This window comes from Drosophila pseudoobscura, chromosome 3 (assembly GCF_009870125.1).
Source record: "Drosophila pseudoobscura strain MV-25-SWS-2005 chromosome 3, UCI_Dpse_MV25, whole genome shotgun sequence".
In the NCBI taxonomy this organism is placed as follows: Eukaryota; Metazoa; Arthropoda; class Insecta; order Diptera; family Drosophilidae; genus Drosophila; species Drosophila pseudoobscura.
Window position 1 is genome coordinate 19,912,412 of NC_046680.1, and position 510,913 is coordinate 20,423,324.

Genomic DNA, 510,913 nt, shown 5'->3' on the forward strand with positions numbered 1-510,913 from the left:
GAAAATTTAAAAAAAAAAAATACAAAAATAGAAGATTTGGACTACATTGCGACTAAAAGATACCCATGATTAGATCGACAGCTTAGATTTTCAATTGAAGGAAAGGACGAGATTGGCTGGCTATATCGATTGACCCGTTGTTTGATGCTCTAGCTACTGGCACTCTCCTCGACTCCACGGGGACCGTGTATAAAAATACAATTACATATTGACTTTTGTTTATTTGTTGTTGGCGGGTTTGAAATGGATTGGATTGGAATGTGTGTGGTGTGCGGTGTGTGTTGTGTGTGTGTGCTGCGTGAAATCACGGCCTGGAGACTTCACTCCACTCAACATTGTTGCTGTCCGTCCGTTCGTTCGCTCGCTCGTTCGTTCGCCTGTTTGTCTGTCTCGAGTGAGCGGGGTGCGGCATAAATTTTCACTTTGTCTGTCCAACAACAAAAACGCAACAGCGTAGAAGTGTTGCCAAAAATATACATACACATTTATATGTATATGTGTGTACATACATTTGTACGTATAAATGTCGAATGCCAAACGAGTTTTTGGAGCTCTTGTTCTCTTCTTCTTGCCTTCAGCGAATATTTTCTTCGTCATGCCAACCAGAAAAAGAAAAGGAACAAAAATTTCCAACTTTTATTGTTAATTTCTTTGAGCGCAGCTTTTTTAAAGCTGCTGCTGCGCGGGCGACGACGACAAAGCCAGCCGCAGCAGTCGCTTGTTGTTGCTGCTGCTCCTGCGGTTCCATTTGTGTGTGTGTGAGTGTGTAATTGGGATCTTTCTCTCTCTCTCTCATGCTGTGCGCTGTCATTGTTTTTATACACTTGCAAAAGTCTACTCTTCGTTTGGGATCGATTTGCACCGCACGAAAGAAATGCCTTACTTGATCAGCATGCTAATCGATTTACTTCTGCAAATTAATTTTAAAATCATTTTACCTGTATTACATTCTGGTTGGAACTAAAGAAAAAATACATTAATATCGTAAATATTTTTATTGCTGGTCTTTGAACTAAAAAGTGTATTTGATTTTCGGTGCGGCAAAGTCCTATGTCTTGCATTTTTGTTTTTTGTTTTGTTTTCAAGTCAAGAAACAAGTAATCATTTATATTTAAGCATCAAAATCAAGTTTTGGCAATTGCTAATGCAAGAAAAGAGAAAAAAATTGGGGGAAAGATTTATAGAAATGTATCCATGTATTGTTCATCAAAGATTCCATTAGAAAGTAGCAATTGGCAGAAACAAACAGCTTCCAGCTTCGTGTGATATGCAAAAAAGAGGGGAGCTATAAACAGAAAGTTTGGTATTTCCTCCTGACACCTTTTTACACAAATACTACCTACCCCTCGTTGGAATTTTAACTGGCCTGCTAAAAATATTTATTAACTAATATGCACCTCCTTCTCTAATATCACATTCTTTTGTTTTGTATCTCAACATTTAATTGATACATATCTTCTTCAACCACTTTTTTAGAAGCCCCGATTTGTACATTGGGACCCAAAGTATAGTTCATATTTTTACCGTTGGAAATTATATCTCCCTAATCAGGTAATAAACGGCTCCATAACGACACAAAATGCCTTGTTCTTATGTACCTAAACATTTTCCATAGACAAAAGAGAATTCATTTTTAAATGTTTCAAGTTTTACTTCTATTGAGTATTTTTTGGTTTAGTTTTGCAAGAAAAACTCATGTAGCATATAGTGAATACATACATACATACATACATATGTATGTATGTACATAAGACTATGATCCGATCTGTTGGCATTATATTTCGTGTCAATAGAACTCCATACATATTTCCCCCATATACACACCTACCTATACATAAATATGAACCCATCCCCCACGAGAACCGACACACAAAATATACTAGGCCCCCAAGCATTTTCTTTGCTTTTTCATTTAGCAATACTTCCTTCTTCCACATCCCCCACCCCCTCCCCTACTCGAGAACAGTTGCAAAAAGCAATCAACTGTATCGTCATCGCTCCCTCTCACTCACCCACTCACACACTCTCTCTCTCATGCTCACCCATACATGTGCGACTCGCGTTCGCTCACTTGTTCTAGCGCCCGAACGATCTTCGGTTTTTCGAATGCAGCGCCGCCAGAAAGAACAACAAAAGCAGAAACTTCGTGTCGCACAAACACATACAGATAAGTATTTCGATGTGTGTAGCTTTTCGACTTCTATTCTTGCTGCTCGCACAATACCTTTTTGCAGCAAATTCATTAACCAACGGCACTCTCAGGAATAAAATCGTTGTCGTTGCTCCGTTCGTTCGTTCGGTCGTTGTTGTTCACTGTTACCTCCCACTCCCCAAAACACTGTTTCTAATTTTCCATACAGCGCGCATTACATAAAATAATACACAAAAAATAAAGAAAAACAGAGTGACAGTTTCGTTTGCAGTTTGCTTCACTTTTTTCTGTGCTTCGAGTGGAAATGCATAAATATAATTTGTTGTTCAATAATTAAAAAGAGACAAGACCGAGATAATTATACATTTGAAACGCGTTCGTGTGTGCGTCTTCTTCTCGTAGGATATAGCGTGAGAGGAGAGTGGAAAAAGTGTGCAAGGATATCGCTCCTACGTGATGCTCGGCCTGTTCTGTGCCAAAGAGGGAGACGGGACGAAGGCTTTCCAGTGAAAAAGCAGGTGAGTGAGCATAATTTCCCCCACCCAAACTATCACCGTTCGATCAATTAGTACGGTTAGACCTGTAGAATTTCGCACGAGTGCGCTAAACGGTAAACCGTTAAAGGTTATGGCGCATAATTTTACACCGATGAAGTCATTCTGAAAACCCAAAATAAACCAGCCAGCGATCATAAAAAGTCCCCACATTTCCATCATATAATTTGCACTTTTTAGTAGAAAATGCACCTCACAAATACATTAGGATGTACGATGCACACACAACGATAGGGAGAGAGAGAGAGAGAGAGAGAGAGAGAGAGAGAGAGAGTGCTCGTTCGGCAACGGTAGTTTGCAACATTCGGGTTTGGTTTGGCGAACATTATGGCTTCACATAGAACAGAGTTGCCAACCTACCGACCTACTACATGGGAACTGTGATGTGGTGCCGTGCCACAAAGCCCCTGCAGATAATCAATATTCCCAGCATCGTTCCAGATGCTAATTAATGCTTTCAAGCTCGACTCAATCGACTCGCACAGATTAGAGCCAGTGTAAGTGCTTCTTTTTGGCGTTGGAAACGCTGGGCGCGCGCGGCCAGCATACAAAATACACTCTCTCGCACACATACACAACGACTCATTTTTCGAACTCTGTTCTCTCTTGCTTTTTCTTTTGCTCTGGCTCTCTCGCTCTTGTCGGTTCGTGTTCGGTTTTTGAACGCTCTGCTCAGGTTAGAGGCAAACACTTTCTGTTCGCTCACGTCACTCCGTCACTTCCACTCCGCGCGTTCACAATTCCTGTTGTGCGGTGTGGCTCTACTCTTCCTCTCTGCTCTGCTCTGCCTACTCCGCATCAGCAGCAAGGAAAATACATATGAGCACACATACTTACATATACAACACGTACTGCGGAAACCAGAACTTGGCTCGTTTTAATAAAAATAAATTCGATTTTATTGCTTTTTTCCGTCGCGTGTGTGTGTGCACTTCTTGGAAAATCAACACCTAAATTGTATATGTGCAAAGTTTCATAAATCGACGACTACGTGCTGCCTGTGATTCTATTTCGGTGTGTATAATTAACAATATTACTTCTGATATGACGAAATGCGAAAATGCACTGCCTAGAACTGTACTTTCTAATCTGTGTTCAAAGCATCTATCAATGTGTGTGTGTGTGTGAGTGTGCGGGTGAGGGATTTTTTGCATATCAAATCGATATTTCCAATGTCTGCTGCTGGTTGATATCGATTTTTCTAGGGGGGAAAGCTTTTCCACAAGCAGGGCAGAGCTTTTGGCTCTCGCTTTGTATGCATTTTGAAGTAAATGACGGGCAATTTTCATTAATTTTCATGAACACAAACGCACGCACATACGTACGTACTCGCTTTCCATGCAAATGAGGTCAAGTGTTGCAGTGAGAAAATGTTTCACTGCGAGAGAGAGAGTGCAGCTAGCTGTGTGAGAGAGTGAGTGCGTTACATAAGCTTTTTCTAATTAACTGCGGAAAACAGAGTGCCATACGCGCTCAGCAGTGTGACAGTTGAACAAAAGCTCTTTCAAATGCACCGTGTAGGTCCACAAATAAACGGAAAATATTCAGACTCGACTCCCAAGTAGAGCACGTTTTCCACATTTCTAGCTCTATGTGTGGCCGCCATCTTGGATTTCCCCCCTTTGTCAGACAGAAGCAGAGGTAGCGGCAGAGACAGAGACCCCTCCACACATAAAATATTTTGTTCAATGCTGCGACGTCGCGGTGAGCTCTCTCTCTCTCTCTCTCTTACTCTTACTCCCTCTCACTCTGTGGCTTTCGGTGTTCGGGGCCCGACTTCGTTTGCTTTTCGTTTTATGTTTGTTCGAGAAAAAAAGCGTGAAATTTTCTCTCTGCACTTTTCACACAAACACACGTACTCATACACATGCACAGACGCGCCAAGTTGGCGCTCTGTCTCTTCTCCTCGCTTCTCACTCTCTCTCCCTGTGCCTGCCTGTTCGCCACATATTTTGGTTTCCACTTTGTGCTACACTTCTTTTGCTTCGCTTTTTTCGTGTTGTTTTTGTTGTTTTATTGTTTTGTGCTCTACAGACACGTTTACATTTTCATTTTTCATATTTTCGTCGTCTCGCGCGCGCGATTTCTGCCTTTGCCGTCCGCCATGTTGCCTGCCATTGCTCCGTTAGAAGGTGCGCGCAACGTTGCCAAACTTCACATGGCTTTGCAGCTTTGCAAAAGTTTCATTTGTTTACATTCCACGCACATGTGCAGAATAATAACAAAATGCGAGACCCATAAAAAAACAAAAAACGCTGAAGAGCAAAGAGCTTTTTTGCGCAACAAGTGTAGAAATCGCAAAGAAAAACGCGCAAATCCCCCGAAAAGCTGCCAATGTTTTTCTCATCACTTCTCTGTTTACTAGTTTACCTGCTCTGCTGCATTCTCCTCATAGTGATCTGATCTTGGCCTCTGCAGATTCAGCAAAATGAATGCCCGTATGCCTCCACATAGCCCACCGAAATGCGATGAGATGAAATGACCTTGCAAGTGGGCTTCGCACCCTACACTGACCTACACACTTCGCCTATCCGATATTCTGCTTTATTCTTGATTCTTTGATACTATTATTATTATTATTATAGTAAACCGTAATAACAAGACTTTTTGCGGCCCGTTATCGTCACCTGCTCTTTGGGCTCTGTGTTCAGCCTTTACTTTTTGTTAGTTTTTATTATATTTTCGCTTTTTGCGCCGCCGCCGATGCCATTAGCGAAAAAGTTCGTTGAACTTTTGTGTTTCACTTTTTGTTATTGTTGATTACCGCGCTGTCTCTGGCCTTTCGGGTGGTGTGGTGCGTGATAAAATCACTTTCACTTGGAAGGTGGTGCGTTGCCGAAACTGCCATGAATATTAGTACACCTTCCCTTCCCATTTGATGTGTTATTGCCTTTCCTATCCCCAAGTATTTGTTGCGTGAGTTTAGACGAGCCAAAAGTATTGTTTTGACATCCGTTCAGTGTGGAAAAACCTTCAGCTTCAGATCAGAACCCACATTAAATTACAATAGTAAGCCCAAAAAGCGAACAACAACCCAACCAAAATGAAGACCGACCGACCTCTCATCAGCGAAGCAAATTTTCAGCGGACCAAATTTGGCTTCCAATAGATATATAGCCTCCACCCAAGACCGATCCGACTTCTCTCTCACTCTGTCTGACACACAGGTCCAACAAAGCCCTTAACATTCACTTTGGATGCCTTTTCGAAAAACAAGTTTTGTGGCGGCTCAGCTTATGGCTGTTTTGCTTCGCTTTTCGCTGCTTTAATGGCAAAAACGACATTTTCTGCGGCCAGGCAACCGAAACACCAGAACGAAGCGGACAGGGAAAAGATGAAAATGAGAAACGGAATGTTCGATACACTTTCAATGACAAATTATAAATACATTGTTGAAAATCCCAGCAAGAGAGTGAGGGAAACTCCATTGAATCTAATATAATGTATGACTGATTACGATCCCTCGCTAATATTTATATTTCTTCTACGTACAACTTCCATCCATCAGTGGATATGCTCTCCGACCCTCTCCCCCGTCTCTCGATCGAATGGCGAAAAGCAGAAAGGGTGTAAAAATAAACAAATGAGGGACAGACGAGCGCGACGCCTACGTGGGTTGTCGGAGGCTATTGGTGGGGGGCCTTGGCTGTGGAGAGGGATGGGAGTTATGTTATGGGTTTCGGCTGTTGTTGTTGTTGCTATTCTAAAATGCCAGAAATTAAATTATTGAAAGTCAGTGCCTGTGCCGGCAGAGCCACAGTCGCCCCACCACAGCACAGCACACCATCGACTATCGGATCTGCGGCGGTTTATTTTTACGTCGTAAATATACAAATTTTATGTCTCGCACGCACTCACACAGAGGCACACCTCTCGCACAGATACAGCTACAGAGGCGGAGATTGGAACGAGCTAAAAAAAAAATAAAAAAAAGATTCCACTTTATGCAAATCTTGTGGGGGAAGTTTTATATTTTGTTCTTGGCCATCCCCAGCCCCAGTGCCAGTCGCCTTCTGCTGCTGCTGCTGCTACTGGTGCCCCTCTTTCTCTTTCGCCGCCGCCTTCCCATTTCAGTTATTTCCATTTTAAATTTGATTTTCTGCATCGGTGTGAGTGTCCGTCCGTCTCTGTGTCTGTGTCATGGCGATTTTTCTGGCTCCGATGTGAAATGAGTTCCTCAAACTGGTTTTCTCTGCCAACAACTCAATGCGATCGGGGACCGACTTTACTCGACTCCAACCTCCAACCACCAACCACCACCCGCCTGCCGTCGCCGTCGCCGTAGCTGTCCGCCCAGCGTCGCCGTTTTTCGAAATGGCACAGTTCTTATGTTCTGCAGAACCGGTTTTTCTTTTGACTTTTTAAGAACACAGAAAAACCAGGCAGGGAACAGGCCAGGCGCAAGCGACGGTGCCCGGAGGGGCATTCATATTGAAATCACACTCGAGCCGACAGACTTTTCACTCACTTGCAGACAGAGAGAGCGAGAGAGGGAGCGAAACCCCATGGGGCCTTGCAGTTTCCAATTTCCAGCCTTTTAAGGCACTTCCTGTGGCAAAAAGGACGACAGTTGTGGCTCATGATCCAACATCTGCCCGCCCAAAGAGGGATGGTTTGTAGGAGGGGGGATCGGGCAGGCCAGACCCAGAGCCAGACCCAGGAACAACATCCGTTGCGCTGCAGTTGCTTAGGGGATGATTGCAACCCCAAAAATGCTGAGCTAGACTTTTTTGGACCCTTTTTCGTGTTCCCTCTCCCGCTCCGCTCCGAAGGGAGCAAAACCAGTTTTCGGGGTTGCCGTCTGGCGCGTGCTTAGAAGGGGGGGACGTACCGGTCCGACATCTTTTTATTATCCGCTATCCCATCCCATCCCATCAAATCCAATCATCATATCGCATCGCATCCCTACCCTTGCATTTCCATTCGGCACTCGAGCATGTTGGCATTGAATCCGATTCAATGAGTTCTCTAAGCCATCCTGTTTGCCTAGATTAATCATAGAAGATTTTTTCGCTAACATTGCGTGACGTCTGCGGACACTGGCGCATAGTTTGATAGTAGATCTCTTCACATTTCCAGCCAACATACACCATTCAGCATCTCGTTCATCGTAAAGTATGAAAATTAGTACACTTTCCATACGACAGAACGGTTGCAACACCAAAAATGCAGTTGAGTTTTTCGCTAACAACGTTTCGTATAATGAAAATTGAACGTAGTTTGATAGTAGATCTCAACACAGTATTCTCAGGACTCATTCGATACTCTCAGACCCAATGCAATACTTGCTACTCGAAACTTATGGAGGATAAGATTTCCATATAGTAATTATAGCGGTTGCAAGATTATATCTTCAGTTGAGTTTTTCGCTAACAACGTTTCGTATAATGAAAATTGAACGTAGTTTGATAGTAGATCTCAACACAGTATTCTCAGGACTCATTCGATACTCTCAGACCCAATGCAATACTTGCTACTCGAAACTTATGGAGGATAAGATTTCCATATAGTAATTATAGCGGTTGCAAGATTATATCTTCAGTTGAGTTTTTCGCTAGCAACGTTTCGTATAATGAAATTTGAACGTAGTTTGATAGTAGATCTCAGCACAAGAGACCGACCGTGTTTTATCATCATCATATCATCATCCTTCAGGCAGCAGCATATTACAAAAGTGTTGAGGATGTCATTTCCATATCCCAACATTCAGAATGCGGTTGCAAGATTGAACTCCAGTTGAGATTTTCGCTAACAATGTTCCGCAAACCGTTACTTGGACATCGTTTGATAGTAGACCTCAACACAAGCTCAGTTTTCACCATCCCCCATCCCCCATTCTCGCATTTTCCCGGTCTCTCGCATTCACTAAGAAAAAGATGAACCCCAAAAGAAATGCGCGCCTTGGACCCAACTGTACTTTTTCCACACATACACATGCAAACACACTCACACACACACACGCAGCCGAACCATCTCTCGCTTCCAACTCTCTCAGCAGCAGCAATAGCAGGCAACGACGCCATTACGGCGCAAGGATCCCATTTTTTCGTTCGTTTATAATCCTCCACCATCTGCGCAAAAACAGAACCTTGCAATGTGCAAAGAGCGCGCGCCCGACACAAGGGGAAAGAGAGACGGCGACGGAGACTGAGAGCGATAGCGAGAGAGATCCTTTTTCATGCGACTGCTGTTGCGGCCTCCTCCACCTCTCCTCCTACTCTTCCTGCCCTCCCTCTCTCCAGTTTTACCTACTCTGTCACTGTCTCTCTGTCCCCTCGCCTTTGTGTGTGTACTAAATCCCCTTTTGTATCGAGTTCTGCTTTGTGCGTGCGCGTGTGTGTGTGTGTGTGTGTGTGTGCGGAGAGAGAGGAAAACCCCTTGGCCCATGTCTAGCCAGCCAATGCATCATTAAGGTTGGGGTAAGAGCCTGCTGCCTGCTTCGGCTGCTGCCCTGGCAACTGAACTCTACTCTACTCTACTCTACTGAACACATGGCGCTATCCAGTGCGCAGGCCCTGCACTCTGCTCCGCTCCTTCTGGAGTTGATGTGTATACCCTTAGTTCGTGGAAAAACTGATCCCTTGCCATGAAATGATGCGACGCCTAACGGTACTTGACACGCTGGGGGTGATTCTCTCTAGTTTTTTTTTTTGTTTTTTCGCCTGGATCGGATGATTCCCTTCCCTTTTCGTTTTGGCAAAAAAACTAACTGAAAACCAACAAAATACACAACATAAATGTGCCTGTGGAAAAGGGAGCCTCAATTGGCGAGTGCGTCACGTAGCACATTTGTACACGTACATATGGATGTGTGGTGCCGTCTCTGTTGCGCTCGTTGCTGGAATGTTGGCACGAGCACAGTTAGGTTTTCTCTCCCATTTGGGAATTTCTATATTCGCTTCGCCGCTCCCCCCTTCTCTGGGGCTGCAGCTGGCTCTTTTCTTTTGAACTGATGATTAAATTACGGCAGGAAATGAACGCACAACAATAAAAACAAAAAAACAAAAAGAAGAACGAGAGTTGGAATGATGCTGCTCCATCTGGCAAATAATTTTCGCTTCCATTTTGAAAAACCACTCATCTTCATCAGGCAGCGCAGCCGAAAATCTCTTGCTTGCGGCGAATTCGATTGTCTCGCCACTACCTGTGCGTGTGTGTGTGTGTGTGCGTGAGTGAGTGTTTCGTGTAGTTCCCGTTATATTTTCTTTGCTCGCGTTCGGCACGATTGCTGCTGCAGTGCAGTTTTTGTAAAGGCTCCTTTTGTCCAGTCTCTCTGCACTGCTCTTCTCTGCCTACCTGCTCTGCTCTCTCCTGCCTGCCTGGCAATTTCATAACGTGCCCCCAAAGGAGAGTGACGCTCACTCGTGTTCGCTCTCTCGCTCTCGCACGCGGGCTGGCTGCAACAACTTCGTTAGCTGGGCGGCCATTGGTTCCGACCGAGAGGGAGAGAGAGAGAGAGAGAGCGTAAAACGAACGAGAGCAGCGACGCCGAGGGCCGACGGTCGCTTGCTCAGTTGCCATCACATTTGCGTCGTCGTTTCAGTACCGTTCGTTTGCTCGCCGTTTTTGTTTGGTTTTTCTTGCGTTGTGCGGCAGATCGCGAACAACGCGTGCGGTTGTTGGCCACACTACTAAATTACATACACATACACGAACACTTGCACGGACAGCGTACATCAACGGCAAGCGGAATAGAAAAACCTTTTAGTGCGAATTATTTACTTAGTAAGTGCCCGTGATAAATTCTGTGGAGTATATGCTATGCTGCTGCTCGTTTGCCAAGCGAAGGGGGGAGCGATTGTGAAATCGGTTTATGTTCCCAGCCGTCCATATCTATGTGCCAGTGTGTTGGTGTGCCTCGCTTCTAATGAAAAATGTTCTATTTTTAAATGCACACCATAAAAAAAAATGAAACAGGGGACGACGAGAATGTGGCGATTGCTCCACACTTTAACTTTCAAAATTATCAGGCATATGCCTGTGTGTGTGCGTGCTTGTGGAAAATGAAAACCATCATAAATATTCGTCTGGCACAGTGTGTGCATGTGTGTGTCTACTTGTGAAATTTTCCACAACGAAGAAAAAACCTTTCAGCGCGCACACAGTCACACACTCCCATACGTACCATACGTACGTGTGCCTGCAGCGACGCGACTTGACAAAAGCTGCGCTGCCTGCTGCGAAACTTCCCCTCTTTATGCTTAATGCTGGGGTTTTTTTCGTCGGTCGTCACGAAGTCTCTTCGTCGTCGTTTATCGTATTCATCGATCTCCAACACTAGCACAAGGCGGGAGCTGGAGCAGCAACTGTAACATCGCCGCAAATCCGTTAGGCTCTCAGTTGGCGTCGCTTGCCGTTTTGCGAGAGGGAGAGAAAAAGAGAGCGAGAGAGAGCCAGTCGCCAGTTCCGTTGTGGGGGAAAGAGCAAAGTTGAAAAATTACCAAGAAGAAAAAGGAACACGAAAAATTGCATTTGCAGTTGTGTGTTTGGGCGTCAAAGCGGGCGCTCTAGTGTGCGTGTTTTCTTCTTTTTTTCATACATACATCCGTGCATATGTACAAATGTATGCATTTGTATGATGTGGAATGCAAATAACAATAATCTTGCCAGGCAAGTGTAGACATGTGTGCGTATGTGTGTGGGCTTGTGGAAACGAGATGGCAGACATTTTAGCTTTGAAATTTTTAACATGAACATGAACTTGACCTTGAGGCGCGGAATAATCTGCAATATTCAGAGTATATGCATTTTACTAACTGTAATTTTTTTCCTGGTATTTTTCCTTGCAGCATAAGTGATAAAAGATCATCATCGGAGGAAGAGGAAGAGAAGGAAGAGCTGTTTCCCCAACTTTAACTGTTTCTATAACTGTACCGACTAGGTTGCTTTATCCACCCGAGAACGGTAGCACAAAAGCGCGGCCAGAGGAGAGCACAACGCGGCCCGGCCACGTCCAGGACGTGGGCTACCTCCGCCCCACCACCACCCCGCTGTGAACCCCCCTTTCACGTATCAACTGTGTCCACATACCGCCCCAAGATGGACGACGATCAGCAGTTCTGCCTGCGCTGGAACAACCACCAGAGCACGCTGATCAGCGTATTCGACACGCTGCTGGAAAACGAGACCCTAGTCGACTGCACGCTCGCCGCCGAGGGCAAGTTCCTCAAGGCCCACAAGGTGGTTCTGTCCGCCTGCAGTCCCTACTTTGCTGTAAGTATTGAAAACTCCCTGTCCACCGTTATCAGAGAGCACACAATGACTACAATGACATCCTCCCTCCTCGCGATTTGCAGACCTTACTCCAAGAACAGTATGACAAGCACCCGATCTTCATACTCAAGGATGTCAAGTACCAGGAGCTCCGCGCCATGATGGACTACATGTACCGCGGCGAGGTCAACATCTCACAGGACCAGCTGGCCGCACTTCTCAAGGCGGCCGAGTCGCTGCAGATCAAGGGTCTGTCCGACAACCGCACCGGCGGTGGCAGCTCCGCGGCCGCCCCCAAGCCAGAGTCCTCTCAGCATCATCGCGGTGGCAAGATGAGCGGCGCCTACACACTGGAACAGACAAAGCGCGCTCGCCTGGCCACCGGCGGGGCAATGGACACCTCTGGGGATGTGTCAGGATCGCGCGAGGGCTCGTCCAGTCCGTCGCGCCGTCGTCGAAAAGTCAGACGTCGCAGCCTGGAGAACGGTGAGTGTTGCAAAAGGAATTCCCCCGTAAGTGGCAGGTTGATCTAACCAATCGTCCCTCCCCGCAGATGCCCACGACAACTCCAACTCGTCTGTTCTGCAGGCCGCCGCCTCGAATCAGTCTATCCTCCAACAGACAAGCGCAGGCCTCGCCGTCTCCGCCCTGGTCAGCACCCAGCTGTCCGGCGGCGGCAGCAACGTGGCCGGCACCAGCCAAGTCCCGACCCAGCAGCAGCCATTGACCAGCACCAACGTTACCAAAAAGACTGAAAGCGCTAAACTAACATCATCGACAGCCGCCCCAGCTCACGCCGCCACTGCGACAGCAGCCGGCCAGCAGCAACAACAACTGCTGCAGCAGCAGACCAGCGATGCCATCAACACCGAGAACGTACAACCACAGAGCCAAGGCGCCCAAGGCGACGTCGGTGATGCCGAGGATATGGAGGAGGCGAGCGCAGCTGCCGGGGGAGTCACTCCGGCGGCTTCAGGCGCTGGTGCGTCCGCTGGAGCCGTGCACACTGGTGTCGTGGTCAAGCAACTGACAGCCGTCGTCGATAAGTCATCGTCCAATCACAAACAGAAGGTCAAGGACAACAGCGTGTCGTCCGTGGGCTCAGAAATGGTTATCGAACCCAAGGCCGAATACGATGACGATACGCACGACGAGAATGTTGAGGACTTGACACTGGACGAGGAGGATATGACAATGGAGGAGCTGGACCAGACGGCCGGCACCAGCCAGGGTGGCGAAGGATCTAGTCAAAGTGAGTTCTCGCGAGAGATACTTATATACACAATACTAATGATACATTCCTCCTCCTCCTTCCTCCCCTCCCTGCAGCATATGCAACATGGCAACACGACAGATCTCAGGACGAACTCGGACTTATGGCACAGGATGCACAGCAACGGGATCCACAAGGTGAGTTTTTGCTGCCTCTATATCAAGCCAGAAGAAATGAGCTACGAACAAAACAAATGAAAAAGCAAAGCCTAGCATAGACACCGTTAGCCAATGAGTAAAGAAAAGAGAATCAAAAAAGACAGAGAGCACGACAACAGCAACAACAAGAACAACGAGAGCTTAAATTTCAAAAGAGAATCCACATTCAAGGTCACAACTCCAATTACTCCAATTTCCACACACAAACCTGCTATATATACCTCTATATATACACATAATACATATACAATGATATTTACTTGACAATTGAATTGTTTGTGCCACAAAAGTCGTGCTCCGAAAAAAGCTCTTGAAAACGTTCGAAAGAAAGCCTTGAATTAGAGAAGTTGTGTATATTTTTTTTTTTGTTTTCCGCATAATTAGACGCAAAAAAGCAAGCAACAAGAAAAGTATAAAAGAAACTACCAAACAATATCCAATCTGCGAGGGGGTGAGCGACAGAGCAATAAACATCTCCATCGCTCTTCCCGCCGCAAAAGAACAAAACACCAAAAATAGAAAAACAGAATAATTAATAACCAGAACAAATAATTTGTGCAAGTTGAAAGTATTACTTAAACTCTTCTTTTATTATATATATTTATGATTTCCTAACAATCCATAATTTATTCAATTACGACACACACACAAACACCCACCCAAACACACACACATAATTCGTATGACTAGTATTTTGTATATATTATATAACGATTGATTTTTTTTATTAACACACACCCTCGAAAATGAACACACATAAAAAACAAAAAACATGTTTGATTGCAATACTACCACCACCCAACACCAACCACCCACAACCCCAAAACCACACATCCCCTCACCAATACCACCACCACCACAGATCTTAACACATTTTCATTTTACCATTATATATCTATATTTGTATATGTATGTACGATCATTTGTTGTTGAATTTTTATTGTAATCATTTACCAAATTGGTGTTTGTTTGTTTAACCCTTATTTGCTTTACTGTATATATTTAAACAATTTTATTATTTACCCATATATTCGTCGCCCTTCTCACTATCTCTCTTTCTTCCTCCTCCACTTCCTACTTCCTTCTGTCTTCTGTCGTGCCCCTCGTTTTTCACCCTGAGAAAACATTAAGCCAGCTGCAGAGCAAAGTTCATTAACACACACACCCACACACACACGCACACACACAGATAAACACACACAATCACTTCAATTGTAGGCAGATGAAAATGAAATTTCCTTCATTAATTTAAGTTAGCTTTTAAGGAGAAAACTTTTCTGTGCCACTGCTGTATGTGTGTGTGTCTCTGTGTGCGTACCCATGTGTATGAGCGATCAATGTGTTCTCGTTGCTCCTTTACCAACGTCTCTTGCCTTATCTATCGCTCTCTCCATCTAAGCTGCCGTCTATGTGTGCCTGTATGTGTGTAGAACAGGGCTCTTGCAATAACAACGAGAACGAGAACCGAGAGAGAGAGAGAGCAATAAGCTCTCGCTGCTTTCCAACGACCAACCAGTACAGGCGCGTCAAAAGTTTGGCCACACTTCCAGCAATTTGTTTTTGAAACTAACCGAGTTTTTGTTTGTTGTCAATATATTGCTTTTGCCTTGTTTTGAAGCATCAATACACACAACAGCACACGCCACAGCTACGTCCACGTCCACGCCTATGACCATGCCCATGTCCACGCCCACACATTATCATTTCTCGCCCACATTATTGTGTCATATATTTTGATTGTCCTCTGCCCCCAAAGAACTCTCAGCGCGTGCTAATGTTTTACACAATGTTTTTTATAATTTTATATACCTATATATTTATGAACAAAATACGCATGCAGTTTTAAATTGTATTTTAGTACCTATATCTATTACTACATATATATTTTGCTTTATTTTGGTTGACGGGACTTTTTTTTCTTTCTGTTTATTTTCCATATGAATTTGTATTTAGTTTTTATGCTAGTCTGTAAGCTTTTCCGATCACGCTTTGGGGATCACGCTCCAAAGCCCGGGCGCGTTCCTATCACGCTTCTCCGCGCTTCCGCCTCCGCCTCTCCGGTATCCATCCGTATTCTCCAGCTATGCGCAAACGTTCCCTGTGGCCTTCACAGAGAGAACAGAGTTTCGCATAGTCGCGCATTCCTGTAAAAACCAGACCAAACCCCAAACCCCAACCTTTGAAAAGTCAAGTGCAAAAGTGTAATCAGTCAACGGCGTCGAAGACTTGGAATGGACTGCCCCACCATCAGATGAATCAGCGGGGGAGGATCACAGAGATGCTGCTGTCTGTTGCAGGTCAAGTCAGTGCCAGATACAAAGCTTGTAGCCATCCGGTGGATGGTGAGGTACAGTTGCGGCTTTAGGCATCTGCACGAGACCCAGGCAGCAGTCTGCAGCGGAGGCACGTCTTCAGCCGGATCAGATCAGGTATCCCCCAGGTAAGTATGCTTCGCTCAACGGTATCGGTTGGGCGAAGTGACATGCAAAAATGAAATAAATTTTTGTTTTTAAGTTGATTTTCGTTCAACCATTCCTCCATCCGTCCCCAGTTCCCCATATCCCCATATCCCAGATTCCAAACCATCCTCTACTCCACCATCAAGAAACAAATTTCCAGCAAAATTCCAGGTAATGTGCACGATTTTCCCGCTTACAAAATGGCTGTGAAAAGCGGATGTGAGCGGGATTGGGCGCTCTTTGAGACGCCCCGCTGCCCAGGGTAAGCTATAGTGTAATTCCGATGCTACCTATACATTTATTACATGAATACGTTTTTTTTCTGGTTTATTTTTAAGTATACCTACACATTAAACTTACATTGTACATACTCTATATATTTTACTTGAAACTTAATTTTGCGTTTGGCGTGTGTTTGTTTCTCGACGGAAACGTTTGAAACGGAAATTGCTCGAAGCGTTGCCAACCACAAAACATCAAACACGAATCCCAAACCACATTACAATGCTCTGGAATGAAAGAATCGATCTACACAGATAATACCTAATATCGCTCTAGAGATTGATCTAGTAGTAGACCTATGCAGACTAGGGCCATTCATTAAATGTTATATGAGGAATGATTTGGGCTCGCTCTCTCTTTCTTTGAAAGCTTATAAAGGCTTTAAAAGCTCTCATTTAGTTTTCTTCGCTGCCCCATAATCTCGCCATCTCCTCTGCCACCCCTAATCACCCGTTTGTTTCTGTTTTCTGTACAAGAATCTTGTTTTTGACTTTGTTTTTGGCTCTAGTGGCGAGGTCTGAGGTATCTCTAAAAGTATCTTTTATTTGAATATCCATAAAGCTGTTGTTGCCGCTCTCTCCAGCTCCTCTCGCCACCAACTTATCTGCAGTTTTGTTAATTGTTCAATCGGCAACAACACACAATGCTCGAGGCATTCGTCGTCGTAGTCGTCGTCGCTGCTGCTGTCGTCGTATTCGTTCAAGTTCGTTCAAGTTCAAGGTCGGCTAAAAATGGTTTCTATGTATGAGATTGCGAGCTTTTGCTCTGCCCTCTCGCTCGCTCTCCCTCCCTCTCTCTTGCTTTAATCAGCATTGCGGTTATTTGTTGATGATCAAAAGGTGGGAAAGAAGTGGGGGGGTGCAAGGGGAATGGAAGCGAAATGAAGCAATAATATTAATGTTCATATCTCTGTGAATGTATCTCGTTGGCTGTTTGTTGTTGTTGGTTTTTTTTTTGTTCTGCTCGTTCTTTCGTTGTTTTCGTTGCCCGTTTGCTATTTATTTTCGCGCTGCATCCGTGTAAAGGCAACGATCATGCTGATCATGACGACGTTTAATTTTAATATTATCTACGAAGAATTTGTATTTTTGTACCCGGTTTTTGGGAATTTTTTGCTTCGTAGAAAGTTGCTTGACTTGAAATCGAATGTCTCCAAACCAACTACGGAATATCGGTTAATCCGCCGCAGAGGAGTACTGTACCCAGATTTTTATGAATATTCAAATTCTAGACTAGTACCAGTAGTTGAGACACACTACATTTCCAGTCTGAAACTCTATAGATTTGTTTTTTTTTTTTTGCTGCATGCAGTTGATAGAATGCTAAGGAATTACATGGGTGTAGAACATGGCTACTTTTAACCAAGTAAATGCTCTAGAAGTTTATATCTGTACACCATTCCGTGTAGATACACTAGATTGTCGTTTGCTTAGTTTAGTCTTGTGTGTTGTGCTAATTATTTGCTTAAATGGGGACACTTGGGCCCTCTTTTCGGTCCTGTTAGCCGATTCAGTATTTCTAGAGTGGTTTTTATGTCGCGGGACCACGCTCTTTTTGGTTTTTGGCCCAGTTAGAAACTGTTGGCATGGCCTTGACCCAGTTCACAATTGAATTTATTGCCAAAGCACAGGCATAGGCATGCACACACACAGTCGGACAGATGATAATTTTGTGTGTGTTCTGTAATTCGGAAAAGCTCCAAGGATATTTGCTTGCTTTCTCTCTCTCTCTCTCTCTGTGAGTGTGTGTGGAAAGTGTGCTTTTGTTGTTGTTTTTAATATTTAAATGGAATCCAAAATTTGTATGTTCTTTGACTAAAATCTAAAGCTTCTGTATACTGTAGTTTATAGGCCAATGGCACTTTTCTGTAACTGTGGTAAATGTCTTTTTATCTGAACTTTTCTTTCCTGACATCTCCCCTACTTCCCTCCCTTCTCTCTCCACTTTCCTATACATTTTCAACTTGCATAAGACATATAATATAAGTATGTACAAGAAGATAAGAAAACAGTTTAGGGCCAGTAGGTCAGGTCAGAAGAGCGTATATAGACAGCTTGCAAAACAGTTTTATCGAGAAGTTTTCACTGAATATATAATCTATCAGATCATTTGCATTCCTTACATCCGAATAAATTGAAGATATAAATTTTCGTTGAAACCATTTTCTTGGCAAGTTCAAGCTTTAGATATTCCTTTTACAGACTTCCCTTAAATATTCCATTATTCAATCTTTATAATGAATATTTTCATCCTGCGATTCCTACATACAATTATTTATATTCAAAAGTTGTACAAGTGCACATTTTGGAAGCAATAGAACTCTGAACACGGTCAGGATCTTGATCTCAATCGGAATTATTATTGAATAATCCTTGCCCAAGATCTTGGTTGGGTATCACGGGCCCAAAAATATACCACCTTCTTGTTGTTTTGCTGTATATATGTATATCTTTTGTGATCCAATCGATTTTTGGAATAGGAAACTATCAGGGAGGCAAAAGAGCTTTTTTCGTAGGAGTGCGGATAGGGCGATAGCTGGATAGATGGATATTTATGTACTTGACCACCCTCTATTTGCTTTTTTTTTTCTCTCTTTACACCCTCGCTCTCTCGTTCACAAATACACACACACACTTGACGCACGAACGCGTTCTCGCTGTCATTGCTTTTGTTGGTGTGTATAGAAGGATTTGTTGTGCCCAAAATTACTGCCGTGCGAGGGGGCTCAAAGCGCATGGCCCGCAAAAAGACCCACCAGAGCCAGACACCTGCCTGCACATCCACCTCCACCCATACGATGTCACGGCGCAAGCGCAAGGTGATCGCCGCCTCCTCGACCAAGTCGCGCAGGTAAATTGTGCTTACCCCATTTGATGAGCTTTCAAAATCTGAAATCTGAAATCTAGCCAATCCACCCACCAATCCACTCTCTGCCATGTTCTCTCCGTTCCGTTTCCCCCATAGAAATGTCAACGCGGACAGCGGCAGTGGCGATCCTTGGTCTCAGGCGTCCGCGTCCACGTCCACGTCCCCGTCCCGTCCATCGACATCGGCTAATGCTGGGGCTATGACGGCAAAGGCAGCACCGTTTGTGTGCCAGACGTGCGGTCGCAGGTACCAGGTGCTAGGCACGCTGACGCGGCACATGCGCAAAGAGTGCAACCAGCCGAAGAAGTATGTGTGTCGCATGTGCGGACGCGGTTTCCACTATAATTTCAAGCTGCAAGACCACTACTACTATGTGCACAAGGGCGCCGTAAAGAAAGAATAGAAGCAGAAGAAGATGAAGAATAAGGATCGGATCCTAGAGGAGGATATGCGATTAACATATGTGTGTAATTGTTGTAATGATGTAAAAATCGACTATTCTTGCAAAAGCTACAAATAAATCATGGGTTGGAATTGAACAAATTCATTCGCAATGAGGAGAATCTCTGTGAAAGGAAGAAAGGAAAGCACGAGGCGAGAGGAGTAGAGTAGAGGAGAGTGTTACTGTTAGAAAGATACCGTTGAAAGTTGTTAAGTGTTTGTCGTCTCGCTACCGCTCTCGCTCGAGATCAGTTACTCGCTCGCTGCTCTCTGTTTGTCTCTCTCACTCTTTCTGTTTCTCTCTGTGTGTGCTCTGTTTCTCTATTTGCTCTTTGCTCCAACCTTTAATTGCAGGTCTGCTCGAGTTGAGCTTAAACCAAATGTTTTACTATGAGGGCGACATGAAGCCGCCGCCGCCCCCGCCCCCAGCTGCAATGCCACTGCCGCTCTCCTCCCCACCGCAGATGCAGACGCGGCGGAGCAAGCTGCGGGCGCGCAAGAAGAGAGCCAGCGGCGCCAGGAAGCTCGTTCCCCCGCCGACAGTGCGCAGCAGCTCGGCATCGACGCTGGCGCGGAACGCTGAGCAGCGGGATGACGGCAAGCTGCAGTGTCCGCAGTGCCCCAACTCGTACACCCGGCTGTCGGCGCTCAAGCGTCACCTGGAGTTCGAGTGCGGGATGCTGGAGAACTTTCGGTGCGAGGTCTGCGATGCGGGCTTCAAGCGCAAGGACTCGCTGAACCGCCACTGCAAGGTTAAGAAGCACATAACCAAATATTTGTTTTAGACTGACACGGAAGAGGAGAGGAGGGAGTATGCCCTCCCTCCCTTTGACAGCGAAATTAAAGACGATTATTATCTATTCCCCCCAAAAACAACCGATTAATGAGAGAGCATATTCCCACGTCCGGTTGTGCCTCTTCTTTTAGTTGTTTCGAGTTGTGGTTCGAGTGGAGAAATTCGTATTGTTGTTCGCGACAGGCCAAAAAGGGGAGGGGGGGAAATCCCAACCCAAAAAGTCCCAATCAACCGTCATTTGAAGCCATATCTATATATGTTATATAATTTTTGGATGATTATGATTGTTTTTGTGCTTGCCGAAGTATTCACATGCACACACCCACACACAGACACCAACACACACTCATGTCACGCACTCATTGCATATCCCCCCCTACTCTATTTTACTCTTTCTCTGTATCTGTCTCCTCTACCTCCCCCCCCCCCATTTCATAATTCCATATCACCTGAAGAGCATTGAGACCTGTTCAAACGAGGCAGCAGCTGTGTCTGTGTCTCCTTTAGACAGTATTTTTTATTTGCTCTCTCTGCTCACACACACGCGCACACAATCGAAGTGATCTCTGTCTCTTCCTCTCCTGATCTGCCGCTGTCCCTCTCTTTTTTTTCCTGTCTTGATTAACCGTTAACACACCCACCCACCCAATACCGCCTGTCCCGCCCGCTCCCCGCCCTTTGTTATGCTGCTGTGCATTGTTTTTACGCCTGTTTGAAATTTGTTTTTGTTTGACAAGAAAAAAAAAGAATAAAAAACCACAATTAAAACTGAAATTAATTTATTAATTTACAAAACCAACAAAAACCAACCAAATATTAATGCTTTCGATAATAATTAATAATAACTATTAATCTGGCATTTTGAGAACTCGAATAACAAAATTGCTTGTTTGCCTTGACAATATAATAATAATAATAACAATAAAAAAAGCTAAACAAAATTAAAACTTAAAAAAAAAAAAAAAACTAAGAAAAAGCATGATCCGATCAACAAAGAATTAACGTTTCAATCCCTCCAAGAAATATGAAGAATTTGAAAACAAAAAACAACCGAAATTTGTCAAAAAAGATATCAACCACGAAAAACAAAAACAAATTTCAGGCCTGCAGCTGCACTCGATAGATGACTCTTCGTCCAGCCAGCACCAGCAGCAGCTTAATGGCAGCCGGCAGGAAGACGACGACGATTTTCCCTACCAGCAGGGAGTAGTAGGAGGATCGGGGCATCATTTTCAGACGCCGCAATTTGACAATTTTCCAGGAATACTGTCTGTCAGCGGGGCGGGAGGGCACAGCCACGGCCATGGCCACGGCCACGAGGAGAACTTTACTTGCCCCCAGTGCTATCGAACCTATCGGAGGCACGGCACCCTGCGGCGCCACCTACGCCAAGAGTGCGGTAAGGGCAAGAGCATGGTCTGCTCCGTGTGCGGCCATAGCACGAAGCGCGCCGATCATCTGCGCCAGCATGTGCGCAAGAAACATCCGGAGATTGCCATGAGGTCACTCTTCAAGCGTCAGCAGAGGGCGGCGGCCGCTGCAGCGGCATCTGTGTCCTCGACCTCAGCCTCCAATGAGATCAAGCCGGAGGATGTTGTTGACCTGCTGGACGAGGCAGCCGTCGATGATGGGGAGACGAACACCTTTCTGGTCGAGGACGACGACGACGAGGATCTGCCGCCGCAGCAATCGCGGCAGCAGTTGCTGGAGGAGACCAGTGCCAGCAGCTACTATCGCCAGCAGTTGCAGCAACAGGCCTTGCTGCAGTTCACACAGCTGCAACAGCAAGCACTGAAACAGGCGACGGCCGCTGCTGCTTCTGCTTCTGCGGCTGCGTCTGCGTCCGGCAGCAATCGTTCAGAACTGCTCAAGGGGGAGGGATTGTAGGAGGGGGGGCGGGTTCTCCTTTCTGCCGCTGCTGCAGCCGCCGCCACTCCGCTCCGCTCCGCTCCATGTTGTTGTGTCCTCTGTCCAGTCACCTGCTCATCTCTACTAATCCAATTAACCAAAGAGCGCCGCAGCCACAGCTACAGCCACAGAGAAAAAAAATGAGTTGAACTTTGACCTTTCGGCTTGATTTACTTTGCATTTACATATATAGTACATATGCATATTATATATAAATCTTTTTAACCCCTTGGCTGTCACACGAGAGTTTTTTTTCTTTTTCCAGCGCAAAATCAAAAAAAAAAGTTGAAAACTAAAATCTAATCATTAAAAAATATATATAAAAATATACATATATTTTTTGTATAAACTAAAGCCAAGACAGGAGAAAACTATAAACTAGAAATAAATGCCACGTTTTTTAAAACCAAACCACAACCAATGCGTTTTTCACTTGTTGCATGAACACACACAGACACACTGAAAAAAAAAACAAAAACAACAAAAATTTAAACAAAATTAATTCTTTTACGTGATTGATGTCTGATTTTTTTGTATTTTTTTTTTTTTGTTTCTTGGTAAATAACATTTATTTAAACAACGATATATTCATGTCGAACATTTTGTTGGTGCCACAGTTGTTTATTTTTGTGTTTAAATTAAGTTTAACCTTAAGTTTAACCGAGGAGAGACTTTTATATCCATGTGATGGCGGCGTCGGCTAACCCAATCCACAAATACTATATACTATAGCTTTAAGCCAAAGTACACTGTAAAAAAAAAAACAAACGACTGCAACCAGAAACAGCGAAGACACGACATAATCACGAAACATTCTCTCCAACACCTATCTCTTGCTACCCTCTCTTTCTCTGTAAGAAATCGATCATTCTCAGCAAATCTTAGACAAAACCCAATCACAATTCTTACAGATTTAAGGACGCTTTACTGTAATTTTGCCACGGCAGTTGTGGCGGCGGCCAGTGCGGCAACAAAGAAGCCAGCATCAGCTGACAGCAGCGGCAGCAGCAGTAACAACAACCACAACCACACCCAGAACCATAATCACAATCACAGCAATAACTGCCATGTGGTAGGTGAGATTTGTGAGCCAGAGGTGACGATACGCAGAATGTACAAGTGCGGCCACACCAGCCAGAGTGAGGCGGCGACGGTTAGCCATCTGCAGCCAGGAGGCAGCAGCAGCAGCATCAGCAGCAGCAGCAACCTCCACTGTATTGCCAGGAACTGCAGCAGCTGTCAAATGTCTGCCTTTCAGGTGGCGAGCATTTTCAAGAGCAGCATGCGCAGTGCGACGGCAATCACCCCAGCCACAGCCACAGCTGCCATTAAGCCGCAACGCAACCATATTGCTAACAACAACAACAACATATGTGCCACAGCCACAGCCACAGCCACAAAAAAGTCAAGCATACAGTTCCATTGTGAGTTTTGCAGCTTCAGCTGCACCTGGCGCTACGACCTAAAGCTGCATCTCAGGCAGAAGCACGGCATCCACCAGCTGAAGAAGGTCTAGGATCTAGGATCTAGGCTCTAGGATGTGGGGAATATAATTCCGAAAGAGATCGAGGTCAAATCCGGCTGTTATATAGTTAAGAAATATTGTTCAATCTCTCTGGACTGTGTACCACCCGCCCTGGCGAGAGAGCTCGAAGTCTGTGTCTGCGCTTAGTCAAACAAATCTGAAGTTAAATATATGTGTACAAATATTTATTGAAACGAAAAAGTTGATTGTTGTTGTTTTCAAATATATGCCTACCATCTATTCCATGAAAGTTTATGTATTTTTAGAGCCAGTGATGTCCAGAGCCTCCCTTGGAGGAAACCAAAATATAACTACATAAAGAAATCTGTTTTAATGTATAGTTTTTTTGTTTTTTTGTTTTTTTTTTTTACATCTTTATTATAGTTTAGTATTGTTAAATTATACAAAATTCTTAGAGAATTTCTTAATTATTTTATTTGTATTATCTACTAAGTTGTTGTAATTTGTTTATTTGTCTTTGATGGAGAGAGAGAGACAGATATTTGTTTTTGAAAATTGTTTAGAGTAGCCCTCTCTCTGTAGTCCTTTGTTACAATCATTTATGTAAACTTGATTAGACATTTGAATTTAACCGAAAAATGTATGATTTGCATTAGTTTTCCTTCAACTTCTCAGACCGCAGAAATGAACGAATGAACTGAACGATTGATGATTAAGTTTAGTTTAAGCTAAAATTACGAACAACATTTGCAGCAAATGGAGTTTCAGACTAAGCCTAATCTGGACCTTTGTTTATGATTTTTCACACGTTTCTTTTCGTTTTCTTTTCATTTTCATTTCATACAACCAAAAAAAAAAAAAAAAAAAAACAAACAAACTAAAAAAAACCACAAATAAATCAATCGAATCGAATTGAATCCTCCCATCACAAATAACAAATCAATGAAAATTGACCATAATCACCAACCCAATCAATCACCGAACACCTAATCCTCCAAAAATCACACATCCTCCACACACGATCACCACCCACTAACCAACCGACCAATGAACCAACCAACCACGGGATCTCCTTCCATCTGATTGATCTGTTCGATCTCAGACCTGAGTTACGAATTCAAGCACAGTGTGTTCGGCAGCGATGACGTGGACCAGGACTCGGACAATAACAGGGAGCGCTTCCACTGTGCGGTGTGCAACAAGAGCTATCTGCGCAAGCGACACCTGCAGCGGCACATGCGCGACGAGTGCATCGGCATTCCGCCGCGCTTCAACTGTGAATTCTGCAGCTCCCGTTTCCGCCGCAAGTACCATATGGTGCGGCATCTGGTCTCAAAGCACGGCATACCGCCGGCCATCGCACAGCTGACGACAGGCAGCGGGTCGCGCACCTCGAGCGGTCGCGACAGCACGAGCGGCAGTGTCATGGACCTGAAGGCCGGAAATCTGGGCCTTCACATGGGCGGCGACTGCGGTGCGAGTGTGGGCAGCGTGGGCTCGCTCAACGACTGCGAGAGCCCCAATCCCGAGAACCTATCGCTGCGCAAGGAGAACTACGAGAACGAGAATTTGTCCGGCTCGCGTTGCACTTCGCCACTGCCGCCACACATGGTGTCGATACCGACCTACGGGCTGACTGGAGCCATTACGGCCATCTCAGCAGCTGCTGCCGTGGTCGAAGAGCAGGCGGCCGCAGCCGCCGCCGCTGCTGAAGCGGCAGCCATGGCCAAGAACAACAACGATGTCGGAGGAGGAGCAGGCGAGCAGGCGGCAGAAGGAGCCGTGGGGGGATCTGCAACAGAGTTGAACATCAAGCCGGAACCGGTTACCCCCAGCAAGGTGCAGCACCTGATGAGCGAGGATTGGAACATGAAGCTGGGCCTGCAGATCATCTCGAACTCGTTGCTCAAGGAGCGATTGATGAACACCATGCCATTTGCTTATAACAACAATTAAAAGGAGAACGCCTATCAGAGCAACCAAAGTCATATGTCCTGTCCCCCGACCCCCCCTGTCTACTATACTTAATTTATTGAAACTCGAATCTCGAAACTTCTCATATAATTTTGTCAAAGAGTCAGCTCGCCATATTTGTAGGCTATAAATGTATATTTAAATGTATTTGAACTTGATTTGTAACTCGTATGTCCCCCTACCATGTAAGCTTGTGTGAGTCTCAGCCAGACATTCCAGACATTCCGATCTTCAAAGACGAACCGCTTTCGAAGATCCATTTTAATTTATGTAGACTATGTATTCTTTTGTCGCAAGCGAAATGTGTCTTACAATTCTCGTATTACAATGTTGAAACACGCCATCTCGAAAATCGAAAATTGAAAATTGGATATCGAAAATCGAATCTTTCCTATAACCGAAACGAACTTGAACCGTCACGAATTTGTATTTATATAAGGATTTCCTATACGCCCGCCCACATCCAGCGATAGGATGGAATGGGATACATGTATGTTTGTATGTATATGTATCGAAACATTTGTTAGTCACGTAAGAGAAAGGACGAAACCAAAAACGAGACAGGAATCAAATCTTCTTACTACAAGTTGAGTAATTCCAGTTTGATTGAATCCAAAAAAGAAAAACAACTCCAAAATACTCAACCAACGAACCCTGCTCCCCCCCTGTCCTCTCGCAAAAGAAGAAGAGGACGGTGCGGGGGTGTATTTTGTAATTTTAACGCACCTATTCCAAATGATATGCCACCAAATTGTACGACTAGTTAAGTTATTTTTATACCATGTACTCGTAGAATGTAGGCCCTACACTTAATGCCTAATTTATCCAAAGTCCAAACGAAACAAAAAAGAAAATTATATTTTTTAATGAATAAATTACCAAAAAAAAAAACAACAAAAAACAAACTAAAGAACCACAGAAATATATTACATGTATGTATTTAATTACAGCCAAACGGGATGTTTATTGTTCCCTTTTTAGGCATTTTTCTCTTCTATTTTTCTCTTCCCCCTATCATCATCATCATTTCCATCTTTTGTTCATTCCTCCTGCTCCACAATGCTTTCGTTTTTGGTTCCACATTCTGTTCCCATTCCCCTACCGTTCAGTTTTCTTTCGTTTTCTGGCGATTGTTGTGCGAATTTTCACTAACCTATTTTATTACTAAATTTCTTTTAGATGTCTCTACAAAAACTGTTGTACTACCACCCCACTACTCTACATCTACTACTACTCCAAAAAAAAAAAAACCACTACCTACTACTCAAATACTACTATCTGTGAGGCGGCGGCGGCCAGAAGGCATCTCTGTCTGGGGACGTCCGTCTACTGCAGCGATCGGAGCGCAAAGAAAACAAAAGTCTGTCACTTACAGTATTATCTACTATATCTACTATCTTTTTTAATATATATTCCACGATATATACATACATATATCTTTGTTCTGTGTAAAACTCTCGCCTCGAACTGTTTTTTGTCTGGGTTCCAACTACCTAAAAACACACACACACACACAAACACACCCCCGGTACTGTGCGAAACGGAACTAGAAGGAATCCTATATCCTATCCATATGAAACTGAATCTCTAGTTCTGTTTCGCACTGTATTGTACCCTGTAAGCATGCTCCCAAACATACCTCGTGTATCTGTCTATTTCTCTCTCTCTTGCTCTCACTCTCTTGCTTGGGTTCTCTCATGTGTCTGCGTTCTGTGGCGTCTCTGTTGTGTGTGTTGCGTGCGAGTGTCCTTTATGCGCTTTTTGTTCTGCCGAGCGTTTTTCCAACTTCCAATTTCTATCTTTAAAATTACACCTAGATCTACTTCTCCATTTGATAATGTATTTGTGTGTCTTTCGATGAAATATTAAACAAAAATAAATTATTTAACACTTGATGTTTTTTCTTACACAGACTTATTCTAGTACTTAAGAAGGTTCCATCTGGGTTCTTATATCATCTACATACACAACATATACATACACATATACGTATGTCTATGTCATATCTATTGCTGGGATGATCTTTTTCTAGTTTTAAGCGATCTAAATGTGTTTTATATATATGTATATGTATGCATACATTTTTCCTTTTCCTTTTCTTTTTTTTTCCCCGTCTAAATAGTTTATAAAGTTTCTTTTGGAATGCTTGAGATGTTTTTAAGTCATTTTATATATATATGAATTTATATTAATTGTTTTTTTGTATATTTTTTTTCTGATATTTTATTTGTAGATTAGCAAACTTGACTTGCTCAAAAAAAAAAATAAAAATTAAGAAACGCAGCAAATATCAGCCACTCAGACAGATAATACAGTCAGTCACTCACGATCATCTGTTAATAATTTAGAATATATTCAGGAATCAATAAACAACGAATCATTGTGAATCATGCGACTCAACTCACGAACTCAATCACTTCCACCCACCCACTCACTCACTTCCACCCACTCCTCTGTGCGTGTCCCTGCTCCCCACCAACGTCCCCTCTGGCTCCCTCTCTCGCTATCTCTGTCTCTCCCACCTCTCTCTGTCATGCACACCCATTTACATTTACAGATTTCGTCCTGACCTGGTACCAGCACGCCTGCGACCAGTGCGGCAAATCCTACAAGACCCGCAAGAGTCTCAGCCGCCATCGTCGATTCGAGTGCCGCTTCACGACCGAGCGGCCGATCTTCCAGTGTCCCAGCTGCAACTATGCGGCCAAGCGGAGCGACAACCTCACCAAGCACATCAAGACCCATTTTGCCAAGATGAAGAAGGACTTCCTGCCGCTGGCCTTCCAGATGCAGGCCTCCGGCATTCAGACCAAGTGGGAGGCCACCGCATAAGGGGCTATGCTACACTACACGCGCCAGTCCGCCAAAACATTCCGCTTTCGTTGAGGTTTAGTTTTTACGCCATTTGCACATGCAAATACCATTAGTATTATATCCTAAGTTTCAAGCGCGAACTAACCAGGACCGACTGCAATGATCCACTGCACAGAATGGCCCTCAAGGGACAGTGCTGGGCGGGGTTTCTATTCGGGCTTTCAGTGTGTTTTGCCCAATTCCTGCAATCATTGCAGTCGCGTTCGGATCTCATAAACATTCGTAATTTAGATTAAGTTAAGCACGGATTTTTTCAGCCATCACTAACTTATGCTTCTAACTTGAGCTTGTCTGTCTCTCATTTCCTTTAAGTTAACTTAAGTTGTTAGCCAAGTAAGCCAAAGTCCAAACAAAACCGAAACCAAAACGTGAACAAAACTAAGTCAGGGAGGGAAACACAACACTACTGAGAGTAGTCGGGGGGGTGGGGAAGGGGGGGGGGGGGGCTGGGTTGCCAACCCAATTTTCATTCCTAAGAAAGAACGAAACAAAAGTGAACGAAACATTTTTCGATACATAGTCCTAGTCCTTAGTAAGCGGCAATGCCAAAACAGCGAAATTTCCCAAAATTAACCGACTAACAAAACTTTGTAGATTATAGTTCGTAGACGATCTAAGTTCCTTTGCTAGCTAGGATTATGGATTACCTATAGACAAAAAGGATCTCAAACAAAAGACAAATGAATCGCAACCAACAGTACAATTGCAACTTAACTAAACAAAAACTAAACATAACTGAACCACAGGAAACACACACACACAAACACACAAACAAATAGTTCAAATATATATTTACAAAGCAGCCAAAAACAAAATTAAAGCCCAACTCTACAGTTACATATACATGCCTACTATATACATATATACAAAGATATATATTTTGTGAACCTTTCAAGAAAACAAAAAGCAAAAAAAATGTGAAACGAATTTGTGACCAAACCAGAGTATAGAAACCGAAACGATATATAGCTAGAGATGTAAGCCACTTAACCACATATATATATATATATATATATATATATATAGATATTTATATATATTTTTATACTCGAGAGCCGTAACTAAGTATTTTTATATGAATATTTTTGTAACTCGAATAAAATTGTATTGAAAAAGAAATCGTTTCAATGACTAGGGGTCTGTCGCTGCATCATTCCCCTATTCCACTCCACTCTCCTCTCTTTCCGTCTCTCTCTCTCTATTTATCTCTTGTTGGCCAAGTTTACTAAACATGTTTCATTGCAGACCGACCCATATCAAGCACCATCATCATGATCATCTTCAGACAAGCATCATCCCACAGCGCTCATTCAAATCAACCAACCAACCAACCAATCAAATAAAACAAGCCAATCTGCAATGCTGCTAGCTCTGCTCACGCTTCACCATGCCACCATGCCACGCCCACGCCCACACAAAATACAAAATATTAAAATTCAAGCAAACACCCCGCAACACACACTAACTGTAAATATCACAAACTTTTTATTATTCATATTATTGTTTATACTGAAAACTTATACAAAAACTTAACTTTCTTGCAAAATATTTTTCTAAACTTAAAAAACCCAAAAAAAAAAAACCAAAAACTTTACTGAAACTCTTGTTAATTTTTCAAAATAAATACGAATTTATCGAAATATACGAATTTCCTCTGTAGTTGTGTAAGCAGAACGCCCCAGACTCATAAGATATATCTCTCTCTCTTTCTTCTCCTTCTATATATTTGCTTAAACATCCTCCTTTAAAGCTCCAAGCAGCTACGCATCCAACTCGAGCCAGACCCCGCCGCCGACTGGCACTTCGGCGCACTCCCTGATCCGCGACTACTGGTACGAGCTGAAGTTCTCCGATCTGTTCAAGTTCATCAACCCGGACGGACGGTATCAGTGCCCGAGATTCAATTGCCTGAAGAGCTACAAGGACGCCAGCTCCTTGCAACGACATATCAGGTGAGTGTCGGGCATACCATATGCATATGTATGTCTATATCTATCTATCTATCTATATCAACGTTTCCCTAGATATGAATGTGGTGGACAGAAAAAATTTCGCTGTCTGATGTGCGGCAAAGCATTTTCACAAAGCTCCCACCTAAAGCGGCACCTTGAGTCCGGTGTCTGTGTCAAATATTACTTATGAGATAATGTTTTCTTTAAAATCAAATAGAATAAGCGTTATCCCAATAGGCAGAGGATCAAGCGATGATCGAATGACGTGAAAAGAACATGAACATTGAACATGAATATATATGTATAACAAGAGAAACACGCAACACAAGAAACAACAAGAACAAATTGATATATAGAACAATTAGCTAAAGGAAAATGAATACAAAAACAAAAAACAAAAAACCAAGAACAATTACAAATAACAACAACAAAACGAATTTATTGGATGCCACATCATTTATAAAGAAAGGGAAAACCAACCAATCTATATATACATTATATATGATGATAATTATTGTTGAAACTGAGCATTAAATAAGCAAATGGAATACTTAGTTAAACGAGTTGAAAAAGAAACAAAAAACCAATATTGAACAAGCTAGAACAACAATATATATATATATATATATACATATATCTGAGCACATGCACATCGTGTTTGTGTATGTATATGTGTGTGCAGTCAGTGAACATTTTATAGAATTTTAGTAAAATGGAAAAGAGAGAAATCCAAAAAAAACAACAATATATATATATATATATATAGAAAAGAGGAAAAAAAATGTAACTAAATTAAGGAATAGAACAACAGAGAGGCAAAAGAAAACAAAAAAACGTTAAGAACAAAAATTAAAAAGTGAACAAAACAAAAAACAACAAAAAAACATACACGCAAGGAAGCTAAGAGCAAAACAATTTTAGTCAAACTAACCAAAACTACGTAATTTTAGTTAAAATATATAAATAATATAGACAGCAAAGAAAGGAAACCGGAAGAAAGCGAACCATAGTGAAATTAACAAATGAGAAATGAGAGATGAGAGAAAGCATAGAAGCGAGAGAAAAACTAATGCAAAACAGAATACATATAACAAACGTACTGTGTTTATTTGTTGCCAAATATATATCTATTATATATATATTTCTAATATAATAATAATAATGATAATACCAATGAAACCCCTCTTGTTATGCCACACACACGACCGCAAAATGTGCAGAACGGAAGAGTGAGGATAGTCCCTGACCGGGAAAACAATAAAACAATAAGGACGAATCAAGAAAATCATAAAAACAACGTAACGAAACGTAATCCATATACGTTATGAGTATGTAATCTGTTGTTAGTTTTGTGTGGGACAGAGACGGAGACAGAGATCCCCCCTCCCAGTACATAGGCACACCAACACACATGCTGTGTATGTAGAGGTGAGTCATCCGTGCACTCTATATACACAGCAAAGGATATATACATATACACGTGAGTTTTATAAAGTCAGAGGTCGGGTGAAGAGGGGAGGAGATAGTATTGCAGGAAGATTTGTTACATGGTTCCAAGAACAAAAAAACAAAAAATAGAAGAAAGAGTTTATATACATATATACAAAACATATACATATAAAACCAACACATCTACATATACATACATATATAAATATATATATATATTGTATATATATATATATGTATATAGAACTATATATAATGCTATATTAGCAAAATGTTGTCTGTTGAGAAAAGGAATATAGAGGCGAAAACGAATGTTTGTAATTGTTAAAACAAAAAAGAGGTCAGGCGGGAAGAAGTCTGTAACTTATATACTCACATCGCCAGATCTAATCAAGTGTATATGTATGCGTGTTAGTGTGCGTGTGTGTGTTTGTATGTGTGTGATAGAGAAGAGCGTGTTAGTGTGTGTGCCAATTGGATAGCAAGTTTTTGTACTAGAAACAAGAAATATAACATTTTGTGCCATTAGAAATTCTCCACCAAAACTGAAAAACTGCAAAAATTCAATGCTGCATAAAGCCATAGAAGAGATCGAACCATATACTCATATATAAACATATATGTATGTACAACCAGTATGATTTGTTGTATTCGCAGAGGAACGACGAGAATTCTGTTGCAAAAGCGTAATTTAGTTTTTCTTTGTTAGCTTTTGATTTAGTGCAATTTTGTTGAAAAGTGACAACTAAATGCTATGAGAGTGCCATTATCAAACAAATTTTAATATATGTACATGTAACTAACAGATAAATTATTGAAATTATATGAGAATATATTGTATGTATAACCTAAGCGGAGGCAACTAAAATATTTTATAGTTAGGAACCAGGGGAAGGGAGTGTTATAGATCTGTTGTATATACTATATATATGTATATGTATATGTGTATATATGTATGTACATCTGTCTATACACATATGTATCTATAGAGCGAGGATAATATTGTTTGTTGCTTGTTGATTGTTAATCCTTGGGTTGCAGATAATAAACAAACCATACATATACATATATGATAAACACAGCCACACACACACATATATGACAGTACAATAAACAGAATATATATATATGTATATACATATATATATACATAAGTATATTAACAGAAACCGAAACGGCAATAGAAGCATTGAAAACTATATGAACTCGAATTAACTAGACAAATTATACGTACCATTAAGAGCGGTATATAAAACGAATGAAAATCAATTATAGAGAACTACTAACTGCAGTCATACCTGGTCGACGAATAGCTCCCATGCCCCCCTGAACTGGTTGAATCGATCGTTTAGGAGGATAGCATCACCACCGTCATGTCCGTCTGTTTGTCCCTACGAAACGCTGACCCCCTTCGCTGACGCGGACAAATTTGTATGCTATATGCATCTGATTCGAAACAACCATATACCATATACATGTGCATGTAGAAAGCTATTATATATACCTACCAATCCACCGAAAATTGTCGCGGAAGATCAAGATCATTCCTCTCCTCTAGCTGACCGGAGCGTGTCGATCACTCGTCCCTAGATCCCTTAGTCAGTGGAGTTTTTGGAGCTTGAGTCGACCAGCGTTAGAACTTGTTCACTTCCCCCCCGCAATGCATATACATATGTATACTAATACCAAAGGCAAGTTTTTGATTGATTCAATTCAATTTGGTTAAAAATTTTGCCAAAAATAATCAAACAGAAATATCGAAGTGCAATAATACGAGTATTTCAAAGGTTCGTGTCGACGGTCTGTCTTGTGCCACTATTTGCCAAAGTCAATTTCTGAAATGATAGTCTCATAAAGAACAATTTTTAAAATCCAAAACTCAAGGTGATCAAGACAGATTGTAGGAGGGAGGGCGTGGCGGGGACCTTTGAAGCCATCGGAGATTGAGGCAATAGGGGAAAGAATCGTTTTCCAACTAGTTGAAATTTATTTGAGAATTACTATTATCCGATTACCTGCATTATTTATGTGTTTATTTTTGTTAAACTAATTCACTAAGATTTGTTGCGAGTAGCTAAATTATTATTATTATTTCTGCTGTTAAAGTTATAGGCAAACGAAACGAACACACACGAGTATGGGACATGAAATGTTTCGGATAAATCTTTTGTTGAATCGTTTTCTTTAAATTAGTTTTAACACTGTTTTACACATATACAAATATATCGTTTCACACTAATTTAACCAGAGAACTCCCTATGTTTTAACTTTTGTTATATTGTTAATTAATATTTATCGAGTAAGAGATGGCGTTTATGAAAAACGAAACAAAAAACGAGCAAAACAAAAAATTAGCTTAAAACTATATAAGTTACAAAATAATGAACAAAATATACTCCAAAGAAACCAACCAAAAATATATATATATATACACACATATATACAAGGACATATACATATACCATATATATATATATCTATATATATATATATATATATTTTAGAAAAACTGAACAAGCAAAACCAAGCAGACAAGAAACGTTTTAGTAAATGTGTATTTGAAACAAAGAAATTGCCATAACAGTCTAATGGACATATATATACACACACTATATATAGTCAAACCAAAAACAATAATGAACAGAACAGCAACCAAACAACCAAGAATAAAATGAGGAGTAAAAGGAGTAAAACGTGTAGAAGAAGGAGGAGAAGGAGAATTTAATTGTACGAACGGAAGTTGTTTATTTTTTGTAGAGTAATATTTAACAAAAAACAAGTAAATTGATAAAAATGATGGTATATATATACATATATTTATTGTTAACGAAAACCACGGAAAAGGCGAAATTATGAAACAAATTTATACAACAATACAAATTAATAATACAATGAGAAACCGAAACCGAAAAAAAAACATACATTAATGGAGAGATGATATTGTTAGTACCTTAAAAGCCAAAACCAATTAACGATTATTAATAATTGTAATAACAGACGATAGCATTAAACAAACAAAAGAACAAATTGATGTAACCAAAAAAACAAAAACAAAACAGAAAATCAAACCAATTGAGATTCGGTTTTCATTTTTCAAGAAATTGTGAAACCCCATTTAATACCCCTAAAAATTGTTATTTTTGCAAAAACTGAACGAAATGGCATTGTATGTGGAATCGTTTATATACACATTGTTCGATGAAAGTGGTAACAGAGAAACAAACAAACAAAAAAAAAACAACAAAAAACCAAAAACAAAAAAAAAACAAAACAACAAGAATAATAAAGATTGATATTGAAATGTTGAAACCCCAAAAAGAAAAGAAAATAATTGTATTACTGATTGAGATCGGGGCAGCAGCCGCCTGTAAAGTGTTTCCGTGCAAATTAATCACTATCGTATCTCCTTATATAATTACAGATGTGCGAGCAGCTCTCTTGGTCTAGATCGCCACAAGAGTCAGGTCAATGGCACCCTCCTGGGGGGTGGGGGCGCCATTGCTAACTGCAACTGTGGATCACAACCTACTGCTCTGACCATTGCCTATACATATGTATATTTTACTTTGATATCTAAATGAGTGTTTAGTGTGTGTGTCCGGAATGGTAAGATTTGATTACTTGTTTACCTGCCCCTTCGGGTTAGAGTAGTTTGCAGCCTTCTCGTAGCATTTGCCAATAGACATTCAGTACCTTTCCGCTGCTATAACTATCTATCGCTGGCTGGCGTTGATTGAACGGTAGTGGTTATAGAACTTCGATACATATGCATACATATATCATTTACCATCATTCCTCCCGAGTTTTGTACACCTCTCCGACTTAGTTTAAATGAGAATCTGGAACAGTAACGCATTCGCTAACCTATTGTCTCTTTCTCCCAATTCTTGTAGAGAACGCCTGGACGCTGTCCGTGAAGTCGGTCACCTCGCTGAACAACCTGGCCTCCTCGTCCGGCTCGCACATCTGTCCGCGCTGCGAGAAGGCCTACACCTACAAGAAGAACCTCTCGCGGCACCTGCGCTACGAGTGCGGTCGCCCGCCCACCGAGATGTGCCGGCACTGTTCGTACGTGGCGCGCTACAAGCATAGCCTCAATATGCACGTGAAGACACAGCACCCGGAGCACTTCAGCGATGCTCCGGCCGGACAGGCTCTGTCTCGGGGCCTGTTCGAGGGGGGTGGGCGGAAGGCTAGTTGAAATAGGATTATAAATACATAGTTTGTGAATTGATCTCTGACTGAGCGCATGTGGCATGCAGGTAAGTTGTCTGGGAGCGAAAAGCAAAAGCGAGGGAGAAGCGAGAGGAGAGAAATGAGAGACAGCCGAAGCGCCTTAATGTTAATAAAAATACGATTTGTAACCAAAATTGAAACGTGTCATTATTGAATTCTACTGTAGTCCCTAAGTTAGTTAAGCATAATTAGGGGCACGGGTTTTATCCTTTTTTTTTATATTTGGCTGTGGTATTTTGTTTGTCCTGGTTCTCATTTTATTGTGCTGTACAGCAAACACAACTCACTCAACACACACACACACTCATACACATACACATACACATACATATTAAACTACCAATACAATATCAACCTAGTGCTAAGACTAAAAACCAAAACCAAAACCAAACCAAACGAAAACGAAAACTCAAACACTGGAAACCGAAAATTGATTGCTTGTTTTTGCCGAACTCAAATGAAAATAAAACGAACCTAAAGAAGAAAAGCTTTGTGACAGGATTCAAGACGTTTTTGAGCTGAGCATAACTTCCACTAAGCGGTAAAATAGTACTCCCCAAACACTCACTAATCCAGCACCTCCCCCCATTCTGCAGCCTCCAAACAGGACAAGGGCGAGCAGACCGAGAGCACTCCCGACGAATTCGAGCTGGACGATTGCCTACTGGAAAGCAACGATATTGTCATCACACAGAACAAGGACGGATTTGTCTTGCACGTGAAGAAGTTGGGCAACATCACGGCGGCCAAGTTGGGCACCGATGAGGATCAGGGATCGTCAGTACAAACAACAGCAGCGGTCACTGTCACCGGACCGGCTGGCCAGCCCACGCCCACCATCACGGAGCTCCTGAATGCGGCAGCCGCTCACTCGGATGTCAAGCCCACGCTGAGCGCATTGACCACCAGCACTCCCATTAAGCTGCCCTCATCGGAATGCGGTAAGTTCTTGATTTAAACTGATATTCATTGCAATCGTATGCAGGTCCTCAGGGGCTACCAGTTTCGCTAGTCTCGTGAGGCAGTTTCTCCTGGAAATTACCTGAAATCGAACAAATTGAAACATTGGCAATCGTACTAATGAACGTTCTCCACTTCTACGTCCAATTCCAGAACTAATCAACATTAAGAAGATAATACCAACCACCACCACTATAGCCCATCATGCCCACACAAGCTCGACCATCATACACCCACATCACATCATCCAGCATGTGCCACAGGAGTCGCATCAGGAGCACCAGCATATCCAGATCGAGGAAGTGCCCCAGACCTCACAACACCAGCATCAGCATCAGCAGCACCATCACCAGCTGCAGAGCCAGCCGACGCATGCCCAAGTACAAAACATAATCACATCCCATTCGGGGCAGACAATTAATCTGGTGGGTCTGCGCAACGTACAGCTGACGGAACAGAAGCCGAACATCGCCTCGAGGATACGCTACACGCGTGGCAAGATCATTGGGCCGACGATGAGCAATCTGCAGATAGTGGAGACCCATGAGGGCATCCAGCACCAGCACCACGAGATGTCGGATGGCACCAAGTATGAGATTAGTGAGATCGATTTGAACAATCCGAATGCGTCGGCGGCCATGATCAGTGACCTGGTGAAGTATGCCGAGATTGACGACATTGAGCTGCCGGACGGCACCAAGATTGGCATTGGCTTCGCTCCCTCGGAGATCACGGAGCATATGCAGACGTCTGGCGGGGAGACGCACATAACTACCATCGAGCACGAGCCACAGGAGCTGCACACCGTACACCAACACGAGCACGAGCCGCAGACGCATCACATTCATGCCACACAGCTGCAGACGCACCACATCCAGACGGTGGTGCAGACAGATCAGCAGCAGCACCACCACCACCACGAGCAGCATCATCACCAGCACCACTCGAGCATCGAGCTGCAGGAGGACGATGTGGAGACCATCATACCCGAAGAGATGGGCATGCACGACTCCAGCAAGAGCTACACCATTCTTACCACACGACCCATGAAGGAGGAGTCCGATGCTGGCGGCGACCCCTCCGGCATGACCTACGAACTGTCGCTGAGCGACTCGTCCCTGGGTCCCTGCGATGATCCCGAGTCGCGCTACATCTGTCGCCACTGCGGCAAGAAGTACCGCTGGAAGTCCACGTTACGCCGTCACGAGAACGTCGAGTGCGGCGGCAAGGAGCCGTGTCATCCCTGTCCCTACTGCACCTACAAGGCCAAGCAGCGAGGTAATCTCGGGGTCCATGTACGCAAGCACCATCCGGAGAAGCCGCAGCTGGAGAGCAAGCGAGGTCGCAAGTAAGCGCGGATGTAGGAGCGCAGCCCGGGGGGGCAGGAGTGAGTATACCTACACAAGTTGAGGGGAAACAAATGATTTATTGAGGTTCTTTGACTTTTAGACCAGTTTATTAATTTTACAATTTTATCAGCCTATTCTCGTTTAAACTCTTTTTAATCCTAACTTTCTTATTTGTTGATTATTTTTATTAAGTTGGAGAGTTGATTTCCCCAGTTCTCGAAAGGAAGAACCAAAAGAGCTCCGTTCTGTGTGCATTCAATTCAATTTCATTAGGCTTTAATTTGGACGTCTTCACATTAATATAATATATTATGATTATGATTCATCGTAATTTACAAAATTACAAAAAAAAAACAACAAAAAAACCACACAAAAACCCCAAAAAGTCAGCATCTTAAGAGAAATATGGTCAATCAATGTGCAAGTATTTTCATGGAAATAACAAAGAATATACAAAACAATTAGATGGAAAGTATGTAGATTTAAAACATTAATTAATTATAATTAGCAACGTGTTTCTGTGTGTGTGTCTTCTCACAGCCAACTAGAAACTTTAAATAGCCCCAAGTTTTCTATCAAAATATCAACTGAAACTGGCAGAAGGCAAAAGCAGTTGATTTTTGTTTTGTTTTGTTTAGTGGAGAAAAGAGCACACAGATTTCATTTGGTAAATATCACAAATATTTTGATGTAACCTATTTAAGTGGAGCTAACCGACAAATTATTGTGTAAATGTTGCAAAATATAAATTGCCAACGTGTCTAAATTGGAGGCTTACAAAATTATCATTGTAGAACTTTGTTTTCAAGAAAATTATATATATATATTTACTATAAATAATGTAAAAAAAAAACCAATTTGGTAAATTTCAATCGTAAATACGTATTGAAAGGCGAAACCCTTCTGACAGATCTAGCCGAACTTAGTTAAATTGATTGTATATCTACAAATTTACAACCCCAACACTTTAGCATACTTTCTCAAACAACAAAACAACAAGAAATATAAGAAACATTTTAAACGTTTGTGTGTGTAAAACTTTATCAATTGAAAATAAACATTTATTACGTATACATATATACAAATAGAAATTATGTTTTGAAAGAATAGTTGTAAAAAACAAAAGGTAAAATAAAATTATATAAAAAAGAATAAACTATACCAAAGCTTTGATGTTTGTGGCCAGGCGGAGGAGAGCCTTGTACAGAATCCATACTAACATATTTCTCTTTTTGCAGGTGACCTGACCGATGAGATTTCCACCAGATACGGGGCGCGTATCAGCAAGAAAGCCAGCTGCCTTTACTGCCTGACCCATCATCTGTTTTGATCCGAGCATAACTAATGTATTTCTCTCTTCTTTTAGGTGATCCATTGAACCTGGAGGGAGGGACACTGACCTGGAGCCTCGCATCGAGCTAAATGCGAGCTAAACTTAAGTAAAACAAGCAAAAAAGTTGTGAAAGGAGACAATTGCTATTCCAATACTCTATTCGTATTACGTACATATATTTATATATATATATACAAATGCCCAAGACCTAAACGTTCGTTTCTGTATGCCACTAAAAAGTAACCAGACTTAAACCGAACCTGTACCTGAACCTGAACCTGTATCCAATCCCAGCCGTGTCTATTGATGTTCTCAAGCAACAACCAAACTACAACAAAACCCACCACCACCCCAGCAGCACTCCAGCTACAGTTCAATAAATTTAGTTGTCCTTTTTGATTTTTAAAATTTAATTTAAAATAAATACGTTTACACCCTGCACTAATTGGCCTCAATTTTGCTCAATGTTGTTTGAAAGAGTTTTCTTTTACCTCTCTGTATATATGTTTATTATTTGTACTTTAATTTGCCATTCATGCCATGATCCTAATGCTTTCTATACACACAAATGTATCCATCCATCCATCCATCCATTCACACATATCCAATGCTTTGACTAATTCTTTTGATTTTTAATTTTGCCTTTCGTGTGCCGCCTCATCCAGATCACCCGAACAAAAACCTATCCCCCCTCCGTACCAAATTGCGTGTGTCTGTGTTGGTTTCCCCCGCTTGATCTAACCGATAACTGACCTGCCATATCGTTCTGTGTTATGTTTGTTCTTAATCGTTTTTCCTCGAGTGAACATCGAGGTTTCTTTCAGTTCCTGTGACCAGTCAAAAGTATTACTATTTATTTTCGTTCTTCTTTTCTTTTGTTTTTCTTTTCTCGTTTTTATTTTCATATGTTGTGCGCTGCGACACACCCACCCCCACTCCAACAAAACCAAACAAAAACCAAAAAACAAACACATGCAACAAAAACACAACAATAAATCAACCAACAAAACCATCAACCCGATTTGCAAAACCCAAAACCCATAACCAATACCGAAACCGAAACTAGATCTGAGTATTACGCGCATTGCGGGACTCACCTGGAACGAGTGGAACGCTCGTCTGGCAATGCCCCTGGTCACCCTACGCGAAGGCGTGCAACCCCTGGTCTTTCCCACAGACCTCTCTGTCGAGAAGCAAACCCAGAGCCTGGTCCTCAAGGAGCCGCTCGGTGAACGAAATACGCCCACAGATTGTGTGCCCAAGAGCGAGCCCAGTGCCGCCTCTACGCCGCGTAACCACAGCGGTCACAGCAGCGGAAAGCCCCACAAGACCAGCGGTGGTGGGAAGCTCAAGCACCTCACCGAGGAGGAAGCCACCTCCCTGATGCTAAAGGCAGTGGCCGAGAAGCAAGCGGCTGCGGCGGCGGCAGCGGCGGGGGCCAACACCAGTGCCGAGCTGAGCTACGGCGATGATCAGGCCAGCTCCGGGAATGGCAACAGCAGCGACTACCAGGCCAACCTGAGTGGAGGCGTGACCTTTGCGGATGTTGGCGGCCCAGCTGGACTTTGCCATATCAACATCCTGAACAGCATCAGCGCCATGAACAATCTGATTAGCGGCAGCACGGCAGGGACCGGTGGCGGATCGGTGGTCGGACTAGCTGGGTCCGGATCGAGCGCGACCCCATCCAACGGCAATAACAACGGATCACTGGGCGGAGCCGACAATGGTGCTGGACACCCATGCCCAGTCTGCGGCCGTGTCTACAAGCTGAAGTCCTCGCTGCGGAACCACCAGAAATGGGAGTGCGGCAAGGAACCGCAGTTCCAGTGTCCCTTCTGCGTGTACCGGGCCAAGCAGAAGATGCACATAGGTCGCCACATGGAGCGCATGCACAAGGAGAAGTTCAAGCTGGAGGATGTGAAAAGCTTCGCTGGCTCTGCAGCCCTAGATGGCGATAGCAGTGGAGTGGGCGGAGGAGGAGTCACTCCTGCAACCGTGGCGGCAGCCGCAGCGGCTGCCCTGGCTAGTGCCACGGAGCTGCATCCGCACTTCTCATAAATGGAGGATAAATGAAGTGATTGTGTATAAAGAGTTAAAGTTGAGCAGTTATTACGAGTACGATGAAGAAAACTAAATCTAAACAGAATCAGGGATTATCAAATGGAAGAAAATTATGTAAAGCACGAAATCACACACCATGCTCTCGGGAAAACGGAATCAGTGTGCCAAATTAATTTTAACAAACCAACCAACAAACAAACAAACAAACAAAAAAAACAAACAAGAAAACAAAACAAAACAAAATACGAAAATGAAATAGTGTTTTAAGATGCCTAAAAATTTCGAAAAAGGTGTTCGAGAGGACGAAAACAATTTGTTGCAAAGCACAAACATTTACGCCATTTCACATATTATACTTTTTTTTTGTTATTTGTTATTAATTGTTTACACAAAACCGATTTGAAAATCTATAATTTCTACAACTTGGAGCAACCGTAAGAGCAACAGCAACAGCAACGTGATCAGTAAAATGATTTTACACAATACAATACAATACAATTTTAAAATTGCAACATTCCACAACACGAAAGAAGAAAGACAAATCTTGTACAATGAAACGGTTTAGGATTAGCGAAATATATAGTTTAGCCTAGCTCTACATACATACATATACCTAGACATAGACATATACATATACATATATAAAGGATGTATAGCCAGGGAGCAGCAGTAGTAGTAGCAGCAGCCAACTCAGTGGATATGTAAGATGAAAAAGTAACGAGAACTCAGACCATATTAAGATATTACTAGGGAGAGGCACACGAACACGAGCCCAGAACGGTAATCGTTACCTTTACCTGTAGCCTGATGCACGGCGTAATGTGCGTGGAGTTTAACCGATAGATATTCATTCCAGAGCACCACCCTAGATACAGTACAGACGTAAACAATGCATTAACCCTCAATTTATTGAACAGTTTAACAATTAAAAAGTCCACGTGGGAATACTTTAAAAATCATGGCAGAGCTTCTTACTAGATGCCTGTACATGGATCAAGAGGAAGAATCCTTTGGAAACCCATAGTAATTTATAGCAGTGCCAAAACAGATTCAGACCAGGTTCCCATACATAAAGTCAGTCAGTCAATCAATCAGTCAGTCAGTCAGTCAGTAATTAGCCTCTTTAAACAACAATTTACCTCAAGTTGAAATATTTGCTATTATGACGATGTCTTAGGCTAAACACAACATGTACTAAGCTCAAAAACATTTTATAGAAGTTAGTGTAAGAGAGGGTGTGAGAGCGCGTTTGGTAGTCAACGAAGAAAGTGCCTTCACAAATGGATGGAAACCAGAAGCAATTCGCGTAAATTGTAATTTAAAATCTACGAAAATCTACGATAAGCAAACGTTCGTAACTGTGTAAAGCCATATAAAGTAGGTTAAGGCAGGAATTTAAGTAAAAGTCAAGAGGATGAGGATGAGCAGGAGGTCAGGATTTAAATGGTCTTTAGACATTTAAACTCAGGTACTTAGTTGGAGGTAGGGAACGGGAATCCCAATTCAATAACTCAAACACAAAAGCAACAAAAGATCAAGTAGCTGAGCTACTGAACACACGACAACGACAACCACAACCACAACCACAACAGCAACTACAGCACTACATAAACGGAAACAACAATCAACAAAACACCGCCACAAATACGTCACATGCACTTTATTTATTATTTTTTTGATACCTTATTAATACGATACGAATGTGTGCGATAACTAATATATTACTCGGCACATTCATAAGTAGTCAAGCCTAATTTATTTTATACCTTGCTTTCCACTACAACGAAATACATTCCATAGATGATTTTATTAAGCTTTAATTACAACGAAAACAGCTCCAAACATTCACAAAAACAGATACGAACACCCAAACAGAAATGTGCGGCCAGTAAAACTGTGCAACAAAAAATATCTTCTAAATGAATAATTAAAAATTAATTGAAAAACGAAAAACAGGAGGAGGAGCCGGAGACGGAAACGGAGACGATGGAAAATCTCGAATGCTTACATACATATAAAAAATATTTTCTTTAAGAAACTAAAACTCTTTAAAAAAAAAAAACATTGGTTACTTTATCGCGGTGTTGGGCTAAAATTAGCGTCTCTTTATACAATGAAGAATAAACGAAAGGAAATTTGTTAATGAAAACATTACGGCAAGGACGGAAAATTCAAAATTTTCGAATGTAATATTGTTGAACAATAGGAAAACGCAGATTTATACAAATAAAATGTGTAGTTTTAAATAAAACTATGTATAAAACTTAATAAGATGACAAATACTCATTAAAGCAACAGAAGTAGCATACCCTTATATATATAAAATATATATTTAATTTCTTCTATAAATTGTTTGTAAAACTCTTTTTGTAAATTGATAAAAACCCCAAATTCAATGTGAAAAATATACAATTCCATGTAATAAAACGCAAAAGAAACAAAAATTGTGTGCTATGTGCGTTCCCAGATAGATTCTATCCATCTATCTATCTATTTATCCTTACGTTGATGTACATTACTTACGTTTTCGTTTTCACACACAGATTTTGTAGCGTTTTTTATGTACTGCTTGTAAGTATTATAATTATTATTTTAAGAAAACAAATTTTATTTCATTTTTAGCAACTCTTCATTTTACAACACAAACTATTGACTAAACAAAAAATAAAACAAATATAAAAAGGTTAGGAATCATTCAGTTTAGGCACACATCAATCGTTCTTATAAGCTATACAATTTCTGAATGTAATTAACTCGTACTAACGTAATACCCATTGTTGTCTAACGTGTTTCCAGATGAAGGCGGAGAGTCCCGGATACGTGTGCGCAACTGGCTCATGCTGGCCGATCAGTCCGTCATTGGGAAGAGCTCTGACGATACTCTGACAGGTACTTTGATGCACACCAATTGACATTTACACTTTTCTTGATACTTGATTTGTTTCATTTGTTAATCCGATATTTTTGTACTTTGTTTTGAAATTTACAACGATTTTTTCTTTTGCAGTCTTCATTTTCTTTTGTTGCTGAACACACAGACACAACATCATCAGTTCTTATACATGTTTTTTTTTTTTAAATATAAACACATTCCTTAACAAATCCATTAACTTACATTCTGAATTTCTATTTCATGACTAACATCGACCAAATAAAACCAAAACTAACATCAGACAAACTAACACAGTCCAAAAAGTCACCCAAAAACGATGCTAAAACCACTAACAAGACATCAACGCCCATTAAGACGACGACGACGGCAGCAGCAGTTGCGGCATCAGCAGGAGCAGCAGCATCAGCATCAGCATCAGTTGCCAAGAAGGCCTCTAGCTCCACTGGCAACAATATCAATAATAACATCAGCAAGAGCAATGTGACCCAGACACTTACCCAAACGGTCACCAGGATCGGCAGCATCGGACGCACAACAATCGCCTGCATAACGCCAGCCAATAGTGGCAACAAGAGCTCTTCGAGCAACTGCAATGTTGATGCTGCCTCGGCTGCTGCCCTGGCTGCTGCTGGCGTGGAGCTGGACAGCATCGATGAGACCATGACTGAGGTGATTGTGAAGATCGAGAACCCCGACAACATGTCGATCAATGGTGACGAGGCCGTCTGCAACGAGGCCATTGATGATGAAAACACCTTTGACTATGATCTAAAGCTGGCCAGTCCGTTGTCCTGGACCTACGATGCGGTGAAAATCGAGAACGAGGAGTTCGAGGACAGCTATCTGATGGACAACGATGACGATGACGATGATCTGCTGACGACAGCCGCGGCCACCCAAAAGCACGCTAAACAGTCCAACGATAAGCAGAAGTCGGGCTCCGGGACGGGCGTGAAGAAGATCGTGCTCAGTGCCCAGCAGCAGCAGCAACTGCTCGAACAGCAACAGCACTTGCAGCACCTGCAGCTCCAACCCACCAGTCAATCGCTGCAGATCAAGCTACCCACCATACCAGCCACAATAACGACGATCTCGGGACCCAACCATATGAATGCATCGACCGCTGGGACAAGCAGCGGGGCCAGCATCACCACGGCTAACTCCACGCTGCTGGGCCACAAGCTGAACCTGCCCATAGATGCGCAGAACCTCAATCTTCACTGGTCCCACTCGGACGACAACCGCTACCGCATCCTGGTCCAAAACAAGCGCACACGGAAGGAGTCGCTTGAGCACTCCGCCGACATGATCTACAATGCCGATATTGAGAAGCCGTGGGTGTGCCGCAACTGCAACCGCACGTACAAGTGGAAGAATAGCCTCAAGTGTCACCTGAAGAACGAGTGCGGCCTGCCGCCGCGCTACTTCTGCAGCAAGATGTGCGGATATGCCACCAACGTCCACAGTAATCTGAAGCGCCATCTCAACACGAAGTGCCGGGACCGCGAGAAGGACGTCGAGGAGGAGAAGAAACCCCAGTCCGCTCAACCGCCACCACTATCTGTGCCCACCACCAACGTCGGCAGCATTAGCAACAACAACAACAACAGCAACAGCAGCAGCTACACCTTGGTATTCCAGCAGGACAGTGTTTAAGAGAGATTTGGACTTGTATAAAATCCAAATTACGTGAGTCGGGGCCACGGCTGAGGACGGTTTTGAACATCTTCTCTTAGTACAAATTTTAGTTATTCCTTCAACTTGAGTTTTCGCAGTGGATATCTGAAACTGACTTGGCTTTTTCCCCAAACGATGTCGTTGGGCCCAGACACAGACGCAGAGAAAAAACAAGAAAAACAAAACAAATTTAGGAATAGATTGCAATACAAAAAAAAAAAAAAAAACAACAACAAAAAATAACCAAAATAACCAAAACAACAAAAATATTGTATTGCTTTAGACAATTCTCACGAAAAACTTAAAACATATAAATATGTGTACATTTTTTCCCAGAAAAAAAAACCCAAAAAAAAAAAATGCAACAAAGAAAACCAACAGAAAATTACTTGAACTAGTCGTCACAGCAACATTTGTGAACCAAAACGGAAACTTTTATATTAAGTATGGAAGTAAAAGACCCCTAACTATATGCATGGCATGGACATAAAGCAAATGCCCCTCTAAAGATACTTAATATTAATATGTATTTTTGGTTTTATATTACGTTTGCATACGCAATAGCTTTTTAATTTGTTAGAAACATTTTAAAGATTGATTTCTGGTCATTAAGTTATGCTTATATAATAATTATTATCTATAAACGATTATCTAGTCAAAACAAAACGATAACGGAATAATATTTTCAATTTAGACACAAATTATAATTGATAATTGATAATAACAATGTTTACAAAATTAATTCGAAATATCAGCGCATGTACGAGTATGCTTTGAAATTGTTAGATTTAAATGAACAGAATCACGAATCTGAACCGGCACTGAAAATAGAAACACAGGGAAGTACAGGACAAGACAGGACAGGAGATAAGATTATAGTGTTCCATCAGATTCCCCTACCTTATTGTAATGTAAACCCCAATCCAACAAAAAAAAACTGAGAAAGAAAAAAGGAACAAATACCTCTATAAACCTGCAAGAGAGATTCTGTATTACCATTATAATAATATGTATTTCTCAACTGAAAATCGTAATTATGGCCGGAAAAATGTATTAAAACCAAAAACCCAACACAAAAACCAAAGAAATTTCGAAATACAATTAAAAGCAAATGTCAAAAACAAAATACCAAACACTGAAGTTGTACTTATTTTAACTGCATATTCCTCTATAGAACTTTCTCATTCCATTCCATCCACAGACACTCCAAAGATATTCACTCGCCATTCTCCACCTGTTCCTACCCTCATTCCGATACATAGTCTTAGGCATTCGTACCCCTGCTATGAATCCATACTAATCAGATCTCTATTTCAGGTGGATGGATGTGATGTGATGTTGATGATGATGTGGATGTGATGTTGCCTGATGAACGACAGCCAAACAACGCAGTTATGGTGTTGCCTCTCCCTCTTATTGTTGTTTGCATGCTTAACTACTACAACATACTACATATATATATATACATATATATATATATATAAATACTATATAAACTATAGATATGCATAACTATGTATCCTTCCTAGACCTTATACATATATGTATCTGTTAGACGAAGTAACTATACCTATATGACTATGTATGGAACTAGATTTGTAGTTTGTTCTGTTTTTTGTTCACATTCCATTCGTTTGTATTGCCGAAGGTTTAACTTTAAGTTTCTTCTATCTCTACCTGTCTTCTCCTAGCGATTGTGAAGCGTATACATCTATCTAATTAATATACTATCTAGCGTTTAATTATCTACAAATTAAAATATGAAATGAGAAAACGAAAACCAACTTAGTTTGTATAGAATTGTATTTTATAAATACCCAATTTTCTATCAAATTCTTTTCAACTTATTTATTTATAATCTCTTAAGTTTTCTTTCCTACATTTTAATGTTGCATGCGTATTTATTTATACAATATAATTTAAAAAAAGAACAATGCACTTTAGGCCAAGGAAGCTCTGAGGAGGCTGTCCTGTTCTGTCTCCAAGCTCCACTAGTTATATGTCCTCTCCCCTCTCTATAATTTGTAAGTGTTTTTGTCACTAACCACCCAACACACATTCCTATAGATGATATATATATATATATATATATTTAACCATTTCTCTCACTTGTAACTTGAGCAAAACTCTATTGAATCTTTTTTTGTGCTTAGCTCTCCAACTGTTTTCTCGACATTTATTATTGTACTCATTGTGTTTTAATTTAATATTTAATAATACATTTACTTTACAGCCTACTCACAAAAAAGCTCACACACACACACAAGACACACACACATCCACAAATTTACACACACGCACACCAGTTCAGTCCACTCCACTCCAATCCATAGTATCATATCTCTCACTAAAGCAACATACATATAACCAAAAAAAAAAAAACCAACAAAAAAGATACAAAATCACGGTAAAGCCCTTAATTATTTATTTACTTCCAATTAGTTTTAGGTATTTTTATAATTTCCATCTAGAAAGGAGACATGCAATCTTTGAAAACCGAAGTAAAAATAATGAAAAACTAAAATAGTTTCCCTGCTTTCTGTATCACCCATTCTCCACAGACTTCGGCCGTTTGTCACCCACGAACAGGAGCTACAGCCTGATGGACCTGAAGACCAGTCCGTACACCAGTCCCAACGAGACGCCCATGGGCGTCATCAAGTTTGAGCCGAGTGCGGGCATGGACGACCATAACGAGCATGACCTCCGGATCGACAGTGGCCGGGCCACTCCCACGCACTGCACAGGGCACCAGCTGGTGCCCAAGTCGCAACAGAGGCACGGAAACGGAGACAACGACGACAGCAACGAAGAGGACAATGAGCCCTGCGACCTGCGTATAGACATTGCCAAAGTACTGTTGGCCGCTGCCCAGGTCGGAGGAGGACATCACACCCATCTGCATACTCCACACAGTCGTCCACTGCCACAGCTGATATATACAGCTGGAACGGGCCAAATGGCACGCCCAGACACGCCAACGCGCCGCTACAGCAGTAGCAGCGGGGGCATGATACCTGGCTCCGGAGCAGACCCATCGAGCAGTGCTGCTGCTGCTATAGTAGCCGTTGCGACGGCTGCTGGCCTGGCGGCCAACAACACAAGTGCCTCCTCCACAGGTGGAGCCTCTACATCGGCGGCAGCGGCTGCAGCGGCGGCGGCTGCTGCTGCGGCATCAGCAGCCGGTGGATCCGGTGGTAATTGGAGTGCTAGTGGGAGCGGAGGAGGTGGCGGAGCCTACGCCTGCGACAGATGCGGCAACACATACGCCCGCCCGCACAGCCTCAATCGACATGTGCGCTTCGAGTGCGGCGTGGAGCCGAAGTTCGAGTGCCCCATTTGTCACAAGAAATCGAAGCACAAACACAATCTTGTGCTCCACATGCGCACCCACCAACATCGATGATACAACAAATGCTGCAATGGCAATCCACGACGCCAGGCTCTCAAACAACTTGTTGCTGTTGACCCAGATCTGGGATCAAGCTAGGACCCCACAACCAGAATAGGATCGCAGGATGGAAGGCGCAGCGCAGCTCAGGTTTAGGTCTATGTTGAGGTTCAGGTTCAGGTTGGGGTTCAGATTGGCGTTCAGGTTCGGGGCTTAGTGTCAGTTCAGCTTCAGTCAGAGTCCTAACCACAGTCCAGTCCAGTCCAGTCCAGAGTGCGGTTTTATATAATTTTCCAAATGATCTTGAAAAATATAGTCGTTTTTACATATACTTCATATATGTATCTACATAAATATACATATATACATATATATATATATATATATATATATACAGATAACTAACTCGTAACTTTGTATATACTGATGGAATATTAACCAATCCTAATTCTTAGCTCATTATCGTATATTTTTACTTTTTGTTTTTGTTTTAGTTTGTTTTATATTTTTGTCAGTAACAGTAATAGTAACAGCAACAATTAATTTTGTTTTTACCGAATTGGCAGAGCTGAGGGGAGCAAATTGTTTGAGAGGCGCGTGAGAGAGCGGGCGTGCAGCATGTTGCATGATGTATAAGTCCTTTGGAAAACTCAATGATCTCAATGAATTTTTTCTTGATTGTGGATGGGGAAAGTTATGCATTTTATTGTAGCAGCAGCAAACGCAAAAAACATTCACATTAATCTTAGTGTAATTTCTAGTGCAGCGCCCTCTCACGCGCCTTAGGTTAGTTCAACGAAAGGGAACCACTAAACGTAGATAGATACACGGCAGTTACAGTCGGAGTCAGAAGTCAGATGTCGGAGTCCGAGTTAGAGTCAGAGGTAGACCGTAAGTTAGACCACATTGAAGGCATACGTGCAATATTTTATGCGCACCAAAACAACAAAACAAAACAAAAACAAAAAAAACAAACAAAACATAAAACAATCGTTGTTCTTCGCTTTTTCACATGTTTTCGTTTGCCTATATCCACAAACTATATTCAAAATTGCAAAAAGATTGACGGTTTGCTTAGGACCGCACCCCCAAAAGCCACAGGAACGCATGATAAATACTGCGGGTATATAGTAGTATAACAAATTATAGCTAGTAGTTGAAACTCAACGATCTCTATCTACTCTTTTTTCAAAAGCAAAGAAACACAGAAATTTTTATTAATTTATCTTGTGCTCATTCCATGAAAATTTTTAAATTATGATTTAATTATGAACCACGATATGTGATAGCGGGAATTTTAATTTGACCAAAAAGAGAAAACGAAACGAAACGAAAGGAAGGAAAGGAAACGAAATAAGTGTGGCTTTGGGCGGGGGCGCTTCTCTACACAAGGCAAACAATTTTAGGACGAAACAAAAATCAGTTATTAATTATTTTTAAATAACATTAAAGCAGCAGTGCGAGGGAGGGATGCATGGAAGAGGGTGGAAAGAGGGAATTGGCAATGTAAATGGGTTGGGGAAACTCGCATCGAGTCACAGTCAGAAAAATAAATTGGTATGTGATATAAAGAATATAGTCCTCATTGTAATTAATAGTAATCATAACATTGTATATTTTCTCTTAACATAATTATTTTGTTGTCAAAATTGAGAAACGCGCGAAGTGAATGCTGCAGAGAAGCCTTGTTATAAAACGATACGATTACGATTACGATTATATATAGTTATTATAGAAATCGACAGAGTTTGTTTCACACACTCACACACAGACACATAGTCATACACACACACACACACACACTAACATTTTTATAATTGTTAATATACAAATGAAAGAGCTTAATCGTATAATCGAGTTGCTTAGGTACTTCATCCTAATACCCCTAACACATAAATAGAAAAACAATTTTAAATTCAAATTTACAAATTCAAATAATTCAAAAAATGTAAAACATACAAAATAGCAAACAAACAGAGGGGCGCATACCGCAGTTTGTTGTCGGATCAGCAGTTCTCGCGACACAAAAAAAATGTGATAAAGTAAATTAATCTACAGACAACAAACTGGCACAATACCAACACAAAATATATATGCGAATTCAACAAATTTGTTCAAATTGTTGACAGAAAAATATTAAAAATCATAAAAAAACAAAATTCATATCGGTCAGTATTCGAATTAGTTGAGGAAATTTTCAAATTTGAATTCGTTGACAATTTTCAAAAGATTTCCATTGGTTTTCTGCTTGGTTTAATATTTATATACATATGCATATTCAAGTCGCCTTGTTGCGCTAGTCAGATTCTAGAGTTCTGTTTATCATTTGTTATAGAACACGAAGATCGATGTGCACTTCACGAACTTCACAATATGTATCCTTTTTTTTGTATAACCAATAATCCAATCGCGATTTATTTAACTTTTTGTCTATTAAGGTTGTGGTTCTTATTTATCTATACAACATAATACTTTTAACTACTTTTCTAAGCGGAAACATCTAATTTTTACGTTACAAACAAAAAAAAAAAACAATAAGGGAAGAAGATGGATGTCCATCCGTCACACCTATTTTATAATTTATCAACAGCGCATGTGATGGACTCGAATCGACCCATATACTCGTACAAGAGAAATGAAAAAGAAAATACCATACTCGTATGTGGTCCATAATGGCAAGCTTTCGAGTCGTATAGTTAAAGTGTAAAGAAAAGCATGTGATAAATTTCTATATAATTTGATTAACAAAAAAAAAAGAAAAACAATTTACTAACACAAACCCCCTTACACACACCAACAAAACAAAATACAGACAGCTAGCACATAGGCAAACATCAAAGTTTGAGCAGATTTAGATGGGTGGGAGGCCTATTGCGAAAAGATACTACCTGGCCGTACCATTGTATGTAAAACATAGACACATACATCCAAGAAAAAGTGAAATATTTTTCGAGAACTTGTACTAACCCAGATAACTCTTTTTCTACTAATGTATTCTTATTATTTCTGTTCATAATTAATATCAAAGATTTAAAAACATCCAAAACACACACAAAATACACATTTTTAAAACGTTGTAAACTAGGAGCTGTGAATGTAAAATTATATATAAAGAAACATATATCTATGTATATATAGATAGCTACATACATACAAACAAACAAAACAAAACAAAACAAAACATACATACATACACATATGTATGCATATATATGGATCGATGTGATTAATTGTGATTGAAACGTAGCGAAGCGAAACGAAGCAAGGAACAGATCTGATCAGATCGGAGCAGGGGAGATCGCAGATTGGGAGGGCAATAGGTCGGTTACGGAAATGAGAAGGGCTTTCTTTTCAAACACACACACACATACAAACACTCACACACTCAACACACAAACATAATACAAACAACACACATATATAACTGAAGAAAATCGGATATTTTGTTTGTCTCTATTAAGAATCATTTTCTATTCGTTATTTCTTTAGTTCGTAAACTATTATTTTCTTCTATTGCTGCAAAAATCTAGTGAAACGAAAATGGGGAACTAAATTCAAAGCACACCGTAAATATATTAGCCATAGGTTAACAAAAGGAAAAATTATACAAATGAGAAATGGATGTTATTGCTGTTGACGCACGCCTTACGAATTGTTACTGTTGAAAATAAGAAGCATCAAACACCAACCGATTCGAGTTGTAACCAATGTACCATAGCTTAGTTTGCGCCAAGAAAAAAATTTACAAAATCAAAAAAAATGAAAACAGAACGAAATGAAATGTATACATAACGAAAACCAAATTGCTTTTGCACTGCAATTTAGATTAACGAATGGAGAAGAGATACCAATATATTTACACAGTAAAAAAATCTAACGATACAATGGACATTCAAAATGCCAGTTAGACTATGAAAAGTGTGCTTAAACCAATTTAACAAAACGAATTAAATCTAGTACGAATTCAGAGTAAATTTAATTATGTAATTGTGTATAAAGCCGAGAAACGCCTTAAACAAAATTTGTGAAACTATTTTAAATGTTAAACAAGTAAAACGATCTAATTGTTATAAGTGAACAGGCAAAAACCAACCAACAAATAAAAGTAAATTAAAAAATATATTAAATGATAGAAGAAAAAAACTGCAAAAATTCATAAATCTGTTTGACGATTTCCATTTCTCCCTCTTAGTTTCCTGGTCCAGCCATTATCAAGTGAAACCCTTTAAAAACCCTGAACTAATATAGATTTTTCTCTTCTTCTAGGTGGATAATAATGGATCGACTTCAAGGAGAGAGAAGACCCTTGGGTGGCCCTCACATGCCTGACATTGATATTGTATTGAAGAGTGAACAGATCATAGTTATATAACACACAAAATATATGATAAATGTAATTTGATTTGCTGTATTGTTGTAGTTTTGAAAATCCCACCAACGACACCAACACCAACATCTGATTTTGTGATTTATTCTTTTGTTCTGTATATATTCTCAAGTTTTTGTTTATAGAAATGCTTGAGTGGCTTTTGTCTATGTGCATACATGTAGCTCTCTGGGGATTGTGTCAACCATACCATAACGTCACCACACACCATCATTATCAGTCACCATCACCATCATCCGTCCCCCACGCCGCTAAACTCCATCAACCGCAATGAAACACCACCACGAACAACAGTCACCACCATCGCCTTCATCATCAAAATCATCATGATCATCGGCGCCTATTGGGTAGTAGCCAAAAAACACTAAGATCTCTATATTATTTTATTAAACTATTTCTACATAGCTTAAGTTGATGTTTGATCAGTTGCTTGCAAGCCATTAATTTGATTTTGTTTCGTTCTCCTTTTTGTTTTGACACCTCCGTGCTGTGCTGACCAGCAGACATCTATCCCATACTGGGCAGTCTCCTGGGCGTGGAAACCTCTACGAGTGCCACCGCCAGCCACGACGACTACTATGGCTATCTCAACAACAATAGCAGTGGAACTAATGCCAACACCAACACTAACGCCACCAATGCCGCCACCACAACGAGCAACAATCAGAGCAGCAGTCTGCGTGCCTCCAATCCCAGTGCGGGCATCTCCCGCGACTCCTTCATGCAGTGCAAGCACTGCAACCGCTATTATAAGTCGCCACAGAAACTGCAGGAGCACGTGCGAAAGTACTGCCTCAAGCAGAAGAAGTACAAGTGCGTGTCCTGCGAGTACCGCTCGCGCCGCAAGGATCATGTGCTGCGCCACGCCAAGCGCAAGCATTGCATGCTCTATGAGCAGTCTCGCGACGATGAGGAAAGCCTGTATGTGATACGGAATGAGGATGACATGAGCAACGACGAGGCAACTGGCGACGGCGATGGTGATGGCGACGGCGATGGGGACGGCGATGCTGATGATGGTGATAACGATGTTGGGGGAATGGACAGCGATCTGGCCGCAGCACTGTGTGAAATCAACTTTGACTTTGCTGGTCGCGATCTGACCATCACGGCTGTGCCCATACCGGAGAGCGACGAGGACGACGACGACTACGACGATGATGGCTAATGAAGCTGACCCGATGAGCAGCATCTCGAGAGGCGTAATGTGAAATGTTTACCAAATGAATAATGACAATAGTTGCTTGTCCAAGTAGTAGCTACCTCCAACGCGTACTTGTGCCTGTGCCTGTGCCCGCACCCACCAACAAACCAACCAACCAATCGATCCCAGCCTTGTGGCACTCCCAGCCTCCCAGCCACATTCCTGCACAAATTACTTAAAGAACTTTTAACTTACATACAATTTCTCTGAGCGCATTCCGTTTTAACTTTTTAACTCTCTCGTTTTACTTTCTTTATGTTGAGTTATGCCTAAGTTAGCCGAATCGGTCCAAGACCATTTTATTTAAATACATACACCCATACGTACATGCACCATATACGAGTAAATATAAATACATAGCCCCATATGCACCACATATGGAAAAAATATATACTTAGTTCTAGTGTGGTTGGTGTTCTCAAACTCAAATATTCTTGCCAGCAATTAGGGCTTTCGCATGTGAAGCAATCAAAGACTTAAAGCGCCATTTATTTGCCACTTTTTCAACATGAATATTCCTCAGTTGTACATTTAAAATTCTAACATATGTACGTACCTACATATACGCCTATAAATATAGTTATCGGTTCTACAAAACAAAATCAGAGTACGAGTTAACCAAGAATTTGTGTACTTTTTATTATATTGTAAATGCAAGCGATTAAGAATAAAGCAACAAAATCATATATGCGTTACAGCAAAAAACCCAAACAAGCCCAAGTTTATAATCCACACCATCCCTGAACCCACACTCCACCAATCCCAAAACATATTGGACGGGTCCAGCAGCCAGCTGAGACACTTGTTAATGCTACAAGTAATTATATTCCAGATCCTTGAGGGACTCGGCTAGCGTCTTACTAACTAACCTCTTCTGTTGCTTCACACTCTTTGCAGATGGCTACTGGACCATTCTGGAAACAGTGCCCTACTCAATTTCCAGTTCGACTGGAGCCCAATCCCCCAACCAGACTCTCAGCACTGGCGCCGGCTTGAGCAATGGCGGAGGATCGAGACTTCTGTCGGGGGCCACTGTTGTGGTGGAGCTCCCGCCCGATGACCTCGGCAACCCAGTGGGCAACATCCAGTACACGATACCAGCACTTACAAAGAATGCCACCACGAACACAAACACCACCAGCCTGCTCCACAAGCCCCAGGCAACCACTATACAGATAGTGAAGCAACAGCAGCAGTCTCAGCGCCACCAGCTGACGATCCAGCAGACGCAGGCCCGACAGGAGTACATCAAGATAGACACTTCTCGCCTGGAGGATAAGATGCTCCTGCGCGATGTGATGCAGTATGGAGCCACTAGCATATCAATGGCACCTTCCAGTATGGCCAGCACTGCTGTGGTATCTAGTCATGATTCTGGCCTTTTGTTAGCCGATGCGGATGACGCCGAGCGTGAACTGGAACTAGCTGCGATGAAGGTGGATTCACACGAGAGCATGCTGGACGACGAGTACGGGGAGAAGATGCACGGCGATGAGGAGACTCACGTGCATCACGATAAGTTGTATATTAATGGACTGGGAAATACCCTTCATGCTGCCACAACCATGACTCTTCAACAAGTTTCAAATGAGTTTGGGTTGGACGACAGCAAGTTTGCCTGCAATGTGTGCGGCAAGACCTACAAGATCAAGGGCTCCTTGAAGCGGCACAAGAACTACGAGTGCGGGGTGGAGCCCGCCCTCAAATGTCCGCACTGTCCGCACAAGTGTAAATACAAGTCGGATCTACGTAAGCACATGAACCAGAAGCATTCTGATTCCGTGGAGACGCTTCATATGGGAAATTAGGTCTATGGAACTGTACGGTTACATGAATTCTAGTCTGTTTAGCATTTGTTGTTGTGTTACTGTGTGAAATGTGTGATGAATCCAAAGAGTAATTAAACCCTAAATTCGTGTAGTCTGTAACAAGTTTGTAATATAGCCAAAGTTACGATCTCAAAGGGTAATCACATACTTTTAAGCTAGTGGACTAAGTCACGATCAAACTCTCAAGTCAAGTCAAGATCTAGTTGAATTGCTCAATATGTATTGTAGAATCAAATTTTGAATTAGCTCAACGTATAAGTATTTTAAAATCGATACATACACAAGTAATATTTAAAACCCTAACCCAATCACTGCGTATTAACCTTGTATATGAAAGTAATATAAATACTAATAAATAAATGTTTACAATCGAATCTAAGAAATTTATTTATCGATCTGAACTACGCGACTAAACCAAACATCAAAAACTAATATGCTTCTCTCTCTCTATTTAGGACCATGACCCGTGGACTGTACTATGCCGAGGCGGAAGGATTTGCAGATAGGACTGCAGAGTGCTGCACCAACTAAAAAGGTCTATTCATATTTACATATATTAGTATTCATACTGATTGCTAGTGCTAAGTAGTCCAATCATTTATCAGCCAATAAAAATGTCAAACTGAAAAGAATTTGTTGTATTCATCACCAAAATCACCAGAACTAGAGTGAATCGAACCCTTGTACTTTGTGTGATAGATATATGCAGAGGCCTAAAAACCAACCACATCCTGTTTCTGTTTCTGTTTATGTCTGTCTGTAGATTTTGTGCGGCACGGTCCCAAGAACCAGCTACTGTGCCAGTGCGGACGCTACTACAACACGATGAATCGTCTGTCACTGCACCAGCGCGAGGAGTGTCAGGACTTTAAGCGATTCCAGTGCGACTACTGCCTTAAGTGGTTCAAGCGGCGATCCCATCTGAACCGCCACAAGAAGCTGCACGATGCCGAGCTAGCGGCAGAGCCAGCCATTCACAAGCAAAAGCCGAAGGCCAAAACCACAAAACAGACTGCAGATGGAGCAGAAGTAGAAGCGACGGCAGCCACAGAACTCGAATCTCTATACCTCTATACGTCTGAGATTAAAGTGGAGCATGAGGAGGAGTTCATTTAAGTTTTGTTAACAATTATTATGCATATTATAGACAAGTTCTCGTTATTGCCAAACTCGGAAACCCATGACTTTTGTAAATAAATAGACGAAAAGAAAAGAATCGTTGATTGCAATTTAAGTCAGTTTATTCAGTTCCTTCCTCAGAGTCTTTAATTTCTTTTACGAGTAAAATAAACGAAATTTCTTCTTTGAGTCCCTTATAGATTTCTGAACATGCGTGTGAGGGTGCAACTGCGTGAGTGTGTGTATGTATGTTTGTGGGTCGCGTAGCTTAATATAGTATTGTTTCCCACATTATTTCGTTACAAAATTTTAGTTTTAGCGAATGCAGTTGTTTGAGCTTATGATTTGTATTTTTTATTTTGATTTCCCAAACCATTTCCTTTCGTTGCAGAGGTTTTTGAGAGAAAATATAACCTGCGCACCCAGGAATCTTTGGGCCTCCAGTCGGACTATGCCGCCGCCAGCACATCCAGGCCATTGCCAAAGGTGGGAGCCAGGGAGCGCAACTCAGCCAATACTTCGCCGACGCTGACGCTGGAGCAAAAGAGCGAGAACGAAGAGCCGACGAACCGTGTCGGCACTTGCAGCAAAAATGGCAACAAGAAGTCATTGGCCAGCAACTCAGATGCCATGATAGCATTGCAACAGCTGGCTTCCATATCGTCGGCCCGGTCTTTGCACTATCTTGCTCAGAAACTACCCATCGACACCACCAGCTTGGTGCCGGGCCGTGAGCTACCACGCCAGAGCGCCAAGCGCTTCCCCCAGTACGAAGCGAACCGATGCCCGCTCTGCGCTCGAGTGTGCCGCTCCCAGGCCTTCCTCAACGAGCACATGCGCAAGGAGCACTCGGTTCTCATTTAGTTTGAGCATCTCCGGATGATGCGTCAAGAAAATTGGATTCCAGAATCATTTTGTATATTTTGATAAAAGAAATCGTACCAAATTGAAATGAAGAGACCAAAAATACAAGAACTTGTTCTATATTAAGGATGCACCAAAAATTAAAACTCGCTTAATTATTAAGATCAGAGTAATCTTGCTTGAAAAGCATTTAGTTGCCTTCAGATAAATCTAAAAATTAAATTCATTACAATAGTTAGATACATATGTACAATGTAGGTATTAGAGAAGGGAGTTTTACCACTTTTATTGTCGGTATAGTATATAAAACCAGGTCCAATCTAATCTAATAACTTTTCTACATATTGCTAATAAAAAAAAAAAACAAATCTTAAGCGTATGCGCATAAATTTATCGTTTTACTATATATTAATATTTTAGTAAAATATATTTTAAAATCTATTAATTATGGCTTTCTTTATTTTCATTTTTTTAGTTTCAATGAACTCCGTTTTATTCTTTCTACAATGGTTAGTATTATTTATTTATACTTTAAATTATTATTTCATTAACTTTTTATTTCTTTTTTATTTTATTCGCAGAAATTCGCTTAACTGCTGAATATAATAAGCTACCAAAGGAGTATCAAGGTGGGGATCGAACAGGCAAGTAAACGCATAGATCCTAAGATCCTTTCAATGTAAAAACACAATCAGATTCAGGTTTCAACACAAAAAGATGAAGATAAGGATATAATCCTTTTTCAAACAGGTTCTATTAACAATAGTTTTCAGCCAGACCCAAGAGGGATGGCAATGGCTGAGAGGGGAAGGGAAGTGCAAAAATCTCAATTCATACAGATTCAGGGCAACCACAAACTAACTGTACTCGCAACGCTCTCTGACGCTGACTCTCTCCCACTCTCTCTCTCTCTCTCTCTCTTACTCTATGATTTGTTCACCCACGCAAAACCCAGACTGAGGGACGGACACTGTATACACATAAATCAGGATGGATCGTTTGTTTTCTGTGTGTGTTTTTCTAAAAATAAGTTTCCCATTCTCGTCTGCCTGCCTGCCAGACTGCCGCCTGTCTGCCTGATTTTCTTGTGTGTTGGTGCGAGTGGACGTCAAATGGCTTTTGCAGTCCTGCTTCCCACGTGATTTTCCGTTGATTTTTTCCATTTGGCAATGCGCATGCGTGCCGCTCAAGGTCCGACTGCCTGCCTGCATTATCGGTGTCCTCTTTGGGCTTTGCCTTCGCAAAGCCTAAACACACACACAAATGCATATGTATTCATATATATGTGCACGGACAGGACCCGATGAGGACCCACAAGTTTTAAGGGCTGGTTCCGAAGCTATTTGTGTGGGATAAATTCCAGGAAAATTCGATGGAAAATGTTGATAGTCAGGATGATTATGTCTGTGAGGGTCTTAAGAAACGAAACAGCTTCAAGCTGCAGTTCCACAACACGCATACATGAACAAGAGCATGTGAAGAAATTTATTTCTGTTGTCAGCCTCCCTTAAGTTTTCCTAGGCTGACCTTGAAATACATTTTTGTGAACAGATGCATCTGGAAGGTACATCCATGCATATGTATGGATAAACAAGAAAAACACCACCGGAAGCTAGACATAAACTCTGTGAGCGCCTGCTCGGATTGCTTTCTCTCTCACAAACACACATACAAATAGAGAGTTATTCTCAGAGAAAGTTTTCCTCTCCCGCTCTTAAACTGTTTGTGCCACGGCACACATAGACCCATGCATATGTATTTGAAGACACAACAGAACGCACGAGAACAGCGACAACAAAAACAACAACTGTTGAGTTAGGTAGAAAACCAGAGTAAAAATAAATCAAGGATTCTTCGCAGGCGATGGCCTGCACTTGCTGTGCAACAGATACACACGCGCACACAAAGACGAGAATTTTCCGACCGCCTGAGAGTGTGTGTGTGCGTGTGTGTACGCGTTGCAGCTGCGCATAGGATTTAGGACTCGGATACGTTGTTGCCTGCGCTTCGTGCTTGGATGGGATTGGAAATTTGTAAGCTAGGCTACGTCGACTAGTGCCGTTTCGATTGTGTTGCAGTGTGGATGCTTTTCGCGGCTGGTTGTGCGTGGGCGGCGGGCGCAGGGGAAAGCTGGCAAAGCTTGACTTAGCCATTATATAAATATTCGACTGTGATATTAGTGCATAAACAAAAGCTCTGCCCCCAGCCATCCGCGAATAGCAAACACCGGCCACAGCAAATAGCACTGGAAACATATATTAAAAACCATTTGATTAATCTGAATTTGTGATTATTTACAGGTGGATTCGGGGACACACACCAACGAAGCTCTATTATGGATATACCAGCGAAACATTGAATCGAAATTCAAGACATCACTAACCTATTCTTCTCTATTTTCACAGATATAGCAGGTAATGAGATACATTTAAAATGGTTTCGGTTAAAAAACTCACCCACCACAAACATCTCCAACAACATCATTACATCATCACATCGAAGCACCACAGAAAAAAAAACCAAAAACAATTTTAATATTATTTGCTCCGCCTAAAAAAAAAGCTACATATTTAATTTATGCCAAAAATGTGTTAAAAATATTAATAAAAGTGAAAATTACGTGTACCCTTGTTTATTTAATTCTAAACCAAAATTACATGTGTTTGCGTTACTTAATATACCTAATAATTTACCGTATTTTGCTTTTAGTTTGTTGCATGCTTTCATTTAACACTTTTCCATGCCGTAACCCTAACATTAACCCAAGCAGCCCGAGAGTTACAACTTGCTTTTTCATTTGTCACAAGTCATCAGTCGTTCGACAAAGCTCATACTGAAGGAACTAGAAACGAAAGAGGCGAATCTAAAATTAAAAAAAAAATAATTGTTTTTGGCAAAAACTAATTAAAAATATGTTTCCGATTGCAGACTTAAGCCGAAAGGAGAACACCGCCCCAGGAGTGGGAACAGCAGAGATTCAGCGCAGTTTCCAGCGAAGCATTCTCAATGGAAGAAAGCGCGACGAACAAAAGGCCCAGGCCCCGGGATCTCACCGTAAGCGTCTGTCTGTCTCTGAGGTCTCGGACATGTTGTTCGAGTTCTACAAGACCAAGTCGGCCAAGGTGCCCAAGCAGCAGCAACTGGACCATGCAGAGGTGACTCAGTATGGCCAGGTGTCTCCCACTTCCGGCGAGACATTGGAGCCTTCCACCATAGCTGCCATTGCCGTCTACGGCTCCGCTTCCGATACGGCTTCAAAAAACTTGAATGCTGATGAGATAATGGGCGCTGCCGCTGGCGCTGCATCATTTCATCCGCGAAACAAGTACTCTCTGAAGACAGCGGTCCCCACGGGCCTTGGCCTGGGTGGGGTGAAGGCCATACCAACTTCTGTGTTGGTTGCCAACAAAACCACAGCTCCAGTTGCGCCAACGCCGAAGCCACAGGCGGCTGTCATAGCCGAAGCATTGATGCGAAATGGTCTGCACAGCTTCCAGCAACAGATTCGAGCGCAGGAGATCATGCGCCAGCAAGCACCTCAGCGTCGCATCAAGGAGGAGGTCGAGACTGCAGTTGGAATCGAGACCACGCCAACCAAAATATTGGAGAACCTCTTGCGCAAGCAGCAGGAACGGGATCTGCGCCACTCGGAGTGCGAGAACGAGCCGGGATCATCGACGGAGGATGAAGATGATGGCCGCTTCCATGCCTTTGACGATATACATCTTATGGAACAGGGTGGGAGCAAGTTTGGCAACAGCTCGATGAACATGTTCCATTCGAGTGCCCACGGAGGCTCCACCAACTCCATACTGGAAGCCCAGGCCCAAGTCTTTCGCAATCTGGAGTTCACATTGAGTGACTATGGTGGAAGCAGCAGCAACGGGAGCATCACCAGTCCCAATGCGATCGGCCTGGATGGCGAACCAGTGTACGAGTGCCGTCACTGTGGCAAGAAATATCGCTGGAAGTCTACGCTGCGTCGCCACGAGAATGTCGAGTGCGGTGGCAAGGAGCCATCTCACCAGTGTCCCTATTGCCCGTATAAGTCGAAGCAGCGCGGAAACCTTGGCGTCCACGTCAGGAAACACCACACCGACTTGCCCCAGCTGCCCAGCAAACGCCGCTCCAAATACTCCATGAAGGGCGACGGCATGAGCGGCTCGATGTCCGACGATTCCCAGGGCAAGCTGATTATAGACTGCAATAAGTAGGAGAGAACTCTCTGCTTGCGATTTGATACCAAATAATACTTTTATGGGGACCAACTGAATCTTCCATTTAACTTGTAACCCTGTCCAACACATACACATACCAACCACAAGGGAGATCTGCAATCTCTCGCATTTTTGTCTTGATTTGACGAATTAACGAATAATATTTCTTGTCATTTATGTGTCATCCCAAATATTTAATGTTTACTTGTAATAATTTATATAATATAAGCACTCGTAAACCAATCTAATCAAGCAGATAATCAAATTAGACCTAAGGCAACGTACGCCAACAACTGCAAGCCGAGTAATATTTCACGCTGCGTATTATTTTACATTTTGAATCTGATATTCGATAAGCTTATGTGAGATGTGAGAAACACGATTGACTTTATTTTTATACAATTTTATAGATAAGGATTTGTATGCCCAACATATTTACAAGCATCTTTTTTAAAAGGCAACTAATTACTAAGATATTATCAAACATTTCACCGTTGTCCAGAAATAAAAGTATTCTTAGGGCTCTTTATCTGTATTTTCGAAACATTTATAAGATCCTGCCCCCGAAACACATTTCCACGCCCTTGCCGCCCCAAAGATCTCTTAATTAAGTTTGATCAAGCTTCCTAAGACAGAAACCCTTGACAATTCTCGGATCTCCTCAATCGATGCCATCTTCATTGATAGACATACATATGTATGTACCTGTACTCTGACTGATCTAGTTTTACAGAGAATCGTTTGGAACTTGCCATTGGAAAAGCCATTATCTTATTTGCCTTATTCCCCTTAAGACATTCGATTCATACATTTATCAACTTAAAGACTGAGTTTAAAAATTGTATACCTATGACCAAAAAGAAATAGGGAACACTTCAAGATTCCCAAGCCGAAAACCAAAACAAAATTAATGTCTTAATTTTTTGTCATACTCGTACATATGTACATTACTCATAAGCTTTGTATTGTCGCACTGAATCGCTCAAATTTTCAACACCAACGTGCATACAAGAAGAATATACAATACACATTCATATCAATGAATATGCACATACATATAAGCGAAGGGCAGTGAAACTGCTAAGATAAGGTTATTATTCTACAAAAAACTTTTGATATGCCATTTTTACGTTCAATAAAACCATTTAAATTTCGTTTTATAAATATATGTACTTTATTTTAGGCGCAAGACACTTTGTACTATGTGTTAGTCGAGCTGTAATAACAAATACTTTTGAAAGGTGATTCTGGAATCAGGAGATTGCAATAACATGACTGTGAGAGGACGATGAATATCTAAGCTATCAAACACCATATAAAGTTAAACAAAATGCACAGTAAACGGAATAAGAAATGTGTGTTTGATGTGAAAGGTGGTTCTGGAACCAGGAGATTGCAATAACATGACTGTGAGAGGACGGTGAATATCTAAGCTAGCAAACACCATATAAATTTAAACAAAATGCACAGTAAACGGAATAAGAAATGTGTGTTTGAAGGCTGTGCCGTGCGCAAGAGTTTGGATTGCTTTGGAACAGTTGCTTCGCTCGAAGTTTAATATGAGCAACCGATTGCCACAGTCAAAAAGTCTTCAAAGCCTATAGTGATTGTTCCGTTTTGCTGCGTGTCCCGCTGACGGAAGGCCTCCGTGAAGCGCTGCACTTGCACACAAAGTACAATGAACTGATCCACCGAAACCTCCTTGTGGGTCTGTGGATCGCTCTTCTTCACCAGAAAGTTGATGAATTCCGGCGAAAACCGAAAGCCCATCTGAGTGAAGGCTGTGGGCAAGGAAAAGCTATTAGTAACCATCAACCGATGATAGCATTATTATTTATAATAGTTTACCCTGAGTCAGCTCGCTCTCCTCGATATGGCCAGAGGAGTCCTGGTCGTAGGTCTTGAAGACCTGCAGCCATTGATTAATGTAGTTGTAAAGCTTTTCAAACTCGTAAACATCGATGGTTCCGCTAGCGTCGTTGTCGAACATGCCTGCAAGTAGTGGGTAAGTTTGCCATTAAGTGCGATTGAATAAACATAATAAAAAGCACCAGAAGTTAGGTAAACATTCGAGATAGTGTCTGCCCGGCGATATAAGCAAACATGCCCGTGTGCGTCTACATTTGGGGCAGCTGGCAGTTCCTTTACGCCGTCACACTGATGACTAACGTCACAATAGAGACTCCAAAATCGACAACTTACTAATCATTAGCTTGCATGCGTTATCCGAGAAGTGATCGCCACGCCCATTTACCAGCGCCGCCTGCAGTTCGGAAGCGTTGATCTTTCCAGATCGATCCCGATCCACCATAGCGAACCACTGCTGTGCCTGTGAGGAGACCTGCGAGTTTTGGGGTGGAAAGGCGCCTGGCGGTGCAGCATAGCCTTGATTGTAGGGATTGTAGCCTTGACCCTGCAAAAAACAAACTGCAATCTATTTGTAGGATCTTTAACTGGATGAGAACGTACGTAGGACATTTTTCACAATCTTTTTTTGATTTTAATTAAAACTTGAAGCCTTCGGATGTGAAAAGCGTTTTCCAGCACTGCGTCTACCAATCGATTTCTTGCCTAATAATCGTTATGGCGATTTGACTATCGCATAATTCTGCACCCATCTCTAGCGTCCACACCGGCATAAACAAGCAAAAAGACAACAAAATGACGAATTTCGTGAATATGGATATGTTTTCAAACTACCAGAAGTATATAGACAACGAGCAGGAGCTTCGAGAGGTAAGTGGCCCTACAAGACCAAAGAATAGTTTTACTGGAACCTTCATTTTAGAATATCCGCCTTGTGGTGAGGGAAATCGAGCATCTGGCAAAGGACGCGCAAATAAAGTTGCAGATAATTCACAGCGATTTAAGCCAAAGTAGGTGACCCATTTGCAACTTGGTCGGTCCTACTAACTCCTTTATCGTTTAGTTAGCGGCGCCTGCGGCTCGGCCCGGAAGCTAATCGAAGCCTGTGCCGAGAAGTATGTAAAATTGGCCACATTGGTGCCACCAGGGCAATACTACAGGTGAGTCAGAAATATTTGGTCCCCTCTGTGGGTGTATAATGCTCTGCTCTCTCCAGATACTCCGATCACTGGACCTACATTACACAGCGGTTGATTTTTCTTATTGCCTTGGTCATTTACTTGGAGGCGGGCTTTTTGGTGACTCGCGAAACAGTGGCCGAAATGCTGGGCTGTGAGTGGATTAAACATTTTCTGCCTTTAGCATTTTTAATTTGCATTCGATTGCTCTGTCAACAGTGAAGACCAAGCCCGGTGAAGGCTTCCACTTGGACGTCGAGGACTATTTGCTGGGCATATTGCAGCTTGCGTCGGAGCTCTCGCGGTTTGCCACGAATTCCGTCACGATGGGCGACTATGAGCGCCCCCTGAACATCTCGCACTTTATTGGAGATTTGAACACGGGCTTTCGATTGCTCAATCTGAAGAACGACGGCTTGCGCAAACGCTTTGATGCCCTCAAATACGACGTGAAGAAGATCGAAGAGGTTGTCTACGACGTCAGCATACGTGGCCTATCCAACAAGGACAAGGATGGCGAACAGTCGGCAGCACCAGTCGAGTAGTTCAGCCCATACTCGGATCAAAAAGACTCCACTTTCCTTAATATCAAAAACCATCTGAAAAGTTCAGTTTATATTTAATCTAAGACACCGGTACAAGTGAACGATGTTAAGCTTGAAAGCGCATTCTTGCTCTGTTTAAATACATATATCTCAGTAGTCGGGAACTTGCATTTGTGTATGTAACGTGTGGATTTACGTGTATGCTGCAGCAGTAACCCTTCTGTTGTTGCTTCGATCATATGGTCGAAACTCTCGCGCTTGTTGCTGCCGCCGCTCTCCGAGCGAGTCTCATTCTCTCTTAACCACCGGAACGCTTACAACATTGCGCGCGCGCCTTTGCCGTTTTCGTCGTCTGTCTCTTGGGTCTTTTCCGCGCTTTGTGCTGTTTTCTGTTGTTTTCTTCGAGTTGTGTTCTTTGATTTGTGCATTTGGATTAAGAAAAGAATCCGTAGATTGTCTTCACTTCAAGACTACAACGGTGGGCGTTTGCGTTCACCAAAAACTTAGTAAGTGCTTGTGAATCCATTAGAATTAACCCTAACCCATTTCCGATTCTTATTTGCGTAAATTACCCTTAAAATGTCTGATTCTGTTGCTCCAGCGACCTGGGCTGCCCAATTACCCCTCCCCCACACAGAAAAAATTCAAAACCAACCAGTTCGTAAATAATTGGGTCACATGCAAGTCCCAGCCAGCACCGAATAGTGAATTTTCTCTACAAATCGCATGGAAACTTGTTTGAAAAAGCAGCAACTAAAAGTGAATAATATTGTATTTATTACAACACTACCCGCCGCCACTGTCTTTCCCTGGGTCTGATTGTTGTTTGTTTTTTAATAAAGTCGTTGTTGTTTTACGCTGTTTTTTTCAAAACACGCTTTTCTCAACGCGGTTCAAAGTCCAAAACGAGTTTGTGTACGGCTTGACGGCGGCGCTGCTCTGCTCTCTGAGAGCTGAGCGCCAGCTTTTCTGCTCTGAGTGGGTGCGCAAAACCTGCGAGAGATTCTACTGGCAAACATCTGTAAAACAAACACACACCTATACACAGACCCAGATGCAACTGTGTGCACTACGTAGTTACAGTCCCGTCTCTTTGTCTCTCTTGGCCTGGCTACGTGTCTTGCTGCAGTTTCCTCCACTGCCCATAAGCATACAAATGAATGTATGTGCATATGTATGCATTTAAGGGGAAAACAACCTTATCCAAAAGAGAAGACTAACAAATGGCAGATCCCCAATCCAATGTTTACCTAAGTTGAAAAGCTGCTCAGGTAGGATAGGTACTATTGACCTCCTAATTGCCGCGGCAGCTGTGAATGATATTTCAGAGAGGCCCGACTGGTTCCCCCACCCATGTCTTTGCCTTTCCCTTGCTTTGCCTTTGTCTCGGCCGTGTTAGACATGCGTCGTTGGCGCTGGCGCTGGTGCTGCCATGGTCGTATCGTCGCAATTTCAAGTGGCCGAGGTTCAAAGTCCACGCTGGAGATATACGAGCCATCTTGTGATCTCTTTCATTCGTCTGGTCTGGGTGGGAATTAACTCTTTTTCCAGTGTTTTGAGGCAGACCAATCATTTAGATAGCCATAGGCCTCCCAGACATGCCAACCAGGCAGAAGTGCCAACGCGTCGCTGATTGCACTAGGTTATTTTTGCAATTCCTAGAATTATCGGACTGCGCGCCCGTCCTTATCAGCCCTGGCCGCCGAATTGCGTACTACACAAGTTTCACATGCCCCCCACGGGCGTAGTATGAATGCTTCGACTTTCAACTATAAATAGTTAGGCGCGATAAAACCTTTCAATTCTTGCTTATCGCAGGTTTGGTCATTTTAATGTTATAAAATCAAATCATATAAGACTTGTTTTTCAGGCCGTTAATCGTCTGAAGTAAGTACACACGTAATCGGGCTAACCACCCATGTAACCCTGATAAGATTCAATTGAAATTTGTGAGAGAAGTTCTTCACACTGAAGTAGTGGCGAGAGAATGCGCCACCTTACATAAATAGACGACAGCATACGAGTATGTGCATACATACATATGTACATATCTATTTATATTTATAGAAAGGCCAAAGTCCCAAGCCGAAACTGGACATATCGGGAATTAAAATTATTATTCACATTATCTTTATGATTTGGTAGTACAGTACCTCACCTCCCTTCGATAATACCAAACATTTGAGCACCACAATCTCTACTAGTTTATGACTATTGGAAATAGTATAGTGTAGTAATTTTATAAACTGTGTGGGCCATATATCCAACTTGAGCAGGAGATAACGATTTGACAATCATTTAATGCATGTACATATGTAGATATATTTGCCACCATAGGATCTCCATTTGCTAAACTCTGATAAGCCTTTATCGATCCTCGGACAGACACACTCAAAGAGGAGAGGAACCGTGGGGAAGAACCGGCATCGGTCAACACACTCCACGAGCCCCTCGATTCGTGACGCACCCACACACAGAAACACAAAAGTCGTCTCTTGCTGCCTTTTTAGACCCCATGCGCGTACAGCGAGCACAGTCTGGTTCAGTTGGCGCTCGGCCGTTCAAGTGATCAAGTTGTTTTCTGTTTTTCTGGTCCCGCAAGGCTAAAGGGAACTCGCTGTTCGAATAAAAATCCCATTGTGCTGTTTGTGTGTTTCTCTCTCGAAACTCTGTCAGTGCAATTAATTTGAAAGTGATTTCGAGAATTGGCTTCCGAAACATTTGATTTGACAAAGAAGGTTTGTTTTCCATTAAGCTGAAGGTCGACCGTAACGAACGCGGCGAAGAAACACAAATAGTGGATAAACAGTGCCCTTTTTTCTGCAACTGTGGCATTTTTGCGGGTTTTCTCGGTTTGCTTTTCCCATTATGATCTCTCTCCCTCTCTCTCTCTTTTGACCCAAATTCTCCCACATGTTTTTGATAGTTGAAAAATACATTTCACGTTGAGATAGCTGCCTTATCAGCTGTGGTGGGGACCTGTAGCTTGTTACATAAAACCCGTGTTGGCCCCACCGCCACATGCCACCCCCGCGCGTACAACAACACACAGTGGGTGGGGGAATGGGGAAGGCAAGGTCAATCTAAAAAACCACATCAATTTAAATTTTCTGCAATATAATTAAAATCTAGGAAGCGATCACATCACAGAACAGCAATGATGAAAAAATCGGTTTGGACTTTGCACCGTCTCGACCACAGTGTCGGGGCCCAGCGCAAGAGATCTCTGCTGCGACTACGACTATAATAAAAGGCAACAAATCGTATTTGAATTTGTTGTTTTAGCCTATGCTATTGCTGTTGCTGCTGCTGCTGTTGTGATTGCTGCCCTCTCGCTCATACGCAAACAAATAAAAGCCGGCAGCGCGCTGCTCAAATTGTTAGGCATCGTCGCATAGTCGTCGCCGCCTCGATCTGGGTCAAACGAAAACGAATTTGTATCTTGAAGGGGTCTCCGAAGTTTTTGGAACTGGTTTATTGATATGCACGGACATGGACAATAGCATAAAAGAGCCACTGCACTGACCTTCACTGCCATGTTTGTTTACCTCGCTCCAAGGTTTATCTGATCTGATCTAGAAACATAACGCCTGCAACACTATGCTGTGATTGATATTATTAGAATTCCCCTATATTCCTATTTGTATAGTTCTAGAAGACTATAAGTAGAAATACATACACATGTATGTGCTGTGTGCTTTGGCGTACTAATAAATTTCAATAGCTGTCATATAGTATTAGACGCTGAGCAATAACAATTAAAAAACTGAAAATGCATACGATTACGAGTCTATACACAGCAAATACTCGTAGGTCTCAAATCAGTTTGCAATATAAACAGGAAATGGATCTGCTACAAGTGATCGAATGTCGGTTTTTTTTTGCCAAATTTTAACTGTTTGCTTTCTACCCTATCCACCCAACATATATAGAAGTGATCAGCAATCCAGCTAGCTATTAAATCGTCTGGGTGCTGCTGCCCAGACTTAGAGTCCCAGAGTACAGCTATCTCGAACCTCGTTTGGGGTTATCGCTTGAATGAAACTGCTTTCAGTGACGTCAATCATCAATTGCATGTAAAATGTTATGACATCGAATCGCGCGAAGCGAATCAAAATATTAAACAAGATCCGAGTCGTGCAATATTTTGCTGAACTTTGCACTCCTCCGTACATGAATATGGCAAAGTGCATTCCGAAAGTAGTTTTACGATCTGCAGCGCATTTCAATTCCATTTAAATTTGGTTAACTGGCCAAGATGTTGGTCAACACATGAATCACACATATCAGATGTCTGGCCAATACAAAAGATATCTTATCAGCTTAGCCATTAATTGGTTATTGTGACGAAATACTCACACTTACAAACTCTTAAGTGTTTAAAACAAAAGAAGAGATTATCGCGCAGACATTAACCCATTTTGAACCCTCTATCTCCTGCAGAACATTTTCATTGGGTGTGACGTCACCGATTGCGTGCAGGTATGGCTGAAGCCCATGCTGCGGTTGCATTCTCGTTTGCCATCACCCACGAGGGCTTCGACATCAACTATGACCACGAGGTGCTCAATCTTGTGTGGAACTCGGGAGTGCGCTCCTGGAAGAAGCGTTTGGCTCGTGCCAGGGTAAGCTTAACGATACATTTGATAACGATATAGTTGGATTAACCGTTCCGTATCCTCGTTTCAGAATGGCGTGCGCAACGGCGTCTATCCGGCCCACATCCAAAGTCTATGGCTTATATCCGCCATTGCCCTTGGATTGCACTTTGCCGGCTACCAGGCTCCCTTCAACCTGACCAACAGAGTTCTCGTTCATCTACCCTCCAACACAACTAACTGGCAGGTAACTGCCTGCTTCCTGGCTGCCCTGGTGATCTGGCTCTCGATTTGTTTCACCATGCGCTACACACTGAAGCTTCTGCTTATGTACAAGGGCTGGATGTATGAGTCCAGGGCCCCGGGAAGTCGCGTTTCGCTGCCCACCATGTTGTGGGTGGCTGTGGTGCGCGTCCTGTCCAGCTGGAACAAGCCTGGCTTGTACAGTTTTCAGGGTTCCTTGCCACGTCTGCCGCTGCCATCCGTCAAGGACACCATGACGAGATACCTGCGCAGTGTGCGACCTCTGCTGGACGATGATAACTACTCGAGAATGGAGCGCCTGGCCAAAGAGTTCGAACAGAGTATTGGCAAGAAGCTGCAATGGTACCTCGTCCTGAAGAGTTGGTGGTCCACCAACTACGTCTCCGATTGGTGGGAGGAGTATGTCTATCTGCGCGGCCGCAGCCCCCTCTGTGTCAACAGCAACTTCTACGGCACGGATGCCATCTTCATGAACCTGACCAACAAACAGGCAGCTAGGGCGGCCAACGTGGTCCACCTGCTTCTCAATTTCCGTCGTCTCATCGAGCACCAGGAACTGCAACCTGTAAGTTAAACCACACAATATGGCACATGAAACCTATTAAGCAATTCTCTGCTGCAGATTATGGTCCAGGGCATGATTCCTCTGTGCTCTTGGCAGTATGAACGCACCTTCAATACGGCTCGTGTTCCGGGCTTGGAAACAGATCGCATCATTCACTACAAGGACTCCAATCACATTGTGGTGCTGCACAAGGGATGCTACTATAAAATGATCATCTACCACAAGGGACGCATCCTGCGTCCTTGCGAGCTGCAAGTGTGAGTCCGTGATCAGATTCCCAATACAATTAGAAACTAACATTTTATTCTTTCTAGTCAAATCGAGGAGATCCTAAAGGCCAAGGCCACTCCCCTGGATGGTGAGGAGCATTTGGCTGCACTCACCGCCTGGAATCGCTCGAAGTGGGCCGAGGCTCGGAACACGTACTTCTCGCGAGGCGTTAACCATGTCTCCCTGCGGACCATTGAATCTGCTGCCTTTGTCCTCTCCCTGGACGATGAACCATTCGAATTTGATCTGGAGCGGCCCGAGCTTCTCGACAATTTCGGAAAGAAGCTGCTCCACGGCAACGGCTACAATCGTTGGTTCGACAAGTGTTTCACCGTCTGTGTGGCCACCAATGGACGCGTCGGCTTCAATGCGGAGCACACCTGGTAAGTGCAGTTCCCACTCCGTACTGTTCTATTCAGACAAAGACGTTTCGTCTCGTTTCGTATCCTTGATTTGCCGTAATCTAAATTCTTTGAACAATTTGAAACCCACACAAACCAAGGTCTGACGCTGCCATTGCCTCACACATGTGGGAGAACCTGATCGTCGACGATCTTGTATCGGATGGGTAAAGTGATCTTTTTTGTACGCGCCTACGTTTGACGGTGTCGGTTGGATCGTTCAATTTGAGTTCTTGACTTTGGTTTTGACATGTACATACCTATTTTTAATTAACTCTGGTTGTGGCCTAACAATTGATTTAATTTACGCATTTTTTATAGGGCCGATGCACCGGTTTTGGGACATCTATGGGAGTATATATTTGGTGATGATATTTATGGGTAAACACTTAATTTCCAAACAATTTAAAATGTAATTAAAGGTGGTTTTGGGAAACCTTGAGGGCCTGCACATGTTTAAGATTCTCAAATGCATTCAAACTGTCGCACTCACCGTATGCGGCAGATATACAGTGGAAAACCAGCCAGCCCAGAACACTCTATTCCACAGCAACCTTAAACGCAAAAACAAACTAATTCTCCCATATTCCTGTGACTAACCATTGTTTCGTAAGGTTAACCAAAGCCTCTTAATTACGTTGCCTTCGTTTACTGCCTCACAGAAAAGGAAATACTTCTTGATCTAACCAAACGATTGCATACCCTGCAGATACGACGAGGCTGGCGACACCAAGGGCACACCTGAGTTCCAGCCCCCGCTGCCCACACGACTGAGCTGGGATCTTACACCCTGTCTGTCCAAAATTGATGAGGCCACCGTAGACGTGACCAAGCTAATCAATGAGGTGAATCTGCGCATTCTGGTGCACCAGGAGTACGGCAAGGGATTCATGAAGAAGTGCCGCATCTCCCCAGATGCCTACATTCAAATGGCCCTGCAGTTGGCCTATTACCGAGATGCGGGACGATTCTCCCTGACATATGAGGCTTCGATGACGCGCCTATTCCGCGAGGGTAGAACTGAGACAGTGCGCCCGTGTACCATCGAGTCCGCAGCGTGGGTCAAAGCCATGCAAAACCAAAGCATATCGGTAAGAGGTGGCCCATAATATAGTTCGATCCAAGCCTAATTTGTTTTTTTTATTCGCAGAACGACGAGCGCGTCAAGATGCTACAGGCAGCCTGCGATCGCCACCAACTGGGCTATCAGGATTCCATGTGCGGACGGGGTATTGACAGGCATCTCTTCTGCTTGTACGTTGTGTCCAAGTACTTGGAAGTGGACTCGCCCTTCCTCAATGAAGTGCTCAGCGAGCCGTGGCGCTTGTCGACTAGTCAGACCCCCCATGGGCAGACGCCAAAGATGGATTTGAAGAAGCATCCGAACTGCATCAGTGCCGGAGGTGGCTTTGGACCTGTGGCCGACGACGGTTATGGTGTCTCCTACATCATAGCTGGAGAAAATCTGATATTCTTCCATATCTCAGCAAAGACAACATGCCAGCAAACGGTAAGGCTTGTCTTTTATTACTCCTAATCGAGCTCCAACTGATCGAAATTTATCTTTCAGGATGTCCAACGCTTCTCCGAGAACATCTCCCAGGCACTGGCCGACATTCGCAGCATGTTCGAGCAGCACATCAAGGATCATCCGAAGCCCGCCAAATCAATCCAAAACGGCGCCTCCACATAATCCATGTAGTTGCATGTAGTATGAGATTCTTGTTAGCATTTGTTTTCTCTTTTTTAGTTGATCGTTTTAACATCCATCTTATACATTTGTCTATTGTAAGTTCCATTTTAAGTGCAAAAGTCTATGAAAAAGTTCTAAAAGCAATGCAATTTTATATTAACTATTGTGACTCGGCTGATTTAGTCCTAGACCCTTTTGCACAATATTCTATGTTTCTCAACCAATTAGTCTGTAAGTGAAGATATCATGTAACTTAAGAGCTATAAATACGTTTCATTTTAAGCAATCGGATTTGTCTTTGTTCTCATGGTCTCCTACGTCGCCAGGGGGTTGGCGTGTATGGTTACGCCGTTGATCTTCTTGTCTACGTGCGGCCGGTAGTTCTTGGGGTTAACCGGCAGCTTCTCCAGCTCATCCAGGGCATCAAATCCGTCGATAACGCGACCAAACAGCGTGTACTTCAGGTCAAGGTTCGGCTGAGCTGCGTACGTGATAAAGAACTGGCTGGCATTGGCGTTCGGCCCATTGTTGGCCATTGAAACCATTCCGCGGTCAGTGTGCTGCAAAAACAACAACGGAGCCGGTGAGACCTGTTCATCGCAATGAAAGTACTTTTCCCACCACCCACCTTTACGGTTTCCTTGAACTCGTCGTCGAACTTAGTTCCCCAAATAGACTGGCCGCTTTTTCCGGTATTGGTGGGATCGCCGGTCTGGACAATGAATCCCTTTATATTTCGAATGAAGACACAGCCGCTGTAGTAGTCGCTCGCACACAGGGCGAGGAAATTCTCGGAGGCTTTTGGGCAAGCATCACAAAAGAGCTCTATTTTGATGTCTCCCACGTCTGTATGTAGCGTCACGGACTGGAAATCAATTAAATTAATTTATTTTATTTTTGTTTTCGTTTTTTGTTACATGTGATTGTTGTTTACCATTTTTTTTACAGTGAGTTAGGGGCAGTGTGACCGCGGATTCATAATAAAAAAATATACCTTCCGACCTTCAGAAATATACCAAAATATACCATCTCAGTATTAAAATATACCTATTTCAAGTCTCAAGTATGTCAGTATATCAGCTGTTTTTGAAATTATCGACAACTTATCTAGAACTGCTAGAGTGGATCAAAATGTGCATCTCAGCTTCAGCGGGCTGCCAACAACTTCGGTAATTATTACACATTTTACATGTTTACACATTTTGCTACATGTCAACTACATATTTCCTGAAACTGAATGTCTACCTAAAAAATACCTGCTGTTTGGGTATATGGGATTTTTTCGCTCTCCGTTACGGTCATGTCGAAATTGGTCACACTTCGCGTTTTTAGGCGCGAAATAGTCCGCATAATTTTTTCATCAATTACAATTTTGTTCATACAGTTTAATTTAAGTAAGACAATAATAACATGAAATGCAAAATACCGGAGATCTCGTGGCACAACCGCGATCCTGTTTTGAGTGTGGACATTCAGATGAACGGGCAGAGGCTGAGGTCGCCGACGATTTGCCGACTGGCTTCTGGCGGAACAGATGCACATGTCCTGATCTGGTACGTGAATCGGTGCGAAAATGGAGATGGCGTCGACTTGGAGCTGGCTGTGGATCTGTCCCGACATCAACGTGCGGTCAACACAGTTCGCTGGTCGCCCAATGGCGAGCTATTGGCCTCCGGCGACGACGAGAGCGTAGTGTTCATCTGGAAACAAAAGGCCGACCATGAAGTCGTCAACATTTTGGACGCCGATGGCAGTAGTGACCAGGATAAGGAGTCGTGGGTGACGATGAAAGTACTGCGGGGGCATAGAGAGGATATCTATGATCTGAGCTGGGCCCCAAATTCGCTATTCCTTGTGACAGGTTCAGTGGACAACACGGCGATGGTGTGGGATGTTTACAAAGGAAAGTCCCTGGCCATTCTGGAGGATCACAAGGGCTACGTGCAGGGCGTAGCCTGGGACCCGTGCAATCAATTCATAGCCACTATGAGCACCGATAGGTAAGCACCACTCTTAGGAACCACTGCCAACCTTTCGCTGACTTGTCTTTTACTTTGCTTTTATAGACAATTGCGTATCTTCGATGCCCACACTAAACGAGTGCTCCACAGGGTCGCCAAGTGCACCCTCCCTGTGAAGGAGGGACATGAAATGCATGGGAGGAACATACGGCTCTATCATGATGGCTCATTGCAGACTTTCTTCCGCCGATTGTGCTTCACCCCAGATGGCAAGCTGTTGATCACTCCCGCAGGAATCACCGACTACGATGGCGTCTTAAAACCAATTAACACCACATACGGCTTCAGTCGCTACGATTTAGCGCGCCCGGCCTTTGTACTGCCCTTTCCCCAAGAGTACGCGGTTGCTGTGCGCTGCTCTCCGGTACTGTACCGTCTGAGACCGTACAATGCAGATAAGAATCCCCCAGTCATCTCGCTGCCGTACCGCATGATCTATGCCGTCGCCACCAAGAACTCTGTGTTCCTTTATGACACCCAGCAGCCGGTTCCGTTCGCGATCGTCTCGAATATTCACTACACTAGGCTCACAGACCTAACGTGGTCGGGCGACGGCACTGTACTGATCATTTCAAGCACGGATGGCTTCTGTTCGCTGTTAAACTTTGAGATCGATGAATTGGGCGAGCGCTATGAGGAAATGGATGCAGTGCTGTGCGCTGCCTTGAAGAGTTCAGAGAATGCTCCGCCACTAAAGAAAAAGAAACCGAGGGCCAGAAAGGTATCGGCAGATGAGAGACCCGCCACACGTAAACCGTTGCAGGAGAAGACCAAGACCAATCGCAACAGGAAGACCCCTGAGTCTGACATTCAAGATGTCAGAGAGATTGAAATTGATGCCGAAAACGATTCCTCCATGCAAAGTGCCAGTTCATCCATCTCCAGCAGCCCCAAGCAGAATACGAAAGCAGAGGTCAAGCCAACACAGATCTCATTTAGGCGTTCCCCACGCAAAGTCACCGCAACGACAGCTCCCGCGCCGATTGCAATACGCCGTTCCCCGCGTAAACCTGAAGATTCGGATGTACGCGTCTCACAGATCTCTGTCAAACGCAAGATTGGCTCAGGGACAACCGGCAATCAGACACCAACACCCATTCCCATACGCCGCTCGCCACGAAAAGCCGAGAACACAGAAGCGACCAAAGTGAGCGCCTTACCCATATCTGGGAAACGCAAGATCAGTCCATTGCCAGAGCCTCCGACAAAGAAGCATCAGAAAGCCATCGCTGGCACGACTGTTCTGGATAAGAAGATGGTCAGTTCAGGCGAAACAGCCACACAGACTCCTATGCAAGTCCCCACACACCAATCGCCACGCAAGACGGTGGACGCAGAAGCCACCAAAGCCGAGGCCCTATCGATTTCTGTGAAACGCAAGAGCAGCCCATTGCCGGAGCCTCCGACAAAGAAGCTTCAGTCGGATATCGCTGGTATTGCTGTTCTGGACAAGGAGATTATCAGCTCTGAGGAGAAGTTCGAGTCGCCAGAGAAGAAATCCCGTCCAGCTACCCCCATTCAAGTTCGTCGCCAGCCCCGCACTCCCGGAAGCTCCAGTAGCTTCTCCCTCACACCCAAGAGCCAGCCCGCCAAAACAGCAACGCCCATTGCAGTGAGGCGCACTCCCCGTGTACTTGTCGAAATGCCTGTCAACTCTCCTGTGGCCCCTATGGAAGAGGCTATGGATGCTTGGCCCCTCGAAGAGGAAGGCACTCCCATGCCAACTTCGACGAAGGAACCGTTGCCAGAGACAAATGAGCAAGCGAAGAATCCAGTGTCCATCAGTGACAGCACCTGTGAGCGCACTGAGGATATACGTCTGGTCTATGAGGACACCCAGGAGAAGGCGGAGACCCCTATAAAAGCGACAGTAGCAAAACCTTCAACGCCCAACAGTAAGACCCCGCGGCGGGTTTCCTTGCGAACCATCTCCACGCCCAAGTCGAAAAAGAAACTGCTGGAATAGGCAAAGCAATAGCATAGTCGTAAAAGAATTTTAGAATTACAAAGTTATACAAAAATTAAACAAAATAAAACGCAAAGCAAGGCATAAAGAAAGACAATTATGTTCGTCATATAGAGAATAGAAGATGATGACTTATGGTACTCTGGAAAGCGGATACTGGAGATAAACCACTTCAGAGAATCTGCAACCTGCCATGTGTTTGCAGACAGCGGTCTGTATTTATTCCGCGTTGGTGCTTTATGGCCTCTAAGGTTCTTACCTGGCCGCATCGGTATAAGGCCATAAGGAAAGAAAAGTGTCAGTGACTGTACCAGAGAGATACCCGGCTGTTTCAGTTCTAGCCTACCTAGACATCAGTTTTCTACGATGCAAGCGGTCACATGACATCAAACTAAATAAGTTTTTCACCATGTCTAAAAAATGCCACAATGTTAGGCATTTATGATCACAGGATCTCCAAGAAGCGATTTAAGATATTCGACTAAGGTAAAAATATAGTCTAAAGTCTTCCGAACTAGAAATATGGTGAGTCGAGCGTTTTTCCTGGTATAGCTGGGGAGATCAAATTAAGAATTATAGAGTATTACCCTATCGTACACAATTCTTGTGAAACAGGTCGATTTTAAGGATCTTTGATCGGATTTTGTGAGGAATAAATTAGTACAGCTTTTAATGGTTTTTTTGTATTATTTATATTTATTTAAATTTTAGATGATCTCTAACGTTTCGAGTTTCTTTTACATACAAACATTAGGGCTTTGATTTTGTTCTTCCTATTTTTGTTTTTATATCATTACGTTTGTATATATATATATATATATTAAATTTGTAATTCAACGATTTAATCTCATTCATCATTATCGAGCTTAGTAAGATTCTGTGTCTCGCGTCTTTTTTAATTAAAACTGGGCCTTTAGCTACACATTGTCCACGTGGTTCATTAGAGAGAGTAAAGGAGCTCAAGACTGAGGAGAACTATTTCCACTCGTATTTCCACACATGCATGGTATTATACATATATAAATATTTGCCATATACAAGTGAAATAAATCTGAACTGCTGCAAAGGGACAACAAAAGCAATTTGAATTAGGCTACAAATAAGATTAGATACAACTCCTAAGCTTTTTCTAACCTATGGTTCCATTTCGACTTCTCCTCCTCAATCACTTCTTGGTTTAATTCTTCCATTTCTCATTTCTCAAATTTCCTTGGGGATATTTTTTCGCCTCGTTTCCTCTTACAAAAAATCATGCGTCTGAATGTCCTGTGACATTTGGTTTGAGTTACGATTAACATTAGTTAGGTTTCGCCTTTTTTCTGTGTATGTATTTTCATGAAACTCACTTGGGACTGTTTTAACTGCTATTAAAGTAATTTTAGTAGTGCTGCGACTCGTGAGTGTGTGGAGCAAAGAGGTGTACAATATGAGCTTAGAAAAATATGAATTATATTTGATTCCATTCCGTCACCGTTTCTATTCCGTTAAATATTGAAAATATGCAAAATGTTTGTTGGTTTACTGCGGTTAATGCTATGCTATGCTTGAATTTGAATCTGTTTCTGAATCTGAATGAAGTTGCTATTAGTCATATCTTAGTGTTTGTTTAATTAGTTAATTAGTTTGCGCTCTCTCCTTTTGCAAGAGTTGAGCTACTTTGAGGAGGAAAATTATATGTAAACACTGCGCTTGAGTATTTTCCATTAGATATAGTTACGAGAAAAATATAGTACATATGTATGTGTGTATGTATTGTATGTTTGTATGTATAAATATTTGTATATAGATCGATTTGGTTTACTTTGTCTCGAGGGTAAATGAATAACTTTGTTGTGGCTTAAATTGTCAATAAATATATAAATTTTCATTTAAATATAATTACATACAATTATTGAACCTTAGTTCGTGATCTTCTACTGGTCTGCGGCAGTTCCTTAAATATGTACTACATGGCCACCAGCCATCCACTCACATTCCAACTATATGGCATGCAACATGGCCAACAAAAACTCTCTCTCTCTCTCTCTGCCTGTCTCTCTGGCTGTAAGAAATCATGGAACCAAAACTAAATAAAAATTTAATATGTGGGGTTTTTTGTTTTTGAATAAATAGTTTTTATTGAAAATGATTTTGCGTTTATTTTTTAGTTTTTGTTTTTCCTTTTGGTAGAATTATAAAAGTTGAATGGAAAATACATACGTATTAAATATTACAGTATTTGGTTGGGCTGGGCTGGGATAGTTAGAGTGGGATTAGAGGAGATGGAAATGGTAAGATGCTGGCTGGCCGAATTAAATCGAATCACTGATTGGAGGTCAACGTAATTTTACGGAAAGAGGGTACGGTTCTGTGGCCAACACAACTTTCGAAAAGTGTCTGGAGGGAGGGGTCTCGGCAGACAGACGCTGGCTGGGACTGCCAAAGTATGCGAAATATTTCGTCAAGCTTTGTGAAAATTGTTGAACCTTTTGCTGAATGTCAAATAATATTTATTTCGCTAATAAACTTACTTATTTGATGCTTAAGTTGTTTGTTTGTGTGTGTTCGTGTGCGTTTACATAAATTAGACTTAAAAACTATAAAACATAAGTGGATTTGTCCATCTAGAGCAAGAGCACAAGGGTACAGAGGGCCTCCAGTAGAACTAGGGGAAGGTATAGGACTGCGGGGGTGTACATACAAAAGAAAAGACTATCGAAATAACAATATAAATTCATTGCCGCTAACTGATTCTGTAAAATCAAATGCACGGTGCGCATACGAAGCATATACAAAAGTACTCGTAAAGGTAATAATTACAATAATAAGTCTAATCAAACAATTCAACATACTCGGGGCTCGGGTTAAATGCCACACGCTTAATACAACTGTGCATACATACATATGTACATATGCATTCGCATACAGTTATGTGTCGTACTGTTACATTAAAGTACTCGTACAATTTGTGTATAGATTATTACATGCAATCCTTGCTTGAGTTTTCCTTGCTGTTGATCCGTTTGTTGGTTTGTGTGTGTGAGACATGGCAAAAGTATAGCATGCTTTTGTGCGCTGCCAGAGTAGGATGCGCTTTGCCTTTTGTGGGTTTTGTTTGTTTGTTTGTATGTATAAATAAATGCAACGAATTCGTTTAATTACAATAAATCAGCGTTAAGTGAATACAAATGAAATTGTTGTGCGTGTGTGTTCAGTGTGTTGTGTGTATGCCAGCTAAACCTCTCCTATACACGTAAATTCAACAAATTACAATTTACATACATTGAAACGCATCAATCGTCGAGTCAATCAATCATTGATGGCTGCTGCTACTGCTGATTTTTACACAAGTTAGTTAAGTGGCCACATATGCTTTGCGTTACTCTTACTTTTTTGTTAGTTTCGTTTCGTTTAGTTTAGTTTAGTTTGGGTTTGTAAATACAATAGATAGAGATTTATATCCTTTTCTTTTATCTTTAAATTAGACTTAAATTTTTAAGATTTTCCTTCATTACTTTTATATGTGTATGTGTGTGTGTGTGTGTGTTTGTGTATTTGTGTGTTCTTATGTGTTTCCTTTTGGTTTGTTTTTGTTCACTTTAATGTCGTACAATATAATATATATTTACTTTTGCCCACACGCTGACACGCAACGCAATCAAATTAATTATTATTAATATTATTACTTTGTTGTTCTGCTTGTTGTTGTTCGGTTTTGTTGCAACTTTTCAAAACTTAGGTCTAAACAAGCACGACAAATGCAGAGAGCGTTGATGGCATGAATAATTTCAAAGAGAGATTGCAACAGGAAACATTAAATATATATTATTTATATATATACGTATTGTATGTGGGTATGTGTATATATAGAGGTGTGGGCACATACATATGCTGTATATACGCTCGTTCGGCATTCGTTTAATAAATACATGAGGAAACTAAGCTACACGTAAATTATGAATTATGAAATTCTATAAAAATTATTCAGACCAAACAACAACTATGCGCTTATGCGTGTATGCTCGTGTGTGGCTGTCATGTCGTACATGGGGCTTGCATAATGCATATGTATGTGTGTATGTATGTATATGCTTTTTTGTTTGTATGTATGTATATAGGAAATGCTTTCAATCATCAACTGCTTCTCAAATGCTTGTCTGTGGCTCACTGTCAGCTGTGTCTTCACATCACATATCGTAACCGACGTCGATCTCGATCTCGATCTAGGGATCCGCGATCTGTGATCTGCATTAGCATTCCGCATCTCCTTATCTTATCTGGATCAATATTATAATGTTACTGGTTGCATGTCCTCCCATCGTACGCGGGATCATCTGTTCGCTTTGTTAAACAAATAAAAGTTCTTTGGGCTTTGCTTGTTTGTTGGTTCTATCATCGTTTGCTCTTAAATTTTCTTTTGTTTTTGATCAATGCTGGTGGGTTGTTGTGCTCCCGCGCTGCTCTTTAATACCGTTACGGTGTTCCCTGCTAACGCCCCCCATCTGCTCCACGTCGTCGTCGTCGTCCATGTCCACCTCCTCCACATGTCCCGGCAATGGCTTAGTACAGTCCACAGCCGCGCAGGTTGTTTGCTATGATGACATCGGTGACGGCATCGAACACAAACTGAATGTTGTTGGTATCTGTGGCACACGTCATGTGGCAGTAGATTTCTTTTGAGGTTGATTTGTTTTTCGCTTCGAATTGAGCCTGAATGTATGCAGCCGCCTCGCCATACTCCTGTCCACCTGTTCGCCCAAAAGATAAGATTCAAAACCAGATTTAGATAGCCCAAAGGCAACGAGAGGCATCGGCTTACCTGTGTACTCGGGGAAGCAAATTGTCAGTGGACTCTTGCGTATCTTCTCCTCGAACAGATCCTTCTTGTTCAGGAACAATATGATCGAGGTGTCCGTAAACCATTTGTTGTTGCAGATCGAATCGAACAGCTTCAGCGACTCTTGCATGCGGTTCTGAAAGTGGAATGAGTTGTGGAATCATCTGTATAGTGTCAGGGGCCGTCACCATCTCAAACATACCGTAGTTTCGTCCTCATGCAACACCTGATCGTACTCCGACATGGCTACGCAGAAGATGATCGCCGTGACATCCTCGAAGCAATGTATCCATTTCTTGCGCTCAGAACGCTGGCCGCCCACATCAAACAATCTGAAATCGCCGAAAGGGAAACATTAGTTCATTAGTCATAGCCCAACCACTGGAGCTGGAAGGCCTCCCCTTGAGACTTACTTAAAGTTGAGGTTTTTGAAGGAGAAGTGAACCTCAACGATGCCAGTGGTCTTGACACGAGTGCGCAAGATGTCCTGTTCAGTTGGCTGGTAGTCCTTGGCGCCTAACCGATCCAAATCGTCCAGGAAACTGCAAAAAAAAAATAACAGAGCAGGCAAAGAGGTTTTTCAGTAACCGAATTTGACTCGTCCGCACTCGTCCGTCGCTTGACCAGACAAATGCCTGTCTGTCTCGCCCCCCATGTGCCACGGCACCTCTCTCGAGTCCTGAGCAAACAATTAGGCCCCAGAGCAAAGCGCTGAGCAAACAATTAAAAATAAAAACCTGCCCAAGTCCTGGCCCGCAAAGGGAGAACAGAATATGCTTGCTCAGCCAGCGCCAGCGCACAACTGATTTCCATGTCCAATTCGCTACACTGCGCGAAGAATTGTGCAATCTTTAAATAGATAAAATGAACGCCAAAGCCTGAAATGCAGATTCTTACACTGATTTAAGATATGGCTATGGATATGGCTATGGATAAGATATGGCTATGGCCGGGGAGTTCTTGAAGGACTTGAAGGTATTATAAATCTTAAACAGCGCTGCCACTATATTCTTCAGAAATTGGCTGGCCAAGATCTTAATTTGGTTATTCAAAATGATTTTCATTTCCGTGCCATTAGTGCCAAGAGAAACGTGGAGTGCTGGGCACCGTTGGGCTTTTTCTGGTTCTAATTTCCGTGTCAACAGATGAATGCTTTGCAACATACGAATGTGTCTATGCCTTGGACTCTAATTAGTTTTATTTGCCGGTTGTGTAACAGCTGTAGCCCTAGCTGTGGCACAGTCCCAGCCGCAATCACCCCCTCAATCAGTCAGAGTCAGAGTTGGAGTGTGCCCCAACAAGTAGGTCGCCCAAGAGGAGTCCGCAGAGTCCAGCCTCAGCTTCAGCTCCATCTCCAGAGCGGTTGTTAGTCCATTCCAGCGTGTGTGTTTTGGCCGTAATTAACGTGAGGCACGCAATGATTTCTTTTCAAAAAGAGCAAAAGCACGCCAGACGCGGCCCAAGAGTTGCGGGGCAGCTGATATCATTTGTTGGTTGGGTCTGGATTCGGGTGACGGGTTCAGACGAGTCGTAAATAGTTTTGAAGGTTTTCTCTTTCTTTTGCCTGGAATGGGCCTGGCCTGGCCTGGCTTGGGTGAGGAATCTGCGCTCATTGCGGTCATCGCATGCGATCTCTTGTTGAGTTGGTCAGGCATTCGTTGGTCAACTGGTTTCTGCTTAAATTACACGCACAATTGCCCAACAACGTCGCCAAAGTACGCCCTGCCCCACGGATCACATTCATAATATCCGGCGGGCAGGTGGAATCAATTCACCGCCGACTCGCGGTCCGGCAACTCTGCGGCTACGGCTGCGGCTGCGGCCGAGGAAATTGGCCCAGTCATGCCCAGTCGCCGTGGCATAACTACATATAGCTATAGCTAGTCCCATAAGTACAACCACAGCCACAGAAGAAGCCCCCCATTCAAGTGGAAAAGTTGGTCGAGTTGCAAGAGCAAACTGCATAATCGACCGATCGCATTTCTGTTACAATTTCTTAGACAAACGTTTACAGAAGGGGGCCAAAACGGATCCAGTTGCTGGCGATTGGGCCATCACATAGTTAGCACTTCGTGGGCAGAGATCGAGATCTCAGTTAACATGTCCGTCATAAAAGTTTTCTTTCTTTATTATGTCTGGACCGCAGCCAAACTCTTATGCAGGCAGCTGTGAGCCCGGAAAATGTGTTGTAATCCATGGCCGGGCAGGTGGCCCATACGTGTTCCAAACTGTGGATAGGAGATCGTGATGATACGAGTTACATGTACGAGGGGAAAGTGGGCCAGTCTCTAGAACGCTTTCGCAACTTTCCGATTCCATTCCAAGAATACTCACAGCATGGGCACAGCAAACAAAGAGAATCTTATTTCCCAAGAAAAGTGTAGGAACAGAAGAAGGAACTGGAGGATCGGTGTATCTCTTCGGATCTAGTGATTGGATTAGGATCAAAGATAATCCTCTTGTTGGTTTTGAACGTCTGGCAATATAAGTGCTAATAGAAGAAGCACCAATAGAAAAATACTGTTGTCGGCTGAAGGGAATCCAACCAAGCACTAATGTTTTATTATAACTCAACCAATTTTGCTATAGATCCGATGATCCAGGCTTTAAATATTGTTCTCCTACACATAGAAAAATCTACTGGTATGAGAGGAATTTCAATTCAGACTGGCAGCTCTTCTAACTTGTGGCAGGCACTTGCTAACTAAACTCATTTCCCTACCAGTTTATCTGAGATGGCCAAAGTCGTCAGGTGGATTTATTTTCAATTAAGTGATTTGCGCGTAATTTGGCCAAGCAAATGGCTCGTTAGTCTCAGTAAGTTTCAGCTTTACAATAATTTATTTGCTTTGCACAATTTCCCACCGCTACCCCTGCCCCTGCCCTCTCTCTCTCTCTCTTACTCAATCTCTCATTAATGTCAATCACAAAAAAGGCCGTTATACTCGTTCGTTAGCCCCAACCTTTTGCTCTCTAATAACCAGTATCAAAAGCACTTTCAATTTCGATTATGATTTAATATTTTGGTACAAAAAAAAACAGAGAATAAGTTACCATTGAGAGAGAGACTGAGAGAGGAGAGTGGCAGTGGCAGTGGCAATTAGCAGAATCATCTTAAACAACAAAACCAACAAAAGCGCGCCAAAAGCCGACAAATTTGAACGTTGGCGCTGGGCATCGCAGCAGCAGCAGCAGCAGAGGCAGCAACAACAACAGCCTCAGCGGTGGCAGCAACGCCGGCGATGGTGGCTGGGCTGGCGATGACGCGTATAAGTAGACTAAGAAGCCCGACGATCGCGTTTAGTGCGTCGCGGTTGGTCTACGAGGCAGCAGCAACAGCAGCAGCAGCAGCGGCTCCTCCATAGAGCTCCACTTATAGCTTTCGGTATCCCCGGGCAACAACAACAAGTTTCGGTGGCTGCGTGACAAAGACGTTGCGAATCTCCGTCCGAGTGTTTTTGCTGTGTAAAGTCGAGTGGTAAATTGGCCAAACAACAATAGAAACCCGCAACAAAAGACGGCCCAAAGTGGTTTTAATTGTGCACAAACAAAAACGACTGCGGAGTCGAAAGAAACTCATCCAACTGGCGTGGCAGGCCGTGGAAAACGGTTCGAAGAGTATCATTTCCACGAGGTCTTTTCCCCCATTTTAATTTTGGGCGATTCCGCGCGCAGGTGTCGGGGGGGAAACAAGTTAAAGTCCACTCCGACATGGCATTCAGTCAATCGGCTGCTCGAAAGAGAGCAGAGTGGCAGTGCGAAAGTCAAATTTGAATATGATTTTGAGGCAGATTCCAATGCAGATACGGCCGCACCTCCAGTCGGTCAATAGACCAATAGCCACCATTCGCGAAAGTCAATAGATGAAATATATGGGTGACATAATCAAGGGAGATGGCATCCAACTGCTCTGCTGCTGCTGAAACTTTCAGATTCTCCTCCATTTAACAGGCAAATGCTAATAGAACTGGTCTTATGGGAGATTTTAATTTTCATTTCATTTCTGCTTTGTATTCATTCGAGTGTAGCTACCATCTCGGAGGTGGAGCACAGCAGCAGCTGTCTCCCCCAGTCTCCAGCTTCCAGCATGTTTCTCTTCTAGCTGGAACAATGGCCCATAAAAGTCAACGACAATTGCTGCTCTGCTTGACATTTCTCATGCATTACTCGCAGGCGCTAGGATTATCACTCAAGTTCATTATAACCAACTGGCGATAAAGCCAGCCCTCCTCCCACACCCCCAACCCACACAAAGATAGTGTGGTTGTTGGCTCAAGTGCTCAAGGTCGCTCCGTTGCTTGTGCGGCAAGGGCAAGGATAAGCTTCGCTGGCATTGTGCACCAGGGTACACACAAAATAAAAGAATAAAATGTGGGAAAGCGGGACAGCGGGACAGGGTGAAAGCGGGGGTGTGTGTGGGGATGCTCCATCACATTTTCGGCATTTAAATTATATTATCCTCAGGGAGCAGGCGCAGGAAAATGTCGAACCGAAAGCGAATGCTGTTCCACGCGGCGTATGAGCAATCTTTCCTGCTCTTTTGCAGGCTTGAGGGTCTGCGGTCGGACGTTTGGGTAGAGGAATGGAGTGCGCCCACAATAATGTTGAATAATGCTGAAGCATTACGAGACTAGCTGGAAGGCAGGAAGCCCTAAGTCATCCGAATCGAACGGAAAATATTAAATATCCAAGAGTTTTCCATCTGAAGGTCAAGCTCTCCTTTAGGGGTGCGCAAATCACTGCGAAAATGATGTGTTATTTTATTGTTATATATTGTTATTCCTTTCCTTTTCTTTAAACAGTTTTTCAAATGCACTCCATTCAAGTGGAGGAATCGTAGTTATTCATACGATATGTTCGAAACTAAGTCTTGGCCAGGTGCAGTTTTGGCCCTCAACTGGGCGCTACTTCAATAACTCTTCGATTCGTGTGTGTGTGTGTTTTCTTTGTTCGAATTCACATCTCGACTGTGGGTTTCGTAGAGTTTTTGTAGCACAATTTCACGGTTGGTAGCCGCCACTTGCCTATTGACTGAGACGATAAAATGGAATATATGCCATAACACAGCGAGCCCTCTGTCTCTGTGTGCCCGCCTCTGGCCCTGGTTTGTGTACTCTCGTATAGCCCCCCGAGATCAGAGGGACAATCGCTGATTGTTTGCCTTGTTTTGTGTGTGGCAACTAGCTCGAACTAAGTGCTGTCATCTCTGGATCCCAGGCAGCAAAGTTAACCAATAAAAGCACTGCCACTGGGGCTGGGGCGGGGGCGGGGGATGGGTCGCGGGATTTGCAGTGAGCGTGCAGCTCGAGCTATGGAACAATATTTGCTCTTCAACCAAACACCTTCTTCTAGGGGCTCTACAGCGGGGGTTCTGCTCTGAACAGCCTTTCTCCATTCACATTGATTGATTTGCAAAAAGGCAAATACTTGGAAATGCATTAAAAGTTTCTGCTGGAAAAGCACTTTGAGAACTGACTAAAACATAGACACACAATTCAATTTCCCTGCCTATCTTGCGGCAGAAACAAGTTCAACTTTCGATACCCTTTCTCAGGGTCTGTTTCTATCCGAATCAGTCACGTATTTGTTGATGTCTCTGAGTCATTTACTAGATACATATGTATCTATTTGAAAGAGTACTTGCTGCTGCGATATTCCCTTCTTGTTACATAATATTTCGTCTTTCTCCGCAGAATTAACACGGGAGAAAGATGTCGGGCTTACGCAAAACCTCCTTTACCCTAATGCGGCGCTCCACTTACTCGGGCTCTGCCACCGCAACGATGCTGCCGCATGCGGGCCCTGGGCCGGGCACGGGCGTGGACGGGGCTGCGCCACCCAGCGGCGTGGGGGTGGCAACGGAAATTGAAAAATCCATTGCAAGGCAGCGCCTGCGACAGGGGCAGTCGGAGACGGCGAAGAAATTAAATGTCAGGTAAATGATTTTCTTATAGCGAGACCTCGATGCCCGATGCTCGATGCTCGAGTCGTTTCCGCTTCCGCCTCCCCCGCCTGCTGCTCCTCTATAATTTCCACTAATTGGCAGTCACTTGGCCGCCACTGCAGTGCCAGCGACAGAAACAGCGACAGCCACAGCAACCAGAACCGCCTCCCCGACAGCCGGAGTGCGCCCCTACTCTGAGGTGCCCGGTCCATATCCCTTGCCCCTGATTGGAAACTCCTGGCGCTTCGCTCCTCTCATTGGTAAGTCATCAACCCGTAGCCGCTTCCATCCACAAGATTACACCTGTCTCTTGCAGGAACTTACAAGATTAGCGAACTGGACAAGGTTATGAATGAGCTGCACGTCAACTACGGCAAAATGGCCAAGGTGGGTGGCCTGATTGGTCATCCGGACCTGCTGTTCGTCTTCGACGGCGACGAGATACGCAACATATTCAAGAAGGAGGAGGCCATGCCCCACCGGTGAGTGACGCGAATGTTCTCCGTCTGCAGGCTGCCACCTCTGGGGGAAAGAGCATAAAGCCTAATACTCTTGTACGAATGCTCTGCCATAAAAACGGGTTAATTAAATGGGTCTGCATGGCTGCACTTGCCCGGGCTGCACTGTGGTACAGTGTACACCCCCGCACGCACACACATGACCACGCAATCAGTCATGCATGGGCATATGCACGGCCGCACGACCGCAGTACAGTAGTACAGTAGTACAGGAGTACAGCAGTACAGTAGTACAGCAGTACAGTTCCTGTTTATTCGCGAGTGTGCGCACATTCGATGTGCAGGCCAGGCCAGTCCGCAATTATTAAATTAAATTTTAATAACAAATCGAAAGAGTGGCAGACGTGGGGCCCCTGAAATATGGAATTAAATTAAAATTATTCGTAGCTTTCACTTCTACGCTGTGGCATAGGCCTAGCAGATACAAAAACAGACCGTTGCTCGGTTTTTGCATCTATGAAACAAATGAAATATACATAAGCAGAAAGAGGAAAGACAACAAGCCAGGCGGCGAACGAAAGTCACACAGATCGGCCGACATGCTCATTACTTTTGTAAGCTTTCTTTTCCCTCCTATCGAGTGTGTATCTCCATGGCCATGAACCAAATTTAACAAGTTACGTTTCCAGCAGTTTATAGACGACAGCAGCAGCAGCAACAACAACTGCCTGCCTTGCCGCAAATCAATAGAGAAATAGCGAATCGCAGACGGCGCAAAAACCAAACAGATTTTTGTTGTCGTTGTTTGTATTCGGCAGTACATTTGGCAAGTCATCATGAAAATGGCTGAAAAGAATCGCTAATAGATTGGACATGAGACAACATTAACAACGTAATGCGCAAACACTAGCCCCCCACGCCCCACGCCCCACGAACGGAATTGAGAGATTGATGAATGGAACCCCCAGCGAAGAAGTGTGAAACTATCTTGCGGCCCCCCAGCCTCACTGCCTCACTGGCCAACTGCCTCACTGACTGACGCACCAACTGATTGATGAAGATATTTCACTTTAAGGTTTGTCCGAGACAAGTCCGAACAACATCGGGAAAGATACGGCACGAAACGAAACGAGAGGCGTGAATCTTTATGGGGCTCATAAAACCCGGAGAGGAATGTGTGTTTGTTTGCTGGTGGGAAAAATTATACGACCATCCAAAAACCAGGGCTCAGCCATGGTTTCAGTTCCGATTGTGACAGTCTTGCGGTCAGATTGGGGGTCTTGGGCAGACTGGTTTTCTGAGTCGCCATTCCAGACTCGTTTCGGGGGGGGAATACTCTTGAATATATGTACATACATATCTACATATTGGATGTATCGATGTTTTATCGTGTATTTGGAGAGTTCTTCCCTTTTCCAGCTTTGCTTCTTTTTTGGTATCATTGCAATTATCTTCATTTGCATAGTTCGTTGAATGAATATTCAAATCGGGCTTGATATGCAAATTCCGATTGAATGCCTCCCCAAAGCAGGGGCCAAACTCTTCCGAGTGGAGGCCTTTTTTACCATTTCAAAATCAAAGAAACGGTCACATAAAACCATACACACTCCGTCCGACTGTCAGTCGTCACTCGTCACTCGTCGCTCCTTGTCCCTGTGGAAGGGGGATCTGTCATTCAATATAATACGAGTATGCTGTTGCCCGGGGCAACCCTCCTACGAGCAGCGGAATGGCAGGCAAACAGCCGGGCAGGGCAGAGCACGGCGGTTTGGGGGCACAGGGTTAGACAAAAGCCAATAAATACGCCGCTTCTTTTATTTGTTCTGCGACATGCGAGTAGATGACAAATATCATGCAAATATTGTATACACCACGGCCGTGGGGGCGACTCGAGAGCGGGACGCCGAGAAATCGCTTCGTTTTGTGTGTGTATTTTAGTATAAAATTTGTGTTTGATGTTGTCGTCGCCGGTCTGTCTGCACGCAAGGGCAGGCGTCCCCAGAGAAGGCCAGGAGCCAATAGCCCATGAGCCAGTAGCCTGGAGCCAGTAGCCAGGAGCCTGTTCATGTTGCTCATGTGTGTACATTGAATTTTTTCCGTATTTTCTCTCATTTTCCGCACTTGTTCTCCGTTCTCTCCACAGACCCTCGATGCCCTCGCTGCGCCACTACAAGGGCGACCTGCGACGCGATTTCTTTGGCGATGTGGCCGGCCTAATTGGCGTGTAAGTAACGTGCTTATATAACGGACATTGCCGCATATACCATACATGAATAACCTAACCCCACTCTTGCCCACCGCAGGCACGGACCCAAGTGGGAGGCCTTCAGGCAGGAGGTGCAGCACATCCTGCTGCAGCCGCAAACGGCCAAGAAGTACATTCCGCCGCTGAACGACATCGCCAGCGAATTTATGGGCCGGTAAGTCGGAACGCCATCTTTCAGCCGTTATGCAATCTACATTTCTGTTCTGTTCCGCTCCGTTCTGTTGTTGTCTCTGGTGCAGCATTGAGGCGATGCGCGACGAGAAGGACGAGTTGCCAGCCAATTTCCTGCACGAGCTCTACAAATGGGCCCTGGAATGTGAGTTCTCGCAACAGCATGTATCTTTTTCGATCCGGTACGAGTGTCTCTGTCTGTTTTGCAGCTGTGGGACGCGTCTCGCTGGACACGCGCCTGGGCTGCCTCTCGCCGGAGGGCAGCGAGGAGGCCCAACAGATCATCGACGCCATCAACACGTTCTTCTGGGCGGTGCCGGAGCTGGAGCTGCGTATGCCGCTGTGGCGCATCTACCCCACGAAGGCCTACCGCAGCTTTGTCCGGGCTCTCGATCAGTTCACAGCGTGAGTAGCGCCCGCCGATCCTCCGCCACTCATACTCATATGTCTTATATATTCTGCCATAGAATCTGCATGAAGAACATCGGCCAGACAATGGACAAGGCCGAGGCAGATGAGGCCAGGGCCCTGCCCAAGTCCGAGGCGGACATTTCGATTGTGGAGAGGATTGTGCGGAAGACGGGCAACCGCAAGCTGGCCGCCATCCTGGCTCTGGATCTGTTCCTGGTGGGCGTCGACACGACATCGGTGGCCGCCTCCTCGACCATCTACCAGCTGGCCAAGAACCCCGACAAGCAGAGGCGCCTCTTCGAGGAGCTGCAGAGGGTGTTCCCCCATCGCGAGGCCGAGATCAACCAGAACGTTCTCGAGCAGATGCCCTATCTGCGGGCCTGCGTGAAGGAGACGCTGCGGTAAGGCTGCACTGATTGCTGATTGTGATTCTGGTCGCTAATCGCCCCTGTTCACCCCTGTCCCTGTTCCGTAGCATGCGTCCCGTGGTGATTGCGAATGGTCGCAGCCTGCAGTCGGACGCGGTCATCAACGGCTATCACGTGCCCAAGGGCGTAAGTCCTCACTGTCTGTCGCCATGGCTCCCTATTATTTCACAGACCCTTCCACCTTTCAGACGCACGTCATCTTCCCACATCTGGTGGTGTCCAACGATCCCGCATATTTCCCAGAGCCCAAGCGCTTCCTGCCCGAGCGTTGGCTCAAACAAACAGCTGCCGTGGCAGGTGAGTTTTCCCCTTCCCCACCCACCGAATGCTCCACAGTTCCGACTGCTAATCCGGATGGTGTCTCTGCCTCCCACTTTTTCTGCAGTTGGATGCCCCCACGCCAGCCACAAGATTCATCCGTTTGTCAGCCTGCCCTTCGGCTTTGGTCGCCGCATGTGCGTGGGCCGTCGCTTCGCTGAAATTGAATTGCACACGCTGCTGGCGAAGGTACAGTCCCAGTCGCATTCCCAGAACTGGGAAAATGCCGCCCCCCTCTTTAATGCCACTCTCATGGGTACCGTTTCACTTTCGCCACAGATCTTCCGCAAATACAAGGTCTCGTACAGTTCCGGGGAGTTTGTGTATCGCGTCAATTCCACGTACATACCGCAGTCGCCGCTGAATTTCAAGCTAACTATGCGGGAGGACTAAGCGTCGGACACGGCACGGATGTCCCAGAGAAAAGCAAGAGCGGAGGAGCGAAGGAGCGAACGAGCGAGAGGGTGTGTGTGTCACACGGCGGATGTGTGATATTTATAGTCGAAGCGTTGCAGCCGCTGCTCCGACGTTTTGTTTAATTAAGCAAATGTACATAGACCAAGCACTCCCAACCTTTGAGCACACCGACATAGCCGCATAAATCGTGTAAATATAAGTATAAGTAGAATTACGAGTACGTACAATATAACCCCACTATAACCCGGTCTAATATTAAAACAGCACCATGTATTTTCGATGGTCGGTGGTCATTAATCACCTAGGGACTTGGGCCTGAGGGGCGTAGACTGTGAAAGTTATTTGACTTGTTTGCGCCTCGAGCGCCTTGTCTATTTAAGCGCGTCCGTCTTTCCCCATCAACTTATTCAAGCCTCTGATTAATTATGTGCTGCCACAGAACGATCACAAAGTTAACACACGGCCAAGGTCACGATAGAAATTGTGAAATTATGAAAGAATTTGCCATGGCCAAGTCAAGTGATTGCAGCCACAGTATCTTCAGAGTGTCCTTGCGGCCCTTGAGGCTGGACTCGACTCGACAAGCACAAGCGAATGCTGCCGAAGAGAACGCCCGAGAGTTGAAACAAACAACATGCATGGTGTGCATGATTTTTTGAGCCTGATTGCAGCTCGACCCGAGTTTAGATGATAACAACGGATTGACGGAGTGCACAATTTGCTTAAGAGGAGGTCCGGTGCTTCATTGGTCCGGGATGTGCCTTGAGGATTCTGCCTCCTACCCAGAATGGGCATTATATGTATTACATGCTGCCCAGAGCATTTAAGACAAAGCCAGGCAGAACTATCAAATTTTTGGCCTTGGGCAAAGGGCCAAGGGAATAAAAGAGTATCCCATTACATGAAGATTGGAAACTGTGCAAAAATCACGTAATTATGGTTCATATAACAGCATCATCAATAGGAAAGATCGACCCGAAATTAGGTCACTATTAGGTAGGTACTCACTATTTAGCGGAATCATTCAGTTGGTATTCGTTGCTGCGCGAGAAGCACTCCTGGACACCGGTATCCTGCCAGAGACGCTTCATGGCGGCCAGCAGCTCCTCCGAGAAGGGTTCGGTGTCGTGCATGCGCTGGCACACGTCGAACACCATTTTAGCATCGCTCTGTGAGGGAAAGGAGAAAGCAGAACAGGACGATAAGAAGTGTGAGTCTCTCGACTGGGGGAAATGGAGGATTCAGTGGGTGTATGGAGGATGGTGTGTGGTCTTACCTCCCGCTCATTATTGCTGTACTGAATACTTAGGTTTGGCATCGCTCGCAGTATGGCAACTAATGATTGTATTGTGTTGCTGTAGACAACCGGTCGATATTGTTTAAAGTCCTCCGCAGTGAAGCCGCTCTCGTGAATGATTTTCATCTGTTTGACTATTGTGCTCTTTCCCGACTCGCCGGCGCCTAGAATCGAGGGATGAGAAAGAGAGAATATGGTTAGTCTACAGATACACACAGATATATCTATCTAGCTATCCAGCTATCTCGCTATCAGGAGCGTGCACTGACACGGCTCTCAAGGGGTCGCTAATGTTCATGTAGAGGGCAGTTCTCTAGTAGTTGTCGAGCACTAAATGTCTGTGCTTTGTATTCCTCAAGTAGGGCTTAATGGCCTTTGAACACACACAGACACACACACACTCTTGTGGCATGATGGGAATCATTATTATCATTATCATTTCTCATCATCAATGTATCATCTCGAGCTGCCGCCGGGCAAAACAGAAATGAGAAAAGCAACGAAAGAACTGGAGAGGGCCACGGCCACGGCATCCTACCATACAAATTCACATAAAAGGCAAACAAAGGATTAATTGTTGCCGCCCCTGGTCAGTCTCAGTCTCAGCCTCTCTTCTTGTTCGGTTTCTGTGTCTGTGTCTGTTTCTGTTTCTGCTCGATGACCCATGATGACTGAAGGATTTTCCAGCTGTTTACCAACAGAAATTTCCATCTAATTGAATGCAATTTGTTAATTGAGTGACTTCTGAGTGGGTTTTGCACTCAGAAAATCTGTGTTTTGAATGTTTTCAATATGGAAGAACATAACTTTCCCAGAGAGATAAACAGCTGTCTCAGATAAGAAAAGATAAGCAATAAGATATAAATGATTGAGTACCCGATAAAAGCGGAATACAGAAATAATATATCCAAATACAACTCTCTGGAGCGAAACATTCGAGAAACATTCTAGATTTATTCTTATATTCTTCAGATCCACATGAGTACAATACAAAACACTTCTAAGGGTTCAATGGCCAGCCCTCAAAAGTAATCCGAAGACCAATCAGAAAGAAAGAATAGATCAGAGAAAGGAGAATAGTGCTCCAGTGCTAATAGAGGAGTTTTCTCATCTAAAAATGTTTAGATTTGAAGTGAAATTTACTTGAGTTGTTTATGGCGTTGATCGGATTGGAGGAAGCAACGGAACACAGGAAGAGGGGTGCTGGTAGGGGGATGGGGCAGGTACCACCTTAGATTAATGTTTTGTTTGTGTGGAAATTGAAGGCAAAGTGCTTAAATTTAATGCTTTCGTGGATTGCAGGAATATACAAGATCCATGTAGAGAGAATAGACAGAGAGAGAGAGGGAATATATCGAACAGGGACGGATAGAGTGTACGTACGGGTTGGCTCTGATTATTATTATGAATTCCCCGATGCGCGCAGGAAAAACTTTTTTAAATAAACATTTCCAGTACCCGCGACCCGCAGTGGGTGTTGCTTGAGTAGCAGAAGCCGAAAATTAACATTTTCCATACAGAAAGAAACACACGCAAAACTGTCAGAAATTGAAATCTTTTCCCCCGACCCCTACCCCCCATTCCGAGCACCAGGGGCCGAAGAGGAAATTAAATGAAATACACAAAAATTGTACGAGTAAACACCCAGAATGCAGGGGGGTGGCCAGGGCTGTGCCCAATATGCAGGCGAAGATATCTACATGTGAATATTACTCATGATCCATGAGTAAGCGCAGTCGTTTCCAAATTAATGCAATTTCCCTACACTGGCGATGAATATCGGTCCAAATTTGGCCAAATTGCGGCTCCAAACCTTTTGAACATTTGCTTCCCCCCGGGATTAGCAATTTGGATGTGGTGGAAATACGTCAATTGCTAAATTCTCCCAGCGGTGCTGTTCCCCCGCTTACCCACGAATCGGAATACAGGGCAAAACCCAGCCCCAGACCCCATATCGCATACCCACGCTGCACAATGGCCTTGAACTAAGCTGACCGTTCGATACATACATACATATGTACATATATGTTTGCACAAGTACAATTATGTTATTGCGATTATTCAATTTATGGCATTTACATTTGCCGCAAGGCGAGCCAGGTCGAGGGAGGGAGCCAGAAGGAAAGGCATCTGCATCTTAGAAGCGACATTAAAGGAATGGGCAGGCCATCGAGGAGAAAGACTGCAATCTAATGAAAGAGTACTCATAATACAATTACCAGTGCGACGGTATATGATTTATATATACGACCATGAATCAGCAGGGGCAAATAGGAAACAGGGCTGTCCCTTCTTTGACTTATAGAGACACACAATCTATTCTCGACACTCGACATCCACAGCGTCGATGTCCACAAAATCGATGAGTTCGAAAGATAAGTGTATGACCTTTCATATATCACATCATATGTTCATATGTTCATCAATAGCTATATCTGACGGTATATCTAGCCAAAGTTCAAGTCTTCTACTACTTTTTACGCTGCTAAGGTTATTTTCTAAGACTATTTCTTAGTGCCCTTAATTCCCTACAAAAACCATACCCATTTTAAGAGCAGGGGCCAGGCTTGTTTTGAAATTTTGATAGGTTCTATAGGAGTATTTATGTTATTCGAAAAGTAATTTTTCGAATTCTTTGATTAGTTTTGAAAGAAATCCGTGGATTATTAACAATTATCGTCTTCGGTGGATTTGAGGATTACTACGCATTATTCTATATAAAGAGTGGTTTGTTTTTCCGGAAACCGCTTCCAATTCAATCCATTTCTAATGCCATGACGTTGGCAGCCACTAAGTATGCTTTACTAATTATAGCCAGCGTCTGAATCAAATATTCATTGCATTGTCCGACTGGGAGTCTTTTTCCAGGGGTCCGTCGCAGGCCCTCGCCACGAAGCAGCCACTCACCCAACAGCAGCAGTTTAATGTCCTTTGCCGCCTGTATGCCGTCCTCCTTGAGGTTGCGCTCGATGAGGCGACTCCTGGCGGCTGCGGCTCGCTCCTCGGCAGACTGTGCGCAGCCCATGGTGCGTATTGCCTCGACGCAAAACGTTTTGAAGGTCGTTTGGTATCGGCCAACTCAATGGCCGACTACGTTGCCAGCGAAGAAAAACAATGTAGGGGGTCGCGAGGAAACCAAAAACGGAAAACAACTAAACTCGTATCCACAGGGATCAAATTTGCGGCTTGTTGTTTTGCTTTTCTGCCTTTTGTTCAAGGATTTCTGTTCACTTTTTCAATGTTATTCTTGTATTTCGTCACTGTTTCGATTCGGTTTTCACTGTGGAAGGAAACGGGAGTGACATAAGCCAACAGTTCAGTTTTGTTTGATTTTTGCGCATTTGTTGATCCACGGAGGCTGCAGGAGGCAGAAGGCAGAAGCCAGAAGGCAGGAGGCAGGAGGCACGAGTATCCGCTGTCCGCTACCCGAACGGGTCACAGCCAACGATAAACTCTAATTGTAAACTAAAAATCCGTGTGTCCGAGCGGGGGAAAATTGCCACAAGAACAAAACGGAACGAAACGGAACGGAACTCTCTACTCGCTTGCATTTGGGGGAAATTTGTTTTTCCTAGAAAAGTTCCACTCAGCGAGTGAGAGTGGGAGAGAGTCAGAGAGCGTGCGATGGAAGCGCGAGTGTGAAAGCTTTCTCCAAGTGCTTTCTGTGCCCAGGGGAACAGTACAATTAAGGCATAAGCCCAAGATTTGAGTTTTTGATTAGCGAAAACTCATGTTGCGCTGCAGATATGTCAGTACACGCGAGTCCATATGTAGGGACCGTGTGGCGCAGTAAACAACCAGAAATCAATAAATTATTGCACGTTGGAGTTTTCCCCCATTTTTTGCGGGAATATCGGCAGTTGGTGTTCTCGATGTACTCGACGCTGTATCCGTTTGATATTTGCACAATTATGTGACCATGCGGGAAGTACGTATTATTGAGAGCCTCATTGTTTTCAACTGCCGCTCTGCCCTGCTCTGCCACCCTTGCCAGGGCGGGCTGTCTTACAAGTGGCCATAAACAAGCCCACACACACACAGACACACGCACACAGGGGACAGGGTACGGAACACAGGGAGAGATCGCGAGGGGATGGGCCTGGAAAATGGGCACATGCTGACGCAAAGCAGCGAAAGGAGATGAGAGGAGAGGAGAGGAGAAGCGAGGCGAGGCGAGGCAATTGTTTGGTTGTTTCGGCCGAAATGTGAAAAGCACAAGCCAGAAACTTTTCTTTGTTTGTACATTTCGTGTTCCAGCACGCAGCAAAATGATTCATGATTCATTCGGGGCAGGAAAATAAAAGCGAAAATTCTGCTGCCACCCGCACGGTGCTACTCATTCGAATCGTTCAACAAATTTAAGCGCCAAACTGAACTGGGGCTAGGTATTTTTGAGTACACGAATATCTTTTAAAATTAATTTTTCACCAATTGCCACAAAAATAAGGCCTTTTGGTTAGTACGGACACATCACAGAACTAGAGTTGAACGATTATTTGCATTGGGCAAAGCTTTCTGCCGTTTCGTTTCGTTTCGCGGGTATGCGTGCGTGGTATCCGCTCTGGAGCTGGAGCTGGAGCTGGATGGATGAACTAACGGAACTGGACTGCGCCTGGGTGGACGAGAGTGGCAACGGAGCCGCCCTAGCGCTGTCAGCAGCGTACGCAATGGGCAGAAGCTTTCCGTGCGAGTACACACACATTCCTCAATGGCCGAGGAAAGCTCTCCGCCACGAAGGAGAGAGAGAGGCAGAGCGCGAGAGAGAGCCGGTGCATGCGCAGCTTGTGCACATGGATGATGGAAGATGGAAGACTGGAAGGGAAAGTACAAAAGTCAGAGAGAGACAACTGGCCCACGGAGTTTGCGCTCTTCCAGGGTATGGGCCAGCGAGCAGCGAGTAAGAGCAAGACAAGGACAACCACCGCAGCGAGAGCGCCCACGCGAACATGCTATTTCTCCTTTTTTCCGTTTTAAAGGCAACTTTAAGTGGCTTTGCAGTTTGAATGGAGACAGGCCCCCAGCCCCCGGACAGGCCATCGCACACAATTAAGTCAGCGGCTTTGTAGAAACTCTGCCACGTTTATGGGCCAAAAGCAAAGCGCATTAGCACAAAACGGTTGGCCAGGACCACTCAAAAGATCTGCTCCTGCTCCTGCTCCAGCAGCCGGAAAACAAGAATCGAGAATCGGATGATAAAAGGGGGGGAGCATATCCATATAACAATGCCATTGATTCGCCCGATAGCCCGACGGCATTCTGTCATTGAAGCACTGATTGGAAATGCCCGGACCCGATGTCGAGCAGCCTTTGGCCCCACTGGCCGAGACTGCGACAGGCAGGAGCGCTTCATTATGTGTAAATCAATTAATGGTTCAATAAAGAAAGCCATTCACGGACGTCAACCGAGTGAGAGCGAGTGAGGGAGAGAAGTCAGCAATTATTTCGAATTAATTGTGCAACAAAGACATGCAGCACAGCCATAAATCCATTCGAGTGCTAATGGAATTCGCGCTCGACTCTAGATGGGATGCTTACCATTATGCGATATGGATGCAACGATTATCCTTGATTCAGTTCAATTTCCCCTGCCAGGAATGCCCCTGCTTTGAACTCAGCTCAAACAATTGGTCATAGAACTTCTTGGAATTGCAAACTTCCCTTCTTTCAAAGTTTTCTATGCAAAATTGCCATCCAATTACAATCCGATATCCTGGATTCTCTACTTTTCCGAGAATTTCTCACCGTCCGCACCGGCAATGCGATAATTGCCCGATGTCCCTGGGTCCTGGGGCATGGGGCCTGAGGACAGGTAAACGGGTAATTGGCATTCATATTGGAAAATGGCGTGACAGAAACAAAAGGCCAAGAGGGAGAATGGCTAATGAGGGGCAGCAGTTGGAAGTGTTCCGTTTTCGAAGGGTTTCCAACACAACACAACCCTGCCCTCCCACAACCCCCCCAACGAGCTTAATTGAATTATCATTTTGCGAACACGAATATGGACCCAATCGGTGTGGGACTGACGGGATGCAGCACACAAAAAATTGAAAACAATGAATGGGAAAATGAAATTATTGAATGAATTTGGCTCCAGCAGACAGCAACGACACGGCACCAGAGGCAGAAGCCGAAGCAAAAACAGAATCAGCCCCAGAACCCCAACGGGAATGGCGGATGGCGCAGAGGGTGGGTGGGTGAGTGGCAGGAACCACAAACCGCAGCCAACGGCAAACAAATTGACAAGTTTTTTTTATCACGCGAACTCTTCTTTGAATGACAGCGCGGACACATCGGACGGACAGCGGCAAAGTGGAGCACTTGTGCACTTGTCGCATGAAACAGCGCTCTGATGGAACAATCTGTACGTCCGTCCGTCCCTCGACCCCCCTCTCATAGTCGGGGCTGCCATTGCCGTGCCGTTACGGGTCCCAGGTCGCGGGGCCTTTTGCCACTCGCGCCGACATTTGACTCTGCTCAATTAAGTTCGATTTGTGTTGTAGTTGGCATCTTGTGTAGTTTATTTAATGGCCGCCTTACGGGTATTTGCATCGGAGCAATCGATCCGATCTGAGCAGCCGGATGAAAGTGGCGCACGTGGAAGACGACCGACCCAAACTCAATTACTTTGCTGCTCTGATTTGCTGAGGGACCATTGAGTTATTATGCCATGCATTTTGTGAGAGTATCAGAATTAACAATTGACATTCCACTAGAATGTTACATCCAATAATTGTCTAAAGCTCAAACACATTTTTATCGTTCTAGAACATTGCGCCTGTTTAGTGTTGGAATTCATCGTAAGAGATCACAAAAGCATGAATCCGTTCGCTTATGAGAAATCTCTACAGCGAGAGTTCACCCCTGTCGATATCTAAGGGTCTCGTCGTATCCGAATAGTCCTAATCGTTGCTAAAACTTGAATTCTACATCAAAAACATTCAAACTTGTTCCTTTTATGATCGATCAACCATGTTTTGCTTGCCATTCTCCTACTCCTCTCTATAACCATCTAGTAAAGAAACTATCTGGTGTTTATCTAGCACAGCTTTGCGTGTATTATTGCAGTTCAACAGTGTTCTCGTGTGTACCGTTGTTGCCACACCTCAGTCGCCCACAAGAAGCAACAAATGAAAGAACAAACAAATCAAACCAACAACGAACGCTGCTTCCTCAATAACCTTTGGCTTGAAATTATGCTTCGAGTGGGATTTCTTTTAAACTTCCGCCTCGTTGTAACGGGACTTCGGGGCACACCCCACAACAGAGCGAACGCCCAAGTCCTGTACATACATGTCGCTCCTTCCGTCCGGTGCCTTTCTGGCCATTGTTTCGTTAGTGTTTCCTGGCCGCCATTCGATGCTTCCGCCTGCCACTCAGCCCACTCCCCAAGCGCCACTCGTCCTGGCTGTGGTGCAACATGAGCTGCAATCGCTGTACTACGTGCTGTTCCTCCCCGTTCTCGTTGCTGTTGTTTGGATGCTCGAAAGTTTTGCCTGATTGCACAGAACAGAAGGTAGTGGGGAGAAGTAGGGCTCATACACTGACGAAAAAGCTCTTAATGTGAACAATATAACGAAACAATATAAAACGCTTAAGTTTCGTCTTTAATCATGGAAGATCGAACACTGATTATGAGCTTCATAGGCTCCAACTAAAAGGTTTTCCAACTAGTTTCTGAAACTTGTCTCTCATTTGTGTTTCTTTCGGTGCACACGGATAGAGAGGCACACAGAAAAAGTCGACACAAATCGATGTTGCAGCTTTCGACTCTCTTTCTGTCTTCCTATCTTCGTGTCTTGTTTTTTTTTTTGGCGACTGGCAGATTAAGTGGCATTAACTGGCATTTCAATGTCAGGGGCCCAACCTGGTTAACCGACAGCCACACACCCACACAGACTAACACACACACACACACACGTGCAGTGGTTTCAATGTCAAGTGGCGTCGATTGTTTCCACTCGCTGGCGGATGCATACGTACGCGTCTAAGGCTAAGGCTGCGGATGCGGCTGCGGCTAGTGCCGATGCCGATGCAGATGCAGGCGCACTTGAGGCAAGGGCACTGCCAGCGCCGCCACATACCACATGGCTCCTCGAAAGTGTTTAGTCTTCACACTTGTCTAGCCCTCCCCCAACCCCCTCGAATGCAGATGCAACTGTTGCTGCTGCTGCCTGCACAGTGGTTCCGTGACATCCCTTCAGCGCGTGAAAGTAATTCGACATGCAAGCAAAAGAGCTGCCCCAAATGGGTACTCTTTTGTTGTGGTTTCGGTTTAGCCTTGGCCAAAAAACACGTCAAGAATAGTTTTGTCATGGAATTGATGCATCATTCGTTGGAGGAATTAGCCTTGGGATGGGGCGTTCTTGTGGGACAACTGGGTACAATTGTATACCTAAAGATACATACATTCATATGCATGTACATCTGTATATTGTGCAGGTAGAGAGCTACAGGATACTGTTTCTCTTCATTACTACCTTTTCCCCTTCCCGTCCACAAAAGTGTACTTCCTACCCACTGTGCTCAGTGAAAGTGCACGATAAATATTTACCCCATCTATCAGCACATAAAACCGAAAATACAATTTTCTAGCCAACTCAAGGGCCTCGAAATCTAAATTGATAAAGTGGCCATTTCCATTAGATTACAGCAATGGAAAAGGTAAATGGTAAATGGTGAATGGTGAATGGGGGAAATGGAATTTCCACTTCCGCTGGCACTTACCAAGCAGCAGCAGCTTGATGTCCTTGGCCGCCTGAATGCCATCCTCCTTCAGGTTCTTCTCGATCTGTTTGGACCGCTGTATGGCAGCGCGCTCTTCGGCGGAGGTAGTGCAGCCCATTATGGTGGCTCTGATGGTGGTTTCTGATGATCTGCTGATGTTTGCGGTGTTGCTCCTGCTCTGCGTCTCGTCGGATTATTTGGGGTGATGGAGGCTAGGCGAGTAGGCAACTTCCCGGTTCACGCTTCCTCTTAGGAGAACATTTATTTATGTGTATGTACAATTTTACAGTTCAGCTGAAACGGAATTCAGAATTGTTTGCAATGGGGAATCAACATCATTATCCACATCATCATCATAGTCGTCGTCGTCGTCGTTGCCCCATAAACAATCTCTAACGAACGGACAGGTCAGAGGCACGAAACGGAATGACTCACACGCATGGACACAGGGTAGCAGACAAGGACGACACGACACGACAGTATGGATGGATGATGTGAACCACTCTTTAGGGCCGCCACTGTCTGGACGTCCAATAGGGCGCACACTGCTTACAGTGGTGTTGCTTTTGTTGTTATCAGCTCTCGTTCACCGAGCGCGGAGGCAAAAACAATGATAGCTGGCCAATTTGCATATGGTCGGAATATACGAAATGCATACATATGTATGTATGTACATATATAGAAAAATTCATCACTCGCGGCTATCTTATCAATGGGAGGGCTATCGGCAGTTTGGGAGATATCATCGATGGTGCCAGACGAGATACGATACGGAGATACAGAGCGCGGGGCTTGGTAATTTATCATGTAAATGAATTAAGCACTGGAATGGAGCTCTGGAGAGAGTCCTGCTCCCTATTTTGAGTTCTTGTTCTTTTTCTTCTTTTTTTTTTGGTGTTCTGTGTGTATGTGTTAGGCGAGGGCGTAGGCGCAATGTGGCAGCGGATGCCGGCTCTACAGGCAACGGGCTGGGGAGGGGGAGGGGAGCGCGATGATTCGATGCTGCGGGGTGTGAAAAAGCAGCGCTTTTCGCCATCAATTCAATTATGCAGAAAATACTGTAGTTTTATGCGTTTTTTATGCAAACTCGACATGGGCTTGCGTGGGTGCGTCGCCTGCCCAGGCACGGAGGTGGTGGGGTGATTCTTTTGCTGCTTCTGCTGGGTGGTGTTTCATATAAATTTTCATTTAGCTCACGCTCACGCACACACTACGCACTCTCACGGGCTGCACAGGCTACAGGCTACACAGGCTGAGCCGAGCCCACACCCCACCACCCCCCCCCGTGGGAGGTAAAGCATTTTCCACCGCCTAGTTCCAGCGCCGTATACACACAACACTTGCACACGAGCAGAAGAGCAGAAGAGCACCCTTCTACCTCTCGCTCTCTTCTTCTTCGTTCATTACTTTTTCAACGCGAATTTGGGCGTTTAATGCACTCAAACTGATCGGGATAATTACCGTTGCACTGTGGAGCACTGCACTTTATTTATTCTTCAATAATACACTAATAAATCAAACTTTTCCAGTGCGAAAATTTTCCTGCCTCTCGCTCCGCCCGCGTCGGTTAACATAACAATAACAGAGTTTTCCTCCTCTATTTAACAGTCATTGAACAGCTTTGTTAATGTTAAGTGGCATGCAAATAGTCATCGCTCTCATGTTAAACGGCGTTCATGCTAACATACAGTTTAACAGAGTTTTAAAACTTTACAACAGCTGTTTTGGGGAGCTTTGCAGCACTGGGTTCTGTCTGAACTTCCCAACACTGTCGTTATATCATTGTGTTTTATAAATAATAATGTTGCGGCAATTTCTGGTATGTTAGAGTCTCCAAGTCAACCAGGAATGGTAGCTAATTTAGTTATCTTTAGTTCAGCACAGCATCGCGTCGGTTGGTGCGGCCCATGATTGCCCCACATCGCTCGGCCAGTAGCAGCCTCGACAAAACTGAGTTTACAACTCCGTCGCAGATAGTCGACTACGATGATCCCCCGCATTTGCCTGTGCCTGAGTATCCACTCCGACCCGACGAGCCCCTCGAGACTCGCAAGCAGCGGTAAATCAAATGAATATCTAGCCCAAGTAAAATACTACCTTTCTAGTCAATTCCAGGCTGCTGTATCAGAGTCGGAAGCGTGGCATGCTCGAGAATGATCTGCTCCTCAGCACGTTTGTGGCCAAGCATCTGAGGGACTTCTCCGCCGCCCAGACAGCCCAGTACGACGAGCTCATAAACGGCGTGAGCAACGACTGGGACATATTCTATTGGGCCACCGAAACGAAGCCCACACCGCCCCAGTATGATACGGAGATAATGCGAATGCTAAAGCAGCATGTGAAGAACGAGGAGCGCGTGCAGCGCATAAGACAGCCCGACTTGTAGGAGCGTCGGGTATCTATGATGTCAACCCAGATATTTCAATCGCATTTTACACGGGAAAATCTTATGTATTCGGTTTTAGCACATTATAAATATATGTATTTGTTTGTTTAACCTAAGCACTGAATTGTTCGCTAAGATATTGCTTGTAACATTTGTTGGGAAACGCATCTTTACACATCCGTGAGTGCAATTTGAGTTATAGAAAAGGAGAGACTTTCTTTTGGGAGTTGCAATTTTTGACCTAGTTCTTCACCAAATAAAACACGGTTTTGATTTCCTGAAATACACATCCATACAATATATTTAAACGATTATCCAGTTAATTGAATTCATGCTTGCCTTTCGTGTGTATGTCCGACATGGTATATATACATACATACATACATACATATGTATATATGCATAGTATAAGTATATATATTTAGAGTAAATGTAATTTGCTTAACCACTATAGCGAAATGTTACACTTAAAACTTTGCTGATGCCTTGCCTTAGTCTTGCCGCAGAGCAGATGCGTGAGTGAAACTGATGGAACGTTCCGTGTTGCTCTGGACAGATCAACGGAAACGTGATCGGGTGGCAGATAGTGTGAGACAGAGAGAGTGAGTGAGGAGAGTCTACGAACGTTTACAGCATTGAACTATTGACGGGTTTCTCTATTAACATGCTACATAGATGGTTGAACTGTTTTTACTTAAATAGTCGTATCTTTCTAGATTAAATGAAGTTTGGGGATTGAGTGTTGTTGTTAGCTTGTTGTGAGTATGGTTATGGGTAATGAGATTGGGTTTGGGTATGTGTATGTGTGGGGCAGGTTGGGGCGCAAGGGCAAAACAAACAAAAGACGTTGCGCTTGAAAGGTATTCAGGGGTGTCGTGACGCAGCACAGTTCGCAGTTTAATTATACATCATAATATTACACACTTTAGGATTACAGGGGCTATATAAAATATACGTTAAAAGTTATTAAAAATCACGCTAAATCAAAAGGCCGCAAATAGTCGCCGATGTCGCGCATCTTTAGCAAATGAATCAGTTAAAAAGAGGGAAATTTAATAGGCGTTCGCTCGCATGTCGGCGCTCTGGTAAAAAAGAAGAGAACTGAAGTAACAACAAAATTTAACCTACTACGAAAATTGTAAATAATCTAGTCGAGCGTCTCGAAGTAGTCCTGCGGATCCATATACATCGAAGGACTGCTTCCGCCACTCATGGATGCGGCTGCTGATGCCGCCGCAGACGCTGCTGCCGCTGCCGCCGCCGCTGCTGCTGATGTTGAGGATGAGCTGACCCCGCGATAACGACCACGACGCATTGCACCCGGGCCCCCCCCACCCGTACTACGCATGCTGCTGCTGCTGCTGCCCGTCATGACAGGATCGTAGGTGCGGGATGAGGACGCTTCGGTGCTGCCGGAGAGCGAGGACTTGCGTCGCCTCTTGTTGCGACGACGCCGACGACGCTTGGTCGTCTGGACAGCCACCGCCGCAGTCGATGTGGAGGGTACTACGCTGCCCAGCGGTTCGGTCAGTACGCTGGTGCGCGGCAGGGTCAGCGTGGTCTCGAACATCTTCAGCAGCGTCGGCGAACTGGGTCAATTTTGCGGGAACACATCATCGATGGTAATGAAAGCATCTTCGCCCAGCGAGTGCTGACCGATCACCTTGATTAGCTCGGATGCATGAGCTACCAGGAACTCCAGCGGGGGACGTTTCTCAAAGTTAAGGGACTCTGCAAGCGAAAGCGACACAGCAGGGCGTAAGATTGCTGTGGGGAAACGACTGGTGCCAAAGGACTTACCCAATATGGCCGAATTGAGCGTGGTGGAGACGTTTTCACGTCGCGAAGGGCACAAGAGCCAGCCGAGCGGACTGGACCAGGGGTTTGAGTAGGCAATCAAGCTAAATGCATCCTGCGAAATAAAATCGAAATTGGTGTAGAGTGGAAGCGCGAAGGCTGCTTTTAATAATAGGGGCATTTACCTCCAACATTTGACGCTCCTCCTCGGTCATGAGGTTATCCTTTTCCAGCTGCTGGCCCATGCTGGACAGCTCCTTGCCGAACTCGAGTATCTTCTCGATGACACGACCACAGCTGCGAGATGACGGTGAAACGTCTACATCTGGGTGCGTTTGGGCAACCTTGATTAGCTTGATTCTCTTTCTGGTTTCTGATTTTTCTATTTCTATACCCATTTCCTCGTCGATGGCATCTAAAGAGTGGCGCACTCCACTGGCACTGGTGTCGGCATTGGCATTGCCATTGGAGCAGGAGTCGCCGCTGCCGTTAGAGTGGCTCTGGCACGGTTCCATCTCCACATCCATGCTGTTGGTGTCGTGCTCCGCGCACTTGTTGGAGTTGTCGTCCATGACCATGCTGCAAAAGGTGGTGAGAAAAGCTCTTCAATAAAAACTCCGCCAAACACTTTAGTTTACGAACTTTTTCAGATCTTGCTTTTCGCCGCCCTCTAGTTTTATCACAGCTGGAATCGCAGTGTTGTTCTGTTGTGTTGGCTGGTTGCTCTGGCTGTTGCTGTGGCTGTGGCTGCTGCTGTTGCTCCCCTTGCTGTGTTTGAACGCCTTGGTTGACTGTATCACAGAGGTCTGATTTGTAGGCATGGTCTGCGTGGTGGCTGTGACCTTATTGTTGCCCGGCTGTTGGGTACAAAGACAAAGGACAATGTGACGTTGATGCCTTTAACCTCTCAGGTCTTCGACTCACCTCGATGTCAGCTCCGTTGATCATTTCGATAAACTGACGACACTTCAGGGAGAACCACAAATTCTTGTTGGCCTCGAGCAGGCCGGGATACGAGCGCAGCGTGTGCTCAATGGCCTGGCTCATTTTGCCGGTCTGTATGAGCTTAATGATCTCTGGAAATATGGAAGATGGAAACAATTAGTTTCCACCGGTGCTTCAAAGGAACTACACTACTAACTTTGTCGCGTCTTGATGGAGGCCAAGTCCTCGTCGAATGGCTGATTCGTGTAGCCGTTGAAGGCCTCGGCCGTCTTGCTGTAGCCGTTGTGCACCAGATAGGTGGAGACCAGCCTGCCAATAAAGGTGCAATACGATTAATGCTTGAAACGTGAGTGTTCTGCTGCACCACCCACCGATTCATTAGGTTCTCCGGCGTTTCCAGCAGATGTGGGTATCTGTCGATCTTGCGCAGAACATTCGCGCGCATCTCCTTCATCATGTCGAGGATTCTGTCGAATTTGAACGGCTCCTGGCCAAAGTTGGCATCGACCTCCTCACCGGGCGTCTGCAGACCCACTGTCGGATAGAGTTTTGTCTGTGGAAATACGGTTGAATGGAGGTTAGTCTTGGCAGGAGCGGGTGGACGGGTCGTCGACTACCAACCGGCAAGTCCCTAAATGCGATGCCGAGGTCCACGCCGTTCTTTGTGTAGAAGCAAGTGTTGTTCACGAAGTTCACGCAGCAGCCGATCACGTCGCCGGTGGTGAAGGTCGGTCCGTAGGTCTGGCCGTTGCCCGAGGAGCTAAACGAATTGCCGTCGTCGCCATGGTAACCGTACGACTGTTTGTCCCAACCTACTTGGGTTAAGGGGGGTGCGTTCATTAGGAAGTACGAGGGATTGCCCCTAACTAACCCTGTGGACACATACCTGGCAAGCGGTTCATGCGGAACTGCTGGGCAGTCAGGCCGATGCCCATATAGCCGTTGCGGCCCTTCGAGATGATGCGCACCTCGAAGTAGTACAACCCACATGAGGATGGGATGGGGTAGGCTGTGCGCACGGAGGCGGCATCACTGTGCTGTTTGCCCACGCCTGCAACGGGAAAGGTTTCGTTCATAAAATCTACAATTTACAACATATTCATTTTCCATTTCTATTTGACGCAGTGGCGCCACCTGTACAACTTTGCTCGTAACTCGCTCAGCTGTTCTGTTAATCAACATTCTGCGTTAACAGCACAACACTGGCTGTTGCACAGTCACGCGAATGAGCGTGGGAGAAGTGAATGCTGAAAAACAAAAGCCACAGCACAGCTGGTGCGGAAGAGCGGGACGACTGCAGGCACATCAAATGGCCATCAAAGTGCATGTCGTTTCACTCCTCTACTCCTTGGGTGCGACAAATTTTACATATTACAGGACGATGTCCTTTGACAGATTTCTCACGTGCGAGTGGGATCAGTGGGTCGGGTAGCACTCACCTTTGTAGGTAACGCGCAGATTGTTCTGCGACAGTCCTATCGACAGACATTTGTCATGAGGACTCCAGCAGCGCGGCAACGGAGTCTCGGTCTCGTTCACATTGGGATAGAGTAGACGAAGCGGATCCACGCCCTGCTGTGTAGGCGGGTGACGTCCTCTGCCGGAGCGGGGCGAGCTCTGATTCGAGTTCTTCTGGGGGCAGTTGCCGGGGAACATGTCGTTGGTGAAGCGGCTCCCGTTGTTGCTGTAAAAATGACGAGTGCGTCTCGCTGCGGCCGCGTTGTTGTTATTGTTGTCGTTCTCCTGATCGTCGAAGGCGTCGTCGGCGGGAGTACCGGGGGCAGAGGGCGGGGTACCCAACTGTTGGTTCAGGGAGGCACGGCTCGCACTCTGGCCAGCGGTGGTAGCGGCAGAAGAGTGGGTCGGCAGGACAGCCACCGAGCTCAGCCGCTGGCTGCCAGCGGATGTTGAGGGGGCCTGGTCGTCGATATCGCGGGGAGCGGAGACAGCGTCGTCGCCCTCGTCGAGGTCGTCGTCGTCGTCCTCGAAATCGTCGATGCGCTCCACGGCTTCGTTGGGAATGGCACCGGCGTCAATGGTATCCGCAATCGCGTTGGCGACTATGCCCACTGGTTGCTGCTGCTGCTGCTGTTGTGGACTTCGCTCTCGCTCTCTCTCCGAATCGGAGTCCCCGTCCTCCAGTAGTGGCTGCTGCTGCTCTGGCTCTGTTTCTATTTCTGGATGCTGCTGCTGCTGCTCGGGCTCGGGCTCTGGCTCCAGTAGTGGCTCTAATGCGGGTTGCGGTGCAGTCTGGTGAAAAGGAGGAGTAGGAGAGTGATGATCATGCGATGAATGGTCGTGACCTTCGTCTTCATCTTCTTCTGTATCAATGTTGAATAAAATGGCTGCACTGAATGACTGGGGATGGGGGACGGACGAGGAGGAGGAAGGAGAGGAAGATTCACTCATGGGCTCATGGGAGCCCTCGACTGTGGTTGCCGTTGCTGCTGTTGTTTCTACCGCTGCTGCTACTGGTGCGGCTGCTTCTGCGTTCCTGCTGCTCCCACTGCTCGTGCTGCTGCTGTCCGAGGAAAAGTTTGGATGGTCGTAGTGGTCGTTGTCCATTGTCAACTCAACGAACTACTGAACGCGCGGTACTTGAGAGGTACTTGTGGCAGGGCACGGCACGGGGAAGAAGCACAGTTAGAAGAGAACGCTGCGAACACGAACGAAAATCATTTTGAGTGCGGATGGCTTTTCTTTCTTTCTGTTTCTGCGTGTGCTGTGAGAGGATGCTGTGTGTATACGGTGGGGGGTAGGCATGGTGGGAGGAAGGGCTGACAGGCAGGCAGGCATCATACATCAACCTCAAATTGCAGTGTCCTTTGTCCGTTACTCCGTCCGTCTCCCTCGCTCGCAGGTTCTCTTTCGTCATTGCACACTTTGGCTTTGGCCCGCTCGCTCTCTCGCTCGCTCCTCTCTCTTCTCTTCACTTTGCTTCACTGCTGCGACGCAGCTCTGACCCAAAATAACAGCAACAATTATTGCATCTCCAACCAAACAACAACAACATTTACAGGTTCGACGCGCAGCTGCAGCACCAATAACATGAACAACAACGACAAAAAGGAACAACAACTAGAGCAACAGCAACAACAACATCTACATGCACGAGAGTTGCAGCCAAGGCAAAAAATCAATACAATAAAAATTAATTTACTTTTCCTGCTCTGCAGCAGCGTTAGATTAACAACATTTAAACGGAATAAAATGATTTTGCAATGCGTTTTTACGTCGTTCTTTTCGACGTTTTCTTTGTTTTCCCTCTAACCAACGAGTCACTGTCCACACAAATACACGTACAAATGGAGAAGAAAATTTTGCTGGGGCAATGAATTATTGTGAATTTGCTGATGGATTTGTCTGAATTGCATTCAATGCCATTGGCCCGAATGTTTCATTTAATGTTCACGAATAGTTAGTTACCTTTCTAGCAGTGGCTACGCACTTTTTAAATTATTTTTTAATTTTGATTTCAGCTTCGTGTGAATCAGTGTGACCGCAGATTTTATCGATAAAATATACCGAAATATACCGTCTCATATTCAAGATATTCCATAAACATGCCAATGGAAAAAACGAGCTTAGCCCCGCTCTATTTAAACAGGTGAACAACTTGAGTTAAACCGGACAAATTTAGTGTTTGCAAGTGTGTTTGTGTGTCAATCCTGTACATCCTTTTTACTTGCAATAAAAATCACGATATTTTTTACGGTTTCGTAGAGTGTATTTTAATACGCACTGATCTACACGGTCTCTTCCCATGATCAGAAATAGTATATATATGGTATAAATACTATCGATTATGGACAGTCGATAGAGCTGCGCGCCAAAATGGATTTGTTTGAAATTTGTGCTACAAGGATTCGGCAGCAGATCTGCCAGATTCTCAGACCCAATACAACACAGCACTGTCAATTGCCTTCAGGGCGGGTCCAGTTTGCAATTCACAGTCCAGTCCGAAGCTCATTCTCGCTCTGAGCGACGTGACCTTTGGGCCTTCATTCTTTCCCAATTTATAGTATGTAGTTATCCATTTTTGCTTACAAGTTTTATACGAATATTATACGCTAAGTAATCAAAATGGTTCCCTTAAGGACCATACGAATGTTATTTGAATGACTATGTTATACTTTGTATGAGAAGACAAGGAAATCCGTTTACTGATCAAGATAAAAATCATATGGTTCTAAGACCATCGGGCTGTGCATAGCCGCGCTTCATAGTTTTTCGGGCAGATCGTAGCCAGCGTATTTTGGGGCACAAACTGTGTATTGCCGTAGTCTACATAAAAGATATTGTAGTACCGGTCTGATTCCTCGATGATCTGGGCGCGCTAATAGCAGCCATCGTTGTAGCGAGCCAAGACAATGTCCAACATATGCGGTTTTTGTTTGAACTGACTCTTCGCCCCTAGGTCATCATTCTTGGTCCACACCAGAGGAGGAGAGCCATCCATAAATTGGACATAGACTTCCGTGGTACTACTCGCATAAGTTATCAGTATTTTCACAATGCTTCCTAGTTCTCGAAAGAGCGGAGTATCAAACACGGTCTCTGGCCGAGCGTCTACCACCACCAAGTCCTTGGTGGCGCCCTGAGGTGCAAAGTGCTAATGCAGCAAACGACAGTGTCTGCCTAAGGGGAGAGGTTTTTCTTAGAGGTTTGATTGTGAAAAGCCGAAGCAGCCGTAGAGTTCCGGATCGTAGAAATTGTTTAGATAAATTTGCATGTTGCACTTGATCACACAATTGAAACTTCTCATGCTACTTAGCAAGACATCGGGCAGACCAATAGACGCTCGATCCCTTTTACCTATCTTCGACATTTTTATCGAGCAGGTGCTTCACAGTACAAATATCATTCAAATCCATTACTTTTCAATCGGTTTAAGCGCAATTGAATTCAATTAAACCGTAGTTTAACCGGCAGTAGCTTTAGCGCCACATACTGTAAACTATCAGAAATATACCAAAAATACGGCTCAGTATCAAAATATACCGTAAATATACTGATAAATTATTTGTACAATCCATATATGTATTTCTTGAATTTGATATTCGGTTTATTATTACTAGCTAGATAGTACATTCCGCACTAAACTCATAATTTTATCCGTTAGAGGAACAAATTGTCTATAGATTGGCTACCTTTAAGAAATCCGTTTTATACAAAAGCTTTAAACAAAAGATGTCAAAGCATAAAACAGAAGAGTCAAACCACTGTCGGACAGAGTACGATTAGCCCATTGTCGACCAGTGGTTATTAAAATACTCTCCACGAATATAAGGAAACTTTAAGAACTTTAGCGCAGCTCAGGCGAAATATATCTTGGTAACTTTTTTTTAAGGAAAGAAAAAGGAATTGGATTTTTTTTCGCAATTTAGCTCAAGGATTTCGCATGTTTAAATGTAGGGGGTTAAGTGTGTTAAGACAAGTTTTTCATCGGTTTATCGACACAAGTCGGCATAATTTTAACTAAGTACGGAGTTTTTTAATATTTGAATTGAATTTAGTAAAAATGGCCGCACAATATACTCAATTGCAACAGTGGTTTGGCCAGTACAAGCAGACGATTACCAGATCGCTGCACGACACCAACAAACCCTGGGCCAAGGTGCTGGATATCGTGGAAGAGCGGACTAGCGTTGACCGCGTGAACATATTTTTCGGTGAGTAGAAGATCCTGGTGTGGACGACGTCATCGCCTCCAGTTACTTAGGAGGACATCCAAGCACTTAATGGTTTCGCCAGTCCAAAAGATGCAATAGAGTTCTCTCATAAAGAAATGTATAAATAGCAACCTGTTATATATAGCACGGTAGACGAGGGGCTGTGACATGGCATTTAGTCCGTGGCAGGCAGCGGGGCAGGGGAAGGTGCCTAATTTGGGGATTAATCACTATCGTCAGCTTGGCAACTGCCGCTGCACCGTTTAAGCGTAATTAAATGGTCTATCTCTGGGGTATAGTATCGCCAAGTTCGCACGCACATCAGGTAGAAGCTCTACATGAATATGTGTGGACATGTGTCAGCTTACGTATGCAGTGCTTGTGTGTGAGTGATAGCTTCCATGAAAAGTTTTTTGGTTTGTGCTTTTCTTTGTTTACTCTATCGAGAGTATGTTTTATCCGTCCGCTGAGCAATCGTAGATTACCGTGTGGAGCATTGTACCGATCGGATCTCCAGATTGTCGTCAGCGCAAAAGGTCAGACTCGGCTTCGACTTCGCTCCGGACCAGCTCTCCTCTGCCTTCGTGGCGCTTTGCACACGTGTAAAAACGCTGGCTGGCAGGTGAGCGCGTGCCTCTGTGTGCGTGAAAGCCCCAGATGTGGCTCTGGGATTATATTATGCAAATAAAACACCGCCAATCGGTGCGACGAAATGTCCGGCTTCCCGTTATCTACATTGGCTCAGGTGAGTCCCTACCGTTCCCCCTGCTGGCACCCATCTCCGAACACCTTTGAACTGAACAATAAAACGCCCATAAATATAATTAGCGAAATACTCATCGGCGGTCGGGCATGACATCATTATGCGGTGGATAGAGCGATCCGCGGCGAGTCCGTTGTGCTATTCTATGCTGGCAAGGCGAGACTGACCGGGATCGGGCCGCCGTCAGGCATCAGGTGCAGAATTCTGCAGATGACACTTGTGACAACAGCTGAATGGTTATAATTAGCCTCTCACAGCCTTGGGGCGGAACGGGGGACACCAATTAGGGCCCCAAATCAGGGAGGGCCGCAAGGCACCGTCCATCGGAAATGGACTGTAAGGATTCCTCAGAAATTTGGATTTAGCGTGGGAAACATCTATGGATAAAATATCGCTAGAAGCCGCCCCAACAGACCCGTGCTTACACAAACCGCCCCTGAGCGATGCTGTGCGACAGCCAAAGGGCCCTTTTGCCACAATGGGCACAACACAGTGGCCATCGAGACGGAGATCATGGCAGTTGATAGCGTTGAGAGTAAAGTGATCGAACTTTTCAAAGAGAATGCCTTGCTACGCTATGGTACACACCCTGGGCCCTTTCCTGTAACCCTCCTTCCACTTTCTAACTGGTGTTCTTTTCGACTTTTCCAGGTGCCGCCGCCTTCTGCGTCCTCTATCTGATCTTCGGCTATGGGGCACAGCTGTTGTGCAACATTATTGGCGTGTTGTACCCGGCCTACATCTCGATCCATGCGATTGAGTCTAGCACCAAGCAGGATGATACCAAGTGGCTAATCTACTGGGTCACCTTCGGCATTTTCACGGTGATCGAGTTCTTTTCGGGAGTCCTGACCCACATCATACCCTTCTACTGGCTGCTGAAGGTAACCCATCGCATGGGATTGTATTGAAGATTGAACTAATTTCTCGTCTGTTTCAGTGTGCTTTCCTCATCTGGTGCATGCTGCCCACGGAGCAAAACGGCTCCACCATTATCTACCACAAACTGGTGCGACCCTACTTCCTGAAGCATCACCAATGTAAGTACAATATCCACTTCTCCCTAAACAAACCTAATGTGTCTTTTCTCTCCATTGCAGCCGTCGACAAGCTGATTGACGATGGCATGAAGAAAGCAACCAATGTGCTGAAGCATGATTAGGAACAAGGTCTGCCGGCCGGCCACTTCTTCATGCATTTGGTACTCCCGCCTCCACGAAGGATTTTTTTAGACAGCACGCAATTAGGGTTTGGTCACGTCGAATTGGTTACGTTTTGCAATAAATTTTAAATCTATCCGTTTGTTGTTGAGGCATCCAGTTTTGTCTGTCGCTAACGTAGTTAACCAAGAAGAAATCTCGCTTGTTATACATAAATCGAAAACAGGGTTTTATTATTGATCTAACAATGCTCATGCGGACGCAGAAGCGGATTCCGCCTGGCCCGCTGCTGCTGCCTCCGCCTGCTCTTCGGCCAGCTTCCTACGGTTCCGCCAGGCAGTCATGTAGGTGCGGGGATGGATGGGCAGCAGTCCGGCGACGCCCAGCAGCTCTGCAGCCGGGTCGGAGATGTGAGCTCCCTTGCCGAGCCAGAAGCGGATACGTTCCGTGTTTAGCGCCACCAGGCGCTCGTTGAAGTCGTTGGGCAGGGGATCGTAGGAGCCGACCTGCTCGATCACAGGCTGGTGCTGGTTCTTGCGACGCTGTGGGCACAATTGTTCTTGTTATTAAACGCCACTGTTACAACATCCCTGGGATAATATCCATACCTCCATGACAACAATGTGGTAGAAGGGCCGGTTAGTGCAGCCCAGACGCACGAAGCGGATGATCTTGGCCGAGTGCTTGTAGAAGCGGCCGATGCCACTAGCCGGCGACAGGGACATCCTCAATTATTTATGTTTAATTCAACTTTTTAACAAATGCAAGGTTATGCTATGCTGCAGCGATGTAATTGCGATGGCTGGGCGATAGTTGTGCGCGCAGCAATCGATAGTATCGACAGCCCCAGCAGTGGTGGGATTTTTCCTCTCTTTTATGCTTCATCCTCTTTGGTTTAAACCTTTTTCTATAAACTATCCAATAAAAAGGATACCATAAAATTAGCCAATCCTGTAGAAAACAGATTCATCAATCGGATAAAATTATGTGTTCAGGGTTGAGAGTTCTATCTAGCTGGTAATATTCAACCGAATATCAAAATCGAGGAATACTATTTCCGATCATGGGTCTGGGTCACTGACGGTCACGCGAATATATTTTACCGATAAGTCCGATAATACAGCCCTGGCACCGTACGCAAGATGGCGACAGGCACGAACACTAAGGAATGCTCAGTGGTGTGTCTGTGTCTGTGAAAATAATATTGGAGGAAAAAAGTGTGCGTTATTTTGTTTATAAATTTAATTGCAAAAACTGCACATCAGCACACGGCGCGTCCACACACCAACCCAACACACACATAGAAGTGCGGTGCGCCTTATCAATGAACCGAGTCGCAGCCTGAGACCTAGCGCCCTGGACCGAAAGGCACGCCACCGAAGTGAATTTGTTCGCAAGAACGGAAAAAAATGGCGCCCGCAGCCACAGAAGCAAACCCAAACCCAAAAGCAAAAGCAACTTGACTTTCTTTTCGGTCTATAGTTCGTCGCCGTACTCGTCTCGTCTCGTCGTCGACGACGAATTTTCGTCGCAGTGCGATCCCAAGTGAAAAATAATTAAATTGTTGTGTGTTGTTCTGCACAATACCAACACCATTACCATTACCGTTTGCACTTACTACTACTAGAGGAGGCTAGTATTTTGTACGTGATTTAATACCACATATAATACCAGCAACAGAGAAGTGCAATTACATTTGCGTTTGGAAATTTTGCGCTTTTTTCTCTTTCGCCTCCCTCCCTCCACCATACCATCACTTCCCACTCTTCTCTATCTGCCTCACTTGCTCCATTTACAATGTGCGCCGCCCAGAACCCACAGCCGCCCTTCGGCTACACCTGGGGCTTCGCAGACAACGGCAGCCGCACCGCCGAATCGGTTCTGGAAATATCGCCCAACATAAACTACACCGTCAGTGGGGAATCGGTAAGTCGCTCTAGCTCCTAGCTCCTGTATCTATACGTAAATTAGTTGCTGCAGTAGTTGCTACTACCCCCGCCCCTGCCGATAATCGAGTGCTTTTGCTAGTGCAGGCTGCTAGCTAAATAGCCAATTCGACCAGTCGCAGCCACCCACCACCCCCTAGCCATGCCATCGCCCACGTAACAGTGTTGCTTTCCTACAGCGAATCGTGTTGGGCTCCCAACAACAAGAAAGCAAGCGCCACATATACTCGGGCATTACGTACAGCCATACATGCATACGTACATACTTGCAGGCAAGCGAGCGTGCATATATACACTACACTCGCTCACTCACACTCGCTGCTTTCGGCGACGGCGTGTATGTATACGGGAATACAAAAAGAAACGACAAGAGATATACATACGCACGTAGATACATATACTCGTACGCTTTATGTAACTGCGTTGTCATGCGAGGAAATCGGCGCTGTGTTAGAATTCTTTTACCATACATTTATACAAGTCGTATTCGTTTCCATTTCATTCGTAAACATTCATAATTTGGTATTTGTAAGCCGTGTGCGTATATATTTGTGTATGCAAAAAACCAGAGAAAGCACGCACCTGTACATGCTAGAAAGGGACGAAGAGAGAGTAGGGCTAGTGGGAAATGCAGCGTCGCTTAATAATAATTAAAATTCCCATTAATAATGGGTTTGGCGGGGTCGAACATTCGTGGCAGTCTGGCTGGCAAAAGCAATCGATTGAATCGATAATTTGTACTTCCTTGATTCTGATTATTATATATCGTTAACCCTCCCTACCCCCACCGCTTGAGTTATTTTTATATTATAATTATTCGAATGGTTTCTCTGTTGTTTTGTTTTGTTTGTTCGTTTTCTGGTTTCATTTGGTAAGCAACAATTTTCAGTTACACAATTGTCCATTGGGCCAGAAGTAAACCCTGGAGTGCAACCATCCCTCCCCGCCCCACACCAATTCGCCGCAATTCGGCTTCGGCCGTTCCGTTTTCTTCTCTAGTGTGCGTCAGCATCGAATTCGCCGCTCGCTAAATACACACGCAATTGTATGTATGCGTACATATAAATATGTGTGTGTATGTGCAGCGCAGCCAACACCAGTGCCAGAAATGACGTGTTCTGGTGTGCGTTTTGTTTCACGCGTGTGTTTTGATTACTTTTGCGTTCCAATTGTGCGAGAGAAAAAGAGAGAGATAGAGAGAGAGTGAAAAAAGGCGCGCATTTTGCCGACCTCTCTTTCAACCCACCTCCTCCCCTCCTCTACCTGCGTGCCTCGCACTCCTCTTTATCATCTGTTGCCGCACCGCTGCCTGCCTGCGCAGGTGTAGCGACGTGGTTATCAATCAGAGCCAGACGAATGAGCATCAAACAGCTATAACAAGAACAGCAACCAGAGCAACTACTACTAACCATAGCGTGTGGCAACTGTACTAATCTCTAGCCTAACTCCACCGTCTTGACTAAAAAAAATGCCCCACCCCCCCATTAGGCCCATTGGAAGAATTGCATTCCTGTACTTTGTTCGGTTCTTGGGGACGCAGATCCACAGTATCCAATAAAACACTAACAGACCAATATATAACTGGTGGGAGGCATGGAAAGAACACACCGCGCCCATCCATCCATTATCAATCTACAATCAAGCAATCTCAAGCCACAAAAACCCTTTCCAGATGCCCTATCTGCTGTCCACGGATGGATCATTGGCCGTACAAAAGGATGTCAAAGGTGCTCTAACCGGCAATAAGGGGAATGTTGTGCGTCGCATGTACGTTGTGAACGATCCTTCGTTTCCGCCCGGTACACAGAGGTGCGTTCAGAATCTATCAACAGAATAATCATTCAAGCAGCCACCCAAAAGAGAAAGCAACCAACTAAGCATTCTTCTCCGTTTGCTCCCACTCTTCCTCTTCTCTATCTATTTCGTTCCATTTACAGAGTAATAACCACTGGGGGAGGCTCGTCGGTAGTCAAGAAACAGGATTCGCAGCAGCAGGTGCTGAGCCTGGACAAGAACTGTAAGTGGTCGTATCGATATATGCATCGGTGCAGCCGTCATCGATGCATCTATCCGTGTTGCACGCGTTGCTGTTGTGATTATCCATCTATTTGGGGTTTTTGTTAATCGATTGTTTTCTCTCTACTCCCGTTTTTTTTATTCTCGCTCGATCTCGCTCGCTCTTGAACCAACCCGTAACCGAACCCCCCGAACCCATCATCTCCCACCTAACCCCACCACTGTCTATGTTCGCTGCGCTGTGCTTGTGTCTGTGTGTGTGCGTGTTACTTGTAATTGCTATTGCACCACCACCACCCCACATCACCCCCTATCCGCACTACATCATCATCCATCACCTAACTGATTGCACACTACACTACACACACCTCATGGCACCACATTACACCTCATCTCTTGGTGGGCGGCGGGCGCGGTCTGAACGAACACATCTACAACACAGATCTCCTGGTTGATCAGGCAACTGCCGCAGCAGCAGCAGCCGCGGCTGCCGGGGATCCCTCGGTTGCCCACCACCACACATTGACCAACGGTAGTATTGTCGATGCTAAGACCGGACAGACGGTGCTGACGGCGGGCTCCGCGGCTGCAAAGTCGCACTTTGGGTCAATTGGGGCGCTGCACCTCACCCAAGAGGAGTGCAACGAGATCCTGATTAAGCGCGCCATCGCTGCCGGCCACCATCAGACGCACACAATCACCGCTGCCGACGGATCGCATCATCATAGCTCGGCGTCTGGCGCGACACCAAGTAAGCATCTCAAATCTGTGATTGTTGATTACCCAAATCCTCCCGCTCCTGCTCCTCCAAACTGTTCCTCCTACTGAACCCACTGATCCACTTTCCCACACCAATACCAATACCAATACCGATACCGATCCTCGTACTCCCTGTACTTGTGCGATGCACATCACTGCCGCCACTAGCACCACTGCCACCACTACCACAACCACTACCACCACCCGATTGATGTAAAATCCCGCAGTATCCGCACCCGGCATTGGCATATTCTCGGTTCTGGTTGCTTTATCCCCATATTCCGGTTGCATTACGTTATTTTACGTACAAATATTTGATTTAATTTGCTATTGCATTTATTGTTTTTGATTTGTAATTTGATTTAAGTTCGCTTTCGTTTGGTTCGTACTTTGATTTTCGTTTGTTTCTTCTCTTTTGTATTTTTGTCTCTTCCTCTTGAATTCCATTTGGTTTCTGTTCCGTTGGCGGCGCAACAACACTCTTAGGTGACATACTTCCTGGTATTTCAGTTCAAGTCCAGAAAGTAATACAAGGACTCGAAGAGAACGAGGACTCGCAGGGCGACGCACCCAACTTAAAGTTGGAGCCAGGCACATTAGAGTTGTCCCCAAAGACCGAACTACAGGAATCAATGCATTTCAGCGAAGTAAGCCAACAATATCCACCATACATATACCACATCCCACTCGATCCCAATCGAAACACATGCCAAATTCAATTCCACGGGACTCAGGACTCGCCTCCTGGAGAACGCCAAGAGTCTGCCAAGAAAAGTAATCCATCTGCAACACGCCTTTCTCTCCCCGTTCTAGACGGACGCCACCATCAAGAAGGAACGCCCGTACAGTTGTGACGAGTGCGGCAAGTCCTTTCTGCTCAAGCATCATTTGACAACACACGCACGCGTGCACACAGGTGGTTGTTCTTGTTCCTATCCCTCTACCCCTATCCAGCGAGCGGGTCTAACCACTACGTATGCTTTCCTTTCCCCCTCGACAGGTGAGCGACCCCATATCTGTTCCCATTGCGGCAAGAGCTTTGCGCACAAACACTGTCTGAACACGCATCTACTGCTGCATTCAACCGACCGACCCTACCAGTGCCAGGAGTGCAAGAAGAGCTTCACCCTTAAGCATCATCTGTTGACGCACTCGCGCGTCCACAGCCGAGAACGACCCTTCGTGTGCCAGGAGTGCGGACGTGCCTTCCCACTCAAGCGGCACCTGGTCACGCACAGCAAATTCCACGCCGGCGAACGTCCATACGTCTGCGAGGAATGCGGTGAGAGCTTTGCCCAGGAAAACCATCTTATTATGCACTCGCGGTGAGTCTTGCTTGCCCCTTCGGGAGTCGTGTCTGATCCGATCTAAACCGGCTCCGTCTCTCTTTACCTTTTGACAGCTTCCATGGTTCATTGAATCCATTTGTTTGCGCTGAGTGCGGTGCCTCGTTTCCACGCAAGTTCCAGTTGGTGAATCACGGACGCATACACGGCAAGATTCCCCACTCCTGCACCGTTTGCGGAAAAGAGTTTTTACAGAAGCGAACGCTAGTTTCCCACATGAGGTGAGTTCGAAATTAGTCTCGGCTAATGGATGAGCCCCTAATTAATGTTTCATGTCTCAGACGTGTACACACCGGCGAGCAGGCGCATCCCTGCGTCAGCTGCGGCGAGGGATTCCTCACCAAGGCTGAGCTGCACCAGCACGTGCGGGCAGCGCACAATGGCGTCAATCCCAACACGAGCAGTGCCACCATCATTGCCAACCAACAGGTATATAGACAATCGATTTCACCATGATCTTCGGCAGGGACCAACTTATCCAAGTTTATCGATTTCAAGCAGCTGCAACAGCCCCACCACCATCCGGGACAGCATCCGCAGACGATCACCGTCGTGAGTAACCCGGGCAACTCTACGCTTCTAACGGTCTCCACCACGGATGCCAATGGTGTGGCGCGTCCGCAGTTCGTTTGCCGGTAAGTTTTCATCGAATCTTTCACTGAAATAAAGGCCTAATATTTTGGTTTATTCTCCCTGAAGCGAGTGCGGCAGCGCCTTCAACAGCCGCGAGGCCTTGGCTCTGCATTTGCGACTGCACACCGGCGATAAGAGTCTGATGACCGATTTGTGCGCCTTGACAGCAGCGCTGCCGGGTCACTTCTTGAGTACGGCCAGCCTGAACCCGGGCACTGTGGTGACAGCCAATCCGAATTTGGTGGGCCAGAACCCAGTGCCCGTGCAGATCATATCGTCCACCGGCCAGGTTATGTCGCAGACTACGCTGGTGCAGGCCGCCAACTCGACCCATCCGCAGGCCGTAGTCACTGCCGTGCCAACGATGCCCGTTCATCAGCAACAGCACATGCAACATGTTGCCCAGCAACAACAACAGCAGCAGCAGCAACAGCACGTGGTCAATGTGGTGCCGGCCAATAAGCCCAAGTCGCATTTCTGCGCCAGCTGTGGCAAGGGATTCGCCGCCAAACACGGCCTCATGCAGCACAACCGCCGCCACCCGAACGGCGGCTGTACGGTGCGCACTCACGTCTGCGAGTGCGGAAAGGCCTTCTTCCAGAAGAACCATCTAATGCTGCACCAGCGCCAGCACTTGGAGACGAAGCCAGCCATATCACAGCAACAGGTATGCTAGAGTCCAGATCTGACAAGTGCCTCTCCTTCTGAGAATCCAGATAGAAAAAAAAAACAAACAGATATCCAGACCCCCGACACTATGTCTCTGTTCTTTCGATCGTTCCGCTTCGATAAAATGCTTTCATTAAACTACTTAGTTAGCCTTAAGTCCACGTAATTCTATTGGGAGTAAGTTAGACAGCCCTAACCCGATTGTACATTATTCAGCACATAAGCAATGTTAACAAATCCACAATAAACGATCCTGATTGGCATATTTTGACCAAGAAATCACTAAGAATGGGCGTTTCGGTCGGTCAGCAGACTACTCTCAGGCTATGCTCTCAGTGTGACTCCGTAATCCTCTTCCACCAAATCTAGATCTGTGGATGTCAAGTCCCTTAGGTTACTTTAAGCAATGTTCTTGTGTTCTGCGTCTGCGTCTGCATCTATCCATCATCCGTCTATTTACCTAATCATCTGGCCATCTATTCCACATACTCCACCATATATCACTCTACCAATGAAATCGAATCTGAAACATAATCGCATATCCTTCTCCAATACTTTGCAGCTTGTTGTACCGACTACTTCTTACTAAGAACTAAACGAAACAGAAAAAAAGATAACAAAACAGAAACAGATACAGAAAGAAACAGAATTGCCACAAAACTGAAAATTAAGCCAATTAATCAAAAAAATAAACCAACTCTCGAACGACATCCATATGCAAAAACCGCATCTGCACCTGCACCTGCACCTCAAACCAGGCGGCGCCGCTCGATCCTTTGGGGGACATCAGTCGGGTCTGTGGCCGAGTGTGACTGTGCCTGTGTGTGTGTGTGTGCTGCGTGTGCCTCCCCTCCTTGACGCCTCGACGCCTGGTAGACTATAAATCAAAATAAACCCATAACTCTATAATTCTACGCTGAATAAAATCCCAATCGAAATCAAAATCCGTTCAGTGGCTTCAGGTTGCGCGTTTAGGTGTGTATGAACTATCCAAATTATCGCTAATCGTTAAGTGTCTATATCTCTGGTAATCTCTTTCGTTATTTGTTGTAAATGCTGCTCTGTTTGTCTGGTATGCAAATGTAGTCCTAAGTAAGATATATTATTGACCTGCCTGCATCTGTCTTGTCTTCCTCTCATCTGTCTATTTTTTATGCTTTCTCTGTTCTAAGTATTTTCCCCTGCAACTCGATTACTCCACCTCTTGCCTGAGCGTAAGCTTTAGTTTAGTTTATACATATTACTTTGCTGCATACCTAGTCTTGGCCCAGAGTTTGTCCCAGGCTTTAGCTAAAAGTTTGCCCTTCCCCACTTTTGCAGGAGCAGCAACAACAGGAGGCGGCCGTGGCAGCGTCAGCGTCTGGACAGCAACCGGTGCAGGTGCAGATCCTGCCCGATGGCCACATACACGGCAAGGTCATCAAGTACGAGATCTGCCGCAGTGTGCTGCCAGAGGATCAGGCCACAGCACAGCAACAGCAGCAGGCAGGCATGGATGTGGAGTAGCCGAGAGCACCTCGATGTGGAATGTAAATAAATGTAGATGACTAGGACACACGCACGGATACGAACATGGACACGGACACAGACATGGACATGGACATGGACACAGAGACAGACACGCACATCCCTCCCAGAAGTGTCCTCAACTTTGGCGCACGCGGCGATTCCCGTAACTGTAATGTTTTAGTTAGTTCTTAGGCTAGCGGATAAGTAATCGGATAATCGGATAAGTAAGCGTTACACACATGCATATACTACCTACCTACCACTTACATAGACCTATGTAAAACCCTTTTACATATACATATACACAGACATATATATATATATACATACATATATATATATATTCGACATATATATAGACGTACGCGTAGTGTATCTGTTAATTTTGCGATGCGTTGGTCGCATCTAAAACATCAACCTGATTGCGTTGCGAGTTTTAAAGAATTACGTTCGATGGTTTAATGCATTACCCGACTTTTACTAACAAATATACAACCATATATAGGACTAACATATATGCTAGGTGTAAAATGTATACATATAAACAGAAACAAAAATATACTTAGACCACTACGGATAGTTGTAGACACTAGCAGGCGTTGCACTTGAAGAATACGTAACCGGCTCCAGTGGGAGTTCAGTGGAGTGGGTGAGGAGCGTCGAGAGAGTGGAGCGTGGGCATTCCTGCCGAGACTCGAGCGATTGTACATACAAAAAATAGACCACAGAAGCAACGACCCGAAGAACAGAACAGGTCCGAGATGGAGTGTGAAGTGCAGTAGGTGCCTGGCACAGTAACTAGCTAACAGATACTATATCTAACACGAACCGCAGCAGGCATATAAAGCAAATCTTTAGACTTAAGAAACCGTAGGATACAATATTTACCACACACACACACATACTTAGGGAGAAGATGACGACACCAGCGTATCAAGGAGAAACTCAGAAAATAATCAGCATAAACAAGCAGCTACTTGCATTCACTGACCTTCCCCTCCCTGATCCCGAGATCAGATCAGATCCCACATGCCCCACATGCCCGTTCGGCGACGAATATCACACTGTAAAAAGTCTACTTTAAGACCGGAGAGTGCGTGGGTGATGGTTGGGGTGGGTGTAGGCAGGAGTACGAGTAATTGGTAATTATCGCAATCTGATAAATGAAACAATAATTAATGAACCTACACTAAGCATATATTTTAATATGTAAGCCTTAAAGAAATACAAACAGAAAGTATGAATAATAATAAACAAAGAAAATGTGTGACTTTCGTGTTTGTCAAGGGACTCTGATCTTTTTCGCTGGACTATATAGTATGTACCTGCATATGTAGAGGCTATTTCTTATCTAAAATTTCGTATAAAGCAACGATCGGACAGTGTTCTACCTATATGTAGATAAGACTAGCGCCGCAAAACAGTTCTTTTCGGCTGCTTATGGCACTGTGGAACAATGTGATCTGAATGAGTCTTAAAGCATTCGGCAAGTGCTGTATTGTCGAAGGAACTTTCTTTGTGTCATATATATATGTATTCTGTTTAGTCGTATGAATGAATAATCTATAAATATATTTGCTGATTAAACAAGCGAACGCGAACATTTGCCACTTTGCCTGTGAGTCAATTCCCGTGCCATTTCTCGACCGCAAATCCATCGAATAATTTCGGTAGTACTGCTGCAAAGTCCCTCCTATGCAAATTCCATTCGAAAATTCGAGTTTGATAAGATAAAAACGAAATGCTTGGAATACCCGTACGGGTACTTGTGTAAGCACAATGTTTTGGCTAATGATTTTGGTGAGGCGTTTTTGCACTTCGTATATGGGTGGTTGTCTCCGGATAGGCCCGGGCACGTCGGAAACGTTCAACATGCGCCACCACCGACGCGGCGACCCGTAGTCATTACAATTCATTGATCATCGAGTACTTTTAATTGTTTATAATTTTTTGAGCGACGAGTATAGTATAATTTATTCCACTGCTACGTGACTGGGCCTCTCCATGCCCATATGGGCATCGGTTGCACATAGTTGGACAGTTTGGCAGCGAGAAAATGCTGTTTGCAGGCCCTGCCCTAAAAGTACATTGTGTAATGGTCCAGTACTCGTAAAAACTGATTCGGAGATCCGAGTTATTTCGGCCGCCTGCCAAATAAGGGCCGACATGGACACGTTACCTTGGAGTGCATTTCGGTTTATTGTTGAATTAAAATTAATTGAACTTGGGGCTACAGCAGCAACTACTCCGACTGCCAAAAGTTGCGCATAAATTTTGTGTACGCCTCTGTCAGTGTCGCCTCAGAATTCAATTTCAATTCCAAGGAAATCTGTGAGACGGCGAGATGTCATCATCTACAGTCGCTACAGTAGAGATCTGCTGGGATGCGTATCTAATTAGTCACTCCGCAAACGAGCACTGCACCCAGTGGCATAGTTTCCAATTGGCATTTGATCTGAATTGCAACTTGTCCCAGTTCCAGCGCCAGGTCTAGTTCCAGCTGCGGTTCCCATTTGCCCCATGCCCATGCCCATGTCTGGGCGTCCGCTCTGTTCGTGTGCTCTGCTCTGTGAATGCTAAGCAGTCTCCACTGTATTCTCCACTTAATTTTGCATTGTATCTTTTCTCTATTTGTGTGTTTTCGTGTGCTTTTATTATGTGTGCTTCGGCGGCAAACAAGTTTTGATTGCTTTTGGCTTCGCATGAAAATGAGCTTCAGCACAGAGCCGACCCGTCGTTGCTCATACGACGCGTATGACGTCAGTCTTGAATTAGGCAAGAATTGGGACTGTGTTTCTTGATAGACCTGCCGGGTATACGTAACTTGTGCTCACTTATACTCGTCCACCCTCGATCCGGAGGCCGAGCCGGGGTTCTCTTGGGAGGTACTCCCACTTTGGGCATAGCCGCTTGCCGATACTTTTCATTCGCACCCACCAAAGGCCGTTATAAATCAATTGGGCCATTGCTCATATATAAATCTTGATCCGAATGGAGCTTACTCAGCTCTCTGGTCGGCTCTGGAGCTTGGGGTCTGGTCTGGTCTGGACTGGTATTGGCGGGGGCGCCCACGTAGCGCCGTCGGGCTAGACGAGTGAAAAAGTATCTCCAAACCTGGCGAACATGCTGCTGCTGACTAATCAACGTCAGATACTATTCATAATTTAATTGTGCATCCGCCAGACACAGTCGGAGACCAATTTTGTATTTGCCGATCTGGGTTTTAGGATGGTTCTGCGCAGGCGCACGCCCTGCACCTTCGTGTGTGTCTGCCCGCCTCTCTGCTTCTGGCTCTCAATGTCCCCTTTATTGGCGGTCTGTCGGTCATCATACATCTGTTTGTTTTGTTTTATGGCCACTTTCACAAAAGATCGATATTCGTGTTGTGTTTATTACCCGTATCTCTCGCATAGGGTATTATGATTTTTAACAGAACTTTGCCGGAAAGTAATCGAAGTGAACGGCTTCATATAGCATACTCATATTCATGTCGATTTCTGTGCAATATTATCCCTATATTTGACAGAAATTAGCTGGAAGAACCTATGGTTAATTTGATCAACATTTCATGACTAAATTATATAAGAACGATCGCTCTGCAAGGGTATTCAAAGCGTCGATCGTTGAATCTTATGGCTTCCTTTCTTATTGGCTTATTGAACTCGGAGTTTGTGTTTCGTGGCAGCCAAAAGCGGCAAAGCGGCCTACGCATCCGTCAGATACTCTGCCATACCTACGCTTCGCAGCCGCAGCCGCATTCGCAGTCGCTGCTCTGGCCTGGCTTTTTGCGAAGGCGTTGTGCCTCTCCCGTTCCCGTACCCACTCGCAAACGCTCATGAGTCCAAAGCTCCAACGACCGAAAACCCACAAACGCTGCTGCTGCCACTGCTGCTGCTTTCGAGTGGTGGCAGCGCACAGATAGTCGCTCGAAAGCCGTTCCAGACGCGATCAGTACGTTTTGAGTTGTGGTTCGCGACGGTTGCTGATCTTCCAGTGCTCCCAAGAAAAAAAACGAAAACCGACAAGTATCTCCTCCCCACAAGCCTCTGTATCTCCATCTCCGAGTGATCTCCATCTCTATCTGTATCTCTATCTGTGGCTGCATCTGTAACTCTCTCCCGTGAGAGTCTTGCGAGTGCGCTGGTGTGCGTGTCCGAGTGTGAGCGTGTGCTAAGCTTTTTGCTGTCGCCTATCTGTGAGGGTATTGGTGCTTCGGCCTGAACTATGGTTCGCGTGTTCGTGTGCGTCTAACACTCGTACGTATCGTAATTTAAAAATAAGTATTTCGACATTCCGCCGTGGAAACTATGTGACATACCAGTCCAGATCCCCATATGCACCACAACGAAACAACGAAACAAAACGATCTATACCGCGAAATATTATTAATAACCCCTCTAAGGGCCAAGAGCAGCGACAATTGTGATTAACAAACGAACCCCGACCCCAAATTAGCCCCGAAAAGCAACCAGGTGCAACACCAGTCACTCAGTCTCTCAGCGATTACCTCATCTGTGTCAAAATGGTATCAAAAAACAGTAAAAAGAAACAAGTGTCGCAGCAGCAGCAGCAGCCGCCAGCCACATCGACCACAACCACATCGTCGTCGGCTACGGCCACGAAGCTCACCAAACAACTGGGACCCGACGCTACAGCGACCCTCACCACTAAGAGCAGCTCCACCTCGATGGAGCACGAGTCCGTCTCGTACGGAGAGCCAGTGGCGAGCACCTCATCCTCCACTCCTGTGCTGGCGGCCAGCACTGCATCCTCGTCTCCCATGCCTGCGGCTGGTGTCAGGAGCTACAGCCGCAGCAGCAAGAGCAAGGCAGCCATGTCAAGCTCCCAATCCTCATACACAGAGAAATCTCAGTCTAAGTTACAATCCCAATCCCAATCCCAGTCGGAGCAGTTTAGCAGCAGCAGCAGTAGCACCGCCAAGATTTCCAGGGATTACTCCAACGAGAAGATCATTGCCTCGATCGATCTGCTGGAGAGTGAGAAGAAGGAGCCAGTGTTCTCTGTCCCCATCGAGGTGGTAGAGATCACAACGCCCACGCTCTCCATGTCAGCCAGCGGCGGCAGCCTCTCCAAGATGTACACGTCCTCTTCCATGTCTTCCAGTCAGCAGCGACAGCAGCAGCAGGCGAGCAGCAGCTCCACTTACTTCGCCTCCACAACCAGTTCCAGCTCCAATCGGAGCGCCAATGAAACGCTCATTGCAAGCGAGAGAGCCGACACAGCGGCTACCGGTATGACATCATCCGGTGCGAGGAAACAGGTTGGCTTTGACACGAGCAGTAGTACCAATACCAATACCAACATCAGTGTTGATGTCAATACCAATACCAACACTAACACCAACACCAAGAGTACCAGCAGCAGCAGCAAAAGCTTCAGTGAATCTCAGAGCGTGCCAAAGCTGCCACCAGCGAGCGGAACAGCTGACGGGCCCACATCGGTGACGTCATCAAGTTGCCCCGAACCGGTTGCCGCGCCGTCTGCCGTGACCACAACAAAGGGGACGTCATCCACCTCGCAGAACGATAAACTGGAACAGCTGTCGGGAACGACAACAGCTGTGGACCACAAGAAAGCCACTTCATCGACATCCAAAAAAGAGGTCAGCGAGACCACCACACGGAGCAGCTCGAGCAGCACCAAGCAGTCCACATCTTCGTCCAAGAAGGAGGTGTATGACGTGAAGACCAAGACCTGGACCGAGCTCAGCGATGGCACCAACCCCCATCCTGGGGGCAACACAAGCAAGCCCACCTTTGAGCGGTACGTCAGCAAGGAGTCGGACGGTAGCTGCAAGGTGACGTACAAGAAGAAGATATACGACAGGCGCAACAATAGGTGGCGCGTGGTTGACGAACGGACTGTGGACAGCACCGCTGACCGGGGCTATCCCGAAATAGTCGATGATGTCATCAACACAACCACCACAACATACACCACCAAGGTGTACGACACGAAACTCGGCAAGTGGACGGTCGTCGACGAGAAGTCGTACAGAGATAGCAAAGCTTTCGTGCCCAATGACATTGCTCGTGAAATCGAGAAAGATAATACCGATGTGGCAAACATAACAACTACCACGGAGGTAACAAAGGTAAGTCATAGATTGTGCGTGACGGGGCGGCACACCAGCCATTCCACACCCAAAGCCCACGCCATTCCCATGGGTGTGTTCCTCTGTGGATATTTTTTCATATGTTGAACTTGCTTTCTATTAGATATTCGATGCGAGCATCAACGATTGGCGTGTTCTGGACGAGAAGGTGCACACGGATGTCATTGAGAAGATTGTAGAGACCCCCAAGAAGACCATCTACGTGGATGAATTTGTGGAGATTGAGAAGAACACCTCGATTTCGGAGAACAATGAGAACATAACCCTGAATCTGAACGAAACATCGAAACACAAAAATATTACCGAAAATATTTATGATGAAATCGATTATGTGCGCACCGATAAGAAACGCTTAGACGATTCAAGAAACGTAAGTAGATTATTTTACATATGTGCGATAGTACTTGAAGAATAATTCATATACATTCTGTCCCCCAGCGTGGAGTCGTCAAGAACAAAAATACTACGCATAGCGAGCGGTGCATCTGTGAGATCTGCACATGCGGGTAAGAATCGCATAATGAATCCATAGAGGACTTCTTTCAACTATTATTCTTCGCATTTCAGACGACATCACTGCTCAACCAGCACAACTAAATCAACAGAAAACACAATCATTGAAACCGATGGCAAGTATAAATGTATTAAACCAAGATTTTCGTATATTAATCATTTGAATTCTCAACAGATACCCTCGAGGAAGCATACACGAGAGTACGTACAAATACCTGGTCGAAGAGAGACAATGGAAACATTCCCAAGCCAAACGAAGACATATTAGTGGACTACGTAGTTATAAAGAAGCCAGAAGATAATCTAAAGCCAGAAGGAGACTTCGTAGTCCCACCAAAAGAGCCATACAAGCCCGGCGAGAGGCGTGAGAAAATTGTGCACACTGACAATTTGCGAACAGAGGGAGAAATGACCTTCAACGAGAGGGAGGAGTATCAATACACCGTCCGTCCTGAATATAAGAAGCCGACGGACAACCTTAAGCCCGAGGGCGAGTTTTACAGCCCAGAGAAGCCAAAATATCAGCCTGGAGACCGCCCAACACAAGTACGACACAAGGATAACTTGCGGCCTGAAGGTGACTTCTATACGCCCGACAAGAAGGGCTATACACCAGCCGATCGACCCACCCAAAAGAAACCCGTGGATAACCTCAAGACGGAGGGAGAATTCCTTACGCCGGAAAAACCCACCTATCGGCCAGGAGAAAGATCAGAGAAAATTATTCGCAGCGACAACTTGCGCACCGAAGGAGAAATGACTTTTGTGGAGAAGCAGGAGTACCAATATGTGGTTCGACCAGGACAAATAAAGCCCACTGATAACCTCAAACCAGAGGGTGAATTTTACAGTCCTGAGAAACCGAAGTACAGACCAGGCGATCGTCCAACACAAGTTAGGCATGAAGACAATCTGAAACCCGAAGGCGACTTCTACACTCCAGAAAAACCAGGATACAAGCCTAGTGAACGTCCATCTCAAGTGCGACCTGAGGATAATCTCCGACCTGAGGGAGAGTTCTACACACCGGATAAATCAGGATTCAGACCCGCCGAGAGGCCAGTACAGAAGAAACCAGAAGATAATCTAAAACCCGAGGGAGATTTCTACAGTCCCGAAAAGCAGAAGTATATGCCAGGGGAACGGCCTTCCCAAGTCAGACCTGAAGACAATCTCCGACCTGAGGGCGAATTCTACAGTCCCGAGAAACCCAAGTACAGACCAGGTGAACGTCCATCGCAAGTCAGACCTGAAGACAATCTCCGACCTGAGGGAGAGTTCTACACTCCAGATAAACCTGGATTCAAACAAGCTGAGAGGCCGGTCCAGAAGAAACCCGTGGACAATTTGAAGCCCGAAGGAGAGTTTACGAAGCCTGAGAAACAGGTTTACAAACCTGCTGATAAAAACGAAAGGATCATTCGTAAGGACAACCTACGTAGCGAAGGTGAAATGACGTTCGTTGAAAAACAGGAGTATCAATACGTGGTACGACCCGATCAAGTCAGACCCACGGATAACTTGAAGCCCGAAGGTGACTTCTGCAGTCCCGAAAAGCAGAAGTATACGCCAGGTGAACGTCCAACCCAAGTCAGACCAGAAGACAATCTCCGACCTGAGGGAGATTTCTACACTCCGGATAAACCAGAATTCAGACCCGCTGAGAGACCTGTTCAGAAGAAGCCGGAGGATAATCTGAAACCCGAGGGAGATTTCTACAGTCCCGAAAAACAGAAGTATACGCCAGGAGAACGTCCAACCCAAGTCAGACCTGAAGACAATCTCCGACCTGAGGGAGAGTTTTATACTCCGGATAAACCTGGATTCAGACCCGCTGAAAGACCTGTTCAGAAGAAGCCGGAGGATAATCTAAAACCCGAAGGAGATTTCTACAGTCCCGAAAAGCAGAAGTATACACCAGGAGAACGTCCAACCCAGGTCAGACCTGAAGACAATCTGAGACCTGAGGGAGAATTCTACAGTCCCGAGAAACCCAAGTACAGACCTGGTGAACGTCCATCGCAAGTCAGACCTGAAGACAATCTCCGACCTGAGGGAGAGTTTTACACTCCGGATAAACCCGGATTCAGGCCCGCTGAGAGACCAGTCCAAAAGAAACCAGTGGACAATTTGAAGCCCGAAGGAGAGTTTACGAAGCCTGAGAAACAGGTTTACAAACCTGCTGATAAAAACGAAAGGATCATTCGTAAGGACAACCTACGTAGCGAAGGTGAAATGACGTTCGTTGAGAAACAGGAGTATCATTACGTGGTACGACCCGATCAAGTCAGACCCACGGATAACTTGAAGCCCGAAGGTGACTTCTACAGTCCCGAAAAGCAGAAGTATACGCCAGGGGAACGTCCAACCCAAGTCAGACCTGAAGACAATCTCCGACCTGAGGGAGAGTTCTACAGTCCCGAGAAACCCAAGTACAGACCTGGTGAACGTCCATCGCAAGTCAGACCTGAAGACAATCTCCGACCTGAGGGAGAGTTCTACACTCCGGATAAACCAGGATTCAGACCCGCTGAAAGACCTGTTCAGAAGAAGCCGGAGGATAATCTAAAACCCGAAGGAGATTTCTACAGTCCCGAAAAGCAGAAGTATACACCAGGAGAACGTCCAACCCAGGTCAGACCTGAAGACAATCTGAGACCTGAGGGAGAATTCTACAGTCCCGAGAAACCCAAGTACAGACCTGGTGAACGTCCATCGCAAGTCAGACCTGAAGACAATCTCCGACCTGAGGGAGAGTTTTACACTCCGGATAAACCCGGATTCAGGCCCGCTGAGAGACCAGTCCAAAAGAAACCCGTGGACAATTTGAAGCCCGAAGGAGAGTTTACGAAGCCTGAGAAACAGGTTTACAAACCTGCTGATAAAAACGAAAGGATCATTCGTAAGGACAACCTACGTAGCGAAGGTGAAATGACATTCGTTGAAAAACAGGAGTATCAATACGTGGTACGACCCGATCAAGTCAGACCCACGGATAACTTGAAGCCCGAAGGTGACTTCTACAGTCCCGAAAAGCAGAAGTATACGCCAGGAGAACGTCCAACCCAAGTAAGACCTGAAGACAATCTGAGACCTGAGGGAGAATTCTACAGTCCCGAGAAACCCAAGTACAGACCTGGTGAACGTCCATCGCAAGTCAGACCTGAAGACAATCTCCGACCTGAGGGAGAGTTCTACACTCTGGATAAACCAGGATTCAGACCCGCTGAAAGACCTGTTCAGAAGAAGCCGGAGGATAATCTGAAACCCGAAGGAGATTTCTACAGTCCCGAAAAGCAGAAGTATACACCAGGAGAACGTCCAACCCAGGTCAGACCTGAAGACAATCTGAGACCTGAGGGAGAATTCTACAGTCCCGAGAAACCCAAGTACAGACCTGGTGAACGTCCATCGCAAGTCAGACCTGAAGACAATCTCCGACCTGAGGGAGAGTTTTACACTCCGGATAAACCCGGATTCAGGCCCGCTGAGAGACCAGTCCAAAAGAAACCCGTGGACAATTTGAAGCCCGAAGGAGAATTTACGAAGCCTGAGAAACAGGTTTACAAACCTGCTGATAAAAACGAAAGGATCATTCGTAAGGACAACCTACGTAGCGAAGGTGAAATGACGTTCGTTGAAAAACAGGAGTATCAATACGTGGTACGACCCGATCAAGTCAGACCCACGGATAACTTGAAGCCCGAAGGTGACTTCTACAGTCCCGAAAAGCAGAAGTATACGCCAGGAGAACGTCCAACCCAAGTCAGACCTGAAGACAATCTCCGACCTGAGGGAGAGTTCTACACTCCGGATAGACCAGGATTCAGACCCGCTGAGAGACCAGTCCAAAAGAAACCCGTGGACAATTTGAAGCCCGAAGGAGAGTTTACGAAGCCTGAGAAACAGGTTTACAAACCTGCTGATAAAAACGAAAGGATCATTCGTAAGGACAACCTACGTAGCGAAGGTGAAATGACGTTCGTTGAGAAACAGGAGTATCAATACGTGGTACGACCCGATCAAGTCAGACCGACGGATAACCTGAAGCCCGAGGGTGACTTCTACAGTCCCGAAAAGCAGAAGTATACGCCAGGAGAACGTCCAACCCAAGTCAGACCTGAAGACAATCTGAGACCTGAGGGAGAATTCTACAGTCCCGAGAAACCCAAGTACAGACCAGGTGAACGTCCATCGCAAGTCAGACCTGAAGACAATCTCCGACCTGAGGGAGAGTTCTACACTCCGGATAAACTAGAATTCAGACCCGCTGAGAGACCTGTTCAGAAGAAGCCGGAGGATAATCTGAAACCCGAGGGAGATTTCTACAGTCCCGAAAAACAGAAGTATACGCCAGGAGAACGTCCAACCCAAGTCAGACCTGAAGACAATCTCCGACCTGAGGGAGAGTTTTATACTCCGGATAAACCTGGATTCAGACCCGCTGAGAGACCAGTCCAAAAGAAACCCGTGGACAATTTGAAGCCCGAAGGAGAGTTTACGAAGCCTGAGAAACAGGTTTACAAACCTGCTGATAAAAACGAAAGGATCATTCGTAAGGACAACCTACGTAGCGAAGGTGAAATGACGTTCGTTGAGAAACAGGAGTATCAATACGTGGTACGACCCGATCAAGTCAGACCGACGGATAACCTGAAGCCCGAGGGTGACTTCTACAGTCCCGAAAAGCAGAAGTATACGCCAGGAGAACGTCCAACCCAAGTCAGACCTGAAGACAATCTGAGACCTGAGGGAGAATTCTACAGTCCCGAGAAACCCAAGTACAGACCAGGTGAACGTCCATCGCAAGTCAGACCTGAAGACAATCTCCGACCTGAGGGAGAGTTCTACACTCCGGATAAACTAGAATTCAGACCCGCTGAGAGACCTGTTCAGAAGAAGCCGGAGGATAATCTGAAACCCGAGGGAGATTTCTACAGTCCCGAAAAACAGAAGTATACGCCAGGAGAACGTCCAACCCAAGTCAGACCTGAAGACAATCTCCGACCTGAGGGAGAGTTTTATACTCCGGATAAACCTGGATTCAGACCCGCTGAGAGACCAGTCCAAAAGAAACCCGTGGACAATTTGAAGCCCGAAGGAGAGTTTACGAAGCCTGAGAAACAGGTTTACAAACCTGCTGATAAAAACGAAAGGATCATTCGTAAGGACAACCTACGTAGCGAAGGTGAAATGACGTTCGTTGAGAAACAGGAGTATCAATACGTGGTACGACCCGATCAAGTCAGACCGACGGATAACCTGAAGCCCGAGGGTGACTTCTACAGTCCCGAAAAGCAGAAGTATACGCCAGGAGAACGTCCAACCCAAGTCAGACCTGAAGACAATCTCCGACCTGAAGGAGAATTCTACAGTCCCGAGAAACCCAAGTACAGACCAGGTGAACGTCCAACGCAAGTCAGACCTGAAGACAATCTCCGACCTGAAGGAGAGTTCTACACTCCGGATAAGCCTGGATTCAGACCCGCTGAGAGACCAGTCCAAAAGAAGCCCGTGGACAATTTGAAGCCCGAAGGAGAGTTTACGAAGCCTGAGAAACAGGTTTACCAACCTGCTGATAAAAACGAAAGGATCATTCGTAAGGACAACCTACGTAGCGAAGGTGAAATGACGTTCGTTGAGAAACAGGAGTATCAATACGTGGTACGACCCGATCAAGTCAGACCCACGGATAACTTGAAGCCCGAAGGTGACTTCTACAGTCCCGAAAAGCAGAAGTATACGCCAGGAGAACGTCCAACCCAAGTAAGACCAGAAGACAATCTCCGACCTGAGGGAGAATTCTACAGTCCCGAGAAACCCAAGTACAGACCAGGTGAACGTCCATCGCAAGTCAGACCTGAAGACAATCTCCGACCTGAGGGAGAGTTCTACACTCCAGATAAACCTGGATTTAAACCTGCTGAGAGACCTGTCCAGAAGAAGCCGGAGGATAATCTGAAACCCGAGGGAGATTTCTACAGTCCCGAAAAGCAGAAGTATACGCCAGGAGAACGTCCAACCCAAGTAAGACCTGAAGACAATCTGAGACCTGAGGGAGAATTCTACAGTCCCGAGAAACCCAAGTACAGACCAGGTGAACGTCCATCGCAAGTCAGACCTGAAGACAATCTCCGACCTGAGGGAGAGTTCTACACTCCGAATAAACCTGGATTCAAACCCGCTGAGAGACCAGTCCAAAAGAAACCCGTGGACAATCTGAAGCCCGAAGGAGAGTTTACGAAGCCTGAGAAACAGGTTTACAAACCTGCTGATAAGAACGAAAGGATCATTCGTAAGGACAACCTACGTAGCGAAGGTGAAATGACGTTCGTTGAGAAACAGGAGTATCAATACGTAGTACGACCCGATCAAGTCAGACCGACGGATAACCTGAAGCCCGAAGGTGACTTCTACAGTCCCGAAAAGCAGAAGTATACGCCAGGAGAACGTCCAAGCCAAGTCAGACCTGAAGACAATCTCCGACCTGAGGGAGAGTTTTACACTCCGGATAAACCTGGATTCAGACCCGCTGAGAGACCAGTCCAAAAGAAACCCGTGGACAATTTGAAGCCCGAAGGAGAGTTTACGAAGCCTGAGAAACAGGTTTACAAACCTGCTGATAAAAACGAAAGGATCATTCGTAAGGACAACCTACGTAGCGAAGGTGAAATGACGTTCGTTGAGAAACAGGAATATCAATACGTGGTACGACCCGATCAAGTCAGACCCACGGATAACCTGAAGCCCGAGGGTGACTTCTACAGTCCCGAAAAGCAGAAGTATACGCCAGGAGAACGTCCAACCCAAGTAAGACCTGAAGACAATCTCCGACCTGAGGGAGAATTCTACAGTCCCGAGAAACCCAAGTACAGACCTGGTGAACGTCCATCGCAAGTCAGACCTGAAGACAATCTCCGACCTGAGGGAGAGTTTTACACTCCGGATAAACCCGGATTCAGGCCCGCTGAGCGGCCGATCCAGAAGAAACCCGTGGACAATCTGAAGCCCGAAGGAGAGTTTGCGAAGCCTGAGAAACAGGTTTACAAACCTGCTGATAAAAACGAAAGGATCATTCGTAAGGACAACCTACGTAGCGAAGGTGAAATGACGTTCGTTGAGAAAGAGGAGTATCAATACGTGGTACGACCTGATCAAGTCAGACCCACGGATAACCTGAAGCCAGAGGGTGACTTCTACAGTCCCGAAAAGCGGAAGTATACGCCAGGTGAACGTCCAACGCAAGTCAGACCTGAAGACAATCTCCGACCTGAGGGAGAGTTCTACACTCCGGATAAACCTGGATTTAAACCCGCTGAAAGGCCTGTCCAGAAGAAGCCGGAGGATAATCTGAAACCCGAGGGAGATTTCTACAGTCCCGAAAAGCAGAAGTATACGCCAGGAGAACGTCCAACCCAAGTCAGACCTGAAGACAATCTCCGACCTGAGGGAGAGTTCTACACTCCAGATAAACCTGGATTCAAACCCGCTGAGAGACCAGTCCAGAAGAAACCCGTGGACAATTTGAAGCCCGAAGGAGAGTTTACAAAGCCTGAGAAACAGATTTACAAGTCGGGCGACAGAACTACCAAGATAATCCAGAAGGACAACTTACGAACGGAAGGTGAAATGACGTTCGTTGAGAAGAAGGAATATCAATATGTCGTACGACCAGATCAAGTAAAACCATCGGATAACTTAAAGCCGGAAGGAGAGTTCTTCAGCCCCGACAAACCCAAATACCAGCCCGGCGAGCGAGTTACCGTTGTGCGGCAGAAGGATAACTTAAAGGTGGAGGGAGAGTTTTACGCGCCTGACAAACCAGACTTCCAGCCTGCCGAAAGGCCCAAGCAAAAGAAGCCCCATGATAATTTAAAACCAGAGGGAGAGATGATTATGCCAGAAAAAATTAAATACAAGCCCGCCGATAAAGTTAATAGAGTGGTTCACAAGGATAATCTCCGTTCGGAAGGAGAGATGACTTTCACAGAGAAAACTGAGTATCAACACGTCGTTAGACCCTCCCCGGTTAGGCCGGAGGACAATCTGAAGACCTCGGGTAAGTTCTACGTACCAGAAAAGCCAGCAGTTACAAACGGGGATCGCCCCGAGGCGGTAAGACCCAAGGATAACCTGAAGCCAGAAGGGATTATGTACACCCCTGAAAAGCCGAAATACGAGCCTGCCTCCCGACCAGAGCAGAAGAGGTATGTGGACAACCTAAAGCCCGAGGGCAAGATGCACATGCCTGAGAAGGAAGCGTTCAGGCCGGCAGATAGAGTGACGACAGTCATCAGAAAGGATAACCTGAAGACCGAGGGGGAAATGACCTTCACACAAAAGGACGTGTATCATCATGTAAAGCGGCCCGAACAGGTGAAGCCGTGCGACAACCTGAAGGTCGAAGGAGAATTCTTCACACCTGATAAGAAACCCTTCCGTCCAGCCGAGCGGCCCATCCAAAAGAAGCCAAAGGACAACTTGAAACCGGAGGGAGAATTCTACAGGCAAAGCGACCGCACGGAGACCGACAGCACAACGGTAGAAACTACAAAACGAGAGACCGCTAAGCGACCGGTGGATAACCTCAAGCTGGAAGGTTCCATGACAGTGACCCGCAAGGATGATTATAAAAAGGAGACCAACAAGACCACGGTAGAGCAGGTTCAGCGGACACAGAAGTACCAGCACAACAGCTCCTCCATCAGCCTGGGAACCGACACCGCCATCCGCAAGACCACCAACCAGATGAACTATGTGTCCGGCAAGGATGCTGTCAAGCAGGTGGATTCCAACAGTCAGAACCCAGTGGACGGTCTTATTGTTGTGTCCACCACGAAGGTGACCACCGTTATAGGAGGCCGCCACAAGGAGCCCGAAACCGAGTACGTGAAGCGCCCAGCCAAGATAAACGTGATCGAGAACGTGGCCAAAAACACTACGACCACAAACATCGAGAACACCCAAAACATCCATAAAGAAACCACCTCGATGCAGAGGAGCCACAATGTCATCGAGAATAGTGCAGTGAACACTGTGAATACTGCAGTCCGTGGATCGGACATCTCCAGCAAGGCCCTCCAAACCAGCACTACGAATCGTGGAGGTCAGATCAGCAGGGACACTACTGGAGACTCCACATCCCGTGTAGTGTCGAGAAAAACCGTCTCGAACAACATAACTGGAGATTCCACGACTCGAGTGGTCTCTGGAAAAACACTCACCAGCAACGTTACCGCAGACTCCACTTCAAAGGTAGTTTCCGGAAGGAACGTCTCCAGCAACATCATTGGAGATTCATCCACCCGTGTGGTGTCCGGAAGGAATGTCTCGAGCAACATTACTGGGGATTCATCCGCTCGCATGGTATCTGGCAGAAACGTCACCACTAATATAATTGGTGACTCGTCTTCCCGCGTGGTAGCCGGTGGCCAAAACGTGATTGATGACTCAACATCACGAGTGATCTCGGGCGACAGGACCTCCAGCCACAACATTGTTACCGGCAGCTCCACATCCCATACGAGCTCCTCCAAGCACTTCCATCACCGCAAGAGCGAGTTCTCCTCGGAGGCGGATGTCTCAAATACGATCTTCCATCGGAAGAACGCCGCCACCGACTCGGCTGCAGCCAATGGCAGCAGTCTCACTTCAAACGGGAAGATGATGCGGAAGAGTATTTTGAATTTGCACGAGCAACCCTCCAGCACGCCCCATGCCAGCGATCGTCAGAGCTATAGCAGCATCCACCGGCAGAACCGGGAGTCGGACCAGAACACCAGCTTCTCCAGTGAGCGCCGCAGCTGCAGTGTCCACAAGGAAAACAGGGAGAGCAACGTGAAGAACTCTTCGTCCATGTCCCGAATCATATCCGGAGGAAGCACTGCCACTGCCACAGACAACAGATCAACTGTCACACGCACCCAAGTGTTGGGCGGTGGCATCGATTTTCCCTCCCAATCTCAGACCCATGTGGGAGCCCATGGCAGGCGCCACCACCATGTATCCACTTCCAGCGGCGGCATCGATTTTCCCTCTTACAGTGCCCACGGACACACCGAACGGGTGGTCACCCGTAGGGGCAACCAGTCCTCCATCAGCCTCGGCAACGACACAAAGTGTACGGGATCGAGTCAGTACAAGAGCGAGTACATTACAGCCCCGAGCACCACCTGTGCAGTGCATAATATTAAGAAAGGTGCATTCCAACATACCAGGAGTACTCAAGAACACAAGTTCTTCAAGACCTCAAACTAACAATTAATAACATCCATATCAAATCCCATATTAACGTGTAATAGTGCATAAGTTTCCATGACAATATATCTTTTATACAATATACAAGCCGATCCGAAAATCCAGATTAACAAATAAATATCATTTTTCAAAAACAAAAAAACTGTTTCAATTTGTTTTGGATCAACTTGAGAGATGACGTCTTTATTGAGAGTTTAAAATAGGCTAGTGTCGTTTTTAGGACTAGTGTGTATAGGTAACTGTATATTTAAACTTTAAAAAAATCTGCACAATGGTTTCTATCTATAACATACATACATTTAGATCCGTATCTGTATAATGGTGTACAGTTTATTGTTAAATTTCTTCAATTTTTCTATATTTCATAATGCGCGTTAGTACAATAAATATTTCTCTTTTCGTATGTGTATATATTTAATTATATATCAATCGATTCACTTATCCTTTACTTCATCATATATGATAAAGCATTATTATACGTGTTTGGAAGACATTTGTTCGCTTGTTTGGAAGACTTGCGTTTCGTTTCGTATCTTATAGACTAATATTATTGTTTTCGTTTCGAGTTTTTTTGATGAACAGATCTAGGATTTTGGAACACCTTTGGGCACAGCCAGATGATGCCGCAGCAACTGGAAGACATGCCATGCCCGAGAGGACCAATAAGCCTAGATCTACTTCGATTGGTGGATGTGTAAATAGTGGATACAACTTAGAACGGAAGACCGATCTCGAATGCATTTATCATGGCATTACCCGAATCGTAGATGCCGATGACGCCGAAGAGCACGCCTAGGGCAATGATGAGGTAGTCTTTAGCTAATTCCTTCTGGTCGAGCAGGTGACCCTTAATCTTGATGTGGAAATAGCAGGGCCAGATGAAGCTGAGCATGGTGCCAGTGAAGCTGCCAATGAAGCCCATTAGGATGGAGAAGTGGGGAATGAAGATGGCCATCAGGATGGTCGATACGATGACGGCCACACGGAAGCCCAGACCCCAGACTTTCAGCTCTCCGTCGAGGTTCCAGATGGTCGGGAACTTTGTCTTCGGCGGTCCGCGGAAGAAGTTCCGCTCGAGCAACTCGCAGGCGGCGTAGTATGGCAAGGGGTAGCTGAGGATGGCCTTGATTACCAGGAAGAAGTTTACCATACCCTTGAAGCCCTGCGAGTGCAAGTTGTTGGTAATCACCTGCTGCGTGTCGTTCTGAAATGTCAGAAAGCAGATGTACCCAAACCCGGCCTTGAACACGGCCGCCGCGATATGCGACCAATCGAGCATCCAGTTGAACTTGGAGCGGTCTGTCATGTTGCCCTCGAGCGTGGGCAGGAAAATCTGGGAGGTGTAGGAGAAGACGATCACACCCAGCGAGATGGGGAAGTTCTCCATGTCGATGCTGAAGCGCACCTTCGACCAGCCCCAGTCGCCGATCTGCAGCAGGCAGTAGCCGAGGATCACCGCGTTTATCACGATGTGGGACATGGTGCACCAAAAGGACAGGGTCGAGACCATCTTCAGGGACTTGAGGAAGCCCATCGGCAGTAAGAAGATGCCCACAAACAGCATCCAAGATCGGGAGTCGAACGAGCCCGTCGGATAGGTGCCCGCCAGCAGGTCACCGCAGACCACCACATAGAGGATGCAGGTCATCAGGAGCTCGATCAGCTGGGCGATGCTGACGGCCCTGGCCCCCAGTTTGGGCCCGAAACATACCTTGGCAATGGCCACGTAGCTGTCGCGCACTCGCACCATCTGGCCGGTGGTGGGGTCCGGCTCATAGAGGCACTGCACAAGCACTTTTCCCGTGTAGCAGCAGATGTGTGCAATGCCCACCATGGCAATGATGGCCCAGTAGCCGCCGTGGAGCACAGCGAAGGGCAACGATACGATGAACATGCCTTGGATAGCGTTGGTCACGTTCCATGCCGCCTGGTATTCGTCGATCTTGCAGCCGCCGCCACCTTCTCCCTCGCAGACAAACGAGCTGCCCTCTGAGGCGATGCTTCCTTGCCTGCAAAGCGATCGGAGTAAGGATTGGGATTAGGCACAGCTGCGGGAAAGGAAACTGATTTCATAGGTACGCACCTGAAGCCGTCCGTCTGCTGGTATCTCCCGTCGTACTCGTTGAAGGTTGTGCTCTGGTACTCGTTCTTGTAGTCGCCCTCGCCTTCGCCATCACCTTCGTTTGACCAGTTGCCCGTATTCCGGAATGGATTCGAACTCATCTCCGTGGTCTGGTCACCGCCGTCCATGCCCGTGTCCATGGCCTGGCCGTGGCCGTTGGCGAAGTTTTGGTGTGGCTGATGGGGCCTCTGTTGGCTGCTGCCGGGTGGCTGTTCGTACTCCTTGCGCTCTGGAATTTGCTGTCGGGCCGTTTGCACGGCCACGTTCAGTATGTTCTTCAGCGGTGGCAATGGCGTGGCTTTCAATTTGGCTATGAATGACATGGTGAATGTTGGCGATGGGCTACGAGTTTACACAGAGCAGATGGTGGTGGGGTGGTGAGTGGAGACAGATGGCGGCGGCCGCGGTGGTGTCAAGAAACGCGTTCGATCTGACGCTTATCGATTTTGCCTATGGATATGCCTGCGAAATAATGCTGCAATCGGAGTGCGGAGTGAGTTCTAGCTCCTCCGCAATGGGTGTCACGAATAGCTCGACTACGAATTACACTACGGAAAACCGCAATCTAGAAATAAAGCTGAATTTTGTCTCAGATTTTGGATGATTGATTTCTTCTACTTGGCGCCCTGGTGAATGGAGCAGCACGTTTATCATGCAGTTTTCAGATACTTGCACATCCTGCTCACTCAATCTCGATCCTGGGACTCGACGCCGTCCAAATCCAACTGAAAAGGCCGAAAACTATTGCGGAAATCCGTGGAAAAGTGTGTTTAAAATTTTATGTAACGTAAGAATTTCGTTTGTTCAGTGAATGAGAAAAGAAAATTTTACACTCCAATCTGATGATGACGGCGCCCACTGCGCAGACTCCTGTTCGCAGTATATATCGGGTGGCTGTCATATGGTCCAGGCACGTTCCACACGACTGTGTGGACCCAAAGATGTGTTCCACCTTGACATTGACATCGATATGAGATGCGATTCGATTTGATTGGATTCGATACGCGACGTGGCGCGTACTTTCTACTTTTCTTCGATGTGCGATTCGATTACTTCGACTATACTTTATTCATCTTCGCTTTATAAAACTTCTAAACATTGTACAATTTATTTGGATTGGATAATCTATATGGGGGTGGGGTTCAAAAAGGGACAGGACAACCTAAACCACTCACTAATCTCTAGTTACCAAAAATTACATACATATGTATAGTATATCCGATGCCGATCCTGAATCAGTTGCTGTAGCAGGTCTTGCGCACTCCGGCCAGGATGTTGCTAATCTCGTCGTCCTTCCGCTGCTGTTGCTCGAAGAGCATCTCCCCGACTCCCACTCCAACCATGCCCCCCGGTCCAGGGCCAAAGTGATGATGATGGGGGTGCTGTTGCATGGCTGCCGGATTCGAGGTCACTGTCTGAGCAGGAGGCGCTGAGACAGAAGGAGCAGGTGGTGTCTGGTGCGGAACCTGCTGATGTGTCTGCGTCTGGGACTGGGACTGGGCCATGCCCTCGTATCCCCCATAGTTACCGTAGTGGAGGTAGCTGCTCTGCATGGCTTGCGTTCCATAGTGACCGGGCGCCGTCTGCTGGAAGGGCACCGCCAGCTGCAGCGGGAAGGCCGCCAGGCCGGTGGGGGCGTACGGAAGCTGGGTGTAGTAGCTCGCTCCGCCGGATCCAGGGGCCGACAACAGCATTGCATTGTTGTATGCCTCCGCCTCGTAGTCGTCGTAGTTCTGATTTGTGTCCGGGTACTTGAGGCACTTCTGCGACGCGGATCCGTCCGAGGCGTTGTCCTTGTGTTGCTCGGCGGAGCTGTAATCCAGGTCGTTGCTCTGATAGCGGAGAAAATCCTCGTACTGCATACCGTAGGCATTGGCGCTGGGATTCGAATGGGGATGGGGATTGGAAAGATATTCGTTGGCGCCCAGCAGTTGGTTGCTGCAGTTGTCCGACATGGACACGGTGTAGCCGCTCATCTCGCTGGCGGACACAGTCACAGAGGAGGCAGAGGACGTGGCTGTGGATGTCGCCAAGTTACAGTGCTGCTGTAACACTCCCCCAACGCTGCCACGCATCGAGCCCTCGTCCTCTGATGCGGACACTGGCGGATAAAAGGTCCCCTTCACGGAGTGCCCATGATCGAGCAGCCCGCGATTGTTGCACGTTACGTACATGCCTCGGGCGGCCACCACCGCCACCGAAGTGGGGGCCAGCGGATAGGAGGCGGCGTACAGTCCCTGCTGTGCCTGTGCCTGCGCCTTGCTTTTTTCCTCCGCCTTGGAGAGTTTATCCTGACGCGCCTTGGCCGCTCGACTGGTCGGCGGCTTTGTTAGCTTCTTGAGCAGCAGGGAGCTGTCGTAGCTCCCAACGCCTCCCGTGGGCGAGGACTCTGAGAGCAGGGCGGGTGGGCAATTGGCGGCGAGCGACTCGATCTGCTCAGTGCTGTCCGCATTGCTGTAGCAGTCCACGGAGCTCGGAGAATACGTGGGCTTCAGCGGCTGCTCGTACTGATTCTGGTTCTGGTTGGGATTCTGGGGCGTGGAGGAGCACCTGCTCTCGTCGGTGGGCGTGGTATAGCTTGAGGAGGCAGTGGCCGTCGTCAGCGGCGGCGTGGAAAGCTTCGGTGTTGCCTTGCCCCCTCCTGCCCCGGCGGCAGGTGAGTTCTCTGTCTGATCCTTGCCTCCCGGCTGCATGGAGCGCAGCTTCGACTGCTTGCGGCGCCTCGGCCTGTACTTGTAGTTCGGATGCTCCGTCATGTGGATCACGCGCAGGCGCTCCGCCTCCTCAACATACGGCCTGCGGTCCTGCGGCGTCAATGAGCGCCATTTCTTGCCTGGAACGAGATGAGGAGAAGAGATTACAGATCCCTCATACATTTTGGCTTTGGACGAGCATTTTGGACGAGCTTTGGCTATGGATTCAGGGAATGATTAGACGCTCACCCAACATCTTGCTGAGGTCTGCGTTATGCAGGTCGGGATTCTCATCGGCCAGCTTCTTGCGCTCGATCTTGGCCCAAACCATGAACGCGTTCATCGGCCGGCGGATGCGCGACTCTTTGGCACTTTTTGACTGGGTTGCGCCGGGCCTGTACTTCAGATCGGCGGCCATGGGCTTGTGCCTCTCCAGGTAGCCACAGTTGGGGGCGCACAGATCGCCCTTGTAGTCGTAGCTCCACATGGACGCGGGCTCGATGGGCGAATGCGAAGCGCACTCCTCAATGGAGCCCCCACTCACCATCCCGGGATGCTGATGCGACAGAAACTTGTTCAGCACCGAGGAGCAGCCACCGCCACCCAGCAGCGGTATATTGCTGCTGATCAGCGACCCGGACGCACTGCCTCCACCTCCGCCCACATACGCACTCGACACCATCGGCATCGGGGAGTGGCTGTGCACCGAGAGAACCGCCTCGTTCAGCGAGTGCTCGTTCTCGTAGCCGGAGCTCTGTATGGCTGGGGAGTGCAGGCTGGGCGAGGAGTGTTCACTGCCCTGGCGCACATGGTAGAGGCCCGCCTCGCCCGCACCATCGTGCATCAGGCGGCCATCCGTCGTCAAGTAGCCTCCATGCTCCGGATAGTCGCTGCCCGTCGAGTGGCTATACTCCGGAGTACGCGAGATGTGTGGATACTTTTTAGAGCTGCAAAATAGTTGGGCAAAGGATGTGGTTGGTAGATTGGTGGGAGATATGGGTACTCTCTTAAAGGGAAAGAGGGCCTATACAAAGTTCTTACAGAATGGGCTTTCATATATATTCGAAGACAGATGTGGACCAAATCTCTTGGTATTCCTCAAACTATGACTAATAACGGCTCTGATATATCTGTAAAGCTGACATCTTTATCTATGCACTTTATCAAAAAAACCAATAATTTCACTAGTAGGTAACTAGGGTTGTCATCTATCTGAAAGACAGCCGCTTTGAACTATTCTATAGAACAGTGAAAGGTTAAGCCCAATGAAGAATCCAACAAATTTACAAATATCTAGACCAATCAAAGAACGCACACAATTCCGACTATGATGGAGTAATCCCTTCTAACAAGACGCGTCCGCACTCTGTGTATCGCATTCATGATCATTGTTAATCCCTGTCTCCAGGGGCTACTGCAGGAAATTACGTACCGCCGGCAAACAGGGCCGTCGCAATGTTCCCTATAATGATATTTAAAAGGGCTGCTAAATACGATGACAATTTTCGCGTTGCTGGCACGCACAGGGCGATATAAACACAAAGGGCAGGGAAGCTCTGAGGAACTTTGCATTTATCAGACACCAGAGAGACACACACAGAACTGGAACTGGAACTCGGACTCGGACTCGATAGAGTACTGGCAGGGGCAGGGCCCTGGATCGGCATGGATCCCTTGCTGCTGCGGTGCGCTCCTTAATGTCAGCGGACATAAATGTAAATTGGGCGCGTGCAGCTATTGTATTATCAAAGGAGGCCGCCCCGACTTCGACAAGCCACCGTCGAGTCGGAGTAAGCAAAGAAGCTGGAGCTCATGGGCTGGCGATGGAGATGAGATGGAGCTGGAGCAGAAGCTGGAACTGCGACTGCGACTTGGAATGAGGCTGTGGCTGTGGCCCACGGACTGGACCAGACCAGGTTCTTGGGCCTTTATGCATAACTTTTAAAAGTTGCGACATATCGACACATTTCAAAGTAATTCGCCTTCCAAGAATTCAGGCAGAGCGCGAAGCATGGAGAGCAGATCCGAAGACAAGTTTAAATATTGCCAAAGCTCCCGATCTCGAATCCGATCCCCGATTCCGGTCGCTCCTTTGGGATCTGTTTCAGTTTCAGTATATGCGTTCGTTCGTCCCTTCCTTCCTCGATTTGTTACCGTTTGAATTTATTGCTGCCCACTACACTTTTGGTCTATTGTGTGCCCCAAAGCGGTAGTCCCATCCAGAGAGCCAGAGCCAGGGCTCAGAGACCAGAGCCAGGCTGCTGCCTCTTTTGCCTACCTACAACCTCTGGGCCTAATTGTTAGCCATGCCATGGTTATGGGCTCTCGACTCTCGACTCTGTCTGTGCCACAACTAGACGCTCTAGTTCCGTGGACTTTCTTCGATGCAGCAGCAACAGCAGCAACAGCAGGAGCAGCAGCAAAAGCAACAGCAGCGCAGTCCATTGACAATGCCGACAAAGTTGCAAATTTTTAGTTAGCCAAGTCTGTACCCAACCCATGCCCTTGCGACCCTCCCTCCTTAGCAGACCCGACTCCAAGTCCAGCCACGGGATGAAGTCTCGATAATTTATTGAGGGTTTTCGGTGACGTCGTTACGTTTTTGATATTCGGTTGCGGCTGCCGCGGCTGCGGCTGCTAAATACTTCGCCGCCGCCGATACGCCGATCCGCCGTTGCAAAGGGGCACACAAAATTATACCGTCCGGGCCCTGCCGTCCGTCCATCCGACTGTCCGACTGTCGGCCCGCTGTCCAACCTGTCCAAAACTGTCGACTGTCTGGTCGGCTTCGTTTCGTTTCGGTTCTGGCCGCAGTCTCAGTTTCTGAGTCTGGCTTTATCCTAAGCGCGCTCACGATCCACGAAGCTACCAAGCTCCAAGCTCCTGCAGATGCGGCTTAGCCGCTGCTTCAGCCTCAGCGTAAGCCTCTGCTCTGCTCTGCCCCATGCCACAAGCCTGCTGGAGGACTGCTTAGCCATGGCCCTGATTTTAAAATAGGACACATACAGTGGCCGGTAAGTTGGCATTTTTATGCGCGCAAAATGTCAACATCTTTGCAAAATGCCACATATTCCACATTGCGGCCAGCCGCTCTGTCCGGGCTCTGTCTGTCGCTGCCCCTTCTACTTGCCCCAGTACCCTGTCCGTTGTCCGCTGTCCAGTGTCCCCTGTCCGTTGTCCAAGTACTCGATGTCCACCGCCAAGTTGGGGACTGTGGAACGTTTTGTTTACGACAAGAGCGACTTCTCTGGTGGCTGCAACCGGAGTTGAACAGGGGGGAGGAAGCGGCCGATGCCCCTCCCTGGCTGCCACAAAAGTGGGCAACTCCTCCCTTTAACAAGCCTCGAAGCTCCACTCCATTCAGGAGCCGTACTAGAGGCCGCAACCAGACCTGAAGCCGAAGCCGCATTGATCTGGAGAGTGTCAGGCGCTTTAGCATATTGTGATTCATGTGACGCTCTGCCGCGCTGCTCAAGACAGCCTTTTCAGAAGCCCCTACCTTTCCCCCTTTCCCATGTGCTCCACCACACACAGATACAAAAATAAATACAAATAGCAGATCATGGATGGAGGACAATTGTCAGAAACAAAGAGCGTCACCCGGTCAGCATTCTCCTTAATCTATATTTTCCATATTCCTGGCTAATTTTAGAAAACCATTCTTGGATTGACATCCCAGGGATTCCTGCAAATGGGACAGTAATTAAGACAGTCCCACGGCATTTTGGACTGCGAGGGAAGAGCTGTCACTACCTTTGTCTAGTCCTGCGACCCGAGGGAATGAAAATGGCGAGTATTCAGGGTCTTGACAACAATTGGACAGATTTGTCTCGGGTTTTCTCTCTACATAATTTGGATAGCGGAAGAGCAGGCGGAAAGCAAACAATGTTCTGGACATAAGATATGATATTCTTTTAATACAATGAAGTGGCAACATCCAAATCACTGAGCTCAAAAGCTGTCATACACCCTTTCAGTTGAATGATCATGGGATCACTTGATTTAGAGAGTTGTCTTTCCATTTCATTATACATTATACATTATACATTATAAACTATATCGAGACAAAGCACCTTCCAAGCAGGTGTTCTTTCTATCTATCTGGTTATTAATCAAGTATTTGCATAAAACTGACTAAAGAATGTACAAGTCCGTTCCAACTACAATTATCACCAACCATCGGATAGTTCATCCCCCCGGAAACCCATATCCTGGATCTATGGTAAGTTTGGCAAATCATTTGGCGCCTCGCCAGCGATCGCATTGGTCGCGTTGTAAGCGGTGCGACAAGGTAATAAAAGCCATTTTGGTTTTCGGCCACATTCAGAGGCAGAAACGGAGTGGAGTCGGAGGTGGGTGTGGCCAGCAAGCCTGCACAAGAGGCATCTGCCTCGGCTCTCCATTTGCTCCATTTGCAGTCTATTGGCTGCCTGCAGCTGCAAATGCAGGCGCCCCGGACCGAATACATTTGTTCCCAACAGCCAACAGATTTCTTTGGCTTACAGAAGAGGCCAGAAACCAGTCTCGTTTTAGCCAGTTTCAGTTCCAGTTGAAGCTGCGGCTGCGGCTGCGGCTGCTGCTGTGTCTGGCTCTGGGTCTGGCTGTGACTGCAGCAGCGGCCCAGGTGTGATGTACTTGAATAACTTAACGACGCAGTCGCAGGCCCAGTGCGAGTGCCAGGCCACTGCCAGGCCCCGTGCCCCAGCGATGAGTTGTCGGGCGATCGGCCATTTACGCATACATACATATGCATGGAGCAGCTACATGCAATACATATACATATAGTAGCGCGTGTCTGCCTGTGTGTGCGGGCATCTGTATGTAGATGCTGCTGACCAACCAATAAGCATAAACAGCCCCAGCATCCGGGCCCGAAGAGCCGCCATCTTAGCTTTAATGAACGTGTACCAGCGCGAAGGTACGCGCTGCGCTACCTGTGCTGCCCAACGAATGGGATCTGTACGCACAGTGAAAATGGAGGCTCATATATCTGTGTGCAGCATATAGGGGATACACCACATAAGGGCCCCATGCCACATAATTAAACTAATGAAGCAAGCGTTCATCATCATCATCATCACTCTTCGGATTCGTTCGGCTAATGAGGTTTATTGCTGCTGTCGTCGGCCGATCCGTGCCCCTGCATCGTGGCTCTCCGCTAAAGAAACGGCGAAGACCCAGTTCTCACACAAGCGATTTTAAGAGCATAAAAAAGATACAAAAACTTAATGGATTTTAGCACGCACACAAACACACACACAACGGAGAGAGACTCGCACAGATACACCATATACTCGTACACGGATACTTGGTTGAGACTCCCTCGCAGCTTGAGCGGCCCTAAATTATATGGATGGCTTGGAAATGGAGGTGTATTCCACTTGTTCATGCATATACGAATAAGTAGAGTAATTGCATATCGAGGATCTCTACTTAAGCAGTCCGAAAATTAGTGGCGAACAGACCTGTAAGTCGTGTAGCAAAAGGGTTTCGCCATTGGGGAGTCCCACACCGGATCTTCTTGGGTTTTTTGAAGAGATTATACTTACAGTTACCCTCTTAATGATATTACATTGGTCAGGCGGTAACATCCCATCTGGTCTTCGAAAGTAGGCGGTCGAAAAACCAATAAGTTCTCATGAAGATCCTTTTAAAAGTTTCTGAACATGTACATACAAACAACGCGTCTTGAATAGTTTTAATATTGAATGGATTGGTTGCATTCCGACTTTAAGATTATATAGTTTTAATTTTTTCTTCCAAAAACAATAAGTCCTTAACAAAAATACTCAAGGAATGTTATCATAGATAGGATAGGGACAATAAACCACTTACTTGAAGATTTCATTCGCTTAAGTCTGTACACCCCGACATTCCTGATGCTCCCTTGTAATCTTATTAGCCAATTCACATTTAAATGCATGAAAAGTTAGAAAGAGATTCCAGGAAAAAACCTTTTGGAACGGCCTTTACGTCAGTGTCAGTTTTAGTTCCTGTCTCGAATGGGGAAATCCAGAAAAGAGCCAGTATTAACTATGTCTGCGAGTATCTCAACTAAGACGTCACACAATTTCCATATATGTATGTATACTTTCCAGGAATCGGTGCTATGATTGGAAACTAATAGGAAATCTTATTTTAATTGGAGACGCAGATCGAATTTGTTAAAGTTTGACATTTCCTCCGCACCGCCAAGGCCCAAGTCCCAATGAAAACTTAATTAATTGCCAAACTTGATGGAAAATCCATATACACAGCTGGTTGTTTATGGCTCATTGGATTTTATTTTTTTTTTTATGTGGAAAACTATTTAGATTGGGTCTGGAGCTAGCAGAGTTTGGGTAGATCGATACCTTGGCTTGATTTATGTGACTGCCATAAGAGATCAAATTGAATGGCATCGCTTCGCTTGAAACCGAATTGATTTGTGGCCAATTCCAAAAGGAAGATTCCAACAATGTGACGAAATATGCGACAAGCTTTCGCCCAAGATCACTTGGGGCATCGCTTAGATGTTCCCAAATGTCTTTCGAATTTTGTGGGGATTTATCAAATCGTTTTCATCAGTATTTAATTTCGTTTCATGGCTTCATTTCCATTCATAATTTCAGCCAATTTGTAGCCGAGAGTTTCCCGTCGGAAACCGCGGAATCAGTCAGTCATATACATATGTACATATATACATATATGCACAGACATACTATATATTTTTCTATACTTATGTATATACCTACAACTATTAAAATCTCATGCGTAGCTATCAAGCTCTGTAGATCGGAGCTAAATCTTTTTAATGGTCAAAGCCGCATGACCTCTGGCCCAAAATATACAAAAATTAAAACTTCTTGCGGACTTGCCCTCTGCATACCCACTTTTTCCCAGGGCGCTCCACCCGCGTTCGGACTTAGCCCGGTCGGTCTCTTGGTTTACTTTCCACTTGACCAATTTCGAGCCCCGTCCGAAGACGTTCTTAAGTTATTCTCGTCAATCCATTTACATATTCGTGGCGGAGAGGAGAGGAGAGGAGAGGAAGGGAGAACCCGTACAGTGGAGCGAGAAGCGGATACAGACACAAGTGCAAGTGCTGGGGCCCCGCTAAGGAAAATCTAAGCAACTTCTCAGGCCCTATATATAGCCACTATATACCATGTACCTCTGAGCATATGAAATCCCCGTCGGCCTTTGGCTGTCGTGCCCGCTTTCTGTGCCTCTGTATCTGTATCTGTGTGAGCGACCAAGTCTTGAAAAAGTCCCCTGTCATATGCTATGTATATGCCGATCTTTGAGAGAGAGAGGCATACTATCGTAGAGCTAGAGAATTTCCTCACCACCACAGGCGCACTCTTTCCATTTTTCATTATGGTTATTATCTTGAAGATATGTATCTTCGCTTCGGTTGGATATAATTAAACAGCGAGAAAAAAACTTTAGCATGGGAAAAATGTAAATATTACTTGTAATTTGTTAGCAGATGATGTGGATGTTCGTGATCATATGAGGGTTCCATTTTTATAAGGCAACAGAGACGGCGACGGTGGCGGTTGCGACTACGGGGACTGCTACGGCGCTCGTGGTAACGGTGACGGTGATGTTGTTGTTGTTGTTGTTATAGTTGCAATTGTTGTAAAAGTTGTTGGTGCTGTTGTTGTGGCTAATATTGCTGTAGTTTTTGTTGCAGTTGTTGTTGTGGGAGTCTATGTTGTTGAAGAAAATCTTCGTGTTGTTGAAGAAAACGATGGAATTGTTGTTTGAGCTACTATTGTTGTTGGAATTGTTGGTGGAGTCACTGTTGTTGGTGTGGGTGATGTTGACGGTAGCGACAATGATGTCGGCGGTGGTGGTGGCGCAGGCGGTGGCAGGTTGATGTTTCTCTTGCTGCAAGTGTTGGTGTTGTAGGGGTCTTTGCTGTTGCAGGGCCAGCAGCATTTTGCTTAATGTTGCATTATTCCGTTAGTTTTTTCCCTTAGTCGTCGGTGGGTTGTACGTTGGCTGGTGGCACGATGGCAGTTGCTGGGCCAAGCATTTTGCCCAGTTACAGTTCCAACCATAAATCTACTCATACGTTGTTGTCGCCACTGATGGCAGTCACAGGGTCTGTCTGTCTGCCTCTGTCCGTCTGTGTGAATTCTGTGTCTTTTCGCTGTCGGATTTGGTTGTGTTTCTGGTTCAGACCCTAACCCACATTTGGTCTAGGATTTCGCAATGCTGCAATCGGCCAATGGCTTGGACATTTTCGCACTCTGGGCACTCGCGGATCGGTACACAACTTTCGGGGCTCACACGGAGGTCATAGCCAAGATTTGGCTGGCAAACGCGTTTCAGATCGCAAGCTTCTTAGGGGACGCGACTAATGAGCGTATCTGTTGCTTAAAATCAAGGGCTTCAGCATTTCACAAACCGAAAAACACAGATACAATCGCACTCTTGGGAAAATGCACAGCACTACAACAAAACTGGGCCTATATACTCGCAATGATCTCTGGTATAGAGCCAGCGGCCAGGCCAGTCTGTATGTAGATATATTTATGATTATAACCGGAGACGGAGACGTAGACCGAGATGGCGATTGCGATGCCGATGTCAATGGGAACGGAGCTTGAGACAGAGCTAAAGCTAGAGCCACATGAACCACGCTGATGACGAACCGCAAACCAACTAAACTCTGCCACTGCCCGACGCTCTCTCAGAGGTGAACCCGCTGCGATTTCGATGTGGATGTGGATGTGGATGTCGGGTCGGTGCCTCTGTCTCTGCCTCAGTCAGTATCGATGCATAAGGCCAAAAAGCGAAAAGCTAAAAGCGCACGAGCAAAACCTTTCGCGCAGTCTTGGCCCAGAGCCGGAGCGACCAGAGAGTGGCAGCTGCTCAGCAAAGCGGAACGAGGCAGAGACAGCGTCGGGAGTCGGAGTCAGAGGCAAGTGGCAGTGGCAGTGGCCAAGCGAAGTCGATCTCCCAGAGCAAGAGACAGAGCGGCAAGTTCTTTTGAATCGAATGAAACAAACTTTATTTAATATTCGTTCGTTCGTTTGTTCTCTCTCTCTCTCCCTCTCTGGCTTCGAATATGGCTTTAGCTCTTACCTTTGACTTGGAGCCCCTCTCCAGCCAGAGTCAGAGTCTTTGCTTTGGCCTGGCTTGAGTCTCACTTTCCGAGGTGGAAAACCTGTTTCCCGTTCCATTTGTTGTGGGAGAGACGACTTTGCATTTGGTTTGTTTCAATTGGTGGAGGCTCCAATGTCGCTCTGTGTATGTGTGCGTATGCTGTCCACAGATACACGTGCATGGGCTCTCACCCATACACCCATAGAAGCGTATGCAAATATTTTAATGTGCGGAACCTCTGGGGAAGGGTGTTATATGGCCCAACCAGGGGGTCCAATTGGCAGAGATTTTGATATTTCTATCGAAATTAGTATCCCATTTAGTTCTCTCTTAGTGATGTTTCCCATTCCGCCACATCTTTCTCAACTCAGTCTCCAAAATAGAGCCATATTTATTTCCCATCTCACTCTCCACCCACTCTCGTGGGGGTTACGGCCAAGCGATTGGTATCCCGCTGGAGATAAGCTTCTAAATTGCATATTGCAACAACTGCTGGCAGCGGCCCAGCCAAGCCCAAAAGACAAACCTCCCAGAAGACGAGAGTCGAGTACGAGTGAGGCCACGCGTATAGGCCCAATGCCAGCACAGCCCCCAATGGCAGCTCCATCCACAGTGCAAACAGAGTTCATAATTAAGCGCCAGAATGCCGGGAAAGCCTCTTGCTTCTTACCTTAGATGCAAAATATTTGTTTATCATATCGCGATAATTGCCGCCGGCGCTCGCTTCGGCTTCGGCCTCAGCCTCGGAGTCGTGGCTCCGCGTGGATTTATGCGCAGAGGGGCCAAGCCAGGCAACAGGCCAGGCCAAGACAGGCCAAGCCGGCCAGACCAAACGAAAGAAAAGGCCAAAAGCGGAGGGGAGAAACCGAACGCAAGCGTGTGCCGACCGCCTTCGAGACTAAAGACCAAAAACTGAGGATGAGACTGAAGATGAAGACCGAGAATGAGGATCAAAGCGTGCCTCGGTGGTGGGTACAAGTTTATTGGCGTGGCGTATGTGCAAATAGCCGCAGTTGGAGCTGATTGCCCAGATCGGTGCGCGGTCCATGGTCCGCGGTCCGCGGTCCAAGCGAGGATCGACTGCTCCAAAAATGTGGGCGTGTGACACTTGAGCTGCTATCGTCAGAGAATCTCTGCCTAAATGCAACAAAAGGAGAAAAACAAATTATTGATAAGCAGATCGCTGATGCACTGCCAGAAACGATGTTGCGGGACGCAGCATCAAACTGGTTTTTCCGTCCACGTTCGTCGTGGAGGTTTCTCCCAGTGCATGCTGATCGCCCAGGTAGGTGCAGTTCGAGACTCGACTCTCTTATCGCAGATGAAGCCCGGCACACGTTGGTCCGGGGCCAGGCTGAATGAAGTACACACATTGATGGCTGTCTGCTTGGTTTTGGCTCAACGCCTTTACCATTCTGTTATGTAAGGGGCTGCTGTTGTTGTGTGCAATGCTTGCAACAGCAACTGCGGTAGGTATGACGTACTTAGACAGTGTACTTCATCAGACGGCAACACAAGAGCTCTATTTACAACCCATCAGTTGGATAACGTATCTATGTCCAAGCAACATCCAAGTTTCATAAGAATACTCAAAGATTTTGAATTTGGCGCGGAATCTAGTGCTGCCAGATAGTCACTTTAGCGTTATACATTTTAGAGCACTGCAAGCACGAAAATATTCGGTATTTTCCGGTGGTATTTTAAAACATGAAAATTTCGTGGAAAAAAGAAGAAGAAGACGAATTCACAGCAAAATCACAGCAAAATCATAGCAAAATCATAGCAAAATCATAGCAAAAGGAAGAAGAAGAACAGACCGCGGACTGGGGGTGGGGGTGAACAGCTGTTCGGCTAAAACGGCAACTGGCGTCTGGTGCGATGGAAAAACGTGTGGAATGGGGCATGTTCTCGCGTCGGTCCGATGCGGAGGCTCATCTCATCGAGATCACCCGCGTGGATGGCAGCCGTCGTGCTTTGTGGAAGGGGGGTGGAGAAGCCGCGTTCCCTCGTCCTCGAGACGCGTCGCGGGTGCATTACTTGAACAGAGTCGCCTCGGACTCCATAAGCCGCGCCACGATGGACGAATCCGAGCTGCAACCATAACCGGGAGCTCACATTCAAAAATGTTCGATTTGGCGCGCACCACTCGTTATATTTTTCAAATGAGACCGTATATTTTGAAATATTTCTGTGGGACGATATATTTTAACGATAAGTCCGCGGTCACACTGCTATCGATAGTGGGCACCATCGATAGTATACGATAGGTTTTCGAAAAGCATCGGCACTGCAATCGATAGTGGACACCATCGATAGTATACGATAGGTTTTCGAAAAACATCGACAGTGCAATCGATAGTTCTCCACCTGTAATTCAAAAAACATCGCTGACATTTAATATTAGTTTAATTTTCAATGTTATATAGAAATCCAATAAATGCAAGTATTTCGAATAGGCCAATCATGTATAAAATTGATTCATCAATCGTACAAAATTGAGTGGGCATGGTTAAATCTTCCATATAGATAGTATTATTCAACGGAATAAAGAATATGAGGAATTGGTCGTTTTTTTGAATCGAATTTGAATTCGCCGCAGTTCGCCGCAGTTCGCCGCAGTTCGCCGCAGTTCGCCGCAGTTCGCCCCAGTTCGCTTTAGCAACAATGAGTCCCATTCCATACACAATGTTGCGGCAACATTTACTTGAAAACCGTTTTTTGGTCAAAATAAGATACATAAAGGTAATTAAAAGAAGCAATCTTGTAGAAAATGCATTTATCTATGGGATAAAGCTAAGTTAGCAAATCTATATAGCTAGAAATATAGGCAATACCCGATTCGCCGCAGTTTCGCTATTGCAACAATGAGTCCCATTCCATGCACAAATGTTGCTAACTCCATGCACACATATCCTGGGGCAAATGGATGTTATAGAATTTTGAATACGTATGTCTTCCAAGACTCCGTAGGTATCAGGATCGAGATAAATATACATAATAATGTACTTTAATATGTCTACGGAATATCAATTTGAGAAAAGGTCTTTATAAATCACGTTTCATCTTCATATAAAATTAACAAAATAGGGTATACAGAGGCTTACACGCAACACAGTGACTCTTTTTTTGTTGGACTTTTTCGTTTAAACCTTTTTTTACAATAAATACAATAAAAGCAAGGATTAAAAACTATCCAATCTTTTAGAAAATTGATTCACTAATCGTATAAAATTATGTGGGCATTGCTGAGAGATTTAGTTAGTCGGCATTATTCAATGGAATATCAAAATTAAGCAATATGAACGAATTTCCCTTTTCGTTTGTTTTGATTGACCTATTTCGCTACTTGCTTTTTGTTTGACTTATTTCGCTAAAACATTTTTTTAAGCAAAATCCAATAAAAGCATGTGTTTAAAATAAGCCAGTCAAGTAGAAAATTGATTTAGTAATCGGATAAAATTATGTGGGCATGGCTAAATGTTCTATTTAGCTGGTAATATTCAACGGAACAAAGAATATGAGGAATATGGTTTCCAATCCTGACGGAGAACGATTAACCTATTACAAGCCAAGGGGGTATTTCAATTTTCCACTGAAAATAATGAAAATTTAATCATTTTAGCGCAGTTCAGCTGAAAAATATCGTGGTTTTTTTTTTAAGTTTATAGTAGAGATGGCATGAATCCTCGAGAAGAATTTACCTTCAGTAATATTTTCCGCCATTTACCTCAAGTAGTTGAACAATTTAAATACAGGGGGCTTTATTGGTCTAAGACGCTTGCACATTTATTCTGTGCTTCCCACTATCGCCCACTGTCGAAACATTGAACCATCGATATTTAGTAGCGCGATAGTGTCGTACCATTGATAGTGTCCCTCTACACCAAATTAGTGATGTAAATTTGAATGAAAACATCGAGTTCGATGTCCATCGATGTTGTCAAAATCAAACATCGATGTTGGATTGATACATCGGATTTATTCTTCGATGCATCGATGTATGACCGCGAAATCAGGACCTGATGGGAAAATTAGTGACAGGCAGTTGTGGTACTGTTTCTGATACTGAGTTTTATTGAAAAAATTGATCTCCTTATATAGCTAGCAGTGGTACTCTTATTGTATGGGAAGGAACGCACAGGCTCCATAAGAGTGTATTTTTAGATAGGGTACACTTACTCTGTGCGGGGGTTACATTTCAGTGATTTACTTAAGTACTTAGCAATAGAGTAAATAGTTTACTGCTTCACCCTTTTTGGTGGGTTCGAGTTTACAAGTGAAATTGTCTATTCTTAGTTGCTAATGTAATTTTCGTATCGTCATATTCATTCACATGACGTGACATGGACAATTGTATCTATGAGTTTTTGTGTGTGAGATTGTACTGTCTATTCTGAAATATTAATAAGGTATATGTTTGTGACTGAACAGTACTCTTCATACCTTTCCAAACACACAACGGGTTGCCTTCGAATGATGTTAACGGCGTTCGCAGTTTCATATTTAAACAAATGTATACCATCTATAGTAAATTTGATTCTATTTTGTTTTATTCTATTTTTGAATTTTGCCAAATACGCAATGATATGAAATTAAACTACCGATGTTTTGCAAAACATCGATGCATCACTCAACATCGGTATCAGCAAAAACATCGGAAAATATCAGTTAACATCGGCAGAAAAACATCGATGATCGATGCATCGATGTTTTTTTTACATCACTAATTTCGATATATTTCTGATGGTCACTCCATTTTTCGAGATAATTTTATTTATTTTCCATTTAAAAAGTATAGTTTGAGTGCATTTATTAAACAAACATCTACTGCGAAAATGGATCTTCGCGGTCCACAATCGTTGGACCACATACTTAAACCCGACGAGTTAAATCTCGTGCCGAAGAACTTGCAAAAGAAGTTGTCGGGGTACATTGAAAAGTTTGGAGATGAGTACTGCAAGAATCGTGCGGCGGCTAATCGTTTAGGTAAGTGTAGCATTCGCAAAAACTAGAATGCATAGTGTATGTTTAAACATTTACAATGGTTGCCGATGACATTGTGTTCGAATTTTGCAAAGCACTGGAGGGAGGTTTGCCGGCGGCTAGCCAAAAGTCTGTGGCTGTGTCTCAAAAAAAATGGAGGATATAGCCAAAATCAATTCAGTGTGGTTAAAGTTAGTGCATATGCGTAGGCAATGCCTACTAGGCATACATTTTTGTTTTAATATTTATTCATATATAGCTTTACACAATGGCTACTAGTTTTGGTATTTTTCTGCTGGCGGGGGTAACACTGAAATTTGACAGACGGATTTTTTTTTGTTTTTTGTGATTCAAAAAAATTTTGCAATAAAGCTAACTAACAAAAGTTGGTAAAATAGTCGTCAGCATGAAACTCAGTGGTCCACAGAGATTAGCAAATGTGTTTTCTCGGGAGGAGCTGGAGCAATTGCCAGCCGGCATGAAGACAAAACTGCAGAAATATATCGACCAGTTCTTCGGGGAATATTGTAAAGAACGCGCTGCTGCCCACCGGCTCAGTGAGTTGTTTAGCAGCTATACAAGCATATGTTAATTTTCATTAAATCTTTTTTTCCTTAGCCGAATCTGAAGAAAAGCGGGAGGAGTTGCAGAACGCGGTCGAGGATTATAAGGTGAAGTTGTCGAATTTCGATCAAAATGTCAATGAGCTGCGCGCCCAACTGGACCAAGTTTCCGCAGAGCGTGATCATCTGCTGGAGACTGTCCGAAGCAACGAGCAGATCGCGTCCTCCTTCAGGCAGGAGAAGAACAGTATAATTGAGGAGCGTGACTCGCTATTGACGTTGATAGAACGTCAGAATGCGGAGCTAGAACGCCTGAAAGAGGATCTGCACAGCTATCGTCAGCAGTTGAGCAACGCCATCTCTGCCAAATGCGAAGCCATTGCGCGCGTAGACGAGATCCAAAGCAAAGAGGTGGCTCTACAGACGAAAGAGCAGCGTATCGAGAACGAGCGCATTTTGCTGCAAAATGAGATTCGGTTGCTCAACAGCGATCTTAACCGCAACAACAGCGAGCTGCAGAACATCCGCAGAGAGAACTCCCTGAACACAATCCAGCTGGAGAACAGTCTGAGGGAGAAGTGCGATGCACTTCAAATACTGCAGGCCGAGCATGCCCAGGTCGTGGAGGTTGTTGGCCAGTTGAACGAGAAGATAGGGGAGTTGACCAGCAACGCCTACAAGCAGTCCATGGCATCAGAAAAGTACGTTGCCACCTTAAAGAACGAGCTCGATGCCAAGAACAAGCTCTTTGAAATTTACAAGAGCACAGAGGAGCAGAATCAGGCGGACAAGAACGAGCTATTGCAAGGCATCGCGGAGATGAAACGCATGCTGAGCGAAGTGACTGAGCAGCACGACAAGGTAGAGGCCGAGCTGAGTTCCACAAAGCAACAGCACAGCTCTGAGCTAGCAGAACGCGATGCAACAATAACGGATTTAAGAAAGGAAATCTCCGAGGCAAATCGCTTACTGGCTCACGCCAAGGGTCAAAGTCTGGAGGAGGCAATCTACAAGCTGTCTCCGAGTGCGGCTGTTGCCAGTCGGGTGATCCATCCCGACTTCACGATCACCGAACTGTACTTGAAGTATGTCAAGGCCCTCGACGAGCTGGAGCTAGCAAATCTCGATAATTCCAAAATGAAGCTGCACATGGAGTCCATGTATAAGGAGATCCAAGAGCGTGCCCCTGAGATTGAGCAGCTGCGTATTGATTTCGAAAATTTGAAAGAAGCCTACGACCATATCATCCCGGAGCGGGATGAATTATTTGAGAAGAAACAATGCGCCGAGGCGACACTGGAGAGGGCAATTTTCGACTTGAAATCCATCACAAAGAGCAACCAGCTGCTGGAAAAATCAACGAAGGACCTCGGGCGGCAGGTGTGCACGCTTCTGGACGAGCTGAATTGCCTGCGTGCAGGAGTCCCCCACGTAAATCACAACAGGTCGGGAGATAGCACGAGCCAATCAACCAATTTCGACGTCATTACCGATCAGCTAGTCACCTTTGATTCGATCGTCGAATTGCAGGCACAGAACCAGAAACTCTTGCAGTTGACGCGCCAGCTAGCGCAGACAATGGATGAGCAAGAAACAGAAAGAGATACGGAAAAGTTGGAAATGAACACAGAGTGTGTCAAGAGGGCCCAAGAAAGGTGTTCCCTGCTGGAAGAGCAGCTCACGGAGAAGAACAATGCGCTCAATCTTTTAAGCTCCAAGTGTGAGCGCTACCAGAAGTATTTCTTTGCTGCCCAAAAGAGACAGGGTCGTCAGACCGTCAATCTAGATGATTCGGCTGCGGATATGGATGTTAGCGAATCTATTACTCTGAACACGTCGGCAAAGGCCGCAGAACACACTAAGGAAGAGGTCAGGAAGCTGGAGCAGCGCATACACAGTCTGGAGAAGCAGTTGGTGGAGGAGAGTAACAAATACGCATCGCTCAAGGAGAATTACGAATACTACACTAGCGAGAAGCGAAAGAACGATGCTCTGGCCCACGAACAGTTCGATTCGATGCGCAAGGAAGTTCGCGAGCTGACATCCAACAACTGCAAGCTGCTGAATGCCACCGATTTCCAGAAAGAGCAGATCGATATACTAAACAGGAACATTGAGGCGCTCAAAAAGCAGATATCGGCCCTTGAGGATCGAAACAGGAACTACGAAAAGACTATCATCAAGCACGAGCAGACCATGCACCTACTCAAGGATGAAACACTGGCGGCCCACAAAAAGTCGGCTGCCGCCGAAGCAGAGGCCTACAATCTGCGGCAGGAGAACCGCTCTTTAAAGGACTCGTCCGCCCGTCTGCAGATCGAGAAGGAGAGCTTCCGTCGGGAGCACCAAAGCCAGTCGCTTTTGCTCAACAATTTGGAGCTTATCAAGTCCAACATCGAGAGATCTGAAACTGAGGGACGCTTGCGCCTCGAGCAGCGGCTAGATGATGCAGCTCGAGAGCTGGCTGCCCAGCGACGTCACCAGCAGGAGGAGCAGGAAAAGTTCCAAGAGACTGTCAACGAGTTCAAGCGCCAAACCGAGACTGCCATCAAGCTGAAGGACGAAGAGAAGCAGCAAGCCGAGAAGTGGAAAGCAGAGCTCGTAAGTGTCCGCGAGGAGCTTGCCCAAAAGACGATTCAGGTGAACGATCTGAGCAAGAAACTGCAGGAGAGCCTGACGCCCTCGATGAATGAGAATCCCGTAACGTCAGCCAACAAAAGGGCCCGAGAATTCGAGCTCAAGTACAACCAGGCTGCGGTTGAGATTGAATCGCTCAAGAAGGAGCTGAACTCGTTGCGGGCGCATGGCGAGCAATTCTACAAGATGTCACAGTCTGCCGAGGCCGAAGTCAAGCGCCTGCACGAGCTGCACTCCGAGATGGTGGCCAATCACGAGGATGAGATGAAGAAATGGAAGAACGCCGAGGGCGAGCTCAGGGCACGCATCGACGAACTGGAGGCCGAGGCCATGCTCTCGAATGTCACCGAACAGAGCAGGACCATAAACCAGACAGATCAGGTCAAGGCCTCCCAGGATGAGCTGAAGACTGTTCTTGAGAAGCTCACCGAATCGGGTCGCACAATCCGCACTTTGCGATCTGAGAACACGACGCTGGCCGAGTCTCTGCACGAAGTGGAAGTAAAGTATGCCCACGAAATGGTCTTGCACTCCACCGACATCCAAGACCTTACCAGTCTGAAGACTGACAACTTCAAGTTGAGGGACGAGCTGAACCAGCTGAAGACGGGACGGGAATCGCTGCAGGCCGCCCACGACGCCCTGGTCAAGTCGAACGCCGAGGCCCAGACGCTTCTGGAGAAGGAGAAAGAGGAGTCGGACAGGCGCGTGGCCGACTTGAATGCTCTGAATGCGACTTTGCACGATCAGATTGAAGCACTGGCCACAAAGCTGACGGCCTTGAGTCAGTCGGGTTCGGGTCAGGGTCAGAACAGTTCGATTCTTAACGAATCTCTGACTATGGATGCAGACCAAAGTCTCAACATTTCCGGCATGGCTGTAGAGGAGATCCGCAGCAACGAGCAGCTCCTGAAGATCATTAAGTTCCTGCGCCACGAAAAGGATCTATGTGTGGCAAAGCTGGACATTGTAAAGGCTGAGAATGCACGCCTAGCGTCGGAGCTCACCATTCAGCAGAAGAAGGTGGACGAGCTGAATGCCTGTCTAAACCAAGAACGCTCCAGGAACCAGACCGACGTGGTTTCGACCTCTAAGCACGCCGAGGTGTTGCGCAAGATCGAGACCCTGAACGCCATCACAGATAGCAATCGCATCCTGCGAGAGGAGCGAAACAGTCTCACACAGCGCGTGACGGAGCTGACTAGCCGCATCCAGAGTTTGGAAAAGGAACTGTTCCCGCTTCAATGCGGCAACAAGGAGCTAACATCGAAGATCGAAGAACTCAATTTGGAGAACACCTCGCTTCGCACCGAGGCCGTCAAATGGCGTCAGCGAGCCAATGTCTTGGTGGAGAAGAGCAATCGCAATCCAGAGGAGTTTAAGCGGATTCAGACAGAGCGCGAAAACCTAGCCAAGCAGCTCACGGCTGAAAGGGAACTTAGCAAGAAACAAAACGAAGAGATTGGCTCCCTGAGGTCAGAGCTGCCAGCGCTGACAGGAAAAGTGCAAGCCCTAGACGAGGCCCGTAAGAAACAGATGGAAGAGTCAATAAATCTCCGTCAGGCAAACACACGCCAGTCGCAGGACATCATGGAGCTGAAGAACCGACTGTTGCAGAAGGAAGAGGAACTGCTGAAGGCCACCGATGACCTGGAGACGAAGGAGAAGGCTCTGCAGGATAAGGACAGCAAGGAGTTGGCCTTGCGTAAGGTGGCCAAGCGCTACAGGGATAGCTACGTGACTCTCCAGGCGCAACAGGGGGGAGCCGACATCAGTGCCGACCTGGAGAAGGTTCGCTCCGAGCTGGAAGAAGTTGGCAACCAGTATAGAGCCGCCAAGGAGGAGCTGGAGAAGGTGACCACGGAAAACGATGCTCTCAAGAAACGCCTGACTGAGCCCGAAACCGATTCCAATGCCGCCCGTCAGGATCACAAGGTAAAGGTGGACAAGCTCATCCAAGACCTTACAATGGCCAGAACGGATCTGGTCAATCAGGAGGCTACCCTAGCCAGCAACAAGACCCAATACGACGAGACCGTCGCCCGCCTGGAGAAGGAGCTGCAGGAGAATATTGCCGCAAACAAGGAGGTCAACTTGCGGCTCACTCGCGAGAACGAGGCGCTGCACATGCGCATCAATCAACTCCAGCGTCAACTGGGCTCCCAGCAGTCGACCAAGCCCTCTACGAGCTCTGTCGCGGAGAAGGGAAATATATCAGAGTCCTCATCACCACGCACTGCCAATGTGAAGCCCATGTCGGGGTCGGCCACAGTGCAGCAGTCGGCTACTGTCACCCCCTGGCGTGGCGGGGAGACACCCTTGGCCAGCATCAGACCTATCTCCGTGCAGAACAGCCGGACGGCTGCCATCCTGCCCACCAGCCAGCAGCCGTCGGCGGGCAGTGCTTCGACATCCTCGTCATCGACCTCTACCACATCTGCATCGGCCAGTGGCAGCAGCTCTGCCGTGGCCAACACTGCCCTAGTTCCCCCGCAGCAGCAGGTTCACACCACAGGCAGTGGAGCCTTGGAGTCGATGGCTTCCTCATCGCCCACATCTTCGCACACAGATTACATGCCGTCGACCAGCTCGGCGGCTGTAGCGGTGGCCGCCATTCCACCGATGGGAGCCACCTCCGCCGCCGAGAGTTCCCAAGAGGCGGAAAGCGTTCAGCATCCACAGCAGAACGATTCGCAGCTATTTGCAGGAGGGTCTCAGCAGCAGGTCGTGGCCTTGGTATCGCCACGCGTAGAGGGCTCTTCGTCGACTTCTACTTCCACATCGACATCGACCTCCACTCCGAATCCGACTGCGCCAAGTGTCCAGGATGCGAACAACCAGAGCCAGCAGCCCAGCACTTCTGGCAGCAGCAGCAGCTCGTCGACGGTAGTCAGCAGTCACAGCAGACACACGCCGTCCAGCAGCAATGTGACCACCACTCAGGCTGGCTGTTCATCCATTGGCATCAAACGTCCTCGCGACGTGGAAGGTGACTCCACCAATACAGAAGATGGGGTCCCCGAGAAGATGAAGCGGCTGCGTACTCCTATGCACAGCGAAGAGCTGTCCGCCACTCACATTGGAGACTCCGGGATGGACGTAGATCAGATGCCAACCTCGTCGCAGCGAGATCAGGAGGATGACATTCAGGTGGTGGACTCTGATGATGAGGACGATGTCTTGGCGGATGCTGATGACGGCCCCGTCGATGGTGGCGAGGCCGATCAGGAGGGCTACGAGGATTCTTACGAGCAGGACAACGATATGGACAACGAGGGTGCAGACGATGAGAACGAAATGCCGTCCGATCCTCAAGACAATAACGAGGTGGATATTGAGGAGCAGCAACTTCAGGTCCAAGAGGAGAGCCAATTGCTGGACAACCAAGCAGGTGCGGCAGTAGTGGCTGCCTCTGCCTCTACCCAGGAGAACAACCAAAGCCAGGCTATCACCAGTGGCAGCGGAGACTCTTCGAATCCTGCAAAATTGCCACAAGCCGAGACCTCCCCATGGAAGCAGGCGGTCGCCTCTACATCTTCGGCAGCATCTCGGCGTACAGAGAGGTAAGTCGGAAACTAATGTCTTCATACAGAGTGTAATAGAATCCTTCCCAGTAGCTCCGTGGAAATTGTCAGTTCCCCGCAAGTGTCCAACTTTAGTGAGCAGCCAGTTCGTGTGGAGACAGCAGAGGTAGATGGAACCGCAGCAGTGGCTCCCGACGAGAGTGCTGGGCCAAGTGGTGATGGCGCAGCAGCCACATTACCCCAGAAGCCAAACGAGGCAGCCGAAAGCAACGCTGCCGATGCCAACAAGCAACCAAGCGAGAGTGACTTGGGCGGAGCAGAAGATATCTGTGAGGCTGACGAAGCCTTTGCCGAGGAGACGCTGGACCCTGGCCAGGGTGAAGACTCTCAGCAGCTCGCAAATGAGAGTAAGCAGATGCAGGCCATCCTCGATTGGGATATAAAGATAACCTGTTCACTTTTGCAGACCAAAATGTAGGCACAAGCCAGTCTGAGCTAACCGATAACCAGCCCAATCAGGCGGAAGGCGGTTCGGCTGAAGCCAACGAGGGCACAGATGGAGTCTCCTCAGAGGGTGAGAAGCAGACCGTGGGTGTTGAGGTAAGAAGGACGCGCTTTTACCAAAGATAGCGTAATCTCTGACTAGTAGCCATGGCGTGGTTTCAGGTTGGTGAAACTCCTGACTGCATGCGATAATTGGAATGCGACTAACATCAGTTGTTGTTAAAGTCCTTGCCCATATTTGCTACTAACTATACCATCCCCTATTCGCTGCTGACCAACATTTTAACACGATCTATTCTCTTTAAAGGAGGAGGGACGCGAAGCCGAGGCCACGTCCCCGTCGGACAACACGCGATATCGCACGTTGCGCAGTGGTATGCCAAACAACAACCGTAGGGTTCGCGGGGCGCGTGGAAATCAAAATTCGAACCAGAATCGATCACGCATTGTGTGGCAAAACAATGCCAACATGCAAGATCAAGGTTCCTCCAGTAACCGTGGATACAACCACCCCCGCGGTACCCGCACCCGCGGCCCTCGCTCTCGTCGACCACCGGCAAACAACTTCAACAACAACCCCGGACGATACTAGCAGGAACCAGATTCCGGCGAATCCCCAGACGACAGTGTGCTGACATGTCTGGCAGCGAACGCCGATTCTCCTACATTCACTTATATTTAAAAGCTACATTTAAAGAAATTAAAATAAAGCCAATCAAATTGAAATCATTGCCTTTTTGTAATTTTCTTTTTTTATTTAGTTTTGTAAAACCCTAACTCTGTGTCTGGAAAAAGATTAAGATCTTGGGCGTTCCTTCTTCTCCTTGTAAAGAGCCAACAGAGAGACGTTGGCCACCTTGACAACCTTGAAGCGCACACCGGGAATATCACCGACGGCGTGACCCTTACGACCGAAACCGGCAACCAGGACTTCGTCGTTCTCCTCGATGTAGTTCAAGCTACCGTCACGGGGCACGAAAGCGGTAATCTTCTTTCCGTTCTTGATGAGCTGCACCCTCACGCACTTGCGGATGGCAGAGTTGGGCTGTTTGGCTTCAACGCCACTGCAATTAAACAAATAGGGAGTGGATTAGAATATATTTGTTAGATACACTTTCCTAATGAAATACAAAATACACTTGGGTTCCGTTCACACTCTCTGATAGCACGCCCAGCATCTCACAGTATAATCCTGTGATTTGCGTTTCAGACACAACAAAACACAAAAATATACTGCGAGGCGTCAAGACGCCGCTTCTTTCGGCACACCTAGGAAAACACTTTTGAGATGTTCTGAGACCACCGTACGTACACTTTCTCGAGCACAATACCCTTGGCGTGGGAAGCACCGCCGAAGGGATTGGCCTTCCATCTGGTGCCCAAATGAGCCTTCTTGTAGTCCTTGTCGGCCCAACGCTGGTCGCGACGATGGTTCACATGCTTTCTGGCTGTGCGCAGACCTCTTGGTTTGCCTGAAAACATTCAATTAATTGGATTAAATCGAGGTTCACTATGGCATCGAGAGCGGCAACACAATGTAAACAAATGACAGTTTAGTCGGCTTTGACTTTGTGAGGTTAGATCGAATGAATAGTTGCAAATTTCATTTAAAAGACTATTATCGCTAAATATCACTTGCAATAGCTGCGTTGAGGTGTGTTCCATTGTCAAAGCCAGATCGTAGGCCATAAGTTTGCACGATTCATTCGATTTCAACGGATTTTTGCATACGCAAAATCCCAACTCTTTCAACTTTTTGAGAGCACCAAGTCTCTCAGGTTGTCCAACATAAATTCACTTACTCTTTTAGCCGCCCGACATTTACAACTCCATTTGTACACTGTTTTGCGACACAATTGGCTTGTTTCACATAAAAACTACTCTTTTTTGACAACTCACCCATGATTTTTCAACTATCTCAGGCTGTGGCGGAAATAAAAGAAAGAGGAAGACATATTTGACTATCGACGGCACTATCGATGGTTTGACAGCTCTATTGCAGTGTTTATCGGACTTATCGGCAAAATATACCGTCCGACCCTCAGAAATAAACCAAAATATACTGTGTCGTTTTAAAAATATACCGTAATATACCGACGAATACTAACGCGTCTTAAAAAATAATGGAAAATACTGTGAAAAGTTTTAAAATGTGCAAGGTGTGTGAGCTAGAAGTGGTATCTAAATCCACTCCACTTACCATACAAATACCAAACATTGGGCTTATCGCTATTTTTCCACGATCGAAAATCATATTCCTCGATTTTGCTATTCATAAAGAGTCCTAAATCTTTATCTCGAAGCATAAATATAAAGATTTTTTGTTTTGCCTACTCTAATTTGTGAGCCCTGTAATGGAAAAATTTAAATGTTCAGATCAAGAAGAGCCCATAGACTGTACACACTTGTTTCATCATAGTCCTCCTCCTGCGTCAGATCTCTCATACAAAATTTGAATTTTTAACGGACAGTTTAACGTACACTTGGCCACACTCTGCCTAGAGAAAAAAATATACCATTACGGGCATTCCTGGTATCGATTTTGATGTGCATGCAAGCAATGGAAACAAATAATGATGGTATTCGTTGTAGCCTGTTAAAATTTAAACCAAATTATTTCAAAATCATGATTTTAAATTATGAAATAAAAGAATGCAATTTTCCATCAGAATAAATACATATTTTATGAAAATCTAAAATTTCTTTTCTCGGCAACGTTCATTGCGCTGTTTGGGGAGCTCGCCAGGCCAGTTACTGCCAAGGCCCGATGGCCCCACTGAGCCCCACACAGTCGTTGGCGGTATCGCGTTGCTTTCGGTTCGGTTACGGCGCAAAAGCGGTTAAAACTTCCACAGAGAAGTATACGCACGGAGCTTGGAGTTATTTTTAACGTTTTTTAACAGAAATTTTAGGTTAGTGCGTGCTTTGACAAACGAGTTTTAAGTTATTTGCAATAAATGGTGTTTTGTGCCCGCCTGTGGCATGTTCTATGTACCACAGGCCGATTGCCGCGGTAAAACGCTGGGGCACAGGTGTGCCGTTGCACAGCCACAACAAAGTGTGCAAGCATTTTAGGAATGGCATGCAATATGCAAATATGTAGATCTACTCTACTCCATCCCACAGAAAGTGAAGTTAAACTGGAAAACTAACACAAAACTGCCACACCCACTGCCAATATTTGAGAGGAATCTTCGATGCTTCCATTGGATGAGATCGAAAAGTGATCATGCTAATTGGAAAACAACTTGTTTCAAGTTTACTAGGCTTCAGTTCATAAAAATTCCTAAGGTGCTGGGGGTACGAAGAGTGTGAGCGCGAGACTCGCGCAAAAATAAATATGGAAAAAAAAACTGTGTCTGTGTCGGTTGTTTCTTTCTACCTCAACTATGTCGCATGTACTCGTACGCTGGAACCGGTTCCTCAACAATGTGTGAATGATACGATGCTGTGTGAGAGTGGCTCTGAGAGCCTGGGAAGGTGTGTGAGATCACAGACCCCAGCTGCATACATAGATCCACAAGGCATTTCAATTTCAATGGCACAGCTTAGTGCAACTCTTCTAATACAATGGGAAAATAGTAATTAATTAAACAACTTTTTACGCGAGAGTGTAAAAATAAGACCTGATGCGATCCATTGTCAAGTGAGTGATGTCAGTCGTTGCGCCTGCGCAGTCCCCAAAAGTTGGTGATGTAAACAGGGGATCGACGAAGACTGGGAGAAGGTATAGGCAATGAAAACGAAATGGAATGGAATGCAATAGAGCACAAGACGCTAAAAAGCAAGTACCTGGAAAGAGGGCGTGGAGCTGGATGTCTTTATCTCTGGACGTGACGCTGCCCACCAGAAATTGGCACACTTGTGTGTTTGTGTTTTTCCTTTATGCAATACCTAGCTCCGTTGATTAATCAACTGTGACACTCGCTTTCTATCCCCCGTAGTACTATTCAACAGACAAATACTGTTGTAATTAACGACACATCCAATTGCTTTTGGCTTCACTTTTATGTGTGTCGTTACAAGTTTTCCTTGAATGCTCTCGTATGCGCATATGTACGTACCTTCTCTGATCTACTACATGATGTCATCTAATTGCTAGTTTATGTATGCACATTCATCAAATCAAATCAATATCATGACGGAACAGTGGAGGTCTTTTCTCAGCCGGTTCTACACGTGTGACATAGTTTTCCCATTTTCCGAACCAGTGTACACCTGTTCAGCTCTCAGTGCGGTTTTATTTTTGAATCATGGATTTGTTATTCCATATCCCTTTTTCTATTGGGAATTGGGTTTGAATCGGAAACTGTCGCTTCTAGTTCGAATTTCCAATTAAACTTCACCATATACATACCTATGCATAAACAATGTAAAATTGGTTATAGACTTTTATCAACGGGAGGTTTGAAATTAATTTTCCCAGAAAGAACGACGATACCCATCAAGAAGCTAGAAGCCCCCTGACACATGCCACTTCGAGTTTTCCTCCTGTACACACAAGCAGCAAATGTTGATCAATCTGCCAGGCATAGAATGGATGGAATACATATGTACATACCTCCTTGAAATTATAGCTCTAACCCCATGACAAACCCTCCCTGTTGTATATTTGGGTACTCCCTGGAAAAGCGAACGCAAGCGAGTGTTAACCCAGTTTACACAATTCGTGGCACGCGATGTCCGGTTAAGATTGCCTTGCAATGACCAGCAATTGCCACAGCAAAGAAAATTGTTAGCCCACCTTGACCGAACCCCATCCTATACCCAGTCACATCCCCACCCTTGGCTCTAGCGTGGGGTCAATAGCTTGGCGTGTGCTACAAAATGTCTACGAGCTGGGAACTTCCAAGCCCCTCACTATTTTATGGCTGATAAACAAAAAAACAGCTAGATAGAGGCATATTTATTGAATTGGATAGTTTTATCCGGGAGCATGATAAAGCCAAAGAAATCGTATCAATATTTGTCACCGAACTACTACTACTTAACGACACTCCAGAACTTCACGCGACATTCAGAGGGTGGTATCTAATTAGAGTGCTCTCAAATTAAATATGTAACTTATCCGATCCAGTCGGGTATTTTGCCAGCGTAAACATCCTTAAGTGGACCAAATGGGCCGCGTCTCGTAACAGAACACCGAAGAGGCGCAGCATCGGCAATGTGGTTTAAGAAGGTTGGGACACAGTCGCTGCGCAGCATAACACCGCGTGTGAGCCGCGTCAGCAGATTAATGCAGTTAATATCTATAGATTCTCTAAGACTCTCTCTCTTTCCGATCGAGAAGACAATATATCTCGCTTCGATTAAGTAAATTCGTCGATTCCTATTTTATTTTTTGCCCAGTCGCAATTCATTTATCTCCTTGCTCTGATCCACATTGATCTTTTGGGTCTACAAAATTTCCAACTTTTAATATTGATCAAAGCCATTAGAGTGGTGCTGTCAGATGAAAAGCTTAATGTTTCTTAGATCTGTACAATCCGCGTGTACAATATGCCTATAGCAAACGTTGTGTGTACTCGTACACTGACAGCATTCAAATTGCGACTATTTTTTGTTTTACCAGTCTGAAAACTGGCTTTTTAACAAGGGCATGACAACCTCTATCGAGGAGCGAGCACACCACATAGTATGGGTATATACAAATTCATATATACAGACATATACCATATAATAAGCATGATAGAGCCAAGTGTAGGAGCCCACATAATGGCTCATTGTTGTTGTGTATTTGTTGTGGAAAAGTCGCTAATCAGTTTTGTCTCACGTTCACAAAACAAAAGCTTAACAACCAAGCCAAGCCGTAGCGAATGGGAGCTGGGGGGCCAATGGCTATATGGCCAAAACACTTATTAATGTGCCAAGAATTTAATGGAAAGCATTTATTGTTATGGCTGCGGCCGTTTTGGGGCCAGGTGAAATTTTTCAGGTTTTCACTTTACCTTCCACAGTATGACGACGAACGTGGTGGCGGCCCTATCGGCCATGTTCGTCTGTCAGTAAAGGTCTGGGTCTCTGAATGTGAATGTGATGTTTTCTAGATAAATCATTCACAATCAATAAATTTGACTTTCAAGGTCCGAACGCATAAAAAGTGAGCGCTCATTGTGCGGTTCTTATATGGCGCGAATATATACAAAAAATAACCAAAAAACAAAAATAAGGTCTAAACAATGACTATATCGAGCTAAAGCCGAAGCTTGGGGCGAGCTTCAATTAGCATTTTGCTGGCATTTCAAAGAAAGGCGAAGGAATTCATTTTACAAAAATTAAAACGCATTTAAAGCCAGATACATACAAGCTCGTATAAAGATAGTATATAGTATAATGAAAAGGTAAACACTTCAAGGTTAATCGCAAATGTTTTCAAATTCAAGTTCAATTCGAATTCTTGTTATTCCAAGAGAGGGGAGCGACAAAATCAGAGCGGGATATGCATACACGTTTTTCGCCTTCGCTTTAGATGAATCATAGCCTGAATTCATCAGAATGCCGATCATGTAGGCACATGGGAAAATCCACTATACATAGTGGTTTTGTATGCTGCGGTCGTTTCACTCCCGCGGCGTCTCTCACTTCCTTATTGATCTGGCTTGGACCCCGACACGGCCACAAGCGAAATCAAAAGTCACGTTCTGAGTCATTCTGGGGGAACTGACCTCGATAATATGGCACTGGCTCGGCACCCACCTGCAAAAAAAGCACCATAAATTCGCCTGACAATTGTCGGCCACTAAAAATAATTAAGTAATTTGCTTAAGCGCAGTAAACGCTTAATTTATTACACCGCTAAACTAAACCACTAATCGCCGACTCGATTTACTGTACTATGTAGTGGGCACTACGTATACGCAGCGGTGCCTGACGAGCTCCACAGTGATAAGCATTGAGTGGCCAACTAACTGATAGTTAAATGGTGTTAAACGATACGGTGGCCCTCTCTCCTCTAAATATATGTACTTACCCCTAACGTCAGGCCCAATCTGTCCCGATATGACTACCGTCTGCTGTCAGTGTAGCATTCGTAATTATATGATACTTTGAATATGCATGAATCTGATTTAGGTTGAACTCTCACAATTTAACACTCTAATGGGGTTTGGGAACATTTGGCGATGAATGAGCTTATCTAAGGCACTCTTAAGCATATGGCATGAAAGAAGTGGAATTTGGTGATATATTTGTTTGAGTTTTTAGGATCTTTCATGGGAAATCTACTATATGAACATTAACAACTGCAGAACTGATTTATAACAAGTTTTGCCAAAATATGGATTAATTGTTCAACTCAAGTTCATATGAAAGGTACTCTGCCACCTATTATGAAACGATTAAGGTTAACTTTCAAGGTATTATTGTGCTTCTATCAGAGAGAGAGAGAGAGAGAGCTATTTCAGCATTTTATTGGCCAATTTGCTTATGGTACTTGAGGCCCCACTCTATAGTGCTTCATTGATAGTACCTCATTGACTATAGTCATAGAGAAAGATAGTTATCATCAAGTGTGGCGATACACAACCAGATAAGCAGATACATATTCGCAGATACATTTGCAATTCTTCGGTGGCTGTCTGGTGGCAGTTCACAGGAAACGTGTCACCGATAAGCGGGGGCGACATTGTTTGCCAAAGTTGGCAGTGCAATTATTTATGCCATGGTAATTAAACAGTCGGCAAATTATAGAAATGGAAATGGTAGTACGTGGAGATGCGTATGACGGGGTGCAGACGGAAGCGTGGACACGGTTCGGTTCGCTTCTGATCACTCGTGGTTACACCAGAAGCGAAGCGATGAACGAACGAACCAACGAAAGAACGAACATCTTGTCTGATTAATATTCTGACTCACATTGTCTTCTCGACAGGTGCTCAAAAAGATGACGCTGACGGTGCGGAGAGACCGCGAGCGATTCGGCTGGAGTGCGCTGGCGATGACGATGTCGCTGCTAGTGATGGCTACCTGGCTGGCGCCCAGTCAGAGCTTGCCGCAAGGTGCACCGGAAACGGTGTGCGACACAATGCTGCCGTTCCATTCGGGTGGCAGTGTGCTGCCCCAGAACAGTGTCTCCCCCTTCAGCGTGGAGACCTCCGCCTCGACGGTGGGCCAGGGCCAGACGGTGCGCGTGGATGTCACGGGAGTGCCGGAGGGTCTGACCTTCGGTGGCTTCATGGTGCAGGCTCGCAACCGCAATCCGCCCCACCAGATTGTCGGCCAGTTCAGCCCGGCCCGCGACGGCACTGTCAAGCTGATGAACTGCGAGAACTCCGTGAACAACTCGGCAACGCACAGCAATGCGGGGCCCAAGCCGCAGGTCTACCTGGAGTGGCAGTCCCCGGTGGACTTCCTCGGCCAAGTGGTCTTCAAGTGAGTAGAGAGATCCTCTCAAGAAGCCACTTCTCTAACTCTAATTTCTCTCCTCCGCAGTGCCACGATTGCCCAATCGTACAGTGAATTCTGGGTGGGCGTTCCCTCTAATCCTGTACAGATTGTCAGGCGTGACCTGGGTGCCGTGCCACTGCCCACAGCTGTTCCACAGCCTGCCTTTGGAGCTGCTCTTCCTACCACTCGAGCACCGTATGTGCCGCCCAACTACGTGGCGCCGAGCGCTGTGGCAGCAGCCACCGCTGATCCCTTCTACAATGGCTGCGGCGTAAGCAAGAACTGTTTCGGATTTCCCGATGGCTGTGTGAACAGCAAGACCTGCACCTCCGTGGCCGCCGTGACAGTACGCGGGGACATCTACGAGTTCGAACTACAGTCTGGCAGGGGCAACAATGCTGCCTACGTGGCAGTGGGTCTCTCGGAAGATGCCAAGATGGGTGAGGACCTGACCACCGAGTGTGTTCCCGAGAATGGCCGTGTCGTCATGTATTCCTCCCTCACCTCGGCCACTCCCTACGCCGCCGTCAGGACCAGCGTGGTAAGTTGTGGGACAGTCCACAGTCCCAGGCTAATGTTCCATTTATGAATGGCTATCTTTTGCTTTGCAGCCCCAGAGCTCGGCTCGTCTGCTGAATGCCTCGATTGTGGATGGTGTGATCTACTGCAAGGTGGAGCGGGATCCCGTTACCGTGGTGCAGGGACGCACCTTTGACCTGAGAAGGAAGCAGTACCATCTACTGGTGGCCTCCGGCAGCAGTCTGAAGGACAACAGTGTGGGATATCACGACATTGGTCGCCTGCCCTCGGGCAAGGCCATCAACCTGGCCGAAGTACAGGACCTGAGCGGTTCGAGCAAAATCCTCGTGCAGCTGCATGGCGCCTTCATGATCGTCGCCTGGATCGGCACCACATCGTTGGGCATCATCTTTGCCCGCTACTTCAAGCAGACGTGGGTGGGCAGCCAGAGCTGCGGCAAAGACCAGTGGTTCGCGTGGCATCGCCTGCTCATGGTCACAACCTGGTCGCTGACAATAGCCGCCTACATCCTCATCTGGGTGGAGCTGAAGCGGGCGGTGTGGCATGCCCACTCCATCATTGGCCTGATCACCGTGATCCTGTGCTTCCTTCAGCCCATTGGTGCTTTATTCCGTCCCGGGCCCAATGACAAGAAGCGGCCGTATTTCAACTGGGGTCATTGGCTGGGCGGCAATCTAGCTCACATCCTGGGCAGTAAGTACTCCTCGCAGAAGAGTTGACTCATCTGGGAATAACATGCTCTTTGCTCTTTTAGTTGTGACCATCTTCTTTTCCGTGAAACTGCCAAAGGCTGAGCTGCCCGAATGGATGGACTGGATTTTGGTCAGCTTCGTGGTGGTCCATGTCCTCGTCCACCTGATATTCTCTGTAAGTAGAGCGACTGATACCCCAGGGTGGTTGTGTGTACCCCTTTCATTTGACCCCAAAGTGTATAAAGAGTAGTCAAACCAGATCTCTATCAAGATCTTGGTTCCCTGCATTGCCTGCCTGTACAGAGGTTCTAGTTGTGTCCTTAAACGCTCATTCATCTGCTACTAATTCATATGTCATCCATTGTCCCACAAGAGCAACGTGGCTATGTCCATTAATGTGTAGATTGGCTTGTGCTTGAATCATTGGCAGATTACGGGATTGGCCTCGGAACGACACCTCAGCCAGCGGGCTAACACCTTCCAGATGGGCGAAATGTCGCCGCATCATCAACAGCACGCCATGCGCAATGGCATGACAATGGAGCGCAAAATGGATGCACCGGTAGGTCAAGGTTCTTCTAATCTTCTATATAAGCATAACACGTATTCTTGTTTCCCCTCTTTCAGTATGGTGCCATGCGTAAGGGGCTGCTGGGAGTCTATGGTGTGGTATTGGTGTTGTTTGTGGTGGTGCTGATTTTGCTGGTGGTGCTGGCTCCCATCGAACAATTTCTGGGCAAAACCTAGACTCCTGAATCTGGATCGGATTGGAAGATGTAGAGTTAGACAGTGCTCTCCTACCCTTTCTCATTCGCTCTCTTACCCATCCATTTGCGATGGCCTATATTCGTAACAACCTTGTGTGCTCATTGTTTAACCCTTGATTCCTGACCCTCCTCTCCCCTACACCGTTTTATATGTTGTTTTATGTGTAATTAGGCGCAAAGTGTCACCCGGCCGTTCAGTACATGTTATATAATTTATTATTAATAAAAGTAAAACAAGCCAACATAAATGCATTAAATTTGTTTATATTCCCGTTCTCTAATCAGCTATCCCGCAAGTGTCATTGGGTGCTGGTGCTGGCTGCTGCTGGGGCATGTATCAGTTTCTCGATGCACTTTCTTCTTCTATATATATTTCATTTATGTACGAGTATATATATATATATATATATAGTTGTAAAAACTATTACAATTATTTGGAGCAGACCATTATCATTAGATATAGTATATGTTTGTATTTGTATTATGTGTACGGTGTTTGTATACTTTTGGGGCTCCACTAAAATTATTATACTTAACTGATAGATAAACTCTACAATTTCTGAAATTGAAAAAACGAAACTCTTAACACGGAACGAAACGAAATCATCGCTCTTCTAGTATGAACGTCTCCTGCGGATACAGTTTGAGCATCTCCAGGGTTTGGCTAGATTCGATGGCTGTCAGATCGCGACGCGGCCAGCTGCTGATCAGTTTGTACTCTTCGATGAGGAACCCATTGGCGGTCACATAGTTCAGCAGATCCTGCAGGGATTTCAAAAAGAATCCCAGGTTAATAATGGCTTTGATCAAGAGGGATGCTTCCTCCGCTTACCTGCAAGTTGTTTTGAGTGTAGAATCTTCTTTCGAGAAAATCTCCCGTGGGCTTTCGCACACGTATCTTGAATATGTTCGTTTCCTGCTCCCCCGGCTCCTGAGGCAGCGACTGTTCAGCCTGCCAAATAACAAGATTTGGTTAAGAAAATTCTTTAACTTAATTGGTAGCTACTTACGACTAATCGTATGGACTCGCGCCTGGCGCTCTCCTCAGCTCGCTCTGACTCAATGCGCTTACGTTCGGCTGCCTGGGCGGCCGCCTTTTGACTCTTTGCTGCCTCTTTGGCCATGTCCGCCTGCAGGGTTTCCTCGTATGCCATGTCCTGCTCGGCCTTCACTTGATCCCGTGCCGCTTTTTCATCCTCCTGTCGTATCTCAACCTGCAGCTGCTCCTCGTACATGGCGGTTGTTTCAATGAGCCTCGTTAGCAAATCATCAAGACCAATATTACCTAAAAAGTAAAGGCTTGTATATGAAATATAAGGACTTGAGGGACTTTGAGTTTCCGTACCATGAATCACAGAGAGAACCTCGCAGTTACTTCCCAATTGTCGGCTCTTTCCAATTAGCATAATGGCCGGAAGCTTGTCCAGCTTTATGTTTCTAGCCGTGAGTGAGGCGTTGCTGCTTATACGAGCCGTCAGCAAAGAGAGGAACCTGAAAATATCATGCATTCATTAAGTATAAGTTTTTGATGCGAGTTGGAGGTAATTTAATTGTAAAATTACATATCCTTGTTGCTCTCGTAGGTCATGTCCCAGCCGAAGAGAATAAACTTTTCCTTTAATGTCTGAATTATGCTCTCTGCTTTCATCAGATGATCACAGAAAACATTCGTGAGTATGCTCTCGCCGTGATGTAAGTAAATGGCCAAGAGTTTACGCTATAAATATTAAGAATGATATATACACTTCCTCTTTGGGAATAGTTGGGTGCTATTGTTGTTATCACCTCTTTGGCAGGCTTGTGGCAGGCCAGCTGCAAGGCATTATCTAAGCTGCCGTCAAAGAACTCAGGATAGGGCTCACCGAACCGGGACCGGTAGTTCGCCACAAACTGGGTGGAGCCAGTCGTCTCATCATCCGTATTGTTTGGTACTAGAGAAACGACAATTTTAGTCAGAGCAAAATATAAAAAAAAGCTTTTTGAGTCCTCACTTAGATGTCTGTTGAGCGGTTGAACGGGCGGAGAATCTGTAAATATGTACTCAGCCGTATTGAAGTCCGTGGCATCCTCAAACTCATCCGCTGAGCTCTCGCTGTCGAGATTCACAACATCGAATACGTTGTTCAACAAACTGGAACTCGTTTGTGCGTTTTCGCCATCGAGAGGCACATTGGAATTTGATTGAACGCGTTCCTCAATGTTTCGTAAGACGAATCGGTGATTCAGCTCAATGCCTGATTGCTGAAATGATCATCAAAGTTTAATATACATGTTGATGATAGCCGAAAGAATTTACCGCCAAGGTTGTCTCATTATTACAACCACTGGGCCAGCCGGTCCATTCTTGATGCCTCACTGGTATGTTCTTCATGCAGAAGACATTCATTTTAACTTCTTGGATGGTAGTCTGTCCGGATACGTTCATTGTGAAGGTGCCTTCCGGCTCGTACACTATCTTGATGGTGAAATCCTTATCTGTTCGCTGCGGCACCTCATCTCTAAAAGGAGAGCGGGACAAGTCGTTTTATAATAGAGGTTTAAGAATCATTATTTCTGCATCTGCTTACGGCTCTGTGTCCATGAAACCATCATCGGTTAGATCAACGAGAATCAGCTCGTTTTCCTGTGACAAATCTAAATTACAAATTTGTGTTCCCCCTATCTGAGCATCGCTGGCCCTCGATGGCGGCCAGCCGCTTATGGCCTGCCGACACACTGGGACATTGGTCGCGTCGAAAATTTTGCGTTTCAGTTGCTCTAAAAGAAGCGAATCCAGAAGAAAGGATGGGATTACCTTCGGTTGCGGCTTACAGGTGCGCGAGGTACCTACCAATCGTTGCTGTTGGAGGCAATCGTATGTGGAACAACATCTGATTGAAGTGTATGTTGAAGTTCATGACGTTTTGGTTGTTGTTTTGACTGGAGGGGTCCAAGTTAATGGTCGACGTCAGATGGGCTAGCAATTGTGACGCTATAGTAGATATGTGCCATGTAATTTGTGAATATGCGACGTAATCACATTATACTCACTGGGATACCGATGCCGCTGGTTCTGATTATGGTTGTGCAAAGCAAAGAAGCTGGAGGCGCCTGCATTCGATGGCCCCGGCAGTTCATCGTAGCTGGGTGGCCTGAACCCGTTTGTGTTCGATTGCGATCCCGGCTGCACTGGATCCGGGACAGCTGGCCGGGCCGCCTGTATGGGATTGGACAGCGGCGCATCGTCATGGGGCATGACTCGGCTCAGGGCATCCTGCAGCAAACAAAGCAACAAACGCCAACGCAATAGAATATACGCATGTGCGAAGACCGAGACAAAGACGCCTGTGACGTTGCAGAATAGAACTTACCATAAGATTCCAGTTGACAGCCTCCAGGTGGGAGAAGGCCTCTCCGACATCGTCGATGCCAGTTATGTTCTGCGAATACCATGAAAGGGGGAACACTCGCATTACAATCTTGAGTTAATCCGAGAAAAATATCCCACACAACGTCACCCACACACAGCGAACACACAGCACACACGCACCGAAAATGTGCGCATAAAATAATCACAGAAGTTTCTCGTGATTCTCGGGGGGACGTGGCCAGAGTAATTTACCTGGAAACTGGCCAGGGTCTCGTCCTTGTTCTCCGACATTATACGTGGTTGCGGGGGTGCCTGTTTAAATTGTTTTCTACTTTTAAGATTTTCACTACAAAAAATTACACAAAGAAAAAGTGACAGTCCAGTGTGACCAGTTTTGGGAGAGGCCAAGCGCAATAAGGTATTTTGCTATGTTATCGTTCACAGCTCTGTTGCTGTGAACTCTAATAAATTCAAACAGAGGGGCGCCAAACCATCAGCTTGAGTAACAGGGCGAAAATGATATCCCTTATATATATTGGTTTAACTGATTCTCTGTTGAGTTCCTTCGGTTATCTCATAAAATCAATAGCCATGCAGTAGCACCAGATTCCAGAATCCTTTCATCAGCGTAATGTATTCGGTTTTAAATTGTGATTAATATGGGAAACTTAATATTGTGTACCAGTGGGACATCGCAGCGAAGATCCAGCAGGCAGTACTCGATGTCGCCCACGCACAACAGCGACCAGAACAAATGTCATACGATTAATCTTCATAAGGGGAGTGAAATCAAAGACGAGAGGCGATGTGATTTCGATGTGGCCGGGACCCAGTTCGGCATAGATGAATCCTGTCGTTACAGCTGATAACATGTTGCTTGCTGCCTTGAAACTCGGCCTGGTTTTGGCTGCAATTAGCGGGTGTTGCATGCTACCAGTTTCGCTGGCGGACCGCGAAATGGATCGGCAGCAGGAGCTGCCCCAGCGCATCTACGGGTTGCTCGATAAAATGTCCTGCAGCCGGAAGCTTAATGCGAGCGGCACATTCGCCCTGCTCCTGGCCGAATTCCTGATAAAACGTGAGCTTAATGAGCCGTGCATGTGCGATAGAGATGACAGATGTCCCCCACGTAAACAATGGGAATTTATGAATATTTATCGTTGGCAGAGAAACTGCGCTACGTGCCGCCCACTCGCTTCGAGAGGCAACTCTACTATCATTTGCTGCACAGGATGGAGCACATCAAGAGCCGCTCGAGTGTCTCCCTGGCAACAGCAACGGGCATCGAAAGACAAAGTAAGAGCGAATAGAACATGTGAATATCCGATTGGGGCACTTGTATCCCAATGTTTCTTCCAGTCCTGGAAAGTGCCTTTCAGAGAAACGTCATGCTTCTGCCGCCATCGGTGAGGTACGGTCAATTGGATGCCAATGGAGAGTACGAGCAGCTTGCGGCCATATATGGAAAAGTGGTCAACGAGGGCCACCCCAATAGAACGCAATCAGGTGAGCTTAAATAGAACCCCACACCTTATAATACCCCAAACTCTCTCTCTCTCTCTTTGTCTCCTGTAGATCTCTGCATGAGGGAGATTGTGGAGCTCGAATTGAGAAACTGTAAGCTGCCTTCCCACGAGTGCCTGGAGCTGCTGACCAGCGATGCACCCACCTTTGGCTACCAAAGGACCCATCAGTATGTATATCCCTTAATAGCTTACCCAAAAACCTACCCCACATTCCACCTTTCAGGGTGCTTCTTCTCTACATGCTGCAGCATCACGTGTGTGCCCCCCATTTGAGCCCTCCGCAGGTGTACGAGCTGCTGGCCAAGAGCCATTGCAATGAGGTGGTACGCGAACAGAACGCCATACGGAGCCTGGGGCTGCCCGAGCAGTATCGTGATTTATATTTGGAGCAAGGTGAGTCCGGCTTATCTGCCACTTGTATGATGTATCTTTACGAGTACCCTCCCGTTCTGCCACGACAGCAACAATCTGCGGCCTCTTTGGCTACAATGAGGTTTTGAACTGGCGCAATGTGATGGAAATTGGCAGCTGGTTCGAGGACGACGCTGATGATGGCGATGATAATGTGGCTGACAAGTCCCACGATAGTCAGCATATAAACGATCTGGCCTTGGTCTTTTATATAAATGCAATGTTGCTGTTGCACTAAGGTCTCCTTCGCCCCAATCTTTATCCGCATACCCCTGATGCTTGCTGATTGCTTCTGCTTGATAAGTTAATAAAGTGCCGCTTATGGCTTATTGCTTAATGTTTGTGCTAGCTTCGAAATCCGTCTGGAAGTCTAGCTAATGCCTTTGTTATTGGCACCCATCGTTGAGGGGGTGGTGTTGAATGGGGTGTGTGCCAGCGACATGTGGAATGGGGAAGGAAACAACATTTGTAATGTGACACATTACTTGCGCTTGGCTGGCTGCTCGACTGATGGATATGCAGCCATGACAACAACGAAAACGTCGACAACACTTTCCATTACAAAATGCTAACATTGAAGTGGAATACTAATATTTGCCCTGACATACTCGAAAACATGGAAGCCAGAGGCGTAAGTCGGGTCGGTTCGGTTCGGTTCGGGGTCGTTTGGGGTCCCCGACTGGATATTAATGCCTCATTTGCTGCCACTCGGAGACAGGGCAGGCAGAGTGCAACGCTTGCATTCCCTAAGCCTTCGACAAAGGACATGGACACACACAGAGACACATGTGTCGTCTCCTTTGGCAGGGGCGCATTGTCGGGTTTCATGAATAGCGTTGGGTCATTAGTAACGTTGACTTGTCAATGCAACAATGGCAACAACAATGTGGAAAGCGAGCCGCCGCAGACTTGGCCAGTCTCGGTTACCAAGAGCCGGGGGAGTGGGAGTGGAATTGGTATAGGGATAGGGCTCTGGCATGGCATGGCCTGGCCTGGCCTAGACATTCCTGTTCCTTTTCTCACATGTGTATATGTATATAGCTGTTTTTTTTGTTTGGTGGTGTTCGTTTTTCCTTTTTTTCAACCGCTTTCGGTCATCGGCAACCCTATGTCATAGTTAAATCGTATCATGAGGCAAGCAAACAACCCTTGCAACCTGATCAGCTATCGTCGCTGACTTACTGCCCACTGCACCGCACTCGTCTCATTTCCAACGCCTACGCTCACCCTGCCACCAGGTCACCCGCCTGTCCTGTCTCATGTTGTTTTTGTTCACGCCTGTCGTTGAGTTCATTATGGGCTTATGTCCTTTAAAGTGTAGGTTACACTCTGTAGGTGTTGATTGGGCTGTTAAACTGAATGGTAGCGGCAACAAGCAGCTGTTGTTTAACAGTGGACAGTGCAAGTTACATGAATACGGGGCGAGGAAAAACCGAAAAGAGCTCAAAGGATAGATGCGTTTTGGAGCTGCACCCATAGGATAGTGACGGGAATGCCTCACCTTGAATAAATATGCCTTTGTCCAGTTCATTCCTCCCTCTCCCTTTCGCACCTCCCACGAAAGCTCTCTCCACAGCGAAGTTGTTGTAAGCCCGGAATGTGTGGCAACGCATGCGCTTTACAATGGAACAGAGAGAGCGAGAGAGCGGCAGTGCCCGAGGGAGAAAGTTTCTGCAGAGCAGACATCGAGGGTCCATTGAGGGCTGCCAGGTGTGCAATAAATGTTAATTTCACTCGAGATTATAGTCAGAAAAGTTGGAACATCCTTGTAAAATAAGTTTACTTATTACTAATGGGTACAAAGATTTGCACCCTTCAACGTTGCCAATATTTCTTTATGTTCCCTAAGTAGAAACAGATATTAGTGGACCCTGGCAGCCCTATTAGCTTTAATATTTAGCATGGAATTGAATTGGCGCCTCTTTACATGCCCGGATAATCGTCAAACCGATAGCCCAGGAAGCTCTCTCCCGCGCTTACGCTGTAGCTCTCAGTTCTGTTAACAATATGTTGGGGTTTATTTTGTATTTCTGACTGCTTTTTGCTCTCTGTAGCACTCTCTTTAGGCCAACTGCCACAGTTGCGATTCCGTTTCGGCTCTCCGTTGGGGCTCACATCGTTTCAATTGCCTTCGATAGGCTCAGAAGTCTCCCGTCAATTAGAGTGTAAAAACGTTACGCTCCAGAACATAACGGTATAATAAAACGAAACAAAACGCAGCGCCGCCGTCATCAGAGACATCCGTTCGCAGGATACAACCAAAATAATATATATATACATACATACAGCAACAGCAACCACTCCACAAACAACGAAGCACTTGACAACGAAACGTAAAAGAAAACTAAACCAAACGTGGAAATTCTACATAATTTTATATGCGAAAACTCAAGGTTTTCGCCACCAATTGAGGATTTACAAGTGCAATGTGAAAGTCAGCCTTATACGATAGCTGAATGTGCCCCTGTGTGCGTTTGCTTGCGGGTGAGTGAAGAGTGGAAGTGTGTGTGAGTGAGAGCGTGTGTAAATGTAAATACCACGAAAATCGCTGAAAGCCGAAAAATAAAACCAGAAGCAGAGAAAGAAGCAGAACCAGAACCAGAACCAGAGGCAAAAATCAGCGAAGACGTCGGACGTTGATGGGACGCGACTGTAAGCAGAGACGGAGCCAGAGGCAGAGTAACGGAACTTGGCCAGAAAGAGCAACAGAAACAGAAACAGAAACAGAGCGAGTAAGTGCCGTTATTGTTATATGTAGTTTACAGTTACAGGGAACGTTAAATAATGGAAATTTATGTGGCCAGGGGCAGCGAAGGGAAAGTGGGGCCACTTCAAGTAGCCAATTGCTCACCCACACCCACATCCAAGCACACACACAGACTGAGTGGAGTTGAACTTTTAGTTGTTGTAATTTTGGGTCAAACTAAAGTTCCAATCCATGACGATGATGATAGCGATGACTATGATGATGTACGGGCATAATGATGCTTTTGATGTTGATAATTAATAGTTCATTCACATCTCCATCTACGAGCAGCTGAAAAGTCTTTGGGAGTTCCCCTTTTCCAGAGTTACAAGAATTCCCTTTGGTGTTTGCTCTCTTCCACCCTCCTACACCCACACACACACTCCCACTAGCACACACCAGTACACCCAAACACACCTACACGTAGACGTCAGGTTCGACTCCCACTCTTTCTGTGTATGTGTGTGTGTGTCTGCTTTTGTTTTAGTCCTCAGGTCCTTTGCTGGGAAATTGCTTTGGCCAACGGTGTTTTTCCCTGCTTCTACTTCTACTTCTTCTTCTTCTTCTTCAACTTCTTTTGCTTTCATTTTTGCTGGCGCTTTTCCCGCCGCTTTCCCACTTTGCTGCCACTTTGTTTTTGCGTAAATGAACGTGGTCTTTGACAGCTCTCAGGTAAAGCGGGCACCTGCGAATTTGCCATAAATTAGGCCCCAGACTCGTATGCGAATGTGCGATTTTACCATGGCCAACAGATATTTAAGCACTCAATGCCCAGGCGGGAGAGGTAGCAGCAACCAGCAAAAAAACGCGCCAAGCCTCAAGCCTACAACAGGGGAAACTCCTGAGAGGGCCAACATTTGAATTTGTTGCCTTTGGGGGCTTCTCAAAGTCCTGTTCTGATGCGAACTGAAAACTCTTAGACCGTGTTTTATCATTTAACAATTAATACAGCATAATCGCGCAAAACTCCTCTTGCCTACCTGTGTCCTTTGACAATCGCATAGAAAGAAGTAACTAATACATAATTGATGTGATAAGCGTATCTTCTAAGGAGATCATAATTTGGGAAAATACGAGTAGATGAACAGATGAAGCTTGAGTTAATCAAAAATCAAATGTAGTTCATATGTTGGGCTTCCGATGAGAGCCGGGGTAGTGCTAGTGGATCAGTGTTAGGTTGGACTTGTTCTGGAGCAAATTAAGTTGAGTCCCGGACTAGCCTGACAACATATGTATACATATAATTCAAATGAATTTGTTACTTAAATTCATATGAATTGCTCTCTTTATAAGGTTAATTAGCCTGTGTCCACTGTTTCTCGTTCTACGACTATCTTCTTGTCATTTGGTCAGTCCGAAAGTCGTGGTCTGGGGACTGGCTCTGTCTCTGCCTCTGCCTCTGTCTGTGGCATGCGTGCCCCCAATGATAAATCCTCCTCTCCACAGATTCCCCCTCTTGTTTTTGTGTGTGTATTTTGTGGTTGCTCCCCTTCAATTGGCTGGGCTCTTCACGGATTTTGTGCTCTATTTACCTACCTTATAAAAACACAATTTATTGCTGCCTTAACGGTTTCGCTTCCCTTCCCTTTACGTTTCGCTACAGTTCCATTTTGCCAGCATTTCTTTTCCTCTCTCTCTCTGGCTTTCTTTTTTTCGCGTTGCTTTGTTTTGTTTCATTCCAACTTAACTTTTCCGCTCTCTCTTTTCTGTTGTGTATTGTGTTGTATTTGTGTTGTGGTTCTTGTTGCTGTTTTACGAGTAGTGCTGGGGCTGTCCCATTATTGGCTTTCGGTATAAACTTTTTGCCATCAGTGACATCAGCGGGCAGGAGCAGTAGCCGCCGTTCCAGAGAGCCACTCAGGCCACTCTGGCCGGGATATACTCGCCATTTTGTAGTTGTTTGGCCTTGTTCGGCTTTTGAATCAATAAAGCAGCCGCACAATCGAGAGAAACTTCTAAATAATTGAAGGGAAGAGCCTTGGCCGAGCAGGTTTTTCCGTGCACAATGCCTCTTGCGAATAAAAATGGTAATGGGAATGCGAACGAGAATGGGATTTTTCCTTGCAGCGGCCCACCACTTTTTGTATGCATTTCAGAAACTGTAGCGAATATCCCTGCAAATAATTTAGTTACCACTTTCACTCATCCAGCTGCATAGTTCTGTATTTTCCAGCATTTCTCTGGCTATGAAAACTTTTCGTGCAGCTTCCATTTTATCATTTGTTCTGACCGGGGAGAATCTACTGGGGGTTATGTTATCCCTTGAAAATTCCCCTCATCACTTTGTGGTCACGTTCCTAGTTCTGGTGCAGGGTGCAAAAGTTTTGAATTTACGATAGTTGGATCGCCCTCCAAAAGCTTATACCGCAGCTCTCGCTTAACTCTCGGACGGCATAAGAGTCCCCCGCTGTGGCGATAATCTGTGATAAATGACACAGTACGGATCCATTCAGTCTTCTGAAGCCAGCGATGAGCACTTAATTGTGCAATCAAATCAATGCCACTTTAAGCATTCATTTTTGGCCATTAGCCGACTAATTGGGTTGATCAACTTTTTCGGGTCGACGCGTCAAGTTTTCTTTATAGACTTCATGATATTGCGGGTATGGGTATGGGTATGGGTATGGGTATGGGTATGGTTATGGTTATGGGGGTGTCTATTAAGTTCGATGGCAATGTGTTTTAATTAGTTTCCAAAGCCACTCAGCGCTCAAGTTGCCAGCTCTTGCGGCATTGCATGGCACACACATTTTCCAGCCAAATGAGCGCACGTTTTTGTGAAGCAGCAGCATTTACCTGAATAATGAGTTTTCCATACCACCCCACTCAACCACACGTGCATGTGGCTGGCATGCATTTTGGCATGCAAAAAAAAAACAAACTCCTGGGTTCTCTATGGCGGTGCCGCACAGGCGACAGCCTTCAACATTTGCTGGCCATTCGGAGGCGTCGTACCGGAAAGAAATGCCATTAAAAACGCAATAAAAATGCAAAAACAAAAAAAAACATAAAAGGAAAAAGGAATACAACAAAGCGGAAAGTAAAAAAAAGTAGAGTAAGAATGAAATCCCCAATGAAAGAAATACGACATATGTACATACATATATAAAGAGAGTGGGAGGGTGGCCACAAAAAGAAGGGCGAGCATGGGGATATGGGGATACGAGTAGTATGTCAACCTCTGCTGAACAGGTCTATACGTACGTTTGTCTAAATGTCTGCGTGCGAGTAGTAGTTTGAGTGTGTTCGGGTCTGGCGGCGTAAGTAGCCAAGGTGGAAAAATCGATATAAAACGAATACGGCAACATTTGGTGGGCCTCAAAAAAAAAAAAAAAATTGAAAAAATCCCAAGTTGAGACAGTTACGGAATGGGTTTTTTAGCCCCAACCGGGAACTTGTAAAAAATAAACGGAAAACTTTTTTTGCACGCACAACCAAAGAGCCCATTACCACGGCACCAGCCCTCATCCTGCACACACACACACACACGCAAACAGAAGCACACTCGCAGAGGCAACGAGGCAGACACACAGACACACAGACACTGGCACACGCATCAACAAAAGGAAAAATATAAAAAATAGAGAGACTAAAGTAAAGCGCGGCCCAGGGCCGTCCGCACGACTTAAAAGCGCAGGGCATATGAAAATTGCCATACAAAATATAGTACATAATTGGCTGCCACATCGATTGATGGGAGAAAGTAACATCCAACGGGGTGGGACGGTTGTCGATCCCCGAGTGAATTCAAAACTAGACATATACCCAGCAAACCAACAAACGTGCCGTTTGCCCAAGGCTCGCAACAAATAGAAATACCGAAAAAGAAATACCGATCGCAACCGATCCGTTTGAGAGCTTTCATAAATGATACTTTCAATTCCACAAACGGATCCCAATGCTAGCGTATCACTTGTGAGCTTTTTGTTTACATATGTACGAGTATATGTATGTGCATGTGTGGAGGGGAGACACAATGATTTAAAAGCACAGCTTTTGAAGCAGAATTCTGCTGGTCTCGCTCGCATTGCCTGCTATTTAATAATAATACTATTAAGTCCCCAGTATAAAAAAAAACATACGTATCTCTGTAAAACAACCCAAACTCAGTTTGCAACGAATTATCGGAGGCTTAGGTTTTTCTCTCGCTCTCTCTTTCGCCACGCCACTCAGAGTGGCATGTCCCAGTTGAGTAGCATAGCGTATATATGTATAAATAAAACAACAGCAAAAACATAGAAAAAGAGAAGGCAGAGTATCATACGCAGTAGCAGATGAGCACGCAGCAGAGTGTAGAACGGTTTCATGGTGCGGCTGCAATGGTTGCCCCAGTAAGTATGCTACACACTCCTCTGAAGCAGCGATAGAGATGGAGGTAGCTAGAGGTAGAGGTATAGAGAAGGAACAACTAGGTCCGTCCTTACGTGTGTCACGGCTTAAGTGCATATCACCGCATATTTTTCTCATCTCGGTCACCTGACATTTCAATTTTCAATTGGCTGAAAGGAATAAAATCCCTATCCATTTCTGATTTCGATTTTTCCACAAAAGATCGAGTACGACTGCGTCCATCGGCTTGTGGACTTGGATAGGTATGGGGTATATACGGGTATGGGCACATATTCTGCCAAATTGTCGACATATTGATTTCTAATTACTTGGCCCAACAGTAGATATCTTTGGCTTAAGGTAGGACGTCAGGTGGCACGCCACTAAGAGGGGACGTTGATATGACTGGTGGGTGTGCGTGAATTGTGTGCAGGACTGCTTGGGGTTTGATGCCACACCGAAATTAAGGGGCTTTGTCTATTTGTTGTGGCGGCGTTGCCATGGCGGCCCCTATTGATTTTACTGCTGTCATGAATCATGGAGCCAAGGGAACCCAAGGCCCATGATGCCCATGCCCATGCCCATAGCCAATACCCAGGCCCATACCTAATGCCCAATACCCACCGCTGAGCTCCTTGCCACGATTTTCCATTTGTACATTGCGTGTTTAGCAATTTGCGGTTATAATATAATGACCACTTGATTTGCTTTTGGCTTTGCCTCTGCTTTTGGGCTACGTTTACTAATTGCGCGCTTGTGTCGCCTGTTTGTTTGTGTGTGTGTATTTTCCAGAGCAGCAGTAGCAGCAGCAGCAGCAGAAGAGGCCGAGCAACAGTCGCATATTCAACGCCGAGACGTATGCACGCTCAATGCTCGCCGCTGGCTGATGGCCAAAGTCGGAATCGGCATCAGAATCAGAATCGAAACTGGGACTCTACCGACAGGAGAACTTTACCACTGAACTGAGGAGCGACCCATTTCATTCCACCACATCGCCACAAAAAAAGAGGAGTACATATCAGGCATTGCGAGCCATTGAGCACACCTGTGGACTGGACCATTACCACTACCAATACCACTAGCAACCGAGCCCTAGGGAGAAGAGCAGGAGAACCATGTACACTTCAAAGCGTCAACATCATCATTATCGAACGGGGTTCGTGTGGCTCCTTCTCCTCTCAACGGCCAGCGCCACTGTCAGTGCCATTGTGGAGCCAGAGGAGGCGGCCTTTCAAGGTGCGTATGACATTTGATTCCGTTTGTCCTCTCTCCCCTTTCCCTCTGTCATGCAGGTGTCTAATAGCGGAAATTCTGGTATTTCGTATTTCGTATTGGAATTTCAATTATGAAGCACCATGAAGAGTGGCCTGAAGTGGAGGGAACTGCGCCCTGACATATCAATAAGCGTCACCCTATTGTGTGACCATAACCGATGCCTTTGACATTAATGAGCAACTTAATTATGCGTGCGGTTGAGGCAGACAAACTCGCAGAAGAATAGAAAGGGAGAGAGATCTGTATGTGATGTGCTCTAGTTATGCAATGGGAATTTTGTTTGACGATTTTTCACTCACGTTTGGGGAACGACATCAACAGTTGATGGGCCGACGGTGGAGCTGATGGGATGATGTGTATGCTGATTCTGATGCTGACACTTCGATTTCAATTGCATGCAAAATGCGATTTTTCAATTTCAATTTGAATACGCAATGCTCATGCCACAGGCAGAGGCAGAGGCAGAGGCAGCTGCAGTTGCAGCGGATGGAGGGACAGCGGCCCAGGGAGTGTCACTTGTGTGTGCATATGCAAATGTGTGTGTCTTCCTCTGTGAGCTGTGTATATGCTCCAGTGTCCAGTGCACTTTAATCGTCCCCACAGTTGCTTAATCAACTAGCAAGCCTGCATGCATGCATGAGCTTGTGTCTGAGCGTGTCTGTGCCATGTCCCATGTCCCATGCCCCATGCCTCATGCCACTTGCTCTCCTGATGGCACTTTAACAGAGTAGCTGACGTGTTCGTGTCTTCCGTCTCCATCTTTAGCTGCTTCTCGTTCTCCACCACTTTGGAATGGGTTGTGGGTGTGGGTGTGTGTGTGTTTGTGCCAGTTCGTTCCATTTAATACAATGTATGACGTAAGTGGCGGGCCACTCGGGCGTATGCGTAATGCCAGTAATGTTATACTTTTCTTTCCGCCTCAGAGAGAGGTGGCGGCACACTTTTCGGTGTCAAGTGAAATGCATTTACACAAATGGCTCTGATTTTCTCAATCGTAAGAAATTTGCATTCGAATGCCAATCGAACATAGAGCCCAAACCTTTCTTCGGCTTAAATATCTATGGAATACGATGGAAAACACCATCCTAGTTATTTAAGTAGTCATTAAGACCTCGTGTGTGTGTGTGTGGCAGGGCTCAACAGTTGGAGTGCTGGCGGAAGGTAGAACACAGGGCCCGGACTGTGCTCGAAATGTTAGCAGTGCCAGGCAGTAAATTACCAAAAGCGTATGCCTCTACAAGAAACCAGAAGCAGGATACCCAGACCAGACCTGACCAGACCAGCCCCAAAGTCCTTAAAGCTTATTAGAATTTATTGCGGACACGTCGGTCACACCCAGAGAAGACCCACCCATCCACCCATCTATCCGGACAGCCCCAGACCTGGACATGGACACGCAGGACACTCAACTCGAACTAAAATGGAGTGAAATTATGAACTGGACTCGGCTCGACCAGAAACACGCCCCTCCCTATCATACATCTATGTGGATTACGCCTCACCTCACCCAAAATGCTAATGTCTCCTCTTCCCCTTCTTCCTCCCTTCACAGGTCACTGCGGCCACACCAGTCCCTGCGAGCAGCTCTGCTATGAGATCCACGACGGGATGTACGAGTGCGACTGCATCGAGGGCTACGAGCTGAACAAGAACGGTTACAGCTGTCAAGGTGCGTTGAGGGACCACATCCCCCGAAACCCCGAAACTCTGAAACCCTGAAACCCCAAAACACCAAATTGATTTGGCATTTCAGTTATTGTCCGGGAATCGGCCTGTAATGGATGGCAAATGGCATCGAATCGGATTGGGTGTCGGGCTAGGCCTGTGCAACCTTTGTTATTATTTACATTTATTCATTTACGTCGGTGAATTATTATTTTGGAATTGCTCATCCGGCCATTCGTATATTGATATTGTTGCATGCTGCATATCCTGTAGCTCGTCTCTCTCCTGATGTGTATTTTCCATTTAATATTTGGGTGTTTTGCTACAACACACCAGCTGCAGGACAACAAATGAATATATAAACCATGAGCTGCGAAATACTAGTAAAATACTAGGTTCAATTTTAGAAGAGGAAACCTATACACGACGTTATATCTGCATTTGACAGTTGGGGAATTTTTGAGTTTTGTAATTTGCTTCGTGTCTGAAGAGGAGTAGCCGGCAGCAAAGTTATGGAAAGCTCTCTTCCCATTTCATAAAAAAACTTCCTATAGCCAGAAAATATTTAAAATTAATAATAAATTCAACATTTTTTTTAAAGCTTTTTTTCAACAGCTTTCATAATAATAGATTCAATTAAAAATACTATGAAAGGCATTCAGCAGGTCGACTCATTCACAGTTCTATGTTTGTCTGCTCCTGTTAAAAACTAATTTAAATTGCGAGTTCTATGACCTTAAACCTTTTCCATTTTCGTTGTTTTTTTCTCCGCTTTGCAGTTATTAATTCGACAGGAAATGGATCCGATGGTCACGGCAAGTCCGACGAGGATGTCCTCTATCAGAAGGGAGCCTCGTTCAGTGCGAAGCTGGCCAACGATGACAGCAAACTGATGTCCCAGGGGGCGTATGCCGGTGCAGCAGGCCCCGGTGCCACAGGGACCAGGGGCAATGGGAACGGAGAAGATGGGTCCGACTCCGATGGCGATAGCTACGACTACAGCGAGGGCGATGACTCCAGGTCGAGGTTGCAGAAGGAGCAGCAGCAAGAGCAGCAGCAGCAACAAAAAGTCAATTCAAACGATTATTACATATCAGCGGAGAGCATCAATTTCAATTCGGAGGGCGATGGCCCGGAGCCGGATGTGCCCGATTTTAGAGCGGCCAGCACGTCAAGCACAACCACAATCAGTACCACCGCAGCGCCTAAAACCACCACCACCAGCACCAGCACCACCACAACAGGAGCCCCAGTCCCCCCCATGACAGCGAGGGGCAGCAGCCAGAATCAACTGGATGTGGACTATGGGGAGAGCAATGGTGCGAATGGTGGGGATGACTACTATAACTACAAGTCCGACATGTCAATCTACGACGATGTCAACAATAATCAATTAAACTTAAGACGCAACAGCAACACCAATAGCAACAGCAAATCGCAAACATATCAGTCGACAAGCAATACGAACAAGAACTATAACAAGAACAATAACAGTAACAAGAACAAGAGCCGCAGGACCAACAGCAACAGCAAGGTTCAAATGCATATCACGAGGGTATACATCAATCGGAACAACATATCAGGAACGGATGTAGAAATGGGTGGAGTTACAGGAGCCGATCCAGCGCCAGCGATAGCCACCAGCACCAGCAGGTGGGTACAGGAAAGGGAATCCTCATTAAACTAATTAGAACGAGGCGACCGCATTTCATATTTCAAATGACTCATTCCATGCCATCTCCAACAGCAGTTCCAGCTGCAATCTAGATTGTGGATCCGATGGCATCTGTGCCTTGGAGGCAACCGCGGCCAGCTCCCGCTGCCTGTGTCCCTTTGGCAAGACGGGCATTGGCTGCCAGGAAGGTGAGAGATAAATGTTGTATGGGCGATGTGATATAAAGCTAATATCGGCTGTTTTTTGCCCTTTAGATATACGGGCACATGTGCCGCGCTTTGCCAAGCGCTCCTGGCTGGCATTTGCCGCACTTCACGGGGCTTACAAGCACGTCCAGCTGCGCCTGGAGTTCCGTCCAGAGTCCTTTGACGGCATCATACTGCTGAGCGGAGAACGCGACGATCTTACCGGAGATTTCATGGCCCTGCTGCTTAATAAGGGGTTCGTGGAGTTCTGGTTCGACTGCGGCTCTGGCGTGGGCAGCGTCCGATCCCGGGAGACCATCATGTTGAACGAATGGAACTCGGTGATCATCTATCGCCATCGCTGGGATGCCTGGCTGGTGCTCAATCATGGCACCAAGGTCCAGGGCAGATCCAATGTGAGTGGGGCAAGCCACCTCCCTGAAGTTCCTTTCTTACTGATTTAATTCTTTGCCAGGGCCTATTCTCGCGCATCACCTTCCGGGAGCCTGTCTTCCTGGGTGGCATTGGGAATATCACCGGCCTGGCCAAGCGCCTGCCACTGGCCGAGGGATTCTCCGGCTGCATTCGACGCTTTGTGGCCAACGAGCATGACTACAAGTTCACCGAGCATCCGCTAGGCGACGTCACCAATGGCTTCGATATACGTGAGTGTTATACAGTCATTTTGGGGTTCTTTTGCTAAACTCATTGTCTGTAAACAACACAGAGGACTGCTCGACGGACAAGTGTGTGCGCTATCCCTGCCAGCATGGTGGAAAGTGCCTGCCCTCGGATCAGGGAGCCGTCTGTCTCTGTCCCATTGGATACGTCGGAGACCTTTGCGAGATTCGCATGGATCTGCAGGTGAGCTTCATCGTTTAATGGCTTTCTTTTTGGGTGTTCTAATGCAAACTATTATAATAGGTGCCCGCCTTCAATGGGTCGTCATTCCTTCGCTATGCGCCGCTGGGTGACAGCGCGCTGATCTGGCTGGAACTGAAGGTGATCCTGAAGCCCGAACAGGCGGATGGCCTCATCCTGTATTCGGGCCCAGAGCAGCGAGGCGACTTCATTGCCCTGTATCTGAACGATGGCTTTGTGGAGTTTGCCTTCGACCTAGGAAGTGGACCTGCCGTAGTCCGGTAAGTGAGATTATGCCTAGTCTCCATCAGTTACTCATTCTTTGGTGTCCTCTTTGCAGGAGTGAGTACTCTCTCAGCATGGGCCAGTGGCACACCATCAAGATCTCTCGAACTGCTCGTTTGGCTGTGCTCAAGGTAAAGGCTAGCAAAATCTCCATCAAATTATGGCTTCTATATCCTGGCTCGTTTTTCCATAGATCGATCAGCACCAGGAGGTCATGACCATCTCCTCGAATGGTTTCTGGCACTTGTCCCTGGAGCAGAATCTCTTTGTGGGCGGTGTCAACCATGTCGACCGGCTGCCGCTGGACCTCAAGTACAAGCCTTTCTTTGTGGGATGCATTCAGAGGGTAAGTGAGCTCGGATATCCAGCAGCCATACTCTAATGTACCCTTTTCTTTGCGACACAGATTGATATCAATGGCCACTCGCTGGGCATTGTGTCCGAGGCACTGGGGGGCAGCAACATTGGAAACTGCCCCCACGCCTGTGTGGCCCGACCGTGCGGACCCCTGGCGGAGTGCGTTCCGCAGATGGAGAGCTACGAGTGCCGCTGCAGCATCTACAACGAGCGCTGTAACAAGGCCGCCGAAGTGCCGCCAGAACTGCTACCGGCTCTCCACAAGTCCAAGGTCCTCGAGACCAAGCACAATAAGGGTGGAGACGTAGACGGAGACACGGAGGAGGCCGTGGCCAAGAAAGTCTCAGTCCTGGCGCACAAGAAGCACTCGAAGAAGCGCAAGCATTTGCATAAGCCACCTGGCACCACCCCCATCACTACCACCACAAGCACAAGCACAACCACAGCCAAGCCCCACGCCACAGCCCCACGGGTGACGGATGATAAAGCCACAGCCCCAGCAGGGGCCTTAAGCAATGAGGAAATCGAAGATGATATCATATTCCGCTTTGTGCAGCAGCAGCAGCAGCAGCAGCAGGAGCGGCCACAGCAGCTGACGCCAGAGATGAGAAAGCCGAAAACTCCTTCTCCTTCCGCAAATCCTCCCCCAACTCCAGCTATAACCATGGCCAAGCACTCGAGCAAGCATCAAGTGAGCAAGCACGAGCACCACCAGAAGCCAAACGCAGCCTTTGCTCACAAATTGAGCCGCCTGCCCACCCACTATGAAAGTTTCCAGACGAACCCGGACAGCGACATCCTCACATTCGAAGACAACAACGACTGGGTGGCCAGTCTGCAAAAGCAGGAGTTCGCCGATGCCTTGGCAACCAGCAGCCAGGGCAGCCAGGATAGTCCGAGCCCGTCGGGCGAGGACGACAGCAATGCCTTTGTCTTTGATGAGTCCCTGTTCGATGCCTCGGACGGGACCGAAGAATATCAGCGGAAGCAGCTGAACGAGGACATGAAGCGCATCATGTCCAACTCGAACACGCACAGCAACCACAAAAAGGCGGAGCCCGAAGTACAGGCTGCACCCAGCGGGGTTTCCTCCAGCGAGACAGCGCAGTACAGTGAGGACTACAACGATGACGATGAACTGCTGTCGCCTGTGCTACATTCAGAGCTGGAAGTTCATCTGGAGACCTATGCTTCCACCACACCACAGACCCACACGGACTGGAGCCTTCTGAAGAAGTTCGACCTGTCCGCGGAGCACCAGTCGCAGGTGCAGGGAGTGCGCAAGAACTTTGGGGCCTGCTTCGCCGGCGCCGACAGCTATTTCCACTACAACGATGCGGACACCATGAGCCAGATCATCAGCTACAACATTGATCTTAATCTGCGCATCAAGACGCATTCGGAGAACGGCGTCATACTCTGGACGGGCCGCCAGGGAACGACGGATGAGCACGACGACTATTTGTCGCTGGGCATCGAAAAGGGGTTAGTACCGATTCTCCAGAGATCCTCCGAATACCACTTTATCATTCAAATTTTCACCAGATACTTGCACTTCCGCTATGATTTGGGCTCTGGTGAGGTGGACATTATCTTCAATGGCACCAAGGTCAGCGATGGCCTGTGGCATCGTGTGCGAGCCATAAGGTAAGGACAACATGATTGATCTGTAAGTAAATAGATTACCGATGATTATCCCCTTTTGCAGGAACTCACAGGAGGGCTATCTAGAGGTCGATGGCCGCAAAACGTCCACGCAGCGAGCGCCTGGCAAACTGCGTCAACTAAACACGGATACGGGTCTATATGTTGGTATGTATTGGGATATGGATGGAAGTAATATCCACTCATTTATTTTTGTACTTTAGGTGGAATGCCGGATGTGGCATACTTCACGCATCGGCGCTACTACAGCGGCATCGTGGGCTGCATATCGGAGATCGTGTTGGCTGGCGAGATGAAGCTGAACTTTGACCCAAACACCCTGGGAACGGAGCACAACGTGGAGACAGGCCTACTATGAAACACTGCACTAACGCCTCAAGACTTTTTATATCGAATAGTTTAAATGTTATGTTAATTACACAAATGTCCTTTGTCGATTTGTGTTTGTACAAAAATACGCTTTTAAAAACAAAACAGAAGTTTAGAGAGAGGTTGAGGGAAGAGCATTTTTTTACACCAAGAGAAGAGGAGAGGATAGGAGAAGATAGGAGATGAGACGAGATGAGGAGTATCGAAACTAAATCTAGAGTGGAAAACATACTACATACATATTATATACAAACGTATTGAGTATATACAATAGCATACATACATATAGATATATATTTAATGAGCAAAGGAAATACCAAAAAAACAAAAAAAAACAACAAAGGGCATGCATGCTTCGTATAGAGCCTGTGACTGTCAATACTTCAGAATGGAATAGTTTATATATACCTTTAGCAAAGAGGATTTATATCGAAAGGAGAGTAAAATCATATAGAATATGATATATCAACCGTGTGCGGAGAATCGTAGTTTAACAAAACGGTATGTACGATCATGCCGGAAGTCCATTTAAGGAACGATTAACAATTACGATTACCGAATATCGATAGCGATACTTTAGTGTGTTGAACCGTTACGCTTTACATGCAGAGCTGCCGTCTTTTTTGTACAACACACACACACACAAAACCCACACCACACCACACTGCTGTACACACTCAAATTACACACAAACGCGTGCAAGTGCATATTGGCAACACTTTCGTTTTTCGCATTGCTGTACCTAAAACAAAAACTATGAACTGTATAACTGTACATTCTGTACTATTTGGCGCTTCTTGGAAGATCCTGTCAAAACACGAAACGAACGAATCAAAGAACGGAGTAGTAGAGGAACATATTAAATGGTAAGTTAATAAATGTGTAGCGTGTATTAGTATATAAGTCGGCACATAAACAACACACACACACAGAGGGAGAGACAACGACACGAACACAGACAAACACGCCTGCCTAAGTAACTTTTATATAAAACCAATCGTAAGATACTAATAAAAAGACACCAAAGAATCTTAAGCCATACGTAAGAACACTAACACACACACACACACACACGCTGAACAAGAATTGAAACACTACGTATGAGAGCGATTTTTAACAATTTATACTACCATACAAGATACAATATACATACATACATAACAACAGAACAAAGAACTAAAAAAACAAAAACAAAACTAGCTAAAGAAAACAAAAACCAAAAGAGTAAAAAACAGCAATTTAACAATCCAATAGCGAAATTTTTAACAAAAAATGCGAAACAAACAACTAATCCAATCCAAATAGCCTGTGGAAACATTTATAAGGGTTCAAAGAATAAGAGACGAAACAAAGTAACGTAAAACAAAAGCAGTGAGCAGAAAGCAGAGAAATCGTTTGCATTCTCATCTTATGAGTATGATTTTGTAGCTTAAAGGGATAATATCCACGTATGTAGTTATATACACATCATAATAAATTTGCGTAACTATATATATGACTATGAGAACTATAGAAAACAAATGCGTAACATGAATAAAGAAATCACAACCACCAATCAATGTAAAACAAAATTAAACGACATTCAATGTAGCTTATTTGTATGATGGAATGGAGATCGAAGCATCGAGACATTTAATTTCGTACATTGGTTTGCAGAAAATAAAAATAAAAAGCGACTCTACACGGCATTTAATTTCTGGGCTTTGATATTTGAATTTAGCTTTTGAGCGCGCAATTGTCGGAACTGATTTCGTTTGGAACCATGAAACATGGAACATTGAGTTATCGATAACGATTATCCGCCTGCCTGGAAAATATATTAAAAGAAATATTTTACGATTCCCAAGAGTTTTTAAGGTATATTAAAGAACATAGCGTATAGAAACTTCTATACGCAGGTTTTTTAATTTCGCTTTCTAATAAGTACTTCCTTAGATTATTTATTCCACAGGACTGCAAATATATCCTCGTCACTCATTCACTTTCAAACTTAGGCGCGCAGCTCTACTATCCAGTCGATACTATCGAGAGGCGGTTGTTGGATTTTTCACCTGTTTAAAGTGTGGTAAAATCAGCTGAGAATAACCTTTTATCGATTTCAGATTTCAGATAGGCCAGTCAAGTAGAAAATTGATGTATTAATGGCCTAAAATTATGTGGGTTGAGCTAAATGTTCGATTTAGCTGGTAATATTCGACGGAAGATAAAAACGAGGTATATGCAAAATATAACTTGAATTCGTCAGTATATTTACGGTATATTTTGGTATATTTCTGAAGGTCTGGGTCACACTGATCACAATATCACAATAATAATGGTAGGTGTTTTTCTGTAAATTATAAATTATTAAGTTAAAAAGCACCCTCAAGCTTTAATTTGTTGTTGTTCGCTCTATTCAATGTGACAGCAGGGGGATTGCTAGGGCAGTTACGATGTCGCAAACGATGAGGCACACACCATAGAAAAAAAATTAAGCTAAGCAGAAAACACAACAACACTACCAAGAACAGCAACAACACAGCGGAGTTATTTTCGGCCCCAAATCAGAGATTGCGGAAGCCACGGCCCGGACAAGACACGGAAGTTACTCTTAACAGTCGACCCCTCTCGCAAGACCAGACCCTGAGGAGTCATGGCCGCGGTGCTGCCCGAGAACGCAGCCGATCCAATCGCCGTTGCCAATGAAATCAATAACATCAACGGGAACCCGAATGGAAATGGGAACGCCAACGCGCGTAATCGCGGCCTAGGGGGCGGCGCTGGACAGGTACTTTTTACATATGCATACGAAGTGCTTTAAAAAAAAAATCGCTTATCTGTGAACTTTCGCTGTTTAAATTCCAGAACAATATGATGAACATGCGGGATAGGCTATTCCATGCGATCTACTTTCGGGCGGCGGCCGCCTATGCGGAGTTGGTGCCAAGGTAAGAGTCATTGCCCCTTATCTGGTTATCGGAGTAGGTGCACCTTTGTGTGTTTATCTATGCTGATTCCCATGTTGTTTTGCAGGAAGGTTCAGCTAACCATCGAGTTCTTGCTGCTGGCCAAAGCACTGGTGTTTTTTTTCACCCTCGTCTATGTGCACAATGCCTTCATCAAGAATCCATGCACCTGTCTGCAGGAGGTGCAGAACTGGCCGCGAGAAGGTGTCATTAGGCAAGTCCTTAACGCACGATAGCCTGCATCTCTTTCTGCTGTGCTAACTTTTGACTTAATTTCAGAGTGGAGATTATTCCCCACCTGGCGGAAAAACGAGCCATTTGGCAGAGTATCAAGCAAGATCAGCAGGTTGTGCGTTCCCTAAAAGATTCATAGTAAGAGCATTCGAAAAGTTACCTAAATCAGTTGTGTGTGAACAAACGTTCTCTGTTGCAGTTACTATGACGTGGGCCCTCAGACTCTGGATAACTACAATAGACTAAAACGCTATGAGGCGATCCTGCGCAAGCTGGGCTTGCCTGTTCGCCCAACCGTTGCCTACAGCAACGAGACCCTGTACTACTACTTCGATGCCATCAACATACTGGACACCTACGATCACCCCAATGCCATACAGCTCAAGAACGAAGACGATGATGGTGAGCAATCAGAAATTGGATTATCTAATTTAAAAATCTAAGCATGAGTTGCATTTTCCACCGTAGATGAGCAATACATTGTCGAGTATTCGCTGGAATATGGACACCTGCGCCTCTCATCGGCCACCCGCAAGCGGCTGCAAATACCTGTGCTCACAGTGCAATTAGATCCCAATACGAACGAGTGTTTCGGTGATAAATTAACACGTTACCTGCTCAAGCGTCTGCTAGGGTAAGCCCTAAACAATCTATAGTTCTTTTTTGGAAGGCATTTTCTCAATGGTTTCCCCATTCTTTTGCAGCTACGATGACCTACTGATGGCGTCGGTGCGCACCATAGCGGAAAAGGAGGAGAACAAGGGCTATTTGCGTAATGTGATCACGGGCGAGCACTATCGTTTTGTGTCCATGTGGTGGGCTGCCTGGAGCAGCTATCCGGCTGCCTTTTCTGTGATGTTGCTGTTTGTAAGCAGACGAGTGTATTACAGAGTATTGGCTAGACTCTCTGACTAACTTTTCTATTCTTCTCTTTAGACGTTCTCCGTTTCCATGCTTCTTCGGTACTCGCATCATCAGATCTTTGTCTTTATAGGTAATTATTCTCGCAAGAAAATTCCAGTCCTTGTTGCTTAAGACATTTCGTTTCCTTTTCTTAGTGGATCTGCTGCAAATGCTGGAGTACAATGTCTCTGCTAGGTTTCCCATTGCTCCGCTGCTGACCGTTATCCTGGCGCTCGTAGGTGTGGCTATACGAAAATGTGATGCTAATGTGATTTGACATCTAACGTGATGTGTGTACTGTACTGTTCGTTGCAGGAATGGAGGCCATCATGTCGGAGTTCTTTAATGACACTACAACGGCCTTTTACATCATACTGATTGTGTGGATAGCGGATCAATACGACGCCATATGCTGTCACACCAGCATCACCAAGCGCCATTGGCTCAGGTGAGTACTGATTAAGCAAGCTCCCTGTCCTCTGTTCACCACTGAATCTTTGCTTTGCTTGTCTGCTCTCTTGTGCAATTGCCCGTGTGCCTTGAGTAAATGACAAATTCAATTACATTAAGTCTGCAATGTGCAATCCTTTTGAGCAGTATTCCATGAGGCTGCTGCTGCTGGTTTTTCTGCTCCTTCTTCTGCTTTTGTCCGGCCATAGATAATAGCTACAACCCAGCATCATCTCGGCCATTTCCATCCCCCACCTCCAGCTCCACAACCGTCATCATCAGCACTTAACAGTTCATTTCGTTTGGTTCGCATATTTTCCTTCTTTACACTCCTTTCCCTGTCGTGCCCTGTCCTGCCCTGTCCCGTACCGTGCTGTCCATCTACTTTCGTCTCGGTTGTTATTTGAAAATTAACTTGGCTTGCGCAAGCCTCCCCCGGGGCCAGAACAAATCGACCAGTACCCACCCCTGCCGTAAATGGGGATTGGATGCCTCAACCGACCGACACACACACATAGTAGACACCAGCAAACAGAGAATTTTCATCACTTAAGTCAACAAGCGTAACCCAAGCACCAATCGCCTCCACTCGTGCCGCAACACGGGTGTACTCCGTGCTCTCCATATAGTTCCATATAGTACTGGGTAGCATGCATACCCAGGCGAACCTCGCCATTAGCAAACATTTAAATAAACTCGCTTCTTCATAACAAAGGGGGCCGCACGAGTAAGTGGTAGGAAAAAAAGTGGTAGAAATTTAGAACTCCACATTTCCCCGGGTTCGATCAACATTAATGACCACGCACGTCAGCAGCGGACAACCCCATCCAGTGCCTCCTCCTAGGCCCGGGAGGAGGCAGGCTACTTTGCGGTTTATTACGCGCACTTTGCATAATTGAGAGCGGCCGCGTCCAGAAAATGCTTCCTTTTTTCGACAACTTATGGACGCTTGGACGCAGGGCTGGCATCAATTTCCACGATGCGCTGAGCGACGACTGTGGGACAGACGGGAGGACCCATCAATAATTCAAAAAGACACTTGAAAATTCCCTTTTTATTCGGGTAGCAAAGTCTGAAGCTCTGATGCTCTCAAGCTCCTCTTGATTATGAATTCATGCGCATGCAAGCCCCCTCCGCAATCAGTGGTCACCCTGCCGCCTTCTGGTGTTGATTTTGCGTAATTTGCGCTAAATTAAAAGGCTATCAGTGTTTGGCCATGTACAAGAAGCGGCTAGCCGGGGGGTCCTCAGCGACCACTTGTCGTATTTATATTCATTAAAGATTCATTGCCGCGCTCTCGGCTTATTTTTGTTGAGCTTTGACTGCCATTGCCAAGGGCAGGGACAAGGACAGAGACAGGTACAGGCACAGGCAAATGGCCGAACAAAATAATCAATTACGAGAGAAACTAGACTACGAATAAATAATTCATATTGGTAACTGAAAAGTTAAAGGGACCGCAGACATTGCTGACTGTTTCTGGAGTGTTTCTCCGATATGCGTGCAGTTTTCATGCTAATCTCCGATTGCTGCTGGCCATAAGAAAGTATCTGTTTTGCGTGCCATCATCTTGGCCTCTAGCTCCCCCATAACTCATCATTTGCTGCCGGAGATTGTCAAACTTTTCCAGAGAGAGCAAAACTTTCGTATGCAGAAATATCCAATTGCAGTCTGTGAAATCCGAAATCCTTTCTATGCAATTCAAATGGCAAACAGTATTCAATATCAGACGACTGGGACTGCTTCTACAGGCCCTTGGGGGTCATGTGCTTTAAGTAAAATTAATTTCGTGAAAAGTCGAAACATATGGACTGTGCCCAACGATGGGTAGACATACAAATGTGTGGGGGCGGGGCATGGGCGTGCGTGTGCGTGTACTCTTATGTACATACATATGTATGTTCTGGTACGGTTTAATTTTGCTGTTATTGACTGCCCGGAGCAGTTGAAGGGGTCTCCGTGACTGCTTTTTCCAGCTGCTGCTGCTACTTCTGGGGCTGCCTCGACTGTTGTTGGTCCTGCGGTTATGGGTTACAGGGCCGGGGATTGCTTGTTCTGGTGCTTCCTTCCTGACTTCCTGCCAGTGCTGCTGCTGCCTCTGCTCCTTCTTCTACCTTCTACCTTCTCTGCTCTGCTTCCTTCCGTATTTGCCCGCCTGTTTTTGTGGTAAAGTTGGTCTGGGATCCCAGTCGAGTCGAGTCGAGCCGGCTTGCATTGAAGTTGGCATAAAAGACAAACAAGCTTGCGGCGTTTTTCTGCTTTTTAGCCACGAGTATCACTTCGTCCTCGCAGACCTCCCAGAACACCAACCTACCTACCCCAACGAACAACCCCCAACCCCCAGCCGGTATTAATTTCATTGCATAGACTAATTTGTGTACTTAAACTTTGCTAAGAGTTGCAATCAATGTGAATTGCAGAGTGCAAATTTCAAATGGAAAATGGTAAATGGTAAATGGCAATCGGCGGGCCATTGCAGAAGCCCGATGGCAGACGGCAGACGGCAAATGGCAGATGGCAGCTTAAAACTGTCAAGTGGCCAACTTACACTTTCCGAACCATCCACATCCAGAGTGCGTACCTCCTGAACTTGAGCCCGCCCGAAACTTCTGCCTCTTACCCTTCTGTGACACCATCCCACCTCCCCCTGCCAGTAGCCGGCGCCGCTCTATTCGCTCTAATTGACTTTTAAGAGACTTTAAAGTCATCAAAGGAGAGGCCGTTGGGGGCTCTGCTTAATCGCCGTTTAACGAGCGAGAGCCGGAGTGAATGCTCCCCCCAAATAAATACAGATTTACTTACGAGTATATACACTCGTACTGTATATATACTTATATATGTATGTACGTTTAATAAGCCCCTTCCAACCCCTTTCTGTCAATTTTTCTCCTTTTACTGTTGGCCTGCGGCTTCTTGCGGCGCGTAATGCTTCTTTTGTGCTTAAATCTGGTTGCCAGGCACGGGGCAGACGACACGTATTAAATGAGCTGCAAACGCATAGGAAAAGCTAAAGGAAAACACCTGACTCCCAGCCAAAAGAAACACCTGACTCCCACTGATTCCACGAATGTCCCCCGGTCTTGCTTGTGCCTTTGCCTTGCCCTTTGCTGCTGGCTATGAATCCGAATTGAGTCTTGCGCAGATTGTTTGTCGCGTCAAAAAGCTGAGGCTGAAGTACGAAGCTGGGAAGCTGGGAAGTAACAGTAAAAGGTACGGCCAGGAGCAGGACCAAGACACTGCCGGCGCGGCATCAAAGAGCAACTGTTGTCGGCAGGCAAGTCAAAGGGGCGGCATTGACTGCCACTGGGTGGCTGACTGATGGAGGAAGAGTTTGAGGCGGTCACAGTAGCGCGTTTCGAGTAGCTCCTGCGCGCCTTCTCCTCTTACGGCTGCCGTCCTGTTGTTTACACGCTTGTTACGCTAACAAACACTCTCACAGGGGCACACCTCTACACGCATATATATTCGATATATATGTACATATATATATAATGCTCTGCGGAGCTGCTATTCCTGGCTATTGTTACTGTCGTGGTCCTGGGTTCTGGGTTCTGGGTCCTGGGTCTTGCTCTCAAAGGTGGCCACGGTGTCGGCGGTATTGGCCTCGACATCAACGGCATTGGCAGCCATGGTGAAGGGGTTCTGGTCGGGGGCTAAGCGCTGCTCTGCCCGTTTTGGTGTTGATTGAGATCATGTTACGCAAAGTATAATTGCGTCAAGTTTGTTTTTCTGCCATAACTTTTGTCCAACCGCCGTGCCGACCCTCCGACCCTCCGCATCGGCAGATGTAGCCCCAAAAAGGGGGAAGCTCCTCCTTCTCTTCGCCTCACCTCCCCTCTCTGGCTGTGTGTGTGTGTGTGGGTGGGTGTTCGAGTGGTTGTTGTTCAAAGGTGCAGTTGATGAGCGTTCCATAACGAGGCGAAATCGCTTCATTCTTATGTGTATACAAATGTATGTACCTACTCCGTGTTTTGTTTGTTTGTTTCTGTTTCAGTTTCAGTACCTCCTCCTGGCTCTGTTTTATTCGTTTGCTAACATGGCGTATGCGCAACGTGTCTTTATACACGCTCAGCCATCCACAGGCCATGCTATCAGCTGCCTGCCACTGCCACTGCCACTGTTTGCATATGCGCCATTTCTATTACAATTTATGCACGAAAATGGGTCGTTTTCACGCATTTAACAGCACGAGGCCATTGAATTTAAGAAATGGGCCACGAAGCAATATAACCTATGATGTTTGGTTTGCTGGTCCTGTCATCAAATACTTCAGTTTTTTGCGATATTTTAATTAATTAATTAAAGCAACGAATTTTGCTGACCTCTTTTTTTGTGTTGTGAAAATAAGGGTACATTTGCAACCAAAAACCTGGACACCATGTACTGTACTTTTCACTCTAATTTGTATGAAAAATAATTCCAAGAAATCCCATGATATAGTGCCAACCAACTACACCAGATATTTCTCAGAACTGTTGATGTCTCTAAATAGAGTTCGCAAGAAAATGGGAGCACTATTAATTAGGTCTCCGACTAGCAACAGTTGCAACAACATTCAAAGAGTAAACTTATCGAGTTCCTTTGCAGGGGAATCTATTTTCATTGGGCTGCATGGAGGTGGGCTAAATGCAGCCTTCATTCTTTTCACTTGAATTCTTTCAATCGCTGGGATTAAGCGAACACAGCACAGAGCATTCCCACGCATCCCACAGATCCATGCATACGTATATCCCGATATGCAATCCAATATGTAAATGCCATTAAAAGCATTATAGAGGAGCAAGAGCAATAGAGGGGGTCCTTACAAGCTCATTGAACACTTTAACTATCACGTATCGCGTGCAGGTGCAGGTTGCCCCACAGCTTTATCCCGTCTGCTGTTTGCTTGCAACAAATAAACACTTATGACGCAGATCGGATCATCGTCAGGGGCAGCAGCAGCACCAAGCACCAGCAACAGCAACAGCAACAGCAAGAGCCACACTTCACAATTGCTGGGGTGGGGGGCAAGTTTCAGCACCGCTGCCGGTGCCAGAGCCGTGGTGCTTATTTAACTAGACACATGCAACAGTTGTCCCCACTGCCGCACGCCATTTACCCCACTCCTACCCCAACCCATTTCCGCTCGGGTCGAAGGATATGAATGCCGACAGTATTTGCGTGGCGCACATCCGTCCCGACACGTCCTAGTACAGTGGTTCAAAGTGGCCTCAAACTGATTAAATCTTAGGTACAGGCTATTTAATATCGGTTATCTTCGAAAAAGATAGAATCAAGTTTGGAAATCTTACCAATCGGTATTGGGACTCGGATTTCATCTGCAAGAAGCATGCCGTTTTTCCCTTTTGCTCCACTGTGGCTCTGCACTCTATGGGTAAGTGGGAGTGGGACAGGAAGGATAAGAGTAACAAGAAGAGTTGGAAGGGTGACGGCAAGGGGTAAGGGGCAAGGGGCAAGGGGCAATGGGCTAGGCAAGGCGTTGCCTTCTTGTCAACGCTACGGTACATTAGGAAAGCGAATGAAACGGAAACGAACAAGCGATAAGTGTTGTCTACGTGTCTGCTACTCGCTCTTCCGCCAGCAGCCCCTTCCTGCTTATGTGTGTACGAGTATGTGTGTGTGCCGGTTGTATGGGTGTGTATGTTCGGTGGGAAATTGAGGAAATTGCTGGGAAGCTCTTCGCTTGCCTTAGCTGTGGATGTAGATGTGGCTGTGTCCATAATGCTCCTCAATGCTCCCCGGCTTGCGCAGTGCCCTGGAAAGGCTAAGAGTCGTGTGTCTTCATTTGTCGCTCGTGGATATTGATGGTTTCTGCTGGTTTTTGTGTTGGTATTTGGCATTAGTGCGGGGCATGTGGTGTGTCAGTGTATCAGCGTATCAGTGTGTGTGCACACAATCAACTCAAATTAAATTCAATAACATAACTCAATCATGGCCATGCCCATATGCCCCCCATGCCCCCCAGCCACCGTCTTCGAGAGTCGTTGTAAAAATAAATTAAAGTTGAATTCCGCTGGCCACGCTGGCAGCGCCAAAGGTCCTGTTGTCAGGGCTCTATCCGTCCGTCTGTCCTGTCGTTTGCTTGGACATTGCTTATCAATGCGGTGGGGGGGGGGAGGCGTCCGCTTTCGTTGTCATTATTACTGCCTCTGTGGGATGTAGCTGTTGTTGTTGCTATGGCCATCCATTGTGTTTTTTATTTGTTGTCTTTGGCGAACAACAATTCAACTAACAGCGCCAGCAATTATTTATATTATTAAATCCTCTTGAGTGTTTTCCTACCCTCACTCCGCCCTTCCTTCCGCCCTTCCTTCCTTCCTTCCTGTGGCCATTGTTGCTTCCGCTGTTGTCCTGACAGTCGGCCGTCCTGGATATTTGTCCGCTTCAGCGACTGTTGCTTGTTACACTCTTATGTCATACTCCCAGAACCCCCCCCCGTCTGCCACACGTCTGACCCATTTCTTCATGGCTTATTTTCGGCACAGCAACAGAAAGGAGCCCTCGAAGAAACGCCAGCGGAAAACCTACACCGAGAGAGGGTGGTTAGGGGGGGGGGGGGGGGAACTAGAAAAATAGAAAAACAGAAACCAATATGTTTTCGCTTTTTATTTCTGTCAGCTAAATACAATATTATCGAATGATAATCATCATTGTCGCTTTCACCCAACACCCCCGACAAGCCATCCGACCCATCAGACCCGTTCCAACCGCTGAAGGTTGATGAGGGTTTGCATTTGATCAGCTTTAAAATGGATATAGTCTGCGGTGTGTGTACTATCCTCTTGGATTGTTGTTCGGCGGCGCTAAATGGCTGACACGTTGGGACACCATTTTGGCGGGGCAAATACAAAAAAGGCTACTTTTATGCCAAGTGGCAGCAGATGCTGAAACTTTTATGAACCGGAATTCAAGAAAGTATATATTTAGAGGGTACAAATTGTATTGATTTAAGATTCCACATACCATCCTTTGGATGCAGCAAACAGACTCTAAATTGAAGCTTTAATCCGTATGAATCCTACCTCGAATACTATTACGTTTATGTTTTGTTTAATTCCTTTTCAGGTTCTTCTATCTATACCATTTTGCATTCTATGCGTATCACTACCGCTTCAGTGGACAGTACAGGACCCTGGCCCTGCTCTCCTCGTACCTCTTCATTCAGGTGGGTTGATACCTGCGGGTATGACGCATAATGAATGCGTTATGCAACGCCTGCTCCAGGGGAGTGAATGTTTGCGCCTGTCAAGTGCATGACAAATTACCCATTGTGGTATTGTTTCCCCTTGCCGACTCACGTGTAGACCGGAGCCAGCTCACGTGCCAGGAGGAGAGACTGACGACGGTCGTTCGTTGACGACTGAATGAAAGGATGAATCCATGGCTCCATCTCTCCACCGCATAACCGCTTTCGTCAGAGCAAACATTAAATCTGTCTCTCTTTCTCTTGCAGCACTCGATGGTGTTCTTCTTCCACCGGTATGAGCTGCCTGCCATCATGGCACAGCATCAGGTCTTCATCGTCACACGCAACCAGTTGAACCCGGGGGCCGCTGCCGGAGGAGCAGCAGCACGAGGAGCGGCAGCAGCCAGAGTCGTGCCTGTACCCGTGGAGCAGCAGGCGGCCTTCCAACGTGTTATCCACATTATGAATCGTCTTTTCAGCCAACTGGGGGCTCAGCGTCAGCAACGTCAGCTGCAGCAGCCAAGACCCGACGAGCCCCAGAGGCCGCCAGCGGGGGCGGGGGCGGGTGCCAACAACGGTACGGCTGCCGTGGCCGTTGCCCTGGCCAATTTAAGGCGTCTGCCCTTGGTGGGGCAGTTATTGCAGCGTCGCGACCAGTTTCCCACCGTACGGCGGGTGTTTCTTGGCCACGGCGGCAATGGCCGCATGATGCATGTCCTCTTGCAGCGCGTTAATATGGCTGACATACCCGAATTGCGCAATCGGGTGGCAGCAATGGCCGTGGCCGCTGCCGCCGCCGCAAGCCAGAGGGCAGCAGCAGCCGCAGAAGCGGACGGTGGACAGGCAGGAGAGACAACCAACAGCAGTACTCCAGCAGCAGGAGTCGGAGCAGGAGCAGCAGCAGGAGCAACAACCTCCATTGCGGCCGATACAACATCCACAGCCGCAGGTGAGCGTTGGCGATAGTCTTCCCGGCCTTAATTGAGTGTGGTCGGCACACTTCATTGACTTTCCATCTTCGAGGCTTAAACTCTTAACTTTTGGGGCTCGCACTTGTATACCCTTTCAAAGGGCATAATCCTTCTTTTTGCAGAAAAGCGTAAATCAAAATAAAAGGGTATCCAGCATAACTTTGTGGGCAAATGAAAGCTTTTCCTGTCCGGATGAGAAATGGTGCACACCTTTTTCGATATGCCTCGTTTTCCATTTTGAACGCTTTTATATAGAAAGAATATCCCATCTTCGAATAGTTCTTTCTGTGCGGGTTTTTTTTTTGTTTGTTTTGGGGGCATGGGTGCTGCGAACTGTGTCCGTTGCCATGAAGCCCTTTCTGGCTGTGTGTGAAATCGTGTGGAAGATAAATTCAAATTTGAGCTTCACCCCGACAAACGTGAAAAAATCCTGTACTGTCCGTTTTTTACGCTCCGCCATGTGTGGGTGTGTGTGTGTGTGCGTGCCCGCAGCAGCGCAACAGGAAGTACAAATAACGCAATAACCCAATAACAGACGCGTACAGATACGGCGATAAATGCCATCGAAGCGGCATCCTCCTTGGGGCAAACATGAAGCACAGCTAATATCGCCGTATTCGGACCTGGCCAGCAGCAAAGCTGCTCTGTCCGTCTGTTTGTTTGTCCGCCCCAGCGGATCCTTCTGCCCGACTGTGTACAATAATCGTAATATGCATGAAATTATTTCTCAATCCTCGAAAAGTATTCGCTGTAAATGTTTCGCTTGTCATTTCCTGTTTTATTTTCAATTTGCCCTCGAATTCCTTGCATATTCCAGATGTCGAAGCAAATCAGGGACGCAAGGAGCCGTCAAGAGGCATAAATGATGCAGCAGCCCCATCGGAAGCCAAGGCAGTCCAAGGCAACGACAAGCAGGAGCAGGAGCAGCAGCAGGAGGGGGAATCGAAAATGGAGGCGCCACAGGAACAGGATGAAGCTGAAACTGGAGAGGGCGGACAAAAGCCAGGCGTATCCAAGATGCTGGAAAATCCAAATTCCGTTGCGGCGGATATTATATATGTGTCGGATAAAACTACTGCGAAGCCAGTAGTGGGAGTGGCTGCCACTCAACAACCAAATCAGCAGCTAACGACCCGAACAGGAACCGGGACCGAGACCGGGATAGAAACCCACATCCATGTCCAATCGCTATCCCAATCCCAATCCCAGTCCCAGCCAAAGGCAAAGCAATTAGAAAATAATTTGCCAGAGTTTCTGAAAGCAGAGGGGGGACTGACAGCAGCGGCATCAGGTGAAAAGCAAAGCTGTCCACTGGAAGCTTATGCCATTATGAATGACCAGCAGGAGAATAACAAGCCGGACGAGGCCGCGACAGGAGCTGAAGTAGCAACAACATCAGCAGCTGCCACGTCAAAACAATCTACAGACGATGGGGCTGGAGGAGCAGCAGGAGCAGCAGCAGCCTGGCCAATGATGGATGACAGGCAAACAGTTGATTTTATAGAAGACGACAGGCCAACATCAACAGCAAATTGCCAACTCAATGCTGGCCCAGGCCACAAGGCACAAAGAGAGGAGCAACAGGAGCAACAGGAGCAGCAGAAGCAGAAGGAGCACCAACAGCTAATGAAAACTCCACCACATACATCAAACCAAGTGACAACAGCAGCAACATCAGCCGCAACATCAGAATAAGCAACGCATTAATGGCCAGGCCCTAACGTCCTCCCATGGCCCTGGGCCATCCCACAGTCAAGCACCACCTCTGCCCCTGATCTTCCCCTTCCCCTGACATAACTAACCGCATAACAAGATGTTATACATAAAAGAACTAGTAAATTTTTAGATAATTTGTCTGGTGTACTTATGTCTGGAGATCAGCCACGACTCACTGCCCACCCGCCCCTGCCCATTCTGTATCTGTGAGTGCTGGAGCGTGTGTGTGAGTGGGAGTGGGTGGGTGGCTGAATGTTGATTGGTTGTCTGAGAGGTGGGTGCTAGAGCGTGTGTGAACTAGACAGAACTCAAAGGTTGAAAGCTGCGTGGACTGCAGCGACTGCAGACGAACTGTGTTATGTTAGTTAAGGAGAGGGGAAGGAGGGCAGAGGGATGTTGGGAAAGTTGTTTGCTTTTTAATTAGGCCAATAAAAAGGGTTTCCGAACCCACAAATACATATTTACACGTACGCATATATACACAAGCACCTACACACACACACAAACACACACGCAAGCTAGTCGCTTTATAATCTTCAACCGCCAACCTTCTGCCGGCTGCTTTATTGAGAAAAATTCGCGGGCAATTTTTAATTAATTTTTCGCTCCCAACCTCCCAGCGAATCTAGGGATCCCAGGGTCCAGCCAGGCCGCACCGCATGCCCCAATAGACGGAGGGACGGACGGATTCCGGCCCCTGATGCTTGGTTTGAGCACTTTTTTGCCTGAATTTCATTAAATGCCAAGAATTGTCATTTTGTTTGTTTGTTTGAACATTATTTGAGCCGGGCACCTACAGCAACCACACTGTGAATATTCATGAATAAAAAAAGGCTTGAAAGTTTGATTGAATTCAAAACTCAATACTCTTTATTGGATCACAATCGAGTCAAATAAATGCGATTTTCTTTGTAATTGTTACTCTTTTAACCCATTTCTTCTTAAGTTCGAGTGGATTTCTGGCAACAGATGCCCATTTATGAGTATATACGAGTATGGATTTGAATTTGTCTGATGTGCAATGAGAGTGTGATTGTGACGGAGATTTCTAGGACTATTCAATAAGCAATTGAGCAGGGACGATGCCCGAAGACGGTTTACGAGAATAATTCTTAACTATTAATACTAAACTTACACTAGTAGACTACGACTATTTGCTATTGCTAAAACTGTTATTTCTTAATGTGTAAAAATATACGAAACAAAACTCTATAATACTTTATTCGGGAGACGAGGGAGTGAACCGATGGCAGCCAATAATTTTTCTTGGCAATTCTATTTGGTGGAAATTTCCAGCTGCATTCCAACCGCCCTCCTGGATCGGATTATAAATTCCGTACTTGATGTCAATCTGAGCACAAACGATCCGGAGCATTGTCCCGATTACAAGGCGGAACAATATTGTTTGCTAGGTTAAATTCTAGGGATGAATTAAATCCATCTTTTACAGATTTAAAATTTGTTTACTGATATTTATAGCGGGCTGTGGATTGGCTTTGTGCCAATTCTGTTCGCCTGGCTCTTGAGATCTGTAATGGCTTGTTTTCCTGAATTTCGAGCGATGAAATCTCTCTCTTTCAAAAGTGAAAGGTCCTGCTAGTCCCTGAAACCAGGAAACCATAGGCCTGACATTGTGCTGACGTATCGAAGAAAGTTGTCCAAGCGGTGAGGTACAGTCTGGTCTGGTATCCTTTCGATCAGTATGACATCTCATCTGCTGCAGCGGGCCCCTAGAATCCCATCCGTTCTTTCGTGAACTATCTGTTAGATCTGTGAGTACGAAAGTACACTGCTGTGTTGGCCTTGTCCTCCTCCATCTGCCTCCTCAAGTTTTCAAATGGTTGTTAGTCCCTGATTTTTCCTCGAACATGGCTCGGGCGCAATCCAGCTGAAAATGGATAGTGATTTGCATAAATGTTAATGGCCGAAGGATGGCAATTTAATTTAAATGAAACATAAACAAATTATGCTCCATCAGCAGTGAGACGAGACTCTCGTCTTGATCTGCATATTCCTGCTGAGGTCTGCGAGTCGCAGTCCCGGCCCGATAGATACTTCTATGGATGGATATACACATATAGATTTTATGGATGCCAAGGCATCATCGTCGATGGGTATTGGGTAGTGGTGTGGGCATGTACATAGTACGTATCCGCCGAAAGTTTGACGCAAAAATATGTAAATAGAACAATGCAAATTGTCAGAGCACCGAGTGCTCCTGTGCCAGCTCCTGCTTCAGCTGGAGCTCCAGCTACGGCTCTTTCTGTTCCTGTTCATCCTCCTGCCTCAAGTTGTGCTGTCACTGCGCATTTCTTCCAGTTCGCTGATGTGAAGCCAAGTATCTTACAATAATAAACAGCGGGGTCGTGCTGTGACGTGTGTGTGCTCCCTCCGAGCGACTTCAGACGGAATGGAGCTGACGATGACGGAGTGGAGGCGTGTCCGCCCAGACAGCCCAGACAGCCCTGACAGCCGGACAGCAGGAGGATAGCAGGATGAAGGCGGGGCCAGACCCCATCAGGAGATGGCTATAGAAAGACGGTGGGATATGGAGCGAATCATACATACATATTTATTATGTCGCAAGTACTCGCCCTATACTGCCTATACATATGAGCCGCATGAGCGTCTTTCTTTGATTAACATCTCTATCAATATTTTCTTATTATTTGCTCATTTCATTCATTCCGCAGTCGAGGACCGAGAACTTTTCAATAAAGATGCCCCACAAAGGGGCGCTGACAGCACTGACGGCACTGACGGCAAAAGGAAATAAACAAATCATTTGCATCTCATTAATGCAAATCACACACGCACCGCCTGCCTCCCCCCGGGGGGTAGCATGTGCTTATGAAAGTGCGTTAAAAGGCTAGCCACCCTCGCAGCAGATATACATATGTATGTACGAGTATAGTCTCCATTTGTCCCACGCTGGTTGCTGCTGCTGCTACTGCTGTTAATCAGAAGTCAAACAAACCCCTACTTATGAGCCATGATTATAAGCACAACATTTTAATTGGCTCTTTGCGAGTGTGTGGCAGCAGCAAATATGGCCAAGAGCTAAATTGGGGCTTAAGCTAATCACCAGACAAATTACATAGAGCTTCTTTCCTATCAGTGTACAAAGCACATTCTTGCGAATACGCGTATCCTTCCCACCGGCAGAGACCAGGCAAGTCAGGAATTATAATTGAAATTGTAATAAACACAAATGACAGTTCAAAGTAATACCCGTGTCCTTTCATATGCAGCAGACAGGCCGCGCTGTGCGACTCCCTTTCAGGGGCTTTTGATTGAAATTGGAATTGCTAAATGAGGGAGAGCATTCCTTTCTATTTTCCACAGAAATGGCTATGCAAACGATTTCTTGCATACCTTCCATTGTGTTTTCGTGTGTGGAATTTCCTTGGCGAATGTTTCACCTGCACCGTCCTGAGCACAATCAAATGGTCAGTACACCCATCTTGTTGGAGGGCATTGAGGCATTGAATGGAAGTCTGAGCGGCTTGAGGGACTCAATCCGTTGGTCTGTCGATGAAGTAAAATTGATATATTGAGCGGAAAAGGATTCGCGAAGGTTTGAAAGGGAAAATCATAAGGAATTTCTTTGATATTTGTATGAAAAGCAATCTTTTTTATTTATTTAAATGAGTTTGTTTGAATCAACATTGAAATAAACTTATAATTGTAAAAACTATAACGATATTACTTCTGAAGAACTTATCTATTTTTGCAGTGCTTCAGGACTTTTGAATGGTCTCCTTCTGTTTATAGTTTCAGCTAAAGTTCTACCCTTTTTGAACTTCTAATTAATTAATTCTTCCACTTCCATCGAAGAAAAGTTGGCTCCCACTCAACATGAATGTAAAACCTGGAAAAAAGTAACAGGATTGATTTATACAAGCTGGAGAGTATAATGAGCTGCATTCGCCCGTTCAAAAGACACTTTTTAACAAATACACTTTGCTTTAGTTAGTTCTCACTTCAGTGAGTGCAAGAGTTCCCAAAGAAGTTGAAAGCTTTCACTTTAAGGACACCTTTCACAGACACTTTCCATTTCAGTTTGATTGCTGAACGAATCTTGTTAAACTACGTGTATTCTCAAGCAATAACATTCGGATATCAGGTTATAGCTATGAGTATACACGTGGCCGTTGAAGATTCTAGTCGCCGTCGGCATTGCCTTGGCCGTCGCTGTCATCTTAATCCACTTTGGACATAACTACTCGTAGAATCTCGCACTTTCATTGCCACGACCGTATCGTACCGGACAGTCACATCCTGTCCCGTACCGCCCCGTCCCGTTCCGTCCAGTGGGTAATCGGATAGCCAATTGTTATGGTTGCCACGGCGGTCACTTTGCGGGTGGATTCTATTTAATTTTCATTCCTACTTACCCCAGGTGGCGGCTCCTCAGGATAGAACGGCATTCGCCTGGAGCATTCTCCTGCGGTTTTGTGTTACGCATTTGATGCGCCTAATAATGCCACACCGCAGAATTAATTGCACTATAATTTGTAATTAAGTTACCGGGCAAACACGAAACCATGCGCGGCCCTTGGGGTGGGCATCTGCCCGGTGGAATTTCAGGTTGGAAAGGGGAAAGGCAAGGATTGCTGTGGCATGCTCAGGCTAATAAAACCGAGCAGGTCAGAGCCGGAGGACCAGGACCAGGAGCAGTGGCGTTGTCTGTGTGTGTGTGGCTCCTAAAAGTTTCCCTGCCTCACTGCCCCGTGGATGGGGTCTCTGGCTCGGTCTCGGTCTCTCCTCCATCCCCATCCCCATCCCCATCCCGCCATCCTATCCATAACTGAACATGTAACTACGTTGTTCCACTGTAATTAATTAATTACATTACACAAACTTGCTGTCATCGCGGTTGCTTTACCTGTTCTGCTGTTGCAGCAACAAGGGCAGCATATTTTCCACACCATCTGCATCGTGCCACATGGCAGAGGGGGGGGGGCGGCGAAGGCAGGCCACAAACGAGCATCACTTTCAATGAAATTAACCTGTTCCGCCATCATTCTTTCAACCTCCCAGCCCCCCGTACCCAAACAATTATTAAGCAATTTGCGAGCAAAGCCAATCAAACTACTTTGGTGGCAAACTTTGGAGCGTAAAATGCAAAATGTAAATAAAATAAAGAGTGTTTGTCCGGTCCTCAGGTACTAAAACTTCATAAAAATGCATTAAAAGTTCAGCCAACGAAAGGGGGGGGAAGGGTAAAGCAGGGAGAGTGGGAGAGTGTGGCAGGTAGACAGCTAAAAGTTGAGTTAATAAGCTGAAAGATTCTTTTAGTCAGCTTAAAAACATTATTTCTCATTTAAGGACTCGTATTGCCATCGTAGTTTTGCCATGGCTTTAATTGTGGGAGCTGGACAGGCGGCTGCTGGAAGATGACGATGATGAGGAAAATGGGAAAAATCAACAAATATCAAATTTGTTCGGTTCTGCTGCCTGCGGGGCAAGGAATTTGTCTGATGTTGCCACTGCTCCTGCTGCTCCTCCTGTCTGCGTGCTTGTTGTGCTACTGTTGCTTTCTTTTCCAGTATCTTGTCTCTCTCCCGCACACACACACACACACACACACTTGTACAGAAATAAATCGCGCATAATACCGCATACCAGAGCAACAGCACGAAGTATTTGCACTGCGTGACAAACAATTTGTGCCAACATTGACAGCGACGCATCCCATCCGCTTCCGATTCCCTGGAACCCCTGGTCCACCAGCCCACCAGGCCCCATTCCGGCTCTCTGGACTGCAAGTGGACCTGCCATACCCCCAAGTCCTCCGTGCTGGGTGAACATTTTGTCTTATTCTTGCCGCTGTCTTGTTGGGTCAGACAGACGGCTCCACGCAATTTCCAATCCCCCCACCAAAGCCTGTTGTATAAATATTTTCATTTCGTTTTCCCTGCCATCCCCTCTGCCACCCTCTCGGCGAGTGTTAATTGAAAAATCATTTTCCAAAACTTAATTACGGGCTGCATCAATAACACTCGGGAAAGTGCATTTTCTGCACTGCATTTTTGATTTGTTTTGTAAGCGAATTACGTCATTAATATGCCACACACACGAGTCCCCATGCAACGCATTGGGGCAATGCAGTGATGCTCTGGCTCCACATATTGAATGATGGATAGACGACAAGCCAAACCTAATCATGACAGACGTCCCAGAGCTACGTAATCATATTCGATGGCCACGCATAATCGGGAGGAGTGGGGAAATGGGGAATGGCAGCAAGAGCAGCGCATATGCCCCGCCGATAATGTGACGCATGATTTCGCTCCAAATTTATTTATGCAAACAACGAATGTTTCAGCTACAATAGCAACAACAATGTCACCCAATAAAAACACAAAAAATATCAGGAAATTGTTGCTAAAGCTAAAGCAAACAAAGTATTCGAAAAATAAAAAGGACGGAAGGGAACTTTGATTTTAAGATGCTGGTTCGGGGCGGGTCTGGATATGTCTATGTATGTCAAGGGTCTCTGAATTGTTGATCATTTCATAAAGCAGAGGCCGTCTGTCCCTGTGGATAGTTGGGGGTTGCCTTTGATTGGGTTCGGCTCAAAGGCAATGCAGGAATTCCACTCCAGCTCATGGAGAAATAGAGAGGTTTACTTTTATGGGATGGGCGGAGTGGAGTGGAGAGAAGAGGAGAGGAGAGTGGGTCTGGGAGTGGTATAAAGTAGATAAAGTTTATGGCTCACACGATTGAAATTCGGAATTTGTGTGCATTTTAATGGCGAATTGAAATCACGGACTCAGACTCAGACTGCAAAGGGGATTACGCGGAAGGCTTTGTCTATCTGCAGAGTGGGGCTCTGGGGCTGGATGGTGTTGGGGGGCGGGGTGCAGTTCTTAATTAAAACTCCATTCACTGCATGCAGCAGACTCGCGCACTTTTTTTCCACTTTACTCTTACTATCCTTTCAATGTTTTTCTTTAGTTGGTGGGAGGTTTTTCCTTTGCCTTTTTTTGGGTGGCGTGCAGCAGCGAGTAAATGAATAATTTGTTGACACTTTGCACCCACTTAATCAAGAGTTTGTTCTTTCAGCTATTTTTTTTTGCAATTATGGCGAACTAGGGATCTCCAGAACTGAAACTTCAACTGAAACTGAGACTCGAAACCAGACAGAAACAAATGTAAGCAAATGATGCTTCCTGGAGGCGGTGGCGGACCCGGAGTCGTGCCGGATCTCCATGTCTGACTTTAGCTAATGAACTGGTCAAAAGGATGTCTGCATGTCTGTGCAGATATATGAAGAGTTTTTCTTAATTAGCTTCACTCATAAATGGTCCGACCCTGTAAGTGCCAGAGCACTCTACTCCAGTACCAATGCTGTGAGGGTCAGCAGGTGTGTGTCTGTGTCTGTGGCTGTGTGCGTGTGCTGGCAGCAAGGACTCGGAGCGAGTGAGTCGTATTAATACGCTTCGATACGTAAATATAATTGATGTTTAAAAAGTCTCTCCCTCGAAGTAACGATAAGTATGTGCTAACAATATATACATTTTGGCCATAAGTCCGGCCAGCTGGAGCATTACCCAGGACCCACCCCAGGATGCTGACCCTTAAATGCTTTGGCCATGTTTTCGGTTACTCTCTGCCCAAGCGAAGGGGGGGCACTTCGCACTCTCCGGGCGTGGGTAAGTCAAACATTAATTGGCACTTAAGGGCATTTAATGTTCATATGGCTGAAAGCCAAGCGCATTTTCCTTCATATTTTCTTTTTGAAACAATTTTGATGTTTTCACATGTCATAATAGAAAGTTGAAAAAAGTAACTATCGACGGCTTTATAGATATTGGTACGATACTGATACATACATACGTAAGCATACACATATATATAGTCGTTTGTACATATATGCATTGATGAGCCATAATGTCTGAATCATACTTACTTGATGCCAGAGCGAGGACAGCTCCCTTGGCCGTTTACTTACTTGGCTTTCGAGGAGATTAGACCGGATTACGTATACGCAGTGTGGCCCATACCGAAGCGCTGCGATGTGTCAAAAGCTGCAGCCAAAATTGTGGTTAAATTGGGGTCTGTCTGGTGGGGATGGGGATGGGGAAAGGAAAGGAAAAGCTAAGTAGAGATTAGAGATGAATGGTATAGTCATTTAAATTGAATGTAATTGTTGCGTTTTTAGTCTGTAATTTTCCATTTATTCTACTCTTTTCCGCCGCTAAATCTTAGGTAATAGTCCCTGTTCAATCATACATTAGGAAATGATACCTGTTCTTTTTTACCTTACAAAATATCCAAACAGGCAAGTATGTTTTATTGGAATTAAATTGAAACGGAATCATTTATGGATATTTCTGCCCTTATCCATTTTAAGGTTTTCCTTCTGGCTGCCTTTTCAAATATTTAAATTGGTGACCATTCAACTTAAGCTCTATTTCGGGATTAGATTTGACTGTTGGCCCGTCGCCTGTCGCCTGCCGCCTGCCATTATCCCCAGCTTTGGCATCCCTTATATGGGTATAGGAATGGGCATGGGTATATGTATGTGTTTGCTGTCTGTAGCATAAGCCGTGAGGTAAATAATTTCCCTCTTTTTATTGCCCTGCAGTCAGCATAAAAAGTCAATATCTGCAGCAGTCTCTTCTGCTCCTAGCGCTTCTATTACTGGTCTATGCCTGACTATTCAGCTCCTTCTTGGCTCTGTACTGTCCTTGCCATTCCGGCTGCATATGAGCTGGTCATAAATTTTCGAGCCAGCCCCAGGGCAACAGCCACTACTGCACCCAGCTCCCACTCTGTCCCTGTGTCTGTGTCTGCCTCTGTCGCCTGTTGCAGCCTTGGCTGCCAGTGTTTGCCTCATCGGTTCGGTTCTGTTGGCTGCTTGTTTAGCGCAATTAATGAGGCCGACAGGGAGGGACGCCTGGCTCAGGGCTCATCGTTGTGTGGGTTATCAACAGGTGTTGGCTTTCAATTTCTAGTTTATGGCTTATCTGTCACTAAATCTATATTCCACCACTAAGCTATTGCCTTGCCTTCTCCTGCTGTATCACTATTTTCTGGTCTGGTTCTTAATTTAAGCGAAATTAAACTTGTGCAAAACCCTTGTCAGGACACAAAGGCCCTCGCCGGAAGAGGAGGAGCAGGGGCAGCAGGGGCAGCAGGAACAAACAGCCCAGAATTCTTGGACACAGGAAAGGACATTAATTAAAGTTGACGTTTAGGTGTTGGCACTGCTAGCTGACGATATATCACAATGATCAATCACACACCAGGAGGACCACAAGGTGGAGGAGCAGAAGGGCTACAGCAGGCTATAGCCATAACCATAGCCGGAAGGCCAAGGCAAATTGCTGTTTGCCAGATTCCTGTGTCCCTGTGATGGGGCTGCAATTCAATTTCCCAATTTGATTTGTTTGACTTTTTGCGATTTTTAATCGAAACTTCACCCAATACACACACACACACTCACATGCACACATTTATAGGCACTTGAACACGAACATTTCTGTCTATCTATATCATAAATTTAGCTGCCATATGCTGGGCCCTGCCTCAGAGTTTCTTGCGCGCCTCTGCCGCTTCTTGGCTTTGGGCCGCGATAAGCGGGCGGTAAATAACACCAGTTCACAGTTAATATTTAATATGATAAAAGCTAAAGTTAATAACGGGGGAGTATTATCTACTTACCCGGCCATATGGTGGTCCGGAGAAAGTCAGCCGCAGCCACAGCCGCACCGCAACGTTCCATATGGTAGCGAGCAGCGAGCAGCCTGCGCCACGTTGTATGCTACACTGCACGCATCTTATCGCTGGGAACTGGCACTCGGAAATCGGTGGAAGCTTTTATTGGGAGAACTGAACTACCAAAGGAGTCGCCGATCGACGACCCTGTGGAGACACTACGAGTGCTGGAGCGGAGTAGTACCAGAAGCGTTGCCAGTCGGACTGTAACTGTTATGAAGTTTGATAATTTATCGTGCAGCAAGTCTACGCGTAGAAAAGGTAGTGTCGGGAAACGGCAGAGCAGCTAGCAACAGCGCTGGAGCAGAGCAGTGGCAGCGGCAGCGTCGTTGGGCGCCACATACGAAGGGGTCTGTCTACAGGGGGCTTGAGGGTGGCGAACGGTATCGGTATCTATGGCAACTTGGGGCGCGGTGACGGTTTCTCCAAAAAGGGATGAAAAACGTTTCAGCCTGTTGAGGCTGCTGCTCCTGCTGTCGCTGCCGCTGTCGCTGCCGCTGTCGCTGCCGCTGTCGCTGCCGCTGCCTGCTGCGACTGCGTCTATGCTCTGCGACTGCGAATGGGCTCCACAAACGGCAACCAGTTGATGAAGGGAGAAGCCAGCAGTTGACCTCAGTGCAAACATGAAAAATACGGCGGAAGCCAGCGCTATGCATTTGTTGCATGCCACAATAGCATCCACCACCCACCTGTAACACACACTCCGCTCGGTTCCCCACTGTCTGTGTGTCTGTGCGTGTGTGGATCCCATTGCATGGATCCCCCACTGCGCCTGCGTGCTGCCAACAAGTGAAGCAACAAGCAAAGCAACAGTCGGCGCCGGCAGCAGCGTTGGAGCGAGCGAACGCACGAGAGAGGGAGAGAGAGAGAGATGGCTGTGCGGAAGAGGGACAAGGATAATAATAATAATAATATGAGGCAGCTGACGGCGTTTTTTTGCTTGTTGTATTTCTTTCGCTCTCTTTAGTGCTTTTTTTGCTGGCTTTACTCAAGGTATAGGTGCGGCAAGGTAAGGCCACCTCTCTCCCTCCCTCTGTCAAACGAGGGCTCGGCCTCAGCCAACCTTACCTTACCATTGCTATACCTTGCTTTTACTGTTCCTTTGCCTGCTCCTGCTCCTCTGTCTCTAGCTCCTGCTACTCCTCGTCGAGGCATTCTGCCTCCTGCCTCTTCGGTTCTGGCTTTGGCTTTGGCCGTTAGGAGTTTCGGTCGCCGCCGCTCGTCTACTTATTATTATGCTTAATTTTTTCTTTTTACTCTCTTTGCTTTATTTTAAAGCAGCCGCTCAGGCGACAGAGAAAGAGTGGGCAAGGAAACTGCTGGCATTTAAAGAAAGAGAAGAGAGGCCCCCTCCCCCTCCGCCTCCGCCACCGCCACCGCCTCAACCATATGTGTGGGAAGTGCGGCGAGCAGCTGGGGCTGGAGGCGGGGGCACACTTTGAGGTACATATAAGAAGTAACAAGTATGTCTCATATGTTGGTGCTCTGCCTTTTACTTAGCCAAGGAGAGCAGGCCAACAACATTGAGGACCCAACAACAAGGACCGCACAATGGCAGCAGAGGAGGAGGCGGACAAAGACATTGACTAAGGCGGAGACGATGCTCAAAAGTCAATTGTTTGTGCCTGCTCTGAGGCGAGGCTGCGTAACTTTCGGAATATCTGTACTTGTGGAGTGTGTACATGTGTACGTAGTGCGAGCTGTATGTCTGCATGTGAGTTTGGTTTTGCAGAGTAGAGTCCTTGCAGTACTTGTTGCTGCCGCCGGAAGTTATTGAAGTTTCCTATGGGACTTTAATTTGTGGCAACTTATGGGCGTGGAAGCATTGCGGCGATGCTGCACATCTGCGCGGGGGTGTTGCAAAAGAAAATTGTGGAAAAAGCAATTAGCCGCAAGCTGGCAAGGTGGCAAGTAGACAACGAAGAGCGATTGGCTGAGCGGGAAACTTTTCAAAAGATAATTACTGTCAATCGATTAACCTTCGGCGATCTGTTCATCGCTAACGCGATTACTTTTCAAACTCGTTAATCGCTCGACTTATGCGTGCTTTTGTCGTGAGCTGCTGTCCTGCGTTTGCATCCAACTTTTGATTTGGTGGACCCCCTAATACATATGGTTGCCTAGGACAATCTTCTTAAAGCAGCCTTTGAGCTTGTGGCGTCTCGCCTTGCGTCTCGTGTACTTTCGGCTATTTTTGGCTGCCCAAAGGTTCATAAATCAAATCCTTGCCTAAGCCAACGGAAAAAATTAAATAAACTTGTTGAGGCAGCAACATACAAAGAGATAGATACAGAGGGAGAGCGAGACAGAGAGACACTAGAGCAAGCCAAACAATTGTCGTTCGTATTGTGTGTTTGTTTGTGTGTGTGCCTGTAGTAATGCAGGAGTATGTGTGTTTGGCCTACTTTTGTGTAACGGCGCGCCGTTTGCCCGCCTCTCCAGTCCCAGTACAACCCCCACTGTGTTTATGACGTGAAATCCTAAGGAGGAGCAGGGGGCCAGGACTGCTGCCGCTGTCTGGCACTAAACACATTTACACGCCCATCTGGCAACAGCTGGTGGGATATGCACAGTCCTTGGAGTGCTGTGGCGGGGTGGACTCCCGCGGACTGGGGCGGGCGGATGTGAGTCGATGCGACTCCCGTCTAGGTGGCTGCATTTGGCTATCGTTACGTGGGCTCCCATTTGCATCTCTTTACGGCCGTCGTGATTCGATTGCGATGGCAAACCGTTTTAACGTCAATAGCAAAAGCAACACCAGAGCAAAAGCAAATCAAAGGGAATGAAAGGCAGATTCAAAAGAAACAAAGAGTCATGGAAGAGGCAGAGGAAATCGTACATAAGCATATAACAATGACATAAAAGCCAAAGTGAACACGCTCCCAGTTCCGGCTGTCCCACTAGGACTCCCACTGATGCTGCACTTTGTGCCCCATTGTATGCCACACAGCGGACGCATAAAACGAGGAAGGAAATTGTAAATGAAACGCACTTGAAATGCTACTGCAGTTGGGAGCTAGTCTGGGACGGGAGACGAGGGACAAGGGACAAGGGACGAGACCCATGTGAAACTGGGCGTATCCGCAGTGCTGACAATCCACCACCACCGCATCCCCACCTTACCGACCGAACAGATTGAGTTACAGCTTGTGTCGGGGGCAGCCGGGGGTAGCCGGGGCAGGATAAAGGCGCTTGTGGGGGGCCACATATGGAGAAGGCTCTAAGTGCAATTGTATATCCTTTCTTGGTTTTTGCGGTATGCGTGTGCGCGACATAAATAATACAGAAAGCCAGACTCAGACTCAGACTCAGGGTTCCAGGGCTCCATAGCCAGTTGCAGCTCCATCTCCATCCCCTCAATGTGTGTAACGTGTCTGCTTGTGGGTGAAATCTAAGCACCATTCGGTCTCACACGCCGAAAGAACAAATGGGGAAGGAGGGCATACGTGTACGCAAACGTATACCCTTTCATGTAATTATTCATGTAATTGTCATCCGAACTTCATAAGATTTCATTTAATGGGCCATATACCAAATATAAATTGGCTTTCTTGATTTATTCGAAGATGACACACACTCGACGTCTGGGCTTCTGCTGCTGCTTCTGCTGCTGCTCCTCCTTCACCAAATGAGACCATCTGTCTGTGTCCTTGTGTCAAGGCAGCAGCAAACCACCCCCTCGTTCAGTCCCCATTTCGCCCACAACTGGTGCCTGGTGCTGTCATGATGCTTGCCACACGTACGCCACAGTGTCCGGATCCGGATCCAGAGTCCAGAGAGTCCGGCGAATCAAGAGTGCTCATACCGCAAATCGAGTTACGGATGCAAATTCCTTGGTTTGTCCACACATTTTACAGTTTTCCCGTTTTCTGCTCTTTTTGGCCACGTTTCGAATGCGTGTGTGTGTTTCGGGGAAGGATAGGTCCCGTCCCGTCCCGTCCCGTCCGCTGATTTCAATTGGACATTTTTGACAATTTAAGGCAATTACATGTTCTATCCGACACATTCGCTATCCGTTCGATTCGACAACTGGCGGAATGTAATTACTATCGAATGGTCCTTCTTTTGTTCTGGTGCCGCATACGTAATGGAAATAAAGCAGCAGGAGGGTGAAAAGCTGAATGAGTTATATGAAGCTATGAAATGTACCAATGATATACACAATGAACCTCATCAGGGTGCTATGGAGATCCCTTTTGTTGGAGGTTAATCTTATGGCAGATGCCTTTAGTTAGAGCTTACTCTTGCTATAGAACACCTTTTTAATCTTTTCTGAAAGGGAAGCTTCAAAGATATAATATTAATAAGTGGTTGCTCTTCTTAAAAATAGCTGCCACAGCTTAACATTATTTTTCCCTTTTCTTTCAGTCCTTTTCAGCAAAAGACCTTTCCATTTTAATTCCCTTTTGCAGTCAAAGGGCAATGCTCACAATTGTCTACAGTATTGTATAATGATCTACAATTTTTTCTGCCTCCATTCATGCAATTCTCTGTACAGTTTCAGTTTCTCTGCCACACTCACACACACACAGAGATGGCCTCTGCATATGGCTTTGTCGCACGTTCCACAGTTAATTTATATTCATAAGTCAAATTGGTGTACAATTACCGCCCGATTATGAAAACGAGCAACATGGAACAGCGGGTGGCAGGCACAAGCGTCTGTCGTCCGCACCCCACCCTGAGAGTGGCCTCACAACCCACAACCCACATCGCACATCGCACATCCCAGTGACAAGGGTCGGCGTGGCGCTGTGTCGCGCCAAAGTTTCCATATGGAGCAACTTCCTCTTGCTGCTGCTTTTCCTATTTTTTAATGCGGCGACAAGTAAAAACAAAACAACAGCAGCAGCAGCAGCAACGCAGAAGCAACCCCCAAATGACACTTTCTAAGCCCCTCCCACCTCGCGGGAGCTCCTCAAGCCTCAGACTCTGCACGCCTCCTTCTCCCCAAGGATCAGCCAAAGAGCACGTTGCCATGGCAGGCAGCAAGATGAGAAGGCAGGACTAGCTGATGAGCTGGCGCCGGCTACGACGACTACGTCGAGGACTTCCATGGCGTGTCAGGACATGGACATGTCACCTACACAGAGTCACATGAAGACGCCGCCGTACGTGAGCCGTACAGTGGGCCAGACCCAGTCGAACCTCAGACGGGGCTCTAGATAAGGCAGCTGCCTTCGTGTGGCGCACACTGTGGCACGGCTCAAGCTTGTTGCCTGCGGCGCTGGAGGCATTAACGAGCCCGAACGTCCAGCCATTCCGGTCGGGTGCCGTGGCTGCTGCTTCTACTCCTGGCCAGGCAGTGGCCGGAGCCGAAGCTGGAGCTGGAGTTAAGCCGTCATCCCGTCATCCCGTCAGCGACATGAAAAATCTGTGAAGTCAGCCACAATTTTGGCGCCAGTCTGCTTGCCAGCCAGCTGTGCGTGCGGATGCGTGAACGACAACTAGATGTGACCTATTCCCCCACTCCACTCCTCTGTCCACATTCTCTGGGGGGGTGACACGAGTTAATATCGTTTCACATTGCTTCATTATACCCTTGCTGAAGTTATTGGGACTTGCAACTCAAGGCGGAAAGATCCTCTGAGAGCAACCGAATTGGACATTGGTCATCCCTCTTTCTGAACAAAATCATGGTTAAAGGGTATCTCATAGTCTACCACTAAACGGCAGCGTCGTGCCTGTTTTAATTTACGCGCTCTGTGGGTTGATGAGAGGCCGCTCTGGGGCCGGGACATTTCATTTCATATCCGTTAAACGTATTCAAAGCGCGTGCCCCAGCCAGTTCTCCATTCTCCCTGGGATGTGGCATGCAGCTCTGGTTTTAATTTACTTATTGTTGCCGCTTCAATGGGAACCTGAGAACTGAAAGAGAGCACTCATACACCAAGCCAGACAGGCTGGACCTCCGTTCCATATGGTCTCGGTTTCGGTCCCGGTCCCAATCCCAGTCGAAGTCGGAGTCTCAGGCATTGACTTTGTAGTCCTTCTCCTCTCCGCGGGCTTGTGCTGGTAACTATATTAAATCCAAGTTGATCGAGCTTCCTTGGGGAACCAGTGCTGGTTGTGCGCCGGTTGATTTTTCGATTTCAAAAATGAGGTCACAGCCTTTGGCCCCCCTCCCACAGCTAGACATCTGCCTGCCATATGGGAATTGTGTTGCGTTGGGACGGGCTGCCATTTCAAAGGCACTGAAGGAGTAGAGAACTTTCCGAGCGCTTTAAAGTAGGCAACACTTTTCGGAGCTTCTTAGATTTCAGCGAATGTAAAACGTAATCTTAATACAGGGCGGATACGCGTTATTGATGCGTTGCCAGGCACGCGTTTCAAGTATGCAACAACTAAGAGGCGCAGGAGGGGGAGGGTGGAGAGCGAACAAGCAACTTCCATTAGCCGCAGAGGATTGACTTTGACTGGGGGATAGCTTTAGCCAGGAGAGATGGGATGATGGGAGGCTGTCAGCTGGGATGCTGGAGGAGAGACCCTCCAGATTAGTGGGAATGTTTCCAGGCTAATGATATACACTTTTGCCCAAGTGAAATTATAAAGTGCCCGGCATCCACCGCGGGATGGAAGAGCAGTAACAGCACTACAATTAATTTTACAGCATTGCTGGATGGCACGCAAGAGCCCCGACCCTCTCTGTACTGTACCCTCTCCAGGAGAATACTCTTCACTCTTGAGTTGATTTTTAAGCCAGCTTAAGTCGCGCTGAGCAGGCTGCATGAGTAGGTGGATGCCGTGCTTCGAGGTCGCTGTTACCTAGGCAGCTTGCACAGCATTTGCAAATTAGCTTGGTCCTCCACCACAGACTCAGAAGCCAGGGACTCGAACTCAAGATGCCCGATTGGCAGCACCAGGACCCCCCGAAAAAGCAGACGCCGGAGAGAGAAAACCAAACAATTAGCTGGAGTGGCTTAGCAGCGGGCGCCTGATTGAAATTAAGTGCAGTTCGAATGGCGACACGAACTGTATGCAATAAAAGCAATTTACCTAAATCCCCCCAATAGAGTGGCCTCGACAGGGATATCCACGGACTCCCACGGAACCAGCACCAGACCCGCCCCCATACCCAAGGCTTTTTCAATTGGTTTACAATGGCCTGACCACGGCTCCTTTGCAAGCGGAGCTCACAGGGGGGCCGCCTGTCTGTGTTCACATGATATGTGTGTCCTGTGCCGGACTCCCTCTTTGTATGCCGGGCGATTGTGTGGTGATTGTTTGTCTGCGACCGGCATTAGCGCAGCAGGTTGCCAATATTGTCCATTGTTCCGTTCTCCTTTGCTCTGCGCTCTCTGTACATTATTTTTCCCAATATTTTCTTTTTTCGGTCGACACTCTGTCTTTTGTCCACTGCCAATATAATTGATTTGTGTCCTTCCCTCCAAGCTCTAAATGCTGTCCTTTGGTCTCGTTTCAAACGATTTCTGTCGCCTGTTGTTCAATTGCAAGGAAACTTAAATATACTCGCATGTGTATCTACAACCTGGAGATATGTGTGTGTTCTACTAGACAAATCATTGGGTTTGTAACATTCCCTCGGTATCCACCACATATCTCAATCTCCCTCTTCCATTTGTGTTCTATGTGTTCCGGCATTTGTCACCTTTTGAGCTTTTGGCCCGGGTTTGTTCTGTGATTAATCTCAATTTGTTGCTGCCACATCTACACATCTTGGATTGTGTGTGTCTACCAGATGTTTACACTGACTCGGTGAGAAGTCAGCCGTGGGGGGGAGGGAATACTAGATGGTGGACATGCTTCCTATTTGATGTAATTTCAGCTAAGCAAACAGGAGCTCTCTTTTAGACTCTCTTCTCCTTGAACGTTCCCAATTGAGGTAGAGTACTTAATGGCAAGAGATCATGAGCACGTTCTGCCATCTCTTTTTGCCAAAGGCTTTCCAGTAGTGATCAACATATAAGCATCTCGCTCGCTCTTCTGTACGAGTACTGTTTCATTTTTCATTTATTTACTTCCCAAAAAAATGTACATTTTTGCACAACACAAAGGGAGCTACGTTTTAGGTTGAATGGGCGTGGCCCCGCAGCAGCGATTTTTTTGACCCTCATGGACCAATGATCAAAGGCAAAACCCGACTAAAATTTCCCGTTTCCGTGTACTGTTTGCAGTCGCTGTCCAACCAAACAAAAGAGTGAATGCTATTCATTTGCTTGTGTCCCTTAAACATATGTACAGGGACTTCTTTACTCTTTGGTGCGCTGGCTGGTGGCTGTTCGGAGCTCATCGGAGCCTGAGATTTATTGTAACAAAAATGTACGGTCATCTGTCTGAGCGACGAGCAACCGGTGCCATGTAAGATTATAAGTTAATTATACGCAGTGTTGTTCGTTTGGTAACTTTAAATGCAAAAAGGGGCTGCAAAGGCTGGCAAAATGTCACCAGAACTGATGATGGCACGGGCCAAAGGATGTGGCGATAATGAGCGTTATGGCAACGACAGGGAAAAGGACTCGGGTGACAGCAGCTGTTTAGCATTGATAAAAGCCTTTAAGCACCAAAACTTCATCAAATGAAACCAAATCCCGTTTAGGAATGAGATAGTACATCCTGGCAACGTCCCCTCATTGGAGGGCAATGATCGAATAGACGAAGATGTTCACTCTCTTGCGGGACATGCAAAATGCAATTCGGTTTCGTTCTCTGTAAAATAATAGGAAATAAAAGCTTAGTAGTTGTTTGCTGTTTAGGCCAAAGTGCAGACAATATGGATGAGCACCGAGATGGAAATGATGTTACTCCCATCCGCACGCTGCGCAAAGTGTAGCATGCAACTAATCCCGTTATGCATTTACTTGTTGCTTTAAGCGTAACTGTTTTTGTTGCTGTGGTTTTAGTTGTCCGACTTTTTAATTACAGTCCATGTAATCGTATTATGATTTTTCACTCCCAAAGCCAGTGCCAAAAGGCACAAGCGCCAGCAAATGTTCAAGAACCAGCCACAAAATCTGTTTTGTTTTCCAGGTGTGGAGTGTAGATTGTGGTGTGGGTGTTGGGGTGGTGGGGTGGCATTAAAGGCAAAAACATTTATGCCAAAACAGCCAGGAGCAGGACACACATGTGGAGTGACGGTTGGTGGGGCTAGGAATGGTGCTATTTAGGTCTCCTTCTTCGTAGAAAAGTCATAAATGCGTACAAACGAAGCGAGCAGAGAAGCCCAAAGCCAGAGCTGAACAATGGAATTTGTTACCAATTAAATGACTGCATTACATAATAATAACAATAACAATAAAAGTAACAGCAACAACAATGCCACATCCGCCATGTGTTGGCCGTATGTACATACATACATACATATGTATATATGCAATATGTGTGTGCGCTCGCATGATAGACAGGGAGTGGGGCTGAATTGTTCCAGGTCGCCAGCGAAGCCAAACAAATATCCACGCACCCACACACACACCTACACAGACATACCAATACATTCTACGCAAGCATCTCCAGCGGTATATTGGTTGTCAAAGTAACGGGAATCAATAGCATGCCAGAACGGAGAGTGCTCGGGGGGAGGGTAGATCCAGCAGGAGAAGCTGTCTTTATTAGGCGACAACAACATCAAGAAAAACAAATTTGTATTACTTCATTATGGCAATGCTTTTGATTTGACTTTTTCTGTATGCCCTTTGCCGAAGGGTACTACGACTAGACTAGACTTTGGCCACGCAGAGAAGCTCAGATCAGCCTCGACTACATCCGTCTCTAGTCTCGGAGAGCGCATAACAAAAACGTGAGGGATTAAGTCGATTCACGATTTGCTATATTTAATTTGGATCAAGCGTTGGATCTCCAAGTGTATCACACGCTTCGGAGCCGGAAACCTAGCCTACCTGTCGTGTTATCTCAGCTTTTCGTTGCATGTTCATCCCAATTTTCGATGCCTTGACGGCTGCTAGCTTTGATTCCATAATTTGTTGGGGAATTTCCATAAATTGAATTTCCCCCCCAAATATCCAGGAAAGACCAGCACTAATGGAATATGAGTACATGGGAATATGAGAAACGGAAGGGGAGGGGGTATGGCAATTAAAAATCAAACGCCCAAATTCCTTTTATATCAAAATATATATATATAAATGTTTATTAGTATTCGCACATGCATATACCCTGTACGGGGCAATACAATTACTCGTATTTATCAATTTATAGTTATTTTCAATAATTATTATAATTATTGTGAGTGTGTCCGTGTTTGTCCTGTTTGGAGGGTACAACTCCCTTCAAATTGAACCAATTAAATGGCATATCGTATTGTATATATGGTATATATGCATGGTATATGTTGATGTATACCGACATCAGCTTTTTTTCAATACATTATTTAAATGAGCAATTTACGCACCGACCGACAAGGGCCATTAATAACTTGCACAAATATAGATTCGATTTAGTATATTTGCATTTTATTAGCTTATTTACTTACTGTGTGCTTGTGTGTGTGTCATAATTTAATATGGTTTTGATTTCTATTTAATAGCAAACAAAATAAAACAAAAATCGTGTGTATCTTTGGCATTTTTTTATTCAAAATAAATTGATACCGCTGTTGTTGATTGTTTGGTTATTATTGCTATTGTTGTGGCTTTTCGTGGCTCTATTACCAAATACAAAATGTAAATCATGTAAATCAGCTCGGCGATTGAGCCTTATGCAAATCAGTTAATTATACTTAATTTAATAGGCAATTGTTCCTCATATTTACGTACGAGTAAAGTAATTCAATTTCTTTTCATGCAATTATTGCTCTTACTTGTGGATTCTTTTGGAGGGGTTTCATCGTATAAAATCAATTTCATTCTACGTGCTACAGATAGTACAATTGATGGGTTCTTAAATAAATACAATAGAACTCCACTCGAACCATTGTAGCACAGGGCAATGGACAGTGAACAATGGTCCAGTTTGGGGAGCTGGTATAAATCATTTGTTTTGTTAAAACTAATTTCTACTTTAAGTAATCTTCTCGTATATAATTAGTTTTTGTGTGTGTATTTTGTGGATATGGTTTGTTGGTTGAGTGTGTGTGGTTTTGTATGTTTGTATGTGGGAAGCACTTGTGGGCATTTAGGAATTGATTTGTATTTAAGAAAACCCGGCAATTTCGATCCTATTTATATTGGCAGCTCTATTGTGGGCTTGTTTTCGTTCTTACAACTAAAGACAATCAAAGCTCCTCCTCGCATGTCCCTTGTTGCTTTTCTTCCTTGCAAATAAAACAGAAAATACTAAGCTCTTCTTTGGGTAACCCATCAAGCAGCCGGGGAAGTGCTTCTCCAGTGCGGCTGGTGTTCCGCTAATAAAAAGTTAAACTGACATTTTTGCAAACGATTCTGCTTAAGCATATATTAAGCGGAAACTCCTGTATAAGTGTATAAGCATGCATCGAACTCACTTACGGTATAAAACTTAAAAACCAGACAAGGGACATGCTCTAGGCGTCTTGCACCTAACTTAGTCAATAGTATTACCATTGTTTAAATGCTATGCTTAAAATGGGCTCGTGTATGTGTGTGCTGGTTTGCTTTTCAAGCTCTAGTTGCTTGTCTACTAAATTTCATTCCATTTCGTGTTCCTGGATGTGGATGTGGATGTGGTTCGCGGCTCGTGGTATACATATAAATTAGAGTACATACTAAATAAATAATATGCTGAATAGTGTGTTTTGTTTAGTGTTTTTCAAATGTGGTATTCGATCTTTAAGCTACAAAGTTTGTCAGTTGTTCGCACTGAAATCGTTAATTGATTGTTTTTCTTTCGTGATTAATACAAAACATCGTCCTGCCTCTTCAACATTGAGTACCGTACCCTTCGTCTTCCATATGGAATATCCTTTCTATTCATTCATGGAATATCCTTTGCTTCCATTTGAATAGCTAGTCCAAAAAGAAACCAATTCGCACTTGGATATATACAAAAGAGTTTTGCTTAGTTGCATATATAAGTTGTGCCAAATCGGTAGATGTATATATATATATATATGTATGATTGTATATATCTATATATATATATATAGATTGTGTGGTTAATACGATGCGATTGTTATTATTGTTGCTGTTGCTCTTTCGGTTTCTGTTGCGGCTTCGTTTGCTGCTGATTCTTGACAATGATTTATGGCGATACATATGGCGGTGGCTTGCGATAGGAGGGCGTGGCGGGTGACTTCCCTCGCACCTCCCGACCGCCGACTACAACAGCCGGCGGTGGCACATACTCATCCACATCATTGTCGCCTGTAAGGAGATTTGCCACAGATTAGACTTTGAGCAATGGGTGAGCATGCATACATTCATACCATTCATGTTTGAGGTATTGTAGGACGGTGGCAGCAGCGGTGGCTTCTCGTCTTTGAGTATTACGGGGCTCTTGTTGCCGATTTCGGGCTTCTCCTCATACTCATCCTGAAAGATGACTGGTATGCCCTTGGCCCGGAAGGACTTTCGCTCTTCTTCGTCGCCTGAAAAGGACATCGAAATTGAATTTGACTCTCGACAAAATGAACACAGAAATGGAGAGAGATCCGACCCGCTTCCTTACCCAGCTCCATTTTACCACTCTTGTGGCGGCGTCTGTGCAGGCAGCAGGCCACGATAGAGGCCAGCACTATCATCACCAGAATGATGACAGCGGGCAAAATGAAATTGGCCAAGTACTCCTCGCTGAAGGTGGACTTCTGGCTGGGTTCCTCAGTGCGTGTGGGCACGAACTCGTTTGTGATGTCTATGTTCTCGGCATCTGGAAAAAGAAAGGATGGGCAAAGGACAACCAAATTAGCTCTGCTTCCATGGGGAAATCTCAGAAAATATTCTTACGATGACAACTGCCAAAAGGAGCCACCGAAAAGTTTGTTAGATTCAGCTCTGGACCCAAGGCCCGCTTCACGCTATCCCTCAGGCTATCGCCGACCAGATAGACACTGCGCGTGGCCGCTAGCTCCTTCTCAGGGCAGCGGTTGTGATGCTTGTACAGCGACGTGTTGTAGAAGTTGACAATTGTGCCGTCCGAGTCGTGGTGGATGTTGATGGAACGGATCTGGATTTGATTAGTGGTGGCGTCGCCGTTCACCCTGGCTATGCGCTCCACAAACTTCCGCTGCAGCTCAGCATTGAAGTTCTCATGGCGAATGGCCAGGTAGGCCTTGAAAAAGGCCCCAAACTCCTTTTTGGGCGGATGGCTAACGACTACGACAAGGGCATCGTGGGCACTGAGACCGCCGCTGTCCTCTGCCACAAGCAGGTACTCCTCGGAGCCGGTGTCGCCACTCTTTGGGATGCCGTAGAACTCCTGGTTCTTCGAGTCGAACTGCAGCCAGTGGCGAGTGCTCAGCTCCTTGTGCTCCTTGGACTTGAGGGTGAGGGTCAGGTCGTTATCATTAGCATCGTAGAAGGTGTCTGGCGGCACTTTGAACACCAGCAGTTGTCCTACGCTGGCGTTCACTCGATCCACTTGGTTGCGCGGCATCGGCGGCACGTTCTTTGCCATCTGCATAGTGGGCTTCACCTTCGTTAGGTCCTTCTGGCACGATCCAATGAGTTGGCCAGTGATCGACTTGATGCCCAGCAGCGGCTGCACCAGATCGCTCAGACGCTGGGCATCCAGGCGGCTAACAAGGTCGCTCAGCTCCTTCTCCGGGCAGTCGCTGGTCGGCAGAGTCTCGTTGAAGTACACGAAGATGGCGCTGTGTGGGTCCTGTGGGGTCTGACGGATCTCGCGCACTACTACTGCCGAGCTGCTGTCATCATCCAGTGTTCGAGCCAAGGCATTGATCAGCTTCAGTTGCCAGTCGATGTTGTGGCCGTGCTTCTCGTTGATCTTCACGAGAATGCTGATTTCGTGGTTGATGGTCCGCACCGCTCGGTGCTGTTGCACGCTAATCTCCACCGTCTCCGTGACGGTGGCGTTGCCCGAGTCTGTAGCAGAGAGACGATACTGCCAACGCGACACGGTGTCGTCCAAAGGTCTGCAAAGGGACAGAGGAGACAGACACATTATAAACTTCCATCCTGCATAGAAACATAACTCATTTACTTACAGTCCGTACAATTCCCGCTTATCGGCATTGAACTGCAGCCAGGAGTTGGATTTCAGCTCGTGGCCATCCTTGTCGGTGAGCTCTAGACGCAGGTTGCCCTGATCTTCGGCATCCCAGAAGGTATCCTCGGGCACAATCATGGTGAAAGCCTTGCCCGAGGTCACCGCCAGTTTCTGCAGGCGCGTCTTGATAATCGGGACACTGTTCTCCGGCTGCGGCTCCACATAATCCGTCGAGGAGAATGTACTGACGGTGCTGGTCGCCTCGGGCGAGGCAGGTGTTGTCGTGGCCACCGTGGAGGGGGGCACTGAAGAGCCTGGGAACAGCTGCTGTCGATAAGAGGGATTAATAGGAGATTTGAGCGTTGCCAGGAGCCCGTGCTATAGCCCATACCTCATTATTGCCACTTCCACTGCCGCTGCTGTTATTGTTGGGGGTGCTGATGGCATCGGCTTCTCCTTCCTGGGAATTACAGGTAAATCATTAGCATTGAGATGACTAATTGGTGCCAATGGATGGCTCTAAGTTACATGCTGAAGGAGTCTGCGGCTAAGGAGGGGCAGGCAGAGTTAGTGTTAGTACAACATCCAAGTACGAGTGCAAAAACAGGTAGGATTACGTATACGTATACGTATGTGTGTGTGTGTAGACAGTGGGCATGCAATTACCAAGGACCTCATGCAGGAGGTGGAGAGGGGGCGCAATCTGGGTCACTAATTGCCACATGCTGCTAGTAAGTGCATTCGGCCGGAAGGAATATTCCGCGCTTAATTGGATTCAGGACAAACCAGTGGGCGGGGCGGGCTCGAGGTCGGGGAAATGGTGCAACATCTATGGATCGACTTGTAAGCTTAAAAACTATATTTCTGCAATTGCAATGCAATGGCGATGCGGCATTTCACCTTAGAACTAATTGTGCGGTGCGTTGCTGTGGACTCTACTACGTGAGAATCGATTTCGCTCGAGGAGGACGTTCTTGCTGTTGTTGCCCCAGCAGCAGCAGCTGTTGTTGGTATCGTTGTCGCATCTTCAACATCTTCGATGGGCGGAAAGCTGCTCAGCTCGAAATCATTTGCATTTGGCTGCTTTTGGTTTGAGTTTCAACATTATTTTAATAAGTTTTTGCTGTTGTTTTTTTTTCTGGTAAGGTCAAAAACTAGCAGCCAAAGATCCATACAACACATTTATCACCTCATTCTGGGTTTGTTTGGAAATGTCTCAACACCAACCCACAACTAAATATCAAATACTAGTTTTCCTGACTTAAATCTTTAAAAGCTCTTTAGAACTGTTGAATATGTACAAAAAGAAAAGTATCCCACCGAATAAACTGCCGAAGAACCAGTCACAGAAAAAGCATCCTTGGGCAATAGTTTTCCAACACTAATTGCAGCTCTCATTTAAAGCCCGACGATCGTTTACAAACACTAACTGTCAACACGCAAATTAAGCTGCAGCTAAAAGCATATACATATGTACAATTTATAAATACATATATATTAACTATATCTACATACACTTCTTTATCTAGTTTGCTAACATTTATGTACAAACACAACTCCACTAAAAGTCTTTTATGACAGCAACAGGGATGTTGTTAAGCCATTTTTATGAAGTTCAACTCTCGTTTTACACAGGACAAAAGGCAATAAAAATACAATATCAATATAAAAGAAAAACAAGAGAGTTACAGATTAAGAGATGGAGAGGCAAAGAGAAAGAGAGAGACAGAACTAAGCTAACTCCTGGCTGTTTGGAGGAGACACACACACTCACATAAAGAGGGGGAGGGAGGACAACAGTTTAGATGTGACAACGACAAGAGACAAGAGACAGGAGACAAGAGAGACAACACACACAATCACGGGCGCGTTCACACAAAAGCGACATCATTTACCTTTGGCGACATTTCAGACAGTGTTGTTGTTGCTGTTGTTGTAGTTGACATTGTTGCTGTTGGTGTGATTGTTGTAGTTGTTGTTGTTGCAGATGATGATGATGCAGATGATGATGAAGTTGTTAGAGTATTATTGTTGTTTTTATGGTTGTTGCTGTCTAATACAATGTCTGTGATGGCAACAATGTGAGAGGATGGGGATGATGTTGAGGGTGATGATGAGGATGAGGAGGAGGAGGTCCCTGTGGCCGATGTAGAGGTGGACATGGATGGCAACGAAGACGTTTCAACAGCTTCGATTGACGGCACAACAGAGGAGGAGGACACTGACACTGAGGAGGTGGCATCATAGGGTGAGAATGGCTTCTGCTTGCTATTGCTGCTGCTGCTGCTGTGCTGTGTGGCGCCAGAGAAGGACCCCGATATGGGTGGGGGTGTGGTGTTATCAGCGGTGCTCAGTGTGGCAACAGCATCCACATCTACGACGGCAACGGCATCCACCTGATTCCCTGCTTCCTCCTCCATGAAACTGGACTTTACCATGTCCGTGGCAGAGCCAGGCATCCCAGTTGTGGCTGTTGCGGCAGCCGCTGTGGTGGTGTCCACATAATTTTCCTGGAATTTTCCTGCAGCGGCGCCCAATTGCTGAAGTTCCACATCCTCTACATCATCATCATCGTCAGCACCAGCACCACCCTCATCGACGGACGACGGCCCGAGCACTGGGACCAGCTCCTTGATGTTCTTCGTATTCTCAATAGTCTTGCTTATCACGGACTCCAGCTTGGAGACGCTCTCCTCGATCTCCTCCTCCACACTGGCCACCGAGGGAGTGGCTGACGCAGAGGCAGAATCCCCCTCCGACTTGGGTTAGTCGATGATTCGATTGTTAGTTACGATTAGTATTTGGATTGCGATGGCGATATCGATATCGATTTCAGTTTAAACATTCATCAAACAAGTGAGAGAACGAGAGAACACAATGAGAGCGATATATAGACAGAGAGAGATAGAGCGAGAAAGAAATGGCAAAAGAGAAGAAAAAACGTATACACCATATGATGAATTACAGTTATTTATAGTGTAAATATGTATATAGATATCGGATATATGTATGCATGTATGTGTTTCTATAGTATGTGTGTAGGTGTATCCGTGTTCCATGTAAAGTGTTTTCTTTTTGTGTGTTTGTGGCTGTGCGAATTGTTATTAACAAAGTGCAGTGTTGTAAAACGAACAGAAAAAAACTTGTGACTTCCGGAAATAATAACGGAATCTCGACTCGTATACGTTATACATATACTCGTACATAGTTCAACACCATCCACAATGCATTAACCTCGGAGTATTCGCATTTAAACGGATTAACGGATAACGGATAATAAAAACACCGAGAGAATGAACCAAAATAAATATTGGGAATGTAGTAGGTACATATAACCAATTGAGTAATCAATCGGAACACTCACCACTCCATGATGATGACGATGCGCATGCGTAGTCACCGCGGGCACTTCCGTGCTTGGCTCACTGTTCCAAAGATAGAACATGAAATGACAGACACTCAGAAGAGGCACAGAAGACAGGGACTGTCTGTAGTACTTACATAGCTTCCTCTCCCTCATCTTCATACTCGTAGTCATCATCGTCGGCTCCAGAACCCTCCGATTGACGTCGCCGGCGATGGGATCTAGAATTGAAAGGAGGATCGTCAGGGCAACATTCTTTCGGTGTGATTTATGCGCATATGTCATATCTCAATGAACATTAGTTATTTCTTCTTTGATTGATGCATTCCTAATATAAAATAGCTTTCTTAAGAGCTATTCCATTTAAACCGTCGTATTCTGCGGTTCGTTTGGTTCGTGCACCCACCTGGATTTCAATTCCTTGCGCCAAATAAACCACAGACCAAAGTTCTCCTCCGTCAGAGCACCAATAGTGCCATCCTTGACCTGGTGGGCAATCTGCTTGGCTATCGGTTCACCCATGACAAAGTAGCTTGGACCACAGCCGATCTGCGCAAAAGAAAACAAAATTCGTAACAAACAAAATGTGGAACCAGTAGTAGAAATACAAACCATGAAACTGGCGCGTCCCAAACGACGATTCAGAGTCTCGATATTCTTGTTCCCCTTGCCACCCTTCCTCATGGCCAGCTTGTGCATGGACCTGAGCTCCCGCTTCGACACCGAATCCAACGAAATGAACTCCTGTTTGGCATACAACAATATATGTATATTGAGACATATATGGAACATCCTGTAGCTTACCTTGGGTATGGCAAAGAACTTGGCCAGCTTCGCCTGAACATGGGCGCGCTTGGTGGCCGTCAACTCGCTCCAGTCGTGCTTCTTCAGCAGCAGCGAGAGCACAATCTCGTTCTGCTGGTTCTGGCATCCCATCAGCTCTGTCACATAGGGATCCTGCTTGTAGGCGGGCACATCCTTTGGCTCAATGACAGGCACCTACAATACGGAAAGGGGGGACGACCATGACAAACAGCTCTGTGGTTTATTGCTCAAGCCATTATCGTGGCGACGACAATCTAATCGAATCGGAGTCGCCGACTGCATAATTAAAATGAAAAGCGTCACGCATCATCCATCAAAGTTAGCCAGACAAGGGACAGGCCAGAGACACAGAGCTTCGTTCTACAGTGAACGCTTGTAGGAGTGCACTCTTGTTTTGAGGCAGAATCGAAAAGGGGAACCAGTACGGCTCTATACCGTTTATAGATCGGTTCTAGAACGGATTCTTTGCGCCAAAATCGAATTTGAGATTATAAAAGATAATTTAATCGCATTTAATCGAACTAAAATCTTAGATGTTATGTGATTGAGTATGTTTCTTCATTAACCTCCATTAATCTCTTCATAGTCCCATTACTCACCTGAGAGTCGTTCACGTTAAAGTCCCGCTCCGCTTGCACCAGGGCGATGGCTAGTGTGGCCGCCAGCAGGAGGAGCAGGCGGTCTCCACTGACCGATAAGCACCGCGACAATCTCATATTTCGATTCGTTTGGCGATTGCCCAGATATGTGTATATGTATATGTGTGTGTGTAAAGAATGCAGTTTCGATTTCAATTCAGTGAAATATTATGTGGCAGTGGTGGTATTTGTTTCGATTTCTTTTGCTTTCAAATTTCGCTTTCGTTTCGGTGCACAAAAGTGGAAAGAAAGAGGAGAGTGTGCTGCTTGGCTTCGTTTACATCATCTTCATTAGCAGAGCAGTCGCAGTCGTCGTCTTCGTCGTCGTCGTTGTCGTCGTTGTCATCATCATCATCGGCGTCCAATGATGATCATCTGCAAGTGGAATTTATGGGAATTTATTAAACATATTTTATCGCTTTAAGAGAAGAGGGTGTGCTGTGCTGTGCAGTGCCTATGCTAATTAAACGTTCACTTGGGATCGCTGACCCAAAACCCGAGCCCCAAACCCGAACCCCAAACCCCAGCCCAAACTGAAGCACAATTTGTGCCTTGAGCATTATTATTTATGTGTGTGGTGGCCACTCTCTCTCCCGCTCTCTCGTCCCTCTCTGTAATTAACATAAACAACTGTTAAGTGTTTTTCTTGCTGTTGTTATTTTGTTGTTTTTCCTGTATTTGGAGGGAAAATTAACGCCCGATGAACAAGATGCACATGATCTTTTTTTGGTAATTGGAGAGACCCCCGGACGGACAGAAAGACAGACGACAGCCAGACAGATTTGAAAATGGAAAGTTCGCTTTGGAAAATGCTTAATTAAAGAGATTTTATCATTGGGGGGGAGCGGGGGAGTGGAATATGAGCAGACAATTGATGGCTGATTGATTATGAATATTTAATCATACTCCCATAATATGCCCGGTTGTTGAATCATTAGAGGGTATTATATCAATACATTTCCAAAGATAATATTCATAAAACTATCATTGAATATTTATTCCATATAAACTGGAATATGCATAGTCCCCAATTATCGCACAGAACAATGAAAACCACTATACTCTCCCAATATCGAATATATTTTGCATAAGAACAAGTATTTCCCTTTGATTTAATTGGGTCGCTCCTTCCACAATCTCTACCCCCCGATCCACCGGCACGCACCCTTTCATGCTGCTGGAATTCCCATAAATTTGTTAATCCCTCATTGAGCATGCATCCCCAGCGCTTCCCTAAGCTGTCGGCTTATCATCTGGATTCTATTTATAGATGCTTTCCACCAACCGAGCGAAGTACGGGGGGATGGGGACCCCTCTCCAAATAACTTTCAAATAATCATTCAGCAAACACATTATCGCCCTCCACTCTCCACAGCGCAACATGTGTTGGACATGCCCGCTTCTGGAAGGATGGTTGGGGCGGGCTGCGCTGTGTTGGGGTGTGACACAAAAATGGGAACACAATTGCACAAGTTGGCAGCATTCTTTATGAATGGGGTTAACGTTTTAGCTCGGGGCAGTGGAAAGCCATTAAAAATGTGCATGGAAAACGCATAAAAACTGCGTGTGAAATGCCTTAATTGAGGCATTAAACGAGACAAGCTATAAATATGGCAATAATTAATACGGCATATGTACATGCATTCCATGCATTGGAATGAACAGCGATAAATGATAGCAAACGGCAATAGGAAATGGCCATGCCAAAGGAATTCCATTCAGAATTCCAGCACAAGAGAAGAGTTATTGGAATGCTAGAAAAACTCATACACACACTCGTTGTACTAGTAATGGAAAATAATAATTACTTATGCATATGCCGCAGCTAAAATATCATTTATTTGTTCTCTCTGTGTTTTTTATTTGTTTTTGTCTGCTTTCTAGTTAAATTTAATTGAAGAGTCCGCCCCGAAGAGAAGACCCGACTGGAATATCAAATGAGTGGGAAGGGGAAGGGAAGGTGAAGGAGTAAAAAGTGTCAGGCGGCAATATGCCACCAATACATATTTGTCTCTCTCTCGCACTCTGTCTATTGTGTGCGCGTGTGTGTGTGTGTGCAGATGAACTTAAAATGCAACGAAGCATGCCGGGGGCCACCCCCTTCCCAACAGCAGCACAGCCTAGTAGCAGCCCTCCTCCATCCATCACCACCTCTCTTTTGCCACCTCACTCTCCCTAACCATCACCTCCCTGTCGCTCTCCCTCTCTGACTTCTTAAACACCTCTCTGCTTTTCCTTCTCTCGCACGCTTGCTCTTCGGCATGAATGAGAATGAGGCCCAGGGGCTTAGTGTGTTTGTGTGCTGTGTGTTTGTTGGTATGCAAATGAATTAGCATTGCGCCAAATGCAAAAAAAGAGATGGAAGAACAGTGACAAAGAGGGGAGGGAGCTGGAGTAGGAGTAGAAGTTGGACCAGAAATAGGCGTTGTAGTTGTAGTTGTGTCGTATTATGGCGAGTGGGTGTAGGAGACAGAGAAATGAGAGAACATAACTTAACAGCTAGAATACAAAACAAGTTTCTCTGCTGCTTCTGCCGCTGCTGCTGGTGAATGCATCAACGGAGATAAGAGAGTCTACATAGAAGCGCCGCAGCCAGACACACACAAACACACACAACTAGAGCTGGAGCTGGATAACTGAAGCCTGGCTCTAAAGTCTGCGGTGTGCATCGGGGAGTGGGGGCAGTCTGCGGTTGGGTGTGGGGGTTGAGGGTCAGTTCATAAATTGAGTCCAGCACAAAAGCAAACTAATAAAGGTACAAGAACAATACAAAGACTAACGATGATGATGATGATGGTACTCGGGCTGATAATGATGTTGCGGATGGTGCTGTGGTGATGGCATCGCCCACGCTACGGTAGAGCCGACTTTGGCCGTTGCGGTGGTCTGGATACCCTGGCAGAGGGTATGATACCCATGACCAGATATTGGGATATATGTATGCTTGATCAGAGCCAAACTTCAGTTTCATATGTTTCTGGATAGCTGAATATGTATATAAAATCTAAGACAGATACTGTAGAGCATCAAATGCCTCGCTATAGTCTCTATCGTTGTTGTTGGTATTATTAATGTGATTGCAGAGGCCTACATTTAGACCCCCCGCCACTCGGTGTGGCAGCAGTCTCTTCCCTCCATCTCCCTGGCTTCCCCTGGCAATTAATTACATCTCTCCCCCATAAAAGCTCCACTCAGAGGTTGCCCTGTTCAATTAGCCTTGGTTAACACACACACAGGCACATGCACAAGACGTCTTCTTCTTCGTGATCGTTTACGTGACACAAAAGATGTTGATTCTGGCCGCGGACGCGGCCGCGGCACTTTCTTACAAAGAAATTCTTTCATCGCGTTGCAGAGCAGAATGCAGCGACCGCATAAACGTGCACACACGTACACGGTATACGGTATACCCTCCCTCTCTCTCTCTCTCTCTCTCTCACAGAGATGCCCTTAAATGCATTCATTCTGGTGACCCAAACAAATTGCTCTTTTTGGCACTGACTTATAGCATTTACCCAGCTTCAACGAGGGTTATACTGACTTTTAGAGTCGGCTTTGAGGGGGAAGGCGAAGAGAAGCTCTGAAAGCTTCCTGAAACGGACAATGTATGGAGTAAACGCACATATCTATGCTAAATATGTACTTGACCCCACCACAGAGTCGGTAGTTTATTGGTACTCACAAAAAAAGCTCTTGAATTACATAGTTAGAGTATTCTGTATTCGAATTTCTTCAAATATTGTCATTTTCTGTGGAGCTTCTTTCACGTTTTAATTCGGTTTTCTTAAGAAACAATAAACGACAATTGTATCGTTCTTGTTCATCTTTCCAGCTTTTCCTTGCTTTCTTTCTCATAGTTCTTTCTCCCCCCATCCCATAGGAACCCACAGGGATCCCCTCTTTGGGGGAGCTTTAATTAATTTGATTCGCCGCACTGGGCGCAACAACTCCAGCGATGACGACCACGACGGCGGACTTCCAATGGACAGCATTGTGGGGCAGCTAATGGATTGTTTTCAGCTTGTATTTTGTTTACGATGCTGCCTGATTGAAATTGGTATACATACATTGCGCACACACACTCTCAACACACATCTTCCTCTATATAGAGTATGCTATATACACACATATGTACATATGTATATGATAGTTTGACCCACAATCTTGTCGTTGTCGCTGGAAAATAGTCTTATTGAAAATATGTTTTGTGGCACGCATCGTCAATGGACTGGAACCGACGCAATGGCCACTGGCACTGGATTTTCAATCGGATCTCGAATAGTTTGGGCGAGGGAAAAACACAAACACACACAAAAGAAAAAACTATATGGTTCGGGTACAGAGTGGAAAGCAGGCCATGCAATTACCAAAAATAGCCCAAAGTCTCTCCTCTCTCGGTTCTCCTCAATCATCGCCACGCATCAACTCTGAGGCAGGGCTGGGGTCTGGAATGGTATGGGCTGGGTGTGGGTATGGGTATGGGTTGGTCACAAAAGGCGTGCCGCTTTTGGTTTTTTCAAAAAATACAAAAGCAGAAAAATGATTGAAAAGCAAGAAGAACTTTGATGAATTGAATTTGTCAGGGTATTACCGAACTCTGAGACAGTTAAGAGGTTAACTTGGTGCACCTTTAAGGTAGATAAAGTCTTTCAATATTTCCAAAGCCTCCACAACATTTACATTGAGTTGCTGAAAAGATTTTCATCCGATTTCCCAACTATTTCAGAATGCGTAATGATATCATTTGGGATCTTCTTTGGGCAAAAGAACCGGGCTGGAGTTCAAACACAAGGCGAGCATTAAAATGGCTTTCACAGATAAAACTGCTCTACAAACGTCGCGACCAAACAAAAGATATGATAACAGCTGGTGGTGGGTCTTACAGTTAGTCAAATGATATGCATATCTGATAAGTGTGGTGCCGCCTGAGCAGCAGAAATGAAGAAAATTATTAAGGTAGCTGAGGTGTAACCCAATTTCCGGCCCATTGCCCAATGATCCATGGAAAGCGGCCCAAAAAAGGTGTTAAGCTTGGGCAAAATCCCCGGCCAGTACGTGAGTGCAGGAAAATGCAGCATGGAGCACGCACATCGCGTTTCCAGCTGGAACAGTGCTCCCTTCCCCCCCTCAAGAGCCAGCAGACCAACAGCTGGCGGCACAGATCTACCCATATCAGTAATTCCACAGAGTAATTGACTGTAATTAGGGTATGACGATGATGGAGACCAATTTGGTGATATGCATAATTGAAGTGGGGGCTGGCTGTAGGAGGAGAGAAGACCAGAGAAAAGACAACTGATTGAGTGATTGCAATCCGATTTCCAATTAAGAAAAACCCATTTTGGTTAAATTGTAACTTAAATGTGAACAGAATCGAACCAATTGACTCGACTCGACTTGAACACGAGGATCTGGTATGTCTGCTGTAATTTGATTAGAAATCACGTGGCAATTATCGTTGAAATCGAAAGGAGAGACACAGGCTGCGCCAGAAAATCCAGCTGAACAGACGGTTTTCTGATTTTGGCGTACACGCGCTACTCGGGTTTATCCCGATGGAAACTGATCCAACTGAAATTTCGAAATGAGACTCAATCCGTATGGTAGTATAACTTCAATAGACATTCCGTTGGAGCGAATGGCTATCCTATATCTTTTAACTTGTGGAACCCACCGCGTATTCTTGGAAGCAATAAATGTCTTTTCAATGGACAATGCCCGTGATGATCCTGAGTGACATTTGCACGAATACCGTATACACCCCTGCTGTAGTCTGGTACCTGGCATAGAGAGAGTGGATAAGAGAGCGAGGAGCAGACACTGCCAAAGCAATGTTGTTGCCACTGCGGGGGCATTGATCCAATGCACCACACTACGCTACAAACGAAGCGATTGAGTTTGCCGAGTCACAAGAAAAATATTTTTGCGTGGGGCCAACGTCTGGGACTGGGCCCGGCGATGGCAGCGGCTGGGGCAGGGGCAGGGGCACGGGTGGAGTAGGACAGGGCAGGGCAGAACAGCCGCCATATTGGCCAAATGGCGGCGGCGTTGGAGTTGCAGTTGGAGCTGGAGCTGCAGACGCAGACGCAGGCGCGAGACGCGATACGAGGGCCATGTGCAAAGTTGGCGATCAAATGCGTTCCGAGATCTCTTTCTTGCATGCATAATGATTGCCGTCTGTTCCTGCTTTTGTCGTTGATATTTCGTAAAAACGTTGTGCAAGTGTGTGTTTCTGTGTGTGCAACAACAGTAAAGCCAAATGCTAAAAACAAACACAAAACGCAATACCAGCAACACACTCACAGACACACACTCTCAAAGAAACATTCGAACAGAGGCAGAGGCGTTGATGAAGACGACAGCTCTAGTACAAGAGCAAGCGAAACAACAACACCAACAGCAAGAACAGTTGTTGCCGCTGCCGGCCCAGTACGTTCCAGTGCCGCTGAGTTGGACAGCTGCCGCCATGATAGATATTCCTCCTTTGCCCCATGTATTTCTGTACTTTACGGGCCATGAAGAAGCAGTCCAAAAAGAGCAACAAAAAAGTGTAAGGGAATACTCCACGAATTTGTTATACACTCCTCATCCGATATTCAAGACGATATCAACGTATACCTGAGATAAACCCTATCGATATCGGTAAAAAGAGTCGTCAAACTCTTTGGAAATCATTACACGGCGGCCGAGGAAGATGGTAAACACCATGAATCAACAGAATGAACTGTCCGAACGTTATGGAGAGAGAGAGGGAGAGAGAGCGAGAGAGTGCGGGTTCAGCGAATTGGAATGTGGAAAGACCCACCAACTTCCAGATAACGAATGACAAATGCGAAACAGACATTTCTTAAAATTGGAGACGCAGCTGGTGCTGGTCTGCACTTCACACGCAACCCGGGAAACCGTTCAACCGACCGACCGACCACCGACCAACCGACCACCCGCCCTCATCGTTAGCCCAGCAACAAATTGACGCAATCTGATTAAAAACGCATCAAAATAAAACTAAATATGAGAGAGGAGTAGCAGGGGAGAAGAAGAAACCTATGCTAAATGGTCGTAAAAGTAATTTTCTTGAACACACACACACACACGCACACACGAACCCAAAGCAGACGAAAAAGGGAGAATTTAAGGGTGCCCAGCGGAAGCAAATAAGAAAAAGGCCAGGTCCCAGTTCCCAGTTCCAGGCACTCCACTCATAGAAGCGTCCCCCTTTTTGCGTACGCAGCATCCGCAAAAGAGTGCCAAAAACTGGAATGGTAATGGTCGGGATTTAGTACAGTGATCACTCGCTAAATTAAATCAACCAAAGTTGCTAATTGAATGAAGTGCTAATACATAGAAGCATACTCTGGAAATACCAAACCTTTAGGTATCCCTTCCAGCAGCTGGTGGTCAGTGATTGCGAGGACACACTGTATTTGGTATTGGTACGGGCAAAATCAGTGCGGGCGGAAACTGAGTGCCGTCATCAAAACACACACGCACACACACTCTCGTCGCAGGCAAAGAGAGAAAGGAAGGGAGAGAGGCTGAAAAGACAGACACATGAAAGTCAGCAGAGGGGAGAAGGGTGGGTAAGTGAAGTGACAGCTGCCCCAGCCGCACCGCATCCGCATGACCGGGAAAACACTCTCCATTTGCAGGGGGCCTCCGCCGCCGCCGCCGCCACTAAAATCATTTGTTAAGCCTCGTGGCCATGACAACTGGACTCTGGCTGACCGTGTCCTGGTCAGATTTTTTGAGTTTTCTCGCCCTCTCTTACGCATCCATACACGAACACAACACACACCATCATCATCACCATCAACACCAGCAAATGGGAGAAAAAGAACAACAGTGCTGCTGCTGTTGCAGCCTCCTCCTCCAACCATCTCGCTTCCGTGTTTCGAAATTCAATTTATGTATACTTTATGGTGCCGCATCGTAGTCGCCGCCAGCGTCGACGCCAACGTCAACTTCGGCGTTGCCGGCTCCCCAAGCGCTCTCCTCTCCGTGGAGCCCAGTGAGGCGTAGAAAATTCGTAAGTTAAGGAAAATCGATTTTCTTGTTGTATTTTTTCCTGTTTTGGCTCGATTCCCCTCTGGTTGCGAATGATGCCTGACGCAGATATAGCTAATTACAATGCACATTATGGATTTCTGGTAAATGGATATAAATAAATGCAGGCGGCTGGAATATCTCCCCACTCACACACTCACACACAGATACACGCACTCGAACATGGATGTGCACTCACCTCTCTTGTGCTATTTTGAATGCTCCGTTTTTCGGGGAAGTCGAGTCTGAGAGTCGCAAAGTGCACTCTACCATTCACTCGGGGCCCAGATTCCCTTAGCTCCACTGTCCTGCTACCAAAATTGCGTCCAAAGAGCGACACACATGCATCGGCCTGAATGTGCGGCAGTGTCTTGTGTGTGTGTGTTTGCTGGTTTTTAGTTGGAATTTTCACTTGCGACTCTTTTTTTCACATTCACTGCAGAGATCTACTCGCTTTTTGCAGGCTTTATTTACGATAACGGCGCACAGACTATTTACTTAGCACTCTGGGCCTCACATGCTGCATGTTTTTCTTTGCTTTTCACTTTTTTTCTGGTATAATAATAGAAAACATGGGAGACGAACCGAACGAACGGAGCAAAATTTACAGTTTGGCCGATTAGCTGAATGGTGTTGTTGTAACAGTGTGACTGTATCTTATATTGTCAGCTGTTTGCCAGCGTAATCAGTGCTGCCACACCATGTAAGATCTAGCGAACGAACATCTGGCAGCACTGTACAGCTGTTTATTGAAAATTACTTAACTTCTTATTAAAATCTTTCATATTTTCCGCCATTTACCTCAAGTAGTTCAACTGAGCTAAGTTCGTTTTGATCGGTATATTTTGGTTTATAGCATCTGCGCCGATTTTCTTCAAAAGTCCATAGCAAGTGGGGAAAAAGTGATATACAAAATTACTTAAATAAAACATGCTGCAGGGATTGATTCAGAGGTGAAAATCAACTAAAATTCTCTTGTATGGAACATTAATAACTATTGTTATTTTAGAACCTGCCTGGTGGCATTCAACACGGCACACACCATCCTAGTACGCCAGAAGCATGCCTTCGACCGGGCCGTGCTCAAGCCGAAGGTCCGCTGCCACTTTCCCAAGCCCCGCGAGGTGAAACGCATCAACGTCCACGGCTGGGACACTCGCATGTCCACGCCAGAGGGACGTCGTGTACTGATGCGCAGGATACTGAAGGGCAGACACAATATCTCGCATTAGCCTCTATATCAATAAAGCTTCATTTGGATTTTTACTTTTCATAAAAGTACAGGTAGCTTAGCATTAATCTTTTTTCATGGAAGACGTCCGCGAATAGAACTGATTGATGCTCTTTGTCAGCCAGCCGGCGTCGTCCTGCTGAAAGACGAACGGCATGTTGCTGCCGACCTGCGGCCCAGGCTCCGTGAAGAACTTTTGCGGAAGGCTGATGTCTCCACAGGATATAAGGCAATTCACTTCGCACATTCGCTCCAGGGGAATGGCCGGCACGAGATACAGCTTCTTTTTCTCAAAGTCAATGGCTCGGACGACACCTGACAGGGAATACGCGAAATGATATGTGAAATAAGCAACTGAAATGGTTGAACTCTGCTTACCTATTCCCAGGCACACGGGCAGATCCTGAGCTTCCAGATGGGCCAAGTAAACCACATTGGCTTCCATTCCAGCGATAATGCTACTCTTATCAAGGTCTTCCTCTGTGGAATGGACGACTTGAATATCCACAAAAGATGAGCTGAGGGGCTCGCAGTCAGTCAGGTGCTTGGCACTGCCCCTCAGGCAGGAGCTGAGGCGGACCAACAGATTGGCGAATCTCATATCTCTGGGACTCATTCGCCAGACTCCCTGCTGTCTAGGTGGGACAACACTGGGCAGCTCGTGGAGCGTGTACTTATGGTTTTTACCCTCAACCATGAACGCCGTATTTTTGAAGACATAGGGACCTTTGACCTTTGAAAGGGTCGACCAGTCGAGTAGCGACTTAAAGTTGTTCATGGGTAAAGTACTCGAGATTTGCACCACATCCGTCGGCTTGATGTAGTCCACCAGCAGAGCCATCAGCTCGAGGCCAAATCCCCTGTTGTAGCCCATCGTGTTGATCAGGAAAGGCATGTTGGCATACTTGGGATTATTTTGGATGTGGCTCATCAGCTGGACCACCGCCTCGAAATACTGCTCGTGGCACATGACGATGTTTGTGTCTCCCACGACGTGAGCCCAATCCGGCTGCTTGTTCAGTAGGAATCCTGGCCCCAGAAGCGGCTCGTCAATGATAGTGCAGGAGACAGTTTGCTGCAAAAAGATCTCTGGCTGGCCAATGTCCAAATCGATTAACAGTACGCGTGGAAAAGCGTTCACATGCCGATTGAGCAGATATCGCAGCAGGGTGGACTTGCCGACACCCTTCCCACCGGTTACCATCAGGCGGCTCGTCTTCTGAATCTTCAGCTTTGTCCACTCATAAGGTACTTGAAGGGTTCGTTTTCTGTCCGAGCTCTGGATGTAGCAGTTGAGGAGCATCTCGCTTTGCGAGTGCGGCACATTAGCCCCATTCACTTGGGGGAACAAAATCTGGCTCATGTACTGCTTTAAAGTTTCGAGCATGGTCTGGTCTTTGGTGTTCCTCTGCAAGAGCACAAGGGCATCCTCCTGACTATTGAAGCACCCCTGAAGGTTGTCCAATTGTGCGCACGTAAAGTTCTCAGACAATTTGTCCCATTCAACCTTCTCTTGCATTGGTTTCGCACGTTTTTTCGGAGAAATGCTCACCCAATTGATGCCCTTGGGGGAGTAGATGGTCAAGTTTTGACGTTTTTTGGCTCTGAAGCCGTTCACTGTGATCTGACCAGCCAACAGGGTCACCACGACAGTGCCATAGAGCTCTATGTCCTCTTTGATCACGGCCAGCACATCGTTGCACGTCAGGCTATTCTCAAAGACGCTCAACGCTGGTGGGCAGTAAGGTAGATCCACATTGAAATCCTGGCAGTGCTGCATTGATCGGTTAGCCTCGTCTACCTCCATGGCACTTTCATCATCCTCAGTCACTGCTTCGGTTTCCGGTGATGCATGTGGTTCGGTTTCAGTTGGGGACAGATCTTCTTTAACTTCTTCAATAGTGATTAGAGACTCTGCATCTGAGTCCTGCTGTGCTTCTGGTAGAACTTTTATGTCGCAAATCTTTTCATCCTTCAGAATGCAGGAACTAAGATCCGCGTTGAATGGCTGTGGTTCGGCTTCCGATGACGATAGTGCTTTTGTCTCCGCATCTTGTTGATCTTCCAGTGGAGCTTCTTTAATAGCGAATGGAGAGGCCGAATCCAAGGCTTCTTTATCCTCAATTGGTATTTTATATTCTTTATCCGGATCAATTTCGGCTTCTTTATCGTTGATGGATTGGATAGTCGATTCCTGAGTTTTAATTCCACAGTCTTGCCCATCGGTGAGCTCTTCTATGGTTGCGGATTTCTCATCGTTATAGAAAATGACGATCTTTTGAATGGATCCCGTCACAAATAAACGGTTTGTTGATTGAGCGTTCTTATTTTTGGGAAAGTAAACAAATTTTTTGATTGGTCTTTCAAGTACCATTGGCACCCGCCAGGCAGTCTTGGATTCTATAATAAACCAATGTTAATAGAGAAAAATAGATTGAGACGTTTAGTACTCACGTGTGTATAGATAAAAATCAGTCTTTTGGTCATCATCAGAGTTACTGTTACTCCCAAGAGGTACCGCTTCAGAGGACGTATCATGAGATGCCTCCAGGTCCAGCTTGGATTCACTGGAATCCTCTGTGGAATCGGCAATATCAATAGTTTCTTTAGTAAAGCAGTTGTGAATAGTTGAGTTGTTTTATTTTAAGTACATACCATCCTGCAAGTAACGCAATTCCGACCAAATTTCATTTGCGACTCCTGTTTTGGGCTGCACACCAATGCCAACATCAGATTTCTTAAATTTTTTTAGACAACCCGCAGTGGTTGTTATCCAGGAGACTGATCGCTTCTTTGGCGCAAGGATATCTGAAGCGTGTGCGGTGCCCTCAGACTCAGCTTCTATGGTGTCCCACATGTTACACTGCTTCACAGCGAGTTTCTTAGTTAATTCTTGGTCCATCTGTCGAGTTTCTCGTTTTAATTTTGTTTTGACAAACATTTCAGTCATTTTTCATTTAGATTATTCTAAATCGAATTTTTGTATAAAAACAAAAACAACCGGCGCATGTGAACAGTCGATAAAAAGTACAAAGATCAGCTGACTTATCGAATATCGAACGGCTCTCAGAAATATGGCATCTCATTTTAAAAATATACCGTAAATATTCCTCGTTTTTGATATTCCATAGAATATTACTAGCTATATAGACAATTTAGCCATGCCCACATCATTTTATCTGATTAATGAATCTATTTTCTTCAAGGTTGGCTAGTTTTTAGTGCTTGCTTTTATTACATTTTGTGTAAAAAAGGTTTTAGCGAAAATGGTCAAACAAATGAAACGTAATAAAACGTAAGAGAAAAATCGTTCCAATTGCTCAATTTCTTTATTCCGTTGAATAATGCTGCCTAACTAAAACGTTTAGCTTTGCCCATATAATTTCAGGCTATTAATGAATAAATTTTCTACCTGATTGATTACTTTTAAGTACTCTCTTTTATTGTATAGTGTATGAAACAAGGTTTGAACAAAAAAGGTCAACAAAAAAATAGTGTCAACGTAAGTGAGTGTGAAATGTCACGTCAACCGGAGTTTAGGCACAGGTATACCCTATTTCGTTAATATATATGAAGAAACGGTTTTTCCAAGCTGTTTTAAAACGTAATTAATATAGAAATGATCTCAGATTGTTATGTTTTGGACATATTAATGCATATGATTAGGGTCTTGTAAATATATCTCGATCCCGATAGCCATTCTTGGTTTCTGTAAGAAGACGAAAACCTTCAAAATATCGTTGAAATACCTTTAAAACAGAAACTGACTAGTTTTGGCCTTTATTGGTGTATTAGATGACAAACATTTTCTCAGTTCTATAACATCCATTTCCCAGGGTATGCAAAATGTTGCTCAATCCGCTCAATGTTGTGGAAAAATGCTGCTCGATTTCACGGCACATGAGTCTGGCCCTTACAAATTAATGTTGCCAGCAACATAAAACGTAAGTGAGTGTGGAATGTTAGGGGCACTCTTGAGCTGAAAAGGACATTGTATCCCGGAAAAATTCCCTCAATTTGAGAAAATTTCCCACCACAAAATAGAGAGTAAGTCCCAAAAAAAAAGAGAGCAAGTCCCAATAAAATATACGGTCTCACTCTAAAAAATACAAAAAATTTATGTATATTCCTCGTTTTTATCTTCCGTCGAATATTCCCGAATATTCGAATAATGCATCCAAATGTATCCTCGTGCTAAAACATCCTGCAATACGCATTGAAGCCGATTGGTTGAGCCACTATCGGAAAAAACTATCACAGATATATAGGGGGCGCCACAAGCCATCCGCTAGTATCATTTGGCGCGACATTTGAAACTGAGAAAACACTGTATTGAAGCGACCAGAACGAAACGTGAGTGGAATTTAATTGATGCCATGAGATCCATCATATTTAACACACCCAATAACATCCGTTTACTAATTAGACCTGTCAAAATTTCCATGATGGTCTTTGCCCAAACCAAATCAAATTAAGGCTTAATCGAAGAAAACACATAGCACTGACATCAGATCAGGCGTGTGACGAACCTAGTGATAATTAGTCCACCTATATCCACAGATGACGTGTGACTGGGTCCCAGTCCAATGTGAGAAGTGCTCCCCTCTGTTTAGGTCTGGTGAAATGGAAACGTGCCCCTTTCTCACTTTTTGTCGCCTGTGGGTGCCTGCCTCGAGCATGAATCAATCGTGAATCAATGCCCCGCAGAAAGCGCATCCCAGTCAAAGCTGATTAGCACTTTGCCGACTCTGATTCCCACTCCTCCACGGAAGCCTTCACGGCGATGTTGAACCCACATTACTGTCTCAATTAGAACGAGTGCATTTCCGAGTAATTCAAGGGATTCCAATGATTCACTTGGCGATCGCTTAGAGAGCCTCTCTGGAATGTCGCCTGTAATCAGGGTAGAACCAAATAATACCGAATAATCCAAATCACGCAAATGTCTATTGATAAGACGAGTACCAATTTAATATTGTTTTTCACTCTCTGACATTTGTTGACGTCGGCCTCTGGGGACCGCTTATCGCCAGCCATTTGTCTTATTGCGTTCCAAACCGGCTTTCGGCTCAAGAAACTAATTAAATGAAATGAAATTCGCTGTGCCAGGCAGAGATCTCTGTGCTCCCCGTCTAAAAATACCCAAAAAAAACAAAAAACCAAGCGAAGCGACAAACAAACGGAGAGGTGAGGAAAAGAAAGGTAGGCAGAGTCTGACTTTAGATCCGTGGTGGGGTTTTGGGTCTCTGGATAGATGGATGTTGATAGGTGTTGATGGGCAATTTCGCTAAATGATATCCAATTGTATAAAGCCGATGGCATTTGCTTTATTTTGGCATGCGGCGGCCCCCAACCGGTTGGCCATTGACACGGGACCAAGACTTGCCTTGTCAATCGGGTTCAGCATCGAGGCTCTAAGCGTAAGCGTAGATGGATTCTTGATTCTTGATCGGGTTCTAATCACGTGTGGCATGGTGCGGTGTGAGGGGAAGGGCGACCTCCTCCAATAATCAGCTCTGTTTGTCTCCGGCATCGGCATCGGCAACGGCTCCCACCCAGGCCAGGCCAGGGCAGGCCAATTCAGTGAAGCGGAGCTCATTACCATTTCAAGACCCACTCGACCTTCAGTCTCCTCAAGCATGAAAGTCAATTTTCAAGTGCCTACAACTCGGTTCGAGCCCCGCAACTTGTGTGTTGACAATTTTCCAAGCCCCAGCGTAAAGCCGAAGACCGAAGACCGAAGACGAAGCTGTAGTTTAATGCGTCATCAAACGGAGATTTGCATAAGTTGAGCAGCTCGCGCACATAATTATCTTCAAATTGGTTCCGATTCGGTTTAGGAGATATATCTCACTCTTCGCTATGCGACGACAATTAACCGATCAGCTTTACGACTCGACCTGTCTACCTGTCTGCCGGCTTCCGTGTTGCCCCGCTCCGCCACTCCTTCGCTCCATTCCCATTGAAATTTCCGTTTACCCAACACAAATGCCACAATCCTGTGATTCCATCCGGTGCGTAAAAGACTCAGCTGTCAGATCTCTGCGGATTAGTGCCTTTGATTAATAAGTGCGTCATGGAAAAGTTTAATTAAAATCGAAATCAAAATCAAAATCGTAGTGCTAAATGCAAACGACAAAAATATTGTACGACTATGTGACGCATTTTCCCCACCGCAGTTGCGACTCCTGTTTGGAGTCCCTTTGCCTATGGCGCTAATTACGTGACCAGCAGCTGGCGAAGAAGCCAATCAAGCCAAGTGCCGGCCAACACCATTGCCAACAATTTGGCAATTTGACAATTTGGCTTAAAGACGTTGCTCCGTGCTCTTGCGCCCCTTCCCGGAGTGGGATACACGGCGATATCGGTAACACTTAGCATCGAAAGCGTCAAGTGCCATGGAGTGGAGTGGACTGGAGTGGAGTGGAGTGTAGTGGAGGAGGCGAAACCAATTCCAAAACCAAAACCCGTTCAGCATACAAAAACGTCACGAAGCCCCAGAGTCAGAGAGTGAGAGGAGACCCAGGGCCGTATAAAAGTGAATTTGTGACAAAAATTCTGAACAGTTCAAGCGCACGCTCAGCAGCGTTCAGATCGCATCGAGAATACGAGTAAAAAACACCAAAAACAAGGTGCTAAGCGGCTACTGATAACAAAAAGCAATATAGACATCCATCATCATCGGAATCTAGATCGGCATCGCATCGGAATTTGTGTAATCTGGATTTGACACTTCGCGAGTGCCTTAAACAAATTGAAAATTTGAACCCAATTTGGAATAAAGTGCGAAAGTGATCCAGAACCAGAAACAGAACCTGACACCAAACACCAAACACCAGAATCATTACACCTGAAAACCATTAAACGGAACGGAACTTCAACGCTCCAATCAAAAAGATGTTTGCATACATTTGGCAAGTGAGTATTGTAGCGGTTTGGGGATCGTTATAAAGATCGGAAATTTATGAAACAAAAGAAAACAACAAAGAAGAAACGTGTTTAAGCGATTAACATTTTCAAAAAAATTCAATCAACAAATTAAGGCTGCCAAATATTTATTTGTATATAAATATATATATGGATATATGGATATATGTATATACATACATATGTATATGGAATTCTACTCGTATAAGATAAGCCTCGCACAGCTAACGTACTTTGATTATTTTTGGCGCCGGACAAGGCCAAAAGCATTATTAAATCAAGTTATTCTATTCCTTATGCTGTCTTGATGGCTTTCAATCTTGTGATGTGATCTGATCTGATCTGATCTGAACTGATCCGATCTGATCTTCATGAGGAAGTGCGCTATAAAAGAGCACTTAATGGGTGCTATTTTTTCTGCTGCTTTTCGACTGGTACTGCACTTGTCGGTGGATTCGTGTTGGCAATCCTGTTGCCTTGATTCGGTTTTACAAATTGTTAACCCTGAACCACAAAACCACAAAACCTCAACCGGTTACAGCCCAGAAATCCATATTATCAGTCTTCTCCTTTTCTGCGTTTTGCTTGATTAAAATTAATTTGTTTTGGGTCTGTGGTCTGCAGTTTTACATAATCCAATCTCCTTCAATCTGCAACCAAGCAAAATTACCAACCATGAATCATAGAAAATTCCTCGAAGGCAAAGGCGATCCATCACTTAAGAAGTGCAGACATTATACCAGCCTGGATCCGGTTATGGGATGGGACTACAGCAATTGCATTGGAATTTAATTGTGGTCTCCCGTAGTATTCCCATCGGAACATGCTCGATGACGCCTACCAAATTCGAGACGTGCTCATGAATATCTTAGGTGCGACCATAAATTAAATTTGATTGCGGTTATATCATTGATACATTGATACTCCAGCTGTTGGATTAATTTAAATTAATTATTGTATGCTAATTCACAGCATAAGCTCGCAGATCAGAGCCCCGTCTGGGCTGTCCGGGCGGGCAGGTTCTATTGTGCATGGCTGGCACCGCTTTGTTCTGTCTGGCCTCCAGCGGCTATTCACACCTCCCCATGTACTGAACTGAACTGACTACCCCTTTTTTTTTAAATCTTTCCTCTTCCGCAGACTTCAGCTGTGATCCTGCTCTTGGCGATGGATCTGAGTTTGACGGCCGCCCGGCCGCAGCTGCAAGAGGTCCCGCACGCGCTTCTGGACATTGAGACACCCAATCAGTTCAGCTACAGTCCCTCGCCGCTCCAGCAGCCGGACAGCCTGAGGTCCAAGCCGTACTTTGACTTCCTGAGCACACTTTATGCCCACGATACGGCCAAGTCGAATCTGTTCCGCCCGTATTCGGGACGCCCGCGTCGCGATGCACTCAGCCCCATCGCCAGCAAGAGCCAGAGCCACAGGCAGGAGCGTAAACGTCGCGCAATCGTTTTCCGGCCGCTGTTTGTCTACAAGCAGCAGGAGATCCGGAAACAGGAAATCAAGGACAGGCAGGCAGAGAGACGCATTGACCAGCAGGCAAAAGTCCGCCTGTAGTCGGCAGCCATAAGGCAAGCAACCAAGGATGCCATGTCCATTGGTCTTCTACAGGGTCCTCTAGCACTTAGCCTCTATTGTGTCCTTAGCGTTAAGAATAGCCCGCACAAAGCACCGCAGCACGACGAGCGGAGGAGAAATCATTTATATATACATATAGTAAACGCCACTCGCACCATCTCCACCTCCAGCACCCACCCATCCGCTTAGAATAAGTCCAGATTATTTGTTATACATTTTGTTACTGCAATGTTTGATTAAAGATAACACAATCGATTTTGATACGAAATGCGGGTACGTCCACGCGTCTGTCTGTTCTATTCGCCCCACACAATGCTCTCGATCCAGTCCGTGAACAGGTGCACCTTGGTGTAGACGCTGGGCAGGCCCTTCTCGCCGCATACTAGGCCGTACGAGGTGATGCCTATGACCTGCTTGAGGCAGGCGAATGACGAGTGCTGCACAAAGACGGGGCCGCCGGAGTCGCCGTAGCAGGTGTCGGCATTGCTGGACCGGGAGCCTGCACACAGCTGAGTGCGTATGTCGATGTGGTGCTCCAGTCGCCGGCTGCACTCCTCTTCGCTGAAACGCTCCAGGCTCACCTTGAGCAGGTGCGAGGAGGATCGTCCACCCTCCTTGACGGCTCCCCAGCCGGTGGCCATTAGCTGAAGATGCTCGTTGCCACTGGAGGGCGGCAGGCAGGCAGGCGCCACATACTCGTCAAGGACTGCCGCCCTGTCCAGTTCCACGAGTGCAATGTCGTTCTTGCGGCTGCCGTTATCCTCCTCATCGTAGGAAGGATGCACTACATAATTGACCACCCGGAAGTCCTGAGGCCGGGCATCGTCGGTATCGTTCTTGTGGTCGAGTTCTCCCAGCCGCACAACATATTTCGGAGAATCGAAATTGGGATCCAGGCGCTCCTCCTTCTTCCTGCAAAGGAAGCGATAAACATATCTACAGGAGAACAGATCGCTGGTACAGCACCCACTCGTTTGTCTCCAGGCAATGGGCGGCGGTGAGAATGAACTTGGGATGGATCAAAGACCCTCCGCAGTCCCAGTCGATGGTCGTACTTCCCCTCTGGCGTTGCCCGAGCAGGGCCATGAAGGGGAACTCTCGGCCAGCGGCCTTCGTTCCGCCTACAATCAATGGAGTGGTGCGGCAGGAGGCCCTTATCTCATTGAAGCGACGACATTCTGCGGCCAAACATTTTTGAATGCGCTTTTAAAAGGTTTGTAGGAAAAGATTATCCCATCCATGCTCACCCCTTTCGAATCTTCTGCTGCTTTCGACCGGATTCACGGTCTGTTTCTGGATCTGAACATCCAGAGCCAGGGGACAGCAAACGATGTAGTTGAACTCATCGCAGTACTTGAGGGCGGGCCCAATGGCGGCCAGGTTGTCGAAGACTGTCGGGCAGTCAGCCGCGGTCAAATCTCTGCACTCTCCGGTTCCATTATCGCAGAATTCGGCCCAAACATTTGGGGCCATTGGGATTGCCTTTGCCCAGAGTAGTAGCATAGCCAGCGGCAGAACCTGCATCTTCGTTGGCCACGTTTCAAAAACTGATCAGATACGATCAGTATGTACGCGAGAAAGAACCAACACAGGCTGAGAGTTTGCAAAGCGATAAGGCATCGGGCTCCCAGCTTCACTGACAAGCTGCTGTTCTTGATTACAGGAACTACAAGTTGTAGGTAGCGCGTGAAATATAAAGATTATTAGTTAGGATTAAAGTAGAACACCACACACCCGTTGTGGGATCAGGTGGATGCATTAGGATTTGAGTAGACTTCCATTTCCCCCGCGTTTATAATTCGGCGATTAGGCAAATGATGCGCGCAATCCAGAGACACGAAACGCCCAAGGGCAGACAAAAATTTATCACATTTATTAGGTATTATTATGAGAATATTATTATGAGAATCTTCCAGGATCCATCGCTGTATAGTTTCATCCGTTCTGATGCAATGGGTAAAATGGTATGTCGTATTCCATTAATTGATAGGCCTTTAAGACGCAATCTAAATGTTCCAAGACCGTTATTTTCAATTTTTGGTATGTGTGGCACTCTAAGTCCTGAATCCATGGTTTTGTCCTTTCGTGAATCCGTCTGTAACTGAATGCCTTATCGTAAGTATGGCGGCGAGAATATCTCCACTTCGTCCTTTGATTCCATCGGAAAGAAGAGTAATTATAAAACAAGGTCGACTTAGTTTTGCACACGCTTTGAAGCTTCTGATCGTCGGGATAGTAGTTTACGGTTGGCGACGACGCCAAGTGGATTCGGGGAATCCGGCTCAGCTGCTTAGCAGCGAGGCGAGTGTCATGCCACACATTGGGGTAGGTGACATACCAGGGGTTATCTACTCGCCTGGCCAGGTGGGCTATTCCGCGAGCTAGTGGCAAGGTTAGCTCCTTGGGCCAAGAGGAGCGATCTCCTATAGCTTGCCGCTTTTCTGCGCTGCCCTCTCGCCTACCGCTGTCCTGGTTGTTTTTTCCTCTAGTAGTGACCACCGTGGAAATTTCGCTGCGCATGCCCAGGCGCGTAGGCTCCGGTTCACGAATCGTCGCATTCTTGCTTATCCTTGGTCTCTCAAAGTCAACATGGGACGGCTGAGGCTGGAGCGACTCGTTTGTGCCACGAGGACGCTCTTTGGTAAGATCTTCTGTAACTCGCCGCTTTCCGTCGCCGCCTCCTCGCTTATAACTGAACTGGAACAATTTACGTGTACGGTACAGACCCGTTGGCTGTCGAAATTCTCGTGACTGCCCGTGCGAATCCGTCATATTACCGGCTATCGGGGTGGGCTGCCTGGTCGACTCGTCGATGTCTCCTGGTAGCTGGACACGGTAGACCGACGCTGCTAGTAGCCCATGCGGATGGATCATCTGGGAAATGGTAACAGTACGATACAGTAATAGTACGGTACGGTAATAGTACTTACGGAGTATAAAATGCAGCAAATGCAGAGAACTGGGAACGGCCATCTTATCATATTGCTCGATAATTAAATTTAAATACGAAGAATTTATCCAAATTCAAAATTTCCCAATTTCAAGTAAACTACTGTTTCGAGTTGAAGGGCATGAAATATAATGTAATACGATATTTTCCAAACAGTCAAAAACCAGTTCAGTTTATCCGAAATAACTCGGCTTTCTGTGATCATCTTATTTTCAAAATAAAGATATGCAACCGCCGAATTCGTTCCACTTATCGCACAAAACTACCGATATCTTGTGCAACTAATGAAAAGTGCCGATATCTGATTCAGGGTGACCGTTTATGATATTTTTAATACTTTTCGGTATGTTTTGAGGTCAATATTGAACCGACGCAATATTTACGGTATATCGGTATATAATAGTTTTGTCAATTTTAACGTTATACAGAAATCCAATAAAAGCAAGTGTTAAAATTAAGCCAATAAAGTAGAAAATAAATTCATCAATCGTATAAAATTATGATGGCATGGCTAAATGTTCTATATAGCTAGTAATATTCGTCGGAATATCAAAAACAAGGTATATGTAAAATAGAACTTGAATTCGTCAGTATATTTACGGTATATTTTGAAAATGAGGCGTATGTTTCGGTATATTTCTGAGGGTCGGACGGTATATTTTATCATTTGTTTATGTTTACTTTTCATTTTCAAAGTTATATTTTATCGACAATACTTAAAGGACTATGGAAACTGGAGATCAGCTCATAGCAGATTTGTTTACTACACGGGAAAAGGAGCTTACGGCTGAAGAAACGAAAAAGCTAGAGGAGCAAAACAAACGTCTTGTGCCTGAATTCAGAGCCAATAAACTTGAAGTGGACGCCCAACGACACTGGGACATATTCTACAAACGAAATGAAACCCGCTTTTTCAAGGATCGTCACTGGACGACACGCGAGTTCCAGGAGCTACTTGACCAGAGTGACCTCCGAGAAGCACACCAAAAGCGCACACTTTTAGAGGTTGGATGCGGGGTGGGTAATCTGGTGTTTCCACTGCTAGAAGAACAGTCCAGGGCGGAGGGCAATGAAGATTCTGTGCCCTGTGGAAGATTCTACTTTTATGCCTGCGACTTCTCGCCTCGAGCTGTTGATTTTGTTCGAGCCAATCCTCTGTACGATCCCAGCAACATTACGGCCTTTCAGTGCGACATTACCACGCAACAGGTGCATGAACAGATCCCTGCTGGCAGCCTGGATGTGTGCACCATGATCTTTGTGCTGTCTGCAATTCATCCGCACAAGTTTAAAGATGTGGTTCAGAACCTGTGGCGACTTCTGAAACCAGGTGGATTAGTTCTGTTCAGGGACTACGGGCTGTACGACATGGCCCAGCTACGCTTCAAGCCAGGAAACAAAATCGCAGAGAATCTTTACGTGCGTCAGGATGGCACACGGAGCTACTACTTTGCCGAGCAAGAGGTGGCTCAGCTGTTCACGGAGAGCGGCTTTGATGTTCTAACCAATGCGTACGTGCATCGCCGAACTCTAAATGTCAAGGAGGGCGTCGACGTGCCGCGCATCTTTCTACAGGGAAAGTTCAGGAAAAAACAACTGTGACCCCCACTGTTACGTATATAGTTTTCGATTTTATTTTAAATCAATAACATGGTTCAAGTCAACGTTCAATAAATATTTGTATGCATGTACATATGTATATTGTATAGTATCTATTAGTTTACATATGCTATCGTATGTTAGGGACAAAGTAGAATGGATACTCGTTAAATTCAATTGAAGTTGTTTGTTCGCCGGGCCTGATCTCACTGGCTGCAAATGCAGTAGATATCGAATACCAGAAGTGTTTGCTTATCTAAATCAAATGAAATGCATTGAAATGTATACATTCTGCTCATCCTGCTGTGGATGAACTCCACTGCACTATCATTAAAGTAATAAGGGGATTTGGCGTTCAAAGATCTCATATCTACTGTATGGCATCTCCGAGTGGCCTTGCTCTGCTCCGATTGTATTTGTATAATTGTTGTGACGTATTTGCAACACTTAAGCTATTCAAATTACCCGACAAAAAACATACATATATGTACATGCTTCCATAAGTAGTAATGTAGATTTTACCAACAGTTATGATTAGAATACATTATCATATAAGTATACGAACAACTGAAAAACCCCATCAATTTTTAACAAATTCAAGCGATCCCTAAGTATTGCGTTACATTCAGATTTACAGTTCATCCGCGTTCGGGTGTGGTGTCGTTCAGTTAATACCCAGCAGTAAAGAGCGAATATATATAATAATGATAATAAATATATATACTTGATACTTGGATTTGGCTATTTGGCTGCGCGACACTATTCCACTAGGCCATGCTCGGCCAGCTTACCGCCATTGCTGTTGCTGTGTCCCAGAGGCGCCAGTTCGATGCTGGAATCGAAGCTTTTGGTGAGCACTTCGCTGCTGGTGACCGAGTTGGTGTTGCTGTTTATCGAGGGCAGCGCTACACTGCCTGCTACGACCCCGAGGCCATCGTTGAGGTCGCTGTCAATACTGAAGCTGTTGCTGCCGTTCTCATTAATCAGCGAGAGCGTCTGCATTGGCAGCATATCGGAGGGTGGTGGTGGCTGCTCCGCATTTGAATTCGAATTCAATTCCGATTGCAGCTGCAGCAGCGAGTTGCGCTGCGTGTGCTTGTCGAACTTTCGTTGCGGTGGTTTCGGCGGTTCCTTGTCTTTCTCCTTATCCTTTGATTTCTTGAAGCCAGCGATTAAGGCCTTGTGCGCTTGGGCCTTGATCCCTTCCATGCTCGGCCTCATTATAGAAGTACGAGTGCCCGAGCTCTCCTTGGTCGATGGCGACTCTTTGGCTCCCGGCTCTGCTTCCTCAATCACGCTGGCCAGCTGCTGTGGGTTTTGCTGCATGGTAAGGTCCTGCACCTGTATGGGTATGTCATCGGGCAGCTTTTTCGTGCGGAATGATGCGTTCGTGATCATGGATTTCGATACCGAAGTTGTCACCGTATTGGTAGCGGGTGTCAGGGCTACGCTCAGTCCCATTGGCCCGTCGTTGGGCTGCCCTGACGGGTTAGCATGCAGCGAATTGCGCACGGCGCTGGTCACCAGAATGAGCTCCGTGTACATTTCATAGGTGGCACGGTTGTGTATATCGTCTAGCGTCTGTATGGCTATCGTACCATAGCCATTGAACATGGCAAAGTAAATGGCGTGCACCAATTCGATCAGGAAGGACGAGGAGAGTGGAATGCGCGGAGAAGATGGTTTTGGAAAAGTGGCCCCCGTTGCTGGATCAGATCTGCAATGCATTGGAATACATTAAATAGCCCATTGATAGGGATAGTTTGTGCTCACCCATAGCTCATACGATGGCCGTGACCGGATTTGGTAGTGAATCCCTGGTTGACCAACTGGGAAGTCACACGGCATAGATGCAGCAACGAAGACTTTTGCGTCTGGCTGACGTGCTGGTTGTAGCAAAAAAGCAATGTCGTCAGGATCCGCATGCGGTTCTGGGCATTTACCGTCTCAACTCTCTGATGCGGCCCCCACTTGAGTTCGCGGTTGCAGTTCTCCTCCCAGCGTCGCAGATCGGTCAATGGAAGATTCTTCATTTCGTGGTATACAGACGTCTGGGCTAGGATGGGCATGCGGAAGACGACCACTTTCTGACCGCCATCGTCGGTGGACACCTCACCGTTATAAATGCAAATGAGCAGCGTTTCCACTCCACGAGACGCCTTCTTATCGCCCGCCGAAACGGCATGCAGGTACGTGTAGATTAAGACAGGAATGAATTGCAACGGAAACTTGTGTAGCGTCACCTCGGGCGACCTATAGAAGCACAACAGTTGCTGGCAAATGTCGTGAACCAGGTCCTCGTTGCGCTGCCTCTCATTGAATATGGTGAAAATGGCCTCGGCGATTTCCGGGTCTGTCTCATGTTCCACAACAAACGCCTCCGACTCGGCTGGCTGTCCTCGAGTCCGCTGATAGTCCGCCAACCAGTCTCTCACCAATTCGGCCATTGCCAGCAGCGACCTGAAATTGTCGCAGTCACATATGTACATATCATATCACCACCAATGGACACCTGGAGATTCCGAGTGTGAACCTTGGTCTCACCTTGACCTCAACGAAACACGTAATGGGGGCAAGGCAATTGAATCTGTCAATTTGGATTATAAAACACCTATCGCCGCGAATTATATTATGTATTAACAATGCTTAATTAATTTATCGCCCGTCCCCGCTGCACAAGACCATCAGAAATATACCGAAACTACGTCACATATTTCAAAATATACCGTAAATATACTGACGAATTATTTGTATGCAAGTTTCATCATATTGCTCGTTTTGGATATTCCGTGGAATATATCTAGCTAGCTAAGACCTGAGAGTCTGAAATCATAATTTATTACGATTATTACATTAATTTCCTACAAGACTGGTTAACTTCAAGTTTTCATCTTTATTGAATTGTTAATAACATAAGGTTTGGGCAAAACCGTTCAACAAAAATGTCCACTAAATTAATTTCGCTACATAGCAACTACACGCTAACTTCGCAATCACTACATAAACTTCACATATTAACTACATTTGTATGTAATTGCCAAAGGTGAATTTCCATGGAAGCGCCAGTGTGAAAAACCTCGTTATCCACTTTTTGACATGCCTTTTTTCCGACCTTGTTAAACAAATTGAGATTTTTATGACAATTAATCAGGAATTCGATTCTGATCACGAATTTGTATTTGATGTGGCCTGGAAAACGGGTCTAAGTGGCATTTCTACACGGCTTCTACATTGTTGCATTCGACAAGAGGGTGAGTACATAACACGTCTTAGAATATACTGGAAAATACTAAAAAAACTGGTGGCCAGAAAATAAGAAAATCCGATAAAGTATACGGTCGAAATACGGGTGCGCGCCAAGTAGAAATTGTTTGAAAGTGAATGAGCAAAAAGGATTTAAATGCAATCTATCATGGTTTGTGAGCGAAGTATGGAAGTTTCTATACCATTTCTTCTTAAATATACCTTGAAAATGAAATTGAAGTTTGGTGGTTTTGTGCGTGCTCGAAAAAATTCCTTTGGTTAGTGGGGCTACTGCGGTTTTGTTAAGTTGTAAAATCAGTTATTTTGAATAGACAAATACATTTTATTCGCAAAAGTGAATAAGTTCATCACTTCATCATCTTTCGGACGATATCTACTGGGAAGGGGAAGACATATGACAGTGTTTTGTCATTGCATATTGTGTTGAGCGTTTGCAAATACCGCAATTGCAGAGCAATGGGATTTGTCTCCATTATATCGGCAGCTTCCTTTAGAGTTTTGACAGCGTCTCTTTCTCCCTGAGCAGCCGCTACCTTGGCCTTTGCTTCCCGTAACGCTTCCTGTTCGACAGCCAGAGCTCGACGCAGTTGGTCGGGCAGAAGAATCTCTTTACTTTACAAGAGACATTACAGTCAACAACAGAAGAATTACTTTGGCGAGCTACTTACACTTCCACCCGCTCGACACGCACTCCCCAGGGATCGGTACAGTCATCAAGGATAGCTTCAATTCTCTTGGACAGTGTCTCCTTGGACATTAGGAGGTCCAACAGCATGTGTGTGCCGGCCACATTTCGAAGCGAGGCCTTGGCCAGCAACTCAACGGCTCCTCTATGATCGAATACCTGCAGAACTGCATCAATCGGCTGCTTGATGCTGTAGTAGACCACAGCATCGACCTTGATCGTCACCATATCCTTGGTGAGAATTTCCTGGGGCGATACGTCAAAAGATGTGGTGCGCAGATCCACTTTAATGTACGCATCAATGCAAGGGAGTATGAAAACGAGTCCTGGACCACGGGGTCCGCCAGGCAGGAGGCGGCCCAAGCGCAAAATTACCGCTCTCTGGTATTCCTGCAGGATCACTAGGCACATGAATATCGAAATGGGGAAAGTTATCACCATCAAAATGACGGAGAGTAGATAAAAAATCCTCTCCAAGAGATTAGGGGGAATGTTTTCAGCTGTCAATGAAGAAGTCACTCAATTCAAGGAGGCGATTAGACCAGACCAAATAAAACTCACTTGTCGGCACATTGCGATCAGTCGCCATGGCACTAAGATAAGGTGCTCTCATGAATGGTCGTAGGACATTCAGATCTATCAGAGTTGAAGGCTTAAGTGATGTCCCCTCGCCCGAAAGTCCATCTGTGGACTCCCCCGGATTGTTGTTCATTACAAAGAATTTCACAAATAAAAAGAAAACTAATGGATGAAAAATCTATGTATACGTTTACGACTCTCTCAATATTTACTTGAGAGGATTTCCAAAGGCAATAGACCATAAAATTGAGGTTGAATTTGTTATTTGGCTAGAGTACAGCATTCATTTAAGGTTCGCTAGCTGTGCTGACGTGCTACATCTTGAGCTGCCTCCACGCGACTGCGGGGACGCCAAAGGTCTAGCAGTCGGACCAAAAAATGGGACACTACGAAAAAGCCAAGAAACCACGAGCCATGCTGATACACCGCATTTACCAGTTCGCTAATGGTGAAAGCTCGCTCTTGACGCACTCGATCGTAGACCCTAACAGTCCGAAGAGCAACATCCTCCCAGTTGTAGAGAGTCTCCACCAGCTCATTGCATCTGTATGGGCAGAGCACAGGCTCTATTTGGCTACTTTCATCCGCAGGTGTGGAGCAACCCGTTTGGGACCAGCTAACCGGATCAGGAGCTGAATGATTTTTTCTTCGTTGTCGTCGCATTCCCCGTCTATCAGTCTCAGAAGGAATGTGCCCATTAGAGGCTGGAGTTCTTATCATACTAGATATACTTTTTTGATGTCTATCTATGGCTACTAAAATGGCAGAGTGAATGGCATCAATATCCGGCTCTGCCAGCAGTATTAGGCTTTTCGGAAGAACCTCAGGAATGCCACCAACGCTGGTGGAGACCACCTGGAGACCGCAAGAGGCGGCCTCAACTATGGCCATACAATATGCCTCCGTTAGCGAGGTATTCACAAAGATATGGCCGCGTACGAGAACATCTCGTACTTTGACATGCTCCACAGCGCCCACGATTTCTACTCGATCTTGCATATTTGTCTTTTCGCGTATCTCCTCCAACAGATCTCTTTTTGGTCCATCACCCACGATAATAAAGTTAACATTATGCGTGTTCTTGAAGCGGGGTATAACACCGGCCAGAAGATCGATGCCCTTGCGGTAGACAAGGCGAGAAGCCACCACAATGTTGACTACGGAAGATATGTTGAATAAGTGTGTCTTGTATAATTAGATAGTTGTGTCCACTCACTTGTGTCGTTACTGGGTCGCTGGCTGGCATCTGGGGTAAATAAAGCGGTGTCTACCGCATTTGGTATCACGGAAACCCGATGCTTTGCCACACGCGCTCGCAGCACCGTGTTCTCTTTGCCAATGTGCGATACACAAATGGCATGGTTCACCATACTCAAATTGACTTCCAGAAGATTGTTGGTAAGGGCTGCTGATAAGTCAGCAAAGCCAAAAAGGCTGTGATCGGTAAATACCGTCTGTAATCGACAGAAGATTAGATTTTAATCAACAAAAGATTGCTAAACTGTACTACTTTTAGACCAAGCAGAGAGCCCACCATCAGAGCTTCATGGGCTAAGGCACTGAAGGCCGAGTGGCCGTGCACGATCTCTACACGTTCCCGCAGGAGGACGGCCCGCAACATTGGCACATTGCAGACGGCAGTTGGAAGGATGCATTGATTGTAGCAGACTTTAATGGGGAGATAATAGACCTTGAGACCGTGCGTTACATAGCGGATGCCACTGCAATCTCCATAGGCATGGGTCAGCACAACGATCTGTGAATCGAATTGGAGATTAGTCAATCACAAACATGTAAGTTATCTGGCTTCCACTCACCTTGTGACCCAGACTAAGCAGCATTTGTGCAAGATTGTAAACATGCTCCTCGACCCCTCCGATGCTCGGATAGAAGAAGTCCGACACCATGCAGATGCGCATCTTTCACACTTGACGATTGCTAGTTCACATGCAGGGGACATCACATAAAACAAATAAAATCCAATCAATTAAAATGAGCACAACACCCCAAAGAACATATGGTTGCAAGACCTGCAAGTGGGACCAGACTGCGTAACTCTCCATGGCAGTGCTGGAAAACGTAGTGCTGCAGCGTACGGTCTCACCGTAGTGGGAGGGGAGGTGCAAAAGAAAAGTTGTTTTCCGCAGTTTCTTCATGGCTGCAATATGCAGAACTCCAAGGCCAAAATGGACGAATTTAAGTCGAAAGTCATGGACCTGCTGCACAAACAGGTAACAAAGAGTCCTTCAGGAAGCGGTGCACACTCGGTAGTTTGGGATGCACTCACCATGAAACTTATTACGCACACAGACGAATCGACAAATGAAAATTCCTGCCATGGGTTTCTCGGACTACTTCATCCAAACGGTGACAACTGATGCATCTCCCAACGATGAAGTGGATGCCACTGACGAAGCCTCGGCTGGAGCATCGAACGCACAAAGGTCGGACCAGGAAATCCTAGAGAGCATTGAAGAATGCTACTATAGCCCTGACAGTAATCCGCAGCTATATGAACTCAAGGTAAACTAGATGTTGAACTTTCGCCTGAATCGCAGTCTTCTCACCTTGCCACCTCCCGCAGAAAGTTCTTAGCGACGGCATCGACAACGAGCTTATCGAGGTCACCATTGCACAATTGCGCACACAACAAAAGGTATTGACCAAGCAGGTGCTGCAGAACATATTGGAGCAGCGCAATGCTTGCAGCAGTGAGTTTTCCGCCATCAATGACACCCAAAAGAAGCTGGAGGAGTCGCTCTGGACGTGTCAGAAGGCGAGGTCCTATTTGAATTTCGCTCGCACAAACCTTACCACGACCAGTTTGGAGATACTCGCCAGTTATCGCAAACGGGAGGTTCTCAAAGAGGTCTTGGACACTCTGATGGCCATAAAGAAACTGGTACTACTAGACTTATTCTATAAATCAATTCAATGCTCATATAGTTTCAATATTTCCCAGCGCACAACTGATGTGGAGCTGCAGAAACTGCTAGCAGATCACAACTACAGCGCGGCGATTGCTCTCCTCTTGCAATGCAAAAGCTCTGCAGAGGCCTACATGCAATATAACTGCGTGCAGTCACTCTACAAGAAGCTGCAGGAGACCATGCTGCTTATGGAGTTTCAGCTGGATACGGTGCTGAATGAGATGGTGTTGAACTTTGATACGCGCAAGTATGCCAAGCTGCAGGAGGCCTACAAATTGGCTAACAAATCGCTCATGGCAATGGATCAGCTGCACATCAACTATATCTCGGCAATTCATTCGTCGGTCAACGCTGTGCTCCGGGGCTACAGCGACCCCAGCCATGACGATCAGATCAAGCCTCTCTACGAACAGTTGTGCGAGCAACTAAACTCTGAAAAGCTTATACCCTGTCTGATAAGCTTGTGCAAAACGTTCTGGACCATATTGGCCTCCTATTATCAGGTTGTGATGTGGCACAATAACTACAAGCTGTATGGCCACGAGGAGGCCGACTCTCCCGATATATACATCCAGCAAAAGCTGAAAAAGGGGCAGTCACGACTCTGGAACGATATACTGACCAAAGTGTGCCTATTCCTGCAGAGCGCCAAGCTGACTGCGCTTAAGTACGACCAGTTCATCCAAGTAATGTCCATTGTGCAGCGTCTGAAGAAAGTGGGAGTGGAATTCTGTGGCGAGCAGTCGGAGAAACTAATTGATATCATGCAGCAGCAGAGCGAGGAGTTCTTCAGGCGGTATCACATTTGCTGTGTGGAAGAGATCTGCTTGTTCTTGGACAACGAATCATGGACGCAAGTCGACTCGTTTTCACACATCCTTCAACTGCCCGTAAGTGCCGCTGGAACTGCAACACCCGTTGAATTTTTATTGATTCCTAATTTTATTCTCATGGATTTTAGGAATTCCGCTCGGTCCGTCACACGCTGCGTCGACACAAGTCCCCGACAACAGCGCTGGTGGCCTCCTCGAACAATTCCCCGATTAGCAACAATAATTGCGACGAGCTGGTTTCCGTGCACTCACAGGATGGTGGCAGCTCTATCTATGGTTCCTATGGTTACTTTTTGCGGTTCTCTGAGAAAAGTTCGCCCTTTGACGGCGGCCTGGATGCAGCCATGCTCGAGGAGGATATTCTCTCTGGCATTGTCGACGAGGCCTCCTGCTACTTTAGCGAGGAGAGCGACGACGAGCAGAAGAGTCTGCAGAGCAAAGAGTTTGACGATGCCAGCAAGTAAGTAACCTCAATTCTCTCATCCAAACCACTATCTCAAAGAAATCCTTCCATCAGCCAACTGCTGGTAAACAATACCGCCTTGAATGTGCTGCGCTGCCTTGGACGCTACCTGCAAATGTGCAAACTTCTGCACTGCATCTCTCCTAAGATTGTGTCCTGCATGCTGGAGCTTATTGATTTTTACGCGTTCGCTGTTCACGAGATCTTTGGCAAGGACGCGGTAAGTAAGAACCTAACAAATGAAAAACTTGTATTACAAATAAATACTTTTTCATATACAGCTGGTGCCCACGGACAATATGTATACCCCCCGACTGGAGCGACGGTTGCGCTCCGTGGAGGCGAATGTTTTGCCACAGATCAAGCTGTGGCCGCTTAATTTTTCCTCTCTGGTATGGATTGGTTTGTGTGATCTGGGTTTTGGGCGCAATCTTATAATCAATCCCTTTCTAGGCCAACAACGAGCTGGCCAATCCAGACACTCTTTACGGTCTTCCTCAGCGCATTGTGGCAGTGGAGTCAGGACGCAGCATGTTCCAGCAATTCCATATTCTCCAGCACTACCTTAATCACCTTTTGCCCATTGCCGACCGTCCGCTGTTGGTGGGCTATCTGGAGTATAGCGATTACATGTTGGATTTGGCCAAACCAGTTTACACCTGCGTCACCTCACGCGTCATTGATCTGTCGGCTATACTGGCGCAAATGGCCAAGGTCAAGTGGGATGTGAATCATGTGATACACCAGCATAGCAGCTACAGCGACGTGCTGAATCGGGTATGTGGTAGAAGGCATCGAATTGCAGGCAATCTTCTCTAACAAATTATTTGCAGAACATACAAAGCTTTGCCATGTGCCTGGAGGAGACGGCCAAAGAGGTGGCTGTTCCTAGCAAGCACGTTTGGAATTCCATGGCCCATGTGGCCACGCACCTGCTCGTGGAAGGGTAAGCTGTCGACTGCAAGATTCCCACAATGTAAAACCCTTAACTAAAATCATCTCATTTAGCTTTTCCAATGTGAAGAAATGCTCGGCCGGAGGACGAGCACTGATGCAATTGGATTTCGCCAACTTTATGTCATTCCTTGAGCTTATATCGAATCAAAAGTACCCCCAACACCGCTCGTATGTGGATGTGTTCATCAAAACCTATTATTTCTCACCGGAACAATTCGAACTGTGGATCGAGCAGCAGCGGCAGGAGGACGACTACTCCGCCAAACAGTTGACAAACCTAATACAGTGCATCTGTGCCAGTGACAAGCGCACAAGGCAAAGGCTTTTGCAGTTACTGGACGGTCCAGCAATGGCCAATGGGGGGACGCCGACGACAACGCCACAAAAGAACCGCTCCAGCTCCGGGTCGAATCTGAGCAGTGTTATCTGAGACCCCATGATGATTTTCTCATATATATTTATTTTGTTATAACCCATTGCTAACCGATTCGGTTCAACCCAACCCTTTGTTAGTAGAGCAATCTCGTGACATTCTTTTGATGTATTTAACATTCCGTTTAGTGCAAATTAACATTGTGTTTAGGCTTACGACCATATATAGTTTAGTTACTTAAGCGATCTCCATGATGTACTTCGTTTCGAATTTTCCAAATCTTTGAATCTCTCATAATTTCCCTATCTCAATACAATTCGCTCTCTATTCGCTCTCATATGCAACACAATTGGCGACTATCCGTGACTTAAGTACCTAGAGAAAGCATATATATATAATATATAAAGAAACACACGTATTGTTAAGATGCATAAACAGGTATTTATTATTAACCTATGTAATTACCTAATTGTAATATTTACTTGCAGAAGGCAACGGACAAATAATTGTAATACAGCGCCGCTTAATCAATAGAAATCGATTTGATTCTCGCGCTTACCACAAATACACAAAAACACGAATACTAAATAGTTGTAACCACTAACAAAGATAACATATTTTGGGATATGCATATTACAAAGAAAACTACGAATGTCTTATCTTCTCGGGGGCGTGAATCCCACATCGCGCGCACCGCACCTTATTCTTGGCCAAGAAACGCCCCCGTCTGAATGGGCCCAGCATATAAATATATTCGGTCATCGTTGTCTGCTCCACACTAACCATCCGCCATGTGGACTGTCCTGAGCCATTTGTTACTCCTTTGGGCTACCGCAGTAGCCTCAGGATCCACTGCGGACTTTATCAGCAGCATGGCCAAGGAGTCTTCGCTGGCGATGCTAATCATCCGCTATGACTACTGTCCAGACGACTGGCTAGCTGAACTACTCGCGTCGCTCTCCCTCCCAGTGGTGCTGCAGGCCAGCAGTGCTCAGGCTCCGCGCGAGGAGTTTTCCCGTGCACTGCACGTTATGTGCCTGCCCGGGGCTGGTGATGGGCAGCATGAGGAGGAACTAGTGCAAGCTCTTGCCACTTCGCTGGATGACAGACGCAGCGAGAAGTGTTTAATATATCTGGCCAATAAATTTCCCCATCTCGCTGCAATAAACCAAGTGCTGCGACGCTGCTACGAACTGAAAATGCTCAACGTGGTTGGGCTAAGGGCGGCCGATGAGCAGCGCTTCTACTACCGCTACCTTCCATATCCCGGGTTCAGGATAGAGCAGCGTTCGTTGCAGTCGTCGCCCATCTTCGACCTGCTCTTTCCCAACATGCGGGGTGAGCCGCTGATTGTAATGCCCGACCAATGGCACCCACGTTCCGTTGTCTATGTGGACAGACATACGGGGAAAAAGGTTCTCGCTGGATCTGTTGGAAGATTTGTCCGCACCCTGGTTTGGAAACTGAATGCTACCATGCAATACGCCCAGGCTGTTACCCCTGGTCGCTTTCTCCACGCGAATGCCTTGCAAGATCTTGTAAACCGGTTCCCCATCGATGTGCCGGCCAGTATTTCCTTGATAAGCCAGGCGGAACAATTGCCTCACATTAGTTATCCCTTTGAGTTGACCCACGTATGCCTGATGATTCCCGTGGCAAATGAGATTCCTGTGCGCGACATCTACCGTCTCCTGAGCAGCGCTAAAAACGTTATCATTGCTGTTGCCATTGTTTACGCCTATGGCCTGGTGCTCACCTGCCAAAGGCGCCTGGATGACCGGGAAGTGTACATTGTGGACATCCTGCTTAACGACAGAGCTCTGCGCGGAGTCCTTGGACAGTCCTTCAAGATAACTAGCCAAGAGAACGGCTCCTCCTGCAAGTGGATCTACGTAATGCTTGGCATTGTTGGCCTGAACATCAGCTGCATCTTCGAAGCGGCCCTAGAAACGATGCTGGCCCACCCACCGAGGCAATTCCAGCCACGCAGCATCGCTGATGTCAGACGTGCCCGTCTGCCCCTTGTCGCCGTTGAAGAAGATCTAGATTCTATCGCCGATCTCCATCTTCCCGTTCTGACCGTCAATGCCAGTGAGTACAACAGGCTGCGAGATGACGCGAATACCAGCTACGTCTACCTCGCCTCGCGGCTCCACTGGACCCTATTCGAGAACCAGCAAAAGTACTTTTCGCGAGAGCTTTTCATCTACTCCAAGGACGCCTGCCTGATGTCGCTGGCACTGCTCAGCTTTAAGCTGCCCAAGAACTCCTGGTTTGAGGCGCCCATCAGCAAACTCATTCTGGAGGCGAGGGCCAACGGCCTCTATCAGTATTGGGTGGGGATGCACCACTACGACATGTCTATCGCCGGTGTCGCCAGCTTGCGGGATCTCAGCCTGGATCAGATTCATCGGGAGGCTCATCAAAGTGGCACTGCCTTGCGGCTAATTGATCTGCAATGGATTTGGCTAGCATATGGACTTCTGACTCTGATGGCCGTGCTTCTATTCATCCTCGAGATCGGTTGCCAGCGTGCTGATCCAAAACAATAGTGCTTACAAATCGATTATTAAATTTGTGTTCGGAATTAGTTTATTGTTGAATGGTGGCAAGGAAGGTGTGGACAAGTTGGAAGTGACATTGAATTGATCTGTGGGGTTTGGGTGCAGTGGATTAATATTAATAGATTAGAGTGGAACACAGGTGATTGCATCCGATTCCGTTCGTTTGTCTAGGCCACATTGGTGTGCTCGTCACGGTGGAAGATCTTCACGTCGAAGAACTTGAAGTTGTGCACATCGAAGTAGTAATCGTGCTTCACTGGGCGATTGAAGGGGAAACCGAAGGGCAACGCATCCACATAGCGGGACCCGTGACCAATGCCGCAGCTGATGATTGGATCGTAGCCGGTGTACTGGGCCACGGCAGTCTCATGGAAGGGATAGACCATGTAGAAGAACTGGTAGACCTGGCCGCCCTTCTTGCCCTTTGGCAGCATCATACGGTTGGGGACACCGCAGTGGGCCTCAGACTGATCCAACTTGAACTTGTAATCGCTGACGGAGGCATCCATCAGCTTTTGGTACAGCTCCAGGTAGGTGGTGCGATCGTTGACCCAGATGAAGAAGTCGCCGCTGTTGCGCTTGATGTGAGTGACGCCGGCATCCAGATGGACCTTGAAGTGGTCCAGCTCGAAGAAGTTCTGGTAGTTGTGCTCGAGTGGGATGACGTGTCCGTGCTCGTCGTATTTGGGTCCAATGAAAACCTTCACAATGGCATCCTGGGCCTTGTCGGCGCTGACGTCCAGGGTGAATTCGAAGGGCTTGTGGTTGAGGCGATGCTGGCGCGCCTTGATCACGTAGCTCACACCGTTGTAGTGTGAGTTGCGTCCGAAGGAATACAGGCTATCGTGGCTATCCTGAACAACGGGCTCAACATTAACAGCATTGCTGATGTCGGCATCGAAGTACTCGAAGTAGGTGGTAAGGCTCTCGGGCATGTGAACGGCATCGATCTTAACGCCCTCGAATTCGTAGTCGTGTTTCTTGTACTCGGGGAAGGTCTCCATGAGGTGCCAATAGTGGCCGACCAGATTCTTGTACACTTCGTAGAACAGGGGGTCGCGGAGCGACGTGTCGTAGTGCATGAAACGGCCGGGGAAGCTCTCATAGTGCTTGCCGACTTGGTGTCCTCCGTTCACGATGTGACGGTACTCCTTGTCCAGGCTACCGTAGAACTTCTTGTCAATGCTGTCTGCATTTCCCTGAATGATATTTCCCAGCTGGTTGATCACCTCCACATCGAATTTCTCGTTTTTGTGAATCCAGTCCATCACACGCTGTGTGTAAAGCTCAACTTCCTGGATGTGCTCGATGTTGTGCTCATGGTAGAAGCTGTGGTGGTTGTCGCGGTGCCAGTCCGGAACGCCATTGTAGCTGCGAAGGGCGCTGTAGTAGCCGGAGGCGACCGGTTCGTACATGTTGAATGTGGGTACCTCGCCCATGTCGTTGGAAAGACGCTCCAGATACCAGCGGGCGAGCAGCTGCCAGTGGGTGTACAGGTAGAGCTCTCCGCGACGGTCCTTGTTCAGCACATGGTGCTCCGAACCCTTGGTCCAGAACGGGTAGTCGAGGTTGTAGTAGTAGTAGAAGCTGTTGAAACCAACATCCTCCAGGAAGTATGCCAGCTCGTGATCGTAGTTGAGGTTGCCGTAATGGTTCGAGTAGTTCGACTTGAGCACCACATTGTAGATGTTGTCCATTTTCTTCACGTGGTGGAAGCCGTGCATCTTGTAGTGCTCGGCCATCTCCAGGGTCTGGCCGCCGAAGAAGCTCCAGGGATGGATCTCGTAGTGAGCCGGCAGGATGATGCCCTGCATGTCGTCGCGGGCGATGGTGACAACGGTGAAGGCGTAAACAAACAGCTGCTTGTTCACGTGCTGGCGGGCCCAGAAGACAGCGTGCTGGAAGGTTTCCCAGTTCTTGGCAAAGTAGAAGAGGCGCACCAGACCGACAGCGTATTCCTCATGGCGCTCGTACATCACGGACCACACCTGATCGTCATGGAAGGGATGGTGCTGCCAGAGCTCGAAGAAATGCTCCAACAACTCGGGGTGATGGTAGTCGCCCACATGATCCCATGGCTTGTATTCGGCGTAGGTGGCAGGGTACTCACTGACAAAAACATCGTCCTGGTAGATGTGCTGCAGCATGTCGAAGACAAACTTTTGCTTTCCCAGGAAGTCCTTGTCGGCCACTTTCGACTCAATATGCTTGGCATGGCAGCCAAGTGCCAGCAGTGCCACCGAAATAACTGCGATCGCCGTGAACGACTTCATCTTGCGGAATCATACCTCTGCTCCGTTTCCAGCCTGCATTTATACCCAGCCAAGCCGTAGCGTCGGCGATAGCGAGATTTGCACTCCGGCCATTGGCATGTCGCTTTGTAGCCTTGACATTGTGCGAGATCCGTTCGACCCCTGCAATTGCACCGGTCCGAATTGCAAGTGATAAGGCATACGATTGTAGCGCTGGATCGGAATCGGCCCATCTATCGGCCAATGACGGTGCTTAAGCGGCCTGGCAGGCCCTTCTTACAATCAATTACATAAGCGAATCAGGTTACATTGATGCCAGATCACCTGTTGATTGGACGTTGCCAGGCAGCCGCTTAATAAGATTACAGATTGTTTGTGCATCGACAGGTCGCCCTATGGCTAAGGTCGGCCATCAAGCGGTGCTAAAAATAATCAAAATTGCAAATTTTAATCATAGAACAACAAGAGTAGACAGCAAAGAGCATTGAATCATCACCAGACACATTGTCCAATTCCATACATGGCCAAATAATGCGCAATGGAGAATGGGTCTTCCTCCCTCGAATATACACACATACACATATGTGTGAGCAAATATTGCAGATAGTTTGAGCCATCGCTGCATGTAATCTCTGATGAGTCATTTTTTTAAGCTTTAAATAACAATAGTAATAATAATACAATAAAACATACATAATCATCGAGAACTTCAATTGGAGACATATGTATCACCCATACTGTCGCATCGGCCGGGGAGCTGGAGCCGTTACTGGGGATATAAGGAAGAGAATAGGATTAGTTATATGTATTAGTAAGGGAAAAAGGGATAAATAGGAGTGAAAATACTAGAAAACGTGGATTGGATTATGACACTCGTCGAGCGTGGACGGAAGATTAACGTCGAAAGTTGAAATTTTGTGCTTAAAACAGAAAGTTTGAAGTGAGTACAGAAAAAAGCGGGCGAGAAAATAGGTTGTAAAGCAGAAAATTTTACTAACACTGGAGCTCGAGAAAGTCGACTGCAGAGAAGAAGACTGTCCAACATGAACCTGAGTGAGTTCGTTCCAGTTGCGCGTGTGTGAGCCAAGTAGCGCGGGACGTGTGAAGGGGGAGGGTGAAAGAGGACGGTTTAGCTGCCAGGGCGATTCTAGCCACACCGCACGATCGTTGCATCGTTGCATTTGATGTCCCGAGAAGTAGTATGTCTCCCTTTTTGTCTACATTTGGCGGGCAAGGGGAACTACCCAGCCCTGTGGTCAACAGCTAGCCGGCATTGCCCCCTGGGAAACAAGCCAAGTGTAACAACTTGTGAGATATTTCAGATCATCGATTTCATCTTTACAAGGAACTCAATTTCCTCTTGGTTGTGCCGTTTTCTAAACTCAATTCGGTGTAAATTTAGCATATTATTTTGGTGGTTGTAAATTTAAAAATTCCCGCTTTTTTCATACTTTTGTAGTAGAGTTGCCGCTGTGTTGCAACTGCGACCGGGCTATCGATAGTCGACTTTAATAGTCGGACATTATACCGATGATAATCAATTTTGAAAACGATTTAAAACGAAAAAAGTAAATATTATTTGTACTCACCATAAATATATTATTTAAGCTACACAATCGGATTAGATAATCGGATCAGAAATTAATTGAAAATTTTTACAATTATCACGAAAAGTTCACTGACTTTTTATCGCACGTCTCAACGTCTACACCTTTCCTTTGTAACTTTGGTGGAGTAGATAGCAGCGTCAGCATATAATTAGGTGACAAATTGCCGGCATACGGTGGGATGGAAGTCTGAGGAATTTGTTTAATGTTTGATTAACAAGTCTACGCAGAATAGCATGCTGTCCAAATAAACCGCCCAATCTCCAAATATGTACTCTCATTGCAAATTAATTGCTGTTGTTGTTTGCTCTTCTCTGAATGTATCATTATTTTTTATACCTAGTTCTGACTAGGCGTGAATTTCTCATACACTGCGCGAAAACAAGAGAAAGCAATTAAATTTACGCACTATCACACTTCAGTTTGAATTTTTCATAAAACACGCATTCGCCTGTGTTGCTGCTGCACGTTACGTCACAGTAAAAGCCGAGTATTTCCGGCACCTAGTGTTGAGTGTTGAACAACTTTGTTAGATTGACAAACACTTTTCGTTTCTGCCAGGTTTTTTTTTTCGGTAAGCCGGTTGTACAAATTATATATTGCGAATATAAAGTAAAGTTTTCTAATATTCAGGTGCATTTCTAATGCTGCAATGATGTCTGCAGAAAAGGAGACTAATGTGTCTACATTTCTGCGACCGAAAGATGATGATGCTGCCAAAATGCCTTCAATTTGTGCAGCTTCGGCTGCAGCTACTGTTCCAACTACATTAGCTGCTTCCGATCAAGGAGATGAGAAAGCCTTCAAGATGCCAATGCCGCCAGGCGCTGCTGCCAAGAATAAACCCAACTACCGCCTCCTTAAGGGCGCAACGGAGGGCCACTTAAGCTGCGTCTCATCGGTAAAGTTCAGCGCGGATGGCGATTATTTGGTAAGCGCATCCGCAGACCGTTTGCTCAAGTTGTGGGATGTACGCACAATCCAAAGTTATCAGACGCTGGCAGGACACGAGAAGGGCATCAACGATGTAGTCTGTTCACAGAATGGAAAACTTATCGCCAGTTGCGGCGATGACAAAACGGTTAAGCTATGGGACTCGAATAGCAACAGTTGCGCCAAGACCTTGCAGGGACATTCAAACTGTGTATTCTGCTGCTGCTTCAATCCGCAGACAAATCTCATTTTGTCTGCCAGTTTCGATGGTTCGGTGCACTTGTGGGATCTCCGAACTGGGAGGACTCTCAAGAGTTTGGCCGCTCATGGGGATTCCACTACATCTGTGGACTTTAACCGCACCGGCAGTCACTTCATTACGAGCAGCCACGACGGATTCATACGAATGTGGGAATCCGCCACCTTCCACCTCGTGAAGACGCTCTTGACTGACGACGACAACCCCGTGGTGGGGCATGCAAAGTTCTCGCCCAACGGCAAATACATACTGAGCTCCACCTTTGACAACACCCACAAATTGTGGAATTACGAAAAGTCAAAGGTTCTGCGCAGGTATACCGGACACAAGAACGAGTGCTACTGCCTGACCGCAAACTTCTCGGTAACGGGCGGGATGTGGATTGTTTCGGGCAGTGAGGACAAATCGATATGCATCTGGAGCCTGCAGACGAGTGAGCTGGTCCAGAAGATTGACACCAACGGCGACTTGGTTATTTGCACCGACTGTCATCCAAAGGAGAACATCATTGCCACTGGTTCCCTTGAGAAGCCCTTCATCGTCAAGGCATGGAAGAGCTGTGAATAACCAGACGACCAGAAGAGAATTACCCTTTAAACGCCTACAATGAGTTCCTTAATCCGTAAATCGAGCAAATAAACGGATTCAAATTGACCCATAAGTGTTTCTTCTAAGAGCGGCATTGCCATTGAGCAGACACTGCGACGATATGTATCTCTGTGTATCTTGTTAACAAGATAAGCTTGTACCTGCTCTTGTAAATCATATATGGCCGGTATACACCGGCAAACAGAAACGCATGCGCTCCCTATCTCAGCCAGACGGCCATTCGGCCAGTCGACAAGATGTCGAGTCAGGCCGGAGCTGATGGAGAGCGTCATTCAAGTCTGGAACGGCGTATTGAGCGGTCGCGTTTGGTCCCCAGTTATCGCTTTGTGTTTGCTCTTCCTACCCACTCTCTGTCTTTCTATTTTTGTTTCTACACGCAATTCGCGAGATCGAAACAATCAACTAATCCGCGATGAGGGCGGACGAGGGTGAGTTGGCTGCCTTAGCTGGTTCCCAGGGGTTTCCCGGATGATTTTGTCTAAAGGTAGAACGCTGTTGTTAGGTCAGTTTCGAAAAGACAGGGGCGATCGCATGCTTGTGGAAATTCTCACCAATAAAATCAATTATGGCCAATCGAGAAAATACGTGCCAATTCATAAAAGTGTATCGTGGAGGCTTATCTATCTTCTAGGGAAGTCCAACTGATAAGGTAGCTAGCACTCGCCAAGGAAGATTTAATGGTTTGATTTCTATCTCCGTGGGGGGTTATCAGAATGTACCAGCGAATGTAGAGTGGAATCTAATCGGAAATTCATTCCCTGACCTGTAGATCATCTGTACAGGGAGCAGCTTCCGAGCGTGGGCACTCTGGTCAGCGACAGCGGACGGAAGCTGTGTCGCCCGGCGACCATCACCAACAAGTTCCCCATATTCCAATGGCTGCCCCGCTACCGGATCGAGTACGTGATGCAGGACTTCATAGCAGGTTTCACTGTAGGACTCACAACCATACCTCAGGCCATTGCCTATGGGGTGGTGGCTGGCCTGGAGCCACAGTATGGTCTGTACTCGGCTTTTATGGGCTGCTTCACCTACATTGTTTTTGGCTCCTGCAAGGATGTCACAATTGGTAAGGGTCCCCCGTCCACGCTTCTGTCCAGCCACTGGAAACTCATTTTACACTTCCGCCCGCAGCCACAACCGCCATTATGGCTCTGATGGTCAACCAGTATGCCACCATCAGTCCAGACTACGCTGTGCTAGTGTGCTTCCTGGCCGGTTGCATCGTGCTCCTCCTGGGCCTGCTCAACATGGGAGTGCTGGTGCGCTTTATATCGATACCAGTCATCACAGGCTTCACCATGGCGGCAGCCACCACCATCGGCAGTGCCCAAATTAACAATATAGTCGGCCTCAGCAGTGAGTGGGAATACATTTAGCAGCATTTCAGCAGCAGGCTAATTTGGGTTATTATTATTCTTCAAAAAATAGGTCCATCTAACGATTTATTGCCGTCCTGGAAAAATTTCTTCACCCACTTGCCTTCGATTAGAAAATGGGACGCCCTGCTGGGTGTGTCTTCCCTCATATTCCTGCTTCTCATGAAGGTATGCTCCCGCAATAGGCAACCAAAATAGTAGATCATAAACTAATCTATGCATGTTGCACAGCAAGTGAAGGACATCAAGTGGGGCAACCGTATCTTCTGGAAGTACCTGGCCCTATCGCGAAACGCCTTGGCCGTGATCTTTGGCACGTTCCTTGCCTACATTCTTAGTCGCGATGGAAACCAGCCCTTCCGCGTCACTGGAAACATCACAGCGGGCGTGCCACCCTTTCGACTGCCGCCCTTCAGCACCACCGTCGATGGAGAGTACGTGTCCTTTGGCGAGATGATCAGTACAGTAGGCGCCTCTCTGGGCTCCATACCGCTGATATCGATTCTGGAAATCGTGGCTATATCCAAGGCATTTTGTAAGTACCAATTGAACTATTCAGTCGCTCGGCAACTGTCACATCAACCCTCTCCCAATATTAGGGAAAAAGAGAAATTTGTTTCCAACAACACATTCTCGTAACGTAGCCCATGTTGGTATACATATGTACAATAACTTGTTTTGTGCATTCTCACTGTATGAATCATCCGATCGCGGCGGTTGTTCTGTGTGAATCGGTTGATAATATCATTCAAGTCTAGAGCTGAGTTCCATATCTTATAAAAACCCGCAATTCCATTCACAGCCAAGGGGAAAATAGTGGATGCATCGCAGGAGATGGTGGCCCTGGGCATGTGCAACATTATGGGCAGCTTCGTTCTCTCCATGCCAGTGACGGGCTCATTCACACGCACGGCAGTCAACAATGCCAGTGGAGTGAAGACGCCTCTTGGCGGAGCCGTCACGGGTGCTCTCGTGCTCTTGGCATTGGCCTTTCTCACCCAAACCTTCTACTACATACCAAAGTGCACGCTGTCGTCCATAATCATAGCAGCCATGATATCGCTGGTGGAGATCCACAAGATTGCGGACATGTGGAAGTCGAAGAGTGAGTCGTTTGTGAGCTTAGCCCGGCTGATTCTAATCCAATTCGTCTTTTTGCAGAGAAAGATCTGTTCCCGTTTTTAGTCACAATTATCACCTGCATGTTCTGGAGCCTGGAGTACGGCATTCTCTGCGGCATTGCCGCCAACATGGTCTACATTCTGTACAGCAGTGCGCGTCCCCAAGTCTACGTCAGATTGGAGAAGGTAGACCAAAAACGCCATTAGGTTGATAGCCCACAAATCTTAACGTATCCAACTCCCTCCAGATAAATGGGCGCGAGGTGAGCGTGGTGGATGTAAAGCAGAAGCTCGACTATGCCTCCGCGGAGTATCTAAAGGAGAAGGTGGTTCGCTTCCTGAACCAACAGAACGGTGAAACTAGTCTGGTCGTGATCAAAGGCGAGGAGATCAATTCCATCGATTACACAGTCGCCATGGTAAGTCTTCGATTGCCCCTTTGATTGCCCGCCTTTTCTAATGCAATCTATTGCAGAATATTGTCTCCCTAAAGGAGGATCTGGACGCTCTCAACTGTGCTCTCATCTGCTGGAAGTGGAACATTGCCTCCGCCGGCGTCGTTTGCCGACTCAAGAACGACATTCGCCCCATCTTCAAGTTTGATCAGACTCTCGAGGAGCTGGTGGCCTCCCACTTCGACAGTCCTTCCAACTCAGCCTCGACGGTGTCGATTGAGGCCTAGGAGCCACCCTCAGCTAAAACAGTATTTGCCTCAGACTAGAAAAATTACTTAATATTGGAATAAGAAATAAGATGCATGCTCTTTACTGGCGACAATGTGTCTGGCGGATCGGGAGAGGAGAGGGCTATAGAATTACGTCTGTTGTCTGGTCTTCGAAGAAGGCTGGCCCCATGTCATAATAGTTGGGCCACAGAATTAATTGAGCCGTTGACCGCAACGCCTGCGACCTTTCTTCGAAACCTCGAATAGTGCCTCGGAGAAATGTAATTTATGGCCTTCTACAGGCACTTCACATCTCGAGTACCTACACAAATATAGGGAGAGGGAGCGGCAGGGAAAGTCCTTTCACCACCAGCGAGTTCTCAGTCTAATTCTCGGAAGACAAAGGTTCAACTTTAATTACGGATTATGATGCGTCTGCCGTCGTTTGGTGGTAGTTACCGAGAACCCGTTGTCCGGTAGGATCGAATGGGCTGCGCAAGTGACAGTCCGCCTGGTATCGCTTGCCCAGAATGTCTAATTCGTATTGGCCGCTCTTCACGTAGTCGGTTTCAATGGTGTGTCCATCTGGTCGCTCGATGTAGGCCTGTCCCAGGGATTTGCCGAGTGCATAGGCGTACTCTGCCCGTCGCAGAATCCCCACTGGCTCCCCATTACGGTAGACTCCCTCAAGGCCCCAAATAGGAACATCCTCCTCCTGTAGCGTCAGATAGACCAAGCGCTTCTTGACCCCTTCGGAACGTTGCCGGTCGATGGCCGCCTTGCCAAGGTATTCGCTGCCGCTCTTTCGGCATGTAAAGCCCAGACCAGCCTCTAGTGGGGTGTCGTCCGGGCGAAGATCGAAGCTCCACAAATGGTAGCCCTTTTCACTGCTCAGGGAATAGAGAGCGCGGTAGCCAGCGTTGCGCAGACCCCGAGATGCCCCAGCAGCCATAAGGGATTTGTAGACGGCGACACAATCGGCCTTGGGCACGTGCAATTCGTAGCCCAGCTCTCCCACGAAACTGACCCGCAGGAGGCGGAGGCCGATGCCATTGCACTTGGCCAGCCGCGTGCAGTTTGGCGGCAGCTTCTCGTCGGAGAGTTCACAGTCCAGCAGTGGCTGCAAGATCTGGCGACTGTTGGGGCCTTGAATCGAAATGACGCCCATTTCAGCAGTTAGGTCCTTGAGACTGGCCTCGAATCCCTTCCTGCGAATCTCGTCCTGCAGTGTGCTGTACGTGTAGTAAGCCGATGCACCGCCGGCCACTATGTAGTACGCTTGACCGCTAAACTTTGGATCGTAGATCTGGCCCGAACCGGAAGAAAGACGGGTTATGGTCACGTCCGCTTCCACGCCGCCGGCTGCATTCAGGGCGCAGGTGTAGACAGTTCTGGAACATATAAATATTGATCCGGTGGTCTCTAGGGCGCTTCACAGGAGAATGACTTACTTGCTGGGGTCACGATTCGTGTTGGCGGAGAAGAGCCAGTCCGCCGCCTGCTGCGCCTGCGGTCCCTCGAGCAGCAGTTTGGCGAAATAGCTCATGTTGAAGACCACCGCGTTATTTCGGCAAGCCAACGCTTCCGACTTGATCTGACAGCGATATTAGATGTATAGTCACTCTCAGAATCCATAGGGATCCACACTCACCAGATCGTGATGCTCTGAGAATCGACCGTACTGGAGATCGCCTTCGAGGACCTGCTCGTAGACGATGTCCCGATTGCGGGAATGTCCGTAGCTGCCATACCAGTCGTATGGCTGGACGGCAGCTCTATCAGCTCCTGAGGGCAGGAAGTAGCCGGGACGCTCCCAGCCCTGCTTCTCCTCCATGACGGCGTTGGCCAGAATCATCTGGTCGTGGAGCGGATCCTTCTGAAAATCACGGCCGGCCAGCGGCTGATCGTACTTGAACACCATACTGTAGTTCTTCACGTAGCTCTCGTGCGACTTCTCCCGTATCCACTGGGGGGCGCATCCCTGCTCGGGTGTGAAGCGACGCAAATCAAAACCAAACATGGGCAGATCCGGCTGGCCATTGAGGATCCACAGGGCGGTCTGTTCACCACAGCCTCCGCCGAACATCATGCCTGCCGAATTGAAGCCGCAGTTGTGATACAGTCCGTTCAGGACAGGATCGGGCCCCATTAGAGGCTTGTGGTCGGGTGTGAATGACTCAGGGCCGCAGACAGTGCTCTTTACGCCGTACTTGGCATAGCTGGGGCACAGCTTCTGGGCACCCTCAACATGCGTCTCGAACACCGACCAGTCCAGCTCGTAGAGCCCAAAGTGAAAGTCCTTTGCCACCGGATCCAGCAGGATCGGGTTAGGCTCATAGCCACCCATGCAGATGGCATCGCCCTGGATGCGGAAGTATGTGGAGTAGTCGTGGTCCCGGATATTGGGCAGTCCACGCACTCCTGGTATCGATTCGGAAACGATGTAGGCGTGCTTCATAGGCACCAGCGGTAGGTGGGAGCCGTGCTTGGCCACCAGATCCCGGCCCCAGACTCCTGTGGCATTTACCACTCTCTCCGTTCGTATGTTGCCGTAGGGTGTTGCCACGCCGACTACTTTTTTGCCGCGCGATGTCTGCTCCAGGAGAATGTCATCGACTCCGCAATTCTCGATCACCTCTGCGCCCCGATTGGTGGCCGCTCTCTTCAAGGCCGCACACAGCATGGCCGGATCCATGACACCATCGCCGGGTGAGTAGAGGGCGCCGATGAAAGCAGAGGGATCGAGGAGGGGGAACAACTTCTGTGTCTCTTCCGGACCGAGGATCTGGTTCTCAATGCCCAGAGCAGATCCCACGGTGGCCAGGCGCCGGTACTCGTCCAGCCTCGTCTCGTTGTGGGCGATGAAGAGGCCTCCGTTCTGTATCCAGCCAGGATCGAGGCCCGTTTCCGACTCCAGTTGCTGGAGCATTTGGCGCGAGTTGGCAAGCAGCTGAATATCGACATCATTGGGGCGCAGACGCCAGAGCAGGCCCGCAGTGTGCCAGGTGGTACCGGCTGTGAGTTGCGCACGCTCCAGAAGCACTGCCCTCACCCCACGCCGCGCAAGATGATACAGGGTATGACATCCTGCCGACCCGCCACCGATTACAACCACATCCGCCGATGCTGGCAGCGTCCCCGTCGGTGATCCTGCCCCTCTCTGCTGGCTGAGGGCTCGCGCGGGCCTGAGGACGATATCCTTCCGGGCTGATGTCTGATGCAAGATGCGATGGCGCCACATTTCAAGATGCTGCCTCTCACGACGAATTCAGTGAAAACACTAAGCCCTAGGCCCCGGATTTCGAGGCCAGCACGATCCCGGTTGGGTCTTGATAAGCTTTGTCGATGAGTTTGCTGAACCTTGGGGTCGCCATTCTCCTGATAAACTCAGATTCAATGACGTTTCTCGTCGATAATGAGGGACACTGATTAAGGCAAGGCACAGATGTGGATGTAAAAACTATCCCTCTCCGCTGTGGCACCCGGAATCTAATCTCAGAAGTGTGCCAAATACTAGTTTCGGACTAGGATAGGTCAATAGACATTGTAGTTTTCCCGCTCAGAGAATAAGTACAAGTATCGGCTAAGTATTATTACTACTCCATCGACCCACAGAGGTTTATTGTGGATCAATTACTTAAGCTCTGTCCTTACGCAGGATGCATACACTCGCAGAGGAACCCCAGGATTATGATCAACCTCCACCGCCATTAAATGTTTTGTCTTAAGAGCTGTGCTGTGTACCAGGTGGTTCCAGCTGGAACTGGGAGCTTGGCACGCTTCGCACTCGCTTATCGCAGTATCCTTCAGTGTGGTGTGGGATGGAATGGGTGTGAGAACTCTTAAATAAACGCCATCGGATAAACAACAAACAGTCGATTCATTTTGTTTTTCCGAACCGAACTAAAGTAAAGCAAACCAAACCGAACCAATGTGGTGGCAGCCAGAAGCAGGAGAGAGTGCCGAGATCGCACCATGTGTTGGCTCTTCCGCCAATTGCAGGCGGTTCACGGAGCGGGGCACCGCCTACAAGTGCCAGAAATAGATGGGTCGGAGAATAGAGGAAAGTGCTCAAAAAGGAGGATTCTCTCGTGACCCTCCACAGAAGTGCTCTAATTGTCGTTCAGATCGGACGTCATTCTTGTTCGGTTTCGGGTTTTACTTTCACATTATACGAACCCCATACCATACGTAGAGTTTGTCCGTGGATTTATATATCCACATTGTGAAGAGTGCTTTTTAGTGACCATTGATCACATAATGCCACGCAAGAAGCGTTCCTCCAGCCCCCTGGATTTCTACGATGACGACTTCGATGAGGATGCCAGCTCGCAAAGTAAGCAGAACTCCACTGTCCCTGGAAGCCAATTACGTCACCCGTGTCACAGTCATAGGCAATAGTATGCTCATGAGCTCCATTCCATTATTTAGGCTCCCAACCGCCGGTGCAACGCAATGCGGCGAATGCCCGGGAGCGGATGCGTATGCGGGTCCTGTCAAGCGCGTACGGACGTCTGAAGACCAAATTGCCCAACATTCCGCCCGACACGAAGCTCTCAAAGTTGGACACGTTGCGTTTGGCGACGCTCTACATTAAACAGCTAATTACGGCAGTCGAGACTGGCAGCCACAGCCATAGCCACAACCACAGCCACTCGAACACCGCCGGAATGGATGCCCTGGACACGAGTCACATGCCTGAGTCGTCACACGGTTGCGGCAGTGGTGGGGCCAACGTAGGAGCAAGCCTAAGCGGAGGCGGAGGCAATTTCCATTTCCACAATGGAGGACACAGCGGCATGGTAAGTGTCATCTCAGAGAGCGATTTCTCTCGATCCGATCCCAGTCCATGCACAAGATAAGTGATGTCAGTGGCACCACTTAACGCTGCACCCACCATGCATCCATGGACTTATGAATGGCATCAACAGCAGCTGGGCATCGTCAATGCCATGCCTGACAGGTGTCATAAGCGATCCGATCTCCTGTGATAGGTATAGTTGATCATCATTATAAAACTGAGTGTCGGTAGAAGCGTTTAGGCCAATTAAACGGGATACATCATGTCAATGAGGTCTTAATAGGTATAGATTTCTTTTATACATATATGTATGTAAATATTGTCTCTTCAATCCTGTCAAAATCGACGTCACACCCCTTTTAGCTCCTATATTGACGAATCCTCTTATAGTTGAAGCCGACGGCGTTTTAAGGCGTCAGTGTAATTCAAATGTACATCCTATATCCTATATACACTATAAAGATTAGATTGGACTATTCTTTTGTCCTTGTTTCCATCTTTAAATGGCCACAAGACATAGGAGTCGAAGACACATATACTTGCATATATATTGGGCAACATCTGCTCGATGCTGTGGAAGTATTTCCACCTTCTGTATTCAGAGGTGCTCCCCGTCCCCATCCCCAGCCCCAAGACTTACCCAAACCCGAACCCCATACCCTGTCCAGGCCAGTCGGTGGCAGTCAGAATAGAGTCAGAGCGGCCCCCCACTAGAAGAACATTCAAATCACATTTTGTGATTTCAGTTTGCCTTGCTTTCCTGTAATCCGATACTTTTGTGAATTTCAAAAATATTAAATATGAGTGACAGGCTCATGGAGACTGTCTGCGGGCGGGCGGGGGCGATAGACGGCAACATTAGTTAGTCTTTGCTTTATTTTTAAAGATGCTCGACTTTGATGCGCCCAAAGTGAATGACATCCAAGGGAAAAGTGTCGCCGCGTCGGATCAGAGCAGACCAGACCACAGCTAGGCAGAGAAGAGCAATTTTCTCACTTAGCTTGGATAATTGTAATTAAAAGTTGTCTGTCTAACCAGATTAGAAACTCTAGATGTTCCAATATTCTTCTCCAAACGGAATGGCATGAGGTTTACACAATCTGTCCGTACAGATTCAGATTCATGGCATACATACCGCTTCGCTACTTATCCAAATAGAAGCAATTGTTTACTCAATTGAATGCGTGAAAATATCAGCAAATATTTCCCCGCCTTGTGCCCATATGGCAGCAGATCTCTCATGAGATGGAATCGTTCCAGTCTCAGTCTCAGTCCCTTTTCCGTTCCAGCACCCTAATTTATCCCACATTCACGCACGCGCCGCTAAAAAGTTGACATGTGAATGCTGATGATCAGCAGCAGCGTCGCGTCTGCTGGGAATTTACATACGTAACGTAACCCATTGGCTCGGTTTCTCTTCCCTGGCGTTATTTGTGCTCGATCCCTTCGCATAATCGTGCAGGCCCTATGTAGATATGTACGTATGTATATGGCTGCAATTGGGTGTCTTCTGTCCGCAAGTGTTTGGCTGTTTATGTTTTTATAGATTCGTTAATGAGGCTGTTATTGTTGATCTATGAAAACATTTCCAAGAGGAGCCACTAAAAACAATCAAAGTTGTATAAACAAACAATGGCTCTGTCGCTGTCGGTTCGGTTGTCGTCATATTGTTCCATTTATAGCTATGTGGTTTTCCTCTGCCTATATGATTTATGAAAACATCCACATATCCATTTCCTTTCAGAGCTGGCCCTTTGAGTTCCATCAGAGCAATCGCAGCCTGCCTTTTGGCTCCTCCCGCATGGACTGGCAGTCGCTGCAGGCCCAGTCATACCCGAAATCCGCACGCAGCGAGTTAGACGTTCCGGCCGCTCTCAGTTACGCCCAGATGCAGGATTCGCATGGGCACTGGTATCCTTCGGAGATGAACCAGATGGAGGTGACGGCCACAATCAATGGTTGTGCCTATGAGACGGCTACAGCGGGAATGGGACAGCACCAGCGCGGCATAGCAATAGCTACCAGCCATGCCCATGGTTTACAATAATGCATTTACATGAATTTATGAATGTTGTTCTCACTCAACTCAAGCCAAATGTAATTTACTAACTATTCGTAATTGTATTAAATCGTGATTTAATTATAATTGTACTTAAACTTACGAAAAACGTATCATAATTAAGGCCAAAGATTTATATTTTACATTTAAAGCGAATATATGTCTTTAATCAACACTGATTTTCGAATATTCGCGCCAAAGTTGGGCACGACTTTTTTCTGTACTGCAGCCATGGTAATTTGGAGACCCTGGTAAACAGCTGATTGCACAAACAAAGAGCATTTTATCAACAAAAGCAGATGAGAGTAATTTTATGCTGACCACGAAATATATATACTCTTTAGCCAGCGAGGGAAGACATTTTACAGGTAGTACATGTATAATAAAATAGAAACCGAAATTATTGAACGGGATAAACGTTTCAGTGGATATATGGAGCAATAGATTAAGTCTCAGTGGAGTCCTAAAATAGACTTTGGTAGTTGTTGGGCCAACGCGACGACAAAGTCTTAATAATGTCCATTCATAGAGTATTGTCTTCGTGTATTTATTAAATGTAGCACAACAACAATCGCAAGTGGATTTACTCACAATTATTATTTCGACACAAAAAAAATTACATGTATTCGCTCACATACGTCGAGGCGCGGTTAAAGTTCACGTTGGAGAGCTGGGATTTGCGATTAGATTTCGAATTTGCTTAGAACTGCAGATAATCGTAATTTACTTTTGTCCACTCCACAGTTACGCTACTAGTCCGGTAGCACTTAACAAGCACTTAAAAGTTGTTTCTTTAGTTAGTCAGTACGCGCTCTCCGACGAGGACGGAAGCTTTGTTGTGCACACGACGTGAAACCAGTCCCGGGAATCGAGAACCTGTTTTTTTACGAAACCTGCATCGAAATGCCATCTCAAGAAGTGAATCCCGATCTCCTGAAGGAGCGCCACACAGCTACCTTTGATCCCCACGAGTTTGCCGTCTTCTGGGCTGGTGGCGAGGAGAGATACAAAGAAAAGAAAAGCCTGGGTAAGCTCTGCTCTTATAAAATAGATACTCATGGACGAGAGTACATACATATGTTCGAATATGTGCAAGCATACAGATGTACTTACTCGCTTGTATGGGTGGGGTACGCTGTGCCATTCACTGGAGAAACTTAACTGGTCGGTTAATAGCAGTACTCCCTGCTCTAGCCGAGCTTGGCGCAATCCAAATCGCGTTTCACAATCGTCAGTGCCAGAAAAATTGCGCCAGAAGCATGACGGAGCAAAACAAGAATATACATTTGTTTGAAACTGATAATCCAATTCTGGATTTGTTGAAGACTTTCTTATCATCAATGCAACTGTGTAGTTTTTTCTTTTCTCCCCGCATCAGACCTTTCATCGAAGTCTTTGTTTTGATTAGCCCCTTCTTCGGCTCTCCATTCATTAGTTTGCTGCACGCTTTTGCCGAGTTCATTAATTATGCACATATTCCAAATGACGAACAGTCTACTAAAACAGAATCGTAACCTTTAGGCCAAATTATCTCCAGCTAGAGCAGCTACAGCAGCTTTACTCTGCGGGTGTTAATCTTTGCACTTTGTCTCCGATTCTTGATAAATCAGAATAGCCGTGTACTTTGGATGTTTGATTTTATAGCGTATGAACTTGTTTGGAGCTGCTCCTATTTCATTCTATTTATAGAGTCACTTGAAATAACTCTATTGCGAACAGCTGATAGGCTTATCTGGCAGATTTGGCTTAGCTGAACAGAGCACAATAAATGGCCAAAGGACAAGTTGTTAACATCAGTCAATTAATACCACTGATAAATGAAATAAATGAAATGAAAATAAATGAAATCCATTACAATGTTATCATCAAGACGTTTATTGATTTGTAATCCTAAAATAGAAAAAATGTTTCTCGAGGACCCGGCATTGAAGGATGATCTACCAATCTCCTACCTGTCGCACAAGGAGCTGTACGAGCACAGCCTACGCAAGGCGTGCATCATAGGCGAGAAGATACGGAAACTCCGTGCTGAAGGCGAGGATGGCGTCGATACCTACAAGTAAACAGTCTATAATTAATCGCAGTTCATGGACTCTATCTTCGATACTTTCTAGTGCGCTGCTTGGTGGCTCTCTGGGCGCCGCCATATTGAAGGAGGGCAATCCTTTGACTCTACACTATGTGATGTTTGTGCCCACCATCATGGGTCAGGGCACTATGGACCAGCAGGTGGAGTGGCTGAGCAAGGCATGGGACTGCGAGATTATTGGAACCTATGCTCAAACAGAGCTAGGACATGGAACCTTCTTGCGGGGTCTGGAGACTCGCGCTGATTACGATGCCAGAACCCAGGAGTTTGTCATAAACACACCTAGCCTTAGTGCCTACAAGTGGTGGCCGGGAGGCTGTTAGTATACGACAATAGTACGACCATCTCTTCCAAATTCAAAACGATTCCATTCACAGTGGGTCATACGGCAAACCATGCTGTTGTTGTGGCTCAACTATACACCAAGGGCGAGTTCCGTGGTCTGGCGCCGTTCATTGTCCAGCTGAGGCACTCGGACACTCACGAGCCTCTGCCTGGTATCGACATCGGCGATATTGGTACAAAACTGGGTATGAAGTCCGTGAACAATGGCTATCTGGGTCTGAAGAATGTCCGCGTTCCTCTGAACAATATGCTGATGAAGAATCAACAGGTTCTGCCGGACGGCACCTATGTGGCGCCCAAGAACAGCGTTCTCACCTATGGAACAATGGTATTAAAGGATTAAATCTGAGTTTAAGACCTTGCTCTAGCATTTATATAATAATTCTAGATGTTCGTTCGATGCGCTCTGATTCGCGACACTGCCCAGAGTTTGGCCAAGGCATCTACCATTGCCACAAGGTACTCGGCGGTGCGCCGACAGAGTCCTATCGATCCAAATCAGCCGGAGCCACAGATCATGGACCACACCACCCAGCAGCTGAAGCTGTTCCCCCAAATAGCCAAGTCCATTGTATTCAAAACCACCGGTGATGGTATTTGGAACATGTACAACGTCTTGTCGGGGGAGATCGAGCAGGGTAACCTAGACCGCCTGCCCGAGATGCATGCCCTGTCCTGCTGCCTGAAAGCCATCTGCAGTGCTGACGCCGCCGCTGGTGTGGAGACCTGCCGTCTGTCCTGTGGAGGCCATGGCTACATGGACTGCTCTAATTTTCCGACCATATACGGCATGACAACAGCTGTCTGCACGTACGAAGGTGAAAACACAGTAATGTTGCTGCAGACTGCCCGGTATCTGGTTAAGGTATACGGCCAGGCATTAAACGGGGAGAAGCTGGTACCAACAGTGGCCTACATCAATGACGCGCTAAAGGAGAGGCAGTTTGTTAATTTCGATGGTTCCCTAGAATCCATTGTCAAGGCCTTCCAGTTTGTGGCCGCCAAGTAAGCGAATCCCCAGGTCTCTGCTATGAAATCTATCTATTATTATTTTCACTATGCAGCAAAATCCGTATTGCCTATGAGCAGATTGAGCAGCGTCGTAGACAGGGCCACAGCACCGAAATGGCAGCTAATCTGAGCGGAACCTTTTTGACTGCAGCGGCAGACGTAAGTCAATATCACAATTTTAGTTGAGCCATATAATAAAGGTAAATAATTTGATACATGCAGCTCCATGGACGTGCCTTCCTGGCCGAATCAGCCTATACGGAACTGTTGGCCGTGTCGCGACAGGTTTCACCAGCGCTGGCCGATGTCCTGAAGGTGGTGCTGGAGCTATACCTAGTTGATGCCTGTCTTAATCGCATTGGCGACTTCTTGCGCGTAAGATGTTCAACCGTTTCGAGATCTGAATGTTTTACTTCACTTCCAAATGATTGCAGTTCATCGACATCACAGACAAAGATGTCACAACGTTGGAGATTCGCCTGCAGAACTGCCTGAAGCAACTGCGACCAAATGCCGTCACCTTGGTGGACAGTTTCGATTTGCATGATCGCGTTCTGGACTCTGTACTGGGGGCGTACGATGGCAACGTCTACGAGCGCATATTCGAGTCGACCAAAAAGAATCCGCTCAATAAGGAGCCTGTGAACGAAGCATTCCACAAGTACCTGAAACCCTTCATGAAGGCACACCTCTAAACACACTTATTAAGTGGGTTATTTGCCCCCTATTGTTACTCTTGTAAATATATTGTTGTGCAGTTGAAATTAGGCTGTAAAGTTATACTCGCACGAATAAATAAGTCATTTTTAGGTATTCTACAAAAGCAGCTTGTGTGGGTCGTATTAACCTTAACCTAATCGTTTTATTAAAGGTTACTATAATGACAAAGCTGAAAGTAGATAGATAGATAGAGTGCCACATTTATTTACTTTATTCACCAATGTCTGGTGCGATTTGAGTTTATGACGACGCACTTGACGGGTTCTTTGAGTTGCGTAGTGCATACAGACGCCTCAGCAAACGGTTGCCAGTAAGGAATGTGAATATTGCGATGGGTATCAGCAGGCGCAGGGTTTGGAACATGTTCAGTTGCATCCAGAAGACAAAGAACAGAAGCAGAATGCCGCCAAAGCCCACATGGAAACCGATTGTGCTCGGTGCCAGAGTGAAGTTGGAGACGTTCACGCCCAACTTGCCCCAGAAGATAAACAGCAGAACCAACGGGGTAATACAGAGTCCAGTGAATATGTCCGACACAATACGAGGCGGCCGCTTGTCAGGCACACGGAATTGATGAACAATCTCAGGACGGGGACCCGAAGGGATTTTCGGCTTGACTTCTGCAAAAAGAGTACCATTTCGTTAAGTTACAATCTCAATATTCAACGTATACTCTCCATACCTCTATCCTCGCTGAATTTCAGCTGGATATCAGCCACAAGCCACTCGAAAGAGTTGGACAGCGAAGCATCGCCCACGGTCAGGTAGATGTTGTATGTGCCACTCTGGTAATTAAAGTTCTTGCCATTGCTGCCAATATCCATGTCGAATTTGTAGGCCTTGCTGCTGTCCTGTTCCGCCACAAAGATGATCTCCTTGTCTGTTTGCTTGTTGTAAAGACGCACAAAGGCTTGGTGGACGGCGAGTGGCTTGTTGTTAGACTCCTCCACTAATACGGCCCTCAGCAGCAGCTTTTGTGTAGTATCCGCCGACAAGGTCTCCTTTAACTTGCTAGGATAATTCACGCTTTGCTTGCGCGTGGCAGCACTGGCATCCGACTCGGCAATGCCAACGTCGAGAGACTGGACCTTGACACGTCCGAGTACTTTGAATTGCACTGTCTGCGTGTACACGCTATCCGCACTCAGTTCGGCCTGATAGATGCCACGGACCGGCTTCAAGCTGGCCAAATCGGCCACATAAGTGGTCTTGTCTGAAGACTTGGAAGTCACCGAGATTTTCTCAGCTAGCAAAGAGTTGTCCTTTTTGTGGAACACCTTGGCAGTGATAATCTTTGGGGCGGGCGACAAAGGCTTGCCAAGTAAATCAACAACAGCTATATTCAACGTGGGTGACTGGGCGTCCAACTGGCCGTTTCCGATCAGCTGCACACAAATGGGAGCAATCTTTTCGTCAGCACCAATGGTCTTCAATGCCTCAATCAATACGTGAGCTCCCTTAGCGGACTGCACCGAACGACGGCTCAGGAAATAGTTGGCAAACTTAACAGCTTGTGCGGCACTGACTGGTGCTGGCTTGTTGTAGGCTTTGGCAACGCCGAAAGCTCCGTTAATGATCAAAGACGTGATGCTTAAGCCCCCCTCGAACTGAAGGAGTTTTCCGTCCACCTCATCGGCCTGAACGATAGCATCTTCAACGCGATTCGCAATGAAGGCGGCACCGCTGCCCAGCTGAACAGCCACATTGAATCCATAGCCCAGACCAGTCAGTGTGTCGTCCTTCTTTAGAAGCTCCTGGAGGCGCTTTACAATCTTACCCTGAGTGGTATCACTGACCTGTACACCGAGTGCCTTGTGTGTGACTAAGCGATAGTAAATCTCTTGAGTGCTGCCCAGTTCAGAGTCCAGCGAGCTGTACACTTTCGAGAGCAGTGCTTCGTCAAGTTTCGCAGAACAGCCCAGGTTCTTGCTAGCACCAATGAAATAGTAGTCCTTTTCGAAGCTCTAGAACCGAGAACAAAGGCAATGATTCAAGGTTCAGTGAACGTTTGCTAAGCACTTACGTTCAGCTTGGATTCCTGATGCAGGGCCGCTATCTTCTTGCACAGCGGTTCCTTCTGGGTGGCATCGGTTAACTGAATGTTAAGGCTGGAGAAGAATATGGCTTGCAGATCACTGGAACCGAATCCATCCACAAAGACTTTTTGTAGGCGGGTGAGATCCTTTGGCCCCAGATGGCTATCAACGGTACGCGTACTCCACGTTGGCGCACAGGCGCATAGTACGCCGAAGAGCGTCAGACCTGCAACATAACAGAACCATGAGAATTACAAGCTTGAGGGGCAGCAAGAACATCACGTCGCCGGCAATCGTCTAACCACGAAAATCAGACAGAGACAGCACTACGATATCGCAGCCGGCGTTTCCTTTGACAGTGTCCCGAAACTCTGCGGTTCCGGGCCCAGTTTTAGCGAACTCTACCCACCTAACTTCAACATTTTCCTATATTGTGTTTGCGTTCAACAACTTTTTCTTATATTCTATAGGAAAACAAATAAAAATCGCCCAAAATAGCCAGCACCGCCTGTCTCAGCTTCGATATTCGATATTCACAGACACGTCAGCGGCAGTCAATTTATTACATCGGATTACACGGTAACTACACATTTGCTACACAGTGCGACAGAGCTGCAAAACCATCGTTATCGATAGATTCAAATTTGCTCATCACTCTGGGGATTCCTTTTTAATGAATCAATCTATCCATAAGCCCCCTTCTCAAAATAGCGGATGCCTTTGTGACCAACTATAAAATATGTTAGTTATTTCGTTTTTACACAACCTCGATATCGTTTGCTATCGATGCATGGATGCACAATAGCCGTGTCACCACGCAGCCCTGGTGTAAATGGGCTATAAAATAACAGAGTTATCGATAGTCAGATATATGATATATTTAAAACAATTTAATTTAACGACAAAACAAAGTGTTCTGCTATTGAAAAACATGGTGATTTCTTATTCGTGGATCGCAAAGTGAGTACAAGTATCCTAGAATATCAGTTTGATCTGCGGTTGAATAAAAAGCAGGTTGATTAAGAATAATTGCTGCCTTACACGTACATACCCTATGGGGCAAACTTTTCGGTGCACTCTTGAATGGGCCTTGTAATCAAATACTTTTTTTTGAAGGTCTTTGTGGGATCACCATCATGGTTCCAAAGAGTTATGGCCGTTGTACAGTACACCGGGTACTTGTTGACCAGAGTCTCCTTTCGTTCCTCATCCACCGGTGGTATATCCTTACAATAGACATCGAAATACTCAGTGGTGCTCACACCCAAGTCCGTAGTTGCCGAGGATTGACGATTGTACTCGGCGAATAGCTCCTGCCACAGAAACTGCTCCATTCGGTTGGCACGCGTGGCTGCAGCCCAAGAAAAATGCCATTAATCAAATCCTTAGACATAGCCAAGATACTTACTCAGAACCTTGTTGATTTTTGGCGGTCCATAACTGACTTGCGACTCAGTGAATTCAATTGGGCACGGCCCGCGAGAATTTGGAAGTTTCTTAACAGGTTCGGCCATTTTAACGGCAGCTGCGTATATAGTAACTTTTAGTACTAAAACTAACGAGAATAATTTATTATGATGCTAGCAACAATGTGACAATGATAATACTTATGGACTAGCCTACTTGATCGACCAAACAACACTCGACGCAGGGCACCGGGCAACGACAGTTTACCGTCTAGGCAACAGATTGATCGGGTTCCGACGCTGGTGGCGCAGCGTCCTCCACGATGAGAGAGACATCCCTGGGTCTCAGTAGGCAGTAGTAGACTATGAGGGTGGCTACGAACATAATCCCGCTGTAGACTATCCACTCCCCGATGAAGCCGAACCACCAGGACTCGAACTCCTCGTTGTCATACCAAATGGCCGTCATGGTGATATTCTCGACCAGCGTCAGCATCAGAAAGCCGCCATACCAGAGCCGGATGCTCTTGAAGCACACGCGAAATTCCAGCAGCACAAAGATGTAGACGTAGGCCAGAAGCAAATAGAATAGCGTGCGGTTCCAGCTGCCACGACAGCGCGTCTCCAAAGCCAGGCACGCCAGCATTAGGGCATAGTGCACGCCCAACACAATGAAGAAGGCTCGGGGATAGAAGACGCAGAACGTGGACAGAGCCAGCATCCGCATCGTGATGAAGGCAATCCAGCCGAAGAAGGCAACAGTGCGGCCGGCAAAGTCATCCTGCTGAATGCCGTTCACTATTTTCGTGGGCCGGGGGAAGTAGAAGTCCACGACATCCTTGGGCGTGAGCGGGGTGTCCTTTGGCGTCTGTATTCCAGGTGATCGGGCCACCAGCGGACTACGCTCCTCATTAGGCTCCTCGTTTATCCGTCCTATAAGAAGCTTTGGCGGACGTGGTACATGCTCCTTGATGTACAGCTGCGCATTGATCAGCAGCATGTCCTTGAACGTTTCTAGCTGCGAGAGCGGTCTGGTGACGCGACGACTCCGCCGGTGCTCGTTGTCCGATACGGTTCGTCGCAGATCAGGGAGTGGAGGGCCATCATCAGAGGGTTTTAGTACGGGGAGTTCTGGCGGTGCTGTTACCGGCGGTGGAGGTGGTGGTGGTGTTTCGGGTACTGTGTCCAGCACTTCAATAGTGTCAAGGTCTTCTAGATCCTTTTGCCACAGTCGCAGCTTGGGCCTCGTCACCTGCAGCTTGTCATCGTCGGTGGCATTGTCCTTTGGCCCAGTGTGCAGCAAGGCCTTCGTCTCGAGCTGTTCCAAACCGTCATTGTCGACCTCATCTTCTCCCCGCACATGCACCTCGTGAGTGGCCACACCTGGATCGGGATCCGTTCTCTGGCGTGCATGAAAGTTGGCCATGATCCTCTCCGACTCCGGGAAGCTGGCGATTGTGCGCTCCGACTCCCTTTTCTTGCGCTCGGCATCGCAGCACAGGCGCTCGTTTTGCTCAAGCTGGCAGCGATGCGACTCCACCTGTTGTGGCGTGGCCCAGGGATAATGGCGACCCACGCGACGCTGGCTCTCAATGCGATGATAGCTGGTTGTTATGGCGGCCAAATCGATAGCCGAGAAGACTAGGGATAAGGCCTGTACGGCGGCTGCAATGCAAAGGATTGAAATGGATGCAATATGCAAGATAGCATTGCACTTACAGGTTTCGTAGTTGCGAAAGAGGTCCTGCTCAAGCATAAAGTATAGCTGTAGGATTATTTGAGGCGCTGCCTGGGCGTAGGCTTGGATCAGCAGATACAGCTCTATGCTGGAGGTCTGCGTCGCCTTGTCCAAGCACTTCATGCGCTCCACATCGTCATCGTCGTGGAAGAGTGCCTCGACGGCCCAAAACAAGCGCATTGAGAACCTTATCGGAAACAGTCACTGTAAGTACGGCCTTGACCTACATACATATTCTCCATCAACCTACCTGTACACAACAAAAAAGGGGAACAGCATGAGCCGGAGCAAACCAAGGGCAAGAGCAGCGCACTTGTTATGATCAGAGCTGGCGCTGCTGCGCTGTTCCCGGGACGTGATAACCAGCAGGAATGTTAGGGCGGGCGGTACGAGCACCAGCACCAGTGTGCCAGCCCCAAAACCCGGAGCATGCTGTCTGAAAAGCTGGTAGCTGAGGGCCAAATCGGATGCAGTCTGTGCAATGTACACCAGCAGCGCCAGACAAGTGGGCACTATGTATGAGAAGTATATGCGTGTGCGGCTCCGTATGGCGTAGCCGAGTATATGTTGCGGTGGACTGGCTGCATGACCAAGTCCCGCCTCCATGGCAATGTTGATGTCACCTACAGTATGCGGATTCCCCTTAGATTTTGTGCGGAAGCGAATCGTTCCTTACGTGTTTAGCTGGTGAAATGCGTTCTGACACTGAGCGGACTATGAGTAACCGCCTCTCCCATCGTAATGGTTATCAGTGGGTAGGGCTGGGACCAAGATTAGATAATTTTTTCCATTTTTGTGGTGAGAACGCCTCAGTTTGTTTACGTTCTTATGCGGAATCGCTAAAGATTTCCTATTCCACATCAGACTAAAAGCAGACCACTTAAATATTATATTTAATTGTATTTATTTCTTTAGAATTCGGGAGATTATGAATAGAATACTCGTATTTAGGTTTCGATTACGGGGCCTAGGAATCGTACCAGGTCTTCTTCATCCAATTGGAAGGCTTGCCCGGCTCGTCGAGCACCACAAAGGATCCCGATCCCTGCTGATCCTTCTGGCTCCCATTATTATGTTTGGCCCGCCGACAGCCCGCGGCGGCGTACTTGGGATTGCCTTCGACGATTGACGATTTCTCGCGGCAATTGAGCGCATTTTGCATTACGGAAGATCGTCTGCCGTATCGAGCGGGTTTCTTCGCCTCGTTGCCACCCACATCCTCAAAGCTGGAGGTCACTGGCTGAGGCTCCTTCACCAGACGTTGGCGTGAGGTCCTTCGCTTGTGGGAGATGAGCTGCTGCGGCTGTGGTGGACGCACTTCCAGCGATGATTCCGAACTCTTGCGAAGATTGCCCACGACGTCGTATTCCCGAGGCCGTTCACGCAGCTGATAATTATACTGGGCCCGCCGATACTCTGGCGTTGCGACCATCTCCGATGGCGGCACTGTGGTGCAGGTGGCAGGCTCGGGATCTTCCTGATAGTGCTTGTCGGAGGAGGACCCGTTGCTGACGTTGGGCTGGACTTTGTGGACGCCCGAGTGTGGCAGCCGGAAGGAGGAGGCCGGCTTATGTACAACTGGCCGGGAGCGCGGAAAATCCAGGTAATTGTTTCGATACTCGGGATTAAATTCGATTTTGCCCCTCAGGCGTAGAAACGGCTCCCGTGCCTTGCCCCGCTCGGGCATCTCGGTGATTTGCGGGTCTCGGAAGCTCTCGTGATACTCGGGAATCTCTCGGGTGAACTCGCCCCGAGGCCGCAGGTGATCGTCCGTCTTGAGTGATTTCTCTTTGGCCATGTGCTTGGGTGGGTCGATGAATTTGTCGCGATACTCTGGCACATCGGGAGCATGGCTGTGGCCATGGCCGGGCAGCCCTGGCCTGATATCGCTTCCCCGCTCCGAACCGGAGACGCGCAGATTATCATCCTTCTTGATGGGCGCACTCTTCGAGTAGTTGGCGTACATCTTGAAGCTGTCCTTATACTCCGGCACAGCTACAAAGTCCCCTTGGATCTTGATGTTGCTCATCTGCGGTATGGAGTGGGCTTTTTCCGGAAACTGCTGGACAAACTGTCGCTTGTACTCTGACGGTTCTGGCTGCTGGTCCACGGCCTGGGCGCGCATCTGTAGGTGACATCTCTGCTGCTCCTGGGCGGCCACATCGCGCTTGAACTTGTCGGAGGCCAAGCTGTTGTGCACCTGATTCCTGCTGGATGCTGCCTCGCCCTCCCCAAGGAACACTTCACGTGGCAGTATCTTTGTGCCGGTGTCCAGCATGGGCGCCATCAGATAGGAGGAGTTCTTCATGTTGTTCTCGCCATCGGCGTCCCCGCCCAGCTGCAGGTTCTCTGGATTGCGGACGGGATAGCAACGAGAACTGAAATATACCAATATACCAGTATATATTCGGGGACCTTGTCTAACAAAATCTGTACTAGTTGCACTCACAATTTCAGATCTTCGGGGGTGTACCAGTGATATTTGTCCTGGCTTTCCGTCAGCAGATGCATGAATCCCTCCAGATGCAGCGATGTCGCGCGCCTCAGCAATGACCTTTGGCTGGATTGGCCGGTAATGCCGTGGCTGTGGTACTGCCGGCAGTACTCTGACTTTAGCGAGCCGAAGGACAGTACGGGCTCATCGCTATTGTAGAGACAGACGTTGCTCTGGGTGTGTAACTGGTCGGGCTGGCGGTGGCGGAAGTACTTTAGATCATCGATGGCTATGTACTCGTGCGGATGCTTGATGGTGAACCGTCTGAGATCGCCCTGCTTCTGGTTGACAGAAAGATCGGGTTCGGAGAAGGATCGATTCCAGCCAAAGTCGGCATCAAAGCTGCAAATGGACAGAGAATGTCAGAATTCGTTTGGGTACATCCGAACCGTCTTGTCTTTAGCTGAAAACTGAACGAAAAATGTTCCTGCCATTCTTCATTCCACCGTTGGCGTTGGCACCACAACCAAATAACAGGCGAGTCCCTTAATAATGGGGGCACCTAATGCCTTCCCTCTCCACGCGGAGGAACAACAATTGCAATGTCGGAGTCTCAGCTAAGAGTCTAGCCAGTGAAGGCATTTCCATTTTGCCATCACCACCCATCAGCCATCCATGGCGTGCCATGGCAATGTTGCTAGGCACACAAAAACACACTTGTATGAAAACAAAACTGAACGAATACGGAATATGCATGAGAAATTGCTTCAAATTGGAAAATTGTCTATTTGATTCGACTGGAGCAGTCGCACCCGTGCCAAGAGCCCGCACCCAAGCCACATCCCAATCGATGTCAATCAATAGAACGACGACTGGGTATGGTATGGTGTTATCCCTGACAACGCCCCCAAACAAACACACATACACACGATATTTCCAATCCGGAAATGGGTGTTTTTCGAGCCATTGTCAAGGACTCGGGTCATTTAAAATGCACGACAGGATGGCACCCAGCGAATGGTGAACCCGCGCAATATACGGCCGGGCCACCGGCTTGGGCCTGGGGTATATGTGACCGCAAAGCACCTGTTGCCTTTGAAGTTCTTAATACATATATTCTGGGAATCTAAAAGAGTCTGGTCGCTGCTCGAGCGTGTGAAAATATGCCAGGCTAATGGCGGTAATTGATGGCTGCCAAAATGTTTCATATTCTTTACCCCCAATTCTGTTGCATGTCTGGAACTCTGAATGGCGGGGGAGCTGCCTGTGAGTGTGCGTGCATGCCTGCCTGACTGACTCTCGGCCGAAACAGAAACGGAAACAGACAGAAGCATTAAAGGGCTGGGGAGGCGAGCAAATCATGTCGGGCTGGGTCTGACCCAATTCAGCCCGACGCTGGGCCAAAAGACGATGACTACTTAAAGGAAAGGGGCGCCAGTCCTGCTTGAGGTTGCCGACTAATCTTGACAATGCCAAATGACCTTTGGCTATTTTTAATCGCGCCAGCAGTGGCGGCAACCCATTTAAATATGCTAATCAGCGTTGGCTAACTTTGTGCCCCATTCCCCGGTTTACCCAGGACGGTAGGGTTCGGTTCGGTCCGACACACACCACACACATAATTACAGTTGCAGATTTATGACGTTTTAATTGCTGTTACAAACGCTAGTCACGCCACCGGGCGTATACGTAATGCAATAAACAAGAATGCACCATTATGCTAACCATCAACAAGACATGAACGCCAAGGTCGAGTTGACTCCAGGCAACCGGACCACGACATATCCTTTTATGATATCCTATGAACCACGCTTCTGACTGTGCCCGGTATTCCTAAGCAGAAGCGCAGCAGGGAGCTCTATCCGGTCTTCCCGGCATCTCCTTACCCGTCGTTGCTTTTCCAGTCATAAGCTAATGCCATGGTTGCTTCGTTTTGCGGGGTTTTGGGGGAATGGTTTCTACGGACTGCTCTTTAATTGAACACATTAGTTGAGTTTGCACTTTAAAGAAACAGTTTTAAGCACACTGCGGGGTCTGCACACCACGGACGCGACCAGTGGCAGACCACAGCCACAGCTGCTGCCCCTAACCATGCCGAACCGAGCTGAACCGCAAATGCCGCCATTCAAGCGCAGCTCGTCGAACCACAACTTGACCGCTCAGATCGTAAATCCCAACTGAAATGTGGAAATGTGCGCCACCAAGAGTTAGCCCGTTTTTCGCACGCCAACTTCCAAAGGGCTCCTGCCCAGAGATGGGTGTGGGCCCGCAAAACACCCAAGCCAAACGCTTCTGCCACGGCGACTGACTTAAGGTGTCACTTTTGTTTTTCGACTGGCACGCGGAATGATTAGAATTGAGGTACGGGATGGGTTGGGAGTGGGTCGAGACTAGTGGGACATAATAAAAGCAAATGAAATAAAGGATTTCATTTTAGGCTATATATAGCCTTTATAGCCTCTCAGGGAATAATAGTAATGGTAAGCCCATGGTACCTATAATTTGTAGATGGTAATTATCCACTGATCTACCAAATGGCACGGGTATTCCAATTGCTTTTGCTTTTCCGGAGCAGTTCAAAAACATAATTGCCTTTCATATTCCAATTAGCACAACAAATCAATCTGGGTAGCGGGTATCTTGTAGTCGGAATACGCCACTGCAGCGTTCTGCATGTTGAACGGGCTTGACTCCAAGTGCTATTACATGCAATCGAGCAGTTTGTAGCTGTCTCCGCCCCAGAATTCCATGGCACTCCCTCTCCCAGTCGCCAGCTGCAGTTGACTTGAATATGAATTTGAGTTTTGATTTTGATTTCAATTCCTCGCCCTACCTGTCAGACGCGAGTGGAGTCTCTTAACCCAGTTTTGGGCCATGTCAGAGCAGCTGTGACGCCTCGATAATGAAACCGTGTTTATGCCCTAAAGAGGCGCACATTTGCCTGATTTACTCGCGTCTTAACGATTTCATTCGCGACGTGGTTTCCATCATGATAATAATTTCCTTTCCTTTTTGGCCAGGCACGCAACTTGGCCGCCAGTTCCCCTACACCCACGTATATCGTACATGGCTTTCAATTGTCATGAGCAGCTATGGCTTCCGGCGGCCACCCGCGGCGGATGCAGGTCAAGGCCAAATCAATTCAATTGCGGATTCGGAAACGCTTTTGCCCGTGAGTCGCAATGAAGATTGACTGTGGATTGTGGAGCTGTGTGGCGTCTACTTTATTTTGCGTCTACATCTATAATAACTGTGTGTGGGGGGTGTGAAGTCAGACCTTGGAGAGACCCTCCCAGCGATCGGGCACAGTGAGGAAGTACCGATCCATGGCATCAATGAAGCGCTGCTTATAGCGCTCTGGCGATACCACCGTGGGATCTTTGCCCTTGCCGCCGAGCAGACCGGACTGCTTGATGATCGACTCTACTCGCTTGTCCAATGTGAAGGTTCGTATGTAGTCTGCAAACGAATTAAATGTAAGCATCCCATATAGACCATGTCAATTGCCTTTGAATGCTCACCTATGATGCCCAGAACCAAGAGGCTGTTCTTCTTCTCCAAGCCCACCAGCAGGGAGTAGTCCATGACGCCATTTCTCTCCAGAAACGAGGAGTCCCGCTGAATGGCATCTCTGAGCACGGTTTTGCTGTGGGACAGCACGTAGAGAGGCTTCGACCAGGACACTATGAAGGGAATCAGATGATGATCAGATCGTATTTTAAGAGACTGCCATGGGGGGCTACTCACTCTGGACCAGATTCTCATCCAGCAGCACAATCTCGCCTTGTTGATTGGTTGGGTCCACCAGTCGATTCCGCTCAGAGCCCTTAAGGTCGAATTTGTTGGAAATTTCACAGCCATAGAACAGGTTTTCCATGACCATCACAGAGCGTTCCACAAAAGAGCTGCCAAAAGACAGGATAAAGAATTGCGCATTAGTCAAAGGCCATTTGGAGATGCAAGTCTATGGAACTTACTCCTTCTTCTTTACGCTGACTTTGAAAACGCCAAAGATCTTGGCCAGCAGCGTGGGCAGCTGCAGCTGCTGGCACTTATCAATGTACTCAAAGTACTTTGGGGCAAAGGGCTCGAAGATGGTCATGTCCTTCGAGTTCATCTCCTTGAGCACGAAACGATCATCTGCAGAAATCAAAATATAATGGGCAAAAGCCTTTTTTGGTGCGGCATTGAAAAACCTTACCCAGCGTCTTGCAGAAACGCGATCCGGACTTGCCGCCGCGTGCCTCCCACTGGACACTGTTGCACAGGCTGCGGGCCAGGGCGATGCGCGACTCCTCCTCCATGTCCGTCGCATGCTCTTCCGAGGTTCGAGCCAGAGGCGGTCCGCCACTGACGTCGCTGGGTTTGCGCACCAGCTCCATTTCGGAGCCCGTTCGACTTTGTGAGATTCTCAGCTCCTCGCGCATCTTGCTCTTCTCCAGCTTGCGGTACAGCGATCTGTCCAGCTTCGGCGGCTGCAGGCTCTTGGCTCGCATGCCCTCGAACTCGCGCGCAAAATAGATCTTGCACTGGAACTGGCACCCGTTGTCGTTGAATGCCAGCGAGACGTGTGGACTCGGTGACTGTGGTTGCGTCTTGTTCCGCTCCTTTATCTTCTCCTCGGATTCGCTGGAGGTGGCGGCGGCGGGAATCGCTCCTCCTGGGGTGGCACTGGTGTTGCTGGAGGTGCGCGACAGATTGGGGCTGCTTTCTTCGGCATCACTCAGGCCTTCTGGTAGCGGCACCTTCCGCTTGAGCTGCGGACTGGAGTGGCCTGCAGCTGGGGCCTCGCCACCGACGCTACTGAAAGCTTCGTCCAGGGCTCGCTGGTAGTCGACCGAGGTCAGGCTATAGGCGATCACAGAGCTGAGATCGGTCTCACGCACGTGGATGGGAATAGAGCCCATGGGGAGGGTGAGGTGATCCTGGGACGGAAACGGCGACTGCAGGGGATTGGCCTGATTGGTCGAGGGCAGCAGCTGTGTGAGGATGCTTCTTATGGACTTTTTGTCCGAGTGCACGCTCGCCGTGGAGGCCAGCAGCTGATCGATGGAGAACTTCTTGTCGAGCACGGGTTGGCTTGCAGCAGCCGCCTCTGTGTCCTCCGAAGGACACTCCACAGGGGCGATGTTACTGCTGTTGCTGTTTCCGTCATCGCCTGCACTGGTTGAGGCCTGATCCGGGCGCAGCTCTTCTGTACATATGGTTCCCGCATCGACATGATGGACGACCGCCTGCTTGGCAGACAGTTTCTGGGCTACCAGCTCGACCTCCAGCAGCCGTGGGCCCCACAGCTCAATACTCTCGGCCAGGGAGCGCCGAGCCATGGCTAGGGCATCGTTGATGTCGTACGCGTTGGCCCGACGCTCCGTCAGCAGGGTGTGCACAATTTCAATCTTCTGCTTGAAAATAAACTGGTCGTGGGTCAGCATTGTCTTCAGATTTTGCACAAGCGGAGTGTTCTCGTCCTCGCTGGCCAAGTCGGCGATCCGCTCGTGGATCCGCGTGTACACCTCATGGCCGCGCACTGAGAAGTTCTTGATCTCCTCCTGTACCTGGCTGCCCAGAAAGGGCTTTGGCTGGTCCAACTGCAGGGTCAGCGGCGGCAGATCCGTCTCCCAAACCTCGATAGGGGTGTACTGGAACTTGGCGCCTACTCCCCGGAAGCTGAAGTGGTGCACATAGTCGCGGTGGAGCGAGTGCTCGCAAGGATTGCTCTGGTCGCCATCTGTCGGCGGCCGACGCTTGTAGGCGTGCCCATGGAAGCGCATTTCCAGATATTTGGCCAGGGAGAGGCACTTGGCCGAGTCCGAGAGCGGAACGGTGGGCGTGGTGGCGTTGCAGATGCTGCACCACGAGGTGAAGTAGATGCGCTTGGGGTCGGAGCGCGTCAGGTCCTCGGTGAGGTAGACATGGACACAGCCCAGCGAGTGGACATATCGTCGCACATGGCCAAGCATGGGCAGGTTGCAGGAGGGGCACATCGAGTTGAACAGGCAGCAATAGCGCTGCAGGAACTGCTCCAGCATAATGTCGTACTGTCCGTAGAACTTCATGTCCAGCAGCATGGGCAGCTTGCAGAAGGAGGAAACGCCTTTGGGGTTGTAGTGGAAGCTGCAGAAGAGCACAGGCAGCCTCTGGTGGTTCTGCGGATCCAGTGCGTCTCTGTATAGCTGCTCTTCGCTCACCTTCTGCGGCCTCTGGATGATTTCGGGCATCTTCTTTTTGGGCCTCAGCACTGTCGAAAATGGACTACGAATTAGGACTGGTTTTCTTGAAACATCCTGATGGAACTTACTTGGAGCCTTGCCCTTGGGGAAGCGACCGCCAAAGGATCGAAACTCGGCGAGCTTGGTCTGGATGTCGCGATTGGTGGCGGGCGCCGTGAGTTTCATCTGCACAAATTCGTGGGCTGGCAGCAGCTGCAACTGCTGTTCGTTTTCCTTGTTTCCTAGCTCCGATTTTACAGCGGCTTCAGTGTCGCCGCAGCTCTCTGCACGCTCCTGTATCGACGGGGGTCCTGCATTCGACCACTGCTTGGAGAAGTACAGTTCAGCGGGAAAGAGTTTTCGCAGCCTACAGTTGCGTCCCTGCTCCGTCTCCAAATAGGGCAGCGGGAAGGTCAGAAATGGGCTAACTGAGAGCAGAGTGGAGCTGAGTGCAGTACGGAATCGATTATCGTAGCGGGTCTCCACGGCAAGGGCCTCCACCACGGGCAGCACATGGCTGGGTGATGTGGACAAAGCATCGGCCTCCGTCGACCGCAGCGGATCAGTAAAGTCAGCCACGTTTTCACTGACAATGGACGTGACTTTATCTTCCGACTTGCGCTCAGCAATGGGCTGCGGCACCCTCTTGGACGATCCGGATCGGAGCTCCGCCTCTGCCTCAGTCTCGCTATTGGGACTAGCCTCCTTCGAATCGAATATCGAGGCCTTGGGACTGAGCGGCTGCGCAAACTCGTTCAACAGAAAGGACATCTCCAGGCGCCAGTTGTAGCGGGCAAAAAGCAGGGCCGATGCCACCCTCTTGACGCGGGTAAGCTCCGCGTTGCTGCCACCGCGCAGCAGACAGGTATAGCCCCGGGGATTGGTGAGCTTTTCGAAGAACATGAGCGTCTTGCCGTTGTAGTTGCGGATGTAAAAGTCGTTGCAGTGGCCCAGCTTCGGCATGGTGATGTTCGACTCGATGGAGCTGACGATGTCGCACTGGAGGGTGCGAGACAGGCGCTCCATGACCGAGAGCTTGACGTCCAGCACAAGTGTGACATTATAGGAGCGCAGCAAGTCCTGAGCAATGCCGGCGACGTTCTTGTGGACGAGCACAACGTTGGGGGAGAAGCTCATGATGCGGGCACAGACGTTTCGCAGGTACTCCTTCTCCTGCAGCAGCACCGTCTCGATGGTGACGAACTTGCCCTCGATGCGCTCGTAGACAATGGGGCACTGGAGCAGTAGGATGCGCGGGAAGGGCACATGCGCGGCCATATCTTTGTGCGCCACATTCTTGGAGAAGGCCACGCCATGCACAATTTTCGAGTCCTTGCGCCGGCCGCCAGGCACCTTTTTAAAGTTCACATAGTTGCGAATGTCCATCAGATCGTTGGTGCAGTACTCGGGCTTGAAGTGGTTGGCCGCCGTTGAGCAGAGCATCTGTAGCACCTTGTCCCACTCCTGGTCTAGGTGATGGGCACGCAGCAGCTGGGCCAGCAGCTGCTCCTCGTGATCGCAGTAGGACTCTAGCAGCTTCGACGTGGCCGCAGTGAAGCACAAATCGTTCTCCAGCTCGATATCCTCGACCGAGTGGAAGCTCAAGGAGACGTCCATCGACTTCGGTGGCTGCGGCTCCCCATTGGGCGCCTCGAACTGGGGACTGATGGTCTGCGAATTGTCCGAGCTGCTGTTCTTGGCGAACTTGTAGTGCAGAGTCGGCTCGAACTCGGTCTGGTCAGGATCGGGCACGATCGGCTCAAGGAATCCGGCTGCCAGCATGGCATTCAATATGGCCACCGCTTGCACCTCGTTGGCCGACTTGTTGTTGCTATTGAGGAACTCGATCAGCACCTGGCCGCAGTTCTGGGCCGGCAGATCTCGCTGCATCTCCTCGTGCAGCGTGATGAGAGAGTTCGACTGCTGCAGGATGTTCTTCCGGTCATCGAAGGAGAGCGTCGTGTAGTTGGGATGCGAGCTGAAGCGCTCTTCCTGGTAGCCCAGCGAGGTCTTCCGTGACAGGGGCGCTCTCTGCTGCTGCGGGGTAGCATTGGGGGCGCTGCTGCCTTGTACCTCCAACTTGTTGCTGAGATGCTGCTGCAGTGCCTGAAGATCCTGGCCAATGTCCGAACTGGAGGACTTCAGAAAGGTGAGCACTATCTTGGAACAGTAGTTGCACACCTTGAGGTCCCCGTCGCAGCGGACTATCATGCCGGGCACAACCTGGTTGCAGCACTTGGAGCAGAATATCTGGCCGCACAGGCGGCAGTGGTGTTTGCGGCGAAAGGTCGAAAACTTCTGGGCGCAGTCGTAGCACTCTTTCGCCTTGGAATCGGGCATCCAGAACCTCTGCAGCTCCGTGTCTTTGTAATTGCGCAGATCCTGCAAAAAAAGGGGTAATAATTATTATTACAGCAGCTCTCGAAAAAATGCAGTCGTGCAGTCTCACTCACGTTGTTTTTTGTTGCACCACTGTTGCTGATGTGCTTCAGCACGTTGGAAACGGTGCGCCCTTGATTTGCTTCGCTGCTCAGCGCCACATCGACACGCTCGTTGGCCTCGGACTCTTCGGCTGTGGTACTCGAATTGCCAGTGCTTCGCGACTCGCTGTCTGCCCGCAAACTCAGCGTTGTCGGCGGCTGTGGTCGCCTCGAACTGAGGCTGGACGACAAGCTGTCCTCCACATCCGCAACTTCGATGGTGGGCGTCCTGTTCTCGCTGTAGAACTGGGATTTGCCCACCTGAACGGTCTGCGCGCCAGTGCTGCTGCTGGTGCTCGGGCTGCTGCCACTGGATATGTCGTTGACGGTGTTATAGCTCTGGTTATAGACATTCTGGATCTTATTCACCACACGGCCGAAGAGCGATTCTGGCTTGTCTTCAAAGTTTCGCGCGAATTCCGTGAGTTTGGTGGGCGAATGCAGGTGCTGGTGGTGGATGCTAGTGCTTGCGCTAGTGTTGTTGCTTGTGCTGTTGTTGTTATTCATGCTGGTGGGGTGTTTGTGTTGAGTATAAAACTTGGGGGGGCTAGAAAGGTGGGCGAGTTGGTGCTCGCCCGCGGACTGTTTGTCCTTGGTTAGATGGATGTAATATTAAGTTGATCGATCAGTGCAGCATCGGGTGCTAGCGAACCCAGCGCCAGATCAGTCCACTTTTGTTCCTGGAAAATATATCAAACAGGTCGTAGTCTTTGCCAAACCCCAAACCAAAATTATCGTCGTTGCTCACCTGCTCGCTTAGAGTCAAATGTGAATCACCACCATCGGCCTCCGGATCGGGGAGCTTTTCGAGTGGCACTAGTATCTGATCGAAAGGCAGAACTTCCATACGCCAGGCATTGTCTACAATGTCCAACAGCAGATCATCGATCGGTGCCTGCAAATGCCCATAAAGTGTCTTTACTGAAACGCCCACTCAATTGGGATTAGGAAAAAAACATCCTCCCATGCTCTCTGGTAGTATTTCCATGTAAATTACGTCATTTAGTTCCTATACCTAATTATCGCAACGTTATATTCCGTTTGAGACACACGTATTGTTCGCGTATTTAGATTTATCACAATGGGGTTTCTGATAACCGAGCGTTGAGACTAATTAGTGCGAAGCGATAATTTCGACACACTCTCCGGCACTATAGTAATAGTAATTCTCTCTTTTAAACAATGCAATGCCCAGAAACAAACAACAAGCGGGCAATACTTCGCCACAGGCTAAAATACCCACTTACCTGGCTATCCATTACTTATGAAAGAATTTATTGTCACTTATCTGTTTATTTAACCTCTTCAGAAGTTTTTCCAACAAATTATTTGTGTTTTGTTTATCATGTGCAAACAGCTGTTTACCAGGGTCTCCAAAGTCGTGTCCAAAATGTGGGGCGTTCCTGTTGAATATTGGATAGCGATAGTATCGACTGAATCGTACTGTAACCACTAACCATACAGTATATACTGTATAGTTAGTGCTGTAACGTAACGGACTTATCGATTGAGTATCGATTTACCGCCAAGTCTTTGGAATTTGATTTGCATTGATTTTTTTTAAACAAACAAACCAAAGAATAAATGAAAGAGCAAATTAGAAAGCAAGTTTAATATTTATTATATTATTATTATTATATTTGGCATCACATTAAGCATAAATATCTCCAGTAATTTTAGTATCCAACAGAACCAGGTGCTGTTATTTATCCTGCTCTGATCGTTCCGGCAAAAAGTCTGATGAAGAAGCAGCCTCTTCTCATAGGCAGGTCTCTATTCTGGCAGTTTCCGTAATTTTTGCAGCTTTCGGCTAACTGCTAGACATAAATTAACTGGAAAAAGGGTTATTATCCATTGTGATCAGCCAATATACATACAAATCTGTAATAAAAGAATTATCCAACATTTGCAATCTCGATCTGTTGACTGTTCCATTGAATAACTGACTAGATGCAGCATAGCGTTCTCAAAGATCGCTTTTCAACTTCAGCTATGCCGACATCTTGCCAATTTACCAACAGATGCGGTACGATCCGAGACGCGCGACGACGATTCACATAAACATTCTCACAGGGCACAAGTGATTCGATATGTGTATGTCATTTGGCTCGGACAACCGGCCACAAGACATCAGCATTTATCAATGAAACGCTTGTTATTTTGAAAAGCACTTAGCAGCAGGTCTTCTGAGCTGTGTGTGCTCTTGGTGGGCTCGAAGCCGAAGGCGAACCACAATTGTAATCCGTCGGCGCTGAAGACTAATTGGCAACTGATTTGGATGCCTCGCGACTGGCTCAGCACCACACCTCGGGCCGGACGGGCAGCGCAGCCCCAAAGTAGCCCGCAATTGAAGAAGTTTCAATTAGTGGCATTTGACACTCGCTCACAAACACAAGCACACAGACACACACACTCCGGCAAAGTGGGGGTGCAGACACTTGTGTTGGTGCACGGGCACGCACACACGCACATTTTACCTGTACATGCGCCAACGACAGGTAGCCGTAGCCGAGACGTCGCTCCTCTGCAACGCCGCTTAAGCGTTTTTAGCGCACAGCCGCCTGCCCGGAATATTAATGAACTCCCTTTTAAGAAAAATATGAAATGAAATAAAACTTACTTGCCAACAAAAGCCGTGTCCACGTTCCCGTCTACATCCACGTCCGACTTCGATTGAATCGAATAGAGTCTCCGTCCCCCAGAGCCACTGCCGTTTTGGAATTTCGTCGCTTGCCGCCGCCATCGCGGGTCGAAACAAACCCAAAATGCATTTGGTATGGCCGCTCGCCTCGGTGTCCGCGATGTGATCCGTGCGCGCATGCGCGCTGTTGGATGTTTTCATCGATCGCTGCTACTTCCGCTCGCCAGGAGGAGAGCCAGCCACCTGCGGGAATAGATCCCCAGACGACGATTACTTCGAACTGGCCGACAGACGTTTGTTCTGTTCTGTTCAGGTTCAGGTTCTCAAGTTTTCTGTGAGCCATCTATAGGCTTACATTACAGATATTTATGCCCGATTATACAAAACAGTCACGTGTCGGTCTTCTATATACATATACACACAAATACATTTCTGAACTTACACTTATGTATATTACTCGTACATACACTTCGTTTATACTTACAGATATGTATATAATCGCATTCAAAGGTATGTATATAGAAAAGCAGGGAATGTTACTCACTGACGATACCAATCACTGGACTCTTCTAAGCCTGAGAAGTCTCTGGTATAGTCTCTTATTCATTCGGATCCTACGTACATATGTACCCCTCTTCCTTCGTGTGTCATTCAGTGGATGTCTGGAAGTCTTTGGAAAGCCATCATTTGAATATTATTATTCATATTCATTCGTTTTGATAGCCATAAAGTCGGCAGCGCATGCACGTATAAAGACAGCCCATATTGAAAACGATATGGCCACAGCAAAACCCATTGAAATGCCTACTCGTCTTTCACAATTTCTCCCATTTCCGTATGTGTCATGTCCGTTTATAATTCTGAGATTAATATGCACAGTCTAAATGCTCACGGATGACCAATTGTTTCGTAATATCAAAACCTTGTCTATTAAAAGTTTGGGGCCTTATACATACATATGTACATATGTCGGGATGTTTGCGCTTTCTACAACACATATATCTTTAGAATGGAAGAAATTAATTTTAATAAGCCATTTTGTATTTGAGGCATGTGCCTAATCAATAATGCGATTTCTACGGGAAATGCTATGCTGGTGATCGTGATCCCATCTTTGGTTCAGTAAAATAAATAAAATTTGTAGGACGAGCCAGGAATGGCTTGGATTAGGGGAAATGGTTGTGAGGAAGACTGCTTACAAACATTCCATTCAGAAGGATTTTAGGTTTATAATATTATGCGATGGTTTCGTACTTATTAAATCGTAATTCTTTCTCCAAAGAAGGGATCATTATGCTCTTATTTGAGATATCTATCCTAAATTGATTGTAGTAGCATTCTTTTAACATAATTTATGACTTTACAAAAATGTAGTTTAATAAACTTAGTGGTTAGTCGAATGCAACTTTTAAGTTTCATGGAAATCTATAAGCTTGCACATGAGCGGAATTGGATTATTAGGAAAGTCTTTAATGTAAATTTTCTTTTACAGAAATTTTGTCTTTTCATTTTGATTTGGCTTTTTGGCAATATAAAAATAGGTACGTGCAAAGAAATTAATATTTCTGTATCATTGAAAAAGCTAGGGATCGTTCTGTTCCTTTAAAAACTTAAAATTGTTACAATCCATTCCATATATTTATGGAAAATGTGTAAATAATGATATATACGTATGTAAGAAGGAACTTTTAAATTCGATAATAATCCACTTTTTCAGTTACTCTTTTATCGATATAAACCTCTATAAACCTATCGTCTGCACCCAAGCTATCTTTAAGTGGGACCGCAAACAATGTAAACAAACACATGCAGCGTGACCATTTACTGTTTATTTTTACTGTACATCGGTATATCAAACGGAATCCGCAAATCTTTGCAAAAAAAATATTATTTAAAATAATGAATGCATCAACTGGTCAGTCTGGTTTATTGGTTAATTACATTTTAAAGTAGTTTTTTAATATGAAATAACCCAGTGCTATTTTCCGCGGCTTAACTCAAGCTGCACATCTGTTTCACCATAAGGGGGGTTAAGTGGGTTAAGTTCGTTTAAACTGTAAATTATAATGGGGCCGAAGCTAAACTTGAGATCGGAGTTGGAACAATTATTTGAAAAGAAGTTCCAATACCAAAAGCCGAGGGGCGATGGCGTCTGGGAGCTGCCTCGGGAGGAGCAGCCTCTGTTCAGCGAGTATTACCAGTGCGAGGCGCTGCAGAATCTCAAGGACCAACTGAATTCGGTCAAGAGCAAGCTGAACGATTATGGGGTGCAGGAGTGGAGCTCGCACACGAATCGCCGGGATCCGTCTGGCGAGGTGCCGTGGCGCCTGAAGAACGAGACCAAGGCGGAGTTCGTGACCGTCGCTTGGTGCAAGTTCTTTGAGTGCTTGCACCGCTATCCGCTGGTGACCGAGCCGGTGGTGAACACGCTCCATCTTTGCGAGGCTCCTGGGGCCTTCATTGCGGCCCTAAATCATTACTTGCACAGCACATATGGAAAGGATGAGGTCAGTAGCAACAGAACTGATGGGGGAATAAATTTATCAAGTCTCTTGTTAGATCAAATGGCGCTGGCGCTCAACTACTTTAAATCCTTACTACGAGGGCAACGCCTTGAACGAGATGATAACCGATGACCGGTTCATATTCCACACACTGGACAATTGGCTCTTTCACAAAGATCTCACGGGAAATCTCATCAATCTGAGCAACATTGAACATATGGTCGAACGCTGTGCAGAAGACTTCAAAGACAACGGCAGTGGAGTCGTGGACCTCATCACCGCCGACGGCTCCATTGACTGCGCTGCCCAACCGGATTGCCAGGAGGAAATCGTCGTTCGCCTGTTCTTTGCCGAGACCATCTGTGCGCTGAGAATACTCAAGACGGGCGGCAAGTTCGTAGTCAAAATGTTCACACTCTTCGAGGCCTGCAGCGTTTCGCTTTTGTACATGCTCAACTGCATCTTCGAGCAGGTGCACATCTACAAGCCGGCTACATCGAAGCGCGGCAATTCGGAGGTTTATGTAATCTGCCTGAACTACCAGAAGGATACGCCCGGTCTGGCCCGTCTGCTGGAAAAAATGCAAGCCAAACTCGCCCAGCCAAACGATGCGATGGTCATGCCTCTGTTTGCCAAATCCCAAATACCCAACGACTTCATGATGCAGCATGAAATCGCCTGTCGGCTGTACATGAAGCTTCAGACGGACGCCATTGAGAGTAGCATTTACGCCTACGAGTCCAAAGATCGTCTATATTTTCGGCACCTGCACCACTTGCGCGGCCTGGTCTCCTCCATGTACTACAATCGCTACAAGGTGCAGCCCCTGGACGATAAGCTGTGCATCGTGGATAAAGAGGTGACCAGCAAGGCCCTGGGATTCTCAGTGCCCATTTATGGTGGCTCCTACACAGAGCGAGAGAAGCTTAAGGACGGCGATCTTCTCAAGCAGATATATTGCCTGCGCCGTGAGTTTAATCAACTTGAGAAGTGCCCCAATGGCCTTACGAGCTATAGGTATGCCAAAGATCGAGTGGCGCCTCTGACCTTGCGTGTTTCCAGGGGGGCACCCGTTAAAAGCCTGCAGAGCAGCCTTTTTGCTTCAGAGCCCGTACTTTTGCTGCGTCTCCGCATACTCGACACCTTCGATCTCGACCCCATATGGCAAGCTTCTCCCAACTGCCAGCTGGATAGCCAGACACTAAGCTTTCTGCCATGCACGGAAGGGGAGACGGAGACCTTTCACAGTGCTCAGCGTCGGTTCTTTGTGGCACTTTTAGAGTGCGTGCGCGGTCAGCGGCCACAGAAGATTGTCTTCCACAAGTTCTTGTTCCTTACCCACTATTCTGCCTCCGTGCTGCTGTTTCTTGTGGAATCTGTCTATCAGGAGACCCACTTCGAGACCAACCAATTGCAAACAATCACCCTGAGCAGCCCAAGCATAAGAGAGGACGATGCTATCGTTGAGGAAGTTCTTGACCTGGTCAAAAGCGACACTGGGGAGACGGAAGAGGAGGCCATACACAGTCTGGTGCAAATCAAGGAGCTTCAGAAGAACAAGTTCAGTAATGCACTCATCCAGCACAACAACAACGTGCTGCTGACCTGCTTCCGCCGAATGCTAGGCGAGGAATCGTTTCCGATGCCCATCGACACTGAGGCCGTCGAGCAGCCATCGATTGTGTCCGCTATTAAAGAGGCGCCGCCCATCGATGGCGTTGTGTTTTAATGTAACGAACTTGTATTTCTCTCTTGCATAAAATTACAGTGCTACAATTAAAAAACTACCCTTCCTACGGATCCTGATCCTTACAAATTGGAATTGGGAGAATTACGAAACTTTCTACTGAAAAATCGAAGTTAAAACATTAAAAAGCTAATTGAAAATCACAAAACGGGGAGAACTCGTAGACTAAGCGTGAAATAATTTGTTCGCCCTCCGTCGCACTCGGCGTAGACTCGAAGGGGGATGAAAATAATGGGATGGGGTTTAGTTTGGTTTCGTCATCCGTCTTCGTTTGTTGTTTGTTGGCGGCTCGCCATGAAAACAGCACTAATCCGCCGGACGTTTTTCGCTGTGCTTCTTGGTGTAGTCCTCGGCATTCTTCACGAACTTCTTTCTGTCCTTGAGGAACTCCTCGGCTAGCTCGGCGCGAAGTGGATGCTCGGGCTCAGGGTCGTTGATAAGAGCTATCAGAGCCTGGACAACCTGCTCCGTTCGCGTAGCCGGCTTCCAGTTCTCGGTGCTGATTATTGGCAGACAGACCTGCCCCTTTTCGTCGATGTTGGGATGATAGATCCGCGTCTTGAAGTTTATTTTCGGCGGCTTGAACGGATATTCGGCCGGAAAGTTGATCTCGATGCGGAAGGCGCCCTTGTTGTACGGCGGATTGTCGGGTACAATCAGGCCAGTCCAGCGCAGCAGGTTCTCGTCGTCGGCCTTAATGTCGCGGAAGGATTTTAATGTATTATCTTGTAAATCGCACAGCTCTTTTCGAAGACGTCGAGGCGCAGTCATTTTTTTCTTCGTCTGTGTGCTCTCTGTTTGCCCCAACTACCACAAACGATGTGTGTGTGTGAGTGTCAAATCGATGGAATCAGCAGATATAGCTTCTTCGGATGAGTAAGGGCAGCGTTGTTGTGTGTTCGCTTGTAGCTATGCGGTGTCTTTTTCCGGGTGGAGGGGATTATTGCTTGTTTAGGCAGTAGCTATTATGCACGTAAGGCCTGTAATTACACAGACAAATTATATCTTAAAAAAATATGTAAATGGCGCTAGGGTATGTGGGCGAACGCTGGTATTTCTCATATTTTCGTGTCCAGGGCTACACTACATCGAAATCGATTCGATAATTGCCGCACAATCGTTTTACCATCACCCATCACTATCGCTGACTGCAACACGTGCGCCGCGTTAGTTTTGTTTTCTAAAAATGACTAAAAAATTAACAATTAAGCGGAAAGTAAAAGAGCCAGAGCCACAAAATGAAGCACCGGACAGCCACGAATCTTCTGACAATGAGGAGGAGGAGGAGGTAAGCGAGCCGAAATTCAACTTTAGGATTCAGTCTAATGCCAGTATTTTCAAAGGATCTGCTGCAAGCCGTGAAAGATCCTGGCGAAGACTCCACCGACGATGAGGGCATAGACCAGGAATATCAGACAGACAGCAGCGAGGATCTCGAATTCGAAAGTGATGAAGAAGGCAACTATTTGGGTAGGAAAGTTGCCGAAGGCAGCTCAGGAGACGATGACGAAGAGAGCGCAGAAGACGAAGAAGAAGAAGATGATGCCGATGCTAAAAAGTCGAGCAAGAACAATGATGAAGAGGCTGCCACAACGTCAATGTCTATCAAAAAATCACAAGAGAAGCCCACCAGCAGTAATAAAGTTGTACCAGTGGTTCCTGCAAGGGATCCCTCAAAGGTGGAATACGCCGACTCGGACACCTCCGACGAGGAGGACATCCGCAACACTGTTGGCAACATTCCGATGCACTGGTATGACGAATATAAGCACATTGGCTACGACTGGGATGCCAAGAAGATTGTAAAGCCACCGAAGGGCGATCAAATTGATGACTTCCTGCGCAAGATCGAGGACCCGAATTTCTGGCGTACTGTCAAGGATCCGCTGACTGGTCAGGAGGTGTTGCTCACAGATGCCGACATTGCTCTCATCAAGCGCATCAACTCGGGCCGCATACCCAACGAAGAGCACGACGAGTACGCGCCCTGGATCGAATGGTTCACCTCGGAGGTGGAGAAGATGCCCATCAAGAACGTTCCCGACCACAAGCGCTCCTTCCTTCCCTCAGGGTCGGAGAAAAAGACCGTCTCGCGTATGGTGCACGCCCTCAAGATGGGCTGGATGAAGACCACCGAGGAGGTGCAGCGGGAAAAGCAGGAGAAGCGCGGCCCCAAGTTCTACATGCTGTGGGAGACGGACACCAGTCGGGAACAGATGCGCCGCATCCACGACCCCGTGTCAGCGCCCAAGCGCGACCTGCCAGGGCACGCCGAGTCCTACAACCCGCCGCCAGAGTATCTCTTCGACGAGAAGGAGGCCAAGGAGTGGCACAAGTTGAAGGACGAGCCTCACAGGCGAAAGTTGCACTTCATGCCGCAAAAATTCAAGTCGCTGCGTGAGGTGCCCGCCTACTCGCGCTACCTCCGCGAACGCTTCTTGCGTTGCCTTGATCTGTACTTGTGTCCACGTGCCAAGCGCGTCAAGCTGAACATCGATGCAGAGTACCTCATCCCCAAGTTGCCTTCACCGCGCGATCTGCAGCCATTCCCCACAGTCGAGAGTCTGGTCTACCGGGGCCACACAGATCTTGTGCGGTCCGTCAGCGTGGAACCGAAGGGCGAGTACCTCGTGTCCGGCTCCGACGACAAGACGGTCAAGAGTAAGTTTATCTGGTCCTATCAAATTCTCATAATTGATCGCTAACAATTTTCTCCCTTCTTGCAGTTTGGGAAATTGCCACAGGTCGGTGCATCCGCACCATTGAGACCGAGGACGTGGTGCGCTGTGTGGCCTGGTGTCCCAATGCCAAGCTCTCCATCATTGCGGTAGCCACCGGCAGTCGTTTGCTGCTGGTCAACCCGAAGGTTGGTGACAAGCTCCTCGTGAAGAAGACCGATGACTTGCTGGCCGAGGCCCCAGTTCTGGACGTCATCGAGAACGAGCGCATCAAGACGGCAGTGCAGTGGGCCAATGCGGAGCCCGCCGATCAGGAGAAGGGCGTCAGAGTGATCATCACTCACTTTAAGCCCATTCGACAAGTGACTTGGCATGGACGCGGCGACTACTTGGCCACGGTGATGCCCGAGGGCGCCAATCGCTCGGCCCTGATACATCAGCTCTCCAAGCGACGCTCTCAGATACCCTTCTCAAAGAGCAAGGGCTTGATCCAGTGCGTCCTCTTCCATCCGGTGAAACCGTGCTTTTTTGTGGCGGTAAGAATACTATGACGTTGCTCCTATAATTCATTGGATACTACAAATCTGTCCTCTTTTAGACCCAGCACAATATACGCATCTACGATTTGGTCAAGCAAGAACTTATCAAGAAGCTGCTGACCAACTCCAAGTGGATTTCGGGCATGTCCATTCACCCGAAGGGCGACAATTTGCTCGTCTCTACATACGACAAGAAGATGCTGTGGTTCGATTTGGACCTCTCCACCAAGCCCTACCAGACCATGCGCCTCCATCGCAATGCCGTGCGCAGTGTGGCCTTCCATCTCCGGTATCCGCTCTTTGCGTCTGGCAGCGACGACCAGGCTGTCATTGTCTCCCACGGAATGGTCTACAAGTGAGTGGCACTGAAACTCATCCGAATAACGACGGAATAAATTATAATTTTGATTCTTTCCTTTAGTGATTTGCTGCAGAATCCATTAATTGTGCCGCTGAAGAAGCTGCAGACGCACGAAAAACGCGAGGAGTTCGGCGTACTGGACGTCAACTGGCATCCCGTTCAGCCATGGGTGTTCTCCACAGGTGCCGACTGCACCATCCGCCTGTTCACATAGATGAACAGTACCCTTGTGCCCTTTCGTGGCAATTGTGTGAAATTTTGATACTGAATATATTAATTTTTAATGGAACCTTTCTTGCGTTTATTGACATCGATAAGGTCTCAGGCAGAAACTGCAGCCCTGGCGAAAGCTCATTTCCCTCAAAGAATTCCAGAGAGCTTTTTGCGCTTTTGCGAAACTCGCGCACATGTGTGAATATTGTGCCAGGAATTCAAACTGTATAGCTATGTGGAGGAGCGGAGCTTTCGCTTGCTTAATCTCTCTCGCTCTCTCTGTGGGCACCTTTGGCGCCGCCAGGCATATCTTTTTGGGTGAGGAGTGGTGTGGGAATGTGCGCGCATTGGAAAATCAAGCGCTGCCATGGCACTGCTTGGAAATCAGCCTTTTGCCAGAGCGAAGAGAAACACGTCCGACACTTGTGCTCGCGCCCGCCGTCGAGGAGGATTTGTGGGTTCTGTTCTGTGTTCTGGCTATCGCAGAAAAAAATCCCACACACGCACAGGCTCGTTTGTGTATGTGTTTGTGCTGCAGTGGAAATGAAACGGCAATAATGTGTGGTCGCCGCGGAGCCCAAAATATGGCAGCAACCGAAATGTGAATCCGGAGATTGTGGAATACGTTTTTCCGCCATCCCAGAGTGCCTCAAATGAAAACTGCAGTTTCCGTGTAGTAAAACGAATCGGAACTGAACCGATCGGGTCGAATCCAATCGGTTTGGAAATCTCAATCGGAATTGGGCGCTAGCAAAACAGTGAAAAAATAGAGATATACGAATACAAATACGGGTATATTTTAGTGGCTGTGGCAAGGCAGAAATTCGTATGTACTCGTTGCTCCTAAATACATACAGACACAGCGCCCGCGCCCGCGCCCGTGCCCCTGCCCGTGTCCCCTCCTTGCCCACTCACACCCCTGCTCCATCGAACACCCTTCCCACCCAGCCCCCTCCATTAACCAACAACCAACGCTGTCAAAACCAAAGCACACTGCATGTGTGTGTGTGTGTGTGTGTGAGAGAGAGAGTGAGTGAAAATATTAACGGAAGCGCACAACACACAAAAAGGAGATAAATAGTGAGATAGAGAGAAGAGGGTGGAAAGGAGAGAGATAGTGGCTAACTGTTAACAAAACAACAACACCAGCTGATTTTGTGATAAAGCAACGATCCAAGATCCCCCCAAAAATACCCGCCACAACGACAGCACAACGTTCTGTTGATAGTGCAGTACGGTACAAGTTGCAGCTGTTGCAACAACAACAACAAAAATAGGAACAACAATCAAAGACAGCAGGCGAGACCCCCGCAAGGAAAGAGAAACACACAGAGGGAGAGAATCACGCATACGCCCCATCAGCCCGACCTCCGTCGCCGCCAATCGAATCCCACAAAAGCGTTCCCACACACACACAGACAGACGCACACGGGAGTGAGAGTCCGCCGTGTAATGACTAGTAAAAGAAATAAATAAAATTTAACCAAAAAATAGAGAGAGAGCAAGAGCGGGAGAGAGCCAGCTCCAGCTGCTCATAAATTTCGTAACGCTTTTGGATGTAAATGTGCCCCTTGGTTCAGGGCACGCAGTGATTGAGTCGTTTGTAATTTGTATGCCGTAAATACAACAAAATATGTAAATGCTAAGGGCGCCCACCCACCCAACACCACCCAAAGCCAGACAGCCAGCCAGTCCAGCAAGCCAGCCATCCCACGCACCAGCCAAGGCACGGAGCAGAGCAGGAGGGTGGAGCAGCAGGTGAAGGAGAGTCAACCTATTTAGGAATGCGAATGAATTTGGCGGTCAAAGTTCCATAAAAGAGACAAAAGAATCCCCAAGTAGGCCGAAGATCAAGCCAAAAAAATATTTGCTGCTCCTCAAGGCATGTAAAATCACAAGTGGAAGGAAAGTTGAAGGAGCAGTGGTAACAGTTACGGTTGCCATACAAGAAGCAGAGAGCGCCAGCTAAAGGAAATCGAACGATAACGGGAGAGAGAGAAACCAGTAGAAGAGCTGGAGCACACTCGATAAAAAATTATTAGCAAAAACATAAATACGTAACGGTTTCGGCTCTCCACCACATTGCCATCGCTGCCTGCCAAGAGAGTGCGAGTGAGCGGGAGGAAGGGAGAGAGCATCGAATTGAGAGAGCAAGAGAGCAGTAGCGAGCGAGAGAACGAGGGAGCCAGTGAGTGGGTAGGTCAGTGGCAGTGGGCGGTCTGCCAGCTGTGGCAGCCACAACACCAACGCCAGCGCTAGAGTCAACTTCAAATTTAAAAGGGCAGGTAAGTGGTGCTGACCCCCTACTCCATCCCTTTTCCCTCTTGTTACTTATCGTCCCCCTCCATCTATAGCAAAGGGCCAAATGTCCTGTACCATTTCGGAGCTGCCTAGTGGGTGTCGACTGCGCGGCGGAATGACTGCATCCACACCACAGAGCGCTGCTAACAATGGCGCCAATGGCGGGGGCAATGGCAACGGAAACAACGGTAACGGGAATGGGAATGGGAATGGCAACGGCAACGGGGGAGGGGGCAGCGAAAGTGCCGTTTCCGTGTCCGTGTCAGTTGGGGGCGGCGGCGTCACGGCAGCCAGTGCCACCTCGAATGTGCTGCAAGAGTCGAATGCGGCAACGTTGCAGCGGCCGCAGTCGCAGAAGCCGTGCTGCTTCTGCTGGTGTTGCTGCTGTTCCTGCTCCTGGTGAGTATCCTTGAGAACACCTCATTATTTTGTATTGCCCACTAAAACGAAATCAATTTCTTTCCTCGTCTCTGGTGCTGCTCCACGGGTACCTATCCCCGTTCCTGTCCTCATCCTCGTCACCGCTTAACCACAACTACAACTGTAATAAAAACAACCGCTAAAACAGGGGAAAATGGTAAGTTACACCCAACCGCCCACCCACCAACAGACACACACGCACACGCTCGCTAGAAGGAGAAGCAGAAGCAGATGGGAGGCATTTTTCTCGCCTCTGGCAACGCTCCGCGGTGAAAGCTCTCTCCCGCTGATTAGTCCCCCGCTCTTTGACTTCTGCTCTCCCGCATTCATTCACAATTTCGGGAGCGCCGAAGATTGGGCAGGGAAAAGCTCTACCTCCGGTTGGATGGGGCACTGTTTAAATCAAATATAAATAAGTATGTGGCTGGATGGCTCCTCGAAGTGTTGCATTCGTTTTTCGTGAATGAAAACGAAAGTCTTTTGGCCCTCCTCCTATAATCTTGCGGATCCCTCCGCACCTTTGTGTGTTTGGCTGGGCACACATACTTATACACGCTTCGGTACATGCCACAATTGGATTCATGCATACATCCATACGCACTTGATTGGGCATTGGGGGCAACGAATCGAATCGAATCGAATCGAGTCGGGTTGTGTCGTGTCGCTTTGATAGCTGTCAAGCAGATAACGGAGCTTTGTCAAGTTCGAGTGCTTCGTTGATATGGCATTAGCCACTTTATAGATATACTTGTATCTATGCGCATACGATATACATATCAGCACACATATGTACATATGTCTGTTTGTTGCCCCGTATGTATGTATGCAGAAGTGGCTTCCCTATCCACTATGAGCCAGAGAGTAGTCAAGCCCAAATCGTAGTCTACTTTGAAGGGTGACGGATGTGCGGAGAACAAGCTACGGCTAATATGAGTAGTAAAAAGCAAATATCAGAGATATATATAGCACCAAGATCGCTTAGCTCACCTGGGACTGTCTAGAATTGGTTCCATTCCAATTCAGAACAGAGCGAAACCAATGTACATCAGTGAAAACCCATATCATCTCCAATATTTTCCTTTTTTTACAGTCTGGCCATCAAGAATGCCGATGAAAATGCGCCCACAAAGCGTGATCTCGCTAATTCCGAATTCCTAGACGGCGAACAGTAAGTTACCTTTACAGAAATAAGTGTTTTTTTTTCAAGTGGAATACTTTGTTTAACATCAATTTCCGTTGCAGACCCACATTGGAGGAAATCCGTAGCTGGGGCAAGAGCTTTGACAAGCTGATGAAGAGCTCAGGTGAGCATGCAAAGGAAATATTCCACTCTGAGCCGTATGCTTACTATTTTCTGTATTTTCCGCAGCTGGTCGAAAGGTATTCCAGAACTTCCTGCGCAGCGAATTCAGTGAGGAGAACATATTGTTCTGGCTGGCCGTCGAGGACCTCAAGAAGGAGAACAGCGCCGAGGTGGTCGAAGAGAAGGCGCGCCTGATATACGAGGACTACATCTCGATCCTGTCGCCGAGGGAGGTGTCGCTGGACTCGCGGGTGCGCGAGATCGTCAACCGTAACATGATCGAGCCCACGACGCACACCTTCGACGAAGCTCAAATACAGATCTACACTTTAATGCACAGAGACTCATATCCGAGGTGAGTGGCGTCCGTTTGATCTAGTCCCTCTGGGGGACAGAATGGCACTGATCCATTATCGTCTCTTTCAGATTCCTAAACTCTCAAAAGTTCAAGACACTCGCTCAAATGCAAGACAATTCGAATGCCGGCTCTAAGGCGGAAAGTCCCACTTAGATCGCATCGGATCGTTGTCAGTTCTGCGCTGTGTTGATTTCTGTGGTTGCTCTGCATTAGTATTTCCATTAGATTGGGGTCAGTCATGAAATCCCTGTAATACCCCCCGTGGTTGCCTGCCTGCCCTCTGCCACTGCCACTGCCGCTGCTGCAATCCCCTAAGCAATATGTATCCATTAATAGAACCATTTAACCATTTTGCGCGCAGCCCCCGCAGGTGAGACCAGGGCAGTGGGCGAGGCCTATTCCCGGGGCCCGAACAAAGGCAAAACCAAAACCAAAACCAAAACTAAAACAAAAACTTAGACGATATGCATAAAACGTGAAACGGATTCCTTCTCTACCTATGTTCTAGTCGTTAACAAACCAAAGAGTTAGGAGCTAAATTAATTGTTTAATCTTAGAGTGTGTAACGGATGGGGATCGGGAAACGGATCTCCGTGAGCATTTTCAAGGCGGTTCCGGAAGCGAGCGAGGGAAATAGCAACTAGTGTAATATTAGTGATCTAAGAGACGTATTAATCACATTGCATCAGAGATAACGGAACCGACAACAGTACAGTACGAATGCGAGAGTACATTCAACGTAAACCGTAAACCGTAAACCGTAAACCTTAAACCGTAAACAAAAATACTTTTTCCAGAAAAACCAAAACCAAATGAACTTTTTAAACGTATTACATAACTTTATATTAATATATACATATATACACGCATATATAGTACTTATATACAAAACCATTTAACTTAATTAGTTTTGAAAACGATTAGGTCATATATGCCTACATATGTCTGTATATATATAAATACTAGCCCTATTATTTATATGCATACATATGTACATATATGAGTGACGACATCGAAGCATTTTTGTAAATACCACAACAGACAGCAGCACCCTCTCTATATATTTGTATATGTATCCTGTGCCCTGTACCCTGTACCCCGTACCGATCAAGACAATGCAACCAACACAGCTCCCACTATAATGCCTGATCTTCCGATTGAGGTCCGATCTAGTTGTTCCCAATCACCTCTTCGAAGGCAAACTAAGGCAAACGCATAGCTAACAACACTATATTTATTGTTTCGATTCGCATTGATTTCAAAATCGAAAGAAAACGTTTTGCAATATCACTGCCAACAAAAAACAGGAAAAGAAAGAACACACAAAAAACTGCAAGAGATTTATCAGTCTATACTCTTCTATGGATCTATATATGCGTTTACTTTCACCCACACAGCTGGGCTTTCAATAATATCCCCCCGCCCTACACCCTACATTGATTCAACAAATTATTCAACAAAAAAACACAGTATTATAAATAAAAAAAACAATAAAAACTTAAATTTTTAGCAAAAACAAGTTGTCCAAGTGAAAGAAAAACTGAAGACAATTCAAGAGAAAACAAGGAACAAAGGGAGGAGTGTGCGACAGATCCTCAGAACAAATTCAGAAGAGTCTCGAGGCAAGGAGAACCCTAGGCAAACAGTTAACATTGTATTTTCGCTATAAGTTGGATTTTATTTAAATTAATTGTCTTTAAGTGGCTTTATCTGAGGCACAAAATGCATAAATGATGTACCTTTGTTACGGGAGGGAGGAGAAGAGAATGTTTTTAGTAGCTAGTTGGTGTGCCTAGTTTTAATGCTTCTATCTACACGGAGATCACACGAGAACAAGAACATGAAACATTGAATATTTTACTAGCATTTAAGCGTCCTCCAGGTGCCCTCAGTCCTATTTTTAGTTTGCTTTGGTTGGACTATTACTATTGTCCCAGTTTCAGTCGATCTTTCTGTTTTCAGTTCTGCAGCTAGAGCTATATTAACACCTAATTCAATGCTGGCTCTACATGTGCTATATCCGATCTGTTGATTACGATCAAGCATTCAGTTGTAGCTCTAGTAAACAGGACTTTTACAGCCTTTATATTGACAAATCTACTATCGATTCTAATAATTCAGACTGTCATCCACAGCTTCTGTTTTAGTTCATGTTCTGTTGTCATTTATAGTCATATGTAAATGATGTGATTCTGTGCAACTCCGAAGCCAGTTCCTGCCACCACAGTTTCCTTTTAATTAATCACTCAGGCTGCTACTTGGAATTGAGAATCCGACAATCGCTGTTGCCCTATGCATTACAAGTATATAGATGGACCGTTCTATCAGCCATTTTCCATGGTTTGTTAAATTAATTTTAGGCAATTCGGGTAGAACTAGTTCCAGGACAAAGCGAAACAGCACCCGGAGGAGCAGGAGCAGGAGCAGGAGCGTTTGCTAATGATTGTTTCTCTTCGGTTTCTTGCTTTGCAGAATGCAGACAAATATAAGACTTTTTGAACAAAATCAGAGTATAAGTACGTTAAATACGATTGTTGTTTGTTTAGTTTTATACACGCACACACACACACACACATGCATATATATGCTGCATACATATAAATGTATATACATTTTGAAACACAAAAGAAGAAGGCAAAACGTAATCAAGCATTAGTGAAAAGTTTCGACCAGTTTAATAAAAACCAAAAAATTAAATTTATTACACCAAAAAACCCAATCTAAATAAAGCCCACGAATCCCAAAGAATCAATAATTACAAATGGATTAAACTAAGCCTACATTTAGTTTTAAACATTAAATATATTGCAACAATAAACAAACATGAAAATTAAACTCAAATTAAAGCATACACAAAATTCTCAAAAACACCTCCCAAGGTGTGTCTCTCAGTTCTACATGATCTGGAAATCTACATAACTGTATACATATTGAGATGTAAAATTACATAAAGCAACAAATTTGTTCATAGAACTGGCACTTGGGTCATCAAGCGACCGCAAGTTTTAAAGCCAAAGCTGAGGTTAAGTAAAGTCCAAGGTATATTGAACAGAAGGTGAGGCAGTCCAAAGGAGCAACTATACCTGTCTTATGCATTGAGACGTTTGCTAAATGTGGACCTATATGCGGATGCTGCACAGGCACATGAGCATGTGTACCTTATATTGAATGTACCATGGACTAAGGCAACAACGTCGTCAGTAGCGGGGCCGGAGGCAAGGGGCAGCCGACAAAAGCCAGCGGCGTCCGGAGTCTGTGCCGCGGCTCCGCTACATGGGATTGTGGTACATGCATAACTATTTTACGTATTTCAGTCGTCTCTCGGTATGCTTGATCTCTCTCTCTTGATCGTCGTGCGCTCTCTCCTGATCTCTGAGCTTGCATGTATGTATGCACGTTTGTGTGTGTCTCTCTACCTGATGCCCGCGACTGCACTACCACTTTCACACGGCTTACAGAAAAGCAAAACAAAAAAGAACAAGGCAACAGGCGGCAGGCGTCAGCGGCGGCGGCGGTGGCGCGGCAGTGCTTTCGAGTTCGAACTTTTGAAAATGAATACAATGCACAAGCAAGACACGAAATGAACGGCGGGGTCTGAAAATATACAAAAAGCGCACTCTGTCCAGGGCCGGTTCAGACTAAATGCGGTACGCGAAGGTTTGTGTCCTAAGTCTTTAGTGTTTTTTGTACCTGCACCGAATTTGTGCAGGTGCCGTGAGGGGTGCTAGGGGTGAGGGGAGGGACAAGTGGACGTTCCGAAAGAGCGAGAGCGTCAGTGGACTACCTGTGTATTAAGAGAGCGGGTGAGAGCCGAACCTGCCTCAGTGTTGGTGCCTTGGGAGTGCGGACACACACATATATCGATTCGAATGAATTTTGAGTTTTCGTTCACTCGCGCTCGGTTGCTGCGGCGCTGCTGCGCTGCCCGCTCGCTCAATATCAGTTACGAAAGAGATGAAACCATAAAAAGCAATAATAATCGGGCATACAGACGCACGCTCTCCTCGCTCTCTCACACAGCCAACCCACCTGTGTGGCTCACACGGACAGCACCTTGACACCAACACACATGCACATGGGACGCTGCGTCGGCGTCGGCAGCAGTCTCAGCAGCGGCAGCGGCAGCAGCAGCACTCACAGCAGCAGCGGCGGCAACAGCAAACGGCAACGGCCAAGCGCACATTCAACAGTTGAACAATCTCCAATTGACTCTTTGGGCATTATAGCCGAGCCGATCCGATCCGTTCAAAACCGATCCCGAGAGCTCTACTCTACTCCACTCGCCTCAACGTTCATCCGCGACGACAAGTTTTGCGTGTACCTTTTTCCGTGCAGCGCGCCACAGCTCGCCCTGGCCCCAACGAAAAAGCCTGGACACTGCTCGACGCATTGTACAGTATATAATAATAGTTCTATAGTGCGAATATCTGTTCGATCTGTGAGTGTTCAGACGTCGTCGTAGTCGTAAAACAAACACAAAAATCCGCGCTTAAACTTTTTCGAAAAAAAACACATACAAATTTCAGTCAAGAAGAAGAAAAAACGAAAATTTTCTATATGTATGAGCCCCGTGCGCGTGTGTTTGTGTATTTGTGTGCTGGTTCGCTCTTTGCTGGAAGAGAGTATGTGTGCGACCGCGCGCGTGTGTGTGTGTGTGTGTGTTAGTGAGTTGAAATGAGACGCCATCAAAGCTGAGCGCAAAAGCAAAAGCAACAAAAGCAAATAATAAAATTCAAAATAAAAATAGTGATTAATAACAGTGAAGCGGAGGAGAAGAAGAAAAATTAATTACAAATTAATTGTGCAACAACAGAAAAAAAGAAAAAAAACTCAAAGAGAACCACCAACATGAAACATGTTTAAACATTTTGCAAGCAAAGAGAAAATACGCAAATGCCATTTCCCACCTTCTCTTTACACCAACAATGGTAAAAAAATGTTAACTTCATTGTGATCAAACGCGCCCCACACACACTCCCCGAACCCCCTCACACGACGCGACTGGGGCCAAAATGCAACAACGTCCACCCGCCCGCCAGCAGAAAGAGCAACAGCAGCAACCACTACAACAACAACAAAGACAACAACAACAACAACAACAGCTCCACATACCACAACGAGTGGCATATTAGAAGCAAAAAAAAGTCAAAGCCAACAAAAGAGGCCAGAGCTTGGAGACCCAGCAAGACGCATACAACAACAACAACAACAACAGCAACAAAAAGTACACCAACAACACGAAAGTGGCGAAAGGTGCACCCACCAGCAGGCAGACAGCAACAGCAAGCAGTCGTAACATTTAAGCGGGCACCGCATTCGGTTTTGCCTTTCCACGCCGTGTTAGAGCCAACTCCAGAAACAAATCCAACTCCAGCTTCAGTTCCAACTCCCATTTGCAGTTCCAGTTCCAATGCCAGATAGAGTGCCATAGAGATCCTCACTAAGTGCCAAAATCAACAGCCTAATCCTGATCACTGCGCTTACCTGCCAAAAGCCAGAAGCCAGAGCCACACAGCTTAGGACGGACACAGCTGCTCAAGTAAGTAAATGCCAAGAAGTAATTATAAACGCATCAGTAGCAGTAGCAGTAGCAGTGCAGCCCTGGCTTTTGGGCCGGCCCTGAACGGAGCACCCTGTATCTGTGGCGCAGACATGGCCTAAGCCTCGGTCGGATCGGTCTCCGTCTCTGTCTCAGTCTCAGCCTCTGTCTCAATTGTTGTTGCCTTTTCCTCTTCTGTTTCGTCTTCTTCTTCCTCTTGATGTTGTTGCTGGTATCTTTCGCGCACACATTCCTCTTTGTTTGGTTTTATTTCCAAGTCGTTCGTCGACTGCGCAGCAGCAGCAGCCGTGGCAGAGCAGCGGCTTCGGCATCGGCAGCAGTAGAGCAGTGGCAGGTAAAACGGTTTAGTATTGGTGTTGCCAAGAAAACCATGTTAGAGAGAGAGAGAGAGAGCGCACATGAGCAAAACAGAGAGAGAAGAAGAGCGCCGCAGCAAACAGAACAGAGTGGGAGCAAAAAAGGGATCAAAGAGTAGAAATAATGGTGTATTTTGTGCAAGGTGAGGCAGATGAAGGATGTGCTCCCACGATAATGCTTCGTATTCTATGCACATTCTACTTATAGATCTTCAACAGGTGAAAATCAATAAGCTCTCACAATAGTTTCAACAGGTTGAATACAAGGATCAATGTAGAATGAAGGGCACTCCCAGAGGTTGCTGTTTTCTTTTCAACACACTATTAAGGATGCACACAGCCTCACCTTCTACAAATACACCTTGGCTGGTGGTATTTGCCCGTTAAGACGGACGCCACTGTCTCTGCCGCTGCCGCTGTCGCTGCCTATGCCCATGACTCTTCCGTCTCTGCATCAGGCTCTGCTCTCAGCCTCTGTCGTCTTGTTCGAAAATCGATGATGTTGCCAGTGTTTCTGATTACGTTTACTTCTGGCTGCCTCTTCTGTCCATGCTGTTGCCTCTGCCTCCGCTGCGACTCCCTTGTTCTTTGCGTCGTTTTTTTATTATCATTTTTATTCTACCTTTTTGTTAGTGGCCGCCGCACGTTGATGATGATGGTGATCAATTTGGGAGCCCCGCGATTATGGTACAGTAAAAGAACATCGTCCGTTCTGTCGTTCTCTTGCTTGCTCGCTCTTTTACGCAGCACACACACACACGCACACATGCTCGTACGCACATGATCGCATGGGATACAGGAACAACACACACACACACACATGGGCATGCACATGTAACCCACACACTCACAAAAGGGGCTAAGGGGGATAGATGGATAGGGAGGGGGAACTGTTCGTGAGAGAGTTATTTTATTTTCGTGTTCGTGTTAACGTTTATTGTTTTTCTTTTCTTTACCTTTCTTCGTTTCTTTCGCTTGTTCTTTGCCTTCTTGACTCTCCTCCGACTCTCAGCCGTAGCCCCCTCTCCACACCACTGCACTCCCCACCACTCCCCTGCTCTTTAGGGTTTTGTGTTTTCTTTGGCTTTGGTTATTGATGCCCGATGGTTGCCCCGATGCTCTGACCGTCGATGATGGCTTAGGGTTACGTTGCTTTTTACCAATTCCATTCTTTGCTTCTCTGGCTCCCTCTTCCCACCATCATTCGTGGTAAGGTTGTCTCGGGGCTAAGAAGAATATGGGGGTTGCGAGGGGGCAGGTAAAAATCAAATTTCAAATTATGTCAAATCTTAATGGGATTTGAAATGGAATTGCTTTTGGTATTCCTTTCGTATCTGAGATGAAGCATAGGAGGCGACAATAGGAGGGGGCAGGAATGAAGGGGGGAATAGGTAGTTAGAAGTTGTAGGCGTTGTTGGTCTTCTTGAATTGACTTTTATGTTGGGAACTAAAGAATAAAATGTATGTACTATCTATGGAAGATCTGAGTTTTAACTATATTTTAGTGAAAATAAGGCTCAAGTCCTGAAATCAGTCAAAGATATTGGTATCATGTGTGTGCTTCCTTGAAGAAGACTTTCCAAAGATAAATTTCTAAACTAAAGCTTAAGGTCGAAGTTCGTGCTTTTGATCTATACATATTTCTGTGAAACAGTACTAAATATTTACAGATTATCTTAGTATAAGTTTGAAATTTCCTGATTGGGCTTAGAATTGTAAAGCTATCAAATCAAAGCGAAAATATATTTCCGCATAGCTCTCAAGTCTTTGTTCTGTCAATCTATGAAAAAGAAATTAAAAATCTATATACATATGTCTAGTTAATCCAAATAAATGTATTTATATGAGATACTTGTACATACATGTGTGCCTATGTGTCTTGATAGAAATATAACTAAGATGAATCATTAAATCCGCCTTTAGGAAGGTTCTTCAAGTTCTTCCCCCTGTACTCCCCCAGATCTCTTCTATCGCAGATTAACTGCGATTATCTTCCATCGCTATCGTTTCGATTTTGAGGGCAAGTCCACAGTGAATTCTTTGTGGATTTCTTTTGCACCTTCCGAATGAATAATTGGCTCCATCTATCAGCATCTCCCCTCCATTCATGCGGCAAGTAAGCCCCAGAGGCGACACTGTTCCCGGACGATCGGATTCGACTTGGAGTTGGAGTCGATGTCGTGGATGCCCCGAGGGCCCCGAGATGGCTGACCCACATAGATCACTTCTTATCCGGGGTGTTGATGTCGGTTTAATTGCTTCCTAATTGCCTTTCTACTTTCTACGCAACTGGATCGTCGATTGCCCCTGTTGCGGATCTGGATGCGGGCATCTTTAGCATGCCACGCGCCGACGCGACCCACACAACGCTGGGACCGGACTGGACCGGATCGGATCGGATGGGGATCGGGAGTGTGCTGTGTGCTGTGTGCTGTGTGTGCCCAAAACTAGTCTATCAGCACGCCACATGACACTGACCTCACCTACTAACGGAACCACCCGATGACTGGGAGTAGGAGTAGGAGGAGAGGCAGGCAACCAGTGCGGAGTGCGGAGAGTCATGAACTCGCGCCGGTTGCCGACTTGGGTCTGACAAAACGGGTTTATCCACATCCCAGCCGCAGCGGCAGTGAACTTTGCAGCACCACCGCACCGCCACCAACCACCACCGACCATCGGGAGGCAGCAACAATTTTTTGGCTTTATCATCAAACAACAATACTGGGGACTGAAACTGGGACCTGAACCTGGACCTGCCAGGCTGCGGCCCGAACCGGCTACAGCTTCTGGATTAGGTCAAGGATTGAGGCGTTGTTGTTGTCTGGGCATGGGTCTGCCACTGGGTCTGGATCTGGCTCTGGCGCTGGCTCTGGCTCTGGCTGTGGCTCTGCCACACGGGCTACCGGTACCTGTTCTCGGAGCAGCAGCAGCCAGGCCGAGAGAGGGAGCAACTTGTTGCTGTCGATGTTGATGTTGTTTTGTTTGGTTTGGTTCAGTTTCGGTTTCGGTTTCAAAATCCCTCATAAACATGTTTTTGCTGTGCGGCAGATAAAACTAAGTCGGAGATGAGATTCTGGACTATTAACAGCTGATCGACAGACTGGTTGCCTCTCTCTGCGCTGCGCTGCGCTGCGCTCCGCTGCTCTGCTTGTTTGCTGCTTGTTTGGAAGTGTCAGGGCACGCTGCATGGGCACGGGGCGGCGGGGGTTTGGGAAGGAGAGGTGTATATCTCTGTTTAATTTCACACAAAGCACCGTTGTAAACAAAACAACATCGCACACAAATATGGCAGCGCTGCCAGCGGCTTCTGTCTGCGTCGGCAGCGACGCCGCTTCCCCAACTCCACGCTGCCTCTTCTTCTTTCCCACCTGTTGTTGCTGCTGATGAGCTGCGGCTGAGTTGTGTGTTGTGTTGTGGTTGTGCCGTGTTGGGTTGGATTGAGTTATGCAGTTACACGTTTGACATTTGCGAAGGAGTCAAACTTGTTCGACGGGCACGTGTGCGCACAGGCCAGGCCAATCTGGCTTTTGTTTGCCCCCCTTTCGTTCCGTCTTTCTGTCTGTACGTCTACCTGTCTGTCCATTCGTCTGCCGTTCTCTCGGTTTCCGTTTTTGTTTGTTTGTTGGTCTGTTTTGTGTGCTTGCAAATCGCTCACCAACACCAGCAAGAGCAACAGCAACATCAACAACTGCTTCGACTCATCGCCGACGTTTGAACCCGTTCCGTCTTCCGATTATGTTTGGGTTGCGCTGCTTCTTTTTGTTGGGTGGGGGTGTGTGTGTGTGTGTAAGGGGGGTGTGTAGCAGGGCCCGGGCGCCAAGCAGACTGCGATAGCGACAGCGAGTGCGGCAGTTGTTGCTTTTGTTGTTAGTTTAGCATGCACATAGGGAGGAAGGTAGCGAGGGAGGGCCAGAGGAATGCCAAATTTGTGGGGGTGGGAGAGAGAGGTGGCTATGATTCAGTTGGGGATTCCCTGAGCAGTGGGGGAAATCTCAGCAAGGAAAGCAGTTCATATAAAATATGCAGTGCACATGCACTAGCTGTTAACAGACAGTGTAGAAGGGACTTAATGAGTGCACATGCAAGCAGTTCTCGTTGTAGATAGTAAGCAGTGCAAGTGTAGGCAGTGTAAGCAGTTCCCGCTCAGATCTTAAGTCTTTCTCTTGGAACTACAGGAAGCTTCAGAGTCCGCCCACCCAACAGAAATTTCCCTGAAGTTATAAGTACAATTTCTCAGACTAGAACACTCTGTTATCTCAAACGTCTTGCAAGTCCCTGCAATCAAGACTATCTTCTTCCTACTTTCACACTGTCTAATCATTTGTGTCCATTGTTTCATTGTCTTTTTGCAGCCGGAGCCGAGAAAACAACGAAAGGAAGTTCCTTAGTGCCATAGAATGCAGTAATTGAAGAAGCCACAACGAAGAACAGCAACTGCAGCAGCCGCAAGAACAACCAGAAGCTCAACCGAACACGGAACACCGATATCCAAATCGAAGCAAATCAACATAGTGCCTTGAATCAATCCGTTGATAAGTGATATTTATTATGTTTATACCCGCAAGGAGCTATCGAAGCAGCAGCAACAGTGAGAGCCTTAACCATCGGTCGGGAATCGATGAGCAGGCCAAGTCCTAGACATAGTCCTTCCTCATCGCAGTGCTACGCAGTCCTAACCCACGAGTGCAATCCGGAATCCAGTTCAAATTAGTGAAGTAAGCCAGGAGCCTTAGCCAGGAGAGACAACCAGGTTGAATAATGTCCACATCCACCGCCACAACGAGCGTCATCACGTCCAACGAGCTCTCGTTGTCCGCCCACGGGCACGCCCACGCGCACACACACTCCCACACGCACAGCCACGGCCACGGTCACTCGCTGCACCAGCACCCCCACAGTCGGATCGGAGTGGGCGTCGGAGGAGTCGGCGTAGGAATCGGTGTAGGAGTGGGAGTGGGAGTCCTTAGTGACGCCTCTCTCTCACCCATCCAGCAGGGAGGAGGCGGCGGCGGCGGAGGCGCCAACAGTTCCCCCCTGGCGCCCAACGGAGTACCCCTGCTGACCACCATGCACCGCTCCCCGGACAGTCCCCAGCCGGAGCTGGCTACCATGACGAACGTCAACGTCCTGGACCTGCACACAGACTCCTCGAAGCTGTACGACAAGGAGGCGGTCTTCATCTACGAGACGCCCAAGGTGGTGATGCCCGCCGACGGTGCCGCGGACGATGCTCATGCCATCGATGCACGGATCGCGGCCCAGCTGGGCACACAGCACGCCCAGCAGCAGCAGCAGCAACAACAACAACAACAGCAGCAGCAGCAGACGGAGCACCAGCCGCTGGCCAAGATCGAGTTCGACGAGAACCAGATCATCCGCGTCGTGGGACCGAACGGAGAGCAACAGCAGATCATTTCGCGGGAAATCATCAACGGGGAGCATCACATCTTGTCGCGGAACGAGGCCGGAGAGCACATCCTCACGCGCATCGTCAGCGATCCCTCGAAGCTGATGCCCAACGACAATGCGGTGGCCACCGCCATGTACAACCAGGCCCAGAAAATGAACAACGACCACCAGGCCGTCTACCAGACCTCGCCCCTGCCCCTGGACGCCTCCGTGCTGCACTACAGCAACGACAACAGCAACGTGATCAAAACGGAGGCGGACCTCTACGAGGACCACAAGAAGCATGCGGCCGGCGGGGGCTCGATCATCTACACCACCTCCGACCCGAACGGCGTCAATGTGAACGTGAAACAGCTGCCCCATTTGGCCGTGCCGCAGAAGCTCGACCCGGACCTCTACCAGACGGACAAGCACATCGATCTGATCTACAACGACGGCAGCAAGACCGTCATCTACTCCACCACCGACCAGAAGGGCCTCGAGATCTATTCGGGCGGCGACATCGGCAGCCTCGTCTCCGACGGCCAAGTGGTGGTCCAGGCGGGCCTCCCCTATGCCACCACCACCAGTGCCACAGGCCAGCCCGTCTACATCGTGGCCGATGTCAGCGAGGACCATTTACAAAGGTGAGTACGAGTCCGATCTAAGGGCAAAAAGGGTTGTCGGAATGGCAATGAGCCATTACCTAAGTGGTTCGGTGTGAATGTTTTGTGTTTTGTGCCCAGCTTGAGCAGAGAAAAACTCTTTAATTATTGGCTTAATTGGAACTTTACGGGGCTCTCAATTAGGAGAAGTAGTTTCATTGTTAGGGGATCTAATATTTGTATACTCATATAATATGTCAAGCTGTTTCCTCAAAAGTATGGAATTTGCCCTGATCCTGGGAGGATTCCTGGCTGTAAATTCCGTATTCCACTCGAAAAATATGAGTTTCCATAGAAGGACCTACTCTTTTCCCTAGTAATATCAAATATTCCCCCTTAGATATCAAAAGAATAGTCGTTTCTTCAATTGTCTAGGTAATAATAAATCTCAAAGCAAAAACAAATATCTGTCACATAGCATCTTAACTTGACCATACTTTTTGAAGAAACTGAGGATTCCTAGTCGAAATGTATCAAGGATCGTTACAAAGGTAATCATTATACGCATTCTGTAGCTTCCTGGTACAAGATAGTACTCTGAAGCACTAGCTCCGAGCTCCATTCCATCTCTGAGTTCCGTTCTATTAAGCAGAATATACGGCTTCACTAATTGCTCCATCGTTGGATGTGTTGCTGGTTCCTGTTGCTGCTTCTGCTTGTTACGACATCAACATCTTAATTGGGGACAGTGGGATCATAGTTTTTAGCTTCGATTCGGTTGTCCGTCTGCCCCGTCTTCCCGTTCTCAGTTGTCTTTACTCCGTTCTCCGTCCGCTGCCTCTTCAGTGTCTTCCAGGTCCTTTCAAATCAATGTTTGTCATTTGCATTTCTCATGCATTTGAATTAACCGCTTTTGCCGGGCGCGCATTTTACTGTTAATTATTGCGATAGGCCAACATCGTCAACCGGCAACAGCAGCCACAGCAGCAGCAGCAACATCTGCAACTGCAGTGGCTGTGGCAGTGGCAGTGGCAGTGGCAGCGGCAGCGGTAACGCCAGCGCATTCTGGCATTCTCCATGCCCCATTCCCGTTCCCCAAACATTGAGTTCAAGTCAGAGTCCTCATCCTCAGTCGCCCAATCCCCAATCCCCATGCCCCATTCCCCCAGTGGAATGACAGCTTCCGTTGTAACTGTTTCTTCTATACGTTATTGCTGCCCCTGCAACATCAGTCGCTGCAGCAGCAGCAGCAGCAGCAAAAGCAACAGCAACATCCACAACTTTGGCATTCTGGCGTGCATCGAATGCGCAAGTAGGCGAGCTAATAACACCCAGATCCAGGCACCATCACCAGCCTCGGCTCTACCACGCGGATGTGTGCCGTGCCCCAACCACAGAACACAGAGAGCCCCCGAATGGGTTGGCAATTCATTTCAGAGCAGTCGCCAGTTGTGGAGGAGCGTGGCAGTGGTGGGGCTGTGCGGCTGTGCGGTGCGGTGGGGCATTTGGTATGCGCAAGTAATAAAAATTTGAATATAAATTAATCTAATAGAGAACCGTTAGCGAGGTGAGATGCAAGCGCAGCCTCCGACTCCTTAAGCAAGGTGCCGCCGGGGGCTGGCCTCGGTCCGGCTCGGAGCCTCGTCGAGAGCAACTAAGTCATCGTCATCTGGCTGGAATGGTCGCTCGATCGGTTGGATGGTCGGACATCTGCAACGCCATCGCATCTGCATCAGCCGCAGCCGCAGCCGCATCAGGCATCGCCATCGCCATCGCCAGCACCACTCCTCCGCCTCCATCCTGATGCTCGTCGTATTCTTATTCTTATTCTTCTAATGCCAACGTCCCAGCCCATCCTGTTATAGCAGCAGCAGCAGCAGCAGCCTCCGAGAGTCGTCCGTTGCATGTTGCATGCGCGGCAAGGTCCATAAATAACGACAAAATTGCGTTTCCGCATATGGACCGACGTCGTCTTCGATTCGGACTTTGGGTCTGGCTTTGGCCTGCCTCTGACTGTGGCTCTGACTCTGACTCTCACTGTGGCATGCTGTGGATGCTGCCGCTTGACCAGCCTGGGACCTTGCGTGTTGCCCGATTGGACTTGGCCTCAGTCTCTGCCACAGCCAGAGCCTCCAGAGCCGCCGCAGCCTCAACCAAGTTGATGTACAGTTTGTTTTGTTTGCTCGTTGATAAGCAGCCGCATCCGAGGACATGTCCACATGTCCAGATGTCCACATGTCCGCGTCCACGTCCCAAAAGTGTTCGCTTTGCCACGTTTTCATTAAAGTCAAATTAAGCCGCAGCCAATTCGTGTGTCGGAGGGCGAGGAGAAGAGGCTGCAACGGGACAGCGTCCGTATAAATTCCAGTTGACCTTTGTTTCGTGCGATCCTTTCCATTGTGTCTGTCACCGCATCACATATCCCTTTCAGCGTCTTAATCTACACTCAACAGCAAAGGATTTTCCCATTACTCAGAAAAAAAAGCACGCATACTCGTGCATATATGTATGTTCCTTATAAAGAATGCGAAATATCATATGAACACTAGACAGCAAAGATTCGAATGGCTTAAGGCCCCGAAAAGGATACACTTATTTTTGTGGTTAGTACCCACCAGGGTTGCATTTAGTCCAAGCTTAAAGCTCAGCCAAGCAAATGCTAAGATGAAAGCTCCGCCACAGCAATTACATTGCATTTTTAAAAATTGCCAATTGCCGGTCGTTTTACGATCCACCGTATTGGCCAGATTATTCGGCTGAGTTGAGTGCAAACCAATGTACGATTTTATTATTCTCGCCATTGGCAATAAAATTGTTCTATTACCCCGCAAATTGGGCATTATATTACTTTACCGCACGAAGACTTGTGCAACAGCTTCCCCCTCACCAGGCTCAAGTGGTATGGATTCGTCAATAAAATTTTTGTATTTGAAACGAAAACAAATATCACGGTAGGAGTGCAATATACAAATATTAATTGGGGGGGAGGCAAAGACTTTTTTAACAAAAAATGGATGGGCCCCACGTTGATCTGTGAATGGTATCGGAATGCAAAAATGATGTCCATAAATATCGCCAAAATAAACTCAAATTTGAATAATAAGAAAATCCATTAATGAATAAATCTGCACATACAATATTCATAAAATATAAGACTCACAGTCAATGAATCCATAAAATACAATATCGTTGTGCCAGAGTAAAATGGCATATCAAATTTGCATTTCCTTTATTTAAAAAATCTGTGCGGTCACCTTTGACATTTGATAGAGCTATAAATAGAATCGACTTAGTGGATTCGTTTAGGAATCATATTCGTATAAAAGCTCAAAGTGCTATATAATTCGATGGCCATAAAATATGATTATTGTTATTTGACGTAAGCTTTTCTCTCTGGGAAATATTCAACTTTGACATTTGCTAAAAGATCCCCTATATTTTGTAGATGTGCACGTGCACCAAACCCAACGCAACTTTTTGTTGCACAGTGTTTTGGTTACGGGGAATGGGGCTTTGTTTTTTTCCTTATTGCGATGCGGAAACCCCACAAATTGTGCAAAATGAATGCATTTTATGAAATTTCCATACACAAGGATAACCTTCGGCAACAGCCTTCTGATCGGGGCGTTCGCGGTCAATGCGTATGTCACACACTCGTGCAAACCTACACACACATATATATATATCGTATATGTATGTATGGGTATGTATGTATATATGCCGCTTACTTTCACTTTAACCGATCGTATTAAATTTCTGAGCTGTAAAACATATTTTTTGCTCGTTTTTTTTTTTGGATTTTCCCCCCGTTTTACATTTTATATTTTTTCTCTCCTTTATTTTATTTTACTTTAATTTTCGATTTTGTTAAAGTTTATTATGTTGCGTGTATGTGAGAGTGTAGGGGTTGTGTTTACACTCCTGTACAAACAAATAGCTCCACTCTTGAGTGTCTCTTATCAGGAGATAGAACTGAGACGACTGTCCCTGCCTCTTTGCTCACGATTCTCCTCTCTTCCACTCTCCCTGTCTCCCTCTCGCTCTTCTTTTCGTATTCCCCTTTCTTACTGCCTTTCAACTCTCCTTGTTCGCTCGCTGATTGACAATATTTCAGTATTTTTACTGTTGTCGCCGTTTCACAGCCTCTGGCAGCAGGCTGTCGCGCAGGCGCGCTGTGCAAATGGAGCATTTCCATGCATGTCCTTCCCCACACTCGCGGTGGATCGGCTATGCTGGACTGCTTGTTCAGTTGGATGCGGAATATAGAATGATATAGCTTTAACCTTCAGATATCCTATCTACCCATCTATGTAGAATATAATGTTATCTTTTAAACACACCTTTTTGTATGGCTTTGGAAACTTTAGATTAATAAATGCTTTGGAATACTAATATTTGGGCTATTATATAGTGATATTTGTATATTCAAATCATTTGATTAACCCTTCGAATGCATACAATATGGCAAAACCTATGAAAGGGGAGAAAAATGATTGTTTTATTGATCATTTGAGTAGATAGTACCTTAAAGGAAGGTACTGAAACGTTAATTTATGCACTAAAGGGTATTAGTAGTTCGTTTAGTCGTTAATCTGACGATTTCTGCTTCTTGCTTCTCATTTTATTACGAGTATTATTAATATTAAAAGGTGCAACAGCGTTTGGACATTTTGATACAATAACAAACCTGTTCACCTGCGCAGTCTACCTGCAGCAAGAAGACAGAGGCAGAGAGAGAGAGAGAGAGGTATAGTATGAGAGAGAGGGGAGAACACAGAGAGAGCGAGAGATATGGAGAAGTGGAGACGATGTTGGGGAGACAAGAAAGAAACATGTTAACACAATTCAGAGTCTCATACGCTCGACGTCGACGTTGACTGTCGCCTGTTGTTGTTGTTGATGTTTTTTGTGCTGCTGTTGTTGTTGTTGTTGTTGTATTTCTGTTGGTGATCTTTGAGTCTCTCGCTCCACTCGAAAAACTCTGAATTGGCGCTACAAGTTTATCGAACGCTCAAAGTGGTTTTCAGTTGATATCGAAAAGCCACAAGGTCGACAACAGCATCAAGTTTATATACATACCGTCTATATATATGTACATATGTACTGTTGTACATATCTGTCGAGCTATACCCATGTATCCACATTCTGTATTTACGTAGAGTTTTCGTTGATCTTTGAAAATCAGTGAAAGAACTTCGGGCGCCGTCGCGTAATCCGCTTAAAGTGTATCGAAAAAGTGTCTCAATATCGCGCGTAGCCGAGTCTGAGTGAGTGCTCGCTTCGGTTGAAATGCTGCCCGACTGCATCCATCGGCTGGGGTGCTGCACATAGACCCACGAGGATACCCTGCCCTGCCCTGCCCCCAAGTCGAGCGCCATGCAGGAGGCCACGAGCAGCACCAGCTATGCGCTGTCCTACACGGATTGGATGGCCGAGCCACGGTAGACCTATAGACGAAGTCTGTCCAGACAGACCACGCCCATGTCCGCGACGATGTCCTTGCGGAAAGGATCCATCAAGGCTTTCCATGTGCGTGTGCGTTGAGCTTCCAGAAAGCTTTCGCTTCGGTGATCTCTAATTTTCAATATGGCAGCTGTCGTAGATGTATCCGTGTATCCGTGTATCACTGTATCAGTGTGTGTGTGCCCGTGCCCGTGCCCGAGTGTATCTGTCTGTGGCTTTCGGCTGTGGCTATCTGCTGATAATATTGTAGTAATTAATGCGATACGAATGAGAAATTTATGGCCCACGCCCGACAGCGCTGCTGGCCATCGCTGTGGCCCCTCGCTCCCGACAGCTCTCCCAGAGTCAGTGCCACAGTCGGGGAGCCACACAGCCTCAGCCAGAGTCAGAGTCAGAGTCAGAGTCAGAGTCAGGCCCCAAGACAGAGACAGATACACCGTCGAGAGCCATTTGCATAAAATATGATCATGTAAATGACACAGACCCCAGAGATCGGGGGGTAAGAAAACGAACACGAAAAAGAATACAAATAAATGGCTTAAGAGTTGATAATTTTCTCTGCATGCTGCATGCGGCATGCGGCATGCGGCATGCAACAACAACAGCAAAAACGCTTTCAATACCATTTCCCCAGCTGTCCTCCGCTGGCACTCTCCTTCCAATCAGAATCTCGAGAGGTTTCTCACAGTCGATCTGTGGTCCGAGAGATCTTCAGCCCGCTCGCTGAAAAGGATGCGCCTCGGGGACATATTAATGGACCTACTGGTCCTTTGGCTTCTGTTTTCTGTTATTCTTTTTTCTGTTTGCATACGGACTCGAATCTCAATCAATCTCGTGGTCCCGGAGCATCTGCAGCTTTGCTGCGCCTCATCCGTAAAAGGGGGTTGAAAGCCTTACCTAAGTCGTCCTTGTCCGCCTTTATGCAAATCACGGTGCAGGACGCTGCCCAGAAAGGGGTTGCGCACAAGCAGAAGACACAGTCGGACACAGGACCCTCTGAATGGGTTGCACGCTGAATGAGGTGCGATGTCCAACGTCGAGAGACAATGACAAAAAGGAGCATTCACTCGACCGTGGCAAATGCCTCTGAGACAGGCGACGCAGACGAGGCAGGCCAGGGTCCATCGGTGCGGTCCGCAGTCCGCGATCCTTAGTGGTCCTCGGTCCTCGGTCCTCGGTCCGCGGTCCGTTGCCGTCAATCCCGAACGAATCTTGAATCCTTTTTGTAGATGCCTGGCTGAAAGCATTATGCAAATGAGGGGCTTTGTTCGGGTAATTCGTTGAGGAAGGGGCAGAAGATCTCTCCCCCTTCCTCCTGGACGGTGTCCGAGCAAGCTGTCTCTGTGTCTCTCTGATTCTTCCCGTTGTCTGGGATCCGGGAAAGAGGTTCCTAATATCAATAATGATTGCCTTAACCGTTACGGCCGCACCGCAACGCTCTGCATCGCTCTGCACCACTCCGCGGTCCGCGCCTGGGATTAGCTGTGGCATGCAGCTGCTCGAACCGGTTCCACGGAACTCGGCTCTCGGTCCGAGCGGATCACCTTGCCCTGGGCCAGCACTTCCCAGGCTCTCTCTCTCTCTCTCTCCCTCTCTTTCTCGCTCTGCGACCACAGTTGCAGCCTCCTGTTCCTCCTCCTGATATTCGCAATCTGCGTGCCACCCCGATTCAGGTGGCAGAGGCGCCGCAGGACCGCCACTAGGGGCTGTCATTGTGTGCTTTTGTTTTGCCAAAATGTTTGCTACTTGTTGCACAATCGAACGGCGCCACAGGGGGGGCGGCCCAAGTACTCAAGAGGCGTGGCCCAAGTGTTGGCCTAATCACGGGCTCACCATCCGCCAGCCGTGCACTTAGCGGCCTCCTCAAGGGGTACCGGAAAGGAGGGGAGGGCAAAGCTTCATGGGAAATAAATAATTAGTGAATGGACCACTTGCAGTGCCCCGAAGAGGGGTTAGCTTTGAGGGGGGACCGGCGGGCAGAGTGTTAACAAAAAATTTACGTTTTTTTTGTGGGTATTTTTTGTATTTTGTATTTTTTGTTCATACGAGTATGTCCATCGAATGGCGCTAATAGCGCTAAACGAATCAATTCCAAAAGCCGAAAGCAGTAAAAAGCGTTGCCGCAAAGCTTACATATCCGTAAGATACAGATACACACACACACACTGATACAATGGGACGCACCTGGCTCTCAGGCGTCCAAAAATTGATTATGTAAATATACAAATAAATAAAAACCAAAATAGAAATGGAAATGCTAATGATGCCGCATCTCCGACTCCGACTCCGATTTCCATGCCATCGATTGCCAAAAACCAATGCACGCACATGGGCGTTGTCTGTCTGGGGCTGCCACGCCTCGTCTTGGCTTGGACCCTGTTGTAATACACCCCATTCCCCTCCCCCACCCACCACCATCCCTGCTCGACAGGCGCGGCTTCAGCCTGGACTCCCTGCATCCGGCTATAGGGCAAAGCGAACACCAGGAGCAGCAGCTCCATTCTCATCCCCATCCGCACTACCAGGATCATGGCTTAAGTTTGTCCCTGCCACCGCCACTGCCACTGCCCCACCAAGAGCACCAGGAGCATCACCCGCAGTCTGGCCTTACCCCAGCTGGCCTCCTGCTGAACGAGGAGCAGCATCAGCACCATCCTGCCCCACAAGCCATCGCCAGTCCAGGGCCATATCCCATCTACAGCTACTACCGCCAGCAGAGCCACGAGGCCTCAAAGGAGACCAACAACAACAACAACAACAACAACGATCCCCATGGGGCAGAAATGCTGTGGAGGTAAGTCCCCAAGCCGTCGATTGTTGTTGGCCTGGCTGGCCATTTTCCCTGGAAATCTGCCACATGCGGCACGTCGCCTCGCGGGTTATGAAAAACACAAGCACGGAACATCCGAACGCGATTCTGTTCTGTTTTTCAGTTTTATAGGGCCATGATGAAACCGTAACCGTAATACAGTTCGGGGGCCTGGAAAAGGTCGACCGTCCGAACACTTGGCTTAGAAACACAATTAAAATATAGCTACAGTAGACACTCGAAATAGTGGAGAACAACATATTTTACATCCCTACATTGCATCAAAGATATTCCAAGAAAAGATCTTCCTTTTAATAATTCTTTCCCCAAGAACCACTTGATTTTTATTTGGTTCTCTCTAGGCGGAGAGCACTGTAGCCACAGAAATACTTAAAACAATGAAGAACAAAGATATGAGTAGCACTTTGTGTGTCTAATAAATGTGTGTGTTGTTACTTTTTCGCGCTTCCCCGTAACCGCTACGTGCGTTACACGGCTCTGACCCTAAAGCGGCGAGCGGACGGGCAGCGCAGGGGCCAGCAGCGGACAGCAGCGACATCGGTCACATATCGCATTACGAAAAAATGTTATGGCGCTGCCGGAAAGCGGGATCCGGGCGGGGGGAGAGGATCAGAGTGTCACTTTTAATAGCGAAAATGTTCTGCAGAACATACTCGTAAAAAAGCCAAAACAATCTTTTTTTTTCTGTTTCGTTTTTGTTGCTTTCTGCGCTATACCCATGTCGATGTCCGTTGTGGAGAGCGAGAACAAAAAACAAACCGAAAACAGAAACAACTTCGGGTGAAACCGGGACACTCGCTGGCAGGCAGGCCGCAGAGGGAGACTTGGCTGCGGCAACACGCCAAGTGCCACAAAATGGGGCAAGAGCGTAAGCGATCGCAATCTCTGCCGCGGCCGTTGTCAACGTTGAGCAATGCCAAAAAAAACCAAGAACAAAATACCGAAAAAAAAGCGGAGGGAAAAACGCAGAACGCTCTTGCAACAGCTGCTAACGGAAGACAACGGACAGCGGACAACGGACAACGGACAGCGGACAGCAGTCACTGATACGGACAAATCGGCAGACGTGTTTAAAGGTGTGGCTCGGACCCAAGAGATTTCCAAATTCGACAAATTTAAACAAATTTTCGACTTTCTATCAGAATTTCCATATCGAATTTCTTGGAGAAGATGAGATGTGCATATCCATGTGCATCTATTAATAAAGTAGTTCATACAGTAGTTCTATAAAAAGTCTTCACAGCTGTACAGATGGCCTAAAGAAACAGGACTAAGAGTCTTGGGAAGTATTAATAATAGAAGAACAATCAATTCATGGAAACCAGTCCAAAAAAGTTCATCGAAATAACGATAGCTGTTGGAGATCCATACTTAATTTCAATAAGTTTTGGTTGGATAATAATCTTCAGGACAAATACTGTTGAAGTGGAAGATCTTTCATTGATGAAACAGAGACTGTAGTTTTTTCTAGGCTTTGAATGGAACCCATTTCTAAGAGTAAATATGTACATATGTGTATGTTCCATCTGGTCATCCAAGAGAACACTTTTTGGTTGGCCTTTTTTGTGCGTCTTGGGCCAGAGTTTCCCTCAAAGCGCTTTAATTGTGTCGCCGAAAGACGGGGAAGTAATGCCTCGACCAGATCCGGTTTACCAGTTGCCAGCTGCAAGGACTTTGCTTTTGGGTGACCTTGGTGGCATGTCTCCTGTCTCCTTGTGTGTCTCTCTATCTCAACCTCTCTCCCTCTCCCTCTCTGTGTCTGTGGCTTTGTTTCTGTTTCTGTTTTTGTTACTCTGGTAAAACGCCAAAAGTTATCAATATTCGATTATAGCATGGACCCAGGCGATCGTGGTGCCTAATTTATGACTGTTCCTAGAGGTGTATGCGATAAGGCGATCGATAAGAGAATCGTTGGGGTAAGGGGACTCTTGCGGTCTGTGGGGAATGCCGATCCCTTTGAGTCTGTTTCTTTCTGAATTTCTCTCCATTCTGTTTCCCTTCAATGGGATTATTTGCTCGTATACCCTAGCAGAAGGTATATGTACATATATTCTTGATCAGAATCAGCATAACTGCCATTGGAAGCCTGGCTGTTTATTTTCTACAGTTTTTCATTTGTATTCTGTATAGATCTGTATAGATCGGTGGATCTCTTGCCCTAATCAAACTTAACAGTCAGTCTTCCCAAGTACTTCCTCGTATTTCTGTTAAATTTGATCAAAATCTTTCGACTATATCATGTGGTAACGATCTGCCAGGGTATCTAATGCTTCGGTTGGGAACTAGCCCTCGTTTTCTCGTTTCTCGTTTGTTGCCAACTGCCGGCTGGCTGGTTGGCTGGCTGGCTGGGATGCTGGCCAAAAGTTGTTTTGGTTCTGGATGGATGTTGTAGTTGTTGCAGTTGTTGTTTCTGGTGGTTGTTTGTTGCTGGGCCGAGCACTTGCCGCCGCAGCAGGCTGGAATCTGGTTTATATGTACGAGTGCCAGTGCCAGTGCCCGTGCCAGTGTGGTGTTGTTGCATGCGTGATTATAGTTGGGATTGCTCCCATTTGGGCGAGGCAGGTACACCATCCCCATCCAGATCCAGGCTTCAGCTTGGCTTGCGCACAGGTGTCTGCCGCAGGAGTTGGCTTTTGTTGTTGTTGTTGTTGTTCTAGATGTGAATGAAATTAGCCTTGTTGCACTTGCTGCGGCTTGATTGTGATTGCATGTGTGATTTCATGTGTGATTGCTGCACTGATTGCGGTGTCGCTGATTCTGATTGATAAGCGCTGATTCTGCTTGTGGGGGTGTCAATCGGGTGGAGGGGGTGTCAGTTTAATATTCCTAGATTTAAATCATTTATCAACCATTAACTAATGCATAATGCCGCTCTCTCTCTGTCTACCCTCTCTCTCTCTCTCTCCCTTTCTGGACAGCAGTGGAAAGCTCAATGGCCAGACCACACCCATCGATGTCTCGGGCCTATCGCAGAATGAGATCCAAGGCTTTCTGCTCGGCTCCCACCCCTCGTCATCGGCCTCGGTCAGCACCACTGGCGTTGTCTCCACCACCACAATCTCGCAGCACCACCAGCAGCAACAGCAGCAGCAGCAACAGCAACAGCAACAACAACAGCAGCAGCAGCATCCCGGGGACATTGTGAGTGCCGCAGGCGTGGGGAGTGCAGGCTCCATTGTCTCGACGGCGGTGCAACAGCAGCAACAGCAACAGCAACAACAGCAGCAGCAGCTGATCACCATCAAAAGAGAGCCGGAGGATCTGCGCAAGGATCCGAAGAACGGTAACATTGCCGGAGCGGCGGCAGCGAACGGCGGCGCGGGTTCGGTCATAACGCAAAAGGTAAGACATATCCTTCGAATTAAGATGTGTTATTTGTTTGTTTGTTCAGGGAACAGTTAAAGGACACGCACGCAAATCTCGAAACAGAACATAGATAGTATACCATTCCATATGCCACACCCGCTCCCATTCACAATTAGCCATCCAATTCATCCCATCCCAACCCATCCACAGAGGCGCATCCACATCAATTAGCCCACCACCGCCGCCGCCTTGTTGTGGCTTCGGTTGTAGTTGTAGTTGTAGTTGTAGTTGTAGTTGCTTGCTGCCTGTCTAACAGACTTGCAATTGGTCTGTCAATTGCTGGTGTGAGTGAGTGTGAGTGAGAGCAATGAGTGTTAGTGGTTGCAGCCAATACGAATCGTTGTCGTTCGGTTCTATTGAAAGCAATGAGACAGCAGCAGCAGCAGCAACAACAACAAGAAAAACAACTACACAGATCTCGGGCAAAGCAATGCTTGCATTGAAACTGTTATACACGCTTCTTGTTATACGATCGCGACGTTTCAAGTCTCTCTCACTCTGTGTTTACGTGTGTGTGTGTGTGTGTGTGTGCGTATGTGATTTGTATAGTCTTCTCGTTTGCACTCACACTGATTGGCCATAGCAGTGGCTCGCTCATGTTCGAAGCGTTTCCTTTCGCATGTTCGAGTTGCATGTTGTGTGTTCGAACGGTTTATCAGTGCAAAGGAGCAGAGCAGAGTGGACAGCAGAAGTAGTAAACCGTAATTAAATGTCTTGCAATAGCCACAGCAAAAGCAACAGCAACAGCAACGACAACGACAACAATTCTGCACTGTGGGAAATTGCAGTAGCAAAACTCAGGGCGACAATCGCTGGGGGATAAGTGTACACTTCCGGTGGCTGGGGCTCCGGCTCCGGCATCGGGGCTCCCTGTACCACTACCCCTTCGACTATCTTTCTTGTTTGCGCTCTTCCTGCGATCGGATTTGGATCAATGAATGGTGCAAGTGCAGCAACAACTTCTTCGACTGCTTATTGCTTGCAACGCCCTGTCCGGCCACCCGTCCCCACTCCACCCCTCTCCTTTTACATGTCAGAATATTGCGACAGCTACAGATTCCAACCATTTTGAACTGATATCAGCTTTGTGCCCAAGTGTGAGTGAGTAGGCACGATCGCTGGTCCAACTGGCCGACGCAACCAGGCGCTCGAGTGTGCGTGTGTGTGTGAGTGTGTGCTGTCAGCAGAGCCCGACGTCGACGCTGTCATACCTGGTCTTACCTGGCCCCTCAGCCTCAGCCTCAACCACACGGCGTCATTCATTCGTATCACGCTGTCGGAGTAGGATCGTTTTCGATTCGTCTGATTTTTGAGCAGCACCGCTCGCGTATGTTTCGTCCGCGCAAGACCGTGCAATCGCACAAACGTAATCCGTGATCGTGTATCGGTATCTATCACCCTGTGATTGCAACAGTGGATCGCAGCGGATCAGTACGCTACGATATTGTTCTCGACTGTAAGTGCGAATCGATCGAGTGAGCCGCAGTGAGCATTGTGCATTTGTGTGAGTTCTGTGACCGAATTGGATATGCTTCCATTTGCATATTGTGTGATACATGATACATGTGATACACATATAGTTATTGTAGTTATGAGTGCCGCTTGATTGGAATGTGTGGGCTGCCGCTGCTGCTGCCCCGGCTGCAGTCGAGAGTAATGCCATACCATACCATACCATACCCTATCGTATCGAATGGGATCGTATCCCCCAATCCACCTGCAATCCAAAACGTGCGCCACAAACAACAAAACAACAATCAATGAATCAAACAAACAGCAACAACAAATTGAACGAACGCACACGCGCAGAGCAACAGGGGCAACAACAGCAACAACCACAGCGTCATACCTGTGTGTGGGCGTGCAGTGCCACCAGCTGGAGCTCACTCGCAACGCGTTGCCTTTCAACACCCACACAGCGAACAAGTTCGTAGCCAAAGTCTTTTGTTTGGCGCGCAATTGCGGCCCGCCAAAGCGAGAGAAAGAGTGGGATAGCGATGGAGATGGAGATGGAGACGGAGAACAAGAACGAACAGTGGTTTTAGTTGGACTTTTATCGCCTCGATTCAATGATTTTCGGTTGGGGCGGGAGTGTGTGAGTGTGCCCATGTGTGTGTGTGTGGTTCAGAAAATTCATTGAGCAGAATCTTAATTGCTCTCTTCAGGTGTTACCCCCACACCCCCCTCCGTAATCATCGGCTCACAGTGGGGAATACGAACTCGAAATGCGAAAATAAATATTAAATTGCGGTGCAATCTAATTTATCGTACACTTTTCGCATTGACAGTTAATTATTCTTAATATTTGTCTTATTAATTTACATACACACATGCACACACACAATTGCATAGTTTAAAGTCTAAGGTTTCGCTCGATCTTAATTTATGGCACAGAATCGGAGGGAAAAAAAATTGATTTTATTTTTTATTTTTGCTCTTGGCAATTTATTGCCCTCCATACGTTCGACCGACCGTCTGTGCACCGGAAAGTGTAATCATTAGACCCGCAAACAGAGACAAATTGAGATCTTTGATTAACAAAGCTCTCTCCTTCTCTCTTTCTCTCTCCTTGGGGATATCTCCCTGCCAAATACGAACCAATTTGCCTTTCTAATTGCTCGGCTATCTATCGTCTGACTTATCAGTGATTCACTGTAGTCATTTCTCTCTCTCTGTGCAAATGGAAATTAGTTTTATTTACTAAATATCTTGAACTAAAATCGTCTCTTTAATATGGAATTCTGACCAGAAGATCATGCTGAATCACACTTGAAATAGAATCGAATCAAATATTTCAGTTCTTTATTTAATTTCTGCCCCTACCAAATGGAACTCAGCTTCGATTTCCTGGAAGCATTTATTAATGGAAATATAGGTACAAAACCGCCCAGAAATTTGAATAACAAATCCATTAATGTGGAATGATTGAAAGATATAGCAATACTCGCAAATGAACAATAATCTAACTAATGGAAATACGACTTATGAGTAGAAGTAGTGTTAAAATTCTGAAGATTCTAAAAGCAAATATCATTGCTCTATGGATTGGTAACCTCAAAAGTTTGAATACCATCCGACATTCTTCGAAATGTATTTAAAAATCAGAGCACTTGATCTCACATTTCTTGAGGGCCTTTAGTCATGGGTTTTTCTTTGCTAGAACCTCAATTACAATATCAACGAACAGAACAATTTAAGTATTCAACTTTATACAAAACAATCTTTTTTTTGTATATCCATTTTTGTTTTTCTCTGTTTCTTGTTGTTGTTGTTTTTCGTTCGGGTTTATTTCCGAGAATTAACGATATTCATAAAACGCTGGACTGTAGGAAGAAGAGGAGGAAAAAAAGTTTCACTTTTTATCATTCCAAAAGGCATTAAAATAGTTAATTGGCTTTATTTAAATATTTTGTTATTTTTTTTTTGTTTTTCCTTTGTTTCGTGTGTGTGGTTTTGTACACCATTTTGTTGCTGCTTTTTATTTCTTCCTCATGCATAAATATGTGCCAGAACCACCGCTTGACGTTTGTCGCCGCTGCTTAGCATAATTCTAAAGGCCTCATAACCGATAGCTACAATATTTAGTCGTATATAGGTAGAAGACAGCTACTCGTATGACCTCCCCCCCTGTGTCCCATGTCCCATCTCCACACCCATACCCATAACCATACCCAGATACAGATACAGAGAAGATACAGATACACCACAAAGAAGAGCAGAGCCAAAAGCAATGAAAATGAAATCTTTGTCTGCTGCTGGTGTATCGATCCAATCCGATCCATTCCGATCCATTCCGATCGCTGGTCGATCGGCCGCGTCAAGGCCTTCTCTGACGTTGCACGTTAAAAGCTTAAAATGCAAATTGATTTTGATGAACAAATTTAATTAGCTCGCAGCTAGAATCTTTTACCGATGCTAAATTATACAAGAGGCTTCGAGGCGAGCTCCGAGCCGAAAAAAATAAAACACAGAGACACTGAGCCACAGAGCCACAGAGCCACAGAGCCATAGAGCCCCACCGCCACAAAAGCCAGCCTCTGTATAAATTTAAATTTGAAAGACGCACAAAAAGGCAACAAAAACTGTGGTTTCTCGAAATACCACAAATTGTTACAAAGGTTCTTTGCCCAAAGTCCCCCCCAATTCACATGTGTCCAATATGTGGCCGAAAAGTGTAACTGAAATTGGACCAACAAAAAGAGACCAGGCCTATGACTTGGGCCCGGGCCTTAGGCTCAAGCAACCGGTTTGATCAAAGGCCAAGAAATGAGGGGGGTTTCACTTTCTTTAGACCAAATGACAATCATCAGGCAGCTGCTAATTTTGATTTGAGACCCAGCCCCAGTCTAAGCCCAGTCTATGCCCATCTCTAACCCAACATATAATCGTATATATCAGCGGTGGATCGCTGGATCGGTGGACACCACACTTTTTGCTCTGTATTACCTCATTTGAGGCTGCGCTGCGGTTAGTCTCCAAAAACGTTTGACATTTTCGGGCGACCAATAAAAAGCAACAACAAAAAATACAATGATAATTAACATATATGCATATATCTCTCTATATACTATATATGTATACGTCCATATATAATATATATCTGTTTATGTGTGTATTTTGTATATAAATTTTGATTTTTTTTTCGCGCTTTTTTCGGTGTTTTTTCTTCTTTTTTTGTCTTTTAATTGGTTTCTTTCCACTCCACTCCGCTCCGCTCCGCTCGACGACAACAGCGACAAAAGACGACGGCGACGGTGTTTCATTTGTGCCTCGTATTTGCCTTTTTTTATGGCCTTTTATTATAAACTGTACTTGTTGACGTTATTTTCAATAAGCTGTTTACGCGGCTGCTGCATGAATCACGGCCCAAAGAAAAGTCAAAGAACGTGCACGATATACGCACAATTTTGTCACCTCACCTCGTTTTGGGTCCAAATCGGTCTCGGAATCGGAATCGGAGTCGTAATCGGAGTTGGACTCTGTCTCCGGCTGTGACCTTGTCGGGCCCCATAGCCATAGTCATCAATCATGAAAAATGCTTGGCCATTAGCCACAACAATACAATGCCAGAATGCTCGGAGCTAGCTCTCGACTGGGAATCGATCCATCAGCAGCACTAGCACTAGCACCGACACCAACACCAACACCACCCCACCACCCAATCAAGCATTTTAGTGTTAAGAATTCTCCCTACCAAAAAGAAACCAACAACCAAACGCACATTTCCCTCAGATCTTGCACGTGGATGCATCGCCACCAGCCGACGAAGCTGAGATTAGCGAGATTAGCCACAGACCCAGCAGCACAACCTGCACAACCACAACCAGAACCCGAACCAGAACCACCAGCTGCAGCAGTAGTAGTCCTGCTACCGAACTAGAGATGTATGCTACCACGGGCGGCACACAGATTTACCTACAGGTGAGTGACAGAGGAGTGAGAGGTGGTGCCGCATCCAGAACCCCAACCAACACTCCAAACCACCTGCAGACCTCACATCCCAGCACGGCCAGCGGCGCGGGAGGAGGCGGCGGCGGCGGCGGCGGGGGTGGATCTGGAGGAGCCGGATCCCTGCAGGCACAGAGCCCCAGTCCGGGGCCGTACATAACCGCCAACGACTATGGGATGTACACGGCCAGCCGACTGCCGCCCGGCCCCCCGCCCACCACCGCCACCACCTTCATAGCGGAGCCCTACTACCGCGAGTACTTCGCGCCGGACGGACAGGGCGGCTACGTGCCCGCCTCCACGCGCACCATCTACGGAGACGTGGACGTTTCGGTGTCTCAGCCGGGCGGAGTGGTCACCTACGAGGGCCGCTTCACCGGCAACGCCCCCCCGCCCACCACAACCACGCTGCTAACGAGCAGCGTCAGCGTGCACCACCAGCAGCAGCAGCAGCAACAGCAACAGCCCCAACACCAGCAGCACCTCCACCAACAGCAGCCACAGCAGCAGCAGCAACACCATCACCCGCAGGACGGCAAGGGCGGCGGCGGGACGCCACTCTATGCCAAGGCCATCACGGCGGCGGGACTCACCGTGGATCTGCCCAGTCCCGACTCGGGCATCGGCACGGACGCCATTACGCCGCGGGATCAGACCAACATACAGCAGGTACATCCCCCAGAATGTCCATCCCCCCAGAACAAACCCAACAGAACTTGGGGGACCCAAAGAGTAGACAATGAGGTTTCACTAATGCGTGGCGTGTCCATTACTTAACTGTTATTTAGCAACTGTAACTTAAACATAAACAATAGCTTAGCATATAGTACCTACATATAATATGGCTATGATAATGATTTACTAATCCTGCACCATCTTCCAGTCCTTCGATTACACGGAACTGTGCCAGCCGGGCACCCTCATCGATGCCAATGGCAGCATACCCGTGTCCGTGAACAGCATCCAGCAGCGGACAGTGGTCCATGGCAGCCAGAACAGTCCCACCACCTCCCTGGTGGACACGAGCACAAACGGTTCGACGCGTTCGCGGCCCTGGCACGACTTTGGCCGCCAGAACGATGCCGATAAAATACAAATACCAAAAATGTAAGTTTTTCCAAGACTATTCCTATAAATAGGATTTAGCATCTATCGTAGGGATTCGAAACACCGAGTAACACGTTTTCTTAAAGACAATTTCGATCACAGTTAAACCAGTCTTAAGTCTGAGAGATACCTTCCAATCAATTGCCGAACATCTTTAGGGGCTGTAGATTTACTGGACCTTTGAAATATTTTCAAATTAATTTCAATCTACCGAAAATTTGATTGCAGGCAGCTTAACCCTTATTTCTATTCCTGAATCATCCTAACCACCTCGATCTGCTTTTCTTGCCTCCCCTTTTGTATAGATTCACAAATGTTGGCTTCCGATATCACCTGGAGAGCCCCATCAGCTCGTCGCAGAGGCGCGAGGACGATCGCATCACCTACATCAACAAGGGCCAGTTCTACGGGATCACGCTGGAGTATGTGCACGATGCGGATAAGCCCATCAAGAACACGACGGTTAAGGTAGGTGCCACGCACATTTCTACATCTGTACGAGTGTTCTGTGCTCGCATGAGGAGGGGGCTGGAGGCTTGAGCCCGAGGCTTGTGTTTGGAGCTTTGTCAATCAGGAGTCCGTGCTGCTGGTTTTCTATTCATTGCCGGCTTTGTTTATGCCATCAACACCACAGAAACAAGGAACAAGAAACAAGAACGGAAACAGAACAGGACCACTGCAAGATTTCTCCAGCCCAACCCCATTTGGGCCTTAGGGTAGGCTATTTGTCAGGGAATCTGTGCCTCGTCTGTGTGTCTGGATCTTGGTCGACGTCTCCGTCTCCGACTCCGTCCTACCCCGAGGTGCGATCAGAGCTCTAATAGAGTTTGTCAGCTTCGCCACCCCTTTGCTCAATTACACACATCCTATATCCTGCTTAGGGGCACACAGTCCGATGATAAATGATACTGGGAGAGAGAGAGAGAGCGATCCAGAGCGATCCGATCCCTCTGCCTGATGAGAATTTGAATATTTCGTTCAATGCAAATTGCTGAAAGTCCTCTGCCTTTCAACAGCAATTCACTCGCATTCTGCCGCGTCAATGTTTGTTCAGGACGAGTACGTAGAGAAGAAGCCTGAGAAGTAGTAGAACAAGGAGTAGGAGCAGAACCAGGACAATACCCATCAACATCATCAATCAGATAAGCTTAAATGACGTCTGCGTCTGCGTCCTCGAGCCGCACTGAAATGCAAATGCAAATTGTAAACTGAACCGTTGAGAGCCCAAAGAATGACATCTCAAAGTTACAGTTGAGGAAAGTGGTAAATGGGTTGAGGAAATGCCGGCAGATTCGGAAGTGGATGCGGATGCGGATGGGGAAGTGGCAATGGTAGTGGCAGTGGCAGCGGAGGTTAAGTAAACAACAATTGAATTCGAAGGAATCTGAATCTGAATCCGAATCTGAATCCGTAGCCAAAGCCTTTGCCATTTGCATACGCATAGAAGGAAACTTGCAACAAAAAACTTTGTAGAAACGAAACGAAACCAAATGAAACGAAAAGATCTCCTGAGATATGTACTCCTGAGCTTCACCTCTCTCTTGCCTCTGCCTCTGCCTCAGATCGGATCTCAGATCTCCTTCTCCTTCTCTCTCGTATTACCATAAAAGTGCCATATTTTGCAAGGCTCGACAAAAAAGTGTCAAAATTAATTTACGAGTTTATTTGTTTAGAGCACCGCGCCCTTTTCCCCGAGAAAGAAAACTTTCAAACCTAAACGAAAATGAAAACCTAAATGAACCGAACAGAATAAAAAATACATATAACCGTATGGACATTTGCATATAACCCAACGTCTTGCTGTCTGATGTCCATTTTTCTAACGGGGAAAAAAGAGCACGAAATCCAAAGAAAAAGCGAGTATAATTTACGAGCTGATTAGCCCATGAATATGTAAAAACGTAAAAGACATCCCGGGGACCCGAAGAAAACACACAAAAATATTTATGCTGTAATCAGTTTTCAGTGCCGTGCACCCCATACCTCCTTCTCCTTCTCCTTCCCGTAGACAAGGACGATGATCCGATACGATCCTCAAAGGGGTTGCTCGCCATTCCGGCTATTGTCTCCCTGATTTTTGGGTACTGTTTCAGTATCTCTGCGCTTCCTCCCTCCCAGAGGGAGGAAGAAGCAACTAATTATTCAAAATCTAAAAAATAAAAACACATAAATGATAGAGAGAAAATGCAAATGCTGGGAAAACAACGTTGGAACAGCGGAGCAGCGAAGCAGCCAGCCAAAAAGATGATACAAAATGTGTTGGACATTTTTCTGCTAAATCGAATTCGTCCTTTTGTGCGCCGGGGTCTAATCCTTTTGACTTTTGAGGCGTAGGGTGCGATCCGACGAGTTGTGAGTGGAGTGTCACAACGTATATATGTCAGTGAGAAACACTGAGAGAGAGCAGGCAGAGAACCCAAGCAGAAACGGTGCCCACCTATGGGATAGTATAAACGGATTACAGATGAGTCCTGCGTACAGACATGGCGTATCCTTGGAGATAGAGATCAATCTTTTGGCTGCTTGTTTTTCGGATAAAGAGAAACGGTTGTATTTGAAAAAGAGATATTTTTCGAATATGATTTGTACGTAGAGAATGAGAGATAGAGAGTTTGTTTGTCTTTGCTTTAATCCTTGGGAATCCTCTTAACTAACTTTAGTTCAAACCAATTCATTCCGGGACTAAAGAACTATTAAAAAAAGTCTATCATTGTTCAATCTTAGCTGATATTTTACTTTGGTTAATTAAAATTTGTGTTCCTTAATTGTGTCGTTATATTTTCAGAGTGTGATCATGCTCATGTTCCGCGAGGAGAAGAGCCCCGAAGATGAGATCAAGGCCTGGCAATTCTGGCACAGTCGCCAGCATTCCGTAAAGCAAAGAATCTTGGATGCAGGTGCGTAAAACCAACCAAACGAATAACCAACTGAAGCCCCATCCCCAATCCAAGTCCCAATCCCAGCCCCAACTGCAAGCCCCATTCCCAACCGAAAGCCAATGCGAAGTCCAGCAGCGTTCCGTGGCAGAGTGTCCATTTGTATTGTCTAGTATTTCTAGCAGTAAATTGTTGCTTTTTATTGAAAGGCCCGCACCGTTCCAGGAGAGTTATGACATTGATAAACGCGCATTCAGCTGCGACTGCCACTGCAACTGCGGCTGGGGCTGGGGCTGGGGCTGGGGCACCACTCCGCTCCGTTTGTTTGATTGCAGATAATCTTGGTTGCAGCAACAGCGGCATCCGTGGCAGATGCTTCTGCTGCCGCTGCTGCCACGCAGTGCCTTGGCCATCAAACATAACTCATTAGGCACTTGTCACTGGACGGCAGCGCAGAAATTTCCTTAATTGTTAATACAAACATATTTTCCAGAGCCTCCTCTGTGTGTGCCCCATCTTGCCGCATTTCTGATTCCTCATCTGCTTCATCTGTTTCTCTGTTTTTGCTTCTTCTTTTTGTCCCCTACTAACCATCTTCTTGTTTTGCTCCTCTTTTGCAGATACGAAGAATTCGGTTGGCCTGGTTGGCTGCATCGAGGAAGTGTCGCACAATGCCATCGCCGTTTACTGGAATCCGCTGGAGAGCTCCGCCAAGGTAAGTTCTCCTCTCAGATCTCAGCAGATCCACAGATCTCGATTCTATGCCAATCCTCGTTATGGATGTGCTCCCCTTTGTACACTGTACCCTGTACCCTGTGTGCAGGCACAAGGGTATGTAGGACATTCATAGAGACAATGTAGATGTATCTTGCCCTGCTTGTGTATACACTCACTGTTCTGCCAGGGGTGCTCTATGAACAGGGTATTCCGCAGTCCACACTCTATAAATTCGAGTTGTTTACTTCTATCTGTGTGTGTGTTTTTCCCGTACTTCCATTTTGTTTACTCCGAGCGCCGCCTCAATTAAAAAAAAAAGAAAAAAGCAACAAAAATACATAGCGCGACACTTTCGTGTGGCAAACAGAGATAGCAGATGCCCGCAAGTCCTCTCTCACTCTCTCTAAACGCGTGTGTGTGTATCTGTGTGCCAGACGGAGTATCTGTGTGCTAAGAATTAATTTCTGATTTATTTTCAATTGCAAGCAAAACGCAAATTATTCAGCAAGCGTCACAGTCCCCGTCCCCGTCCCCGTCACCGTCTCCGTCGCCATTGCCCAGAATATCGCCATCCCTTTCCGCCGCCCAGTTCGCTCGCTGTCCGCTTGTACTTTTTTCAAAAAGAATAATTTATGCATTTATTTATTTATGACACTTAGTTTTAATCACTTACTCGGCAATCTCAGGCAAATGCTTGGAACTAAGTCGCCGTGTCCGAGTCTGGGTCCGAGTCTAAGTCGGAGGCTGAAGCAGTATCCCCAGCCTAGTCTCCGGCTCTGACTATTGCAGCAGTAGCTAACTGGAACTGCGAGTGTATCTGTATCTGTATTTGTTAGTGCGACTGCGACTTCGACTTCGACGGGGCTCCCACCGCGTTTTAATTTAGCAATTATCAAGCATTTTAATCGTTTGGAAATATTTGCAATTCTATTGCGACAAGCGCCAGTCGGAAAGCAGAAACTAACTAAGAAAACAACCAGTAGTAACAGTAGCAGTATTAGCCCTCTCATTGCGTATACGCCTAGGCCTCCTTCCTTTTCCTGTCTGCGGCTACCGCCGTCCGCCCACCTGTCCGTTTAGCCGCCGGCTCGGGTTGAATGCCAAAAGAGGGGCTCAATTTCCCCGAAACGGGGGGGGGGGAAAACAAATGCCAAAACTGAATTGATTTCCACTCAAGTTCAGTGACTCCTGTCCAGGCTGCCAAATTGGTCAGCAGTTATTAACCGACTTTGGAGAGGGAGCCAAGAGATGGGGACTGGAGCTGGCCATAAGTGCATGTCGCCTATCGCCTGTCGCTCCCCACACACGGGCACACACGGCTATCCCCTCCCACTTGCCCTCCCATGGCCATCATTTGATAGAGCTTTTTATTTACAAATTGTTTACGCGCTGAGATGTTAATCCCAAAGACATCGCAATGGCAGTCAGAGTCACAGAGACAGAGACAGAGCGGGAGAGAGAGAGTCTCGCCTCGTCTCGTTTCGTCTTCGCATAATGTCGATTTCGTTTTATGCCGTTAGCTGCTGCAGCTCGCCAGCTGCATTCGTGTGCGTTTCGTTTTGTTTCGTTTCGTCCCGTCTCGTCTCGTCTCTCTGTCTGCGTTTGCGTCTCTGTTGGCAATGCCTTTCCCAGCGGCAAAACTTTCGTACGCACCGACACGCAGGTGCTTCGTTTGCTCCCCTCCCCTCCCCCCCCCCACACGCCGCTGCTGCTGCTGCTGCTGCACTCTGCTCTCTGCTGCTCTGTGCTCTGCGCTCTCCACTGTCATGCGTCTCCTCGTATATGGTACGCGCCCGCTAATTATTCACATTAAATACTGCTCGTCCACATCTTCGTCGTGGTCTCGTCGTGGACGTCGTCGTAGCCGTGGAGGCTGCAACTCTGCGACTGCTGCACTTTTACCATTAAGATTGTTTCCTTTGGTATTTTTGCGTTGATGGATTTTCTTTTTTTTTTTTTTTACGCGTGCACATTGTCCGACTGTCTCTCCGTCCGTGTGTCTGTCTCCGTCTCTCGTTGTCTCACTCCGTCTTTGGGTCTGTCTGTCTGCTCCGTCCGCGGCTCATCTGGAGTCGAACTCAAACTCAAACTCGGACTTGGACTCGAACTCTCCGACTTGGACTGGCATGCTTAAAATGCCTTCAGAGACACACACACACAGACACACACAGACATGCACACCGATACGCACTGAATCGAAGTCAAACTAAAAATGAATTGGATGCGATGCGATACAAAGTCTCGACTTGGCCCGGCTCTGCCTCGTTACTTGGCTCTGAGGGGCCTCTGGTCCGCGCCATCGATGGAATGGTGCCTGATGATGGTCCTCTGAGTATTGCCTTGTTATTGTCTTTTCTCCCCCCCCACCCTCTTTCTGCGTATTCGAGAGTATGCGTATGCGTATGGGTGTGTTTGTGTTTGTGTGGATTGGAATGTTTTAAACTGTCGTGGGCATAAAGAGGACATCGACTTAATAGAGAGAAAACAATTGCCTTCTAATAGCGGACGAAGCATTTTTAGCTGTTTTTGTTTCAGCGTCTTTTTTTTTTGTCATCCGATAATTTCTTTTTATGTTCATAATTGTTTACATTTGTATATTTTATGGCATTTTTCTCTCTCTTTAAAAACAGATCAACATTGCGGTGCAATGCCTGAGCACGGATTTCAGCAGTCAAAAAGGAGTCAAGGTGAGTAAAACTCTTCAACAAAACGAAAACCAAAAAAACAAAGGGGTGATAGGTGAAGACTCTTAAAAGGCTTCATTTTTTGTGAATTTGTTGGTCCTCTGTATAGTTTCGTACAAAGTGAAAGCTCGTTTTTTTTTGGGGGGCTAGTTTGACCCTTTGGTGTTTCAGTATATACCACCCCAGCCTCAATTAAATACTCAACGATATATATGGTAATCATAAATCGATACAGCAATTATCGATTAATTAGCTACTGATGCGATCTGCACGTCCGTCGCATCTTTTGTGTAAATGAAATTCAGTTCGAGCCGAGTCGAGAATGTTGGCCAGCGATGGGTTAAGTAATAACCAATTTAATGCCAACTTGTTAATGGAGAATCAATGCGGCCAGAGAAGCAGAGCAGGCCAGCAAAAGAAGATCAGCATTCAGCTCAGATGCGTTGCCCCTGTCTCCAGCTCCATCTCCAGCTCCATCTCCAGCTCCATCTCCGTCACCGTCTTCGTTTCTGCTCCTCCAGCAGACGAACGGCTACGTAGGAAGAGGATTTCTCTTTGGCTTCGTGTCCCCTCCTCCTTCGTAGAGGGGGCATGGGCATGGGCACGGGCACGGGCATCCTCCTGGCTTCTCTGGTTGTAATGCGTACATTAAGTCTGATATTTCATTGACAGAAACACAGGCCAAGGCAGGAGAAGAAGGAGACTGGAACGGAGTCTCGTTGCTTTTCATTAAAAAAAAAATAAAGAGCGCTGGAAGAAGGTAGAGCAGCGCTGGCAGTCGCAGCCCCAGTCGTAGCCTCCATGTGTATTTGTGTAGGCAATAGCCAAATCAAATTATGCACTTGCCACAATATGTTGCACACACATGCAACGGATGTTGGCAGTTTAACATCACTGGACCACGCCCCAACTGCTCCGGCAACGCCCCAAAGCCCAAATGACAACGGCTAATTGCAGCTGTTGCAAGGTTGCTGCTGCTCCAGTCTGCTACCCGCAGTCTCCTGCTTGCCCCTGCCCCCTGCCCCACCTAGCTATTGCAATTTGAATGTGTGTGATATTAATACGAATCCCTGTTTATGTTTCTCTTCTTCTCTCTCTCCCTCTCTCGGTTCCAGGGCCTGCCGCTGCACGTACAAATCGACACATTCGAGGACCCCAGAGATGCGGCCGTCTTCCACCGGGGCTACTGTCAGATAAAGGTCTTCTGCGATAAGGTAAGTGATTTTATTTCGCAACAGAGTCTCTCTCCCAATCCCTGCCATTCGTAGCCCCCCACTGTCCCACTGCCCCCCTGCTCACATAATTACGCATACAGAAGCAGTGGCTGTGACTGTGCCTCTGCCTCTGCCACGTGCAACAGGTTGATGAGCTAACTAAAAGCTGCCTACGTGCTGGTTCAGTGTGTGCGTGTGTGTATCTGTGCCTGCCACTTGCTGCTGATGCCGCTGCTTCTGCTTCTGCTTCTACTGCCGCATCCGACTTTTATCGAATTGGGGGCACCAACGATGCTGACATAGCTTGGGGCTCGGTCTCGGTCTCGGATCGGACACTCCTGTCCGTCAGTCAGCGAAGCCTTTAGTGGAAAGCGTAACGCGTACAAAAGTAAATGGCCCAACACACACACACACACACACACATACTGACGCTTGAGTGCGGCATCCTTTCCCTGCCACATCCACATCCATGCCCTTGTTTCGCTGCCACTGCCACTGCCACAGTCGCTGCCGCTGCTGCTGCTGCTGCTGTTACCTTTACCTTATGCGAACCCTTCACTTTTTCGCTTGATGGGGTTTATTAATAAATCATTTCGTGGATTTCCAATTTAATTTTCTCATATCATTACACTTCTCCGTGGTCGCTCTCCCCATCCTCCATTCATCCTCTATCCCCCATCCCTCATCCGACTGGACATGGGCCTGGGCACTGCCTTTTGTTGTATGCCACACTGTTGCACTGCTGTACGGCTGGGACCTGGACCCTCAATCGGGGTATCGCTATCACGTCGGGCTTATATTTCGCATTGGGGCCAGCCCTTTGCCTTTGCCAGCAAGCCAGCCAGCGTGTGTTTATCGGTAAATGTATCAATTAAATTTCGCGTACCACGTTATTTTGTGCCCTTCCTTGTGGCATACCTCTACCTCCCCCCCATCCCCATCCCCATCCGCAATACCGAAATGCATCCCATATTTCGTATTTTCTTTTCTCTGTGGGTTTTTTGATTTCACTGCAATTGCAGTTTCAGTTGCAGTTCCATCGTTTGGCACCTTTGGGCCAGGTCCAGGTCCAGGGCCTCCAATTATGGATCTTTACGCTCGCCTTGGGCCGCCCAGCCCCAGCCCCAGCCCCTGTCCCTGTCCTGGTCCCCAGAAGATACGAAATTATGGGAAATTCTGCACATGTCCAATGAAAGCTTCGCCCCTCAGAATAACTGTATTTCGGGGTTCGGTTTAATTTTTGGAGAGAGTTTTTGGTTTGATTTTCAGATAGATTTAGCTGTGGATAGCGTTTGGGAGGAAACAATTCTTCTGATCTCTTGGCCAGGGCAAATCTTTCCTTCTTTGGCGAATCTGGTGACAAAATACTGATTCTGGATCCAACTATTGGGGATCTTCCGCCTGTCATTATCCGCTCTATAGCATTCCTCTCTATATTTAACGTATTTCCCTGAAATGATTGAGCTAATCCTAATGCTAATGCTAACGTTAATGGTAATGTTGCACCGCCTCTGCGCTGAGTGGCGGCCCACAGAGGTAGTGTGTGTGTCCCATGTCTTGGCCATACTTTGAAGTCGATTAACAGCAAGCAAGCCATCCCCAAGAAGGGAAGGCGGAGTGGTGAAACACAAGATGGGGCAGAAGAAGCTGGAGACGAGGACGAGGATGAGGATGGGAATGGGAAAGGGGATGTAGAGGAGGCCAGGCAAAAGGCGAACATTGACCGCATTGGGCGATTCGAGACGCCGTCGCCTTAGTCCGCTGGCCGTTGCAGCCTGCGCAACTTTGGCGATATTTTTGCCAAGATAAAATAAAAGTAATAAAATACAGTTATTTACATGCCGCACACACAGACACACGGACACACAGACACATGCTTACGTGCAACACACATGGGCGAATGATGTACATCGAATGCATTGCTCTAGGCTAAAATGGTTTTTGATAAGCGCAAGACGAAAGAACTCCGATCGGAGGGAGGGGTGGACTGGAGACGACGTATACATCCTTGCATAATGTGGTCGCCATTCAGTAGTTGCTGCCGCAGAGGCAGACGAGAGCAGATTGCTGCCGCATATCACTTCCTGCCACTGCCCGGTGCCACCAGCCCCTGCAGCATGCAGCATCCAGCACCATCAGCGGCGGAGGCTTCCATCGCTCAATTGCTGATTTTTAATTACAAATGCAAAGTGCAACATGGGGCAGGAGGCAGTAGGCAGGAGGCAGGAGGCGAGCTGAATGCTGCATCTGCTGCCTGCACACGCAAACCAGCAATCACGGCCGGACAAAGTAGCCACCAGACTATATCTCAAAGCACACACACACACACATAGATACATAAAGTATCTATTAGTGTGAGTATGTGTGTGTGTGTGTCTGTGCAATCAGGCAGCAGCAACAACAGCCACATACTCAATGGGGCAGGTGGGCCGCAGACGCAGACGCAGACACAGACACAGAGACCGACTCGACTGCGATGCTGTGCTGTGCTGGCTCTGCTGCATGGTTCGAGGCGCCGCCAGATTATTTATTATGTATGCATATTTATGTGGAATCTCTAAGTATTTTATAATAATTTTCCCCCCATTTTTTTCGGCTCTCTGACCCTAACGGTGTAGACCATTTTGCCAAATGCCTCCACGGCCTGCGACTGCGAGTGCGACTGCGACTGGGACTCGGATTCAGACTCGGATACGGACTCCGATCCAGCCGCAGTCCGTGAGTCTGTGCCTCTGCCACTTGTTGGTGCTGCGGTGGCGGCTTTGTCTCTGTGCAACAACAGAGCTCCCCAGGCGGGAAACTTGTTTTCTGCTTTTTGCAACTGCAACGGGGAGGCAGCGGCAGTGGCAGTGGCAGGGACTGTGGCAGGGAGGCAGCCCCCAGCCAGCAGGCAGCTTATGGCACTTGCAGCCATACACGAATTTAATTAATAAGCAAAGAAATATCAAAAAAGGTGGCATCCATGCGTTTGATTGATTGCTAATTACACGCTGGCTCTGTGCACCTGGGCGAACTTTCGCAACCCACCTGGATGGGTACCCCATAACATACATACATACGAATATACCACATGCCACTTGCCACATGCCACATGGATGCTCATGGATCTCATTTACTTGATTTCTGATTTCTGATTTTCTGGGATTGCAGGGCGCCGAGCGCAAAACGCGCGATGAGGAGCGACGGGCCGCCAAGCGGAAGATGACGGCCACCGGCAGAAAGAAGCTGGATGAGCTCTACCATCCGGTGACAGATCGGTCCGAGTTCTATGGCATGCAGGACTTTGCCAAGCCGCCGGTGCTCTTCTCGCCCGCCGAGGACATGGAGAAGGTAGGTCAGCCGGGCCTGACTGGCTTGACATTCATCCACACGAATACGAATACGCACACGAATACGAATACGAACTCGAACTCGAACTGCAACTCCAACTCGAATTCGCCCTTGCAGAGCTTCTACGGCCATGAGACTGACTCGCCGGACCTGAAGGGGGCCTCGCCGTTCCTGCTCCACGGCCAGAAGGTGGCCACGCCGACGCTCAAGTTCCACAATCACTTTCCGCCCGACATGCAGACGTGAGTAAAAATCGTCCATCCATGATCTCCGCCCCCGGATCTCCCCTAAGCGAAGGACCCAAACTAATCTATGTCTATCTCTATCTCCCTCTGCAGCGATAAAAAGGATCACATACTGGACCAGAACATTATGACCAGCACACCCATGACCGACTTCGGTCCGCCCATGAAGCGGGGACGCATGACGCCGCCAACCTCGGAGCGCGTGATGCTCTACGTGCGGCAGGAGAACGAGGAGGTGTACACCCCGCTGCATGTGGTTCCCCCCACCACAATTGGCCTGCTGAATGCGGTAAGCAGTCGCCCCCAAGAGCCCCAGAGTCCCTGCTACCATACCCACATATATGTATATCCTGCTACCGATCCAACCTAAACTCGATCTAATTGATTATAACCAAATTTTTCTGTAATTTTGTTCATTTTGGTCTAATTGGTGGAGAAGAGAACAAAAAACGAAAAGAAAAAGAAAGCAAAATCAAAAGAAAAGCTATGAAATGAAGAGCCAAAATGTTCAATTTCTAAACAAACGTCTAATCGACTAAAGCATAAATCAACTAAAAATCAGCCACATCAATATCTATATCGCTATATATACTATATATGTATGTATATATATATATATATAATCACCCTAATACCAAGAATCGAAAATCGTTAATTTGTATAACTTGTAGTTGAAACTAATTCCGAATCATTCCATAATCAAAAAATGAACATCTCATCCAAAATATGTCTATATATTCACTCGTATATATAGTGTATGTATACTACTGCCAAAAACAGGATCACAGTCAAGATCCCGATCCTCCACACACACGATAAACCACACACAAAGAGCACGAAATGTACTGCAATCAGATCAGGCAGAAAATGCAGATATTATACACACACAGATCTTTCGAAAGATTGGCACTGGCTGGACGCAAAATGAACAAAATTACACAGAGAAAAACGAGTTATAAGAGAAATATTTTCGTTTAGTTGAGTTTAGTTTAGTTTAGAGAGAGCGCAGAGCAGAGCAGCAACAAAAAATCCACACAAACAAAAGACAAAACAAAACATCATATTTCTCTCGTTTCTCAATTGCAGATTGAAAACAAATACAAAATCTCAACAACGAGCATAAATAACATTTATCGCACAAACAAGAAGGGGTAAGTAGCAAGTCTTAACGGATCAGAGTGCTACTGCACACACACACATGCACAGACACAGCCACAGACACACACACACACACAGAGTGCAAGTGCACCAGGAATCAGAACTCCCCCGCTACCCCAAAGATCATCTAACCCCGCACTTCTCACCCTGTTTGTCGTGTGCTAACCAATCAAGTATTTGCATGGGTGTTGTCGTTGTCCCTACTGATCTCTATCGTTATCTGAATCCCTGAACTATCCGAAACCGAGGGCTAACCGTGTGTTTTTGCCAATGCTTTCGTTGCAGGATTACTGCGAAAATTGACGATGATATGATATCGTTCTACTGCAATGAGGACATCTTCTTGCTGGAGGTGCAGCAGATCGAGGACGATCTGTACGATGTGACGCTGACGGAGCTGCCCAACCAGTAGCAGGAGCATCCACTCACAATACACAAAAATATGGACACAATTTTTGCCAACAACACACACACACACAAGTTGTTTCAATAAGCCATTTTCCATAGAGCCTAAGCCTAAATCGTAGTGTAGTTGTAATGTGGAGCCAGAGCCCATCCAAGTTGCTACAAAAATGGATGGATATATAGAAATGCTAATACAATACATACATAACCATATAAATATACATAAACATATAGACATATGCATAAAATTCGATTTAGATTTAGCAACAATGAGATTACTGAAAATTTTTTGATCAAATTTGAAATTCTCGCTATGTTTATAGATATTGTAATATTGTCTAAGCCCTAATCATAATCGTAATGTGTATTTATGCGTATATAGTACCATATATATTGATATATATCGAGTCTATATAGATATACTATACATACACTCGTATGTATGTGTGTATGGAGTGCAAAAGCTGTCTGTCCAGTAGCACATAAGTTTCGCTTCCGCTCCCCTGCTTATGCTTAGACCTTAGGTCCAGGGCAAGTAAGAGTTACAGAATCTATCTTTTAGAACCTTTAATTCTATATATAAACACACCCTAGAGATACATGTATGTATGTATGTTTGTCGTAAGCGTTTACTTGTTGAATATAAATTGTACAATTATTTTTGGATAAGCCCACACAAAAACAAAAAAACAAAAGCAAAAAACCAATCGTTTGTTCTATATTTCTGTTTCCAAATCTCGTAACTCGTTACCCGTTACCTTCCCTCTACTATCCGGCCCACTCTGTTATGTTATATATAATTAGGATCTCTGAAAGAAAAGAAAAAAAGGAACGGAAATTTGAAGCGAAAATTACATTGACATTGTCCAAAAGAAAAGAAAGCATAACTATCCGTAACTTTAGGGATACACATAGCGATAAGTACACTCTGCAATAAAACATGTTGATAAAAATCGTAGTTAAGTCCCAGATAAGGCAAAACAATATCGAAACAAAACCACAAAAAACAAACAAAAAAAACACGTTGAAGCAAATTTGTGTGCATTTGTTGTAAAACAAACAAAAATATCTAAAAAGAAAAACAAGAACAATCTCGAGAAACTCGTGAAAGTTGATTCAAAACTCAAGAATGGAATGAAAGAAAGCAAGATCCGATTGTAGCACCATGCAATAACCGACATTCGATTATATATAAAGAGATACACAGTTACACAGATATATATGTATACATACAGACACACATATGTATGTAGGCATAGTATATCGCATAGCATGCGAATGCGTTTACAATCTTTGTTTGCCATAATTAACAGTTTAATTTAATTAACGAAATGTTTTGCGTACAATCCAATCTAGGCGCAATCCAGGCAGGGGGCTCTGCGAGAGATCGATCGGGATCGGGACCCGACCTGCCTGGTGCCACTAATACTCCGCATCGATTGCTACCACTCTGAACAGTACGCGTTCAATGCTCAATATTATTATTATTTGTTTATTAATTGTAATCCCCCTTCCAATTCCATTGCTACTGCTATTTGTACTCCACTCTCTCACCCTCGTCCCTCGTCCTCCCTCCTCAAACCCCCCCTACAATGCTCTCTTTCTACTTCTTTGACTTTGACTGTCTATGGGAGTTTACAGGGTAATCGGAAGCGCAATCAGAATTCGAATTCCCGTCTTTTCCCCACGACAGTCGAGGTGTTGTACATCACAATTTGTTTTTAGTTTTAGCACTTAATTCTAAACGTACTGTACTCTATTCAAGATTATACAATATTATATTAAATGATACGCGATCAGATGATATGATATGATATGATATGATACGATACGATACGATATGATATGAAATGATGAAGAACAATCGAAAATCTTGCCGGAATGTTATAAATCTTTATGTTTAGTTTATTGTAACCCCTAAGTTCTATGCTCTTTCTATATATTGTATACAAACACATACACATATATTTTAAAAGCCAATAATTTATTTTTTGTTACTGTTGGAAACGATTCCGCGAAAAATAGAAAAGCAAAAAACCAACAAAAAAAAGTGAAAATCAAACTGAAACTGAAACTGATACTGAAACTGAGAACAAGTGGTACGCACTCCATGGATCGTGTGAGAGGCAAATGTCCAACTTGAGAATGACAAACGAACAAAATAAAACAAATTGTACAATATAATTATAATGAATACACAAAATTTAAATAAAGAACAAAAAGTAAAGCAATTATGCTTCTGTGAATGCTTCCACGTGAGTTTCGTTTGCTGAAGGAATGCATATGTATGATTCCTTTGCTGTATCCAGTGTGTTCTTATTCAAATAACTGCTATCAAAGTGTCTACGTCCTTGGGGTTTTGGAACTGGAATGGGCCCACACAAAAGCCCCAATAATCCGACCATGGCAAGAATATTCTGTGCCGCCACTTGCTATCCTTTATGGAGGTGAGATTCTACCATCGGTGGTAAATCCACAATAAAACGAGGGGGAACGTTGTGAGTTGCTGCGGACACCGCAACTCTACTGTTATACCCGATACTAAGTCAGTATGGCTCTCCTCCGGCAGACGCCGCTAATATTAAACGACACGACAAAGAGTGCGTGCGAGAGAGACAGAAAATTAGTCTGAGCGTGACGTCGGGCGCTGCGTAGCCAGTGCAAATTGATTTGTTTCCTTTCGCTATAAAAATGATCTGATCTGATTTAGATTCAGCAATCTGATAGATATGGTAGATATTGCAATATTGTGGATGTAACAGATTTTCGTCCTTTGTGTGGGCGGAAGGGGGTGGGGCGAAATTTTGAGATACACGTTTTATAGTGAGATCTAAGAGGAGTGCGGATACCAAATTTGGTTACTCTAGCTTTAATAATCTCTGAGATTTGTGAATATCCCCAGATTTGCATCCGTTGCGGGGGTGGAAGGGGGTGTGGCGAAATTTTGAAACAAACTCGTCTCGGTCCGATATATTAGGAGTGTGGATACCAAATTTGGTTGCTCTAGCTTTTATAGTCTCTGAGATCTAGGCGCTAATGTTTTACTCTAAGCAAAGCCGCCTATGCTACCTGTGTGTTGAGAGAGACAGGGCGAGAAAAAATGAAATTGTTTTCTTGATGCTGGCTATAATAGTAATACGATCCAATTCAGATTCTGCAGTCTATAAGATATGGTCATTCTCTACGATTCTGCGTTTTTGGTTTTATCTTATCTTTAAAATTGTGGATGCCACAGATTTTCGCCCTTTGTGGGGGCGGAAGTGGGCGGGGCAAAGTTTTGAAATATTTTTGTAGCAGTGACATATCACAGAAGTCTGGATCCAAAACATCGTTGCTCTGGCTCTTATAGTCTTTGAGCATTAGGCGCTGAAGGGGACGGACAGACGGACGATCGACTCGGCTATTGATGCTGATCAAGAATATATATACTTTATGGGGTCGGAAACGATTCCTTCTGGACGTTACACACATCCACTTTTACCACAAATCTAATATACCCCAATACTCATTTTGAGTATCGGGTATAATAAAAATAGAAATAATAAACAACATCATACGTATTTAACTATTTATGTATATTTGTAAGAATGAGGTGACCAACCATTGGCATATACTTATTTGCCACCAAAACCTGGTGCGTGTGTAGAGAAATGCCCCTGTTGGAACATGGTAGCTCCGTGGTAGTCGCGATAAAAATAGCTGATCTGGTGCAACGGATACTTTGGTATCATGTACTCCATCCGCATGTTCCGCATAATGGCGCAGTTAATGTAGTCGGACCACTCTCTCGTATCGTTGGTGTGGCACATCTCGGACAAGCCAAACGTATAGAGCTCCTTTCTGAGTGGCATAAAGATGGGTCGTTCGTTAAACGTCTTATTGCGGACTCGCACCTTTAGCCAGTCGTATACTCTGGGCACGTTGTAGAGGGTGGATTTGCCCCGGCATACCTGAGTAACCCCGACACGGTCTGGTATATATTTCCAGTTGGGGTTATCGGTTAGAACGGGATACCACCAATAAATAGTCGAGTAATAGCCGGCGGTGCCTGGTGGCCATGTGCCAGCTACTGTTCTGGACCTTTTTTGTTTTAGTTGGGGGGCTTTTAGAAGGTCCTTGAAATTAAGCCCGCCCCAAGGATTCACTGGCCAACTGTCGGTGGTTTCCTCAACCCTAAACATTTTTTTGACAGCATCAGGAGCTATTTTAGCGTCAGTTTCTTTCTGACTAATACTAGTTCTCGTAATATTATTGGTACTAGTTCTGGTATGACCGTCATTTTTGGGCCCAACTCTTTGGCCAGGTTTCTTAATGGTGTGGGGTTCAGGTAACCTCGTGCCTGATTGATGATCCTCCTGGAAGGTTACACGAACTGCAGGCAACTTCGTGCCTGATTGATGGTCCTCCTGGAAAGCTACAGGAAATAGTCGAATGATCGCATCGTCAGACTCGGTATTATTTGTTTGTCCACCATATCCAGAGATATTGGAGGCCACCACCAGATCTCTGGCTGTCCCCCCCGTGGATTTGGTTGACATCATTTCCAGTTGGATGGCGTTGGAAACCCACGACTGGGTGCGTAAGTGTGATCCAGACTTGTCCAGGCTGTTGTTGTTGTTGTTTTTACCACTCAGGAGAGGGGGCATAGCATGCACAATAAAAGGCATCACCTGGAATTACAAACCGTCTTGGATACATGCGAATGGCTTTGAACGGAAAACTTACGCTAATTAGGCAGCCGATGCCAACAAACACTAGATAATTTTTCTTCATCGTGTTGTTGTGTTAGTTTTATAATTAATAAATATAAAAACAAAGTATGTTTTCGTATTTCGTTGTTCGCTCTACAGCCGATTGAACTATACTAGAAGGCATGTTATTGTTATCGAAATCTATATATTGGATGATTGGAAAGGCCTGGAGATCGAGATCCCTTTCCATCTACTGTTAACTAACAGAAAAAACATAAACCCTTCCTTACAGTTTCGTTTCCTTTTTGTCTAACCGTTCAATGGAATCAATGTATCCGCAGAACCAGAGATTAAAGATGACGTGCATCATCGTGCACACAGTGACTAGGGTGACTATGCAATTTAATAACATCGAGCGAATCGAAAGACCTAATGAATCAGGATGGTTTTACAACAAATACGATATGATATTCAGAAGGCATTGAAAGCAGTTTTGCAGTTGAAACCACTAATGCAAAAGCAAAAGTTTGATTTTGTAGCACAGTGTTTTTAATTAATAGAAGTGCATTGTTGCAGCCGCCGACGCCAGCTGCGCTGCCTCTGCCTTTAAGTCTGCTGCTGCGGGTTGAGGCAGTCGTCTTTTTGTTGGTGGTTTTCTTTTTTCGTAATGGTATGTAAAATAAATGTTGCATTTTAGTGTTTTTTTTTTTAGATTTGTGTGTCTAGTTTTTGTTGCCCAAGTGTTGCAATGTTTGTTGTAACAAATGGCAACAGCATCGGCGGCAGCAGCAGCAGCGGCGTCAGCAGCGTTGGCGGCAGCGGCAGCGGCACCGGCGTTTATTTACGTTGGCTCTGCTCTGCCATTCCGTCCATTCATTCACATCTCTCGGCGATGGACGAACGTGTGCGCGGTGCTTGGCTGTTCGTAAAATAGTGTTTTTGTTGGTTCTTGTTTTGTTCTTATTTTTGCGTGTGTGTCATTCTTGTACTCTACGGATCTCGCACTTATACATATATGTATGTGCATACAATTTATTGTAGTTTTTGCATATTGCTAAGCATCGCAACTGATTTCTTGCGAGCACCGGTACCTCCCCCTCCAACGCGGCTTAGTATCTCATTTGCACAACAAACAATGTGCAAATATTTGGTCCGCCCGTTGACTACACTAAAATAATCAGAACAGCACATCGCGGAGAACAAACGGATGACGGACGCGACGGGACCTGTGCCTGTGCCTCTGCCTGTGTCTCAGTGAGGAACTATACCCACATACACGAGTACAGAGATAAAGATGATCTCCTAATGTCAGCGGAGATAACGAAGAGACCAAACCATGCATAAGCAGCGCGTTCATTCCCGGTTCCGAAAAGAGTGACAAGCTCCCAGTGAAGCCAGCCAGCCAGCCATCCAGCCATCCAGCCAGTTACCTGTCTCGTCTGCTCTGTGCCGGTCGTGGGTTTTCTGTGTGTGTTTGCTGTTTGTTTGCTGCTGCTGCAGTTACAGAACTCGTAAGCTTGTTTAGAAAGTGTCGGGTTGAAGGCGGTGGCATACCATACCCGTAGAAAGTGCATTAGCTGGAAGCCAAACAATAACCCATGTTAACCAACTAAAGCGTATCGTTATTCTACATATCGAGCTGTAACAATAAACAATAATTGAATCATCTAAAGCTAATCAAGTTACACACTTGTGCAGATACGGTGCGGCGTTACAGGCGGTACAAACACAGGTGAGATTTACAGTCATCCCATTCGGATTGCCTTTCCCTTTTCCTTTACCTTTCCAATTGAAAACACCATTCTCCAATCAGATGCACATTACATTTTCAATTCCAAGCTACTTAAAAATCCAATTGACAGTTACACTTTCGCTGGAATTCAACATATGTATGTACAATATATACAATATCTACAGTATCCAGAACTTGAGCAAGTACTCGAAGCCAATTACAATCAATTGAAAAGGGCGCGCGTGCCATTGCCAGAACAGATCACAACAGAACAGAACAGAACAGAACAGAATAGTACAGAACAGACCATTATAGAGCCCGAGAAGAAACAGGGCCTTGATACTGTTATTTATAGGGTGACCTTCTGACACGCCACCTTTGTACTTTTTCCTGGTATTTGCGCATTGTGTCACTCTAACTATAATAACTGTCATTGTTCTGAAGAGAGTTCTGCTCGCTGTGGGCTCTGGTACCTTCCGTGCTGTTCCATATCGCTTGCATCACGAAATTATGGATTAGATGCAAGGGATTCTCTGGGAAAATAAAGCGAACTCAGATTGTTCCGTAATTAAACCGAATTAATTGCTAATCTCTGGATCGGAGCATGTCAAAACTTCTGCCTTCCCTTATCTAAATTTGCCTTTGATTGGGACTGGGGCTGGCCCATTAGATCTTGAACAAAGTTCTGCCTCGTGCCCAAGACGGCATTGCTATTTCTCCCCTTTTTTATTTAAAGCCATTTCCTAGCAATGATACAATCCCATTGCCGCCAACTGCGATCATATTCAAACATTCATTAAAAATTAGTTACTTACTCCAACAGCAGTAGAGGATTAATTGCACATCGTTGTCTCCTCCCCCCACCAACCCGCCTACCCCCGCCCCTCTGATACGGAGCTTGCAAATTAACTTAGAATGCATAACAAATTAAACAAAACAAAGTTAGCCCGAAACGATGATCATGATTCATCGCTCGTGGCGTGGATTTATGGACCCGTGAAAAGTGTCTGCCCTTGGTACTTGTACTCGTACCGTACTCGTATCTGTAGACAATTTTGAAGACTTGTGTAAATTGGCTCTGCGCCTGTTTGCCAGCTGTTTGTTACACTTGGACCTTCGTCTGAGTCTTGGCCTCAAGATACCTGTTGATACAACCTTTTCTCAGGGGTTGGGGCGCAGGCTGGTTGCCTGAGCGAACAGTGACGGCAGCAGGTTAAAGTATCAAAGTATCGTCCCGCGCAACAGTATCCGCAAGTCGGTGGCTAGAAGATACGATGGTGGGGCGGATATCGAGGCAGGTATCAGTGGGTATGCATTTCTCGCATTCTCCGGAGACGGAGAGACGAAACCCGTAAGCTCGCCTCGGCGAAAGCTACACTCGCAATGCAATCAGCTGTGGGCAGAGCAGACGCTCGTCGAGCTTCCGCGAGAGCTTTGGCACCGTGGAACGGGTTTAAGAATTTCCCTTGTTTGTGTTTACCTGCTGCCCGACTCTTCCGCATGCATCTGTCTGGACCGAAAACGGTCGGGGCGGAGAGCCGGGCGGGGTATCAGTAAACAGGGGCAACATCAAAAGTCTCCATTGATTACACAAGTCGTCACCCTGGGCCATAAAGTTTTCCAGGTATCATCTGATCATCCGAATCTCTCGCAGCAATTAGATAAAGAGATCTTATGACCTCAATAGCTTAATGATCGGCAGTTTAAGGGCTGTCCGGAATCAGCGAGCCGTAAAAAGCATTTAATTAACCAAATACGCCGGGAACGTGCAAACAATACCAGAGATGACTTCTTATCGTGCGAGAGAAGCATAAAAAGATACAAAATACAACCGAATCAAGTTTAAACGAAAAACATACTCTATCAACTATACCTTTTTATAATTACTGGATAAACCCTTTCCTTTCAATGTCGTGTCTATCTGGCTCCGATCGTGATGATTTTTAGGTAATAGACAGACAATAGATTCATATAAAATCCCCTTGAAGAAACATGACTAAGAGCATTCGAATTGAAGATAAAACACCTAGACAAATATTAAGGTAAACTTTCCGCGGGCCCCATTGAAGCACATAAGAATACAAATGTTGTGCTGCTCTAATTCTAATATCTGCCATAGCATATTGCCCAATATACCCTACCCAGGTACTGTACAGGTATTGGGTATAGAAAATGCCCATCAAGTGAGTGCACGAAGGTTTTTCCCCGACGAGAGTGGGACAAAAAGCGAGCGAGAGAGAGAGAGGACGACACGGAGCCGGAGCCAGAGCCAGAGCTGGGTTAACCGCAAAGCGCTCTATTCGGTGTGCTTTTAATCAAAAGTTTAATAGATTGGCGTCGTTGTCGTGCTTGAGGAAATTGCCGACTGGCCCGCAAAATAATTACAGCAACAAGAGACAGAGCCAGAAAGAGAGAGAGAGAGAGAGTGGTGTGAGTGGAGCTCAGGCGAGAGAGAGTGGAGCTCTCTCACCCCCTTCGGTTCTCCCTCTGTCGCACTCCGCTGCGAAAGCTCTGGCTCTGGGCTTTGGTTCGACTGGGCTGGGGCGTTCCGATGGGGGAATTGTGATTTCAGTTTCATTTTTGAAGATCACTTTGTGCGAGGCGGACGCGAGAGAGAGCGAGCGAGCGTGCGAGCGATCCACGAATAAACACCACACTACGGAACAGTTGACTGTATATGATTAATTTGTGTACTTAATACATAAATAAATATAATTAAATAAACCAAGCTGTGCAATCACATCGGCAGCCGCCTCCCAGTGGCACAAGGAAGAGAGTGTGTGGAGTGGAGCCAAAGTGCAGTGCAGGAGAAAAACGCATCCCATTTGAACTTAATTTTGAATTCCTATATTCGAGCGATCGCATCCATTCCGTTCGATTCCAATATCAATGTCAAGTGGATCGCGATCACTCGGAATCCGGGGTCAGGAGAGCGCTACGACTGATTAACACTCCATCTCCGGCTCTAATGAGCGCAAAGCAAACGCAAACAAATAAATAAGTAAACAACGAAAACGGCAAATTAACAAAAGCGAAATCGGAATCAGAATCAAGAAGCAGAGGGAAAAAATACGCGGAATATAGAAAAACACGTTTCCACAAAAAGCGCATAAACGGCAACAAATAACACAAATTGTTGTCGCTTTTGTGGCTGAACACGCGTACGCATTATACGTTAATCGGAGAATATCAAATCGCAGGGAGACACCAGACGTACAGCTCCAACAGATCAACAGATCAACAGATCGCGGCCCAGTCTGTGTGGCTGTTTTGGGACTAACCCTGATTCTGGCTCTTACCAAATATGAGCAGGGGCTGCCTGTCGGACCAGTTGCTGTTGTAACGTAACCTGAGCAGCCGTGACCGAGACACCAAACCGCGTCAAGTGGAGACCAGACCTACATTCACCACACACTCGTACCACCAACATACTCGTACGTAGTGCGGCCATGGAACGCTCTCACAGCTGCAGCAATTTCGAGGCCAGAGTAGGGCCGGGAGCGGCACTGGCTATAGCGGCCGGAGGGGCAGTAAAAGCCGGGTCCAAAGAGGTGCCTCAGCCGAAGGCCCACGCCGGCAGCAGCGATAACCTGCCGCTGAGCATCTGTGCCAGCTCCGCGGATCACTTTCCGCCCAACAAGCCGTTGCGCAAGCGCAAAAAGCTGCAGCGCCAGCAGTCGGCCGTCGATGTGGACGACCTGGAGTGCGATTGCGCATATGCCGCCGATCTAGAGGAGAATGCCGACCACGACCAAGACGTCGAAAACGACCAGGACAAGACCAGCCTGGACGCCTTGCCACACTTGCCCAGCCACTTCGCGCAACAGCAGAGCCCCGCCCATGTGAGCATGGCCCTGCAGCGCCACATCTCCATTTCCTGCAAGAGCAGCGGCCTGCGACGCTGTCGCTGCCTGCGCCACGAGGAGTCCTTCGACTCTTGCAGCACGGCACCGGAACTGAGTCCGCAGGCCCAGCGCCAGCACCGATTCAGCAGCCTGCTCTTGAGGGACAGCTCTGCCTCTGTGCAGTCGGACTCCAGCCGGTACTCGAGCGTGGACAGCCTGCTGGAGTCTCGCAAGCCGGATCCGGAGGCCATACTCATCAACCTGGGCTTCGGTCCCGTCGGCTCCGAGGACATGTTGTCGCGGATACCGAAACGCTTCCTGAAACCCTCCCAGGTGCCGGGCATCGACACGGAGGCGTTTGTTCAAAGACTGACCCTGGCCAGTTCCTTGGCAGACTCCAGTGTTCTGGGGTATCGCGGACTCATCGGCAACCCGGACATGCCGCCCTCCTCGATTGTGGCCAAGATCATGGAACGCTTCGAGGTGAACCACCATCGTAAGAAGTCAATGGGTTCCATCGACCATCCGATACGATGATTCGCCTAAGCCAGAAGGACTCACCATTCCAATCCATTCCATTATAATCTTCTACTATTAGTCAGCCAAATAGGGGGCTCTACGTTTAAACTTGCAACCCAGCGGGGGGACATGTGATCATTGTGATGTCTTATCTTGTCCATAGTCCTTAGAAAATGCCGCGTACTTAGCTGTGTATTATTGTACCAATCGATGAACCAATGTTTTTGTGAACTATTGTAAACTCTAGTTAAATAAGGATTAAAGAGAATTGTATTTTATTTTATTGTATCTGCAAGTCTTGTACTTCAAACAGGTTTTTCTGTATTGGAATCATCTCAATAAAATATTATCTGAATTATTGTGCATTTCTAGAAGTGTTCTGTGTAAAAAGATTTTACAATTTTGACTTTAAAATCATTGATTTGTTTGGTTTGATTCAGAAAACTGTTTCTTGCCGATTCCTGTAGACACCTCTTTTCCATTTCAAATCTCTGAATGGGTCGCTTTCAACTCTAACAGAGCTTGGTGTCTCCAGTGGAATCCTAAAATTAGAAATCAGCGTCACTTTCCGTACGCTGTTTGTTCATTTTGTAGTTGAACAAATTCATTTGCGATACGGTTCCACGATCGCATTTCCATACGTACTCGTACAATATATCTCAGCATTTCTGTACGAGTGTATTGTTATCGACAGTCAGATTTCTGAGAGAAGCTTTATTAATAGCCGATGACTATGACTTGGCGTCTTTTGGGACCTCAAGGGTCTGGAGCCGAGAGCCGAGACCCAAAAGAACGTGGACCCAGGGCGCAGGGATTATGTACATTCTGTGCAGCGATCGTTTATTGATTTCAATTGCCTCTAATTGTTTACATTCATGGCCTGACGACGAAGCAAACTGCGCCACTGGCACCCGGAATCCAGCACGGGAGCACTGCATGCCTTGGCATTAGCACTGGCATTACCTCATTCCGCACACGTTCGGGGGTTGGGTTGCTTGACTTGACCCCAAACGGCCTTTGCTGTGCGCCAAACAAACAACCGCTTCTCCACTGATAACATAACCGATAGCGTTGGCGCACATTTGTAACGCCTTGAAAGTGCCACAATAACTTATTGAGAATCGTGTGGATGTGTGTGCGAGTGGGGGAATATCCAATAGATAACTGTTCTGGGGCACATGACTCTCTATCTATGTACCTATCTACTCGTATGGGCTGTCGGGTAGGCTGTTTGCCAAATTAATTCTCAGACAAAGCAAAGCAAGGCAAAGAGAGAACACTCAAAGAGGCCGAAACCGCGAAAGCAAAGCCATTGCCACCTCTACCACCATGGGTCCCAAGAGCAAACACATGGATATGTGGATGTGCGTGTCTGTAGTACAGTTGTACAATAACACAAATGCAAGTTCAAGGCGCGCCACCAACCATAAGAAGAGATGCATTTTATTATAAGTATATATTTTGGTATATGTGCAGCAAGAGGGGCACGAAGCTATTGCTGCTGCCACTGCGCCCACACCCGGAATAATGTGAAAGAAAATTTGCAAAGCAAAACACAAGAAACAACAAATTCGAGAAAAATTGAAATGTGTGTCACAGCTGGCGGGCAGACAGACCAACGGGCAGACGCACAGACAGCCGGACAAACAAGAATGCATTTAAATTGTGTTGAAAAACAATTTAATTAATTTATTTCTGTGTGGGCGTTGATTAATTGCTTTATCGGTCAATAAGATGCAGCCGGTTTTGGCAGAAACAAATTATGGATGGTGTGAGCATTAGAAAGAAAACAAAATGAGCCCTGAGTACTTTCAATAGTTGAAATGCCTTAAAAATCAGATCAACATTGTAGTTCAACGGGTGCTGTGCTCATAAATTAAATTTCCGTTAATTACGAGTTTTCGCGGGCTGTTTATCGGAGCTTATCGGACAGTGCTGCCATGTGCCGCATTTCAGCGACAGAATTGAGGTGAAAAAAGTCGAGAAAAACGAGGTGAAAAAACAAGAAAAAAAAGATTTGAAAATGGTGTCAAAATTTGACGTTGTCGACGTTTGTTAAAAAAAGGTTAAAACGATTATATTGTGTTTAAAATAAATAAAGTATGGTACCAAGAGTATATATATATATATATAAATCGCCAGCTTTTCCAGTACTGCATTGTTTTAATTTAATCTTGCACAGCACTGACAATGCCGCGCTTCTTAAATTCAAATTTCAATTTTGTAAATTTCAACTCGACGTGTTCCCGACGGTCTGGTGGGCAAAGTATAAAGCATAAAAACAGCTGACAATACACAATACGTCATTATAATCATATATCACCTATTTAAGTAGGTTTCCTTTAGGTTCAGTTCGAAAATTACGCACTAGTGAGTTCTATTACCGGGGCTACCCCGGTGATGCCAATGAAGCGTAAGAATTGGCTGCATCCGAGTGGCTGCTGGTCCGGCCACCCGGGATGCATTGTCGATGGTATTGGCTTTGGCTCGTTGGCCAGTGTCGCTGTAGCGGCTGGCCTCGTCGTTGGAGATGGCTGCTGACTTCTTGAAGTTGGAGTGACGTCACGGCCATCGGATGGGGCAGCGTCACTGGTAAGGCCTCCAAATTTCGACCATTGAAATATAAAATTAGTTTTTTTTTTTTCTTAATTTTTCTGATTTTTTTTTTTATGTGATTTGTTTTGTGTTTTATGGCTTTTGGCAGCTGTCCGAGATTTGTTCGAAGTTCTTTTGGTGCGTGTCCAGGTCAAAGATAAAAACAAACAACACGATCTGATCAGCCATCATCTCGTCAAGTACACCCTCCCGATGAAGAATCATCTCGTTGTAATCAGGACCATGTCTCTATCATCGACCGTTAGTTCGTCAATGGCATCGAAGTTCATGCCACAGTTCGACAATTCGTTCATGAACTCCCGGAGTTTGCGGAACTTTAACAGATTTTATTTGTAAACAAACAGTAAACCAATAAAAAGAGTACTTACAATTATGTCTTGTAGTGCTGTACGCTGAGCTAGGTAGTAATATTAAACCAAATATCAAAATCGAGGAAAATTAATAATTCTTTGTTATATTTACGGTATATTTTTGTTATGAGACGGTATATTTCGGTATATTTCTGAGGGTTGGGCGGTATATTTTACCCATAAATCCGTCACACTGTTTATCACGCGCTAGTGTATTTCATGCAACGAAAACAACAACAACAAAAAAGCAAAACAAGCCGTACAGTACTTAATTTTCCCGTGTGCATTTTTTGTTTGTTAAGTTGCTCTCTTCAAACCGACCCCCGACCGTCCCATTCGTACTTAATTTAAACATTATAGTTTTCTCGTGTGTTTTTCCCGACCGGCCATTGTTACTTGCATCAACTAACATCGATTTCCTTACATTTGATTCATGCAAAATGGATTTCTCTGGGAAGACAATAGCTGAGGCCGCTGGCACTCCGTTCGGCAATATTTGCAACATCTCGACAAGATGTCAGTGTGGACCACATCCAACGCAGGTGGCCTAGAGACCCTGCCCGAGTCGCAGCAGCTGCCCAAGCACCCGGCCCAGGGACCCCAAACTTCAAAGACCTCAGCCAGCACGTTTTTGCAGTCCCAGCGCCAGTCCGGCGGTCCCTTGAACTTGAATTCCGCCACGTTCACCACCGCCAACACCGCTCATCACTTCCAGCACGTTGTGGCCGCAGCAGTAGCAGCCGCCACATCCGTAGCCACCGGACACCACCAGCACCAACAGCAGCAGCACCATTACCACCAAAATTCCGGCGGTGCCAGTAGCAATCACGGCAGCAGCCCCACCAGCAGCAACGGATTTAAGCGCTCCAGCCTGAGCAACTCGCTGCTGCAGTTCCCCCCACCGCCGCCCCCATCGGGCCAGAGTCATCCAAAGGTAAGTCAATAACAAATCAATCTATCCTTCACTCTCGCCTTTCCCCCATTTACATTCCCCATATTGCTATGGAAGCTATGGCCGATCTCCGACGTACTGGCAATCAATCGCGAAAAAACAAAATCGGTACGAACTGGTGGGGCGACTTGCGGGTGGCGGGTGTCTGTACATGTTGCTAAAATCCGAATCTGGCACTGGATCTCTGGAGGGGTGGGGGGTATGGCCTCTGTTTCAAGTCGAACAAGATCCCACACAAAAACACACTGAGATAAACACACACACATACTACCGCGAGTGCGTGCAAACAGCGCTTACCTTTTGCCTACCTGCTGGAAAAATTATTGAACGGTGCTTAGAGCAGCCGCCATGGCGTCACAGCCCCCCCACTTCTCTCTAATTGACACCGCGAGAGCCGCACTCGTGCACACCCTGCCCTGCCCTTTGTCTTTTGTCATCGCTTATCGGAACTTTGTTTGCCAACGATAAAGAAAAAGCCACAAAAAGTGGGCCTGCTCCTTGGGCGGCGACTGTAAAATGGTAAATGGTGTTTGCATACGTGTTCCGTATGATAACGCATTGAAACCACAAGCGAAATGGAAAACAAAACGAGATTAAGAACAAGAATTAAACACCGAAATATCCACATCAGCATGCCGACATAAAACCTTCCGTTTCGCTGTTTTTATCGAGTTGACTTATTTTTACACGCTTTAAATTTTACATTTTGCTTCGTTTTGTGTTCCTCAGCGGAAGTCAAGTGCTCCCCCGAAACAAGGGAGTGGGCGAAGGTGATAGGAGACGGAGAGAAAGACACACAGGCAGACAGAGTGCAGATAGAGAGAGAGAGGGCAGTCGTCTGCTGATAAAGACAGCATCGAATACGGGGTGACACCTCGTTCAGTTGGAATCGCAAAATATGATTAAAAATACGAACAACAGTCGAGTCTTTAATAAATTGTCCTCATTCATCAACAGTCGCGTCTAGTACAGATTCTGTTGGTAAGCATCAACAGTTGCGTCTGTGCAAACGTGTCTTGCTTGGTTTCGCGACTGAAATTCTTGTGCCAGTTTTCCTTTAACAGCATCACCAGTCGCTTCTAGGCAAATATGCCATCGTGTTTGCTATAGATGATCCAATACATTTCTCTTTATCCTTTCCGGAATTGACAAAAACTCTGCTTCTTGCGATTGGAAATCGAAAATGAGGGCAGTCATCCGTGTGCTACTGTCTCTGATGCTCTTCGTGCCTGTGTTCTGTGAAATCCAGGTTATAGACAGGAAACCATCGGTAGATTGGGATCAAAATATCCTGGATGATTCCAAGTTCGTAGTGTCGATTCGCACTGCAAAGCCAATTCGGTTTTGGGGCGACAACCACTTTTGCGGCGGGTTCATAATCACGTCCTCTTGGGTTGTAACCACAGCTCGCTGCGTCTCCGTGAGGCCTTCCAGCTCCTGCTGCTACCCCACTGAAAGAAGAAATCTGATGGTGGTGCTCGATACCTTAAACCGCCTTGACGAGCCAGTCAGTGAGAAGAAGATTGCCGTGAAGAGGATTGTCCTGCATCCCAAGTACAGAGCATATTGCCATGACTTGGCCCTGCTGCAGCTGAAGAGCTTTGTCCCCAGGAACCTGCACTACAGTCAGACGATGCTGCCAGAGCATGAGATGCCAAAGAACGCAACCTGCATAACCTTGGGTTGGGGAAGGATGTACACCGTGAGTGTGCAGATCATCCTGCAAAGAATATCCGTGTGACTGCACCTCCTCCACAGGACGGACCCATTACGAACGAGATGATGAAGCTGATGGTGTGGACGAAGCCCGAACTTAATTATCAGAGTAGCTGCTCCTTTCGCAACAAAACCATCTACGCGATCCGCCGTGATGGATACGGGAACACAAGCCAGGGAGATCTGGGTACTCCGCTCCTCTGCAACCATACGCTGTACGGGGTGATGGGACTGCGGAAAAAAAGCCAGGAATACGGACCCATGATCTTCACCAACATATACGATCACATGAGCTTTATCGAAAGTACCATAAGCGCCAGCACACCCCGTCGTGGCTCTGGCCTCACCCTGACCCTAATCCTGACCTTGTCCAGTGTTGCGAGCCATTGATGAAGATGTGAATAATGATGCTGGAGTGTGGGTTGTCTTGCTGGCTGGTGGTTGGGTTAAGTGGGTGCAATCGATGTGGATTTTAATTGGATCGAATCGAATCGAATCGCTCTTTGTTCAGGGTTCAGGGTGTCAAGGGACATGTGCCCAGCAGCCCCTGCCAACCCCTTCTAAGAGCCATGGAAATCACTCGAATCTATCTCTACTTCCCCCCATTCATCGATCGATCAGGTAGAAAATCGTGTAACCGCTGATGGATCGCCAAGAGAGCAGCAACCCCAGCCACCTCCCCGAGCACCTAGCAGCGCCTCCGCAGTCGTCGAGTTTTGTTTTGTTTTCGCAAATTTTTTTGTTTTTTCTTTCTTTTCCTATTGGTAGTTGTTGTTGCTGTTTCTATAGTCTTTTTCTGTTCTGTCTACAACGCTCTCTCTCTCTGTCCCTCTCTTGCTCTCTCACCATAAATGCTTTCATTCGAATGGCATTAGTAATTCGATTGCCATTATTGTTGTTGTTTTTTGTGTCATCGCAGGCCGCCGTTTGAATTGATTGTCGAATTTGAATACCTCGCCGCCGTCGTCGTCATCATCAGTGTACCCGCTGTCGTCGTCGTCGTCGTCTCTGCTCTGCTCTGCGGCCTGCTGCCTGCTGGTTGCGCTTCGTATCAGTTAGTCAGTAACTTTTGCCGCCGTCGCTGCTGTTGTCAACGTCGTCGCACAAGCTCTGCCCCAGCCCTGCGTCCAAGGAACACGTAAGAAGAAAAGGAGGCACACCCCCGCTAAAGGCAGGCCAAAGAGCGGCCACGAATCTCACCTGAATTAAATGTATCGAAAGCAGAATTACTTTTCGATCTTGTCCCGTCAGTGGTTGCGCACTGCGCGGAAGTGCTGATGTTTCTGCTTCTGCTTGTGCCAGGTGCCATTGCCAGTTGCCCCGTCGCCTGTTGCCATTGCCGTCGCGTCGCGTCGCGTCGCGTCACATCGCCTCTTCTGCGGTGCCCTGCCTGCTGTCTGTCTCTGTGTCAGCGTTGGCCGCCGTTGCAGCTTCCTCAACATCCGTGTTTGCAGTCGGCAGTCGGGATCGGTAGTTTGAACGGAAACGTACGCAAATCAAACGACTACGCTGCGTGATGACCTTGTCCGTGAATGTGTCTTGAACTCGGACTCGACTCGGGGTATCCGTAATACACCTCGTACTGAATCAAGTGTCGCCTGACCTGTCAGTGTATGCGTGCCAGCAAAGTTCGTTTTATTGACACACGAATTTTACATTTCATAAACCCATAAAATGTTTATAAATAAAAAGTAAATATTTGAACGCACTGCAGCGCAAGATCAGAGGGATAGAGAGAGAGAGAGATAGAGAGCGACCGAGCGGCAGAGAGTGAGAGGCGTGAGGAGAGCATTTCGCCAAGTTTAGTGTGCCCCAGACCCCAGTCTCTGTAGTTATTCTGTCAGTGTGTGGGTAATTGCTGATCAATTGTCATGTGCCCCAAAAGATCACACACCAACACAAGCACACTCTGATGTACACTGTCGCGCAAACAAAAAACATTAACAATAGCAAAAGCAAAAGCAATAGCAAAAGCAGAAGCAGCAACAACAAAAACACATCAATGGGAAGCGCAAAATCAACCAAGTGAAACGGAAATTTAGAAAATAAACCCCAAAAGATTGAAAACTTGACTGAAACAATTCCGATCCGATCGAATCGAAGCCCCAGTGGCCGTTGCCTGTCCGGAAACGAGTGACCCTCCTCCGATAGAGTCATTAGAGAACCGCCATGAGAACAGTCTGATCCGGAGACGAACAGAGCACCAGTACGGAGACAACACAGCACATGCCGCCACGGCCCCTCGAGGAATCCTTCCCGCCCAAACCCCCTCGCCGCAAACGACAGATGCGGCCCGAACAGGAGCCGGGCCATCACCCGGAGACCCAGACCCAGGCGGAGAACGAGGACGAGCAGCTGCTGCCCTCCACCAGCGTCAGCAATAGCAACAGCAACAGCAATGCCAACACCAGCGCCAGTATCCGGAGCGACACCTACTCCAGCCTCCGCTATACCCGTTCCAATCTCAGCCGCAGCAGCCTTCTGCTGAGCCACCAGCAGAGCTCCTTCGATGGCAGCGCCGCCACCACCACGGAGCGCACGGAGAGCAGCGAGACTCTGGACATGCTTCCCCTGGGCAGAGGTCGCTCCCAGTTTCATGCAGCAGGCAGGTGTATGGGACAGATGCCGATGAATGCGCCGATGCGGGCGGGCCAGCCCTCGGCCCTGGCCAGTGCACTGCATGCAACGGCGAAGCTGGCGGCCAGCGTAGATGCATATACGGCGGCGGCGACGGCGACGACGGTTCCCTCTGGCCACCTACCGATCACCGGACCCGGCGCCGACTACAGTATGTGCGACTCGTGTCGCCCATTGCGCTTCCACAGCCAGAACCCCGGCCAGAGCTGTCACATCCACAGCAATCTCGGCAGTCGACCCGTCCACTCGGGCCCGAGTAGTTACGTTGGATCGTCGCGATATCTCTACCACAATTTCAATTCGAATTCCCCACACGCGGGCTCGGGACGCTTCAACGCGCAGAGAGACAACTCTCTCCCACCTGCGGCAGGTCCGCCCCTGCCGTTACCGTTACCACTGCCGTTGCCGTCAGGGCTAGCAGCTTCCATATCACCGCCACCATTTCAGTTTCGCACCTTCCAACAGAATCAGTCTTACCGCTTTCAGCCGCGTCAGCACCGCACCGGCAGCAGCAGCATGTCGCAATCCGGCGAGGATCTCCACTCGCCCACCTACCTCTCCTGGCGCAAGCTCCAGCTGAGCCGCGCCAAATTGAAGGCCTCCAGCAAGACATCGGCCCTACTCTCCGGCTTCGCCATGGTAAGTCCATAATATTTCTATTTCTATGATGCATTCAGTACTCGAAAGACAGGATATTGTTAGGTCTATAGGATAGGACAATATTGCAATGAGTTTGTGAATCCACAACATCATATAGAAAGCTATTCTTATAGAAAAGAAATAGCATTTGTCCCTTGTTCCTTGTCCCTTGTGAGAACACATCACGCGTCTGTACATAAACGTAATTAGATCATAAACCGTATGTACAGCAGGGTCAGAGATTCTGGCAGAAAAACACCAATTTCCTAGACGGTTTCTTGGGTGAAATCCCATCAAGAATAATAGCCACAACGAAGTCTGCATACACTTTGAGCGTTATGAGCTTTCCAAATGTGATGGGAAACTGGTTTGCTATGCGAGTGGGAATCTAAGTTGTAATTGGTTCCATTTCAATGGTTTCCTCAAATGATGTGCAAGTGCTAGACCGAGCTCAGAAATATACAAAATAATAGTAGAGCATTATGATTAAATAGATATTGTAAAGAAATATAATGGTTTTCTGTACATTCATGTGTACCTTCTAAACATAATTAACTTTGACTAGAGGAAAATTAGATCCAATTAAATTTTTGTTAAATTTATAGTCTCTATCTTTGAATTTTTCAAACAATTCTGTCAGCTATAGACCATGCATTTATTTCTGTATGGTTTCGTACCCACTAATCGGGGGTATATAGGGCTACCTACAGTGATCGAAGGTCTTCCAATCAGGCAATAGATCTCGCTGACAGAAGGCGGATTCCCACCATATTCATTGATAGCCAACGGCAAATTCTATTATAAAATCGAAAGATGAATATTATAGAATTAATCTACGTTAACAATCTCTCAATTTTTGGAATGTTGTTTTTGCAACAACATATTTTTTACTGTTTTCTTAAAAACATTGGGTATCCTCTGCTCCGCCACTATTTTGACTAGTTTTATTTTGTATATTTTGAATATATTTCACATGTTTGTGCACCTAGGTAGAAGGTGAGAGAGGGGCAGATCAGATAAATTAACCCAATGAGATACTTATTATATAAACAAATCTGCTCGCGCCAGCAACACTTGCCAAAATGTTGAGAAAGATGGCTAATAATAATAATAGGAGGAGCATTGCCGTCTGAGAGCGGCGATCTTGGCAGAGTAACCCGTAACCCATCCACGACTCTCACTAATCTCCCGACCTCTGCTCTTTTGCGTCCCCCCACAGGTGGCGATGGTGGAGGTGCAGCTGGACCACGACACAAAGGTTCCGCCCGGCATGCTAGTGGCGTTCGCGATCTGCACCACTATGCTGGTGGCCGTGCATATGCTGGCTTTGATGATTAGCACCTGCATACTGCCGAACATCGAGGTGGTGTGCAACCTGCACAGCATCTCCCTGGTGCACGAGTCGCCGCACGAGCGCCTGCACTGGTACATTGAGACGGCGTGGGCATTTTCGACGCTGCTGGGGTTGATCCTATTCCTGCTGGAGATAGCCATACTGTGCTGGGTAAAGTTCTATGATCTGAGCCCGCCGGCGGCCTGGTCGGCCTGCGTGGTGCTGATACCCGTGATGATTATCTTCCTGGCTTTCGCCATACACTTCTATCGGTCTCTGGTGACGCACAAGTACGAGGTGACGGTCTCCGGCATACGGGAGCTGGAGATCCTCAAGGAGCAGATGGAACAGGATCACCTCGAGCACCATAACAATCATAATCGCAATAACGGCATCCACTACGGTGCCGCCGGCGACATCGTTTAGCAGTATCAATCGCGCGAGGATCCCACGAAGCAATAAACCATCTCGGCGATCCTTCTCTGAAAACTTAACGAAAACGAAAAGAAAAGAAAAGACACTTGCGGCAGTGGGCCAGAGGCCTCGCCGTCAATCCTCAGACTAAATAAGTGAATATTTTGTAAATTTGTAGTTGATGCAAATTGTGATACGCAGAAGGCAGTAGATTTTTATTATACAAAAACAGTATGAGTACATATATTCTAAAGGATTGTGCCCCGAGCAATGTTTCTTTATGCTCAAGACCTTTACACATCGTAACCCCTGTGTACTCATCGCATGCAATGATGAAAGACCCAAACTAAAGCAATACTACTTTCAAGTTTAAACCACTGTGTTGACTAAATATTCCTCAATATTAGCTTGTATATTTGTTGTAACTAGTTGGCGCGCCCGCTAATATCTGTATTGTATTTTAGTGGTATGCCATCGCTCGCGATGCCAGACCCAGACCTCATCCATAGCGCAGTCTTCCCTCGCCCACGTAGTGTGTAAGAACCCAATAATTCGAACCGAACCAGATCGTGTTAGCCCAAATTTTGATATTGATAGGCGAATATGTAAGCGAAATTGCGCTGTAATTTATACACGTACGATTAAACGATTTTTTTCTACCTATATTTAACCGAAGCAAGCGATTTTCTATTGCCGTTCCCCCGCCTGACCTCCTTCGGGTGGTTAGGCTTGCGTGCCAGGAGCGACTGGAAGAGCGACTAGCTAACGAGAGTTGTTGGATGGGGGAAAATGGAGCCAGGACACATGGTTGGGGTTGATTAGAAAAGGGACACCACACGCACCCCAGGACACGAAAGAAGAGCGCAGATGACAAACCCAAAGCGGAGCTTGGGCTCAGTTGTCTTCAACATGTCGTGCCATGCTGGTGGCGGCAATGGTGTTCGAAGCCTGCGCTATCCTGCCGGAGGACATGGCCGCTATCAGGGCAAGTGGCTGAGGAACCAACACCACGGCTATGGAGTGAAATCGAGCCGTCGTGGATTGGTGTACGAGGGCCAGTGGCAGCAGGGCCAACGTCATGGCTACGGATCCATGCGGCGCTAGTCCCCTGATGGCCAGGTGCATCGCCTCTATGTGGGTCAGTGGCGCCATGACAAGCGCAGCGGGGAGGGAAAACAGTACTACGACGATGGATCCGTCTACTTTGGTCAGTGGCAGATGAACAAGCGGCAAGGACGCGGCATACATTGGTATGCGGACGGACGCGTCTATGTGGGAGAATGGCTCCAGGATGCCATGCACGGACGGGGCGTCCTCTTCTCGGGTGAGTCCTCTAACAAAATGAAAATTTCAGTAGAATCCTCGTCGATCCATATGTTTCGTCTGTGTTCAGCAAACGGAAAGCGCTATGTGGGAGAGTTCCAGGAGGGCTGCAAGTCGGGCGCTGGCTTCTTCTACCACGGACAGAATCGGATTCAGTTTGGTCAGTGGGTCCAGGACATCTGCAAGAGCTCGCTGATGCCCGTGCTCAAGCAATAAGAACATTTTAGACATTCTCTGGAAGGTCGATCTCCTTGCCATAACGTTTATAAATACACAATCAAATGGAATAAGGACAAGCTACAAAAAACTATTAACTATAAACTATTATAAACCTATGCACGTGTTAGCTCTGATCAGTTCCTTTGTCGCCGCCTAAGGCTGACTGTCTCCTGCTGGGGTGCAGGCTCCGGTACCTTCCGACGTGGTCGTCCCCGCGTGGTCGCTGGCGTTTCCTCGAGTTGCCTGTTGCGGGCACGAGTGCTCCTTGCATCAGTGGTCGGATACCGCTTCACTGTGGCTGCCGTCGAGGTGGAAGGCGTCTCTTCCATGGTATCGTCCAATTCGATGATCTCTGGTACTTTTAGTTGGCTACCAACTCTAGCGGAGCGTGTTTTTGTGGCCTTAGCTGGCACCGATTGGGATCGTTTCAATTGAGAGGGAGCCGGAGTCGACGCTGAAACCGAAGCAGCATCGTCATCGCTTATCTCGATCGCCTGGCAGGCATTCAGATCCACATGATCCGATGGTGGCGTGTTCTCATTGCCGCTCTTGCTGCTACTGCTGCTGCTGTTGCTGCAGCCGATGGGGGGTCGCAATTCCAGCTCCGTGTATATCTTGAACCTGGGCGTCTTTCTGGCAGATGATTTTGCCTTGGTAGACCCCTCAACAACACCTTTCCTGCGTTTATCCTCTGGCGAAGTGTTGAAAGCGAGGGCTCGCCTAATGGTCTTCGCCCTCGCTTTGCCAACGGGATGCAGCTCCAACCGGGCCGTCTTCAGCTGGACCATGAAGTTGAAGCTATAGTTGATGTCCGCCGTTTGGTACACTGATTTGAGACCTGCCTCCGCATAGCTGAGAGCCTCCTTATGCTTCTTTCTGAAGCGAAGATAGTTGAGGTGGTAGAGTTCGTGCACGAGGAGCATGGAGCCAAGTGTGGCGGTGCGTACGGAATCCTCCTGCAGCCAATTGCCCGCCCCCACGTAGAAGTCGTCCAGCTGATCGTTCTCCCTTTTCAAGAAGCTGAAGCGGGCATGGAGACATCCCACGATAAAGTAGATACATTGCAGCTGCATGCTGTCCCGTAGATGGGGCGGCGTCCCTTGCTTGCTCACATAGCGCTGCAGCTGATGGCTGGTGGGAATTGGCTCGTGCATGGGCAGAGATTTGATTGTGGCCACGTCCATTTGGTTCTGCTTCCTTATCGGCTCCACGAGCTGCATGAGCAGCATGTTGCTGGTCAGCTCGCTCATGGCATTCGCCTTGAGATCTTCCTTGGCGGCGATTGCGGGGACGTATGTGGCCGATGTCTGCTCCACCAGCGTTCGACTAAGCGGCTTGATGGCGAGCAAATGGTCTAGGAGGCGCAGCTTGGACTGCGCCTGGTCCAGGTACTCCATCTGCAGGTTCATCCAGAGCCACGAGATGAGCACCTCAATGGTCCGCAGGGCCATACCCGACTGCAGCACCAGGTTAAGCATGGTGCCGTAAAAGGCGAACCGCTCGGTCAGCCGGTTGGCCGCACACTCGGTGCTCTCCCGCACGAGGTCAGCCAGCAGCAGCTGCAGGGCTCCCAGGTCCACGCTGGACACTGTGCAGTAGTTGCGCACGCTGTCGACCAGCGTGTCTAGCTGTCGCAGGGGCGTCGGCCTCCTAGGCAGGCTGCTGCACCTCTTATTCCGCAGGTACTCCAATCGAAAGCGAACTGTCTGGATTGTGATCTGCACAATGTCGCTCTTGCCAACTCGCTCATCGAACTGGGCGCGCAGCTCCTCGGCCTGCAGCAACAGCAGCTGGGCGTGGCACAGACAGTCCTGCCGCGCATAGTAGCTGGCCATGTGGCAGAGGCAGAGCATCACTATAGTATGTTGGCGCTTAAAGAACCATCCGTTTTGGAGCTGAGGCCACAGATCGTCAAGCAGCTCCTGCGCTCGATCCACCTCCTCGGAGAGTTGGAGCTGCTGGTTAGAATTCAGATGGTCTTGTCCCAGGAAGTGGGTCAGGGCTCGCAGGTAGGTGAATCTCTCGTCCAGCATTTGCCCAATCCTGAGTATCAGCAGCCAGGCTTCATCGGCCTGCGCCATGTAGCCCATGGTGGACAGAGCCATGGCTGCAGCAACTGCATCGTCGATCAGGGCTTCCCAGTCGATTGGTGTATCGTCGCAGCCGAGGGGCTCTTGGTCTGCACGTTCGAAGAAGGCCGCGAAGCCAGCGATGGCCGATGTGGCCAACTCCACCAGGCGATGCTCCCGCTTAATGTTGAGCTCCAGCAAGTTATTCTTGACGATTAACTCTTCCAGGCAGTTCTCGGCCGTCTCCTTGATCGAGAACTTGGTCTTCTGTGCCTCCAAAGCCTCCAGCAGCACGCTGATACTGGTATGGCCCATGGCCAGCTGTTGCATGCGGCTGAGCGGTTGCTTGAGGGCCGTGCTGTGCAGCTGGGAGCGCAGTTCCTCGCACTGACGCACCACCTCGCTGTCGGTGCGCATCTTGCGTGCCAGGAGAGCCAGGTGGTAGTCATTGTGACGGCAGCGTAGTAGCGACTGCAGCAGGGGTACGGGCGGCGCACTCAGGAAGTGCAGCACGGCCAACAGATCCACATCGTATAGCTGTTTCGTTTGGGCGGGGGTTAGGGGGTTGGGCATAGGACTGGACTCGTGCCACTCGTAGACGCACTTCTCCGTATTATTGGCATTGTGGTAGTGGGCGAAGAGCTGTGAACGCAACCGCGAGGGATTCGTTAGGGCCGCAAGGTAGGTGGACTGCAGACGGTTGGCCATGTCGGAGCTCTTGCAGTGGACACTGGCTTTGTAGATTCTCCGGAGCACACTAAGCATATCCTGGCTGGCGATGAGCGGTCGTAGATGTTGCAAGGGCTCCAAGAAGGCCAGCACAAGGGACATTTGTTCGGGACACGATACCTTTTCGGCCACGAGTGCCAGTAGACGCACAAGCTTGACTAGCTCCATGGCGGAGGGCCCCAGGCACTTCATGCTCTTGGCCACGTCCAAGGTGTAGCCAAGAATGCCCAAGAGCGGCTTATAGGGTGCCTGAAGAGAAAGCTCATTAGGTAAAAGTTTTTCCAGCTGTGGCAGACGTACCTTGTCCGCTTTCTGTTCGGTCGTCGGCTGCCAGTTAATGTAAGCTTCCAGGGCGCACATCCCGAAGGAGAGAAGGCAATGCCTGCGAATGCTTTTACAGGCCTCGTTGGAGCAGCTGGTCCCCAGCGGACTCCTCACTACGTTCACCGCCAGCCCAAGGCAGCCATGCAGCAGTTGAAAGTGGGCGGTGTATACCTCGGAACTGTCGTCGCCTTCGAGCTGCTGCCAAAAAATGTCTAAGGGAGGCTTGTTGCTGCTCTGATGAAGCAGCGTCTGCAGGCGCTGGAAGAACACCAGCAGGTCCATGAACCACTGCTCTTTGGCGTGCGTCGCGCCCTTGTGCTCGAAGAAGTAGACGAACTTCTTGCACAGATCGATGTAAGTCTGCTTGAAGTCCGCCGTAGCCTCGCGCACGTACATCAGCTTGACGTAGTAGTAGAGGAGCTGGATGGAGTAGTTCTGCGGCGAGACGTCCTTGTACAGGTCGCGACAAATGCGCAGCAACTTCAGTGCCAGTTGTTGTTCGAGTGGCGCTTCTATGGAAAACATATCGATCTGCACCAGTGCCAGAACCAGGCCCAGATACTCCGTGAATTGATTAGTCAGCTCAGAGCTGGGTGTGGCCCAGCTGCAGCTCAGGAGCTTGAGAAGCGGGTCGTACATTTTCGTCGTGCTCTCGGGCGGAAGGGCGCTCAGGTACTTCAGAAAGGCTTTGCTTCGCTTGCTGAACAGGGAATCATTCAGCTGGACCAGGAGAGCCGCATTCTTTGCCACTTTACGCTGGTGCATGGTGTCAAAGAGGACACCCATTGCCTCCAAGGCGTAATAGAGTTGATCTGTGTCGGCGAGGGGCAACGTCTCCTTCTGCATTTGCAAGTAAATGCCATTGAAGTGCGTCAGATGGATGTCCAAATAAAACTTGTAATCAGCCTCCTCTTGCAGGCGGCAGGGCTGCGATCGGATTAGGCCGTACATTTTCTGGCATTCCGTCAGGGATTTCTGCGAAGCACCCGTACAATTAGATAGCTTACCAGCTAGCAAGCATTTGGTTCTTCAACTTACCTCCTGACAAAGCCCATGATGTATGTACCGCAGGCTCGTTAGATGAGCTTCCCACAGGCTCGGCTTCTCCTCGTAGGGCTCCACGTGAGGTAGCATGGTGGCCGCAATGCCGCAGTAGAGATCGGCATGCTGGTGCAGATTGTCCTTCAGGGCGAGACACAGCTGGCGCAAAACGCTCAACTCATATCTGAGCGGAAAGGAAGCGTCGTTTATCCCGATGCCCTTGCTGAATTCCCTGAATTTCAGCTCAATTGTCGTGGCGGCTGCCTTAACATCGGATCGAGTGCCTTTCAACTGTTTCACTATATCGGCAGACATTTTGTCATTCGTTCGATTCGGAATTCTTACATTAAAATAAATTGTCACTTTTTTACCAACGCTTTGCTTCTTTTGAGTGTGTTTCAGTGTGACCTGACCCTCAGAAATATACCAAAAAATACCGTAAGTCTACTGACGACTCTATTGTACATTTCATCGTATTTTAATATTCGGTTTAATATTACCACTAACCATACAGTATATAGATGTGCCAGTTCATACACCGAACATGTTGCAGACGAACTGTCTAGATTAGATCACAGGGTCTTCGGCTACCAAAGCGCCGCAGCCGAATTTTTGGTTCACGGAAATAATGTCAGCAACCCTCCCATTCATAAGCCGCCAAATCATAATGATTATTTTAAATGATCTCTTCCTTCACAGAGAACTTACGACTATGTACCCTACGCTTTGCCACAAACCGAGTCGTATTCGATTTCCTCCTACCAGATGTAGGACTCCATCCAGCATTACCAAGCATTACCGAGGCGTATTCGAGACAGACCGAGTCCTATTCCAGCAGGACAGAAGCGCACCCCTTTCAAGATCAGAACCCAACAAGCCATCGTCATCCTTCGATCCTTCGAAACCAAGGGAAACCAATCTAGATAGATATCGTTGTTAGGTTTAAGGATATACATACGCGTCTATTCATTTATATAACAGATAAGATATTTTCCACTTGTTTATTTATTTATGTTAAGCTAAGTTATGATAAATAAAATTATTAGAAAACCATCCTTGCTGTATCCTCTACCGGGGAAACTATCCCGATTACAAAACAACGTGGCACGCCCACATTGATTGGGCAAAATGTCCTTGATCCTTGATAAGGACTCATTTGAATCAAGGACATTTTTCTGATCAAAGGAAGCCGTCGCACGCCTATATCGGCCCACAAACAGCCTAGAAAATGTGTTATGTTGGGGTTGCTGGAGTCCTTACCGAAGGATCAAGGAGATTTTTCTGATCCCAGCGGGCCGTGGCACGCCTAGATCGGCTCACAAATAAGCGAGAAAACAAGATATATATGTCTGTAGCAAATATACTTGATCCTTGGTCCTTGATAAAAAATGAATTAGTTCAAGGAAGCTATTCCGAGTACGCACGCCTAGATCGGGCCACAAATAACAAAGAAAACAACAAAAGTTGTAAAAAAATGTTTTTTGTTGTTTTTGTTTCAATTTGTGACCGCTCAAATAGCCAAAAACGGGAATCTCAAACCTGGGTTACCAGGCGAACAGAAATCAGCAGAAAGTCGCTAGTTTTTTTTAATTTCTATTAAATTTATTTTTCAGTTTTTTTCATATTTTCTTTGGCTGCTCAAATGGTGGAAAACGAGAATTTCAAATTTGGGATACCAGGCGAACAGAAATCAGCAGAAGGTCGTTGGGTTTTTTAGAATTTATTTTCTTAGAAATTCTCTCTCTCCACAATTTCTAGTCCGATCGGGACGTGCGACGGCTTCCTTTGGTCGAAATTGCTTTCTTGATCTAATGCATTCCGTATCAAGGACTAAGGGTCAAGGATATTTGCTATAGATATTTGCATGCTATTGCCCGCAGGGATTAAACAAATCTCCTTGATCCTTCGGTAAGGACTCCAGCAACCCCAACATTACACATTTTCTAGGCTATTTGTGGGCCGATATAGGTGTGGGACTGCTTCCTGTGATCGGAAAAATGTCCCTGATTTAATGGAGTCCTTATCAAGGATCAAGGACACTTTCCCCCATCAAAAATATTTAGTTTTCTCCCCCATACAAGGATGATTTTTTAATAGTTTTATTCATCGAAACTTAGCTTAGTATAAAGAAATAAATACATAAGTGGAAAACATTTGCATATACTATCTAAATATATATATACGTATATCCTTAAACCTAAAAACAACTATATCTATCTACCCCCTCCCTTGGTTTCCATATTCAAAGTCCTTGTTATCGATGGCCAGATCGAAGGATGACGATGGCTTGTTGGGTTCTGATCTTGCAAGAGGTGCGCTTCTGTCCTGCTGGTATGGGCCTCGGTCTGTCTCGAATACGCCTCGGTAATGATTGGATAGGACTCCATCTGGTAGGGGGAAATCGAATACGGCTCGATTTGTGGCAAAGCGTATGGTACATACTCGTAAGTTCTCTGTGAAGGAAGATATATTTTAATATTATCCACAATTATGTATACTGATTAACTTACGCGTCTCGAAGCTGAATCGCAGCGTTTGATTCGGCGGCGTACGAATGGGACATGGGTTGCTGACATTATTTCCCGTGGGCGTGAATCGAAAATGGCTATGACCCGCAGCAGGACAACCAGTGGCTGCACAGTCCAACCAAGAGCACATCCCTTGTACCGACGGCAAGCGGACGGGAAAGAAGAAAACAGCGTGGGACGCAGTGGCCGGACCCAAAGGTCCATGCCAAAGGCCACAGCCTCGCGAAGCAGGAATCTTGTCCCAATGGGCTCACGTTCTGTGTATGAACTGGCACACCTAAGAGTATATTCTGTATGGTTAGTAATTAAACCACTAACAATCGAAATAAAAAAAATGCGGATTAAAATTCTTTAGTTTATGTATTTCAATTTCAATGGGGGCGGGGGATTGTACAAAACACATCTGAGAAATGTATGTACATTTCGAATGGATTATGGCTAAATAAATGTGGGCCCTTCGTTAATTGTAATTGTTGCATACTCGTACTTGTTTATTAAAAGAAAATTCCGTCCTAAAACACATGCGTTTATGTAGTTTGATGTGCCTCAATCAATGAAAAACATTTCGTTTTACTTAACAGTATGTGTGGCGGGGGTGAAGTGAATAGAGAGATATATAATAATGGATACATATAGAGGGTAAGGTAAGGCTAGAGAGATGGATAACAATGAAAATGCTGTAAACTGTGGGCCGGACTTGCGTTCGTTTACCCGCGAATCGGGAGGGGAAAGTAGATTTCGCTTAACTTATCTACATTCAAAGAAGGAATGACTTAAGAGTTAGTTAAAAGTTCTTAGCAGTAATTGTGTAGACCGCAAAACATTGAAAAAGTTTAAAGTTTAAAAAAAGAACGTAATTTTTTTTCTGATATTACAAGCAATTGGCTTTGTTTTGTGTTGTTTGTTGAAACGCTAGATGGGAGAGGATCGACTCGATCCGACAAATTGTACATAGTTCATAGTTATAGATTTTGTAACTTAATGCTAAGCAATTTTACAACTTTTTCAAGCAATTTTCCATATTGACAAATTTTACTTAATTGGAGTTGGATCCTGGCTTCGGATGAGGCTATAGTAATGTAATGTGTGTGTGTTTGTTGGTTTCTTTTCCTCACTTCTTAGTGTTCGCTTAAACATATTTCTTATTTTGTTTTGTTTTTTTGTTTTGATTAGTACGTTCTCCATTTTCTTATTCTTCTGTGTCTGTTTTCGATCTTGTTAGCTTACATTTTAAAGAAACAAATGTGGGTTCCTAATGGTTTTTAGTCATCTTTTTTCTATCAAAACATGATGTGTGTTGCCGTGTGTATATGTCAGTGTCGGTGTATATTTAAATTTAAAACGTACAAAGACGATACAGCGATAGATCAAGAGCTTAGCCATCGTGCTTTCTCTTTTTGCCCCTGGCTTGCGACTCATCTGTAAAATTCAGAATTTAAGGATAAAGAACCAGTTTGGTGCTAAAGGCTTTGCAGCAATTCACTCACCCGTCTTCTCGGGTTCCTTCTTGGAGGCATTCAGTGAAGCGCTCGACTCATTTGCTTCACCATCGGCGTCATCAATATCAGAGTCCTCCTCATCGTCGTCGCCTCCACCCTCCCCCTCCTCCCAGTCGGAATTGTCCTCCTCTAAATCATCATTATACACCTCCGACAGGGAGACCTCGCCATTGTCGCCATCCTCATCACTGTCATCGCTGTCTCCATCCTCTTCGTCATCATCCCCGGAAACTGCAATACAATAAGCAATACAAGGAGAATTGTAATTGAAAATAAATATAGGGAGACAATGCTTACAATATGTTGCATTGGCCAGATTTAAAATTGCTAAAAACCAATAGAGTAGGATTGCGAAATTTATGTTTGGGTTTCTATTTGGTCGTTGAATTGTTGCAGGGTCTGCCTCTATCACAGATTGTCGGTCTGTTGCTGCTTTCGATTCTCTCAGCTGCAATTCTTTTAAATATTCATCTAATTCGTCTACTTCAGTGTCCTCTGAGGGCGCAGGGGGTTTTTCCTGCAAACTCTTTTTCGCCTTTACGCGCTGCTCCAGCTCCTCGAGCTCGTCTAAATCGATTTCTAACCCATTCAAACAGAATGCATTGCGCTTATCTGAAAGGCGACAGAAGCTGAGGTTGAGATGCGTTTTGTGAATACAGATGGAAGAACCGATTTCGAGACTAAGCACCATTTTGTATCATAATAATTTAGCGATAACTAACTGAAGTCGGACAATGCAAACAAATATATATGACAAATCTTGATGATAGGTCTGTAATCTCCCCACTTCTTTATCTACATAGCTATATACACACCTTCTTCCTCAGAATCGTTCCCGTTGACCTCTTCATCGTCGTCTCCCTCCGACTGCGCCTCCTCGTCATTACAATCAAAACTGGAATTAAAGTATTGAAGTTGGTTAATTAAATATCTTTGCAAAAAGGAGACGGGCCAATCCGATACTAACCCATCCAGAAAGTTTAACGATGGCAACATCTTGAATATCTTCTCACGATAGTTATCCACTTGAGTGGCATCGTTATTAAACAGATCCAGTACAGCTAGACTTTTGAACTCCTCCAAGGGCTTCAGTGTTTCTAGGTCCTTTATTTTATTCCCAGACAAATTCAGATACTGAAGTTTGGGGCTGGTGGTCAGATAGTTGAGGCCGCTCGAAATCCTATTGTCGGACAGCTCCAGCTTCTTCAGATTGGGCAATTTGGGGAAACCTTTCAGTGTGGTGAGGCCCACGTTGATCAAACTCAGTGATTCTAAGGCGGTGTACTCATCTGTAAGGCCAACAATGCTTGTACTACGGCAGTTATCCAGGTTCAGCTCTTGGATCTGTGGTCGGTCCCGGAAAAAAAGGTACAAATAACAGTTAGAAAGAAACGAATTTCATATTTGTCTATCGATAGTGCAATATACATAGATTACACGACTATTTAAATCCTGAATCGCTCATTGGCTAACGAAATAAGCATAATACAAAAAAATATGGTTGGATTCGAAAATTCGAAATAGATTTTTTCAAAACTTGTTTTGACGTTTCCTCGAGAGAAACATCCAAATTTTCATTTTCATCGATTCGAATGAATTGCAACCCTAGTATCGATAGAGAGTATATCGATAATCAACCAGCGGCACCTCTACATTTCAGTAGCGCCGCCATGTCTGTGTGAACGTGTGCAAACGCAGGAAGAAAAAAAAATGAAGAGCAATACATACGCAAAAATCGATCAAACGCAGTTTTTTTTTTTAATGTAAATCTGCCGTCATTAGCATAATGCACTAAATGGCGTTACTGCCAAAAGATTTGGTAAAAATTTGGGAGTGCTGCGTGAAACATTTTGCCACAAATTGCGCATCAGGGCCACAACCCAGAGGCAGAAAAGTGGCAACGCGCGTTTATGTAACATATCTTGCATGCGTGTGTGTGTGTGTATGTCTGTACGTGCGAGTGTGTGAGTGCGAGCGTACACGCCGCCAAGCAGAATGCGCAAAGAGCAAACAAAATGCTGATATCATGACAAACAAATGGATTTAAATGTAGGGGAGGCTGGGGTACGAGAAGGCAATAGCAGCCACAACATGTTTGACAGTGACGTAGTATGTAGTTGTTGCGCCTCTGTAAGCGTTTAGTTATTCCTGCCCTATGGCTCTGATTGATAAGCAAAGAATACGCATTACATCTGCATATGTGAGAGTATTTGAGGCTGATCCGTTCAATTTAGATTACACAAGTATCGCTTGCAACAACAACACAGAGGTCTATCTCTTTCCTTCTGCCGGCGAAGCAGTTATGTACCTAAATGACATCTCCCCCTCCCTCGCTTCAAACCTTAATTTTGCTTCAGATTGCATGTGTGTGCGTATGCGTCGCTGCTGCTTTTTTTCATGATGTTCGTGGTGGTAGCCACTGGGCTGCAGTGTGGGTGGTTGTGGGAGGGCTGTCCACTTATTGAGTAGGCTTGCCAGAGCGCATGTTTATTAATGAGCAGCAAAAAGTCAAACGGACAGACCAGACTTTGTCTTTCTTGTGCTGATGGCCCGAGCGAGAGAAAGCTATGCGGTATGCAGGTGTAAACAAGGAATAGAGAGCGGCGACAGCCGGATTTGTAAAGTGGACAAGAGAAGGTGGAGGCGGCGTCGAGCATAAAAGTATTATGACTGCGCAGTCAATATGTGTATGCCTCCCTGCCATCCATGTCCAATGCTAGATGTGTCGATTATTTTGTGCATACGTTTCTTGGCGTGTGCATGTACTTATGTATGTCGGGATTGTGTGTCTTTTGTGCGTATTTGTGTACGTGTGTGTGCGTGGTTGATACTTGCGTATGGATGATGCGCGCTATAATGTTGTTATAGATACATTTTGGTATCAAATAACCTGAAATTACAACATGCAGCACACGTACACACACACAAACACACTCTCCTGTTGAAGTGTTTGTCACAATTGAAGGCCGGCAGAACAATAGCAACAACACGAAAAGCCACAGACAGAGCAACAACAAGCAGCAGTAGCAGCATTGCCAGCTGTCTAGACTACCGAACTTCAGGTGCACACACGATCGGCGGCACTGATTTGCATACATACATATACATATACACATAAACATATAGTAGATGTAGACACACATGCACACATGCTCTCTAGGTTTTCCTATTACACGAAATAATTGGTAATTGTAAAGGAAAGGTGCAGTTTTGAACAAAAGCAAAGGCGCAAAATTGCGCGCACATGGCAACACTGTCCGGCATCACATACATAAGTACCTACATACGTACGTACACACACCACACGACAATCTCATGTGTGTAGAATTTGCTTATGGCGATCAATTTTTTCGTTCGCCTGCTCGTTGTTGACGATGGATGTCGCTTCTGCTGCTGCTTCTTCTTCCAGCAATCTTTTTTATATGGCGTCGAGTCGGGCGACATCGACACAAATTGAAACTAGATTTACATGATGGCGTAGTTGCTGTAACTGCCCCGCTGCTGCTGCACTGCTGCCTTACACACATACACATAGGACAAACACAATCACAGAGACGGACACGGAAAAGGGAATTTGAATGAAAATTTTTGTGTAATCACAAAATGTAAAGGATTTTTGCGCGGTTTTCGGCTGCAAGCATATAACTAAACAACTCACCTGGTTCGCCTTCCGTGCTCGCCGCTCCAACTCTATTCTCTTCTCCATTGCAGAGTGCGGCTTGGCTATTGGGGTTTCCTGCTGGGGTTTCACGCCGCTTTACGCTGAACTTGTTTATTATTTTTGGTAGAAGCGTACACTTTTCGCTCAGCTCGCGCTCGTGTCACTCCAACCAAGCTCTCAGAAATGCCAAAGGATACACTAATACTCGCACAGGCGTCGGTGTTCTGTGTGAGTCCCTACTAGAGCGCACGCACCAAGGCAAGACACGGTCCTCGACGTCACACAAACACTCACACACACACCTTGCAAATTTTTTTCTTTTTTTGTGTTTCTTCGGTATTTTATTTTTGATGCCGCCACCGCTGCCGCGCGATACTGAGTGTATGTGCTGGTGTTGGTGTTTGGTGCTGCTTGGGTCTAGCGCTGGGAAAATGTATTAAAGAAAATTAGTTACTAACTTGGAATATTATTAGATTTTTCAAACCACTGCAAATTCGACTACATTCTAACGCATTTCACTCGATTTCAGAACATGACGCGCTCTTTCAAGCCGCATTTTTTTCCCGAATTCGGATGAATATTTTAGTGAAAACACTTCTTCCGGCTAAAAACCTAGCCGCTAAGCTGGACCCTAACTCACCTCGTGTTGTAGAATATCCCAGTAGTTAGAATAAATTTTTAATTATATTTTTCAACCAAAGAAGCAACACACGCTAGCAGTGCAGTGTGACCGCCGCTTATGGATAAGACCCTCAAAAATATACCGTCTCGTTTTAAAAATATACCGTAAATATACTGACGAAGTCAAGTTCTGTTATACATATTCCTCGTTTTTGATAATCCGTCGAATATTACTAGCTATATAGAACATTTAGCCATGCCCACATAATTTTATACGATTGATGAATCAATTTTCTATTTAACTGGTTTATTCTTAATACTTGCTTTTATTGCATTTTGCGTAAAAAGAGGTTTTAGCGAAAGAAGTCAAACGAAAAACAACTAGCGAAATAGGTCAATCAAAACAAACGAAAAGGGAAATTGCTCAATTTTGATATTCCGTTGAATAATGCTGACTAACTAAATCTCTCAGCAATGCCCACATAGTTTTATCCCATTGATGAATAAATTTTCTACAAGATTGGATAGTTTTTAATCCTTGCTTTTAGTGTATTTGTTGTAAAAAAGGTTTAAATGAAACAGTTCAACAAAAAAAGAGTCGCTATATTGCGTGTAAGCCGTAGTATAGGCCTTTGTATACCCTAGAGACCTTCTAACTTTTAGAGACCTTTTCTCAAATTGACATTTTTAAAACATATTCATGCATATGATCTCGATCCTGATACCTATTCTTGGTCTGTGCAAGAAGACAATAAGCTTTAAAATATCGTTGAAATATTGAATAATATTGAATTATATTGAATAATATTAAAATATATTGAAAATAAATTGTTTTTACCTGGGATGACAAACATATTCTCAATTATATAACATCCATTTCCCCCAGGGTATGTGCGTATGCAATGGGACCCAGTGTTGTGAACCGGTTAATACAGATTCTACCCGATTCAAATAAATACCAAAATATACCGTCTCATTTAACTGCATAGTTGATACTTGCTTGCTACACAAATTCAAACTTTTAACGTCTGTGTTTTACTTTGTTCTTGCCTTATTTTGTTCGCTCGCGAAATAGGCTTTAATGTTTACGTTTGGAGCGAAGTAGAAGAGAAACAGGTAATAAATTAATATATGTATTTTTAAAACAAAACAGTTTTCTTTTTTTAACTGAACAGTTATTGTTTCCAGCTCGCCAAGCCCGCGAGGTACTTGAGCATATCCACTTGCTACATGGGAACTACACAGAGACGTAATTATCAACAGTGCCACCTGACGAAAAGTATATGTATAGCGGTCAGCTGTTTGGCAACTGAAGTCAAATCCAAATGTTTCGTAAATTACAAATTAAAACCGTCAGATATGCAACAGGTGCATATGGACAGGTCTTTCGTCTTGTCAGCAGCCAAAGCCAAGCTCCAGAGCTGGTTCTGGTCAAGGAAGCGAACGGAGTGCGAGAGATAACACTAAATTATCCTCGCACATTGAACTCCCTCTCGATGGACATGATGTGTGCCCTACAGAATGCCCTAGTAAAGGACAAGGATGATGTAAAACTGCGCTGTGTCGTGCTCTCGGCAAATGGCAAAATCTGGTCCGCTGGCCACAATCTCAAGGAACTGCACGGCAATCCGGATATTCAGAGGAGTGTCTTCCAGAAGCTCACCGACATCATACGAGACATACAGCTGCTTCCGGTGCCGGTGATAGGCAAGGTGAATGGTTATGCGGCTGCAGCTGGCTGTCAGCTTGCAGTCTCGTGCGACATTGTAGTCTGCTCCAAGACCAGCAAATTCTCCACGCCGGGGTAAGCGATTAAGCTATTCAACGTCCATGTAATCATTGCATTGTAATCTTTGCAGAGCTGGCGTGGGCGTCTTCTGCTCGACTCCTGGTGTGGCCATTGCCCGTGTGATGTCGCGTCCCAAGTCTGCGTACATGCTGATGACTGGCTTGCCCGTTACCGGAGAAGAGGCGTTCATTTCCGGCATGGTGTCCAGGGTGGTCCAGGCGGAGGATCTGGACCGAGAGATCGATGAGATAACCTGTGCCATCAATGCGAAAAGCCGAGCCGTCATTAGCCTCGGTAAAGAGTTCTACTACAAGCAGCTGGCCATGCCCTTGAACGAGGCCTATCCGGCTGCTGGCCAGAAAATGGAAGAGAACCTGCAATTGAGCGACTGCCAGGAAGGCATCGCTAGCTTCATAGAGAAGCGTGCACCCCACTGGACGCACGAGTGATACCTGTATATCCTATCCTTTGAAACTCTTGTAACCCACTAACCAATTATGCATTTATGTAGTATGTAGGTTTACTTGAAATATATTTTTTAGCCGCTTGTTATGCACTTTGTGTAATGGAAATCGAGTTCCTTTATATGATAGACCTTTTCTTTGTTTATTTATTAGGCCATTGCAAATGAAATTCCCACAAAAGACACTCCTTCACAATGGAATAAAACGAGATCTCGTGCTTTCAAAGTGCTCATTCCTTTTTTTTTGGTGTTTTGTTTATTTAGGTGTTTGGTGAAAATATTTAATATTACAATTACAAAATTGCAAGAGTGCGTGTGCATTCGGTGTGTAAAAAAAAATTGTGGCAGTTGGGTGTCTTTTTACGATCTAATCTTTTCAAATTGTTGGACTTGATAAATAATTTTGAGAGTATCCGGTTCTATTTGTTTGAGTCTTTTAACGATTTCATAGAGGGATCTTTACAGGATCAAGACGAAGAAAATTCCTGGGGGCTGACTAAAAGTGTGATGTGTGTAGCAAACCAAAATGTTAAAGTGAATGTAACAATCGACGTGCAATTGTAATTGCTCAGCTTTCGCTGTAGTTGGTTAAATATTTTTCAATTGGCCTTGAGCTCTTCGCGGTTTTATAGAATACAATAGAATAGAATAAGTCTAAAAGATTAATTCACGATATAGATTTTAGAAATAGACTTAGAGTAGGCGTTTGTATGGATGCGCATAGAGTGTGTACTAGAAGTAGGCAAAAATATTATAGACTGTGCAATAAATATTATCATTTTCATTATGGTTAAGCGAACGAAAGTCGATCCGAGAGCGGATCCAATTAGATATAGATATAGCGACATGCAAAGAGAATTATAACAGAAAAAATTAAGCAAATACGAATTATCCGTAGTGCCATGTGCTAAAAGAACTACGGGTCAACGAATCTATAGTCTCGAACGTAACCCCGTGTGAAGTACCGCCAGCTCCGCGGATCCCATTAGATCCCAAGCCAAAAGGAACAAAATGTGTGCAAAAGTGTGTGTATGGTGTGTTGTTGTGCAATGTTTTTCCTTCCTCCGAACTTCGTTGGGTTGGGCCGCTTAGACCTCGGTGACGGGACGCTTCTCAATCCAGGCCTTGATAGGCTCCAAGGCATTGATGGCATCGACCACGCCACGCAGAGCCGGATACGGCTCCAGCAGGTCGCGCTTCACCATGTAGTTCATGTAGTCGGTGATGCCGGCAAAGTAGACATCGGCCCAAGTCAACTAAACAATGGACACCATATCAAATGGGATATATGGACATGTACTTCGAATTGCTACGAACCTTGGCCAAGGCCAAGTGGCCGTCGTTGTCCTTGACGGTCTGCTCCAACTTCTCCAGATAGAATGGAATGACCTCGGCATTCAGCGTAACCAGCTTCTTCTCCTTGATCTCGTCCTCCGGCTCGTACGAGACGACTGCAATTTCTATACATTAAAAATTCAAGAGTTAATCAAGGACACTGAACATGAAACTGGGGCACACATTGCTCGCTACTTAGACGGAAGTCGTTGATGGTGTCAACAACAATGTCGATCTGCAGATCCTCCCACGGAGTGGCGCCGCACAAGCCAACGGTCTTGGCCAAAAAGCGGGCCATCGAGATGCTCTGGTGCACACGCTTTCCATCCACCTCCAGCACGGGCATCTGGCCCATGGGCATAGCTGGGAATAGAGCATAGCGGATTAGAGTAGTTAAGATTAAGGATCACTCCTTTCAAACCATCAAATACTTACTCGGCTTCAGGGCTGGCCACTCGTCGCGGGTGACGCGCACATCCTCGTACTCCATGGCGCCATAGGCGAACAGATAGCGGAGTGGTTCTGCAAGGGCCTTCACATTGAAGTAGAACAGAGTATAGCTGTGCTTGATGGGCTCAGCGGGTTCGGCTGGTGCCGCCTCGCCCTCGGCCGGTGGTGGGGCATCGCCTTCGGCAGCTGGTGGGGCCTCGCCTTCAGCTGGTGGGGCGGCCTCAGCTGGTGGGGCGCCCTCAGCAGGTGGTGCTTGTGCTTCGTCGGCCATTTCTGCGCTAACTCAATGCAATTTCCTGCAACAAAACAACAAATGATCCCACTTCAGTTTCACTATATTGTGAAATATTTTTGAATTGAAATTTCTACTATCTGCAACTTTGTTTTTCTCACAAATGTGTTTGTGGAGAATCCTAATCGGTAGATAAGGGGAATACTACCTGATAAATGTTTGTGCTGCTGCTGACGTTGAAGTGGGTCAGAAATGCGTGAGTGATAAGGGAAGCAAGTGATTGTAAAGTTATACGATGCTGTTTAGACAGATAAAGAATATGAGCAGAATAAGATTTTGCGCTGGGTAAATACCCCTACCTGGGGGTAACTTTACTACTGCGAGTATTTTTTTTAAATAAAATTCTTATGGTCTGTTTTTGAGGAACGTAAGCTGGGTACTTGCCTCCTCTATATATGGCTCTTTCTCAAGACCACTGCAATAAATCAAGAAAGCTCGCTCATGGCAACAATTGTCAGAAAATATAATTACCATAATACGGCAAAAAGAATACGAGTATAGACAGATATATATGTGTATCAAGTATTTCCCTATAGACGAGCGAGCGGAAATGCATTGATTGTCCCACAGACATGGCAGGCACCAACACACCCACGCACATCAAAGAGACTGGCACCCCAGCCCGATGCTCCTCACGCCACAAATTGTTGAGGCAAGCTCAAAATCTTTTGGGGCGTTGGCGCTGCTGGAAGAACGTTGCTGGCTTCGGAAGAGGAAGACGCCCCTTTTTATATTTTAGTCGACAGTTTTTTTGTTCATGTGTCGGATAAATAAATAATCAAACGTGGGCAGTCTTGAGGATGGGATGGGATAGAATGGCCTGAGGGTTCCTCCTGTGGATGCCATGTGGAACGTAAACCAGTTTTCGATTGATTCGGTTTAAAGTCCCCCAAAAAGTACCAGATCTCTCTGCCTTTGCCATGCTTCGTTGGCAGATTTTGGCAGGGCGCCCAGTCAGTCACCAAGTTTCCTGCCCCCTACCGTGCGCCCCTCTCAGTAATGAATGCCCGATTGGCCGCCCTCTTCCGCTGCAATTTTCGATTCTCTGTGTCTCAAATTGCAACAATCGAATTGACTTTTCGGCGTTATCTGCGTCCGTCCCCCTCTCGCTTGATCCGTCAGTCTGGTCTGTCTCGCTGGCTCTTTCACACTTGTTGCCATGGCGGCTCTAATTGAATTTAATTTAGTCGCCGTCTATCAGGGGGAGGGTAGAAAGCAGATGAAAGTGTTTCGGTGTCATGATTTAATTAAATTTCGATTTTCTGATCTATTTTGGCTCTTTCATCTGTCACTTTGGCAACAAAATCGACGCAATTCGTGGGAAAAGGTCACAAAATGAAAAGAGAGTGGACAAGAAATTGATTCAGGGATTATCCAATTCATGGGAAACGCCATCTTTCGGAACTTAATGGGTCAAGGACCTGAAAACCTAAACGAAATACGTCACGTGCTAACTGAAATCCGGCTGTCCAGATGGACAATTCATTGGGAGACCGATTAGAGATTAGAGAGCACCTTATCACTGGCATGTACAAGTCTGGGACCCCAAAACGTATACATATATAGTATGCATAGATTGGCGATAACGGATGGTCGTCACATTCAATTATCTGTTTAAGTATTTCGGAAATATTGTTTAGAGTTCTGCTTTTTTTTTTGGCTCGGCAAGGTATCAATTTGGGGTTATATAAGGGTGCACTCCGATAAGCCAGATGTTGATTGAATGAATCGAGTGGAATAGAATGGGATCTGGGGTTCACTATGGTTCAGATTGCTCCGATTCGAGTACCTCACGCTTCGAAATTCGTTCACGCACTCCACAGTCGACGGGGGACAACACTCGGTCGTTTCGATTCTATAATATGCTTTATTATGCAGTTCGAAGAGGGTTCTGGCTCTAGTCGATCTGTCGGTCCACACACGTCGTTGTCCTTCACATATTTGCTTGCGAATGATTCGAGTCGAGTGGCCGGCGAGGACTGTGAGGGTGCGAAACGAGTTCAAAACTGATTCGACTTCGAATCGATTGACCCACAAATCAATCAATCGGAGCCAAAAAGAATATACGCGATGGCATATCCTATTTTTAGAACCGATCCAACACGAACACGTTTCGACTTTCCGATTTCCGATTCGGCGGAGTTCGGAAAATGTTTTCCAATTTTTGGCAAGGGTAAACCTTTTTCGATTGTGCGTAAATTACATCACTTCGCGCATTCGGAGTGCCCGAAAACTGACCTCCTGGGCCAACACACTCTTTGGAATCCTTACCTCAAGATGCAGTCAAAAACTTCTGGCACTGGTCTGCCGTTCTGGGGCTGGCTGGCTATTTGGAAATTGGGCTGGGGTTCGGTTGCGGACTTGCTCTTGCTCTCTCGCTCTCGCTCTCGCTCTCACACGCTCGCTATCTCCCTCTCTCACTGGGATGCCAAGACACTGAACCGATCGATCAACTGCAACGATTGCACGCAACTGAGGGCCAGTGGGTGGCAGCGCTGCTTTTATATACACGCCTCTCTGCTTCTTTTTGTCGCTCTCTCTCCCCACCGTAGGGGCGAGCATTCTGTCGCAAGCTTTGGCGTCCGCTTTGCGCTCTCTTCCACTGTTCCAGCTTTGGGATCCGATCATTCTGTCGCCTGTTTTGGTGTTCGCTCATTCTTTCGCCTGCTATGGGTCTGTGTGGAGAGAGGCTTATTTCAGGTGTTCGTGTGTGTGTAAGCCGGCCGGTTCAGAAGAGACAGAGAGAGAGAGAGAGAGAGAGCGTTCTTGCAGGTAATAGTAATAGTGTGTAAGGGCGTGGACGAGAGAAAGAGCTTGGGAGAGTACAAAATCTCCTCCGCGTGAAACTTTGCGAGGGCGTAGAAATGCAATGTTCTTGCGGAATTAGTTAGCATATTAACTAGTTGTTCAGTTTAGCATTGTATCTACCGTCCTCTTGTTTTTCTAGATTATACAGCTGGGAAGACAGCCCCCGATTTGGCATTCAATTCAGGCGACTCTCAAAAGTTCACTTATATTGTTCTCTCTCCATTCTTTCGCTCTTCTGTTCTGGGCTCTTTCTTCTTATGTAAGCTGTGTTTCTTGGACCATCTTAACTTTTTGTTGGCCTTCAATTATGAACCAATTATGAATAGTAGCCGAAAAAGGAGGCAAATATTGATTTGGGCTTTTAGTGGATGAAGTTTGCTTAGGTTACGGTTTAAACAATAGTTTAAACAACGAAAATTAAACAATAAACACATAGAGCACAGCTTTTGAGAAATAATAAAGTACAAATGTGATCCACATCTTTCTCCTCGCACGTAGGCTATCTGCTCTCTTTCTTCCGTTTTGGGGGTCTTTTCGGGACCCAGCTTTAGCTGACTGTCTAAAAAAACGAATCACTTTGTGGGCTTCTATTATGAGCCAATTATGAATATTAGTTAAAAATAGATTCCCTATTTGTATTTCAATGAAAATGTTTAGTATAGGTTTAGTATAGGAAGAAGTTCACATAGTTTGGTTCCTTCCATTCTGTATCTTGCTCTTGAGGTTTTTTATATGCTGGGATTTTGGATCAAACCAAACTCTAGGACAACAAGCAAGTTCAACAGGATGTCCCACACTCACGCACATGCGATCCCCCACACTTATTGTTGCAGAAGTTTCCACAGTAGGAAAGCTGCGCCAGCTTTTTATTAATATAAACATTTAATGAGAAATCGAAGCAATCTGATCCATCAGGAAATTCGAAACGCCAGCGTGGGGTGTTGGTTACTAGTTGCTGGGTGCTACAGCCAGTCACTGATTGTCGCGAATCGAATGTTGGTTTTCCTACGACGGCGACCGTAAGGCGGTGAAATTCGAGTGGCTCTCAGGCGCCTGATTATGTGGGAGGCTTCTGGTTCGATTCTTGTTAGCCGATCTGGTCTGTGTGCTGCTGTGGGAGGAAGAAATAGAACCGTAAGGGCGCCCTGCAAATGAGTCAAAGTTTCCTGCTTTGCAAATTAAAATTGTTTAGCCCGAAAACAGCCCAGCAAACTAAATGTGTATGGCTAAGGATGTTGGAGTCCTTTTCCAAAGATCAAGGATATTTTTCGGTGCACAGGAAGACATGGAAGCCACATGGCCCTCACAGATCTGTCTACAATTAGCACAGAAAGCAAAATTAGGTGCACATTTGAACTTCGCGCCTACAGAGATGAGATGAGATCGATAACATTAGATCGAGTATTCATATTCGAAAATATTGACTTTAGTATTGATTATTCAAATTTTCACCCTGACACAAGCTGAAATGTCTGAAACATGTAATGTAGGAAAGTAAGTTCCAACTATGACATCATGGAGCGCCACTGGGCCGCCAAGTAGCAGGTTCTTGTTCGCTGTCAACGTGTGGGTGATACGCCAGCCATGACCGTTTTCATAAAAAAAGGCGACCGAATGGATTCAATTGTGCCGTAAGATCTTGAGCACTTTCCGGGCGCCAATGTGGGAGGAGCAGCAATCCAACTCACGCATGTCCGCGGTTTTAACGGCTTCTAAGGGAGCTGATGCTCAACCTGCTTAAATTATATCGATTATATCAAGTGGATTAAATTACTGAGCAATGCAAGCGGATACCGTTCCTATGGCAGTACCAACTGTTCTACCTACTGCAGCAAGGTACACTAACTTTTTTATCATAATATAATCCAAACGAAAAATGGTGTAGAATTTTTGGCCAGAATTTAGAACGTTTTGTTGATCCAAAAATGATTATCCATAAAAAAGATCACCAGTAAAACCATCACCTAATATTAAATGATCAATACACAAGGAATGCCATTTGGTAGAGGGTTAACAGTATTTGACTACCAGCTCATATTTATTATATATGGCCAAAATAATCTCCTAGGTGTCTCTCTCATACATATTTATGTATATTTGGGTTGTACTTTGAGTTCTACCCGAAAATATTTAAGTGTGTGCAATCGCGTGGGACTCCCCCAACCAAGGCAGTGTCGGGGCGGACTGACTTTTATTTGTGAACTTTTCGTTGAAGTACGTTCGAAAATGTGCAAAGATAAGCAGAAAATAGTAGTCTCTGAAAACTGAACCAAAAGACCAACAAAGAACCCCCCAGAAAGCGTAGACAGGGCTCAAATCGAGCCAAACTCCATGACAAATGGCCAATTGGTGCGACTTTAGTGCGACTGAGACTGTGTACTGCGCCGTGTGTTGGCGTTTTCGATTGGGGAACCTGAGAGCAGCGTGAAAACCCGGCCCGATAAGATACGACAATCATTTCCGATAAGGCAGAAATTTCAAACACGTTGCAAGAGGTGCGAGCGCACAGTCGAGTGAGAAATTAAGAAGAAAGTTGGCGAAACTTAACGGCCAAGCATATGTTCTCTTTGATCGTGAATTATTTTATTGGTATGCCTTGTATTTTACAACGCAGTGAAAACGTTTCCGGGTCGATTCTATAAAGTTATATACTCTTTCGTTATCAGGAGATAGCTCTTCCTGTCTGATTCCATTTTGATGGAATCTAGACCATCTCAGGTGTAAAGGTATCTGCCTGAAACTATCATTGGGAGTTGTCAGGGTTTGATTCATAATTTTCCTGTGAAATAATTGCAACAACGGGCTATAGGAGATGTCTCCACAGGCGCAAATCCCTTCTTTCCAATCCCCTGCGGCCCTGCGGCCCTGCGGGGACTTTGTAGAGCTGCTTGGCCTAGACTAATTTGGAATTTGTGCCGCCTCCACAGCACTGACATTGCACAAATGCAGCAACAACAGAAAAGCGTGCTGCAGTCGGGCCAGGCAGTGGAACAAACTCACATTTTATCACAATAGTTTGCTGTGGAAAATGCGACACAGAATGAACGGAAAGACCGCTAGGCCCCACGAGAGGGAGCGAGAGAGCACAGAGTCTGGGCTGCAATCGCAATCTAAATAATAAAAAGCGAGCCATACAAATTATTATAACTAACTCGCAAAAGCAAACAGTTAAACAGAGAGAGATACAGACAGAAAGAGAGAGAGTGGGGGAGCGAGACCGTGCCAACTGGCAGAGAGAGCAGCCGACGCCGATCAAAAGAGAGTCAGTGCCGCCGCTCGCACACACTGCTCTGCTGCACTGCGAATGTCGGCGACGCGGCCACTCCACAGTGCGAAATCAAATGCACAGGTGAGCGAACGTTCCCCTGTCTGTCGTTTGTCGTTTGTCTTTTTTGCGTTTACCGTTCATCGTTTATCGCTGCGTCAGAGATCGTCGCCGTCTCTGTCTCTGTCTGTCAACCGCGTCAAGAACTGTTACCAGTCGAGCGTGTCAGAGCAGCACCATTGTAAATATTGCGTATACGCCGCGTCTGCTTCGCCGAACCCGTGACCTTAAACTAACACAAAGTATCCGATAGCTCCCCATACATACACGCCATAAACCGACCATAACCGCTTGGAGCCCCTCATCATGTAAGTGTCAAAAACGATTGAATGCGAATACGAAAATGCGGATCTGAGACTCGAACAACGCTATCGAAATACGGGAGCCATACACGCGCTTACAAAAACTGTCTCATTAACACGTGCCCACAAATTATGAAATGTGCAAAATATGAAAATCAAACTGGTATACAAATTATAGTGGAAGAGCTCTCCATTTTTCGATATTACCCATTTGTTTCGCATATTTCTACAAAACTTGTACGAGTACATACATACGAGTATATAATTTGAGATACGTTTATTTGTTTTTTTCTCTGTATGTATATTCTCCCGTGCCATTCCGTATCAGTGGCGAGTTTTTCCCACTTTTAGCTAGTACCGTGTTTGCTTTTTGTTCATTATTTGTATCATTGTTATCGGCTGACTAAACAGCAGTGATCGCACAAAAAAACACCTGGAGAACATTTGCTCTGGTCGTTTGGTTGGCAGAGAGAAATGTACGAGTAATGGTGGGCGAAAGCCCATCATTAAATTGCAGCTCCATTCAAGGTTTCTTTACTCGTACTCTACATTTCCATATCTTTTCAATTGATAAGAATCATTTAGATATCCCACCATTTACGATTATCAAGAAGTGCACCGGATATTCCTGGAAATAGTTCTAAAACTTACGAGTATTCAGAGATTAGGCAAAACGAGATAGAGGTAGAGGTGCGCAGACGTATAGAGAAAAGGCTACTCGACCACCTTGCACTCAAAGCAATCCAATAAACCTTTGTTCAATAAATCATTATATAGTCAATTAACTGTAGAAATGTTCTTCAAATCGGGTACATTGATAAGTGCTAAGCCTCAAGCTACCTACCAGTTTATTCCAGTTGCCCAAATAATCAGCAATCCTATACACCTTTCCAATCAGTTGCGGGCGCTGGGTAGTCAGACTCAGAACACAATGGAACTTGCATGCGACGACACTAAATGCCCAATTAGGCGGCTATAACCAGTTAAGAGATCTATAAATAAGTGTTGAAAAATCCCCTCGACTGCATAAAGAAAAAAATTAACCGATTATGAATGGGAAATAACTCTTTAACCTAGTCCGACTTTGACCTAGTCCTATCAAACTACGTATCCAGTTCTATAAAGTAGAGACCTTTAGAGTGAGTCAGTGAAGATAAGAATAGTCTCGGCCATTGGGCAACAGGTGGAAGTTGTATTACCTGAAGAGAACACACTCTCTGGCACCACTCTGGCACCTGGAAGCGGTTCAATTAAACGAGAGATCGCCATGGTATAACCTCTAGATAACTATTTGCCCTCCGATTAGATTGTTGGCAAGGAGCGATAGGACACTGATGGGCCGACTGTCACTATCTGTTTATCAAAATGGGTCATAAATGATATACATATATGTATGAGTGTGGGCCTCAATCACGGCTGAATGTTATATTTAATGCTGGACACGATTACAATAAAGTGCAATAATTTTGTTTGTCCCAAAAGGGTGGAAGCCGAAAGGTCCGGCTAGTAGCGGAAGAGAACTCAAGTTCAAGAGTGTGATTGGGTGGCGTGAATACCTCATTTTAATTTATCATCATCAGAGCAGGATCTTTTAGGCAGTTCGGTGACGAACTGGGTCAAGCCAGGGCGAAGGTCGATGAGGCTACGCACTTGGGGTAATTGGTTGATTGTCAGGTTCTCGTTATTGGCGAAGGTGAGGGTAATTTTGTTACAGGAGCCAGGCCTGCCTAGAGCTTTGAGCAAGGCGAAAATGTTTTCTATCTTTTTGTCCTCCATTATGACATACAGAAAATTATTTACTCGATACAAAAATTTTTGTTCAAAAATATCGAGAAAAACTACTGTACAACTAGTCTGTCTATTCACTGCGAGTTGTACGAATGGAATGGGAATAGGTGGGTAGAACTGACAATTCCCAGGCAACATTGATGGGGAGAAAAGGGCCAATGTGGAGCCCATTCAAATCCGAGTCGATTCCGGAATTGAAAGATGGCATTTTAGTGACTTTCTTTTGTGGAAGGGAAGGGAACGCCGTACTTCCTCCTATACGCTCGTATCAGCCCGTTCGCTCTTCATTTGCTTTTTGTCGTGCCTCAATTGCGGTTTCAGTCGCTTTGTACTTGTTTTTGCCATTCCATGGCAATAAAGCAACAAAGTCAGCGTCACACATAATTAACTACCAGCCAACAGAATGTGTGACTACGAGACTACGAGTATGCATATAGCGGTCTACCTGTCTTTCTCTTTCCCACTGTCGCTCTGCCGATCTGTCTGTCCGTCTCTGCCACGAACCTCCGACAACTTGACGTCATTTGTCATATAAATATAGATATAAGTAAATCGCTTGTATCTTATAGTTAAACTTTTAGCAAATCTATACATATGCACATGCTTAAAGGCGATTATCGTTTGGATTCAGCGGGACAGCTCTTTTTTGTACAGTTTTTTGTATAATCATACGGTGTATACGCTTCCTGAATGCCTTGTGGGAAAGAAATGATAGTCATAGGTCTGAAATGATTTGCTTTGAGACTGGTACCAGAAGTTCCCCTTCCTTCAGAATGACGAATGATATTTTTTACGTTTGAATGCACAGGATAATTTACACGTTGTGCAACACTAATCGATAAGTCAGCGAAGTGTCGATCGTCTGCTTAACGCCTCGTTAATCCCTTCCCTTCTCATTCTTGATGCGCTCACGTACAGCCCTCGAGTGACTGTTCAGTTTCCCCCCAAGTACATGTACATGTCTAATTGCGAGTTCTTCTCTAGACTCAAATTTGTTATTTATTTAAAATAATTGAGCGATAAATGGCTTTAATTACGAATTTCATTTCCCTTTTGCAGCGCAATAAAGCAACGAAATAAGAATCAAAAGCAAAGGCAAAGGCAAAATCGCGAAACAGACACACAGGAGAGATACGAATACGTATTTCAGCTCGAAAAAAAAACAAGAAAAAAGCCAAAATAAGATAAAAAAAATATATACACTGTCGTTGCGGTGGAAACGATGACAAAAAACAAAAGTAAATAGCCCGTAATAAATGCTGAATTCCGCTGGAGAGTAGCGGGCGAATTCAAATTCACTCACCAAAAAAAAACCCCCCAAGGCTATTAAATTGTGATAATTCCAGCTAAGAGAGTAACAAGTTAAGAGAGTACGTACGGACATAAAGAAATAAAGCAATTACGATAAGTCTTATCAGAGACCCACTGCCGCGCCCGCGCCCTCTCCCGCACCAACCAGGCACCGAAAGAAACCAAAAATGGCCGACCCCGATCTCAGTCCGCTGCCGTTCCGTCGCGAGCGCAATCTCAGCAACCGAAACTTCAACAAGCGCAACTCTCGTCGCCGCATCAGCCAGCAGGCGGCGGAGCAGGAGCGCCACCCCAGTACCAACATGGACGCCGACGGTGCCAGACAACGCGACAGTGCCGTGAGCAGCAGCTCCAGCTCATTCCAGCTCTCCTACTCGGTCAACTCCGATACGGAGAGTGCGTTCCAGCGTCGCTCTCTGCTCAAATTGCGCGAGCCCGAGGTAGAGGTGGAGGGCGAGAGCGCGCCCCAGACACCCATGACACCCACAACGCCAGATCCCGCGTGGCTCGATGTCCGGCAAAAGGTGCAGCGCTTCGAGACGCTGAAGACGACCATTGGATACCTGCGCCAGGAGAGACATAGCCTGAAGTTGCTCGAGAATCGCCGCCGTCCGTCATTCGAGGACCATGCGGGGGAGCATAGGACGCCCCCGGCCACACCACCGCGACGCATCCGCCTTCCTGGTCTGGCCGGCAGTCGGAGCAGCTCCATACCCAGCACTCCCGGCACCACGAATAGCAGCATTAGCGAGGTGCGCTCCGAGGACGAAGTGGACCAGATATCGGACTTTGAAACGGATCCACATGCAACCAGGGAGTACGTACTCGCCGAGAGCGCCTCCGAGGTCTTGCCCAGCCATGCCGTAGATCCCGAAGATGAGTCGAGCAGCCAGCAGGTGCAGCGATCGATCAGCGTCGATCAACCAGCGGCGAGCCACACATTGCCGCTGCAAATGCGCAATGATCAGGACTTTCCAAGGTGAGTGATAAACAGAACTGCGGGGGGCAGAGATGGTTGCACCAGAGAGAGTTTTCTATGTTTCCTTGGCCCTGCCAGACACTGAGGGCCATCTGGGCAGGGCAGCCTTCCACAGTGTTGATTAAGTAGATTTCGCGGTCGTTGAGCTTCCTTTTTGGTGTCAGAATCCAATTATGCGAGTTTAGCCATATAACCGCAGGCATTCAATGCATTCGTGCATCGCCGACGAGGCTTAATTGGCAAAGTGTTAATTAAGTTTTGGAGCACTTTTCGCTAACCGGTTTGCCGCTAGCTGGAAATGCCCGCAAAAGGGGTGCTGCCAACTGGCCTAGCAGCTTGCTGTGGCCGAGAAGTCATTCCAGAGGGTATTTACTTTTGGGAAATGTGTCAAAATTTGTAAAATGTATCTTTGGGAATCGGTTGGCCCAAAGCAGCTGCACCTAGAACATGAATGGTCCAAAGAAGGAGGAGGCGCCACAGGAGCCGGCACGAAGCGAACCCGACCCCACCGAGGGGCAGCATGTGACGGAGGATGGAAAAGAGACTTCGATAACGGTAGAGGAGGTGCAGAAAGTAGACCAGGATCAACAGACGTTGAGGAGGAACGTGTCCATGGCAACGGGGACCAGGGACGATCCATTCCCATCGAGAAGAAAGCACAAAAAGCAAGAAGAGGAGCTGAAGGGGAAGGCGGATGAGTCAGTACCCTTGGCGAAAACCACCTATCCCAACGCCGACGAGGACGCGGACGTGGACGCGGACGAGGACGCGGACGAGGACGCGGACGAGGACGCGGACGACGAGGACGAGAACGCGAATGAGGTGCTTTTAAAGAAAGATGTGTACGAGCGGAGAAGGAGCGAGAAGGAGCTGCCAAACAGTCAGAGAAATTCGCTTGTGAGAACTTCTCAGAAGAGCAATGTGACTATGGCCGATTCTACGTCCACAGAGGATATGGAACCCACACCGAAGAGATTGACAAGTGATTCGTTTTATCAATGGCAAAGGGGGTCCTCAATCTCGATGCCGGTGATGGAGAGCTGTGCGGAGGGGGTCAGTACTTACCATCGAAACAGTCGCCTTGAGACTATTTGCCAGCTTTCGAAAGTTTTTCATGTGTTCTAGCTGACGGGCTTCATAGTGACTGCCCTGGCCATGTTCATGCTCATCATGCTCTCCTGGTTCCTCATCATGCAGCTGGACTTCATGCTGTACTGCGTTACGGCCATTTGGCAGGCATTCGAAAGCGCTCTGGAAATCTTTGACTCTAAAAAGACGATCCTGCGGCATATTTATAAGTCCGACTAGATCCCAGTCTGAGTCATGCCTCATGTAAATATGTTCGCGTACTATCATTCGCTTCTTCAGTTGCATAAGGGTGGGTGGCCACGGGGCGCTTATCAGTAGTCCCTCTGCCGGTGACTCACATAGAAGCTTTGGGGGGTTTATCTGCGTAGCTACCACACTCTGCCGTTGTTGTTTTTGGCTGATAAACATATGTACATGGTAGATAACGAGCACTCAAGACACACAATTCTCCACAGAAACTATCGCTCCACGCCGAGACGAAAGACTGAAATCATTGGGACAACAAATCAGCATCTCGTTGGCAAATTTCACTCGCTCTATCAGCCCAAGGACGAGTGAGTATTGATCGCGAGCCTCTCCCGCGATCTGTTCTTTATATAGCTTTCATTCATGTCTTTCAGGGAGGAGGAAGTGGAAATCGAGCTGCGGGATAAGAGCGACAAGTGCGTGCATCCCATTCTGGAGGAGCTGGTCAAGACGGAGGAGGCTTATGTGAACAATCTGTACACGGGCATCGAGAACTATGGCAACATCTTTCAGCGCAAAGATCTGCCGCAGGGTCTCCGTGGCAAGAAGTACGATCTGTTCGGCAATATCGAACAGATTGCGGAGTTCCATCGCGATGAGTTCTTACCGATGCTGCAGCGCAACAAACGTGATCTGAAGCGGTTGTTCGACGAATTCCTGCAGCTACTGGATGTAGGTTTTGGCCACAGATCTCTCAATCACCGAACTCTCTAACGTATTCCTGTATTTTGTTTAGCAAAACTGCTTCTATGGGTACGTCATCTTCACCATGAACAAGCAGAATTCATTGAAACTCTGTGATCTCTACAAAAACTATTTCACCGTAAGTTGACCATTACTTTCGGAGTGAGTTCGTCTTACCCAATTATCGGATCCCCCCGTTCTTTGCTTCTGCAGAACATACGCCTGGAACGCGACGATAAGCTGGGCATCAATAGCTTCCTGGTGCAGCCCATCCAGCGTATGGCCCGCTATCCCCTCCTCTTGACGCAGTTCATCAATGTGAGTGGAATTCGTCGCGTCACTCCGTGAACTAGATATATCGTTGAATCCCTCTTTTAGACCTTCTTCAAGAACCGCGACATTGTGATGAAGCCGCTCATTGAGTCCTGCTGTCGCCTGGAGAAGCGACTGCGCACCCTGCTGACCACCACAAACGAGTCGGAGATCATTAACGATATTGTGGGCTGCCACGAGGTGAGGATCGTGCTCTCCCGTTCCGCTGGCCCCATCCAATCATATCTAATTGCCGCTCTTTGATTGCAGTTCAATGTCTTCTACCAGGGCAAGTTTCGCAAGGTGAACGAGTTCCAGATCTTCGATTGCAAACAGAAGCGCAGCTACCGGGCCAAGGTCTTCATATTCGACAAGTGCATCATCTACACGGAGATCAAGGGCAAGCAGCTGCTCTTCCACGGTCGCTATCCCTGCGAGCACATTGGCATCTCGGCCAAGACCAAGTCGTTCACGCTCTATTACGAGCGCCGCAAGCAGCAGGAGTGCGAATTCACCGCGGATCCGGCCCAGATCTCGCACTGGCTGGACCTCATACGGGACATGATCAACAACTACGCCAACGAGGAGCGCCAGAAGCTGCATGAGCTATACGGCCGCGAGAACGATCACCTGCATCGGAAGCCGCCCAGCTTCTCGCTCTACCGCGACTCCAACCGCTTCAGCACCGACAGCGGCATCGGCAACATATGGATAATGCCCAAGCCGGACGAGGAGACGGCCAGCAATCGCAGCACTTGGTATGCCAACTCGTAGACAACGCCCCAAAGCCACTGCGGGATATGGCACTTAGCAAACCGATCGGAGCAATATCGGGTTATGGGAGACCGGCAGTTATAGATCGGTGCTCGGTAGAGAGCACCTTCCAGTCCGGACCTGCCGCGGGCAGGGGCAAACTGGGCAATCAGCCAAGCCAAGTTATCATTGAATGTTCTTTCAAATTCGTGTTCGTTTTTGTTGCAAGCCAAATGGAAAACACAAATGGAAAACCGAAACAAAAAACATTTCAAGTTGAAAGCTAAATCACCAAATATTTTGTTCTAAGTTTAGTAGTTTAATTAAATTCGTAATACTATTGATGTCGCAAGGCGACTGTCAGTTTGTTGTCGTTGTTCTCTGGTGCCTAAATAATTAAGATTTGATTATTTTATGTGAATATCGACTATGAATTATGTTTTAGTCAAGCTATAGTGGAAAATTGTATAAATAAAGTGGAACTGAAAGAACAAAATTGTGATATTGTAGATGTCGCTAATCGCTAACTAGAAACAACTTCAAAGACACTCTTCCGACTGATAATCTGCCTATCTCTTGATCAGGTACATTGCTCTTAATTGGGGGAAAATAATTTACACAATATTTTACAAAAATATCAGCAGCTTCCTTCCACTTTCGCAGAGCAGAATCACACGCCTCAGAGTCGTCAAAAAAAAAAACGAATCCATCATGGAAGGTCGGTTGGTCGCACGCCATTGGCTTTGTCATGAGAGTCAGACGTGGGACAGCTGTTGGCCCTACCCCTCCACCCCTCCACCCCGCCATCCCTCCACCATCCAGCTGGCACATCGCTCTTAACAAGATTGTGAATGATACGCCACGCCACACGGCCAACAACTTGTTTCTGGCTGGCACTTGCACCGCCTTGTGACATCACTACGAAAATGTATATAAATAAACAAATGGCGTATATAAATAAAATAAGAATTATAAACAATTATTAGTATTGTTTGCCCCGGGGCGATCTTCATCATTGGGCATGGGGATTGCATGGGCTGCTCATCAAAATCTCCCTGAAATGTTCGCCGTTTATTATATATAAAATTCCTCGCTTTTTTTTGCTGTTGCCTCATCACGGAATTCTTTTGATTTTAATTGGATGGGTAGAGTAGGGGAGTGTGTCTGTCTCGCGTATTGTCTAAAAAATCAATTGTGGCTAATAAACAATAAAAACAATATAACGTGAACAAGTTGATTTGTGAAATTCGCAAATGCAAAACGACATCAGTGACGGCAATATAATAGTCGTTTCCGAATGATCTTTGTGAGATCATCGCCACAAAACTCTCACGGGATCACGATGATGATGATATGATGGGAAACGGTCAGTGCCAGAGAGGAATGCGAAGTATAGAAGGGAAAAGCTGCTAAACCTTTGAGATAGGTCCGAAAACTATTCGAGCTTTGATTTATGGACCCACTTGGAATGTCACCAAAACCCAACCAGTTCGCTCTCTCACTCTCTGCATATCACATCGCAGACCAGCCAACAAAGTTCAAGGGGGAATCAAACTTTATGATTATATGGTATGACATGGTACGGTATGGCTGGTGGCAGTAATTACAGTTATTACGGGGCCATTAACCAAAGCTCCCTAATTGGTATGCAAATATCGAATCGCAGTGGATCAAATCGCATTATTGGGCCGGTCATAAATCCATGATGAAAGCAAAAGTGTTGCAGACCCTGATTTATTTCCATCCATTGTTGGCCGCCGAAGCACTTTTCACAGTTTCGAATGGCTTTCGATGTTTACAAACAAATTCGCGTGCAAAAGAGAACCACAAAGAAAGAGAACGATCAGTCGATGGAGAGTGAGCTTTCGGCCGAAGCTTTTGCCAGCCAGCTTGACGAGCGCTTAGCTCGCCACATTTGATTTTCTCGTGCGATTCGGAACGGACTGGACACGGCGACTACAGAATCGGAATCGGAATCGGACTACGGTGTCGGTGAATCGGACTAGTGTTTTTCGCGTTTTCTTATCGAAATGCATCGAACTCGATTCCTTCGAAGCGAAAGCCCATAAAGAACAGTGCCTAAAATCCTCAGTATGGAGTTGTTCAACTGGTTCGATGTGATATCCGTTGCCCTGACATTCCTCGCGATTGTGATAGTGCAAGTGTTGAATGTCTATTTGCACATACTGGACGATAATACGAGTGGCAAGACAATCGATGTGGTTGACACAGCCCTGGCGAAGGAATGTCGGAGTGAAGAGGCGCCCAGTTCACCCGTTAGTTCGATATTGACGACTCCACCCAAACCCAACAAAAATGGCAAGCTGGAGAAGCAAACAAGTTTGCTGGATAGTGATAGGTAGGTCAAAGCTTATGGTCTCTTTCGGTACCACACCTCTTCATCAGACAGTTGTTCGTTATTTTCGACTGTCCCTACATCTGATTGTATATGTTTGACCTTTGGCATGTGTCCCACTACGACTCTGTGCTTACGTGATAAGATAACGTATGCGTTATTGGGATTTATGACTTTCGGGTTTTGTTTTAAAGCATTTCATGGTAATCATTGTTCGTTGTTGATCCAGACATGACTTGCATGATAAACGTTCATTTGAATCGGATACTCCACATAGCAATCAATAAAGAATTCTATAATTAACGAGGGATGTTGTTTTAAGATTGAACCTTATATCTTTATGGAGGATATGGGTGTGTGGAAGAAGGTTCCCCTAGCTTATCTACGATTCATTATCAGTCCCCATTTGAGTGTTCCCCCATTCACGGCTTCCTGTTCTTGTGCTTCCATTTCTGTTGCAGTGGCATCTCATTGAGCTCCATCTACACCTCAGCAACGACAGCGACCACGGCAGCCGCCAACTCATCTCCAACATACCGAACACACAATGGTTTCCTCTCACACACGCTCAGTTTCGAGACTCTGGGCGATGAGTAGTAAGTACAACCATAACCCCCACACCGGATCCAACCCACTCCCGCTCACAGTCGCCTATAAATAATTCGACCATCCACTTCGAGCAGCCACGAGGACGAGGACACACTGTCGCTGGAGAATCTGTTTCCCTGCGATCAAACCGAAATCTACGCCTCGCGGAAGATCAGCTTCATCATCGACGAGCTCATCCAGACGGAGGTCAACTATGTGAACAATCTGAAGAAGGGTCTGGCCAACTATGGAAACCTGGCGACCGTCGAGGACCTGCCCGAAGGCCTCCGCGGCGAGCAGCGCCAGCAGCTACTCCTGGGCAACGTCTCCGAGATCTTGGAGCTACACGAGAGGGAGATTCTACCGCTGATGTTGCGCAATCAGCGCGATCTGAAGGGTCTCTTTGATGAGTTTGCCGGGCACTTTGAGGTGAGTAGCAACTAAGAAGAGGCACGGCCACGGGCACGGCACTCCCCTGCGTGGGTTGGGCTGGGTCCATTAACCATTAGACTCGTGTCGCTTGCCAAGTAGCCGTTGGACAGGTTCCGACACCCCGATTCGGGCAATCGATCAAAAATTCTTTTGTTTTCCGTAGGCCCTCGAAAGCTAAAAACTCAATTTCAAATATTTATTCAAGACAAAATGTATTAATGTTTATTTTGTTCGTGCTCTTTGGTGGCGACACCTGCGATTGCCATGCCGCTGAGTGACGGTTTCTCGGTTCTACATATGAGTGCCATATACCAAGTTATTTTTTGCACATTGTATTTTTAGAGAGAAACTCGTGAATTAATGCATATTAAGCAGCGTTCAGCGGCCGTTTAGTTGTGGGTTATGCAAATTGCGGTTGCATAAACTCTCTGACAATTTCAATTAACGAAATATTTGAGTTATTTTATTCGTTAATAGGGCTTTTGATTGACACCTCCGGCGTCAAGAATAGATTGTCACGAAGTTGTTGGAGGGCCCAGCTCATTCGTATGCCGTGGTCGTGGTAAAAAGTGAATTAATGAAAAAAACACAAAAGAAACACTTAAGTATAATTATTTACTGAATGACGAATGGGTGGGCTTAGTGAAGTCCCCTGATAAGATTGAAGTAATCGCAGGCACATGGTAATGATAAAGCCAAATAGTACCCAAGAACATTGTCGTTAACGAAAATCAGTTGGAAATTGTTTAAAAACACAAAACTTTTTTCCCGTCGCTCGGTTCGCCGGCAGCTGACGTCATCGGTTCGCAGTCAAAGTGATCGAAAGAGAGGCAACTACACAGCTTTTTAGCGTCTGTCTGGGGCTTGGGCGGAACACATACATACATACATATGCACGTGGCGAAGCTTTAGATACTCTTGCAGAATCGTTGTCCCTTCTATAAGTTATATAGCTCAGTTATCTATAGCTTGTTGACACTGATAGAGAATATATATAGTATATATATCGTTATTTATGGGGCTTTATGCGAGAGTATGAAAATGTCGAGATATAGCTCAAGAAATCGCAATTGAACCTGAGCTACACTTCTGTAGATCTCGTTAGGCGTATTTCTCTGGTTTTTTTTTTAAAGATTTCTACATGTTCTATGGCCTGGCGGCCATGTGGCGGCGAGGCCGAGTTAAGTGTTGACAACTCAAGCGATCAATTTAAATTGAAATTGTCTGCTGGAATACATGGCAATTCGGACGCAATTCTCTTATGTCATCTGCAAGTTCCGAGAAGCCCCCCCCCCCAAAAAAAAGAGCTGAAAAAAAGCAACTGAAAATCTGCTCCCAAAGCAGGTAACATTCTTTGAGCCACGACAAGCTCCCCGAGGATTTGGCTTAATGCCGAACAGACATGCTAAGCCCCTGGGAGCTGATTTATGCTAAAGAAGAGCCCCCTTTGCACTCCACTCTGTGTTCTTCGTGCCTCTCTTGCCAAACGTTTCTGAGTCACAGGACAAGAGGCAACGAAATCGTTGCTAAATATATAATAAAAATGTACCAAAATTTTGTTTATACTCGGTATAATATTGTGCATACATATTTTCTAAATGTTGCCCCTTCCTCCCGCTCTCCGCTTCCCGCTTCCCGCTTCCTGCTTGTCTTGGCAGCATATTGGATAAACAAAAGAAGACGCGAAAGAGCTTGTTGATAAATATAAAATTTCATTTGTGAAAACCAGAAATTCCCCCTCGAGCAAATTAATGAGGCTTTTCACATATGTATAATTGCCGGATCGATTAGTTCTGACCCGATTTGATTGTGTGGCTGAAGAGGCCTTGTCCGGCCAGACCTGTTGACTCGATATTTGGACACGAGTCCCACTGATGCCAGAGGATGCCGGAGATCTCTCCGTAAATAGCTTGGCCTTCATTTATTAATCGGCTTTAAATGGTCAGAACAGAGCACCAAGTGACAAGCGTGTCGATCTGAGCGATTTCTCTCACCCTCAAATCGAACAAAATCGAATCGAATCCACCACCAACTCAAAATCAATTAAATGTTTTACAACATTCTGATTGCTCTCGAACCGATTTGAGGGGTCTGGCCTGACTCTGATGCAATCGATTTTGAGATCAACATTTGCTGATGTGTGCCACACGAGAGCACATTGTGGGATATCTTCTGCCATCTGCTCTATGGGAAATGCTCATCAAATCGCTTAGCATTTGTGTCAGCTTTATTAGCGTTAGTCCAATCTATTTATAGTGCAGAAATTGTATATTCACGAGACAAATGACTGTGCTCGAGGGGAATGCATCCATCCATCGAAGGGGAGATTGTTCATGCAAAGAAAATTTAGTCAAATGCAAAAATAAATTGTCACCTTGCGCCGCCAGACAATTTGTCCGACTAAGCCAGCCGCATTAGACATTCAAAACAGAGCCCCACTCCTGAGGGACGGAGGGGTGATTACCACCACATCATCTGAGCTCTGGAATCACAGCTCTGATTCGGACTGGTAGGGAGGGCGAGGCTAATGAAATTAAAATGGAAAGGAAATCGTTGGCCAAGCAATTTTCTTTGCAGTTTGCAGTTTGCTTGCTGGCTTCGGTTTGGGCCACAGCATTTGCATGGCATTGGTCCGAGATACCGACAGGAATGCCAAATTTTGGCTCTAGCTTTGCCACGGGTTTCCCCAGCCCCCCCCCCCTCCCCCCCCCCCCCCTCCTCTTCTAGGGGTCTCGGGTTACGTGACTTAAATGCTCAAAAAATTATGATTTAGCCAGCAGGCAGGGAAGTACATACATACATATGTGTACGGCATATACATATACATATCTATAGAGAAACCCGAGCCTCAAGCGAAATGGCAGCGCATGGCCGGCCAAAGCTCAGTAAACACATTTTTAAAAACGATCTGGTGGGGCTGGTACGGCCAAGGTGGGGATTACCTTAGTTTATGTTGGCTTCGCTGTTGTAAACCATTCTGTTCTGATGAATTCTTCCAGAAAAACAACTTCTACTGCTACGTGAGCTTCACCATGGGCAAGAAGTCTTCCATGCAGCTGCGTCAGGATCATCGCGAATGGCTGCAGGTAAGCTTTCGGTACAGATTAAATTTACTGATTACTATTTCTAATATCTGATTACTCTCTAGGCCTATCAAACCACGATAAAAGACAAGCTGGGCATCGATAGCTTCCTTGTGCAGCCCATACAAAGACTGACCAGATATCCATTGCTGTTGCAGCAATTCATATCGGTAAGAGACTGGAATTCTTTATCCAGATCATATAATAATGGATCTTCTTCTGTGGCAGGAATTCTACAAGAGTGGAATCAGCTGCAAGCCCGTGCTGACCGCCGTTTGCAAATTGGAGACGCGTATGCGACGTGCTCTGGATGTGGTCAATCAGGCCGAGGAGATACCCAACATAGATGAGCTGAATGAGGTAACTAATGGATTCCATGGATTCAATTAGACTTCCTCTCTAACGTTTATGCGTCGTTTCATAGCTGGATCTGCTGCAACTGGGAAACTTCCGACGTGCCACAGAGTTCGATGCCCAGCACTTTCCCACGCGCAAGAAATACCGCGCCAAGATCTTCCTCTTCGACCGGTGCCTGGTGTGCACCGAGGTGCGCAAGAAGCGACTCGCCTACCGCCAGCACTACCACTGGGAGCACGTGGAGCTGCAGCGACCGCTGGAACTGACCGCGTCCAATGCCAACAAGATCATCAATCTGCTGGTCAAGCAGCAGGACAAGGACAAGCCGGGCAGCGGTGCCAGTGGCAGTGGCAAGCGGGAGGAGTACTCCTTTGTGGCCGCCGAGGCGTCTGTGGTGAAGCAGTGGCTGCACGCCACCCACAAGATCATCGAAATTGCCCGCAACGAGCACGCGCAACGGAACACCTTCAGCCTGCCCATGGATCTGGTGCTGGGAGTCGGTCTGGCCATCTGGCTGATATGGCAGTACTTGTAGAGATCATCCTGAATCCTGAATCCTGAATCCTCAATCCTGACTCCTATTCCCCATCCACTCACAACTCTAGACCATAGATAAACGTGTATAGGAATAAAACTAAGTTATTTCGTAGCCAATAGACTCCTTCTTTTGTGGGGCCGTGTGTCTTGCGTTGTTTGTCCGAGCATAAAATAAGTGTTTGCTGCAGTTCCTTGACAAATATTCATGATAAATTGCCTTTGCAGTGGCCACTCCCAGGCCCCATCAGAACCCCAGTCCCTTGTCGTGTCGTCGTCCTTGCAGCAGAATGTAAATAGCTTTTCATCTTTTTCGCCACAAAACCACACACAAGGAAGTCCATGCGGTACAAAGTGTGTGTGTGTATATGTGTGTGTGGCAGCCACCGAAAAATGGTTGACAAATCTATTTATTTGGAATTTATGACGGCCCCATGCATGCAAGCTCGTACATGTCAAGTCATGGCTAGGGGGAATCTAATGAACCATAGTCCAGGATCCGACTATGAGCTGCTCAAGATGGTGCAGAGTGTGTGCTAAAAAAGCAACATCATATTGCTGGAAAATTGAGTAAGCTGGCTCGTTCCACTCTCAGTACATGCATTCCGGATTGTTCCTATACAAACGCCGGAAAAGCTAACAGAAATGTCAGAGATATATTTGATATGCAAATATATAAGGTATCTTTGGAAAATATTGGGATTTTGTAAAGTTTAATATGTTTTTTTGGCAATCATGAAATTGATTTAATGCCCTCCTAAAAGTATGCTATAGAAAAATATCGTTAAAGGAATTTTAGAGAATCTTCATATTATATTAAGAAATATTAAGAAACTTTTTTATTTCGCATGAAAGGGGAAATTTATATATCCACCGATTCGCTCGTTTCCAACCACTGTAAGCCGGTTTCCATCAAAAACCAATCATAAACTGTTTCAGACCGGCCACTGATTATCCGGTCAGATGATTGCCAAAATGCATATTTTCGTATGTGGAAGATGTTTCCATAGTGCAGTTCCCAGCCTTCTCCGGAAAAGCTCAAAGGCAAAGTGCAGCAACAAAAATCCACTAATGAAGCTAAGAAGCAGTGGGGTGGTGTGGGGTTGGGTGTCTTGGTGTTCGGCCAGGGGCAGGGGGAGTCTAGCCCCATGTGTTTGTGCTTGAGATGTGACAAAATTTGCACAAAAGCAATTTGTTCCGAGGGCAACGACAAAAAAACACGCGACTCTCTTGACATGTGCTGCGAAGAGGGAGAGGGAGCCCAGGATGGGGGGCACACAGAAGAGTAATGAAGCCAAGGCAGTGGTGAAGAAGAGTGGGAGTGTAAGCCAAAATATCACAAGGTTAGGCACTCCCAGAGATCGCTCTCAGGACAGATAGCCGCGACCATGAAAGCAGGAGAGCAGAAGAGCAGGAGAGAGAGCGAGTGGCAAACAAAGAGGCAGAGCAGAGTGGGAGTGGGGAGTGGGAGTGGGTGGCAGGAGAGTCTATCTCGTCATGATTTGCTGTCTAAGCAAATTTTTGTTGTTCTTTTCCACTTTTTCCACTGCTCCTTCCACATCCGCATCCACGGCTCCTTCCTGAAGGCTTCCTCCCCTTCGCTACGCCTGCCTTTCGCTGTTGCTTTATTATATTATGTCATTTATGCTGGCATGCCGCCATCGCCGTCGTTTGCGCGCTACAGGGACTCTGGCTAAAGGATAATGCCGTGTTCTTGCCAGGCAGCTTAAGTGTATTAATGTCTGTCAAGTAGTTGTCACAGAAGTGACGTGTATGTAAACGATTTGACATTTTTATGAGCCAAAAAGCGCTGCTCTGAAAAATTGCACAGCTTCGAAGAGGAAAGACCCATGGCTGGCAGAGTGGGCGGCGGAGTGGGTGGGGGCTCCCTATGGTGAGTAAATATTTCAATATTTCTGGGCCATTGGCTGTCGGGCGATTCCCTCGTTTTAGCTATGCCCCTCACGTAGTTTGTTCCACATGCTCCACATGTTTTTCCCAACTAAATGCATAATTTCGAACTCGACAAAAAATAAGGAAAAAAATAAGCAAAGACAAGGCACAAACACACACACAAAATTGGGAGGAAAAAAAATAAAAAGAATAGAATTGTAAAATGCCTTGAGGCATAATTTATTTGCATTTTTTTCCCCGTTGGTTCCGAGGCACGTCGCAGCGGGTGGAGAGTGGCAGAGTGGCAGAGTGGCAGAGTGGAAGTGTGGTAGTGGCACATCCCTCCACAACGAGGACGGCACAAATTTGCCAAGTAATTGCACAAATTATTGCACGTAGGCTGGCAACACATGATGGCCGGGCAGCTGGCACCATGAGATAGTCCAACCCCTACCGCCACCGCCCCCGCCAGGCACTGTTCATGCAACATTAAATTAACTTGACATATTCGGAAATGGAACTCACACACACACACAGAGAGAGACACTGGTACAACTGTTGCTAATTCTTGCTTAATATGCCCCACACACAGGGCTCATCTGAGTGCTCCTCATCTTCTCATCTTCCAATCTTCCCATCCTGCCATCCTGCCATCCTGCTGCTCCATTGGGTTTGTGCGTATCCAATTCACGCCTCAATGCCAGTTGTTGTGCGCCCCCCACACACCCCCATCTCCATTCACCCAACAGCACATCCAAATTGTATTGCCATCGCATGTAAATGCAACACTTAGGCACGCATCGGGCACACATCTCACACATCTCCATCGCCATCGCCATCGCCATTCCTATCCCTATTCCTATCCATCCAGCATCTGCAGGGCTCCTCAACGGATTTGCGAATTCGTTTACTTCTTTTCGGTTGCTCAGTGCTTGAAAAAGTTCAAACTTCAGCTGCGAAATGGTACGTGAAACAATGTGCTCTCTTTGGGGACGGTAACGGTAAGGACAAGTATTGTATGCTGCGCTGTGGCACAGTGGAGCCAAGGGCTAGAAAAAAGGTTGGGACTATGGGAAGACAGACGCACTTTATTCGTATCATTATCACCTTAGCGATTATCGAGCATCAACCACTTCAGCAAACTCAATGGATGTGGAACTCACGTGAGGCGGTGGATCCCGGGTATAAATGTAGTACGAGTATATCACCCACAAGAAGTAGGCGTATATAACTAAGAGGGTAATCAGATTCGAGGATATGTATAGTCATGTGATAGTCGTGTGATCTCTTACCAAAGTATACGGGCATAGCAATGTAATGGCCGGTCTCCAAGCCCTCAATCGGGGGGGTCATGGTGGCGAAAATCACACAGTGGACAAGAAAAATTGTTAAACACACACAAATCGTCATGAGGAAGATGGCCACGAGTGCACGTTTTTCCTGGTGAAGAGCAGGGAAGGAGTACCAACAAGGGCAAAAGTGTTAGACGTAAGGATCCTCACATTAAGGAGTCCATATAACAAGATGATGGAGTTGAAGAGCTTCGTGAAATGCAGAAAGGTCACTAGAACGTAGAGGCCACTGTATTCTGGGGGAACAACAACAGCAGTAGCTGTGGAACTAACAAAAATCAGGAGCAGTGCTTACGGATCTGCAAGAAGGATATCCAGGCGAGAGTTAGGGACTCGAGCCAGATGATCCCGGAAATGATATAGCAGCCCCATACTAAATTCACCACGAAACAGCAATGTTTCAACAACAACAGCTTAACCATTTCAATTTGTGAGAGTCGCAAAAGGCTTTCAATGAAATTTGGCGCCAGGATTGCTCTGATCGGCTACCACTGTGGCCATTTTGTGGCACAAATCAAGCAAAACGCCAAATGCCTATGCGAATGTGTGAATTTGCCGACGATGACAACTGATAATAGATCGAATTACGCCCACGCCCACGGCCAGGCCCACGCCCAGGCCCAGGCCCAGGACTATCGGAATCAGACCCGGACTCAGGACACGTTTCACAGACACGGACGCAGCCATAGAGTGGCAGTGAGTAAGAGCAGACCCTTAAGACCCCGGGTTAGGCATAATGCCGCCTGGCGTTAGATAAAAAACAAAGGCATGTAATTTTTGGGGCATGGCCGTAAGCCACAAAACGAGCCGAGCAACGGAAACGGAAACGGCAACGGCAACGCTTGATAATCGCACACAGAATGCAGTGTCATAAGGGAACGAAAGTGGAGTGTGGGTGGGCGAGTGGAGAGGTTAACACGTATGGGATGATGATGCCTGATGGCTGATAATGCGAGGGGTGCGAATCACGTAGGGTTAGGGAAATGCTCTTCCTCTCTCCCTCCCCCTCCCCGTCTGTGTATGTGTATGTGTCTGAGTGCGCGAGGCAGAGCCCATTGATAAATGCTCTCTGTTAAGTGGCATGTTTTGGGTTAAATGCGATGTAAAATGTGCTAACCCCCGGCTCCCCCCCCTATAACCTGTAACCCCTAATGGCATAATAACATTGAAAGGGGGTTGGGTGGCAGCAGCAGCAGCAGCAGCTCCCATCTGAATGACAGTTCAGTTAGCAGTCAAGACAGCAGCAGAAACTCCCGGCACCTTGAAACTGTCAACCTGGCACGCTGACGCATATAAATCGCCCCTCGTTGGCGCACCTGACGCTGTCAACATATGTTCTGCAGTGCGGCAAAATCGGGGAGTGGGAGTGGGAGGGGGATGGGGAATGACTCCTGGGCGGAGGCCGGTGCTGGCGTCTTGTACATACATCTTGCTTACAGGGGGCCAGGCGCCAAATTGAAATTTAAAACGAGAAAACCAATAAAAAACAAGTTACAGACGCCACCGTCGTAGCCGCCACCGCCGCCGACAACGACAACGACTACAGCGGCGGGCGGCAATACAAATTGCAGTGACGACAGCTGAAAGGCCATTCCTATAGCCACCCGAAACCCACCCGAAGCCCAACCAATCCCAAATGCAATTCGCGCCCTGGACCAGCATACAAATGCCTTCCAGCCAAAGGATAATATAATGCACGTTGTGGAAGAATAATGGTTCTGCCAGAAGACAACGTCGCAGTCGTCCAAGGGACTAAGCCGGGATGGCAGACATCCCAAAAATGGAGGCAGAAAGGGCCATGGCAGGGCCCAAACAGGAACCAGCCAGGCCAAGGGCGGACAATAACGATGCCAGCAACGGCAATGACAGGCAATTTTAATAGAATATGGAAGGGCAAAGGTCTGGGGGTCCTGAGGCGGCTAAGACTAACGGAGTGCGTGCCTTTTGCCGCATTGTTGTGCTTGTTGTCCCATCCAGGATATCTTCAATTTACACTTCCAGTCAGCCTATGAATGGAGTTCTTCGAGAAACTCAAAGCCAAAGAATTAACGAGCAAGCAATGCAGTATGGCCCCTTACCCTCAGGAAAACCCTTTAAGTCCTCTACTGACTATCCAAACACCGAGTATAAAAAGGCCAGAACATACGCCTCTATGCGGATTTCTTAGAGAAGTTTTTGAAGATTGATTTTCTGTAAAACCGATGGTAGTTTAATGTCCATAAGAGTCCATGGATGTTCATTTTTCATTATAGTTTCTATATGTTTATGTAGCTCCGGTAGCCTTCTGCAGGGTATTGTCTTATCGCTGAATATGTTCTTGGATAAAGGGGCTCTCAGTCGGGGCTGGCTTCGGTGTTTTTAGGGGTTTGGCACGCTTTTTAGTCGTCACTTCACCAAAGTCCCATGGAGGCTTGTGATCGAAGAGATGATACGCCTCCGCATCCCTTGGAGTCGCCCACAGATCCATAAAGGGGCTCTCAGTCCTGGCTGGCTTCGGTATTGTTGAGGGCTTGGCACGCTTTTTAGTCGTCACTTCACCAAAGTCCCATGGAGGCTTGTGATCGAAGAGATGATATGCCTCCGCATCCCTTGGAGTCGCCCAAAGATCCATAAAGTGGCTCTCAGTCGTGGCTGGCTTCGGTGTTGTTGAGGGCTTAGAACGCTTCCTTGTCGTCATTTCTTCAAAGACGAATTGGGGCTTGTGATCGAAGTAAGCCATCGTATCCCCTGGAGTCGTCCACAGATCCGCATAGTTGCCTGGCTCCTTAACTGATCTTGGATTTATTTTTGTAGTCTTATTTCTTCGGTTTTTAAGATGTCTCTGCTTGCGTTGTGTGTTAATTGGTTGGTGCTGGAACTGAATACGTTTGCTCCTTCCTTTGTTGGTCGTTTGCTTGTGTATCTCCAACATGGGATACCTTCCACACTCGCTGGGAAGGACACAGGGCCCCTGGTACTTGTTAACCCGTCTGTATCCACCGATGCAGTTGCAACGGCCATAGCACAAGACGTCCACACAACGTTGGGGATAACAGGACTTGGGGCAGGGATTGCCACAGGCTACCTGCACCTCGTTCCTGCCGCAGATGGAACTGCCAGAGATAGGGGAATATAGGGGAAGATACAGCCCAAAGATCAGTGCCAGCCGGAACATGGCCAACGCCAACGAGTGCCGGAGAAGCATTGTCGTGGGAGCCCTATCAAATGGCTTTTGTTCTAGCTGTCAGAGCGTGGCTAAAGGTCTTATTCAGTTCAGTTTATACAGTTCTCTCTCCAGTTGGTATTTCAAACCATGAATTCAGAGTCCATTGAGGTGCTAAGCGAGTCGATCCGCAACTCGGAGTTTCATGCCATCGGCCTGCTCGGCTTTCGCACGGTGGTGCTTCAGAGCCAGCCCACCCTCAAGCTGGAAGTCACCGTGCGCTCCTCCAACTATGACCAGGTGGCCACTAAAGATCCTCGCATTGGATGCAAGTTGATCTTCACCTACACCGATATGTATCCCCATCTGTTGCCGAAAATAAGTCTCAAGGCGAAGATGAATTTCCCCGATATGTTCGAGATCAAAATGCAGGAGGAGTTCCGTCGCATAAGGCGGCTGAATCGAGGCACCCAGTTTATCCTTTCGATTGTTACCAGGGCCAAGGACATGATGGACCAGATGGTCAGGAAGCTGAAGCGGAAAATGGAAGCGACCATGGCTGCCGAGGAGCTGGGTAAGGCTCCCCCCCCCCCCCCCCCTGCTAAATCCCCCTAAGTCCCTCTAAATTCCATGTGAATTGAGTGTTCTACAGAGTTCTCTCTCTCTCCCCCACCTGCCCACAGATGTGCTCTAACGACTCTCTATGGCAAGCCCCAAACAAAATTATGGTGTAAGTAAAATTGTAGATTAAGCAAATAAAATTATGTTCATTTGTGGTTGGACCAATTCATTCGCTGTGGCTACCGAATATCATTTGATTAGCCCATTGGACGGCCGTATCAGAATCCAGGTCATGTAGACCACATATAAATCCCGGCAAATTCATGCATGACCCATAAAAGCAGGGGCTGGACTCCACTCTGCCGCAGGGGCATAAACACAGACCTCACACTTCTGGAACATATCTTCTATTTATGACTGCAACGTTTTGGTGGGTCGAATGGGGCGAGTGGGCCGAAGGCTGGTGGCGGGGTATAAAATTTCAACACGCTTACACAAAAATTGCCAATTAAGCGCATTTATGACTGCAACGCAACGGAAATATGTGTGGCATGCAACTAGGCGGTCCCCTGGACTACTTCTCGACTTGGAAACACTGTCTGGGCCCCATAAACATTGTTAATGTGAAGACGTGTGCACTCGGAGGACTCTCTGGATTATTAAGAAACAATGAAGCCCGGTCCAGGGTCGCAGTCGGAGATGGAGACGGAGACGGAGAAGGACGCCGCTAGAAGCCATAAAAGCGGACACATAATTCCGGGTTTATGGGTGGAACTTAAAACCGGAAACTAAATAGTTGACACCGCGCGGACACTGGCCACAACGGGGATCAGCATTAACATGTACTTTCCATCCATTCCCTGCCCCAGCAAATGTCATTCGGGATTTGGGGATGGTGATGGGGATGGGTTTCCTCGTAAAGCGCACCAATGACGAAAACATAATTTGTAATTTGAATTTGTTTCGTGTTCAAGCATAAGCAATGAGCTCCAGACAAGAGGGGGAGGGGGACGCTGAAGGACAGTCATTCGACCTCTGCCGAGGTTCTGCCATATCAGGAATTCAATTCGCGTCTGCTGTTTTGCCCTGCAAAACACGGGGATTTATGGCGGCCAGCAGTTCCTTGACCCTTGGCCATCCTGTTCCGAAATGAGCAACAATTAATTGAGAAATGAATAAACGCCCCCGTCCAGGAAAGGGGAACATATCGACCGTTATGGGCTGGGGCTTGCCAGGATATCCAGCTTTAAAGCCTTTACCAACGGAATAGGGGTTATGGGATATTGGGTGTATGATTTGGGACTTGTTCCATGGCTGATTTATGCGCTTATCACGCAGGCGACGCCGCTTTTATGTCCTTGTCGGTGCTGTCTGTCGCCCATAAATGTCCTGCATGCCCTGCCCTGACTGTGTCCTATCTGTGCGTCCTGCCATTGACAGTGCACACAAATTTGCCATTTTAATGCTCCTTGGGCTCTGGCTCCCCTCTACCGGCTACCGGATAGCGCTTTTCAATTTCTGCCATATACCCGCTCGTACCTGCGATGGCTTAGGCTCATCCTGGTCGTCGCCGTCGTCGTTGTCGTTGTCGTCCTTCGACGTGGTCCTGTGGCGTGACAGTTTTTCATTACGCACAAATCCTTCGGGCATACACAGTCACATTAAAAAGGGATGTGGACTTAAAGTTTGCTTACCCCACCCGAAAAAAAACAGAAAAAAAGCAGAAGAGACTATCGAAAGGAGGAGGAGGAGGAGGAGGAGGAGGAGGAGGAGGAGGAGGAGGACTCAGACACCCTTCTCAGCTTTGGCCTGAAATTAGGAATTTCATAAGAATCCCTATGCTTATCGCACAGCTTTAACATGTCTGCCGCCTGTTCTGTGGGGTCCTGTGAGTGCATGTCCTTTGAACTGCGACACTTTGAAAGTGACATTATGCAAGTTGGAGCAACGGAGCGCCGCTGCAGCTATCTAAATTACCCAGAGACATCCGGCATGGCATGGCAGGACGTTCTTATATGCTTAAGGATCAACAGGAAACGCCCCAAGGAGTCTGACTAGCTTCCCCCGCCCCTCCCCCAGCCACTCCTCCCGTCCTCTGGCTGGCTGTTCGATGTGTTGCAACGTGTACTATTTTTTTTTTTGGGCAACAAATTTCATTTGCACTGCTCCGCAGGAAGGATATGTGAACATGCCAAAGCCGGTATCCCAGAAAATGGACCTGCGAGCGATGGCGTGCTTTGGCACGCGCATAAAAGATAAGTTAATGCATCGCAGACGCCTCCTGCCTGACTGCCCAATTAATGATTCCTCTCCTGGCTGTGACTGGGGCACGTGTTAACATTCGGCCAAGTGTTGCACACACACGCACTGAATTTCGGGGCACTTCAGGAGTGCCATCCGTCAGTCAAGGCCAAAAGTCACGTATTGCTGCGTGAGGTGCGAAGGCTCCTTTTATTTTTCGTGCCATTCTGCGCCAGCGGGAGTACAAATATGTTTGTGCACGTAATTGCAGGACGCCCAGAAAGGATGTGGGAGAGAGAGCCAGGACCAAGTTCATATATTTATAATCTATAGCCACACAGATCTACTGGCCAAGCCGGGCGCGTCCTTCGGTCATGGATCCACCGATACCACCGTCCATGGCACTAGCACAAAAATCACACTTATATTTATATATTTTGCCATATGTGTGTATAGTGTGTAGATCTGGTCTTTTCTAGTTTCAATAAGCCGCATTTGGATAGCCGTGTGTGTTTGCCTCGTACTGGAGCTGGCATGTTGCACGTTGCACGCGAGCAGAAGGACTTTAGATTTAGGGCATCGTGGCTGGCTGTCCCAATCGCTGGCTGTTGAGCAGAGTCTGCAGGCGTATGGTCACCGGTGCTATCATCTGCAGGCCGATATGCTGATCCAGACTCTGGACAATCTCCTCGTGCAGCGCCCATTCCAGCGCGATCGACACGTTGCGCTTCTCCACGATCTCCACGAGGGGCCGCTGCATGGGATAGTTGGACGGGCAGGTGAAGAGCAGCTGCATGGCAATGCCCACCCACTGGCCGATCTCGTAGTTGATGGTGGACAGGGGCACCTTTACCCGGAGCCGGGGTCGCCGGGCCAGGACCACGTACGGCAGGCCCAGGTAGTGCAAGGTCTGCACCTCGTTGTCCTGCAGGTCCCTGCAAAACTTACAAGCCTTCTCCGGGTTCCAGGTCTCGACATTGGCAGCAGTCGCTGAAGATCCCACCGCTTGCACAGGCACAACAGCTTCAACATCCTCGACGGGCTCGCCAGGTCGCCGTGACATTATTTTTTGGCAAATTTCGAATTTTGTTTTTTCTAATTTATTTTACTGTTGACTGTTTTCAGGTCTGGTTGGCTTTGCCGCAACCAATTGTGCTGCTGAAATGTTTGTGAAATCTAATGCCAGGGTAAGTAGACACAGAATTTCATAAGCCGAGATTTGCATAGTCCCATCAAAGCAATAACAAATGAAGGCGAGTCTTATCATGTGCCTAGGAATCTCTGGGGCACCCGAGGGACCAAATGGAATGTGTCAGACGACGACTGAATGCTCTTCGATGGCGGTACTAACACCCTGTATTAAAATGCAGAATCTAAGACACAGAAGGACGGAAAGGAGGGCTTGAAGGAGCCAAACCAATCGCACATTCAATCAACCCTCTGCCAAGAAAGCAATCAAATAGGGTATTCGAATATATATGCAGAAGTACAAGTATTTGCACCCGCAAATTGAGTTTGTTCGTTTTGGCTGATTTGATTAGCCTAGATTTGCTGGTGGTCTCGGTGTTCTATGCAAATTAGTTGTGTGATTATCGCGAAAATTGGCAAACCCCCGACGAAACCCCCAGACAAGACCCACCCCGAGTAGTTTTTCCGAGTCGGACGTGCGTGATGGGCTTCCCTTTGGCCGCCGTGCACTTGGGAAATCTTCCACGCATATGAGTAACACTTTTATTAGCAGAGGAAAATTTGCATTTTAAAGCAGTTGCCGCCACGTGAGCCTCAGCCAGGAAGGGGCGGGGTTGGAGTGGACTGGGGCTGGGATTCGAAAAGTATATCTCTGATGAGGAAGCGTGTGTGTTGCCTTTGAATTTACGCCTTGACGCCTCATCGATGAGTCCGGGGGCTGTTAATGAGGAGAAGGTGTATGACCAAGAGCTCTACATGACATCCTTCATGCTGTCAATCAGGTTTCAATGAACCTCCTTCGCACTATCCATCCGGACATTCCATCTTTATTAGGAGTTGTCTTCCACCGAGCAGGATGACGCAAGAGCCGCATCGAACTCACTCAAACATGTTGCATTGCCCCTACAACAGAGCCGAAGCTAGGGGCTCACCACCACCCCACTGCCGCCCACCCGTAGCCGAGAGGACTCGGATGTGGACTCTCGTTGGTTGGCTGGCTGGCCGTGTGGCTCTCTCTCTGAGCGACATTCCTGGCACCTACCCAAGGCCCTGGCAACTGGCAACGCCCCGAAACGTGACCGAATCGCATCGGAGGCGGGCACGCGCCTCAGATGGCGGAAGTTGGCCGTGGAATCAGCCACGCTGCAACGGACTACGACTCGTAGGATTTTCCCTCAATTTATCCTTTTTGTTCCTTTGAATCCCCGTATTGACTTTTTCCCCAAAACTGCGATTGGCTGCCGACCCCTTCCCTGGCGGCGACTCTGTCTGGCGCTGATTCTTGCGGGGGCCTTGTTTTCGAGGGCAGGGATGCGATTCCTGTCGCTTGTGGAAACTTTGAAGCACTTGTTTACGATCTGAAGTGCATTTGCTTGGGCTGTCATAATTTGGGGGCTGCTGTGGCTCTGGCTGTGCCGTGCAGCCAGACCCATCGATAGGGATCTCGACAAGTGTGAAAAGTTTTCCACTTGACGGTGTCGACGGTACTGCCGGTACTGCCGGTACGGAATCTCAGCTGTTAAGTTCCTTGGTTATGCTAATGAGGCAAACTTTTCCACTTCGATTCTAGCTCCTGTTGTTCTGTCTTTAATTGAAAGTTCTATGGCTCTTGTGATTGTCTGTTTGCCTCAAGAGTGGGGTCAAAAGTTGAAGTTCTCTGCAGATGAGAATGGCTGAGCGCCAAGGTCAGTCTTCTCCACACGCAATGAAACCCCACCCAGGGGAAAACCACACCCCCACTTCCTCTGTGTCGAACAAGCAAATCATATTTGGAGCCCCAGTCAAGCGATAAGATAGCATCACGCATCTTCTATCAAGGTTATAAGAACGTCGAAGAGCCCCACAGGCGGAGAATTAAGGTGGCTTTCCCAGCATGAAGTGTTCTACTCTCCTCATACTCAGCGTGCTGCTGTGCGCGGTCCTGCTCGGCGCTGCCCAGAAGCAGTCCGGCAAGTCCAAGGCCAAGAAGCTGAAGAACAAGCAGAAGGCCCCCGCCGATCAGCCGAAGGAGCTCGTCCTGCCCTTGGCGGAGAGCTGCAAGGCCGCCAACTGCAAGCTGCCCGAATGCCGCTGCTCGGACACGGTCCTGCCGCGCTCCAAGTTCCAAGGCAAAGAGAGTGAGATCCCCCAGGTACCCCCTCTAACCAACATCCAAGGTTTTTGGTGACTCTTCTCTAACTATTCGCGCAGTTCGTGACGATCACCTTCGACGATGCCGTGAATGCGGTTAACTACGCCCAATACGAGCTGCTCTTCAGCGAGCTGACCAATCCCGATGGCTGTGTGGCCACCGGCACCTTCTTCCTGTCGCACGAGTACACGGATTATGTCCGCGTGAATGCTCTGTATCGCGCTGGTCACGAGATCGCCCTGCACTCGGTCACCCACGGCGACGGAACGGACTACTGGCGGGCTGCGGATGTGGCCACCATTGAGCAGGAGTTCGGCGACCAGCTGAAGATGCTCGAGTCCTTCGCCAAGGTGGACCCCAAGAGTGTGCAGGGCATGCGTCTGCCCTTCCTTCAGATTTCCGGCAACAACACCTTCGCGGCTGCCAAGCGCCTCGGCCTGAGCTACGACAGCTCCTGGCCGACGCAGCAGTTCAAGGACCCGGCCATGTGGCCCTATACCCTTGACTATCTTTCCAAGCAGGACTGTCAGATTGGCCCCTGTCCGGATGCTTCGATTCCCGGATTCTGGATCAATCCCATGGTGACCTGGACCGATACCGAGGGCTACAGCTGCTCGATGATCGATGCCTGCGTCTATCCGCCCGAGGACAATGTGGAAGCTCTCTTCGCCTGGATGCTGGAGAACTTCAACCGCCACTACGAGGGAAACCGTGCCCCCTTCGGAATGTACCTCCATGCGGCTTGGTTCGCTCGCGGCCGCAACTACTTTGCCGCCTTCAAGAAGTACGTTATGCCTTGCGAATCCTTTTAGGAATATCCCTTTTAAATATCCGCCTCCGTTTTAAAGATTTATTCACCATTTGAACACCTATCCGGACGTCTATCTGACTGGCATTTCGCGCATGCTGGAGTACGTGAAGAAACCCGTGCTCGGAGCCCCCTTCAAGGGCTGCCCCGCCATGCCAGAGGCCGCCTGCCATGCGGTCCAGTGCCACGTCCAGAAGGTCTCCACCGGCGAGGAGCGCTACATGAGTGTCTGCGACAAGTGCCCGGCTGTCTATCCCTGGCTGGGGAATCCTTTAGGGCAGCAGCTGTAGGGAAGCAATCCTTCCGCCCAATAAAGAGCACAAAATAATGAAGCTGCCATGTCCTGGTGGGGTCTGGAGGGGTACACAGAGACACAAAGCACGTCCCACACATGATCTCTGAGGCTATTTCCATGTGATGTCATGGCGCCGACCACGGACATCGCTGATAAATGACTCTAAATTATGTTTCCGGCCGTGAGGCGTCTAATTAACTCATTCAGGGCCCTACCCCTTGCGGTGTCTGCTATTCTCGCCTAAGTGAAGCCATATTTTGTGGCACCATCACGAATTAATACACCGCCGCCACCAGCCCCACAGAGGAGCCCTCTCCTTGCGGGTCCCTGCACCTGTTACCTGTAAATGACATCGGCCCTGGGCACGTCTGCACCAGCTCCAGCTCCAGCTCTATTGACATGTGTCTAGCCCCCAGTTCGGTTGCATTTTTGTTAATGGACCTCTAACTAATGACAGCCCTTGGGCTGCATATCAGTCAGAGGGTGCGGTGGTGGGCGGGATGCGGCTCCAATGCCCCACCCCACCTGGCGGTGACCGCTGGAAATTATGTATGCGGTTGACCGAGAGCATGCGCCTCTCTGGGGTAATGTTAAATGGGGACACAGGTTAGACTTGTGGCACACCGCAACATATTGGCAGAGTCGATAGAGGCAGAGTTGGGGCAGACGGCAGCCGAAGGTCCTGCCTTTTACGTTTATCCAGATGGCTATTCAGGGAATACCCGTAGTTAAGGTTACGGACAAGACTTTTGCCACTTTTAGCCGAAAGTTTCACTGGGACTGGCTTGGGGAGAGAGTTCACTTCTGTCCGAATTTAAATTTCTCTATAAAACTACACAATTCTCTACTACTCCTCATATCTTTACAATTTATTCACTTGTTCATTCACTTGACACGCTTATGGCAATGTTTATTGGCCAGGACATAGCCGTGCGGACAGTTTGCCTCCAGGATGTTGTACGGCTGCACCTGCATCGTTCCATTTGGACTATGTTCTGGCTGCTCAATGGGGAGCCCTTCATTGAGTTGGGTTGCATTGAAGTCAATCGCTTGGGCCTCGACGACTTCGCTGTCTGTGGTCGCAGTGGTCAGCAGTCGATTGTTGGCCAGAAGCAGCAGGAGCAGCGGGGCCAGACCGCTGACAATGTTATACGATCCCATTGCGATTGATGGCCACGAATTGGTCTCGGCGAGGGTCTAGGTTTAACTGAGGCGAAATCAATGGAAGCAGTTGACCATTATGCCTACGCGGCCAAGACAATTGTGAAAGCAGTTAGTGGCTCATCGGGCAGGTGGGTGGGTACGAGGGCTCTTGAGATGATGATGAAACCGTTCCATTCGAAGGTTGCCCCGAAAGCGCATAGATCGGAACTGCTTTGATAGATTTCAATGAACATTTCTTCGACTGCCAAGAAAAATAAGTGAAATAATAAGCAAACAATGAGCAGACATCAGCCATCAGACCGCTGCTTTTCCGGATTTTATGCTTTTATGAAAATGAAGAAAATGCTTGAGAAAATCGCAACAAAAAGTGTGCAAATATTTGCTGATTACTTTTCGAAACTTGCACTGATTAACACAGCGCGGCCAGACGGTTGTCCTTTTGCCAGGAGCATCTTCAATTAGGGAGTTTTCCCCCCTACCTTGCCGCCCAAAATCTCCCCCCACTTGTTTAGCATAAATTTTGCATTCGCCTCTTGTCGGAGGGGGTGGGAGGAGGGGCAAAGGTTTTGTCGTAAATAAATGACTCTACGAGCCTGAGCCCTGCCCCAGCTGTCTGAGGCACGAAGAGGCATTATTTTAATGTTTTTTTATATACTACACGGAAAGAAAAAGGTTTCCAGTATTTAACCCAAGGTTGCCCCCCAACCCTCCCCCACACACTTTCAGTCCCACACAACAAATGACATTTTTATGTTTCAATTTTCGTTTGCCTCTCCTTTCACTTCGCGAAAATTATGCCGGCCCCGGCCCTCGTCCCGTTCGGTGTGATGATGATGATGATGATGCTGCTGATGGGGGCGGGGGAGGTGCTCCTCGTGAGGTTTTGGTGGTTGACAATAGAATTGTCAAAATTATTGGCCCCAAATTGGTGACATTTATTAGCCAGGTTCAGGTTACTTCATAAAAAGCCACTTAGGGGATGAGATACATGCAATATGTCGAGCCGGGGAGTACCTTACCCGAAGCCTCTAACGAGGCCATCCAATCATAGCTGGTAGTGTGTTGGAAGAGGCCTTAGCTCGATATCACATCTGTAATATATGTGTACAGAAATCCACAAAGTATAACAAAGTTATTGATATTCTTTGCATACAAGTTGCCTTCCGACTTCCTTCGCTCTTACCTATGTATCCATCGATAATCACAACAGATCGACTGGTTCCATTATCTCATCGCGACTGCCGCTGTGTTTACCTGAAGCCTTGATATTTATTCGAATTCGCTTTTTGAGTGCAGCTCCGAGCTTGCGGTTAATCGACCGATTCGAGACTGCTCTCCCTGTCGCGCTCATTATTATACATTTCAATTATGCAAGAGTTTTATTTACTTAGTTTCCATGTTCACCTTATCGCCAAATACACTCTTGCCAGCAGCTGTGCTTGTCAGAAGTAGAACTTACAAGCAAACAAAGCTCTCTGGGACTGCGAGTGGGACTGGGGACTGGGGACTGAGTCTGGCTTCTCTCTGGGAGGGAGACTTGGGGGAGACTCAGTCTCGAGTGCGAAACTGGCTAGCGTGAACGTGTTTGCTGGGATTTGGCAAGCGAGGCAAACTTTTTAACGATGGCAATTATACGGAAGAGGTTTCCCATGACGCTGTTGTTGTTTGTCTTGTTGTGGCTGGCGCTGGATCCGAGTGAGGCGGCCCGAGTGCCCAGCGATCGCGTGGTGTTTCCCACTGAACGCGGATCAGATGCAGCGGAGACCAGCCCCAAGCCTTGGGATCTAGGGCCAGTGATGAATCTGAATGAAATTCGAAATGCAACTAAATCGAATCAAGTGCAACCCGGAAATGAATTCAAAAGCCGGGTAGGGCTACCGGTAGAGGAGCCAGTCCGTGGCGATATTAAAAGTGCAATGATTCCTGTTTCCAAGAATGCTACAGCCGAAACCCCTCCAGTATCTGAGAATGCAACTCTTTCCAGGAGTGAGGATAAGATGATAGCGTTCGAGACCGATAAAAAGATCGACGGAAATCGAACCGTACTGACAATGGCGCCCAAGGGCAGTGTCTTTATTGGACCAAGGATTACCCTCGAAAGCGTACGCATCTGTCCGGAGGGATTCACCCTGAGCAACGACCACTGCCGCAAGAGTGCCTAAAATCGAGTATTTGTGTGGAATATGAACAGAAAGTTGCTTCTAAATAAAGATATTATGAAATCTAATGCCAAATTCGAAGGTAAAAAAAAGTATTATTGCATTAGAAACACCCAAAAACCCCGATGGCAATACTTAGTAAGCTAAATATTGGAATAATAAATTATTAAGATACTTTCCACTCACAATGCTTTTAGTTAATTGTTTTCGCTGGTAAAAACATGTTCGTGACCCACTGTATTTGCTGGAAGCTTTGTTGCTTTGTTTACCTTTTTCTCTGAGAGTAAAGCTTCCCTTCTCTCAGTGTTGATCTTCATCTCTCTCGCTCTCGCAACCAACTCCGATTTCATTGTGTCCATTCTTATCGCCATGATATATCTATAGCTGTTTCCGTGGGAAGATGATCATCATGGAACTGATTCCACACTCCGTTCAGTCTCGAAAGCTCCGTTGAAGCGACCAAACGCTATCCGCTCTCCGCTATCCTCTATACAGAATACAAAATGATGAAAACTGCAAACAGATCTCCCCAGTGGCTCTGGTGTCTGCTGCCTCTGGTGGTGTTGTGGGCCTGCACAGAGGCCAGAACGCGTCCCTGCATCAATGATTCGATTGTGTTTCCGCGTGACAACGACGATTCCGGAGCCGCAAAGGTGCCTGCCTGGATAGTGACAACAGCCAAACCTCCCACAGCCTCCACACCGACACCCAACGATTCCACAGAGCAGACCACGGATCGGTCCGAAGATTCCCTCAATGACACTGCCACGACCATTATCCCCATCATAGTCAATCGGATTCTGGTGGAAACTCTGCCGCGTTGTAAATCGGGCTTTGAGCTGCGGGCGAATCGCTGTCGAAAGTCGGCCTAAAGCCGGTCACAACAAAGTCTCCAGGGTGTCGTCTTCCATTGTGTAGTCTCTAAGACCGATGTTAGTCAATAAAGTGATATATGAATAGCATTATTTCGCAGCTTTGTCTGAGTTTTGAGCGATGAGTTTTCGCTGATTTGGCAACTGTTTTTTTAGGCGATTCCAAAAACTACCTGGAAAATCCCACTGGATGCCGGTCACGTTAGCTTTAATGGGGAGAAACTATGCGAGGGAAACCTTAGATTGTGTGAAGGTAATTACATTGTTTGAAATGCCACATCCCCCTGGCATGACTCAAACCAGCTCTGAGGCCCGACTTCTCTCCCTCTTTCTTCCTCTCTCTCTCTCTCTCTCTCTCTCTCGCTCTATCTCCATCGATTAATTCCCTATCTGATGTCATGAACTCGGGGTTGGCAGCCTTCTGCCGCTTATCAGTCGTGCGAGCGGCGATCTATACAAAAATATTTATTCCAGCTTCACTAATCTTCGAGTCTCGGAAAGAGATCATCAGTCTCACTAGAGTGTTCCGCACAGAAGGAGGGTACGGGTGTGTTTCGAGAATGTTTTCCAAACTCTTATCGCTGGGCCTGTGTCTGGGTCTGGGGCTCATCGCGCTATGTGCGCAGTTGGCCACCGCCCGTCCCCAGAATCCCTACTACGTGGAGAGCTCGCGCAGCGGCGAGGGCGGCTACGGACAGTCCTCAAGGTAGGTCTCCACTCCCACTCTGATCCTAGCCTAAATTCTGACGTGTTTTCCAGGCATCAGCATCACAGTCATGGGCGAGGCCATGGATCTGGCCCGGGATTCTCTGGCGGATATGGTCCTCCACAGCAGCCCGGGTTTGGTGGGAGGTTCCCACAACCATCGCCCCACTACGATCCCTATAACCAACAGCCTGGCAGTCCCTTCCGCGGACAGCAGCCTGGGGGCTTCCGTCCCCACCCCGGACAGGGAGGCCGACATCGTGGTGGAGATTTCCACAGAGGACAAAATGGATACCAACAGCCAGGAGGATACCAGCCAGGACAAGGTCAAGGAGGATTCCAGCAGCCAGGTGAAGGAGGTTTCCAGCAGCCAGGACAAGGCCAGGGAGGATTCCAGCAGCCAGGACAAGGTCAGGGAGGATTCCAGCAGCCAGGGCAAGGTCAAGGTGGATTCCAGCAGCCAGGACAAGGTCAAGGAGGATTCCAGCCGCCAGGACAAGGTCAGGGAGGATTCCAGCAGCCAGGGCAAGGTCAGGGAGGATTCCAGCAGCCAGGACAAGGTCAAGGAGGATTCCAGCAGCCAGGACAAGGTCAAGGAGGATTCCAGCAGCCAGGACAAGGTCAAGGAGGATTCCAGCAGCCAGGACAAGGCCAGGGAGGTTTTCAGGAGCCAGGTCAAGGTCGAGGAGGATTCCAGCGGCCAGGTGAAGGAGGATTCCGTCAGCCGGTGGCAAAACAACCAGACAGTCCTGGAAATTCTCATCCAGATCAAGATGAGGGCTTTCAGAAGCCGCAGCCAGGAAGTGGAGGGAATCCCATCCAGCCTCGTCCAGGCACTGACGGCGAGGATTTCTCCCAGTTTCACTTCCAGACACCCAACACGGTACAGCCCCGACCAGGTCAAGGTCAAGAGCAGTCCGGGCATGGGGGCAGCACCATCCAGCCGAGACCAGGAGGTGGCTCTTCCCCGACTGATGATGGCGATGCTTTGAAGGATATTTTCAACACTCACGACTTCCTGTCGCCCAGCCTGAATCAAGGCGGAGGCCACAGGGATCCCAAGTCGGAGACCGAGGATGCCGTACCGTCATCCGTTAACCAGCGCAATCTCTTCAATACGGATCCCATTTGCACGGACGGAACCGTTCTCATGGCGGGACGTTGTCGCAAAGCGGCCTAGGGCAACGGCAACGGCAACATGGGAGCTATCATGACTGGTCGTTTTGTATGTCAACATCTATTTTCATAAATGCATCATACAGTTGTCTTTTTTAACAATAAAATTGGCTTTATTCTGAGTAATCGAAATTGGAGAGAGAGAAAATGAGAGTACACGCGATATGTCATACCCACGATAAGATTGCTATCTAATCGGAGAGGAAAACATCGAAATTTGAAGCGCTTCTGGAAATTCGCGCTTAGCCAACCACACAACAAATGCGTCATAAGATTATCAATGTAATCGATTACCAATACCTGGAACTCAATGGAAACGATACAAAAAGAAAGCAATATCAATACCGTCGTCAATTTAACGGGGAACACATTCGAGTGAAGGCACGTTGGCGACCAGTGTCATAATTCCCCCCGAAGATTGCACACAAGTCTTCGCTTTCCGCTGTCCGCTGCTCGCTATCTGCTGTCCGCTAAGTGATGTACTCCAGATAAGAGGTGCACCCTCAGGTCGTCTATTCAACAGAAACTACGCCTCACATGAGCAGCTAGCATTCACCGGATTCGGCCAAAGATGAAGCTGGTCAGTGGGAAATTCCTGCTGATTTCGGTGGTATTCCTGTGGCTTCTCTGCACAGTCAGCGCTGCCGCCGCCAGATGTCCGAAAGGTTATTACATCTTTGTAGGGCGATGCAGGAAGCCAGCCTGAACGGCGGGCAGCTCCCACTCACACTTAATAATTTTTGGATTAAAACTTGAATATAGTATATTTTTAAAACCCATGAAAAAAAAACAAAGTTTAAGGCACATTATTGTCGGCTAAATAAACATCGGACCCGTATGCAGTTCGTTGCATTCCGTCAAACCTCGAGGCGACATCGCTGATTAGGACCTGTGGCCACATAGCCGGGCTTGCAGTTGGGCGGCAGGTCGAACAGGCTCACTCCACTAATGCCCGAAAAGTTTCCCGGAGTTTGCTCGATGATAGGTGAGGGCGTAACCTGCACGCTGCTGGGTGTGGTCGTTGTTTGTCCGTGGCTCGATTTCTGCGTAAGACGTCCGAGGATGGTTTTGCGTGTAGTATGTTCGTGGATGTTCTTGGCCGTGGTATGCTGGTGGAGGTGCTTAGCCGTGGTATGCTGGTGGAGGTGCCTGGCCGTGGTATGCTGGTGGATGTGCCTGGCCGTGGTATGCTGGTGGATGTGCCTGGCCGTGGTATGCTCGGGGACGGCCTTTTGTGTGGTATGCTCTTGCCTCGGCATGGTATGGCACCACTGCCAGCTCAGCATCAGCAGCCCAAAGATCAGCAGTAATCTTGATAGCATTTTTAAATGACAGCGAGCTATGGAACGCGAGTATTACCTTCCTCCGGGTTGAAATCTGCGGTACTAAACCGAGTTTAAAAACAGCACCTAATCAGCCTCTAAGTCTGTGAAGCTTTCCTCAAGATGAGCATGAATAAGCTTTACACGAGATCAATCTAGATCGAAAAACACCTTTTCTTGTTCTCTTTTCTCTTCGCTTTATACCCTAGCAGACGGCACTTTGATTTTCCACAGATGTTTGTGGGCTCAGAAAGGCAGCATATTCGACCTAAACAAAAGGGTTTATCACCAGCTTCCCTGAGTTTTAAGATGTAGGTTTAAGATCTGATCGCAATTTTCATTGGAAATTGAAGGAAATACATTTGTCTTACATAATTTCAATACTTTATTGCATTATAGGAATTTTATATAGAAATGATAGAGCGGCAAGAGTCTATCTTTATTACGACACAGCTAAATTCAGTTCAATAGCGACTCGAAGTTGTAATATTTATGCGCACTCGTTTATTTATGAATATATATTTATGAATATTTATTTATAAAGCAGAGCTTATAACACGTCTCCATCTCGCGTACATTCCACAGAGGTAGGAGACTCATACGACTCGTTAAAAGTATTGTCCAGTCCTTAGGCCTGGTGGCGACACCTGTGATGGGGCCCAGTGGCCACCTCGCCGGGCTTGCAGTTGGGCGGCAGGTCAAAGATGCTCTGCAAGACAAACCCTGAGAAGTTCTGGACGTTTTGGGCTGGTTGCTCGGTTGTAGCCAAGCGGCTGTGACTGGGCATGGTTTGCGCCCACTGCCAGCTCATCAGCAGAAATCCAAAGATCAGAAGTAGTTTCGAAAGCATTTCGAAGTGTCAGAACCCTTGTCGTAAGAAGAATGATTACTGGTCTCGAACTCCAGAGCTGCAGAACTAAACCGAGTTTAGAAAACACACAGAGTTGGCTTTGAAGCCAAAGCTTTGTTTTGCTTTTGTATTCGAAAGCTTTAAGCAAGCATTTCGTAGAGATCGAGAGCGGAAAAGCTTCTTGCACTTTGTTGATCTCTCCCTCTCTCTCTCTCTCTATGTTCTTTCCACACAAATTGATTTCTGTTCCATTTTTCGGTTAATTGTACTTCTTGTTTACTGTTATAGTCACATATCAATTCAAATTTATCAAAACTTGCTGGCCATTACGTCACAGGCGGGTCACTTCTGTTCGATGGCCGCCCGCAAGCGTTCATGATGGGCATTGGCTGTGGCCGCCGCATTGCTGGACTCTGCTCCAGGATTCAACGCATTCCATCCCAACCAGCAGACGGTGTGCAGCACCAGGACGGCAATCCCAATGCGAACCAGCGGCTTGTATTTTAAGGTCTTGGGGGGGCCGTTCTTGGCGTTCTCCATGCTGCCAAAATAAAAACTGATCTGGAGCCAGCTGATGGCACATGAGGGAGAGCGGAAAAGCTTGCCAAAGCTTTCTCTCTCTCTCTTTCTCTGTGTGTCAGGGCTGGGCGAACGCGGAACCAGTGGAACTTGCTTTGAAATCGTTCAGTTCTTGGGATTTCTTTCTGGGTCCCTTTATGCAAATTTCTCTCGACTTTAACCAAGTCCTAGCTAGAAAAAAAAAGTATCTCGATTCGTTCCTGTCCTCACCTCAGACTCATGTCGGCAGCCACAAAACTTTTGCCAGAAAAACAAAAAATCACCTAACACAAAAGCAAGTGGGAGAAAATGGCTGAAGAGCGCAAAGAAAGTCCGTCGAAAGTCGAATACCCTTGCCGACCAGACCAATGGCGTTTTTATGGCATGGTAGGTTATTACAGCTCCGTGCGGAAGCAATTCAAACTTGTGATACAAAATGATAATACTCTACACTCCAAGGGTACAACAAATTCGCCAGCAAATGGCACACAATACGCTCATATTACAAGCAGATGGAGACGCTCCAAAAGGAGCAGCAGCATGTCGGAGGGTGAGTGGGTCTGGATATGTGTGGCAGGGTGTGAATGCCCCTGGCCAGGTGAAAGATTGAAGCTGCAAGCGTCAGGAATTAGCATGTTATGTTTAACGCATTTTTGCACCTTCGGCATCCCGGGGCTCCTTTCCATGACTTCCGAATGGGTCTGGGGCGTGGGGCGTGGGGCAGCCCCCAGCAACACATGTGCAAACAAGACGTTGCCTTTAACCCGTTGTGGCTTATCCTTGCGGACCACAGCACGGCAGCAGCAACAAACAGGAATACGAGCAGGAGTCGAGAATTTTCCACACATTTAATCGCATTTTGTTGTGCTCTCCATGAGACTGTCTGTGTGTGGTGTGGTGTGGCGTGGTGTGGAGGGGTGGGGGTGGAAATTGTTGAAAAGCTCACATGAATTTTAAACTGCGGTTACTCCCAGCCGCAAAAGGAGTTTGGGGCTAGGCAGAGGAGGCTTAGCATGCGGGTCTTTGAGCCGCTTACGTGTGAGTGCCATTGAATAATGCAGCCCTGCAGTCAGCTACCGATGCCAACGAGCGAGCTGGCAACAAATTAAATTGAATTTCAGCTGCGACATTTAAAAATTTCATGAGCACTTCCCAGCCCATTTCGGGGTGGAGGCCCTCCCCCTGCCGTTTCCTCCATTTGAAGACCCATTCCCGGGGAAAACCTCTTGCAGGGCTCATTAAATAGATGCCCGGTACGTGCTTCCATTTTGGGGCACATTTCATTAAGTGCACGTAAACGGCAGGCTGTCAACTAGCTGTGGGCGTGTTCTGCGCCCCCATCCCCTCTCCATCTCTCTGTTGCTCACACAGACACATGGGTAATTCTCAACGTAAACACTTTGGGAGAACATGTCGCAAAGACATCAATTACAGCATCAGCCGCATTGGCATCAGCATCATCATCATCATCATCATCATCGATTGGCCCACATGATGATGATGATGTCAGTTTTTGGCCCCTAGGTGAAACTGCTGTCTCCACCCTTCCTCCGTCCTCCCTTAACCGCATTTCAAATGTATTTTTATGTAAGCACTCAAAAAATACGAGAATTGTAGGAGGACTGAGAGGAAATACAGTGCGTGGCAAAGGTATATGCTGCGAAAGAGAAAACCCCTAGTCGATCTAAAGTTGCGTTTCGTTCTGTGGCTCCTATGAAACGTACTGTACCATGGCTGTTACTCCAGTATTTGCTTTGCATTGCTGAAATAAATTTCCACTACGTGTTGTGTTGTGTTTTGTCGTGTTTGACTACAGATAGTCGGAAGCATGAGGAAGCGCCGCCGAGTCAGCACACGTGGGACAGGTGGACAAAACTAGGCACGGCACCACTTAATTGTTCTTGCGTGAAGCATTCAAGTTTCTCAAATATTTATGCTGGTGGAACCCACTTTCCCAACTACGAACATGCTAAATGGTTCTTAACGGGCATTACTCTCCTCTTTCAAAGCATTTCCAAGTAGTCATCATCTACTAATTGAGATGGTTCCAACTCTGAATTAAGCCAAAAATCACGCCCTCGCTCAAGGGTCATTCATATGCAGCGTTAAGTAATTAGTGGAAGCACTCCACTTCCTCCGCCCATTAGCAAACATTTTATTACTACATTTTCAGTATTTTTTCGTCGTCTTGAGCACGAAGCGGCCTCGAGAGAGGTGCCGCAAAAAACCAAAATCTGCTTCTCACTAAAATGTTTTATAATGCAGATAGATAGATGGTGTAAAATATGGACCACCCATTAACGCTCTGACGACGACGACGGTGGCTGTCAACGTGCAACGAAAACACTTCAACTGGCACAAACAGCGCAGAGAGCGCTTTGCCGCTCGAGGGCTCAAGGGTTGTTTTAATTGCTTTACAAAGTAGAACAACAATAACACCGGGAACGGGAAAAACCCGCCGGTTAAGGCCGATGCAACAATTCCACTACTATTTTCCCTTGGCTGGGCTGCTTATTATAAGTTTTTCAAATGTATTCTTAAAAAGGGTACACCACTCAGAATTCGTTCTATCCGTTTTACCGAGCGATCATCGAAGCTCTGCGCCCCGAACGACACGGACACCGAAGTGCCGCACCAGAAAGGGCGCTGGGCAAAACCTCACGCTGCCGAATAGGACGATTTAACTCATCAACGCGGGTGTGTTTGGCTTTCAATTTGTGCGAAAGTAAGTGAAGACTGACTACAGAAATGATCCTGTGAAGTATAGTCTTAACTTTTACAGCCACGACCTGTGGATCTTCACCCGCCGCGAGCTAGAACCAGTTGGGAATTACAACAGCGCGAACGACGAAAAAGCAACCGACACGTGGGGATTATTCTGCATATGGGAATATGGTTGCTATGGGGTGGGATCAATTTTTACCGACTTGTGTGTTCTAAGATTCTTCTTCTCTTCAATGCCGATCGCCCATCGGATCGCTACGTAGCTGTTGAAAAAAATAGAAAATCTGGAAAATTACAAAAAATCAATTCACTTGGCAGCGGTGGGATTCGAACCCACGCCTCCGAGGAGACTGGTGCCTTAAACCAGCGCCTTAGACCGCTCGGCCACGCTACCATTTCCTAAATAGCCGCCAAATGGCTGTTAACAGAAAACAGAGTTTTGTACAGTTCTGACTGTTGGGTTTAATTAAAACCTTGGCGTGAGACTTTATATCTCAATGTTCCCTATGCTTAAATCACTAACCATACAGTATATAGATGTGCCAGTTCATACAACGAAATTGTCACACACCGACTTGCGCTATCCGTACCCCAGAGTGACGTCATCATGAGAGATAGAGCGCAGAGAGAACATCTTTGCATGTGTTAGTACACACGCAATATGTTTCGACAAAAATATGTGATTGTATGTTTTTTCAGATTTTTTGAACTCTCTCAGGTCTGATCTGTTTTGCCACCAGCATGTTTTAGTGTATGGGTGCACATGCATTCTCACGTACATTGCGTGTGTGTGTTTACTATTGCTGGCCGCTAGAACTGAAATTTGAGTTTGGTTCTTGTTTCAGGTCTTTTGATGGACTGACCTACCGCCACAAAATAAATGAAGAATGGGCAGGGGGTGGGGGTATGGTACACTAGGGCGCGGGAAACAAAATAAAAGCTGTTATTTGTTTGATTTATACCACAAAATATAAAATATTACAATAATATAATTGCACATTTATTTCCTTATCTTAAGCAGGTTGATTATAAATTATACAAATTATGCAAACGCCGTCGGTTCTCGACTTTTTTGTTTATTATAACTAAAACAACGATGTATCTAAATATACAATATAAGAAAATATATATACATACATATATACTTAAATAAATATGCCTAAATATAAATGGAATGGGTTTTACATATATGTATTTCAAATTAATTGTCAATCGCGCGCTTTCCGACGGGAATCTGCAAAGCAAAAATTTAGATGCGATGCCGGTCGCACCTTGAATACTCTCATGGACGATTCACGCAGACGATTCATATTTTGTTTTTGTATTCTTTCTCTCGAGACACACCGACTCGACGCTGACCGGGCAGCAGTAATTTTGAAAACCCTCATGCAATATACGAATGTAATAAACTTTAATATTTATGTGCATATGTATGTACATAAGATATTTTATAATTGAATTAGAAAATTTGTGGGTATTGTCCATGAGAGTATTCAAGGTGCGACCGGCATCGCATCTAAATTTTTGCTTTGCAGATTCCCGTCGGAAAGCGCGCGATTGACAATTAATTTGAAATACATATATGTAAAACCCATTCCATTTATATTTAGGCATATTTATTTAAGTATATATGTATGTATATATATTTTCTTATATTGTATATTTAGATACATCGTTGTTTTAGTTATAATAAACAAAAAAGTCGAGAACCGACGGCGTTTGCATAATTTGTATAATTTATAATCAACCTGCTTAAGATAAGGAAATAAATGTGCAATTATATTATTGTAATATTTTATATTTTGTGGTATAAATCAAACAAATAACAGCTTTTATTTTGTTTCCCGCGCCCTAGTGTACCATACCCCCACCCCCTGCCCATTCTTCATTTATTTTGTGGCGGTAGGTCAGTCCATCAAAAGACCCGAAACAAGAACCAAACTCAAATTTCAGTTCTAGCGGCCAGCAATAGTAAACACACACACGCAATGTACGTGAGAATGCATGTGCACCCATACACTAAAACATGCTGGTGGCAAAACAGATCAGACCTGAGAGAGTTCAAAAAATCTGAAAAAACATACAATCACATATTTTTGTCGAAACATATTGCGTGTGTACTAACACATGCAAAGATGTTCTCTCTGCGCTCTATCTCTCATGATGACGTCACTCTGGGGTACGGATAGCGCAAGTCGGTGTGTGACAATTTCGTTGTATGAACTGGCACATCTATATACTGTATGGTTAGTGCTTAAATGCATCCCTTGCATAGTTTTTCGAAGGTATTTTGCAGTTTTGTGGTGTCGACAGAACTATTTGTCGAGTCATTCATTAAGATTTTCCCTCATTGCTGGCTGGCATATTGAGTGGACATTTTACCTAGGACCCAAGCCACTTGGAATGTGCCTATTGTTCAACAGCAGTCCTTGGTATTTCAATTTGTCAATTGTTTGAAGTTTAATTTGATTCGGACATGGCCATGCCAGACATAGTCCCATTCCCAGCATTCCTGATAATGCCCACAATTAACTCCATTAGCGTTTGCACCTGGTTTTGTCAGGGCCCGCCTGGGATGTACGTGATTTTTTGCTTTTTACCTGCTACGGTCTGGCATGGAGATTGAACAATTTTACAATTACTCGTATTTTCAGGCCGAGCGAGCCGAGCGAGCGCCTTTAATTTGTATAAATTCACGTGTGGCAAATATTTTCTATGCTGACGCGGCGTCTGACTTTTTGCTCCCTTTCGGTGGCAATTTAATGAAACCGCAAATGCTGCTCTGTTGTTGCCGACTGGCTTCCCAGTCCTTGGAGCACCCTTTGGCCAACCGCAGACTTTGTTTTTGTTTTCCCTGTCGTACCGTGCAAAGATTTTTATTGCAATTTTCTAATTTCATTGCGGATGTTTTGTACCGTCGGAGTCTTCTCCTTTTTCTAGATACCCAACTCCTGCGCCAGTGCCTGTGCCAGCTCCGTCTCCGGCTCCCTGCCACCGGCTTCAGTTTATGGCTTGCAGCAGCAGGGCGTCCGTCGGCAAATTGTTGCTGCGGTTGCATGTGTGGAGGAAATGGGGGTCCAACCGCCTGTCACGCATAAATTCGCATTTTCATTTGAATTTTAAACGCATTTCTAAGCTGACGCCGCTGTCTAAGCAAAAATGCTGACAGTTTTGCAAAATATAATAAACATTTTAATGCAGCAGCCAGAGAAGGCAAGAGCAGAAGGCTTACCCCAGAAATTGATTTCGATTGATTGACATTTTCTTGTTTCCCAAATGAGCGCATTTATATGCGTCACGGTGTGGGTGGAAAAATAAAATCAAGGTGTTGCCACTGCCACTGCCGCTGCTGCTGCCTCGCGGCGCTTGTAAAAATAGTTGCACAACAGAGATACAAAAGTATCTTTTTCTAAGCAAGAACTCACATCTACTCGACGAACCAGTGCCGCAAGTTCTTAACACGCATTTGACAACGCAGCAGAATATGGTAGCGTGGCCGAGCGGTCTAAGGCGCTGGTTTAAGGCACCAGTCTCCTCGGAGGCGTGGGTTCGAATCCCACCGCTGCCAAGTGGAATTGATTTTTTGTAAATTTTCCAGATTTTCTATCTTTTTCAACAGCTACGTAGCGATCCGATCAGCGATCGGCATGGAAGAAGAATCTTAGAACACATAAGTCGGAAAAAGGTGATCCCACCCCATAGCAACCATATGCCCATATGCGCAGTAATCCCCACGTGTTGGTTGCTTTTTCGTTGATTGCGCTGTTGTAATTCCCAACTGGTTCTAGCTCGCGGCGGGTGAAGATCCACAGGTCGTGGCTGTAAAAGTTAAGACTATACTTCACAGGATCATTTCTGTAGTCAGTCTTCACTTACTTTCGCACAAATTGAAAGCCAAACACACCCGCGTTGATGAGTTAAATCGTCCTATTCGGCAGCGTGAGGTTTTGCCCAGCGCCCTTTCTGGTGCGGCACTTCGGTGTCCGTGCCGTTCGGGGCGCAGAGCTTCGATGATCGCTCGGTAAAACGGATAGAACGAATTCTGAGTGGTGTACCCTTTTTAACAATACATTTGACAAATTAAATCTTGCCCATAGTTTCCACCCACAAACTCTTTTTAGATTCTGAGTTGAGGGTTGGAATATGCTCCAAAAGTGCATTAAAAGTTTGATGGAGAAAAATGCGCTTTTCTTTGTGCGAACTTCTTATTTTGGGAACTGAAAGCGCGACACAACATCGCGTTATTGGCAATATTTTATAAGCTTGCCAAGAACCACCCTGTATCTCCCTCGGAGTACCGAGTACCTTTGCCCGATCCCCATGCCCATGCTTTTGAAAAATTGGCATGTCGTTGCAACTTTTTCCCGAGCAGTCTAAGAAAAAATAAAATCTCTTGGCACATAAGTTTTGTGCACTGCACGTTAAGTACTTTTTCATAACCATCCTCCCCTCCCCAGAGTCGTGGCTGTTGTGTCTGGGAGGTACGGTACTGCGGGATGGGATGTACTCCTGTGCCTCCGGGGCATAATATGCATATGCAACAACACAAGCGGAGGCGCAGCAAATAATAGAGAATGGCAATAAAAAGTACGATACATATTGGACGGAAAGCAGCCAAAGGGAAACTTTAAATAGTTCCTGCAACTTTTCGGAGAGTTTTGCTCTGGGGAAGGGACAACTGCGCCAAATTACTTTTAGTGCTGGTTTTTTTTTCGCAGAGTTTTTGTTATTTTTTATTCTGTTTTGTGCAAAAGTTTGTGGCCCTAAATTAAGCGATTACAAATGGGATTTTTTTGATAATAGAAATTATAAATTGATATCAAGAAAAGTTGCGGAAAAGTCAGGACATTGTTAAATAGACGGAAAAAAAGAGGAAATACTTTTCATTTATGTTGATCCACGCGGGATTTGAACCGTGGACCTTAAGATTCGTGGTCTGAATGCCTGGACACAAGGGAAAAATCCCCAAAAGTATGGAATGATTTTGTAAAGACTCTTAGGATGACTTTATGGAGCGATTTCTTTAAACACTCGATGATAATGTTGCATAAACTCTAGGTCGGTTTTGAGGGGAAAGAACTTCTCATGGGCTGAACTTTTGCCCCGACACTCGTCGGTCGGTGCTCTGGGCCAGGCTGATTTGCTTGCTCCGCACGTAGCGTCATTTTTGACATTTAATTATGGTCGGTGCTGTTGCTGCCTGCCACTGTGCCCCACTCTGTCAGAGAGCGAGTAAGCTGCATGCTCGATTCTCGCAAAAGGTGATTCCATATTTCGTTTCTTGCGACTCCAGCGGCGCGTGCTACGTGTGCATCTTGTACCTGTCTATTGTAGTTCCATATGCAAGCCACATGACCTGGCCCCTGGCCCCTGGCCCCTGGCCCCTGGCCCCTGGCCTGTGGACCTCGTCCTAGTCCTCTTTGGATGGACGTGCGTTGTCAGGACTGCCGCTTCATTTTTTCTCCATAAAAATTGGAGTTTCCTTTTCCTCTTTTTTCGGTAGTTCGGGAGGGGTATTCCGTTGGACAACTTTGTGGGGCAGGGCAATTTATGGAAGAAAAAGAAAAACACAGCAAAACGAGAAGAATGTGGCACGTGACGTGAAATAGCAAAGGATTTGCGAACGCCTGGAGTCGGGGACTGCACTGGACAATGGCGTCTAAATTAATTATCAAGGATAACAGCGTGAAAGGTTCAGCGACGCTGCATTGTCTCCTGGTTCCTAATTCAATTACGACAGCCCTCAGGACCGGGCGCTGGGAATGGGGCAAATTAAAAAAGGCTTAGGCCAGAGTTAATACGGGCTTAAGCGCGGTAATTAAAAGCCGAAGCTGCAATTGCAATCAGTCGGGGAATGTCTCAACAACAGCTGCCATTCGGGTGGATACTTTTACAGGCCAATCCGACGCTTTGAAGGGGGCGGCACAGCTGCCACTCCTTCCAACAACAGTGCCCGCCAAAATCACGAGCTGCAAATCTCTCGAGAATAATTTGAAACATAGAACAAGTCGGAAAGAAAAGCCTGAAGACGACGCCGCCGCCGAATCCCTTCCACATTAAAATATGATGAGCTCGTGAAGGCACCGGCCCAAATGAAAATGAAGTTAATAAAAATGCCGTAAAGGCAGAGTCCCCAGTGCTCAGTTCTCAGGTGTCTGAGCGCGAGGCAGTGCGGGCGCGGGGTGGGGGGCTGTCCAAAAAATAATCAACATAAAAAAGAAAATTATTTGCAATATTATCAAGAGCTGCAAAAGCGAAACGGGAGTGGAAGAAAGACAGTGGAAAACAGAGAAACGAAATGAAAATTGTGAAAATAAAAATAAGACAGGAATGAAATGAAACTATGGCTGGGGGAAGGCAGACAGATCGAAATGGGAATAGCAGCTAAGGAAATGGAGGAAAGCGGAACAGTAGCCACAGGAAATACATTTTCTGAAAAGGGGGAAATAACAGGGGAAAACCCTGACAAGGATACTACAGATACTGACAGAAACTGAAGAGATCTTAAAGAATCAACTCGTGAAAGATACGCATTCAAGTAAAATATACCCTGAAACTTCATTACTCGCCCCACTGTGCCCGTTCCCCTTTCGACCGACCCTTTTTCCCCAGCGGAATAACTCCAGAACTCCAATTGGCGCTCCCGTTCGAGTTTTATAATAACTGGGGTTAGGACCGGCAATAAACAAACGGCAGAAAACAGAGCCACAAAACCGAGATGCAAATTAAATTTGGTTTTAATCAAGCAGAGCCGTGGCTCTCCCACGCGGGGGCCGACCCCAAGGCCGGGCTCAACAAGCAAATCAATTAAAGGGCTGCACCCCGCCACTCCAGTCGAGTCGAAACAAAAGCCAAATGTCAAAATACAAATTTTGTGAAGCCAAAACATGCTCAAACTCAAACTCCAAGTGGAAGCGCATGCGATGGCCTCTAGAGACCATCGATGGGCCACTCGAAGACAATGGCACGGGCAATGCGTTAGTTGAACAAAAGCCAGACCGAAACGTGATCATATTTTTGAACCCACGGTCCACGATCCACAGTTTGTGCATCAGAAAAGCTGGGCCAACCGGTTCGCACCGACCACATGTGAGTCTTGTCCGGCAACGGACGCATCCATCAATCTTTGACAGAGCGATCGCAGATCAAGTTCAAAGTCATCTTCGGCTAATGGATAATGGTGCTTCCGTTGCCGCTGGCGCAGAGATCGGCCATATAAAAGCCGCGGGAGATCATCGATGCCACAGCACACATCTTCCGTTGATCGTCGCACAAACACAGCCAGCAATCATGGTAGGTCGAGGATCCCTCCACTCAGATAGATATATGTTCTAATTCTTTGGTTGGACCACAGAAATTCCTGATCATCGCCGTTGCCTTCCTGGCCTGCGCCTTTGCCGATGTCTCGGAGCTGTCCGGATACGATTACCAGCAGCCGGAGCTGCCCGCCCCCGCTCCAGTGGAGACCTACATCCCCCCCGCACCGCCAGCACCGGCGCCCGTTGAGAGCTACATTCCCCCCGCACCGCCAGCCCCCGAGTACATCCCACCCGCACCCGTCCAGGCCGAGCAGTCCGTGATCGAGGAGATCGAGCAGCCCGCCCAGGACGGATACCGCTACAAGACCGTGCGCCGTCGCGTCTTCCGCCACCGCGCCTAAGTCGCCGGGGGATTCTGATTCAGAGACCCTTATTGTTGGTTCTTCCTAAGATTGTTCGTTGACTTGAGTGCCGGATTCGAATGCCATCCACAATCCGCACTTTGATAGTAAAATTCGTAATTGAAAAAATGTTTGTTGTCTTGCATTTACTTTGGTAACCATCAAAGTTTATAGAACAGGAAAATAAAATAACAATAAGTGAAATTTATGAGTGTAATATGGCTAATGCTCGTAGTTTCCATAAAACAATCGAGATCCCGAGTTAAGTGACAGTTTGCGGATATTTGTGGAGCAGAGTCCCTCTCGGTAGCAGGCAGTTTCTCTTTATCAACAGGTTCCCATCGGCCAAGTTCAATTTCTAATGTCAAAGTCGTCGTTTCCACAGCCATCCAACCCTCTTCAACCCACTCTCCAATCCACTCACACTCACACACACACACACACACACAGAGAGAGAGAATCCTAAACAAACCGCCCAAGGCCAAACACATGTCCTGGCCACACAGGCATTCCGGCGAGCCCCATCCCTGGTGGCAGTAAAAAGGTCAAACCAACGACTAGACCAATTTGACTTGGCCAAAAATTGCTGAAACATTCAATGAGTTTTCCAACTGGGGCCAAAGCAAACAAATCCTCGATTACAAAATCAAACAGCAGGCGGGGTGGGGGGCACGGAAAACAAAAGATGGCGAAATGGAAAAATGTTTGCCCATATTGCAGAATGGGAAAATATGCGAATTCAATAAACCGCACCCCCCTCTACCGGTCTACCGCTCTACTGGCTGCCTTTACCCTTACAAGTCATTTGGCCAATTGATGTTGACTCTGCGCTCTAAAGCGAATTTCCGTTGTGCCTCGGAGTGGCGAGCAGAGGCGAGGACTCCTCGAGTCCTGGGTGTGGGGTGGGGTTCACATATTTTGCACTCACTTTATGCTGATGACATGCAAGTGGCAAAAAGTATGTGTCCCGCTCTGGAGCTGGACCTGGACCGGGCCAAAAGGCGAATAATGAGCTGCAAACAAGCTGTGGAAATCAGCCAGCGGGGCCCTGTTCTTCAGCATAGTCCTCTCTGGTTTCTGTTCTCTATTTCTGTCGGGATGAAAGAAAAGGAACAACAAGAAAAAAAAATAAAAGAAATGTGAAAGAAAATGCCGCCCGACACCCAGACAGCATCTTCTTTGTCGTGGCATACGGGAAATTCCCCATGGAGTCTATCAACAGTTGATAAGGCAAAATGTGTGTGCAGGGGCTGGGATTGGGGATGGCATTCCTTCCTTTTTGGTATGTACATAAGTTTATTATTTTGAAGGTAATTGGATTTGTGTTGCAGCAGTCAAGAAGTCGCCAACGCCAACGCCACTGCCACCAGCACTGACACCTCCCCCAGCACCCCATCGCGTGTCCACCACTCGCCGCATATTCTGTGGCGGAATAATAAGAAAATATATAAAGTTTTTTCTCTGCTCCCTCTACTCGACTCCTTCGGCAGGACAATGAACTGGCAGTGCGACAATCTCAACATATGCTCAATGCTTCTGGCTGTGCCTCCGGCCAGGGAGTCCTTCCTTCCATCCCGCGGAGCGGAGCCCGATACAGTGGACGCTGGCCATTGTTTGCACTCGTAATTGTTTTCCTAATGGATAAAGTCTATAAATTTCTGTGCCCGACGCGCAGCCAAATGCGAAATATGTCACGAATGTTAAGCGTTTTATAAACGACTGCGATCTCTGTGGCAATGTGGAAATGTGTGGAAATTGTACACCAAAGGAATGCGGAGCGTGTGGAGGAGGATTTATCGATGGTGGCCACTCAGCGGGACTGCTCTGCACTGCTCTGCTCTGCTCTGGGCTGGTGTGGTGGCAGATGCACTTGCTGCCAATGAATCGTAAATTAAGACGTTGATGGAGCTTCCCCGGCTGTTTTGTACCATTGGCTTTAATACAGATACTCGTATTAGAAATCAGCAGAACTGGCAGAACTAATGGAGCCCTCCCGTAGGGGAAAGGTGAGGCCGTCGCCGCGGCTGCTGTAGACGGGCAGTGGCCACAGGTACCATCTATCGCCGAACACCTCGCACAGGTTGGTGCAGCAGCCCAGGTTGAAGGCCTTCCTGGTGCGGCCACCAACGCAGAACATAGGAGCATGAGCCGACTCCATGGTGGTGCGGTTCAAGAGCAAAAGGTAGATGTGGAGGCCCAGCATAATCACAGTGGCGCCGGTGAAAATCATGGCAAGGACGATTGGGATCATGGTCTGCACCGAGTTCAGGTCCACGTTGTCAAAGTCAAAACCCCAGGCATGGTGGAGCTCGAGCATCAGGGTCACTAGGACGTACAGGCAGTAGACCGAGGCGTAGATGAGGAACAGCAGGAAGAACTTGTAGTTGTGGAAGTGCACGCAGTTGTTCACCCAGGGACAGTGGTGGTCCATCTTGAGGATGCAGCGCTGACAGATCCGGCAGTGGTGGGCCCGATCCGGCTTGATGAGCCGGCACTGGCCACAGTATCGCACGACGCCGTTCTGATCGCACATCGTGATGGGCAATCTGCGAGCCACGTGGCTCAGAATGTGCCTCCTCTCCTCCAGGCCGTTGGCTCTGATCAGACGCGTCCAGTCCGCGTCGGGTATGCTCCACTCAGCCGGAATCGGCATGACCTTCGCCCACATGCTGCTCCAGTAGCTCCAGAGGAACATCAGCAGCAGCAGGTGATACCAGAAGAGGACCACACCCAGGACGATAGCCGAGTGATTCCTCATGTTCTGCAGGCACAAGTGCCACACATATACGTAGTACGAATAGACTATGAGGCAGACTATGAAGATCACCGGCATCCAGTTGAATATAGACTCCAAACAGCCGCAGCAGGTCCTCCTCTGGCGACGGTCATCTCCTCTGTCCTCTGTCAAACATTCTATAGCCAACTGGGTTACTACTGGCACTGTGTCAATCGGAATGGATTGGGAGCGATTGCTGATCATCCTACAGATGGGTCAGTCAATGTGTATTCCATAGCTGAACGTCGTGCTGTATCAGGCGTCGCCTACTTGTCTCAACGAATGGATATGGATTGATGCAAGAAGTACCCCCACAAGAGTCCATTTTCTTCTAACTTTTCATCGTTTATTTACACTCCATCTTCTCAGAAAACATTAACAGATTCCACGGCAAAGGACCTATGACATTATTTAACAATTGGGGGTTCTTGGGTTCTTTGGGGCCTTAGTTGCGGTGACGGAAGACGCGACGGCGCACGGTCTTGTAGCGGTATCCGTCCTGGGCGGGCTGCTCGTACTCCTGGATGGGCTCCTCGGCCTGGACGGGGGCAGGGGGAATGTAGGCGGGTGCGGGGGCTGCGGGGGGAATGTAGGACTCAACGGGCGCCGGTGCTGGGGCTGCCGGGGGAGGAATGTAGGTGTTCTTGGGCGCTGGTGGCGGCGGTGGTGGTGGAGGAGGGATGTAGGCCTTGGCCGGGGCCGCCGGGGGTGGAATGTAGGTGTTCTTGGGTGCCGGCGGCGGCGGTGGTGGCGGAGGAGGGACGTAGGACTTCACAGGAGCTGGCTGAGGATAATCGTAGCCAGAGGCACCGAGCTCCGAGACATCGGCGTAGGCGCAGGCCAGAAAGGCAACGGCAATGATCAGGAATTTCTAGAATAGGACACAAAAATGATGATGTATAGAGGATCCTGGCTGCGGTCCTGCGGTTTCTGGTGGACCTACCATCTTCGATGGGGACTTGGCTTGTTGCTGCTTGGATCACAGATTGTTGGTTTGTGCTGCCGAACAACATGCATGTCGCCAGTTTTTATAGCTCATTGTTTTGGCCGTTTCGGGTCAAGCGCGGCAAAATTAATTGCACGATGCCCTCACAATACACGGGGGTCTTGGTCTTGGTCTTGCTGTTGGTCTTCGTCTTCGTTACCATTGCCCTCAGATGCCATAGTCGGAAGATAACCAACAAACCACCAATGCCAAGGTGGTTTGACGGGTTTTCGGTTTTCGGTTTCGGTTTCATTTTCAGTCTCAGTTTTCGGTCTAAGACAATGCATTCCAAAATTGCTTTGACTTTGGCCAGCTCTATTCGTTTTTTTTTTTGTATCCAAAAAGACAACAAAAATCTTCTTTAATTAGATCAAACAAACCAATAGATGATTTCCATTTGAATGCTGAAAAATGGTTTTATTTCTATAAGTTTTCGTTTCGTTTTGTTTTCTATCTTTTCAAATTGATTAATGTTCGTGGGTCACACGCACTATCACGCCGTATCTTTTTGTCTCTGCTTTGCTCATGTGCTTTATTCTGGTCTCCGCTTCCCCGTCAAATTATAAGCCCGCTCGGCCAGAGCCTAAGGCGTTGCGTGGTTTCGCGTCTGGGCCAAAATTAAATTCAATTTGCTCAGATTATATTATGCTGATCTTGGCAGCGTCTTGGGGCCTAATTAATTGCCTGGACCAGCTCAGACTAGCTTTGGGGAACATCTGGCTTATAAATCACCATATTTTGTCTGCTGAATATTGATTTTTCGAGAGCCAGACACAGAATATTATTCCTGGCCATGATGTGGTCAGTGTCTCGTTGTGATGTAAGTTATTCCGATGTTTAAGAACTATTCGGTGACTATCTCATGTTTATTCATCTAATTAGATCACACAGACAAAGCACAGTTTTATAGGACCCTCGAACTGATACCAAATCTCCACTATTCGGCACTATCTTCCATACAATCCTGTAAACCATATTGAAACCGTGATTTAGATTCCTATTATTTTCCTAGGGATCCTCCATTCGAGTTTCATAATTCCAGTGTACTTTTGCAGCAGAAATCTTGAGGTCTCCCCACAGTACCCTGCCAATGCCATAGTCAAATTATATCGTTCATTTCTTTTCTTTTATTCAGTATTCATGTCATGGAGCTGCACTCTAGTAACGACGACGGATCACACGACGACGGACTGTCTTGTAGCGGTAGCCATCGTTGGCAATGGGCTCGATCTCCTCGAGAACGGGCTGGGGAGCCAGGACTGGGGCTGGAGCGGCAACGGGGGCGGGGGCAGCCTTGACGGGTGCAGGGGGGATGTACTGGTTGACGGGAGCGGGCACGGACACGGGGACTGGCGCCGGGGCGGGGATCTCGATCTGGACGGGTGCTGGTGGTGCGGGGGGAATGTACTGGTTGACTGGTGCGGGGGCAACCTTCACGGGTGCCACTGGTGCGGGTGCTGGGGCTGGGGCAGGCACCTCAATCTGGATGGGGGCTGGTGCCGGTGCGGGGGGCAGGTAGGAGCTCACGGGCACTGGGGCGGGTGCAACCTTGACTGGGGCCGGGGCCGGAGCTGGGATGCTCACGGGGGCGTAGTTGTAGCCGGACAGATGGGAGACATCGGCATGGGCAACAGCCAGGACGGCGAGGACGACGGCGAGCAGTTTCTGCACGGAAAAATCACAAAAGTTACGGTCTATTCCCCTTGGCCTTGGACAGCCTCTCTCTCCTCTCTACTCACCATCTTGAGGTGTGTTACTTGGAACGATGACGCTACTAGTATGCCTTGGAGCGATCGATGGGGCTCTATTTATATGGCGACTGGGCGCGGTGCAGAAGCGACAGCCAGACGTGAAGATAGTACGACCGAAGAAGTGCGGATGGTCTCATGGTCTCTTAATATGCCAGAAACCAGAATTTTACGAGCAAACACTACTATAAGGCCCAACAATGGTTGAAAGAGGTACCCTACCCGATCCGTGATGGGTTGCACTGAAGCTCCCAACGATATGACTATATATTTCCACTGATTTCAATTGGAGGTAGATGGAATTACTCTATGAGATCGTTTTGTGCCTCTCATTTCTTCAACTTAATCCCTCTCTAAAGTACTTTGCACCTTATCTATATGTATAGTGCCCATATCTCTGATTATGCTCCCTGCTCTTCCGCTATAGCGTCTAACAAAGTCTCTGAGACCCAACCGAAACCCAAGCGGGTCCAACGCTGGTTGTACTTGTTGGTTTTGTCATTGCTTTAATTTAAATATCATTTGCATAAAACATTTGTGCCTCAGTGTATCGAATTGAACTAACAAAAATTAAGCAAAAATAAACAAAAATCGAAAACAAACCGAAAAACTGGTCGACTTGAAGCCACTCGCCGCTTTTGGCACAACAGCCTACTGCCCACGGAATGGCATGTCCAAGCGGCTGTCATTAATCTGCTTGATTAGCCATGATAAGGTGGTCGAGAGCACGGCCTATTGCTTAATTATATGGGCACCCAGTGGGGGACGAGCCACACGTTCCTATCGGGTCAAAAGTTGAACATGACGCCAGCTAGACGGACGCCATGTGTCACGACGCGGAAAACAAATTTGCCAGACGGACACAGGGGGCAGGGGCAGGGGGCAGGGACACCAAGAGAGCCAGAAAGGGGTCGTACTTCGAGTGGGTGGTAGCACAGGCTCCCAGGCACTGCAGAGTGCATGTGAAGGACAACACTTGCGCTGTTCGCTCTTTTAATTACACAATTGGCTAATGGTGCAACTTTTTGGGGTGCTGCGCCTGGCTGGTGTTCAGCACAAAAATCAACTAGAGACACTTGGGCGTCGCTCGACGTTCGGTGATTTAATTTCTGTTGAATTTCTGTTTTCGCAAAGGCAAAAACCATGAACTAAAATTCTTGGGATGGGGCGAAAAATGTCAAAAAGCTATGCAAACAAGCACTTAACCTCTTTTATTTTGACAATTCCATTATTTTCGTAGCGCCAATAAACTGAAACTGCAAATGTATTTTTGAGCGAACAAACACACACACACACACACACACACACGCCCAAGCGGAGCCGCAAAGCCATTTTGGACATGCAACGCTGCGTATACGTAATTTAGTTGTTTGGCTGTTAATAGTTGACATGCATCCGAGCAGATCCGGGGGGCGAATAGAAATAACGGAAAATAACTGGAAAATGCCACTGCATGCCACAACAACATCCCCCTACATCCCCCCCATGTTGCACAGTACTGACTGATGGAAATGGCTTCAAGCCAAGACTTCAATTTGTTTCAGTCTATTGTTCTCTATATTTTTCATTGAGGAACTAGTTTAGTTCTTCTTCAAACTCTAGGCAAACTCCTTTCACCAATTAGCCAGCATACGGCCTCTCTGATTGGCAAAGATTAGCTCAGGTTCAACGACCTCCAGCCAAGGCTTGGAGCTGACCCAGCTTAGGGCGCTCCATCGGCATCTCTGGATGGAGATATTCGTTCAGGTTTGCGGCACACGCTTCAATCGGATCCATTTCGCACCGTCGCATTTGCATAACTATTTTGCATTATTTGTGCAAAAAGTGATTTAATAAATATTCAAAATGCATTCAACTACCCCCCGAGCCACAGCCAGAGTCACAGTCACAGCCGGAGTATTGTACGATTGCTGGATTGTTTGGGTCGAGTGGTGTCGAGAGTCCCATGGCAGGGAGTGCTTTGACATGACCAACTTCAAGCTGTGGCTGACAAACGCTTAACAATCGATTTTCGACATTTTTCGACGCTCGATGGGCGTGCACGTTCGCCCCAGCTCATAAATTCATTCGCAGCATCGGTATATATCCGAGTGTATATGCATTTCGCCAGATAAATCAACGGGCGACAAATTAATGCTGCAAATGAAGTGCAACTGCTGGCATCCAGCGACGACGAGGACGACGCGTCGGCCCGGACCCACCTGTCCAGGATAACGATTATATTCGCGCCTCTGGCTGCTCCTTCCTCTCCCTCTCCCTCTCCCCCTCACTCTCGCTCTGCCGCTTGCTCTGGCGTTCGATGTCGCCCAATATGCAGTAACAGTAAAAATAAATGAAGCCAGTCAACGTTTGCATATTTCAGAGGCTGCCACTGCCACCCCTCTTTGGTTTTACGTTTTTCCCCCATCCCCCATCCGCCATCCCGCGTTTCGTGTTGTTTTTTTGTTTTTGGTTTCCAACTGGCGATATAATTACGTTGATACTGTCAATTTTCCACCGATCCATGCCCCATATCCATGCGGACACTGCCTGTTTCACAAAGTCGCTTTAAAGCCGAAAGCCGGCCGCCGAAGGGCCCCTGGTGGACCCATACGCTTTTACATCAGATTTATAGAGTAAACCCGACCGGAGGGCAAGATTTTGTTGGGTCTGTGGATGTGTATTTTTATCCCATCAACATTTGAAACAAGTGCAAGGCAGGGTATCGCCTAGTCGAATAACATCTTAAGAGCCAAACAGCACAACAACCGGTCCCCATACATTGTATTTTTTTTTTTGCCACAGCAATTTCACTTTTTCCGCCTGGTCGTTTCCTTGTGCATACTTTTAGGCCGGCTGCCGGGGTGTCTGCCTCGTGATTATTTTGTAATCCAAGCGCCTAAAGCATCGATTACACATCCGACAGGTGGGCCGCCCGCCTTCGTTCGATTGGGTAGTGGCTGGGGGCTGGGGCTGGGGCTGGGACGGAGTCATAATGCGTGTTAATCAGGCGTCATTAACTGCTAATTAAGTGCGGTGGGAAATGCAACCAACTGTCAATTGTTCGGGCCCAGCCGAACCTGGTTCGGTGCTTTGGTCCTTTTTTTCAATTCAATCGCCCACTCTTCTGCCTGGCGGAGCAGAGTGTGCAATGAGGCTGATAATTGGCCAATGCAGACCATATTGCAGTTCCCACTAATCGCTGACTGGGATTAGACGAGTGACAGGCTGTGAGTGGATTGCCCACAGTGGAGAGCACAGGGATTCCAGGGAAAATAGTTCCCATAATAACACCCTAATATCCAATTGAAAGATCTGCATTCTTTGACTACAGCATAGGGAAGAATTCATTAACCAAATCGAATAAATCTAATCCCAACCGATTGGCGTGTGGTCTGGATCTGGGTCTGGGTTTGGGCCTGGATCGTTTGTATATTGTAATTGCCTGTCAAATAATTTGCTTGCTGTAGGCATGTATGTATATTTGCATAGCGGAATCATCAGTATCAAAGCAAAAATGTATTTTAATTCATTTAATTGAGCTGCCAATATTTGACCAAAATGCAATTAACAATATAAGCCAGGACCAGAACCAGGACCAGGGCCAGGGCCAGGACCGGGGACAACCGATCCTTTGCGGTCATGGCTCCGAATAGGCTGTGGAAAAATTATTTCGTTTTAATTACGCAATTACTCGTAATTTTAGGTGCCTTGTTGTTTGCTTTTGTTGCACGCTTTTTAATTAGTATGCGCCGTGGCAAGTTTAATATGTGGCTTTGCGGCTGTCCGGGCATCCAGACAGGCAGGGGATGGGCATGGGTATGGGCATGGCCCCATTGGGGGCTGCCAGAGTCAGACATTTTCGTAATCAAATCGGAGAGTGGTGTGGTGTGGTGTGGTGTCCGTAGACGTTTGTCGTTGCATTTCCTTGTTAATTTCCTCCATCGTCTATCGTCTATCGCCTGTCGATGTCCTTGTTCTTGTTCGTGGCCATGGTCCTTGTTAGCAGCCACAAGTGGTCACCGCTCTGATGAGGCCAATCCACTCGACTCCATCTACGTATCCAGTTGCGTCGTCTTCGTCTTGGCCTCATCGATTGTGGGTGGCGGGTGGCTGGTGGCTTCGTTGAAACTTTGAATCTAACGAGAAAAAATTTCCACATCATCAAAGCTCATTCCAGGCCATAAATTTCGTGATAAATGTGGAGTGGAGTGGAGTGGACTGTAGTGGAGTGCATGGCATCGAGTAGCATGGCAGTAGGATGGACGATTCCTTGGGGAGGCTGCCACAACTTGCTTGCAACTCCCTATTATCCCCGACTCCCCCTCTACTGCTATCTGTCTGATGGCAAGTTGATTTCCCGAGTCCTGCCATCTCGTTCGGTTTCATAAATTTGCGAATCAAACGGCCAGAGCCTGGCCAGGACTTTAAGAGTTTTGCAGTTCGGTTCTGGCCACAGGAGAAACTTTTTTGTTTCTCATGTGATTTGCAATGATTGGAAAACAATTTGAAGATTCGTTTCTTTTTGTTTAACAAGTTGAAGGAGGAATTTTTTATTGCAACCCCCTGGGGGGTTCGTTAGGAAACAGTTCGCTCCGATTCGATTCGATTCGATTCGGTTTGGCTTTGGCTTGGGGCTGCCACCTAGCACTTAGAAGCGGTGACGGTAGACGCGACGGCGCACGGTCTTGTAGCGGTAGCCATCGGCAGACACGGGCTCGATCTCCTCGAGCACCTGCTGGCTAGTGGGCTGGTAGACGGGAGCGGGAGCTGGAGCGGATTGGTAGACGGGAGCGGGAGCTGGGATCGAGATGGGTGCGGGGGGAATGTAGGACTGCACTGGCGCGGGGGCTGGGATGCGGATGGGTGCGGGAGCCGGGGCTGGCTGGTAGACCGGAGCGGGAGCTGGCTGGTAAACTGGAGCGGGAGCTGGGATGCGGATGGGGGCTGGAGCCGGGGCTGGGATGCGGATGGGTGCTGGAGCTGGGGCTGGCTGGTAGACCGGAGCGGGTGCTGGTGCTGCAGGAGGAATGTAGCTGTTCACTGGAGCGGGAGCCTGGATCTCAACGGGAGCCTGGATCTCAACTGGAGCCTGGATCTCAACGGGAGCCTGGATCTCAACGGGAGCCTGGATCTGAACTGGAGCTGGGATCGAGATTGGTGCAGGGGGAATGTAGCTCTGCACTGGGGCGGGAGCTGGGATCCGGATGGGTGCTGGGGCTGGCTGGTAGACCGGAGCTGGAGCTGGCTGGTAAACTGGAGCAGGAGCTGGAGCTGGCTGGTAGACTGGAGCGGGAGCTGGAGCTGGCTGGTAAACCGGGGCAGGTGCTGGCTGGTAAACCTGCACGGGAGCCACTGGCGCCGGGGGAGCGTAGTCGTAGCCCAGATGGGACACATCGCCATAGGCGCAGGCCACGACGGCAAAGAAAACAGCCAGGAATTTCTGCAGAAAGGAGCGGAGTGGAGGGGGGGTGGGGAGCGTTAGAGATAATCCTTAGGGTCCTTGACGATCGCGACGAATGCTTACCATGATGTCTACTACACAAGCTTTAGGTCGCTTCTGTCGGACTGGAGGGCGCTGCAAGCTATTTATACGATCGGCAGATCCGCTCTCGGGGCATGGGTTCTTCGAGCCAAAACCTGAAGATCGCCGGCTCTGGCCAGGCCAAAAACTCAGATGAATATTCAATGTGGATGATGGGTGGAGATACGTTTCTTTCAGCTTCTTTCTGGTTTGTCTTTGGGGGCCGTCGAAACGTATAAACTGGTGATGTTATGTTTGTGTTTAATTGGTTTATTGGCTCGCGTCGGCATATGGCATGTGGACTGAGTTGAGTTCCAGTTGATAGCAAGATCGATGGCTTAGCCGGGGACATTCGGAGTCTCCATAACAAGGCACTTATCTGATGCATGAGATCGGCTGCCGAGTGCTAACGGCATAATTCCGAGCAGATGGATAGATATTTTGGCACAGGCGTCAGGTGTAGCCGGAAATTCGCAAAAGATCGCTTGAAACGAATGCAGATGATCGAAACTGGTCGGATGATGGCACTTTAACGACTCTTTTATTGCCAAAGGTTAGAAGACATTGTTCTACACTAAAACAAGCGCAAAGTATTCAACTTTTTTTGTCAAACATCTTGGACTTCCCCACCTGGCTGTTCTTGCAGACGGTTTTGTCTTTCGTGGCGCCCACAATATTTACTAATTTATTCTGGTCTATGGTAATCCCATAATTCTGTGATCTAACGAACCCTTGGCCATCAATTAGTTTCGCCAAAACCAGTTCCTTATGATTATGGTCGTATAAATGGGTCTGGCTCTGACGTCTGAACCTAAAAAAAAAATTGATTCGCTTGACTATTTCAAGGTTTCCTATTTATATGGTATAACGTTTCCATAAATAAATGTTGCCGCCGAAAATAATAATTATTTCATCCACACCTCAAGAGGGGAAGATTGTTTAGACCTTAGAAGCCAAAATTCCATATAAAATTTCATTTATAATTATAAATTTGTTCTGCTCTGCCGGGGTATGAATTATTTCCTCATTATCTGGATTTCGGCCTCCATTAATCCTCTCCTGTCGGCTCCTGTGGGTCGATATTTCAACATTTGGCGAATTGTATGCTTTATCGCCCACACGTGTCGAGGGACACTCCATCCAGCTAGCCATGAATCATATTCCTACTCAAGTGCAAACAAGTTAATAGCCAAATTCATGGCCCAAACCAAGTCAAACATTAAACAAAAACTTGCTGGTTAATTTGCTGCTGTTTATTTATTTTTTATCGTTTATTTTTCTGCATTTGTTGATCTCTCGTGTATGTAAATGCCAGTTGCCCGGCTCTTGCTGGCTCTTGCTGGCTCTTTTGCTTAACATTTGCATGGCAAATGGCTTCCGTTATTGTCTTTTCTTGGCCCGGTTTTTTGTCATCGTGATCAGATATGATTAGGCGCATCGCAATTAAACCATTGTCTCCTCCAGGGCAAGGGGGAACACACGGCCAGAAACTATCATAACTGGTTTTCACCACATCTTTTCGGCCTTGACTTTGAAATCTTCTCTTGGAGGTGGATTACGGGGGTGGGGGGTTTTTGTCATTTGTTAATCATCTTTTCTGTAATTATGATGCTCTTGTTAAATACCCTATACCATGCTGAGTATCTTGTTGTTTATTAATTAAATTTACATTGTTGAATGCCGTCAGGTTTCGAGATAGTTTGTGGCAAACAAGTTTGGCCATCTCTGCAAAGATCTATCGAGCTCTGCTAATGAATTTAACCTTTGGCTGTCGGAAGAAAACGCATCTGCACGCACCTCCATATGTACGTGTATACAGGGTGTTCTTTGGGGGCTTAAACAATAAATAATGCTTAGAATTTTGGAATTAATTTGCATGATATTATAATGAAATAAATCTTTGGAGTAAAACCGAGTAGAACAGTAGATGGAATACATTATATTGGTCGGAAATGGATTGATAGGAACAGGTTATGAAGGGGCTATCAAGGGGCAATGATTCATTGCTATGACCTGCTCAGAAGTCTCGAATCTCCCCTCGCTGCTGGGCGGAGCCATGGCAAGCACGCATCCCCGGCAAACAGAGCCAGATTTACAGAGTGCTCCAATGGCCAGCCCATAGCACAGGCCACTTACAGTTAGTCACATTTAGTCGCAGCATTGTCTTTTTATGCACTGGCATATTAATTTTGGGGTGCCAGGGCCGGGAGGCAGGGGCAACGAGGGGATGGAAGTGCCAGCCGAGGGTAAGAGGTACGAGGAGAGGCAGAGGACTCAAGTTACGAGCAGTGCACAAAAGGCAGAAGCGGAAATGAAATCACGTACCAGGGGCGTTGTCATTCACAATGAGTGTGTGCCTCGCCAGTGTGTGTGTGTGTGTGCATGGCTGTGTATGTGTGTGCTCTGTGGATGTTGTGCAAGTTGTCAGCAGTCGCGGCGACGACAGAAGCTGCCATTTTTATGTACCAGTATGTCTCTCTGTGTGTCTGCGTGTCTGTGTGTGTGTGTGTGGAAACGTCTAATGTCCAATTTCAATTTGGACTGGCTGTCGAGGCTGACAGAACCTCCTCGCTGCCGCCGTCCACCGCAAATGGCAAACAATGTGAAAGGTGCCACCGAGTCCCCATTGAAGCACTCCCAGCCGTGGCACAGGCAGAGATCGGGGCTAAGTTTATTTACTTTATCACGAAATAATAAAGTTTACAGAAAGGAAACGTGCCCCGTGCGGTATGCTGCACTTCTTAGTCATTCCCGTTATGCTCGTGCGCGGAGGAAGTGCGGGACTGTACACCACTTTGACAAAAGCCTTTTTTAAGAATTTAAGCGCACAAAGCGAATTTTAAACTTGAATCCAAGAGAGTGAGGGAAGAGGTAGAGGGTAGAGGGAATTCGAATCGAAAGGCCTTTAAAATGGCTTAAGCCACAGGCTCAGTATTAACAGGAATTAACAGCTCCTCTGCAGCCCCCTCCCTGTACTGCCCGCTCCACCCGAAAATAGCAAAAGGAAAGCAACATTTTTTTCCAGCGCATTGCAGTGAAGGAAAACTTTGTGGGGGGAAAAAAAAGGTAGAAAAATTAGCGACATGCTGTGTGACGTGACTCGACTGCATTACGTCCTGTCCCAGGGCCCGGTCCTTGCCGCCCTGCCGCCCTGCCGCCGTGGCTTTTCTTGCCACATGCACGCCTTTGACAGAGGCAGCTCCTGGACAGCTTTTCGCCAGCGACACAACTAAATTATTTAAAAACTCTCTAAGTGCAAAGAGGCTTTGTGCAATTAAATGCGTTCTCAGCTCGCTACGCACACATGTGGCACGCTCTGGCCGAAGAAGGTTCGCCCAACGTGGTTCCTTCTGTAATGATAATAATTACTTCGACTCTGGTCACATATGCGAGTGTGTGATGCGGAGTGGTTGCTGGATGCTGGATGCCGTGCGTGTGCGGCTAATTACAATAAATTTGGCTAATTATTGTCTGGCATTGTTTTGGCCCTTGCGGCTGTAAACTTTAAGTGACTCTGGCAGCATCTCCGGAGACCAGACCAAGTTTTGTGCCATCGATACTGGAATGGGGAGAGGGAGAGCGCAGTAAGGGCAGTGTCTGGCTAATTGTCTTCTAAATTAAGATAAGGAACTTTCCCCAGCTTGAACCGAGTGTCTTAAAAGGGTCAGACAGGTCAGTTCTCATAGACTCGCACTGCTATTCGTATGATAAATGTAGTTACAAGTTTTCGGAACCGAAAAGGGGAGTGTTGAAAGGTTGTCGGTGGTTGGATTATGGTTATTGAATTTCAAGTGCCTAAAGGAATTAGTGGCGAAAGCTAATGGAATGCATAAGTGCTGCAATTTGGAAGAGTTAAGTGCTAAGGTTTGTTGTGGAACTCAATGAAGTATAGAGAACCACGAATTCTCCAATATCTTCTCCACAGACAGCTAATATCTTCCCCCCCATCAGGATCCCGAATACATGTCTTTTGTGTATCCCAAAAGTCTGATGTCAGGTCTCCCTCTGGGCTACGGATATTTTTAACAATCATGGAAAATCAAAACAAATGTCAAACGATTTGCTTTATAGCCTTCGCCTCAGACTCGGAGACTGCAGTGATTTGCCTGGGGAATACGGAGAACACGGGCGGAGAGTCCTTCATTTTTATTATAAGAGTACCCCCATCAGCCCATCCTCGGGGGGGTGCTTTCTGAAAGGGGTGCAACATATGCGCGCTTCATAAAGTGGCCTTCCCATCGAACCCTTTCCCCCGGCCGTCGTGCCCGCCCCTTGGGCGAGGTCTTCTGGTGCATGCCAAATGCCAAGGAAGATGCAGTCAAGTCGTGCGCCAGCTGAGAGCGCAATTTAGGACAACAATACGTATACGCCCTGTTGTTCCGCTCGTTTCTGCGACTGCCTGCCACCATGTCCCGATCTGCACTCTGCGGGCTGCTACTGGCATTTAGGAATGCCATTGTCTTCGTCTTCGCCTGGGCCTGGGCCTGGGCCTGGGCCTGCCTTCGTTCCTGCCAAATGCGCCATATATTCCGAAAGTTTATGTCTTCGTTTTCTAGCAAATATTTCCATGGAGTGAGCGAGTGGCGGCAGGACAATAATGCATATGTCGGCGGGGCCCGTTGTCGTTTTGTTTTATTGCATATTTATTTTTTATAGCGAAAGTAGCAAAATATAAATCGTTGTAACGCCGACCGGAGCTGGGGCCACATATTTTGGCCCTCCCTCATCTCATCTGTTCTCTTTCTTTGTTTTTTTGGCAAGCACAGACATAAGCTCTGCCAATCGCATATGGTGCTCAGGCACATACACGGGCACACTAGGCTGTGCTCCGAGTTAAGTTCTCGATGCGCTTTTTGCCAGAGCCGGAATCGGTTTGGGGCTGGGGGGCTGGGGGGCTGGGGGGCTGTGGGGCTGGCCAACCAGCAGCAGAATTCAATCATAAAAGTTTTTCAGTAATCCGCTTTGCCTCGATTGCATTTCAATTTGCGCAGCATTTCTGTGCAAAAACTTAATTTTCCACCAATTAGTTTTTCGGGGTACATGAGTTTGCATGGAAATTGGTAATTGATGGCTGCAAGTGTGTGTGTGGGGTACTCTACCCCGAGATTCGAGGCTTTAGGGGCTTCAAAAAGAGTTTAAAAGTGTGCCCAGAGAACTGGGGATTCTATGGTTGGGTTGTTCTTGTTTTTTTTACCGAGCGACTAGTTCCCATTGACCTTCATGTGCCCGTTAACGGCCTTAGCTGTTATGTTAATGGCCAGCCGGCATCATGTGGCGTTCAAAAAGTCATTGAGCATATTTATTGATCCCCCGGCGCACCGATACACAGACACCTGAAAAGAAACGAAGCGGAATGGCCGCCAAATGGAGCTCTGATAATGCTAATTTTATTCAAAGGTTATGCCATTACAATCCAGTGCAGCCGGGGCCCAGTGCTAGCCAGCAGACAGGAGATATAGGAGCGACAGGAGGATGAAGGACTACGGACGAGGGGACGCGGGTACGATGAAGATGGAATGCAAGTACGTGAAGAAATTCACGAAAAATTACGAGCGACGCAGTGGCAAGGCTGATGCACACAAAATTGCAAATCGTGGCCGGAACGAAGACGGCGACGGCGACCACGACCACGACCACGGCTACGGCCAGCTGAGGGCCCCCCAACGAGTCGGAGACGGGGGAGGGTTGACTTGCATCGAAGAGAAACCTCGCCATGCAGCATTTATTGCCAGCGAAGCGTATTTGGCACATTTGATGCGGCGCATAATGGGGAGCGCCATTAAATGTCCATTGACATGGCGGTGCAGGGCCAGGAGCCAGCACAGTGGTTAGAAATTGCCTTCAAGCGGCCCTCTAGAGGCTGGCATAGACCCTGGGCCAAGGCTCCGCAGTGATTCCACTGTGCACCGGGTGGACAGTGGTGCATCGTGTGGCTCTGCCAATGGCGCATCGCAAATCGAATGCGAAACGAGCGTAAATCGTGACCAGCCAGGATCTGCTTAGTTTTCTTATTAGCTGCGATTACATTTTATGTTTGTTGTTGGGTCAACATGGCGTATGCTTCACTTCGCCTCTCAACCCCAGCCTCGCAGACACAGGGCGTATACGTTATATACAGTTTGTATGCTTAACCAGCGTCGCAGCTGTTGTTGTTGCTGTTGTTGTTGTTGCTTCTGCAGTGGCTGTTAGTAGTTGGTTGTTGGTTTTGCACTTTGCTTTTAGGGGTTTTCCGACACCCCGTAGAGGGGAAGTGTACTCGCTTCAAAGTTGGCTAGGGAGCCGCTTGTGGGGGACTGTAAGTGGCTTGGCAACTCTCAAATATACCTTTTCGACTCAGTCCTCAGGCAGAGGGCATCTTCTAGTCGCCATTGCCCGTCTTTGCCGTTTCCTGCTTGTTTTTCCCATCTTCCTTTTTTCGACTTCTGTACGTGGCCAAGTTGCAAAATGTCGAAAGTCGTCGTCGCATCAAATATGTTGAAAAGCAATTGGCAGGCGTCGCTACCTACCCCTGTCCGACCGTGTCCGCCCGTGTCCGCTCCGCTCTGTCCGTCCGGCTGGGTTCTGCCAACAGCTGAAGCTTCTTGTCTACTAATGCGCTGCTGTTGGAATTTCTTCATTGAGTACGTGCATTAAATATCAAATCACAAGGAAGAATTCCATCTCAAAGCTCGCCGAAAATTAAATGCATTTTCCGTTGCATACTTGCAGGCGCGCGCGTTCAAGTGTGCAGCAATTTATTGGTAGCTTCCGCCCCATCCCGCCCCTTGATCGTTGTTGTTTTAATTGCTCGCTTCATTTGCGGTGCCAATACATGCAGTGCAGTGCAAGGGCTGTGCACGGGCTGTGCTGCAACGCTCCATGATTGTGGAAATCAATTTCCTGAAGCAGCAACCAACCGCAATCGACAGACAAAACAAAGAGACATTCAGCTGCAGCAATGCATATCAATTGCCGCTGACAATTTCAAATAGAAAACGTCTCAGCATGCCAGTACAACTCCGAATGAATAACAACAACAGGGCCAACCACTAACCGAACAAACGCTGCCTGTCAACGACAAGCCGGAAAACAAAGTTCTGGATAAGAGAGGCGACAACCTAGGCTAGAAGAGGGCTCGAAGAGAGGGCCACCCCTTACAGGAACGCTGCACAGATACCCTCTAGGCCAGCAATCTAACATTGAGTTCCTCAAAGGGAGCGCTGGCTGCGGTATATCCTGGCACTCGACCGAGTACAGGGTATTTGCATTGAAATGTAACTGCAATTGAGTTTTGGCTCCTCGGTCCTCCAACCAGTTGCTGGCGTTTTCGTTTTTCTATTATTTTTTTTCCATTGTCAACTGTCAATGAGTTTTCAATTGCCGCCAACTTGCATGTTGGAAGATGCCGCCACCCCCGCCTTGACGGCCCATTGGATGGGGTTCCACTTTTGCTTTGCTTTTGACAACTCCAATGGCAGCTCCAGTCCCTCGTCCTGTCGCAGTCCCGGCGCCTGTCAACGGCAGGTACCTTGGGAAACCAGCTAATTCGCTTGTTTGCGGTTTCGATGGCAAAAACGAACTGAAAAAGATGGTCCCTGTTTTGACAGTGCGCCTCCGCCTCCGCCTCCCTACTGCGAGGGAGTGGCCATATTGTGAGAGGATAGACTTCTTTCTGGTTGATATCGCCTTGCCATCCGCAAGTGTCAACGAATGATAAATGGACGCGTGCTGGCAAGAATATCGCGTGCTGGCAGCAACTCTTTCTCACCATCACCCAGGAGGTGGCGACACGCCCATTTCAACATTAATATGCACTGGAAACTCCTTCCATGTTGTTTGCAATTGGAATTGGAAAAACTTCCCATTGATTAAGCAGCAAACTATTCACCGAATATTCCGGAGAAAGAACGAAAACGTAGGCCAACAATAAAGGGTGCCACATGAGAACAGATTCATAATTGAAAACCCGAATTTACTTGCCCCATATCCGGGGCATATTGCCTAAATTTTGCATAGATATTGGGGCGGAAGGCAGCTGTGCAAACTGCGGCGAGCATCTGCCCCCAAATCGAGAGGTACACGGATAGGAGGGAGATAGAAAGAAGCCCATTGTAACGGCTTATTGTTTGCCCCACTCGCATTTCCAATTCACCATTTTTCCACCCGTTACTGGAGGGGAGCAAACAAATGGAGAGGAAAACCTACCCGGCCACATGGGCCGTGCAAAAGTTTTCAATCGAAAGCATTGATGAGTCTGTCCGTCTTTCCTTGCACGTTCGTTTTTTTATTTCCCATATGTTAGTGTCAGCGCACTGCCAGCGGGAGGCCTGACAATGCCGCAGGCATTCGCCAGTGGCATGCGGCATGGGGCATGCGGCACAAGGCCGAACGAGCTCCGTGCAGAGGCCTTTGTTGACATTCGCGATGCGCACACCCACGTAGAAGCAATTAATTGGAAAAAAAACAGCGCAAATAGAGTCCCTGGTGCAGGTGCCTCCTCTGTTGGCTTAACCTCCATTCCCATGGCCATTCCCGGTTCCTCCTCTCCTGCCATTACCATACCACGTCCATGGCTCAAAGTCGGGCTGTGTCGTCTTTGAGCTGCTCTGTCTGCCCAAGAACAAAAAAGAACGGAGACTTGTCTTCCTCAAATGTCATTTGTTGCTGCTAATAGTCGAACATTTAGCATGTTTCCCTACTTGCTAAGGGGTATAGCCGAGTGTCGATGATGTTGCAGTGGCAGTTTACCTCCTTCTAAGGTCTCTTGTGCTCCACAGTCTAAGGGTGTTCCCACTTCCGTGGTCAACTTTTAGTCAACTTAGCCCTCTTCCCAATGCAGTTTGGCGCACTGGAGGGGGGGGAGGGGGCGGATCCAACTTTTTGTCGCTGTCAATGGCTTTTGTCTCGTGGCGCGCCAAAACTTTTCTAATTAAGTGGCAACGCCGGGGCACAGGAACATGCTGGGGGGGGGGGGGTGGGCTAGCCACTTGTCCAGTTGGCCTACGAGCGGTCGCATTACAATAAACTGTTATGGGTGGACTTTTAATGACCAGCTTCTGTTGTTGTTCTTCTTTTGGCTGCCACTGTGGCACTGCATTTTCCACGCGGGGGCGTGTTAATGGTTATCGCTGTTGTTGCTGCTGTTGCTGTTGCTGCTGTTGCGGTTGGCCGGCATTAGTTACAAAATGTCGTTAGCCAAATTATTTGCCATGTTGGCGGAAAAATTTTTATGGTTTTTATCAGAGGGAGAGGGAGAGGGACAGGGGGGAGGGGACGGAAAGAGTCTTGCACGACTAATTGCAGTTGAAATTTTGTTTTATGCGCACGCGGCACATTAAGCTTAATACGATGTCTCGCATTCAACATTCCAAAAGGACACGCAGCAGCAGCAAAGGCAGAGGGCAAAGGGCAAAGGGCAAAGAGCAGTTAAGCCTGCTAATTAACTTAAGCCTACTTACGTTCACAGGAAATATGAGATAGTCAAAGGGCTTAAAAGTGGGCGGCATTCCGTCAGACTGAAGCAGTGCCCCGAAGGATAGTCCACACATCGCGGGCCACAGCCCCAATTAGTGTCCCCTTTTTGTTGTTTTCAATTGCTAGAAGATCTCAAAGAAAATTAAATCCCTTTTGGCGATCGTCTAGCGGGGTATCATTTAATATCCTCATAGGTATCTGCAAGCGTATCCCCCTAATGAATCGGTGGAGTCTTCCAGGCCGAAAGTCTTAAATATTTAAGACCGCCCCTTCAGCCGACGCCGAAATGCGGCTACCCATTTCTGTTTTCTGTTTTCAGCCTGCAGCCTTCAGCCTTTTATTGCCGCCGCTCCTGGCGCAGAGCCCCGGGTGCTGAGGCAGCCAACAAACCGCATGCTGTTGTAGATTAAGCCACAAGACTTTTCCCTGGAAATTCACTCCAATAACAGCACACACACACACACACACACACACACGCACACACATGGGGCAGAGTGCACAGGACTGCCTGCCTGCCTGCCTGCCTGCCTGGGTCTATTTATAGTTTGATGTTGGATTTTATTTGCTCTTCGTTTCCTTTTTTTTTTTGAGTTTTTTGTGCCACTACCTCGATTAAAGCAGGGTTGGTCTGTGCTCTGTGGCTCTGTTGCCTGGAATTTATATTATTGCATGCCTGGAACTGACTCCCCCCCCCTTTGCCTTTGGGTCTCAACAAATCGCAACATTTGTAGCTCCATGTTGTATTGGTTTTTTATTGATATTTGTGGTCTGCAATTGTTGCGCTTTGAGTTTTGCTGTTTTTCGAAATTTATATTGCATACTTTTCGGGCGCTCTTCCGGTCTCTGTTTTCGGTTTGTTTAAGAGCCGCTATTAATTGAGCCCCTCACCTGTCGTGCCAACACATTTACCAATTCCAATTCCATTACCATGCCATGTCCCCAGCCCCCCCCCCCCCACCTTTCCACGTGATTCCATTCGATTTTTGCCAGCTTAAAAACTCATTCATCAATTAAATCGACACATTCATCAAAACAATTTCTCCCCTGTCGATGTCAACATGGCTTCACTGTGGTGACGTCAATCGAGTACGTGAACGTGTGGAGTTTTCCGAGGTCCTGGAGTGGAGGTGTCATGACGCTGACATATGTGAAACGGGGGGTCTGCCTTTTGGCATTTCATTAGTCTGAATGCTGGATTATGATGGCGAGTGTCGAGGTCATATATTTGACCCATCAAGAGGGTCCATTATCCCGTATCTATTAGCATGCTTGGGATCATTTTTCATTTATTTCCAATGACTTTGAGGAATCGGTAATACGTTCCATCTATATATATATCCAGACAGAGACAAACTTTGTGCGCTTTTCTTGGGCGATCCTAAGGACTTCACACTTAATTGCTTTTTCACGCCTCTCTCACCCGGATGGAATACGTAATGCTCGCTCGCTCGCTGGCCGCTCCTCTGACAGCTGCTGTCAGCTCTGTTTCTGCTGTTCACGGCGGAGACAGCATCCCCCACCTCTGTTCCCCACCATGGCCTGCAAATTGCTCATTTCAAGGCTAATTTGTTTGCTTATATACTATCAGAAAGAGACTAAGGAGAAGCAGCAGCAGCTGGACCAGCTGGAGGCATAACTTGCCCGGCAAGGTGGCCTTTGGCGACAGGCAACAGATGCACATAGTCCTTCCTGGCCCTCCTGCTTGCACTTAATTACGGGGCAATGTCAGCTAAATAAATTTATTTACATAATTTTAATTAAACAAGCAAAACGGATACGGAAACTGTCACCCAAAAGCGAATCCAGAGCCGGCCTGTCCTCCTCCCCGTCGTCTGTCAGGGTCAAGAATGTGGCTTTCCGACTGTCTATCTGTCTGTCTGTCTGTCTGTCTGTCTGTCAGTCAAGGTGTCAACGCACAGGACTCCCAGAGCCCACACCTGAGGGGTGCTGCGACTCCCTGCGCTAAGGGTGGCTTTGCACCCTGCCAATTTCGGTGTGCTTAACGATATAATTAGATTGTTTTGTGGATGGCATTTCTGTGCGCTTTTTTTTTGTTTGGTGTTTGATGCCTCAGCCCACTGGCTGTGATTTTCAATATGCTGCCAGGTTGAACTCTCCTCACCACTGATGTTTCCTTTCTTCTTTCTTCTGTTTGGTTTGGCCGGGTATTGTGTGGCCCAAAGTTGCGGCAAATTGGGGTGACAAACCTCATTAATTACAAATGACTTCATTTCTTTTGTTTAGCGAGCATTTGGGGGATTCCAGTCCAGCAACGAGTCTCTGAGGTGTGAAGAGTGTGTCTCAGAGCATGTTGTGACAGCTGGAGGGCAGAGGGCAGAGGGCACGGGGCACAGGGCAACGAGCCCCATGTTTCCCTGGGAATGCTAGCCCATTATCATGTTGGTAGTAAAGGAAATTGGTTAGAGTACCCCTCCATATCGATTCCTATTTGGGTAGAATAAACTCAGACCTTAAATTAAACCCCGAGAGAGTCGCAGGCCTCTATATCTCTGCTCCTGGGGCTTCTATATCGGAAAACGCGATATCCTTAAGTTCTCTATTGAATTTTCCTGAATTTTCCCCACAAGTTTCGAGAGCTCTTCAACAGTTTCAATCCCATTTGAAAGCGGCTTTTGGTCTACCAAAAACCAAAAGGAACTCTCTTTTGCTGTCTGACACTTTTGGCGGAATTTCCCGTGGCCGGGCGAGGGCTGGGGAGGGGCAGCTTTTAGCCAGGGTCCCCAGTTGCTTATAAATTGTTCTATGGCCGCCAAACACATTGCAAAATGTGACAAATATGCATTTGGCAACAATAAATTTTATGACCGCAGCCACTGGGGGGCTGCCGCGCCGCCGAAAATGTTTCGGGCTCCTGTCTGGAGCTGCAGTTGAAGCTGAAGGAGCCTGGTATGGGATTTACTCCTCCTGGGCAGCCCATATTCATATATAAATATAAATTAGCATATTTTGTGGCGCCACCGCGTCGGCATTGGCAATTGCTCATTGCCCCCCCTCCCCCTGATAGCTGCGGGCCAATTGTAATTAAATTGTCGCCAGGCCAGAAAAATATATATAATTGCACATATTATTTATTGTATTTACCAGATTTTATTGCCCGTCATTTTTTTTTATTCAATTTTCCTGATTTATGCCTCAATCACAATTAAAAATGGCAAACAGTCGCTGGGCTCTGATTTGTTGGCCCTGTTTATGGCAATTTATGTTCAGAATAATCCCGATGCTTGATTATGGCCAATTATCCCCAACCATTGAGCCCCCTGGCTGCCCCTTGCTGCCCCTTGCTGCCCCTTGCTGCCCCTTGCTACCCCTTTCGACGATTATGTGTGTTCATCCCTCGTTCGGGCGGTTACAAGCCACAAACTACCAAAAAAATAGAAGAAAACTAAACATTGAGTGAGTCTTTTTCTCGAATAAAAAAAAGTACCCAAACAAGGCGCATGCGCTGGCAAAACTGTCTCAAATGGAATGGGTTTCCCCTCCCTATGGCTATTTGAGTGCCAAGCAAAGGGGAAAGGACACTCAAGAGCAAGACGCACTCGTTGGTGAGTCAGGATTTTCGTCAGCGATTGTGGGAGTTGTACCCCTCCTTTATTTGGGGTATTCTGGAGATGGGTAGCAAGAATATTTCGAAATAAAAGCGAGAGATCAGTGATCTTTTCAGTCCAGGGAAAGGCCCCAGCCAGGGCTTTTCCTTAGGTGCCTTGGTAGATAGAACTTTTGCTGCAGCTCTGGCTCCTGCTGGTTCCATTTGGCTGGCCCTTTCTCAGGCATAACGAAATCGTTAGGGCGCCGCGCATGCAATAAAATAAAAAGCAAAACGCAATTAAAATAATTCCAGACGACGACCAAGGCTTCCAGCCACATGCAGTGCGGCAAATGTTTTGCGTAATTGCAGTTTGGGGCTCATTAAAGTTCCTTCCGTTGGCCGGACACAGCTGGCGTGCGAAAAGTGCCAAGCGGACTTAACAATGCGTTACATTATTGTCCACCCACTGGAGGGTCCGAGCATCCGCATCCGCATCCGCGTCCGCGTCCAAGGAAAAACATTAAAAATCCATTGCACAAAGCTAGACAAATAGACGCCGCGCTCCATTGGAAAGTGTGGGGGGCAGACAGACAGACAGACAGGCAATCGGCTGGCTGTATATCGTACATATATCAGGCTATCCCGGACCACTCCTGCCCGGCCCGGCCCTGCCCGAGTGGCTTGCTTAATTAATAAATTGATTGGATTGTTTTCACAGCACGCGGCCCGGATCCTTCATCGACAATTGCTGTTGTTCGGCATTGTCCTGCCGCTGCAGTTGTATGCCCTTTCCAGAGGCCATAGCGAGTCTCCCATACACAAAGGGTAGGGTGTCCGGAGAGTTGCCACTTAGAGCCCGCCTTTCCTTCATGTTGCCAATGTTTGTATTGGTTTGTGGGCCCTGTAGGCGTGAGTGTGTGGGTGCGCTGGTCCATTTAATCGCATTTTCTTGTTCATATTTTATGCATTTTGCAATGAAACGTTTATTTATTTCACCCCCCTCATGAGTCCCTCGAGATTTCGCCAAGCCCAAGAGAGATGAGTCTTCGATTTAAGTTCCAAACGAAACTCTTTTCGAAGAACTTTGAGCACTTCCTTCCCCTGGCCTTGCACCTGGCAGGGGCATGTTGTTAGCGGCTATTAAGCTGGCCACAAGTTGCTCGGCGGACAGAATGGCAAGTCTCCTGCCTTGTTATTAGAGCCAACAATTCAACAGTTATCCTTTTGGCTCCCGCTGCTCCTTGTTTTTACGAGCGCCACTTGAACCCGTTTATTTTGCATGTGTGGTGGGGTATCCTCGTTTTTTGTGTCCCTTTGGCGGCAAACACATTTCACATGTCGCCATCGTCCTTCTGCGCACTCATTTCCGCTTCCTGTTTTGTGGCCAAAACGTCACAGCCACAAAAAAGGTTTGTCTGTCCCTGTCCCTCCCCCCCACCCCCTATCCAGAGGGCAGAGGGCAGAGGGGGCTCCCTGTGTGGCTATGTTTTTAGCACAATTTTCATTTGTACGCCACGGCCTCGTAAATCATGCGCTGACATGGCTAGCAAAATTGTCGCTGCAGTTCATAATAAAAAGATAAGAAACGAGCGGCAAAAACAGCGCAAAATTCTACGCCATTGGAATTCCAGATGAGAAATGTCTCTCACTGGTCTGGTACTCGTACTCGGAGAAATGAAATTAATAAACTCAAGTGTAGAGACAGTTCAACTCGCCAGTTGAAGAGTTATTTGGGGAATTCCATAAGTAATTGAGTGCGGGAAAACTTGGGTATAGGCAGTGCACTTATTGGGCTGGAAGGCCACGAAAGGATTCCATCTTCTATGTGGTTCCAAGGACAGTGCCCTGAGGTAATATCCTAGGTTCTGGGTTCTGGGGACGAGAGCATATGCAAATTCCCCTGTACATTCCACTTGGATGCATTCCCATTAGCCGAACAATATCTCCTCACTTTTACACGAATCGTTATGCGTTATGCTCTTTCGCCTGCAATAACCTTGCCAAAACTCTGGAGCAAGTTAGCTAAACTTTAATTATGCATAAGCCAGCCACCGGAGAGGAGCCACATGAGGCGGCCTGCTGGGCGGGGCCGGTGTAGAAGTCCGCACTAATTAATCCCTTTACGACTGAAACCTATCAAAACACAAGCTTAACTTTTCCAATAAAAATAACGACGACACCGCCACAAAAAATATATATATACATATATATATGCGACCGGGAGAACCACAAAAAGCAGAAGGCGGAAGGCACAAGGCATAAGGAGTCTGCCAGCTTCCAGTGGCAGGACCGCAAACAGGATCTAGAGCCGGGACTGGGACTGAGACTGGGACTGAGACTGGGACTGGGACTACGGCTAAGACTGGGTATGCCAACGATAGAGGACCACAAGTGCGGGTCCGCGTGTCCTTTCCTGGCTCAAAATGCAGCAAAAGTTGGCGCACTAATTACCAAGGATTAGTTTCATATTTGTTTGTCAACAAGCAAGGCAGTCGCGGGGAGTGCAATCCGAGCAGCTGCTGGCGGCTGGGACCAGCGACAGGAGACCAGAGACCAGCGACAGGAGACCAAGGACCCAGAGAGTGTCCTGTCCTGTCCGACAAGTTGGAAAGAATATTTATGCGTTCAGCGCAAAAAAAAGCAAGCAGAAATCATGAAAATAAAGGCAAGCGTTTAGCTGTTTTGGTATTCATAATGAAATTAAGTCGATTGAATGCACTGATTATATTCATCACATACCTCTGGCCAGCACACAGAAGTCCTGCGGTGAGTGGGGAAACGATTGGGAGATACCCTGTAGACGAAAATTTACAAGAAAGATCATTATCAAACTGAAAAAGGCTTAAGAGGCTTGCCGAGTAGCGGCAAGGAGCGATGGTAGCGGCAAGGATCTACCCAAATCTACCCTTTATATGAGAGTAGATTAAAGCACAGCTAAGAAGTAGAAATAACAAACAATTCAGCAAACAACAGCAGCTTAAATTATATAAAACCTAATTGGTTTTGCCTGCCAGGACCATCGGACAGGCATCATAACCAACACATAATACCTTTGGCATATTTATTGCTGGAGAAAAAACGTATTACCCGACCCTCGGCACATAATCAGATTGCAGAATGCAGGCTAACAACAACCCTCCTCGGCAGGACTCTACTCGACTCGACTCGAGTCGCCTTGCATGGCCGCATGGCAGGGCTCTAATGTGATTGACCCTTCCGCCTTGTTGCTGGCATAATACTTGTGTTATCCCTGCCGGGGTCGGGCGAGGACCAGGGAGGACGGGCGCACACTTTGCTCCCATGTTGGTCATCGGGGGCTTCAATAAATTATCACGCCATATAAAGCAATTAATTCTACTGCTGCTCGCCATGTCCTGTCCTCCTGCTGGTTCTGGTTCTGTTCCTGGGGTTGTTTGTCTCAACTTTTCCATATTTCCATATATACTGTGTTTTTTTGGCCTGGCTAAGTAAGCTTTTAATAGCTTTTCGCTCGTGTTGTTGCTAATTGATATATCCCGGGCTGCCCTCATCGAACGACCGTCACTTTCTCCATAATTCGATTTTCTATGTAGTGAAAATTTTTCAATTATTTCCATACTGGTGCCACGTTTTTGCAGCACTCCAAAGTTGCTGGCAAATTACTTTCGCCTTCAGTTTTGTTTTGTTGTTCCTTGGCTCGGACCGGGTCCTGTCATGTGGGGACAGGACTGTCCGTCCGGTCCGTCCTGTCCGTCCTGTCGTGTAAGCCTGATTGGGTTTCTCCTGCGGTCGGTCGGACGGACAGCTGCAGCTGCAGTGCAACAATGTTCTGGTTGGAAATTAAGTTTTATGCTCTAGTTTGCAGAGTATTTTCCATTTTTTTTTTCTTATGGTTTCCGGTTGAGCGTGAAAGTGTTTTCTGTGCTCTCAATGTGACCCTTTCTTCTCCTGGGGTACATTTCCCTCTGTTGTATAACATTTGTGTGACCCTCCACCATCTTCAATATCAGCCCTGCGACCTACTGAGGCCCTCTGTCGCTGTCCGGCCTGAGGTCATTGGCATTTCTCGCTGTCCAGTGCCAGGCCTTCAATGTCCCCCCCTACCGCTCGACTCTGTCATAATTCAGCAAACGAAGACTGCCGCCTCGCCTCGCCTCGCCTTTGTTTAAATTTTGGCAAGGCATTGTATAACGCCCCCACCCACTGCTGAACAAATAAAGGCGTGTGCGCCAAATATCCTTGTTTGCCGTCTTCCTTGAGCAATTTTCGGGAAAGAAAGAAGTGGGTCTTCTAGTTCATAAATTACGATGACAAAATGCATTCGATGGGCGTGGGCCCACGCCCCATAATTAGTGCATTAATAAAGCGCCAGTCGAGCGGCAGACGGTCGGCCGATGGATAGACAATAGATTCGGATAGTTTTATTTATGCAGTGTGCCCGGACTGGAGCGGACTGGAGCGGAGGCGATCCAATAAAGTACTCGAATCCTGCAGAACGACGGTCGTCCATTGTCGCAAACAACGCCATAATAATGTAATGAAATTTATGATGCGCATTTAATGTACTCGCAGCACAACACGGCGCGACAATAAACGCCAGTCCAGAGGACGGGGGCCGCCGAATGTCCTTCCGAACAAAGCCAACACTTAACTGATTTCAAAATTATATGGCATGGCGAGTGTGAGTGGATTGTATATACTGTGTATACCATAATTTGGCATATAATTTTATTGCTTATTGTTCGCGCTGGTCAAGGCATTGGGCCTTGCCCCGCCCCCCCTCGCCAATCCTCATCCCCTGGCATTGGTGTCGAGACGGCAGGGCAAATATTTGCCCTGGACAAATGTTAGTTGCCGCAATCGGGACATATATCTCTGTCCTCGAGTGGGTCTGCATCAATGTTTGCTTAGTTTTCATATAGTTTTATTGTTTCAACACAATGCATTTATTGGGAAAAACCCCAATAGAATGGATATTAATGGCGGGGCTCATTTCAGTCGGAGATGCGTTTATTACGGAGCGGTTTTGCCCATGACTCATCCTTGTTCGCATAAAACGACAATCCAAGCAAATAGACAAGTTAATTTTGCTAACTAATTTGGCCAGAAGGCTAAGGGCCGAGACACACGCCTAAATCGTAAAAGCATATCCAAGGAGTCCGGACTAATACCAAGACGAGGTTTTTATGTCGCCCGGAAATCGGTTCCTTGGCCAGGAAGGGGAACTGACATTGACATTTGCCTGACACGTGATATCAATTCTTGTATTCGGCTGCTCGGCGGCGATGATTCAGCCTAGCCGCCCAGCTGATGATGGGGTATGCGTCAGAGCCCACTCCTGTTGCTCTTTTTCCTCGCCTTGCGCACTTCCGCAATAATTTTTATCGCATTTATATCTCTCTCTCTCTCTCGAGCTCTCACGGTGCGTCTGTGTGTGTGTGCTTTTGGCCACATTTCACTTTGACGGCTCTGGCGGTGGTCGGTGGGAAAGCACTCTGTGGGGCTGGCTTGGAGCGCCTGCCTAGGCGCCACTTGAACTATGAAAATTTGTCCCGCCTTGCTGGCGCCGTGCTTATCGATCGCGCATGGAAAACACTTTTGCCATTTGCTTTATCTGCCAGCAAACATTGCCCAACACGAAACACAAGCTGGCGGTGGGGCGGAGGGGGGGCTTGGGGCAGACAGGACTGGGCTTTGGACTTGGTTCGCTGGTTCGTTGGTTCGCTGGCTCGTTGGTCTTGGTTCCATTCCCTGACTTGGACTCCTGCCCTACCTCTGCCCTACCTCTGCCTCCCCCCACAACCTCGTTTGGCGCATTTTCGCTTTCGCCTCGTCGCGTGGTGCGTTCATAAATATTCCGTTTTTGCGTTTTTGCGTTTTTGCTTTGCTTTCGACTCACTCACACTTTTCCGGGAATACATGGACATGGACATGCGAGTGTATGCGAGCCATGTATTTTAAGTGTATTTCTGTTTTTGCAGCAATTTCAGTTTTTATTCCCGTAATTTATATGCCCCACACTTATTGGGGCTAGGTTTTGGGTAAACGTTTTCGTGGAAGCGAGGCGCCCGGACCCCCCCGGAGCTAGGTGCCGCCCAAACTTCATTAGGCAGCACTGTAGTCAATTGCGGCAGGTGCAGGTTAAAGGTGAACAGCTTCTGCCGAGGGTCAGGTTTCAGGACAGTCTGTCGAGTTTAGGTCCACCTTTTCACTGATTGATGCAGACCAGTCCAGTGCCAGTGCCAGGGCCGCTGAAACGCCATAATCTAGAGTTACATTCAACAACCTCTCGGCAGCAGCCACCCTCATTATTTACAGGAACAGTTTCATTTTAAAAATTATGTTCCAGCATTGGCCCCAAATGGAAAATTTATTTTAATTGATGAACGAACCCTTTGCTAATGGGCGGGACAGTTGTTGTGGGCAAGTGTTAACAAGGACACCCAACCAGCACACCCCCCCCTCGCCCTCTCCCAAAGATGATCTGCTGCTAATCAAGTGGCAGCACAGAAGGATGAAGGGATGAAGGGATGACTGGGTGAACTGAGGAACTTTGTTTTTATTTCTTGGCCTTTTGGGACTTTTTTGTTTTCCTACTCTTAAATATTTAAGTGGATTTATCTGGGCAAGGGTTAGGGGGCGTGGGGGAGGGGGGATTGGTGTCTCTGTGCACACCCTCTTACATTTAGAAAATTTGCATGCAACTTTTTGTTGGCTGCTTTTTGCGAGTGTTTCTCGCTTTCTGCGGCTTCTGGTGCTTTTATTTTTCCACCTGTCGCGTAAAATTTCACACAGCAGCATAAATTTCCACCGACGGCAACCGCACTGTGCGGGTGTGTCGGTGCCACCCACATCTTTGCCACTGCAGCACCCACACCACGGCCGACGCGCCACATTTGACGCCACATAATTTTCCTGTCGCTGAAACTTTTTGTTAGCCGCCTGTTGTTTTTTCCCCCTTTTGTTTATTTGTAGGTGCAGCAACGACCACGCCCCCATACCTGTTCACCCGCCCCGCCGCGCCCCGCGCCCGGGCAATGGAATTGGTGAAATTTATTTGGCGACAATAACCAAAGTTTTACATACTTTCGGGCGTCATTTCATTTAGGTTTTCCCTTCGTTTTGTTTGCTAATTAAAAGTAAGTGCTGCTTGTCTGCCCCGGCCAAGGGACAGTGGGGCCAGAGCCCCCCTCTCCCCCTCCCCCTCACCCGTCTGAGACATCAGCTTAAAAAATTACCATCACTGGCTAAAAGTAATCGCAGAAAATGTGGGCAAACTTAAAGAAATATTTTGGAAAACTGCACACGTGTTCCGCACCGTGGGAGCCCCCCCCCCACGCCTGGGACGCCATTTTGCACGCGAACTTTGGCCGCAGTTTGACATTTTGCCGCAAGGAAGAAAAGCGCCACAAAAGGAAAAACTTGAAAATAAAAAGAACGAACGAGGCGAACATTTAAAACTTTCGCAGTTTTAAATTGTCGCCGCAAAAGAACGAAACGAAACGAAAGGAAAGGCTGCAGTTGACTTACACAATCCACAACCCCCCACCCAGTCCCTCTCCCCCTCCCACTCCCCTCCCACTGCCCTCGATGCGACTGTCAATTGCAAGTGTCACACGGTGGAAAGCTCCAAAGGAAAAACTGCAACTAAATGGGGAGTTGGTCTTTCCGCTCGGCTGTCACTAATTCCCGGAGCTCGATTTGCATTTTTCGGTTTAGGTTTTTCCCCCCCCCCACCGCCCCTTCTACCGCCCATTGTTTTTCATGGGCCGCGGCGGTTTTTCTAAATAAATTGAACATTTTGCTAATATCTTGATCAAATGTCGCTGCTGTACGCTGCTTGATAAATGGAAAATTCTGTTGTTTGAAGTCCTTTGGGGGGTTTTTTTTTTGCAGTTCAGAGTTTGGAGTGGATTGGCGGTTTGCACTGGGTCTTTAACTTGGAAATATTCTTTAGGGCCTGGCCATGATTTTGCTTGGTAGAAGTTTTCCGGCTACATTTTTATACGGCTTCTGTGGGTAACAGTCTCCAACGTATATCCTGGTTGTTTCTTACCAAAAGTTTCCCCCAAAATTTTACATGCGAAAGCAAACTAATAAGAAAGTACGTGCGAATAATTTTACAAATTAGATGTAGACGAGGACGAGGACGAGGACGAGGACGACAGGGACATGAGTAAGATACGGCCATGGGGAAAAGTTTGAGCCGAGGCGACACCCGCATGTTGAGGCATGTAACTAAATATGCTTGCCACACTCGCTGTTGCCTAGTTGGAAGCCCCGATAGCAGCCAGACACCCATGTGGCAACCAGAGACGGCTCAAACGGCAACCGGCAACAGGAGAGCACTCCCGCTGGCTGGATTTTAGCTTGTGACAAGTTCTCAAAGCCAGCCGGCTAACACGTCGGCTACTTGATGTTGAAGAAGACGACCAGGCGACAAGAAATTGCAGCAATTACGAGGCAAAAGAACAAGTTTTACGGCACATGCAGATCCAATTTTTGGTCAACTATTTGCACAAGGTGGAAGCTGGAATTGGCTGGGAAAACTACTCGAATTGGCCGATTGTTGGGGCTCGGAAGAAAAACAAAATCGAACCGAAGTGGCTGCGCAAACAAAAAGCAATTAGCCGGCACAAATCCAGGGGAAAAACCAACACGGAATCAAGACGGAAAGAGGAATAGTCCAATAATAAATAAATAAAACTTAAAGCAACTCACATTAATGAGTACAGCCCGCGTGGCGCCACTTGGCATGACAAACATGTGGCGCACGTGGTCGGACTTCGGGCGGACTTTGCCGGGTGGAAAAGAACGACTCCTTTACTAATTCCCTAACATGTCACGAATCATATTGAACATGCGGCCGGCCGTGCCAAATGATGATGAGCAGAGGAGGCAGGCCAAAGACGAGAGCAAGACAGACAGACAGACAGACGGCAGAGAAATTAAGCCGGGTGCTGCCTGGGCAGAGGGGCAACACTTGACTCATTTTCTACATGTGCCGCATATTAAGAGTGCCCCTCTTGCCCGCCTCCTTTAGAGCTGCTCATTTCGGATCGCTGGCAATTTTTCACGAATTTTCATGCATCACTCCGGCCATGCCCCATTAATTATTATTTTGCTAGCACATTTCGCTGATTTATTGAGTGTCGGCTGTTGCAATCAGTGCGGCGGCGGCGGCGGCGGCGGCGGCCTACCAAAATCTGCACAAAAATTAAATGAAAATTACATGCACTTCCACTTGAGAAGAGCAGACGGAAAAGTAACCAGGGAATGAAAATTATTAAACAATCAACAGCTCAAACAGAAGTAACGCACCATACCCTGGAATATATGACCTCCTCCCCTGCCGCTGCCCCTGCCCCCTGCCACCACGCCTGCCACATTAAAAGCCTGCCAAATTCCGACCGCCATTAAGTCAAATGGATGAGCTTCTGTGTAATAAAATTTTTTATTATCATCTGTCGCTTGCGCTTGAAGCATCCGAATGAAAACCAAAAAAAAAAAACACACAAATGAAATCCACGAAAGAAAGGCCTGGAACTTTTGGATACCCTTGCAGATCGGGATATATATATATACCTGAGTGCTTTCCCCATTCAACTTTCTCTTCTGTGGAGGCGCCAAATCAATGTGCCAGCCAATGGAGCCCTTGGCTGGGCAGATCATCATGGTCTTGGGCTTGGGTAAATTCACACAAAATGGGAAACAGGCACTGACAGACAGGCGCAGGCATTCAGGAATTATGGTCAAAAACAACAACAATTGGCCCAACATCCGCCACAAACTTTCGAAAACAATTTTTTCACTTTGTCTGCCGCCTGCAAATATACATATATATATTTTTGTTGTTTTTTTTTTAGTTTTATGGCATTTTAAAAGTAGTCAAAGGCATCCAGCGTGCCCATCCCCCATCCCCCATCCCCTGCCGTTCGTCAGTCCCTGCTGCAGCGATTCCGGCATTTCACACTCCAGTGGCGTGAAAATTCATTAAAAAATTGTGTTTAACACGGGAAAAGAAAAACAAAAACAACAGCGGACATTTTTTTCATTGTTGGATGGGGCTCGCGGATCTTTTGCGTAATGGCAGCACTTTTGGGGCATACTTTTTGACATTTATTTGACGCATGGCAATGGATGTTCATAAATTTGAACAGACGAAATGCAATTTTCAAGCCACCCCACTTGGCGGCCGAGCTCTGGCTGTGTCTTGAGTAGGCATCACTCGGAGCGACTGGGAGGCGGCCTGTCATCGCCAGTCGTGATGCCAATCAGCATACAATGGGGGCCCCCCGAGCTCTGGGACCCTCTGCTATGTATATGTGGAAAAACAATTTAGACCGAAGACCAAAGACCAAAGACCAAAGACCGTAAGAGGGGGGGTGAACAGTGGGAGAACAAAAGGCCTTGGTGACTTGTCAGAAAGGAGCAGTCTCATTTGTTATGCAAGCTACATTTCCGTTTCCGGTTAACACAGTTAACAGCACGACATATGTACACACAGTCGAGGCTACAAACGATGGAACGTCAAGTCGAGGGAAGCGATTTGCATTTGTCGACTGATTAATTACAGGAGCGCCCGAGGAACTGCAAAAAACAAGATGTACGAGGCCAACAGCACGACACAGCACTTCCCTTTGGGAAGTGTAAGTGCCTTGACTACTCTCCGAGATCTAGGACTCCACGAGCTACCCGTCAAACACACAACTTCGAAAATATTTCGAACGATACTTAAGTAAAACTCTAGGAAGTCCACATCCAATATCGCTTTGAGTTCTGGTCGTCTTTCAGGCCAAGAGTAAACGACAATGGCCGATGGCTCGCAATTCACGATACCGCCGTTCCCCTCGAACAAGACGATAAATCCCCACGAATACCATTCGAGGAATATTAGCAAATCTTCGTGCCCGGGCCTGAGTTCGAGCCTCTGGATGGTCCTCGGTGGCATGTTTCTGGCGGCTCGTATGTTGTGGTTGACCCTGCGGCCCGCAAGGCCCGAACAGATCGACCAGCTGGGCCTGCGGACAGGCGTTGGGGAGCGGGCAGAGGAGGATCGCCGGATACACCAGTTGAGGTCGAATCGCCGGCACCGGAACCGTCACTTTCTGAGGTTCAAGCAGCCCAACAAACGACGTCTCCATATGGATTATAGCCAGCCGCGATATCTGCCCAGATAACTGGCACATCAAATGGGCAAATTACCACAAATCCTTGCACTTATGACTTGTTCTTTAGAGTTTTTGGTCTTGAAATAAAATAAATTCTCCTTGGTAATAGGTTTTCCCCCTTTTTGTGGAATTCTGGGCTAACCGCTGCGTATACGTAATGGGGAGAAAAATATGCAAATGTTTCGAAGGCGAAAAATACTTGTATTTGCGGCTTATTTGCATTTTTGCAACGAGCGTCGCATTGCGGTCGGAAGAGTCGCTTAAAATGCATTTAGGTCCCAAACCCTTCCATAGGCATATCAGGGGGGGTGGGGCGGTGGCGGGGGCGTGGTGGGTGTCCAACACGTAGCGCCAATAAATCGTCCCCTGCACAAATACGTTGAGTATCTGTTTGGCAGTTTATCATTATTTTGCAGCTTGAGGCACACATTAATAATTATCGCCGGTGCTGGGAGGAGAATGACAATGGCCCAAAGGGGGAGGTGCTGATGGTCCGAATGGCTTCTGTTGACTGCCTCAATGTTGCATAATTGCGATAGGGGAGCCTGTTGTAAAGAAGACAAGTGCTGCAGGGCCACATCCCGGACTCTCCATCATCACAAGCATCACGGCCACCCTCAGTCGGCTGCCAGCCCTCACCAGAGTCGTGGCAGACAAAACGGTATACTGCAGTGACTGTCAAGTCAAGTTGGCCGCAACACGTTGCCCCTAATGATTTATCATCGTTCATGCTTGTGCTTATGAGTGCTGCAAGATGATGATGATGATGATGATGATGATGATGAGTGCGAGAGTCTGCCTGAGGAGGATGCTCCTCAAGTGGTGCATCCTCTGGCAGAGCGTTAATGCACTACGCCCGGTGCTTCAGGCATCCTTTAGCTGCATTTAAGCCAACACCAATTTGTGCCAAGTGTTTGTCTAGCTTTTGGCTCTTGTGTGTGTCAATTTGGTTTCATCTTCCAATTGAATTTGGATTTGGATTTGGATTAGCATTGCTTGGCCTTCAGTTGTGGAGCAGCAAACGAAACGATTTGCTTTTGCTGGGAATGACTAATCAATTGATTAATTGGCCAATTGTTTACATCTATGCAGGTGCTTGTGGCACTCGAAGCTCTGGAGCACGGAAGATAGTAACCTATAGAGTGTATCGATACATTCCACTTAAATGGCTCCTAGAATTAAAAGTCCTAGGCGAGGCCCAAAGTAGTTCCATCTTCAAATTAAAGGCAATCAACCAGAGTCCTGTTGCCCCTTTCTCGAGTCCCCTGTATAGGAATAAGGGTCCGGTGGCATCTTCTGTCCGGCAATGAAGACATTTTGAATAGCACAAAAACAAACAAGCGGCAAGGCAACCAAATGCCATAGCACTTGCCACTGCCACTGCCACTGGAACTTGCCACCGCCTTTGGTCTTGCCTTCGGTCTGTACTTCTTTGGGTCTTAGCTCAGGTAAAAATAAATTGTAAATAATTCCGTTTATGCGGCATGCGAAGACAAAACACATAAAACTGCCAACCAACCAACCAGCCAGCCAGCCAGCCAGCCAGCCAGCCAGCCATTCTAGCCAGGCCAAGACAAGGCGAGCGCCCCAACCGGTGAAGCCAGGGCGGGTGGAAGGTAAGGCGAACCCCAAGTGCTGTTAGAATTTACTACTGCTGTGTTGGAATGGGGGCGGGGATGGGGATGGGGCTGAGGCGTGTGGCTGGGGCACGACGACGCTGCAGGTCATTTTCATGGCTGCCGTGGCATACGTAATTGAATAGCAGACAGCAGGAATAAGGAACAGGAACAGGAACCAGGTACTGGGATCGAATGGGGATGACGATGCGGGGATGGGGATGGGAATGGGAATGGGAATGGGACGGACCAAATATACCTCGCACTCGTTGGATTAATTTTTAATGAATTCTCTCTCTCTCCTTTTGGCCCTGTCTGCTCTACGTACAACTGTTTGCCTCTTCTTCGACTGGCTTCTTCTTCGAGTTCTTGTCCCAATCCCACTGCTGCGACGTCTTGCATTTAGACCGTCTTTATTTGCGGCAGCCAAGACAAATACACAATAAAGAGACGTCAGAGACATGTGTGTGTGTCTGTCAGTGTGTGAGTGTGTGTGGGGGATATAAAAACTTAAGTGAGCTTGAGCACTGCCAGGAGGCAGGATCGCATGGGGCGCACTTTAATCACTTCCGTCATTCAAGCTCTCGCCGTCAGTCTGCCGCAAACTCATATGCAAATGGCAGAGCGCCAGAGCTGGCACAGGAATTATGAAGAATATGCCACGAAATGAAGGCGAACGCTGCTGCTGCATGAAAACGCAAACAGATTAACATTTAAATTAAAAAAGCATAGGTCGCAAAAAGCAAAGACAAACAAACAAGCGACAAGGGCAAGAGGAGTTCAACAGAGAGAGAGAGGGAGAGAGAGTCGACGGGTAGATACCCTGCCTGTCAGCAGGTACTGTGTAAAGTGCATTGCTAGCGGGTTAATTTCAAGGGCTTTCAAGTGAAGGAAATAAAGGTAATCATAGGGCATGAACGACTCATGGCTCATGCCATTTGATTATCTCCATATACCATGTATTTACGTATATATTTCTAGCTTTTTGCCTAGCCTCGCATACCCGCGCTCTCCGAGGGCAAACAAACTGCAGCGAACATAAGCGCCGAAAAAAAGCTCTTTCTCTCTCTTCTGCTGCTGGGCCTTCTGGCTACACACTCTCTCGCTTCTTCTACTGGGCCTCCTTCCCTCACACACTCCCTCTCTTCTTCTACTGGGCATACTTCCTACACTCTCCCGCTTCTGCTGCGGGTCTTCCTTCCCACACACTCGCTCTCTTCTGCTGCTTGGCTTCCTTCCCTCTCACTCCCGTTCTGCTACTGAACCTCCGTCCCAAACACTCTCCCTCTTCCGCTGCTGGGCCTCCTTCCCACACACTCCCTCTCTTCGACTGCTGGTCTTCCTTCCCACACTCTCGCTCTCTCTCTCTCTCTCTCTCCCACCACGCGCTGGACTTTCAGTTGCGAAACAGCTGCTCAGCCCGCGGCATATTTTCGATTTTGTTGTGCCGCCTCACAATATTATTGTTGTGGCCGCAGCCACGTTTCGGTTTATTCCAAGATTTCTGTTGCCATTTCCCTGTTTCGATTCCCTCTAAATTCTCGGGCCCGTGCCAGGTGAAGTGAACAACAATCAATATTTGCTATTCAATTTAGCATTTCATTAATTTTTTGTTCTTATTGAAACCCGAATAAAAACGCCGCAAAGCTGCAGTCGGCCCAAAGCTTTCGCTTGCCATGCATTCGAGGAAGCTTTCGGCCGTAAGCTCTGTCGGGCCGTGCAGTTATGCGCGCAAAAGTTACGAAAATTGAAAGTCAGGCTCGTGTAAATTAAAACATCCGACAATAATGTGAACGAAATGTGTGTGATAGAAACTCGACAAGACGACCAGGACATTCCGAGGGGGTGAGTGCAAGCAAATAAATAGAGTTCCGCCGGGGCAAATAGAAAACACTAACCGGAAGCGTGCTCTAGTCCTGTTCCCGAGGGATTAAAGACGCCAAAGAAAGCTGCCAAGTCCGAGAAATGTTTGCTAATGATTGGGTAAACAATTTTAATGAAGTTTCAGCCAGTCTAAGATTATTGAAAGCCAAAAGGTTCCATTAAACCGTTTTCTTTTTGCTCTCCGAATCGATCATATATACATTAGACCTTTCTGAGGGCCAGGGGAGCTGGAAGCAATCAAAATGTTGCAGCATTTACAGTTTCAGCTGAAACTCCAATAAGGAGGAAAATACCGCTTTCCCGGCTACCCTTCCTACCCCCCTCCCTCCCTCACTGCTTCTCGGCGAGCACATTCTCAGATATTGCATAAATTATTTATGTAGTTATTTTTGTCTTGCCGCCCCCCCCTACCATCCGCAAATAGTTTCTCGAGTGCGGATTCAATTTTCCGGGAGGGCAGGACCCGTCTTGCATATTCAAATCAAATAAAATTCTTTGCTCAAAATTAAATGTTTAAAAATTTAAAAACTTGCTTTCACCGATGCTCTCCGCTCTCCCATGGGAGTCGTTAATTTTTATCACTTCTCTTCTCTCTTCGCTCCTGTCCCTGTCTCTGTCTCTGTTTTTGGCTGCATTCTGATGCTGAGAACTGCATTGGGGGCCAGCCATGGTAGCCATGGGGCAGGTGTTTGGCCGTTTCCTTGAGACAGCATTTCTTATTAAAGCCCAGCAGGGGCCAGGACCGGACCGGACCGGACAGGCAGGAAGGAAGCCCCTGCGACCGCAAATGGGTGAGAAATGCAGTGGAAATTGGGCGAAGAGAACTATCCTACACTCTGTTTGCGGTGCAGGGGACTCTGCAGTCGTGAAGACTCTGCATTGGGACGCGACATGCATACCTAATGACCGAAACTCTCTGCCAGAAAAGTAATAAAGCGTAACCAGCCGGGCAGAGGGTCAGGTCAAAGCGGAATTCGTCAGCAAAAGTAATGGGAATTGAAGGGAAGGCAGACAGGACAGATCCCCCCCAAAAGAGAGAGTCCAAACGGAATCCAATGAAAGAAAGACACAAACCGCTGCCTGCTTTTAGGCGGTCGTCGCTCGCTGCATCTCCTTCTCCATCTCCATCTCCATCTCGAGCTTCGTCTCCGGCTGATTATGAATACGGAATGGTGACCGCAGGCTGCAGCCCAGAGGTCGTCGCTCGACGGTCGCTCGTGTCGCATACGTAAACAGCGTGCCACACGTTGCAGTTCTTTGTTGTAAATTGGGAAATATGCAAATCAGCCTCAGACGATCAACAGGATGGAGCGGAGACAGCGGAGTCATACCCAGTCCTCATCAGCATCATCATCAGCTTGCATTCATTCCGGGGTCTGGTCTGGTCTCTCTCTCTCTCTGTTCCACCCATTTTCGGGTTAGATTTGTGGCGGCGCGCGTGACCCGGACCCTGAGGCGCTACCAAACGACCTCCTTGGCTCGCTTTAAGCCATGGAAACTGACGGCCACTCGAAGGCCACAACTTGACCATAAGCTGTCTTTCCCTCTCCGGCCGCAGGTCCCTCGGTAATCGGCAATCGGAAGGGGCCTTTGGCAAGTGGCAAAAGTCTATGTCATAATCCTAATTGGACAGCACCGAAAAAGTTTCTAGTTGGCATATTTTTAATGATTGCAAATCTGCTTCGAGAGTGCAATAAATATTTCCCTGAGTCCTTGATTGCCATCTACTACAGGGTTCCAGTTTATGGAGTATCAATAAAATTAGAGCTAGCCCAATCCCTGCTGTTCAGTGTAATCTTAAAAGGATAAATTAAGTCCAAACACAGGCCGCTGAAAAGTTGTAAAAAAATATATAAAAATTAAAAACTTTTAGCCTACAAAATTTCAGCGCCCATTGCCAGGAAACGCAGGGGGGTCACCGGAGGAGCCGGTCCAAATGAGAGCCAGAAAAGGCGAAAGAGAGAACGAGAACGAGAAACGAAACCAATAAAGCAAAACAAATCCACTTAAATGGGCCAAGTGACGATGGCCACAGCCAAAAGGGATGGAGAGCGACGGCAGTGGTGGCAAAAGTGACAAAGTTAAATTCGAAACTCATAAATTGGCTTATCCACTTAACTGTTAACGGGTTCTCTCTGGCCAGGACCAAGTTTCGTTGCCAAAAAAAAAGACATGAGAAAAAACAGCGTTCTCTCTCGCATACACAGGAAAATGGGTAAAAAGCCGTTGGCTAATAATGGCGACGGGCCCAAAAACTGGCGCCTGCATCGATCAGGATATGGTCAGGACAGTCTCTGGCTCTGTGGCTCTCCGACTCGTCTCCTGCCCTTTCATTTGGTAGAAAAACTTTGCTCGTGCCACCGCCACCGCCTCCGTCCAGGGGCTATCTGAACTTTTCGCATCATACTTCAATCAGCGTCAGTCAGTGCCGCCGCATGTCCTTCAGCTCGGCTGCACCCGAGTCCACGAGTCCCTGCAGGAGCCGCAAGTCTGATGGCTTTCTTACGCCCCGTGACTCATGTTGTCCTCAATTTGTTGTGTGTCTTTTGGCCAGGAGTCTTCAACACAAGGCAGTGAAGGCTCCTCCTTTTCAGAGTATTTCCAGCTTGAATCACAGATGGATGGCTTCCAGAACTGCAAGGATTTATGAATGGTTAGGGCTGGAGTCCACCTCTTGGGTTCGCTGCGACACATGCCACACTCTTCGTGCCCGGCTGCCATTTGCAACAAATTGCAGCTCATTAGTTCGAAATATGGCAGGGCAAAATGTAGAATAAATGCCGAGACAAAAGCATAAAACAGAAATTCAAGGCGGACTTGCGAAATTGCAGGGAAATTTCCAGTTTTACATTGCAAATGTCTTGCAGCGGCACTGTGGGCCGGCCAGAACAAAGCCCGGCCATAATCCAGCCCCAAAGCCAAAGCCATTTTTGGCCACCTGCCGGCCACAGGGCTGCCACTGTGGCAAGCAGCTGCAACTGATGCGAATTTCTTGCAAAAATTCCAGCCAAACGGAAAAGAGTTGAGCCAAAAGTTGCCATAAAAATAAAATACACCTGACGCCTTTCCCAAGACATGGCTTTAATGTGGCTTCAAGGGGTGGGGCGTGGGGTGTGCATTGTGGGGCGTGGGGTGTGGGGGATCCTGGCCATACAAATATTTAGATGCGAATGCGAGTGAAATGTGTGCCGCATACAGAGAGAGGGAGAGACATAGAGAGAGAGACTCATTTATGGCATAATTAATTCGAAATTATACGCGTTCTGCTTATGTAATTTGCATATTAGTCGGCCAGCAGGCGGCTAGAGGGGGGGGGGGGAGGTGAGGGCAAGCCACAGGCTGACGCTTCATTGCTGCCACATCTGGTCTCCAGGGCTTCCTGACGGACATTTTTTTAGACAATGGCCATCATCGGGTGTGGGCTATATTTGGCTGGACTCCACTTCTTGGGGCTCCACAGATGATCCAAGTAATTGCAGGAGCATCAATACAGCGCCGACAAGCAGGTTTGGGTTTGGGGTTTGGGGTTGGGCCTGTCCTTGGGGGCCTGTCCCGTGCAGCAGCCAACGGGAGGAAAATCCAAAATGCAATTTTCCACTTGTTCGCTCCTTCAGACCAATTCGATCTGTCGTTTCTCGCTCGACTTTAATGCCATTAAATGTTTTCGCTGAGAGGTGTAGAGGCGTAGAGGTGTGGCCGGATCTGTTGCTTGAGTAAAGTTTATTTGTTAGGCGCGTGACACCCAGAGTCTGCCATCTCCTTGGGGACTCCTCCGCTCATCATTTATTTAAACGAAATTCCCAGAAATAACATTTGTGCCTGGCATAACCAATGGCTTTAAAGCGACCCCGAAAGGGGTCCAACACAGATCCAAGGGGCCAAAAAAAACTTGTTAATGGCCTGTGGTTACAGCTGTCACGTCACGTAGTTGAGAGCTGAAAAAGTTTGCTCTTTGAACAGCTAATAAATGGCTCTCACCTATAAATAATTAACAAATTATCATAAATTACCCTCAAAGCAGGGGGCAAACAAATATTTGTGACAAATTTCGTAATTAAATGAAATGGAAAAAAGAAAACCCGGGGAAATATTATTTATTTCCCCCCACCGAAAACTGAATAACTTCGAGCTGTGGTAGTGATGATAAAGTGTGCCACATCCGGCTGCCAGACAAAGTTTCGAGTTATCAAAACGCGAAAACCCGCAAAAATGTATTAACTTTTGTGGGGCGAGGGGGAGAGGAGGAGGGGGCGGGGGAGCGGTGTGTCTAGACTGCTTACTTAATAATAATTTGCCAAAGAACAAGCAAACAAACGGGAGCCGAAAGGCATCTCATTTGAAGAGTCGAATGCCGGTGTCTGCGGGAATACTCGTACGTAATATTTGCTGAAATTTACACCAGCCAAACGAGAGAGCAAAATAAACCAACAAACATTGTCTGCCACTGTGTGTGTGTGTGTGTGTGTGTGATCAAATGGACACCGGATGTAGAAGAGGCGACGAGACAACCGGAAGGAAGCCACCGATACTTGGCCAGCTTTTGTCACATTTTCAGCAGATTCTCAGCAGCACAAGCCGGATTACCACCCGGCCTTCCTTCGCCTTCGCCTCGCCTCGCCTGAGAGCCGAAACTTTAAAAGACGGATACCACCCCCTCCCCACCCCCCGGACCGGTGTGTGCGTGTGTCGGCGGGACACGCTCCGGGCCAAAGCCAAGACCGGAAAAGATGATTAATTCAAAGTTATTAGAAACCTGACTGAAATTTATAATGCCCCCAGCAAGGGGGGGTGCCACAGGGAAAGAAGTGGAAATGACACTCCGTCAAGGCTGTGGCACTGCCTTTGCAGCCACCTCTGTCATCTGTGCGAGTGCATCTATTTCTATTGCCGGTGCTGCTGCCCCACTGCCGCCCCCAGAGGTATGCAACAATTTCCTACCGGCTTAAGGCAGCTGCAGGTGTAGTGGGGTTTTTTGGTCCTGAGATGCCAGAAACCCCCCCCCCCCCCCCCCCCTCAGCACAGCCTTTGGCAAGCAAGGGGTTAATCAACACGACGCTCAATTATCTTTTGCGTTCTTTTGTGAGCCACGTGGCCGCTCTTCATTAAGAATATTTGTTGGGGGCTAAGAGCATTGCATTTTTCAGCTCTACACAGAAACAAATTGCTTATCAACACCAGAAGAACAAGAAGCAGCCACAGCAGTGTAGAGAAGGAGAGAGAGAGAGAGAGAGAGAGAGACCGAGAGAGAGGTGGAGACTCAACCGCAAAATGCGGTTGAGCTGCAGGACCATTAATTTGTTTGTTGCCCCATCCACACACCGGACCTATTCGGTGGCTCGGGGGGGGGGGGGGGGAGTGGAAATCCTTAGACAATTCGAAATTAATATTTAAATGGCTATGCAAATTCAGTGGCAGCTGAAAATGAAAATGAACAAGTGCCTGTGGAAAATGCTGCGGTCGCAGCGGAAGGAAACTATTTTCAACTTCACCGAACAGCAGATACTTTCCACCTCCCCCCTCTCACCATATCTGGTTTTTTCTATGAGAAGCCAAAGAAAATAAGCCTAAAAAGCCAAAAAAGTTCAAAGGATATACAATTAAGAAGAAAATCCTTAAAAGTTTAACCTAAAGGCAAGCTTTTCTCTGGGAAAATTCCCTTAATTAGACGATGTCTAGTTAAATAGCCAATGTTTATAATAAATGAGAAGAGAATTTCCACTCGCGTAAGAAGGCAAATGGCAGAAATACTCAAAATGGCATTTTATTTCCCCAGGCAAAAAACATGAGAAGAAATACTGGGAACACTGGCAGCTCTTCACGACTCAAACGATTTTCACTCAGCTTTTAACAGAGAGCAGTTCTTAACAGAGAGCAGTTATTAACAGAGAGCAGCTCTTAACAGAGAGCAGCTCATACAGAGAGCAGCTCTTAACATAGAGCAACGCTAAACAGACATCAGCTATTAACAGAGAGCAGCTCTTAACAGAGAGCAACTCTTAACAGAGAGCAGCCCTTAACATAGCAGCTATTTCCCCTCTAAGAGAGCGCTTTCAATGGAGAGCTTTGCCTTTGCCGGTGGCGAGTGGTTTCATAAGAGCTGGCTTTGAGTGCCTTGTCGTGGCTGCTTCGCCGAGGTAAACAACATATGGTAACAACATACGGCCATATCTACAGCCGGAATCGGTCAATATTGGATACAAGCAAACAATGGAAACTATTAAAACCGTGTTAAATGTGTTGACTCTTGCAATGACACCAAAATATTGCAGAAAAAGGTAAACGAAAGAAAGACAAAGGGAAGTCGAGTTGAGTGGGGTCTCCCACTCGATCTCCTGTATTCAAGAGAGCGCCTTACCCCATCTAAATACAACTTGAAATTGGCAGCTGAACGGCTCTAAATTCTCACTCACTAGAGCCTAGCATGCGGCTACCGCAAGAGAGCCATGTATGTGGCATTGCCTCTCACCATAGCATTTCACTTTCAATTGCCTTTCTCATGCACCGTTTCTATCGCACTTTGAGCGTTTCTCTTTGGCTCTGGCGCTGTGCATTTCCTGCCTTCTCCACTCACTGTTAACATGATCTGCTGCAGCGGCAGTTAACAGCGGCTGCTAACATTCTGGCCATAGAATGGCTTTTGTTTGTGCTCTTGTTGTCGTTCTCTTTTTACTCTGGCTGCTTTCGGGCTTTGTGTGTTCCTTTTCGCCTCATTAACTGCAGGCGAGGAGGCCGAAGTCGATTCGGCTGCTGCAGCTTCGTGCGGTGGTGGCCGATGCAGCTTCGGCTTCTTGAGCCAGAACCAAGCGGCACACTCGGCTCCAGCCGCCTTTGAGTGCAACTGCAGTGGCAGCGGCGGCAGCAGCGCTGCCAGCGTCGAGTGCAACTACTGCTGGCGCTGGCGCTGGCGCTGCCGCTTCCGTTCTAGGCCGTGGCAGCCGTATGCCACAATCCGCATTCGCCTTCCGCCCAAGAAGCGCACCTACTGCAACCGACTGCAAGTGCCGCAAGTGCCTCACGCCTGCCAGCGCTGCTTCTGCCGCCTGCTCCTTCAGTCTCCAG

The 510,913-nt window shown here is 46.7% G+C and overlaps 79 protein-coding genes, 4 long non-coding RNA genes and 4 other non-coding genes across 183 annotated transcripts; 45 read left to right on the forward strand and 42 right to left on the reverse strand.

Annotated features, from left to right (window-relative positions):
- Positions 1-2,213: 2,213 nt before the first annotated feature.
- On the forward strand, positions 2,214-63,897 carry lola (longitudinals lacking). Of its 27 annotated transcripts, none has more exons than XM_033377970.1 (8): positions 3,386-3,720; positions 11,496-11,919; positions 12,003-12,405; positions 12,473-13,171; positions 13,249-13,329; positions 26,744-26,924; positions 30,189-30,390; positions 35,733-35,771. In XM_033377970.1, the coding sequence occupies exons 2-8, from the start codon at positions 11,746-11,748 to the stop codon at positions 35,754-35,756; spliced, it is 1,764 nt and encodes a 587-aa protein (XP_033233861.1). In that variant the 5' UTR covers positions 3,386-3,720; positions 11,496-11,745; the 3' UTR covers positions 35,757-35,771. The 27 variants fall into 27 exon arrangements, with proteins under 27 accessions (XP_004444455.2, XP_002138850.2, XP_015040566.1 ...); XM_033377969.1 differs by lacking the exon at positions 35,733-35,771 and adding an exon at positions 35,261-35,359; XM_033377972.1 differs by lacking the exon at positions 35,733-35,771 and adding an exon at positions 30,463-30,962.
- A 615-nt stretch (positions 63,898-64,512) lies between these two features.
- Pef (penta-EF-hand domain containing protein peflin) lies at positions 64,513-65,957 on the reverse strand. Its single transcript, XM_001361713.4, has 4 exons — positions 65,832-65,957; positions 65,565-65,775; positions 65,211-65,354; positions 64,513-65,143 (listed from the first exon to the last, which is right to left on the reverse strand). Exons 1-4 carry the CDS (start codon positions 65,838-65,840, stop codon positions 64,917-64,919), a joined length of 591 nt encoding a protein of 196 aa, XP_001361750.2. The 5' UTR covers positions 65,841-65,957; the 3' UTR covers positions 64,513-64,916.
- A 29-nt stretch (positions 65,958-65,986) lies between these two features.
- trsn (translin) lies at positions 65,987-67,115 on the forward strand. The gene is made up of 5 exons (XM_033377979.1): positions 65,987-66,098; positions 66,151-66,238; positions 66,292-66,388; positions 66,445-66,560; positions 66,626-67,115. Exons 1-5 carry the CDS (start codon positions 66,024-66,026, stop codon positions 66,949-66,951), a joined length of 702 nt encoding a protein of 233 aa, XP_033233870.1. The 5' UTR covers positions 65,987-66,023; the 3' UTR covers positions 66,952-67,115.
- Positions 67,116-67,245: 130 nt separating this feature from the next.
- whd (carnitine O-palmitoyltransferase whd) lies at positions 67,246-75,028 on the forward strand. Of its 3 annotated transcripts, none has more exons than XM_004444414.3 (9): positions 67,246-67,457; positions 71,395-71,576; positions 71,641-72,378; positions 72,436-72,635; positions 72,693-73,031; positions 73,151-73,216; positions 73,759-74,140; positions 74,200-74,559; positions 74,620-75,028. In XM_004444414.3, the coding sequence occupies exons 2-9, from the start codon at positions 71,436-71,438 to the stop codon at positions 74,740-74,742; spliced, it is 2,349 nt and encodes a 782-aa protein (XP_004444471.2). In that variant the 5' UTR covers positions 67,246-67,457; positions 71,395-71,435; the 3' UTR covers positions 74,743-75,028. The 3 variants fall into 3 exon arrangements, with proteins under 3 accessions (XP_004444471.2, XP_015040567.2, XP_001361752.4); XM_015185081.2 differs by lacking the exon at positions 67,246-67,457 and adding an exon at positions 69,491-69,689; XM_001361715.5 differs by lacking the exons at positions 67,246-67,457; positions 73,151-73,216 and adding exons at positions 69,491-69,689; positions 73,371-73,430.
- LOC4805337 (peptidyl-prolyl cis-trans isomerase-like 3) lies at positions 74,875-75,694 on the reverse strand. Its single transcript, XM_001361716.4, has 3 exons — positions 75,677-75,694; positions 75,371-75,607; positions 74,875-75,302 (listed from the first exon to the last, which is right to left on the reverse strand). The coding sequence occupies exons 1-3, from the start codon at positions 75,677-75,679 to the stop codon at positions 75,057-75,059; spliced, it is 486 nt and encodes a 161-aa protein (XP_001361753.3). The 5' UTR covers positions 75,680-75,694; the 3' UTR covers positions 74,875-75,056.
- Positions 75,695-76,040: 346 nt separating this feature from the next.
- On the forward strand, positions 76,041-78,826 carry Caf1-105 (chromatin assembly factor 1, p105 subunit). Its single transcript, XM_001361717.5, has 2 exons — positions 76,041-76,742; positions 76,809-78,826. The coding sequence occupies exons 1-2, from the start codon at positions 76,153-76,155 to the stop codon at positions 78,727-78,729; spliced, it is 2,511 nt and encodes an 836-aa protein (XP_001361754.3). The 5' UTR covers positions 76,041-76,152; the 3' UTR covers positions 78,730-78,826.
- Positions 78,827-80,051: 1,225 nt separating this feature from the next.
- Galphao (G protein alpha o subunit) lies at positions 80,052-105,592 on the reverse strand. 3 transcript variants are annotated; one of them, XM_001361718.4, is made up of 8 exons: positions 105,441-105,592; positions 103,980-104,273; positions 95,235-95,419; positions 94,967-95,127; positions 83,959-84,087; positions 83,748-83,877; positions 83,528-83,681; positions 80,052-83,456 (listed from the first exon to the last, which is right to left on the reverse strand). In XM_001361718.4, the coding sequence occupies exons 2-8, from the start codon at positions 104,095-104,097 to the stop codon at positions 83,269-83,271; spliced, it is 1,065 nt and encodes a 354-aa protein (XP_001361755.1). In that variant the 5' UTR covers positions 104,098-104,273; positions 105,441-105,592; the 3' UTR covers positions 80,052-83,268. The 3 variants fall into 3 exon arrangements, with proteins under 3 accessions (XP_001361755.1, XP_015040568.1, XP_033233869.1); XM_015185082.2 differs by lacking the exons at positions 103,980-104,273; positions 105,441-105,592 and adding exons at positions 98,163-98,535; positions 99,723-99,884; XM_033377978.1 differs by lacking the exons at positions 103,980-104,273; positions 105,441-105,592 and adding an exon at positions 98,163-98,722.
- Positions 86,829-94,238, forward strand: Cyp49a1 (Cytochrome P450 49a1). Of its 2 annotated transcripts, XM_001361719.4 has the most exons (13): positions 86,829-87,023; positions 89,239-89,480; positions 89,592-89,749; positions 89,806-89,971; positions 92,091-92,171; positions 92,251-92,367; positions 92,453-92,529; positions 92,594-92,789; positions 92,852-93,196; positions 93,271-93,349; positions 93,412-93,520; positions 93,609-93,730; positions 93,821-94,238. In XM_001361719.4, exons 2-13 carry the CDS (start codon positions 89,257-89,259, stop codon positions 93,932-93,934), a joined length of 1,788 nt encoding a protein of 595 aa, XP_001361756.2. In that variant the 5' UTR covers positions 86,829-87,023; positions 89,239-89,256; the 3' UTR covers positions 93,935-94,238. The 2 variants fall into 2 exon arrangements, with proteins under 2 accessions (XP_001361756.2, XP_004444472.3); XM_004444415.3 differs by lacking the exons at positions 86,829-87,023; positions 89,239-89,480; positions 89,592-89,749; positions 89,806-89,971 and adding an exon at positions 91,977-92,023.
- A 96-nt stretch (positions 105,593-105,688) lies between the features above and the next one.
- On the forward strand, positions 105,689-106,683 carry LOC6898885 (succinate dehydrogenase assembly factor 2-A, mitochondrial). Its single transcript, XM_002138820.3, has 3 exons — positions 105,689-105,798; positions 105,854-106,038; positions 106,095-106,683. The coding sequence occupies exons 1-3, from the start codon at positions 105,781-105,783 to the stop codon at positions 106,363-106,365; spliced, it is 474 nt and encodes a 157-aa protein (XP_002138856.1). The 5' UTR covers positions 105,689-105,780; the 3' UTR covers positions 106,366-106,683.
- A 529-nt stretch (positions 106,684-107,212) lies between these two features.
- RanBPM (Ran-binding protein M) lies at positions 107,213-111,357 on the reverse strand. Of its 2 annotated transcripts, XM_033377977.1 has the most exons (11): positions 110,547-111,357; positions 109,994-110,158; positions 109,729-109,919; positions 109,479-109,660; positions 109,304-109,416; positions 109,087-109,238; positions 108,805-109,019; positions 108,557-108,741; positions 108,348-108,487; positions 108,166-108,277; positions 107,213-108,096 (listed from the first exon to the last, which is right to left on the reverse strand). In XM_033377977.1, the coding sequence occupies exons 1-11, from the start codon at positions 110,761-110,763 to the stop codon at positions 107,960-107,962; spliced, it is 1,809 nt and encodes a 602-aa protein (XP_033233868.1). In that variant the 5' UTR covers positions 110,764-111,357; the 3' UTR covers positions 107,213-107,959. The 2 variants fall into 2 exon arrangements, with proteins under 2 accessions (XP_033233868.1, XP_033233867.1); XM_033377976.1 differs by having other exon boundaries at positions 108,348-108,741; positions 109,729-109,922.
- A 3,185-nt stretch (positions 111,358-114,542) lies between these two features.
- Positions 114,543-116,838, forward strand: ReepB (Receptor expression enhancing protein B). Of its 3 annotated transcripts, none has more exons than XM_001361721.5 (4): positions 114,543-114,779; positions 116,194-116,426; positions 116,483-116,582; positions 116,643-116,838. In XM_001361721.5, the coding sequence occupies exons 1-4, from the start codon at positions 114,629-114,631 to the stop codon at positions 116,702-116,704; spliced, it is 546 nt and encodes a 181-aa protein (XP_001361758.3). In that variant the 5' UTR covers positions 114,543-114,628; the 3' UTR covers positions 116,705-116,838. The 3 variants fall into 3 exon arrangements, with proteins under 3 accessions (XP_001361758.3, XP_015040571.2, XP_015040570.2); XM_015185085.2 differs by lacking the exon at positions 114,543-114,779 and adding an exon at positions 115,271-115,524; XM_015185084.2 differs by lacking the exon at positions 114,543-114,779 and adding an exon at positions 116,041-116,122.
- Positions 116,839-116,912: 74 nt separating this feature from the next.
- mRpS16 (mitochondrial ribosomal protein S16) lies at positions 116,913-117,549 on the reverse strand. The gene is made up of 2 exons (XM_001361722.4): positions 117,311-117,549; positions 116,913-117,244 (listed from the first exon to the last, which is right to left on the reverse strand). Exons 1-2 carry the CDS (start codon positions 117,425-117,427, stop codon positions 116,954-116,956), a joined length of 408 nt encoding a protein of 135 aa, XP_001361759.2. The 5' UTR covers positions 117,428-117,549; the 3' UTR covers positions 116,913-116,953.
- A 256-nt stretch (positions 117,550-117,805) lies between these two features.
- cg (zinc finger transcription protein combgap) lies at positions 117,806-126,850 on the forward strand. 22 transcript variants are annotated; one of them, XM_015185098.2, is made up of 13 exons: positions 117,806-118,345; positions 118,515-118,628; positions 120,321-120,457; positions 120,586-120,665; positions 121,107-121,415; positions 121,874-122,070; positions 122,237-122,342; positions 122,424-122,748; positions 122,826-122,990; positions 123,051-123,198; positions 123,253-123,404; positions 123,469-124,069; positions 125,392-126,850. In XM_015185098.2, the coding sequence occupies exons 3-13, from the start codon at positions 120,321-120,323 to the stop codon at positions 125,575-125,577; spliced, it is 2,406 nt and encodes an 801-aa protein (XP_015040584.1). In that variant the 5' UTR covers positions 117,806-118,345; positions 118,515-118,628; the 3' UTR covers positions 125,578-126,850. The 22 variants fall into 22 exon arrangements, with proteins under 22 accessions (XP_015040584.1, XP_015040574.1, XP_015040581.1 ...); XM_015185088.2 differs by having other exon boundaries at positions 117,806-118,628; XM_015185095.2 differs by having other exon boundaries at positions 117,806-118,628; positions 123,268-123,404.
- Positions 126,851-129,500: 2,650 nt separating this feature from the next.
- On the forward strand, positions 129,501-142,904 carry Sdb (SAXO downstream of blistered). 2 transcript variants are annotated; one of them, XM_033378352.1, is made up of 6 exons: positions 129,501-131,695; positions 131,820-132,086; positions 132,155-132,222; positions 132,284-132,345; positions 132,405-138,199; positions 138,983-142,904. In XM_033378352.1, exons 1-6 carry the CDS (start codon positions 130,103-130,105, stop codon positions 142,484-142,486), a joined length of 11,289 nt encoding a protein of 3,762 aa, XP_033234243.1. In that variant the 5' UTR covers positions 129,501-130,102; the 3' UTR covers positions 142,487-142,904. The 2 variants fall into 2 exon arrangements, with proteins under 2 accessions (XP_033234243.1, XP_002138859.3); XM_002138823.3 differs by having other exon boundaries at positions 132,405-142,904.
- VGAT (vesicular GABA transporter) lies at positions 142,638-145,501 on the reverse strand. 2 transcript variants are annotated; one of them, XM_015185105.2, is made up of 3 exons: positions 145,295-145,501; positions 144,570-144,847; positions 142,638-144,495 (listed from the first exon to the last, which is right to left on the reverse strand). In XM_015185105.2, exons 2-3 carry the CDS (start codon positions 144,746-144,748, stop codon positions 143,199-143,201), a joined length of 1,476 nt encoding a protein of 491 aa, XP_015040591.1. In that variant the 5' UTR covers positions 144,749-144,847; positions 145,295-145,501; the 3' UTR covers positions 142,638-143,198. The 2 variants fall into 2 exon arrangements, with proteins under 2 accessions (XP_015040591.1, XP_001361761.1); XM_001361724.4 differs by having other exon boundaries at positions 144,570-145,501.
- Sox15 (Sox box protein 15) lies at positions 144,975-154,875 on the reverse strand. Its single transcript, XM_001361725.4, has 3 exons — positions 154,756-154,875; positions 147,551-148,248; positions 144,975-147,441 (listed from the first exon to the last, which is right to left on the reverse strand). Exons 1-3 carry the CDS (start codon positions 154,806-154,808, stop codon positions 145,844-145,846), a joined length of 2,349 nt encoding a protein of 782 aa, XP_001361762.2. The 5' UTR covers positions 154,809-154,875; the 3' UTR covers positions 144,975-145,843.
- A 6,285-nt stretch (positions 154,876-161,160) lies between these two features.
- Positions 161,161-169,337, forward strand: Mgtor (nuclear basket protein megator). Of its 3 annotated transcripts, none has more exons than XM_033379173.1 (5): positions 161,161-161,386; positions 162,002-168,146; positions 168,198-168,514; positions 168,574-168,707; positions 168,919-169,337. In XM_033379173.1, the coding sequence occupies exons 1-5, from the start codon at positions 161,236-161,238 to the stop codon at positions 169,201-169,203; spliced, it is 7,032 nt and encodes a 2,343-aa protein (XP_033235064.1). In that variant the 5' UTR covers positions 161,161-161,235; the 3' UTR covers positions 169,204-169,337. The 3 variants fall into 3 exon arrangements, with proteins under 3 accessions (XP_033235064.1, XP_033235065.1, XP_015040592.2); XM_033379174.1 differs by having other exon boundaries at positions 168,201-168,514; XM_015185106.2 differs by lacking the exon at positions 161,161-161,386 and adding an exon at positions 161,699-161,940.
- A 3-nt stretch (positions 169,338-169,340) lies between these two features.
- RpS23 (ribosomal protein S23) lies at positions 169,341-170,619 on the reverse strand. The gene is made up of 3 exons (XM_001361727.4): positions 170,511-170,619; positions 169,924-170,083; positions 169,341-169,675 (listed from the first exon to the last, which is right to left on the reverse strand). The coding sequence occupies exons 1-3, from the start codon at positions 170,512-170,514 to the stop codon at positions 169,408-169,410; spliced, it is 432 nt and encodes a 143-aa protein (XP_001361764.1). The 5' UTR covers positions 170,515-170,619; the 3' UTR covers positions 169,341-169,407.
- Positions 170,620-171,370: 751 nt separating this feature from the next.
- On the forward strand, positions 171,371-179,243 carry LOC4805351 (putative ferric-chelate reductase 1 homolog). 2 transcript variants are annotated; one of them, XM_001361728.5, is made up of 7 exons: positions 171,371-171,523; positions 176,482-176,981; positions 177,042-177,537; positions 177,608-178,229; positions 178,291-178,403; positions 178,632-178,790; positions 178,856-179,243. In XM_001361728.5, exons 2-7 carry the CDS (start codon positions 176,494-176,496, stop codon positions 178,973-178,975), a joined length of 1,998 nt encoding a protein of 665 aa, XP_001361765.4. In that variant the 5' UTR covers positions 171,371-171,523; positions 176,482-176,493; the 3' UTR covers positions 178,976-179,243. The 2 variants fall into 2 exon arrangements, with proteins under 2 accessions (XP_001361765.4, XP_033233653.1); XM_033377762.1 differs by lacking the exon at positions 171,371-171,523 and having other exon boundaries at positions 178,659-178,790.
- Positions 179,244-179,442: 199 nt separating this feature from the next.
- casp (Fas associated factor casp) lies at positions 179,443-182,753 on the reverse strand. 2 transcript variants are annotated; one of them, XM_001361729.5, is made up of 13 exons: positions 182,597-182,635; positions 182,346-182,414; positions 182,026-182,248; positions 181,826-181,966; positions 181,563-181,752; positions 181,292-181,493; positions 180,987-181,236; positions 180,781-180,926; positions 180,558-180,712; positions 180,341-180,486; positions 180,006-180,280; positions 179,828-179,947; positions 179,443-179,757 (listed from the first exon to the last, which is right to left on the reverse strand). In XM_001361729.5, the coding sequence occupies exons 1-13, from the start codon at positions 182,633-182,635 to the stop codon at positions 179,599-179,601; spliced, it is 2,115 nt and encodes a 704-aa protein (XP_001361766.2). In that variant the 3' UTR covers positions 179,443-179,598. The 2 variants fall into 2 exon arrangements, with proteins under 2 accessions (XP_001361766.2, XP_015040594.2); XM_015185108.2 differs by having other exon boundaries at positions 179,449-179,757; positions 181,826-181,951; positions 182,597-182,753.
- Positions 182,754-182,967: 214 nt separating this feature from the next.
- Positions 182,968-184,614, forward strand: LOC4805353 (uncharacterized). Its single transcript, XM_001361730.3, has 6 exons — positions 182,968-183,422; positions 183,512-183,640; positions 183,704-183,850; positions 183,920-184,037; positions 184,094-184,263; positions 184,332-184,614. Exons 1-6 carry the CDS (start codon positions 183,188-183,190, stop codon positions 184,517-184,519), a joined length of 987 nt encoding a protein of 328 aa, XP_001361767.3. The 5' UTR covers positions 182,968-183,187; the 3' UTR covers positions 184,520-184,614.
- A 1,753-nt stretch (positions 184,615-186,367) lies between these two features.
- SP2353 (EGF like, fibronectin type III and laminin G domains protein pikachurin) lies at positions 186,368-201,374 on the forward strand. 3 transcript variants are annotated; one of them, XM_015185109.2, is made up of 15 exons: positions 186,368-187,013; positions 192,149-192,592; positions 194,184-194,300; positions 195,076-195,949; positions 196,044-196,159; positions 196,226-196,572; positions 196,632-196,821; positions 196,884-197,020; positions 197,081-197,298; positions 197,358-197,433; positions 197,496-197,648; positions 197,709-199,144; positions 199,205-199,306; positions 199,368-199,471; positions 199,528-201,374. In XM_015185109.2, the coding sequence occupies exons 2-15, from the start codon at positions 192,472-192,474 to the stop codon at positions 199,680-199,682; spliced, it is 4,146 nt and encodes a 1,381-aa protein (XP_015040595.2). In that variant the 5' UTR covers positions 186,368-187,013; positions 192,149-192,471; the 3' UTR covers positions 199,683-201,374. The 3 variants fall into 3 exon arrangements, with proteins under 3 accessions (XP_015040595.2, XP_001361768.3, XP_015040596.2); XM_001361731.4 differs by having other exon boundaries at positions 192,154-192,592; XM_015185110.2 differs by having other exon boundaries at positions 196,047-196,159; positions 199,528-199,682.
- A 518-nt stretch (positions 201,375-201,892) lies between these two features.
- On the forward strand, positions 201,893-214,856 carry LOC4805355 (uncharacterized). Of its 2 annotated transcripts, none has more exons than XM_015185111.2 (14): positions 201,893-202,010; positions 202,101-202,460; positions 202,538-202,620; positions 202,706-202,852; positions 202,918-203,010; positions 203,072-203,274; positions 203,341-203,506; positions 203,577-203,739; positions 203,809-203,866; positions 203,931-204,014; positions 204,091-204,223; positions 211,291-211,390; positions 211,679-212,360; positions 213,200-214,856. In XM_015185111.2, the coding sequence occupies exons 2-14, from the start codon at positions 202,326-202,328 to the stop codon at positions 214,075-214,077; spliced, it is 2,925 nt and encodes a 974-aa protein (XP_015040597.2). In that variant the 5' UTR covers positions 201,893-202,010; positions 202,101-202,325; the 3' UTR covers positions 214,078-214,856. The 2 variants fall into 2 exon arrangements, with proteins under 2 accessions (XP_015040597.2, XP_033233411.1); XM_033377520.1 differs by having other exon boundaries at positions 201,992-202,010; positions 202,104-202,460.
- Positions 214,857-234,353: 19,497 nt separating this feature from the next.
- On the reverse strand, positions 234,354-251,394 carry Dg (Dystroglycan). Of its 8 annotated transcripts, none has more exons than XM_004444420.3 (15): positions 250,952-251,394; positions 242,671-243,084; positions 242,051-242,245; positions 241,859-241,990; positions 241,653-241,795; positions 241,384-241,467; positions 241,247-241,307; positions 239,778-240,641; positions 238,783-238,962; positions 238,274-238,342; positions 237,881-238,209; positions 236,661-237,808; positions 236,386-236,583; positions 236,144-236,305; positions 234,354-236,081 (listed from the first exon to the last, which is right to left on the reverse strand). In XM_004444420.3, the coding sequence occupies exons 2-15, from the start codon at positions 242,785-242,787 to the stop codon at positions 235,960-235,962; spliced, it is 3,804 nt and encodes a 1,267-aa protein (XP_004444477.2). In that variant the 5' UTR covers positions 242,788-243,084; positions 250,952-251,394; the 3' UTR covers positions 234,354-235,959. The 8 variants fall into 8 exon arrangements, with proteins under 8 accessions (XP_004444477.2, XP_015040600.2, XP_004444478.3 ...); XM_015185114.2 differs by having other exon boundaries at positions 237,881-238,206; positions 238,783-238,965; XM_004444421.3 differs by having other exon boundaries at positions 238,783-238,965.
- Positions 251,395-251,500: 106 nt separating this feature from the next.
- mRpL34 (mitochondrial ribosomal protein L34) lies at positions 251,501-252,033 on the forward strand. Its single transcript, XM_002138828.4, has 2 exons — positions 251,501-251,705; positions 251,762-252,033. The coding sequence occupies exons 1-2, from the start codon at positions 251,683-251,685 to the stop codon at positions 251,982-251,984; spliced, it is 246 nt and encodes an 81-aa protein (XP_002138864.2). The 5' UTR covers positions 251,501-251,682; the 3' UTR covers positions 251,985-252,033.
- Positions 251,997-255,027, reverse strand: LOC4805357 (polynucleotide 5'-hydroxyl-kinase NOL9). The gene is made up of 4 exons (XM_001361734.5): positions 254,639-255,027; positions 254,438-254,560; positions 252,362-254,383; positions 251,997-252,298 (listed from the first exon to the last, which is right to left on the reverse strand). Exons 1-4 carry the CDS (start codon positions 254,931-254,933, stop codon positions 252,048-252,050), a joined length of 2,691 nt encoding a protein of 896 aa, XP_001361771.5. The 5' UTR covers positions 254,934-255,027; the 3' UTR covers positions 251,997-252,047.
- A 3,508-nt stretch (positions 255,028-258,535) lies between these two features.
- Positions 258,536-260,752, forward strand: Lst (Limostatin). Its single transcript, XM_002138829.3, has 2 exons — positions 258,536-258,901; positions 260,051-260,752. Exons 1-2 carry the CDS (start codon positions 258,881-258,883, stop codon positions 260,468-260,470), a joined length of 441 nt encoding a protein of 146 aa, XP_002138865.1. The 5' UTR covers positions 258,536-258,880; the 3' UTR covers positions 260,471-260,752.
- On the reverse strand, positions 260,693-262,130 carry LOC4805359 (serine protease snake). The gene is made up of 3 exons (XM_001361735.4): positions 261,739-262,130; positions 261,462-261,669; positions 260,693-261,403 (listed from the first exon to the last, which is right to left on the reverse strand). Exons 1-3 carry the CDS (start codon positions 262,013-262,015, stop codon positions 260,788-260,790), a joined length of 1,101 nt encoding a protein of 366 aa, XP_001361772.3. The 5' UTR covers positions 262,016-262,130; the 3' UTR covers positions 260,693-260,787.
- A 218-nt stretch (positions 262,131-262,348) lies between these two features.
- On the reverse strand, positions 262,349-263,583 carry LOC6898896 (uncharacterized). Its single transcript, XM_002138830.3, has 2 exons — positions 263,422-263,583; positions 262,349-263,365 (listed from the first exon to the last, which is right to left on the reverse strand). Exons 1-2 carry the CDS (start codon positions 263,470-263,472, stop codon positions 262,427-262,429), a joined length of 990 nt encoding a protein of 329 aa, XP_002138866.3. The 5' UTR covers positions 263,473-263,583; the 3' UTR covers positions 262,349-262,426.
- A 480-nt stretch (positions 263,584-264,063) lies between these two features.
- Positions 264,064-265,134, forward strand: LOC6898897 (tRNA N(3)-methylcytidine methyltransferase METTL6). Its single transcript, XM_033378009.1, has 2 exons — positions 264,064-264,094; positions 264,164-265,134. Exon 2 carries the CDS (start codon positions 264,168-264,170, stop codon positions 265,041-265,043), a length of 876 nt encoding a protein of 291 aa, XP_033233900.1. The 5' UTR covers positions 264,064-264,094; positions 264,164-264,167; the 3' UTR covers positions 265,044-265,134.
- Hyccin (PI4KA lipid kinase complex subunit hyccin) lies at positions 265,053-267,744 on the reverse strand. The gene is made up of 3 exons (XM_001361736.5): positions 267,585-267,744; positions 266,814-267,500; positions 265,053-266,757 (listed from the first exon to the last, which is right to left on the reverse strand). The coding sequence occupies exons 2-3, from the start codon at positions 267,485-267,487 to the stop codon at positions 265,800-265,802; spliced, it is 1,632 nt and encodes a 543-aa protein (XP_001361773.1). The 5' UTR covers positions 267,488-267,500; positions 267,585-267,744; the 3' UTR covers positions 265,053-265,799.
- Positions 267,745-268,602: 858 nt separating this feature from the next.
- Positions 268,603-269,729, reverse strand: LOC6898898 (band 7 protein AGAP004871). Its single transcript, XM_002138832.3, has 3 exons — positions 269,551-269,729; positions 268,973-269,489; positions 268,603-268,916 (listed from the first exon to the last, which is right to left on the reverse strand). The coding sequence occupies exons 1-3, from the start codon at positions 269,699-269,701 to the stop codon at positions 268,652-268,654; spliced, it is 933 nt and encodes a 310-aa protein (XP_002138868.1). The 5' UTR covers positions 269,702-269,729; the 3' UTR covers positions 268,603-268,651.
- A 5-nt stretch (positions 269,730-269,734) lies between these two features.
- Positions 269,735-271,580, reverse strand: PIG-A (phosphatidylinositol glycan anchor biosynthesis class A). 2 transcript variants are annotated; one of them, XM_001361737.5, is made up of 4 exons: positions 271,386-271,580; positions 271,079-271,324; positions 270,785-271,022; positions 269,735-270,725 (listed from the first exon to the last, which is right to left on the reverse strand). In XM_001361737.5, the coding sequence occupies exons 1-4, from the start codon at positions 271,485-271,487 to the stop codon at positions 269,866-269,868; spliced, it is 1,446 nt and encodes a 481-aa protein (XP_001361774.1). In that variant the 5' UTR covers positions 271,488-271,580; the 3' UTR covers positions 269,735-269,865. The 2 variants fall into 2 exon arrangements, with proteins under 2 accessions (XP_001361774.1, XP_033233899.1); XM_033378008.1 differs by having other exon boundaries at positions 271,076-271,324; positions 271,386-271,524.
- Positions 271,581-271,642: 62 nt separating this feature from the next.
- On the forward strand, positions 271,643-275,712 carry Vps50 (vacuolar protein sorting 50). Its single transcript, XM_001361738.4, has 10 exons — positions 271,643-271,799; positions 271,879-272,091; positions 272,153-272,470; positions 272,531-273,388; positions 273,460-273,791; positions 273,849-274,014; positions 274,076-274,186; positions 274,248-274,571; positions 274,628-274,740; positions 274,803-275,712. The coding sequence occupies exons 1-10, from the start codon at positions 271,734-271,736 to the stop codon at positions 275,179-275,181; spliced, it is 2,880 nt and encodes a 959-aa protein (XP_001361775.3). The 5' UTR covers positions 271,643-271,733; the 3' UTR covers positions 275,182-275,712.
- A 113-nt stretch (positions 275,713-275,825) lies between these two features.
- Ir54a (Ionotropic receptor 54a) lies at positions 275,826-277,900 on the forward strand. The gene has a single exon (XM_001361739.4). It carries the CDS (start codon positions 275,916-275,918, stop codon positions 277,674-277,676), a length of 1,761 nt encoding a protein of 586 aa, XP_001361776.2. The 5' UTR covers positions 275,826-275,915; the 3' UTR covers positions 277,677-277,900.
- Lsp2 (Larval serum protein 2) lies at positions 277,699-279,982 on the reverse strand. Its single transcript, XM_002138833.3, has one exon. The coding sequence runs from the start codon at positions 279,959-279,961 to the stop codon at positions 277,856-277,858; it is 2,106 nt and encodes a 701-aa protein (XP_002138869.1). The 5' UTR covers positions 279,962-279,982; the 3' UTR covers positions 277,699-277,855.
- Positions 279,983-281,913: 1,931 nt separating this feature from the next.
- On the forward strand, positions 281,914-283,393 carry LOC4805365 (WD repeat-containing protein 5). The gene is made up of 2 exons (XM_001361740.5): positions 281,914-282,121; positions 282,181-283,393. The coding sequence occupies exon 2, from the start codon at positions 282,200-282,202 to the stop codon at positions 283,304-283,306; it is 1,107 nt and encodes a 368-aa protein (XP_001361777.4). The 5' UTR covers positions 281,914-282,121; positions 282,181-282,199; the 3' UTR covers positions 283,307-283,393.
- A 217-nt stretch (positions 283,394-283,610) lies between these two features.
- On the forward strand, positions 283,611-286,620 carry LOC6898900 (sodium-independent sulfate anion transporter). Its single transcript, XM_002138834.3, has 9 exons — positions 283,611-283,776; positions 284,118-284,417; positions 284,483-284,707; positions 284,780-284,895; positions 284,959-285,262; positions 285,530-285,832; positions 285,889-286,034; positions 286,097-286,267; positions 286,324-286,620. The coding sequence occupies exons 1-9, from the start codon at positions 283,761-283,763 to the stop codon at positions 286,528-286,530; spliced, it is 1,788 nt and encodes a 595-aa protein (XP_002138870.1). The 5' UTR covers positions 283,611-283,760; the 3' UTR covers positions 286,531-286,620.
- A 281-nt stretch (positions 286,621-286,901) lies between these two features.
- On the reverse strand, positions 286,902-289,800 carry Sardh (Sarcosine dehydrogenase). The gene is made up of 3 exons (XM_001361741.4): positions 288,164-289,800; positions 287,964-288,106; positions 286,902-287,903 (listed from the first exon to the last, which is right to left on the reverse strand). Exons 1-3 carry the CDS (start codon positions 289,751-289,753, stop codon positions 286,937-286,939), a joined length of 2,700 nt encoding a protein of 899 aa, XP_001361778.3. The 5' UTR covers positions 289,754-289,800; the 3' UTR covers positions 286,902-286,936.
- A 760-nt stretch (positions 289,801-290,560) lies between these two features.
- On the forward strand, positions 290,561-293,459 carry HLH54F (basic helix-loop-helix domain-containing transcription factor HLH54F). The gene is made up of 3 exons (XM_001361742.5): positions 290,561-290,848; positions 290,944-291,314; positions 293,058-293,459. The coding sequence occupies exons 1-3, from the start codon at positions 290,773-290,775 to the stop codon at positions 293,358-293,360; spliced, it is 750 nt and encodes a 249-aa protein (XP_001361779.5). The 5' UTR covers positions 290,561-290,772; the 3' UTR covers positions 293,361-293,459.
- A 390-nt stretch (positions 293,460-293,849) lies between these two features.
- Positions 293,850-297,669, forward strand: ACOX1 (acyl-CoA oxidase 1). The gene is made up of 8 exons (XM_001361743.5): positions 293,850-294,399; positions 295,272-295,431; positions 295,487-295,779; positions 295,839-296,134; positions 296,195-296,811; positions 296,871-296,976; positions 297,040-297,192; positions 297,252-297,669. Exons 1-8 carry the CDS (start codon positions 294,276-294,278, stop codon positions 297,510-297,512), a joined length of 2,010 nt encoding a protein of 669 aa, XP_001361780.1. The 5' UTR covers positions 293,850-294,275; the 3' UTR covers positions 297,513-297,669.
- An 88-nt stretch (positions 297,670-297,757) lies between these two features.
- Positions 297,758-300,136, reverse strand: OstDelta (oligosaccharide transferase delta subunit). Its single transcript, XM_002138835.4, has 4 exons — positions 299,983-300,136; positions 299,561-299,799; positions 298,220-299,501; positions 297,758-298,157 (listed from the first exon to the last, which is right to left on the reverse strand). Exons 1-4 carry the CDS (start codon positions 299,993-299,995, stop codon positions 297,778-297,780), a joined length of 1,914 nt encoding a protein of 637 aa, XP_002138871.2. The 5' UTR covers positions 299,996-300,136; the 3' UTR covers positions 297,758-297,777.
- Positions 300,137-300,429: 293 nt separating this feature from the next.
- On the reverse strand, positions 300,430-301,171 carry LOC6898902 (uncharacterized). Of its 2 annotated transcripts, none has more exons than XM_002138836.3 (3): positions 300,982-301,168; positions 300,625-300,924; positions 300,430-300,566 (listed from the first exon to the last, which is right to left on the reverse strand). In XM_002138836.3, exons 1-2 carry the CDS (start codon positions 301,085-301,087, stop codon positions 300,626-300,628), a joined length of 405 nt encoding a protein of 134 aa, XP_002138872.1. In that variant the 5' UTR covers positions 301,088-301,168; the 3' UTR covers positions 300,430-300,566; position 300,625. The 2 variants fall into 2 exon arrangements, with proteins under 2 accessions (XP_002138872.1, XP_015040602.1); XM_015185116.2 differs by having other exon boundaries at positions 300,432-300,548; positions 300,982-301,171.
- A 55-nt stretch (positions 301,172-301,226) lies between these two features.
- On the reverse strand, positions 301,227-303,449 carry LOC4805372 (uncharacterized). Its single transcript, XM_001361745.4, has 3 exons — positions 302,968-303,449; positions 302,699-302,904; positions 301,227-302,644 (listed from the first exon to the last, which is right to left on the reverse strand). Exons 1-3 carry the CDS (start codon positions 303,321-303,323, stop codon positions 301,251-301,253), a joined length of 1,956 nt encoding a protein of 651 aa, XP_001361782.2. The 5' UTR covers positions 303,324-303,449; the 3' UTR covers positions 301,227-301,250.
- A 155-nt stretch (positions 303,450-303,604) lies between these two features.
- On the reverse strand, positions 303,605-307,523 carry LOC4805373 (uncharacterized). Its single transcript, XM_001361746.4, has 3 exons — positions 307,038-307,523; positions 305,167-305,553; positions 303,605-305,095 (listed from the first exon to the last, which is right to left on the reverse strand). Exons 1-3 carry the CDS (start codon positions 307,070-307,072, stop codon positions 303,685-303,687), a joined length of 1,833 nt encoding a protein of 610 aa, XP_001361783.3. The 5' UTR covers positions 307,073-307,523; the 3' UTR covers positions 303,605-303,684.
- Positions 307,524-308,351: 828 nt separating this feature from the next.
- Positions 308,352-314,481, reverse strand: fab1 (fab1 kinase). Its single transcript, XM_001361747.4, has 7 exons — positions 313,814-314,481; positions 311,450-313,742; positions 309,353-311,389; positions 309,129-309,291; positions 308,899-309,056; positions 308,673-308,834; positions 308,352-308,610 (listed from the first exon to the last, which is right to left on the reverse strand). Exons 1-7 carry the CDS (start codon positions 314,345-314,347, stop codon positions 308,423-308,425), a joined length of 5,535 nt encoding a protein of 1,844 aa, XP_001361784.2. The 5' UTR covers positions 314,348-314,481; the 3' UTR covers positions 308,352-308,422.
- Positions 314,378-315,240, reverse strand: LOC6898903 (anaphase-promoting complex subunit 13). Its single transcript, XM_002138837.3, has 3 exons — positions 315,088-315,240; positions 314,589-314,735; positions 314,378-314,520 (listed from the first exon to the last, which is right to left on the reverse strand). The coding sequence occupies exons 1-3, from the start codon at positions 315,097-315,099 to the stop codon at positions 314,437-314,439; spliced, it is 243 nt and encodes an 80-aa protein (XP_002138873.3). The 5' UTR covers positions 315,100-315,240; the 3' UTR covers positions 314,378-314,436.
- Positions 315,241-318,292: 3,052 nt separating this feature from the next.
- Positions 318,293-320,791, forward strand: aft (cap methyltransferase 2). The gene is made up of 2 exons (XM_001361748.4): positions 318,293-318,988; positions 319,041-320,791. The coding sequence occupies exons 1-2, from the start codon at positions 318,548-318,550 to the stop codon at positions 320,712-320,714; spliced, it is 2,115 nt and encodes a 704-aa protein (XP_001361785.2). The 5' UTR covers positions 318,293-318,547; the 3' UTR covers positions 320,715-320,791.
- Ubc10 (ubiquitin conjugating enzyme 10) lies at positions 320,709-321,780 on the reverse strand. Its single transcript, XM_001361749.4, has one exon. The coding sequence runs from the start codon at positions 321,501-321,503 to the stop codon at positions 321,039-321,041; it is 465 nt and encodes a 154-aa protein (XP_001361786.1). The 5' UTR covers positions 321,504-321,780; the 3' UTR covers positions 320,709-321,038.
- Positions 321,781-321,831: 51 nt separating this feature from the next.
- LOC4805377 (ribosome biogenesis protein BOP1 homolog) lies at positions 321,832-324,599 on the forward strand. Its single transcript, XM_001361750.5, has 5 exons — positions 321,832-322,020; positions 322,076-323,393; positions 323,459-323,946; positions 324,009-324,304; positions 324,371-324,599. The coding sequence occupies exons 1-5, from the start codon at positions 321,919-321,921 to the stop codon at positions 324,522-324,524; spliced, it is 2,358 nt and encodes a 785-aa protein (XP_001361787.2). The 5' UTR covers positions 321,832-321,918; the 3' UTR covers positions 324,525-324,599.
- A 143-nt stretch (positions 324,600-324,742) lies between these two features.
- Positions 324,743-331,756, forward strand: Dhit (Double hit). Its single transcript, XM_001361751.4, has 7 exons — positions 324,743-326,808; positions 326,878-327,223; positions 327,393-327,401; positions 328,335-328,412; positions 328,487-328,548; positions 328,614-328,902; positions 328,974-331,756. Exons 2-7 carry the CDS (start codon positions 326,889-326,891, stop codon positions 329,056-329,058), a joined length of 858 nt encoding a protein of 285 aa, XP_001361788.3. The 5' UTR covers positions 324,743-326,808; positions 326,878-326,888; the 3' UTR covers positions 329,059-331,756.
- A 1,265-nt stretch (positions 331,757-333,021) lies between these two features.
- grh (grainy head) lies at positions 333,022-372,653 on the forward strand. 15 transcript variants are annotated; one of them, XM_033378023.1, is made up of 16 exons: positions 333,022-334,444; positions 339,174-340,856; positions 352,026-352,449; positions 357,706-357,894; positions 357,964-358,590; positions 358,805-359,028; positions 359,334-359,496; positions 361,814-361,925; positions 362,525-362,619; positions 365,252-365,308; positions 366,421-366,519; positions 369,670-369,849; positions 369,967-370,091; positions 370,188-370,383; positions 371,181-371,245; positions 371,538-372,653. In XM_033378023.1, the coding sequence occupies exons 2-16, from the start codon at positions 339,580-339,582 to the stop codon at positions 371,662-371,664; spliced, it is 3,960 nt and encodes a 1,319-aa protein (XP_033233914.1). In that variant the 5' UTR covers positions 333,022-334,444; positions 339,174-339,579; the 3' UTR covers positions 371,665-372,653. The 15 variants fall into 15 exon arrangements, with proteins under 15 accessions (XP_033233914.1, XP_004444483.2, XP_033233913.1 ...); XM_004444426.3 differs by having other exon boundaries at positions 352,029-352,449; XM_033378022.1 differs by having other exon boundaries at positions 369,670-370,091.
- Positions 372,654-375,211: 2,558 nt separating this feature from the next.
- On the reverse strand, positions 375,212-376,541 carry LOC6898907 (uncharacterized). The gene is made up of 2 exons (XM_002138840.3): positions 376,383-376,541; positions 375,212-376,327 (listed from the first exon to the last, which is right to left on the reverse strand). The coding sequence occupies exons 1-2, from the start codon at positions 376,428-376,430 to the stop codon at positions 375,272-375,274; spliced, it is 1,104 nt and encodes a 367-aa protein (XP_002138876.3). The 5' UTR covers positions 376,431-376,541; the 3' UTR covers positions 375,212-375,271.
- A 4,091-nt stretch (positions 376,542-380,632) lies between these two features.
- On the forward strand, positions 380,633-382,732 carry olf186-M (Ki-ras-induced actin-interacting protein-IP3R-interacting domain olf186-M). The gene has a single exon (XM_001361753.5). The coding sequence runs from the start codon at positions 381,530-381,532 to the stop codon at positions 382,460-382,462; it is 933 nt and encodes a 310-aa protein (XP_001361790.4). The 5' UTR covers positions 380,633-381,529; the 3' UTR covers positions 382,463-382,732.
- A 1,837-nt stretch (positions 382,733-384,569) lies between these two features.
- Positions 384,570-385,089, reverse strand: LOC117183770 (uncharacterized). Its single transcript, XR_004468934.1, has 2 exons — positions 384,768-385,089; positions 384,570-384,698 (listed from the first exon to the last, which is right to left on the reverse strand). It is a non-coding gene; the product is annotated as an uncharacterized lncRNA (long non-coding RNA).
- A 520-nt stretch (positions 385,090-385,609) lies between these two features.
- Positions 385,610-393,766, forward strand: Orai (calcium release-activated calcium channel protein orai). 2 transcript variants are annotated; one of them, XM_033378984.1, is made up of 3 exons: positions 385,610-386,344; positions 391,202-391,354; positions 392,574-393,766. In XM_033378984.1, exons 1-3 carry the CDS (start codon positions 385,925-385,927, stop codon positions 393,111-393,113), a joined length of 1,113 nt encoding a protein of 370 aa, XP_033234875.1. In that variant the 5' UTR covers positions 385,610-385,924; the 3' UTR covers positions 393,114-393,766. The 2 variants fall into 2 exon arrangements, with proteins under 2 accessions (XP_033234875.1, XP_004444494.2); XM_004444437.3 differs by lacking the exon at positions 385,610-386,344 and having other exon boundaries at positions 389,085-391,354.
- LOC15382892 (trypsin-3) lies at positions 386,241-390,016 on the forward strand. Of its 2 annotated transcripts, none has more exons than XM_015185122.2 (3): positions 386,241-386,344; positions 387,556-388,064; positions 388,121-390,016. In XM_015185122.2, the coding sequence occupies exons 2-3, from the start codon at positions 387,579-387,581 to the stop codon at positions 388,466-388,468; spliced, it is 834 nt and encodes a 277-aa protein (XP_015040608.1). In that variant the 5' UTR covers positions 386,241-386,344; positions 387,556-387,578; the 3' UTR covers positions 388,469-390,016. The 2 variants fall into 2 exon arrangements, with proteins under 2 accessions (XP_015040608.1, XP_004444495.2); XM_004444438.3 differs by lacking the exon at positions 386,241-386,344 and adding an exon at positions 387,210-387,343.
- Positions 387,067-389,014, reverse strand: LOC117183769 (uncharacterized). The gene is made up of 3 exons (XR_004468933.1): positions 388,925-389,014; positions 388,110-388,309; positions 387,067-388,039 (listed from the first exon to the last, which is right to left on the reverse strand). It is a non-coding gene; the product is annotated as an uncharacterized lncRNA (long non-coding RNA).
- Positions 393,767-393,905: 139 nt separating the features above from the next.
- LOC4805384 (MORN repeat-containing protein 3) lies at positions 393,906-394,670 on the forward strand. Its single transcript, XM_001361756.4, is given in 2 exon segments — positions 393,906-394,425; positions 394,495-394,670. Coding segments are annotated over 2 exon segments (603 nt in total). The 5' UTR covers positions 393,906-393,968; the 3' UTR covers positions 394,641-394,670.
- On the reverse strand, positions 394,655-399,220 carry thr (three rows). The gene is made up of 3 exons (XM_004444439.3): positions 398,804-399,220; positions 397,742-398,740; positions 394,655-397,690 (listed from the first exon to the last, which is right to left on the reverse strand). Exons 1-3 carry the CDS (start codon positions 399,119-399,121, stop codon positions 394,778-394,780), a joined length of 4,230 nt encoding a protein of 1,409 aa, XP_004444496.2. The 5' UTR covers positions 399,122-399,220; the 3' UTR covers positions 394,655-394,777.
- A 1,717-nt stretch (positions 399,221-400,937) lies between these two features.
- Positions 400,938-401,676, reverse strand: LOC26533467 (uncharacterized). Of its 2 annotated transcripts, XM_015185124.2 has the most exons (3): positions 401,317-401,676; positions 401,249-401,259; positions 400,938-401,193 (listed from the first exon to the last, which is right to left on the reverse strand). In XM_015185124.2, exons 1-3 carry the CDS (start codon positions 401,462-401,464, stop codon positions 401,020-401,022), a joined length of 333 nt encoding a protein of 110 aa, XP_015040610.2. In that variant the 5' UTR covers positions 401,465-401,676; the 3' UTR covers positions 400,938-401,019. The 2 variants fall into 2 exon arrangements, with proteins under 2 accessions (XP_015040610.2, XP_033233218.1); XM_033377327.1 differs by having other exon boundaries at positions 400,941-401,259.
- A 168-nt stretch (positions 401,677-401,844) lies between these two features.
- Mapmodulin (acidic leucine-rich nuclear phosphoprotein 32 mapmodulin) lies at positions 401,845-407,245 on the reverse strand. 2 transcript variants are annotated; one of them, XM_004444440.3, is made up of 7 exons: positions 407,135-407,245; positions 406,492-406,917; positions 403,801-404,177; positions 403,649-403,728; positions 403,131-403,445; positions 402,822-403,064; positions 401,845-402,753 (listed from the first exon to the last, which is right to left on the reverse strand). In XM_004444440.3, exons 2-7 carry the CDS (start codon positions 406,537-406,539, stop codon positions 402,710-402,712), a joined length of 1,107 nt encoding a protein of 368 aa, XP_004444497.2. In that variant the 5' UTR covers positions 406,540-406,917; positions 407,135-407,245; the 3' UTR covers positions 401,845-402,709. The 2 variants fall into 2 exon arrangements, with proteins under 2 accessions (XP_004444497.2, XP_001361795.2); XM_001361758.5 differs by lacking the exon at positions 403,131-403,445.
- On the forward strand, positions 404,374-407,205 carry LOC117183495 (uncharacterized). The gene is made up of 2 exons (XR_004468585.1): positions 404,374-404,652; positions 407,024-407,205. It is a non-coding gene; the product is annotated as an uncharacterized lncRNA (long non-coding RNA).
- A 1,144-nt stretch (positions 407,246-408,389) lies between the features above and the next one.
- Positions 408,390-409,588, forward strand: LOC4805387 (enoyl-CoA hydratase domain-containing protein 3, mitochondrial). The gene is made up of 2 exons (XM_001361759.5): positions 408,390-408,919; positions 408,975-409,588. Exons 1-2 carry the CDS (start codon positions 408,441-408,443, stop codon positions 409,351-409,353), a joined length of 858 nt encoding a protein of 285 aa, XP_001361796.4. The 5' UTR covers positions 408,390-408,440; the 3' UTR covers positions 409,354-409,588.
- Positions 409,589-409,604: 16 nt separating this feature from the next.
- GstS1 (Glutathione S transferase S1) lies at positions 409,605-413,905 on the reverse strand. Of its 2 annotated transcripts, none has more exons than XM_015185127.2 (5): positions 413,716-413,905; positions 411,138-411,448; positions 410,898-411,065; positions 410,685-410,827; positions 409,605-410,623 (listed from the first exon to the last, which is right to left on the reverse strand). In XM_015185127.2, the coding sequence occupies exons 2-5, from the start codon at positions 411,421-411,423 to the stop codon at positions 410,456-410,458; spliced, it is 765 nt and encodes a 254-aa protein (XP_015040613.1). In that variant the 5' UTR covers positions 411,424-411,448; positions 413,716-413,905; the 3' UTR covers positions 409,605-410,455. The 2 variants fall into 2 exon arrangements, with proteins under 2 accessions (XP_015040613.1, XP_001361797.1); XM_001361760.4 differs by lacking the exon at positions 413,716-413,905 and adding an exon at positions 413,234-413,392.
- A 3,661-nt stretch (positions 413,906-417,566) lies between these two features.
- LOC4805389 (triple functional domain protein) lies at positions 417,567-425,537 on the forward strand. 3 transcript variants are annotated; one of them, XM_001361761.5, is made up of 8 exons: positions 417,567-417,885; positions 420,727-421,957; positions 423,502-423,600; positions 423,667-423,964; positions 424,029-424,115; positions 424,190-424,294; positions 424,355-424,489; positions 424,559-425,537. In XM_001361761.5, exons 2-8 carry the CDS (start codon positions 421,146-421,148, stop codon positions 425,060-425,062), a joined length of 2,040 nt encoding a protein of 679 aa, XP_001361798.4. In that variant the 5' UTR covers positions 417,567-417,885; positions 420,727-421,145; the 3' UTR covers positions 425,063-425,537. The 3 variants fall into 3 exon arrangements, with proteins under 3 accessions (XP_001361798.4, XP_033233991.1, XP_033233992.1); XM_033378100.1 differs by having other exon boundaries at positions 417,581-417,601; XM_033378101.1 differs by lacking the exons at positions 417,567-417,885; positions 420,727-421,957 and adding an exon at positions 423,134-423,289.
- On the forward strand, positions 422,290-423,202 carry LOC26532170 (glutamic acid-rich protein-like). The gene is made up of 2 exons (XM_015185128.2): positions 422,290-423,010; positions 423,066-423,202. The coding sequence occupies exons 1-2, from the start codon at positions 422,405-422,407 to the stop codon at positions 423,084-423,086; spliced, it is 627 nt and encodes a 208-aa protein (XP_015040614.2). The 5' UTR covers positions 422,290-422,404; the 3' UTR covers positions 423,087-423,202.
- A 1,400-nt stretch (positions 425,538-426,937) lies between the features above and the next one.
- LOC4805390 (kalirin) lies at positions 426,938-432,513 on the forward strand. Of its 2 annotated transcripts, XM_001361762.4 has the most exons (7): positions 426,938-427,400; positions 427,859-427,993; positions 428,081-428,414; positions 431,417-431,503; positions 431,566-431,670; positions 431,729-431,860; positions 431,925-432,513. In XM_001361762.4, the coding sequence occupies exons 1-7, from the start codon at positions 427,135-427,137 to the stop codon at positions 432,390-432,392; spliced, it is 1,527 nt and encodes a 508-aa protein (XP_001361799.4). In that variant the 5' UTR covers positions 426,938-427,134; the 3' UTR covers positions 432,393-432,513. The 2 variants fall into 2 exon arrangements, with proteins under 2 accessions (XP_001361799.4, XP_033234151.1); XM_033378260.1 differs by lacking the exon at positions 427,859-427,993.
- Positions 428,442-431,347, forward strand: LOC117183654 (uncharacterized). The gene is made up of 2 exons (XR_004468785.1): positions 428,442-429,100; positions 431,253-431,347. It is a non-coding gene; the product is annotated as an uncharacterized lncRNA (long non-coding RNA).
- A 2,839-nt stretch (positions 432,514-435,352) lies between the features above and the next one.
- LOC26534008 (uncharacterized) lies at positions 435,353-436,103 on the reverse strand. Its single transcript, XM_015185130.2, has 4 exons — positions 435,932-436,103; positions 435,787-435,872; positions 435,577-435,724; positions 435,353-435,515 (listed from the first exon to the last, which is right to left on the reverse strand). The coding sequence occupies exons 1-4, from the start codon at positions 436,056-436,058 to the stop codon at positions 435,400-435,402; spliced, it is 477 nt and encodes a 158-aa protein (XP_015040616.2). The 5' UTR covers positions 436,059-436,103; the 3' UTR covers positions 435,353-435,399.
- Positions 436,104-438,862: 2,759 nt separating this feature from the next.
- LOC6898909 (eIF-2-alpha kinase GCN2-like) lies at positions 438,863-439,568 on the forward strand. Its single transcript, XM_002138842.3, has 2 exons — positions 438,863-439,352; positions 439,462-439,568. The coding sequence occupies exons 1-2, from the start codon at positions 438,929-438,931 to the stop codon at positions 439,470-439,472; spliced, it is 435 nt and encodes a 144-aa protein (XP_002138878.1). The 5' UTR covers positions 438,863-438,928; the 3' UTR covers positions 439,473-439,568.
- A 2,428-nt stretch (positions 439,569-441,996) lies between these two features.
- On the reverse strand, positions 441,997-442,741 carry LOC4805391 (uncharacterized). Its single transcript, XM_001361763.4, has one exon. The coding sequence runs from the start codon at positions 442,641-442,643 to the stop codon at positions 442,152-442,154; it is 492 nt and encodes a 163-aa protein (XP_001361800.2). The 5' UTR covers positions 442,644-442,741; the 3' UTR covers positions 441,997-442,151.
- A 1,864-nt stretch (positions 442,742-444,605) lies between these two features.
- Cda9 (Chitin deacetylase-like 9) lies at positions 444,606-446,039 on the forward strand. Its single transcript, XM_001361764.3, has 3 exons — positions 444,606-444,899; positions 444,959-445,683; positions 445,748-446,039. Exons 1-3 carry the CDS (start codon positions 444,642-444,644, stop codon positions 445,995-445,997), a joined length of 1,233 nt encoding a protein of 410 aa, XP_001361801.2. The 5' UTR covers positions 444,606-444,641; the 3' UTR covers positions 445,998-446,039.
- A 2,664-nt stretch (positions 446,040-448,703) lies between these two features.
- LOC4805393 (uncharacterized) lies at positions 448,704-449,393 on the forward strand. Its single transcript, XM_001361765.4, has one exon. It carries the CDS (start codon positions 448,789-448,791, stop codon positions 449,326-449,328), a length of 540 nt encoding a protein of 179 aa, XP_001361802.2. The 5' UTR covers positions 448,704-448,788; the 3' UTR covers positions 449,329-449,393.
- A 348-nt stretch (positions 449,394-449,741) lies between these two features.
- On the forward strand, positions 449,742-450,290 carry Gbp1 (Growth-blocking peptide 1). The gene has a single exon (XM_002138844.3). The coding sequence runs from the start codon at positions 449,829-449,831 to the stop codon at positions 450,195-450,197; it is 369 nt and encodes a 122-aa protein (XP_002138880.2). The 5' UTR covers positions 449,742-449,828; the 3' UTR covers positions 450,198-450,290.
- Positions 450,291-450,692: 402 nt separating this feature from the next.
- On the forward strand, positions 450,693-452,213 carry Gbp2 (Growth-blocking peptide 2). Of its 2 annotated transcripts, XM_033378004.1 has the most exons (3): positions 450,693-450,903; positions 450,957-451,261; positions 451,532-452,213. In XM_033378004.1, the coding sequence occupies exons 1-3, from the start codon at positions 450,758-450,760 to the stop codon at positions 452,080-452,082; spliced, it is 1,002 nt and encodes a 333-aa protein (XP_033233895.1). In that variant the 5' UTR covers positions 450,693-450,757; the 3' UTR covers positions 452,083-452,213. The 2 variants fall into 2 exon arrangements, with proteins under 2 accessions (XP_033233895.1, XP_033233894.1); XM_033378003.1 differs by having other exon boundaries at positions 450,697-450,903; positions 450,957-452,213.
- A 1,671-nt stretch (positions 452,214-453,884) lies between these two features.
- LOC6903945 (uncharacterized) lies at positions 453,885-454,404 on the reverse strand. Its single transcript, XM_002136536.3, has one exon. The coding sequence runs from the start codon at positions 454,248-454,250 to the stop codon at positions 454,029-454,031; it is 222 nt and encodes a 73-aa protein (XP_002136572.2). The 5' UTR covers positions 454,251-454,404; the 3' UTR covers positions 453,885-454,028.
- Positions 454,405-454,508: 104 nt separating this feature from the next.
- LOC6898915 (uncharacterized) lies at positions 454,509-454,833 on the reverse strand. The gene has a single exon (XM_002138848.3). It carries the CDS (start codon positions 454,788-454,790, stop codon positions 454,593-454,595), a length of 198 nt encoding a protein of 65 aa, XP_002138884.2. The 5' UTR covers positions 454,791-454,833; the 3' UTR covers positions 454,509-454,592.
- A 2,525-nt stretch (positions 454,834-457,358) lies between these two features.
- Positions 457,359-457,579, reverse strand: LOC6898916 (small nucleolar RNA U3). Its single transcript, XR_053515.2, has one exon. It is a non-coding gene; the product is annotated as a small nucleolar RNA U3 (small nucleolar RNA).
- A 265-nt stretch (positions 457,580-457,844) lies between these two features.
- Positions 457,845-457,926, reverse strand: TRNAL-AAG (transfer RNA leucine (anticodon AAG)). The gene has a single exon. It is a non-coding gene; the product is annotated as a tRNA-Leu (tRNA).
- Positions 457,927-461,018: 3,092 nt separating this feature from the next.
- On the forward strand, positions 461,019-461,100 carry TRNAL-AAG (transfer RNA leucine (anticodon AAG)). Its single transcript has one exon. It is a non-coding gene; the product is annotated as a tRNA-Leu (tRNA).
- Positions 461,101-461,362: 262 nt separating this feature from the next.
- LOC6898919 (small nucleolar RNA U3) lies at positions 461,363-461,583 on the forward strand. Its single transcript, XR_053516.2, has one exon. It is a non-coding gene; the product is annotated as a small nucleolar RNA U3 (small nucleolar RNA).
- A 3,083-nt stretch (positions 461,584-464,666) lies between these two features.
- On the forward strand, positions 464,667-465,280 carry LOC6898920 (uncharacterized). Its single transcript, XM_002138849.3, has 2 exons — positions 464,667-464,825; positions 464,887-465,280. Exons 1-2 carry the CDS (start codon positions 464,703-464,705, stop codon positions 465,190-465,192), a joined length of 429 nt encoding a protein of 142 aa, XP_002138885.2. The 5' UTR covers positions 464,667-464,702; the 3' UTR covers positions 465,193-465,280.
- Positions 465,281-467,146: 1,866 nt separating this feature from the next.
- On the reverse strand, positions 467,147-468,172 carry LOC6898921 (palmitoyltransferase ZDHHC15B). Its single transcript, XM_002138850.2, has one exon. It carries the CDS (start codon positions 468,170-468,172, stop codon positions 467,147-467,149), a length of 1,026 nt encoding a protein of 341 aa, XP_002138886.1.
- Positions 468,173-468,303: 131 nt separating this feature from the next.
- Positions 468,304-469,017, reverse strand: LOC6898922 (leucine-rich repeat extensin-like protein 2). The gene is made up of 2 exons (XM_002138851.4): positions 468,912-469,017; positions 468,304-468,839 (listed from the first exon to the last, which is right to left on the reverse strand). Exons 1-2 carry the CDS (start codon positions 468,912-468,914, stop codon positions 468,414-468,416), a joined length of 429 nt encoding a protein of 142 aa, XP_002138887.1. The 5' UTR covers positions 468,915-469,017; the 3' UTR covers positions 468,304-468,413.
- A 1,048-nt stretch (positions 469,018-470,065) lies between these two features.
- LOC15382897 (skin secretory protein xP2) lies at positions 470,066-470,803 on the reverse strand. Its single transcript, XM_004444443.3, has 2 exons — positions 470,693-470,803; positions 470,066-470,618 (listed from the first exon to the last, which is right to left on the reverse strand). Exons 1-2 carry the CDS (start codon positions 470,693-470,695, stop codon positions 470,112-470,114), a joined length of 510 nt encoding a protein of 169 aa, XP_004444500.1. The 5' UTR covers positions 470,696-470,803; the 3' UTR covers positions 470,066-470,111.
- A 4,400-nt stretch (positions 470,804-475,203) lies between these two features.
- Positions 475,204-476,317, reverse strand: LOC6898926 (skin secretory protein xP2). The gene is made up of 2 exons (XM_033378717.1): positions 476,208-476,317; positions 475,204-476,123 (listed from the first exon to the last, which is right to left on the reverse strand). Exons 1-2 carry the CDS (start codon positions 476,208-476,210, stop codon positions 475,332-475,334), a joined length of 795 nt encoding a protein of 264 aa, XP_033234608.1. The 5' UTR covers positions 476,211-476,317; the 3' UTR covers positions 475,204-475,331.
- Positions 476,318-510,913: the final 34,596 nt, after the last annotated feature.

Excerpts from the sequence above, each read along its gene's own strand:
- lola (XM_004444398.3), top strand. The coding sequence starts at position 11,746 with ATGGACGACGATCAGCAGTTCTGCCTGCGCTGGAACAACCACCAGAGC. Across the intron at positions 12,406-12,472 it reads ACGTCGCAGCCTGGAGAACG|ATGCCCACGACAACTCCAAC; the intron begins GTGAGTGTTGCA and ends CCCTCCCCGCAG. Across the intron at positions 37,017-37,188 it reads GCTGCCCTCATCGGAATGCG|AACTAATCAACATTAAGAAG; the intron begins GTAAGTTCTTGA and ends GTCCAATTCCAG.
- Pef (XM_001361713.4), bottom strand. Across the intron at positions 65,355-65,564 it reads CGCATGCAAGCTAATGATTA|GCATGTTCGACAACGACGCT; the intron begins GTAAGTTGTCGA and ends CACTACTTGCAG. Across the intron at positions 65,144-65,210 it reads GGAGAGCGAGCTGACTCAGG|CCTTCACTCAGATGGGCTTT; the intron begins GTAAACTATTAT and ends CCTTGCCCACAG.
- trsn (XM_033377979.1), top strand. The coding sequence starts at position 66,024 with ATGACGAATTTCGTGAATATGGATATGTTTTCAAACTACCAGAAGTAT. Across the intron at positions 66,389-66,444 it reads CCACCAGGGCAATACTACAG|ATACTCCGATCACTGGACCT; the intron begins GTGAGTCAGAAA and ends TGCTCTCTCCAG. Across the intron at positions 66,561-66,625 it reads AGTGGCCGAAATGCTGGGCT|TGAAGACCAAGCCCGGTGAA; the intron begins GTGAGTGGATTA and ends CTCTGTCAACAG.
- whd (XM_004444414.3), top strand. The coding sequence starts at position 71,436 with ATGGCTGAAGCCCATGCTGCGGTTGCATTCTCGTTTGCCATCACCCAC. Across the intron at positions 72,636-72,692 it reads CGTCCTTGCGAGCTGCAAGT|TCAAATCGAGGAGATCCTAA; the intron begins GTGAGTCCGTGA and ends TATTCTTTCTAG. Across the intron at positions 73,032-73,150 it reads TTCAATGCGGAGCACACCTG|GTCTGACGCTGCCATTGCCT; the intron begins GTAAGTGCAGTT and ends ACACAAACCAAG.
- LOC4805337 (XM_001361716.4), bottom strand. Across the intron at positions 75,303-75,370 it reads AGTTCAAGGAAACCGTAAAG|CACACTGACCGCGGAATGGT; the intron begins GTGGGTGGTGGG and ends TTGTTTTTGCAG.
- Caf1-105 (XM_001361717.5), top strand. The coding sequence starts at position 76,153 with ATGAAATGCAAAATACCGGAGATCTCGTGGCACAACCGCGATCCTGTT. Across the intron at positions 76,743-76,808 it reads GCCACTATGAGCACCGATAG|ACAATTGCGTATCTTCGATG; the intron begins GTAAGCACCACT and ends TTGCTTTTATAG.
- Cyp49a1 (XM_001361719.4), top strand. The coding sequence starts at position 89,257 with ATGTCGGGCTTACGCAAAACCTCCTTTACCCTAATGCGGCGCTCCACT. Across the intron at positions 92,368-92,452 it reads GCCAGCGAATTTATGGGCCG|CATTGAGGCGATGCGCGACG; the intron begins GTAAGTCGGAAC and ends TCTCTGGTGCAG. Across the intron at positions 92,530-92,593 it reads CTACAAATGGGCCCTGGAAT|CTGTGGGACGCGTCTCGCTG; the intron begins GTGAGTTCTCGC and ends TCTGTTTTGCAG.
- Galphao (XM_001361718.4), bottom strand. The coding sequence starts at position 104,097 with ATGGGCTGCACTACCTCCGCCGAAGAGCGCGCTGCCATACAGCGGTCC. Across the intron at positions 95,128-95,234 it reads ACAGCAATAATGAGCGGGAG|AGCGATGCTAAAATGGTGTT; the intron begins GTAAGACCACAC and ends TTTCCCTCACAG. Across the intron at positions 83,457-83,527 it reads TTGCTTCCCCGAGTACACAG|GTGGACAGGAGTATGGCGAG; the intron begins GTAAGCCGATGC and ends TTGGGCGAACAG.
- LOC6898885 (XM_002138820.3), top strand. Across the intron at positions 106,039-106,094 it reads CTCGAGACTCGCAAGCAGCG|GCTGCTGTATCAGAGTCGGA; the intron begins GTAAATCAAATG and ends AGTCAATTCCAG.
- RanBPM (XM_033377976.1), bottom strand. The coding sequence starts at position 110,763 with ATGTTCCCCGGCAACTGCCCCCAGAAGAACTCGAATCAGAGCTCGCCC. Across the intron at positions 110,159-110,546 it reads TCTGCGCGTTACCTACAAAG|GCGTGGGCAAACAGCACAGT; the intron begins GTGAGTGCTACC and ends TTCCCGTTGCAG. Across the intron at positions 109,417-109,478 it reads CCGGAGAACCTAATGAATCG|GCTGGTCTCCACCTATCTGG; the intron begins GTGGGTGGTGCA and ends CTTTATTGGCAG.
- ReepB (XM_001361721.5), top strand. The coding sequence starts at position 114,629 with ATGGCCGCACAATATACTCAATTGCAACAGTGGTTTGGCCAGTACAAG. Across the intron at positions 114,780-116,193 it reads CCGCGTGAACATATTTTTCG|GTGCCGCCGCCTTCTGCGTC; the intron begins GTGAGTAGAAGA and ends CGACTTTTCCAG. Across the intron at positions 116,583-116,642 it reads CTTCCTGAAGCATCACCAAT|CCGTCGACAAGCTGATTGAC; the intron begins GTAAGTACAATA and ends TCTCCATTGCAG.
- mRpS16 (XM_001361722.4), bottom strand. The coding sequence starts at position 117,427 with ATGTCCCTGTCGCCGGCTAGTGGCATCGGCCGCTTCTACAAGCACTCG. Across the intron at positions 117,245-117,310 it reads ACCACATTGTTGTCATGGAG|CGTCGCAAGAACCAGCACCA; the intron begins GTATGGATATTA and ends TTGTGCCCACAG.
- cg (XM_015185088.2), top strand. The coding sequence starts at position 118,500 with ATGTGCGCCGCCCAGAACCCACAGCCGCCCTTCGGCTACACCTGGGGC. Across the intron at positions 118,629-120,320 it reads ACACCGTCAGTGGGGAATCG|ATGCCCTATCTGCTGTCCAC; the intron begins GTAAGTCGCTCT and ends AACCCTTTCCAG. Across the intron at positions 124,070-125,391 it reads CAGCCATATCACAGCAACAG|GAGCAGCAACAACAGGAGGC; the intron begins GTATGCTAGAGT and ends CCACTTTTGCAG.
- Sdb (XM_002138823.3), top strand. The coding sequence starts at position 130,103 with ATGGTATCAAAAAACAGTAAAAAGAAACAAGTGTCGCAGCAGCAGCAG. Across the intron at positions 132,087-132,154 it reads GCTTAGACGATTCAAGAAAC|CGTGGAGTCGTCAAGAACAA; the intron begins GTAAGTAGATTA and ends TCTGTCCCCCAG. Across the intron at positions 132,346-132,404 it reads CACAATCATTGAAACCGATG|ATACCCTCGAGGAAGCATAC; the intron begins GCAAGTATAAAT and ends AATTCTCAACAG.
- VGAT (XM_001361724.4), bottom strand. The coding sequence starts at position 144,931 with ATGTCATTCATAGCCAAATTGAAAGCCACGCCATTGCCACCGCTGAAG. Across the intron at positions 144,496-144,569 it reads CAGCAGACGGACGGCTTCAG|GCAAGGAAGCATCGCCTCAG; the intron begins GTGCGTACCTAT and ends ATCGCTTTGCAG.
- Sox15 (XM_001361725.4), bottom strand. The coding sequence starts at position 154,808 with ATGGAACCCTCATATGATCACGAACATCCACATCATCTGCTAACAAAT. Across the intron at positions 148,249-154,755 it reads CATCTGCTAACAAATTACAA|CTCTAAAAAGTATCCACACA; the intron begins GTAATATTTACA and ends ACTATTTTGCAG. Across the intron at positions 147,442-147,550 it reads AGACCTCAGCAAGATGTTGG|GCAAGAAATGGCGCTCATTG; the intron begins GTGAGCGTCTAA and ends ATCTCGTTCCAG.
- Mgtor (XM_033379173.1), top strand. The coding sequence starts at position 161,236 with ATGGATCTTCGCGGTCCACAATCGTTGGACCACATACTTAAACCCGAC. Across the intron at positions 161,387-162,001 it reads TGCGGCGGCTAATCGTTTAG|CCGAATCTGAAGAAAAGCGG; the intron begins GTAAGTGTAGCA and ends TTTTTTCCTTAG. Across the intron at positions 168,515-168,573 it reads TCAGCAGCTCGCAAATGAGA|ACCAAAATGTAGGCACAAGC; the intron begins GTAAGCAGATGC and ends TCACTTTTGCAG.
- RpS23 (XM_001361727.4), bottom strand. Across the intron at positions 169,676-169,923 it reads GGTATTGTGCTCGAGAAAGT|TGGCGTTGAAGCCAAACAGC; the intron begins GTACGTACGGTG and ends GTTTAATTGCAG.
- LOC4805351 (XM_001361728.5), top strand. The coding sequence starts at position 176,494 with ATGACGCTGACGGTGCGGAGAGACCGCGAGCGATTCGGCTGGAGTGCG. Across the intron at positions 177,538-177,607 it reads CCGCCGTCAGGACCAGCGTG|CCCCAGAGCTCGGCTCGTCT; the intron begins GTAAGTTGTGGG and ends TTTGCTTTGCAG. Across the intron at positions 178,791-178,855 it reads AGCGCAAAATGGATGCACCG|TATGGTGCCATGCGTAAGGG; the intron begins GTAGGTCAAGGT and ends CCCCTCTTTCAG.
- casp (XM_001361729.5), bottom strand. The coding sequence starts at position 182,635 with ATGTCGGAGAACAAGGACGAGACCCTGGCCAGTTTCCAG. Across the intron at positions 181,967-182,025 it reads CCAGCGGCATCGGTATCCCA|CGTCACAATTGCTAGCCCAT; the intron begins GTGAGTATAATG and ends TATCTACTATAG. Across the intron at positions 181,753-181,825 it reads GCCTCCAACAGCAACGATTG|AGCAACTGAAACGCAAAATT; the intron begins GTAGGTACCTCG and ends CGCTTCTTTTAG.
- LOC4805353 (XM_001361730.3), top strand. The coding sequence starts at position 183,188 with ATGAATCCTGTCGTTACAGCTGATAACATGTTGCTTGCTGCCTTGAAA. Across the intron at positions 183,641-183,703 it reads AACGGGCATCGAAAGACAAA|TCCTGGAAAGTGCCTTTCAG; the intron begins GTAAGAGCGAAT and ends TGTTTCTTCCAG. Across the intron at positions 184,264-184,331 it reads TGATTTATATTTGGAGCAAG|CAACAATCTGCGGCCTCTTT; the intron begins GTGAGTCCGGCT and ends CTGCCACGACAG.
- SP2353 (XM_015185109.2), top strand. The coding sequence starts at position 192,472 with ATGTACACTTCAAAGCGTCAACATCATCATTATCGAACGGGGTTCGTG. Across the intron at positions 199,145-199,204 it reads TCGCTGGGCATCGAAAAGGG|ATACTTGCACTTCCGCTATG; the intron begins GTTAGTACCGAT and ends AATTTTCACCAG. Across the intron at positions 199,472-199,527 it reads GGATACGGGTCTATATGTTG|GTGGAATGCCGGATGTGGCA; the intron begins GTATGTATTGGG and ends TTTGTACTTTAG.
- LOC4805355 (XM_015185111.2), top strand. The coding sequence starts at position 202,326 with ATGGCCGCGGTGCTGCCCGAGAACGCAGCCGATCCAATCGCCGTTGCC. Across the intron at positions 202,461-202,537 it reads TAGGGGGCGGCGCTGGACAG|AACAATATGATGAACATGCG; the intron begins GTACTTTTTACA and ends TTTAAATTCCAG. Across the intron at positions 202,853-202,917 it reads CCGCGAGAAGGTGTCATTAG|AGTGGAGATTATTCCCCACC; the intron begins GCAAGTCCTTAA and ends ACTTAATTTCAG.
- Dg (XM_004444421.3), bottom strand. The coding sequence starts at position 242,787 with ATGAGATTGTCGCGGTGCTTATCGGTCAGTGGAGACCGCCTGCTCCTC. Across the intron at positions 241,796-241,858 it reads TGGGACGCGCCAGTTTCATG|ATCGGCTGTGGTCCAAGCTA; the intron begins GTTTGTATTTCT and ends TCTTTTGCGCAG. Across the intron at positions 238,343-238,782 it reads ACCGCACAATTAGTTCTAAG|GAAGGAGAAGCCGATGCCAT; the intron begins GTGAAATGCCGC and ends TGTAATTCCCAG.
- mRpL34 (XM_002138828.4), top strand. The coding sequence starts at position 251,683 with ATGCTGCAGGGATTGATTCAGAG. Across the intron at positions 251,706-251,761 it reads CTGCAGGGATTGATTCAGAG|AACCTGCCTGGTGGCATTCA; the intron begins GTGAAAATCAAC and ends TTGTTATTTTAG.
- LOC4805357 (XM_001361734.5), bottom strand. The coding sequence starts at position 254,933 with ATGACTGAAATGTTTGTCAAAACAAAATTAAAACGAGAAACTCGACAG. Across the intron at positions 254,561-254,638 it reads ATTGCGTTACTTGCAGGATG|AGGATTCCAGTGAATCCAAG; the intron begins GTATGTACTTAA and ends CCGATTCCACAG. Across the intron at positions 252,299-252,361 it reads GCCCGTGTGCCTGGGAATAG|GTGTCGTCCGAGCCATTGAC; the intron begins GTAAGCAGAGTT and ends ATTCCCTGTCAG.
- Lst (XM_002138829.3), top strand. The coding sequence starts at position 258,881 with ATGTTTGCATACATTTGGCAA. Across the intron at positions 258,902-260,050 it reads TGTTTGCATACATTTGGCAA|ACTTCAGCTGTGATCCTGCT; the intron begins GTGAGTATTGTA and ends CCTCTTCCGCAG.
- LOC4805359 (XM_001361735.4), bottom strand. The coding sequence starts at position 262,015 with ATGCAGGTTCTGCCGCTGGCTATGCTACTACTCTGGGCAAAGGCAATC. Across the intron at positions 261,670-261,738 it reads CAGCAGAAGATTCGAAAGGG|AATGTCGTCGCTTCAATGAG; the intron begins GTGAGCATGGAT and ends GTTTGGCCGCAG. Across the intron at positions 261,404-261,461 it reads CATTGCCTGGAGACAAACGA|GAAGAAGGAGGAGCGCCTGG; the intron begins GTGGGTGCTGTA and ends CTTCCTTTGCAG.
- LOC6898896 (XM_002138830.3), bottom strand. The coding sequence starts at position 263,472 with ATGATAAGATGGCCGTTCCCAGTTCTCTGCATTTGCTGCATTTTATAC. Across the intron at positions 263,366-263,421 it reads TTTGCTGCATTTTATACTCC|ATGATCCATCCGCATGGGCT; the intron begins GTAAGTACTATT and ends ACCATTTCCCAG.
- LOC6898897 (XM_033378009.1), top strand. The coding sequence starts at position 264,168 with ATGGAAACTGGAGATCAGCTCATAGCAGATTTGTTTACTACACGGGAA.
- Hyccin (XM_001361736.5), bottom strand. The coding sequence starts at position 267,487 with ATGGCCGAATTGGTGAGAGACTGGTTGGCGGACTATCAGCGGACTCGA. Across the intron at positions 266,758-266,813 it reads GGCCATCGTATGAGCTATGG|ATCTGATCCAGCAACGGGGG; the intron begins GTGAGCACAAAC and ends AATGCATTGCAG.
- LOC6898898 (XM_002138832.3), bottom strand. The coding sequence starts at position 269,701 with ATGAACAACAATCCGGGGGAGTCCACAGATGGACTTTCGGGCGAGGGG. Across the intron at positions 269,490-269,550 it reads TGATCGCAATGTGCCGACAA|CTGAAAACATTCCCCCTAAT; the intron begins GTGAGTTTTATT and ends CTTCATTGACAG. Across the intron at positions 268,917-268,972 it reads CGTGTCGAGCGGGTGGAAGT|TAAAGAGATTCTTCTGCCCG; the intron begins GTAAGTAGCTCG and ends TCTCTTGTAAAG.
- PIG-A (XM_033378008.1), bottom strand. The coding sequence starts at position 271,487 with ATGCGCATCTGCATGGTGTCGGACTTCTTCTATCCGAGCATCGGAGGG. Across the intron at positions 271,023-271,075 it reads CTCTGCTTGGTCTAAAAGTA|ACGGTATTTACCGATCACAG; the intron begins GTACAGTTTAGC and ends TGTCGATTACAG. Across the intron at positions 270,726-270,784 it reads GCGACCCAGTAACGACACAA|TCAACATTGTGGTGGCTTCT; the intron begins GTGAGTGGACAC and ends TATCTTCCGTAG.
- Vps50 (XM_001361738.4), top strand. The coding sequence starts at position 271,734 with ATGCAGAACTCCAAGGCCAAAATGGACGAATTTAAGTCGAAAGTCATG. Across the intron at positions 274,187-274,247 it reads CGCTTAATTTTTCCTCTCTG|GCCAACAACGAGCTGGCCAA; the intron begins GTATGGATTGGT and ends ATCCCTTTCTAG. Across the intron at positions 274,741-274,802 it reads ACGCACCTGCTCGTGGAAGG|CTTTTCCAATGTGAAGAAAT; the intron begins GTAAGCTGTCGA and ends CATCTCATTTAG.
- Ir54a (XM_001361739.4), top strand. The coding sequence starts at position 275,916 with ATGTGGACTGTCCTGAGCCATTTGTTACTCCTTTGGGCTACCGCAGTA.
- Lsp2 (XM_002138833.3), bottom strand. The coding sequence starts at position 279,961 with ATGAAGTCGTTCACGGCGATCGCAGTTATTTCGGTGGCACTGCTGGCA.
- LOC4805365 (XM_001361740.5), top strand. The coding sequence starts at position 282,200 with ATGATGTCTGCAGAAAAGGAGACTAATGTGTCTACATTTCTGCGACCG.
- LOC6898900 (XM_002138834.3), top strand. Across the intron at positions 284,418-284,482 it reads CTGCAAGGATGTCACAATTG|CCACAACCGCCATTATGGCT; the intron begins GTAAGGGTCCCC and ends TTCCGCCCGCAG. Across the intron at positions 284,896-284,958 it reads TATTCCTGCTTCTCATGAAG|CAAGTGAAGGACATCAAGTG; the intron begins GTATGCTCCCGC and ends CATGTTGCACAG.
- Sardh (XM_001361741.4), bottom strand. The coding sequence starts at position 289,753 with ATGTGGCGCCATCGCATCTTGCATCAGACATCAGCCCGGAAGGATATC. Across the intron at positions 288,107-288,163 it reads TCTCAGAGCATCACGATCTG|ATCAAGTCGGAAGCGTTGGC; the intron begins GTGAGTGTGGAT and ends TATCGCTGTCAG. Across the intron at positions 287,904-287,963 it reads ACGAATCGTGACCCCAGCAA|AACTGTCTACACCTGCGCCC; the intron begins GTAAGTCATTCT and ends TATATGTTCCAG.
- HLH54F (XM_001361742.5), top strand. The coding sequence starts at position 290,773 with ATGCCACGCAAGAAGCGTTCCTCCAGCCCCCTGGATTTCTACGATGAC. Across the intron at positions 290,849-290,943 it reads TGAGGATGCCAGCTCGCAAA|GCTCCCAACCGCCGGTGCAA; the intron begins GTAAGCAGAACT and ends TCCATTATTTAG. Across the intron at positions 291,315-293,057 it reads ATGGAGGACACAGCGGCATG|AGCTGGCCCTTTGAGTTCCA; the intron begins GTAAGTGTCATC and ends ATTTCCTTTCAG.
- ACOX1 (XM_001361743.5), top strand. The coding sequence starts at position 294,276 with ATGCCATCTCAAGAAGTGAATCCCGATCTCCTGAAGGAGCGCCACACA. Across the intron at positions 294,400-295,271 it reads CAAAGAAAAGAAAAGCCTGG|AAAAAATGTTTCTCGAGGAC; the intron begins GTAAGCTCTGCT and ends ATCCTAAAATAG. Across the intron at positions 296,812-296,870 it reads TTCCAGTTTGTGGCCGCCAA|CAAAATCCGTATTGCCTATG; the intron begins GTAAGCGAATCC and ends TTCACTATGCAG.
- OstDelta (XM_002138835.4), bottom strand. Across the intron at positions 299,502-299,560 it reads ATCAGGAATCCAAGCTGAAC|AGCTTCGAAAAGGACTACTA; the intron begins GTAAGTGCTTAG and ends TCTCGGTTCTAG. Across the intron at positions 298,158-298,219 it reads GAAATTCAGCGAGGATAGAG|AAGTCAAGCCGAAAATCCCT; the intron begins GTATGGAGAGTA and ends CTCTTTTTGCAG.
- LOC6898902 (XM_002138836.3), bottom strand. The coding sequence starts at position 301,087 with ATGGCCGAACCTGTTAAGAAACTTCCAAATTCTCGCGGGCCGTGCCCA. Across the intron at positions 300,925-300,981 it reads AAAAATCAACAAGGTTCTGA|CCACGCGTGCCAACCGAATG; the intron begins GTAAGTATCTTG and ends CTTGGGCTGCAG.
- LOC4805372 (XM_001361745.4), bottom strand. The coding sequence starts at position 303,323 with ATGGAGGCGGGACTTGGTCATGCAGCCAGTCCACCGCAACATATACTC. Across the intron at positions 302,905-302,967 it reads CCCTTTTTTGTTGTGTACAG|GTTCTCAATGCGCTTGTTTT; the intron begins GTAGGTTGATGG and ends GTTTCCGATAAG. Across the intron at positions 302,645-302,698 it reads CTTTCGCAACTACGAAACCT|CCGCCGTACAGGCCTTATCC; the intron begins GTAAGTGCAATG and ends TTTGCATTGCAG.
- LOC4805373 (XM_001361746.4), bottom strand. The coding sequence starts at position 307,072 with ATGGCATTAGCTTATGACTGGAAAAGCAACGACGG. Across the intron at positions 305,554-307,037 it reads GACTGGAAAAGCAACGACGG|CTTTGATGCCGACTTTGGCT; the intron begins GTAAGGAGATGC and ends GTCCATTTGCAG. Across the intron at positions 305,096-305,166 it reads ACCCCCGAAGATCTGAAATT|TTCTCGTTGCTATCCCGTCC; the intron begins GTGAGTGCAACT and ends GGTATATTTCAG.
- fab1 (XM_001361747.4), bottom strand. The coding sequence starts at position 314,347 with ATGAATAACAACAACAGCACAAGCAACAACACTAGCGCAAGCACTAGC. Across the intron at positions 309,292-309,352 it reads GCGTTTCTGCAAGACGCTGG|ATGATCGTTTCGTGCTCAAG; the intron begins GTAAGGTTTTTC and ends TGATTTCTGCAG. Across the intron at positions 308,835-308,898 it reads GGATGAGAATCTGGTCCAGA|TGTCCTGGTCGAAGCCTCTC; the intron begins GTGAGTAGCCCC and ends TTCCCTTCATAG.
- LOC6898903 (XM_002138837.3), bottom strand. Across the intron at positions 314,521-314,588 it reads ATTTGACTCTAAGCGAGCAG|GAACAAAAGTGGACTGATCT; the intron begins GTGAGCAACGAC and ends TATATTTTCCAG.
- aft (XM_001361748.4), top strand. The coding sequence starts at position 318,548 with ATGGGGCCGAAGCTAAACTTGAGATCGGAGTTGGAACAATTATTTGAA. Across the intron at positions 318,989-319,040 it reads GCACATATGGAAAGGATGAG|ATCAAATGGCGCTGGCGCTC; the intron begins GTCAGTAGCAAC and ends GTCTCTTGTTAG.
- Ubc10 (XM_001361749.4), bottom strand. The coding sequence starts at position 321,503 with ATGACTGCGCCTCGACGTCTTCGAAAAGAGCTGTGCGATTTACAAGAT.
- LOC4805377 (XM_001361750.5), top strand. The coding sequence starts at position 321,919 with ATGACTAAAAAATTAACAATTAAGCGGAAAGTAAAAGAGCCAGAGCCA. Across the intron at positions 322,021-322,075 it reads ACAATGAGGAGGAGGAGGAG|GATCTGCTGCAAGCCGTGAA; the intron begins GTAAGCGAGCCG and ends GTATTTTCAAAG. Across the intron at positions 323,947-324,008 it reads AACCGTGCTTTTTTGTGGCG|ACCCAGCACAATATACGCAT; the intron begins GTAAGAATACTA and ends GTCCTCTTTTAG.
- Dhit (XM_001361751.4), top strand. The coding sequence starts at position 326,889 with ATGTCCTGTACCATTTCGGAGCTGCCTAGTGGGTGTCGACTGCGCGGC. Across the intron at positions 328,413-328,486 it reads GAATTCCTAGACGGCGAACA|ACCCACATTGGAGGAAATCC; the intron begins GTAAGTTACCTT and ends TTTCCGTTGCAG. Across the intron at positions 328,549-328,613 it reads CAAGCTGATGAAGAGCTCAG|CTGGTCGAAAGGTATTCCAG; the intron begins GTGAGCATGCAA and ends TATTTTCCGCAG.
- grh (XM_033378022.1), top strand. The coding sequence starts at position 339,580 with ATGTCCACATCCACCGCCACAACGAGCGTCATCACGTCCAACGAGCTC. Across the intron at positions 340,857-352,025 it reads AGCGAGGACCATTTACAAAG|CAGTGGAAAGCTCAATGGCC; the intron begins GTGAGTACGAGT and ends CTTTCTGGACAG. Across the intron at positions 358,591-358,804 it reads ATCAGACCAACATACAGCAG|TCCTTCGATTACACGGAACT; the intron begins GTACATCCCCCA and ends ACCATCTTCCAG.
- LOC6898907 (XM_002138840.3), bottom strand. The coding sequence starts at position 376,430 with ATGAAGAAAAATTATCTAGTGTTTGTTGGCATCGGCTGCCTAATTAGC. Across the intron at positions 376,328-376,382 it reads GCATCGGCTGCCTAATTAGC|GTGATGCCTTTTATTGTGCA; the intron begins GTAAGTTTTCCG and ends TTGTAATTCCAG.
- olf186-M (XM_001361753.5), top strand. The coding sequence starts at position 381,530 with ATGGAACGCTCTCACAGCTGCAGCAATTTCGAGGCCAGAGTAGGGCCG.
- LOC15382892 (XM_015185122.2), top strand. The coding sequence starts at position 387,579 with ATGCTCTTCGTGCCTGTGTTCTGTGAAATCCAGGTTATAGACAGGAAA. Across the intron at positions 388,065-388,120 it reads GTTGGGGAAGGATGTACACC|GACGGACCCATTACGAACGA; the intron begins GTGAGTGTGCAG and ends CCTCCTCCACAG.
- Orai (XM_004444437.3), top strand. The coding sequence starts at position 390,305 with ATGCCGCCACGGCCCCTCGAGGAATCCTTCCCGCCCAAACCCCCTCGC. Across the intron at positions 391,355-392,573 it reads TACTCTCCGGCTTCGCCATG|GTGGCGATGGTGGAGGTGCA; the intron begins GTAAGTCCATAA and ends GTCCCCCCACAG.
- thr (XM_004444439.3), bottom strand. The coding sequence starts at position 399,121 with ATGTCTGCCGATATAGTGAAACAGTTGAAAGGCACTCGATCCGATGTT. Across the intron at positions 398,741-398,803 it reads ATCATGGGCTTTGTCAGGAG|AAATCCCTGACGGAATGCCA; the intron begins GTAAGTTGAAGA and ends GGTGCTTCGCAG. Across the intron at positions 397,691-397,741 it reads CCGAACAGAAAGCGGACAAG|GCACCCTATAAGCCGCTCTT; the intron begins GTACGTCTGCCA and ends CTTTCTCTTCAG.
- LOC26533467 (XM_033377327.1), bottom strand. The coding sequence starts at position 401,464 with ATGTGCTCTTGGTTGGACTGTGCAGCCACTGGTTGTCCTGCTGCGGGT. Across the intron at positions 401,260-401,316 it reads GCGATTCAGCTTCGAGACGC|AGAACTTACGAGTATGTACC; the intron begins GTAAGTTAATCA and ends CTTCCTTCACAG.
- Mapmodulin (XM_004444440.3), bottom strand. The coding sequence starts at position 406,539 with ATGGAGAAGAGAATAGAGTTGGAGCGGCGAGCACGGAAGGCGAACCAG. Across the intron at positions 403,729-403,800 it reads TCGTTAAACTTTCTGGATGG|TTTTGATTGTAATGACGAGG; the intron begins GTTAGTATCGGA and ends CTTTAATTCCAG. Across the intron at positions 403,446-403,648 it reads GAACGATTCTGAGGAAGAAG|ATAAGCGCAATGCATTCTGT; the intron begins GTGTGTATATAG and ends GTCGCCTTTCAG.
- LOC4805387 (XM_001361759.5), top strand. The coding sequence starts at position 408,441 with ATGTTTCGTAAATTACAAATTAAAACCGTCAGATATGCAACAGGTGCA. Across the intron at positions 408,920-408,974 it reads AGCAAATTCTCCACGCCGGG|AGCTGGCGTGGGCGTCTTCT; the intron begins GTAAGCGATTAA and ends TAATCTTTGCAG.
- GstS1 (XM_015185127.2), bottom strand. The coding sequence starts at position 411,423 with ATGGCCGACGAAGCACAAGCACCACCTGCTGAGGGCGCCCCACCAGCT. Across the intron at positions 411,066-411,137 it reads GTGGCCAGCCCTGAAGCCGA|CTATGCCCATGGGCCAGATG; the intron begins GTAAGTATTTGA and ends CTCTATTCCCAG. Across the intron at positions 410,828-410,897 it reads CATCAACGACTTCCGTCTAA|AAATTGCAGTCGTCTCGTAC; the intron begins GTAGCGAGCAAT and ends TTTAATGTATAG.
- LOC4805389 (XM_001361761.5), top strand. The coding sequence starts at position 421,146 with ATGGCCGACCCCGATCTCAGTCCGCTGCCGTTCCGTCGCGAGCGCAAT. Across the intron at positions 421,958-423,501 it reads AATGATCAGGACTTTCCAAG|AAACTATCGCTCCACGCCGA; the intron begins GTGAGTGATAAA and ends AATTCTCCACAG. Across the intron at positions 423,965-424,028 it reads AATTCCTGCAGCTACTGGAT|CAAAACTGCTTCTATGGGTA; the intron begins GTAGGTTTTGGC and ends TATTTTGTTTAG.
- LOC26532170 (XM_015185128.2), top strand. The coding sequence starts at position 422,405 with ATGAATGGTCCAAAGAAGGAGGAGGCGCCACAGGAGCCGGCACGAAGC. Across the intron at positions 423,011-423,065 it reads TGGAGAGCTGTGCGGAGGGG|TTTTTCATGTGTTCTAGCTG; the intron begins GTCAGTACTTAC and ends AGCTTTCGAAAG.
- LOC4805390 (XM_001361762.4), top strand. The coding sequence starts at position 427,135 with ATGGAGTTGTTCAACTGGTTCGATGTGATATCCGTTGCCCTGACATTC. Across the intron at positions 428,415-431,416 it reads AGTTTGCCGGGCACTTTGAG|AAAAACAACTTCTACTGCTA; the intron begins GTGAGTAGCAAC and ends GAATTCTTCCAG. Across the intron at positions 431,671-431,728 it reads TGTTGCAGCAATTCATATCG|GAATTCTACAAGAGTGGAAT; the intron begins GTAAGAGACTGG and ends CTTCTGTGGCAG.
- LOC26534008 (XM_015185130.2), bottom strand. The coding sequence starts at position 436,058 with ATGGTTAAGCTGTTGTTGTTGAAACATTGCTGTTTCGTGGTGAATTTA. Across the intron at positions 435,873-435,931 it reads GATATCCTTCTTGCAGATCC|AATACAGTGGCCTCTACGTT; the intron begins GTAAGCACTGCT and ends TTGTTCCCCCAG. Across the intron at positions 435,516-435,576 it reads TGCTATGCCCGTATACTTTG|TTATATACGCCTACTTCTTG; the intron begins GTAAGAGATCAC and ends TTACCCTCTTAG.
- LOC6898909 (XM_002138842.3), top strand. The coding sequence starts at position 438,929 with ATGAATTCAGAGTCCATTGAGGTGCTAAGCGAGTCGATCCGCAACTCG.
- LOC4805391 (XM_001361763.4), bottom strand. The coding sequence starts at position 442,643 with ATGTCACGGCGACCTGGCGAGCCCGTCGAGGATGTTGAAGCTGTTGTG.
- Cda9 (XM_001361764.3), top strand. The coding sequence starts at position 444,642 with ATGAAGTGTTCTACTCTCCTCATACTCAGCGTGCTGCTGTGCGCGGTC. Across the intron at positions 444,900-444,958 it reads AAGAGAGTGAGATCCCCCAG|TTCGTGACGATCACCTTCGA; the intron begins GTACCCCCTCTA and ends CTATTCGCGCAG. Across the intron at positions 445,684-445,747 it reads TACTTTGCCGCCTTCAAGAA|ATTTATTCACCATTTGAACA; the intron begins GTACGTTATGCC and ends TCCGTTTTAAAG.
- LOC4805393 (XM_001361765.4), top strand. The coding sequence starts at position 448,789 with ATGGCAATTATACGGAAGAGGTTTCCCATGACGCTGTTGTTGTTTGTC.
- Gbp1 (XM_002138844.3), top strand. The coding sequence starts at position 449,829 with ATGATGAAAACTGCAAACAGATCTCCCCAGTGGCTCTGGTGTCTGCTG.
- Gbp2 (XM_033378003.1), top strand. The coding sequence starts at position 450,758 with ATGTTTTCCAAACTCTTATCGCTGGGCCTGTGTCTGGGTCTGGGGCTC. Across the intron at positions 450,904-450,956 it reads GGCTACGGACAGTCCTCAAG|GCATCAGCATCACAGTCATG; the intron begins GTAGGTCTCCAC and ends CGTGTTTTCCAG.
- LOC6903945 (XM_002136536.3), bottom strand. The coding sequence starts at position 454,250 with ATGCTTTCGAAACTACTTCTGATCTTTGGATTTCTGCTGATGAGCTGG.
- LOC6898915 (XM_002138848.3), bottom strand. The coding sequence starts at position 454,790 with ATGGAGAACGCCAAGAACGGCCCCCCCAAGACCTTAAAATACAAGCCG.
- LOC6898920 (XM_002138849.3), top strand. The coding sequence starts at position 464,703 with ATGGATAATGGTGCTTCCGTTGCCGCTGGCGCAGAGATCGGCCATATA. Across the intron at positions 464,826-464,886 it reads AAACACAGCCAGCAATCATG|AAATTCCTGATCATCGCCGT; the intron begins GTAGGTCGAGGA and ends GTTGGACCACAG.
- LOC6898921 (XM_002138850.2), bottom strand. The coding sequence starts at position 468,172 with ATGATCAGCAATCGCTCCCAATCCATTCCGATTGACACAGTGCCAGTA.